General features: G+C 45.4%; 3 protein-coding genes and 1 pseudogene across 12 annotated transcripts; 1 reads left to right on the forward strand and 3 right to left on the reverse strand.

The window, feature by feature from the left end:
- Positions 1-3426: 3426 nt before the first annotated feature.
- WNT5B (Wnt family member 5B) lies at positions 3427-92929 on the reverse strand. The gene is made up of 5 exons (XM_058655827.1): positions 92656-92929; positions 18446-18582; positions 15857-16104; positions 10684-10976; positions 3427-4115 (listed from the first exon to the last, which is right to left on the reverse strand). Exons 2-5 carry the CDS (start codon positions 18523-18525, stop codon positions 3657-3659), a joined length of 1080 nt encoding a protein of 359 aa, XP_058511810.1. The 5' UTR covers positions 18526-18582; positions 92656-92929; the 3' UTR covers positions 3427-3656.
- Positions 38508-41219, forward strand: FBXL14 (F-box and leucine rich repeat protein 14). The gene is made up of 2 exons (XM_004599044.2): positions 38508-39732; positions 41038-41219. The coding sequence occupies exons 1-2, from the start codon at positions 38581-38583 to the stop codon at positions 41128-41130; spliced, it is 1245 nt and encodes a 414-aa protein (XP_004599101.2). The 5' UTR covers positions 38508-38580; the 3' UTR covers positions 41131-41219.
- Positions 92930-117341: 24412 nt separating the features above from the next.
- Positions 117342-434464, reverse strand: ERC1 (ELKS/RAB6-interacting/CAST family member 1). Of its 10 annotated transcripts, none has more exons than XM_058656085.1 (19): positions 434271-434459; positions 409095-409932; positions 374960-375376; positions 354567-354641; positions 345313-345468; positions 343361-343444; positions 339652-339819; positions 324891-325058; positions 309950-310087; positions 307807-307947; positions 306820-306960; positions 303142-303335; positions 281977-282112; positions 266148-266279; positions 241538-241698; positions 176310-176454; positions 167335-167433; positions 151294-151482; positions 117343-117994 (listed from the first exon to the last, which is right to left on the reverse strand). In XM_058656085.1, the coding sequence occupies exons 2-19, from the start codon at positions 409761-409763 to the stop codon at positions 117857-117859; spliced, it is 3351 nt and encodes a 1116-aa protein (XP_058512068.1). In that variant the 5' UTR covers positions 409764-409932; positions 434271-434459; the 3' UTR covers positions 117343-117856. The 10 variants fall into 10 exon arrangements, with proteins under 10 accessions (XP_058512072.1, XP_058512073.1, XP_058512068.1 ...); XM_058656086.1 differs by lacking the exon at positions 434271-434459 and adding an exon at positions 434099-434250; XM_058656091.1 differs by lacking the exon at positions 117343-117994 and adding an exon at positions 165830-165896 and having other exon boundaries at positions 151345-151482; positions 434271-434460.
- Positions 392574-393071, reverse strand: LOC101533614 (large ribosomal subunit protein eL38-like; annotated as a pseudogene).
- Positions 434465-446589: the final 12125 nt, after the last annotated feature.

Below are 446589 nucleotides of genomic sequence, written 5' to 3' on the forward strand. Positions count from 1 at the left end.
GTGGCTCAGGGAATGAGCCAACGGGTGGAAGATCTCTCCATCTCTTCCCCTCTGTAGATTGGTTTTCCAAATATATATTAAAGTGTTCATGGAAAGGCCTGTGGGCGTTGTGGTGCAGTGGGTTAAACAGTTGCTTGGGATACCTGTATCTCATATAAAAGTGCCTGGTTGGAGTCCTGGCGCAGTAGCCTAATGGTTAAAGTCCTCACCTTGAATGCGTCAGGATCCCATATGGGCACTGGTTCATATCCCAGCTGCTCCACTTCCCATCCAGTTCCTTGTTTGTGGCCTGGGAAAGCAGTCGAAAATGGCCCTACGCTCTGGGACCCTGCACCTGCGTGGAAGACCAGGAAAAAGCTCCTGGCTCCTGGCTTCAGATTGGCTCAGCACTGGCCATTGCGGCTGCTTGGGGAGTGAAATAGCAGATGGAAGATCTTTCTATCTGTATCTCCTCTTCTCTGTAGATCTGCCTTTCCAAGAAAAATAAATAAATCTTTAAAAAAATAGAGTGCTTGGTTGGAGTCCCGGATAGTCTTCTGACCCAGCTCCCTGCTAATGCGCCTTGGAAGACAGGAGAAGATGGTCCCAGAGTTCTGCCCTTTTCACAAGTGCTCAGTGTTCTGGAAGCTGCCTGAGGTGTGCAGGCTCATTGGGAAACCCAGGAGCCGAGGCTCCGACAGCCACACTCCCTTCCTGTTCAAACGTTCTGTGGCACGTGCATTCCCTGGCCCAGTCCCAAAGGCACTGCTGGTGACCTCACAGACAGTCCTGGGTTTCCAGGGCTGCAGGAGTGGCAGTGACTACAGCTCCAGCCATCAGGGAAGCAGTGCTCGCTCGGGGGGAGTGGCACATCCAATCTGGGGACGGGCACCTATGGGGATGCGGCTGAGCACCTGGAATCCATTGAGCCATGGGCCAGTCGCTTTGGATCTCCGCCCCTAAACGCTTTGGCCACCTGAAATGGAGCAGCCTCCCGGATCTCTGGAACAGCAAGATGGGCAAGCACAAGATTCCCAAACCCTTGTGACCCTGGCTCCTCCGTGTGGCTGCTTAGCTTTGCTTAAGTTGTCTATATGGCTACTGGTGGCGCCGGAGACGTGACGGTGGTCTTTCGTAGACAGATGACTTCAACGCTTTTCTTTTCACATTCAGCTCGTGCGCGTTGACCTGCTGAGGCTCTCTGTCCTTGACTCAGATGGTTCTTCTTGAGCAACTCATGTTCAAATGCACGGCCATGGAGAACTCTCAGGCAGTCTCCGTGAGCCATTCTGTAATGGTCTAAACCCACGATAGTTCTGTAATTCCACCCTCACGCTACACACACACACACACACTGTTGTCTCTATGCGGTGATGGGCTCGCCGGCAGGCTGGCCTCTCCCTGACCCCTTCCTCACCCTCTGTTCACAGCGACATGGAGAAGGCTGGAGTACACCCAGAACTTGTGCTCTACACCCCGAGTAACATCACAGGCTGGAAAAAAAAAAAAGAGAAGGGAGGACGTGTCTGAACTCTTGGATTCACCTGCTGATATTAACCACCACCACCAATGTCCACCTGCGTGCTTGCCTTAGCGGTAGGACTTACAAGCTCATCGTTTTATTTCATCCGCTTGAAAGCCTCCCCCCCACCCCCAATCACCAGATTAGAGCTTTACACAATTCTGCTTCCTTACTCTCTGGCACACCATATGACAGACCAAATCAGACCAGAAATCAGAGAGGAAGCAGGTGTTCCACCCAGGGCTCAGACTCCCGTTTCCAGGGCCAGCCTTGGGCAGTGCCAGCATCCCATATCTGAGCAGTGGTTTGGGTTCAGGCTGTTCCACTTCCAATCCAGCTTCCTGCCAATGCACCTCGGAAAAGAACAGGGGTGACCCCAATCCTTGGGGCATCCTGCCACCTACAGGAGAGACCTGGATGGAGGTCTGGGTTGCTGTTGGCTTTGACCTGGTGCAGCCTTGGCTGTTGCAGCTATTTGAACATGGAACTGGCAGGTGGAAGGTCTCTTTCTATCTCTCCCTCTTTGTCACTCTGTCTTTTAAAGAAAATCAAAATGAATCTTAAAATAAACACATAAAGGACATGTACACCCCATGTCAGAGTACCAGGATTCATCTCCCGTTTCTGGCTCCCGACTTCCCACCCAAGCAGAGCCTGAGAGGCAGCATTGATGGCTGAACTGAGCTCCTGGCTGCTGGCTCCTGGCTGCTGGCTCCTATCTGCTGGCTGCTGGCTCCTACCTGCTGGTTCCTGGCTCCTGGCTTATAGCTCCTAGCTCTTGGCTGCTAGCTGCTGGATGCTGGCTCCTGGCTCCTGGCTTATAGCTCCTAGCTCTTGGCTGCTAGCTGCTGGATGCTGGCTCCTAGCTCCTGGCTGCTGGCTCATACCTGCTGGCTGCTGGCTCCTGGCTTATAGCTCCAAGCTGCTGGCTGCTGGTGCCTAGCTCCTGGCTCTGATCCCGCCTGGGGAAGGCATTTGGAGAGTGAATCAACAGATGGAAGCTGTGTCTATCTCTCAAATCTGTTGAAAGAAAAAATTTTTTATTATTTATTTTTATTGAAAGACAAATGTACAGAGAGGAGAAGACAGGAAGATCCTCCATCCGCTGCTTCATTCCCCAAGTGGCCACAATGGCCAGTGCTGAGCCAGTTCCAAGCCAGAAGCCAGGAGCTTCCTCTGGGTCTCCCACATGGGTGCAGGGCCCTAAGGCATTGAGTCATCCTCTATTGCTTTCCCAGGCCATAAGAGAGCTGGATGGGAAAAGGAGCAGCCGGGACTCGAACCGTTACCCACATGGGGGCACATGCAAGGTGAGGATTTAGCCACTAGGCTACTGCACTGGGGCCAATAAAATTTACTTTACTGTTACATAAAAGGAGACTCATGAAAGATATTTGGGTGTCCAAATGAGGAAAGGGAGAACAATTTCAGTGAAGGGGATTTAATGTCAGAATCTGTACATTGGGGTCAAAGGTGAAGAGAGCAGGCCAGGCCGCCTGACCTGCCACCACAGCCTGTCGCTGGGGAGGAAGCAACAGTAACCAAGCTTCCAGCTCTATGGCAGGGTCGGCTCCCGCGACGGGGTGTCTGCAGCTGGACACGCTCAGTCCCTGCTCTCCCTGCGTGCCAAGTCAGGGAACCCCCTTTGCTCGTGGCGGGAGGAACTGTTCTCACGGGAAAGACGGGGTGGTCCCTTTGTGGTCACCAGGTCAAAGATGACGTCAGACTATTCCAACCACCATGGTTTCTGTAGGTACGCACACGAATCAAAGCCAGAGGTTAGTCCAGGGGGCCCCTCCTGAAGCCAGGAACCCTCTCACAAGACCCCAGACCACTTGCCGACCCACCCAGATGTTAGATTCCAGACCCACGCATCTCCTGCACTGCCTGTGTCCTCCCCCGCTCAAGGCCACGGGCAACACAGCAGCCCTCCCTCCCACGCCCTGGGAGCAGACAGCAGGCCGAGTCCAACCCCCAACCAGCCCCAACGTCTCTTAAATAAGCTTTTCCTTCCTGTCTTCTCCTTTTAATTCGTTATCATCCATCCCTTTATTTATACAAATATAAAATATATTTATATAGATTTATATAATATAGACTTTTGAGAGGCAGTGTGGAAGGAAGAGGGCCGGAAGGACGGAACCCGCCTCCCTGGCTATTTGCACACGTACTGGTCGACGACCTCCGTGCACTTCTTGCACTTGACAAAGCAGCACCAGTGGAACTTGCAGTGGCAGCGCTCCACCTGCACGCTCTTGAACTGGTCGTAGCCGCGGCCACAGCACATGAGCTCACAGCCGTCCATGCCCTCCGACGTCTTGTTACAGACGCGGCCCTGGGTGCCCAGGGAGCCGGTGGTCTCGTTCCGCAGGCAGTAGTCAGGGCTGGGGTCCACGTAAACCAGGTCCTCGGGCGTGGGCTGGTTGAAGCGGCTGTTGACCAGTTCCAGCTTGCCCTTGCGGTTGATGCGCATGGCGGCCGCGCTGTCATACTTCTCCTTCAGCTGGTCCCCCACCTTGCGGAACTCGGCCAGCTGCAGCCAGCAGGTCTTAAGGCTGCAGGAGCCGGAGACCCCATGGCATTTGCAGGAGACATCTGCCATCTTGTACACAGCCTGGGGGAAGGGGAGGCAGAGAGGAGGCAAGTAAGAGGAGTCCCTGAGGGAAGAAGTGGGGGAGCAGGGAGGGCAGGTGGGGAACTGTGCGTTAACCCGCTGCTGGTGACAGTCACACCCCATGTGTGCCTGGCTCGAATAATCCTGACTACTCACCACTCCCTACCAGCCCTGGGGCGGCAGTACTTGGCTCTAGTACTTAGCTCCCTGCCACCATGAGAGAGCTCTCCTCCTCTCAAATCACTCTGCCTTCCGAACAAGTAAATAAAGAAAATAAAAAGAGGATGGTGAGGGTAGCCTCAGCCCACAGCACTGAAGTGAGGAGGGGGAAGCTGCTGCTCATATGTATGCAAAAGATCCACTGGGACAGGGCCCAGCCCCATGGCCTAGTGTCTAGATCCTCGTCTTGAACGCTCCTATGGTCGCCAGTTCTAATCCCGGCAGCCCCGCTTCTCTTCCAGATCCCTGCCTGTGGCCTGGGAAAGCAGTTGAGGACGGCCCAAAGCCTTGGGATCCTGCACCTGCGTGGGAGACCCGGAAGAAGTTCCTGGCTCCTGGCTTCAGATCATTGCAGTCACTGGGGGAGTGAATCATCGGACAGAATGTCTTCCTCTCTGTCTCTCCTTCTCTCTGTACACTGACTGTATACTGCTGAGGGATCCATGGGAAGTAGACGGCGGAGTACCCACAGGAGAACTAAGCGGCAGGCAGGGTGGGGAGGCAACGTATTTCTGTCGGCCATGGGGACGGCACTTGGCACATGTCTGCTCTCTCCTTCACCTGCTGGAGTCCCTCGAATTTGGCACAGTGAATGCATCAGTTTACAAGGAGGAAGGAAAACTAACTTACTCCAAGTCTCAAATTGACCCCAAATCCCCAAAGTGTGTCCAGTTTTGAAACAAAACAGCACAACTTGTGGGGTAGTGGGAGAAGGAAGGAAGAATCCAGGGCTTGGCATTCAGTATAGTGATGAAGATCCACTCGGAACACCCAAAGTCCCATTGTGGAGTGTTGGGTCCCCGCCTCTGCTCCTGGTCCCAGTCCCGGCTTCCCATTGGTGTGCAACAGGGAACGGCTCAAGTGGTTGGGTTGCTGCCCACCCATGTTGGAGCTGCAGTCTCAGCTGCTGACAGAATATGGGGAGTGAACCAGCAGATAGGGGAGCTTTGTCACTCTGCTTTTCAAATAAATTGCTTTTTAAAAAAGATTTATTTGTATTGAAAAGGCAGATTTATAGAGAGGAGTGGTTGAAAGTTCACTGGTTCACTCCCCAAGTGGCAGCAACAGCCAGAGCTGAACCAATCCAAAGGCAGGATCCAAGAGCTTCCTCCTGGTCACCCGTGGGCATGCAGGGTCCCAAAGCTTTGGGCTGTCCTCTACTGCTTTCCCAGACCACAAACAGGGAGCTGGATGGGAAGTGGAGCAGCCGGGATACGAACTGGCACCCATATGGGATCCCTGCGCCTACAAGGCGAGGACCTTGGCCACTAGGCTACCACGCCAAGCCCAAATAAATTAATTTTTTAAACAATCAAGTTGTATCACAAGCCCATGATGGAGACTATTTAGCCTAAGGCTCTCTCTCACCTGTCAGATCCCTCAAAATTCAATGTTGCATTCCCCACACTGCCATGTGGCCGCTAGCTCCAAAGACTCATCCTAAGCCATACCACGGATCATAGTACTGGCCATCGAAGCCACTTGTCCCACCCCCAGACCCTCCCTGGAAGAGGCCGTGCACAGGCAGGAAGGCACGGGGAGTACCGTGGGAGTGGAGAAGCAGGCTGGGGTCTGCCCAGGAGCCTCATTCATCTCTAAGCAAATCCACCCCGGAAGGCACTCTGGACTGCACTTGAACTTGGGTGACCCCAAATCAAAAATGCAAAAACCAGGAGCCGAGCAGAAAGCTGTTTACAAAGTGATCCTGGAGGAAAGCCTATGATTTCATTGTATCCAACAGCCCTGACAGCTGGTCCAGGAGGGCAGACGGCAGGACAAAACGTAAGTCTGCTGCAGAGCAACTTCTGCCACAGTCCTCGTATGACAGCATCAGGGCTCATCTGTCTCTGATTTCTTTTTTAAGAGCCCCCCCCATCCCGATTGAGTCTTTTATTCAGCGTGAAGTAGCGAGTGCTGCAGGTGCACCAAACAGCGCAACTTCCATCAGCTCATGGGACGACTGTCAAAACTCCGGCTGACTTCCGTCTGGCGTGGAGTCAGCCGCCGTCATCGACGGCGCAGTCACAAAGGTCTTAGAGAAGTGACCTCTCCAGAACCACCCAGAATGGAGTTGATAAGACAGCCCAGTCAGTCAGTCACCGGGCTTCTTCGGACAGACGGAAGGCTCCTTCCCTGAGTTAAAGGGACCAGTCCTCAGCCTGCGTGCTCCACTTCCAAGGCACAAAGGAACTGCTCTTCTGGCCCAAGAGGTGTTTCAAAGACAAGGCCTGCCATGACCCTGAGCCCAGGCCCCCCGCTGTGAACCTGGCTGGACACGCCTCTGCTAGTGGTCCCTGACTGAGAGAGGGAAGCTGGGTGTCAGCCCCCCGCTGGAGCATGGAGACACTAAAGCCATGTACCCTGCCTCAAAGCCACAAGGGGAGCACGAGGGAACATTCAGGAGGGATTTGGAGGGCAGGAGGGTCAGAGCCAGCCAGACTCCACGGGGGGTGGGGGAGTAGAAGGGTGGGATGAAAACAAGAATTTCATTAAAGCAAATCCCAGGGTGACAATGTCATGTCCCTCGGCATTCAGACCTGTCAAAGACATGGAGCAGAGAGTAACATCTGGACTTTTCTTCCAGTTTACTGTGGATTTGCACATGCCCTCTGGGTAGAAGAGTAAGGAGGGAAGCTCAGCCTTTGATGGTTCCTAACCCTTCCAGCTAAATAAAATATTAAAAAAAAAAAAAGCTTTTAGTTCCGTATCTTGGTCCCGACAGGGTCTTCTCTACGTAACGCTGTGATGAGCTTGCTGGGAGCAGCCAGGATGTGTCAGATTAGGCACCAGGCTTCTATCTGGAAAATGCCAAGAAATCCTCTGGTAGAGCCCGGCACAATAACCTAGAAGCTAAATCTTCACCTTGCATCTGTCAGCGTCCCATTTGGGCGCCGGTTCTAATCCCAGCAGCTCCACTTCCCATCCAGCTCCCTGCTTGTGGCCTGGGAAAGCAGTTGAGGACGGCCCAAACAAAGCCTTGGGATCCTGCACCCGTATGGGAGACCCAGAAGAAGCTCCTAGCTCCTGGCTCCTGCCTTTGGATTGGCTCAACTTCAGCTGTTACAGCCACTTGGGGAGTGAACCAACAGATGGAAGATCTTTCTCTCTGCAAATCTTCCTTTGCAATACAAATAAATAAATCTTAAAAAGAAAAGAAACCCTTGGATGACAAAATTGTACCCAGCCCACTGATGTTGGCATCTATGTCCAAAGTAGGGCAATGGAACACTCAGAAAAGCCAGAACAAATTTCTAGGCAAGCAGGTGCAAGATTCTACAGTGTGATCAAGAGGTTGTATCCCAGACAACCTGTTCAAAAATACATATATGGCCACAAAACCCTTCTGAGGTCCCTGCGCCCTGGCCAAGCCAACGCCTGTTCCTTGGAGAAGGGATTAGCAGAACAAGAATTCCCAACCTGCAGCAGACTGAGGGGAAGGGAGACAAAGGCCCTTCGCAAGAGAGGCATGTGTGTGTGCGCCCGTGGGAAGACGCAGGTGGGGAATGGGGGTGGGGCGGAGGTCAGAGCCAGACAGAGGAAGCCAGGGGAAGGTGTGTGCAAGGACCAGGGGAGCTGGGAAGATGGCAAAGAAGGCGCTGCCCAGATAAGAGCCCAGTACAAACAAGGGAGCAATTAAGGGCAATAAAGTGAGGAGCCAGGAGGAGTGGGGTCAAGACTGGGACGAGAAGGGCAAGAGCTGCGGTCTCCTCTACCAGCTTACGGCAGGGTGCCTGTCTGGTGGCCCCTTCAGCATCTGGCCCATCCCACAGGGCAGCTCAGAGCACAGCCGGCCAACGGCTTCCATGAATTTGACCTCCATGGATCCCACCTGGAGGCGAGACAGTAACCTCTGCCTGCTCACAGGTGCCCAGCCACACAACAGCACAGTGGGGGCTGTGTAGAGGCAGCAACAAGGCTGGGGTGGTCCCTGATCCATCAGTCAGAGCCAGGCAGAACCAGGCAGCGTGGGAAAGTCCTGGAGACATGGGGAAGCAGGGGAGGCTGGAGAAGTTTAAGTGAGAGTCTCTACCCTCCTCACCCATCTCACTCTTTCCTCCCCAAAGCAAGACACCCTAGAGGACCCCAAACACAAAGAGGCCTCCCGAGAGTAGCAGCTTGACATGCCCTAGAGCGGAAGTGACCCACCAAGGCTGACTCTGCTATAACAACTGCAGACCAGAGCTAGACCAGGCCTCCTGGCCTCACCTTGGGTTAACAACCCCTGTGCCCTGCAACACACACACACACACACACACACACACACACACACATTTCTGAATACGCAGAAGCAGCCTCTGGACATGGGGTGTGTAAGAGAGGCATGGGGCACACGGCCTCCTAGATGTCACACTACTGATGGGACCTGCCACTCAGGTGTGCCGTGACCCATCACGCCAGTAACACAAGATCCCAACTGGAGCCAGTGCTGTGGCACAGCGGGTAAAGCTACCAAGTGTGACACAGACATCCCATATGGGCACCAGTTTGGGTCCCAGCTGCTTCGTTTCCAATCCAGCTCCCTGCTAATGTGCCTGGGAAAAGCAGCAGAGAACCACCCAAGCGCTCAGATCCCTGCACCCACATGGGAGACCTGGAAGAAGTTCTTGGTCCCTGCCTTCAGCTTGGCCACTATGGCTATCTGAGGAGTGAAACAGCAGATGGAAGATCTCTCTCTGTAACTTTTTTTTTATGTTTATTTTATTTTTATTGTAAAATCAGATATACAGAGAGGAGGAGAGACAGAGAGAGAGATCTTCCGTCCAATGATTCACTCCCCAAGTGACCGCAACGGCCAGTGCTATGCCGATCTAAAGCCAGGAGCCAGTAACTTCTTCCAGGTCTCCCACGCGGGTGCAGGGTCCCAATGCATTGGGCCGTCCTCGACTGCTTTCCCAGGCCACAAGCAGGGAGCTGGATGGGAAGTGGAGCTGCCGGGATTAGAACCAGCACCCATATGGGATCCCGGCGCGTTCAAGGCAAGGACTTTAGCCGCTAGGCCACCGCGCAGGACCCTGTAACTCTTTGAAAGTAAGTAAATAAATCCTTAAAAAAAAAAAAATCCCAAGTCACACTAAAGACATTTCTAATTTCATTTACTTGCTATGTACTTTTAGGAAACATGAATTTTTACATTTTTGGAATATAAAGACATTTTTGAACTATTTCCCTGTCCTGTTACGGACTCACCAATGAACCAACGGGAAATACCTGACTTTTGAAGCATTCGCAGCACTCCTGTTTTTATTCAGTTCACCTTCAGCCTCAAGGCAGTGCCTTGCTTGGGGCCAGAGCCAGCCAGCGTGACCCAGACCTGAGCCGCAACCAGAATCCCAGGCAACAAGGCAGAGGCAGGGCCTTGGCAGGGGCCTGCCCAGTCAGGTTCTCAGGGCAGGCAGAAGGGTCAGGGGATGAGGATGGGAGGGGGGGCTTCAGGGACAAGCTGCAGGTGGAGAAAAAACACGGCCCCTAGACGCAAGCTAAGATGGATGCCTGGGTCCCACACTGGAATGCCAGGTTCGGGTCCGGTTCTGATGTGGACTCTGTGATGCTGCCATTGAGAGCCCCAGGGGCGGGTTCCCTGCCACCCACGTGGGGGGGGGGGGACCCAGGGCTCAGCTCAGCTCACCCCTGCAGGCATTCGGGTTATAAACAAAACAGGAGCTGTCTCCCCTGCATGGGGAGGGAGATGGTTACATTCTATCTGAAATACATGGAAGTTTGCCTGAGCCTGAAAAAAGAGCTGTCTTTTCACATTAGGGTTTAAAGATTTATTTATTTTTATTGGAAAGGCAGATATACAGAGAGGAGGCGAGACAGGGAGGAAGCTCTTCCATCCGATGAGTCACTCCCCAAGTGACCGCAATGGTCGTCAGGATCCGAAGCACACTAGGGTTTAAGCCCTGCTAACACAGCAATGTGCCTGCCCGTAGGACTTGAACATACTTCCTTTGGCCTAGACTTTGGGATACAGGTGACAACTACTCTACTGGCCCTACTTAAGCCCCGGGCCCATAAGAAAAAAGGCCAGGTGTAATGGCTCCAACTTCCAGTCCTCTGAACTTCTGGGTTTACAAAGCCCTGGTAGGCAAGACCACAACCTGGCTCCATGAGTCTAGAATTCTCACTCAAACTTCAGTGAGAGTGAGGTGGCTGAACACAGCGGAAGACCAAGGCCCGTGCCTCCTGGGAAACAGGGTATTTGGATCATGTGGGAACCTCGGGCAAGAGGGGACCCAGCCCCGGCCCGAGCAGTGGGCAGGGGAGAAGGCGACAGGCCCTAGCAGCGGGCAGGGGAGAAAGCGACAGGCCCGAGCAGTGGGCAGCGGAGACGGCGACAGGTCTGGCTTACCCTCCGGCCCGCCTCGTTGTTCTGCAGGTTCATGAGCACTCGGCCCTGCTCCTCCGATCCCTTGGCGAAGTTCTTCTCCCGCTCGCGGGCGTCCACAAACTCCTTGGCAAAGCGGTAGCCGTACTCCACATTGTCCCCGCAGCCACCCCACAGCCAGTCCCGGGGCAGGTCCTTGGGCCGCGCGGTCCTGCTGCAGCCGCAGGTGGACAGCTCTCCTTCGCGGCAGGCCCTGCTGATGGCATGGACCACTCCGGCGGCGCTCACGGCGTGGGTGAAGGCAGTCTCGCGGCTGCCTGCAGGAGGAAGCCGGGCAGGCAGTCGGTGAGGGGCCGCTTGGCCTTGGCCCTCCATCCTCTCGGCGGCCCCACCCTGCCTCTGCGGGGACACACGGCCAGGGGACATTCCCTGGGGCAGCATATTGTTCAGCCTCCGCATGCAACACCGGCATCCTATATGGGAGCTGGTTCGAGCCCCGGCTGCTTCACTTCCCATCCAGCTCTCTGCTGATGGCCTGAGACAGCAGCAGAAAATGGCTCAAGTGCTTGGGCCCCCGGCACCCATGTGGGAGATCCAGAAGAAGCCCCTGGCTCAATCCTGGCTGTCTGCGGCCATCTGGGGAATGACCCTACAAATGCAAAGTTTTCTCTCTGTATTTCTTCCTCTCTCTGTAACGTTACCTTTGAAAAATAGGTCGTTGAAAAACCGAAACAAAACTCCTTCACAAGGGGCTGAATTTTTCCCTCGTGACTCTGGCTCTGTGCTATGAAACCACTCCAATTAGAACGCTTCCTGCGGTAGCTGGTCTAGCCCCTTATCCATTGCAGCCAAGTTCCCAAGACCCAGAGGTTCGCAGGACTAGAGGAGTTGGTGGAGAGCCGGCCTTCAGGTGTTGTGGGCTAAGGAGTTGGTTAGCACTCGCTAAACTGAGCACTACAGGTAATGGGCTTGGGGCTGAAAGCACCTGGTCTAATGGAACTCAGCTGTATCCAATATTGAGCGTGTGGGCTAAAGCGTAAACAAGAACTAGGTGAGAGGTCAACAGTGGAGGCAATAAAAGCAGGCCTCGAGAGAGGCCAGAGAGAGACATTTTCCACCATCTCTGGTCTCCGTGTCCGTGTCTCATCCCCAGATCCTCGTTTGTGCCCACGTTACTGGCTCTGCAGGCCGCAACATTCAGGCATTGATGGACCAGTGTGGGCTGGCCACCACGTCTGGGTCCCACCTTCCTGGATTGCCTGGGCTCAAGTTCTGGCTCCAGCACCCCCTGGGAGGCCAGGACAGGTGGAAAAAGTGCCCTAGACTTTGAACTCCAAACCAACCCAAACCTCCCAGCCTTCCAGCTCACTAGGGCACCACATCCCACAGCAGGGACCCTCTTCATATGCAGATCATTGCCCAGAAGAAAAATACCAACTTTGTTCTTTCTTATCTCTCTCTTTTTTCTTTCTTTTTTCTTTTCTTTTTTTTTTTTTTTTTTTGATTGTTGCAGGGAGCCACTTAAGAACTCAAATGGTGTGGCATCCTCCACTTCCATAAAAATGTTGATAAGAAAAAACTACTCAGCTCCCAGAGAAATGCAAATGCATGCCACAAGAAGAGACCACTTCATGCCCACTATAATCAAGAGAGCTAATAGCAAGTGTGCCAGGTGATGGAAAAATTGCGTGCCTTGAGCCTTCTGTTCGGCTCAAGGGTACAGCTGCCATGTGACTCAGCGATTCCGCACCCAAGAGAAATGAGAACATACGTCCACTGAAACCTCACACATGAATGCTTCCGGCAGCCAAAAAGCAGAAGCAGCCATATGCCTATCAACAGAAGCATGGGACAGCAGACTGTCCTGTTCTCTGTGCAGTGGAATACTGCTCAGCCATAAAAAGAATACAACACTAATATACATGAAGCAGACGTGGGACTGGGCTTGTGGTGCAGCACATTAAGCTGCCGATTGCCAAGCCAGCGTCCCACATCTGAGGGCCGTTCCAGTGTTGGCTTCTCCGCTTCTGATCCACTACCTGTGCCTGGGAAAGGAGCGGAATGCTTGGCCCGGCTACACACGGGGAAGACCCAGAGAGAGAATTACAGGCCGCTGGCTTCAGGAGTAAACCAACGGCTTAAAGGCATCTCCCTCTCTCTCTCTCTCCCTTTAAGACAAATAAATAAATCAAGAATGAACAACTACAACAAAAAATGTATGAATGACTGGTCACCAAAGATTACCATCACATTTATGTGCCATGTCCAGGGGACAGCACCGTGACTCAACAAGCTAATCTTTTCACCTTCAAGTGCCACCATCCTGTTACCAGAAATGCCCGGTGGGTTCTTTCCTCAGCTTAGTATAGAAATAAAAAGCCGGGAATCTGTCGCAAACAGATAAGTTTATTTGTGAAGGGACCAGGTGAGCAGGGAAGAGAGGAAAGGAAAAAGCACCCCCCAAAAAGCCTGGGAGGTGGGGTGCCTCTCGAAAGAGGAGGGAGAGAGAGACACCAAAGGTCTGAGGAAGGGTCTTGGGATTTTAAGCCTTCCTTGACCCCCTCCTTGTTGGGCGGGGAACCTACAGGTAAGATGTTCCCCATTGGTGGTCTCTTAATTAATTATAAAATGGGTGGGCAATGCTGGTGCCACCTGAAGGTGTGGCCAAGACCTCAGCAGGCCTGGATGGTCTCACATCCCACAGGTGCACCGGTTTGAGAACCAGGCTGCTCCATTTTCCATCCAGCTCCCTGCTTGTGGCCTGGGGAAGCAGTCGAGAACGGCCCAGAGAATTGGGACCCTGCACCTGCACGGGAGACCTGGAAGAGCTCCTGGCTCCTGGTTTTGGATTGGCTCAGCTTCAGCCGTTGCGGTCACTTGGGGAGTGAATCATTGGACGGAAGATCTTCCTCTCTGTCTCTCCTCCTCTCTGTGTATCTGCTTTTCCAATAAAAATAAATAATAAATCTTTAAAAACAAACAAAAGAAGAAGTAATGCACTTGGGACTGGCGCTGTGACGTAGCATGTTAAGCTACCGCCTGTAGTGCCAACATCGCATATGGAAGCTGGTTTGAGACCACAGTTGCAGGCTGTTCCATTTCCAGCTTTCTGATCATATACAAGTGCTTGGGCTCCTGCACCCCCAAGAGAGAACTGCCAAAAGCTCCTGGCCATCATGTCCTTTTAGGGAGAGAGCTAGTAGATGAAAGATCTCTCTCTTTCTGTAATTCTGCCTTTCAAATGAATAAAATAAAACTTCTGGACAATTCTTAGGGAGGACAGAGAGTTGATCCTGATTTCTGAGACCAGGCCAGGCCTACTCTTCCGCTCAGCAATTCTTGCTCCCCTGAGGAGCTGCCAAGGTAGCTCGTGCCTTCAGGGGGAGCTGGGACAGGCCGTGTGGCACAGTGGGTTAAGAGGCCACTTGGTTCGAGTCCTGACTACTCATTTCCAATCCAGCCTCTTACTCAAGCTTCCTGATGATGGTTCAAGTTTTGGATCTGTGTCACAAACGTGGGAACCCAGATGTGCTCCTGACTCCCGGTTTTGTTGCCAGCATTTGGGGAGTGAGCCAGGAGATGGGTTCTCTCTCTCTTTCTCTCACTATGCCTTTCAAGTAGATGAAAATAATAATAATAATAAAAAAAAAGGAATGGAGAGGGCAGGAGTGTTGTCCAGCAGTTAGGTCATCGCATCCTGGAATGCCTGGGTTTGAGCCTTGTCTCCATTCCAGCTTCCTGTTTGTGGGCACCCCAGGAGGCAGCTTGCTACAGGATCTGGGTCCCTGCCACCCACATCGGGAATCCAGATGAAGTTCTTAATCCCTGGCCTTGGCATCTGGGGGATGGACTAGCAGATGGGAGCGCTTTCTGTCTTTCAAATAAATACATTTTTTGAAAACTTCAAGAATAATAACCAGAGCAATAAAGAACAGGAACAACTAGGCAATCAGCAGGGACGGGCTCTGCTTTCCACCACGTGCATCTGCCAACCCCTTGCCTTCCTAAAGCAAAGCCTCACTTTGGGGCCTTGGCATAGATGAATCAACACACAGAAGAGGGTAGGAACCTCATCAGGTCCGTGTGTGTGTGTGTGTGTGTGTGTGTGTGTGTGTGTGTGTGTGTGAGAGACAGAGAGAGAGAGACAGAGACTGGGAGATGCCCACGAGGGAGCCGGCTTCCCTCACCCACCAGGAGGAAGGCGCAGACCCCAGGCCTGTGAAGAAATCCCACCTGGCCACATGTCCACTCTCAGGAAGCAGTCGGGGGTCAGGGAGAGGGCAGACAGAGGGATGGGGGAATCTCTAATTCCCAATTGCCTGGCCCCATCCCCAGGCCTCTTCCCCCTCCCCCCAGGTAACTCCACAAGGGTCCCTTTCTTGGAGGCACAGCAGCACCAGGCCAGGCAGCCAGGCCAGGCCAAAGGCAGAACTCCACACCTTCTTTTTATGACCCAGTTAGAATAGGGCCGGATTTCTCAATTTTGTGCCAGGGAGGGAGGATTGCATTTCAAAAGGCCCTAAGACAATTAGACCTCAGCTCACACCTCCAATCACCGCAATAGGGTAGCCAAGGAATCCTAGCCCTGTGGTGGGAGAGGGGCAGGGACAGGAATCCAGGAGCCCTGGCCCTGCTCTGTTCTTTCTTCCTGAGTTTGTCCCCATCCCCCACTTACACACACACACACACACACACACACACACACACACACACAGAGCCAATGAAGGCTATTACCAATCTGGCCCTGGGAAGTTTCTCTCAAGGGTCCAACTGGAAGAGACAAAAATCCTAAAGACATTCAGGCCAGCAATTTTTGGTTCTCCACCCAGAATTCTAAAAAAAAAAAAAAACCCTCAAAGCAGGCCCTTGTTGCAAAGCCAACAAAGGCAGCAGTGGTGTGCATGTGGGGGGAAGGCGGGTCTTCGAACCCACCCTAATTCAACTCAGATGTCCTGCCACCCCTCCCGAAGTGAGTCACTGCCAGCCTACCCCGGGACAAAGTTGGCACACAGGCTGCAGGCGCCTGCAGGCACACAGCGGCTGCAGGCTGCTTCCGAGGGAGCCACGCGGGAAGGCTGCAAGGAGCTCTCCCCGGGCTCAGCCCAGGCAGGAGCACAGCTCTGCAGCCCCGCCGTCCGCCCACCCCTCCTCCGTCCATCCATCCATGTGGTCTGCCCCTCCGCGCGGAGCCTCTCACCGATCTGCATGACTCTCCCGAAGACGGAGGAGTTGTCCACCGTGCTGCAGTTCCACCGCCTCTGCCGGAACTGGTACTGGCACTCCTTGATGCCCATCTTGGCTCCCTCCCCAATGTAGGCCATGTGCTCCTGGTAGAGTTGGCACAGCTTTCTCTGGCCGGGGGAGAGCCCAGGCAGCTGACTGCACACAGGCTGGGCGCCAATGATGAGCGTCTCAGGTCTGTGCATCGGGCTCCTGGCTAAGGACCTGTATACAACAGCAAGAGGCGAGAAGGCACTGAGTCACTTGCTCCCAACTGTTAGCCCTGGCCTAAGCACCGTTAGTAAAACGAAGGGTCGACCTTAGAAGATAGTGGCAGAGAAACGGGCAGGAGCGCACGTGCCACGTGGGAAGTCACATGGCCACCCCTGCTTCTGGGGCCATCATGAGCCCTCTAGGACTTGAGCTGGGCAGGGGAGGGTAGACAGCGCCACGTGGGCTGAGGGCAGGGGAGACGTGAGGCCATCACTTCCTGACAGCACTCCACTCCTCCCCGCCGGCGCCACCCTGCTCTGCCTGTCTCAGGGGAAGAGTTTTGTATTCAGTTTAGCCCAAGTGCAGGGAACATGAAAGAAAGCAAGCAACTCCTTTTTTTTTTTTAAAAAGATTTATTTTTATTACAAAGTCAGATATACAGAGAGGAGGAGAGACAGAGAGGAAGATCTTCCGTCCGATGATTCACTCCCTAAGTGAGCCGCATCGGGCCCATGCGCGCCGATCCGAAGCCAGGAGCCATTAACCTCTTCCAGGTCTCCCACGCGGGTGCAGTGTCCCAAATCCTTGGGCCGTCCTCGACTGCTTTCCCAGGCCACAAGCAGGGAGCTCGATGGGAAGTGGAGCTGCCGGGATAAGAACCGGTGCCCATATGGGATCCCGGCACGTTCAAGGTGAGGACTTTAGCCACTAGGCCGCGCCGCCGGGCCCAAGCAACTCCTTTTCAAGGAACTCCGCGGGGGGCCGGGGCAGATTTTGTGACATGGTACATTAAGTCATGGCTTGCAACACCGGTACCCCACATCAGAACACTGGTTCAAGACCCAGCTACTGCGTCTTCAATCCAGCCCCCTGCTAATGTGCTTGGGAAGGCAGCAAAAGACAGCCCAAGAGCTTGACACCCACGTGGAAAACCAGGACAGAGTTCCTGCCTCCTGGCATTGGCATGGTCCAGCCCTGCCTGTTCTGACCATTTAGAGCACGAACCAGAAGATGGAAGATTTCTTTCTCACTGTTTCTCTCTTTCACTTTCTCTCTTGCTCTTCCTTGGAAATAAATAAAATACATTAAAAAAAAAAAGTGTGGGGGGGTGGGTGGCACAGTATCCTAGTGGCTAAAGTCCTTGCCTTGCATGTGCTGGGATCCCCTATGGGCACTAGTTGACATCCCAGCTGTTCCACTTCCCTTCCAGCTTCCTGACCTGGGAAAGCAGTTAAGGATGGCTCAAGACCTTGGGACCCTGCACCTGCGTGGGAGACCCTGAAGAAGCTCCTGGCTCCTGTCTTTGGATTGGCTCAGCTCCTGGCTGTTGTGGTCACCTGGGGATTGAACCAGCGGACGGAAGATCTTTCTCTCTGTAAATCTGATTTTCCGATATAAATAAATAAATAAATAAATATTACAAAAAAAAAAAAAAAAGATTCCCTGTATACCTTCAGCGCTCAGGAGCACCTAGACATTGCATGTCACTTCTCAGTGTTACGGCTAAGCTCAAGGGTCATGTCCAGCAGCAGGTGTGCTTCCTAGCTGTTAAGACCCTTGGAGCGTCCACTGGAACGCCTGGGCTCCATTCCTGCCTCCTGTGTCTGTTTCCAGCTTTCTGCCAAGGAGGCAGCAGGGGGATAGCTCGTGTGATTGGGGCTCTGCCACCCACATGGGAGAACCAGATTACGCTCCAGTCTGGGCCAGCCCTGGCAGTGGTAGAGGGCTCTTGTGGGATGAACCAGCAGATGGGAGCATGTGCCCCCATCTCTCTCTCTGCCTCTCAAGTTAACCAACTGGAAAAACAAGGTACGTGTTCTAGATGTGTTGCCCTGTATATGCGTGTCCCCTAACTGGCTTCTCGTGGGTGCATGAAGTGTGGAGTGTAGCTTTCTCTCACATAGGAACAAGTACAAGGTTCAGGAAGGTAGCCGTAGATTTACCTTCTGAGTAAGAATGGAAGTAGGGCCCAGATGACCAAGACACACAGGAGGTGACCACGGCTTGCCTGTCCTGTTCACATGGACTTGGCAATGACTGAGACCTTCAAGCCACAAAAAAGAAATCCTAACGCCCTCCCACCCCGCCTTTCCTCTTCAGAGGTGTCAAGCAGAGATTCTGCTGTCAAAACAAACCAACCAACAGCTAACTGTACTCTTAGGGTCCCCACAGCAAAAGCAGAGCTACACCCCACAATTCACAGACAGAAAGGCCCAAAGGGAAACTGACGAGGTAAACCAATCCTTGGAGGACCCTTGCCTGGGTGTGGGGGCTGGAGGGCTGGAGACAGAGATAAGAGGTGCCCTCCTCTCCCCAGGGCCCTTCCTGAAGGGGGACTTAGCCTGTCACTTACCACCAGGAGTTGGCATCCGCCAGAAGCTGGGCCCAGCTGGAGAGCAGAGCAGCAGTGAACAGCAGCCGCAGGTTGGGCATGGTGGGCCTTAGCCCTCCCAAGGGCCCCGGGACTGACAGCTTCCAAAACACGACGCCCTGGAGCAGGGAGCAATGATGGGAGTCAGCGTGGAGAAGAGTGGGGAGGGATGAGGGAAGCACAAAGGTGGGGCCCGGGAACCTGCAGTCAATCCCGCTCCCCTCCAAGACCGCCTTCCCAACACACCGCTCCATGGTGTCGCTTCCTGGCCTCCCATCCAGGACTGCGGGAACAGGTACTGAGACACCAGGACAGAGGAATGGAAACAAAGCATTTCATGACCAGCATGGAGGGGGATGCCCATTCCTCACATCCAAGGGCCTGGGTTCGAGTCCCCACTCCTCCTGTGGTCCAGCTGCCTGTGAACGCACAACCCACTTGGGTCCCTGCCACCTGCGTCGGAGACCTGGACTGAGTTCCAGGCTCCAGGCTTCAGCTTCGCCCGGTGCCAGTGGGTATGGCCACTGGGGAGAGTATAGTAAAGTAAAAAAAATCTCTCTGTCTTCTGGCCTTTCAAATAAAAAACGAAAATAAAAGACATTTTAAGAAACCGGTGAATTGGATCAACACACATCCAAAGGGGAGTCTTCCCTCTCAGCTCGTACCTTTCTCACAAGAAACAAGTTGTCCAAACCCCGTGTGTTCTCCCCCCACTTCACCCCTGCCAAGAGTGCTGGCGGAAACAGAACTGACACCTGCTTAGGGCAGGGGAGGGTATTGTGGTGCAGGGGGTTAAGCGGCCTCTATCTGAGCCTGGGTTGAGTGGCAGCAAACAAACCCTGTCCTGGGCGGCAGAAAACAATCATAACCCAAGTACTTGGGCCCCTACCAGAGACACTTAAACGGAGTTCCAGGCTGAATTAGTGGACAGAAGGGCTCAGAGTCAGTGACCTGCGCTGAGAAACTTCTGGTGGCTGAGGTGGTGCCAAGGCGAGGTGCCCCCCACCCCCTGCCCCGTCTGCACGCTCTCACCCCGGCTGTGGGGGGACACAGTGGGCGGAGGCCTCACCTGGCCGCATCCACACACTGCCCCTGCTGAGCTCGCCTCAGCCCCAATGGCCTGTGATTCATCTCCATCGCAAAGATTACTGCCCCCATCGCAAGCCCTTCCAATCCTGGCTTCTGGACCCAACAGCCACTGGACCAACCTCACCCTCACTCACATGCCCCCCCCCGTTTCTCTTGGCTTCCCCCCGGGGCGTGACCCCAAGTCTCCAGTGAGTCTTGTGTCCATCATCCCTTAACACCGCCACCGCCTGCCACCCTCCTTGCAGTGCCGCCCGCCCCATCTCACCGCGCCAGTGCCCTGCGTCTGGCAATCCAGGCTCTCCGGGAGGGGGCGGCAGGTGCTGGGGGCCTTCCGTCCAGGAAATATTTTTTGCCCTGGGGCCACCAAGAGAGGAAGGTGGCGGGAGAGGAATCCAAGAGAGCTGGGAGCCGGCCTTTTCCCCACCCCCTTTTGGTTTTTCTTGGTGAGGTCTCAGTCTGGGCGGGGGCACCAACAGGCAGGTGTGTGGGGCCAGCAGGGGGCAGATCAAAGCAGAAACTCACCCCTTCCCCCTTTGTCATGCAGAGCCTGCCCAAGGAAATGATCCAGCCTCCAGAGCCGGGCTCACAGCTCCCCGCAGCCCACTTCCCCAGCAGAGCCCTCCTCCTCCAAAGGATGGCTCCCACCCCCGCCTCCATAAATCCTCCTCCACCCCCTCCCCGGGGCAGGAGGTCTGTGAAGGCACCGACTGGATCCTAGCGAGAGATGGGGCAGAGATAGGGCTGGCACCAGAAGCTAATGGCTTTATGGAGGGGAGGGGACCAGGGGACCAGAGAAAAGCTTCAAAGCCTGTCCCTTGTCTAAACATTCTCCACTCCACCTACCAGTTCTGGGGGCCCCAAGAGCCTATCCTTTCTGCTTCTCCCACCTTTTCCTCGTTCCCCCTGCACCCTCCTGCCCGTGCCCACCGCCAGTTCGACAGCCAGGGAGCCGAGTTCCTCCTCCTCCCAGCTTGGTAACACTTCTCATCTGCCACCATGCGTTTCCTCTGGCACCGACACCTCCTGCCCCGGCCACAACCTTTTATTTTGTAAGATTTATTTGTTTATTTATAGGTCGATTTATTTTTATTGGAAAGACAGATTTACAGTAAGAGAAGAAGAGACAGAAAAATCTTGCAACTGCTGGTTCACTCCCCCAAATGGTCGCAACGGCCGGAGCTGAGCAAATCTGAAGCCAGGAGCCAGGAGCTTTTTCTAATCATACGGGATGCCAGCACTTGCAGGTGCAGGATTAGCCAGTTGAGTCATTGTGCACCCCACCCATCCAGGTCACACCCTTTCGTCAGAACCAGTGTGTCCACCCAAGTTGCGCAGGGGCCCAGGAAAGGAGTCAGTGCCTGTGGCTTTGACTGACACCCCACCTCCACCCCATGACAGACCAGACTTCCCAGAAGTCCTGAGCCCCACCCTTATAAACACAGACACATGGGTCACTCCAGCTAGCAACCCTCACCCCGTGGGCAGCTCCACCTAACTCTAAACCCATTAAAACATGTATATTTGGGGGGGAAGGTCCTAGTATGAGTTTTTTTATGAGTTTTGGCTTCTGTATCTGTTTTCCATATGTATGGCCCATGAACTTGAACACATGCCCGCGTGCTCCATCCTGGCGCACACACACACACACACACGAGCTGTCTCCCTTCCCACTCACCCTCCAAAGGGGTCCCAGAGCAGAGGCTGGCAGCCACCTGCAGCAGACAGTATAGAAACTTGCTACGGTCAGGCTAGTGGGCAGGAAGGGACAAACTGGTGGTTTGGTCTCCACTGTGCCCGACCCACTAAAGGCTGTGTCTATAAAATTGACAGCAAGACTCCCCTCAGGCAGGGCTCTCCCTGGAAGACACATATATGGTCAACAGCCCAAGTTCAGGTGGCAGTCACTCAGACTGTCCCCGGGGGCGAGGTGCAAGGTTGTGGTCATAGTGGGGTTCAGGAGATGAGGGAGAAGACCCTTCCAGAGAATGAGCTGCCCCCCACAACTGCCAGGCTCTACTTCTCTGTTCATTGACTTGCTCTTTTGTTTCCCAACCATGCCTGGGGTGCCTCCTGCGGGTGCCATGGACCGTGGGCGCATCTGAAACAGTGAGCAAAGTCATCCAGTTCTAAGCCCAGTAAATATCAAGAGATAAATCAAATGGAGACAGGAACCAAGACGGACAAGTTGGGAAGGTGGTGGTTCTTGGGCAAGCTTTCTCTGGGAACTCTGCAGCCTTCTGTAGATGGCAGGGGACCCAAGGGTCTGACCCTGCACACCCACATCCAAGATTCCCGCGTGTTGCCAGCACAGCCCAAGGGGTGCCTGTTGGAAAAACGGGAACTCTAGGTTCCCTTCTGTGCTAGAGCCTGCCACCAGCCAGGCTGCTGTCAGAGGCCGCATTCAGCCAATCCAAACATCAGGCTCTGGTGAAGGCTGCAGCAAAGCAGTCTTGTGAAGAGATGGGAGGTTTGGGGAGAAAATGGCAAGACATGCAGATCAAATCTTTAAAAAAAAAAATGGCTGAGAGAGAGAGAGAGACACCACACAGTCCATGACACAGTCTATGACAGGAGTGGCAGAGGCTCAGCCACTTGAGCCATCATCTACTGCCTCCCAGGGTACACAGTGTTCTCAGGAAGCTGGAATTGGAAACAGAACTGGGACTGGCACCCAGGTACTGCAGTAAGGAGACATGGCATCTGGGACATCCCGCCCTGCTTAATAACCCTCTGTCCAGTGCCTGCTCCGTTAGCTGAGTCTTCACAGTGAAACCGACCCAGGGACCACGTCCTTAGAAAGAGACGATCGTGCTGTATTTACTGTAACTTGCTTATTTTTCAGCACTTGTATTTATCCCCTCCGTAAGCTCTGGAAATGGTCTTGCTCAGTGTTTTCTCTCCAGGAGTTCCGTCAGGTATCCCGCAGGTGCTAGAGAAACATTTGTTGACTCAAAGAAGAGAAAATCCCTCTTCCGGGCTCTTAAGGAGCTAGGATACAAGGCGCCAGGGCTGGCTTCTGCAGACAGAGTCCCCTGGGCTTCCACACATCCCAGTCCACTCAGCAGCAAGAAGGCAGCTTCCACCAGCACCCTCCCCCGCGGTGCACCTGCTTACTTCCCAGTCTTCCTGCTAAGTGGGACCCTGAGCCCACTGTCACTGTCTCCATTCTTTTCCTGGGTGCTGAGTCACCGTCTGCTTTTAGGAAACAATGACTTCATTGCTAAGTTAGGACAAAGTGTGATGCTGGCCACGCTGCATCTTGAAGCATTTGGGGACTCCTCTTAACAAAACAAAACCTATTCTGAAAAGACATGGGTGGTCCCAGGGGAGTCCAGGGGGCAACTCTCCTTGGGAGGTGGAGTGGAGCTGAGTTGCTGTCACAGGAGAAGGTGTGGGCTGGGCCAGGAGACACTGCTTCAGGGGCTTCTGGAAGAGTAACGTGACCATCAGAGAAGGGGACCTTCATCCTCCAAAATCAGTGAACACTGATGAGTCCACCTCCGTTAGGAAAACCTCCACACTGCCCAGCTTCAAGTTCCTGGAAGGAACACCACAGGCCTGGGGCCAGACTCGGGGGCTCAGTCACCCCCAGGTGTGGCCTTCTGGACCACCGCAGGGCCACCTTCCCCCTAGACGCAGGTAGGTGGCTTGGTCTTCGTAGTGTCTCCAGAAGATTTTTAAACATTTACTCCCTCTTCCATAGTCCTCCTTCACTCTCTGAGAAGACATCACCCGAGTCTATTCATCGGCTGCTTCGCCTCTCCCCACAGCTCTGTGATAAGTGTTTTCTGTCTCGTGCTTACCTGCTTAGCTGAATCCCTCATACTCACTTTGCCCGTTTTCAAGGTAACCACCAACTACCAGCTTTCTCAAAGTGTTCCCCCTCCGCACCTCCAGACTAACAGTATCACCTAGAAGCTTGGCAAGCTTTTCAAGCCCCCACCCAGACCTATTGAATCTGAAGCTCCAAGGACGGAACCCAGCAACCTGCTTCACCAAGCCCTCTGTAAGACCCTGCCTGGGATGCTGTGTTTCATAATGAGTGCCTGGGTTTGAATCCTAACTCTGCGTCCAATTCCAGCTTCCTGCTGAAGTGCACGCTGGGAGGCCGCAGGGTGATGCATCAAGCACCTGGGTCCCTGACATCCACATGGGAGACTCAGGTGACCTGTCAGGCTTCTGGCTGCAGCCTGGCCTCACCACCATTTAAGGATGTTAGGCCTTTTTTTTTTTTTTTTTTTAAGATTTATTTATTTTTGTTGGAAAGGCAGATATACAGAGAGGAAGAGAGACAGAGAAAAAGAGCTTCCATTCAATGATTCACTCCCCAAGTGACCACAACGGCCGGTGCTGCGCCTATCCGAAGCCAGGAGCCAGGAACCTCTTCCAGGTCTCCCAGGCAGGTGCAGGGTCCCAAGTCTTTGGGCTATTCTTGACTGCTTTCCCAGGCCACAAGCAGGGAGCTGGATGGGAAGTGGAGCTGCCGGGATTAGAACCGGCGCCCATATGGGTTCCTGGCACATTCAAGGTGAGGACTTTAGCTGCTAGGCCATTGCGCGGGGCCCTGATGTATCCAATTTTATTAAGAAGGCAGATTTACAGAGAGAAGGAGAAAGATAAAGACTACCCCTCCACTGGTTCATTCCTGAAATGGTCACAACAACCCAAGCTGAGCAAATCCGAAGCCGGATGCTTCTGGGTTTCCCATGCCGGTGCAAGGTCCTGAGACTTTGGGCTATCCTCCTCTATTTTTCCCAGGTCATAAGCAGGGAGCTGGATGGGAAGTGGACCAGCCTGGACATGAACTGGCGTCTACATGGGATGCCAGCACTTGCAGGCAGAGAAAATCTGTTCCATCCCCAAATCAAAGTTTTTAAAAGGGCACTGAAAAAGAAGGCATACATGTGTAGCCTAAAAGTCAGTATGGTTTAGGAAATCGGTCTTAAGCTTATTTATTTATTTGGAGAGAGAGAGAGAGAAAAAGAGATTCTAGCTACTGAGATAACTCCTCAAATGTCTGCAACAGCCAGGAGCACAGAACGCTGCGAAAGCCAAGTCCTTGAGCCACAGCTGGCACATTAGCAGGAAGCTGGATGGGAAGTGGAGCTGTGAGTCTAGCCCAGGCTATCCAGCACGAGATACAGCTGTTTCAAGCCATGGCGTAGCTGCTGGGCTGTGACTCCCAGCCAACCTTGCTCCACCCCAGAGCCAGCCTCTACCTCTCACCTTGACAGACAACCACAAGGAAGACAGGAAACTCTTCAATGGAGCTCAGAGCTGGAGAAAACCAAAACCCAAAAAGTTTTCTTTTGCCATCCATTGTATCCACGGAACAGGACACTGCTGGTTTTGAAAGCACTGAGAAGCGTAGCTTAAAAAATACATAGAGGACCCAGCACAGTAGCCTAGCGACCAAAGTCCTCACCTTGAACACGCCAGGATTCCATATGGGTGCTGGTTCTAATCCCAGCAGCCCCGCCTCCCATCCAGCTCCCTGCTTGTGGCCTTGGTAAGCAGTGGAGCATGGGCCAAAGCCTTGAAACCCTGCACCAGCGTGGCAGACCTGGAAGAAGCTCCTGGCTCCTGGCTTCAGATCGGCTCCGCTCTGACTGTTGTGGACGCTTGGGGAATGAACCAGTAGATGGAAGATCTGTCTCTCCTCCTCTCTGTATATCTGACTTTCCAATAAAAATAAAATAAATCTTAAAAAAAAAAATACATTCAGGGTCCAGCGCAATGGCTCAATGGCTAAATCCTCATCTTGCAAGTGCCAGGATTCTATACGGGTGTCGTTTTGTGTCCCAACTACTCTACTTCCCATTCAGCTCCATGCTTAGGGCCTGGTAAAGCAGTAGAAGATGGCCCAAAGGCTTGGGACTCCTGCACCTGCTGGTTTCAGCTCAGCTCAGCTCTGGCCATTGTGGCCATTTGGAAGTGAACCAGTGGATGGGGGATCTCTTTATCTTTCCTTCTCTCCTTAAATCTGATCTGCCTTTCCAATAAAAATAAGTAAATCCTTAAACAAAAAACTGGAAACATCAAGAGGAAAATTTTGACAGGAGTCCTTTGCAAATAATGCTCAGGAATTGGGGGTGCAATGCAAGAATCTGGGATACCCAGGTCAGGTACCCCAGACAATTTCAATTCCTGGAGCAGGCGTGTGGGGAGACAGCAGCAACCTTGTGGGTGCTACCGCCTGGGCCAGTGCCATCTGAAGCTTTGATATGCCAGATGCGTACAGCGTGGCACCACGGTTTCCTCTTCTCCCCCACTGCCAGAGAGAAGCCTGTTTTTTTCCTACTCATGGACAGCACATTTGCCATGCATCCATATGGGATCTCTGCGTTCAAGGCTAGGACTTCAGCTGCCAGGCCATAGCACCGGGCCCTGGGCGTCGGTGCTAAACCCAGCGGCCCTGCTACCCATTCAGCTCCTTGCTTGTGGCCTGGAAAAGCAGTCAAGGACAGCCCAAAGCCTTGGGACCCTGCACCTGTGTGGGAGACCCAGGAGAGGCTGTAGGCTCCTGGCTTCAGACTGACTTGACTCGAGCCGTTGCAGCCCCTTGAGGAGTGAATCATCGAATGGAAGATCTTCCTCTCTGTCTCTCTTCCTTCCTGGTCCTTCCTCTCTGATAGAAGGCTTCGAGCTGCTGTCTTCTTTCTTTCTTTCTTTTTTTTTTAAGATTTATTTTATTTTATTTATTTATTTATTTATTTATTTATTATTTTTAATTCATTAATTACATTGTATTATGTGACACAGTTTCATAGGTACTTGGGTTCTCCCCACCCCTCCCCAAACCCTCCCACCATGGTGGATTCCTCCACCTTGTTGCATAAGATTTATTTTATTTTTATTACAAAGTCAGATATACAGAGAGGAGGAGAGACAGAGAGGAAGATCTTCCATCCACTCATTCATTCCCCAAGTGGCCACAACGGCTGGTGATGCGCCAATCCGAAGCCGGAACCAGGAACCTCTTCCAGGTCTCCCACGCAGGTACAGGATCCCAAGGCTTTGGACCATCCTCGACTGCTTTCCCAGGCCACAAGCAGGGAGCTGGATGGGAAGTGGAGCTGCCGGGATTAGAACCGGCGCCCATATGGGATCCCGGGGCACGTTCAAGACAAGTGCTTTAGCCACTAGGCCACACCGCTGCCGGGCCCTGCGAGCTGCTGTCTTCTATTTGTTAATGAGAACTTCTACTAAAATATTGAGGACTGCCACCTCCTCACTATACTACGTGACACCAGAAACTTAAGTCTTCCATCAAACCCTGGTTTGGGACCCACCGTCCAAATTCCCTCCATGCACCCTGTATAAGAGACAGATGGGATAGTAGGCAGTTAAGGGTTTCTGGTCCCTGGTGAAGTTACTGTTTTGAAAGTATAAAATTTGGGCCCAGCACGGTAGCCTAGCAGCTTAAGTACTCAACTTGCGAAGCTGGGATCCCATATGGGGACCGGTCCTAATCCTGGCAGCTTCACTTCCCATCCAGCTCCCTGCTTCTGGCCTGGGAAAGCAGTCGGGGACAGCCCAAAGCCTTGGGACCCTGCACCCGTGTGGGAAACCTGGAAGAAGCTCCTGGCTCCTGGCTTCGGATCTGCTCAGCTCTGGCCTTTGCAGCCACTTGGGGAATGAATCAGTGGACAGAAGCTCTTCCTCTCTGTATATCTGACTTTTCAATAAAGATAGAATACATCTCTTAAAAAATGTATTTCTCCCCAATTCTTAATCTTCCAAGAGCATACTCTTCCCTTGAGAGGAACAAAAGGACAGAATCAACATATTAATTCCCCATCTCAAGGAGACTTGGCCCCGTCTAATCTCATCTCTGGGTTAAAGAGATGCTGCCTGAGTTATCCGCTTCTGCTCAGAATGGGAGGAGCAAATTGCCAGTGCCACCCTACCCAGACCTGCTGATAGACATCGCCGCTCATTGTGAATGAGGTGGTTTTTTGGTTTTGTTTTATTTTTTGTCTTTTAAGTGACTCCCCAGAGCTGGTGCAAAAAAGACATCATTTCCACAAATTACTTCGGGACTTTTCATTCCTCAGAACCCTCTCCCGCCACTTTGGCAAGAGCCCTTTTCCTAAATAAATCCCGCTTTGCAAACTAGAGTTGTCTGCGTGAAAATTCTTTTGTGTGAGACAAGAAACAAGATTGCTGCTGTGTTTTCGCGTCAAATTCCCTGCAACAGCTCGACCCCTCTGGCCAGGGACAGACCAGAAACTAGTCCTGGACGTGCTGAGATCTGGACCGGCCCCGCCCCTCCCACCTGCCAGAATCCTCCCGAGGGGAGATGCTCTCCGGCTCGCTGTCCTGGGGCAGGTCCCCGACAGCAGAGTGGGCTGGTTCCCAGAGAGAAGCAAACCGCTAGAGGGCGACCTCATTACATACAAGCACATTCCCTTCGGTACAAAGCCAGGGCCAGTCTCCTACCCAGTTCTGGGCCTGAGGGCAAAAAAATGCCTGTTAGCAATTCCTGTGTGCAGTCTGCCCGTTCACACAGCCCGCTCTCTCTCACACATACAGACCTATATTGCCTAGCAAACCAACCAGCGCCTTCGTACTGTACCCAAACAGCATCTTCTTTACGCTACCATTTGCATCATGCAGTGATCCATCCTAGCCAAGTGGAATACTGAACTTAGGCCGTTATGCGGAAGGAAAGGATGGCGGCTTAATATATGAGCTTTAGCCACTTCAAGTGCCAACGGCTTCAGTTCTGATCCAGCTCTCTGTCAGTGCCCCTGAAAAGCAGTGGAAGCTGGCTGAGGCGCTTAGGCCCCTGCTCCTCCATGTGGATTAAACTTCCGGCTGCTGGCCTCTGCCTGGCCCAGTTCTGGCTGAGGCAGCCACTGAGGGGAGCGAATCAACACATGGAAGAGATCTCTCTCCTCACTTTCACAAAAAAATAAATAAATGTGGGCGGCAGGGGCAGGTGTTCAGCTGGGTCACTCTACGCCATGTCCTGCAGGCGGCTTCCTGCTATGATGGTCCTGGGAGGCAGCCGTGACGGCTCAAGTGATTCGGTCCCTGTCACCCACTGAGGGACCCAGGCTGCAGTCCCAGCTACCAAATTAGGTTCTGGCCCAGGGGCTGCGCTGTTGTGGGCATTTGGGCATACAGCAAGTAGTAGTTCTAAATGTCTCTCTTTGCCTCTCAAATAAATACTTTTTTTTAAAAGTGAGCTATGGACCAAGTTCAAATTCAGTTCTGTTCATTGGTCCTGACACCTGCACTGTATGAGTATGCTGAGCTGTAAAACAGAGATAACACGGCTCAGCGCGATGACCTAGCAGCTAAAGCCATTCCCTTGAACGCATCAAGATCCTATATGGGCGCCGGTTCTAATCCCTGCGACCCTGCTTCCCATCCAGCTCCCTGCCTGTGGCCTGGGAAAGCAGTCGAGGATGGCCCAAAGCCTTGGGACCCTACACCCGCATGGGAGACCCAGAAGAGCTCCAGGCTCCTGGCTTCGGATTGGTTCAGCTCCGGCCGTTGCGGCCGCTTGGGGAGTGAATGAGTGGATGGAAGATCTTCCTCTCTGTGTATCTGCCTGCCTTTCCAATAAAAATAAACAAATCTTAAGACATTCACAGGGTGCCTACCTCACAATAAATGCTTAATGAACGAGCGACTTTCATTACTGTCTGGGCTAACCTCCCAAGGAACATGCAACATCCCAACCATCCCTCACAAAACTCCCAAGATAGGGAAGTCAGGAATCCAGTCCTACAGATGGGAAAACAGAGATTCCTCGTGTTTATGGAACTCGTTCAAAGCCACAAAGCCAGTGACCGGCAGCTCAAGGCTGCAAAAATGTAAATAAATCTGGGGGGAAAAAAAAGCCTTTCAGTGGGAAGCCTACAACCGCTTTGGAGGGTTCGAGTCCCTCTGCTCCCCATCCTTGCTTGCGGCTCATGGCATCGTGGCAGGCAGCAGGTGGTGGTTCTAGAACTTGTGTCACTGCTACCCAACTGGGGATCTGGCTTGAGCTTCCAATTCCCAGCTTTGTCTGGGCGCAGGCCCAGCTGCTACTGGCATTTGGAGAGTGAATGGGTGGTGGGAGCCCTCTCTCGGTCTCTGCCTCTTGAATAAACGCAAAATACCCATATACATCAATTGCAAGCAAGAGAAAATAAGCTAGGTCCCAGGAGGGAGTCTGCCCGGGCGGCTTCTCCATGCTGTGATTCTCTGGCAATGTGAGCAGCAACAGGGTCCCCCTCCTCGCCCCACTGCCCCCCAGGGAACCGTTGGAAGGGCCGATGCATGGGCCCTTGCCCAGACAGCAGCAATCAGAAACCCTCACGGTGACTCGGAGGCCCAGGCAAGCTTGGAAAAACAGAGGACAAATGGACGGAAACCCCGTTTCTGTGAGGCCGAAAGCACCTGCCACTCGCCTGCCTCCTGGGGGAGTCAGTGGCTTGCCCGAGCCCAAGGCTGACTGTGTCATGTTCCGGTAACCTTGCCTCGCTTCCGCCTCTCTGACCCGTGCGCTTCTTAAAAACAGGAAATCGAGTGGTAGGGGTTTAACTGTCGGCAGTGTAAGTCTGCGTGATTCGGAGGCACATCTACGTGGCCGGGTTTTCTGTTTCGTTTTTTCTTCCTCTCTCTGATTCTCACGGTGCAGACACATACCAACACACACGGGCATTTATCAGGTTTCACCGTGTGCTGGGTTCTACACTCAGCCCTTCATTCCTCTTGTTCTTTTCCATTTTTCTTCCCTCCTCGTTCGCTCTCTTGAAGATTTCCTTCTGTAATTAAAAGGCAGAGTTGAGAGAGAGAGAGAGAGATGTTCCTTCCACTGGCTCACTCCCCACATAGCCAGTGTGAAGCCAGGAGCTACTTCTGAGTCTCCCATGTGGGTGCAGGGACCCAAGTCTTTGAGGCCTCCTAGACCTTCAGCAGGGAGCTGGATCAGCAATGGAGCAGCGGGGATTAGAACCAGTGCCCACATGGCATGCCAGGGTCAGAGGCAGCAACTTTTACTCACCATGCCACAGCATGGGGGCCCTGGGGCCTTTTTTTCTGAATGAAGTCTCACAACAGCTCTGTGAACATGAGGAAACCTAAACTCCAAGGAATGACCAACCGGGGCCAGAGAGCCGGGGTCCAAACACATGGACAGTTTTCAGAGCAAGTGTGGAGTTAAGTTCAGCTCAAGATTCTGTCTCAGGGGCAGACCTGGGTCAAGGACGCCCCAAGTCACAGGGTGGTCACTCTGGGCTTTCCCGGGGCCAGGAAGAGCAGGGCACTCTGACCAGTTTCTCTCCATCCTTGCCTGTAAAGGTATCCCCAAGTTCTTTTGCAAGAGAGGGTTGGGCCCAGCGCAATAGCCTAGTAGCTAAAGTCCTCGCTCTGCATGGGCTGGGATCCCATATGGGCACCAGTTTGTACCTTAGCCACTCTAGTTTCCATCCAGCTCCCAGCTTGTGATCCTGGAAAGGAGTAAAGGATGGCCCAAAGCCTTGGGACCCTGGGGAGGATCTTTCTCTCTGTCTCCCCTTCTCTCTGTAAATTTGCCTTTCCAACGAAAACAAATAAATCTAAAAAAAAAAAAAAAGAGGGCCCAGCACGGTAGCCTAGCAGCTTAAGTCTTCGCCTTGCACGTGTCAGGATACCACATGGGCAACGGTTCATGTCCCAGTGGCCCCGCTTCCCATCCAGCTCCCTGCTTGTGGCCTGGGAAAGCAGTCGAGGACGGCCCAAAGCCTTGACACCCTGCACCCGCCTGTGGGAAGAGGCTCCTGGCTCCTGGGGAGTGAATCAACGGACAGAACATCTTCCTCTCCTCTCTATATATCTGACTTTCCAAAAAAAAACTAATAATAAGACAAATAAATCTTAAAAAGAGAAGGAACAAGACACATGGAAAAGATGCTGCTTCAAACCAGGTGTTTTTAAGGATACTTCGATGGGCAAAAGCATTAGCAAGGTCCTAACCCTGGATGAAAAAGGCTCCGGGGCGGCTGGCAGGCGGAACACTAGCCGTCTGTTCCTGTCTGGGTTCACGCCTGGCTTCGGCTCACTGGCTAGGTTCCCCAGCGAAGGCTTACGGGATGAGATCCTGCACCCCATACAGGAGGCTCAGGTTCCTGCCTCGGGGTCGGGCCAGGTCATCCCATGTGGAACGTTTGGGGGGGTCTTCCAAAATCAGCACCCCGAGTTTCCTCTCTGTGACTTTCTTCTTCACAAACACATTTACAAGAAAAATAGAATGTATGGTTTCAGACACTGAGTATCAAGTCCAGAGAAAGAGTTAAAGATGTGTTATTCTTGGCATCAGGGTAGGGAGGAAAGTTAAGGATTCTTTGGAAACATAATCTTTTTTTTTTTTTTTTTTAAGATTTATTTATTTGAAAGAGATGGCGGTGGTGTGGAGAGACAGAAAGAAAAATCTTCTAGCCGCTGGGTCATTCTTCAGATGGCTGCCACGGTTGGGGCTGGGCCAGGTCAAGGCCAGGAACTTCATCCAGGCTTCCCATGTGGCTGCAGGAGTCCACGCATTTGGGTCATGCTCCACTGCTATCCCAGGCCGTTAGCAGGGAGCAACCACGACATGGACTGGTATTCATATGGGGCACTGACATGAGAGGCAGCAGTTTGACCCACTATGTCACACAACAGTCCCAGAGAAAGTGATCAAAAAATATTTACTGGGCCCGACGGCATGGACTAGCAGCTAAAGTCCTTGTCTTGAATGCCCTGGGATCCCATATGGGCAATGGTTCATGTCCCGGCAGCCCTGCTTCCCATCCAGCTCCCTGCTTGTGGCCTGGGAAAGCAGTCAAGGACAGCCCAAAGCCTTGGGACCCTGCACCTGCATGGGAGACCTGGAAGAGGCTCCTGGTTCCTGGTTTCAGATCAGCTCAGCTCTGGCTATTGTGGCCATTTGGAGAGTAAACCAGTGGATGGAACACTTTTCTCTCTGTCTCTCCTTCTCTGTAAATCTGCCTTTCAGATAAAAACAAACCAATCTTTTTTTTTAATTAATTTATTTTTATTGGGTCCCAAGGCTTTGGGCCGTCCTCCACTGCTTTCCCAGGCCACAAGCAGGGAGCAGGATGGGAACTGGGGCTGCTGGGATTAGAACCGGTGCCCATATAGGATCCTGGTGCGTGCAAGGCGAGGACTTCAGCTACCAGGCTACCGCTCTGGGCCCAAAACCAATCTTTTTTTTTTTTTTTTTCTAATTCCTGAATAGTAAAATAACTTGAAAACCTATCTATGTTTTCATTGGCTAGTTACAACTCTTCTTTCTGTTTTATTTTTTAAAACTATGTATTTGAAAGGCAGAGTTGGGGGGAAGAGAGAGATTGACAGAGAGATCTTCCATCTGTTAGCTCACTCTCAAAATGGCATTAGCACCTGGGGGTGGGACTGGGCCAGGGAAAGTCGAGAGGTCAGTCAGGGCTCTCCTGTGCGTGGCAGGGACCCAATCACTGGGGCTATTTACTCTGCTTTATCAGGAGCATTAGAAGGTAGATGGACAGGAAGTGGAGCAGCTGGGCCTCAAACTGTGTTCATTGGGGGGTGCCGGCATCATACTGACTATGTCATCCCTACGTGTATAATTCAGTTATGTTAAATCACCCACTCCTATTTGTATTAAAAAAAAAAAAAAGATTTTGTTTTGATTTGAAAGGCAGAGAAGATTCGCCAGCCCGGGGCTGAAGCCTGTGGCCTGCGGCTCCATCCTGGCCTGCCACATGGGTGGCCAGCTCCACAACGTAGCATGGAGTAGGATCAGAAGTGGAGCAGCTGGGACTTAAAACCAGCAATCACCTGGCACGCTGGCATAGGCAGCTTAACCCACTGCACCACAGCGCTGGCCCATCTAGTCACTGTTTCTTAAAAAAGAAAGAAAAAAAAATATTTATTTATTTGCCATCCAGAGTTAGAGAAAAGAAGAACAGAGACAGAAATATGCACCATCTATACTCTGGTTCACTCTCCAAATGACCAGGATGGCCAGGGATGAGCCAAGCTGCAGCGAGAAGCCAGAATGGTTGCTCCTCATAAAATCAAAAACAGAATTCCCGTATCATTCAGCAACTGCCCCTCTGGGTATGGAAGTGACAGAACTGAAACCCGAGTCTTAAAGAGATGCTTGCATGTATGTTCACAACAGCAGTACTCACAGCACGAAAGGTGGGCGTAACCAGACTTTTATACCCTTCTCCCAAATCCCAAACGGCGGGTGAAGACAAAATGTGCCCTGTGCTGTGCGAACCGTTACTCGGTATTAACATGGAAGGAGGTTCTGACTCGTGGGACAACAGGAGGAAACTTTAAGAATACTCTGCTAAGAGAAACAGGCACAAAAGAACAATTACAACATGTGTCCACCTGCATAATGTAACCGGAGTAGCTAAACCGCAGGAACAGAAAGCAGAATAGAATGTCTGAGGCTGCAGGTGTGGAGCGTGTGTGTAGGCGGGAGCCCAATGGATTCACAGTTTTAGTTTTACCAGAGGAAATAGCTCTAGAGATTGTTGTTCAAGACTGTGGACGGAGGGGCTGCTGTTGTGGCATGGCGGGTCCAACCACTACCTGTAAAGCCAGCATTCAAAGAAGTGCTCGTTTGAGTCCTGGCTGCTCCATTTCTGATCCAGCTCTCTGCAGATGCCCCTGGCAAAAGCAGTGCAGCATGGCCCAAGTCCCTAGGCTCCTGCACCCCTGTGTGAGACCTTGGGTTGACAGCTCCGCCCTGGCTGATGCGGACATCTGGCGAGTGACTCCAATAACAGGAGGGCTCTCCATCTCTGCCTGTCAAACAAATCAATCAGTACATTAAAAATATATATATATATTATTGGATCTGATGTGGAAGCCTAGGGGTTAAACGCCTCGCCTTGCATGCCAGGGATCCCATAGGGGCACAGGTTCTAATCCCAACCGACCCACTTCCCATCCAGCTCCCTGTCTGTGGTCTGGGAAAGCAGTCGAGGACGGCTCAATGCTTTGGGACCCTGCACCCGCATAGGAAATCCAGAAGAGGCTCCAGGCACCTAGCTTTGGTTCAGATCAGTACCAGCCATTGTGGCCACTTGGGAAGCTCTTCCTCTCTGTCTCTCCTCCTCTCTATATAGCTGACTTTCCAATAAAAATATTAGTCTTTTTAAAAAATGGATATTACTGATGTTACTCATCTCTGCAATCCAGTTCAACAATCTCAACCAAGTTGTTGTGGATACTTGGTAGTGAATTTGAAGGGAAAAGACACAAATTATCTTAACTCTTTGGCTCAGTCCATAAACTGGACACTAGGCCACCACTTTTGGAGCTGTGTCCATCTAGGCACGTATTTCGGACAGGGGGATGTGAGTGCTCCGTTGAGAGCTGCAGACCCCTCCCAGGCCTCTCAGCTCGCCAGATCCTCCCCTCTAAGCTCAACCTTCGGGTTGCGCCATCCGATCTTCCCAGGCCCTGCCCAGGCCAAGACATACTCTATCTGAAAATCCAATTTGTTAAAAAATTCTTGGTCAGGGCCCGGCATGATAGGATAGTGGTTAAGGTCCTTGCCTTGAAGGCCCCGGGATCCCATATGGGCACTGGTTCTAATCCCAGCAACTCCACTTCCCATCCAGCTCCCTGCCTGTGGCCTGGAAAAGCAGTTGAGGACGGCCCAATGCTTTGGGACCCTGCACCCGTGTGGGAGACCCGGAGAAAGCTCTTGGCTCCTGGCTTCAGATTGGCACAGCTCTGGCCACTGTGGCCACTTGAGAAATGAAATCAATGGCTGGAAGATCTTTCTCTCTTCCTCTCTTTCTCACTGTAAATCTGACTTTCATGTCTGTTTGCATACATAGGCACATACTGGGTGGGGCAGAGAAAAGAGAGAACATCAATAAAAGATTCTACGTGAATGAAATTATAGACTTCAACTCAAGAAAAACTTCTGCGAGAACTCGAGCTGGTGGGGCCAGTGTTGTGGTAAAGTGTGTTGTTCTGTGCTTGCTACAGCAACATCCCACATCAGAGTGCCAGTTCAAGACCCGGCTCCTCTGCTTCTGGTAAGTTCTCTCCTACTTTGCCTGGAAAAACAGCAGGTGGCCTAAACACTTGGATCCCTGCCACCCACATGGGCCCATTGGATGGAATTCCAGGCTCCTGGTTTTAGCCCGGTCCAGGCCAAGTTGTTGAGGCCATTTGAGGAGTGAAGCAGTGGATACAAGATGCCTCTGTGTGTCCATAAGTGTGTGACTATGCTCTGCTTTGTTTTTAAAGATTCATTAAAAAAAATTTGTGTTATCTGTTTTTAAGATTGATTTGTTTTTATTGCAAAGTCAGATATATAGAGAGGAGGAGAGACAGAGAGGAAGATCTTCCGTCCACTGATTCACTCCCCAAGCGGCTGCAACGGCAGATGCTGCAGCGATCCGATGCCGGGAGCCAGGAGCCTCTTCCGGGTCTCCCACACAGGTGCAGGGTCCCAAGGCATTGGGCCGTCCTCGACTGCTTTCCCAGACCACAAGCAGGGAGCTGGATGGGAAGTGGGGCTGCCAGGATCAGAACCGGCGCCCATATGGGATCCTGGCGCATTCAAGGTGAGGACTTTAGCTACTAGGCCACTGCGCCGGGCCCGTATCTTTATTTTAAAAGTAGAATGATAAAAGTAGAATTATATAAAATTTATTTTAAAGGTAGAATTATGGAGAAAGAAGCAAAGGCAGAGAGATCTTCCATCGACTCATGCACTTCCAAACGGAGCTTCTTTGGGGTTTCCCACACTTGTGCAGGTGCCCAAAGACTTGTTCCATTGCTTTCCCAAGAGCACAGAGCTGGATCAGAGGTGGAGCAGCCAAGACTTGAACCAGCACTCAGCGGGATGCTGGCACTTCAGGCTGAGGCTTAACCTACTATGACATGGCACCCACCCCTACGATTTATTTATTATTTACTTATTTATTTGAACAGGGGCAATCTCCTGCTGCCTCCCCAGGAGCATTAGCAGGGTGCTGGAGCGGAAGCAGAGCAGCCAGGATTAGAATCACCTCACAGATGGCAGCTTAACTTGCTATGTGACAACACTGGCCAACTCTGCCTTTAAAGATAGAAAAATAAATCCTTAAAACAAAACAAAAAACTCAAAGAGCTAGGGAGCAGGTGGCCAACTCTTGGAGAAGCAAGGCAGGGTATCTTTAGCTTTGAGGTCCATGGCTTTCCCAATAAGTCAGCGCTTTCCCAATAGGTCAGCCCCCTGACCACTCACTTTGTGCTGAGTGGAGGAAGGTGCACTGGGGTGGTCGGGATTTGGGCGCCGACATCACGACAATCACAGGGGACTTCCAGGAAGAGCTGGGACTAAGAACAGCACCCCAGGCCTGGGCGGTGGCCGAGTAGCTAAAGTCCTCACCTTGCACACACCAGGATCCCAAATGGGCGCCAGTTTGTATCCTGGCTGCCTTGGGACCCTGCACTTGCATGGGAGACCTGGAGGAAGTTCCTGGCTCCTGGCTTTCGATCGGCGCAGCTCTGGTCATTGCAACCATTTGGGGAGTGAACCAGCAGATGGAAGATCTTTCTGTCTCTCCTCTCTGTAAATCTGCCTTTCCAATAAAATCTAAAATGAATCTTCCGAGAAGCACGGAAGTGGAGCAAGTTCCAAGGCCGGAAGGAAATAGGGTCAGCCGGAAGATGGCAGACAGGGAAGTTGTCGGGAATCATTCTAGAGAGTCCTAGAAATGGGGGCTGGAGCGGGCAAGGCCAACCATTTTCATGGTGGAGCCTGGGGAAGAGATCAAACTTGGTAGAGCTGGTGGGACTGGGTGAGGAGGGGTAGCCAGCGAAAGGAGGAAGGAGTTGGGTGAGGACTTGGGAGCGAGTCTCACAGGAATAACACAGGGAGAAGCGCTGAAGTCAAGTCAGAAATCATGAGCGTAAATAAAGTGAAGGAAAAAAAAAAGAGAAGGAAAGGTCCGGGCGTGGCCGGCGGCGGCGGCGGCGGCGGAGGAGGAGGAAGAGGAAGGCGGGACGCGCTCGGCTGACAGCGGCTCTCCGGCGGCACCTACAGGGTTAAACGTCAGGGGCGGCGGGGCCGGGAGCTCTCGGTTTCCCGGGCAACGGCGCCGACAGTTCCGGCAGCGCAGGCTCGTACCACTGCGCGGCGCGGCGCGGGGGGGAGCCGCCGGGAGGAGGCCCGAGCGCCGCGGCGCCGCCTTCTCGAACGGGGCCTGCTCCGGACGCCACCACGCGCGCCGGCCGCCGGCTCGGCCCCGGGTGTGAGCCCAGCCGCGCTCGGGCCGCGCTCGGGCCGCGCCATCGTCGCGCCCGAGGCCGGCGGCTCCCGAGCGGCTGCGTGCCCGCAGACGGCGGCGGACGGCGGAGGGCGGACGGCGGCGGGGGCGTGGGAGGCGCGGGGCGGGCAGGGCGAGCGGGGCCGGAGCGCCGGGGACAAGCGGGGACGTGCGGCCGGTGGTGGCCCGGATTGGCCTCCTCGGTCCCCCCGCCCGGGCGGCCGAGTGCGGGCGGCCCGGGGGCTGGGAGGTTTGAAAAGCGGAGCCGAGAGACAAAGGGCGGCGGCGGCAGGAAGCGTCCTGGGAGCCCGGCCATCCGGGGGCTCCTGGCCGGCCCGAGGCGGAGGACGATGCGGATGGGGGCCCGGGCGGCGCGCGGCCGGCGCGCGGCGTGGCCGAGAGCGGCGACGGAGGCGCACCGGGGCGCTCGGGGACGGCGCGTGTGAGGCGCTCTCCCCGGCCGGGATGTGAACGCCGAGCCGAGCCCGGGGCGGGAGGGCAGGGCAGGGCGCGGAGGCGAAGCCCGGCAGGAAGGAAGGAAGGACGGACGGAGCAGCAGTAGCAGCAGCAGCAGCAGCAGCAGGAGGAGGAGCGGCGGCGGCCGGAGCCGGAAGGCGGGGAGGGGCCGTCCGTGTGGGCCCGAGGCTGCGGCGGCGGCCGGAGTGAGAAGCTGCGCTCTCCTCTCCTCTCTCTCCGGAGCGGCGGCGGCAGCAGCAGCGTTCGGGGACCCGCGCCTCCTCCTCCCCCGAGCGAGGCCCGGGGTGGGGGAGGAGGAGGAAGATGGAGACCCACATCTCGTGCTTGTTTCCCGAGCTGTTGGCCATGATCTTCGGCTACCTGGACGTCCGGGACAAGGGGCGCGCGGCGCAGGTGTGCACGGCCTGGCGGGACGCCGCCTACCACAAGTCGGTGTGGCGGGGGGTGGAGGCCAAGCTGCACCTGCGCCGGGCCAACCCGTCGCTGTTCCCCAGCCTGCAGGCCCGGGGCATCCGGCGCGTGCAGATCCTGAGCCTCCGCCGCAGCCTCAGCTACGTGATCCAGGGCATGGCCAACATCGAAAGCCTCAACCTGAGCGGCTGCTACAACCTCACCGACAACGGGCTGGGGCACGCGTTCGTGCAGGAGATCGGCTCCCTGCGCGCCCTCAACCTGAGCCTCTGCAAGCAGATCACAGACAGCAGCCTGGGCCGCATCGCCCAGTACCTCAAGGGCCTGGAGGTGCTGGAGCTGGGGGGCTGCAGCAACATCACCAACACGGGCCTGCTGCTCATCGCGTGGGGGCTGCAGCGCCTCAAGAGCCTTAACCTCCGCAGCTGCCGCCACCTCTCGGACGTGGGCATCGGGCACCTGGCCGGCATGACGCGCAGCGCGGCCGAGGGCTGCCTGGGCCTGGAGCAGCTCACGCTGCAGGACTGCCAGAAGCTCACCGATCTCTCTCTCAAGCACATCTCCCGCGGCCTCACGGGCCTGAGGCTGCTGAACCTCAGCTTCTGCGGCGGCATCTCTGACGCGGGCCTCTTGCACCTGTCGCACATGGGCAGCCTGCGTAGCCTGAACCTGCGCTCCTGCGACAACATCAGTGACACGGGCATCATGCACCTGGCCATGGGCAGCCTGCGCCTCTCAGGGCTGGACGTGTCCTTCTGCGACAAGGTGGGGGACCAGAGTCTGGCTTACATAGCCCAGGGGCTGGACGGCCTCAAGTCGCTCTCCCTCTGCTCCTGCCACATCAGTGATGATGGCATCAACCGCATGGTGCGCCAGATGCACGGGCTGCGCACGCTCAACATTGGACAGTGTGTGCGCATCACGGACAAGGGCCTGGAGCTGATCGCGGAGCACCTGAGCCAGCTCACGGGCATTGACCTGTACGGCTGCACGCGAATCACCAAGCGGGGGCTGGAGCGCATCACGCAGCTGCCCTGCCTCAAGGTACTCAACCTGGGACTCTGGCAGATGACGGACAGTGAGAAGGTCAGGTGAGGGCGGCCGCCCCGGCGCCCCTCTGCACCCACGGGCACCGGCACACGACGCATGTTGGCAGTGGATGAGATGGGGCCGGGTGGGCAGCCTCAGGCCCCAGGTTCTCTTCCCTCCTCCCCTCCCCCTGGCATCGAGGGTCTCCCCCCCCCATCGCTCCTCTGCCCCGCGGAAGGGGGGGTGGACTCGCTCTTTGCCCACCCACTCCTCCCCAGGGGGGCTGGAGGACTGATGGAACTACTGTATCCAAGCTGCTTTGGGCTTGGGAGTTGGGGGGCAGGGCTGAGTCCTGGCCGCCCCAGGAGTTGGGGGGGAAGACGTTGACCTTCACTGACGCTGTTTTCATTTGAATACTGTGACTTTTTTTTTTTTTTTTTTTTTTTGCAATGTATAAAAGCAAACCCAACCGCAGCAGCCTTTTCTAGTTCCTTCCACTTGGTCTCATGGCTTCTTTTACAGTCCTCCGCTCTTCAGACCCATCGCATTTTTACGTTTTCTTTTTTAAAAATTGTTCTCAAGAAATTTGAAATCATGGTCCCTTTTTTTTTTCTGCTGAATATATTCTATATATATTCCATATATGTTATATATATACACATATATATATACGTCTGGCTACCTCGTTTTCGTTTGCTTTTTCCTCTGAAGCCCTGGAATTCTACAGGAGAGAAATTTTGGAGACTCAGAGACAGTTGTGTGCCTAGACTGGAAAGATGCCCGTTGGGTTTGTGCGTCCTGTTTCGTTTCGGCTCCTTCCCAACATCCATCCATCGGGGGTCCCCGCATCCGCTTGCCTGGCTAACATTTCCCTTTGCTTCTTATCCCCCTGGGCTATGAGGACCCAACTGTGTGTTTCAGCCTTGACTTTTTAATTTATAGCACAAAAATGTGTGGGAGAAATGAGTCTCACCGCCTTTCTGTTTGTTTGCTGGCGATGCAGATTGTGGCTTGAAGATGGTGACTATATATGCAAATTGTACCCTGCCCTCACCCTCTGCCACGTTTCCCACAAAGGGCACGGGAGCCCAGCAGCGAGCTCCACTGGGAAGGGCAAGCAGACCAACTCACGTCTTATCTGGGCTCTGTTCAGAAAATTGGAGTTCGTGGGTTTTAAAAAAAATTGTTTCTAAATGGAGGTTTAGATGACTTTATTTTGGCGGGGGGTGGGGTGGCGGGGGTTGGGACTTGTGGCTTTAAAAAATACCGCTTTTAAGTAGGATGTATATTTTTGTTGGTTTTGTCTGTCTATTTTTTTAGAACCCTCCAACAGCAACACGCGAGACCATGGAGTTAAAGAAACCCAGAGACCTTTATCAAGGAATTGTACTGTTTGTGAATTTGTATAAATAATAACAAAGATCCTCTTAAAAACGTTTATATTCTTACAGTTAAAAAAAGGTTAAACTGATATTTATATAATAAAGAGGAAATATGAAGTATGTTTTTGAAAAAAAAAAACCACACACACAAAAAAAAAACCCACAAAAAAAAAAACCCACCCTTGTATCTGTGAATTCTTTTGAAAGCCTTGTGCGGGGGTCACAGCGAAGTGGGCGGTGCTGATGGGAAAAGCGAGGGGGGTGTTGGGTTTGGTGCACCCTCTGGGGTGGGCAAGCTCACAGTTCAACTTCAATTCTGTGGATGCTTACGACTGACACCAAAATGTTTTGTTTCTAGAAGTGTGATTAGAGATTTACAACTTTTTTTTTTTGTTTTAAACTGTCAACAACATGGACATTTAAAGAGTCTAATCAAAATGAAACTTTTGAGAGAAAAAGATTTTTTTTTAAGAGTCGCAATTTGCACCAGTGGCTATTTTTCCCCCCCTTGGGTACAAATAAGGTCTCGCTTGGGGCGAGGTGTGAAAGTGGGCTCACCAGGTGGGTCTGTCCGCATTCAGAATGGGTGTGCAGAGGAGGGCACGAGGTTACAAGGGGCTGCAGCCATTGTTTGGGACAGTTGCATGCAAGAGCTGTCCGGGCCAGGCGGGCCCGCGCAGTCAAGCGTGCGCGATCTCACTGCGGGAGCGAGGGTCCCGGCGGGCAGGAGGAGGGCTGCTCCAGCCCCCTTTTTAACATTCCCCTCCAGGCCTGGCCACCGAGGAGCGAGGAGCGCTCTCCTGGGAAGGCTGGCCAGGAGTTTGGCACATTTACATTTTAAGCACTTTTCCTGGGCCTCAAAGGCCTCCGTCCAGGGTTCGCGGTTGGAATCTGGGGCAGATAAAAGAATACCAAACAGATCTAGCCAGGAGTGCTCACTGGTCTGACACCCCAGAGGTTGGGCCCTGGACCCTGGGAGGGTGAACCGCCTGGTTGGCATGATGACTTTTTAAGCAAAAACCACATCTGCTGTGAACACAAGGTGGGGAGAATGGGTCTGGAATGTTCTGGGGTTGACCCTCTTTGCAGGAAGAGAGCTGGGACCTAGGTTTGTCTGTAGATTAAAGTTTCCAAGCTTTCTGGCCGGAGCAAATGACAGAAGCAGCATTGTTCCTTTTTGGAGAGCCATCACAATGGGATCTAATTGAGCCTGACACTAGATCCATCTTCCTTGGGGGAAGGTGTGGATCTTTTCTTTCGGCTGCTTGAGTTACAGGACTTACTGCCTGAAAGGGAGAAAAAAATGTGTGAGCCCTGTTAGGAAGGAGGGACAACTCCCCCTTTGCAAAGCAATAGCTTCCAAGCCTGTCCCTCTTGCAGAATCCGGGGCTGGACACTGGACACGTTTGTTGGGTAAACATTCTAGCACTACCTAGGTCTCTGCTCTGGCTCTTTTTCACTGGTACAGCAATCCTTCCCTTTCAAAGTATCTCCTACTTTTCAAAGACTGATTTATTCCCCCCAAATGCCACAACCACCAGGGTGGGCCAGAACTCCTTCTGAGTCTCACATGGGCAGCAGGAACCTAAGTGCGTGGACCGTCTCTGCTTGCTCTCCAGGCACAGAAGCAAAATGGCTGGGATCCCAACCTGTCCTAGCAGGTGCAGAACTCCCAAGCAGGCACCTTAACTGATGATGAGCCCTTGGCGGCGGGCTGCCCCAGCTGGCCAACGTTACTTTTCACGCTGAAGCTTGGTCAGTGAATGCTTGAAAGTGGAAACCGTGGGTCTGGTGTCCGTTTCCTGCACCAGGCACGCTGTGTATTGTCTGTCAGTTCCTCATCTCCTCTTGGGATGGAAGGGTGAATGTGTGTGCTGTGCAGTCCTCAAGGTCAGAACACCGGCTTTTAAAGTCCCAGCAGAAGCAGGTCCATTTGACTGTCCAGTCAGGAGTGGTTACCGCCAGGATCACCACCAGCACAGCGGGTGAGCCTCAGGCAGTGGATTCTGGGTTAGCCTGAAGCCTCCATCCCCCAGACTTCCAGGAAGGGAGCTTGGGAAGACCAGACTGATGAAGAAAGCATCAATGACTTTTTTTTTTTTTTTTTTTGTGGCTGGTTGGAAAAGCTAAAATGTATTTCAGGGGAATGTTTTAGAATTACAAGAAAAACCAACCAACCCATCCAACCAATCTGGTTCAGGGAAAAAAAAAAAGTGCGGAACTTCCTGTCAACCTGACAATGAGGAGTCCTACAGCTCAGAGGAACCTGTCTGCCTGGGCAGAGAGAGTGCTCCGGGGACCTGGGTGTTTTCAAAGGGGTGTTTAGCCAGGAGCCCTGTGATGTCTACACTGGGCAGATGATAAACGCGGCTGGTGCCTGGAGAGGCTCCAGCTCCCAAAGCAGGTAGTGTAGCCCAATTTTCCTTCCTCCTTTCCTCTGCCCCAACTGGCAGGAGTGGTGTGGGCGGGGGAGGGTACCTCTCAGACGCTGCTGCCTTGCTTACAGTTCTATAGGATGATCTGGGCTGAAGCACCGCCCGCCCACACGCGCCTCTCCAACCCCTCTTTGGTATTGCATGTCCAACCTTTTTCACTTTGGACTTCGGCAATCTGAACCCACACCTGTACTCCGGAAAGGGGAGTGTTCCCGGACTCCCTGATGACAGGACCACTGTGTTTCCAAAGAAAGGGACTCTCTTGATTAAAACATCAGATTTGTGCAACGAAACCAAGACCTCAGGCAACTGCCTCTCCCTCCCCGTGCTGTGGAAGGGAACCCCCCGGCTCCGATCTTGGCTCTGTTCCGCTGTGGAAGAAGAGAGGGACGGCAGCGGTCATTCAGGGGGTCCCCTCTCCGTTCTCTTTCTCTTCTATCCCTTTAGTAGAGGGCAAGGCCTAAATGTTGTGCCACTGAGAAGCCCTGGGGAACCAGGCTTTTTCCTAGAGGCGAGTGTTTGAGAGCACGGTGAACACAGCACAGGATTAGAAGTGAGAAAGCTGCTCCAAGCCCACGCTTCCGCTCCAACTGCTACATCTTCGCCTCACGGCCAGCGGGCTCGTCCAAGTATTAGGTAGTGCTTTAGATCTTCTTCCAAAGTGAATGTTCCTTCTGAACGTTCCTGTTCAGACTGGTATCAGCTGTTCATCATTTGCACTGCCTGAGAGGTGAGCCTGCAGCTGGGAGAAGAACTTCTGGGCAGAAATGGTGTATCTGGGCAGATGGCAAATTTCAGTGACCCATGAGGCTGGCACGGTGGTGGTCCAGGCATCCCAGCTGAGCACCAGTTTCTGTCCATCCAGCTCCCTGCTTGTGGCCTGGGAAAGCAACAGAGTATGGCCCAAGGCCTTGGGACCCTGCATCTGTGTGGGAGGCCTGGCTCCTGGCTTCAGATCAGCTCAGTTTAGCTCTGCTCATTGTGGCCATTTGGGGAATGAAGCAACGGATGGAAGACCTTTCTCTAGCTCTCCTCTCTCTGTAAAAAATCTGCCTTTTGAATAAAGATAAATAAATCTCAACATGCAAAGGTGTCAGGGACCCCACGTGACCAGTGTCAGTCGTTGTCCTCTTCCGTGGGGCTGGCTCAGGGCTTGCCCATGGACCTGGCCTACTCTCCCGTGGGGCTGGCTCAGGGCTTGCCCATGGACCTGGCCTGTAGCAGCCCAGAACAGCCCCTGCTCTGTAAAGCCAAGAAGTGCCTCAGAAGCAAACTAGAGGTCTTAGCAGTGATGGGAGGGTACCCAGACACGCCCAGTGAAATGACAGGTGGAATGCTTCCGCCTGCAGTTCATGCATTTCCATTGTAAGTCTTTAACTCTTACGATCCATTACTTTTCAACCGTTTCAGGGACAAATACTGCCCAATCTGCACCATCTCTCCCCGCTCCAAAAAAACACCCCAACTTTGCAGGGACACTCATGTTTGTACCAGTGGGAAAGAGTGTGTCTCCACAGCCAAGAGAGAGTTCTGTGTGTGCTGGGAGCAGCCGGGAAGCCCAGGGGAGACCACCCGAAGGATGCGAATGGTGTGGGCCATCTTGGGCTCGCAAGTGGTGCGTCCTCAAATCTGGTAGACATAAGGTGTAGCTGTACCGACCTAAGATTTATCTATGAAAGGCAGACATTCCATCTGCAACAAGCAATAGCCAGGGTCAGGCGAGGCTAAAGCCTGGAGCTCCGTGGAGGTCTCCCACACGGGTGGCAGGGGTCTAAGCACTTGGGCCATCTGCCACTGGTTTCCCAGGTGCAAGAGCAGGGAGCTGGAATGAAAGTGAAGCAGCTGGGCCCAGCGGCGTGGCCTAGCAGCTAAAGTCCTTACCTTGCACACACCGGGATCCCATATGGGCACCAATTCTAATCCCAGCTGCCCTGCTTCCCATCCAGCTCCCTGCTTGTGGCCTGGGAAAGCAGTCAGGGATGGTCCAAAGCCTTGGGACCCTGCACCCGCATCGGAGACCTGGAGGAAGTTCCTGGCTCCTGGCTTTGGATCAGCTCAGCACCTGCTGTTGGCAGTCACTTGGGGAGTGAATCATCAGACGGAAGATCTTCCTCTCTGTCTCTCCTCCTCTCTGTATATCTGGCTTTCCAATAAAAATAAAATAAATCTTAAAAAGAAAAAAAAGAAAGTGAAGCAGCTGGTTCTCCAAACAGTGCTCCTATGGGATGCTGATATCGCAAGGTGGCAGCGGAGTAACCCGCTGTGTCACAATGTTATCCCTGTCCAGACCAGGGGTAGGAAAAGAGGCTTGGCAAGGTTGACAAGATTCTGCCTTGGTGACATGTGGAGTCAGCCTCAGAACCCAGGCCACCCCACACTTCAGTGGTGACCCCGAGACACTGCGGGGTACTGCGACACACACACACACACACACACACACACACACACACACTCAGCTTCTCAGGAGGGCACTCCCTAAGTGCGTACTATTTTGATGGGGCTTAAACAAAGATGGAAAGGTACTGCTGAATATGCATTACTATATGTAAATGTAGCTCTGTACTGGGCAGAGCTTCACGCATAATCACTCCAGAAGGTGCCAAACCAATGCTGGTTGGTAAGGGCTCTAGAGGGTACTGAGGAGCCCCGTGTGCCTGTTACCCACACAGAACCCAAACCAGTTTCCCAAACACTGCTCTGTCACGAGTAAGAATGCCCTACTAGACATGCTAGGATTTGGCTCCTCCAAGCTAAGAACTCGGGCACGTTTTCCACGCTACAGACACCTGACACACAGGGGGTTACCGTTGCCTGCATCCCATAGGGAGCTGCGTGGGCTCAGTGTGTGGCTCCAGCCTGCTGTCAGTGCAGGGACAGATCAAGGTGGGGTGGGGGGAGCCGAGTCTTCAACCACTGTGGGGATGTGGAAAGCCAACCAGCACATGGGTGGGCCCTGTCTCTGCGTCTGCCATCCGATCCTCTGATAAAAGACTGGAGACCAGAACGACAGCGCCGACTGTGTTTAACACAAAGCGCCCCCGTGCGGTCACTGCCCCTCACTCCAGGAGGCACAAAGCTCGCCCGCAAGCTGCCGGTCATCCTTAAGAGATTGTAACTGCATGGTAGGAAAACGGCTCTCTGACAACAAGTTCTCACAAAGTGTGGAACGGCTCAGCATGGCTTAGAAGGCATTTCTGAGTGTTCCTTTAAAAAGGATAAAATCTTTACTACCAATGTCCACAGCATTTCTCCTTAGGTGATCTTTACCCCATTTTTATTTAATTAATTTATTTTTTGAACTTGAGAGGCAGAGCTGCGGACAGGATTCACTCCCCGAATGATCCCAGATGCTGGGGCTGGGGCAGGCCAAAGCCAGGAGGACCATCCGGGTCTCCCACGCGAGTGCAGGGACCCAAGCATGTGGGACATCCTCTGTTGCTTTCTCCGGCACAATAGCAAGGGAGTGGAACAGAAATGGAGCAGCCACAGGCCTGGCACGATGGCTCGATTGGCTAGCCTTTCCATGGCAAGCACCAGGATCCCATATGGGTGCCGGTTCTAGCCTTGGCAACCCCACTTCCCATCCAGCACCCTGCTTGTGGCCTGGGAAGCAGTGGGGGGCAGCCTAAAACCTTGGGACCCTGCACCCACGTGGGAGACCCAGAAGAAGTTCCTGGCCCCTGGCTTCTGGTTCTCGATGGGCTCAGCTCCGGCCATTGCAGCGATTTGGGGAGTGAATCAGACAATGGAAGATCTTTTTTCTCCGTCTCTCCTTCTCTCTGTGATACTGCCTTTCGAGAGAAAGAAAGAAAGAAAGAAAGAAAGAAAGAAAGAAAGGAAGGAAGGAAGGAAGGAAGGAAGGAAGGAAGGAAGAAAGAAAGAAAGAAAGAAAGAAAGAAAGAAAGAAAGAAAGAAAGAAAGAAAGAAAGAAAGAAAGAAAAACCGGAGCAGCCGGGACTCCAACCAGGGCCCATATGGGACGCTGGCGAAGCAGACAGTGGTTTAGCTCACTTTACCACAACAGTGGCCCTCCAGTGGCATTATTTATGTATTTCTATACACATCGCTGTCCCTTTTCTAGCCCTGAGCAAGACCTCCTGAGAACTGGTCTTTACACAGAGAGAAGTCAAAAGACACTGGTCCTGCTGTTATAATCTTTAGAAAAAGCACCAAGGTTATCCTTGAACAGACGCATAAATGCCCTAATGTTCTCAGCCGGAAGACAACAGTGCCTCCCCCTTATTTTAAGCTTTAACTTTACTGCACAAAATCCGCTGCTGTGAATGATCAAAAACAAAACAAAACTGTGGGGCTGGCGGCATGGTGTGGTAGGCTGAGTTTCTGCCTACAGCGCTGGGATCCCACACGCACGCCGGCTCTAGTCCTGGCTGCTCCGTTTCTGACCCGGCTCCCTGCCAATGCTCCTGGGAAGGCGGCAGATGATGGCTCAAAGCCTCGATCCTACACGTGTTTGGGAGACCGGAAAGACGCTCCCAGCTTCACAGGCAATGTGACCATCTGGGAAGTGAACCAGCAGATGGAAGACCTTGGTCTCCCCTCTCTGTAACTCTGCCTTTCCAATACAAATAAATAAATGTCAGGGGAAAAAAAAGTAGCCAGTAGCTGTGTGTCTTAAGCAAGCAACAAGGAAACAAGAAGAACGTCACCACTGTTAGCTCTGTTAGTTCATTTCAAACATGGAAAACGTAGCCTCTTTTTTCGGGAACATGACAAAAACAAACAAAACAGGGGCCAGGGCGCTCAGCAGCTCAGCTCGGGAAAGCGGCCTGGCCCAGCCCCAGAAAGCTGTGCTCATTCTGGGGTGTGAACCTGGACCCTAGAAGCTGGCCCTCCGCCTCTTTGCCTTTCAAATAAAAACATTTTTAAAACAAACAAACAAACAAACAAACAAACAAAAAACCCCAAAACCCAAGATGGCTGTGTTCTATGGGCCTACAAGGTGGGAGGCGTCCCTCCGCACGTCCACAGCCTCCACACGCAGCCCTGTTTGTCCACAACATTCACAAGGGGGAACTGGCACCAAAGTGGCCCCGGCAAAAGGGGACGAGGCTTACAGGAAAGGCCGGAGGCAGGTGTGGCGGAGAGGCAGGGTGAGGCGTGGCCGGGGGTCCTCATGCTCGCCGCCTTCCCCTGCGTCCTGGTCACCCACCCCACCGCGCTGCACTCCTGAGCCCTGTGCACCCACCCCCACCGCGCTGCACCCCTGAGCCCTGTGCACCCACCCCCACCGCGCTGCACCCCTGAGCCCTGTGCACCCCGGGCTCTGGCGGGGAGTAGGGGCCCACGCGGACAGGGTGCAGACGCAGCTGCTGCGCTTGGGCAGCAGGCGGCAGCATTGCCTGCCTCTTGGCCGCATCGCCTCCTCGCATCTCAGGAAGGGACCCACTGAGAGCCAGGAGGGCCGGCTCAACGGAGGAATCTGGGCCTTAAATCCATTTCTAATTCGCCTTTTAACTTCTGATTGTGTCTTCATAAGGTCCTTGTGGGGCTGCCCTCCTGGGGGAGGTGAGCAGGTGGGGCGGCCTGCTGGGAGCCTGCACAGGTCTGGGGCTAGCTGTTCCGTTAGCTGGCCAGAGCCACAGGGCGCTGGCCAGGCGCAGAAGTCCAGAGCTCTCACAGGGGAGATCAGCCCTACCTCAAGGTTTTCAGCAAAGCCTGCTTTTATGTTTTTTATTCTTTAAGAGGAGGTTCGTCCGTGCCAGGTGACAGAAGGCATCTTTAGGACACCAGAAGGAGCCCATGAGACCAGAAACACAGGTCTTTGGAAAGCGGACCTCAGGGGAGGATCGGGGGAAGGATGACCCTCGGAGCCAGCTTGGCCAGATCCCATCACGTGTCACAATAAGGGCCAGGCGGGAGCTGTGTGTGGTGGTGTAGTACGCTGTTCTTCAGCCTGTGGTGTTGGCATCCCACATGGGTGCCAGTTCGTGTCCCTGCTGCTCCATTTTCCAACCAGTTCCCTGCTTGTGTCCTGGGAAAGCAGCGGAGGGTGACTCAAGGTCTTGGGACCCTGCACCCACATGAGAGACATAGAAGAAGTTCCTGGCTCCTGGCTTTCAATCAGCTCCACTCTGGCTACAGCTATTTTGGACATGAACCTCTCTCTCTCTCTCTCTCTGGGCAATTCTGATTTTCAAGTAAAAAAATAAATATATCAGAGAGACAAAGAAAAGGGAGACAGGGCAGGCTCCTGACGTCTTGGCGCCTAACAGTTTGGGCCATTCTCCACCGCTCTCCCAGACCATTAGCAGGGAGCTAGATCGGAAGTGGAGCAGGTGAGACTTGAACCTGCGCTCATTATGGGACGCTGGTGCCACAGGCACAAGCTTGGCCTATACCACCACGGCCACAGGAGACCCTTATGGTTAGAGAATAGACAAGATAAGGGAAGGACCCGGGGCCTAGGCAGGAAGCGAATATCCCTGGCCCCACCCATCCAAGTCCTGTCAAAGCAGATGCCACTGTCAGCTGTCGCCCCTCGCTGCCGAGTTTTCAGGTTGGCCTGAGCTGGCCAAGGAGAGAGGGCGGATGGGGACACTGCCCATGTGGACAGTCTGTAAACCATCAGGGCAGGGACTGACATGCATTGCTTGGGGGCGCCTGCGTCCCACACTCCAGTCCCTGCCCTGGTTCCCAAGACCAGCTTCCTGCCAGTGCCGACCCCGTGAGTCAGCAGCCACCTGGGAGACCTGGGTTGAGTTGCCAGTCCTGCTATTTTAGGCAGTCTTGGATTTTGCTCTTGCTCTGTCTTTCAAGCAAGTGTCGATCAATCCACAATAAAGCGAGAGCACGTGTATATACTTCATTAGAGCTCTTCAACAAGTTCATTACCAAAAAACCTTTGCTTTTCACTCCATTTTCCATGGGATTTCCCAGGTCCCCTGACTTCCCCACACAGCTCCAGAAGGTGGTCTTGGAGTTGCTGGAGAAGGCAGGTCCTGCTTCTGCAGCTGTTCCCTTCGGACTCGAGAGGAAACATTTCTACGCACGACCCCAGGTTTGGCCCATGACCAACGTGGTGGAGACCCGGGCCCTGCAGCCTCAGAGCGCCCTGCAGCTTGCTTGCCAGCCCTTCTCCTGGAAAGATAGCTTAGAGCTGCATCCTAGACCAGGACAGAGAGAGATGATGGTGTCCCCAGGACAGGCTGGCTGGCAGCACTCACAGGGTCCCCCCAGGCAGCAGCTGCTGGCTCTGTGTGTGTGTGTGTGTGTGTGTGCTATACAGTCTCTGTGAGACCCTTCCTACGCCCCTGCCCCTGGGACTGTGGTGTCTACACTGTTGTGTCCAAGGCGAGACCTGGCCGAGGGCTCCAGCAATGCCATGATGACAGAAGTTCCTAAGATAAGCTAACTTGCTTCAATCCACTCCCACGGCCAGTCTGCAAACATGCATATGCCCAGTTCCCACCAGCAGACTGGCTGGCTCACCACTGGCTCCTCTCTTCTTCCGGCCCCTAACTGCCATCCCCACAGAGGTGTCTGAACCCAGCATGGCTGCTCTCCCTGGGACCGTGGATGGAGGCCACAGAGAGGCATGGGGTGTCACGATGAGGAACCCGAGGTAAGAGTGGAATCCTAGCAATAGACAAGTCTCACAGTCCTGCTCCACACACCCTGCAGACACTGAGCCATGTCCTGCTGTCTGCCGGGACCTCAGTGCCTTCTGTGGGATGCCATTCCTGGCCACTGGCTCCCGCGCCTATATTCAGTTCTACTTGTGCACCTGCAGAGAGCTTGCAAAGGAAGGTGTGTAAGTGGCAGCGAGCACCTCCCCACCCCTTTGCCAGCCCCCAAAAAACCAGTCCGCAATGCTAATCTACCCTCCTTCGCAGCTCAACAGCTTTTCTCCTTTAAGCCCCTGATAATGGTTTTACTAAAATCCCCTTTTGATGGAAAAAAATCCCAGCTGGACATTTCAGGCTCAGCACAATATACAAGTCCGCGGGTCCCTTTCCCTCCCTCACAAAGGCCTCTAATCAAGTGGAAAATGTGCTGCAGGCCAGAGGTTTGGGTCTGCAATTATTTTTAAGGGATTACTAGAGAAGAATAGGGAACAACAAGGACCTCTCCCCCCCCCCCCCCCCCCCCCGCCCAACTTGGTTTCCATTTGGTCCTGCTTTCAGAGTCAGGGAGCGGAAGGGTTATGTCTAGTTCTCCCAGCAAAACAGCCCTGCTCGGGTACAAGGGTTTCCTCTTGGAGACACACATGGAGAATTGGGGAGCAGGCTGCAGCGTCCCAAGATGACCCCAGCTTCTGTAGGGAGTCAGGGTGGACAGGGCCCCAGGTGCGGGGAGAGGTCAGGCTGGGTGCTGCGTCCGCTCCCTGCTGAGGCCAGCAGCCTTCATCAGGGCCTCCCGGGCTTGGGGGCACCAGGACATGTTCCCAACCTCACGGACACCCACTTGCTTATGCACATCGGTCACACCTCTGATACAAAGACCAGGGGTCTTCCCCCTGACATCCATGTCAGGTGAGCAGGCATTCGGGCTCAGTGCATTGGGGCGACCCGAGTGCTCTGTTTCTCTTGGCATGAAGGGAGACCTCACCCAGGGGGAGTCCCAGAGGCAAACACCCAGTCAAAAAAAGCCACGGTGACAGAGCGCTCAGCTCTGCAAGGCACACCTCAGCATGTTTTCTAACTAAACCCAAGCCTACGGGAGCCCCGGCAGGTCCTTTCCCAGCATCCTTGCGATCAAATATAAAACAGGACCATCAACAACACTGTGACTACAGGTGAACTCTCCACCCTCCCCTCCCACCCACCACCCCTGGATGTTGTTTTTTGTAGCAATGTCTTGCTGATATTATCATTTGTTTCCTGACTGCTGGCTTTCCCTCAGAAAGTCAGAAGCACAGATGCTACAGTTCATGCAGTACATGAAGTGTCGAATCCAAACATCCCTCCTTCACGTCCACGTCCATCTTCCTGTGGGAGGGTGTTAGCAGAGGAGCTGGAGTTCCTATGAAGAAGAGAACTAAGGGGCTGGCACTGTGGTGGAGTAGGCCAAGCCTCTGCCTGTGGAGTCAGCATCCCACACGGGCACTGGTTCCAATTCATGTTTCAATCTACCGCCCTGCTTGTGGCCTGGGAAAGCATTAGCGGACGGCCCAAGGCCTTGGGACCCCTGCACCTGTGTGGGAGACCCAGAAGATGCTCCTGGCTCCTGATGGGCTTAGCTTTGGCTACTGCCAAGAGTGGACCATCCCCAAGATGTCTAAACAAGTGAAGAAGTTCTACCCCACTTTAAAGGCAGGTGAATTTCTTGAGAAAGGTGACAACGTACATTCACGGGGCACCAGGAGAGGTGGCAGTGTCCATCTCAGGAAAGGTCGCGTGGCCTGGCAACTTGACTAAGGGACTCAGTCCAGGCCTGCCTCTCGCAGCTACTTTTCCTGAGCCTGGTCTCGAATGCCCGTGTGCCTCACTTCCTATCATTGCCTTGGCATTCCCCAGTAGTTCTCCACTTCTCTGCCCCTTCCCAAGAACACCAGGTGTTGGAAAAGTCACACTGCTTTTTGTGAGGCCAGCATCCCATAGGGGAACCAGTTCAGTTTCCAGCTGCTCCACTTCTGATCCAGCTCCCTGCTGATGGGCCTGGGAGAACAACAAAAGAAGGTTCTAGGGCCTCTCTGCATCCCAACGTGGGACGGCAGAATGGAGTTCCCCCAGGCTTAGATCTGTTGCCTTCTTCCTAGTCCTTGTGGCAGGCTGGGGAGTGAATAAGCAAATGGAAGCTGTCTCTTGGTCTCCTGCAATTCTGCCTTTCAAATAAATGTCTTTTTTTTTTTAAATATTTTTCTTACCCAAACCAGTTTTGGGAAGAGTAAAACAGTAATTTGATGAAATCATGTCAAGAATCAGACCTGGCACAGTAGTCTAGTGGCTAAAGTCTTTGCCTTGAACACGCTGGGATCTTATATGGGATCCAGTTCATATCTAGGCAGCTCCACTTCCCAGCCAGCTCCCTGCTTGTGGCCTGGTAAAGCAGTCAAGGACGGCCCAAAGCCTTGGGACCCTGCACCTGCAGGGGAGACCTGGAAGAGGCTCCTGGCTCAGATGGGCTCAGCTCCAGCTGTTGTGGCCACTTGAAGAATGAACCAGCAGATGGAAGATCTTTCTCTGTCTCTCCTTCTCTGTAAATCTAACTTTCCAAGCAAAATAAATGAATCTAAAAAAAAGTGCCATCTCACATTTTTATCTTTTTTATCATTATATCCCAACAGTCAAATCATTCAGAAAATAGGATAAACATAATTAGAATTAAGAAATACAAAGCATGGCTTTCAAATGAAAATTCTGTTTGAGGTGAAAAAAAAAAAAAAGAGTGAATATCTTGCATTGGCATTCTGGCCCTCTGAAAGTCACTGAATCAGAGTGGCACACGTGAATTAGGTGAAAATTGCCTAGGATCCAGCAGGCAGACGAGAAGGGTGAGCCTCTTGGATGCACCATGCTCGCTGGCACCCATGGGTGACACACACACACACACTCCACTCGCCCCGTGTGTCTTCTCTGGTTCCTCTGGCTCCTCCAGGCTTGACCCCAGCCCTGGTCTACACAGCTCATCTTGGTGATGCTTGCTCACCCTACTCCGTCACCTATGGTACTCGCACCCTGCTTCTACCAATTCTCCCCCCGCACGGCTCACCCGCCTGAGCCCCAGGCACCAATCAACAGGCCCGGAACACCCCAGAATCATGCCAAATCTGCATCCTGATGGTGGTTCAGCTGCTCAATAAGGATCCAGTATGCCAAGGGGTCACTGGCAATCTCCACACCTCACTTGTCTAAAAAACGGTTTCACTAAAACATGCTATTCTGTTTAAGGTTGTTATTCATCAGGATGCATACATCCCTATTTAAAAAAAATATTTAGTTAATTTGATTTGAAAGGCAGTTACAGAGACTAGGAGAAACAGAGAGGTAGATCTTCCATCCGTTGGCTCACTCCCCAAACGGTCACAATAGCCGGTACCGAGCCGATCTGAAGCCAGGAGCCAGGAGCTTTTTTCTTCCAGGTCTCCAACGTGAGTGCAGGGACCCAAGGTCTTGGGCCATCCTCAACTGCTTTCCCCGGCACATTAGCAGGGAACTGATCAGATATGGAGCAGTCGAGACTTGAACCAACACCCATATGGGATGCTGGCACCACAGACCGAAGTTTAGCCCTCTACAGCACAGTGATCTAGTCCTTTTTTCTCATCATTGGGAATGGGAAAATTAGAAGGCAAAGCAAAGACGCACTCAGTCCTCATGGCATCCCCACCCCCACCCTGGAAACGCTGGGTCTCTGGGGATCCAACTCCAGCTTTTCAGGATCCCAACGGTAGTGATAACACACTTCAATAACACAGCTGCAATAGCAAACTCTTCGAAATCAGGTAAAGGCTTGGGATTAGCCATGTGTCCACGCAGGGCAAGCTCCCAAAGGATGGACAGTATTAGGTTACTGTGGCACTCCCTTGGCCCTGGTCTGGTCCATCTCCCTAAGCCCCTGTGTGGACCCCCATGATGCTGACAGTCTGGTGGTAGGGCCAGTAAACAAATAGCTGGCTCCATCAGTTCTACCATGCAGGCCACTTTAAGAGCCTATAAAACTGCTAGCAGATATCCCTTGCCATCATCCCGTGACAACAACCGCTCACAATCCCAAAATTCCACGGGCACTGGCTCATTGGGCTTATCACTAACAGTGGAAATGTTAAGGCTTACAAAGGACTTTGGAGACACACAAACTGTGTGGAATCGAGGGTCTGTCTTCACTAGCTGACTAGTGGGCAGCTGGCACAGGCCGAGGACTAGGAGGGCAGACGGAGGACAGTTTCCTGGGAGGCCCAGAAAGCCATGGGGTTTTTCTTTTTCTTTTTTTTTTGTTTGTTTAAGATTTATTTATTTTATTGGAAAAGCAGATGTATAGAGGAGGAGAGACAGAGAGGAAGATCTTCTGTCTTACGATTCACTCCCCAAGTGGCTGCAACGACTGGTGCTGCGCCGATCCGAAGCCAGGAGCCAGGAACTTCTTTCCGGGTCTCCCACGCAGGTGCAGTGGAGCTGCTGGGATTAGAACTGGCACCCATATGGGATCCCGGTGCATTCAAGGCGAGGACTTTAACATTATGCTATTGTGCCGGGCCCAAGCCGTGGGGTTTCGATGGGAACTACTCCCAACCCACAGCCTGGCTTATCGGGGCCCCACTGGCAACCTGGACACATCCGTGGCTGTGCCTCACGGGAGGGTGTCAGCCCCAGCTGAGGGGAAGCAGCAGCCCTGGACACAGCAGTCTGAGCCACTCTCCTTTGGATCCCTCCCAGAGTCGCCCAGGACATCAGAGAGTGAGGGGCTCCGCTGCCCTCCACCCCTTCTGCAGCCACCACTGGAACTGCCACCTGCCTGTTGGCAGAGGTGAAGGCGGGGAGGGGCAGCTAGCCTGCTCTGATGCCACCCACAGGAGCAGTCCCCAAGCCTGGTCTTAGGTTTACGCGTCGATGCAAACTACTTCCCACTCAACCTCCATCTAGTGAGTCTTGCATTATTAGATGAAGGGCTTGCAAAGAAGAACTAGTCATGATGTTCTCCACTGTTGGGTACCTGCATCTCCCTGCTGGCAGGAACACATACGAGCCACCAGGCAAGGCTGGCAGAGAGGGGTACTCCTCTTTCTCCAGAAGACCCAGCCAAGGAGGAGGTGTCCGAGTTGGCACCTGCAGAGCATCCGAGGATAATTCTTGGGAGCATGCCCAGACCACCAGCTGCCTCTGTGGGCTCCCATGGCTGCCAGCGGGAGACACGGGCACACAGACGGGTCAGAAGCCAAACAGCAGGCTCCAGACCAAGGATGCATGTACAGGTGGGAGCAGGGAGCTGGGAGAGAAGACAGCCAGTTGCCCCGGGCAGAGCCACTTTCTGCTTGTTCAGCTCTCCCTCAGCCTCTGCAGAGAAGCCGGGCTATTTTCATCTCCCGGGTGGAAGGGTGAAATAAGCCAATGCGAGCAGGCCAAGGAGGACGGAGCTGCAGGACAACTTGATTTTTCTCTTAACTGAAGCTGCTTCTCCCCTGGGGGCTTGATTTTAATCTGTCCCTGTACCACTGCGGACCCACACTATTCTTAGGGTCCAGCGTCTCTTCTCAAATCTTGGTCCAGACCTTAAGGGGCAAGCAGGGACTCGGAGACTGATCCTATGCTGAAAGTGTTTAGATCTCTCCCATCTAGCTCAAGAACAATCCATCGCTTCACTGCTGGCCCGAAGCACCTCTGAAATGCCCTGTTTCATTCAGCAGAGAGAACCAGTCAAAGATACTAGTCTCTATACCTACAGGGTCAGGATACATGTAATAGCACAACAATGGACTTGTGACTGTTCCTGAGGGACTATTGTTACAAAAAAGCGGAAAACAGTAAGGGGGGATGAGAGAGGGTATAAGGGCAAATTCCTGAGCCTAAGCAGTTCTATCATGAAAAATAAAGAGTAAATAAATAAATAATGGCCCAGTGCAGTAGCTAATGGCTAAAGTCCTCACCTTACATGTGCCGGGATTCCATACGGGCGCCGGTTTGTATCCCGGCTGCTTCACTTCCCATCCAGCTTGAGGATGGCCCAAGGTCTTGGGACCTTGCACCCGCATGGGAGACCCAGAAGAGGCTCTGGGCTCCTGGCTCCTAGCTCCTGGCTTTGGATCGGCTTAGCTCTAGCCGTTGTGGCCACTTGGGAAATGAACCAGCAGATGGAAGATCTTTCTGTCTCTCCTTCTCTCTGTAAATCTGACTTTTCAATAAAAATAAGTAAATCTTAAACAAACAAATAAAGTACCAGTAGGGCTGAAAAGTTTAAAAAAACAAAAGAAAGAAAGAGAAAGAGAGAGAGTCAGAAAGAGACTGAGAAAAAGTCAGGAAGAGAAAAGGCCCAGACTCTCCAATCACTCCCTCCAAAGTCTTTGGCCCTCAGGACTGATGCCCAGGCTGAGTCCAGGAGCCCAATCATGACCTACCTCTGACCCTCAGGACCCGTGGCCGATGCCCAGTCTGAGTTCAGGAGCTCACTGGAAACTATTCAGCACTTTTTGAACCCAAAACAGAATGCCTTAACCTGGTCTGGGGCCACCCTCTACTGCTTTCCAGGCTACAAGCAGGGAGCGGGAGGGAGGCAGAGCAGCCAAGACACGAACCAGTATCCATATGGGATCCTGGTGCATGCAAAGTGATGATTTAGTTGTTGAGCCATCACGCCAGGCCTAATAAAAATGTTTTAGATAGAACGTTGTTCTAGAACTTTCCAGTGCACTAGGAATACAAAGGTTTGTCTCAGCACTGTCTGGGAGGTGTTCTGTGACCCCAAACTGGGCTGCCAGCATCCCACAGCAGAGTGCCTGCTCCCAGTCCTGCCTGGAAAAGCCACCTTCTCCTTCACTGCCTCCCCTGGTTCCTCCTGACTACCCCTGACTGCTCTTCCCCAGGCCAACTTAAATAAATCCTCTCTCTCATCACTCACAGATTCAGCCATCCCTGGAGGAGAGGTCTTTGAAATCTGAAATCACTCTTCAGGAACTTAAGATACTGCAGGTAAAATAGCTTTGGTAAAGTGAGGTCTAAAGTAACAGAAGCATAGGAAGGTTTTTCTTTTTTTTAAGGATTTATTTATTTTATTTGAAAGAGTTACAGAGAGATAGAGTAGGAAGAGAGAGGGAGAGAGAGAAATTTCATCTGATTCATACCCCAAATGGCTGCAATGGCTAGAGCTGGGTTGGTCCAAGCTGGGATCCAGGACCCTCCTCCAGGTCTTCCACGCGAGAGCAGCTGCCCAAGGCTTCGAGCCATGCTTTGCTGCTTTCCCAGGCTATACACAGGGAGTTGGATCACAAGAGGAACAGCTGGGACTGGAGCCAGTGCCCGGATGGGATGCTGGGACTACAAGTGGAGTCTGATACGCCACTGTGCTGGCCCCTGGAGCTATCTTTTCGTTCTGGTTCCTCCTGCACCACTGAAAGTACTGGGCGTATAGCAGGTGCTAAGTAAACAGTTGAGGATAAACATCCCATTGGTTGGCCAGCTCTGGGGTTGTTTCATGTCCTAACACATGGGATTCAACTGGTTCTTTTTTTTTTTTTTTAAAGATTTTTTTATTTTTATAGCAAAGTCGGTTATACAGAGAGGAGAAGAGACAGAGAGGAAGATCTTCTGTCTGATGATTCACTCCCCAAGTGACTGCAGGCCACAAGCAGGAAGATGGATGGGAAGTGGAACCGCAGGGATTAGAACTGGCATGCATATGGGATCCCGGTGCATTCAAGGCGAGGACTTCAGCTGCCAGACCACTGCGCCGGCCCCCCAAGTGTCTTTTTTATTTTTTCAAGATTTATTTATTGTTTTTGTTGGAAAGTCAGATTTACAGAGAAAAGGAGAGATACAGAAAAAGATCTTCCATCTGCTGGTTTATTCCCCAAGTGGCCACAACGGCTAGAGTTAAACTGATCCGAAGCCAGGAGCCAGGAGCCAGGAGCTTCTTCCCGGTCTCCCATGCCGGTGTGGGGTCCCAAGGCTTTGGGCCGTCCTTGACAGCTTTCTCAAGTCAGAAGCAGGAAGCTGGATGGGAAGTGGAGCTGCCGGGATATGAATCAATGCCTGTATGGGATCCTGGCGTGTGCAAGGTGAGGACTTTAGCCACTAGGCTATCATGCCAGGTCCTGTACTGTCTTTTAAAAATTATTCATTTACTTGGGGGCGGGGGAGAGAGACAGATAGACTGAAAGAGAATTCCCAGGGTGATTCAACTCCCTAAGAGCTTACAGGGGCTGTGACTGGCTGGTGCCAGAACCAGCAGCAAGGAACTTCATCCTGGTCTCTCGTGTGTGTGACAGGGACATAGCAATTGAAGCTGTCCCCTGCCGCGTCCAAGTGTGTGCTTTAGTAGGAAGTGGAATCCCTGAACACTCGGCTTCTGATATGGAACCTGGTCATCTTCACAGGCCTGGTGGTACAAATGCCCATTCCTCCAGTATCTTTTTGGCATTCACACACAAGAATCAGGTCTGGGATCACCTCAGACGAAGTTTCTTTGGGGATCCCTCCAACTGAACTGCTGATCACAGAACCCCAACCATGAAGAGACTATGTCAGCCAGTGGATTCTGAAGAGATTTCATCGCGCTTGGAGTGGCGAGATTGGCAGCAATTCAGAACTGCTGAATTATCAAAACTGCTTGAGCAGGACCCTCGGAGCATGCCCCACGTCAGGGGCCTGGGATGGGTGGGAGGCTGGGTGGGGCTTTTTTCCTTTATCTTTCCCCTTACCCCCAGATACAGGAAAAAAAATAATATTAATGTGGAAACAATGGTCTTACCCACTTTCCTGTAGCCCTTGACTCTTTGTGCCCTAATCAACTACGTAAAGATTATAAAAATAAAGGAATTTTTAAAAAGTTACTCTAGTTATCTGAAAGGCAGCGGGATATAGACAGGCAGGCAGGCAGAAGCGAGACCTTCCACGTGCTGCTTAACCACCAAAATATCTATACAGTGACTCTGGGTCAGTCAAAACCTGGAGCTCCCATGGAGTAGCAAAGGCCCATCACCTGCTGCCTCGCAGCCTGCACATGAGCAGGAAGCCGGAATTTGAAGCAGAGCTCAGTCTTGCACCCAAGCAGCCTGATACAGGAGGTGGGAGCCCCAAGGGTAACCCTAACTGCTGTGCCAAATGCCCATCCCCTCACATGTCCCGCCTCAAAGCCCCATCTGGGCTTGTGCACCTGAGACGCTGTGCTACTTAAGCTCAGCGGATGCTACAGGCATCTTAGAACTAGGGCCGTGCCGAACAAAGAGAAAGTGCCTGTAGAGTTACAGCTAAGATACGAGGTTCTAACACAGTCATCGAAAGCCCACCTAGTCAAACAGCCATCGCAACGACTAATCATCAGTGACAAACACCACACAGGGAGAGGTCTGTTGGCAAGGGTACACTGATGTGCTGATGCAACGCAGTATTCCCTCTTGTGGCAGACAGGGCTGGAGGAGGAATCCATGGCAACTCGGGGCCAACTGCCCTCCCTCTGCCCTCATCACTCCTCCTGTCGCTATCACAGCCAACTGGGATCCCACTAACATGATGCAAACCAACAGAAGACAGGGAACATTAATATCATTTGGTCTCCATGACCACGGCCTCCAAGGTTTATTGAACAGTGTATACTCGGCTAAAAGACACCACAGCAGCCAAGAACCTGGGTTCCATTCTGCTTTGCTCACTTGGTCCTAACTGGACTGAGCTCCCCTCGCCTCCCTTTTTCACTCATTAGCAACACAAAACTCCAGGCTTCTTGTTTATCATGAAGTCCAGGAGAGCTGGTCGGGAAGCCAAGCAACAAAGCAAGCTGGAACCTGCTTCCCCTCCCAGGGTACAGCAGCTCTCCTTCCCAGCACCTGGCTGTCTCCACAGAGGGCTCACTGCCCTCCTCCAAGCACCCGCATGACCACTGCCTGGAATCACGGCAACTGAGAGGAGATTGTGTGGGAGGTATCCTGTCCCAGCCACTCTTGAGCTCTGTCCAGCAGGGTCCGCTGGTAGGTTTCTTCTGTACTTTTATTTATTTGAAAGACAGGGAGAGAGAGAACAAACATCTTCCGAATGCCCATACCAGTAGGAACTGAATCAGACGGAATCAGGAAAACAGCAATTGAATTGAGATCTCCTGCAAGAGAGGCAGGAACTCAATCGCATGAGCAGTCTGCAGGAAGGTAAACTCGGCAACAGAGCCAGCATTCAAACAGGCACTCTCCAATGCGGGATGCAAGTGTCCCAGCAACTCCTAACCACTATGCCAGGCACCGCCCCACTGCGTGGGTGTGGCCCCAACAGCCCCCAGCGGTCGCTGGCTTGTCCATCCCCTTTTACAGGCGGCCTGTCCTTCCCTGACTCGCCACCCCATTCCTCCATCACAAGTCATCCACTCGCCTCTGTCGCTGTCACAGAAGAAACCCAAACTAAGATGAGAGGTCTCCTCTGGGCAGGGCACGCCCCCGCCCCCGCCACCAGACCCAACAGGAGAGGCAAGGACCGTCAGCCTCAAGAGAACATGGCACAATGGCAGAGCAGGTGTCTTAAAAGAGTCTCCCACCCCTCCCATAAAACCATCTGTCCATGCCTGAGAAACCCTTCCTGGCACAGGCAGCCCAGTGCGACTGTGGCAAAGGGTGTAGCCCTGGAGAGCAGACATTGTGGGCAGACACTGCGCCCACAGCGGACACCTCCCCTTCCCATGCCTAAGGGCCTGCAGCCTCCAGCAAGAGTGGACTGGTCCTGGTCTTTAAAACTGCTAGGAAGAGCAGCTGACTCCTCAGCTATAAACAATCAAGGGGTAGGTTTTCAGTTCTTATTTATTAGGGAACCAGAGACTAGAGGAAATAAGAGGATAAGCTTCAGCAGTGGTTTTGGGCTTGTCCTAGCAGTGAAGATTCCATGACCTGAAGCAGAGTGCCCGGGGCTCTGGTCCCTGTTCTGTTGACTCCAGCTTCCTGCTAATGTACACCTTGGGAGGCAGCAAGCTCCAGTCACTGTATCCCTGCTATGCACGCGGGAGACATGACCTGGTCTCCCAGCTTCTAGCTTCCGCCCAGCCCAGTTCCAGTTATCATGGGCATTTGGGGAGTGAACCAGCAGATAGGATGCCTTCATTCATATTCTCTCTCTGTGTCTCTTTCCATCTCTCCTTCTCTTATTCCTCTTATTCCATTTGCTTCTTTGCTTCTGTCCAATGATTCACTCCCCCAAGTGGCTGCAACAGCTGGAGCTGAGCTGATCTGAAGCCAGGAGCTCTTCTGGGTCTCCCAAGCGGGTGCAGGGTCTCAAGGCTTTGGGCCGTCCTCGATTGCTTTCCCAGGCCACAAGCAGGGAGCTGGATGGGAAGCGGGGCCACTGGGATACGAATCAGCGCCTATATAGGATTCTGGCACTTTCAAGACAAGGACTTTAGCTGCTAGACGACCATGCCGGGCCCTAAAATTTTATTTTAAAAATTTATTCCAGAAGCAATGGGACTGAGAGAAAGACAAATAGCGACTAAAAGAGCACTCCTGTCTGCTAGCTTACCCTCCAATGCTCACAATGACCAGAGCTCGACCAGAAGCCAAGACCTCAACCCAGGTTTCCACATGGGCGGTAGGGACCCAATGGATTGGACCATCACTGCTGCCCCCAGGGTCTGAATTAGCTGGAATCAGGGAGAAGCCAGGGGCAGAAATCCAACCCAAGTACCCTGACAGGAAATGGGCGCATCTTCATGGTTAGGCTAAACACCCAATCCCCAGTAATATATTCTTTACATGTTAGCCTTATGAAAATGCTACAGTTATTATTATTATTAGTAGTATTCTATTAAAAATAATTATTCTGGGTCATTCTTGATTATCTTAGGACTATACCTTTTGCTACCGCTTTAACTGCATACATGTTAATACATTTAAAGTAGTTTTCTTATAGACAACATCTTATTGGGTCTTTTTATTCTCTCTCTCGCTCACTCTCTTTCATATACATACACACAGAGAGAGACAGAAAGAGAATAACCTTCCTCTAGTCTGCTTCTCAAATTCCAGGGCTGGACCAGGTCAATTCCAGGAGCTGGGAAGCCAATCCAAGTTTCCCAAGTGAGTGATGGAACTCAATGACTTGATTCATCCTGCTGGGGTCAGCAATCCCACTCGGGAGTCTTGACTGCTAGATGAAACACCTGCCCACAGCCGGCCTTCTAATTGGGTCGTTGAGGAATCACTAACAAAGGAGTACCACACCTGCCGGGGCAGTGGCCATTTCCTCTTTGGTCCCCTGGCTGTTGTTCCTGTGTTGGTGTGTCACTGTTTTTTCTGGCCACCTGTGGCTTTTGACTCTTTTCTGAGAGTCAGTTGTCTTTGTTTTCAACTATTGGTAAGCAAAAAAGATGTTTGCTTTTGTGCAAAAACTTTTGAAATCCATGTATGTGACAGTTCTTCAAAAGTCTGTGGAAAATTCGTATTACCTTATAATCATATTATCTGAAGAAAAAAGCCTGCATGGATTAAAAAAAAACACACCAAAGTAAACTTATTTTTTTTTTCATTCTACTTTTCCATGAATTTCTTGAAGTACTCTCACATACTTTAGAGTTTATATACGGATACACAGGACTGAGTAAGCACAATAATTGGACAGGCACAGGATTGTAAAGTAACCAATAAGTGGACAAGCAAAGAATTCACAACTCCGCAAAGAAGACGCCTGGATGAGCTGCCGAAGTGTCCCCACGGGGCAGAGAAATGCCTCCGTATTTCAATCCCAGTTCCTTCCCTGCAACCATTTCAATCACCTGACAAATCATTACCCCTCATTAATACCGTTTACTGAGTGGCCAGATGTGAAAGAACTCCAGCTCACATTCCACAGATGCAAGCCCCCTCCCCAGGGTTCCCCGCTGTCAGAGAAGCAACCTAGAATAGATCCGCATGGCGGGGAGAGGGGGAAGGGGGAGAAAGACACAGAGAGAGAGAGAGAGAAAGAGAGGTCCTGAGGACTAGTTTATAAAGTTCAGTTGGATAGTTTCTCTTGCCCAAGTCAGAGAAAGGACCAGGCTGGAAGGGGACTGTGGATGGAAGAGAGAAGGAACTAGAATAGAAGACAAATCAGACTGGCTGACCAGTAAGGATAAGTCAGGCTCTCCTGGCAGGTGGGTGAGACAAACCCAGCTGATGACCAGAAGAGGGGGCACTGAAAAGCAGCTAGTACTGTCCCGCCAGAACAGTAGCACCTCATCTCCAAGTGACCTTGCTGACATGCAATTCTCTCAAGCCCCTTTCATGGCCACAGGGACTGGAATTCCTGATTCCACAACACTCCAACTGGGACAGTAAAGGTGTTGGAGAACCTGTATCTCTTTTAAAATTTGTTATTGATTTATTTGAGAGAGAGAGAGAGAGAGAGAGAGAGAGAGAGAGAGAGAGAGAGAGAGAGAGGAGTTCCATGGGCTGGCATACTCCACAAATGCACACGACAGCCAAGGCCAGGCCAGGTGGAAGCCAAGAACTGGGAACTCCTTCCAGGTTTCCCATGTGGGTGGGAGGGAGTCAACCTCACTAACTGTTCCTGGCAGCCTCCCAGGCTGTGCATTAGCAGGATGCTGAAACTGGTGGTGCAAAGGCGACTGGAACCCAGGCACTGGGAGATGGGACACAGACATCGCAAGTAGCATTTTAGTCGCTGGGCCAAATGCTTGCTCATATCTCATGTGATTATTCTAGAAATGGCTAGATATATCAGGTTAAGGATTCACTGAGAAGAACCTCTCCCTACAGCCCAAAGGGAGCTTCTGGATTGTTCTCTGGTATCAGGATGCTGAGCTATGAGCTGGCCTGGCTGCCAAACCTGGCTGAGCTGGGCTTTCCGACTAGGGAGCCTCCTCATCCCTGAGGGTGCCAAGTTAGCTTCTGACAATTTGATGAGTGGGCCTTATGTTGAATCATAGAGGCCCAGGGGCGGGGATTACCCAGACCAGTGGTTTTCAACTCTTTATTTTCTAAGTTAGCGGAACTTATTTTTTTTTCCACTAAAGTAGTATGTTGAAGCATTTTTTTCCTCTAAAATCGTAGGTTGAGGCAAAAGAAGAAAATATTTATGTGGTTGCAAATCTGGGAGGGGAAGGATTGTACTGGTCCCTACAAGCCATCTGAAAAAACTGCTTGTCTAACCTAATCTCTCTGTGTTACAGGCGAGGAACTGAGTTCTCAACCAAGTCAGGTAAACTTCCCTGGGTTTCAGGGCTGGGGACCAACCCCATTTCCTCATGCTTAATCCTTGGTTCTTTTCTATTACAACACCCATCTCTGACAAACTATTCTGAACCCAGCCAACCACACGTGGCAAGATTAAGCCACAAAAATTACTGACTCAAGGCCTTCATCAAAGCCCCCTGCCATCCATCTCCCAAGGATGAGAGGGTCTTAGTTCTTTGTACCACAGTAACTCCAATTACTAATTTTGAATTCCTCTTGGTAGAAGTAATACAGGTCAGATTCCATTAGACACATGTCACTACAATGAAAATCTGTTAAAAACAAGACAAATCCTAACCCTATATTGTGTTCTACAAGCTCCAGTGAGATCTGATTTCAAGAGTTTAGGATTACGTCACGAAAGAACAAGGCTGTATTTGGGATTTTACTGTGCAAGTATTGTTTCCATATTGTAGATACTGGCCTCAAATTGGCATGTGTAAGAATTTTTTAAAAAGATTTTTTTTAGTGTTTTTAAAAAAGATTTATTTATTTTATTGGAAAGTCAGATATACAGAGAGAAGCAGAGACAGAGAAGAAAGATCTTCCATCCACTGACTCGCTACCCCCAGTGGTTGCAATGGCCAGGATTGAGCCAATCCGAAATCAGGAACCAGGAACCTCCTCTACGTCTCCCAAACAGGTGCAGAGTCCCAAGGCTTTGGGCTGTCCTCCACTGCTTTCCCAGGCCACAGGCAGGGAGCTGAATGGGAGGTGGAGCAGCCAGGACATGAACCGGCAATCATTTGGGATCCCATTGCATGTAAGGCAAGGACTTTAGGCACTATAGAGTCCACTGGGCCCATGTGTAAGAATTCAGGTAGCAGCTGGGTTTCAGAACCCTGTAGCACAGAAGAGGCTGCAAGGACATCACTCTGCCAGGACCCCAGGGGTCCACCTCCCCGGCTTGCTTAATCACCTTCCAGATAGTCCAATGCGCCCCATGATCCGCTACAATGGGGCTCAATTGTCCCTACCTTCTAGGCCTGGGAATTGCTTGGAGGGTTTCTGGGAAGGCCAGACTGCCATCCCAGCTTATCAGTCATAACTCTGGGGCTAGTTACAAGACCAGGATTGTTTCTAAAGTAACTGCGTCCAAGACTGTTGAAAACAGGGAGTGACGAGGACACTTTCCCTGCGGTTAAGCTGCAGCTTCAGATAAACACGTGCTAAAGCAGAGTGCTGGGACTGGATGCCTGCTCTGGCTCCGACTCCTTCCTACTAACGTGGACCTTGGGAGGTAACAGGCGAGGGCATGCATAGTTGGGGCACTGCCACTTACACAGAAGATCTGGACTCAGTTTCCATATCCAGGCTTTGGTCTCAATCAAGGCCCGTATGTTAGCAAGCAACTGGGAACTGAACCAGCAAGTGAGAAATCTTTGTCTTTCTGCCTCTCAAATTGAAAAAGCAAAAGAAAAAAAAATTTAAAAAGCGGAAGGTAAGTGAAGATTTAGAAAACACTAGCACGGCATGAGAGGAGGAGGAAGAGGAGGAGGATCTACCAGGTGCCGGCATCTCTGTGAAGTTGCCTGTGAGTGGGGGCTGCCTCCTGCTCAGCTCCTCACCCCCCAAACTGCTGCAGTTTGAACTGGGGTCCTAGGAGGAAGCAACAGCCGTGAGAGGGAGGTCACACGGAACAAGGAAACTGTGGACACAGAGTACAAATTCAAGGCCAAGATCCAAGGAAAACACCAGGTTGGAAAGAAAGAAGCAACAGAAACATTTCAGGTGATAAAGCTGAAACGCCGTCTGGCCCCGCTAGCTGACAGCTGTGACCACAGCCCTGTCACCTGCCAGGGGATTGGGACTTGGCAGGTGACAACGCTGCTGCTGCAGATGGAAGCCACTGCCTGTGTGAGGGCTCTGGGCGGGGGCGAGTGGGGCCGCTTGATCCCAGAGCAGGCTGCTCTCTGCCCTCAGCCTGGATCTGAGACGTGGTATCGGAACAGTTCAGGGCAGGACCCTCTGGAATGCTACCAGCACCGAAAAAACAAGGGAGAGGAGATGAAAAATCTGTGCAGAGCTGCTGCTGAACTAAGTCACTCACGTGGAAGCCTGCGAGTGGGAACAGAGTGGAAGGTTCTGTAACATGCACCTTAACCAATATTTTTATATTCTCTTAAAGACAGAGCACCAAGAGCTTAGAACCGATCTGAGGCCTTTAAACATTAGGGATTTCTGAATGCCTTGGTTCAAAACAACTACATATGTTTTGGAGTGATCTACAGCTGTTGGAAAAAACGAACACTAAGACTGTATGTTTTCTAGCACGGTGGAAGGAACTGGGGTTAAAAATCCAATTATTCTCTGTGACATTGAGTCAATTCTCCCCTCCTCCAGACTTTGACTGCCTCATCTTTTATTTATTTATTTTCATTTATTTATTTATTTATTTATTATTCATTTCTTTATATTGGAAAGACAGATTTATAAAGAGGAGAAACAGAAAGATCTTCCACCTGCTGGTTCACTCCCCAAGAGGTTACAATGGCCAGAACTGAGTTGCTCCAAAGCCAGGAGCTTCTTCTGGGTCTCCCAGGCAGGTGCAGGGTCCCAAGGGCTTGAGGCCACCCTTCACTGCTTTCCCAGGCCACAGGCAGGGAGCTGGATGGGAAGTGGAGCAGCCAGGACAAATGAAATGGCATCCATATAGGATGGGGTGCTTGCAAAGTGAGGATTTAGTCATTAGGCCATCGTGCTGGGCCTGACTTCTTCATCTTTAAATGGGAACACGGGGCAGGAGTTTGGCACAGGTACCCACACAGTGTTTTGCATGACTGCATCCCATGTTGGAGTACCTGGCCTTGAGTTCCGGCTCTGCTCTCAAGTCCAGCTTCCTGCTGGTGTGCAGTGTGCATGGCAGTAGCTGATGGCTTAAGTAGTTGGGTCCCTGCCACTCAGGGAGGGAGGGACACCTGAGTGAGCACTCAGCTCCTGGCTTCAGTCTGGGCCAGCCCTTGCTGAGAGCTAATTCAATCAAGGAAACACTGCATGTTGGTGAAGGGCAGGAAGCTGGACGGTGTGTTCAGTTTTGCACCAAAACACAGGTGTAGGTGGAGGCTGGGTTCTCATTCTAGGAAAATGTCATCAGACCAGAACAAGAGCACCGATCGGTTCACTCAACATGTTCACACTGACCTCCTGGCCTTGAGCCAGTCGGGTGGAGGAGCGTCCATGGGCTGGACGAGGCATTCAAAACCATTTGGTCTGGCCTTGCCAAGGCAATCGCCAGTGAGACTTGAAATTCAACGTATCTCTAGCAGGGCTGGTTGGTTGGTTGCTTGGTTTTGGTTAATCGTTTTGTCTGGCCCACAAATGATGTTATAAATATGCAAATGGATCTTGGCAGAAAAAAGGTTTCTCACCCCTGAAGCACACAGATGGAGGTGTTAACAGTCTGCTGTGGAACATGGCCTCCTGATCAGGTAGTTACAGAAAGCGCTAGAGGAGGTGTGGCTGGGTCCTGGGCCAGGTGCACTGCTCCAAGGGCACAGGCGACCTTGGGGCAGCACCTGATGCCTGGTGTCCTGGGAGGATTCAAAGGGCTCAGTCTGAACAGCTGTGTGACCACCCCCATCAAGCAAGTACGCTGTTCCCCCGCCTCCCCTCCCCTCCAGCAAGCAGATAAGCTAACCTCTGACCCCACCGGCACTCCCGTGGAGTGCCTAGGATTAGATGATGGAGACAGGAGGCCTCCCAGGGGCTGTACACAAAGGGCCCTCTTTCTGTTTCCTATCGGTTTTCCAGCAGCTGTCAGAGGGACTTAATCCCACCGATGTTAATTTTTACACGTTTGTTACGGGTTGGGTGTTGGGTCAAGAAGGTTACAGCTCACAGGGATGTCCACAGAGCAGACGGAAGTGCCTGGGTTTCGTGTCTGGCTCCTGATTCTGGCTTTCTGTTGATGAAGCTCCTGGGAGGCAGTTCTGATGGCTCATGTCACTGAGTCCCTGGCACTCACGGGCTTGGGCCTGACCCAGCCCCAGCTGTTGGGAGCCTTAGGGGAGTGGACCAATGGAGTCTAACCAGAGGCTCCACCTGCCTTTTCTATTTAGAGTTAGCTGCTGTGGAACTTTCTATGGAAGGACTTATCCTATTAACCCTACTAATAAGAAGGGGTCACACTTCCAGGGTAGCATTACAGAAAAAAGGAGAGACAGAAAGAGAAAGGTCTGCCAACCACTGCTTCACTTCCTAAATGGTCACAACATCCTAGAACTAGGTCTGTCTGAGCCAGGAGCCAGGATCTTCCTCCAGGTCGCCCCCATGGGTGCCGGAGCCCATACACTTGGGCTGACCTCTGCTGCTTTCCCAGGTATATTAAGAGGGAGCTGGATTGGAAGTGGAGCAGCTGGGATTCTAATGGGCACCCATAGTGCTGTATGCAAAGCCTTAGCCTGCTGTGCCGTGGCACTGGCCTCAACAAATACATACTTTTTAAAGCACATATATGAAACAAAACAAAAAACCCCAACTTCCTTTTTCAAACCCTTTTGTCCAGAAGGTTTGGCATGAAGCCAAAGGTTACCCACAAGACTCAAGACTTCACACTGTTTGTACCACTGAATTCTGAAGGGGGCAGCTCTTCCTCTTCCTCCCTTCTTCCTCCTCTCATTGGGAACGGTAAGACCTAGCTCATGCCTGTCTTGCCACACGTGGAGCACAGAACCTGCTTGGTCCACAGGCACACAGCTGACAAACAGTTCGCCTCAGCAGAGAATGCTTTTAGAGTTCCATTCACATCTGGTTCCAATGATGCTTAGGTAGGATTTGGGACTTTAGACTTCTGAGTTGGTTCTGGAGTGAGTTAAGACTTTGGGGGCTGGTGGGATGACAGGAATGCATTTAGCAAGGAAGATGGACATGAAATTGGAAAGGCCAGGGGTGAATGCTATGACCTAAACACATGTGTGAGGTGTGTGTGTGTGTGTGTGTGTGTGTGTGTCCCTCCAACACCCATATATACGAACTTAACCATAAGATGACACCATTAAGGAAGGGCCTTTTTGGAAGTGAAAATCAAATAGCTACCATAGGAAGGAGGTGAGGGTGTGGCTCCAGCCCTCTCTACTCTTCCATTCCTTCTGTGAAGTGATGACCCAGCAGAAGCCTCGACTGTGGAAGCAGAGAACCAGGTTTTCAACGTCCCAGTCTCTAAAATTGGGAGAACCTTTCTGTCATTGGTCCATGAAAAAGTAACAAAGTAAAAGTAGAACCATCATATAACCCAGGACTTCCCCTTCTGAGCCTATGTCCAAAAGAATTTAATTCAGCATGTGGAAGGGATACTCACAGCCACATGCTTCTGATAACCAAGGTGTGGAACCGGCCCAAGCGTCTGTCTGTAGGTGAAGGGTGAGGACTATGCACACACACATGCACGATGGGAGGATACTTGGCTTTGTAAAAGAAGAAAGTCCGACACTGTGTGATGAGCTCCTGTCGAGTCTCCCAGCCTGGAAGACAGACATCCGCCGATCTCACTAACAGTGGCAGCTGCAAGATGTGGAGAGGAGGACAGGAGGGTACCAGGGTCTGGGGAGAGAAGGATAGGGAGTCACTCTCTACTGTGGATTTAACAGTGGGAAAAGATGATTCCAGAGACAGATGATGATTGCACAATAATGTGAATGTGGCCTATGCTACTGAATTGTCCACCTAGAAATGGTTAAAATGGTAGATATTCTGTTACAAACATTTCGTCACAACTAAAAACAAAACAAAAAACAGTACAGTCATGCCCATGAACCTATCCAATAGCTTCAGAAACTTGAAGCCTTGTTCCACGAGGGGTTGACCGAACCTTGGAGGCTCCATTTCAATACCACTGGTGCCCAAGTTTGCATCTGCCCCACCCACACATCCAAGGACACACTGAATCCTTTTTTGATTTTGGCTGCAAGCTTGCAACCCGTGTTGGGGATGGAGGGGCCTGCTGCAGAGTTCCAGGAGTTTAGTAACTAACACCACCGTCTCTCTCCCTGCCTCTGAGGGGAATGTCTGCCTCTCTGGGAGACCAAACCATGATGGCCAGTCGGGGGCACTGTAACGGAAGTTAGATGGTGCTTTCCAGAGGGCACTGCCTACTGGGAGCTGGCATTCTAAATCTCCTTTCAATACACTGAAAAGGTATGGACAAGTTAATGGGTGACCGTTTGTCAATAAGTCAAATTCCAGTAAGTTGACCAGTTCTAAGTGCTATACATATTATGTTATGTATTATGTAATTGCGTATTATGTCGTTACATATAGTATATATATAATATTTATTTATTTTGATTGGAAAGTCAGATTTACAGAGAAAAGGAGAGACAGAGAAAAATCTTCCATTCGCTGGTTCACTTGCCAAATGGCTGTGGGTGCCAAGGCCTTGAGCCATCAATGCTGCCCCCTGCACCTGCAGTGCCAGGGAGCAGGAGTCAGAAGCTTGGGCTGGGAAAACAGAAACTGGGCACTCAGACCAGAATCACGGGCACCTGAGCCAGCTGGCCAATTTTCCACCCTCGGATTACATGTCTAAAAGAAACTTGCAGGCTTCACTTCATCCCATGCTGTCTTGCAGAGATTTTGGCAAAGACTGAGAAGCAACGAGGTGAAACAGCATTTCAAATCCGATGATCTAAGGAGTGTCACCACTAACCTGTGGCTTGGCTGCTTCCTCCCCACACGGACCTAGAATGCATTTTCCAAAGTCTAATGCCTTGCATGGGGAAGTCACCGTTCTCCCTAGCTTACAGACGGCAAAGTGTGACCCACAAGAGTCAGGTGGCTGTCCTGGCATGGTACACTATGTCCAGAGGGAAGTCAGAATTAGAATTCAATTCCATCCAGCCACGGGGACCCTCCCTGTCACTCCAGTAAACCATGGAATACTTCAAGTCATGGCCTACCACAGCCAGGGCCCTTGGCTAAAAATATCACCTCCTCTGAGGTGGTCAGAGTTCTTTGAAATGTTTGTGAGCCAATCAGCCAGTGCCCGGTCTGAGCTATCTGGGCGAAGGCTTGACCGGAGTATACCTCAACTCCCAACACACCCCCTCTCCCACCCCGGGGGGTGCAGCTGGAGGCCACATGAGGATGGTGCCACCCAGCCCACAGGCCCTCCCTTTACCCACCACCCCCTCACTTCTAGCATGTTTCTGCTTTCAAAGCCTTCCCCCAAGGGGCTTTTGGCCAAAGCTCAGTTTTACTTTGCCCCCTGCCCTGCCTCACCTCCTGGCTGGCTGGGATAACAAAGTCTCCATTTCCTTGGTCCCCTGGCTGCGGCCTCCCTTCCTCTCTCTCCCCTTCTCAACCCTGCACCTGGGGGAGCTCTCCTGAGGTCTGCCCTTGGGTATGCTGGTGGCCTCCAAGTCCTTCCTGGGCACAGGGCATCCCCAGTTCTCCTGCAGTTGCTTCTGGCCAGTTGGCCTCACCCGTGAGGAGCTTCTATATGTTACCAAGTTCACCCAGATCTACCCTGGGCTATGGGTAACAGTTAAGAAGTGAAAGGTTTCTGCTTTTGAGGGCTCCAGGTTGGTGAGGGGGCACAACTGAAAGGCTGGGATTTACAGGAGAATTGGGGGACTCAAATGTCTCTGGAAGCCTTGAGAAGCCAGCAAAGCTGCTTAGAGAGGTTGGAGGGGCTGTGGAAGTGCTGCTGGCTGGCAGGTACAAAAGGCATCTGACAGTAGGGAGGGCCCGTGCAAGGGCCCACAGGCACGGCGACGAGGAGGGTACCATGTTTAGGCAGAAAGGACAGGGCTCCTCAAAGCCGTGACACTAGGTTCATCTGGGAGGGATGCCGGCACATCTGGGAGGGATGCTGGCACATCTGGGAGGGATGCCGGGAAAAGAACAGATGGGAAGCTTGGAAGTCCCAGCTTGGGAGCGAGAACCAAGCTTCCTGTGAGGCCTGTGGTTCCTGGCAAAAGGAGCTTAAACTGGTTATGATGTCACCAGATGTGGCAACTCGCTTTTATCTTTCAGTTGGGAAAACTCAGAAAGCTTTATAGTAGGGTGTCAATTCACACACAGGATGAAGACCGTTGCTGCGGGCTGGTTGACGCTTCACACACTTCAGGCACGTGGCACCGCCACAACGGCGAAGTCTACTGATGATTTATTTTTACAAGGTAGAGAGAGACACAGAGGGAGAGAGAACTCCCATCTGCAAGCTCATTCCCTAAACTCCCAAGACCGATGAGGCTGAGCAAGGCTGCAGCAGGAGCCCGGAACTTACTCCAGGACTCCCACGAGGGTGACAGGAATCCAGGTGTTAGCACCATCCCCTGCTGCTTCCTGGCTTCTGCATTAGCAGGAAGCAGAACCAGGGCCCCTGGGGCCCTCTGAGATGAGCTGCAGGTGACGCAGGTGGTAGCTTAACCCCTGACCAAATGCCCACCCCTGGGTCTACCAGACATGTTAGCACCTCACCTTAGCAAGTGCATTCATTTTTTCAAGGTGGATGAGGCCAGGGCCTTCTGATAAAAGATCATTCCTTAGTCAAACACATCTGGGAAACGCTCCCGGTTTCTGGGGAATACATTAACGTTCTGTTGTTCTCTTTCATTTATTTGTTTCAAGAGGAAACAAGTTAGCCAAGTTCAATGACAGGCTGGGGAGTGAGGGAACAAGTAGCAAAGAACTGAGGGCCCAGTCTGCATTGGGACTGGAGTTGTTGGTTTTAATTGGAAAGTCAGATATAGAGAGAGGAGGAGAGACAGAGAGGAAGATCTTCCATCCATTAATTCACTCCCCAAGTGGCCATAATGGCCAGAGCTGAGTCAATCTGAAGCCAAAGTCAGGAGCCAGGAACTTCTTCCAGGTCTCCCACGTGGTGGCAGGGTCCCAAGGCCTTGGGCCATCCTTGACTGCTTTCCAGGCCACAAGCAGGGAATTGGATGAGAAGCGGGGCTGCTGGGATTAGAACTGGTACCCATATGGGATCCCAGCATGTGCAAGGTAAGGACTTTAGCCACTAGGCCACTGTGCTGGGCCCCAATTTCTTATTTTTTGAAAACAGATTTTATTTCTTTGTTTGAAACTCGGAACTACACAGAAAAGGAAAGACAGAGAGATCTTTGATCCATTGGTTCATTCCCAAGATGGCTACAATGGCAAGGGCTGAGCCAGGCTCAACTCAGAAGGGAACAGAAGAACAGAATATAAATTTCTTCTTTTCTTACAAAGTGACAATCAAATGCCTCCCAAAGCCTAGAAAAGGAAGACAACACGGGCAGATCAGGCTGTGTTGTCTCTCCCGACGAGAAACCTGCTAATTCCAGGTCAAACACAAATCCCTGAGAACAGATCAAAGAATCTAAGGGGAAGCAATTGGGACAGTGGTTAAACCGTTGCTTGGGACGCTCATAGGTGAGCCCAGGTTCAAGTGCCACCTCCTCCACTTCCCATCCAGCTTCTTGCTGCTCTGCAGCTTTGGAAGAGGCAGATGGTCCAAGTGCTTGAGTTAGTCCTTGCCACCTTGTGGGAGACCCACATTGAGTTCTAGGCTCTTGGTTTTGGCCCAAGAAACCCTTCCTGGTACAGCAACCACAGGAAGGAAATGCCACTCTGTCTTTCAAATAAGATGAAAATAATACATGTATATATATATATTTAATTGCAAAGCAAAAGGGCCTGATGTGATTAATTCTAACATTTCAAAGTACTTTTGTAAAGCATTGTCCTCTCCGGGTAACTGTCAGGATTTTTCTTTGTGAAACAGAATATGTAAGAATACTACCAAAAAAAGTTCATGGAAGTGGAATTGAAAGCATTTCAGTGCAAAATGTCTGAAATACAAGCATAGTTTTTCCCTAATATGTGTTTTCCATGAACTTTGAAGCCTCGCCCCATATGCACTGGGTGTAGAATATACCTGCACCAGAATAAGTATATCTTCTGATTCAATGTTCATGAACCTTTGGGAGTAGCCTCCTAAGACATAAAACCAAAGGTAACTTGACTCCACTGCTTTGGGTTCATCCTGCATTTAGCACCCCAGTAACTTTTATATGAAGTCCAGAGTACCTCATACAGAGTAAAGACCAACCAACCAAGTAAGTGGGTATGTCTCAATAACTTAGAAAACATTTGGAAAGTGGTGCAGGTACCTTGAAAGAAACTAGTTTTGCTGTTCTCAAAAATTCCACAATAACCCTTTAAGGCAAATTCTCACAGTTCCCTTCTGAGATGAGAAAGGCAAAGAACAGAGAAGTTCAGAGGGTTTTGGCAAGGTCTTGGAGCAGGTGAGTCGTCTGCCCATAAAGCAAGACTTGGTATGATTTTTACAAGACCAGTGCTGTAACCCCTGAGTTATGGAGCCAACCATTCGGTATAATTTTTAAATGTCTGCTGTAGAATGCAAATTCCTTAGAGGTACCAACCCCCTTATGTTTTTTTTTTTTTTTTTTTTAAGATTTATTTTTATTACAAAGTCAGATATACAGAGAGGAGGAGAGACAGAGAGGAAGATCTTCCATCCGATGATTCACTCCCCAAGTGAGCCGCAACGGGCCGGTGCTGCGCCAATCCGAAGCCGGGAACCAGGAACCTCTTCCAGGTCTCCCACATGGGTGCAGGGTCCCAATGCATTGGGCCGTCCTCGACTGCTTTCCCAGGCCACAAGCAGGGAGCTGGATGGAAAGTGGAGCTGCTGGGATAAGAACCGGCGCCCATATGGGATCTTGGTGCTTTCAAGGCGAGGACTTTAGCCGCTAGGCCACGCCGCCAGGCCCAAACCCCCTTATGTTTTAATATCATGTTGCAAAAAGGAGCGTGAATAAACGGTTCTTGGATTACATACTGTCTACCCAGAGAAGCGTTTTTTTTAGTAGCTAACTCTGTGCTTACGGAACTGAGAAGGCTGGTGACAAAAAGACATTAAAGGTGACACCAAGAAGACAGGATAGTGGATCAGAATAGACTGGACAGAAGTGGTCACAGGCCACTCCCAGCAGGATCCATCTTTGTCAACAGCAAACTGTCCTGGGGAAGTCTCAAACTGGGGAGCTCCTTGGGGTGCTAGACTTGTCCTAGAAATCTGACTTGCAAAGTCAGCTCAGAAGCACCAGTGTGGGTTCCAACGAGGACTGCCATCCGCAGCCAACCAAGCGCAAGCACCCTCATCCTCACCAGGTAAGCCAAGTCCTGGTAGGTGGCACAGGGTGAACCCTCCACGTGCATGGGGGCCAGCTATCCCCAAGGGTGGGGAGCCCAAGGCTCCGAGTCGCCTCTTTATGAAGGTGGTTGGTAGGAGGCTCGTAGGTACAGGCATTGGCACTGGCTCTGGGCTGCACTTCTGGATAGCATGGGCCAACCAAACACAGAAGAAGTCCAATCTCACACACTTGGCTTAAGGCATGGGTGTGAGCCATACGGCCCGGTTATCTGTCCTAAAAAGGGCTTTCATTTCTCCCCTGAAGAAAGATCACCTCTAAAAAAAAAAAAAAAAAAAAAAAAAAGTGCATAGTTTGTTGGAGGGAAAACAGCTCTCCACAGGAATTCACTTAATTCACTTCACCTCATGTAGCCTTCTAAATCCTGCGGCCGAGGCCCTGTCTGTCTGTTTAATATGGGGTGGCTGACAGAAAATGTGTCCCGGGGGGAAGCCAGCCAGCGGCTGCTCCACCAGGAGTTCGTGGGTCTGCTGGGCTGCAGTGCGGACAGCAGTGCGGGAACACAGGACTCATAGATCTCCCGAGACCACAGAAGCCGTCATGGGGGGTGTCACATGTGAGACAGTGTGCTCAATAAACAAGGCGACCCTGCAACCATCTGTCCGCACAGAGCCCTGATCTGTGGGGTCACGGCAGAAGCCCTGAGCTGGCAAGCAGGGCAAGTGGCTCATCCCTAGTTTCTTCCTCACTGGCCATGTCCACCAGGGGCAACCCGAAGTGAGAAGTGAGAGCTTAGCCCCTGTGGTGCGTGAAAGTGTGCCCAGGCTGCCCAGTTACCTCAGGGACCCGACAGTGCACATGAGTCCCTGGGAGCCAAGGCTACTACAAGGGACAAGTCGCAGCCCGGGGTCAGCCAGGGAGCTCTCACACCCTAATTCCTGATCCTTGATTGGCTCCCAGGGTCATAAGCGGGGCCTAGAAGTGCAAAGCTGGGGTCTATGCTACAGTGTGGCCTGGCATCCCATATCAGAGCTGCAATGGAGATTCAGCTTCCTGCTAATGTACTCGGAAAAGCATCAGAATATAGTCCAAGTGCGTGGACCCCTGACACCCAATGGAGTTTAGGCTCCTGGCTTCTGCATGGCCTAGGCCTGGCCAAGTGGATTATGTGGGGAGTGGACCAGGGCATGAAAGATACTCTCTTTTTTTTTTTTTCTCTCTCTCTCTCTCTGCCTATTTTTTCTCTCATCACTACCTGTCTTTAAAATTCTCCCTTCCAAATAAATGAATCTTTTTTTTTTTAAATTGCAAGACTCAGTTAACTTTCACTCACGCTCATTTTAAAAAACTTATCCCAAGGAGTATTTTGAGAGAAGGGCTACAGAAGTTGTCGCAATGCATGGCACAATCAATGTTTCATTTGCCAAAGTTGGCCTTTTATTTCTGCAGGCTTTTTATTTTCTCCTCAATGTCTAAAACTGTAAAAACAACAACAACACACACACACACAAAAACACAAACGCTCCTGGTGCCAGCTCAAGTTGTGCCCTTTGGGGTCGTGCGCTCAGGCAATGCTCCCATTCAAGCACCCAGCTGTCAGGCAACGCACAGAGCACGCATCTGACTCAAAGGAAAGTCCCTTGGCTCGAAGCTCCTGCAACTCCAATGATGTTAGTGCTGACCTCGGATGGTCTCTTCTTGGAGGAGAAAACAGCAGTAAGTAATTCAGATACACGAAGCTTCACTTTTTGCCAATTTCTCACAGCTCGTTGGGATTTTTCTGAAGAGGCTCCAGTTGCTTCCTCCATCGGTTACACAGGACGCCACAATTTCCCTACTTTCTTCTTCAGTGGCACAGACCACGCACTCCCACACAGCCAGGGAAAGTCTTTGTGAATCACACGTCTACAACATATTAACAACTCTTACAACTCAATAACAGAAAGACAAATAGCCCAACCGGGAGTTCAAAGAAGATACACACATGGCCAACACACACTTGTAAAGATGCCCGAAATCACTAGCCATGAGGGAGATGCGAGTCAAAACCACAGAGTGAGATACCACTTTGCACCTGCTCGGGTTACCACGACAAAAATGCTATTTTCTCATAGTTTTAGAGACTGGCCTTTTGAGACTGGGGACCAGCACAGCCAGCCAGATTCAAGCGAGGGCTCTCTTCCTGGCTTGCCAACAGCTACCTTTCCATGGTGTCCTCACACAAGAGAGAGAGAAGGGAGGAGGGAGGAAGAAAGAGTGAGTAAACCCTTCTATGTCTCTTCTGTATGGGCATCTTGAAGGGTTGTATTAACCCATCGCCATAGTGAAATATCTGGGACCAGGTCATATATAAAGAAAAAGGTTGATTTTGCTCACACTTCCAGGGGCTAAGCATCCACACTCAGGTAACCCCATGGTTCTAGGCTCTGAGGAACCACTTGATTACATCACAACATGGCTGATGGCATCATGGCAACAGCACATGGAAAGGAGAGACCTCATAGCGAACGGAAGCCAGGGGGAGCAGAGGGGAGCCAGTTTTGTCCTTTTCTAACAGCTCATTCTCACAGGAATTAAACTTGGATCTCGTGAGAACTAAATCAGTTCCTTCTGAGCGTAGCACTTCTAATCTTCGGCTGGGTGCCATCTCTTAAAGGGTTCAATATCTCCCAATATCACCACACTGAGGACCAAGCTTCCAACACATAAAACCTAGCAGCACACATTCAAACCATTGGCATTCCACAGCAGGGTCCAAGCCTCATGACCTCCTCTAACCCCAGCTACTTCCCAAAGGCTCCCTCTTCTAACGCTATCACATGGGGGCTGAGGGCTTCACCATAGAAATTTGAGAACCATAATTTGGTTTGTAGTAGCACCCATTATTAGAATGACTATAACACAAAAAGATAGACAATAACAAATATTCACAAGGACATAGCAAAATTGGAATGCTGATACACTCCTGGTGGGACTGTGAAATGGTGCAGCCATTTTGAAAAATGACCATTTCCTCAAAGGATTAAAAATGCTCTTATTATATGACCCAACAATTTCACACCTATCGTACTAGGAGAAATGAAGATGTTCCCACGTGAAAGACTTGTAACACAAATGTGGATAGCGACATTATTCACAATAGTCAAGGAGTAGAAATAAAAATGTCCATCAATTGATGAAAGCATAATGGTAAGTTATGTCTGTGCCCAAAAAGAAATGAAAGATGCAAGGCACAAAGACCATATACTATGGAATTCCATTTTTATGAAACAGCCAGGAGAGGCCAATGTAGAGGCAGGACGTAGATTAGAGCTGGAGGAGAAGCTGGAAACAAATGGGGAATGATTCATGGGTGTGGAGTTGCTTCTAAGAGGGACGAACATGTTCTACAATTGGTTAGGTAGGGTCAAGCTCAGGGAATATTCTTCACACGCCAAAAACTTACAAAATCATCTGCTCTGGCCCTCCCCTGGCTATCACAGGCAGAATTCGAAATTCAATCCATCTATAGCAGGTTAATTTTTAACTTGTCTTGCCCACGGATGATGTTATAAATATCCAAATGATCCTTGGCAGAAAAAAAAAAGTTTCCTCACCTCAAGAACTGCTGAATGTGTACTTTAAATGGGAAAAGTGCATAGTATGTCAAATACACACACACACACACACACACACACACACACATGAAATAGTAGCCAATATCCCTGGAATCCAGACAAGTCCTGTGTTAGCAATAAGGACCATTTCCTAAAGCAAGAGTTTTTCTGTTCCCAATCCATTTAAGCCTAAAGCCAAGACCCCATGGAAGTGCAGAAAAGACAGATTTGGAAATTGAATCCTAGGGTTGGCACTGTGGCAGCGGCCCTAGGAATCCTGTGGCAGTGGGCATTAAGCTGCAGCTTGAGATATCTATATTCCTGATCAGAGTGCCAAGTCCTGGCTGCTCCACTTCCAATTCAGCTCCCTGCTAATGCACCTGAGTAAACAGCGGGCGCTGGCCCCAGCACCTAGGCCCCTGCCACCCAGTGAAGGAGATCCAGATAGAATTCAGGTTCCTGTCATCAGCCCGGCCCAGATCTGACCTTTGCGACCATGAGGGGAGTGAACCAGTAGACACAAGATTTCTCTGTATGTGTGTTGTCTCTCTGTCTCTCAGCCTTTTAAGTAAATCAATAAATCCTTAAAGAAAAAAAATTGAGTATTTCAAGTTAATGCTTATGCTTTCTTCAAATCCACGCTAGCAAAGAGTAAAATTAAACCCACCCCAGCACAGAGTGATCAGCCAGTAGCTGAATCGTGGAAAAACAAAAATCAACACAGGACATGATTACAAAACCCAGGGTTTTAAAAACAGTATCTCAGGCCTGGTGCAGTAGCTAAAGTTCTCACCTTGCACATGCCGGGATCCCATATGGGTGCCAGTTCTAATCCCGAAGCTTCACTTCCCATTCAGCTCCCTGTTTGTAGCCTGGGAAAGCAGTCGAGGATGGCCCAAAGCCTTAGGACCCTGCACCCATGTGGGAGACCCGGAGGAAGCTCCTGGCTCCTGGCTTCAAATTGGCTCAGCTCCAGCCATTGAGACCACTTAGGGAGTGAGCCAGTGGACAGAAGATCTTTCTGTCTGTTCTCTCTGAAAATCTGATTTTCCAATAGAAGTAAAATTTTAAATTTAAAAAAGTATTTTAAAAAATATTTTAATATATATTTATATTTAAAAGTACTTATTTGAAAAGCAGACGGATAGAGAAAGAGATAGACGTTTCAGTTGGAGACAGTTGGATATGGGCAAAACCAAAGCCTGGAACTCCACGCTCATTTCCCGCATGGGCACAGGGCCCCAAGCACTTGAGCCATTTTCTACTCCTCTTCCAGGAGCATTGGCAGGGAGCTGGATGGGAAGTGGAGCAGCTGGGACTCAAACTAGCATCGTATGGGATGCTCGCCACCTTGGGCAGAGGAATCTTGGTTCAGTTACAGTAAAACTGAATGTATCATAATGCAGAGTTTACTGAGGCCAGGCTCCTGTGAAACTGACATGTTTTGTGTAGCTTATTAATGACCTGCTTAAGTATGAAACTAACACGGCTCTATCCTTCTCCCCAGACAAAAGCCAAACATTTGATTAGGTCAGCAGAACTGCACAGGGGCGATTGCACAACTTGCCTGTCTGTGGTTGCTGAAGGGCGTAATTACAGCAAATGCCTCCTGCGTGCTTTTTGCTTTCCTTAGTTCCATTCCATCCCCACATCAGCCCCTGAAGGATTCTAGATGAGGAAGCCACGGTCCCGAGGGCCTGGCCAACCTGCTCACGGCCACCTCTGTGCGCTCACCACGCTGCCAGGGATCCTCTGGAGCTGGGGTTATGGCAGTACCAATGAAACTTTATTTTGAAGCATTGCACTTCAGAGATCAGACTCACTCTTTCGTGAACAAGGTTCTTATGTTAATGTTAATGATATATATATATATATATTTTTTTTTTCCCAGCATGTATTTCAAAGCCACGCCAGAAAAACAGGAAGGCAGAAATTAGAAGGGGGGAAAAAACGAAAAAGCTTGCACTATAGCTGCAGAAGGTCCCTTCTTTTTCTGGTCCTTTGGGATATTATTTTACCTCACCAGACAAGCTTCTACAGAGTTCTCAAAGACTCTTTCCTCGAATAGACAAATGTGAAGACAAGTGCCAGGTGTGAAGTAGCACCGAGTCACCGGGGGCTGTGTTTTGTCCGTGGACTGAAGGAATTGTCCAAGGAGCGGGCACGCAGCCTGTGTCCCACACTGCAGTGTCCGGGTTTGGTGTCCAGCTCCAGCTTCCTAACGTTGGTAGCAGTGTGGAAGACCTCCATGGAATTCCTGGTTCCGGGATCCGGCAGTTTCTTGGGAGTGTGTGTGTGCGCGCGTATGCACGCACATGGTCCTGTAAGTGCAGGGACAGAAATCCTGGTCTGCCCCTCCCGGTGGCTTTGGTAAAGCCAGCATCAGTCCAAGGTCTGAAGGATATCTGATCTATTGCAATGTTTCAGTATTGTGTATTGCAAAGGCAGAGTAAGAGAGAGACAGAGGAAGACACACAGAAAGAGATGCCCATTAGAGTCAGGGCTGGGTCAGGTCGATGTTAGGAGCCAGGAGCCCCCTCCAGGTCTCGCACATGGACGCAGGCACCCAAGCCCTTAGGGCCATCTCTGCTGTATCCCAGGCGCACTAACAGGGAGTTGGATCAGAAGCAGAGGCGCGTGGATACAATCGAGCACTCTGATGTAGAATGTAACATAAGTGGCATCTTACCCTATCCTGCCGCCACCCTGCCTCCAGGGCACCACCCCTGCCATCTGGGAATGTGGGTCCTAGCCTCAGAGGGCTGCGAGGCAGGGCCAAGGCTGGAGCTGCCAAGCCCTCCGTGGCTCTATGGGCAAAGTGGCTGCTGTGGCAGGGGTTCCCAGATCTCCTCTATCTCCTCTGTCAAATCAAATAACACACCGTCCCCTGCTTCCTCACTTTGCTGTGAGTGGGTATCAGAGCTGCCCATTCCTGCCACCTTCATTTTGCATCTAGGGGGAGTTAGAGACCAAGCCAGTACAGGGCAAGGAGAAAAGGAAGCCAGGGGAGGGGGTGAGGCCTCATGGAGGTCGGGTCTTCACCTGTGGTGATGCTGCGGCGTCAGAGGCATTTTCTGCCGGCATCCGTGGGACAGCACCTACACCTGCCATGCACAGGGCGGCTTCATTAGCAGAGAATGACTGAGCCCACCCTCCCCGGTGGCTGCACTGTGGGATGTGGCTGTCTCAGCATGTCAGTGAAAAACAAACTGGTGAAGATGCTGCATTTCTGAGCAAGGCGTTTCATCTCACGGGCAAGGGACCCATGCCTCGCCCAGGAGTGTGCGGGTGCCTTTCTCTGCTCTAATTCCTCGCTCCGGCTTCCCGCTGAGGTAGACACTAGGAGGCAGAGGTGAAGGCCCAAGTAGCTAGGTCCCTGCCACCCACATGGCACACCTAGAGTGAGCTGCCCACTGCTGGCTGTGGTCCCTCCCCAGATCTGGCTGTGGTTGGCATTTGGGGGGAGTGCCTCAGCAGAGGAAAGTTCTGTCTTTCGAATGAAGATGGATACAGAGAGAAAAAGAGAAAGTGAGAAAGAGAAAGGAAGGGAGGAAGGCAGAGGGAGAAAGAAAAGAAAGAGAAAAGCAAAGAAAGGGAGCGGGGGAGGGAGGAGGGAGGAGGGAAGAGGGAAGAGTAAGCTAACCTGCCTGTGGTGCCAGCATCCCGTATTCGAGCAGTTTGGACTAGGAGAGGCAGGTGCTCCACTTCTGATCCAGCACCCAGGTTCCAAGCCTGGAAAAGTAGCAGAGGACGACTCAAGGAGGACTCAAAGAGACTGGGAAGAAGTTCTCGGCTCCCAGCTTTGGATCAGCTGAGCCACTGCAGCTGTCCGGGGAGTGAACCAGAGCACAGATTATCTCTCTGTCCTCTCTCTATCAAAACTCCACCTCTCAAATAAAAAGAACTAAATCTTAAGAAAGAAAGTGAGAAAAGATAAAAGAAAGGGAGGAAAAAGAATTTGTGGCACATGGAATTTTGAAAGTTTATTTGAATACAAAATTTTGTTGCAAAATTCATGTGCATATGAGGTTTTGAAAAGCTCTGGGAAATTCATGCTATGAAAAAAATATACATGGATTCCAAATTTTTATACCAATATAAACTGGCCTTTTAATTTTCCACAGACTTTTGGAAGAAAGTTATCTATGCAGGGATTCTCAAAACCACAGAGAACACACAGGCAGGAAAGGAGGCCAGAACGGGTGAGGGCCACGGCAGCTCCAAGAGCAGCAGGAAGACCCTGTGGGCCAGCCGACCAAGAAGCAGGGCTTCTGCGGGAGGTGAAGGGAGGTCCAGGCAGGCCTGGGCCGGGGATGGATGAGGCAAGCTCCTGGGAAAATGAATGACCACCTGGGATGGACTCAGGAAGCCATGGATGGAGACAGGGAGGCAGGGGTCATGTCTCCAGGGCAGGCCAGCCAAGGCCACTACAAGGCTGGGAACGAACATGCTGTGCGAGCTCACAAGTTTCAACAGATCTGCACGCTGACTAAAGCAGGGAGATGGGCCAGGAGGCTGGCCCTGTAATCCCAGGGCGGGCTGTGTGGGGGTGCTAGAGGAGTGAGCCAGGACGGGGAAGGCAGAAGCAAGCTGTGGGCACAACACAGCCAGAACCTTGTCATCCTGGGGCAGGCACTGCTCATGCACCAGCCCAGGCAGCGCCTCCTTGAGAAGTGCAGACCTGCAGGTCATCCCAGGCAGAGGCGCACAGCTGCAGAGGCCCCGAGAGAACACCGCATGCCCACAGACGCAGTTCGTGGCAAGGGACAAAGACTGCACTGTGTAGGTGTTCAGGAAGTCCTCCGGGGACAACCAGGGAGGTTGCAGCCAGGAAGGCAGAAGCGGACTAGGAGAGGCAGGTGCCCTCGAAGCCACGTGTCGCACAAAGGAAAGAGGGCACAGCTGGCTACGTCACGGTTTACGATGCCAGCGTGCCCCACCGGAGCACTGGTTCAGGACTTGGTGGTTCCATATCTGACCCAGGTCCCATGAAGCTCTTAGTGCCTGGCTTCAGCCTGGCCAGACCTGGCTGTTGTGGTCATTTGATAAGGAAGCCAGTGGATGTCCCTTCTCTATTTGATACTCTTTCTTAAAAATTTTTTGTTGAAAGATGTATCTATTTATTTGAAAGGCAGAGTTACAGAGAGAAAGAAGGAGAAATCTTTCATCTGCTGTTTACTGTCTAGACAGCCACAATGGCAAAAGCCAGGGACTGTGGGCTTTCTTCCAGGTCTGCCATATGGGAACGGAGCCTCAAAGCCTTGAGCCATATTCTGCTACTTTGGCCAGGCCATTAGTAGGGGGAGCTGGATCGGAAGTGGAACAGCTGGGACTCGAACCAGTGCCCATATGGGACATCAGCTTCACAGGCTGCAGTGTTATCCACTACGCCACAATGCTAGTCCTAGACTCTGCCTTATAAATAAAGGGATGGATCTTAGGAGAGAAGGAGACAGTTGGAAATCTCTTTCATATCAGTTCTTTCCTAATTAGATTCATGAAGCTTCCCTGGCCAGAGAAAGAAACAAGAGATGGTGTCACTTATCTGGAAGCACCACCTAGCAAAGGTGGGTGACCCGTGTGCCTGTGAGGCAGGGCACTGGGCCATGCTGTCCTTTCTCACCACTCCTCTGTCTGCTGGCAGCCACACCTGGAAACCATCCTACTGCCAAGGGCAGAACCGGAGGCTCCAGCTCGCTGGACCTGCTGCGCCTGCGTGGCTGCACCTGTCTGCGGTTTCTCTCTACACTGCATCCCCACACCATCTTCTCCCTACAGGACTACAAGTCTTAGGCACGGGGGATGGGAGAACACAGGTCCTGGTGATTTTCAAACACGGCACCATTGCTGTGTTCAGCATGCTGTTGCACAGACTGAACGCCCCTAACCTACCGATGCAAAAAAAATGCCCCTGAATTTCGGACGGGGGATTGTCCGATTAGAGATATTTACACTGATCAAATCTACACCAGTGTTTCTCAGCATGTACAAATATTCCAACACCTCCCCCCTAATAAAAAAAAAATCTGAAATCAGAAATACTTCTGGTCCCAGGGACACTCGGATTTGTAACAGAAGTTGTGAGGACAAAGACTCCCAAAGTTGAGGAGCTGTGTCTTTAATCCCAGCACCTGGGCCGGCCTGGACCATCACCCACCGAGAACCAGAAAGGATAGCATACCGATGAGGCGAGACACACCTGTTGCTAGCCACGGGTGCATTCTACAGTGACGGCGGTCATGGCCCCCAGGTTGATAACTGCAGTTACTTATTGGGTACCCTTGGAGCCCAGACGCTGCGCAGGCACTGTTTTAGCTCTCAGGCAGGAATGCACAACGAGATAGATATGGTAGGGGCAGTAGGCTGTTAGTGAGCATACTAAGGAAGCCACAGCCAGTGACCAGAGCCCCGGAGGGCTCTAACACAAACAGGAGGTTGTCTGTATGGGAGCTACTCTGGGCAGCGTCTCTTGGGAAGCTGGGATCTGAAGGAGGCAGGTAGCACCTATGGGGGAACCAGCCAGCTGGACAGAAAGAGCATACGTGTTCAAGCCCCAGAAGTGTGGAGTGAGCCAATATCCCAGGGGAGAGGCTAACGTTAGGAGTGAGTGAGTTGGGCAGGATGGTAAAAGAGTCAGGTGGCCAGCTGGAGGAGGCCTGGGGGCCCACAGCTCAGGTGTGTGGAGGTAGATAAGGGGTTCTCAGGGAAAACTCTCAGTTACTCTGAAAATAATGGACAGAAACTGTGGGAAAGAGGTGAATCTCTAAAGGCCCCATCGCATACCTGAGGAGCACAGGTGGGAAGCAGAGCTGGGAACTACACTACCCAGGCCCTGGCAAGTTCAAGGTCCTGGCAAGTTCAAGAACACAGTTTCCTGGATGTGGCATCTACCTGCATGCTGGAAAGGCCCCGGGAGTGGGAGCAGGGGTCCTGCTTGTCAGCACACCATCCAACCCCCGCCCAGCATGGGGTCAGCAGAAGAAAGCTCCTGGCTTGGCACCCAGGGCTCGGCAGGGCTAGCTCAGGGGGTGCCAATATCTGAAGTTGGTCACGGGATGGGAACAGGGTCTTCCAACAAGCCCTGCTCCCACCCTATGCCATGCTTTAAAGCCCCCGCTCCTCTTACCCACCTGCTTGGCTCCCTGTGCACCTGTGCCTCTTAGGTCTTCACAGCACACAGCCCTGTCCCACAGTGGTAGACAGACTAGCCTGGGGGAGACACTATGAAATTTCTTCTGCCCTTCCACATACCCCGGGTGTGTGTGTGTTTGTGTGTGCTTAATTTATTTTTATTAGAAAGTCAGATATATAGAAGAAGAGAGAGAGAGGATGATCTTCCGTTCATTGATCCACTCCCCAAGTGGCCACAATGACCAGAGCTTCGCCAATCTGAAGCCAAGAGCCAGGAGCCAGGAGTTTCTTCCAGGTCTCCTACACAGGTGCAGGGTCCCAAGATCTTGGGCCAGCCTCAACTGCTTCTCCAGGCCACAGGCAGGGAGTTGGATGGGAAATGGAGCTGCTGGGATTAAAACTACCCATATGGGATCCCGGCCCATGCAAGGCGAGAACTTGAGCCACTAGACTTACCATGCTGGGCTCCACCCCAGGTGTTCAAAGCTGAGTTTACAGGTGGTTTCTTGGGGCTACCATTTTAAGAAGAAAAAAAGAAAATCCAACACACTCCAATTCCGAGCAATTTCCAAGCCCAGAGGGTGACAGTACCCGCTTTGTCAGAATAGCAACCATGTCTGATGGCGTCAGCAGGACACCCCTCCCCTGCCGACAGCCAGGCCTTAGTATCTACTCTCTCCCTGACACTGCACAGTCCACTCTCCCTGCTCAAGGCAATGACCCAAACAACATCTGTGCCCAACTGGACACTGGCGATGGCTGCAAGAGTTACTTCCTCCAAGAACCAGGGACACAGCAGCGTGCAGCTGGGAACAGGCACTAAGGACTCTCAACAGTCCCATCTCATGACCCCGGCCATGCCCGCCTCCCAGCCTCCTGCACAGCCTCCCGGCACGTGGTGTGTGTCTGTCCTGCACAGACCCTCCACTCCACATTCCAAGGCACAATAACCACAGCCAATGGCCTGGAATCACCACCATTCCCAGTTTTCTTCAGAAAACCTGCCCTGCCCGACAGTCCAAAAGGTGGCAAGGGCAGAGATGCATACCCCACACCCCGGCTGCCAAGCCCTGGGCCTGGCCTCTACACCCCAGCTTGCTCTAACCACTCATCCCACAGTACATGCTGACAGCACCATGGAGAACAAGGCCTCTCCTTCAGCGGCCTCTGCTCCTATCCACCCTGTTCTTTTCCCTCTCTTCTTTGTTATTTACTGGAGACTCTGTGTGTGTGTGTGTGCGCGCGCACACGCGTGCTCCCATCAGCTGGTTCACTCCCTAAATGCCTACAGTAGCCAGAGCTGGGCTGGGGCCAGAGCCAGAAACTCCATCCTGGTCTCTCACATGAGTGACAGGGACCCGAGGTCTCGAGCCATCACCTGTTGCTTCCCGGGGTCTGCATTAGCAGGAAGCTGGAAGCAGAAGTGAAGCCAGAACTCAAGGCCAAATGTGCTGATAGGAGATGGCCTTTCCCATCTTAACCTCTGTGTGCGATCCGTCCAGCCCTAAATTTACATACAGAATCTCTAAAAACGTTTCATTATCTTGATTGCAGTTCTCACACCCAAAACAACATTTCTATGGAGTGTTTAGTACTTTATTACTCACATTTTCAAAGGAAAAACTGGGAGACACGGTGACCTTGGCCACGAGTTAAAAAAAAAGGCACTTCGCTGTGCCCCAACCTCCTACTTTCTGGGAGCCTTTCCTGCCTCTTTCTAACCGTGTCTATCACAGGTGAGCTCTGGGGACCAGCAATTGTGGGTGAGACCCTAGAGTGCCACAAATGCAGGTCAGGCGCTGGCCCAGGGGCCAGGAGCCCAGCACTGCTCTGTGGCTCACTCCTTCAGAGCCAGGGACTAGCCTTTGCAAGCAGCAGTGAGGCAGCACAGCTGCGGGCGGCGCGACCACACAGCAGCAACACTGGAATGCTCTGTAGGCCTTCCACTCTCCAAGGCCAACTCTGATCACAGAACACCCGCCCAGAATGATGCGAGGGCTTGGGGAGCCTCAGCTTGTATACCAAGAACTCTCTGAGCCACCGCTTTATGCTAACTAACCTAAGCACAGCTGAGTGCTGCACCAGGCTTGGTAAACCAGTTGCACCAAGAGCCTAGGACCCTGGGAAACTACCAAGGGGACAAAATTAAGAATAGACAAGGGCATCAGCCCCAAAGGGACACCAGTCACAATCTCCGGGTAAAGGCACAGAGGCCTCTGCCAGGCCACAGCCCAAGGCTGGGAGCATAACCCAAGCCCCCAAGCACAAAGCCTACCTATGAGCCCCCAGAATGGTGACTCAGACACTGTGAAGGCGCCCTCCATGCCCTAGCAGCACCAAACCTGAGCAGGGGAGAGGACAGGAAGGGGAGTACAAGGCTACAGACTCCATAAGAGAGGAGGCCACGGCCCCCACACCCCCCACTGGCAAGGGATGGCGGTTATGTGCTTCTCCCCCAGGGCCTCCCTCAGCCAAGGAGAGACAGCAAGGACCAGGCCGCTGGGAGCAGGGTGCAAGGGGAACCTTTGGGTTTCTGGAGGCTTCGGGTACAAGAAAGAAATGTCATCCTGAGCATACACCCCCTGTCCCTTTCATGGCTGCGCAGGTGCCCAAGCCTGGCCAGGCCCCATCGGTTGGGGTTGGTCGGTAACAATTACAGTCAGCACAACCCCCATGTGGCTGCTGAGCTAGCCGCCCTAGGATTCCTGGGTGTGGTGTCTGGAAAGCTTAGAGGAGTCCCCACCCCCCAATCCGTACCAACCCCAGGAGGAAGCCACATGGGGCGGAGAAGCGGGGAGGAGAGAGACCAACTTTAGAAAGCCTTGAGGAGGCACCAAAAAAAAAAAAAAAAAAAAAAAAAAAAAAAAAAAAATCAACTGTAACCACAGGGCTAAGACAAGTCAGGAAATGCTGCCACAGCTACCGGTCCAGTGGCCAGACGGCCAGCCAGCGGGCCAAGCTGGAATGGAGGGGGTGGAGGGTTAAATTTAGCTAGGTAAACAGAGCCATCACCTGCATGTCGGAGCCAGGGCTGCTTCTCCATCCAGAAGGGAACCGACCAGAAAGCACGAGGCAAGGGGGTGGGAGTGAGGGGTGTCAGCAGAGGTTGAGGACAAAGTCCCTGGGGACAAATTCCTCATCTTTATCGTGGCAACACACCCATGGCCAACCCCTCTGCTGGATGGTTCTGGATTCCCAGGTACATTTGAAGATGCTGGGCAGAATCCATCCAAGCAGGGGCTGAAGCAAGCTCCTGTGTGCTTTCCCCACTTGGGACTTGACTGTGTCGCTGGTGGCACCCTTGGGAGACCCAGGGGAATTTGAGAAACTGCCGCTGGCTGCCACAGGGACAGAGTGGCATGCCCAGGTGTGGGGCGGGAGTCCTGGGGGACTGCAAAGGCCCTTTAGGAAGGGCCTTTAGGAAGGAGACAGATGACAGGCAATTTGAAAAGGAGAACCCAACTGCCACTCGATGCTGACAGCCTCCAGGTCTGCCGGAGCGACGAGGAGCCGGACCAAGTGTAAACTTGTTCCCTCTGCCCACAGTTGCCAGGCTTGCAGGACAACTCCAGGTGTTTTCCTTGCCACCACACGGGGTTCTGGGCAAGTGGGCCACCAAGATACATTTTTGGATAAAAGTTCCTCCGGCAGGTGAGTTCCCCTTCTAGGGCATATTGCCATCATGGGCACTCCGGAGGGCCTGGCTGCAGACACCTTGGGGCAGTCGATGCACAGCATGGGCACAGCGTGGGCACAACAGCGGCACGGCTGGGGGAGGGCACTGCACACGGGAAATGGGGTCTGCGGCTGCCTCCGGCTGGAGGGCAGTGGGAGGAAGCCCACAGTGTGCACGTGCCAGCACGCACAGAAAGGAATGGAACCGAAGCACGTCTCCTGTTCTCGACCTTAGTTCTTGATGCACAGGACCCTTCAACTCCCTTCACCCAGCCGAGAGCCCTGGCCTCAGCGCCACCTGCACCTGTCAGCAATGGGCCTCCCCTTGGGCTCTTGCACTTGACATTCTCTGCAAGATTCCTGGGGCAAGGTCTCCCTCAGCACCTCCTCTCCTGGCCAGGAGACTCTGGGGCCTCCTCCTGGCTATTTATAACCACACAGCTGGGTGTCAGAGAACAGGCGCTAAACGGAGGAAAACCACCACTCAACCTTCGCACCTTAATAGGTCGTTGTGTTTGCCAGGACTTGTGGAAGAGAGCCTGGACGGGCATGCGGGTACAAGCTTGGGGCCTGGCATCCCTTGGGCTGTCTTGCCTTCCAGAAGGGAATTCTCCACATAAATCAGATGCCCCGTGGGGGGGGGGGGGTACCTGCTGTTTCTGGAGCCCTTTGCCACCCTGGGAGCCAGCCACGGACCCAGGGGCCCTAATCTTCCACCCGTGCCCCTGGCAGAGTGTCCACCTACTCTGCTACTACGCTGATGGCGTGGGCCACAGGCATGTCCTATCACACGTCTGGAAAGTGGGCACACCGTGGCCACCCGGAGCAGTTCCTCTCCCAAGTACCCGGCTGCACTCTGCCCCAGGAGGGCTGGGACTCCAACGTCCTGCTGCCAAGGGAACCAGGTAAGGAGCAGACAAGAAGTAGGGGGCAAACCGCTCACCCGCAGTCTGCGTAGTCGCTCCCCCAGGGGGTCCTGGCACCTCAGCTCCCCTTCCCACAGAACAGAATCTATCACCTCCCAAGCACACTGGATCGTTCTCTGGTGATGACGCAGTGCAGGATGCAAATATTCAGGAGATGTGGCCCTGACTAACTGGCTTGGCCCAACATCTCTGGAGGTGCCACGAGCCAGGGATCAGGGGTCCCCTGCCCGGCTCCCACGCGGAATGCACGACGCGGCGGACCACGGGGCCGTGAGCCAACTGAGACCTCGGCCCCTTTGGGCTCTACTTGCTCAGCCTCGGCACTGAACGCGCCCCTCCTGTAGGAGAGACCGCCTGCACACGATGCTCCCCTCCAGGATCCGACTGAGTCCGCGAGACCAGCGAGGAGCCAATGAAGTCGCACCCCAGCCGCGGGGGGAGGAGGAACAGCGGGAGCTCGGGGAGCAGCCCCGGCCCAAGCCTCCGAGACAGGAAAGCGGCGGGGCCAGCGCCGCCAGGCAGCGCGGAGCCCCGCGCCCTACCTGCCCACGCCGCGAGCGAGCCTTCGGCGCTGCGCGCTGCTCGCTGAGGGAGGCCACGGCGCGACCCGGCGCCAGGCGACCCAGCTTTGTTCGCTGCCGGGCCGGGGTAGCCCCTTTCACCTTCTCGCTCCCTTCCCGCCACCTGACCCGGTCGCCGCTGCGGCCCTGGCCTCCTGCAAGAGGGCAGAGCCGGCGCCCGGCCCCCGACCCCGGGTCCCCGATGTCCGCGCTCCGGCGGACGCCAGGGCAGCACGAAGCTAAAGGGAGCGCGAGCAGCGGCGGTGGCCGAGGCCCCGTGGCAACGCGCGGCTCCCGCCCGCCGCTGCAGGGACGCTTACCTGAGGGTCCCGCCGCAGCTCCGCTCGGCCGGCCGGGTTCTCGCAGCGCCCGGCTCCTCAGGGTCCGCCGGGCGCCGCGGCGCGGGGAGGCACGGCCCGCAGGGGCCCTGGCCCGCAGCTGGAGCCCCGGGGCAGCTCCTGTCCGCTCCTCAGCGCGCGGGCCGCTCGGGCCGCCTCAGCCGTCTCGTCATCCGCGGCCGGAGCGCGGGGCTGGCGGCACGGGCGGGCGCGCCCCTCTCAGGGGGTCCCGCCGAGGCGTCTGCCAGGGCCCCCTCTCCGCCCCGGACGCCCAGCTCCAACAGCCTCGGTTCTCGGAGTCCGCGCTCCCCCTGCGGCTCGGAGGGCTCCCTGCTCCGCGCCGGAGACCCCCTCCACCCCCGAGTCGGTCAGGCAGGGAGATAGGGGTGTGCGGCCGGAGGCCCGGGCGCGGTGGTCCAGCCGCCGTCGCCGCCGCCAGCCGTCGCCGGGCTGCACTCTCCGTTCCCGGGCGCGGGACCCGAGGAAGTTACGCCCCGAGTTGGCTGCGGGGCGGGAAGCGGCCGAGGCGCGGAGTGCAGGGGCCGGCGCTGGGCGAGCGGCTCCTGGGGGCTCCGCCGCCTCCGCCCCGCCTCCCGCGCCTGCTCCCCGCCCCCCGGCGGCCGCGCCAGCCCCCAGCGCGCTCCTTCCCACCGACCGAGCCCGCGACGCTCTCCCGACGGCCCTGCCCCGACGCCGGGACGCTGGCCCCCCGCACCTGCCTCCCGCCGCGCGCTTGCCCGCCTCGGCCGCCGGCTCCCGCTGCCTGGTGCGGGGACCGGCTCCCAGCCCCGCACCGCGCGCCCAAGCCGTTTCCAGCCCGAGCTCGACCCTCGGCCTGTGCCAGGACCCGCGGGGCCTCACCCGCGCTCGGTGCCCACCCGCCCAGGGGAGCCGGGTCGTGGGGCGCTCCGGGAGGGAGGAAAGGTACCAGCAGTCCTTCCTGGGATACGTTGGGGCGGATTGTTCTGTTCTGATTCCCCGGAGAAGCGGAATGACCCTGGGACTGCTCTGCTCACCTGCTGCAGCCTGCTCACGCCCCACTTTGTGTTGAGCCTTGTGCGTGGGCCTCCAACACGGCCCCTCTCGGGGGCTGGAACATCTGCTGCGGGAAGGGTGCGAGTGTCCGTGCCCGCACACTGTCAGAGGCTGAATTCTTCTCTCAACCTTTGTAGGGGAACCGAGGCACAGCCAGGCCCGGCTCGTGGTTGCCCAGTGTGCAGTGGCAGTTCCAAGCAAGGTGCAGACACAGTTACTTCAAGGGAGCCGCAGGGAATTAGCCAACCCCCGAGGGGCAGCCCAAACCTTCCACATCCCAGCAGCAAGGCACCAACCAAGAGCTGCCAGCACCCATACCCGCCCCCCCAAAGGCCGCCTCCAATTGCCCAGCCCTTCTTTGGTTGAGTAGGCTGTCCTGCTGTCCTGCTGCGGCAGTGAGAGAGGGGCCAGAAAACATTCATCAAAAGCTTTTCCTTTTCTTCATTAGCCACCAGGCAAGGGGACAGGCTCCCCATTTCAGTGGGGAGGGACCGAGGCAGTAAGAGGCTTGTTGTCCTCGGGTTTCACAATAAGCCCTAGTGAGAGGTATTTTAGGGAGCACCCCAATAATTAGAGGTGGTGCCTTGGAGTTGGTGGATCCTGGGTCAGAGGTGAGAAGCAACTCCAGTGATCTGGGCAGGCACGGTGGGGGCCTGGGGGGAGGGAGAGCAGGTGCGGCAGCCCGAAGAGCATGGGGCCGAAGGGGGAGCTGATTTTCCCAAGGAATCTAGTTCAAAACTTGACCCTTGGGGACAGATGGCACAGGTGGCAACGCTTTGGTCAGACTACCAAATGGGCTCATTTGTTAGGTCTTAGGGGAGGTAAGGAGAAGCAACCAGATCGTTCCAGAATGCACCCTGGGAGATTCTAGGGATAACTTAAGACACACACACACACTGGCAGCATCCTTGGTACAACATGATGACCCCAAAGCAGCTCCCACCTTCAGGAAGCTTCAAGTCTAAAGCCAAGAGGTGTGAGGAGAGAGCTCTTGGCACATGAAGTCCAGATCAAGCAGGGAAGACTTGCGGGCGGGAGAGCGGGTGACCCATGACAACAGGCCCAGTGGAATGTCCCCACCTTCCACTCTCTGCGTCTAAGATAAATCAAAACGGTGCCCGGTGGGGGCACAGGGGCACTGCTGCTTGCCATTTAGCAGCTGGCAAAGATTCTGAACCTGGCAACACAGAACAAAGGACCAGGATGCCTGAGGGCAGTTCCTGAGTCCCTGGGGTGGCCCTGGGATGTTCCCTGCAGCTCTGGAGGGGAGCTGGTGCCGCTGCAACTGGTGTTCTGGAGTTCTGGGCTGCTCCCCCAGATCAGTGTAAGCCAATCTGGTGTTAGTAATTAGACAGGAGGAGGAGGAAGGAGCAGAGGGAGAGGGAGGTAAGGGGAAGGGGAAGAAGAAGAAAAATGAGAGAAGGAAACATAGATGATTCAGCCTCATGGGCACATTTGAGGGTTCTTGCTTCGTTCTTCGCACACATTGTTACCCTGTCCTGGTCCCCACAGGTCACCGGCCTCAGCTAGAGGCCTCTCTCCAGCTACAAAGTAAGCAGTGACGTGCTTGGAGGGTGGGATGCGGCAAACCTGCAGGGCTGACCTCTGGCCTTTGGCGGTGCGGTGAGAGGTGGGGAGGTCAGTGCCGCCTTTCATGGTAACAGAGCTTCAGGGGGCGCTGGTGTCCAGGCCCTCCCAGGCTCTCCCTCATCCCGCAGGTCTACGGAGGGCTTTTCTGGGATGCAAGGAGAGCTTTTTCAGGGCCGCCAGGAGTGGGGAGAGGGTGGATCTGCCCTGATGAGCATTGCAAGGCCAGAAGGAGGCTGAGAGGCAGAACAAGCCCTCTGTGAACCCAGCTGCAGGTGGCTCACATGCCCTGGGGCTCACAAGTGTGCACACTCGCATGGGTGCACGCACCACACACGCCCCTCATGTAGCTGCCGCCATGCAGGGCATCAGGATCGGGTGTTCCCTCTGCTACCATCACCACCCTTCCCGTGTGCTCCCCTCTGGCTCTGCAGTGAGCCATGCTAAGAGCAGGGAGAAGCCGTCACTAACGTAGAAGCAAGACAAAGTCCACGACCGTCTGGGACCCCCGAGTGCGCATGCCCAAAGCTTCCCAGTCCATGAGCGGCTTTTGCAGTTGTCTCGTTTTGTTTTCATCCTAATTGGGATCCATCCACATGATGACAGCGTCGCTCCGTAGCTGGGGCTGGGGCTCTGCGCCAACCACGTGAGCGCCTACTCCAGGGAGGAGAGGACGTGACTGCCCACCTGGGACTCATTGCATCCTGGGATTGCGTGCGTTCAGTTGGATAAGGCAGTGACCTACCCTACGTGTAACGGAAGCTCAGCACATGTGGATTTTTGCCTTGGCTGGCTGGGGCCTTCACCTGCACCGGGACACCTGAAGTCGAGCGCCTACTTTTGAGAGAAGCCAAAGCCCTAAATTGCTGACAGTTGACAAAATCTCGAGACATGGGCAGACCAGAACATGGTAGTTCCTATTATGTCATCAATATCATGGGCAGAGCCCTGAAAACAGAATAGAGGAGGGGCTGGTGTGGTGATATAGCATGCCAATCCTCCACCTGCAGTGCCAGCAGTCCATATGGTTGCTGGTTTACATACGGCTGTTCTACTTCTCATCCAGCTCCCTATTTGTGGCCTAGGAAAGCAACAGAGGCTGGCCCCAAGCCTTGGGACCATGTACCAGTACCAGGTACATGAGACCAGGAAAAGCCTCCTGGCTTCAGATCAGCTCAGTGCCAACTAGTGTCACTGTTTGGGGAGTTGAACTAGCAAATGTCTGTAAATCTGCCTTTCAACTTAAAATAAATAATTCTAAAAGAGAGAGAGAGAGAAGAGAACATAGAAGATGCCAATGAATGGAGTACCATGTGTAGTTGCCTGGCTGGGAAACCAGGTGCAACTTGAAATTGCATTTAACAAGAAATGCCATTTTCCTTAGAGACTCTGACTCTGCCAGCCTTGGCGGCCCTGGCTTCTGTCCCGAGGGCCGAGGGACCCTGTGGACCACACAGTGGACCCCTGTTCTCCAGAGCCTCCTTCTCACAGAAGGGTCAGGCATGAGCCAACAGAAGCAGAGACCCCTAGCTCAACCCCCTGGTGCCAGAGCCCTGCCCTTGGCTCTCCCCCTGTCTTCCTGGGAGCTGCTTTACCCTTGCCAGGTCACTGTCCTCTTTGAGCACCCGTGTCCTGACCTGTAAAGAATAGGAGATGGGAGCGGGCCTTGGGCTAGAGGCAGGTAAGAGCTCGCACTTGCATTGGAGTGTGTACGGTCAAGTTCCCACGGTGCTCCCAATCCAGCTTCCAGCTCATGCGCACTGGGAGGCAGCAGCTGATGACTCAAGTTCTCAAGTCCCTGCTGCTCACATGGGAGACCCAGATGGGAGTCTTGGTTCCTGGCTTTGTCTTGCCCCTAACCTGCCGTGTAAGTGTCCATTGGTTGCTGACTTGCTTGGCTTCTGATCCAGCTTCCTGATAATAGGCCTGGGAAGGCAGCAGGAGATGGCCTGGCTTTCTGGCACCACATGGGAGACCAGGTGATGAAGTTCTAGATCCTGGCTTCAGTTTGGCCCAGTCCCAGCAGTGGCAGACATTGGGGGAGTGAACCAGCAGATGGAAATACGTCTCTTGGGGACAAGGCAGTGGGTCAAACTAACATCTGTGACACTGGCATCTGAGATGGGCAACAGTTCATGTCTTGGCTGCTCCACTTCTCACCCTGCTCCCTGCTGGTACACCTGAGGAAGCAGGGAGGATGCTCCTGTACTCACGTGGGAGATTTGCATGCTGGCCTCGAATGGGACCAGTTCTGCGTGGTGTGGCCTTCTGGGGAGTAAGCCAGCGGATGGAAGATCTCCCTCTCTCTCTCTCGATTCCTCTCTTTCCCTGTAATCTGGCCTTTCAAATAAATAAATCTGAAAAGGAAAAAAAAAATTGAATCTTCTCTCTCTCGCTGCCTTAGAAATGAACAAATACATGAATTGGAGAAAGATCGAAGTTTGTTGGGAGGCCATGAATGTGATTTCATGTTAATTTTTTTTTTTTAAGATTGATTTATTTTTAATGGAAAGTCAGATACACAGAGAGGAGGAGAGACAAAGAGAAAGATCTTCCGTCCACTGATTTACTCCCCAAGTGACTGCAACGGCCAGAGCTGAGCCGATCTAAAGCCCATAGTCTCTTCCTGGTCTCCCTTGGGACACCGGTGCAGAGTCCCAAGGCTTTGGGCCATCCTTGACTGCTTTCCTAGGTCACAAAGCAGAGAGCTGGATGGGAAGCGGGCCACCAGGACACAAACCAGCATTCCATATGGGATCCCGGCACGTGTAAGGCAAGGACTTTAGTCACTAGGCTATAGCTCCCTTCATATGAGTTTTCAGTGTCAGTGAGGGCATTCAAGTGCCACCAGCCAGAGATGGGGAATTGGAGGCAGGGTCAGAGGTCAGGGGGCTGGCACTAAAGTTTTAGGGAGCTGAGCTGATTAATAAGAAAGCCAGCGCCTGCCTGCCCAGCAGGAAGATAATCCCAGGGCAGAAAGCAGGCGGGGCTGTAGGGCACTGGGGGGTATGGGGTCAAGAGATGTTTTCTGCACCACTGGGGTGCTGGGACCCCATCTGCCATTAGGGGCTAGGAGAGTCAGGTGGGTCTGAAGAGGCTCAGGGCAGAACCTGTGGCCCTGTAGGGCAGGGCTGGCACCCCAGAGCCCCAGGAGCCCTGGTTCCTGGCTCTGGGCTGAGTGTGAGGGCAGCAGCCATGCAGGGAGATGCCAGGCAGAGTGGAGTGGCCCGCTCCAGGAGTCCATGTGGGTGTGGGGAGTGTCTGCTTGGGTGAGGCCTGGCCACCCAAGGGTACCTCTTGGCCAGTCATTCCAAAATACGAGGGTGTGTCCAAAAGCCCATGGAGAATGGAATTTAAGTTCAATTTATTTTTATTTGTTTATTTGAAAGGCAGAGAGAGGAGGAGATAAGAAAGATCTTCCATCCTTGGGTTCACTCCCCAAATGGCAGCCATGGCTGGGCTGGGCTGGGCGGGTTTGAAGCCAGGAGCCTAGAGCTTCTTCCAGGTCTCCCAGGTTGGGGGAGGGCCCAAGACCTTGGTTTATCCTCTGCTGTTTCCCCAGGCCATAAGCAGGAGATGCATTGGAAGTGGAGCATCTGGGACAGACGTGGGATGCTGACACTACAGGCGGAGGCTTAACCCACTGGCTCACAGTGCCAGGAGCTGACTTTTTGAAATCCATGCGCCATTGAGCTCTTCAGAAAAATGCAGACTGTGAAAAATAAAATGCATGGATCTCAGAAAAAAAATATTTTTTTGCACCTCACTAAACATCTCTTTTTCTCTTTATAAAAAATTTGTTTATTGTTGATTTATTTGAGTGGCAGAAAGAGAGTTCTTGTCCACTGGTTCACTCTCCAAATGCCTGTTATGATAAGACTGGGGCCGGGTGGAAGCGGGCAGTCAGAAACTGGCCGGATCTCCCCTGGGGATGGCACGCACCCGTCCCTCTGGGTGTGGGGCCAGGACTCACCAGCTCAGGCACTGTGAGAGAAGATGCAGGTATCTGCCAGGGCCTAGGCCAAGCACCCACCCAAGTTTTCTTCCAACTTATCTCCTAGCAATATTTAGGGAGGCGTACATATTTATTTGAAGAGCACTGTGAGAGACAGCCAGAGCCAGACACAAAGGCCAGGTGGAAGCTGAAATCCCAGCACTCAGTCCGACTCTCCCACAGGAATGCCTGGGGCCTCTGCCTCCCGGGATGTGCGTTGGAAGGCGGCTGGCTTCCAGAGCTGGACCACTGATGGGACATGGGGACATTTACCACTCGGCAGGTGCTCCCTGCGGTCTACAGCTTCTAAGGATGCTCATGGATTTCTGACCCCCAGGCCAGTTTGAGACTCATCTTCAGGCCCTTGCAGGTGCAGCACCTGGTGAGGTTATTATGATGTCGAGGTGCGAAGGTAGAGAGGAAGGGGAGGCCCTCCTTTGGTCCCAGGAATCTGCTAGTTTCGATCGCACCTCTCCTTGGGCTATGTCGCTGGGGAGGCAGGAGGTAAGGGTTTATGGAGCCTGGATCTGCAAGGGTTTGCACCTGCTGGGTTCTTCCCGCCCGCCCGCCTGTGGCAAGGAGCAGACAAGGGCGTGCTGAGCCTGAACTGAGGATGGGTTCGAGCTCTGATATTGTATTTGAGAGTTACCTGTTGCTAAATGGTACTAATAAGGATGATAAAGGAAATCCAAGCTAATCCTGACTTCTCCAGGTAAGTAATAGTTTGTATCCTGACCTATAATTATCATCAAAAGCATTTATAAACGACCGAATTCCACGCGATGGGCTGTGGGTGTCTTGCTACACAGTTTCTTCCCTGAAGCTCCCATGCAGGAAAAAGTCACCGTGCCCTTTCAGAGACGGCCAGTTGGGATGCAATAAATGCCACCATCACCGATGATTCTGAGCTGTGACGTTTCAAGGCCAGTGTTCTGCTCTGTTCTGCAGCGTTGCCCACCCTGGACCAGGCCCTGACACCCAAGGTGAGCGTCCCGCCTTAATCCTGGTGCTGCTTAGGTGCTGATCAATACAAATGGCTTTGTGGAAAATAGCAATTAGACTCCCCTGCCGGAGACTCCACGCATTGGCCGTAGTAAAGCGAGAGAAAGACAATGATTAGCAAAGAGACGGAAATTACATCCAGTAATTTTCCTTTCCTTTCAAGTCTCAAATAGGGGCCTGAGGCAGCTTTGATTCTAAGAGAAGAATGAGCAAATGAATGCCATCGGGGCTTTCTGTGTTGGAGGTGCTGACGCACTGCCCCACTCCCTGAGGATGGAAAGCAGCAGAAGCAGGATGGGGCCTGGGAGGGGAAGGCTCAGTGGTCAGCGTTCCCTCCTGTCATGTGGGACAAGGCTGTCTCATCTTATCTTCCTGTTTGTTTCTCACCTAGGCCATGCACATACCTGTGCATTTTTTAAAAAGCTTTATTTATTTATTGGAAGGGCAGATTTACAGAGAGAAGGAGAGACAAAGATCTTCTGTTCTCTGATTCACTCACTCTCCAAGTGGCTGCAACAACTAGAGCTGAGCCGATCCAAGGCCAGGAGCCAGGAGCCTCTTCGGGTCTCCCACACAGGAGCAGGGTCCCACAGCTTTGGGCCTTCCTCTACTGCTTTCCCAGCTACATACAGGGAACTGGATGGGAAGTGGGGCAGCTGGGACATGTATGGCATTCATATGGGATCCTGGCGCATGCAAAGCAAGGATTAAACCACTAAGCCATTGAACCAGGCCTTGCATTTCATTCTTGAGCTGCCATTTGGGCTGCATAGTAAGTAGAAGGCTATGAGAACCACAGCAAAAATCTTCAAGACCCTGGGGTTGGATTCCAGCCACCAGGCACCTGCGTGCTAGAAGGGAAATTTCCAGGACTGCGGGATGAGAAGCTCTCGGCACCTTCAGCTCCTGCCACCCAGGCAGCCGCCCCCGTTCCCATCCCCTGAGGCTCCCGTGACCTCCCAGCCATGGCAGGTGGCCAGGAGTTCCTTGGTGGCAGCCTTCTTCCATGGAAATGTCCATCTGGGTTTGCCATGACAGGGACAAGGGTCTCTGGAACTGATCGTGAAGGGTCCCTGGCCGGGCCACTGCAGCCACTCCCAGCAGTTCTCTGTCCTGGGGAGCTTTCCTTGCTGGGTGAGGCGCTGATGGCTTCAGCAGACGCCTTTACTGGGACAAGCACGGGCTTGGAGTGCATGGGGCCACCAGGCTCTTGGTGTTGACCTTGGCGAGCCCTCGGCACAGCTCTGCCTGCAAGGGAGACCCAAGAGGCGGCCCAGACAGACTGAGGAGGCACACTCGCTGCAAACGGCGAGTGCAGGCAAACCAGTATTTACTTGGGTACCGGCAAGGGCTCCGGTACCTTTCATGTGGCAAGGAGAGAGGCGTGAGTCATGCGGGGCGGACGTTGGGCGAAGCCAGGGACTCTCCGGGAGCAGCTGTCACAGCTGCCAAAAATAGGAGAGGTCGGTCTAGAGCTGGGGCAACTCGAATTTGGTGTGGTGAGCAGCCCCCTCAAGGGAGGACCCAGCCATGGCTGCGAGGAGCTGGGGCCTGGCTACCCACGTAGGGCTAGGGGAGAGGGCCCCTTTGCTGGGGCTGGTTGGAGGGTGAAGGGCTTTTGTGGGGGAGCAGCCACAGGCCTGGCAATGCCACCCTGCAGACAGGGACTCCAGGAGCTGTGCTACCACCCAGGGTGACCCGTGCAGAATGAGGTATGTTTCCTATCCCCACACAACCTGCCCCCCACCCCAGCTCTCATGCCCAGATGGTCCCTAGTGGGACTTTATTTGGGGTCAAGACATAGCTAGCAGCCCTGAGTAGCGATTCCTATTTAAAATAACAATTGAAAGGCAGAGTGACAGTGACAGGGAAGGTGGTAGAGGGATATAAAAACGCGATGGTGGCAGGTGCTGGGAGCAGTGTGCAGCCAAGGCTGCACCAGCATCTAAACCAAACAGTATCAGGGCGATTGGGTAATCACACACTTACAAGAGGGTAGCTGGTGGCAATCGCCCATGTCTGTTACCTGGTGGGCACAACTGAGAGCTTACCTGCCTGTGCCCCGAGGCACAGCTTCCAGGCTTACCCGTGGTACGTGACCTCCGGCATGCGTAGAAGGTCAAGGGGAATACACGTGGAACATGACCTCTGACATGACTGGAAGGTCAAGAGAAATAGATGCGTCATATAGCCACTTGCAGTGTCTTTGGTGGGTGGGGGGCTGCCGGAAGATGTCCTCCTGCCCTCCCCTTTAGCTGTAACTTTCTGGAAGCTGTAACTGGTGCACATTACCCCACAACTTATCTCTGTCTCTGGTGGCTCTTACGACCAAAGAACCCAAGAGTCAGCTGTGCGCTGTGGAATATACTCCTTACTCCCCACCCCTCACCCGGGTGCCAGGGCTGTGCCCTGCTCCCGCTGGCCTGGGAGGCTCTTCACTCTTCCTTTGTAGAGTTTTCTAGGGCAGATGGTGGTGGTGAACAGGAACCCTACTGGGATCCTAATTCTAGAAACAATGGGAGAGGAAGCGTTGCAAACCTCAGGAGAAGCGTGTGCCATTTCAAGCTTTTTTTAAGTGACCTCTAGTTCCCAGCCTAATAGTGGAGGGTGGGGGGCAGGACCCTGGTCCTTTGATGCACCCCTCTATTTCTGATTCTTGGACCCAGGAAGGGTGAGCAAGCCAGGCATTGCTGAACACGACAGGGGACGAAAGCCCCGGGGGGCTGTGAAAGGGCCACACCTGCGTGGGCATGAGGGCTGCGAACCAGGTGGGGTGGTGGTGGTGGGGCCACAGCCTTCGTGTCCGTCTCTCTGAGGCAGCAGTGAGCAGCTAAAGACCCCGCCAGAGCCCGGGGGGAGCGCCCCCTGGTGGCCCAGAGGACCTGCCTGTCGCTGTTCCCCCAGGGGACCTGCAAAGCGGCAGAGCCTTGAGCCCCACCGAGCCAAAGCCTCAGTGGATGTTCAGAAGATGGGGCATTCGCAGCAGCCACAAGGTGGGAACATCCCATACACATGGCTAAAGACAAGTAAAGTGCAGCATGAGGGGGTCAACCCTGGGGCACAAGGGGTTAAGCTGCAGCCTGCCATCATCCCAGCTGCTTCACTTCCCATCCAGTTCCCTAAGAGTGCGCCTGGGAGAGCGGCAGTGGCGAGCCCAAGCACTTAGGTCCCCCCACCACACCCACCGCGGAGACCTGGATGGAGTTTCAGGCTCCCGGCTTCAGTCTGGCCCAGTTTTGGCTGGGGTGGTCATTTGAGGAGCAACCCAGTGGGTGGAAAACCTGTTTCTCTCTCTCTCTAGCTGGTGTGGAAATGTTAAAATAAATAAATGGTAAAAATCCAAATCGCAGGAATGAACTTGTGACAGGGGCGGTAACACACGATCCTGGGAGACAGCGTGGCAAGTCAAAGAGGCCGCAGGGGGTCAGGGCTAGAGGGGTCTCGTTGGCGGGGGAGTGAGTACCAAGGACAGCCTTATTCAACCAGGGCCAGGAAAGGAGCAACAGGCCGGGGCGGGGGAGAAGTCTGGTGGTTAACTGACGGCCATAGCAGGCTCACAGAATCATTTGGGGTGGCCCAACACACCGTTAGCAGACTAATGTTTAAGTCGATCCTTCTGCGCAGCTGTGAATGCTGCCAGCAATAACCAACGGTCCAGGTCTGCTGCTCTCCATGTCCCCCGTCCCCCCGGCAGGCTTCAGACTTCCGCTGAGGATGAATATGAGGTTCTGAGAACAGAACACATACAAACAGGAGTGACCACACGTCAGGACATTGAACTCTACCTTTAAAATGCTTAAAATAGTGCACTATGTAGCATATATTTTACCAGACAATAAAGTGGTGGGAGAAAACAGGTATGTCCATTTTTCTGAGAAAAACTCCACTTTTCCTAGTTTCATTAAGAACTTGCCCAAATTACTCAGTGTAGACTGAAATTCTTTGTGTTTGGTCTCAGCTGAGATAACATCTAGGGTGACCACTGTATTAAAACCCGTTCCACTTGGGGGCCAGTGTTGTAGCACGTAGGTTAGGCTGGTGACGCTGGCACCTTACATCAGAGCTGTTATTGTTCCAGCTGCTCCACCTCTGATCCAGCTCCCTGCTTGTCCCAGCAGAGAATGGCTCAGGCCTTTGGGACCCTGCACCCACATGGGAGAACTGGTAGAAGCTCCTGGCTCTTGGCTTCAAATCAGCTCAGCTTTGGCTTTTGCGGCCAGTGGGGAGTGAGCCAGCAGATGGAAGCTCTCACTTTCGCTTTTTCTCTCTCATTCTCTCTCTCTCTCTCTCTCTCTCTCTTTCTCTCTCCCTTTCTCCCTCTCCCTCTCCCTCTCTCATTCTCTCTCACACCCTGTCTCTGTGTTGTTCTGCCTTTCAAATAAGTAAATCTTAAAAAAAAAAGTTTTCAAGAGGATAGACATGTTGCAAACTTGGAAGCGTATTTGCAAACTATGAAAATGATTACTGTCTTTAAAATATATGTACATCTCAAGGAGAGGGGCCAGCGTTCAGCATAAATGCTGAGTCAGCGCTGCGGATGCCAGCATCTCAGCCCTGTTCCGGTTCCCGTTTCCTGCTAACGCGGGAGGCAGCAGGGCTGGGGCGGAAAGTGGGGTGACCTGTGAGACCTGGGTTGAATTCTTCTCTTTTTGTGGCCTTCAGCCTGGCCCAGCCCTGCCTGGCCGTGGCGGCCACTTGGGGAACAAAGCAACAGATAGAAGTTCTCCCTCTGCCTGTCAAAGAAAGCAAAAATTAATACCAATGAAAAGCATTAATAGTAAAAAATACATCTCAAGGAGAACCACTATAAAGGAACCCGTTTAAGGCTGTTCTGTATGAGATAAAAAGCGGCCTGGGAGGCAGGCTGCTCAGTGGGGGAGGAACCAGTGCTCCAGCACAGTGAGAGGCTGGGGGGGTCCGCGTGTGTGTGTGTGTGTGTGTGTGTGTGTGTGTGCGCATGCGTGTCCTGTCCACATGATCTGCACTGACTGGGAGGCAGGCTGCTCAGTGGGGGAGGAGCCAGTGCTCCAGCACAGTGAGAGGCTGGGGGGGTCCGCGTGTGTGTGTGTGTGTGTGTGTGTGCGCATGCATGTCCTGTCCACATGATCTGCACTGACTGGGAGACAGGGCTGCGCATGGCAGCTGGCGAGCTGACCAGGCTGGCTGGGTTGGCTTGGTTTGATTAGAGAAGTGCCTTGCCATTGATGCGAGCCTGGACACACACACACACACACACACACACACACACACACACAGATTTGAGCAAACCTCAGAGAAAACTGGTGTGAGCCACACAGCGTAAGTAACAGGGCTCGGGTCAGGAAGCTCCTCCCAGCAATGCAGCCCAGCTGTGAACAGCTGGGAGACTGTGTCCTGGAGACCCAGGGAAAAATTCCTTCGCAGCCCGTGCTGGGAACTGATCTGACCTTGAAATCCTCCTGGACTGCAGCCGGCTACCCTGTGGGGTGGCGGGCCAGGCCTGTGGTTTCCTGACCCCAGTCACCACGAAGGGAGGAAAAATATTTTTGTGGTGGGATCTTTTAAGAAAGGGAGGGGGAAAAAAAAGAAAATAAGAGGCAATTGCTGGGTGTGGGATGCAGTTGCTGTTGCTATGGAGATGGCTTCCCTGGCAGGTGCAGGGCAGGTGGCTGTTGAAGCCTGGAACCAGTGACCTCTCGGTTCCCTCGTGGTGGAAACGTTGTGTCTGGTTCCTTATGCTTTGGCAGCTTTCCCTCCTGGGCAAATGCAAGCAGCCCCTCACCCCACGTGTCTCAGGAGGAGGAAGGACCAGGATGTTACACTGGTTTGCAGATGTGCTGTGGGGCGGCTGTTGGCAGTGGAAGGTGCTTGGTGCCCCCGAGGCTGCAGTGACCCTGCCCCCCAGGAAAGCAGTGAGCTGCGGGGACGTGGAAGCATTCTGTGGCCAGCCCCCAAGCTGCACTGCTGACTTGTGACAAGTGCTTGGCAGCATGTCCCCTCGGAAGGACAAGAGGGGACAGCTGGTATCCCAGATCCTCTAGCCTCACATGGTACTCTGTCCACTGCCAGTTGCCCTCCTCCTGACGCCTGGACGCTGTGTGGTCTTGTGAAATAATGTGTAGCAATTTCGCAGGAGAGAGAAAGAGAATAGAGAAAGAAAATCTTTTATACATTTGTCTCACTCCCTAAATATCTACAAGAGTGGGTGTCAGGCCAGGCTGAAGCCAGGAGCCCGGAAGAGCAGGGACCCAAGGACTTGAGCCATCACCTGTTGTCCCCCAGTTTGCACAGTACTAGAACGCTGGAATTGGGAGGGGAGCCAACACAGGAACTCTGACATGGAAGGAGGACATGCCTGGCAGCTTTAGAAACAATGACAGAGAGTCCAGTGTGGTGGCCTAGCAGCTAAAGTCCTCGCCTCAAACACCCCGGGATCCCATATGGGTGCTGGTTCTAATCCCGGCAGCCCAACTTCCCATCCAGCTCCCTGCTTGTGGCCTGGGAAAGCAGTCAAGGATGGCCGAAAGCCTTGGGACCCTGCATCCACGTGGGAGACCTGGAACTTCCTGTTCTTCAGGATGGTTCTATCTATCCGTGGTTTTTTGTGTTTCCAGATGAACCTTTGGATCATTGTTTCCAGTTCCATGAAGAATGTTTTGGGCAATTTGATTGGGATTGCGTTGAATGTATATATTGCTTTTGGCAGTATAGACATTTTAATGATATTGATTTTACCTATCCAGGAGCATGGGATGTTACTCCATCTTTTGAGGTCTTGTTCAATTTCTTTTTTAAGTAGTTTGTAGTTTTCTTCAAATAAGTCTCCTACATTTTTGGTTAGATTTATTCCCAGATATTTCATACTTTTCTCTGTTATTTTGAATGGTATCTTGCTGGTTAAGTCTTTTTCCATCTTGGGGCTGTTCGCATACACTATGGTTGTTGATTTTTGTTCATTAATTTTGTACCCTGCCACTCTACCAAACTCTCGTACAAGTTCTAGCAGTCTCTGTATTGAGTCTCTTGGCTCTTCTACATAAAGAATCATATCATCTGCATATAGTGAGAGTTTGACTTCTTCGTTTCCCATTTGGATTCCTCTGATTTCTTTTTCTTGTCTTATGGCCTCAGCGAGTACCTCTAGGACTATGTTGAATAGTAGTGGAGAAAGTGGACATCCCTGTCTTGTTCCAGATCTCAGTGGGAAGGGTTCCAGTTTTTCTCCATTCAGTATGATGCTGGCGTTGGGTTTTTCATATATTGCTTTAATTACGTTGTGGATTTTTCCATCTATGCCTACCTTGGTTAGGGTTTTTAGTAGGAAGTGGTGTTGGATTTTGTCGAAAGCTTTTTCTGCATCTATTGATACTATCATGTGATTCTTGTTTTTCAGTTTTTGGATGTGGTGTATCACATTTATGGATTTCCAAATGTTGAATCATCCCTGCATTCCAGGGATGAATCCTATTTGATCTGGATGAATGATCTGTCTGATGTGTTTTTGAATTCTGTTGGCTAGGATTTTGTTGAGAATCTTAGCATCAATGTTCATCAAAGAGGTCTGTAGTTTTCCTTCTCTATTAGTTCTCTGTCTGGTTTTGGGATTAAGGTAATGTTGGCTTCATAGAATGAGTTTGGAAGGGTTGCCTCTTTTTCTATTGTTTTGAAGAGTTTGTAGAGGATTGGGGTCAGTTCTGTTCGGAATGTTTTGTAGAATTCTGTAGTGAAGCCGTCTGGGCCTGGGCTTTTCTTTGTTGGGAGGTCTTTAATCACTGATTCAATCTCTACTTCAGTTATGGGTTTGTTCAGGTCGTTTGTTGCCTCTGGGCTAAGTTTTGGCAGGTGGTAGAAGTCTAAGAACTTTTCCATTTCTTGGTGATCTTCTGATTTGTTGGAGTACAGTGCTTTGTAGTAATTTCTAATTATGGCCTTAATGGATGCGGTGTCTGTTGTTATGTTGCCTTTTTCATCTTTGATGCTGTTTATTCTTGCCTTCTCTTGTTTTTTCTTTGTCAGTCGGGCCAGTGGGGTGTCTATCTTGTTTATCTTCTCAAAAAACCAGCTTTTTGATTCATTGATTTTGTGTATGGTTTTTTTTTATTTCTATCTGGTTGATTTCCTCCCTTGTTTTGATGATTTCTTGTTTCCTATTGTGTGTGGGGCTCTTCTGCTGTTGTTTTTCCAATTCCTGGAGGTGTGTGTTTAGTTCCTGTGTTTGGCGCCTCTCTTGGGCCTTGACATGAGCTCCAATTGCAATGAGTTTACCCCGTGGCACTGCTTTGGCAGTGTCCCACAAATTTTGGAATGTTGTGTCAGAGTTTTCATTGGTTTCCATAAATTTTTTGATCTCATCTTTACTTTCTTCTCTGATCCATTGTTCGTTTAATAGCATATTGTTCAGCCTCCAAGAGTTTCTGTATTTCCTGGGGCATTTTGAATTGCTGATTTCCAGTTTCATTCCATGGTGGTCTGAGAGGGTACATGGTATGATTCCTATCTTTTTGAAGTTATTTAGGTTTGCTTTGTGACCTATCATGTGGTCGATCCTGGAGAAGGTGCCATGCACTGCTGAAAAAAATGTATAATCTGTGGCCTTAGGGTAAAAAATTCTATAAATGTCAACCAAGTCCAGTTGTTCTATTGTTTGTATGAGCTCTGTTGTTTCTTTGTTGAGTTTTTGTTTTGTTGATCTGTCTATTGTTGTTAGAGGGGTGTTAAGATCACCCACTATTATTGTGTGTATATCTATGTCTCCCCTTAAGTCCGTGAGTAATTGCTTCACGTAGCTAGGTGCGTTTGAATTTGGTGCATATATGTTCACAATGGTAATTACTTCCTGATGGATCAGTCCCTTCACCAATATATAATGTCCTTCCCTGTCCTTTTTGATGTGTGTCAGATTGAAGTCCACATCATCTGAAATTAAGACAGCTACCCCAGCCTTTTTTTCTCGTCCATTGGCATGAAATATCTGTTTCCAACCTTTCACTTTCAGCTTCTTCGAATCTCTTCTGGTTAGATGTGTCTCTTGTAGGCAACAGATAGTTGGGTGCTGTTTGATAATCCATTCTGTTAATCTATGCCTTTTGATTGGTGAGTTCAGGCCATTTGTGTTAAGAGTTAAAATTGAGAGGTTGTGATTTTGCCCTGCCATACTTGTTTTTGTGGGTGTTGATATCTGTGTAATTGCCCTTCCTTGTGTGGACTTTAGTGGGGAGACCTTCCTGTTTGCCATCTTTGCTTATGATTCACCTCCTTTTTTTCTGGATTTAGTGCATTTCTAAGGAGATTTTGTAGAGCTGGTTTTGTGCTGGCATATTCTTCTAATTTCTCTTTGCTGTGAAAGTATTTGATTTCGTTCTCAAATACGAATGAGATCTTTGCTGGGTACAATATTCTTGGTTGACAGTTGTTCTGATTCAGGATTTGGAAGATCTTTGTCCATTCTCTTCTTGCTTGTAAAGTCTCTTCAGAGAAGTCAGCAGGGATCCTGATTGGTTTTCCCCGGTATGTGATTTTTTCTCTGCTTCGTACTTGTCTTAGGATTCTTTGTCTTCGTTGGAGTGGAACTTGAGCACCATATGTCTGGGTGAAGATCGCTTTGGGTCATATCTGCTGGGAGTCCTCTGACCGTCCTGGATTTGGGCTGGGTTCATGTTCCAAGTGTTTTGAAAGTTTTCCTGTATAATTTCGTTGAGCACCATTTGCATTCCTGACTCTTTTTCCGCTCCTTCAGGAAGGCCAATAATCCTAATATTTGATTTTCTGAGGTTGTCTTTCATTTCTTGTATGGTCTTATTGGCTTTGTTCAGACTTGTCTCCAGCTGTTTAATGAACTGGGTATGTTCGTTTTGTGTGTCTTCCGTTTCAGAGATCCTCTCTTCTGCTGTATTTGTTCTGTTGGTTAGGCTCTCAATTTTGTGCTCTAAGTCAAGGATTTTACTTTTCATTTGTTGTATTTCTGAGGCTATGTGGTTCTTGAATTCCTTGAAGTCCTCCCAATTCTTCTCATTGTCTCTGACATATTTTAACATTATTTTTTTGAATTCCTTGTCTGGTAGATCTTCTATGTCTTCATCTCGCGTCTCCGAAATAGACATTGGCTTTCGATCCTTTATTGGTAGGGTGTTGGCACTCTCATCTGGATCATTACCTTTTCTGGTATTTCTTCCCATTGTGTTAGTGTTTCTTTTTTGAGAGACCTAGGCAACAGTGTGCTGAGGGGTCTCCAAGCACTATCCTGTAGAGATCGGAGTCTGCAGGCGTGGAGTAGCAGGGTGTGGGAATTTTCAAGGCACTTTTGGTGCATCTCCAGAACACTGGACCTCAGGGCGCCACTTCCAGGGCCCAGCGGATTCAAAGCGCACTCTCAGCTTGTCCCCTACAGGTATGCTACCACAGGGCGTGGGGGAGTGAAGGCATTCTCTATGCGCGCCCCCTGTGCGTGGGATCACAGGGCTCGGAGGATTCTAGGTGCTTTCTCGGTGTATCCCCAGTGCCAGGGACTGCAGGGCGTGGAGGTTCCAGGTGCTCTCTGGGAACGCCTCCTGCACGCGGGTCCGCAGTGCTCTCCTGGTGCGTCTCCCAAGCACGGGACTATAGGGCGTGAGGTGTTCCAGGTGCTCTCTGGAAGCGCCTCCTGCACAGGCCCGCCCACCCCAGCGGTTGCAGGGAACCGACCGCCCCAGCGCTAGCACGGGACTGCCCAGCCCAGAGGCGTGCTTGGGTTCCTGTGGGATAGCACCGCCCAGCTGAGTGCCAGACCGCAAAGGCACAGGGGAGTATTCAGTGTGCCTTTTGCCTTTCTCCCAGACACAGTTTTGGCAGTTTCAAGGCACTCGCCCGGTGTCCCTAGACGCTGGAGTCTCGGGGGGGAGGGGCGGGGAGACGAGCACCAACTGTGTTCAGGCTCTGTGCATGCCCCTGGGGGGCCAACTCCCGAAGCCTCCAACCCACCACTGTCCCCACCCAACTCACTCAAACCTCAGGTTCTTGCAGTCTGCCTCTTCCTCTGGTGGGAACCCTCGCCGCCGGTGCGTCTCCCGGCTACTGCGTCCGTTGCTGGTCCTGGCGGGTGCAGGTGGATGGAACCTGGAGGCTGCGGCTGGTGCAAGTCCAGGCGGGGCTTGGCGACCAGGGTGGGCGGCTGCCGGCGCTTCCCGATGACTCAGGGTCCTGGTGTCCGCAGCGGGCGCAGGTCCTGGCGGGTCCTGGTGACCAGGGTGAGCAGATGCCAGCGGGTCCCAATCACTGCAGGTCCTCACGGCCACAGCGTCTGCAGGTCGGTCTGCGGGTCGGTCTGCGGCTTTCAGCGTCTGCACTCAAAGGTGACTCAGCAGGTCAGGAGCGGAAAGTCATCTTCCCTGCCCTTTGTTTTGTTTTTCCCTGGTTGCTCTTCCGAGTTGTGTGGATTTTTTTTGGCTCCACACTGTCCAGAGAACTTCACGTTCTTCTCCCTGTAGTTCTATGCTGCTCCACTTACGCTTTTGTCGCGTTCTAGCCCTCTCTGTCTGTGAGCTCCCTCACAGTCTTCCTCCTATGTCGGCCATCTTGCGAGTCTCTAATAAAAACAAATCTTAAAAAAAAAATTAATTCCATTTTCCTATGACCCCAAGCTGTGCAGAAGCGCATCAAGAGCCCAGCTTGAACGATTACCGACTCATCATGGACGATCTTTTTCTATCTGAGCTCGTTTGTTTCTCCCTCCCTAACAGAACACTGGATTCTTCTAAAGCGAACTGTGGACCAGAGGAAGCAATTTCAAGCTTTCTGCTCACGAGAGCTTTCCAGAAGCATGGTGGTGGTTTGTGTGGTGCACAGGCCTGCCCGGCCCTCACCACAGGCTGGCTCTGTGTAATCGCCTTCCAGCTAACACAGCCTCAGGGGTCGGATAACAGCGGGCCTGGGCAGGGAACTCCCCCCAGTTCCCTCCAACCTGTGGTCTGCAGTGCTGCCCTCCTCCCCTGGAGATCAGAGTGAAGAGAAAAACTGTAACCAAAGAGGCATGGAAAACTGGGGCCACAGCTGGGCAGTGTGTTGCTGCCATCTGCCTGGGGCTCTTTCTCTCACGTGGTGAGGGTGACGGGGCAACTGGGCCTGCCCCAGGTGGTGACATGCCAACCTAAGCTCCCAGGTGCTCTGCCCCAGGCAGAACCTGGGCATGGCACAGCAGTAGCCTGCCAGATGGGACAGTGTCTGTCACCTAATACGGCCCACGGCCCTGGAGTGCACCCCTTCTCCACTCCCCCCTCCCCATGACACATCTACCTTGAAACTGTGGCAGTCCCAGTTTCTCTAAGCTATGGACACAACTGCAGGTGCAGGGCTGGGAGTGGAGGACGAGAAGAGAAGCTGGAACGAGGCTCCACATGGCCACCGAGGTGCTGGGAGCCCGGTGCGGCCAGCACCTACTGTCCATCTTGCTGCTGCTGGGCCATGGGCTGTCAGGGACCATGTGGCCCACCCCACTGCCACAATCGCCCCTGGGGGAGGCTGAGCTGTTGGGGTCCCCACTGCCCACCCCGTCACTACCGCTGTCTGCCGGGTGAGGCTGCAGGCTGTCAGGGCCCACACTGGGCGTGCCTCCACTCACACCCACCCACACTTTGCTCTGGGCTCTGGCTGCTCTCTGACTTTTCTGGCAGGGGAGGACATGTCTTGCCTGGATGACAATCAGACTGGGAAAGACTCAAGAGACAGACACAATTGCACGGTCTTTAAATAACTTTATAATTTCCTCAGGGATTTAGTTTGTGAATAAAAAAGGAAAAAAAAAACGAACAAAGTGTTTACAATAATTATCAAGGCAGAGTTGAATATAACAATTCCTTTGTAATGTTGTTAACTCCATCAGTAAGGCGACACTCCAGCAGGGACATGCACCTACACATGCGGACACGCGCACAGCACAGTGGAAGGCGGTCGGTGCCTGGGGCAGCACGATGCCCCCACTGAGGCCGCTACTGTCCTGGAGAGGAACTCAAGCTACGAGGAGGCAGCACCTGCTGCCCCTCGGCGCCCCCACTAAAGTGCAACGCTTCCCTTTAGAAGCGGAGGAGGCGGACCATCTCCCCATCCCGATTCCCATCCTGGGATGTCCTGGCGCGCAGGGTGGGTACCTGGGCGAGGCCCGCAGAAGGGCAGGCAGGCCTGAGTATGGGGTGCTGCCTTCTGGCAGGTTGAGCTGCATCCAGGCCAAATGCAATACTGGCATGGCATGGCATAGCATGGCATGGGGGGGAGACCGGGGGCTGACGTGAGCACTCCTGCCCCGGCCCCCAGGTGGGTCCTCTGGCTCCAGTCCATTTCCCTTCCTGACCATGGCCTCTCTGGGGCCAACACAGAGAGACGAGCGATGTGTGTGTACGTGTGGGTGGGTGGGTGTCTAAAAAAAGCTTCCAGACAAGGGACACGGAGTCCAAAGCCAGAGGATGTGGGATCCGTGTACAATTCATTGTACCTGGATTACAGGCTGGCGGCACTTGGCCCTGTTGGATGGGTCGCTGGATGATCTAGCACCAAGTGGGCAGGAAAGAGGTCCTGTGGCCTGCAGGGGTAGGAGTGGGGCTTCAGGGTCAAGCCCAGGTGATGGCAAAGTCTTAGGCACGCTGGGCTGGGACCAAGGTGGGGTGAGAATGGTTCTGGGTCACAAACCTGGAAACCTTTGTCAAGAGGTCCTGAGGAGGCGCAGGAAAACGTTGGCACACCTGCGCATCACTGAGCCCCAGGCCCTGCTGACCCTGCGGCTCAGGGTGGCCCCTCTGTGGCCTACGTGCCCAGCCCACCCGGGATGGGTGGAGGAGCCCAGCCGCCTCGTAGCTTGAATTCCATGATCAATGTGATATCACTTTGCATTTTCTTTTTTAAGACACGGCTCTTGAATTTTTTCAGTTCTACAGCTACATTTTAATATTTTTATAATCTCAACAATGGACACAAGGTAACTTGTCCCGATTCTCTGGATCACACAGACAATATTGACAAGCAGAGAGACAAAGAGGAGGTGGGTGGGACAAACTCCACCTCCCCTACCCAAATCAATCCCTAAAATCATTTCTCCCCGCAGAGTCGGGGGGGAAATTCCTACAATGGGGTCACAGCACTCACCAAACACATCGGGAAAAAATAAAAGTCAGGAGACACTTGGCTACAGTTGTGACACTAAAAAGTTTGGAAACAGTTTTTGCTTAAAAAGAGTAAACACAGCCATTTTGTTCAGAAGGATTTCCCTACAGGATTATTATTTTTTTTTTTTTGTCCAAATATTCTCTTAGTTCCCGGTCACTTCCTGACAAAGCCCGGGGGGGTTGGCAGTGATGGGCGCTGGCCTGGCAGGCTCTGTGAAGGCTGCCCACGGCTTTGCTGCTGCTCTCCTCATCTCTCCGCTGGCCCAGCCTGCACCTGTCCAGGTGCGGGGATCAGGCGGGGCAGGCAGCCGTGAGCTTCTAACATGTCTAATACAGGTCCTCCAGGGGTTTATGAGAGGCTGTGTGTCACCTTCTGAGTGGTGACGCAATCCTTGTCGCTTTGGTCTTCCCTCAAAGGCACACGGGGGAGCCGGTAGGCCTGTGTCGAAGCAATGCTGGCAGGTGCATGGTCCTGGCTGGCAAACAAGTCCCAAAGCCGTTGCTGCCCTCAGACGGGGCAGGGCCGGCCGGGTCTGGCAGCCGACCAGGGCTCTCTGGGACGACCTCTCCATCTTCCCGTACTATAGGGGAGGGGTGAGCCACGGAGATCCTCTCAGAAAACCGAGGTGGCTAGTCACAGAGCCACCAGTGGTCTCACTGCCACCTGCTTGCCCAGTACTTCTAAAGCCCAAGTGGCAGGAGGAAGAGCCATGATCTTTTTTTTTTTTTTTTGGATTGTAAGGTGCAACCACCGAGGTGAGAGCTGGGCTGGATCCGGGCAGGCCCATTCATCCTGCTAAATGCACAAAGCCCATTTTCAAGTCTTTTTCCATTTGAAATGGTATCCAAGTTTTTGTGGATATCAATTCAGACACTTCATCCTTGACTCAACGAGCAAGTGCCTGGGAAAGAGGTATATGAGAAGATGAGCAACCTGCATCGCCGTCTTCAGTCAGGAGGTCCAGGCTGCGTCCCACCTGTTCTTCCTTCGTGCCTCTCTGAGGGCCTTGAGTCGGGGTACAGATCTTCAGGTGCCGACAGGCAACTGGATTTGCTGATGGAATGGGGGCTGTTTGGGGAAGATGACAGGCAACCTGCAGTGAGCTTCCAAAGCCATAAGCCTTCAGTGGCCATTGGGTGACCGTGTGAAACCATGAATGCCAGGGCAACAGTTATGGACAGAGTCCTTGCCGGGTGGGGGCTTCTCACATGGTCTGAACTCAGTGAGACCCTCTGGGTGCTGGGAATGCCATTCACTTTGCCCTGACCACGCAGGGAGATCATTTTTACCATCCAACTCCTGCCACACAGTTCCCGGATTCATCTGAGAAGCCAGATTGCCTACCAAGGGGCACCAAGAAGATTCCCTGTCCTGATTCACAGACACCAAACAGGTGTCCGACCCATAAGTTCTTCTCGGAAGCGCTTCTTGCTTCTGTCAGTTTTCTGGAAGGGATGTGATGACGAAGGTCGGACGGGTAAGAAGGCAGGTGTGACGCGGCGGGTCGCACACCATGTGGGCCAGAGCAGCACGTGTTGCCCTAGAAGACAAGGGCCCAGGGTCACCTGCTCAGAGCCTTCCCCTCCTGGGTCTCCTCTGTTCTACCAGAGGCCTGGGAAGCCTGGCACATTGCAGTGGATAAAGTGAGATTCCAATACTTTAGCTCTGGAGCACCAGGGGCCTTCTAGACGCCTTCCGGTAAAAGCAGGTAACTGACCAGAAGCAACCAGCACTTACTTCCTAAACGCCCCGCCCCGCCCCCAGGAAACATTTCAGTAAGAGGTTTATGAACAGAAACCATTTAAACCTGTGATAAGGTGCTCTCCACAGCATCTTTCTGCCAGAGGGTGGGTTTTACAGCAGGCCAGGAGGGAGACCCGGGGTCTGAACATCGAGAAGTTACTGAGCCAGTCAAGGGCGGCTGGCGCATAGAGCTGGGCTGATACCTGTGACAGGCGGAATTCAGCTCTTGGGAAGTGGGGAAGGAGCGAGCGGAAAAGGCAATACGGAAGCTCTGCTTACGAGCTGTGGGTCTGGTGGGCTTGCGGTGACCAAGGCAGTGGAGGGGGTGTTTGTGTGAGGCGGCCTCTCTCCAGGTGCCTGACCGCTGATGACTGCCTAGCCTATGCCCGGGAAAAATGTCCTTCGAAATGCCAACTCTTGTCAACCAGATTTCCAATGGGGCCGACTTTCTGATTTACGGCGTGGTGAGGCGTCACGAATGGATGCCCAGGACCCCCTGAGTGGGGCACGCTTGAAGGGTGACAACCACAAACCACCAATGTGGGATCCTGCAGGCCGCCAGTGGACTCTGCTGCCAGGGCACCTGCCATGTTTGTGACACTGAGGAAACGAAAATGTTCGGTAGCCCAAGACTTCTCTAGAAGGAAACCTCTGTTAGGATGGGCAGGGGAAGGCACACCTGTTTTTGTGCGTGGACTCAGAGCTGCGTCCCCCAGGATGTGCCACACTATTCCCTGCCAGAGAGACCCCACGCCAGGGCGAGCACTTGTCCGAGTGCGCATCCTTGAAGTGTTTTTCCAAATTAAAGCATGGGGAAATGAACCTGTGTGTAAGAAAGATTCTTTTGTCTTGCAAGAAGGTTCCAGGCAATGCTCAGGGTTGGCGTCCCAAGGGTGCCAGCCGGGAGCAGAGTTGGCAGGGACAGGAGGGCAGGCAGAACTCCAGGGGAGCAGGCCAGGGGAAGGCAGCCTGGCATGTCCCCTTTGGGAGGGACAGGGCCTGGTCTGGGAACCCTCATGTTTCTTTCAGTTACAGACCACCATTTCACAACGAAGTAGGCCAAGGGTGAAGGTCTTACATGAGACAGACCAAGTGAACCACGCTAACCCTGTTGTTCGCCAGCTGAGGAACAGGGCGAGCAGGGCTGAGAGGGACACCTGGGCCTGGGGTGAGGATGCCAGGGCTGCAGGTGACGCCGTTGCACAGGACAAGGAGGTGACAAAGGCATGACACAGAGCTGGTGCCCTCGCTCTACCCTGCCTCTTCCTTTCCACTCTTTCTGAGGGTTCAAAACAAAACAGAAACAAAACAAGATAAAACTTTTGGGAGAAAGCACCTATCTGTGTTGGTGGGACACGCTCAGCTTTCCAGACAACTGGGAGGCATTCTCTTGGCACACGGAATCCCACGTGGAGTCCAGAGTTAGTTCTCACGCCAAAGGAAGGAAGGGCAGAGGGCCTTCGACCCAGCATCTCTGGCGAGGGGCAGAGCCACCAGCTTCCAGTTCTCTGCTCCAGATGCGTGGGGAGGATGGAGCAGTTCTTCATGGAGACCCGGAACGGCAGTGCAAGGTGACAGATGTAGACACGGGGCTGGAATCACACTTCTGCAGGACAGGTCGTGGCTTGTAGTGTTGGGGGCCAGCAGGTGTCCGGTTGCCTGTGGGTCTGCAGTTCTTTCTCTCGGGGCCCTGGCGCTCCACGGCCTGGGGCGGGGTCAGGAGGACTCCTCCAGCGCGTTCACCACCTGCTCCAGGATGTCGGGGCAGTGGTCTGCGATCTGTTGAAGGATGGCGTTGGCAAACTCCTGCAGCTCTGCGTTGTCCTGCTCACCTTTCCGTAGCTCGTCCTGGAGCTGAAGGGGAAGAGAGAGGCGCATGTCAGATCAGAGTGGTCCTGGTGGCAAGGAGTTAAGAATCACTGCTTCGGGCCAGTGTCATGGTGTCCTAAGCCAAGCCTTCTAACTGCGGCGTTGGCGTCCCACGTGGTTAAAGGTTTGTGTTTTTGCTGCTCCACTTTTTTAAAAATGTCTTTATGTGGAAGAACGTACCTAATCACCACTACTTGTGAATTGCTTCATTATTATCTTTTTTTTTTAAAGGTTTATTTATTTTTATTGGAAAGGCAGATTTAGAGAGGAGAAGAGACAGAGAGGAAGATCTTTTTTGTCCACTGATTCACTCCCCAGGTGGCCATAACGGCTGGAGCTATGCTGATCCAAAGCCAGCAGCCAGGAGCCTCTTCCGGGTCTCCCATGCGGGGGCTGGGTCCCAATGCTTTGGGCCGTCCTGCACTGCTTTCCCAGGCCACAAGCAGGGAGCTGGATGGGAAGCAGGGCAGCTGGGACACAAACCAGTGCCAATACGGAATCCTAGCACATGCAAGGCGAGGACTTTAGCCACTAGGCTATCACAACAGGCCTGGCTGCTCCACTTCTAATTCAGCTTTCTGCTAACAGCCTTGGAATGAAGCTGGCTTAAGTCCTGGCGTCCCCTGCACCCACTTGGGAGATGCGGAAGGAGCTCCTAGCTCCAGATCATCTCAGTTCTGGTTGTTGTGGCCAACTGGGGAGTGAGCCAGCAGATGTAAGTTATCTTCTCCCCTCTCTATAATTCTGCCTTTCAAAACACAGATAAGTAAATAAGTAAGAAAAAGAAAAGAACCCTGCTGTTAGTCAAGATCTGACAGAAGGAGGCTGGCTCTAGGTGAGGCCTCCTGGCAGCCACGTTAGTGATGACAAAAGTATCAAGGGGGGTGGGTGGGTGGGTGTTGAGTTCAGCGGCTGGAACACCTGCCTCATTGGAGGGTCTGGTCTCCACGCTAGGCTTCCAATCCTGACTTCAGCTTCATGCCAATGCTGACCCTGGCAGGCAGCGCTGATGACTCCAGGGCCTGGCTTCCTGCCCCCTCCTCACGTGGCAGACTTGCTGGGCTGAGCTGCCAGTCTCGGCCTCGGGGGTGAGGCAGCTCTTCCTGTTTCTCTCCCTCTCTGTCCTTCACATGGACAGACATTTCTGAAGCACGGAAGTACAGATCCAATGTCTTCGTGCAAACGAGGCCCAAAGAGGGCAGTGGAGGGTCCCAGGCCCCAAGCTGCTGAGCTGCAGGTTTCCACCGACCGTCCTACCCTTCGGTTCTCCAGGGAACACTCACCCCTGGCTGGGAGAGGGCCCCGGTGCCCCATGTCCCAAGAGAACTCAGAGCAGAGAGGGCGGCTTTCTTTGTCATGAACCACCTCCAGTTTAATAGTAGCCTTTCAGTTTTTTTTTTCTTATTTAGAAAACACTACACATATATTAGCCAAAATTTGGAAAAGAAAGAAAAGCACCAAGAAAAAAGAAATCCACAGTATTACCATCATCTAGATGTAATCAGTATTATTTTGTTATATATTTAAGATTTTGTGTTTATATACATGTACCTTTTAGAAACAAAATAACAATGATATAGATTATTTGTATAAACTGATTTTCAATCAGTAAGTATATTCGAGAGGCAAGCTCTGACATATGGCAGGGTAACCCACCGTTCAGGATACCTGATTTCCATACTGAAGTAATGAGGACTGAATCCACCCCCTGGTTTTGAACTAGCTTCTTGCTAATGTGCCTGAGAGGCCACACAAGTAACTGTTTCTGCCACCCAGATGACATGCCTGGCTCCTGGCATCAGTCTGGCCCAGCCCAGGCTGTTGTGGCCATATGGGGAGTGAATCTCACGATGGAAGAGGTCTCTCTCTTTCACTTCTTCTGTGACTGCCTTTCAATAAACTAAATATATCTTTAAAAAAAGTAGAAATAAAAATGAAAGATTTTTGGGCACAGAGTGGTAGTGTAGTGGCTAAAGTCCCTGCCTTGAACATGCCAGGATCCCATATGGGTGCCAGTTCTAATCCTAGCCACCCCGTTTCCCATCCAGTTCCCTGCTTGTGGCCTGGGAAGGCAGTCGAGGACGGTCCAAAACTTGGGACCCTGCATCCACGTGGGAGACCTGGAGGAGGCTCCTGGCTTTGGATGGGCTCAGCTCTGGCTGTTGCGGCTGCTTGGGGAGTGAATCATTTCATGCAAGATCTTCTTCTCTGTCTGTCTTCCTCTCTATCTATCTGAATTTGCTATAAAAAAAAATAAATCTTTAAAAAAAAGTGAAAGATTTTAGTGGATATCTATTTTTCTAAGTACTAGAAATACTTTTCTGAATCAAATACCAAAGGCTTTCTAGAATTTGATAATTGATTCTAAAATTTATCCTGAGGTATAAATATTTGAGAAAAGTCAAGAAAAGTTACTTTAAAAATCTTAATAGATTTTAAAGGCACGCACACACACACACACACACATCACCAATTGGCTGGTTCACTCCCTAAATTCTCACAACAGCTGGAGTTCTTGAGGTCAAAGCTGACACTCAATCCTGGTAACCCATTGAGTCAAGGGGATCCTAGTATGTGAATTAGCACCTGCTGTACTGCAAGTAGCATATGAATGGCTGTGTGAAATCCTCACCTAGAAAATACTTTAAAAAATTATTTGAGAGAGAGAGAGAGAGAGAGAGAGAGAGAGAGAGCGCTCCTACTCATGAACTCTCATGTGTGCCCGCAGCAGCTGTGGCTGAAGCCAAGAGGTGTTAACTCCAGCCAGGTCTCCCAGGTGGGCGGCAGGAGGCCAGCCACCTGAGCTATCGCTGCTGCCTCCCGGGGTCTGCACTGCTCAGAGGGCAGAGCCAGAACCACAGCCAGGAGTGAAATCCAGCCACTGCGACTTGAGACGCAGGCACGGCTAGGCTAAACACTGGCGTCCCGGAAACTATTTTAAAGCAAGAATGATGTGAGTCTTGCTCAACCAGATGATCAAACATATGATAAAGATGCACTAATTCGAAGAATGTTGTATTATAACATAAATTCACTGGGATGTGCAACTTGTTAAAGAAGTACTTCAAATTAAGGTATTGGGGCTGGCACTGTGGTGTAGTTGGTCAAGCTGTGGAGCTGCTGCCTGTGTCACGCTCTTACCTGGGCCCTGGTTTGTGTCCCAACAGCTCCCTTTTCAATCCAGCTCCCTGCAAATGCATCTGGGAAAACAGTGGAGGATGACCCTAGTGTTTGGGTTCCTGCCACCCATGGGGGAGACCTGGTCGAAGCTCCTGGCTTTAGCCTGTCTCAGCCCTTGCTGTTGCAAACTCTTGGGAAGTGGATCAGCCGATGGAAAATCTCCAACTCTGATTTTCAAATCAATCATCAATCAATCAATCAATCAAACTTGGGATGGAGAGGAAGAAGAAGTATCTTAAGAGGCATGTCAAAGACCTGCCCCCACTGACTTTCTGAAGAATGTGTCAGGTGACCGAAGAGATGGAAAACATGGAGAAGGAAGCTTACTTGGTTTTTACTCATTGGAGGGAGTTACAGGTTCTTCATGGCAGGGCTGGCTCTTCAAGAGTGACAAAACCCCCCTGGGGCAGGTCAGGCCTGTGCACTCACAGTCAAACGACCCCCCTCTACTACACAGCTTTAGGGGAGCCACACCTAGGGTACTGTGTTCCATTCCAGACACCTCATTACCAGAAAAAAAAAAAATGGACACAAACTGGAATCAATTCAAAGAAAGATGGAAGAAGCTCATTTTATGAGACAAGATTCTAAGAACTAACCATGACAGCTGGCTGCTAAGGAAGTGCTCCTTAAGGAGGAGGGAGCCCGATTAGTGCCTGCAAAAGTCAGGGGGAGGGGCCCGGCGGCGTGGCCTAGTGGCTAAAGTCCTCGCCTTGAATGCCCCGGGATCCCATATGGGCGCCGGTTCTAATCCCGGCAGCTCCACTTCCCATCCAGCTCCCTGCTTGTGGCCTGGGAAAGCAGTCAAGGACGGCCCAAGGCTTTGGGACTCTGCACCCAGGTGGGAGACCTGTCAGTTCCCTCCTGGGGCCTCCTGCGGTGGAAGAAACTCTGTATTCCTTTCCTCATATCCTTGCCTGGATAATCCTGCCTTTAGCTTTGGGAAGGGTAATGACAGTAGTAACTAACTCCCTGGACATGACTGCAGGCCAAGCATTGTTCTAAGTATGTCACTGCATCCACACACCTCGTAGCCTTCCGTTTCAATTTGCTTACTTTTGAGGTATACCTCTCCATCCTTTCAATATACTGGAGAAATAGGGCAACAGAGAAGTCCTGACCTTCCGTACCAGGGCTTTTTTTTTTTTTTTTTTTTTTTTTAAGCAAAAGCTCTCAGTGCATTTTCTTTTCTTCCTTCCTATCCATCCTTCTAAGACTTTTATTTTGATGAAAGTCAATAGGAGGTACAAGAGAAAAAGAGACAAGAGAGATCTTCCACTTGGTGGTTCACTCCCTAGACGGCCACAACAGCTGGGGCTGGGCTGATCCAAAACCAGGGCCTTCTTCCGGGGCACTCAGGTGGGTACGGGGGGCCCAAAGTTCTTGGGCCCTCTTTTGCTGCCTTCCCAGGCCACTGGCAAGGAGCTGGATGGGAAGTGGACTCACTGGGACTAGAACTTGTATACATATGGGTTGCTGGTGCCTCAGGTAGAGGCTTAGCTTATAATTGCCATGGCACCAACTCCACCAGGAATGTTTGACTTTTAGTTCTTACTGGTTGCTTTTCTTTATAGGTCCTTATAGATGTTTTCATTTTGTAGTCAAGCCAAAAACTGAGGCAAAAACTTAAAAATATACTGATTGGTTACTTCTTTTTTCTGTGCATTTCTTGCTAATGCCATTTCCAGATCACGTTCCTTTTGAATTAGTTTCTTCCTTTTGCTCTCCTGGCCACAACAGCATTAAGGGCTTTCACATCTTAGTATCTCTTGGCTTACTGCAATGATCTCATAACTACCTCAACCCTGGTGTCCCTGTCCTCAAACAGGCTGCAATGGGTCCCTCCTACCCTTCCAATATCTCATGATTTCCTATCTACAAAATAAAACTCAAACTTTTGGGAACGGTGGCCAATGCTTCAATTTCATTTCCTGAAATGCACTTGACATTGTCTGAATGATCTTTTCGTTTGATGTGGTCCTGCCTCCCAGAATGTGGACAAGGCTTCCTCCTACACACCTTTCTTCTCCATCATTCTCAGCCTTCATGGTTGAGCTCAGTTGGCCCTTTGCTCTGTTAGGCCTTCCTTGGTCAGAGGTGAACACTGCTACTTTATTCATTTTATTTCCTGCTTTGAGAGTTGGTTAGGTTTCATTCCACTGCCTCCCCCCACCCATCTGCTGTTACGAAAACCCTTGGATGAATTCTGTCTTGTATACCAATGACACCTAGCAAAATATTTGTACTTGTAGATAATCTAAAACTGATTGGTGAACACAATGAAGCAATAGATACTAATACTGGAGGAAAGTCCTGGCACCTTTCTGACGAACTTTGGAAGATCAAATCTGGAGGCTAATGCCATGGAGTAGCCTGCAGTCCTGGCATTCCATGTGGGTGCCAAACCGCATCTCAGCAGCTTTACTTCCAATCCAGCTCCCTGCTAATGTACCTGGGAAGGTAGTGGAGGATGACTCAAGTTCTTGGGCCCCTGCACTCACGTGGAAAACCCAAAAGATGCTCTCTGTTCCTGGCTTCAGACTGGCTTAGCTCTGGCTTTTGCAATGTTTAGGGAGTAAACCAGTGGATGGAAGATCTCTCTCTCTCTCTCTCCCTTCTAATTGCCTTTCAAACAAAAAATAAAAATTAAAATAAAATAAAAAATATCAAATTCAAAGCCTCAGCATATTAAAAACTGTCTTCAGCTGCAAGTCTTTAGTAGATGATATGACACACAAACTCTCCATGGTGTCATCCTACCTTTGTTTAAAATTCTTGAAAAAGATGGAATTTGGGACAAGCATAGAATATGAAGGTGGCCCCAGGCAGGAATTTTCTGGTGTTTGTCTGCTCAATGTTACTCTAATGTATTCTGTTCTTAGTAGCTGGTTCAGCCCTCCTTGAACTCCAAGTAGTAATGTAATTTTTAGAGGAACCTGAGCCAAGAATCACAAAGGCAACAGCAATTCAATCTGAACGCCTGAAGCAACCCACACGGGATCTGCGTGGAGCAGACAGAGGTGGCCCCCAAAGGACACGGAGGCCGCTCAGAGGAGAGGTCCTACACGTCACGGCCGCTGAAAGCCCAGCTAGGGAGGGCAGGCTGGAGGAGAAAGCACCTGCTGCCCTCCTGCTTTCCTTGTGGGGACAACCACAGAGAACTGGGCGGATGCAGTGAAGATACACCGTTTGGCTCCATGGAGGAGTGTAAGAACTGCTGGTGGGGACACCTAGTGCTTGGCACCAGTCGTGGCTTTAGCGAAGGGACCACATCTCTCCATGATCAAGCTGAGAGCATGAGGGAGAGCTCCTAGACAGATACGCGATGGGAACTTCTCAAAACAGAGGAACGGCTCAGAATTCTGCAGACTTGGCCCAGTTTCAAGGTAAACAATTCTCTCTTCATAGTCACAAAGGATGAGGTGAAAAAGACAGGATGTATTGATGGGTATAAAGAAGGGATGGTAACAAGACAGGTCACTGGGTAAGTTCAGTTATGGTTGGCAGTGACTCAGATGGATTCCTTTCAGCAGATGGGTTTCGTGGTGGCCAGGAAACTATGCAGAAATGCCTAGTTTGGTTGGTTTAGACAGGAAAGAGTCTTAACATGAGGTTTTCACAGCCAGGTTCCAGGAGGCACAGGCCATGAGGCCTGAACAATAACAGCTGAAAAATGAATGGAGCCTCTTGGAGGGGGTGCGTCAGGTGGAAGTGGGCTGGTCCTGGCCAGGGCTGGTGGATGACCCCCTCACCCAATTTAACAGGCTACTCAGCAGCCAGGAAGGTATAAAATACCTCTCCAGTTTGGATTTCCAAACACCTGGGAAAAAGGGCAATGCACTTTGCCATCCTGTTTTTCGAACAGAACCTAACATTTGTCTGGTCTGATTGACCCGAAAGCCAGGCGGATGTTCCCTGTAGGCATTCAGTCTATTTCCACTTTGCAGAACCTAGCACTTAGTATGAGGGAAATTAGTCAAGTTTGTCTTGAAAAATGCTTCCTGGTCTGGTCCGGCTATGGTTACTGCAGCCATCTGGGGAATGGGAATCAGTGTTTTCTCTCTTGTTCTGCCTTCTAAACAAACAAATCAAATTTCCCACAGATCAAGCCTTCCTCAGAGTCCTTTCCTTGAGACTTTTAACTCCTGCAGCTTTCCATCTAAGGTTTCTACCCACCCCAGCAGCCTGCAGTGCCACGCCCGAAGTGACTGCACCCAAGTCCCACAGCTCTGTCCAAGGTCTGCTGGCTGCCCAATGGTCCCGAGTGGCCTCTGGGCCTTCCTTCTTTCCTCTCCCTCCTGGGTGATGAGCTTCTTGCCAGACAGTGTCTAAGTTTGTTTTTATAGAGAGGCAAGGTTGCTGGTGTTCAGGCCAAAAGGAAGGAAGTGTTACTGCTCCCCCATGACTAACCTTGAAAACAAAGGCATAATAAAAACAAGATTTTGACTCCAATTGGACTTGTGTATCCACAGTAAAAGTTCCACTGCCATCCTCTAGGTTTCCCATGGTGATGGCAAGGCCTTCCCCTCACCTTCCTTTGGGATGGCTTTGAGCTCTGAAGCAGGCAACGCACACAGCTGCCTTTCAGCACGAGCAACATCAGTGGAAGGGGCCCACTGAGTATTCATGACATATACCTGAAGGGAGTTTGCTTTTTCAGTATTTTAAAATCAGATCCCCTGTTAGTCGTTCTCAAAGCTTAGAGGCAGGGCTGGCATAGGGGTGTGGCAGGTCCTCTTGTGACTCTGAATGGCTCAGGTACTTGAGCCCCTGACACTCATCTGGGAACCCTGATGGAGTTCCAGGCTGCTGGCCTCGCCCTGGCCATTGTGGTAATATGGGCAGTGAACCACTATGTGGAAGACCTCTCTCTTGCTCTCTTAAACACAAATAAACAGTTTCCAAAAAGGATAGAAACTAGTAGAGCAGTTACATAACCAGGGGCCAGCACTGTGGTATAGCAGGCTAAACTGTTACCTGTGGCACCTGCATTCTAAAAGGCACTGATCAGTTCAAGTCCCAACTGCTCCATTTCCAATCCAGCTCCCTGATAACGTGCCTGAGAAAGTAGTGGAAGATGTTTCAAGCACTTGGGCCCCTGAATCTATATGGGAGACCTGGAGGAGGCTCTTAGCTGTTGGTTTCAGATTGTCTCAGCTCTGGCTGTTGCAGCCATTTGGAGAGTGAATCAGTGGATGGAAGGTCTTTCTGCCTTTCCTTCTCTCTAACTCTGCCTTTCAAATAAAAATAAAACAGATCTTAAAAAAAGTTACATAATGCTGTAATCAGGGGAAGATGGCCCAAGAACTTGAGTTTCTGTAACCCATGTGGGAGATCAGGATGGAATTCCTGGCTTCTGGCTTTGGCCTGGTCCAGCTCTGGCTATTTCAGCCATTTGGGGAATGGGAAACAGTAGATGAAAGACCTTGTTTTCTCTGTTGTTCTGCCTTCTAAACAAACAAATCAAATCAAATCAAATTAGAAAACAAAACAAAACCAAAAAACAAACAAACACGAAAATCAAAAACAAATCAATAGCTATTGTTTCCCAGCCACTGCCGAACCTTAAAAGAAACAAAAATAACTGCTTTCGGTTTCTAACTGTATAGGTCAGATCACCAAGGCCTAAAGAGGTTCTGCAGCTTGCTTGTTAGGTTGGACTGGCAGCAGCACAGGCTTCAGAGAAAATGAGTATGCATTATGCAGCAAGCGTGGCGGTTAGAGGAGCAGACCACATCTCCAGACACCCACATCTCCGTGGGGAAGAGGAATTCTTATAGGAAAAAGTTATACAAGGACCGTGAGGTCCCAGGTCTGAGTGGCACAAACTGGCCGGCTGATGGACGACAGGGCACTTGGAGACCCCTCAGCGCTGTCACATCACCCACTGCTGTTTACTGCTCTCCTGAGGGTTAGAATCAAAGGTTCTATTTGGAAGGTTATTTTGTGAAAGGCAATCACCAAGAGGCTGAGGAACCTAGGTCTAAGTGAACAGTGGCTAAGTCCCTGGCTTGAGAACAGTGCCCAGTTAGAATCCAAACTTGGCTTCTGCATCCTGCTTCTTGCTCATGTTCAGCCTGGGAGGCAGCAGGTGACAGTTCAAGCACTAATATCCTAATGTCTTCATTTCTATTGTGGCCAGGCAGTTCTTCAGGGGCTGGCTGCTTTCCTGCCTCCAGTATACTTCTCTGAGCTTGAGTTTGCTCTGCACATGAGATCCTGTGCCCACCCGCTCCCAGTCCTGCCCTCTTTCCTGAAAGGCTGTATTTTGCTGTAGATGCCCTACCTTCTTGGAACACATGAGGAAGAGGAGTGAACAGAGTGGCAAGAAACAGGAAACAGGACCACAGGAAATCCAAGTGGGGGAGGGAGTTACGAGTTTGGCCTAAGCGATTCCAATTCTGAAGCAACTAGATTTGAGTACCAGCTCCCCTGTTAATGGGCACCCTGGCAGGTAACAGATGGCAGCTCAAGTGACTGGGTCCCTGCTGCCCATGTGGGAGATCTGGATTGAGCTCCTGGCTCCTGGGTTCAGTCTGGCCCATCACTGGGTTGTTATGTGCATTTTGGAGAGTGAACCAGCAGACAGCAGACATAAATAATGATTTTCAAAAAGATAAAAATTGGAATAAGACTCTCCTCTCCTGTGGAAACAATCACCTAAAAAGGAGATTTACACTAGTGTGGTCCCTCTTGTAAATTTCAGGAGCTAAGAGACTGGGGTGTCACTTCTGTTACAATGTCCTTGGAATAGTGAGAGAACCTCAATGTGCAACATCCCACTCCAAGAACAAGCCAGCTACAGCCTCCTGGCAGAATCTTATGCTGAAGTATGGTTCTCAGACAACAGAAGGGTGGTCTCTAAGGGGCTTTGCCAGGCCAGAATTGATGATGTTGGCCTCACTGGGAAAAAAAAAAATGGAACTTTCTAAACATAACACCCAGACTTCTCAGCTAGGCAGAACTGTAAAATAGCTGTCTAGTTGATTTGATGATATCTCATATAATCTCTTAGCAATCTGTTAGCTGCAGCGTGTACAGACACTCTAAGCAAGGGCCCGGCATTATCTTTTGGAGAAGAATTCCCCTCCTTGCCAGGGGCTCCATCAGAGCAGCCTGCATTCTGGGAACCGCAGCCACAGTCAGGTTAGCCAGCCAGCCCAGTGTGTTTGCTTTGGCTCTCAGAAATGAAAAGTGTCAAAGGGAGAGGATGAAAAAACACCAAACAAAACAAACCCAAACAACTAATAAGAAATCCAATGCTGAGACTGCCAGGGAGGTAAGAAATCAGGCTTTGTTGTAGCTGAGATGGAAACGCTCAACCAGCACGAAGGCCAGTCTATGCCTGGTCTGGTTCTCTGGCTGAGCGGGAAAGCAGAGGATGCTTCCCACGGCTGCAGCGCCATGAGCTCAACGCGCCCAGAGCCAGAGGTGTGGCCTTGCTCTGCAGCTGTTTCCAGCATGCGGCCTCTTGCTCTGAGGCAGGAAGAGATTAGTCCAGTCACAGGCCAGGGAAGAGGACCCTGTGGGATGCTCTGAGTGAGCCCAAGCACCACACGGCTCCATCAGAGGGGGAACATGTGTCATACGCCACCCAGGGACATGGCAAGTTGTGTCTGTTTCTGTCTCACTGATATGGAGGAGGGTGGGGCTGAGAGAGGCACGTTATTAATTTTGAGTCACTGAAAGGAAGAAAGTGATGTGATTTGAAAGCTCCTGGGGAAAGATGGGGTTGAAAAAAATATTCCCACAGCCCCCTAAAACCTGGAAGCTTAGCAGTCACTGTGATTGACTTGGGTGAGACTGAGACTCCAGGGACACTTCCAGCCCCATGTGGCAGGGCGAGCACTTCAAACTCATCACCCTTGTGAGCACAGCTCCCCCCAGCAAGTGTGGGCAAAGCCATAGCATTGCAGGGCTCCCATGGCTTCGCACAGCTTTGTTCCCACGTGCAAGAACAGCCAAGCATGGCAAGGCTAAGCCCGTGCGGAGACAGGCGCTGTGAGAAGGAGAGGAGTCACCACCAGATGTTCTGTTTCTGCAGAGGGAAGCGGGCTCAAGCCTCGGAAGGGGCAGAGCGAGAAAGGAAGTGCTGCAAGAGAGGGTGGGCCAGGGAATCATGCCACAGGTGGCCAATCCAGACAACAGCCACTGCCCTGCCTGTCTGCGCCCTTCCTGCAGGACTGCTGCCCGTGGGTGCAGAAGCCAGCCAGGGCCTCCAGTCTAAAGGAGGGAGCATGGGAGGTGCTGGCAGAGCGACCTGCAGGAGGTGAAATAAACTTCAAAAAAATTTTTTTTTAAAAACTATTGTTTTCATAATTGAGAGGGATGCATGTGGCCATGCAGGCCCTCTGATTAGAGTGGTCAGTATGGAGGAAGGTGGGTGGGACACGTGTTCAGTCTTTTTCTTTTTTCTTTCTCCTGTGTCTGCAGGGGAGGAGGGAGAGAAGGCTGCTCCTTGCTATCAAACCACACCAGCAGCTGGGGCTGGGGAAAGTTCCTTTGGGGAAGCCCTAGAGACCCTGATGTGGGAAGAGCATTCTGAGGGTACAGACACTTCTTAGTGGAGACTTTGCTACCTCGGGACTTGGTTAGCAGACAGAAGCAGATCCCACAAGAGATTTCACAGCAGAGGAGGAGTAGGCTGCTACTACCATGGTGTCCCCTGGGCTGAGAGGCCACCTTCCTTCTCCAGGTGACCAGGCAAAGGGAGGGGGAGGGGACAGGCTTGAAATGGAAGGAAAATGTCAGGCCTGATTTCGGCCACTCAGCTTTGTTATCCCGGGTGAGCACTCCACTGGCCTCAGCTTCCTTTAGGGTAAAAAGAAAACAGATAAGAGGATTTCTGAATTCTTTGTAGGTTTAATTAAGCATGAGGAAACTCAGTTCAGGCTTCACGAAAAAAACACAAGAACGATGCCCCGCTGAGGGCTTGCGGTGGAGGGTTTGGCCCTCTGGGAGGCTCCGTGGAGCTTCTCAGCTCATGGTGTGGGGAAAACTTACCCAGCGTCTTTTGCAGGATTCCCTGCCTTCCTGCGTAGCAGCTGCCTCTTGGTATTCTGTGATGCACTCACTTGTAGGGTTAAGCATCTACGAAGGCAACTGATTTAGCCTGATACCTTGAAAAGGGTTAGCCTGATTTCCCAGGCACTCCACATACGCTGTCAAGCAGCCTGAAGTCAGAGCATCCTGCGCCATACTTTACCACGAGGCCTGGGCCACAGGCAAGAGATGAATCTGGAAACGTTCTCCTGGTAGGAACTCCTCTTTCCCCAGGCCCTCTCTGTTCTTCCCAGCCCAGATGTCAAGGGCAAACTAAGAGGATGCTGACGATGTGCTACTCTTCTTAGAGACAGCAGCTTTCAAACAAGGCAGTACCTGTAAGAAATGCTTAATCCAAATGGATAACCTGAACCAGTGAAGTTTCAGGCAATGCAAGTTGGAAAAGGTCACTCCAGGCAAGCGCCTTATCAAATACCCCATCATATTAGTTCTATGATTCAATCCTATCAGCTTTTCAAGTCTTATGATATTGTTTGTGTCTGAAGTTTGGCTTGGGGTTTACATTAGGAGAGAGTTAAGATTCCCTCAGTCTGATAACATTAAAACTACTATTTATCTTGAACAAGAACCCCATGCCAATAAGCATCGCTGTATAATTTACAGCAAGATGTTATCTTCAGTGTTCACATAAAAGGCTCCCTTGTGCCCAAGCAGGAGCATTTTCTTTCAAACTTAGGTGGTCTTTTATATAGAAAGAGCTAAACAAAGCGATGAGATAGGGGCATAGCAGGATCTTATCTCCAGAACACTCCCCACTTCATGCATTGGTGAAACTGCAGGTCTGCTCCACAGCTCATCTGGAAAGGTTCCGTCACCAAGCACAATGTGCAGAGCGCTCCGCACCGAAGCGGGCAGCAGGCTCTGCACTCCTCCAGGAGTGCTGTGGGATGAGTTCTTCACAACACACTCCTACCTTTTCACAGGCAGGCCCTGTGGTTATCTGGAATACAGTTTCCAGAGTTTGGAAGGCAGCTATCTGAAACCCTGAAGCAATTGCCTAAGCACTGGTTAGGTTCCAAAACAGGCTCCTAGAAGTCTGCTTTTTTTTTTTTTTTTTAAGTTTTGTTTATTTATTTATTTGAAAGGCAGAGTGAATGGGTGTGGGGAGAGAGCAAGAGATATTGATCGATTAATTGATCTTAAACTGCTGGTCACTGCCCCCACAACAGTTGGGACTGGGCCAGGTTGCAGCTAGAGTCAGGAAACTCATGTGGGTCTCCCAGTGGGTGGCAGGAACCCAAGACCATTGGCCATTACCTGTTGCCTCCCAGGCACAGCAGCAGGAAGCTAGGTAAGAAGCTGAGGCAGCACGGTCCATTTGAGGGACTGGGAACTGGGTTAAGCCAAGAGGTGTCTTAATTCACACCACAATACCTGCCCCATCACAAGCTTATTTTACACATAGAGTTTTAGCTCATTTTCAGCTGCACTGTGTCACTCCTCTTTCAAGCCCCATCCTAATGAACAGATCAAAGCCTTGATCCCTAGCATTCCAAGGGTTTCTGTATCCAGAGACAGGGACTTTGAGGAGGTGAGTAGGTTAAGATAAGGCGTGTGGGTGGTCCTAGTCCAACATGACCCAGGTGCTTGTGAGAGGAAATTTGCGCGCGCACACACACACACACACACACATTCAACACCAGAAATGCACAGGAATACAGGCTAGACCATGTGTAGACCACAAAAATGGAACTGAAATTCTAACTCCCTGCTGTTTCAGCCACCCTGTCTGGTATTTTGCTGTGCCAGTCAGTGCAAATTAACACAACACAGAAGCAAAACAACATCCCTAATGGTTCCTCTGTGGGAAGGGGCCTTCTGAGCTCTGGCTCCAGATACGGGGATCCCGTTGCCCCAGAGGACAGCTAGCATGGCTGAGCGCTGCACGAGGGGCTGGCGAGGACACTTTACTTGTATGGCAGTGGCCCCAGCAGCAACAGCTGGGATGGCGTGCTGACGGCTGCAGGGGAGGGTCAGGATGCTGGGCCCTGGGGGAGCTGCAGGAAGTGAGGTTGTGGAGGCAGCTCCACAGCTCTCTGACGTGACACAACAGGCACAGGGGTGTCAAGCGGGGAAGGCCAGCGATGTCCACATGGACAGAGCTCACACTGGACTGTAAGCTTGGGAGTCGATCTGTGTACAACCTCCCCCTGCCCTAGGCCCAAACCTCTTCCTTTCTTCAGATTTAAACAGGTTTCTTGAGAGAATGACCATTCGTCACTGCTGATGCAGGAGTGTGCCACCTGTGCTGCTTTGTGGCTGAGTGGCTGGCATGCACCATGGTAGACACTGCCTGTAAGAACTTTACATTGTTTCTGCTAGGTACTGCTAAACCTCTTGTAAGAAATCCAAAGCTTGGCAAGCTCCAGTTGGATTGCCATTTCCAAACCTCCTCACCCTCCTGGCTGCAGGTTTCAGGTATCCATGCTGGTTACGTCCAAGCTTCTGGATTCACCATTCAAAAGGATTCATTTTCTTTTTTGTTTATTCGGGGGAGTATTGCCTCTGAAAGATGGTGAAGATACCAGGCCCATGCTCAATGTATTGGGTTGGATTAACCATTAAGACTCATGAAAATCCCAAGATAGGAGACAGGGGCTCCTACAGGAGCTCCAGGGACTCAGGAGTGCTAACTTCTCATGGGATACTTGAAGTAGAAAAAGAAAACTAGCAATTAGGGCGTAAGATATCTCCACAAGCTATGCCATAATCATATTAGAACTCGGAGAAGTCCGTTGGAACACCAAGCTAACACACCATTGCTTTTACAAAGCGCTTGAATTCTTGGCTACAGAACTGAAGGCCCAGGGCACCTGAATGCAGGAGAGGGGCTTTTGGGTCCCACCACACTTGGTCTCTGTGGGTGTGGAACCAGGTGCCCATCGTGAAGATCAAGAGCCATCCCTTGTCAAGGCGTGGAAAGACCTGTAAGCACGGGGACAGCCCGGTTTCCAGGTCTCCAAGCTGAGTTGGGTAAGGCAATCATGGGAAGATCTTTGGTATTGAAAACAAGTTTCCATTCTCTCTCTTCTTCCCTTTCCCCTCCTTATCTACCACTGTCCCCAGCAGCCTACGTCTGTCCCAAAGCATACAGTCTAGCTCCTAAGACCCTCCTCCCATACAAACACACATCCAAACACTGTAAGATTGTTCTCACTTTGGGACTGAATTGCGAATAACTTAATCTCTATGAAATTTCAGCTATGTAAAAGAGTTTCTTATCTCCTCTATACTCAAATCCCCACTCCCTCTTCCTTTCTCTAACTTAGTTTTAGGGGATTTTTATCGGAAGTTACGCAGGAGATTCGAGTCCTAGGGTCCAATTTAACGCCCTGTTAGACCCCTCTACCTGTCCTGGGTTATATCTGTCCAACTCTTCCTCCTAGTATCCTCTTTCCTTTTTCTCTTAGATAAGCTTTCCCTCGCTGGAGATTTCAATATCCAATTGGCAAGATACCCCCATCTTCACATAAAAGGCTGTGGCAGCTATCAGAGGAGGAATACGGTGACAGATTGTATGAACAGAAGAGAGAGAAAGTGAGTCCTGTCCAGTTGATTTCTGGTAAATTTGTCAAGACACACACACACACACACACACACACACAGAGCCCTTCTCAAGTCCAGTCCCGACAGGGAGACACATTCGTCTTCCTGGGCCTGCAGTCTGTTTCGCTGGACTGCTGGGCTCACCCTCTGCTGCTCTCAATGTTCTGCACAAAAATTTAGCCTCTGAGCTGAGGAAACAAGTTCAAACATCACAAAAAGAAGAAAACCAGATCAGAAACCTCCAGGCTGGGAAGCAGAACAAAGTTGGTTACCCCACAAAGAGCCATTCTTCCTTCTTTTTCCCTCCCTCTCTCCTCTCTCTCTCTCTCTTCCAGTCTTCCCCCCGCCACCCCTAATGTTCTGCCCCTCAACAGCTCCCACGTCCACATGGTTCGCTTGTGCGGCACAACGGTCTGCGAACGCATTCTGTGGGTAAGAATGAAATGCCCTGTCCGGGCCTGGTGACGGATGTGTCCTGAGCGAGGCAGATGACCTGGAGGGTCTGTGCCCAGTGCTGTGCAGTTCTACAATCCTCTCGTCGGCCGCTTTGAAAAGAGAGGGGTGTGAGCCAAAAAGCAATTGATCAAAACTAAGAAAACAAGTGGAAAAAAGGAATCCAGGGAGAGGGCAAGTTCTGAGCCAAGTTTTGGAACAATAGTTCCTGAAAATTAAAAATGGGGCTGAGTGCTGGGAAAGGGACCTGGAATCCAAAGCTCCATGACCCACAGAGTGCCCTGGCCAAGGCAGGCTCATTCCAGTGTGGCTCAGCCCCAATGGCAGGCTGGCATTTATGGTGGAAAAAGAGAACACAAAATGATTTTTACTCTAGGGAAAAAATTCCATTTTTAGTTTCTTAGTGGAACCTGCCTATCACTTTCACTGCTGAAAGTACTTCAAAAGAGATGTTATTAAAAAAAAAAAAAACTAAAGTTAACACTGATATTGAACCAAATTATTAAATATACAATTTGATGAAAGCTGATAAACGCATCTATCCATATGATCACCCATCTCCTCAGTCAACATACAGACTGTTTTCAATATTCTAGAAGATTCCCTTACACCTTTGTTCAAGTTGGACAAGTAGTCATCATTCTAATTTTTGATATTGTAGGTTTATTCCAAAACAGCTTCTCTTTCAGTAGAAAAGAACATACTCTGATGTGGCCACCTTTTCCTGTTCATTTTGTTTTTTAAATGTTACTATTTGATAGAAGGGGAGAGATTTCCACCTGCTGGTGCACTGTCTCACCCCTTCACCCCCCCAAAATAGCTGCAACAGCCAAATCTGGGCAGGTGGCAGTGGCCCAGACACCTGGGTCATCATTCGCTGCTTCCCGGGTGCGTCAGTAGGACTGGAAGTGGAGATGCTTGGACTTGGACTGGTGCTTCATCAGGACACCCTGGCGATGCAGATGGCAGTTCAATGGGCTAAGCTACAACACTGGCCCCTGGCCATTCTTTTTGTAGACATACGGACAAGTTTTTCTTTCTATTAGTTTAAAACTTGCCATCTTATGTGTCTACCTACTAAAGCTGAGGCAGGATCGAGGGAAACAATGTGCACAGGCTCCTGTCTGCCTGCAGCTGTATCACTTTGCTCACCGCTGCGGGCCGTCTCAGGGTCTTGGATTTGATCTAATACACTCCTCTGTATTCTCAATACTCTTAGGCATTTTTATTTTCACAAGAGGATGGAAATCCAGCCCTGGCTTACTGATGATTTAGACTTTAAAACCTTTTTATGTTGAATTAATTTTACAGTTAATTGAATATGTAAAAACAGCTCTCTTACCTTTCACCCACATTCCTTAATTGCCAAAGTTTTACTCTATCCACCCTATCATTCATTTGTTCATTTCTCTGGATGGGTGGATGGATGGGCATGGGTGGGTGCGCAAACCCACCTGCATCTGGTTTTACATCACTCTATACATGCTTCCAGATCACGAACTTCAGGTTTCATATTGCTTGGCAGGAAAACTCACTGTGACAGCCTCAGAGTACACGATCAAGCAGTATGCAATGTTGATCTGAAGTAGTCATGCTAATTTTAAACCATTTGTTTAGATGGTTTCTGCTACAATTCCTCAAAGTAAATTAACGGGAATTAAACGATGTGTGTGTGTGTGTGTGTGTGTGTGTGTGTGTGTGATAGAGTATACACACTTTCAGATGATGCAGTAATATCCTGCTCCTTAACACGTTTTGATTCAGTAGTTTTCACATTAATGGATGATACCTCCCTAAATCAGCATTACTGTGATGGGTGTCAAATGGCGATCCTTTAATCTCATCATTCTGCGTACACGTACTTGCTGATGCTCTACTACATTATCGAGGTTTTTCCCTCCTTTTAAAAAATTCATTCATTTCTTGGAATCAGTATAAACTCACAGATTCCTATTTAATTTAATGATTAATTACATTCCTATCTAATTTAATGATACAGTTAAGTATCATTACTTTCATGCTCAAATTCTCCTACATTTTATCACTAGAAGCTCATATCTGTTTGATAAATCATCAGTATTGTGGGTTTTTTTTTCTTGCTGGTAGAAGGGGATGTTTATCTCATACTTTCCCACGTACAGCCCTAAACCCAGCCAATGCAGCAGAAAAAGACATCAAGACACCAACATCTGGGTGCTAAGCCAGCTCCTTGTTGCTGAGACTTACTGCTGCTAACTCTTCTCAGCAGGCAAAAGCTGGACATCTTCACAGGTGTGCGTGCCCACAGAGGACACACAGGCGCACAGCAGAGCCTGCATCTATTTACATATCTGTTAAAAACTGTGAGCTCATTCCGACAACAAGCCAACCCTCCAGGGCAGATCTTTCTGTATTTGCTACTCCCTTCTTCTGTCATGACAAGCTTGGCTTGTACTACCTGCAATATATTCACTCATCTGCTCAGAGTCCTGGTAGGTAACCAGTCTCCCAACCATGAGGGACACCTTCTTGGCCCTGGCCTACTATCATCACTTTAGCCAACTGAAACCTTAGTCCTGGCCCTATCTAAAATGCTGGCCATGTGCGTTGAATCTGTGTCTCAGCTTGTCAAATATACCAGCTGGGCTGGCAGAATCCTCGGTCCTGCCAAACACACAAATCCCAATCTTTGGATGCAGCTCTGCTGCTAATGTGCCAGCTGTGCTGATCAAATCCTTGGCCTACAGCCTGCTGGCTACATCTGTCATTTTGGCTGTTATCAGCCGAAACCTTGGCCTCAGCCCCACTGACCATGCCAGCTGATTCCCTGGCCATGATAAACGGAAAAGGACAGGCGGCATTTCAAACAAACACAGAGGGGCAGGTGTTTGGCCTAGAGACTGACACTGGCTGGGCTGCTTACATCTTATTCGGGAGCACCTCAGTTCATATCCTTCCCCCACTCTCAATTCCAGCTAAGTGCTAATACGGACCCCCAAGAGGCAGCAGGTAATGGCCCCAGTAGTTGGGTCTTTGCCACTCAGAAAGGAAACCTGGATTGAACTCCTGGTTCCCAGATGTGGCCTGGCCAACCTCCAACTGCTACAGGTATCTGGGGAGGGTACCACAGGATGGAAGACCCCTGTGTCTGGCTCTCAAAAAACAAAACAACAAAACAAAACAAAACAAGCCTGGTGCAATAGCCTAGTGGCTAAATCTTTGCTTTTCAACCACCATGGATCCCATAAGGGTGCCAATTCATGTACTGGTGCAGTCGAGGACAGCCCAAAGCCTTGGGATCTTGCATCTGCATGGGAGACCTGGGAAGAAGCTCCTGGCTCCTGGATTTGGATCAGTTCAGCTCCGGCCATTGCGGCTACTTGGGAAATGAACCAGTGAATGGGAGATCTTTCTTTCTGTATCTCCTCTCTGCAAATCTGCCTTTCCAATAAAAATAATAAATAAATCTTTAAACAAAGCCCAAAAAACTTACAAGAAGAAACACAGACTAGCAGTACTCTGTTGTCATGCACTCTATCCTTAAGCTTTCTGCTGCTTAACCTGTAAAAATTTTTGGCTGGGAATACTGGCTAAATCTTTCCAAGACTTGAAAACTTATTCCTCATATTAGATAATATATTAGGTGTATGAGTACTTGGACAGCAATATTTAGGGTCTCCTAGAGAACAGTTTTAATGAATTTTGTATTATGATATTGACAGACTTGAAAAAAAATGCTAGCTAGATTTACGGAAGTTATGGTGCACCAGACGACACGGAGGAGGCAGCCTGCAGTTAGCTTCTTTAGGAGGACCTTTGCAAGGGGGGTGGATTTCCTCTGGGGCTAGAAATGATTGTATTTTTGCTGAATGTTTATCCTATGGGATGTCATAAACTGCACAGCTAATGTAATTTCTCTCTTGATAGCACCTGAGGGCTCATTCACAGTTTCACTTTTCTTTTAAACCCTCTTTTTTTTATTTGTTTCTTTAAAAAGAGTTATTTATTTATTTGAAAGGCAGAGTTACAGAGACAAGGAGGGGAAAGGGAAAAGAGGAGAGAGAGAGGGAGAGGGAGACGGAGAGAGAGGGTGAAGGGGAGAGAGGTTCCATGTGTTGGCTCACTCCCAGTGGTCTGGGCTGGAGGCTGCAACCACAAGGAGCCTCACCAGGGAATGAAGTTCTTCGGGTGCTTCCAAGCACCCCACTCTCCCTACTCTAGAACTGCTTACCCAGGGGATCGGAATCACGCTCCTCCTGACCCTGGAAGATAGACTAACACCATGCTGTGGATGTGCTTTCAAACTGGATACGATCTGAAAGAAACAGAACGTGAACCAGACCAAAACAATCTCACAGAGATGAATGTCTCTTCTTCCATATACATAAAATATCACACAAACAATGGTTTCTCAGCTGTGAAGTATCCGAAACCTGATCTGGTTCAACTTTATTGTTCTGTTGGAACTTAATTCTATAGCTGGAAGTGATGTGGCTCTGGGTTCATTATTTGAAAAGCATAAGCTTGTCACAATCTAGATTAAAAAAAAAAAGCAACAGGACCAAAATACTTCAGTTTCAAAATAACAACTTGTATGTACTCATTCACCTGCATATCAAAATATTGCTACTTTTTTTTTTTTTTTTTTTGGAAAAGCAGATTTACACAGAGGAGAGACAGAGTAAGATCTTCCCTCTGCTGATTCACTCCCCAAACGGCCACAATGGCTGGAACTAGGACGATCCAAAGTCAGCAGTTCTTAGTCTCCTCTGAGTCTCCCACGTGGGTGCAGGGGCAGGTGTTTGGCTTAGAGACAGAGACACTGGCTAGGCTACCTACGTTGGACTTGGGCAATCCTCTACTGCTTTCTCAGGCTACAAGCAGGGTGCTGGAATGGAAGTGGGACAGCCAGGACATGAACTGGCACCCATTTGGGATGCTGGCCCTTGCAGGAGGAGGATTACTCAGTTGAGCCATTGCGCTGGCCTCACATACCAAAATATTTAAAACGCATACAATTAACTACAGGTAGTATAGCCAAGCCCATTTAGTTCCAAAGACTGTCCAGTGAGTGCAAAATCACAGTGCACAGGGCCGCGTGGCTGCCGTGAGGGAGAGGTATTAGCAGAGGGCCTTCAAGGACCCCCTGCTTGGCGGCTTTTCTAACCTCCTCAGGCATGCACAGCTGAGCATACTGGCTCCCAGGGGGAAGGGGCGCTCAGTGGGCTTCTAGGACCACCCCATCCTGGAAGTATTTTTTTTCTTTTTTTGACCTGCATGGGTGCCCGTAGCTGGTCTGCATGGCTCCCCCAGGAAGGGCCAGTGCGGCCTAGACACCAAAGGTGCAGGCGGAGCCCCTTGGGCCACCTGGTGGTGGGCCCTCACGATTTGCGGGGTCTTGATTTACAGGGGGATTATGGGATCGCACAGTTGATAGTGAGCAATGATCTATGGTTTTCATGCTGAGGGTAAGGAATTGCAGCTGAGGGAATTCCATAGATAAATCCATGACATGTGTTTGTAAGTAGGGGACCGACACCAAATTGGTTTGGAGGGGAGAACACGAGGGAAGTGGGTCTGATAGCAGAATCTGTGGGGGCAATGTGGGCTCACCCCTGTGGAACTGCAGTCTCTCTTTGCTGGCTCACCCAAGAACTGCAGGGGTTGAGGGGGACAGGCCTTGCTGATCTAAGAGGAAGCCCAGGCTGGGTTGGCGTTCACACTGCTGAGGGCAAAAGTAGGACTGGGAACAGCAAGCTGGGCTGGACATGGCTATAGCCTCCACTGGCTCGGGTGTGCACTGGGTCTGGGAAGCAACAGATTGGGCTAGACTCCAGCCCCCACTGGTCCTCGTGAGAGCCACACCGGGTGCAGAACAGGCTGGGCTAGGTTTGGAATCACGCTGAATCATGTGAAAGCTGTGTCTGGGTGCGGACCAGGTATCACTGGGCTGCAACATCCAACAATAAGAGCCAGAATGGGTGTGGCTGATTGAGCAAAGCCACTGTTTTTGCCAGGACAGGAGGTGGACAAAGTTAACCTGGGCCAAGGACCCAGGTGTATGTGAGAACTGCCACTAGGAGAAGACTCGAGGGAGGAGCTTGGGAAACTCCTTTCATCAGGACGCATTCCCTGCAGGTGAGCACAAGAAGCAAGGCCAAGGAGCAGCCGAGACAATGCCAGGTTCAGTACCTGTTGGCATACATGTGGGTCAGGTCTGGGGACAGGCCAGTCTGGGTCAGCTCATAACACCCACTGGCTGATCTGAGAACCAGGACAGGGGGCAGGAGGAGCCAAATCAGGCCTTAAAACCAGCTAGTTTATGTTAGGGCCGGGATGGGATAGGCTGCAGCACCCACCAGCAGGAGCTAAAACAGGACAGGCTAGATCAGGTCAGGCTGCATTATAAGATTGTGGATGCTGAGGTGAGGTGAGTCATGCCAGCTTGGTCCAGCAGGGGCAGGGTTTGTGAGTCCCAGGGATGGGGGTCTGACAGGGCTTAGGTAGCTTGGCTCAGGCCATGGGGCCCGCCTTCTAGGTGGGTGTCAGGTTCATGTGTCCCAGGGACACATGATCTGGTGGGGCTCAGGTTGCCTGTCCCGGGTCCTAGGACCTGCTTGCAAGATGGGTGCTGGGTTTATGAGCCCCAGGGGTGACGGATCCAGAGAGACTTGGGTCACCTAGCCCAAGTCTTGGGGCCTGCCTGTGAGGTAGGTGTTGGGTTTGTGAGCCCCAGGGTTGGATCTGGTGAGGCTTGGGTCTCCTAACCCAGGATCTTGAGCTTGCTTAGTGAAAAAGGAGAAGCAGTGGACACAGGCCCTGTTGTAAAAGGAGAATATGGCAGCTCATCTGATGCTGGAAGTAGAAGGAGGAGAATAGAAGAAACTGAAACAATGACAGCCAAAAATCTCGGTGAATGGAGACTTGAAGCTTACTGTATCAGCCAGTGGCATTGGGAGGGTGACATCATCCTTGGGTTGGTGAAATCGACAGCATTTCAGAACTATCTAAACCACTTGGTAAAAACCCTCGGAATATGTACACATTGAGACTCTGGGTTGCTATGAGGCGGCAGTTCCTCATCCCTGGGTACTGGGATGTGTGGAAAGTCATGAGTGGTTTCCCCCTATGTCTCTCCCCTTCCCCTAGAAACAACAAGAAGAAATAGCAAATTTGGAAACAATGAGTTCACCCAATTTTTCCTAAACCTCGATTCTTCCCACCCTGATCAACCATGTAATCATAAAAAAATTAAATTAAAAAAATCACAATGCACAGAACTTCCTCAAACTAGGATACTTCAACCCAAGAACAATCTTACACCCCAAGCTGGTTATCACATTCACATTATAACTATGAGCAGCTGTACTAGCCACAACCTGAAAAGTTAAAAAGTTTATTGTTGTGGGGAAATCATGTCATACAGAACAGCACTGCATGATCCAAAGAGCCATGGGGGGCTTCTAAATGTTTCTTCCCCTCACTGTGTGGTGAAAACAATCACCTCGTGCATGAGAAAGATGACATATATGAAGGTGGTTCTTCCGATCTCTGCACTTGTGCATGTCTGTGGCTTTCTACCCTACTGTATCTTTCCGAAATGAGGAAACTGATGTGTGGTACATGCTCAGTTTGGTCTCTTAAAAATATACGCAACCTTTACGTTAGATCCACAGGTACCACTCCTAAATCCTTGGGCTTGATGGAAATAACTAATTTTGAAAATTTGAAACCCCAACTTTTTTGCAGGTACATGTAAGGGAAAATCATTTGTCAACACTTCAGCTGGAATTTTCCCAAACTTTTTTCTGCAATACTTAAGAACCGCTCACTCCTCAAGACCTTGGCTGTACGCTGGCTAGCTCACGTCAGTGCTAACAAGGGTTCCTGCCTAAGAGATGCCAAAGGGTTCAGCGAAGACATGAGGGCATGGTGTGTCTGAGCAGGAGCTAGAAGCACAGCGTGGAAAAGCTGAACCTGGGATTTTACTCAAGCCTTGTGAGTCTGAAAGGTAACAAACACGTCACAGTAGGGAGATGTTCTAAACTACATAAAGACACCGGATTCTAATATGGAACTTAAGAAAATCTCAGTCAAGTCATTTTGAATCCAAAGAGCATGCCCGAACACTACCTCACTGTGTTTCTCCGAAGAAAGTTGCTTTGTGCTCCCAGACAGCACATAAAACAGTGTAAGATTCACCCCCTTGAAAAAGTGCAGCGCAGCCCTGCTTCTAGAGCCAGGTGACCACTGGGCCTGCGTTCAGTCAGTAACAATGAGCAGGAACACAGCCTGGGTGGTGTGATGCTGTTATGGAACCTTAAATGTGTGTTTGAAAGGCAAAAGGCAGACTGTGGAAGCACATACCAATTCAGGACAGTGTTGCCTTTGCCAATGGAAAAGAAAAATGCAACAGTTTACATGCTGGAGATAGGAAAAACCCAAAGTTGGTTTTTTTCCCCCATTCTCTTACTCAACTTCTGATCCAGATTCATCGGCAGATACCAACTCAGCGTCCTAACTTCAGTTCAACTCTGACATCTCTCTGGAGGTAGTGTCAGATCCCACAGGTTGAGGGCTCAGTCCCATTAGATGATCCCGACCCTCAGATGCCAATCACATGCCCAGGCTGATTCTGCTTCTGATTGACCAGCTATACCTCAGGGTTTCCAGATTGTCCCCTCGGGTTCCTTGAATTGAGTAAGACAGCTGGCGGAACTTATGTTCACCTGCTTCTTAGGATAGTTGGAAAGATGCAAATGGACAGTCTTGGGGAAACACGGAGGACACTGGAAAGCCTGCAGGGCTTCCTCGCCCTCTCGGGTAGCACCGCCCTCTAGGCCCCTTATGTGTTCACCTGTGGGTTTGCAGTAGACATCATAACACAGGGCAGACAGATTACGACAGTGGCTCCTGATGATGTACTCAACCCTCAGCCCCATCACCTCCTCCAAAGCTGGGCAAGTTGGCTTAAGATCTCTGCTCATCATTCAGTTGGTTCCCCTGACAACCAGTCACCATCCTGTGGCTGTCCCGCAGGACCAAGCTATGAGTCATGTTTAGCATTCAAAAGGCACTGAACACTCCAGAGATTCTAAAAGGTTTTAGGAGCTGTGTGTAAGCAGCCAGAGGCAGAGGTCAAATGTGCATTTCTCATACCACAGTATCACTTTATATTTGGCATTTTTAAAAAAGATCTGAAGCAGATATGGCACAGTAGTATCTGCCAAGTTTAGGTAGAAAGGGTTATATTATACTTCTTGAATGACTCAAAATATTTCACTGAAAATACCATAACAACCACACATAAAATACAAAAGAGCTAGGGGGAGGGCACACACAGGCAGACATCTGGCCCACAAGTTAAGATATCAGAGAGGACATGGTTCAAGTCCCAGCTCCACTTGTTGGTCTAGCTTCTTGCTAACACATACCCTCAGAGGCAGCTCAGGCAGCTGCCCCACCCTCACCCAGGCAGAAGACCCTGCTTCTGGCTTTGGCCTGGTGCCAGGGCTACTGTGGGCATCTGAGCAGTGAACAATTGGATCGAAAGTCTCCTTCTCTTAAATAACATTGAAAAACAGATGGAAACCAGAATTCTGGATGTGACAAAATTATTCTTATTAAAGAAAAACAAAGAGCTAAAAATTGGAATTCAAGCTTATCTCACAGCAAACACTGCATATTGCTTATGAAGAATGTGTGTGGGTCCTCGAAAGGTGCACAGTAAATGTATACTATGAGAAGATTATGAGTAGATTTCATTTTTTCCACCAAAATAATTGTTCAATCCCATTTTCCAAGAACTTTCTGAAGTTGTGTGTGTGTGCATGTAAAATGTCAAAAATGGCAAGTGAAGGCTTTCACAGAGGAAATTGCCTGTAGAATTCTCTGCAAATAATTTTTGTGATTCCTAAAATATATTGCTCTTTTGGACCACAACACAAACAGCGACAGGAAACTTAAAACAAAAAAGTCCCAGCTATGACTATAGAGATCTAGGGTCAGAATTTCCCTGTTCAAGAACAAGGGAACATACCAATGTTGAGAGTGAGTGCGTTATCTTTCATCTGCTGCTTCACTCCCAAAGGGTTGCAACAGTCAGGGCTGCGCTGGGGAGCAGCCAGAATTTAGGAGCTTCATCTGTCTCTCAAATGGGTGCAGGACGCCAAGTACTTGAGCCATCTTCTGCTGCTTTCCCAGGTGCATTAACAGGGAGCTAGACTGAAAGTGGAGCAGAGCAGCCAGAAGGGACACTAACTGGATACTGGAAATGCAGGCGGTGGCTTTAGCATCTCACCACAACTCTGGTCCCTGGGGCTCACGGCTTTCTAATCATCACAACAACACTGTATTCATTGAAAAGACGAAGGAAAAGATCTAAAGATGTTAAGAAAACCAAAAGCTGACAGAAGAGGCAGAAAAACAATGAGAATCCAAGTCTGTCTGGCCTCAGACCGCGCCCTTAACTTGTACAACACGCTTAACTTGACATCAGGGGCTCACAGCACTAATACATATGCCCACCTGATATCCAAGAGTGTCAACCCAAACTAACGGATCACACCCAAAGAAACCTCCAAAGGGTCTACGATGTGGGAGCAGACTTAGAACATTCATAACCAAAGAGTCACTGTTGATGACTAGATTGGATTTCAGGCAGGGCCCAGAAAGGAAGTCACAGGTTGCCATCTAGCAATCCTATAATTATCAGTAAGGCAGCACAGGCAGACTGACGGGCAGAGAAACACAAGCCTTAATAGATCCATGAGTCATAATAATCTTCCAACTTTGAAAAATGGGACATTTTCCTTGGAGTAAATCAATACCTATTCAGTTTTATAGCACCAGGAATACAATATTACTCACTGTACTTCCTAAATGGATCATTATGGAATTTAACACCATAAATAGTATATTATTTCCTAATTCTTTCCCAGGTTCTATTTTACATCTTTACAAATCAGTGATTAAACACACACACACACACACACACACACATTTTACTTGTGAGATACAAAGAGAATTTCCTCCTAGAAAAAAGTTTACTAAGAGCTCAGAGAGAAGGCGGCAACAGAAACAAAGAGAGAGTGTTCTTTCCTCCTGTTTTACTTCCACTGCTTTCTTCTCTAATCGGCTGCAGTGGCCGGGGCTGGGCCGGGCCAGGCCAATGAACCCAATCCAGCCCTCCCACGTGGTAGCAGGAACTCCACTACCTAAGCCTCACTGTTGTCTCCCAGTGTGCACTGAGAGGAAACCAGAGTTAGGAGCCAAGTAACAAACACAGCTACTCTAATATAGGATACATATGTCTTAACTGCTTGCCCCACAGCAATGATTTTTTAATTTTTTTTTAATGTGCAAATCTGACCAAAATTTTATATTTTAATTTCTGGTATTTTTTTAAAAGTAAGATGAATACCCAGAGGGAGAGGCAGATATATATTACAGGAAGATTTTCCATTCACTTTGTTCACTTCCCAAATGGCCCCCATAGCCAGGCTGGGCCAGGCCAAAGCTCCTGGATGCAGGGGACCAACAACCAGAGCCATCTTGTATTGCTTTCCTAGGTGCATTAGCAAGAAGCTAAATAAGAAGTGGAGCATTCAAGGCTCAAACCAATACCCGTATGAGTTGCTAGCATGGAAGAGCAAAGGAGATACAGAAATACATTCCATCACTGGTTTCACTCCTAAGTGACCACAACGGCTGGAGCTGAGCTAATCTGAAACCGGGAGCCAGGAGCTTCTTCCAGGTCTCCCACATTAATGTAGGAGATGGTCTTGGGCCATCCTCTACTGCCTTTCTAGGCTACAAGCAGGAAGCTGGAAGGGAAGTGGAGTGGCTAGAACATGAACCTGCACCCATATGGGATCCTAGCAGATGCAAGGAGAGGACTTTGGCCACTAGGCTACTGCATCAAGCCTGCTGTTTTGTTATTCTCATCATCTCTCTTGTGGAGTCTATGTATTCTGTATAGAAACGTGTGGGAAAAGTCCTGGTGCATAAGAATAACACACTGCAGCTGTCCAAGTCAGCAGAGTTTGAGTGTATAAGGACAGTTTGGGGTAAGGGTGCCTGAACTTTGTGTAGATAAGGACCAGGGGTCTTCAAACGACGTGTTTTCTTTTACTTTGCAAACTGATAACCCAAGCTCAGAAGGAGTTGTATCTTCTTAGCAAGTATGAAGTCCTAAGGGCTGTTAACACTAAACAAAAAAAGACTGAAATAATCACAAAACCTTAGTTTTGTGGATCCCATCAGATACAAATGAATCTTGAAGACATTCTATTTCCTCATGGTAGAGGTCCTAAGCTAACCTAGTGAGCTGAATTCACTGAATTCAAGGGTTACAGACTTTAAGAAAATTAGAACTATTAACAGAGTACAGTTCAACGGCAACTTACAGAATGGGTGAAAATGTTTGCAGATCGCATATTTGAACAGGGATTACTATCAAGATATACAAGGTACTCCTAAAACTCAAACAGCAGCAACCAAAACATCCACTTAAAGAAAACTGCAGGATTCAAGCAGGTGTTCCTCCGGAGAAGATCGACGCTTACTGGCCAATAAGGGAAATACAAATCAAACTATGAGATGCCATCTCTCACCCATCAGGAGGACTATCTGCAAAAATGCCAATAAGCAAACAAAACTGCCAGAAATAAGTGCTACTTAGAACTGGCTCTCTTGTGCACTGCTAGCAGAAAGGCAAATCATGCAGCCATTATGAAAAACAGAATGGCGATTCTAAATAATAATAATAATAATAATAGACAGACAGCCTAGCAAGTCACCATGTTTGAATATACATCCAAAAGGAAGGAAAGCAAGGTCTTGAAGAGAGGTGTATACATCAAGGTTCACAGCAGCACTGTACTCAACGGCTGAATGTGGGAGCAATCCCAGTGTCCACCAGAGAACGATGGGTAAGCAAAATGCAATATGTACTTACAAAGGAGTATTGTTCAGGCAAAAAGGAAATCCTGACAGCCTGACACATGTTCCAACATGAATGAAACTTGAGGACATATGCTAAATTAAATAAGCTACTTGTAAAATGGCAAATACTTGTATGAGTTGCTGAGAGCAGTTGAAATCAGACAGATAGAAAAGTCGAATTGTGGTTTTTCGGGGGCTTTGGGGAACAGAGAATGGAGAATTACTGCTTCATGGGCATAGGGCTTCAGTTTTCTGAAATGAAAAGAGTTACTGATGACAGATGGTTGTGATGGCTACACATTATGAATGTACTTAAAATAACACTAAAGTATATTTTTAAAAATAGTTAAGATGGCAACATTTTGTGTTATGTGTATTTTGTCACAGTAAAAACAAATTAATAGACCTGGGTTTAGTCCAGCAGGTGAGAGAGCATGTCCCAGACCGGAGTCCTGGGGCTGGATTCCTGGTGCCAGCCGCTGTCACTGGATTGTTCTGGCAGATCTGGACTGTGGTTCTGGCTCCTAGCTTTGGTCTTGGTCCAGCCCTGATCTAGACCTGGGGCACTTGGGTAAATCAGTAGGTGGGAGCTCTTTTTCTCTTTTGTTTTCTTTCTCTCTCTGCCCCTCAACTATTTTAAGATGGAATTAAAAATCATTGAAGCAAAAACAGTGACAATGATAATGTCCTGTGGGGCAGATGACGTTTGGGAGAATAAAATGGTATGTCAACAGCAACATGAAGCTAGTGACCTAGGAAACAGAAGTTTGCTGTTGAAAGATTTTTGTTCTAAAACTGAGATGCAATGGTACTACTTCAAGCAGGGCTAGGACAAGTTCAATTATACGCTGGAAACCACAGAACAATTACCTGAGAAAGGGGACGAGGGGTGCAGAGAGAAAAGCTCAGAAGTCACTGTGGAAATGAAACAGAATCATAAAACATACTTGGTTAATTCAAAATAAACCTGGAAAAGAGGGGGAAAAGGACAAAGAAGATGATAGAAGATTAACTGAACTATAACAGTAATTGTAACAAGTGCCAATGGTCTAACACTTCAACTAAGAGAGACTGAGCGACTGGATGTATAGTCAAAAGAAACCCCAGCTTAAAACACAGCTTAAAAGTAAATATATGGGAGAAGATTTACTATGAATGCACTAACCTAAGGAAAACTGGAGTGACTGTATTAATCATCAGACAAAACAGGCTGCAGAAACTTATTTTTTAAAAAGATTTACTTATTTTTTATTGGAAAGTCAGATTTACAGAGAGAAAGAGAGAAAGAGAGAGAGAGAGAGAGAGAGAGAGGACGATCTTCCATTTGTTGGTTCACTCCCCAAGTAGCCGCAATGGCTGGAACTGAGCCAACCCAAAGCCAGGAGCCAGGAACCAAGGTCAGGGTCAGGGTCCCAAGGCTTTGGGCCATCTTTTGCTGCTTTCCCAGGCTATAAGCAGGGGGCAGAAAGGGAAGTTGAGCAGCCAGGACATGAACTGGAACCCATATGGGATGCTGGCGCATGCAAGGTGAGGACTTTAGCCATTAGGCTACTGTACTGGGCCTATGCAGGAATTTTTGATTACAAATGTTACATGATGATGAAAGAATCAATTCATGAAAAAGACATATAACAATTGCTAATGTGTACTCATTAACACAGCTTCCATACACATAAAGCAAAAACTGTTTTGTTAAGAAAAGTAAACAGACCCCAAGTTAGTTGGTATCTGCAAGAGCAGAGGAGACAATGATTCTGGGAAATCTTCAGGTTACATTTCTAGGTGCTCAGCTAGAGGCCTGGCCGGGCAGATGGTGCAGCCAATCCTAGGTGGAGTGGGATTCTGCCATCCAGGGCTACCAAGTACCTGAGAAGCACGCTTTTCAGGCCTTTCTTTTCCCCTTTCTCTTTCCATTCCACAAATAACTTCCCAAGCAGCTACTATGTACTAAGCATTGCTTCTGGGAGAGAGCACTTAGCACTCAAGAGACAGGCAAGGCTCCTGTCCTGTTCCCAAGCGGAGAGCAGGCAGGGAACACACAGGGAGACACCAGGGCAGCAGCCGCTACATCACAAACACAACACCACAGACACTGCGTGCACACACACACACACACCCCAACAGGCATATCCACCTTCAGTTTCTCGGCCTTTGAAATTAAAGGTGAACCTACTTTATGATATTCTCAAAGGCAAATAATTTTGTATTGTGAGCAGGTGCTGGTCCTGTAAATTCTCAGTTGGGGTATAGGGGCAGAAAGGCAGTTGGCTTCTCCAGAGGGTGGTGCCAACTGCTGCGCTCCTTTCCAGAGGACCTGCACACCTTCAACAATAACTTCGGTAATCAGAGGTATCCTCAGTCGAGGGCAAATGTGCCACTACTCACACAACTCACGTGTGGGAGCAAAGCTGTAGTGATAACTGCAGTCGTGTGACTGGATCAAAAATGTGCAATGGCAAGTCTGTGACTTCCTGGCTTCCTTTATTTGAAACTTTCTAAAAAACCCTCTTTTTTGGGGGAAAGATTTATGTATTTGAAAGAATGAGAGAGAGAGAGCGAGAGAGAATCTTCTGTCTGCAGGTTCGTTGCCCAGGTCTCTCACATGGGTAGCAAGAGCTGGGGCTCTGCTGTTCCAGCTGCCTGCCTGGTGCCCCGCACTCCCTTCTTGCTGTGCAGTTGCTGAGTAACGGACCAGTTCTCTGCCATGCCTCTGCGAAGTTGTACAATGTACTTCTCAAATGTCGTCTGGGGCCATGCTCTCTCTTTCTTCCGAGAGGAAGACCGCTAAAGGGCATGAGCAGTTTAATCAATGTATTCCTAATCATTCTGTCAGATATTAGTAATCACATAGTAAAAGAGGGAACTGGAACCCCACATGATCATGTGACGAGTCCAGTTTTGAGATTTTCTGCTTCAACGTCTTGCAAGAAAACCAGACCTTTTAAAAATTGCCAGCAGTAATACATCTAAGTTTATTTGGCATTAAATTATTTCTTTGCAGAAAATCTTATTTTCAGATGGAAAAAGTATTTTCTGTTAGTCCAGTATTTCAAATATGCCTTTTTCAAGAAGGGAAAAACATATCTTATGGGTGAGATCAAGACAAAAAAAATCAGGATAGAAAATTTCAAACTACTTTTTCAGGAGCCGGCATTGTGGCATACAGAGTAAAGCCGCTGCCTGTAATGCCAGCATCCCATGTGGGCACTGGTTCATGTCCCAGCTGCTCCACTTCTAATCCAGCTCCCTGATAATAGCCTGGAAGTAGCAGCAGCAGATGCTCCAAGATGCTCTTTCTACATCTCTGTTGCTAATCTAAGAAGGTTTGGTTTTCTAATGTCCTTTAGCGTCTTCCTCTTTGAAGGAAGAGAGAACATCACTGCAGCAGATTGTTTTCAATACATTTTTACCTAAATTTCCTCTACCTATTCTGAGTAGATGCTTACCTCATAAAATGTACTGAGCTAACAAAGTGTCATACTTCAAACAGAAAATCACTGGGTATTTCTAGGCGACAGGTAATGTAGCAGAGGGGGTTGCTAGCAGCTCAGTACTTGTACTGTCCGCATTCACATTCCAGAAATTTAATGCCCTCAGTGACAGTTCTTGGAGGCTGGCGTGGGGAGTGATGAGGCCGTGACGCCAGCAGCCTGCCATGCCAAGGAAGGCCCTTACCAGGGACCAATCACACTGACCCCGTGATATGGAAATCCCAGCTTCCAAAACTGTAAGAAATGAATTTCTGCTCTTTAGAAGCTACTCAGTCTATGGTTCTTTGCACTATATTCTTGGAAACTGCTGAAAGAGTAGATTTGAACTGTCTTTAACACCAATGAAAAGCACATGAGGAAATGCATACATGTTCATTAGCTTGATTTAGCCATTGTACAAATGTGCACGTACTTCAACACAACATGTACAGGACAAAAACAGATGTTTCCGAAATTTATCAATTAAGGAAAAAAACCTGAGAAAGCAATTAAAAAAAAATATGTGTGTCTTCCTCCCCCTCCGCCAACATCACCACCGGAGTCTTGAATCGAAACACTGAACTCCGGTGGTGGCTACAGCAAGCTGAGTGTTAACAGGCTCTTGTCAAAAGCTCAAGGGACACTGACCTGTTCCTGGGTCATCTTCTGCAGCTCCTTCTCCCAAGCTGCCTGGTCATCGTCCATGTTATAGGAAGCTGGTGGAGTGAGTCCACGAAGAATTAGTGGGTCTCGGTCATGGCAGAGGGCTGTCAGGTGTCCAATATACAACTTTAATTTGCTTCTATTTTGGTCAAGTTCTAAGAGGGGCTGAATAATCTGAGGTGAAAAAAAAATGAGGAAAGTCAGTCAAGGCTGGTCTGAAATGAGAAGTCAGAGAACACTGGCCAAATGCTAAACATTCAGGATTATGAAATGAACCAGTCCACCTCCTGCGGTACATTCATTCTTACACCCACCGGCCATCCTGGGAGACGGTGAGATGCTGCCTGGCGCCACAGCCCACACCCACAGCTCCAGACTCAGGCAGGGGATTCCACACAGGGCTAACCCTTCTAGAGACGATGTACCTGGCAGAGAGATGGTAATTATCCCCCAGTTTCTCTCTCTCTCTTTTTCTTAAGATTTATTCTTATTGGACAGGTAGATTTACAGAGAGAAGGAGAAAGAGAGAAGGATCTTCCATCTACTGGAAGGGCCAACTACAAATGGTTGCAACTGTGGAACCAGGAGCTTCTTCCAGATCTCCCATGTGGGTGCAGGGTCCCAAGGCTTTGGGCCGTCCTCTGCTGCTTTCCCAGGTCATAAGCAGGGAGCTGGATGGGAAGTGGAACAGTCAGGACATGAACTGGCACCTGTACAGAGTGCCAGCACGTGAAGGGGGAGGACTAGTCAGTTGAAGCATGACGCCAGTCCCCGGGCTGCTCTTCTCAGGTATTTATGACTAGGTTACCAAAAACTGCCCATGGAGACTGCTCATCTGAAAGCCTGGATTCTGTACTACTCGTGTGTTCTTTCATCTCCCAGAATGGAAGAAAAATTCTGTCTCTGGATAAGGTGTACGTTTTTCTTGGCCAAGAGGTGTGATGAGAGAACTCATGACTAAATCTGCCTCCTCCTGGCGTCGGCTCCCCTCATTCATTACAGAAGGGCGATCTGATATTCCTTTCAAACAGTGACTGATAAATCCTTATGTAACACTAAGCACCTGACTTACAGCCAGGAGCTCTCTGCAATTCTCTTGTTCCTAACAGTGGTTCACGTTTTGCTTTAAATAACAGAACTGCTCTCAATTTTGTCTTTTTGATTTTCTGTACCCTGGGCAACTAAGCCGCCCCTTGGCTGCATTTGGAAGTGCACTAAGTGACAGGGGAATCCTGCCCCAGAATTTCACCTGCTGGGTCTTTTGTCTTGCAGTGGGTCACGCTGGGATGTTCAGGAAGCGAGCTGGGCTGGATTTCCCATCACAGCACACTGAAGCCCCAGAGCAGCATGTGGTTATCCCCTGGTAGCTGGGCGGGTGGGGGGCTCAAACACGGTGGAATGTTGGTGGCTCAGGCTCGCTTAAGCTCGGCTTAGGAGGTGGAGTCCTGGGCATGCCACCAGGCTGGGATTTTTCACCAAGGGCACTCCTCTGATGCACTTGGTAAATGAGCTCAACAGCATTCAAGTTAACAGAAAAAAGGCCTGCTGATACTCTTGACACTGACACTGATTTCGCCATGGAATCCAACAGAAAGTAATCTCTAGCTTACTAGAGAGATCAGAGTTCAGACTACAGGCCTAAGTAGATCATTCAAAGTTGGTTCCTGGCTAGACAAAGCGGAGGAAAGTGAGATGATTTAGCATGTTTTTCTTTTTCTAAAAAGAGAGAAAGAGAGAGAGAAAGGCTTATTTATCTATCTGAAAGGCAGTTACAGTGTGTGTGTGTGTGTGTGTGTGTGTGTATGGGTGTATGGGGGAGGGTGTGTAGCACAGATAGATAGGGAGAGATCTTCCATGTGCTGGTTCAGGCCCCTAATGCCTGCGGTGGCTAGGGCTGGGGCAATCCGAAGCCAAGGGCCAGGAACTCCATCTGGGTCTCCTGTATGGGTGCATGGACCCAAGTACCTGGCCACCCTCTGCTGTTTTTCCAGCAAGGAGCTGGGTCAGAAGTGGAACAATCAGACTCAAGCTGGTGCCCATATGGGATGCTGGCACCACCGTCAGCGGCCATGCCACAGTGCCAGCGCCTGTTTTTCATTTTTAGAGAACTCTCTCTTCTATAAGGATAATGGTTAAACACTGACACGCTGTTGTTGGAAGACTTTGGGATTCTCTCAGAAACCCCTCATCAGTGAGCTGATGGCAGGGCTCTGTGCTGAATTCTTTCCTTATGACAGGCTATCAACACAGCCAGTCACAGAGGAAAAGAGCGTCTCACCAAGCAGAAGATTTGCAGAACTGGGAATCTGGAGTTGCTCACAAACAACACCATCTCTCAAAAAAGAAGTGTGCTTCATTTCTGAGCACCAAAGCATAGTCACTGTGGAAAATTTCCTAAGAATCCCTGAGTGCAATCCTTAAAGGCACCATTCCTTTACATGCACGGGCACCACGTCCGTCAGTGAGGCAAGTGCCCAGTCCCAGGTCGGCCATCAATGTCCCCCACGTCTCACAGCAAAGCAAGCCCTCTGTCATCCTCCAGACACAGTGAGACAAAAATAATCCCCTTGATTTGTGTTATTTTCATTCTGTTAGAGAGAGAGAGAGAGAGAGCTGCCATCACAGAAATGTCACATGAGGAATGGAAGGCAGGAAGAACTGCTATCTTAGGTTATTGCCATTTTGGATTGGAAAATTGGCACACAAAAGTGTGCCCCTGACTGTAAAGGAGAGGTCAGACTGCTTACAGGAAACGGAATCTAAAAAACTGCTAGTCCATGATTACTGTGACTGGAGATCTGGACGTATTAGGTCCTTGTTCTTTTTAATTTGTAAAAAGTCCCCATTCTTTATGGATTTCAAACCAGTTTAAACATACTTAAGGCTGGAGTGCTGAGTGACTGAAAAACACCCTAGCTTTGTACACTTGAAAAAATCTCAGGACCAATGAAAGACTTAATGTCATAGAATCTGAACGTTTTTCAAGGGCTAAAATCTCATTGTCTGCAATTGCTAGACTGTCCTTTCTTCTGTCACAGAGAACTTTTTTTTTTTTAGAACTGTCTTTAAAAAACAAACAAAACCCACCTCACCCCTGTACTATGTGAAAGCACGCGCAACCCCGCAAGCAGCCCAAGTGCCCAGGCCCATCCATAACCCAGTTACCTAGGTCTTTCTGGAACATATTAACCACGTCAGTCCAGTGGGAACTGCCCTTATCGCTTCCTTTTCCTGCTATCTAAATTGAGCAGCCCACTTAGAAAAGAAACCGTGATTGCCACAAGGCAGGAATGCCATCGCCTGATCTCCAGAGAGGGACAGGGCACTTGCAAGCATGGACAGGACGCCTTCCAGGAGTCCCAGGTTCTGGCTTTTGTCCACACACAGACCTCAGGACATTGGCAAGAAAGTTCTACCAGACACCCCCACCAATGTGGTCAGCCCAAATTGCTTCTATACAGAACTGTTCTTGGCTATCGTTTTGTTGCACGGTACAAAAGTTAAAAATGAACTTGTCAAGATAGCCTTTTGTTTGAACCAAGCATAATGCCCAAATGTCAATAGTACTCCAACCCTATTCTTACCAGGTCGTTAAGACAAATAATTGATAATTTAAAAAAAAATCACCCACCCTAAGGAAAAGAATTTATGAGATAGGGTAGGAAAATCTTGATTAAGCACTAACAGCTGTGCTTCTTCTTACAAAGATAAATGCAATTTGTATGTTAGACGTTCAAACAGGTTCCAGAGGGCAGCGCTGAGTGGCACAGGCTGACAGAGCACAGGCGATCTTCGGAAGGTGCTAAGTAAGAAAGGTTAGATGATTACAGGTTTTTTGGAAGACAGGTGAGTTGTTAATGCATTGTTTGACAGAGAGCAACAGAAAGTTCTAGAGGATTCCATTTCTGTAATCCATTTACTCATGAAGCTCTGAACACTTTCTTAGCCCATACAACTTTGCAAAACCAGGAAGAATGTGCAGAACAATGTATATTTGCTTGCTCATTCAGCCAGTGAGGCTGGCCTGCTGGTTTCTCTGGTTCCACTCTATTTTCTTGTCAGGTTAGTTGACCATAAGACATTTTAGGAACTCGTTTTAGGAGGTGTGGCATATCCTTGCCGTAACAATTGGATGAAGAGGGAATTTTTGTTGGCTGGAACACATTATTTTCCAAAGCTAACATTTACCACTTTCTTTGTTTGTTTTGTTTTGTTTTTGTATCATGATTCTTCTGTGGCTAATAGCCTTGAATTTGCTACAAACATGTTCTTAGTCTTTTTATCTGAGATCACTAGAGTCAGGTACAAGGGCTCATTCATCAAGTGCATGGGTGTCAACAACAGTTTTTATTTTTTCTTTTTTGGCATACCATTTCTCTGCTTGCAGAGAAAGTTCCAGAATAACCAAGAGATTAACTCCAGAGGTCTAGTTGACATCTAAACACTGAAAAGTAAAAATGAAGGCAAGGGAATAAAATGCATTAATTCTGCCTCAAAGTTTCTTTCTCTTTTCTTTTCTTTTTCCTCAACAGGTCTGTCTTCTTGGTCAGTGATGTACTGAAGGACTGGGAAGATGAAAGTGTGTCAAACCTCCTGGCAAGTAGTTTTTGTTATGTTCTCACTTAAGCATAGCTATTTTGTGAAACAAAGGTATTTGTTAAAAATATAATAAACCTGTTAACATTTTTCTATTCATCAGACATACTGTATGTCAAATTGTGATTAATCAAACTAAAAAAAAAATTCAGGGGCCTGGCGCTGCAGCCTAGTGGCTAAAGTCCTTGCCTTGCATGTGCCAGGATCCCATATGGGCACCAGTTCTAAACCCAGCTGCACCACTTCCCATCCAGCTCCCTGCTTGTGGCTTGGGAAGGCAGTAGAGGATGGTCCAAAGCCTTGGGACCCTGCACCCGCGTGGGAGACCGGGAAGAAGCTCCAGACTCCTGGCTTTGGATCAGCTCAGCTCTGGCCACTGTGGCCACTTGGGGAGTGAATCATCAGATGGATGATTTTCCTCTCTTTCTCCTTCTATCTTTATATCTGCCTTTCCAATAATATTAAAAAAATCTTAACAAGAAATTCAGTCAGGAAGCACTGACTAAGTGAGTGCCTTTGTGTCACACCACGTCCAGTTTTTGCTGATGGGAATATTAAGGATAGATGGAAGGGTGGGGGCATGGTTGAGCAGTGAAGATGCTGCGACATCCCACATTGGAGGGCCTGGATTCCTGCCCAGCTTCACTCTGGGTTCCAGCTTCCAGGTAATGGACACTATCACAGGCAGGAGGTGATGGGTCAAGGACCTGGAGTTCTGCCCTCCATGTGGGAGACCAGGATGAGTTCTTGGTCCTGGCTTCAGCCTAGCCCAACTTGACTGTAGTGGCCATTTGGGAGGTGATGGATGGACAGAGACTCCTCTGCCTCTCCGTCTCTGTTACTCTACCTTTCAATCAAATATATTGATAGGAAATAATGTGACTGATGTGCTGATTGTATATGATTAAGATGTACATGTTCAGGATTTATCTTTGTTTTACATCTAAGCTTGAAATTTACTTAGGAAAACAAATTGCTACACAAATCCTTTTGGTTTTAATTCAGGCTTAGTCTTACTTAGGACATGGCTATGATACTCAGATTTTCCTCTCTTAATGGCCACCGATGTTGAACTGATATGGGGTACCTAGTCTGGTTCCAAGAGTCTGGAGGCGCCACAAGCCCCTGGCCCAGGTATAGTATGACCTACTTACTTGTCACTCAAGCTGTCTCCTTCCAGGGCTGTATTTTCTCTCCCCTGAGACCTAGGAAGGAGTTGGGGTGTAGCATCTTAACAGCCACGCCTCTTCCAATCTCATAGAATAGGAGGCCACTGGCAGGGGCCCATTCTTTCTCTATCCCTAGAGACCAGGAGTGGAGAAAGTGCTGAGCTGGCACCTCTAATTAGTTCCCTTCCTGACCTCTTCTCTCGTTCTGGCCCACTATACTCACACTGTGTGTGTGTGTGTGTATACCTGCGAGTGCAAACAACCTCATCTTTTAAATATATTTCACCCCTTTGTATCCACATATGTGCCTGTACTTAGAATGCTTCTGTAAGTAGAAGCAAAAGATCTGGAATAAAAATTAGATTCCAGCTCTCTGACTTCATAGCCTCTTAAGCTACCAGTTTTACCTACTGAAGCTCAAATAACAGTCTACCTAATTGGGGTCCTTAAATGCTTTTGGCATTATGGTCTTCTCATTTTTAATTCTAACAAATGTGAGTTCTTGGGAAAATGGAATTTAAAGATGAATTTAATGGACTGGTGCAGTGGTACAGTAAATTAAGCCTCCGTCCAAGGTGCTGGCATCACATATGGGTGCTAATTTGAGTCCTAGCTGTTTCACTTCCGATCCAGCATCCTGTAATGTACTTGGGAAAGCTGTGGATGAAGACCAAAGTGCTTGGGACCCTGCACCCATGTGAGAGATGTGGAAGAAGCTCCAGGCTCCTGGCTTGGGACTGGATCAGCTCTGGCTGTTACAGTCATTTGGGGAGTGAACCTGTGGATGGCAGATCTTTCCCTGTCTCTCCTCTCTCTGTAACTCTGCCTTTTAAATATAGTTCAATATACCCTAAAAAAGTTTTAAAACAATAAAGATCAATTTGTTTCAGTATCAATATTTTTGGAAATCAATGCATAGTTTTTGCATAATACATATTTACCATGAATTAAAATAAAATCTTGTAGAAAAAAGCATATTCTAGAATGTACTTTGCCTGTAGGAAATACAATGGACTAAAAAGAGAAGCCCAATAATTAAAAGCATGCAACTGTATAATCACCACCATAAGCTTTACTGTTAGCAGTGAGAAGCAAAGTTTCTTTACTCAGAGTTTGTATTTAGTAGAAGGGATAACAATAGCTGCTTTTCCTTGGCAGCAAATTCACTTCAAAGTTTCAGGAAAAAGTAAGACAAAAAAAATCAGAGACAAGAAACTCTACAGCTTCCAATCCTAATCTCTGCTTGTTTTTTAAGATAAATATTTACTTATTTTTACTGGAAAGGCAGATTTACAGAGAGGAGAGACCGAGAAAGACCTTCTGTCTGCTGGTTCATTCCTCAAAGCCAGAGCTTAGCTGATCTGAATCCAGGAGCCTGGAGCTTCTTCCAGGTCTCCCACATGAGGGCAGGGGCCCATGGACTTGAGCCAGCCTCCACTGCCTTCCCAGGCAGGGAGGTGGATCAGAAGTGGAGCACCCAGGACTCCAACCAGCTCCCATATGTGATGCCGTTGTCACACAATAGTGGCCTCTAATCTCTGCTTCTTATTCTTGATTCCCTCAGGCAGATTTTATGGCAATAACAAAACAAAAATTCATGATAAAATAAGCAAAAACCCCGGGAAGAATGTTGCTCATACCAGGAATATTTACTAAGCTCTAGATAGTTTTACATTAAGCAGCACTTTACACAGCACAGCATCTCTTCGAGATAATCTGCTATGGCCATCGGTTTAATGAATGAAGTCTTTGGATCATATTGGACTAGTCTGCTCTATAAGTTTGTAAGCATGGGAACCAGGGAAGGGTGGGCCTGGTGTGGGTTTATTGTGGGTCACTCCAACTAGGCTACAGCTCCCACTGGTTTACGTGGCCCAGTGTGTGGTAGGCAGGATTGGGCTGGGCTCCAACACTCATTGGTTTGTGTAGAAGACAGGGCTGGAGACGCAACTGACCCAGCACTGTAACTACCAGCATATGCATAAACTGATAGGGGTGATGGGCTGTGCCTGACCCTGTATTGGCAAGCACACAAAAGAATCAGGTCTGGAATCACCTCAGATGAGTTTTCTTTGGGGATTCCCCAACTGAACCGCTGGACTCAGAACTCCAACCATGAAGAGAACTGCAGGTTCCATGGTCTGACCGTGGAATGCATGTGTCACCTGGGCCTCCTCAGTGGCTCAGATGGAGCAGTGGACAGCAAATCCAGATGCACATAGAGGATATGGCAGTACACTGGAGTCTGCAGAGGACACCTGGTACCATAACAAAGGATGGAGGACAGAACAAATTGATCAACTACTCCAGCCAAGTGTTGGCAGTGAAAATCTGGCCAAACGAAGACTCTAAGGTGGACTATGTTAGCCGGTGGTTTCTAGGGAGATTTCATTGTGCGTGGAGTGGTGAGATTGGCAACAATTCAGAACAGCTGAACTATCAAAACCACTTGAGCAGGACCCTCGGAGCATGCCCCATGTCGGGGACCCTGGGATGGTTGGGAGGCTGGGTGGGGCTTCTCCTTTTATTTCCCCTCTTTCCCCAGATATAGGAAGGAAAAAATAAAATGTGGAAACAATGGTCTTACCCACTTTCTTCTATCCCTTGACCCTTCGTACCCTAATCAACTATGTAAAAAATCACCAAAAAAAAAAAAAAGTGTCTGTGAAGCCTGCAGAAAGGCTACAGGTTTTGAACTATGAAGAACTATGGGATTCATTTCAGGACACAAGTGATCATTTCCTTGTAGTTTTACAGCCAGAAATCTGTTGCCAATTTTTCTTTTAAGGATGCATTAGTACCCCAGCAAAACAAAACAGAACATTCCCCGTTTCTTGCCTCAGATATGGAGGAAAAACATTGTGTCCTCAAAGCTGTGGGGAATGAGGAAGCAGGATTAGAACAAAATGAGTCTTGAGGTCTCCACCACAGAGCTGCTACGTGCACTGTGTCATCCAATCTTCATTCAGTCAAAGTTGACCCTACGTTATATACTGGATGCAAAGGCCATATATAGACAGCAGAATGTTAGGACCCCGCCAGCTGGTCAGGGAAAGACACCTTGTATCTCTTGGCGTGTTATGGATGTTGTTAGGGCTAGGCGTATCATGAACACTGGTTTTCACACTTAGAAACTGATAACATGAGTAAAAATTAGGCCATTTGCGAAGCTGGGCTAGCATGTATGCTCACACGGAGTCAGTGCCGACAAATGATTAAGCAGAGAAAACGTTACTGCTACAAGATAAAGAAAAGCTCTTACATGCCAAGTAATCAAGAGAATGCTTAAACATCATCCTGAAGGGATGATCGGATAACAGAAAATAAGATAACAAGCATCAAGAAATTAAGAAAGCTGGGCTTGGCACAGTGACCTAGTGGCTAAAGTCCTTGCCTTGCACGTGCTGGGATCCGACATGGGTGTTAGTTTCCCATCCAGCTCCCTGCTTGCGGCCTGAGAAAGCAGTCAAGGATGGGCCAAGGTCTTGGGACCCTACACCCACGTGGGAGACCTGGAAAAAGCGCCTGGCTCCTGGCTCCTGGCTACAGACTGGCTGAGCTCCAGCCGCTGCGGCCGCTTGAGGACTGAACCATCAGTTGGAAGATCTGCCTCTCTGTCTCTCTCTTCTCTTGCATCTGACTTTCCAATAAAAAAAAAAAAATCTTAAAAAAAGAATTAAGAAAGCTACCCAATCTGCTGGAGACAGATACCAGGAGCAGAGATGTGTTCCAAAAGTCTTTCTTTGTGTTAGGAGCTAATAAGGATGGTACAACATCAATTCCATTTTCTTGGCTTGAGGCCTGCCTCTCCACAATAAACTATTTATTGTGTTTTAGTGGAAAATGGAATGGGGGGAACAAAAGGCCAAAGAGAAGGGGGATTCACATGCTCTGAGCAGGCAGGTCAAAACAAGGATGTTGATGGACTGAAAGGGAAAACCCAGCAAGACAGTTTACCACGGGCCAAAGCGGTGTCCTTGAGCTCCTTGCATGCCTGTGCACACATTCAAGTGCTGAAGTTAGTAACTCATACTTCATTCTGACCCTTTGAGGTCTGATGCCTAGTGTACCCTGTTGCATAAGCATTTGTTGGCACTGTTGCATGTCTGTTAAACAGAGAGACCTAGAAAAGCAGACACATTCTTGTTGCCTGCTAGGTACGACCTAGTGACAACCTTATCAGAACACTTAATTTTCTTCTTTCCCAACGTACTAACGACTCTGCTAAGAGAAGGGGGAAGTGGAGCAGGCCAGGGTAGACAAAAGGACTCTCCTGACCTTGACACTATCTTAAGAAATAAGGGGTACTTTGGTAAAGGATGTGAATCTAGATTATAATGAACACAGGATCACAAGGAAGAAACCAGCATGGTTATCTGGTAACTCTGAGGTTTATGGCTCGTGTATGCAAAGGCACTCACACATGGGCTGGTCTCTGGAGACTTTTCTGTGAGCAGCAGTTATTTCACGGTCAGGTTCGGGCTGTGCATGTCTACATGGGTACACAGAGGAGGCCGAGGAGCAGAACGAGACAATTAGCCCCAGTGTCCAATTAAACACAACAGACTGCGCAGATACTTAAGAGTCCACTGTTGGTTGCTCAGTTGGGCTGGGGTCACGGAGGGACTCATTCCATATGCAAAGCCTCTGATAGATGGGGCTGCTCATTACATACCACGTTCAACAAGAGCTTGGCCTGACAGGGTACAGAGTAGAGGTATTGATCACCTGGTATCCTGGGAAAAACACAGAAATACACCTGGGCCTGAGTATAAACACCCGAAGAGTCTCTGCATTTCACAGCAAGACAAGTTACATAGGGGAATTTTCCCTCTTAACACCAACGTTTTTGGAAAGGGCCAGGAAATGACACATTAGGATTTGGTGTCTAAGGACATTTAAGTGAATGCCTGTATTGGCAAGAGGCATGGAGAGCTCTGAGCAGAAGGGCCTCTAGCCAGTGTTTCCAGCTTGCATGCAGCTGAAGTGTTCGCTGAAAATGGTGCCACAAGAACTCAATCTGGGAAAATGAGTAAAAGTTTCTGAATCCTGTAGAAGACCTGAAAACAGTACTGGGACAAGGGCCACAAAGGCTGTCTCCCTCACGCCCTTCTCTCCACTTGCGTAGTTTTTGCTTTGTTTCCGTATACAGTTTTGCTTGTCCCCCTTCTGCCTCCCCCCCTCCTATTCATGTGAAAAAAAAACTCTTTATTTCTACTCTACATATACATGCCAAAAACTTCTGTACACTTGAGAAGCTAGGAGGGATCTTGGCTGCCCTGACAGAATCGTACTTTCTGGATTTATGTCCGCTATAGTCAATCAGGAAATCATATTTAAAAAGCAAATTCTTTCTGAAAATGTTATATGCCATGAACAAATCCCATCGATTAATACTTTCCAGACATCACCCTTTCACCTTGGGAGTAATCCAGGCTTTGGGTGGAAAGAAAGATGTGGGGAAAGAAAGGAATAAAAAGACTGTTTTCTTTACCAACCTCCTTTACTTAAGAACAAAATATCCCAACCACGCAATTAACTTAAAAAAAAAAGTATATATTTGCTGTTTAGATAATTGAGTTTTGAAAAATTTATGTATTTAAAAGGCAGAGCTAGAGGGAGTGAGGAAGGGACTATGAATCTCCTATGTGCTGATTCACTCCTCAAATGGCCACACTGGCTGGGGCTATCCTGGGCCCAAGGGCTGGTAGTCAGGAGCTTCTCCTAGGTCTCTCCTGTGAGTAGTCCTCCTCCACTCCTTTCTCAGGGAGTTGGATTGAAAGTGGAACAGCCAGGACATGAACTGCAGCTCCTAAGAGATGCCATCGTCAGTGACGGTGGCTTGACCTGCTGTGTCACAATGCCAGCTCTAGTTAATTTGAAATGCAGAGAGACAGACAGATTTCTTCTATTTGCTAGTCTGCTCCCCTAATGTCCGCAACAACCAAAGTCGGCCAGGCCGAAGCAAGCAGCCAGGAGCTCCATTCGGGTCTCCCACTTAGGTTATGGAGACCCAACGACTTGAGCCATCATTTGATGACTCTCAGGGTATGCATCTGTAGGAAGCTGGAATGGACAGCGGAACTGGGACCCACACCCAGGCATTTGGGTATGGGATGCAAATTTAAAAAAGCACCACGGTCCCTTTGTTCATCCCTTTCAATTTATTAATTGCTTAGTATAACATAAACTCAGATGGATACTATTATTTCAGCATTACTAGTTATTGATGACCAAGCAAAGCTGTATTCTTTGAGGATAAAAACAAAACAAAACAAAACAAACAAAAAATCAAACCAAGACAGAGGCAGATCAGCACAACAAGTATCAGAAGTCCTCTAAGAGTGTGGCTGTTGTTATATGCTTATAAGCGAATAGCCAGGCAAATTCAAGATTACATAAGCTGGAGCATGGCAAGCCTAGGGTGTTCACTCAGAGTGTCTTTTCCATAAACATACAACCCCATCCTTGGCAGAAGGGCCCCTGTGCTCATTCAGTGATGCCTGGAGGTTGGTTCTGAGGTGCAACGGCGAACTGGAGGTGTCCCACCTGACTGTGAGAAACAGAATGGGCAAACCCTGTCACTGGAGAGGCTCTCAGAAAAATGACAGAGCACCAACAAGCAGGGCAGCCACGGGCAGGTGTTCTAACAGAGGAGGGGGTATGGTCGGAAGCATGTCAGGCTACATAACCTAAGAGAGTAAGCAGGTTCCCACTTGAGCTGTAAGGTGGCTTTACAGTGAAAACATCACCTCTCTTAAACTTCCTAACCCCCAAACCAACTCAGATCTAAACCATGATTCTCTTCTCTTGATGTCCGTTGTCTGGTACTTTTGGCAGTACCCAGTGCTGTCTTATAAGATACTTCAGATGTGCAACATGTTCTAAAGCAAACGTGCAGCTCCACAAACTTTGAATTTTGTTAACAAAATCCATTCTCTACAGAGTCAGCAAGGGAACAAGTAAAGGAATCTGGATAACAAGTCAACACTCCTGCAGAGAAGCAGGGATCACTCAAACATTTTTCCAGGTAAAAATCCTTATGTCACAATGGTGCTTCAGCACATTTTAGAAGCCTGACACGTTGCATAATAAAAGTACCAGCAATAGGCAGCTAAGTGCAGTTGCACTGTGTTAAACCAATGGCAGTTAATACTGAAGTATAAGCTCAATAACAGGACAACTGGAAAAATGAAGAGTCAATAGCGTATGAGTTTCTGCTGGGAGTTACTCCATTATGACAGGAAGGAAAGGAAACTAGAACACCAGGACGAGTATAGGGGACCTTTGTTCATTTTTTCAGTGAGCTGGTGAAGTTTCCTACAGGACTTGTTTGCTAGACTAACATGTTTCTTCTGATTGGCTAGAGAATTACAAGTAAATTACAATCTTATCCATGATTATGGGGCAGTACTTTCTGCAAGTTCTGCTAAAATGGACAAGGCAAAACCACGTGCGTTTCTGATAGATTAGTAGATTACATTCAACTACTGTACGGCTCCCACAGGTCTCATGATGGCAAGGATCTCCCTCCAGATACGAGGAACTGGCATACTAAGAGCTTGTCCCACCACAGCTTTCTCTGGCATCTGGTATTCTAACCCAACGAGCGTTCTGGTTGACACTGCCCATTTCACCCCCACAATCAGGGTAAGGACATGTGGAAAGCTTCCCCTCTCACAGCGCCGCCCCTTCCCACAACTTTACCTGTTCATCCTTCTCGGCTATGTTCGACACAAACGAGGCTACTTCGTGACCTCACCATTTTAAGCAGTTTGACACCAAGACACAAACATTTCAGGGGGAACTGACTCCACGTGTGTGAGATCATCGGAGGCACGGGCAGTGAATCCAGGGAGTGCAATGCCACCAGGATGTGTGAACTTATGAAGGGGGACTGTTACTTTTCCTAAGAAAAGCGTTTCCTCAGTCAAACCTCTAGGGCATCAGATCAAAGCGAGACGCTGCCACAGCTGGATTGCATTTTCCAGCCCGCTGGCCTCGGGAGGAGCCTCTGCACAGTGTCCTGGCAAATGCTTCACACGGCAGCCGTCCATGGAAGAGGCGGAGAACAACTCTGGGGACTGAATTCTCAAAGAGTCTTCCTTTACTTCTTTGCCTCTTTTTATTTTTAGGGCTGGTTTGGGAGACATGTCAAATCCCTAGAGGATGTCCTTGGTTGCCGTTTAGGGGAGGACACTGGGAAAGCAGAGCAGACTGTTTTTTTTTTTTTTTTTTTTTTTTTCACAGAGAAACACAGGGAGAGGTTTGCTCACAGCCCAGGCTTTTTTTTTTAAATAGGTTATGCGTTTATAATTGATTAGCATACAAAGTACACCTTAACGCTGGGCTGATGTCTGAGTGTGAGACCTGCTTTCTGCTGCCAGCTGGATGTAAGGTATACTGACTTTGCCAGGACACTGTAAGGTCACTCCAGATAGGGCAACTTATTATCAGAATCAAAATAGGAGGAATGCAGGTACATGCCCTGGAAGTTCTCCCCAAAATGTACAAAAATGAACTATAAAAGTGACTATTAACACACAAGAAGAAGGGGGAAAAAAGTGCCACAAAATCCAAACCCCACTATGTCAGAAGCACACCAATGCACACAGGGATTTTGGAAATAAGAAAAGAGAAGGCACAGCAAGGGAATTCATGAATTAACAGAGAAGCAAGGCACAAGCGTGATTGTGTAACAAGACACAGGAAAACAAATGACAATCATTTCTGAGTGAAAGAGAACTGTTTCTCACCGTTCTGAACAAAATGGCTGAACTAAGAGCATCTGAGTGGCTATGCCCAAATACCCTCCTCCTCATCCTACGGCAGACGACAGGGGAGCAGCGCCCCAGAGCAGCATGGGAATGAAAAAAGAGCTGGTTAGTAGAAGACAAGGCCATTAGCATAATACAGCAGAAAAGACTTCACTCCTGTGTTAGCCCTACATTACCAACCTGAAGAACTCACTTCTCAATAGGCTTCGACTCTTCCCAAGATGCCAACTCTGCCACAGGTTGGAACTGGGCCAGATGATCAAACTGGGGCAGCTCTTCAATTCCCTATCTTCTTTGTCTCCCCTGCTCCAGGCATTCAATTCCCTCTATCTATGATCAGAGCCTTTCTCAAGGAGAGGATCTAACATGTACCTCACATACACTGGTACACATTGAATTCCAAGTACCAGAGAAAGCAATGAGGTTTCTGGCAAGGAAGCATCACTGGCTCCTGGCAGCTGGCTCTCCATTTTGCCTGTATTTAAGACTGGTACTGCCTTTCCTCTGAAAACAGAAAGCTTGCCTCAACTGCCTTGGTAAATGTCATCATCCTAGAACTGCATCCTTTGAGCCTTAGAAAAACAACAGCAGTTGGATTTCATCGCTCCTTTCATCTCGCTGTAGCTGTGCTGCTTCTAAGACAGTGCTGTAGCTGACAGTGGACATGTTTAGGAGGGGAGCTTTCCTGGACTCTGCAGTCATATGGATGTAATAATCACTTGACTATTGTTTTTCTCCTGTAGCGATATATTTCAAGACTGGGTGTGATGGAGATGTTGAAATCTGACTTTGGCAATGGGGTATGAGGTAATCTGTCCACCGCTCTCCTCCATCTATCACTTTCAAGATCTTGGGAGACATTCCTTTATCCAAAAACTGGAGTTGAATATGGTTCCCTTCAAACTTATCAATGTCTCTTTTGCACTGTTGAGAAGTTACAGGCAATCATTTTCCTGGACACTGACATGCTGAAGGGATCCACAGGAAACGGAGCGAGGAAACCAAGTTTCAGTCTTCACTTAAGTAAGCGATCTGGAGAGACTTCATAATTTGCAGCCAACCAGAAGGAACCTCTGCTGCAGTGGCTTGTGCCTCACGGAGCTCTCAAGAAAAGGGCCTTGTTTTCCTAATAAGGCACTATTTATTGAACTAGAAAAGCCAGACAGTTACAAATTAATATGTATCAGTGAGGTTATTTTTCCCCTTTAATCCACTTCAAGTATTCTTTATTGTTTTCAAACCTTTCTAGGATATTCAGCATCTCCAACATCCTATTCAGAAACTGACCTTTTTTAACCATACACACACACACACACACACACACACACACACACACAATGAAAGAGTTTTCAGGAACAGAGTTAACTAGTTAGTTTTTTCTTCCCTTTCTAATTTGTAAACCCAGAAGCTGTAATATGTTAGTTCAAAACACATCAAACCATAGAAGTTTATTATTTTTAGATGTAACTCAAGAGCAGTCTTACCTGGTCTGGGGAGGGTCTGTGGTTCGTCTGATTGGAATGGGAGGATCTGAAGTGGTCATCCTCGTAGTTGTCGGCCATGAGCTTCATTCGATTCTGTGTCTACGAGAAAACAACATAGAAGGTTAAACCTATGCAAAATTTATTTGAGACACTGTGACATAAAAAGTTATGTGGGAATTCATAAGGAAGGATAGAACTAATGTTGTCTGGAGTAAATAAATTCAATCCAAAAATTTCTAAGCACACCAGGAAGAATTCAGGTACCTTTATGGATTGAACTGTGCCAGGAGCAGCTGCCCCCCATACAATCTTTACCAACCCCCTATCCCACCCTATCCCACACAGCAATTCACACCTGCAAGCCCTAACCGCACTGGCGCTGCATCTGCAGACAGAATTTTTAAGAAATAAGTAGGCTTGGGGTCCCCAGCATGGTAGCCTAGTGGCTGAAGTCCTCGCCTTGCACGCGCCAAGATCCCGTATGGACACCAGTTCATGTTCTGGCTGCTCCACTTCCCATCCAGCTCCCTGTTTGTGGCCTGGGAAAGCAGTCGAGGACGGCCCAAAGCTTTGGGACCCTGCACCCACATGGGTGACCAAGAAGCTCGGAACTCCTAGTTCCTGGTTTAGGATAGGCTCAGCTTTGGCTGTTGTGGCCACTTGGGAAGTAAACCAGCAGAAGGAAGAGCTTTCTGTCTTTCCTTCTCTCTGAATAGCTCTTTCCAAGAAAAATATATAAATCTTAAAAAAAAAAATAAGCAGGCTTACATGGAATTATAGGAGTGTGTCGCTTGTCAGAAGAAAGTGAGATCTCTTTATTTCTCTGCCACTTGCTGGCACAGCGAGAAGCAGCCTCTGTAGTCAAGGAGACGGCATTCCCAGGACCTGAACTGGCCTGCCCCTGGATCCTGGAGTTCCCAGCCACAGAACATGAGAAAACAAATCTGTGGGTCCCTCAGCCCTTGGCATTTTGCCATGGCAGCCTGAACTGACTAAGACAGGCACTCTGAAGAGGCAGTATTCTCTAAGCAAGCACTTCCCAGGGCTTATTTTTATATTGTAAAATAAAAATGGGCTCAATCCTCTGCAGGGAGCTCTGTGACACTTCTTCATGGTATGTTGTTTAAAACCTTCCTATGTTACTTTTTTAAGAACTGACTCATCACTTGAAACGATTATTTTGACTTTTTGGGTTGGGGTTATATAAGGTACAGACCATAAATGTTGGAAGGTGGGAAAATCAAGATGACGGAATAGGGTAAGGACACGTTTAAACGGACGGAAAAACACTTAATCAGGATGAAGCAGAGAGGACATATTTTAGGAAATAGGAAAGGACAGAACAACAGCAGAGGGGTACCTGGAGACTGACAGACACAGGAAAGCAGCGAAAACAATGGTGTGGTGTTGCAGTGACTGATACTCCAGCAGCATTCAGCTAACGGCGATCTGAACTCCACCAGCAGCTGGAACTCCACCAGCAACCAGGTGGGAAGGGACTTTCACTGGGAGCTTGGGAGGTAAACCCAGACAAAGTACTGTCTGTCCTGCTGATCAATTTGATCTGACCAGGAGCAGAGATAGAACAGCAGATCCCAGATGGGCAGTGGGAGAACAGGGTGGATTTCACAGCCCAGTCAGCCCCCTAGAGCTGAATTGGGCTCCATTTTGTGTAAGGAGGCAAAGGAAGGTGACAGTTCTTATTTATAGGTGATGTGATGATACGTCTAGAAAAATCCAAGAAATCCACTGAAAAACTGTTACCAACTTAAAAGAGAGTTCATGAAGGTGACCAGATAGAGGCTGCACAAACACAATTCACGTCTTCTTTATACCATCAAAAAATATGTCAGGTGTAGGAAGGCAGTCACCGGAAATCCTCAACCCCAAGTCAGATGGTGACGATTTTTTCTCAGTGTCATTTCTCTACTTTTACAAAAAAACGAGAATGTCAATGGGGATTCTGTGTGATGGGTCAGTTGAAGTTCTGAATGAACAATCTGCTGAACGTTTTAGGGAGTAACTCTGCAGCAAGATGAATAATTCAGCAACTGCATGAATGCAGTTGCAACTGCCACAATGATAGCATGCTGCTAAAACGCCTAAGTTTTAAACCATTTAAAAATGTATCAATATTGTATGACTTTAGGACTCACTGAAGATGGTTTGAATCACCTGCGATCCCTCTAACCAGCGATCACCACTGCTGATATTGAGTCGGCACACCCAGTCCTCCGAGGCATGCTATTCTGATTCATTCTGTTATTCTCCTATTCCTACCATCTTTCAAACGACTGCATCTTATAGTATATTTTGATATCTGGGAGGATATGCTCTTTTCTCCCCACACTTACTTGCTTCTTTTCCAGATGAATTCAAAGCATTTTGTAGTGTGTTCTACAAGCAACTTTTCAGAGACATCTGATGAAGCTTTGCAGGGGCCTCATAGCCAGACTGCCTAGGCGCTGATGGCAGATTTGCCTCTGAGGAGCATCATCTTCTCCAAGTTGTAGTTTCCTCACCTATAAAGGGTCACAACAGCCTCTCCCTTAGAAGGCTGCTTTCAGGATTAATGAATGGAATGAATATGTGAGAAGTACTGAGAAAGCTATCTAGCATAAGACTAGCATGTACTACATTTTAGCTTTCATCCTGGCCTGCTAATGTGTTTGGGAACGCAGAGGAGGATGGCCCAAATCCTTGTGCCCCTGCATCCACATGAAAGACCTGGAAGAAGCTCCAGGCTTCTGACTTTGGCCTGGCCCAGCTCTGGCCATTGCAGCCTTTTGGGAAGTGAACCAGCCATGGCTGATCTCTATCTCTCCCTCACTCTCTTTCTGTAACTCCACCTTTCAAACAAGGGGGGAAACTTTCACACCATCTTTATAAGGTATGTGAGAGTGAGGTATATTCAGCTGGTTATTTTCTTAGTCTTTGAGACACTTTTTAAAAAAGAATTATTTTTTTTATTGCCAAGTCAGGTATACAGAGAGGGGGAAGAGAGAGAGAGGAGGATCTTTTGTTTGATGATCCTCTTCACAAGTGACCACAATGGCCAGAGCTGAGCCGATCTGAAGCCAGGAGTCCAGAGCCCCATCCAGGTCTCCAAAGTGGGTGCAGGATCCCAAGGCCTTGGGCCGTCCTCGACTGCTCCCTCAGGCCACAAACAGGGAGCTGGATGGGATGCAGGGTTGCTGGGTGGAATCTGAACCCCTTTGTCTACAAATTTGTGTCATGGGAAATAATAAAAATGATTAAACAGTCAAAATAAAAAAGAACCCTGGAATCCAGGAATGTCAGTTTACAAGTATTTAAGACATTGTTCCTTGATTTCTTTACATGTGAATAGTTTTGTTTAAAAGGAGAGCTTCTGATTATAGATGTCAATTTATTTATTTTAGGGCTTCTGGAATTTTTCTTTTAAAAATATTTCATGTAATTTCCCCCTCTTTTCTCAATTTCATTTTATTTCAGAATCTTCTTGGATATACTACCATTTATGGCATTAAGATCATACAGTAACTGTTCTTTCAACATATTTGAGCTTTCCAACATAACCCTGTTTTTTTTTTTTTTCTTAATAGAAAGCAGTGAAAAAAACTGAATATATAATGTTCACCAAACTGCCTCTGGTCACTTCTAAGAGCTTAGCCCCTCCATCATTGCGACCATCCTTGAGCCTTAGAAGGGCTGCTCCCTCGCTTGAATACACAGACTCAGCACCAACAGCAAGGATATACACACTGAGTGGCTAGTGTGGCCAGAGGACTTCACACACACACACACACACACACACACACACACACACCCCACAAACACCCATGGTGAACAGAGCTCACTGAGTGGCTGCTGTGGCCAGAGGACTTTACACACACACACACACACACACACACACCCCACAAACACCCATGGTGAACAGAGCTCACTGAGTGGCTGCTGTTCTTTCCAGCTCAGAACATGTTCACTAGAATGGTCAATCAATCTTCATTTAGTCTGCTTATTACCACTTTCCTACATGCCACTCAGACTTGAACGATCTCTGTCTTCAAACATATTGATACTAGGATAAGGACATAAGCAGGAATTTTAAATAGAAAAAAAGCAAACTTTTGTAAGAATTTCTGTTTTACTCTTCTTCTTCTTTTTTTTTTTTAAGCAGTATCTATTTTTTGGCAAGGCCAAAGTGTGCAACTACCATATACTCTAGTGGATAAGAGAGAACAATGTGTACAAATTATTCATTATGCCATTAGAGTTGACTTTTAAAACAGAAGAAAATTCCAATTGCTGTGCATAGGGCACATAGGGCCGAAGGTCAACTTTACACTAACAGCAAAGACAATATGAAGGTTGTGAAATTCTGCAGGTGGAGAAAATAATGCTGAGAAAAAGGCCATCTTGTGACAGCTGTTGCAGCTACAACAGTCTATAGTGATGCCTGCTAGGGGTTTGAGTTTACACGAAGTCTAACGTGGGTGCCTGACAATCAGGCTGGGGGCTTCTTCGTGACTAACAAGTCTGCACACATGGTTGGCACTCACCGCAGAACATCTGGAGTTAGTTAGACAACCTTTTTTCCTCAGTCCTGTTCTCCTAGGATGCAGCCCTCCAAGTGCTGCTTTAGACCAAGAATGAGTTAAGGAAACAAGCTCCCCTGTGGGAAGGGCAGTAAGTAAATTGGGACCATATTAGAGGGTGAACCCTAAATCCTAATAGTCCTCCTTGCTCCACTTTGTCCTGACAACAGGATTGCATGTGGATGCCAAGAGCCTATCCGGCAGTGGCAGCTCCTTTTACTGGCAAGCCTGGTCAATGCTGTTTCCCTGGTTAGGAAATGGCCTTTCATAAGAGGCATATCCCAGCAACCCAAGGACTAGCAGGCTTTCAATTAAAACAGTACCAATACCATATCCTCATTCCAAAAAGCATCTTTCTTGTTCAGAAGTTAACACGGACACAGAGTAATTAAAGAACCAAACTTCCGTCCTTCCTCTTTGCAGATCAGAGATACATTTGAAGAAGGCAGGAATGTGATATTTCACATGGCTGGAGGCAGGAAAGAATGGCGGGAAGGACTCCAGAGAATTGTTTTATATTTCTCTTTATGTAGATCACATCACTTGAGGAGATTCAGGCCATATACTTAGATATAAACAACTGAGAATTGGAAAATCAAGATGGCAGAATAGGGTGAGAACACATTTAAACTGATGGAGAAACATTAGCCAGGGTGAAGCAAAGAGGGCACATTCTAGGAAATAGGAGAGGACAGAACAACAGCAGAGGGGCATCTGGAGATGGATGGACACAGGAAAGCAGCGGAAACAATGGTGTGGAGCTGCAGTGACAAGATGTCCCAGCCCTTCAGCAAGTGGCGATCTGAACTACACCAGCAGCTGGAACTTCACCAGCAACCAAGTGGGAACAGGATTTCACCAGGAACTCAGGAGGTGAACCCAGACAAAGAACTGCCCATCATACTGGTTTGTTTAATTTAATCAGGAGCAGAGACAGAGCAGCAGATCCCAAAGAGGTGGTGCTCAAACAGGGTGGATTTCATAGCTCAAACCCCAATAGAGCTGAATCAGACGCCATCTTGTGTAGGGAGGTAATGGCAATGGGACAGGATTGTGCATGCACTAAGCTGGGAGCAAAATCAGTGAATTGCAACAACGTAGCATCTTTCAGGTTCTGGGTTACTCTCAGACCTAACAGCCATAAGATTAAGAACTCCATGAGTGGCACATCAGGTGCCATTTTGTATAGTGTGGCAAAGGCTTTGAGACTGCAGGGACAGCAGTGAGCTGCACGTGTGCTATCATCCTGGGACCTGCGCAAACTGGAACTGGGAGAAAGGCTGTACATACAACAGTACAACAACAGTGTGGGATCACAGGAGGCGAAGTGCTGAGCCAGGAGCTGGGCTACAGAGAACATGGTGGAAGTTTAACATAAGAGCCCAGATCTGAAACTCACTGGAGGGAGTGGCACAAGTCACTGCAAATGAAGAACCATGTACTAACCACAATAGTTACATGGAATCGAAGACCTGTGTGTGACACAGCTTGGAGACCTCCCCTAAGAAGAAGAATCTCTTAACCAAAAGCATAATGACCAAGAGCAAAAGAAGAGACAAAGGCACAATGAATATTACTGAAGATTCCCCTGCAAAGCAGCAAAGGCCTGTGCCAATCTCAGAATACAACCTCGGAGTTAACTCAGGAACACATTGAGAAAATGGGGGATATAGAATTCAAAACACTTGTTATAAAGCTTCTTATCAACAGTGAGAAGCACATGCAAGAATTTAAGCAATATACCACACAGCAAATAGCAACACTGCAACAAAATCAAGCCAAATTACTGGAAATGAAGGATGCAATAGAGCAAATTTAAAACTTAGTGCAAAGTCTCAATAACCGAATGAAGGAGGCCAAAGAAAGAATGCCAGAATTGGAAGATATTTCCTGTCACAATGAGGAAACAAAACAATCAAAAAACTGGAAGCAGATCTGTGTCAAGCTAAAAAAAAGTATTCAAGAATTAAGAGACACTACTAAAAGGCCAAGTATAAGAGTTACGGGAGTTCCAGAAGGTGCAGAATGAGAAGCGGGGCTTAACAATGTATTCAATGAAATAATAAAGGAAAATTTCTCTAACTGGGAGAAAGAATTGGGAAACAACATCCAAGAGGGGCATAGAACTCCCAACAGGCTTGACTAAAACCTATCTTTACCACAACGCATGATAATCAAGCTCTTGTCAATCGAATATAAGGAAAAGATCCTTACATGTACTCGTAAAAAAAAACATCAATTGACACATAGAGAAATGGCAATTAAATACACAGCTGATCTCTCACAGGAAATTCCAGAGGCCAGAAGAGAATGGAGTGACATATTTCAGATTTTAAGAGCAAAAAATTGTTGGCCCAGGATAATGTATCCAGCAAAGCTTTCCTTTGTCTTTGAAAATGAAATAAAAATCTTCCACAGTAAACAAAAGTTGGAAGAATATGTCTCTTCTATACCTGCTCTACGAATGATGCTTAAAGATGTTCTCTTGACAGAGAAGAGGAATAGCACCCACCAAAACCAAAGGCAAATGAGCAAAACATCTCAGTACAATAACAGAAGACTAAATCAATGAACAACCCATTGCTAAATGACAGGAACAAATTACCCTCAAATTACCACCTATTTATATTAACCCTGAATGTAAATGGCTTAAACTCATCAATCAAATGTCAGAGATTAGTAGACTGGATTAAAAACACCCACCTATTTGGTCCCTGCAGGAGATATATCTCACCAAGAAAAAATAGCAGAAATTATAGCTCATGAATTTTGATGTTTCTAGCTTCACTACTTCAAAACATGCTTTTTTCTCATTAAATCTTTCAATGACTCAGATCATACAGTAGCATCAATGTTTTCTAGAAGGTTCTTGGACCCACCGTGGGAGGCTAGTGGTTAAAGTTCTTCCCTTGCACACGCTGGGATCCCATATGGCTGCTGGTTTTAATCCTGGCTGCCCTGCTTCCCATCCAGCTCCCTGCTTGTGGCCTGGGAAAGCAGTTGAGGACAGCCCAAAGCCTTGGGACCCTGCACCCACATGGAAAAGCCAGCAGAGGCTCTAAACTCCAGGGTTCTCATCGGTGAGGTTCTGGCCATTGTGGCTGTCTGCGGAGTGAATCAATGGATGTAAGATCTATCTGTCTCTTCTCCTCTCTGTATATCTGACTTTCCAATAAAAAATAAAATAAATCTTTAAAAGAAAAAAAAAGTTTTTGGTTTCCTTTTTCATTTTTTCAGTGACACATTAGTTATTCAGCAGCTTCATGGCATTGTACGTTTCTATTTTTTCTTCTGGTTGTTGATTCTGTTTTGTGGTTTTTCATTTAAGAAGATGTATAGTAACCGTGTAATGCAGACCATCATATCCACTGGCATGTTATTTAACTTCACAGCATTGTAAATGTCTGTTCTTCTTCCTGTTGTTGTTTTTTTTTTTATATTTTGTTTTGTTTGTGTGTGTGGCTTTTCACTTGGGGGGAGGGATTTATAGTGACTGTGCAGTAGAGACTGACACATCCAGATGTGAGGATACAGTGCAATCTTTACTTCTGGATCGAGGACAGACCTCCAATGAAACTGCTAGATGTGTCCTGACAATGGGAGGTTGGACCCTCTGCCATTGTCCATGCCCACAATGATGGACTTATAACTGTCTATAAGGAACTACACAGTTGTAATGATATGGTGGAACTCAGTGGGGGGAAGGGATTTAGGAAGGGAGTAGGGGAAATTCCAGCATCTACGGAATTGTATCATAAAATGATATTAATAATACAAAAATAATAGAAAAGAAAAATAAGAACTGAGAATTGTTTTAGCTGCTATTTGTAAGTTCATAAACTCATACATTAGTATTCTTAATTTTCACTCAATGAAAACACAGTCTTGAGAGTTAGGTAACCAAAAGCCATGCTCAATGATACACAGTGCTGTGCTCCGCTAGACACTCTATTCTATTTGGTGTCTTAAGATGATCAAGAGCTCCCAAACTGATTAAATCATGTGTCTATATAGTCAGGCACGATGACTTACAAGAATGGATATGGCTAAAAACAAGCTCACAAATCAGTGAAACCATGTGCTCAGCTTTAGAACTTACAAACCTTGGAATAAGAACATACTGCCTGTATTACAAAAATTTAATAATTTTGTTCCATTTCTTTGCTTTCTACCAGTCACTGCATAAAGTTCAGAACATTTTCACAGTTTCTTGAACAGCCCTGTTGGCACAAATACCGCTGTGCATTCTAGAAAGACAGCAAGCTACTGAGATACAATGTCTCTATTTTGAGAATTAACTCGATCTGATCAACAGACACCTGATATGAAACACAAGACCTTGCTGTCGGATCCGGAAGACATGTGCAGAGGACAGCGCTGCCCCAGCACTCACAGTACCTGCTGTTTGAGCTGTTGCACCAGTCGGTCCTTCTCTCGCTTGAGTGCAGCCACTTCCTCTTGAGTCTTTTTCTTGGAGGATGAAAGCTCTAGCAAAGCAATGTTGGCATCTTTTTCACTAATCGCAGCCAGAAGAGCTTCTTGCCTGTGGAAGAAAGTGTCAGGACTTTAACCTTCACATTGGTTCTATACTACCAATAGTATAGGAAGTTATACTAGTCCTAGTTTATGGACGATGGAACTGAGGCTTAGAGAGGGTATACGGCTTGCCCAAGTTCAACATGGAAGAAGCAGGAAAGCTTGGAATCTCATTTAGATTTTTCTCCCTCTAAATCTTTTATCATGTTGTTATACTGCTATTTGAATAAAGGGTTCCCATATTACACTAAGTGAGAGAAGGCAGCTGTGGAGGGACAAACATGGCATGATTACATGTATATGATGGTATTAAGTGACCAAATTCAGAATTCGGAGTACAACAGTGGGGGTAATGCGCAAGCTGACAACCGGGCGACAAGAAGCTCCAGTTATACATGATGAGTATGTCCTAGACGTCGGCTCTACAACACTGTCTCCGTAGTTAAGACCACCGGAGAGTAAAACAAAAACATGTATCAAAAGGGCTGATCTTATGCTAAGTTTCTCAAACAAAGCCTAAATAACACACTGAATGTATAAAAGTTATATTGGTAACAACTTAAGTTTTTCAGTTTACAGGTTTTTCCTATATATAACTGAGTTGAATTTGAAAAAGCAACAAGCTGGACCCGTCACGGTAGCCTAGTGCCTAAAGTCCTCACCTTGCATGCCTGGGATCCCAGTCTGTATCCTGGCTGCTTCACTATCCATCCAGCTCCCTGCTTATGGCCTGAGAAAGCAGTCGAGGATGGTCCAAAGCCTTGGGACCCTGCATCCACGTGGGAAATCGGGAAGAAGCTCCTAGCTCCTGGCTTCAGATCAGCTCAGCTCTGGCCACTGCAGCCACTTAGGGAGTGACCCAGCAGATATAAGATCTTTCTCTCTCTCTCTCTTCTTCACTTTGTAAATTGACTTTCCAATTAAAAAAAAAAAAGCCCAAAGCAAAAAACAACACCTCCCCAAAGGCAACAACCAAGCTTTGTGATTTTAAGTAAGAATAATTCTGCTACCTACACATTTAATCCATCCTTCCACTAAGTATTCCATCACTTCCAAGCAGACCAAAGCATTGGCTGCACTGAGAACATTTTCATGTACAGACTGGACTCAGATAACACACTGCAAATGGAGTACACTAGATTTGGAAACAAAGGTTTCTGACAATTCTCTTTATCTTATCAATGGAAGTTAGGTCTGCAGTTGTTGGCAATAACCTAAACATTTGGAAACGATAAACTTTTCATACTTCTTGCAATCAACGACTTGAAGGTATTTCCTAGAGAGGAAGGCAGAGATCTATAAATTAATGAGAATAGAGCTGGTGAACAATTAGCCTCACGGTCTAAGTGCATTCTTCAGTAGCTCATCCTTTATGTAAGAAGACAGATCTGATTTACAGGAACTGTATAAGTGACTTGAGCTTTGACCTAAGGAAATGTTGAATTGCAGAAAGCACTGCCTACGTTGAACCTCACTTCTGTCTTCTGTTAAGATAACTGCGTCTCAACAGTAGCCATATGGAAGAGTTTTAGTGTAGCCACAAACTGGAAAACTATCTTATCTTTTCAATATTCCGGACAGGCAGTTTGTACTGAACTCTGAACAGGCAAGACAAATGAGTGAAGGGTGTGTATCAGCTTACAGCATGGAAATGAGGATTTGTTTTAACTAGTCCTCAAGAAGGAGGCAAGATTCTCATCGACCCCAGTGTCAGCTTTCACTGCCTCCTCCCCGCTCCGCGACTCTGAAATGGCAGATGGCTTACACCATGAGGCTCCAGTCAACACCGAGGGGATAACAACAATCTAAATATACCCTCTGACCACTTGAAAAAAATATGTTAAGTGGTAAAATGAGCTTAAAGGTGAAGGAGTTCAAGATGGTCTAACTCTGCAGTTTCCTGTTGATTGCTGTCATCTGTTCTCTTTTGGGTAGCTCCGCATCTGACAAAGCTGCAATGAGAAGTGTGCTTTCTCAAGCAGGGTGCCACACTGCTGTGGGCAAGGGGCAGAAGATGAATGGGAGATAAACTCCAGTTACAACATATGAAGGTGATGGGATTTGAGTTCCATTCTGTGTTTAAGCTTGGAACATAAAACAATAAACTACTGAGGTACCTTTAGGGAATTCCAAACTCTTTTATAAACGGTATGCTTGGCCAACTAATGTAGTACAGTTAATCTCCAGGGTAAAATGTCAGATTCTCTAACAGTAATGTAACATAACAGGTGACAATTTAGATTGCTAATTTCAAATTTTAAGGGATGTGGCGTCTTAGTCACTGGAATAATGCCTTTTTAGTGAGATGAATAATCTGAATCCTTTAAAATTTTTAATGTAGATTTAATGTAGATTTTATGCCACTGATGCTGCTCATGTGGAGGAACGAGATGCTTTTGACTGCACAGGATCCGACGCTCCTTCCCGCAGGTGTTAGGGGTTCTCACCCTCTAAGCAGCTCCCTGTCACTGCATCGGAACTTTGTCCTTTCCATACGCAAAGGACAGTCTCCATGCGGATTATTATATGACTAAGTACCTACACGAAGGGCGAATCACAGCCAAGAGAATGAGAAATTTTGATTATACTACACTCAGTTCATTATAGGAATTCTGGGTAGTATCATTATCACTCATGAGCTTTCGGGTTTTCCTTTTCTTTGTGCGCAGGGACAGAAATGATCCTGTCCTCTTGGTTACTATTTTAGTAAGTGGGAAATACTATGGTGGAGACTGTTGGGGAAAAAGAAAAAGCAGAAGATGAACAAGGATGCGGATGGCGTCTGTAAAATAAGAAGAGTCATGACTTTTTTGGGACTAAGGAACATTGCGGTTCTTCTAATACATCTGATAAGAAATATCTTATAGTATAGTTTTGAATTTACATAATTTAATTTTATATAGTACATTTGAAAAGATAAAGTTAAAAACTGCTAAGAATACTCAGCTTTTCAGAGGGAATGGAATACAAAATAGAAAAAAAAAAGTAAATTGCAAAAGGACTTTATTTCAGTTGTCACCTATTCGAGAATTACTTCTCTGTAAAAAAAAAGTATCTTCTGATAGGAGCAATACATATTCACTAAAAAACCATTACAATTATTTTTAAAAATAAAAACGAGAAATAATGCCTTTTAAATCAGACAATAGCTTGAGATATTAAAGTCATCTTTTCTAATAAGCAATACGGATATTTTACAGAAATATATCCTGGGTGGGAGTCAATCACTGACTTTAAGAGCTCTACTAGAAGACGCCCCACAGACATGGGAGATTCACCAGTGAACACACTGAGTGCTTCTCACCAGCCCCTTGTGAGCAAGACAAGCACATAACATGTAAAACATACTGGACCAGGCCTGGCACGGTAGCCTAGTGGCTAAAATACTTGCATTGCATGTGCCAGGATCCCATATGGATGCTGGGTCATATCCTGGCTGCTCCACTTCCCTTGCAACTCCCTACTTGTGGCCTGGGAAAGCAGTCGAGGACGGCCCAAAGCCATCCTCAAAAAATGCTCCTGACTTAGCTCTGTTGTGACCACTTGGGGAATGAAATATCAGATGGAAGAACTTACTCTCTATCTCTCCTTCACTCTGTAAATCTGCTTTTCCCATAAAAATAAACAAATAATTTTTTTAAAGGTAGCATGAATATCCTGCAGGCATGGGCAAAGCAAAAACTTCAGTGCTCTGTCTGTCAAATTACTCTTCCTTGTTCTGTTCATGTCTTTACCCCAGGAAAAGAGAAAAAAGGACAAAGTGGTCATAAAAACTTTCACAATGATTAGGATCCTCCCGCTGTATCACTAACATGCCATATTACCACAGTGAGTGGGTGACAGCAGAAATCCAACTCTGTCACTAAAGTGGTGAATTCCTTCTATTCCTGGGGTTGGAAGACCAGTTGCACATGCCCTCTGACCTGCAAATTCTAATAGAATCAAGATGTCTTTAAAAGTACTCTGCTATGGCATCTGAGTTTCAGGAAACAATAAGACCACCTCTCTGTCTCCTTTCCCCTTTTGGGCAAATTTCAGAAACTGGAGGCCATATGAAAGGCAAATGGAGTTCAAAAGCTGTTGGATACTTTCTGATTCTTGAAAACAACACAGTATTTGCTTTCCATCGTTAGTCAAGAAGAGATTATACTCAAGTGTTGGAATGGTGACGATTAACAATGCAAGAACAAGACCTGAATAGGTGTGTGTGTCTATTAGAAAGGCAAGACAGAGAGAGTATAAAAGAAGGCATGTGATTAATGTTCATTACTCCCTCTCCCTCCAACTCCATAGTTCGAATTGGATGATGACATAACTACGGTCCATAACCCTGAAAATATTAGGAAAGAGACCGGATGAAAACAAGAAAAAGATCAGTAGCTTTAGTTATCTAAATGTCATGGACATGTAGGCACAAAATATACTCAAATCTTCAGCTAAATCTAAGTGGCTGGTGTGGTGGCGTTGTGAGTAAAGCTGCTGCTCATTCCAGCATGGGCATCCTGTATGGGGCACGGGTTTGAGTTCCTTCTTCCGACCCAGCTCCCTCCTAACATGCCTGGGAAAGCAGTGGGAGATGGCCCATGAGTTTGAGCCCTTGCACCAACAGGGGGGACAAAGAGGCTCCTAACTCCTGGCTACGGCCTGGTTGATCTCATGGGAGTGAACCAATGGATGGAAACTTTCTGTCTCTCCCTCTCTCTGTAACTGCTGTTTCTCCAGCTTCTCCTGCAGAGGTTTGGAGAGTAAGGCAACAAGCTCTTGAAAACTACAGTCCCTGGGGAAGCCTCTGATGGCAAAGGACGCATAGGCCTGACTGCTTAAACTTTCACTCCTGTACTTCTTTCTCTGTCCTCTCAAGGTTGCCTTTTTTAAGAAATCGCTCACGTAAAATGGAAAAACACTAAATCAACCTTCCCTCGCTCCATAACAAAGTTTCCCATCCAGCAGTTAAGAGTCATCAACTCCTGTGTCCACAGACTGACAACATTCAAATGATGTTGCTTCTTTGTTCTCCCTGTTCAATAGTCAAGTTTTGCTGGCTTTTTGCTAGCAATTGTTCATGAATCCAATGTTTTGAGTCTTCATGGTTACCCTCAGTGACTACGATCCTTTTATCCTGGGCTCTAGTATTTTTAGAGCCTCTTCTCTGTTAGGTTTCTGGAGCACTTAAAGTTCCCAAAGTTCTTATGTTACTACGCGCAGCTAATTCCCGCAGCCAAACCTTCTTTTCACGTTTAGTTTACCGCGAGCCAAAATCCCAGACGCAGCAAGGTGCTTAGTAGGTCCTTTATTCCAGCAGGGTAGGAACGGGAGCAGGGGTGGAGGGGGAGAGAACTGGAAGGGACACGTCTCCTGCCATGGTGGAGGATGGGGGATGCCAGGGCAGGGGAAGGGACAAGATGGAAGATGGGAGAGAGCCAGGAAAGAAGAGAAGCAAAGAGAAAAGGGGAAGGAGAAGGGAAGGGCTGTGTGGACTGTATGCTTTCGCCCCAGGGACTTGTGGCTGAGATTATCTGGAGACTAGGTGGAGGGGCCAGCGATTGGGGTTGTGGGGGTTCTCGGGTAAGATGCCAGGAGGTTACATCTGGTTGGTAGATAATTGGAATTGTGTGAATTTCGCGAATGTGGGGAAGCGGAAGCAGGAGATGGTGCAGGGTCCAAGACGGGATGTTCAAATCACTCCTTGCATTCCTCCTTTTTGTTACATATAAAGGAAAAGGGGGCCCTGTTCTCCTCCATGGCTTCTTCAAGCTGAGTGTGGGCACAGAGTTCTCTGGGTGGTTGCAACCTGGTGTGAGGAATGGGAGACAGACATTCCTAGCTTTGCAAAAGAAGCTGCTTAACAGTTTGATTAGAAAAAGATTTACATTTGAGTGAATGATACAGGAATGGAGGGAGGGGTTAGTTATCAAAAGAGCTTCTGAAAAGATGGCTTGAGTTCCTCCTGAAGCTCGCTGGAATATGTAGTAGTGTGGGGAGGCTTAGGCTAGAACTGAGCTTCCTATGATGTAGGGAGCTAAAACTTTTAGTGATATTATACAAGTGACTTTGAGTAGCAAATCTGTCCCTTTTTATAAAGCTACAATTGTCAGAAGTTTTTGTTTTACCTATTTGTAACACAGTGTGACAGAAAAAGAGCAAAAGATTGGGGCTGATCTTCCATGCACTGATTCACTCCTCGAATGTCTGAAAAAGCCGGGGTTGGGCAAAGTTCAAGCCAGGAACATCATCCAAGTCTCCCACCTGGGACACAGAAACCCAAGCACTTGAACTATTAACTGCTGCCTTCTGGGGTGTACTTTAGCAAGAAGCTGGAGTGTAAGCAAAGGCAGGACTTGATCCCAGCTTGACCTATTGTACCCCAAATGCTGGCCCCAGTCTGTCCTTCATAACTCTAAGATTTTAATATATGTAAAAACAAAAATGTCAAGTGCCAATAAACTGTTTGGGCAATGAATGCTTATGTAACACACCATCACAGAAATTATCTTTGGCTACGGATGGGGGAATTGAGAAGGGCCGTATCTGGGCAGAGAAGACAGACAGACATAAATGACAAGTACAAAAAGCACAAGTTATGTGCAGGGATACTCTGCATACCCAGGATGGGGAGTTTCTATAGGAAACGGGAACCGTACAGAGAAATGGAGGAGGGATACTTCAGTGAGAACAGGGATGGTCTGCACTGGTAGCCTAAGGAATGAGCATAGATCACGAACTTTTTGAGGGCGCTGTCCAGAATCCAGAATCCAGATGGGAACCAACAAGGCTGAATAGAAATGCTTTGGTTCTGAACACAATATGGAAGCATCAGACGTTACAGAAAAGTAGAGCGTGGTTTTAGAAAGAGCTGGAGGCAAAAAGGAATGATGGGAAGCTTCAAGGAGCAGAAAGGCCAGGCTGCCAAGCATGCAGAACGTTCTGAGTACAGCATGATTTGTGTTTTAAAGAATGAAGCAGGGCAGGGGATGCAATGATGCTTGAAGGGGTCCTGCCTGCCACAGGCTTCTGACAGCACAGAGGCAAGTTCTGTGCAGAGCCCCATTCTGGGATCCTCCTGGTGACTACGTACCTCCTATCTCCATATACCCTGAAACACGGAAAAAGAACCTACCTACACTAAGAAATACATTTGCAAGAAATGAGCAGAGAAACGATTCTAATATGGACTCAAGAATGCTCAAAAAGGATCAAAATAGCATCATGGAAGCAGAAATTGCTGCAAAACAGAACACCCTAGGTGAGACTGACTGTACAAAATCTGGTATGGAAAACTTGCGCTCGGCTTAACTTCCCTCTTTTTTTTTTTTTTTTTTGAAAAATGAGCACAGTAATACATCAAATGCACTATGGATAAAATGAAGTTCGGAAAATCTAGTTTACCATGGCACTGACACTTTTCTTGTATCTCTTGCTTCTTAGACTGGTGGAAACTAGACACTTTTCTCTCCCTTTGTCACAAAATCAATAGTTTATAAGGAGATACTTCTTCCGCTCATGTTGGGGGGCGAGGGGCTGGTATTATGGCACAGTGTGTTAAACTGCCGCCTGAGTCATCGGAATGCCATATGGAAGTGCAAGTTTGAAACCCAGTTGTTCTGCTTCCAATTCACTCTCTGTAATAAAGCATCTGGGAAAGCCCGAGTGCCCGGGGCCCTGTCATCCACCATGGAGACCTGGATGGAGTTGTAGCATCTTGTCTTCCCAGAACATTGTACATTATGGAAGCAGACATTAAACAACATTATGCACACAACAAAATCATTATAAGGAATTTCTCTTTGTCTCCTGCTGCTAAATAGCACAAAACAAACTTCAATAGCCTCTTTTCATCCCTACTGATCCATGTGTCAAAGTGTTCAAAAATTCCTTCCGTATCGGAATCTAGCCAACTGAACCAATGATCGTTTTGATCAAGGTTTCTTTCAACAAAGCCTGGAACATTCCACTTAAAATGTTTTCTATGTACAACAAAAAGACTGACTTTGTTAGTATTTCAGGAAATGCTGATGCACTTGCAAAATACAGCCAACCACATGGGAATAGTAAGCATGGTCTAGTTTATATTCCATCATTACACTGGCAGGCCCCAAAGCACATGAGTTCAATTCTACAGAGTCCTGGGGACTACTGCAAGTTTTGTAGTATGAACTATATGATGATGTGTTTATATTTGCTATGCTATATTTCCTTAAAAAATTTTTTTACAAGTTATCTAGTTGCTTCTATTATGAAATGTACTTCAAATAGATAAGGTATTTAGAAAATTTACTTTGGGAAGTTAATACAAAAAAACATTTATTCTAATGATGCTGCCAAATTTCTATTTGATACTGGTTTAGAAGTTTATTTAATTTACTACTTGGAGCTATTACAAATACCCGTTTTATAAAACTGAATTTTAGTTTGGTAACAAGTCTGGCACAGACAACATGTCAGGGTGACTGACTGTTTTGGGACACAAAGGTTTAAGTATGTATTTAATTTCATCTGCAAAGTAGTTCTGAAAGTAATTCCCCAAGAAAAAGGATTAAAAAGTCTTTTATATTTCAGCAATGGCAGCACTAACACAATAGTGCAAACTTGTTTAGGTGAATATTTTTAAATGTAACTGTATCCTAAGTCCCAGCATTTTTGTTAAATTTGAAAACATTGTTATTATAAAAGTAGTGCAAATAAAGAAAAATGGAAATAATGAGGAAGGACAGTTTTGTCCATTTGCTTCTCTGTCATCCTACTGAGCCATAATTAGGAATCTGACTCCCTCTTTTATTTCCTATTTGCAGTCGTTTTCACACTCATTCATATGCTTTTGAATCCTGCATTTTAATAAGCCATCTTTATATTTTGTGTAATATTCATTATTTTCATGAACACATAACATGCCGCTCATCTATATCTGTTTATGAAGCCGCGGGTGGCACACCATGGCCCCACAGTTGCAAAGCTTTACTGGCACACAGTCATGCACTTGTTTCTAGTCAATCTGTGCTGATTTTCACGCCACGTAAAGCAGTGTTGAGCACTCAAGACAGAGATGGGATGGCTTGCAAAACAGAAACAGTTTGCTGATTGCCCTGTACTGTTAAGTGGTTAAAGTAATCCCCTTGGAACATTCCTGTGCCTATAGTTTTTCATACTTTGCACAGCTTAACTGCGCAATAGTAACGAAAGTGGAGTAACTGGGCCTGGCGACAAAGGCTGACACCGTCGCACACGCTCTCTTGCCATGACACAATGAAGAGGGTGGTGACAGGAATGGCAGGGAAGGTCCTGTGGCCTGCTAATCCAGTCTGCAAGTTGATCTGCTGCAGGCGCACAGTTTCAGATTTGATTCACAGCAACCAAAATGGGAAATTGTAACAGGAAAAGCAATAGGGGGAAAAAAAAACCCAGCTGTCCTGACCTGCAGAGATGAAAATGCAGACAGAAGCAAAGTCTCCATGTATCAAAGTACTCAGCAGTGCCGTGCAAGCCTGGGAGTTGAGTGAGAAAGAGGTGGCTTTTCTGAAAACCACGCCGGCAGCTGCAGAGGGTGAAGGCACCGCACATGGGCTCCTCACCCTGAATCTGTCCACTACTGAGATTAGCAAGGCTCCTTTTCAGAGGGTCAGCCTCCACTGACCCCCACTGACCCTACATTCCCCTACAGCTTCTGCACCATTTCTTCTTCAGTGTTGCCCAAAATTTTAGGGACTCCAGGATGGTAGTAATGGCAATCTTTGCCTTCGAGATGGCAGAATGAAGGCTGATCATTTTCCCTCTCTGAAAGATCACCCCTAGACACACTGACAGCAACAAACGGAGACAAGCTCTGTCTCGGTCAATATCGACTTGTGATGTTGAACTGTAATATACAAAGAGAAAATGAATAAGGAAATTCTAAATGATTTCACGCAGGAAAATCGAACCAGAATGAATGTTGAGAGAAATACCTGTGGAAGTGAAGCAGATGCCCTCTGCAGAGACCAAGAAGGGCTCAGGAGTGATTTGATTAATAGTTACGGAAAGTGGCAGAGTCCGTTGTCTTCTATCAAATGTGCTTTACCATGGTGCTTCTTATACATGAAAGAAATGATTTGAAATCACCTTGTTCCACCTTGCTTTTTTTTTTTTTTTTAAGATTTATGTATTTTGGGTCTGACGTGGTAGCCTAGCAGTGAAAGTTCTTGCCTTGCTTGGACCAGGATCCCATATGAGCACCGACTGATGTCCCGGAAGTCCACTTCCCATCTAGCTCCCTGCCTGTGGCCTGGGAAAGCAATTGAGGATGGCCCAAAGCCTTGGGACCCTGCACCTACATGAGTGGCTTAGGCTTGGCTCAGTTCTGGCCATTGCAGCCACTTGGGGAATGAATCAGTGGACAGAAGATCTTCCCGTCCGTCTCTCCTTCCCTCTGTATATCTGACCTTCCAATTAAAAAAATTAAATACAAGTTATAAAAATATTTATGTGTTTTTATTAGAAAGGCAGGTTTACAGAGAGGAGAGATAGAGAGGAAGATCTTTGATCCACAGGTTCACTCCCCAAGTGGCTACAATGGCAATGGCTGGAGCTGAGCTGACCTGAAGCCAGAAGCCAGGAGCTTCTTCTGGGTCTCCCACATGGGTGCAGGGTCCCAAGGCTTTGGGCCATCCTCTGTGGCTTTCTCAGGCCACAGGCAGGGCAGAGAGCTGGATGGCAAGCAGAGCTGGTGTGTGCAAGGCAAGGATTTAGCCACTGAGCCATTGCGCCAGGTCTCATGTTCTACTTCTGACCTACTAACTTTGAATCTAGAATGGATACCTACAACTTATTATTATTTTTATTCATTGAAAGAAATCATTTATTTGAGAGGCAGAGACAGAGTATGACAAACAGGCAGAAGGAGTTCCCACCTACTGATTCTTTCCCCAAATGCCTGCAATGGTCACAAGTAGGCTGGGAGGTGGCAAATTAATAGTAGTCTCCCATGTGACTGGCTGCAACCTAATTACTGAAGCCAGCATTGCTGCTGCCAAGAGGCTGAGCCAGGAATTAAACCCGGCAGCACCAAGGTGAGATGCAGTGTGTTAGCCAGCAGGACAAATGCCTAGCCCTCCACCAACAAGTGAGTTAAACTACCACTTGGGACATTTGTACCTCTATACTGGAGTGCCTGTTTTAACTTCTCCTTCACTTTCGGTCCAGCTTCCTCCTTGTGTATCAGGGACGTAGAAGATGAAGGTACAGTAGCTTGGATCTCTGCCCCCGACACAGAAGATTTAGATCAACCCATGGCTCCTGGTGTCTGCCTGGTGCAGTCCCAGATGTGAATGGGTATTTGGGAGTGAATGGAAGATCTGTGTGTTCTGTTTTTTCAAAGACTACCAATTTATTATTTGCATTTATTTGAAAGAGAGATTTAAAACAAATATACCTCGGCTACGTGCATCAGCAGAAAAGTTAGATCAGAGCTGGAGACAGGACACAACTCTGGGCACGCTGCCTCGGGACGCAAGTGTACTGAAGTGGTAGCTGAACCCACTGAGCAACGATACTCACCTCCAACTACAACTTTGAAGAAATTCTCTGGATAACTTCGCGATTCTCTACTTTACAGAAACATAAACTGATTTAAAAGGCCAACGATAAGGTATTAGGTTTCTTTGATTTCCTAAATCCCCATCATGGTACGACTTTTAGTGTTTGCATTTACTTCTCCTAATCCGCTTAAGCTTACCAAAAAAAAAAAAAAATTCTTTACATTCACAGTGAAAATGATCGAAGTTATCTGGACTAAAATCCCCGTGTTGCAGACAGCCATAGCATTGGCCACTGCTGGACTGCTAGATGTGATTCACAGATGATTTCCACAGTGTGGCTCTAATCTGACAGATTAGTTAAAGAAAGCTTACGAGAACAACTTATGACGCACTCAGAGGCAAATTTCCTAGCGTCACGCAGGGCTATCACAAGCCATGAGGTGATCTCAGTATCTTTTGCTTCTACATATCTGCCTTTAAGAACAGCTAACAAACCAAGGGAGTTCTGTTTAGGATTTACTCAAAGTCGATCAAAATCCCTAGTAGACCACTCCTTAAATCCACTGATCTGTGATGGAGATCTGGGGCAAGGAACGGAGAGGGCAAAGCTTGTCACGAGCTTCACCAGATGAAGTTGACAGTAACATCTGGGGATGGTCCCGAAGGAAAAACATTCATGCTAGCCTTTGCTTTCATTCTCTCTTTACAAGGTTACAATAGTGTGTCGTTTCTGTTTCATGCATGCTAACAGAATGTTAGCAAAATTAATGACTGTAATTTCAGAATTACAGTAGTCCCACGTGAAGAAAAAGTCCTTGCAAAGTAGATCTGTTATTCAATATTCACATGTTTGGGCTACCCCATTTATCTTGTCTGTTTTCCTCAGGAAAATAAAGGAAAATAAAGTCATTTTGCATTGTTTTACAGCCCCTCTAACTCCAGAATGCTTCCATTTACTTAGATGTCTGTTTTAAGAATTACCGAATGCTTTCAGCAATTAATCCCTGCACTCTGTCACTGTCCCGCTGTTTATTTAACCTTTTCCAGTTTTAGATGGATAACATGTCCGCGCCAGCTGTCCACACTGAGCTACTGAGGTGGGTGCTTGCCTTTTCCTCAGCCTGAACTGCATTCCAAGTCTGTTTGCCATGAGTTTTGCTAGAAGAATGCCAGGGGTGTCCCGGCAGTGAGTTCTCTGCTTCCTAGCATAAAGAGCTAATGATCCTAATGTCACAAAACAGTCAACCTTATGTAGGGACACCACATCTTTGAACTTGTGTTAACACTGATGCAAAGAGCGGAGACTGTTCCGATGCATACACATCTAAGATCTTCAAGCTGCAGATGAAGCAGATGAAAACTGTGCGAGCAGTAGATGGGTGGCAGTGGGGAGCCGCTGAGAGGACGGAAGCCACCACAGCTGCTGGGATCCCACAGGTCACCAAAAATATGCACTGGTCAAACGGATAAAAACAGTTCCTGTCACGTATCACCCTCCTGTAACGATGACTCAATTATTCCACCAATCAGCTGCTATCAATCTGCTGGCAAAAATTCTAACAACAATTCCTCTCCTATGCTGGCCTGGAATGAGACACTTGGTGGGGAAATTCCACGGGGATGGGCAAGTGACTGCACGCGCTAGTTCCTGCTATCAGCTGGGATGGCCACTCTTCTCCGTGTCCCCGCATAAGCTCTGGCTGCCTGTCGAATACCACACATAATTTACAAAGAACACTGCACTTATTTTTCCTTTTCCTAGTAGATATAAGGAACAAATAGTTAAAAAGCCATAAAGAATAGGAAATAGAGAACCCTTTAATGTTTTTTAAAAGATTTATGTATTTTTATTACAAAGTCAGATATATACAGAGAGGAGGAGAGACAGAGAGAAATACTTTCTGTCTGATAATTCACTCCCCAAGTGAGCGCAACGGCTGGTGCTGTGCCAATCCGAAGCCAGGAGCCAGGTACCTCTTCTGTGTTTCCCACACGGGTACAGGGTCCCAAGACTTTGGGCTGTCCTCGACTGCTTTCCCAGGCCACAGGCAGGGAGCTGGATGGGAAGTGGTGCTGCCGGGATTAGAACTGGTGCCCCTATGGGATCCCAGTGCGTTCAAGGTGAGGACTTCAGCCGCTAGGCCATGGCACCGGGCCCGAATGTGCTTTTTGAATTAGGGGAAATAATATAAACAATAAAGCGATAAGTTCCATTGCCTATTGAGTCACACATTTACTTCTCAAAGATAGAGGGAAAACAACATAATTGAAAACATTATTTCAAAATAAGGTTTATCACATTTAAATTTTTTTATCTTTCAAACTTTTGTGCCTTTTTTTTTCTAAGGCAAGCCGTTTTTAAAACTGCAGAAATTGGCATCTATTACTGTGGTATTGTGTATACTGCCTCTGGATCTCTTCCCTTTTTACTGACTAAATAGTTCATGTCCTTTAGGGTACCTCCATTCTATTTATTTAAAAGCCACGTACACTGTTCCCTGTTTCTGGAAGCTGGCTGATAACACAAATGTCTTCCTATCCACCTTCAGTTCCTCTATCCTTAAGCTAGCTGTCACTGGTCCCTCACTGGTACCTTCCTCATGCCGCTGATTCAGTTTTTCTATATCAAGCTGTCTGTGACCAGTCAGCTTTGCCGATTAGAGCACATATAAGAAGACAAGACGCCGGAGGAGCTGGTGGCATAGTGAATGAAGTTGCTGGCAGTGATGCCAGGATCCTGTTCAAGTCCCAGACGCTTCACTTCAATCCAACTTCCTGCTAATGGACCTGGGAAAGCAGCGAAGGATGGCTCAAGTGCTTGGGCTCTTGCACTTGGGAGACCTGGAAGAAGGTCCTTGCTCCTGGTTTGGGAGCAGCCCAGCTCCAGCCACTGTGGCCATTTGGGGAGTGAATCAATGAATGGAAGATCTCTCCCTCTCACTCTTTCTTTCTCTCTGTAACTCTGCCAGGTCAAATAAATAAATTTCTTAAAAAAAAAAAAAAAGAAGATGCATTTTTCTTATTTCCAATATTCCCTTCAGCCCAACCTTCATCTTCAACACACACACAGCTATCTTCTAAGTGAACACTCCTGACAGGAGGACTCACAGAAGCACTCCGAGCAGTAAGAGCTGCTCCCATGAAGCCAGATTTCCACGGTCAAGTATGTTGGAGAATCATCAGTCCTAAAAGCACTGATAAGGAACCTCGAGGAGCTTTTCTGTACATTTTTCAAAGGAGACTATATTATAAACTTCTTTTAAAAAAACTGTAAGGCAGAGAAACAGGGAAACAGAAACACACACACACACACACACCAGAGACAGGGAGAGGGAGGGGAGGAGAGAGTGTACAGAGGGGAGGGAGTAAGAGAGAGAGGAAAGAGAGACAGACAGACAGACAGACAGAGAGTGAGTGAGTTTGGTTTCTGTTTGCTGGTTTGCTCACCAAACTACTTGCAATGGCCTGGGCTGGGCCAGGTTGAAGCTGGGAGCAGGAAACTCAATCCTGGAGTCCCACATAGGTGGCAGAGGCTCCCTGTTCATGTGCCTGGAAGAGGCAGGAGACGGCCCACGTGCTCCCCTGCACCTGTGTGGGAGACCTGGCTGGAACTCCTGGCTTTGGCCTGGCCTCCCCCTGGCCATTGCGGCTACTTGGGGAGTAAAGTGACAGAAGATCCATCTCCGTCTCTCTGTGAATGCTATCTTTCAAATAAACTAAGTATATCTGAAAAGCAAAAACAAAATAATTCTGAAAGGAATTTTCAGAAACTCTTGGGATTTCCTTGCTCTGTTTCTTTAGGTCACATAAAGGAATGTAACCACTTTTCTAATTAATTGTTCCTAAAATATTCATAAATACTTTTCTGTCTCCTTCGTGTTAAACAATTATTTGAAAAAACTTTGACCAAGATGCTGCGGCCTAATTTAGTTTTTCACTAAGTCCAAGTTCACGGAACAGCAGCCTTACAAAGCCAGGTAAGCCATAAGCCTACCTGAACAGGTATTTGCTGGGCTAATCTGTTAATGAATGTCTAGGAATAAGCAATTATGTTTAGACACTTTATTTAAAGCAGCTATAAGCTGCATAAGTCAAGCACACTGTTGAAATCTTGATTAAAAAGATGATGCAGGGCCCGGCGGCGTGGCCTAGCGGCTAAAGTCCTCGCCTTGAACCCCCGGGATCCCATATGGGCGCCGGTTCTAATCCCGGCAGCTCCACTTCCCATCCAGCTCCCTGCTTGAGGCCTGGGAAAGCAGTTGAGGACGGCCCAATGCATTGGGACACTGCACCCGCGTGGGAGACCCGGAAGAGGTTCCAGGTTCCCGGCTTCGGATCGGCGCGCATCGGCCCGTTGCGGCTCACTTGGGGAGTGAATCATCGGACGGAAGCTCCTCCTCTCTATCTCTCCTCTGTATATATCTGGCTGTAATAAAATGAATAAATCTTAAAAAAAAAAAAAAGATGATGCATTTGGGGAAGAAAAATAAGCCTTAATAATTAGTGCTAAGAGTGTAAACCACAAACAAGAATCTTTCTTATCTGATTTTACGAATTTTCTTTTTTTACAGAGATCAAAACACATAACCTGTTAATTTACAAACTGCATTATTTTTCTTGCTCAAACAAATTGCTTTTCATGCCATAAGGGTTTATCACAACAGAACTAGAATGGACTGAATGTACACATTCAAATCATACTTAAAACCACATTATGAGAAAGAATAAAGCAAAAACAACAGCCACCAAAAAATGAGAATCTCTGACATTCTCAAACTGCCGTGATCACTGTGTGTGTACTTGTGTACACCTGACAACATCCGTTTTAGTAGCAAAGACCAAAGAGGCAGGACACCAAGAAACTACTCGAAGATTTGCTGAACAATCTTAATGCTTTCTAGATTAGGAAGCGGAATTCTGGGGACAATCTAGCTATGAAAATTCACCATTCTAATAAAAAAAACAGACAAGTGTATTAATAGACAAATGACAAACATTAACACTCAAAATATGTACAGCTTGGGTCAAACCTAAACCAAATAGCTGCTTCCGTCACTTAGAAATTGACATTCTGGGCCAGTGCTCTGGTGTAGGGTAGTTGGGCCTCTCAAACTAAATTAGGCCATATAGGCACTGATTCATGTCTTGGATGCTCTACTTTTGATTCAGCTCTCTGCTTGTGGCCTGGGAAAGCAGCAGAGGATGGCCCACGGCCTTGGGACCCTGCACCCACGTGGGAGCCCTGCAGGAAGCTCCTGGATCCTGGCCTTGGATCAGCTCAGCTCTGGCCATTGTGGCTACTTGGGGAGTGAACCAGAGGACAGAAGATCTTTTTTCATTTCTCCTGCTCTCTGTATATTTGCCTTTCTTATAAAAAAATAAACAAAATGAAATAAACCTTTAAAAAAATAGTGACAATTTTAAAAAAGCTGGTGAACATACAGAAAAACAGATTCTCTCTCTTTTTTTTTTTTTTTTTTTTTTTTTGCTGGCTCAGCCCTAGGCTAGCAATGTAATGTAAAGAAGGCATTCTGGAAGAGTTTGGCAATTCGTTGAAAAAATTAAGCATCCACTTCCACAGGGATACAGTAACTACATTCCTGAGCACGTAATCTGGAAAAATGAAAAATTAAGTTTATATAAAAAAATCTCCTTAGTACCTTATGGCACTTTTTATCCTTAATAACCCAAAATTATAAACCCAGATGTCATTCAACAGGTGAATAGTTAAACGATATTTACATATTGTAGAATCACTCAATAATGAAATGAACTACTGATAATTGTAACAACTTGGAAGAATCTTTAAAAGGAATTATGTAGGGTGGAAAGCAACAATCCCAAAAGATGACAATCTGTGTGATTTTGCTTATATTATTATTATTTTTAAATTATAAAACAAGCAAGCTATGATCCAGATTAGTGGTTGCCCAGAGATACGGAAGAGCAGGAGAGCAAGAGGGAAGCAGGTGTGGCTAACACAGCAGATCTCGTGGTGCCTGACACGTTTGATCCCCTGATTCTATCACAAACTGGCTGACGAGTATACAGAGCAAAACGACCTCAAAGGCTAACTTAGAAACATGTCATATTTCATTCTGGTTAAAATGAAAAAAAAAGAATCAATTTATTCTGTTGTCCATTTTGGCTCAAAATGTGGCTATCCCATATAAATCCTAAGTGGAATCTGAACAGAATCTGTTTTATTAGCACCAGGGAATAACTTGGAGTTTAAAAATCTGGGTAGAATTCTTTCTTTATTGCTAAACTGACAATCATAATCTTAGAAAAGAAGATGACTGAGCTCTAACATAGCAGACTAGCACGGTATTTTCCAAAGCATAAGAACTGCTTGGAAACATATGGACAATAATCCCCCCAATTCAAGTCAACCTCACTTTAATAGAAACAGATCCATGAGAAACTATTAGTGATAACAATTCAGAGGTATTCATTTATCTATTTATTTATTTTACAGTTGGAAGTAGCAAATCAAAGATTGGAATGGACTAAAACACAGCGCACTGAAAATCCATGGATATATTCCAAGGACGATGCCGAACCTAAGCAGCTCGCAAACTCTCTTGGTCCCTATGAGACAGGAAGTTTCTAGGACGTGACACAAGCTGCCGGCTCTGTCCTGTTTCACTTCACCAGTTTATGGCAGTCTGATGGTTAAAGGCCCATCCCGGAGACCATGTGTGGCTTACATATTTGTCATTCCTACAGTGGTATGGCATAAATAAATCATGAGGCTTGGGTCAGTAGAGCCAGGCTAAAAGTGATTCATGAAGCCAGCAGACCATCCCTTAGGACTGTGTACTTTATTACAGTAAACATCAGAACAAGATACAATTTCCGGACTTCTGAAGCGGTCTTTAAATCAGGACACCTGGACAGCCCTGAAACCACTTAAAAAACACAATAGGTCTTGACCCACGGCTGCTGCTCTGTGCTGGCCTGGACTTGCGCCCCAGGCCTGTTGCTTGAAACATGAAATACTAAATTCACAATCAGTTCCTTCTGACTCAGTCACAGTGGTGATAGAACTACACAAGAGAGTTGATTTTAAATCTCTATCATCAACTGGTTTTCTCCCACTTCACATAGTTCCTCAAGAAAAGAACATCAAATTCCCCGCTCAATCCTTTTCCTATCCTTTGAAACTTGTAAATCAACCAGAGCCCTTGCTTAGGCACCAAAATGAAAAGAGTGAGCCTTTGACTGCGAGCTGGGTTTCCCTGGGGTAACAGACAACCTGGCAGTCCCTCCAGCCAGACACCTCCACTGCTGTCCGAGTTATCTATGCAGCCTATAATGTCCTTTAAAGCAGCAGCCCTAGGCTGTTGCTTAGCAAAAGGATAACCCGTTGTGACGGGTACATGCTTGCTGAACTCCAATGGCCTCACTTTCAGCTCTGAGAGTTAAGTACCAAGGTAACTTGCATGTTCCCAAATCTTTGAACAAAACACTTCAAGTAGTAAAATTAAAACCACATTCTCAGGTATCAAAATGGACTCTTTGTAAGCTAAGATCTGAAACAGACTTTAACTAGATAATAAAAGCAGTTAGTCACTGTCACTTTTTGGGTTTGCTGCAGCCTAGGAGCCTAAGGCACGTCACACAGCAACACGGTATTGTGCCATGGAGAAAGGATATGTGAGGGCTCTATCGTAACCTTGGCACTGACCCGCGAGTTTACTTTCACTCAAGCTTACTTGACGCACATGTCTTGGGGACAGGTACCCAATGATAACACCGCTCCCCACACTAGGAAAAAGAAGAGGACAGGAAAGAGAAAGGTTTAGTTTATGAACCTAGTCACACCTTTTCAACTGCAGGACTATATGCAAACATGAAGCCCAGGAAAATAAAAAATCAAGTTTTATACATGACAAGCAAGGCCAAAGCTTTCCAGTGAATCATAAGGGAATAGAGCGATGCAGGAATTTTATCAAAAACAAAACCAAACTACATTTTAATGACAAGGCCTACCTCCTACACCCCCCGCCCCCATGGATGAGGGCACTTCAAAAATTATGTGGAAAACAGAATTCAAAGATTAGTTTATTTTAGTGCACAATTTTGAGTTCCAGGCATGTGACTAGACTTCAAAAAGGATATGAAAAAGGTGTATTGTGCAAAAAATATGCAAGAACTTAAAAAAATTTGCAGGGGGGACCAAAATAACTTGCTTGATTTTCAACAAATCCCTGCGATTAAAAGAATGTTAAGGTTTTGTTGTCAGTCATGAGTGAGAAATGCTATGTGGGGTTATGAGACAGTGTAGCTTTCTTTTCCTTAAGCTGATTCTTCATCATTGAGCACACAGCCAGATACCCTTCCTAGGAAGAATGGAACTCAGCCCCGGAAGCTATTTGATACATGAACATTAACATTTCTGGAAACATAAGCAGCAGATGTGTTCTTCTCACTGTCCTCTGGCTCTCTTCCTGTACGCATATCTTGACAGAAAATATACCCAGACTTGGAGGGGGTGGTGGCAGCTCATTTACTCTGGTCACCAAGTTGTGCCTCACCAACCTCCTGGTCCTGCCAGATAACATCAGTAAACACTACGATGGCACAGTGTAAAATGAATTATGCTGCAGAGAATCTATTAAGCATAGACAAGTAATCAGAAGTCTACACACACACACACACACACACACACACACACACACACACACACTCTCTTCATTTCCAAATGATCTTTGATTCCTTAACCTGGCAGCCAAAAGGATACCTGATGTGGTTAAAGGATAAACTGACATAAACCTCAAAACTGATTAAATATTTTGTAAGAAACACATCTTGAGAGCTATTAAAATAGACATACCTGAGTCCTATAGCATTTTTCCATTTAGAAATTATTATATCTTGAAAAGCTCTGAGAGTATATTTTAACTGTTCTCACCATGAAAAAAATGGTATATGAGATAATGTATCTTTAGTTTGATTTGACTATGCTGCAATACACACGCATTTGAAAACACTGTGGTGTTCACTGTGCATACATGAAAAACAAACTAAGTCTTATTTGTAAATTGAAACTTTTAAAAAAAGAAAATAAGTTATTACCTCAATTTCCCATTTCAAAGTAGTGAGTTTTGATTCAGGTGTATTTTAAAGTCAATAAATAAGCACTTTTTAAAAAAGTAAAAATGTGCTTCGCACTGATGTACTAGTATTTCAATGATATCGTTCAAGGTTTACTTGGGAATTGCCAAGGTGAATCTTGACAATGAAATAATCACAATCTGTCTCAACTAGATTACTTTGTAAATAGCCTCTCTGAACTAAAAAATATTCTTTTTTTTGAAAGATTTATTTATTTTTATTACAAAGTCAGATATACAGAGAGGAGGAGAGATAGGAAGATCTTCCGTCCGATGATTCACTCCCCAAGTGGCTGCAATAGCTGGTGTTGTGCCGATCCAAAGCCAAAGTCAGGACCCAGGAACCTCCTCCAGGTCTCCCATATGGGTGCAGGGTCCCAAGAGTTTGGGCCATCCTCGGCTGCTTTCCCAGGCCACAAGCAGGGAGCTGGATGGGAAGTGGAGCTGCCGGGATTAGAACCAGCGCCCATAGGGGATCCCGGTGCGTTCAAGGTGAGGACTTTAGCCACTAGACCACTGTGCCGGGCCCAAAAATATCATTCTTGAGCAATCCTGTTTCTCACCAACCCCCCAGATTCCAAAAAATACAAGTAAAAATAAACCCACAAACAGTAACAACAAAACAATCCAGCATAAAACCATCCATTTTGGGGGCCAGCACAACAGAGTAGCTGCAGCACCTGCATCCCACCTGGAGTAAGCTCAAGTTTTGGTTGCTGCCCTTTTGATCCAGCTCCCCGTTAATGAGCCTGGGAAAGCAGCAAATGATGGTCCAAGTTCTTCCACTTCTGCATTCATGTGGAAGACTTGGAAGAAGGTCCCGTTTCCCAGCTTCAACCTGGCTCAGCCCTAACTGTTCGGAACATTTGTGGACTGAACCAGTAGGTAGAAGATACAGCTATCTATCTCTCTCCGTTTCTCTGTAATTCTGCCATTCAAATAAATAAATACAAATCTTTCAAAAAACCTGTTAAATAAACCCATGTGATGACATACTGTATCTCCTAGGTACTTTACTGATAATACCTACTGTTGTTTTAAGCTCAGTCAGTGGTTCCTCTAGAAATCAAAGGAAAAACTGTCACTTTCTCAGTCTCATTCAACTATGTTTGTAAACTGAAACATGAAGATGCTTTATTGTTAATAACTGGTCTCTCTGAAGTTTACCAGAACTTCATATGTACATATTTACAAACAGCCCTGAAGAAACGTAAGGTGATAGGATTGGAATGAAAATAAAGAGCAGGTTTCCAAGCCCAACTCTCTGGATAGTCTCTACATTACTGGTGCTCTCCATGGGTCAGTTATCTGCTACAGAGAAATCCAAACTTGCATGGCTAACGAGGTCCACGTCTCACCCAGGCCACTTACTGTTAGGGGCTTTGCCACTCAGGTAAGTCAGCACTGTAAAAATGTAAGGCTGTTAAACACACAAGGATATCTCAAAAAACTCCAGGAACAAATGGAATTAAGAGAGAATGGTGAAGAAATTGGTTAAGCAGTCCACACTGCACATCAGAGTGGTACTCTGGCTCTTAGGCACAGTTTCCTGCCAATGCAGATTCTTGGGGGGCAGTGCTAATGGCTCCAGAAATTGTGTTCCTGTGGTGCACAGGGGAGACAGGGTTCTTCCTCATTCTCAGCTTTGGCCTTGTCCAACTTGAGCCACTGTAGGCATTTGAGGAATGAAGCAACAGCATCCATGGAGGTCTCCCTTTCTTGCTCACATAAACTGCATTTCTCATGAACATTTTTAACACTTTGCAAATGTTTACAAAGAACATAAAAATTTTATTCACTAACATAAACACTGATGTTAGAAACCACCTTTTCGGGCCCAGCGGCATGGCCTAGCGGCTAAAGTCCCCGCCTTGAATGCTCCGGGATCCCATATGGGCGCCGGTTCTAATCCCAGCAGCTCCACTTCCCATCCAGCTCCCTGCTTGTGGCCTGGGAAAGCAGTCAAGGACGGCCCAACGCTTTGGGACCCTGCACCCGCGTGGGAGACCCGGAGGAGGTTCCTGGTTCCCGGCTTCAGATCAGCACAGCACTGGCCATTGCACTTACTTGGGGAGTCAATCCCGGACGGAAGATCTTTTTATCTCTCCTCCTCTCTGTATATCTGACTTTGTAATAATAATAATAATAAAAAGAAACCACCTTTTCAGGCCACTGCATAAATGCTGGCATCCAATATGGTGGCAGACTGTATTCAGGCTGCTCAATTTTGGATCCAGCTCCCTGTTAATGTGCTTGGGAAAACAATGGAAGACGGCTTCAGTGTCTGGCAGCTGAAGATGGCCTCTGTCACCACATGGGAAACCTGGAGGAAGCCTCCGATCCTTGCTTAAGCCACTGGGGAGTGAACCAGTAAAACAGCCTGCTCTCTCCCAATTCTGTATTTCCTGCTCCTCCCACCCCCAAAATGGGTCTTCTCTGTATTATTTTTCTTTTTCTCATACTCTGACTTCTAAATAAATATATCTCAAAAAATTACTCTTTTCAAAATTATATGAAAATAAAAGTCACATAAGCTTTAGTGGTGAAATATTTTTTGTTAATTTAGATTCTGTAAAATCAATGTTTAACACTGTGGTTTTTAGACATCATAAAGTAATTGTTTCTCCTGATTTGCAGTGGAACAGCTGGGGTACAATGTGGCCCCCATATGGGATCCCAGCGCATGCAAGGTAAGGATTTAGCCACTGAACCACTGTGCCAGATCTGAGGCTAGTTTTTGCTTATTCTTCTTCCTATTATTTGCGATTGGTAAAATAACAAATAATTTAAACCCTGACCAGAGCAGCACCGTCAGACAGAAGAAAAAAAAAATCACTTGCTTTGGATCAATAGTGTTTCTTGGTAGTCATGTGACTCCAGCCAAATATCTTTCTGAACATTATTGTTCTTGTTCATACAAGTGGTAATACACACGCTTAAACCTCCCTGAGCTGTTATTAAGATTGAGAAAACTTAAAACAATACCTCCTGGGGCTGCCAGGTGAAGATACTGCCTGCAGAACCAACATCCTGTACAAGTGTTTATTACAGTCTTGGCTGCTCCAATTCCTTTTTTTTTTTTAAAGATTTATTTATTTGTATTGGAAAGCCAGATGTACAGAGAGGAGGAGAGACAGAGAGGAAGATCTTCTGACCAATGGTTCACTCCCCAAGCGGATGCAATGGCTGGAGCTGAACCAATCTGAAGCCAGGAGCCAGGAGCTTCTTCTGGGTCTCCCATGCGGGTGCAGGGTCCCAAAGCTTTGGGCCATCTTTGAATGCTTTCCCAACCCAGGGGCATTCATATGGGATCCTGGCACATTCAAGGCAAGGACTTTACCTGCTACGCTATCACGCTGGGCCCGGCTGCTCCATGTCCAATCTAGCTTCACAGCAGTGGAGCCCCTGTACCCATGTGGAAAACCAAAATGAAGCTCCTGGATTTTGGCTCTGGCTTGGCTCACTCCTGACTGCTGCAGCCACCTGAGGAATGAACCGGCAAAGGAAAGACCTCTCCCTCTGATTCATAGGTCATAAAACAGCATCATTTTCTCCAAAAAGCTTTTAAATTTCTTTTTCATCTCTTCAGTGGCACACTGGTCATTCACTAGTGTGTTACTTAACTTTATGTTACTGTACATTTTTAAACTTTACTCCTGTTGATTGTTTTATGATTTTTCATTTAAGGGAATGCATACTAACTATGTAATAGAGACTATCATATCCAGATGTGAAGATACAATGTAATAAGCATCTCTACTTCCAAATGAAAAATAGACTCCGAATCAAACCCATTCGATCATGTTCCCAAGCTGTAACATTTGGATATACTAATCTGTTTGTTGTTTCTAAATTATTTTTTAGTAGAATCTGTGATTTTTTAATGCAATAATCAACATTGCTTGATTTAATACAAAAAATATACAATATTCAAAGTGTATTAACTCTCCTTCTAACAATATGTTGACTGAATCTGCTGCATACTTGGTGCCCCATAAAACTACTTAATCTAATTCTATGTTTCATTTAGAAGCAACCACGAAAATGTTTTTGCATATGAAATTTATCATGTGTACATTGAGCCTCAGAATATCTTAGCAGGTAGCTTAGCAACACTGCAGGAATGCCCTGTAGTAACAGAAATTACATGTGTCAACCTTTCTGAGAAAAGCACCTGAGATTTGGGTGAGAACGAAATGCGTAACGAAAGTGATGAACCAATAATGACATGTACAAGACTCCCAAAGAATGACTCAGCATCAAAACGAAGCTAACGAAACTCTCGAGTTACAAGAGAACGTGTTTCAAGAATCCAGCACATGCGTATTTTGTGTTAGCCCCAGCATTCCTAAGGTAGATCACAGGAGCCTTCTAAATTAAAGGCAGCATGATGACTGAATGGGCTGCTTTCATGCCAGGGTAACTGTTAGGATTCTAAAATTGTGAAATATAAAGATTAATACCAAAGCAGCTTTGCTTTGAATGTTTTGTTAAATATTTTAGCATTACCGATACAAGCAAAGAAGGGGGTACTGGTTACGGTGTGGAGCCCATAATGGAAGCAAGGCGGTTACTTGCTTACGAATCTTGTTTGCATTGGGCATGGTTCACCTCCCGTAGCCTACATGAGATCCCCAGAAGAGCTGTAAAGTCTGCTTTCAGCCCAGGTGCTCTAGCTTCTGTCTATCAAAACAGCACTATTTTCTTACTAAACATTTCCAAGCTGTCAATGCCAGGACTGATGAGTTTATTATGCAGGCACAGGGAGCAGGGATGTGATGTGACCCTAGTTTGTATTTCAGAAAGATAATGCTAACTCTCCATTCTAATTCATTGTTAACAAAGTCAGCACTATCTTTCTGAAATACAGATTGACTCACATCACTTTCCTACTCCCTATGCCTACATAATACAGTTCTACCTAAGTGACAAGATACATCAAGGTCGTGCAAGATCAGCTCTCAGAATCTCCTGCCAATGTTCATTGTTTCAACAACAATAAAATTCTTACAGTTCTACAATATATGTTAATAGTTACACCCCTGTGGATTTGCCATATATTATTCCCCCTATTAGGCACAATTTCCCACAGAAATGAATCCCAAGCATCAGTCTGTCTTTGACAAAGGAGTTAAAACATACCCTGAAGAAGAGACAGTCTTTGCAACAAACAGTACTGAGATTACTGGATATCCATAACCGCAGGCTTAAAACAAGACTTCACACCACCTAGACCGGTCCTCTATACAAAAATCAACTAGAAGTGGACCAAAGATACAAATATAAGAGCCGAGACTGTGAAACTATGTGAAGAAAACATGGGAGAAATACATGAGGACTTTGGCTTTAGGCAATGACTTTTTTCATTGGTTCTCTGACTAAATCACTGTGACAGGCTCAATACCGACCTGGGTTTAGAACCTACTATTACATCAGAAATGTAAGAACATCCAATGAAATAATCCATGTCTCTATTAACAGATCAGTAATTACTGAATAAATATTATATATGCATATGTTATAGAACACAGACTGAGACTGAAGGAAATATTTGCTATATGTTATTAAGATGAATAAAATTCATAAGGTGGCTGGCACAGTAGACTAGCAGCTAAACTCCCCGCCTTGCACACGCCAGGATCCCATATGGGTGCCAATCCTAACCCTGGCAGCCCTGCTTCCTGTCTAGTTCCCTGCTTGTGGCCTGGGAAAACAGTCAGGTTGGCCCAATGCCTTCAGATCTCGAGCCTGTGCAGGTGAAATGGAAGAAGCTCCTGGATCCTGGCTTCGGATTGGCTCAGTTCTGGCTGTCACGGCCACTTGGGGAGTCAATCAATGGACGAAAGAGCTTCCTCTATGTCTCTCCTCCTCTCTATATATGGCTTTCCAATAAAAAAATAAATCTTTAAAAAAACCTCATAAGGTGGAGTGATAATACCTTAACACGAAATAGTACTTATTTAAAAAATTTAATTTATATATAATATAAAACCAGGTAAAATTAAAGCATTTTCTCTCCTGATCTGGGTAATAGGTTACATAAGCTTTTCAGTCTGTAAAAATGTAGTGAATAGAACTAACAGCATATACATTCTTCCACAGGAATAGCATACTTCAATAAAAGCTTAACAGATACATTAATTGCAGGGCCTGGTCTCCCAAGGGTTAACTCCACAGCTTAGCTTGTTCCTCAAAGGGTAACAGGATGGGCAATCTTGGCCTGATACATCTAGCCCCTGGCTTAACCGCAAGTTCCTGCTTCCTATTTGTCAAGTTATCTCCCAAGGGATTGGATAAACACTGGAAGGAGCTCGAGGGATTTAGGGTGGCCACTTGAGGATTGGATAAACACTGGGAAGAGCTAGGCAGAGTATAAAAGGCAGCCTGGAGTTTCAATAAAGATCATTTGCATTCGGCATTCTCCTGACAAGAATGGTCCACTGTGTGTTGTCTTTTTTGTAACCTAGTCGCTCCGCTTGACTCGGGGCACGCGGCGACGTGGGCGTTGCCAACATATAAATAAAGATTAAAAACAAAAGTCAGAAAAACTATAAATGGATATAGCTGAAGATGGCATCAGTGAATTGGAAGATAGTAGAAATTTACTCAAATAGAAAATAAGAGACATGTAGGAAAGACTACATATATTTAATATATTGAAGTCTGTTAATATTAGTCTTTAATATATTAAAGTCTATCAGTTCTTATAGAACAAAGAACTGCTGAGAAAAAGAGAAAAATAATTTGAAGGGCTAATTATGGCCAATGTTTCAAAATAGAAGAGCAAAATGAATAGTCAACTTTAAAGTAGTGCTGTGTGTCCTATGTAATAAAAACAGAAGGTCCACTGCCAGACATTAAGAGCTTTAAGAGGAAGATGAAGAAGAAAGGGTGGGAAGAGGCAATCTTATATAGAGACCAGTTATACAGAGCCTGAGAAGTTGATACAACAGAATTTAACAGTTTTAAGTATATGATGCGAAGTAGTAAATGTACAAATAGGACCAGTAAAATAAAAATAATAATGTGAAAATTGGGAGAGTGATGAAAGGCAGGTAGCAATTTGAGCAAGCTATGCCTTAACCTTCTGTAGTAAGGAATCAGGGAAAACCAACATTCTGATTCTAAGATTGGGAGTAAATAAGAAATCTCAAAAAGAATACTTCTCTCCTGAAAGTGGAGCTGGGCAAAAAGGTAAAGGTATTGTTGCCTTTTGCTAACAGTATGTCAAAGAACTCCCATCCACAAGGGTTCATTCCACAAATGCTTGTCATGGCTCAGACTGGGTGGCCAAAGCCAGGAGAAAGGAAGTCTATCTAGGACTTGCACCTTGGTATATGAGGAATCCAATCACTTGACTCACCATTACTTCCTTCAGTGTCTGCACTAGCAGGAAGCTGGAGTCAGGAAGTACAGTGGGTATCCAGCCCAGGTATTCTGATACAGGATAGGGAGTATTATCATTTTTTTTCTTTAAGATTTATTTGTTTTTATTGGAAAGGCACATTTGCAGAGAGGAGAAACAGAAAGAACCATCAGATGGTTCACTCCCTAAATGGCCGCATCAGAGTTGAACTGATCTGAAGCCAGGGATCAGGAATTTGTTCCAAGTCTGTGGAGCAGTCAGGACACAACTCGGCGCTTACATAGGATGCTGTCGCTTGCAGGTGAAGGATTAGGTAATTGAGCCATGGCGCTGGTCCTGGATAGGGACATTTTTTTTTTAAAGAAGATTTATTCATTTTATTACAGCCAGATATACACAGAGGAGGAGAGACAGAGAGGAAGACCTTCCGTCCGATGTTTCACTCCCCAAGTGAGCCGCAACGGGCCGATGTGCCAATCCGAAGCCGGGAACCTGGAACCTCTTCCAGGTCTCCCACGCGGGTGCAGTGTCCCAATGCATTGGGCCATCCTCGACTGCTTTCCCAGGCCACAAGCAGGGAGCTGGATGGGAAGTGGAGCTGCTGGGATTAGAACCGGCACCCATATGGGATCCCGGAGCGTTCAAGGCGAGGACTTTAGCTGCTAGGCCACGCCGCCGGGCCCCTGGATAGGGACATCTTAACTGCTAGGCCCAAATGTCTGGCCACAGACTAACTTTGAAATAGACATTTATTATTGTATCAAATGAGCTCTAAAGAATCCCAAGAATGAAACTGGCCAGATTTCTTCCTCTCCTTGACAACAGGTTACATTCAGTTATACTCCAGCACACAGAACAATGTCTAACACTGACCAAAGGCTCACAGCTCTACTGAAAAGAAGCCAAAAATACAGTTTTGATTTGTGGTAACAATGAAAAGCAAAAAGGGATGCTCAGAGGGAAGTCAAAGGAAGGAGTGCCTGCCTGTCAGGAAGAGATAAGGCAAGGAGAGAGAGACAGGGAGTGGGTGTGAAAGGATGAAGGAGACAAAGGGATGTAGAGATGGGGAAAAAAGAGAGAAGGAGAAAGGGGAAGGGATGGAGACAAGAGCAGCTGATGTCACAGAAGAACTTTCTACACAAGAATTTATTCAGAGTCCAGATAGCACTGAAAGTAAAAGGGCGCTAAGTGTTATGTAACTAAAGTCCTTGTGCAAATCTTTAAGAAATTCATCGTTAGAACTTGAGGGCACCAGAAACGACACTAATGTCAATGACTGGTTAGGACATGTGAAAATCATTCTTCTTTCTGGGACAGAAATGTCTTAGGTTTTCTTTTCTCCATAGTATCTGTGCCTCCAATCGTAAAGAAATGATAAATTCAAATGAATGCAGTGACTGAGAAATCTAGGAACCACGATTTAGAAATAAAAACACGAAGAGAGGATAGCAGACAATTTTAAATTGCACTCAGTCCGTATCTGAGACATAAAAAGTTTTGTTTTTTTTTTAAAAATCCAAATTAGAATTTATGGATCACTAACTATCATGAAACAATTCCTCATCCACAGAAATGTCTCGGTCCCGGGGAGACAAAAGTCATTATATTGTCCACAGACACTAGATGCTATTATTTTTTTTTTTAAATAGCAGCAATGGTTTGTCTAAAATGAAGTATGGAGTCACATAACTTGCTACACCATTTTGTAGAAAGACATCTAAGTTCTACTTTATTTTGGCATCCCATAATCTTTCCATGAAGAAGAAATAATGAGTCTAAATGATTGGAAGAAATTATACACTACACATAAACAAGGAAACTAAAAATACACTGAATTTTCAACCTAAAAGATCTAATTAAAACATTAATTATAGACAGTCTATCAAAACTTGAGAGACTTTCTACTTAATATCTAAAACATCACCTTTCGAATACCAGTAATTACGGCTCACAGTGTGTTCCAATTCTATCTAGCCTATAATCGTTTTGGCTTTCATAAAGAATGTTTAAACATAATTTGGAAACGGTACTATCAGGCAGGATCAAAACTTAGTTTGCTTCCTATTCTGATCGAGATGAATTACTTTTCTACTTCAAAGGATAAACTTCTGTTATGAATGTTTTCACTGTTCTAGATTCAGAAAGTTCCCAAGAATGAAAAGTAATCACTTGATAAGCAAATTAATTAAGTAAAATGATAAGATTTTCTACAGCTTGGTTATTTAATTAAAAGGTCAAAAACTATTCACTGTTAGTTTGGACCCAGACTTACCCTCCTCAATTAGTGGGCTATGAGTAAAATGTCTTGCTTTTAATCTTGTTACTCTTTGCTTCATAGTATAGAAAGGATCTTTGTACTTTAGTTTTAGAAATTAAGGATCCAGAAAAACTTTTGAAGATTTACTTATTTTTTTATTGTAAAGGCAGATTTGCACGGACAATGAGAGAAAAATCTTCCATTCACTGGTTTATTCTCCAAATGGCCACGATGACCAAAGCTAAGCTGATCCAAAGCTGGTCATCTAAGTGTGTGCAGGATCCCAAGCATTTGGGTCATCCTGCACTGTTATCCCAAGCCATAATCAGGGAACTGGATGGGAAGTAGAACAGCCAGGACACAACCCGGGCCCCATTTGGGAACCTGGTCTATGCAAAGGAGGATGAGCAAACTGATCAACTGCACAGGGCCCAAAAATAGACCAGAAAGAAGCTCCGGATTGGATTGGCTCTGCTACGGCCGCTGTGGCTGTCTGGGGAGTGAAACAATGGACAGAATATCTTCCTCTCTGTCTCTGATTCTCTCTACAAATACGGCTTTCCAATAAAAAAATAAATTAATTTTTAAAACAAAAACAAGAATAGTAAAATGTATTTCTAGGACTACTACTTAAAATTACTTCGTTTATTTTCTCCAAAATAAGATCTTGAATCATGTATATTAAAGTAGAAGATTGGTAGTTTCATAATGTAAGAAGGCCCCTGAAATCAGCAGGATTTACTTAACATTAGAATGAATTTATATATGGTTGCATAGTATTAAATACAAAGCAAACATCAAATTGAAGCAACAGCATGTAGTGGTAACCGTTACGACAAAATAAAGAAATGGGACATTCAGATGTCCTCTGCAGATCCCAATAGTCTGCCATATCCTCCATATGCATCTGGGCCTTTCATAACTTATCAAAACCACTTGAGTGGAACCCTTGGAGCAGGCCTCACACTGGGGACCCTGGGATGGTATCAGGGGGCATTTCCTATCCCCGGGATAGGGAAAGGTTTGGGCAAGTGAAACAAATAAACAGAAAAAAATGGCACATCTTGTATTATGACAAACATAAAAGGTAAACCATATTGATAAAGACAAATGTAAGTAAAATGATAATCCTTTCCCTTGTTTCTCCCCTGACCCCAGATACATGGAAAAACAATAATATTAGTGTGGAAACAATGGTATTACCCACTTTCACCCTGTAGCTCTTGACCCTTTGTACCCTAATCAACTAAGTAAGATTAAAAAATAATTAAAAAAATAAAAAATTATTTATATTTGAAAAGCAGGTTTGTTTGCAGAGAGACAGAGAAAGATCTCCCATCCACTGGTTCATTCCCCAAATGGCCACAATCACCAGAATGAACCCATCTGAATCCAGGAGCCAAGAGCTTCTGGGTCTCCCACATGGATCCAGGGCTCCCAAGGCTTTGGGCCATCCTGTACTGCTTTTCCAGTCCATAGAAGGGAGCTGGATGGGAAGTGGAGCAGCCAGGACACAAACCAGCGCCCATACTGGATGCCAGAACTTGAAGTTGGAGGATTAGCCTACTGAGCCAAGTAAAACTGTAATGCTTAAATCATTCTTCTTTTTTCTTTTTTTTTTAAAAAGAGAAGTTTTATTTGCAAAGTGACCAGGTGAGGAAAAAAGGAAGAGAAAGCACCTCCTGGGAGAGGGCTGGGATGTGGTGTGCCTCTTGTTTACTTAGGTTTCTTATTTATTATTATTATTTTTTACAAGACAAAGCAATGACTGGCAGAGTCAATTACAAGAATGAAAATGCCCAGATTGGTGGGAGGGTAGCCTAGTGGCTAACATCCTTGTCTTTTATGCGCCCGGATCCCATATGGGCACCAGTTCGTGTCCTGGCCGTTCAGCTTCCCATCCAGTTCCCTGCTTGTGACCTGGGAAAGCAGTCGAGGATGGCCCAAAGCCTTGGGATTATGCACCTACATGACAGACCCAAAACTCCTGGCTCCTGGCATCAGATTAGCTCATTTCTGGCTGTTGTGGCCACTTGGGGAGTGAATAAGTGAACAGAGGATTTTTCTGTCTTTCCTTCTCTCTGTAAATCTGACTTTCCAATAAAAAATAAATAAGTCTTAAAAAAAAAAAAACCCTGCAATCCTTAAACGATCTAATTTGAAAACTAAATGGGGCGGGCGGGGGTTGGTGGCGGTAACTGAGAAATAGATCAGAGACTGGTTAGGGTACTTGTGTTCCATGTCCGAGTGCCTCTGTCTGATCCTCAAATCTAGTTCCTGACTCCAAACTTCTACTACTGTGGTCCCTAGAAGGCCGGGCTGTTGACTCAAGTAACTGGGTTCCTGTTCTCACATGGAAGATCTCTTCTAACCTCCTGCTCTGAGCTTTGGCCTGCCAAATACCTGACTGCTATAGATATCGAGTGAATGAGCCAGCTGATGGGATGGCCGTGTTTTCTTTCTCCTTGAAACGCCAGACTTCTTAAATTCACACACACTATATATATTTTTAAAGACATAATATGAATGGGACTGGAATGGAATGTGTATGTATAAATGTATTCTATGTATAGATCATCTGCTTTACTAAACTATCTTTTCCAGCTTACTTATTTTTATTGTAAAATCAGATATACACAGAAGGGGAAGATCCTCTGTCCGCGGATTCACTCCCGAAGTGATTGCAACGGCCACAGCTGAGCTGAACTGTAGCCAGGAGCCAGGAGCTTCTTCCAGGTCTTCCACACAGGTGCAGAGTCCCAAGGCTTTGGGCCATCCTCGACTACTTTTCCCAGGCCACAGGCAGGGAGCTGGATGGGAAGTGGGTCTTTGGGATTATAACCACTGCTCATATGGGATCCTAGCGCATGTGAGTCTAGGACTTGAGTTGCTAGGCTACCATGCGAGGCCCAGCTTCTACACTGTTAATGTGTAATTTAGAATCTTACAACATGTGTTCATTCATCTGTTTCTAATCAAATTGGCTGTTCAGGATTCTACCTACTGTTTCCCTATGGCAGAGAAAAATCTAGATGAACAGAATAAAGACCAATTCTAACTCAACTTTGGTCAAATTAGCAAGACTTTGACCAAAACTCCAGACACGCACACTCTCAGCATTTTCTTAATCTCTACTCTTGCTAATAAGGGTGTACCAAGGTGTGATGCTCTGAATATGGTTTGTACCCCAGAATTCATGCAGAAGGTTAACTCTCAAAGTAATATGTTAATGATAACTAGGAATGGTAATTAGGAAGAATCTTAACACCATTACTTGGACTATGGTGTTTACAGAGGTGAAACATTTGGAAATAATGAATGAAGTCACCAAGGCAGAGTCTCCGTGGTGCAGTCCTGATCACTGTAAGGAGAGGGCACATCACAGACCCGTGCATTCCCTGCGTGATGCCGTGTGACACCCCGGATAGCCTCCCCCGGCCAGCAAGGCCAGCACCAAAGGAGATCCCCCCTCAACCTTGCAGCACCTGTAGGGCTGCAAACCAAAACACCCTTTTTCTTTTTGCCAAATTTTGTGACAGAAACAAAAAAAAATGGACTTGTACAATGAGTTCCTTGCAATTTATCAAGAGAGGCTAAATAAGCAAAGACCTGGCAATCCGGCAGAACTCACTGATATAGACTTGCAGAATGCTAGACTGACAGGCGTTATTTTTATTCTTAATGTTTTATGATGAGGGATCTGGCTTCCCCATTACTGCATTTTTAAACCTCCTGGACTGTTAGGCTGCCACTGTTTTTAAAAAGGGAAACCTGGATAGGGATAATAGTAGTTTCAAAAATTTTCTCTGAAGGCCATGGTCTGCTTAAAATTGAAAAGGAAAGCTGAAAGGTTTAAGAATACCAAGAAGACAAGGATCCTTATAAAGTGGAATTTGGGCAATATACAGGGAACAATCTATTGCAACAATATTTAAAATTTTCCACATATAAATTTTTAAAGTTTGGTAAGTTTCAAAGTCTACCAGTATTTACTTATCTTCCTAATTGGAAAAAATAATTTTCACACACTCACCTCCTCTGTGGTATATTAAACATGGCTGGCTCTCCTGATGCACAGGGTCAACCAATGATAGGCTACAAATATAAGGAGTGGGGCCAGTGTAGTGGCACAGCGGGCTAATCCTTTATTTGTGGTGCTAGCATCCCTTTATGGGGATATAAGGGGATATAGTCCCAGCTGCTCCACTTCTGATCCAGCTCCCTGCTAATAGCCTAGGAAAGCAGTGAATGATGGCTTAAGTTCTTGGGCTCTGGCATCCATGTGGGAGACCTGGAAGAAGGCTCTGGCTTCAGACCAGCTAAGCTTTGGTCATGACAGCTGTGTGGGGAGTAAACCAGTGGATGCAAACTCTCTCTCTCTCTCTCTAATTTTAACTTTTGGTAAAGTAAGTGACTCTTTAAACCAAAGAAGAAACTATGAGGGCAAATTACATCTGTACTGAACAGGTGTACTGACTCTTCCTCATCAGCAAACAGTGTAACCATTATTTCCATAGCATTTCCATTGTGATAGTGTTACAGGTATTCTAGAGATGCGAGAGTAGACAGCAGGATGGAAATAAGTTATAGGCCACCATCACAACCATTTATCTGAGGTCCTTGAGGATCCACAGACTCGGGACTCTGAGGTCATGGACCAATCTCCCTGGAGGTGCACAGGAAGCTGCTACCAATGAAGTATATGTAGTAGGATGGACTGACCTGTAAGTACGTCACTGCTAAGATGTCTAAGAAAAATGGACGCAGGAAATTCTTCAACACTCATAATTGAAAGCAAAACCCGGAGATCTACTTTAAGTGTTAATATGGTTTCCAATTAAGCTTGTGTTTGCTAGAGAACTTTTTGAAAAATAAGTGTAGCTAATAATTTGGATGCATAATCTGGCATGCTGCAGTATAATTATCTAAATGAAAAGGCTGAAAAACTTTAAAAAACATAAACTGGGGAGGGGGGCAGGTGTCATGGTGCAGTGAGCTCACCAGCAACTTCGGGTGTCTACATCCCCCATATCTGAGTGTCTGCTCGGAGCTGTGGTTAACGTGCACTTCTGACCCAGTTTATTCCGCTGCATTTGGAATGCAGCCCCAGCACTTGGGCTCCTGCTACCCATATGGGAGACCTGGATCGAGCTCTTGGCTTCTGCCTTTGGCCTAGCCCAACCCAGGCATTTGGAGAGTAGACCAGCACTTGGAAGATCCTTTTCTCTCTCTTGCTTCAACGCAAATAAATAAATGGATTAAAAAAAGACTGTGGCCTTCAAGCCCCACTTCCACTGCTTCTCCTGTAACAGGACTATTTGAGTGAACGTCTGAGATGAAGACATCTGACTTATGTTTACTTGGCATCCAAACGGTAAGTCACACCCTGCTGACATGTATCCAGGAAAGTCCACCTGCTAGCCTCCTTGAAGTGAATCTATTAAGAAGCAAACACCCTGGCTGGCTCCAGCGAGGCACACTTAACTCGCTCCTTCTTGCCCAGTTGGTAGGGCAGGCTTTTTACATTTATTATCACCTCATCAGTTCGTCTGTCAGCTGCCAATGGTTACAGAAGGTTCAGCCAGGCATTAATTCCTGGACTTTTTTTTTTTTTTGCCTTCTCCAAAACAAATGGAAATTCAGAACAGATGTGTACTATTAAAACTATTACATCTACTTGCCCATTTTAATTTGTCCTATCAATGAACTCCGAATAGGTGATGACTGCCACTGGCTGCACCAATGCAGAAAAGTGTTCAAACAGAAGTAGAGGTCACCACTCACACAGCCTTACGGACCTGCCATTGAGGACTCTTAGCAAGTCTGGCAGCTCTGGTGTCTTGTCTGGGTTGCATGGGCTGGGGTGGGGGAAGGGTTGAAGAAGAGGGTTCAGATTCGATTACTGCTAAAAACCAGGGTTCCTATCTGAAGGATGTTCAGAGCCCAGAAGGTAACGTATCAGAAATGAGGTGAAGGATGCCGGCAGGTAGGAAAAACTACTTTACAAACTTCAAGGTAAGTAAAGGAGTAAGCTTCATGTTGCACATTTTAAAATAAGAAATAGGGCCAGGCCAGTTGGGATGTGGGCATACCATATTCAAGTATCAGGGTTCAAACATTAGTTCTACTCTCAATGCCAGCTTCCTGCTAACGCACATCCTGGAGGGCAGTAGGCTCAAGCAGTTGGGCCCTTGACACCCACACGTGCTTCTGGGAAGTGAATCAGAAGACACAAGGTCTTCGGTTGCTCTGTGTCTCTAAGCTAAATAAATAAGCAAGGAGTAGCCAAGTTACCAAATGAAAACTAGTAACTCATTCTAAGCAAAAGGTTTTCCTCATGCCTTTTTGATTTTGGAATTTGAGTTCAATACTTTAATTTTTCCTTGGGTAGAAGGTGATAAGAGTTAATTCTTGGCCACTGTTTTGACACACTTTCTATCTGCCCACATTCAGAGATAAAATGTAAATACTGAGAAAATGGACTCTATCTAACATGTAGGAAACTATATTCTAAGTAGGACTGCAATATTCTTATACAAATACAGCATCTGCTGTTCAATATTCATAACATTCAGGCAATAATATAATCTTTGAGGTTGTGGTCAAATGGTGTGGCAGTGCATGAATTATACACAATGGCCTTTTTGTACTTTAAAAATAATTTCATTCAATTATTAGCATGCATTTGAATGTACTTTAAAATTATAATGGTTATTGTAAAGAATTGTTATTTTCAGGTAGCTAATAAACCTACTGCAGGGAAAGCTAACAGTAAAACTGAAGGCAATTTGCAAGGAGCTCTGATGTGGTGCCTCTGGCTGCCAGCTTTCTTTTTTCTATCACTAGCGCCACATCATTCAATAATTGAAGTGGAAACTATCCAATCGTAGATTCTGCACTTGATCTTAGCCAAAAGGCTGAGAGGCGATCAATTGTAGATTCTGTATATTTACATCCAACACTATTCATCGAAGTTAAACATACCCCAAATTATCCCAAAAAACACATGCTACACATGATTTCAGTCAACAGTGGACCATGACATATACAACAGTGTAACATGACACTGTTTCACCAAGTAATGGTATGGCTGCCTTAGTTTGCACAAATATACCCTGTGACATTTGCACAACAGCAGAATCACCTAATGTACAATTATACAAGGAGTCTTCAGAAGTTTATGAAAAATGCTAGTCAAAAATAACTACAAATGAATTTCAAAACTGTTTTAATAAACTCATCCATGAACTTCTTTCTTTGGATATATACCCATAAATATTTCATACCAACTTGGGTTTTGTTTCTGATGACCTAAGATTATTTTACAAAGTAACTTTCCTACTGTGAAGTAACTTGTTAACAAAGACATGGATGGAAGAGAAAAGTAGAAGTGTCATTTGCTATATAAGTTTTTTTGTTGTTGTATAAAACTCTTGTAATTTTTAATCACCAAGGTAACAAAAGTATCAAAGTATCAAGTATCAAAAAAGGAGGCAGAGTCAGTTTAATTAGTACAGCAAAATCAAGGATATTTCAGCTACTCTAAAATGGACCAAATAAGATAGGTAAGCTGGAGTGCGGTTGCATAATGGAAGGCATCTAGTTGCAATCAAAGACACAGATCTAGTCTCAGTTCCACTGTTACAAGTGCCTTTGGAGTGTGAATTAGTTACTCAGCCATTCTGCATACCAGTTCCCTTCTATTCACTCAGAAGAAAAAGCAAGGACTGCAACCAGCACGCACTGAGAGCCTACCACACATTACACAGTCCCACGATGGACTATATCAGCTGGTGGAGTCTGGAGAGATTTCATCACAATCGGAGTGGCAAGATTGGCAGCAATACAGAACTGTTGGACTATCAAAACCACTTGAGCAGGACCCTCAGAACAAGCCCCACATCGAGGCCCCTGGGGGTGTCCTCTCCCCTTATCTTTCCCTCCCCCCAGATACAGGAAGAAAAAAGAGAAATGTCGAAACAAGGGTCACACCCACTTTCCTCTAGTCCCTGACCATTCACACCTTAATTAAATATGTAAAAATTACCAAAAATAAAATGTATACAATTAAAAAACAAAAAATAAATGCTAATAATACTCACTTTAGGCTTACGCTATCCTTATGAATTAGTTATTATGCCCATTTTCATTAAGTGATGAATTTGTTCAAGATTACACAATAGGTAGCTGAGCCAAGCTTTGTGTCCAGCTCTATTTGTCTGTGACGTCCTTAATTTTAATCAAGTACTCACTGCCTCCCAATAACCTCAAAAGGTGCTGATATGGTTTTGCTGAAAGTGATTTGCCTGCCAGCCCTACTGTCATTATCTCCCTCAGAATCTTTCTTCCCTCACACTGAACCAGCTCTATGGGAGGGCCTCCAGCACTACTTATTGCAGCCAGTGAAAATACTCCTCAATACAAACTTGTTATTTTTATATTCTTGTACAAAGGCCCCAAACACACAAAAGATGCCAAAACTTTCAGAAAGTCAAATGGATGTGTTTACAGTCTACTTCCAACTTTCCCACCTAACCTCATCACTCCCATCCCAAAGAACTACTAGCTATCACCCAAAAATGTCCGTGCCTTTGGGGAAAGTGGAAGACTGGCCTAAAATGCCCCTTTTCTTTTACCCATATGGAAAAATTTTCTTCAATCTTCAAATGTAGTCTATTTTTGCTAAGGTATTGCCTCCTCTACTTATAAAGTCTTAACCTTTCAAATGCAACTCAGGTAGTCACTTCCACCATGACTAGCTGCCTCTCCAAGTTGCCAATGAGCAGGTTTTTTTTCTCGTACGCTTCCATATAGTGTTCCCATGTTGACCTTTATAAGATGTTGCCATATATTAGTGTTTCTGTCATCCCTACTGTGGGCTATTAGGGTTTTATTTCTACTTACATTATTATCCCTTTTTGTGTCACTCATCTGTGTCTGGCAAATAGCAATTACTTACATCTGTTAAATGAATTAAAAAGATCTGTAAAGGGTAATGGAACCATCTCTAATAAATATCATTATTTCCTCATTGATATTCTAGGGGTCCCATTTCCACACAGAAATATCTGAGTACAACGGGTGAGAAATCACCTCATTTCAGATGTATAGTGTTCAAGAGCAAGTGACAGAGGAGAATGGAAAAGCTGACGGAAGGAGCTAGAAGGGCAGGCCAGGACCCAACTGGGCAGGGTCTTGGGAGAAGTTGCAACTTCCTCGTGTAGAAGGATGCAGTACTCCTGAGAAACGACAAACACGCTGTGTGGAAAGATCTTCAGCAGCAGAAGCATAAATGAACAGTTGAGAAGGCAGCATGAGGACAGAAGGATCAGCAAGCAATTGAAACAGGCGAGGTGAGAGACCAAGGGCTGCCTGCCTGAACTAAGGGATGAACTGCAGGTGCAGGCTGAGGTGGGGGCAGAGGGGAAACCCAGGTTTTAAAGTTGAGACAGGTGCCTAGTGAAAATATCACACTCACTCATCAACAGCAGTCTCTGAGGGATCCACTATGCTCCGATGGCAAATGCTTACATAAGAAGAGGCAGAAAATTTTGATGAATAAATATGAATTCATAAACAAATTTGAGTAGGAAAATTAGAATTCACAAGTCTCTTCTCCCTCAGTTTGTACCTAAGACCGATTTCATACCCAGGGCATTCCTGACACGCAAGGGTCTGATGGACAGGCTCCCATTGTCATCAATACTCTTCCCACAAATTTAACAGAACTCAAGTCTCTTGGGAAATCATCAACCACTGGCCTCCTGCAGTCAACACTATTTCTAAATTGAAAATAAAAAATGCGGTTCATAGTCATGGGAGGAGTGCACAAAATTAGTAAGGTGGAGACAGAGCAACACTGCTGCTGTGAGATCCCTGCTGTTTACTGGAGAGGCAGTGGGAGTTCACTTTTGCTCCAGTAAGGTCTATGGGTGAACAGAGCTGCAGTAAAAAGCCTGAGCAGAGCAGAATTGGAAGACTTCAGTGAACCTGCAAAAGCAGTAATTGTGGTGTGTTTGTAATATATCTAAATAGAAAACAACTCAAATTTCTATTTATAAATGAACAGGTAAATTGTGCAACAGTCATTGCATGGAAAACATCACAGTAATGAGAATAAACGAACAAAATATTACGCGAAGGGGTAGAAGAAAGCAGGGGGCATATCATGATGAGCTACACATACTACAGCGAGAAGAGATGAAACAGTTCAACAGAACCAATCTGTTCTGAACAGAGACAGAAACCAGACAGGTCCCAGACTAATTTTGTAAGGAGTAGGAGGTATTTTCTTACTTTTGGTATTTTTTTGTAACATTGAAAGACTCCTTAAGGGTTACCCATAGGTTTGCATTCACATAAGAAAGTCTAGTAAAATAGGTAATAGTCATAAAACTTTTTTTTAATAAACTGGATAAATCTCAATGGAATTCAAAGTGGACAGTGCAGGGCTGTCACAAAATCACGTATGCTGTAGTCTACTGCACACGGATCTCATGAAGAACGTGGCATCACTCATTATGTCAGCATTATTCTGTCTATGTTAAAATTAGTGAAGCAATTAAAAACATCTAAAACACTCCATACGTACAAAGCAAGAGTATATTGTGCAATGTTTTTCAGTTTTATAAGCAATTATTGAAAAGGTAAAAAAAAATCTACTATGGAAAAACTTTGTAAGAATTAAACAAATTGTAACAAAATAAACTTATCTTCCAATTCCACTTTTCTAGAAAAATTTTGAAATACCCTCATGCAGAATATGCACTATTTGTGTGTAGTACATGTTTAGACAATTTTATTGAATTTAAACAAAGGTTATCCAAAATTAATAGGGAGAAATATGCCATATTAGCTATATTAATTTGAGAGTAAGTTTATGCATGTTTCTGAATATAAATTCTTAACATCCTAGAGAAAGTTTCACAGAATCATCAGATTAATACTGCAAGTCAATTTAATCATGGCACCATAAAGTCTCCTGTTTGCTTAAGCAGGAAATAGAAAGACAGCAACTTTTCCAGCCAAGCATTTATCTCTTAAGAAGCTGACTGTCTCAAGTGGCAGAGGGACCCAGATAATCTTAACTGGACAGTGAACTAGATAATCTGAGGCAACACGCCAGTAAACTGCGGAGAGGAGAGGTGGAAATTTGTGCAAAAAAGGCAAAACTTCGGCAAAACCATAATGGGAAAAAGAAGAGAACAGAACTTATTAATTCTTTGGAGCAGATGACTATATTTGAGGCCTGCTGGGATGTCAAGAGGAAGAAGCAGCGGGAAACTGTCCAGCAATCTCTTCCAATTCAACATCCTGCAAGAAAAGGTCTATGAAATCTTTGGAGATTCAAATAATTTGGAAGGAACACAAGATATTTTTAAACACTATGGTGAAAAGATTTATTATTTTAAAGTTGTGTTCTTACACTGCACAAGTGTAAGACAGAAACTAATCCAAAATTTATTTCTATAGGAATTATCCAGAATCTATCCTTGGCTAAACTGTGCTAGCTTACAAGTAGGTTCAGTTATCCCCATTTCCCAGGCTCCCCCAAGTCCCCCACATGCAGCACCAATGCCAAGACAGCACAAGCATGCCTGGATAATGTATGAACCTGGCTTAAGGACTGCTCCCATCAGCCATGGCTGATAGGTGCTTTACTCTCTGAAGCACTACACCAGCTCTATTTTATAATCAGCATCCCACTCAAGTTCATTTTTCCATTGTCTAATAACAGCTTTATGGCTTCTTTTGACGTCACTGTCACAAAATCAAGCCAGAGTAATGATCTCCCTCCTAGTAAAACAAATGGTTCAGTTCTTTCTCTATATTTACACAGAGAAAGAACAGATAACACATATTCCGTGACTGAGTTTATTCCTCTGAATATAATCTGCCAGGCATTTCAGATTAAAGAAATGATTCTGGCAGAGAGAATCAGAGACATCTAAAAGAAATCACCATTTATCACATGCTTCCTGTGCTGGCCACTGTGTTAAGGTAATTCCACATACAATTTCTCATTTCATTCTCACAATAGATAAGCATTTACTAGTTTCTTTTACATACTTGAAGAAACTGGGGTTCCAAGTAAACTATATATTCTATTGTGACTTAGGTCACTCAGCGCACACTTAAATAGTTTTAATATGAAGATACAATCTTTTGCTACTATATCAAAGAAAAAATGTAAAATATTATATAGGTAGGGCTGGGGTTTGGAGGCAGTACTAAAGTTGTTCCTTTGGATGCCAGCATCCTACAATGGTATGCCTGGCATGAGTCCTGCCTACTTTGCTTTTGATTTAGCTACCTGTGAATGTAAACCCTGGGAGGTAGCAGATGACGGCTCAAGAACTTGGATCCCTGCCACCCACATGGGAGACCTAGACTGAGTTCTGGGTTTCCGATGTTGGCATGCCTCACTCCTGCTGTTGCCAGCATTTGGGAAGTGATCCAGTCAATGGGATCTCTGTCTTTCAAAAGTGAAGAAAATAAGTAATACATTCACACGATTAAGAGACACATACAAAGTCAAAACTTTGCCCTCAAACGCTGGTCATAACAACGTGTGCGTGCGTGCAAGCATTTGTAATCTGATTCTCCTACCTTTAAACAGCCATACACACTCTTCTACCTTACTCCTGACAGTAGCAACTAGAGCTATAAATGTACACACCCTTTGACCCTACAACTTCACTTCTTGAACTCTGTCCTAGATAAGGATGTGGCTGGTCTGTGGTCCCTCAAAGATTTTTAGGCTGGATGTTTGGTCCTGAGTGTGGCAGTGTTACAATGTGGCATCAACTGAAGGCCTCATCCTCAGAGGGAGGTGATGTTGGTTCTGTGGCCTGAGTTCTCAAGAGCAAATCTGGCCCTGCCTCTCCAGCCTCCTGACTCCCCACATGACTGTTCATACTGTCTGTCTCTCTCTCTCACACACACTCTGCTTCCACTCTGAGGTGAGATGCCCTGAGAGCCACACCAGGGGCTGAAGAGATGCAGCTACCCCAATTTAGGCTTTCAGTTTTCAAAACTATCACCTCAACAACCCTCTTTATAAATGACCCAGACTCAAGTAACCATTTTGCTACAGCAAAACAGAAATGGACTAAGACATAAAAGAAATGACTTCTTCTTAAGGTTACTTTTATATTTATGAAATTTTATATTGTACAAGTATTATTTTGTAGCACTGTATGTAATCGAGAAGTGTCAGAAGTAAACACGCATTGGAGCACAAATTAAGTACAGTACAGAAGAATGGTGTCCTCTTACAGAGGAGAGCAATAATAAGGTGTCCCAAATATGGAAACGGAGCAGCAAAAATTTATATCCAGTCTACCCAGAAGTGTGAAGACACGTACACTCTCATACACAGCTGGTGAAACCAAATGTGGATAGAGCCTCCTGAGAGCCAGTCAGCAACAGGTTATCCAAATAAAGTATGTATTATGTTTGGACTTAGCAAGTCTATGAAGGACTCTTCTAGGCAAAGAAGCTGTCACACAGTAGAAGATTCTAGAATAATGATATTTTTTACAGCACTGTCTATACTAGTTATAAAACTGGAAATAACTTCAACTGATCTTCAGCAGAGAAATGATTAAATAATCCAATACACTAGAACACAAAGCACCTGCTAAAAAGATTACAAATCTTTACGTTAACATTTTTAAATGATCACAAATTTTTCAGTTAAAATACAGATTGCAAAACAACATATCTATCAATTGGCTTGTTTGAAAATCAAGAAACACAAAAACAATGTAAAATAAAACCTCCCTTCATTCTCTACAAACACATACACACATACACAGAGGTTTTCTGCGTTTCCCCACTTCTACCATAGCTGCATTTACTTTAAGATGAAATTTACCACAGGTAAGCAAAGAGATAAAAGATTTAAATATCCCAAGCACATCTTAGTGGCAGTCCAAACTATGGAAACAATTTTAAAACTCTGAGGCCTTTACTTTCTAGTGATGAAATTAACTTACACATGTACTGCAATAACAATATCAACTGTAATGTAATGTAATGTAATGTAAGAACTTGAATGAAAAGACAAATAACACAGCACTGAAACAAAGTTTAGCAAGAATATCCAAGTACAGGTTTAATAATGCAAACTTATGGACACTAGTCACTAACTTACCTGGAAGAAAAGATCACATGAGGGTATTTCAAAGAGTGTGTAAAAATGAGACTAAAACATAATGCCAATTTTTAATGACCTTTTTGAAGATCCCACACGTATCTTTCCACAGAGAATTTAACACGTTAACAGCAAAAGGTCAAACAAGAAACAGAAATTTTGTAATATAAAAACTCAAACTGGGGGACTGCATTGTGGCAAAATGAGTAAGCTCCTGCCTATGACCCCGGCATCCCACATGAGCGCCAATTTAGGTCCTGGCTGCTCCACTTCTAATCCAGCTCCTTACTAATGCACCTGAGAAAACAATGGGAAATGACCAAAGTCCTTGGGCCCCTGTTATTCATGGGAAACCTGGATGAGGTTCCTGGCTTCGGTCTGGCCCAGTCCCAACTGTGGTGGTCACTTAGAGATGAAGAGGAAAAACGATTTGTCCATCACCTCTCTCTGTAGCTGTGCCTTTTACATAAATAAAATAAATCTTTAGAGGAAAAAAAAAACCCAAACTCTTAAACCTAGGAAACAGGGCTGTGGCACAATAAGCAAAGCTGCTGCCTACAATACCAGCATTTCATATGGGTGCTGCCTTGTCTCCCACCTGCTCCACCTTCCATCCAAGTCCATGCTAACGCACTTGGGAAAAGCAACAGAAGATGGCCCAGATATCTGGCCTCCTACACACATGGGAGACCTGAAGAAGCTCCTCCTGGTTCTTGGCTTTGGCCTGGGCCAGCCTGGATCACTACAGTCATCTGAGAAATAAACCAGGGGGTGTAAGATCTCTTGACTTTCCTCTTTTCTCTCACTGTAAGTCTGACTGTGAAATAAAGAAATAAGTAGGTCTTTAAAACTGAATCAGAAGATAACAGGCAACAACCTGTTAGGAGGTATTCAGATGAGCTACCAACTTTGAAATGCAGTGAGTGCTTTAGAATCTTTCTATCTGGTACATGGAACACAACAGAAAGCTCACAAGCAGAGGCAAGTAATACCCTTAAACCACACACAAAAATATGCCCACATGCAACATAAACAAGCTGAGGTAAACTAAGCATCCAAAGTGACTCTTTTAAAAAAAGATTTATTTATTTACTTATTTGTTTTTAATTGGAAAGTCAGATCTACAGAGAGAAGGAGACACAGAGATAAAGAAAGCCTTTCTGTCTGCTGGTTCACTCCCCAAGTGGTTGTAACAGCTAGAGCTGAGCCGAATCATAGCCAGGAGCCAGGAGCTTCTTCTGAGTATTTCACGTGGCTGCACGGTCCCATGACTTTGGGTTGTCCTCGACTGTTTTCCCAGGCCACAAGCAGGGAACTGGAGGGGAAGTGGAGCAGCCAGGACACAGACTGGCACCCATATGGGATCCAGGTGCATGCAAGGTGAGGACTTCAGACACTAGGCTACTGTGCAGGGCCCTCCAAACTGATTCTTTTTTTTTTAAGATTTATTTTTTATTTTATTACAAAGTCAGATATACAGAGAGGAGAGAGCAGGGAGCTGGATGGGAAGTGGAGTTGCCAGGATTAGAACCGGTGCCCATATGGGATCCCGGGGCGTTCAAGGCGAGGACTTTAGCCGCTAGGCCACGCCGCCGGGCCCCAAACTGATTCTTAAAGTTAGAATCTTAGCATAACTGGATAGTTACCACTGTTGACTTTGAAAAATAGACAATAAAACTGACACCGAATTGAGATGAGGATGAAAAAATGAACAAAATGATCACCGTGGAATACAGAATAGCAGTAATAATGATGCCACTATCGTAATGCAAACATTAGTTCAGAAGTCAGTTCAGAATGTGGGAGAGGCGTGGGCTCCAAGTTCTGCTCTTTGCTAACTCTCCCTTCCCCCGCTCCCCATGCATTTTGCTGATGGTAATTTTGGACACTTCATTATTCCCACAGAGGAGATGCTTTCTTATAGCCTCTTTCTCAAAATGACAAAGAGCTGAGAATCCCACAGCACACTTCTGGCATTTAGCTTGCAGGGGCTGTTGCCTGGAGTTGCTACACTCAGACAGTTGCTCAGCAAACAGGGCCTGCTGAGGCCCCTGAACTAATCTCAGCGGAGGGCCCCACCGAGAGGCCCGCATGCTCTGTGACTTGGTGCCAACACTCCTTTCAATACCCCCAAGGTTCACTTGCGACTCTGCATAAATGGCCAGTTTCTTTTGGCTCCAGAGACAGCTTCACCTGCAGGGTTTCATTTTTCTGTTTGACACCTTAATGTTGATTTCCCTGTATCCCACAAAAGAGCCCTCTCCAGCGCTTCTCACACAATTACACAATCACTCCATTGTAACTCAGAAGAGGATTAATGATTGGGTTTTATTTGATTGTAGTTTTGATTAATCCTGACTTTGTTTAATTTGTGACCTCTGCTGGAATCCCAAGGGCTGGGAATTAGAAAATGCACACTGTACCACTGTACTCTGCGCAGTGGGAGCTTGCCAATTTATTTCATGCCTCATTAGCCACAAAAGCTATGAAATTTTAGTCCAAAAACAGCTCCACATTTTTTCAGGGGATGGGTACAAAATTTTGTATGAGCCTTTCATTTTGATTTAAATATGGTAAGCCAATAATTAAGTCTATTCTGGTTATGCCCATAGGGTTCTAATTCCCATTGGCAGGTATCTCAGAAAATACCAACCCAGGCAAGTCATGTCACGATGCGGCTGTCCTGCTTTCTCAAGGTTCAGAATTAAGTCTTTCTGAACAGTTTTTTTTAAAGTTGGACTCTTTAAAAATCTCCCTGAATTACCATATTCTTGGATAGGTTTTTCTTTGAAACCAAAGTTCAGAGCAATAAAATTTACTTTAGCTTGTGTTAAATCTTAAAAGATAACACATCTCACATCATGGGAAAGGTGCTGTAATTTTTGGTTATGTACCATTTTAGAATCAGGTCTCTATATAATTTCACCAATAATTTATCATATATACAGGTTATATAAAGCTCTACCTTTGCAAGTTCCCAGAATCCACTTATTAATTCAAGAAACTATAGGGGACTTTTTATATGACATTCAGGTTTGCAAGGTCATTGACTAAAGAGTTCACTCATCTAAGTGTGAAGAGCCAAGTAATTACAGATGGTAAGTGTATACTGCTTAACTTTTTTTTTATGTAGCTGAGGTCCAAAATCTCACCATATAATCTGATGACGTAGATTCCATCTTTAAGATCCATTTTTAAGTTAAAAATGTTCCATTTTTTTTCTTTCTTTTTTTTCTTAAAAGATTTATTTATTGGCAAAGCAGAAGGCAGTGTCTTTTACATATCCTTTCCAGGTTTGCCTTTGCTAAACTGGAGCTCATACATAAAGACACTGGAAAAGAAACTCTCAATCTAAAATACTTTTGTATATAAAAACTCTCATTCAATAATTTACTTTTACAAAATTCAACAACAGCAACCTTTGAGTGACTTACCCACATTTCGAAAATATTCAGTTTTAGTTTCATAAAAATATTTTATTCTAAGTCACTGCCTCATATAATGGTAAATACATAATCATAATATCAAGAACAACTGGAACAAGTCTGGGTCCAAACGTAACTTTTAGTAACAATGTAACTCATCAGGTTAACTGAGACATACATGGTATATTCAAGAATAACCTAATAGCTTTTCCAGCACTCCGTTAGCATCAATCACTGCTGTTAACAGAGAGAAAATAAGGTCTCAGTGAATTTGGCAAGTAGGTTATGGGTCGAGTGAAGGTTGGTCAAGAATTTCTTATATACTTCATAGTAATCTTATGTACTTCATAGTAACCAATGCTCAGTTAAACCTAAAACTGCCCATCTGCTTCAAAGAACCAGCTATCAGCTGTAAATGTGGCTTTACACTTCTAGAGGTGGCATGATTATTAGTTTTACAAACTGATGAGTGTAAGGAGCACGATTCACTTAACTGTCTTCATATAAATTCAATTACATCACCTGCAGCTTGCCTCTCCTCGCTCTCATTTTAACGAATCAAATCTAGGATGCAAATTACCTGAATGTTTTATAGGTACGACAGTACCAGGAATCAGTCTGGGGACGATCAGTCCGGGAAGCAGGACAGTTCAATGCTTTAAAATACTGCAGAAAAGCTTTGGAGTACAGAGTTCACAATAAATTCCAGTGAAGAAATACAAGAAGCAAAAGTCTGTTACGGAACTAGACCATCAAGCAGCCTTCTTTTGGGAATATTTCACTGAAGTTTCACTGTACAATAACTAGATAAGACCAAATCAGACCAACTAAAGCAAAAGACAAATTCTGTTGTTAACAAACCACATTATCTGTATTTTAAAGTGGTTGTCTCTATCCTAATATGACAATACTTCAAAAAGTACTTGGAAATGGAATAAAAGAGTTTATTTTGACACAAAAAATTCTGAAATCCATACACATGTGGGGTCAGCAACAAGTTCATGGAAAATGTTTATCATGAAAAAACTATGAATGGATTCCAAAACCATTCTGTATGAAAATAAACATATTTTTCCTCATTCCATTTTCCATGAGCTTTCTGAAGCATCATCATATAATGTAGGAAAAAAACCCCACATAAATGTGCATGGTTTAGAATGTCTTTAGAAAAAAAAAGGTTTGACATTAAATTATGTGTTTATTTATTAGGAAGTTGGTTTCACCACTTTAGATCATCTTATGTGCATGTCAACAGTATATGTTTCTTTACATTTAAATATATATATTTATTTACATATTTTAAAAGTCAAAGAGAGACAGACACAAAGATAGAAATATCTTCCACTGGCTGGTTCACTGCCCAATTGGACAAGGCAAACAGAGCTGGGTCAGACCGAAGTCAGGAGCCAGGAGCTTCATCCAGGTCTCCCATATGGTTGCATAAGCCTAAATACCATCTCCCACTGCTCTTCCCAGGCCATTAGCAGGGAAGCTGGATCAGAAGTGGAGCAGCTGGGACATGAACCAGCACCCATAAGGTCTGCTGCTGCCACAGACGGCGGCTTTACCTACGATGTCAGCCCGTTTATATTCTTACTGCTACCAGGTATTGTACCTCTGCTACTATGTTAGATTTTAGAAAGATAGCTTTTACCTAAGTTTCTTCTTCTGTAATAAGACAGGTTTAATATTTTCTCATAGTTTCACTGGCACATTTTTGTGAGCTGCCTATTTATGTTCTTCATCCATTTTTTTAAAAAATTAGAGACAAAAATTTCATAGATGAAGAAACAAATGGTCTACAGAAGTTAAACAACTTCTTCAATCTCTACAGAAAACGTCACCTCCTGGAATTACAATCTGGCTGTCTTTCTCATCTTACAGGCTGTGTAGGAAGTACTGCTGTGGGAGACAGGTGATACAGGTAACAGGCAGGCCAGTGAAGCAGCATCAGCATGCCCTGCAGCCAATCACTACAACCAACGTCAAAACAAAAGGAGAGCAACTACACAAAATTGTAGAAACAGAATTTGGTATTTCTAAAGAAAATTAAAATAGTCATTGGATTTGAAGGGGGGGGGTCTTCATATACATATTGTTCAATTTTTCATAAAGTTTGACTTACGTATGAGAGGCAGTTAGCTTCTTTTCTGTGCCTTAAAAGGTCTGATTCTGGTCTCGTAATTTATGTAGTCTGAACAGGAAAGTTGTGGCAGGTATTGTTAATTATCTGTTCAATACCCATCCCACCCTGTTTACTAATGCTGTCTGGATTTTGTATTGAATACCCTGTTCAACTAGGCTTTTTCTAGGCTCCTTTGCAGCAGGCGGTGATCAGGAGGGAAAGAACATTTTGTACCGTTCTTGCCAATAAAAATTAAGAATAGATCTAGTGGATGGGCTTTTGATATGGTTGGCACACACATTTTTCCCCTGGTTCTTTTTCTTACGCTGGGATATGCATTCAAGGCCTCTGTGCACAGCCATTCTGCAAGCGGGAGAAAGAAAGTCATGTGCTAGGACACTGGAATCCAGCCCTCTTTGGGATCATGAAATCACTGCAGCAGCCCCAAATGCCCAACTATATATACTTCCTATAAGGTAAGAAAAATAACCTCGAATCTATCAGTAATTCATTATGTTCCTCAAACAAGAGATTTCTTTAGTTGAAGGCAGAGTGACAGAGGGGTGTGAAGGGAAGGCACAGGAAGGCTGCCCATCTGCTTGCTCACTTCCAAATGGCTGCTGTGGTAGCAGCACTGCGGAGATGGCCATCAAACACGAACCTGCACAGTCCCGAGCGACACTGAGGCCATCTGCCTCACGGAACACTCATTTGAACATTGCCATGTCAGACAACCTAGACTTGAGAGAAGGGTTAGGAAGACTAGGTACAGTCACCCGGGGGGGCGGGGTGGGGAATGCGACAAATGTGAAAATCAAAGTGGCTGCAACACAAAGACAAAGCAACTTTGAAAGCAAAACCTTTAAGAACAAATTCAACTAATATGGAAGGACCCACAAGCTCACAAATATGATGGATGATCTGAGCCTAAAAAATAAATGCCAAAGAACCAACCAAAGTCAGCATATTAAAACACTTATATATAAACAGAAAGACTGTCTCACTTCTCTGAGACAAGCGTGTTGTCACAGTCCTTGTCCCCATGTGTGGTTTAGGAGGACAGAGTAAGTGTAGCACTTTCTGTTACTGTGGCAGTGGTTGGCGTGGTCTGCTTTGTGGTACTGTTGTTGCTTGAAGCTGGAGGGCAGGTAAAAGCATCAACAGGGCGGTGAGCAATGCTAGTTTGAGAGCAAAAGCATCCTATGGGGTATGGAATCCCAATCACAGGGGGTTTTATTCAGAGTTCCTACTTCCCCCGCTCCACCCCTCAACCGCGGCTCTTGACAGAATTAACACACACAATAAACATGGAAAACAGAGAATGCATCCCTAGAAAAAGAAATTGTGCTACTCAACGTGGGCACTGAGTAATAGGATGCCAAGCAATAAGACACAATCAGGCTGGAGTCGGGGGAGTGGGAATGGTAGTCTCCTAAAAGTGAAACTGCATCTCCAACCACATAGCAACTGGCTTAGTTTTACATAGTGGAAATACCTCATAAATAGTAAACAGAATATGTCTTTATATTCCCCAAACCTGTAAAAGTTCATGCCATTTAGCTGGTAGAAAAACTTATTTTTTATTACTATTTTTTTAAACTATATGACACATCTTCATAGAAAGATGTAACAGCTAGTTCCAGTACAACAGCCAGAAGGATGACTGGTAACACAGTACAGTAATTCATAATTTTCTGAGCTAACTAGGCTTACAAATTTCATACCATGGATAGTTACCTAAAACAAATTGTATTTAATTCAGTCCAGGCTGCCTGTGCCTAACACAAACGGTTCACCTGCACACACACACACACACACACACACACACACAAAAAGCCTGATTTTTTTTCATATGCACACAGGGCAATGAAAGGTTCCCATTAATATGGCAATTACAGATAGTCATAATAAAAGCAGTATTTAAATAATGTTCTAGAAACTGCACACGCCATAGGCATCTCTCTCTACTGCTTCTTGTGGTCTTAAAGCTTTTATATTAATCAACTGAGGCTAGCTGCAGACTGCCAATGTTACTGCAGTTGGATACAAACAGAGAAGTTCATGGTGATGTCATTTTACCTGCTCTAGGACTCTTGGATATTTTAGGTCATCCAATTCAGTGCAGTTAAGAACAGGTAAGATGGTATATCTTCTTGAAAGTTCATACCAGGTACGTGACTTCCTACATCCCCATAACTTGTTCCCTTTGTTAGGGTAAAATTTTCATTCTCGACCCTTTTATGGTTATTTCCAAGTTCAATCCCTTGGGAGGCAGGTTTTAAAGAGACATGAGTACTTAGTTCAGTCCTTTCTAGCTCTCTTTAGGTTTAGCTGCCTATGCTGAAGGCCCATCCTGTTCCCCTTTCTACAGCATGTAGTAAGCAGCACAGTGGGCAAAGCTACCTGCCTGCAATGCCAGCCATCCCTGTGGGCACTGGTTCAAGTCCTGGCTGCTGCACTTCCAATCCATTTCCCTGCTAATGACCTGGGAAAAAGATGTAGAAAATGGTTGCAGAGCTTGGGCTCCTGCCACTTATGCGGGAGATCCAGATGAAGCATGAGGCTTTTGGTATTGGCCTGGCACAGCCCTGACCAGTGTGGCCACTTGGAGAGTGAACTAGTGGATGAAAGGTAAGCCCCTAACAACAGAAATATCCCAAACTTCTGCAGGAACACATGGAAAGTGGAAGGCCAGCCAGATACCAGTGCAGGCAGCATCTGGTTCTAGCCTGCTTTCTGGCAGCTTCTCACTGTCTTCCTTCCATAGCAGGAAGCTGAGCAAGAACTCTGGGGTCTTTTCCATAATGGCACTAATTCTACATGTGAGCACTCCACTCTCAGGACTTAACCACGCCCCAAAAGAAAAAGGAAAAACTTCCACATACCACCATCTTGGGGGTTTGCACTCAACACACAATTTTTTAAGGGCTACTAGATTAATAATAGTACAGTATGCCCAGAATCAACATGGAGGAAGAAATCAAGGTACTGGAGTCCAATCTAACTCCGAGGCTTAAAAGCTGCAATACCCTGGGCTTGGCAGCGTGGCCTAGTGGCTAAGGTCCTCACCTTGATCCCATATGGCCGCTGGTTCTAATCCCGGCAGCTCCACTTGCTCTCTGTCTCTCCTCCTCTCAGTATATCTGACTTTGTAATAAAAATAAAATAAATCTTTGGAAAAAAAAAAAGCTGCAATACCCAATAAGCATATACCCATTTCTAAGTAATTTTATTTACTCAAGAATTATAATAAAATCTTTTAATCTTAATTATTAATATATACATTACTTTGAAGTGACTAAAACTTGTTAGGACAATAAATATTTAACTGTATGAATCTAAGTAATGTTAGGAACTATTAATTATTTATGTTGGCCTAGGGTTGTGTAAAGTATACTAACTGTGCTGGAGTCCAGAACGTTTGGGAATCTCTGCTCTACTATAAAGTCCAACATGTAATTTCAAGACATTTCAAGTCTTTTTTTTTTTTCTTTTCATTTTGTGCATTCAGAAGCAATATAAATGGTTTTGATGTTTCATTAAATTTTCATTTTAATACAACTGAACTTAAGTCCTTTTGTTCTCTTCCTCAGGTCTTTGTTTGCTGTTAATTGACAACACTGGGATCCAAGGGAAACTTGCTTATGAAATACTACTATTCATGCAAAACATTTCTAAAGAAGAATTGGAAATTTAACAGCAAATATATTAGAATTCATCAACCACTGATTCTCACCTTATTCCAGCAGAGGCTAGGATACTGCCCAATAGTAAGAACAACGCTATTTTTGACATAACCAAGTGAGATCTTACATATGCACAATGACCAAACACAAATATAACCCTGGGATTTATCTGCTGGCATGTTGTACCACGTTGCCAGCATTCAGCTGGGATTTACAATGAATCAAAGCTACCACTGTTCACAGTACATTACATGTACAATAGAGTGCAGCGAGAGACCGTAATATTTTCATTTAGTGCTTTTTATTAGCCTGCAGTTCAGTCCAGTTCTAGTCAATGAAATACACAGAAGTTTCCAAGTTGAAGGTCTGCATTTATAACCCTGCTTTAACAAGCTGAGATAGAGGAAAACGATGGGAGACATGAATTTTCTGATTTACAAAAGCAAATAAAAATGGGCCAATTTTAAATTTAAAAATCTGGGGCAGAATAATGAAATCAGCAGCTCACTTAAACGGGAGTGATGAATAAAGGGATGCTCTGGCTTGAAACAAAAACAGGAAAGAGCTGTGGTTTCCTCTTACACTGTAAAAGAGACAACAGAGGGACCTGGCATGGTAGCCTAGTGGCAGGGATCCTCACCTTGCACACGAGATTCCATGTGGGCGCTGGTGCTGGTCCCAGCGGTCCTGCTTCCCATCCAGCTCCCTGCTTGGGGCCTGGAAAAGCAGTAGAGGACTGCTCAAAGTCTTGGGACCCTGCGCCTGTGTGGGAGATCCAGAGGAGGCTCCGGGCTGCTGGCTTTGGATCAGCGCCGCACCGGCCATTGCAGCCGCTTGGGGAGTGAATGGATGGACAGAAGATCTTCCTCTCTGTCCCTCCTCCTCTCTGTGTATCTGACTTTCCAATAGAAATAAATAAAAAATAAAAACAATAATGTATTTTTTTGCCAGGATGCAACATGGATGCTCCCAAAGCTAAAAGATGCAGTACAAAGGGCAGAAGCAGCTACAGCAAAGAATCTCTTCAGTCCAGTGGCACTGTGGAGTCAGCTGCGTAACTCCATTCAGAATGCCATCTATCATCCCAACTTCTAAACAGCACACATTTATAGAGGGCCTGTGGGCTCCAAGCATTCTATAAATCCCACAAAGCCGGAATGAAGGGAGTTATATGCTGACTCATCTTAGGGTAAAATGACAAAGGACTTCTTTGGGGGAACATTTAGTAAATTCAACTCTTCCTTTATGTATTCGAACAAAGTCAAGTGATTTGGGGAGCTATCTTCACGAGAAAAAATGGATTTTCTTTGAAGACAACCAACCCGCGGAATCTGACACCAGGTAAGATTTGCTAAAGCAGCTGCTGTGCAGAGACGCAAAGATGGTGCCTGAGGAGCAACAGTCTGCAGCTGCCATCACCCCAGAGCCCAGATGCACTGCCCAGAACTGCGGCACTGAACCCCCAGACAGAAACCTCAACCCTGTCACATTGCTGCTGATATTTGCACGTCATATGCACATAAAAGTTAATGTATGTTGAGTGTTTACTTGGATTTGATTATACATTTACATGTATGATTACAATAGAAGGAAATGGATAATTAACACACTCAATTAGCAAAGACCCAAATGGAACATGGATATCTGTCTGTATTGGTCGAGGAACTTCCTGATTTGACTCTCTTCTACATGTGAAAGTTGCTGCTAATTTTGCACAACAGTATTCTATGGCAAGAGGGCGTCATTTCCAGCAAGTGGAGCTGCTTACTATATAACTTAACTCACCTCCTGATGTCTTAGCACTGAAAACCTGAAGGGTTTAGCTACATTAAACCTACCAAGAAAATAAAAAAATAAAACACATAAAAAATCAGACTAGAAATAAAAAAATGATCTCCAGTTTAATTTTACATGGAGAGATGGAAATCCACTACTATACTGCGTCTCTCTTATCGCTCCAGGAAATCAGCAGCCGAAAGAGGTTTACTCATCCAGTTTCCACTTCAGTATGGACAGGTTGAGCCACTACCACACAGAATAAGCCCCTTCAATACCAGCTGGTCTACTTCCCAGCAGTGAGTTCCACTCCCTGGTTGTCACGGCTCATTTAAGTAGTACAGTGTGCTCTCTCTCTCTCTGTGTCTGCACCTAGAGTTTATAAAGTCTAAGATATAATGAGATACAAAGGCATTTATCCTGCAGCAGAACAGTGCTCGGAGCCAAGGCAACAGGAGCTCATTACCAGGAGCATGCTGGGAACAGAGGATCCCCTCCAGCCCCGCCCCCTCAGGCATACTGGAAAAATAAACCAGTATTCCATAGATACAGATAAAGGTTGGGGAAGGGCTAGAGTTTTAAGCAGAAGTAACTCTTAGGGACTCAGAGAACAAAGTAACATTTCAGGAGCAGAGATAAGCAGTGAGCACATCTTTCACCATTGTCTTTTGCTCCTTTTTAAAATGAAATTGTGGTTCGAGAGAGTTGTAATTTACCTCAACCCATAAACAAGGAAGACTTTTCCAATAAATGTTATCCAAAAAGTAGCAACCAAAAACCTTGTCATGGGTTTTGAAGACTTTCGGAAGTGTGTGTATCTGTGTGTAAAAAGATATAAATATATATATAAAAATACATATATACACACACATACATATACATATATTGATAATTAGGAGGGGAAAAAAAAGGAGCAAAAAGGCCTAACAGGTTGAGACAAATTTAAATTATACCTTAGACTTCCGATAACTATTCCTACCTTCTATTTATTTATTTATTTAATTTATTTATCTATTTATTTATTTCTCATGTATCTATTACTTCAGCTATGTGACTCAAAGACAGATCCCAAAGACGTGGTGCTCAAACAGGGTGGATTTCATAGCACAAATCCCCAGTAGAGCTGAATCAGACGCCATCTTGTGTAGGGAGGTAATGGCTATGGCACAGGACTGTGCATGCACTAAGCTGGGAGCTAACTCATTTCCAGGCTCAGTGAATTGCAATGACGTGCACCCTACAGGTTCCATCAAAAATAGGTCTGGGAAACCCCAGACCTAATGGCCAGAAGATCCAAAAACTCCATGAGTGGCTCATCAGGTGCCATTTTATATAGTGTGGCAAAGGTTTTGAGACTGCAGGGACAACAGGGAGCTGAGCATGTGTAAAGCTGGGAGTGAAGTCGCTGAGCTCAGTGCATTGCACTGGTCCCACATCGAAAACAGTACTGACTGTGGCATCTTACAACTCAAAATAGGTCAGTTGTGGGGCGGGGGGGAATTATGGGAGAGGGTAGGGGAAATTTCAGGGCCTATGGAACTGTATCATAAGATGATAATAATAATTAAGGAAAGAAAAAATATGAACACTCTTAAAATATATTATCTGATGTGCTGTTGACAATAAACCCTGTTTGCATTGGCTGTTTACAATTACAATAGTCCAAAGAGACCTACACTTTGTCCAATCATATAATCATTTCTCATAAAACATGCTGTAGAAGCCTGTGGTTCTGAGAGGCTAAGAGAAAGACCATCTTCTGTATACACAGTTCCTAGCACATGATCTAAAACATGCAGTAAGTCCACACAGAAACAGGCATCTTTAATTTCTTGAAATCATTGAAAAGAGAGAAAATTATTCTAAATAAGGTTTAATCTATCCTGATCTAGCTAATGGTAAAAAATAAATAAATAAATAAATAAAGGTGTTTTCAAAGCCATTAATGATTTGTCTATCTTCTTAGAACATTCATTGCAGTGCCAGCATCCCACATGGGTGCTGTTTTGAGTCCCGACTACTCCACTTCTGATCCATTTCCCTGCTACTGCGCTGGGGAAAGCAGCGGCAGACGGTCTCAGGACGTGATGGGCCTTTGCCACTCAACCTGGAGACTGAGATGAAGCTCCTGATCAGGGAGCTTCCAAATGGCTGCAATGGCCTGAGCTAGACTGGTCTGGGAATTAGCAGATTCTTCAGGATCTCCCTTGTGGGTGCAGGGGCCCAGGCATAGTGCCAACCCCCACTGCTGTCCCCGGCACATGAGCAGGGATCTGGATTGTAAGTGAAGCAGCCAGGACTTGCATGAACACCCATATGGGATGCTGGCACCATAGGGAGAAGATTAGCCTGCTACACTCTGGTGCCAGCCTTTTTATTTTTTCCTTTTATGGCTAAATTCACATCGCAAACCCCCCAAAATTTCTGTCTACCCCCAAGGTTCCTATTCTCTTCCAAAAGACTAGTTTTATCTTTTGTTAAGGCTTATGATCCATTTTGAATTAATTTTGTATAAAGCATGAGGTAAGATCTTTATTCCATTTCTGACCCTACAACCAGTCACATTTGCATGACTGTGGGAAAGTTAATTGTTTTCTCATTCAATCACATTGATTCATTTAACTAATACACTTTTCTTTACACAGAGAGAAGGAGAGAGGGAGGTCTTCCACCTGCTGGTTCATCCTGCCCAAATGGCCACGACAGCTTAGCTGGGCCGATCCAAAGCTAGGAGCCAGGAGCTTCTTCCAGGTGTCCCTCATAACCAACATACTCATAGGTAGGAGTTCTCTTTATTGCATTTCATTTTTCTACATCTATCTTCATGCTGGTAGCCAAACTGTTTTCATAATTGTGGTTCACACCAAGACTTCATTTAACATTAGTAGTCTAAGAAATTTTCCAATCCTGTTCTTTTCCAAAATTAGACTGGTTGGCTGGATTCACTAGATATCACAGAAATTTAGATGGCAATGATTAGTTTCTACAAAAAGGCTTTCGTGACGCTGACTCAGATCATGTTGCAAATAGAAGTCAATGTGGGGGAAACCAGTTTTATTAATTCTTTGAAGAACTACGATTGATGTCAAAAATTTTCTGCATTTTTTCCTAATTTCCTTATTTCTGCCATCCTTTGTATTTACTGTTCTTCATATTTTAGTTTCCTAGTGTGGAAATACAGACCGCTGACTCTAAACTTTTATCCTTTTTCCAATAAAATGATGTATAGAGTGATCCTCCAAGCACTATTTGAGCCGTGACACACAATTTGACATGTGAATTTTTTCATTTTCTCCAGCTCACAATTTCTTATATTCCTTATGGCTTCATTGGAGTTGATACTTAGAATCGTTATTGAATTTCCAAATGTTTGAGAGATGTCCTAACTATCTTAATTTCACTTTTACCTTAATTCCACAGTGGCTAGAGAACTGACATACTGCCAGCCTTCTAAATTTACTGAGGTTTCTGTTTGTATCCAGCACGTACTGGTGAACGGACCAGTATCTCTGAGATGAGATTCTTTCAGTTGCTGAATGAGATGTTTTTTAAATATTACATCGGTCAAGTTGATAAGACTTGAGATCTTCTGTATTTTTTTTTCCTACCGATTTCTGACAAAGTTAGATTCTTCAGTGATGACCAGTACTACAGACATGTCTGTTTCCTTAATTAGGTCCTCAGTCCTGAATTTGGAAGCTTTGTTACTAGGCACGTACATATGAAGGATCCGCATGCCTTTCTGTTGAACTGCCCCCTTTATCTTTATCTCATGTGCTTTGTTAATCCCTGGGCATACTCTTTGCCTGGAAGTCCTCTTTGCTTGTTGTTAATATGGCTCACATCAATCAGGATTCTTATGACTCCTGTTTCTAAGCACTGCCTTTTCTGCTCATTTTAACCTATCTTTGTTAATAAACACTAATAAGCGTGGTAATGTATACAGAGAGCATACACTCGGACCTTATTTCTTTTTTGAAAACTCATTCTAATAATCTCCATTCTTCAATGGGAGTATTTAGTCTGTTTGATTTGGACGTCAAGTACTCATGCGGCTGACTCAGCTATTCATTCTTGTTCTTGGGTCCTCTGTTACTACTTTACTGCCCTTTTCCTTCTGGACTAGTGAATTAATTTCTAGCATTTAATTTTTATTTCTTCTATTGGGTCTTCAATGTTTTTTATTTGTGTTGCAGTTTCAGTAGCTTCCATTTCAGTAGTTTCTCCAGGGCTGACAACAGGCATCTTGATTTATCAAAATCTTTATGGCTTTCAAATATGTTTGACATTGTCTATTTCATCAATGTAGAGCAATCTTATTATAGTATAGAAAATCCCAGACTTATGATGCTTCAACCTAGAACTTTTTACTTCATAATGGCTCAATGTGAAAGCTCAGCCTTCATTTGGATCTCTTTCCCAGCTCCCAGGATTGACGTGACACCTGGTTGTGATGCAGGCAGCAAGCCCAGCCTCCTGGCAGGCAGAAGACCCAGGCGTGAGGATGGGCAACAAGCACTTCTGTCCAGCCGCGATGCGCAGTGGATGTGCTTACTAAACACATCTGCACCTCATGACATTTCCAACTTAACATCAGCTGATCCTAACGTGACTTGAATCCAGGCAGAGAGGGGCAACCATGTCATTCTGCCCCATTACCTTTTGCCCTATTGCCCCATCTTTCACTTTCACACACGTTACAAAGCCTACCTCAAAATACTTTTAAGAAAACTATGAGGGCCAAAATAAGACAGATTTCCATTCTCATTCTCCTACACATCTTGTGTTCTTCGTTCTTCCCTGCAGATCCGCACCCCCACGGATCTAGTTTCACTCCCCTTAGCTTGAAGAACACCTACTACAATTAGAGTGTGCTTTCCAGTGATTAATTTTTTTCACATTCTTCCTGAAAATTTATATTTCCGTAGTTTCTAATAGATATTGACCTTAGGGTCACAAAATTTTAGGCTGATGATATTTTTTTCAGTACTTTAAAAGAAATTCCATCTCTTCAGGCCTCCTATGTTTTTAATAAGAACTCTATCACAGTTTTCTCTGGATGCTTTTGTTTTTTTTCTGTATATTTTGTTTTTAGTAACTGAATTATGATAATTCTAATTATAGAGTTTTTTTAAAAAAAAGATTTATTTTTTTATTAGAAAGGTTTACAGAGAAAAGGAGAGACAGGAAGATCTTCCATCTGCTGGTTCACTCTTCAAGTGGCCACAATGGCCAGAACTAAGCCAATCCAAAGCCAGGAGCTTCTTCTGGTCTCCTATGCGGGTGCAGGGTCCCAAGACCTTGGCCATCCTCTTCTGTTTTCCCAGGCCACAGGCAGAGAGCTGGATGGGAAGTGGAGCAGCTGGGACAGGAACAGGCACCCATATGGGATCCTGGGCATGCAAGGTGAGGACTTTAGCCATTAGGCTACTGTGCTGGGACCTCTAACTATAGTTTTATTTATATTTATCCTGCTTGGTTTTAATGAGCTTCGAGGACACACCAACTGAGTTACATATGTGTCTAAATCAAATTAGAGAAACACTGTGCTGTAATTTTACCAGATATTTTCTTCTGCTCTATTTTTACTCTTTTGTCCTATTAATGTTCCAGCTATAAACAATGGGCCTTCCAAAATTTCATGAAAAATGTGTATTATGAAAAACTTACACATGAATATCAAAATATTTTTCTACCAAAATAAAATTATCTTTTAATTCTATGATTTATTTTTAAAAAGTATATTTATCTATTTACTTATTTATTTGAAACAGAGAGAGAAGGAAGAAGAGACAGAGAGTAAGATCTGCTACCTGCTGGCCTATTCTCCAAGTGACTCCCATGGTCAGAGCTGAGTCAAGCCAAAGGCAAGAGCTTCCTCTGGGTCTTCCATTTGGACGTCATGGACCCAATGACTTGACCATTTCCTGCTGCCTTTCTCTGGCCATTACCAGGGAACTAAACTGGAAGTGCAGCAGTGGGACATGACTAAGCGCCCAGATGGGATGCCAGCACCAAAGACAGGAGCTTTTACCTACTATGCCACAATGCAAGCCCCCAACTCCACGAAAAGTTTTTAAGTAATCACTGTATATGTTAATACATTTCATATTGCCCTACATGACACCGAGGCCCTGTTTGTTCTGTAGAAATCCTTTCTCTCCCTGTTGTTTAGACTAAATAATTCCTATTGATTTATTTTAAAACTCACTGACTCCTTCATTTGATTAGCTCTAATTTTGTCATTAAGAATATCCAGTGAAGGGTAAGCATTTGAACTAACAATCTGATTCATTTCTATTTGTAAGGCAGATTTTCCAAGGAGAATGAGAAAGAAAGATCTCCACAAACAGCCAAAATGGCCAGAACTGAGCAGATCCAAAGCTGGGAGCCAGGTCTTCCGGGTCTCCCATGTGGGTTTAAGGACCCAAGGCTTTGAGCCATACTCTACTGCTTTCCCATGCCTAAGCAGAGATGGACGGGAAGTGGAGCAGCTGGGACTTGAACTGGCACTCGCACAGATTGCTGGCATCATACATAGTGAGGAGGATTAGCATGCTGAGTCACTGTACCAGCCCGTTAGCTTCCTTCTTTGAACAATTTACATCTAACTACGTACGATTATGAAACTGTCGCACTAAAAACTCTCCTTGGATGGCTATTTGGTTTAGTGGTTAACATTCTTGTTAAAATATTTATATCCCACACTGCAACACCTAGGTTTGATGCCTTGCTTTAGCTCCTGATTATATCATCCAGCTAAGGCTGACTGTGGCAGACCATCAGCCTTAGTAACTAGGCTAGTAAAATGATCAACCTCAAATCTTTATCAACTTCTACTAAAACAGGTAACAGTGAAAAGAATCTCTAAAACCCATTTGTTGAAAATGGTTGAGAAGCAATAAAAGTTCTAGAAGATGACCAGTTACAATTCTTAAAGACAGATGGTTACGCAAGAAAAAAAAAATAATGCCCGCACAGATCCCAGTACGCCCTGCCGCCCTGCTCTGTACTCAGCAAAGCTGCCCATTTATCTCAGGAAAGAGGACAGGTAGGAGAGGATGGAGGTCCCAGGCAGCTTGCACTCAGCACATTCAATCAAGATGGTAAGAGCACTCAGCCTCTGCTGTTTGCCTGGGTGCAGCCCTAGCTGTTGTGGGAATCCGTGGGGAGTGAACCTTTAGAAGGCCACTCTCGGTCTCTCCCTCAAAAATAAATTAATTTAAACTCTTTTTTAAACCATTTCATGATGCCTATTGACTTCCAAGTTAGGGAATGCAAACAACAATGACGCATTCCAACACAGACCCACAGGCAGAGTGTAGCAACGTCCAGTTAACGGTTATGGCTGGCACGACAGCTCAGGATACAGGCAGCTTCTGGCGGACTACAGCGTACTACTCAGCAAACAGCTCTGCCACTCCCTCCCTCAGCAAACCAGTTCCCATGGTGCTTAAATTCACAGTTTGATAAGACATTTTATTTGTTTTAAAAGTCTCTTAGGCTTGCTTTGGAATGGTAACATATGATGGGACTGTGGGAGGAGTTTGAAAGCAGAGCAGGCAGGAGTGAACCAGACCATCCAGAATTCTTAATAGTGAACCTCGGTACCTCAACTGACACTCAACGTTTATTACACTTATTACAGTTGTTATTTTCTTATTTTCAGCCATTCTCTTTCATCATTTCTTTTAAGGGAAAGAGGCTACCCATAAAAGTGGAATGAAAAAATAATGGCTAACAAAACCACAGCATAAGGAAAAGAAATACCGCTGTGGGATCTGCCAGTAAAATTGTTCCTTCTCTCCTGGGCTGGCTAACCAACGCAAACATTTCTAATGAATCGCTGGCAGATTACCAAGAGCCAGTTTCACCTCTCTCCAAACTCATGGCCACCATTTATCAGTTACAGAAACTTAAAAATCTGCAAGCCTGAGTGCTAGGGGAAGGAAAAGAACTGTTAGGTCATTTCTTGGTTTCATGAAGTCAGGAATATTCCAGAAAGCTAGATTATCTTAATGCTTTTCTGGAGAGCCTTTCTATGCGAGTATGCTAACTACTTTTTCTGGATGGAAGATTCTTTCTTATCTTAGATCGAGTAACACACATGCATGGTGCAGTCTCTCTGTCCAATTCCTTTCCCTCATACTCCTAACACTTCAAATTCCCTAGTTACACTGAACATGTTCTTTCACTTGTTTCATTATCCAAACTGAAATAATTCTGACAGTCACTTCCTGACTATAGAGGTTGTCTGCTATGGAAGTCTCTGGTAGGACGCTGCCTTTTTTCTTGTAAATTTTACTTGAGTGATTTTATTCTCCTACGAACCATTACCAGAAAAGCCACAAAACAAGGTAATAATAGTAAACTATTACGTGTTTTCTGCACCAGGCACTGCTCTCAAATTCTCTACATTGAATTTTTTATTTGATTTTTTTTTTGAAATGTCTTATGAAGCAGAAACAATTATACTACCATGGAAGAAGCAGAGAGTCAGCCATGACAGGCTAGGGTCACAGCCTAACTAGTGGAGGCAGAATTCAGCAGCAAGTTCCTTAGATGCAGCAAGCACGCAGTGCAGTAGGCTTCTCTATTTCCAAAGTGAAACAGTTCAACACAGCCGGACAATACCATACTAGAGTTTCTACCCTTGTCTACACACAGAGCCAGGATGCACTTAAATGGGAGAGTGTTAAACTTGTGGCTGTCAGCAAACGACTATACGATGGTAATAATGCAAACCTGTATCATGGAAAATAATTTGTAAAAATGGAGAAGAATGTTCAGTTTAACCAAGGAGAGACCCTGTATTTATGCAGTGTACAAGGATTATGTGAGAGGAAGTTGAGAGGCAGACTGCAGGGGAAGGAAGGGGCGCTAATAACCTGTGATAGAGATGCAAAATTGGCCTTTAAGGAGGAGGACAATGTCTCTCCAGAGGCAGGGATAATAGTTGGTGTAACACTGATGTGAAGGAGGGATCCCAGGATAGATCTGGTTTTGGTAAAATGTGAAAACTGCCTCCATGTTGGTAAGTGGTGAAGTTTTGGGAACAGTAAATGAGACGGCGCCAGTGGATTTTCAAAAGAGATACACATGAGGCTAGACAGAAGAAAACAAGCATCTACTTATGTACTACCAGCTGTTTCACAGGATTACCATCTCAGGAGTCCACACGTGGGTGGGGCAAGGTGGCAAACAGGGAAACAACACACAGCAGAGAGAGTTCAAAGGGACCATTTTTAAAAGATGACTTTCACTATGGCACTCTGTGGAATGGGTATATGAAGGTTTATCATACTTAGCGCTCTGCTTCTGTGCATTTTGGGATTCTTAGTAACAAGCATTTTTAAAATTGGGCATTCATCATATGGTCTCAGAATTAGTCTTCTCCTAGCCTCTCCCAAAACGTCATCAAATGACTTGAACTTTCAGGGGGTTTTATGAAACTCAGAGAGTATTCAGATATATGTATGTACACACGTGCATATGCTACCGTATTTTACAATTCACTGAAGTGGTACAAATAACTCCTTTTGGCCAGGATTAACTACATATCTGACCAAATCTGTTCCAGAGAATCGGAAAGTCAATTTATTAACATCAGGTTCAATAAGAAACACAGTATTACAAAGCACATCTCTGAGGAATAAGATCGTAATACTTACTTCATCTCCAGAACTTCCTCTAAATGTTTCCTTCTCTCTGCTCGAAGATTGGTCAGATGAGTTTCCTTTTCTGCCAGTGACTGCTGGGTGGAGGACAGCTTGGCTTTCATGGATTCCAGTTCCTGCTTTACCTTCTCCATGGCCATCAACAACTCCTCAACCTACAGCAAATAAGCAAAGGAGAAAAACGGGACATTTGCATCAATTAAACTCCCAGGGGAAGCCAGCACGATGGCTCAATGGTCTAATCCTCCACCGTTGAATGCTAACATCTCACGTGAGTGTAGGTTCGCATTCAGCCTGTTCTGCTCCCCATCCGGCTCTCGGTGTGTGGCCTGGGAAAGCAGTAGAGGATGGCCAAAGCCCTGGGATCCTGCACCCATGTGGGAAACTTGGAAGAAGATCTTGGCTTCAGATTGGCTCAGTTCTGGCCGCTGAGGACTTTAGGGGAGTGAATCACCAAATGGAAGCTCTTTCTGTCTCTATTCTCTGTAAACCTGCTGTTCCAATACAAAGAAATAAGTTTTGTTTTGTTTTTTTTTGGTAAAGTCAGAGCCAATGAGCAACTTCTGGAAGAACTGATTCAGGACAAAATACATAAATAGACAGATAGCTATAGATAGATAGATATTATATATAATATATGACTTATTATATAAATATAAATTCTTATATAATATCTCTGTCTCTCTCTCTATATATATATATGGTATAACACTGATGTGAATGAGGGATCCCTGGATAGATCTGGTTTTCCTAAATATGAAAAACACCTCCATGTTGGTAAGCAGTGAAGTTTCAGGAACAGTAAATGAGACTGTTATATATATATACATATATACACACACACACACACACACATATATATATGTCTGTATCCTTCCTGGATCGCACACATGCAGACTGATGATGTGACAGAATGGGCTAAGACATGAACACAAACACTGTGTCTAAAGGGCATGTACCAGTCCCAGTCCCCTTGCTTCCAGCCCAGCTCCCCGCTCATGTACCTAAAAGGGTAGCAGAGGATGGCCCGTGTATTTTGGCTCGTCACCCTTTGTGAAAGACCAGATGGAGCTCTGGTTCCTAGCTTCAGCTGAGCTCAGAACTGGCTATTACAGGCATTTGGGGAGTGAGCCAGAGAACAGAAGATCTAATTCCCTGTCACTCTCCATTTCAAACTAATTAGTTTTCTTTCTTTTTTTTTTTTCTTTACAGAATATAGAGTAAACAATGCCATCCCGATGCTATAATTATTTTTCATTTAGGTAAGAAGGAAATTTTCTTTTTGGCACATACAAGGGCATACAAGTCACCAGTTCCAGGAAGTAACACTCAGCCACAAGCAATCCCTATACAGAAATTACTAAGAGATTCAACATATACATGGATGAGTAATTTCTATTCATCTGAAATTTTACTGTCAATACCATTTGTTGTTTTTAAAGAAATAGCTATAATTCCATCAGGTAATTTCTTTTAATGAAACCAAGTAGGTAGGGTTTTTCACAAAGGATGAAAACAGGAAAACATTTATGATCACATAGAAAGGTAAAGAAAGGGGAGCATATTGACAGAAACAGACCTGAAAACAAACCAAACACACCAAAAAGACAAATATATGCTAAAATATAGAAAAAGAAGCTGGAGAGTAAGGATTGTGTTTGGTCTAGCACTATGAAGTCCTTTGGTTGTTTATAAAATCATAAATATTTAAAGTAACATATTCATTTCAACTTAGAAGAAAAAAGAGGGCCCGGCACAGTAGCCTAGCAGCTTAAGTCCTAGCCTTGCTGGCTCAGGCATCCCTTACAGGTGCCAGTATGCATGCTGGCTGCTCCACTTCCCTTCTAGCTCCCTGTTTGTGGCCTGGGAAATTAGTAGAGGACCGCCCAAAAGCCTTGGGACTTTGCACCTGCATGGGAGACCAAAAAGAATCTCCTGGCTTGTGCTCCTGACTTTGGATTAGCTCAGCTCTGGCCGTTGTGGCCACTTACAGAGTGAATCAACAGATGCAAGATCTTTCTCCCTAACTCTCCTCCTCTCTGTATATCAAACTTACCAATAAAAAATAAATTTATAAAGAGGAGAATCAAGACGGCAGGATAGGATGGACACATTTAAACAGACGGAAAAACATGAGCCCGGGTGAAGCAGAGAGGGCACATTCCAGGAAACAGGAGAGGACAGACAGTACAATGACCAAGAGCAAAAGAAGAGACAAAGGCACAATGACTATTACTAAAGATTCCCCTGCAAAGCAGCAAAGGCCTGTGCCAATCACAGAATACAACCTCGGAGTTAACTCAGGAACACATTGAGAAAGTGGGGGGGATACGGAAGTCAAAACACTTGTTATAAAGCTTCTTATCAACAGTGAGAAGCACATGCAAGAATTTAAGCAATATGCCACACAGCAAATAGCAACACTGCAACAAAATCAAGCCAAATTACTGGAAATGAAGGATGCAATAGAGCAAATTTAAAATTTAGTGCAAAGTCTCAATAACAGAATGAAGGAGGCCGAAGAAAGAATGCCAGAATTGGAAGATATTTCCTGTCACAACGGGGAAACAATCAAAAAGCTGGAAGCAGAGCTATGTCAAGCTAAAACAAGTATTCAAGAATTAAGAGACACTACTAAAAGGCCAAGTATAAGAATTATGGGAGTTTCAGAAGGTGCAGAATGAGAAGCGGGGCTTAACAATGTATTCAATGAAATAATAAAGGAGAATTTCTCTAACTGGGAGAAAGAATTGGGAAACAACATCCAGGAGGGGCACAGAACTCCCAACAGGCTTGACTAAAACCAATCTTCACCACAACACATGATAATCAAGCTCTCGTCAATCAAACATAAGAAGATCCTTCAGTGTGTTTGTGAAAAAAATCAAATAAAAAACATCAATTGACACATAGAGGAATGGCAATTAAATACACAGCTGATCTCTCACAGGAAACTCCAGAGGCCAGAAGAGAATAGAGAAACATATTTCAGATTCTAAAAGGAAAAAATTGTTCGCCCAGGATAATGTATTCAACAATCCTTTCCTTTGTCTTGGGAAATGACCCATCTATCCATTACCTACAGGATATACATCTCACCAACAAAGATCAGCAGAAACTGTATCTCACAGATTTTGATTTTTTTTTGAGTTTCATTTCTTCAAAACATGTTTTTTCTCATAAAATTTTTCAATGACTCATAGATCATACAGTAGCATGATTTTCTTCATGAAGGTTCATGAGTTTGTCTTTCATATCTTCAGCAACACGTGAATCATTCAGTAGCATGTTATTTAACTTTATGGCATTGTAAGTTTCTATTTTTTCTTCCTGTTGTTGATTCTGTTCTGTGGCTTTTCCTTTAAGGGAATGTATAGTAACTGTAATGGAGACCATCATATCCAGTGGCATGTTGTTTCACTTCATGGCATTGTAAATTTCTGTTCTTCTTCCTGTTGTTGCTTTTGTTTTGTGGCTTTTCACTTGGGGGATCTACAGTGACTGTGTAGTGGAGACTGACATGTCCAGATGTGAGGATAGACTGCAGTATGCATCTCTCCTTCTGGATCGAGGATGGACCTCCAGTGAAACTGTTGGATGTGTCTTGACAATGGGATACTGGACTCTCTGCCATTGTCCTGCCTGCAATGATGGACTTACGACTGTATATGAGGAACTATACTGTATTGATGAAATGGGAGATCTCAGTTGATTGGGGAGATTCAGGGGAGGAATTAGGGGAAATTTCAGAGTCTATGAAACTATATCATAAAATGATAAGAAATGCAAATAAACAGAGAAAATAGAAAGAAATTAAAAAGAAAACACAGAGGAAAACACTGGTTTTCATTGAAAAGTTGCCTCAACAAGGTAAGCAAACAGTAAATCATGAGAATTTCTGTCAGGGTGCTGTTGGGAAAGCAATGATGTTGGTGCTAACGCCTTTCATAGCAGTGGAAATGGAGTCAGGAGGGAGGTGCAGTATCTGCCATTCTTCAACACCTTGTAAAACCACAACAGAGTGGAGTGCAGGGGACTCAAGCAAAACAATTCAGCATTACTCGGCCCTGCGGGATCCGTATTGCAGGCCTAACCAGTCTCCACAGTGACTGGAATCAGCGACTGAACACTGATGTTACATACGTAGATTTCATTTTTCTAGTACATGGATTAGTGTTCAGAAGGGATCATGTTTCTGTTCTCCCCATTTCTCCTCCTCACTGTAGAGTTGCCATTAGAAAAAAACATTACTCTGCTCCCCTCTGCTAAGCAGCCACATGTACAAGCTTTCCATGATCACATATGCCTCTGTCCTTTCGGAAACTATGGATAAGAAGGAGTTCTTCTTAACAGAATCATGTAAAATTGTCTAAAATTAGGTACACAAGGTGTTTCAATGTATATTTTTACAACACAAAATCAATGATGTGTAGGTAATACTTCTAGGAGCTCTAAGGTATAAAGGATGCATCCATCTTTTTTGAATGTCTCTTAACCAGAGCTCAAAAAGTCCCCCTCCTTTTGTCTCTACACCCTGGCAACCAAAATGTTATCATTTTCTGACATTTTTTATACAAACACAAGCTAACATGTAGCTGAGTTCCCCCTATCCACACCAAAATAAGGGAATTCTGGAAGACTCTACATACCTAAGCTTTTGGTAAGCTTCAATTGAAAATACAAAATAAACTCAGAAAAATGCACATTTTATAGATATACAGCTCAGGATTTTCCGCAAGTGAACGCTTTCATGTAATTGTGAATAAGAACAATATCGTTACCCCAGAAAACGTCCTCACAGCTCCTCTCTGCAAAAATGTAACCAATTCTCTAGTAGCCATGTTTGCTTGTAGTAGTCAATGTTTGCTTGTTTTAAGAAATAGAATGTATGGTACATAACCTCATATTATTTCCACTTCATTAAATCATCCATGTTGTCACACATCACACTTCTCGTTAACTCTCATAATCCTATTTTACATGACAATATAAAATTTTATTACACACTTGATAACAAGAACTTTTTAAAAACATTTATTTATTTTCATTGGGAAGGCAGGTCAGATTTATGGAGAGAAGGAGAGACAGAGGCAAAGATCTTTTGTCTGCTGGTTCACTCTCCAACACAGTAGCTGCAGTGGCCAGAGCTGAGCTGATTCAAAGCCAGGAGCCAAGAGCTTCCAATGGGTTTTCTCACGGGTTCAGGGTCCCAAAGCTTTGGGCCATCCTTTACTGCTTTCCCAGGCCACAAGCAGAGAGCTGGATGGGAGGCAGAGCACCCAGGACATGAATAGGCACCTAAATGGGATCCTGGCACTTGCAAGGGAAGGATTTACCAGAGTCACGGCGCTGGACACAATAACAAGAACCTTTAACTTTAATAGAGCAGAATGAACCATTTTCCTTTCTGTTTCTTGTATGTTCACATTTTCTGAACATGGGGTAAGATCTTATCTATCTCAAGGTCATGAGGATTTTCCTTTCTGCATTAAAAGACTGACTGATGTGAAAGTCACAGTTATGGCGACGGAATCTTCCATCTGCTAGTTCATTCCCACAGATGTGGCTACAGTGGCTGGAGCTGGGCCCCACGGAAGCCAGGCGCTTCATCTGGGTTTCCTCCAGGAATGGCAGAGGCCCAACTAGTTGAGCATCAGGCTATTATCAAGAAGGCAGATCAGAAGTGATGCAGGCACTGGACATGAATCAGTATCTATCTGGGATGCCAGCATCATAGCTTTATCTACTGCACTAGTTACTATACCACAGTGTTGGCACTGACTTGTCATTTCTTTCTTTGTTTTAAAGATTTATTTATTTTATTCCTATTGGAAAGGCAGGTCAGATTTAGGGAGAAAAGGAGAGGTAAAGAGAAAGATCTTTCATTTCTGGTTCACTCCCCCAAATGGGTGCAGAGCTGATCTAAAGCCTTCTTCCGAGTCTCCCATACAGGTGCAGGGTTCCAAGGCTTTGGACCGTTCTCCACTGCTTTCCCAGGCCACAAGCAGGGAGTTGGACGGGAAGTGGAGCAACTGGGACATGAACTCTTTGCAAGGCCAAGATCTCATTTAGTAATTGTGACAAGCCCTAACTTTCCTTGCTTTTACTTACTTATTTTAATTGAAAGTGAAAGAGGAAGAGAGTGTGTGCATGAAAGAGAAGAGAGAGAGAGAGAGAGAGAGAGAGAAAGAATGATTTTGTACCCACTGATTGTTTCCCCCACCGCTCCCTATCTCCAACTGGCCATAATGGCCGGATCTGGGCAAGGCAGAAGTCAGGAGCCAGAAGTTTCTTCCAGGTCTCCCATGTAGTGGCAGGAACCCAAGAAATTGGGCCACTTCCCACTGCTTTCCCCATGTCATCATCAGGGAGCTAGATTGGAAGGGGAGAAGCTGTGGCTTGAACCAGTATCCATATGGGATACTGGCACATGTTAGTGCCAGCTATACGTGCTAAGCTGCAATATCAGTCTCCTGACTTATTTCTAATAAACCTTCTATTTTCCCAGGTTTCATCTCTAGGTTCATCTCTATACACACACACACACACACACATACATATATGCACATACAATTATATACATATAGATGTAACTGATTTTTTTGTATACCTTAAGATGGTCAAATTCATTTTTAACACTACTATACATATCAAACACTTTCTGTTATATACACCCAACTTCAAATTTCATAAAGGAGCACTGTGAAATACTACATGCATATTACAATAGCTTTGCCTTGGTGTGGTAGCATAAGGTGCTAAACTGCTGACTGTAGCAGTACCCATCCCATATGGGTACTGGTTTGAATCACTGTTCCACTTTTGATCCAGCTCCCTGCTAATGTTCCTAGGAAAACAGCAGACCAAGTGATTGGGCCCCTGCGTCATGTGGGAGACCCGGATGAAGCTCCTAGCTCGTTGCTTCAGCTTGGCCCAGTCCTGGACAACTTAGCCATCTGAGTAGTCACTCAGCAGAGGGAAGATCTTCCTTATGTCTCTCCCTTCCACTCTGTAAATCTGTCTTTCAAATAAGTAAACCTTTACAATTGTTTAAGTCCTACCATGTGTGTATTCCGGAAACTAGAGGAAAAAAGGCATTTCTTTATATACAGTAGCTGCCCCTTATCAATGGGAAATTCCAGAAAACAGCAATTCATAAATTTTCAGGTATGTCATATCCCATCTTACCTTACCCATGACATGAATCACTGCATATCCATACTGTATATACTCACTGCTCTTTATTCACTTAGTGTTTGCTTTGGTCATCAGAGTGACCTTGGTGGTCTTGTAGTGGTTGTGTTCAAGTAAACCCAAGTTGACTTAATAAATTTGGACACGTCAAAGAGAAATCATAAAGTCCCATATTCATATATGAATATATGAATGTAATGTAATCTTTATCAGTTATCTATTTGAGGATATACAGTATGTACATTATAACTGTAAACCTGTTTCAGGAATTCCCTTTGACAAAGCAGGTGATTAGTGTGCCCACCCTCTGAGTGCTTCGGAAGTACAACAACCCAACCCTATCCCCTCAAATCCCCTGAGAAGGCAACTGGCACTCTTAATTTGTTATTTAGTCCCTGATTTTTTTTTATCTTTAACATACATTCTAAACCACTGTTTATTTTCGTCAGTTTATGACATTACAGTGGCAGACTTACAGCGAGAGAGGGGGAGACACAGAGAGATCTTCCACCTGCTGGGTCACTATCCTAGTTTTACAAACTATTTATAATTATAATATGTTTTTTTACATAATCCTTTTTATACATATTTTTTAAAGGAAGGGAGGATATACATGGGATTCTCCAACAAATTGAGATGCAAGAATCCTCAACAAAATACTAGAACACTGAGTGCCAGTGCTCAATAAATTTCTGCCTTGGATTATGCATGTCTTCTACATTTTAAAGCATTTTAGTATGGAAGGCAAGAGCAGTACCATAAACCAGGATTCCTAATTAACTACCTGATTTGATTTCTGGCTCTAAGGCAGGAAGCAGTTTCAAAGTCAAACTGAGTTACTTAGCTTTGCGTTACTGCCCTGCAATACAAGAGAATACATTTGACTATAAGCATGTGGATAGCTATAGTATTATGTCCAACGCACAGCAATTATACAGTATTGGGTATAGTCACTGAGAAATGAAGGTTACACAGCTGAAAAGCAGGAAAAAAACCCACACTAAACAATGAAGAAATTCTCCATAATTTAAAAACGTGCTCCAGGTCACAGTATGATTTTCAAAAGCAAAAGTTTTAAGCCGTTCAAAAAAGCCTAGGCCAGAGCTAAGATTCAAGTATCTGACTTAAGTGCCTCCAGTCACACATTAAGCAGAAAGCATAGTGCTTGACAGTGTATTGCGCCAGCTTGACCAGATGGTTTGCTTAAATCACAAGCTAATAAACTTTTGCTCAGAATAAGGGAACAAATTACGACTTTACCACAGAGCTGTATTCCTTAAGCAAGCAAAACCACATAGCAGTACTCCAGGAGCTGGCACTGCTGGCACCTTCAAGCTGCCCACCTTCTTCTGTTCCACAACAGAGAGCAAATTCTTTTTTGTAGCTCCGAGTTGCTTTATGAAACATCTTAGTACATCTTTTTTGGGAGAGTGACAGACGTTAAACTCCCCAAAGGAAAAAAAAAGTTACAGGGAAAGGGGAGTAATCCAAAAAAGTTTATCTGGAGCATTCTGAGTCCTCAAGTAAGCCTGGGTGACCGTCATTAGCAAAGTTTTTTTGACTTGAATAAAATCCTAGAGTAAGATACACTCTACTTTCCCATTACAACAACAAACAAAAAACTAAGAAACTGAGTTACCAGGCTGATGAGCGGACATTTTTAAGAGTCCACAAGAATATAGCCACCTATATAAATTCCAACATACTCTCCTAACAAGTGCTTTTAGACACCTCATAATTATTGCTAGTGAAAATCTGAATTTGCATTTCCTTACAGGAGTTTATGCTAAAATCCACAAGTTCCTTTTTCCTTTGTTCTTTTTGCCAATTCAAAAATAACAATATTTTCACTAACAGTATGTCAACAGTATTTTAAGGATATGGAATAGCAGTTATTATACTAACTTACATTATTTGACTGCTTTGAAGTGCATTGTTTTAAATGCTTGACAGGTACTGTTCCCTGAAGACCTTGCCATGATCCCAAGACATGAAAATTAAGTATTCTTATTATGGGGCAGTCTCATAGCTATGGAAGAACAAATAGCTTTAGAGGCCACACAGACAGAAGAAACAAGACTGATTTCAACCTAGGCAGTCTGACTCCATTGTTTCCACAGGATTGAGGCATTGTTACAAAATACCAGTATTCACCAAAAACATCCTAACACAGCTTTCCCCAATTAGTTTGTTTCATGAGTCACTTTGGGGAATGTTCCCATGCAGAGCCCTGCATCTTTCCATTCTTCCGTCTCCGCTTTCCCTCCCGCCCACCTAGATAGCTTGACCCTGTGCCAGGTACTGTGAGCACGACAGAAAACAAAGCAGGGCACGAACACACAAGAACAGGACACTCCAGCTCAATCGTCCACTTGCAGAGCAGCAATGGGAAAACACATGTACCTGTGAGTGCTGATGAGAAGGCCCAGTGCCCAAACCCTGGGAATCAGGGGAACACAGTCGAGACAGGTGCCAATGCGGCAGAGAAGGGAATCAGAGGATGAAGAAGGAACTTACAGGCCATGTTAAGGATCTGGGCTATTGTTCCCAAAGCAACAGGAAGATAAGAAGACATCTCATTCAATTAAATGGGCCAGAAGATTGGGGATATGAGAATGAGTAATAGAGTGAGGAATCTAAGCAGAATTGAGAAAGGCAAATGAATCAGGACAAAGCCAAAAAAGGGACAAAGAAAGAGCTAGAAGCTCCATGATGATGAACAGAGTAGTTGGAATACTTCAACAAGAAAGGTAAAATGTCAGGAAATAGTGCTTAGAGAAGATCATGTCTGAAAGAATGTACCTGGAGGTAGACCAGATGTTCACAGTCAGGATGCCTGCAACATGCAAGGTCATCCCCCAAGAAACTAAAGGAAAGAGTAGCAATACTTATTCCATGCAGGTGTTTCGCATGCCAAAAATCAATGAGATAATAAAACAAGAGACAAAATATGCAGTTTCAACACTACAGCAGAATAGCAAGAGCCTTGAAGTAAGGGTTCATAGAAGAATGTGATGCGATAATGGCGCAAAGGAAATCAGAAAACAAAAAGGAGGAGCCCCACATCTAACCCCTAAGGGTAAGAATAAACATGCGCCCTGCAGACAGGTTTGTGCAGTAGGCAGAGAATATATGAGATAACATTACAGGTAAAGAAGGTCAAAGATGGGGTCCAGCACCATAGCCTCATGCCTAAATCTTTGCCTTGATTGGGCCGATATCCCATATGGGTTCCTGTTTGTGTCCCGGCGGCTCCATTTCCCATCCAGCTGCCTGCTTTTGGCCTGGGGGAGCAGTGGAGGATGGCCCAAGGCCTTGGGACCCTTGCACCCATGTGGGAGACCTGGAAGAAGCTCTTGGCTCCTGGCTTCGGATCAGATCGGCTCAGTTCTGGCCACTGCAGCCACTCTATTGTGGAGTGAACCAGCAGACAGATTTTTGTCTCTCCTCTCTGTAGATCTGCCTTATCAATAAAAACAAAGAATAAATCTTTTTAAAAAAGGTGTAATATGGTTCAAGAAGGAGGTTAAGAATATATGAATATTTCTCCTAAAAATCAGAACGGATTTTAAATATTTTCACCATAAAGGATCACACAGGTGGCAATGGGAGATGATCTTTGGTTTTTATGCCCATGTTAGTAATTACAGCTGAGGGACTTCCTTTGATAAGTCCAAGGCATGTGCATGTATGTATGGGACCCACACTAAACTGGTTTGGAGGGGAGAACAAGAGTGAGAGAAGTCAGTCTGTTAGCAGAATGTGTGGGGGCAACATGGGCTCACCCCTGTGGAACTGCAGTCTCTCTTTGCTGGCTCACCCAAGAACTGAAGATGGGGTCAGGCCTTGCTGGGGATCTAAGAGGAAGCCCAGTTGGGTTGGGGTTCCCACTGGTGAGAACAAGAGTAGGATTGAGTGCAGCAGGCTTGGCTGGACATGGCTACAGACTGCACCGGCTTGGGTGTGCACTGGGATGGTGGAGCGGCAGATTGGGCTAGATTCCAGCCCCCACTGGTACTCGTGAGAGGCACACCGGGTACAGAACAGGCTGGGCTAGGTCTGGACTCACGCTGAATCATGTGAAAGCTGTGTCTGGGTGCGGACCAGGTATCGTTGGGCTGCAACATCCAACAATAAGAGCCAGAATGGATGTGGCTGATTGAGCAAAGCCACTGTTTTTGCCAGGACAGGAGGTGGACAAAGTCAACCTTGCCAAGGACCCAGGTGTATTTGAGAACTGCCACTGGGAGGAGACTTGAGGGAGGAGCTTGGGAAACTCCTTTCATCAGGATGCATTCCCTGCAGGTGAGCACAAGAAGCAAGGCAAAGGAGCAGCCGAGACAATGCCAGGTTCAGTACCTGTTGGCATACATGTGGGTCAGGTCTGGGGACAGGCCAGTCTGGGTCAGCTCATAACACCCACTGGCTGATCTGAGAACCAGGACAGGGGGCAGGAGGAGCCAAATCAGGCCTTAACACCAGCCAGTTTATGTTGGGCCAGGATGGGATAGGCTGCAGCACCCTCCAGCAGGAGCTGGAACAGGGGCCATGCTAGACCAGGCCAGGCAACCCAATAAGACTGCGGAAAGCTCAGGTGAGGCAAGTCATGCCAGCTTGGGCCAAGTGGAATCCCAGGGACAGAGTAGGGACAGGGCTTGAGTAGATTTCAGGTCATGGGGCCCACATATGTGGTAGGGGTGGGGTTCCTGAGCTCCGGGGACAGGGGAACATGTGGGGTGTGGGTCACTTGGCCCAGGTCCTGAGCCCACCTTCTAGGTGGGTATTGGTTCCATGAACCCTGGGGTGGGGAATCCGGCAGGGCAACCCCCCCCCCCCGGTCTGGGTCCTAGGGCCCTCATACTAGGTGGGTGCAGGGTTCCTTTGCTTCTCAGGAAGGAGGGACATAATTCAAGAGACAAGATCAAATTTAATTTCTCCAGCAGCAGTCACAAAGTGGCTGTGGCAATTATTACACCATACTGTCTTCTACCTCTGGATCAGACAGGGTCAGGAGGTCAGCAGGGTTTGTGATAAATAAGTAATTCAGGAAAAGTAATACAAATAGAGGTGTAAAGACAACCCTATCTGCTAAGTTTTCTTCTTCTTCAAAAAAGTTTTTCTCTACTTGCCTTGCAAGTTTGAGACAAGGCATTGTGGGCACGAGTCCAGGTCCCTGTTGTCCCACTCCTGAACAAGCTTCCTGCTCAACCACCTGAGAACGAAGAAAGGAAGGCTGAAATGTTTGGTCCCTTGTCACCCAAATGGGAGAGCTGAAGCCCCGAGCTCCTGGCTTTGGCCTGGACAAGCCCTGGCCATTCCAGCAACCTGGGGGTTAAATCAGCAGGTGCAAGATTTCTCCCTGTGTGTCTCTACCTCTCCCGCTTGATTCTGCATTTCAAATAAATGAAAATAAATCTTAAAAAAGAAAAAGAGGGAACAAAACAAGTGTTGAATAGTTAAAAGAGCACCTAGGTCTTGGAAAGAAATTTCCTTCTTAGTTAAAATGATTTGGTTATTTCAAGTGGGGAAAATCTTAAGTGAATTTTATTATGGAAAACACTGATTTCCTTAGTAGTCGAAAGCTAGAGAACAGTGTGGTCAGGGATGAGGCCTCCTCCCAAGGCCCAGTGAAATGATTCTAGGAAATTGTTTCTATTTCCTTAAAATTTCAACAGGAACAATAAATATTTACTGGCACTTTACTGTAAAATTTGGTCTTTCTCATGTGCAATATTGAAAAATCAAACTACCATGATGTAAACAAAAATTAATTAAAGACACATTTTGCTGAGAAAATGCATCATCTCAATACTCTTGGACGGTGCTTTGAAACAAAATGTTGACAGATGAAATGACAGTTATTTGACTCTAGTAGAGATTTACTATTAGGCAAAAGGAAGGAATTTAACGCAGGGAGACCTAGAGCAACATCCTATAGCAGGAGGAAACTCTTAAGCGGCCTGTGAGCCTGGAGACGGTGTGTATACACACAGATGCACACACTCACACACGCCCAGGTCGCACTGGTCATAAGCAGGCTGGTTATCTCTGTGTGAGGTAGTGAGTCAGTGCTTGGAGTCAGGTTCTCCATTTAGATGGCGCTATGGGGGCTTGTACAGATTATGGAATGTACTCTGACAGCTAATAAATCAACAAGGAATAGAATTCACATCACTTCCCCTCCCATCTGATGTGCTCTGCCCCTTTATTTATTTATTAAAGGGCGGGGAGAAGGGAATAAGGACAACCTATTGTGAAACAGAGCTCAAGGATATGCCAAACAACACACACAGTTTCTGGAGTAGGATGAATCCTAGTGTGTATATTTATCTAGGAGAGCATCTCTCATTGAAAACATCCAGGAAGGTGCAGCCAAGAACATAAACTGCACACAGAGAAGTGTGGGATGCCATATGGCTCTCATGGCTTTACTTTACCTCCAGCCATATCTAGGATTACCACCTCCGTCGTCAGTAACTTGGCTTATCAACTTTCCAGCAGGAGATAACAAAATAAGAGCCAAACACCCCAAGGACTAACTACAATTGAACTATAAATCATCTGTTATAGATCTGCCACACAGACACCAAATGTACTTCCTCGTGCTGTAGCTGTTATATAGCTTAGACAGATGTGTAAAAACATGTCTACTTTGAAAACCAGTAGATTTCCGCCACTGATTTGATTTGGGGGCACAACAAAGCTTTATTTTGTTTCCATGGAAGTTAATTTTTCTACTGGGCCATAACTTTGATAACAGTTATAAGATCCTTTGTTGAATAAAAGTGTTAACTAAAGTCTAAATTTATAGATAGAGGTGTTTCCCAAACTTTCAAGACAACCATACTTATGTATTTATCCAAAATTTTTCAAAGGAAAGCAGACACAATTTTCAAAAAAAAAAAAAAAAAAAGATCAATCAAGATACATTATGTTAAGGACTACTTAAGTACAAACTACTCCCGTTTCTAGAAGTGAAAAGAAACTCCTGTTTCTTTTGGTCATATAATCTCAAGTGTTCCCCTCTCTCCCAGGGGCTTAAGTTCAGTTTAAAAATTTGCTTAGTAGTTATCTACTGACCCCATCTGGTAAATCATAGAGGAAGCTACTGTAGTAAGAGTTTTTGCTAATCCAACTTATTAAGTTTAGGTAGTGAGAAATACCTTCAGAAATAAGCAGGAGATAGGGAGCAGAAACATTTATAGGAGGTTAGCTGTAACCTCAGGATGAAGGAGAAAACACATTGTTAAGATAAGGTCAGGCCAGTGACTTGTAAGGATTTTAAACTCCAACTAACACATAATCCTACTTCACATAACACACAAACTCTCCATACCCCCAGTGCCATATTATTCATAATGTTTTCTGTTTTCTCTTTCAAGTATACTAAAGATGATTCCCATCAAAGGGATGGTCTTGTGGGGCTATCAGTATTCTACCTAAGAAAAAATCATGCTTCTGTCTGCTTATTTTTCCAAATGTCTGTTAGTATTTTGATCCCGCATTAAAGAAGTCTTACTAAAACACTGAGTTATTTGCTTACTAGTAAGACAAGATGATTATTTCAAAGCTGTGTGCAGCAAAAATTGGGTGAGTGCAGTTTTAGAGTGCAAGGTAGCTGCACATTGAAGATAAGCAGTTACTAAATGGAGAAATATGACTGAACAATGCAAATTAGTCTTAAAATTTCAGATATGGATATTCAATTATTCTTACTATCAACATTCAGTATGTAATTCTAACCAATGGGATAAAAACTGCGAGGATAAATAAAAAAACACTAAGAATTATCACTTATTCACCATCTTACTTATTGGACATATTTTAATGCTTTTTAGAACAATACTATAGTTTCAACACTTCTCTGACCGATCGTTTTGAGACACTAAGCTCTAGATTTGCTTTATACATATTTTATTTACTTATTTATTTATACATATTTATACATATCTGAGTAATTTCCATTAATAGACAGAAATATACTATAATATTGGCTTGCCAGTACTGCGGACTACAACACATCATTCCTCCATCTTACGACCATTTTACGTATCTCCCTAAGATCAAAAGAAGTTTAAACATGGAAATTTCTGCTACAGCAGGGTACAGCCCTTTAACAACTTCTTTCAACAAGCCAGAGATGGCAGAACCTCTCTTTGAAGTGGCAGCCCTGTTGGCCTTTGAAGTCCCTTGTCAATTGTAGAACGGCTCTGGTGGGGTTTGTTTTGTAGCCAGCTGTCACCATGAGGGCAGACATGACGTATTTCCAGCAGTCTCACTTCAGGGTCTGTCAAGTGACTGATTTCATAACCAGTCACCATAACAAAGGAGATTCAAACTCCTTGACATTAGTGGAAGAGTCTACAATGAAACTTAGTAAGTTCTTCTTGGCAGAACTTGACTTAACTACTGAATGGATCATACAACGGCAGAGAATGACCGCAAGCTTAACTGTCAGATCTTTTCAGATCCCTGGAACATTAAAATTGCATTTTCCAGATACTTATCAATAATGTGCTTCATAATAGCTTACATTTCTGTAATAAATAATCGAACATGATCTATGATCTGTGCATTGACCAAAAATGATGACTTCTGGAAAAATCAGTAAACTGCTTTACAAGCAGGGATTATGTTGCTAACTTGCAAATGCATTTTCCTGTAACATCAAATTACCACACAGTTCTGAGAAATATATTTGTATCTGAAAAACGTACAGGCTACTCTGCTACTCGTTTCAACAATCTCTAAAACCACTGACACAGGTAACGGACTTAAGGAAAATAATTTTATATATGTTTTTAAAAGACACATCACATATATTTTACTATAGTACTACGTAAAAGGAAATCAGTCCTCATAATATCAATATATCTGTTTTCAGAAGAGAAAAGAAGGGGCAATATTTTTAGAAAATAAAATGAATCAGTCAGTGACAAAGAGAAAACTCAGTCTCAGAGAAAAGAAACACGGCAAGACCCAGATGCTCTCTGGAACAACCTGCTCCCAGCTTCTATCTGCTCTACAGAATGTTCTGGATAATTGCGTATTTTTATGATCTCAGCTCCTGGCTATTTCATGGTTGAGGACCTATGTGGCCTAAGACTCTTAGCCCTCTGCCACTACCTAAACAAGCAACACAAGGACAATCAAGGACCTGTCCATCCTTCCTCCGGGACATGTAAGTCATTTTATTTCATTCCCAATGAAGGAAACTTCAGGGATAACAATAATGACTTCTATGCTTCATTTTTCCATTCAGGCTATAACACTTTCAAATCATCACTAAATAAGTGGTTAGATTTTATTTAATAAATAGAATTTCTCTAATTTTTACATCAACAAGTCTGATTTTTTTTTCCTTCAGTTCAAATGACAAGATGCTTTACCAACTGCAGGGGGAAAACAGCTGTTCTAAAGAATAAAAACAACATTTTCCTGACTACTATAAATTCATAAAAACTAAGATTTGTAGCAAATAAGGTAATGCTACTGTTATGGCAGGTATTAACATTTTGGAGGCCAGAATAAAATTTCAGTCACTCACCAATTAATTCATCCATTCAATAAATACTCATTGAATACCATTATGTTCTAGGTATTGATGATAATACTAAAGGTGTAACAATAAACAAAACTGCTACCCTCAAGGAACTTTCTTACAGTGAGAGAAAATTCAGAGACAGATCCTTAAAGTAACACATCACAGATAAGTAACAGTAACACAGAGTAAACAAGGATAAGAACAGGGTGCTGTTGTGGGAGAGACAACCCAGACTTGAGAGTTTAAAGAAAGTTTTATGGATGAAGAAATTTTATCCTGACATAGGGATAGGCAAGGATGAAGACACGGCTTCACCAGAGGGGAGATGATAATTCAAGCTACATGGTTCATTCATTTTTCTTCTGAAAAATAATCACAACAATGAAAAGCAGAAAACTCCAATGAGCTCTGCTCAGAAACATTCAATATGTCTAAAAGCTTGTTCTCTGAATACTACTACCAAGAAAGTATTGATCACTGTGTTTGGTAGACAGTAGATAACCAATGAATGTCAGTATTTCAAGCTTTGTTTAAAAGATGTATTTCTTGTGTGTCATATTTTCTAACAGGTCAGTCTCCTATTTAAGGGGTCACCAAAAGTTCAGTCCATACATGTAGAAAGAAGAGAGAGAGAGAGAGAGAGAGAGAGAGAGAGAATGAATCAACTGGAACAGACCTCTGTGTGAATGACAATATAAAATTAAGAAGTGCTAATCAAATATCTTTTCCTAAGCTTATGTTTAATTCAGAGCACTCTTCTGAACTAAACTCACACATTCAGCTATTTGGCATCTTAACTTGAAACAGGTCACAGGCATTTCAAATTTAACATTTTTTAAAGATTTATTTATTTTTAATGAAAAGGTAAAAAAGGGAAAACCAGATACATATATGTAGAAGAGTGAGATTAGACTGCTACTTCTCATTACATCCAGAAATCAACTCAAGAGGGATCAAAGATTTAATTTAAGGCTTGAAATCATGAAACTGAAAGAAGAAAATGTAGGAGAAACACTTCAAGACATTGGTGTAGGGCATGACTTCTTGGGTAAGATTCCCAAAGTACTAGGCCCTGCGTGGTGGCCTAGTGGCTAAAGTCCTCGCCTTGAATGTGCCAGGATCCCATATGGGCACCATTTCTAATCCTGGCAGTTCTATTTCCCATCCAGCTCCCTGCTTGTGGCCTGGGAAAGCAGTCGAGGATGGCCCAAAGCCTTGGGGCCCTGCACCTGCATGGAAGACCTGGAGGAAGTTCCTGGTTCCTTGCTTTGGATCGGCACAGCACCGGCCACTGCGCTCACTTGGGGAGTGAATTACTGGATAGAAGATCTTCCTCTCTGTCTCTCCTCCTCTCTTTGTATATCTGACTTTCCAATAAAAATAAATAAATCTTAAAAAAAAAAGATTCCCAAAGCACTAACATCAAAAGCAAAATAAATGGCATTTTATCAAACTGAGAAGCTTCTGCACATCACAGAAGCAATCAACGGCATCAAGAGACATCCAACAGGATGGAACAATAAAAGTTGCAAGCTACTTAACTGACAAAGGAATAGTATCCAGAATATGTGAGCAATTCAAAAAAACTCAGCAACAAAAATCAAGCAATTCAGTTAAGAAACGAGCAAAGAATCTCCATAAGCAGTTCTCAAAATAAGAAATACAAAAGGTCAGTGTGTGAAGAAATTCAACAACAGTAGTCATCAGGGTAATGCGAATTAAAACCCCGAGATACCACTTCGCCCCTGCTAGAACAGGTTCTATCAAAGACAGAGACAAATGCTAGATGTGGAGAAAGAGGAACCCTTACCCACTGTTGGTGGGAATACAAATGAGCACAGCCACCACAGACAGCTACATGGAGATTTCTTTAAAAACAAACAAACAAGGGCCCGGCGGCGTGGCCTAGCGGTTAAAAGTCCTTGCCTTGAAAGCCCCGGGATCCCATATGGGCGCCGGTTCTAATCCCGGCAGCTCCACTTCCCATCCAGCTCCCTGCTTGTGGCCTGGGAAAGCAGTCGAGGACGGCCCAATGCATTGGGACACTGCAACCGCGTGGGAGAACCGGAAGAGGTTCCAGGTTCTCGGCTTCGGATCGGCGCGCACCGGCCCTTTGCGGCTCACTTGGGGAGTGAAACATCGGACGGAAGATCTTCCTCTCTGTCTCTCCTCCTCTCTGTATATCTGACTTTGTAATAAAATAAATAAATCTTTAAAACAAACAAACAAACAAACAAAAAACACTAGCCATAGATTTGCCATATGACCCAGTAATCCCACTACTGGGTATAAACCCAAAGATACCAACATATTGAACCACATTTAAATAATTATTCAGCAGTTTGCCTCTCTCACATGTTTAACAGAAATGGACCAAAGACTATCATCTTGGGTGAACAGATATAAACCATGTCCACAGTTGTATCAAGTTTTACTGAACAGTATTGCTGTGAAAGAGTACCGAGGCTTCGGTAACCAGTGAGCACTTACAAAAAAAATGCGCAATACTTTACATGGAGCGGAAAAAGGCAAACTGTTTGAAATTCAAGTCCTCATAACAGGGACCAGAAGTCAGAGAGCACTGGGAAAAGAGCACCAGGAACGTGAACCAATACTGAGAACATCGGCTGATCAACACACAGGCGATGAGCAGGTGCTTCTCCGTCTGCTTAAGACAGAAAGCTCAGAAGCTCAGACAATCCCGTTCCAGCTGTGATTACTGAGACTATAATTTCAAAAATTTTTTCAATCTTGAATACTCTATTTCTTCTTTATGATAACATCTTCAAATCAATATTTTGCTTTAAATAGTGCTAAGAAAACTTCTACCCATTCCTCCCAGCTTTTCTTCAGGAAACTATAGGAGACAAGGCTTAGTGAAACTGAAAGCCCAGGAGCAGACTCCCACGCATAGAATCCTAGCCATTAAATAAACCTATTCAAACTACTCTTACAAGGAAAGCTTAAAAGAAAAATGAGAAATAACAGGCAGGTTAAGAAACCGCCACGGACCTAAAAGAAATTAAATTCCTGGAGACTGTATAATCCAATAACAAGAAAATGGCCAGCTAATCATCCTTACTACTGTGTTATTCCAATTGTTACAATTATTACAAATCCTAGGATTATTATGCTATACAAAAGAGGGAAACAAGAATTTTTGTGAATCACAGGATTGAAACTTAATATGGAATTAAATTTTTAATAACAGGTAAGAAGCCAGAGTCAGGAAATTGAACCCATGCACTCTTATGTGGGATGCTAGGCTAAAGCTTTGCTGTTCCCTCTAATTTGAATTACAATTTCAGAAAGATTAACAATATGGGAGCATTTATTCATGTATTTGTTAGCTGTTTGCATTTTTTCTTTTGAGAAGCCTCCATTCAGAGGATTTTTTCCATTTTTAAGTTGCATGTGTGTGTGTGTGTGTGTGTGTGTGTGTGACTTCCTTTTACGTTTTGGATATCGTCCTTTGTGAGGCGAATAGTTTGCCAAGACTTTCCCATTCTCAGGCCCTGAGTGTAAGACTGAGTTTTATAGTCCCAGAGTGTTTACTCCTACAGAAACACAGGACAGTAATCCAGGAAAGATTGCCTTGTTTATAAAGTGAAGAGTGTATAACTGTAATAAGGAGTGAAAAGGAGAATCTGAACATCTTAGCTGCCTTTGGAATAGATCTACCCATGCGCAAAGCCATGTTGGGAAGCAGAGAAGCTGCGCCTTCTCGCAAACTTCAGGTTGAGTATTTTTGGTGTAGGCTACTCTAAGAACACATCTGACCTTCTTCCTTTCTCTTTCTTTTGCCCCTAACCTTACCTAGCATGCAAATCTTTGAAAAACACTAATTGGATGATATCCTCCTTTAAAACTCTTCAGTGGTTTCCCCACTCACACAGACATTCTGCCACAGGTGAACAGAAGGTTCTTTGCACCTTGCATGGTCCTGGCCTTCACAGCAGTCTTCTTCAAACATGTTCAGTCAGATCTTTTCCACTGCAGTGCAGGCATAATTACAGCTTCTCATCCTTCAGGTTCAGGCGAAATGCTCCTTTCTGATCCCTCATCTAAAATAAGTTCTAACCTTCAACTTCCATCAAATTATTTTCTTATCACAGAAAGCTTGTTCTATTCCTTCAAAGTACTTTGTGATAACTTGATATTCCATATTAGTGGCTGGGTTCATGTCTGTGTTGCACTCCAACCTGCTCTCAGAGGTGAAATTATAGCTGCTGTGTTCATTGCTGTATATGATCATATATAGGATATACATATATGTGTGTATATATGTATATGTAATCAATAGCACCCACTGAATGATCAATAAAGAGCTGAGGAATGAATGAGCAGATTAAGTAATGATGAAGCATTGTTTCCTGCCATTCATACCTACCCTAAACTGTAGCTGGTAACTCCCCATTAACTTACGGATGCTTCCAGCTCTTACCCATACTGTTGCCTCTACATGGAATACATTGAAAAGTCCCCAACTTGTCACTTGAACTTTTCTTATTAAGGCTCAACTCGCATGGGCCATAGCCTGCAAGAGGCCCTCCAGGGATCTCTTCATTCTGGATTATATAATTGTTCTACTTCTCCCATTCTTTTTTTTTTTTTTTAAGATTTTATTTGTTTGTTTTTATTGCCAAGTCAGATAAAAAGGAGGAGGAGAGACAGTGAGGAACATCTTCCGTTCGATGATTCACTCCCCAAGTGACTGCAATGGCCAGTGCGGCGCTGATCCTAAGCTAGGAGCCAGAAACTTCCTCCAGATCTCCCATGTGGGTACAGGATCCCAAAGCTTTGGACTGTCTTAGGCTGCTTTCCCAGGCCACAAGCAGGAAGCTGGATGGGAAGAAGAGCTGCCAGGATTAGAAATGGTGCCCATACGGGATCCTGGTGCATTCAAGGCGAGGACTTCAGCCACTAGGTCACCATGCAGGGCCCTACTTCTTCTATTCTTTAAGCACTCTAAACCTATACCATAACATTTATCAAACTTATCTATGGGTTCATTGCTCATTCTTTCCCATAGATAATTTTGTCCCCAGTGCTTAGTAAAGCAACTGTAAAGTAACAAGATATTATAGGAATGTTTCTTAAAAACACAACATGAAGAAACATGCTTTTAGAGCATTGCTTCATTAATAAAAACTGAGCAAAATGTAACTTACAAATACTCAAACCAGTGCAGGATTTTTTTTTAAACCAAGAGTTACTTATACATTCTGGAAATGTGTAAAAGTGGGGAGGTCTGAGGGATACCATTAGAATTGAACCAGCACACAACATTTTCCAAGGGCAACTTCATATCAATGCTGTTTCAGTAGTGGTAACTAACCTGCCCACAAATGTCCTTGCATACACGTTGGAAACTGCTATGTGAATGACTGGGTTGATTTGCAGCCAACGGGGAATTTAGTAAGTCTTTCAAAGTAATAAAAAGATGCAATCTTAAATAAATTCATTAATCTATAGAGTTTCCCTTTGCTATATGCAGGGGATTAGTCCAGGAACTCCAGGAACACTGAAATTCATGAATTCCCAAGTCCCTGATATCAAAGGGCCTGGCATTTGTATACGCCTATGTGCGTCCGCTCTTACATCTAAAACAGCTCTACACTGCTCCTAACACAATGTAAATGCTACATAAACAGCTGTTGTACTATGTTATTTAGGGATAATGACTTCCAAAATCAAATATTTCCTATTCATTATCAGTTTAATCCTTAGATGTGGAATCCCATGGAAATGGAGGGCGGAACATAACTGGCAAACAAACCAGAAATAGATCTTACTATCTGGAACGTTCAGAAATTCTTGTTAGGTACAGTTAAAATACTATGATCTTGAAGGTCAGGAACTAAAGATCTAAGCCAAATGATGCCAAAATGGAAAATTTGAAGAAAATTAATAGCATCACTATTAAACAATGGGTTTAAGAAAATCAAAGTTTCTATGTGCAAACATTGTAGAATATATATTTTTATTGCTCAAAAGATTAAAAATATTCCCTAGAAACACATGTAGTGCCTGCTTGATAGACTATAAAAAGATCTTTGCAGATATTTAAAAACTTTACTAAGCAGATTGGGTTGCAGATAATATCTTCAATAAATAAATTTATGCTTGAAGAATACTAATAGTCGTTTCTAGTCTTTTTTCAAAGCATCACAAAGTACCAGAATATTTAAAGTAAGGGTACTGCTGATAAGACCCTAGCACTTCTGAGACTTGTTTAAGAGAACTTATTCACTGCTTATTATAAGCAAATATAGAAGGTCTTCATAAAGTCTGTAGAAAATGTGTACTATGAAAAAACCATACAGAAACTTCAATGTTTTGTATTCCAATAGGCTTAGCTTATCCTGATTTCAATTTTCCACAAAGTTTCTAAGTACCTCCCAGACTCTCACATTAAACAAAACACAGCCTTACAAAACTGAGCACAGAATGGTTTCAGGAAAATAATTCCCATGTAAGAAGGGATCATACTAATGCAAGTACTAATAATGAGGGAACTGAGGGAAGGGAGTTGTCATTAATTACAAATAATGAAAAAGCACAATAGAATCAGTTTACTCGTTAGAATAAAAACAAAAGGTAACCCAAGTCTGTACTTCATTATGATATGACTTATTGCTAATAGTCAAAATCTCTGATGTGGAAGGCTTGCCACTAAATCAGACTGCAGCAGAAGGAAGTCTTTCCAGGAAGAGAAAAACAGACATTTAAAAATAAAGGAATGTAAAAAATGGTTAAAACAATTTCAGAAAATCCCTTCCTATCCTAGAACAAAGGTTGTTTCTGCCATTCTTCGAAGCCTTCTCCAAGCTGTATTTGTGTGTGTGAGGAATGTATTCACAGGGGAGACAAGGCATTTATCTAGAAGGACAGGACGTTGGAAGAAATACTCTTTCTGTTAAAAATTCCATTTTCCCTCAGCTTTTCTAATAAATGTAACCTGGCTTTTCTGTGTAAACTTGACAGAAAAGAAGCTGGATCTTTGCATCTCACATGGCTGCAGAGGGGCTTCCTGGGTACGCCTGTCTGCCTTGAACTATTCAATCACCTAAACTCACAATAACACCCGTGGTCTTGACCAAGGGAGACTCCAAAATATTCACATCACTACCTTATTGAAATTTTAAAATCTTTTTAGTATTAACCAAATTCTCCCACAAGGCAATCAAGTCATGAACCTCTTTTTTGTGTAGAGTCAAAACTAAAATTACATTTTTAGAATAGGAGCTGAGTTCTACCCTTTACTTGTTAAAAATATTTCTTCCACTCACACTTTCATTCTTTAGGAAGTCCAAAGCAAAGGTATGGGGATTTTAAATGTTGCAGCAAACACAAAGCCACAGACAGCATTAGCGAACCACTTCAACCGGGTACCACAAGGCTGAGATAGTTAACGTAGGAGGCAAGTGCCCTGACAGCTATGCCCTCCACCGATGCTCTTAACTATTTTGTTACAATCTTTACTGCTCTTTTGAACTAAGCTATGGAAATTGACATCACTGGGTCAGAAATATTTGTGTTTTCTTATTTAGTTTAGAAGCCAAGGTTTTCCCGATGCTCGTGGAAGAAAAGCTCCATTTCATCTCATCAGGCGTAAGCACACTCTATATGAACATATATGAAACCAACTGTTAAACTGTTGCCACACAGACCTCCACATGAACACAAGTCAATTCTTGTACAACTATATTTCAATTCTTCCTTAGTTCTAAATACTTACATGTGATGAACGGCTGTTAAAATCCGATAAGCAAACAGACCATACGTATTACCTAAACTACACTGGTTGGGGTTTACCTTTGGTTTAACCAGCAGCACTGCTAGTAACTGTATAGAATCGCAGACCTGTTTTTCAGCATTGGTCCTGGCTGATTCCTCTTGTGCTAGCACCATCTCACGCTCTGCGGTTATCTGTACACTTTCTCTTAGTGCTTCTTCCAGTTCTTCAATCCTGTCATCCTTCTTACGGAGACTGTCCTGGAAAACGATGGAAGACTAGGTGAAGTAGACTAGTTAGTGAACCCAGCAAGAGCCTAGTCATCACAGAGGGCTATTTGCTTCTTCAAGATGCTTCTGAGAAGCAAATCTAGATCAGTAAGTCATCCTCCCAGAGGAAAGATTCAGACAAAGGAAGAAGGGAGGCTGAAGAAGAGCCAGATTAAGAGTAAAGCAGCAGATTAGTGAAGCAAGACAAAGACATGGAACTGCTGTCCGCAACAGAGTGTAAAGCCATTTTCCATGTCAGGGCAGATAACAAAGCCTTGGCTACTTAAATACACAAAGCTCTTCTGAAGCTTTAAGCCAGCTTAGATGAAGTCTAAAAGAGTGGTTGGAATAACAAATTTCTTTTTTCCCTGTAAAGTTTACCTGGAAGAAAATAATAGCAGTATGTTTTAGATTGTATTCTTCACGTAGACCAATGTTGGCAAACCCGTTCAAATGAAAAAGAGCTAATAAAGAAGGCAATGGTTCCTAACGTTTCAAGACAGTGAAATCTTCCCTTAAAATGAGAAATCCAAACATGACAGCTGGCTGTAAACGGTTGGGCTAAAAATGAGCAATTCCTGTGAGTTAGCCAAGCAATTTCTGTGAGTCTTGATCATCTACATACATTAAAACTGAATTTTAGGGAGGTAGGAATCGAGCCGAAAGACAAGAAAAAAAAATCTACAGGACTTCAATAGTCTCTAAAATGGGAGAGATCTTGAAAACAAGGATAGAAGAAGAGGCTGGAGAGTTGGATCCATCAGATTATATTACACATTATCTTCTCTTTAAATTCTTACAAACCAGAGGATGAAGAATAAAGTGCTAGGGTTTTTTTTAATTGATATGAGACCAATAAATGGAGTTTGTCTGGATATACAAATGCAGAGGAATTTCATATCTCTTACCACATACAAACTCACAACAAAAATGGACTCAAGATTGAACTGAGAGACTAAAAACTGCTACTAGAAGAAAACACAGCGAAAAAGCTTCATGACATTGGTCTAGGGAAAGATTTTTGAATAAAATTTCAAAACACACAGGCAGTAAGAGCAAAATGGGATGACGTCAAGATAAAGAGCTTTTGCAAAAACAACTGACAAAGAAACATCCTATAGAAAATACTGTAAACTGTACACCAGAGAGGGTGTTAACATTCAAAATATACAAGGAATTCAAACAACACAATAAGACAATAAATAATTTGGTTAAAAATGGACATAATATCTGAACAAAATCTCTCAAAAGAAAACATAATAATGGCTAACTAGTATATGAAAAATATTCATCAAGAAATGCAAATCAAAACTACATGAGCTGTCACCTTTCTCTGGTTAGAATAATTATTTTCGGGGGACAGAGCTCCTACAGTGCCGGGGTATTTGTTCAAGACACAAATGCTCCACTTGCAATCCAGCTCCCTGCTAATGTGCTTGGGAAAGCAGTGGAAGACAGCTCAAGGACTTGGGCCCCTGCACCTACATGAGAGACATGGAACAATCTCCTGGCTTCTGGTTTCAGCCATTATGGCCACTGGGAAGTGGGCCAAAAGACAGAAGAACTCTCTTTTTGTCATTCTACCTTTCAAATAAATAGAAAGAAATCTTTTCCAAGAACTACAATTATTTTCAAACAGAAAAGAGATGGCAAGAGGATGCAGAGGAAAGGGAAACCTTGCACACCACTGGCGGGAATGGAAATCAGTACATATCCACTGTGGAAAGCAGCACTGAGATTCCTCACAAATCAGAAGCGGAATCATCACAAAATCCCAGCAGCTCCATCACTGTGCGACGCTCTCACGGGTGTGGCAGCGCTATTCACACTAGCCAAGATGTGGAATCAACTTGAGAGTCTACTAACGAATGAGTAGGCAAATAAAGTGTGGGAGATAGGCACAGTGGCACATTATTCTGCTACAAAAAGAATCAAACTCTATTATTTGCAACTGGAGGACATTATTTTCAGTGAAATAAAATTTGGCAAAGGAAGACACATTCCACATGATCTCCTTCATGTGTGGAGTCTAACAAAGCTCAGCTCATGGAACTAGAGTAGCCTGTGTACTTAAGGGGCAGACAGCTTAAAGAGATGTTAGTAATAGGACACATATTCTACAGTTAGATAAAAGAAGTTGCAAAGCATGAATTACAGGTAATTATAATATTGTAGTTTTGCAAAATGCTAAGTGTTAGATGTTAAGTGTTCTCAAAAACATGGTTATGTGATAATACACATGCTAATTCACTATATTAAACATCTGACAATAGACACCTTAAAATAGCATGTCTCACATAATAAACACAAACTCTTGCCAGATAAAAACATTCTCTAACTTTCAGAAAACACTTATAAGAAAAAGATAGTAAAGAATTTTGTAGTTTACAAGTTCTCATTTAATCATGTTGCAGCTCACTTTTATACACACAAGGCAGAACAAAATCCTTTGTCTTTGTCTTTGGACATATAGAACTTGAACCTTGTCAAAGATGAAATCAGATTTTTACCCCCACTCTAGAAGACCAGCACCTAACAACAATCTTCCTAAGAAAAACTTGGAAATTTTTGCTCGTTTGCACAGGAAAAAACAATTCTCACATTTCAATGGTATATGTTTATTTTGAGAAAATTTTCATTATTTTCAGAAAAAAAATTGCAGTATCCACTTTGATCTAATCCCATAACTAAGATTCTGTTCTCTGAAAGCCAGTTTCACTCTGCCAAAAAAAAAAATGTTGTTTGTTTAAATTTCCATGCTTCTAGCTGGCACGCCACAAGGAGCACATTACTAGGTTTTAAAATGATGCCAGTCAGAGATAAGGAATGATACCAGCAGGAACAAATGGCAAGGTGCTTGTTCAGGATAAAAGGAAACTAAAGGTAAATTAAGACCCAAATACGAGGATCAGGGACGCCTCAAACCCTCTAATGAATTAATCATCATTTCAAATAAAATGCGATGTGAAATACAAACTATTCTAAACAAAACAAAAACACCCAAACACTTGGGTTTCTCATTTGTGGAGATTTATTAATTGTGGCGATCTGGCCCCTGAACCAGAACACCAAATGTCCAAGGGACCCCAAATATCACACATTCTTGGGAGACTGAGAATTTCGCGGAAGGTAGACTTTCTGCTGAGATTTCGGGTCACTTTGTTGACAAAGCATGCCTGGGGAGGTGTGAGATGTCTTCATTATCATCTTCCTCTTCCTTTAGCGATTGTGGCATGAACAGATCTGAGTACAAAGTTCTGTTAGATTCCATTTCTAGTTAGATCTGTTTGTTTATCAGTGTGGATTCCTGTAACTCATGTTTACGTATCCAGGCTGTTACTTATCCAAGTTTACTTATCATGTTTATTTATTCAGCTTGGTGATTGTTCCCCAAATCCCTTGAGATCTATCATTGGAGTAGCTTGTATGCTATTGTTTAGTTAACTTGTAACTTTTACCAGCCCACTTACTTTGCAAAAATTTGGTGTAAGTTCTCCAGGAAAATTCAATAAAGTGTACATTGGTTCATCTCGCTTCTGCATCCCGTGTCCCAAATTGTTCCTGGTATGGACGTCACACCTCGAGTCCCAGCCACCACTATAGGGACCCCCCAAGACCCATTCCCAACTTGTGGAGACCCTGCACAATGGTCTTGTGAAACCATGGTTTTGTGACAGGCTACCCTTTCACTCTGTGGCTTTTGAGATTTCCTTTATCCTAAACTAAATTTAAGCGGAACTAGTTCTTTCAGATGACTTCCCAGGAAACTACTTCCAGCAACTAATGTTACTTGTGTACCCGTGGGGGTATAAAATAGCTCTGAAGCTCTATCAGCCTTACATCCTTTCTTCAAAAGGAAGATGATCAGTGACGTTTCATAATGCAGAGAATTGGCGCCAGTCTTCCTAGTACAAATTTCCTTAAGCTTGGTGGTAATTCAGGATTTCTTAATGTAATGGCAAAACTTGGTTTCAAATCTCTCTTGGTTGGCTGGCAGGCACCATGGTGTTGTGAATAAAGCTGCTGCCTAGTACCATCATCCCGTATGTTTGTTGATTTCAGTCCCAGTTGATCCAATTCTGATTTAGCTCCCTGCTGGTGAGCCTAGGAAGGCAGTGGAGGACTGCCCAGGTGCTTGGGCCCTTATATCCATATTGAGATCCAGAGGAAGCTCCTGGCTTCAGAACTGGCCCAGCACTGGCTGTCGTGACTATCTGGGGAATAAACTAGGGGATGGAAGATCTCTCTTTCTCAGCACTGGCTATTGTGACAATTTGGGAAGTAAATCAGGGAATGAAAGCTCTCTATTTTTCTCTCTAACTCTACTTTTCAAATAAATGAATGAATACAATCTTCAAAGAAAATATCTTTTGGTAATAAGGATGAAGAAGAAAAAAATGAATTTGCAAATCAGACAGGATTGTTAAAATTTAGATGTCATCATAAGACATACATCAATTTAATGTAAAATAAAGTATTTGCGTAAAAGACACTGTATTGAAACACAGTAACCAGTACATGAAGTTAACAACTGTTTCCTCAGCTTCAAGAGCAAATCCTTAGTGATTTAATCTACCTAGTGAAAAGAATTTGGATCCAGTTTTAGCTTCATAATAATACAAGATCCCTGCTATGGTAAACTCAGTAAGTTCTTTGAACAAAAGTATGCATTCAATCCCACTTTAGAAAATATTAAGCAAACACCAGAAATGATTATAAAAACATTCTAGTCCTGCCACAGTGAAAAATAGAAACAAAACACCCTGTTAGGTCATATTTATGATCATTTTTTGTACTAGCTTTCTTCAATATTATGAAACACATTTTTCTGGACTTATAATGGGCGCTTTTCAAGATTAGAATACTAGAGAAAAGAAGAGAATTAGAAACCTTTAACAATGACCCTCTAAAAGCATCAAGAGCTCAGAAGACACTGCGGAGGAACCTGACTAACACCTTCAAAATCGCAAGGGATCCTAGAACCTGGAATGTGTATCTAAACTAATAATCAAATGTAAAACCCTAAAAGAACGTACTTCATTCAGAGCGTGTCAGGAAGCCGCCAGCATGCACTCTATCCACCTGAACTCAGTAACCTTAGACTGACAGGCATTCGACCCAGTGGTTAAGTGCTTAAGATGCTCGGGACATCCACTTTCCATAGTAAGCCCTGGATCTGCTCTGAATTTCAACTTGCAGCTAATACCAACCTTGCCAGCATTCGGTGATGGCTGGCTCAAGAAGCTGAGTCCATGTTGCCATGGGAGATCTGGGTTGAGTTACAGACTCCTGGCTTTAACGTGGCCCAGCCAAAGCACATGTGAAATGTGAAGAGTTAAGCAGCAGCAGCAGCAGCAGCAATTTCCCACCCCCTCTCTCCCTCTGCTTCTCAAAATAATGCTGAAAAAGAAATAAATCTAGAAAAAAAAGAAGCCTTGGGATCAACAAAGAGAGAGGGACTACTGCAGGTAGTGGTGGCAAGAACGGACCTCAAAGGTGACAGGAAGCCTACAGAATGAACTACAGCGGGTGGCAACTCAAGGAAAGATGCTTCTAAGAATAACTGAGGTTAACTAATAAGAATAGAATACTATTGTATTCCACAATGCTAACAATATTGGAGGACTTTTGTAGTTCTAGCAAGGAATCTGGGAATAAACTGATGATGCAACTAATCAGGCAAACAAAATGCCTGACACAGCAAACACTATAATGCAAATTATAATGCACTCTATGACTCAGACACAGTATAACTTTCATATATTCAGAGAACTGAAAAAGAGGAGTGTGTGATGAAGACTTGGTGTTTTTATACGGATAAAGTATATTAAAAATCCTATAATGCTCAAATTAGAAACATAATGAAACAATAATATAAGAGTATCATTTGGAAAGGCAGAAATAAACAGCAGCAGAAGAACCAAAAGAAGTGGTTATCTTGGAGGGACAGGAACCAGTTAAAACAAGCATGAGTTACCTGTTACTATGAGCCATGTAGTGATGTCACTTTAGTTGTATACACACACACACACACAAAGACGTGTATATATATAGACATATATTTTTTTCTGGTAGAAAACTGAAAGATTTTAGCAGTAAGGTACTGTGCTGTAAAAAGTGTGACGCACGGGAAACTGGTAAACGTGAGCTCTCAGGTCCCTGCCCCAGGGAGCAGGGAGACACACCCAAGTCCTGGGAAGCCCTCAAGGTGGCTCAAATGGAGATGGTGAGTACCCCAAGGACTTCCCTAGGCCCTGAATAACGTGTGCTTTACATGCGACAGAGACATCTGAGAGGCCACATTCATCTGCGCGCCAAAGCATGCGGCAGCCCGGGCACTCTGGCGCAGCGGGCCTGGAGCTGTGTGTGTAAGCTCTCATATTTCGAACCCTTCCATCCCTAAAATACTCCCTAAGTTTGAAGGATTTGAAGCACCTGAAAAATGGGAGGAGGAGTTGCTGAGACCAAATGCAGCTAGAAATCAGCTTCCGATATGACACACCATACTTAAGTTTCAGAACACAATTTCTCTTGCTTTTATGCATTGTTAAATTGCCATTACCTTAGATGAGAGACTTAACTACTCTGAGTTAACTATACTACAGACTGAGTTGTCCATATCGAAAAGGCTTAGACGTTCAAATGCTTCAGATTTTGGATTCTCGAATATTTGCACATACATAATGAAATATCTTGAGCACAGGATTCAAGTCTAACCACAAAATTGATTTGTTTCATTTATACCTTATACATGCAGACTGAAGGTAATTTTATCCTGTATTTTTGGAGTACCTGAGGTTTAACTGTGACCCTACAGGAGGTCAGGTTTGGAATTTTTCATTTATGGCATTTTGACAAGATTGGAAAACATTCTGGATTTTGAATAACTTCAGATTTCTTGGTTTGGGATTAGGGATTTGCAATATATATGCGTATCCTCCAAACGAGCAGCCACTTCTTGGGAGCACTTCACAAAGCACTGCAAAGGCTACAAGGCCAAAATGAAATGTACTATGAACACACACTAAGCCTCAAGGACAACTGTCAAAAAAGAGAATGTCAAATGCTGAATTAATAATTTTCATATGGATCATACATTGAAATAATATTACAAATGTAATAAATATTTTATATGTTTCCTTTTAATGTTTTAATGACATGTTAGAAACTCGAAAATTCTACATATAACACAACTTTACATTTCTATTGAAAATGCTGCTTTGGGGCCCGGCGGCGTGGCCTAGCGGCTAAAGTCCTCGCCTTGAAAGCCCCGGGATCCCATATGGGCGCCGGTTCTAATCCCGGCAGCTCCACTTCCCATCCAGCTCCCTGCTTGTGGCCTGGGAAAGCAGTCGAGGACGGCCCAAAGCTTTGGGACCCTGCACCCGCGTGGGAGACCCGGAAGAGGTTCCTGGTCCCGGCATCGGATTGGCACGTACTGGTCCGTTGCGGCTCACTTGGGGAGTGAATCATCGGATGGAAGATCTTCCTCTCTGTCTCTCCTCCTCTCTGTATATCCGGCTTTCCAATAATAATAAAATCTTAAAAAAAAAAAAAAAAAAAAGAAAATGCTGCTTTGTATACAGATTTTTAAAAAAGATTTATTTATTTTTTATTGGAAAGGCAGAAATATAGAGAGGAGGAGAGACAAAGGAAGATCTTCTGTTTGATGGTTCAGTCCCTAAGTGGCTTCAATGGCTGGAGCTGCACCTATCTGAAGCCAGGAGCCAGGAGCTTCTTCTGGGTCTCCCACATGGGTGCAGGCTCCAAAGGCTTTGGGTCGTCCTCAACTGCTTTCTTAGGCCACAAGCAAGGAGCTGGATGGGAAGTGGGGCCTCTGGGATTAGAACCAGCACCCATATGGGATCCCGGCACATTGAAGGTGAGGACTTTGTCTGCTAAGCTACTGCACTGGACCCTACAGCAGATTCTTAAAGAAAAATATCTATAAAAAACATCAGATCTCTTGAACCACATAGGTTCTGTTTTTCTGGCTGTTAGCCTAATAACAAATACGAGTTCACCCAAGTGATATTGTTTCTGATAAACACTGCCCAAATCTCCAATGATACTAGGATGCTGATGATCATCATGGTGATAACCACAAAACAATTTCAAACAGCACTTACTCTTCCACAAACAGAAAAATTTGTTAGTAGGTGGGGGGTTCAGACTAAGGGAAATCGCTTAATGCTGAACATTTTATAAAGCACCTGTATCCTTCATTGTTACGAAGCCAGTTTTCTCAAAATGTGGTAGGTTCATGAACATGTACTCCCGACAGAGCATCTGAGGGTGACAAACCCCAGAGTCTCCAGCAGGATGGCAGGGAGGCTGGCACCCAAGCTTCAGGGCTCTGCAGCCACTTCCACGCCTGGGAGAATGGCAGAGCTCTCCACTGGGTGCTTCAGCGTCCTCCTGACATGAGGCTGGCACCCACCAGAGTAAGTGACTGCCAAGGATGAGGCAGAAGCATCAGTGTCGTTCATGCCTTAGTTCCCACTGTTCACACAGGTCAGTGCCAACACTGGTGCCGGGGAGGGTAAGACCAGGGCACAGACACCGGGGGGCAGGCAGGATGGTCTGGAGTCACATCAGAATATGGCTATCACAGCCTCTGAGCATACCGCTCCACTGAATGACCAAGGATGTCGAGTTTCGTTGGAGAGACAAAACAAGCATGTCAGCTTGGTAGGCTAACAAGTCTTTTATCATGCACTTTTTTCTTTAGAGAGAGACTATATGAAAACAGAACTCAAATACAACTAAATAGTAAGAGGCATACAGTAAGGAGACTACAAAATTGGGAAAGAATCAATGTCATTTGAATGTGAAGTCAGCAAAACGAACAATCTGTCAGAAACTAGAAAAAAAACCTGCAATTGGACTGATGTACTGCAAGAATTTTTCTCGTGACTATAATAAAAATCAATTATTCAATCAAATTCATAAACTAAAAAGTCAATGATCAAAACTTAACTGAAAAAAATGTTACTGGAAAAAAGTTAAAACTTACAGTGGGTAACTTTAGTTGTCACATTTGAATAGGCCTCACATTTGACTGTTTTGGAAATTAACCCACTTTCTTAAGAAAATAAAAAATGAAACATTTAATCTTGTTGGCACTTACTCTTCCCTTCTCAGGACTTCTGTTTTCATAAGAATTTCAATAAATTTGGCAAAAAAATTTGCCAAAATCCCTAATTTAACATTATGTATTGCACCTTTCCAATATTACTAAAAGAGAAGATACTGAGTACGTTTAGCATGAAAAATTATAAATATGCAGATGACAATTAGTTTAGACAATTAGATGGTTGTGCATGTATGAAAAAATCATACTATACCCCTTAAATGTATACAATCATCATATGACAAGAATATAAGATTTTAAAAAGAAAAAAATAAAAATAGTTTACACATACAACTGGAAGTACAGTACTCATAATTTTGAGGGCAAGAATTAAACTTTCAAAAAAAGTGGACAGTTTTACTTCATACACCTACTGCTTAATCAATTTAAGCAAGTGAAAGTTAGACATCTACTATGGGCCACAGATAAGTTCTCTAATTGCTATCTGGAGACAGCAGAGGAACACATTTTACCATTTTAAATAGCTCATACCACTTAAAATGAAAGCAGTAAGTTGATGCTATTGGTTTTTTAATTTTCCTGACATTAATTATATTTCCACTTATCCAAACTGACACAGAGTAGTTAACTTAGGTCTCCGCTTGCCAACCAGTCGTACTAGCTGATGTCAAAGGGCAACACTCTGTCCACAAAGTATAGGGTTTAAGACAGGAAGTTTGTGAGACTATTCTTCAGGGTATGGTGGAGGCAGAGGGAAGCTACTAATGAATTTCATATGCCCTAAAAACAAATTAGACTCCTCTACTCGAACAAGAGGAGGACCAAAGCTGTGACAGCTAAAACTATAATTCCATTCTGTGAAACTAAGCCAATATATCCTTTGAATTTTGCTTCCTGACATCAGCTTCGTGAAGCCAACTCAATACCACAATTGCCATAAGATTTAAGCCTTCACTTCATTTTTTTTCAAATCAAAAGTTCAGTAAGGAAAACAAACACCCCCCAAAAAAAAGACAAGGAAAAAACATCCTTTAAAGATTAATTTGGGATTGGCATTTAGCGTAGCAGTTAAGGCACTAGTTAAGATGCCTTCATTCACGGTTCAACTGCAGCTCCTGGCTCGAGCATGCTGCTAATGCAGACCCCGAGAGGCAGCAGTCCCTGTTGTTGGGTTCCTGTCACCCACGGGGGAGCCTGGATTCAACTCCCGATTCCCAATGTCAGCTACTGGAGCCTCTTAGGAAATGGGTAAGTGTATAGGAGCTCAGTCTCTCAAGTAAAGAAGCATCTTCTTTAAAAAGCAATTTCTTGTTATTATTAAATTCCTCAAAACTCTTCTTTAAAGTGCCATACAAGAACATAAAAAGAAATCTTTATCCACATATGCTGTGTTTCAACAGCAGCAGAAGAGCGAATTAAGATTATCCAAGATAGCATAGACTTCCACATTTTTCCTTTTCCTAACTCTGACATGGTAAAGGAGGTTATTTATTTGAATTAATATTAAGAGCTCTTTCCTTTGAAGTAAATACCACTTATCAGCTGAACTTTAACCTGTTCTGAAGCATATTAATGGCAACAGCCATCCAATACCCCTGATGTAAAGAGACAGTGAATTCTTTTTTCAATCCCACTGCTTATGTGGTCTCACCTGCCCCTATTTTCCATGTATAAATATATATGCAAAAGATTTCAAGAAAATCATCACCATCATCTGCTGGGTGGCTGGGGAACTTTGAGATGGTGGACGCAGAAGGCAGGAAGAGGAATCTTGGAAGGGGGCAGGTTGTCCAGGGTGAAGACAACTTTCTAGTCAAACAATCCACCCGGTACCTAGGGGTGGCATTAGGTAACCACTCACTAATTCAGGCTATAAGAAGACTGGCCTGGGTACCCTGTGGAGGGGTACTCTCTCTTCCCACAGACACAAGACTGAAGGTTTCAACCATCTATGGGGCATGGAATCGAAGCAGAACATGTCAATGTGACAGGTAGGTCCAACCAGTTCTTCTGCAGAAACAGATCTCACCACCATGAACCTGAAACAAAACTTAACCCAATTTCTTGTTTCTTAGTTCTGCAACATTTGCACCAGCTCTCTGCTCATGGCCTGGGGGAAGCAGTGGAGGATGTCTGGGTACATGGACCCCTATAACCATGTGGGAACCCTAGATGCAGTTCCTGGTCTGGCCTATCCCTGACTGTTGCGGCCATCTGCAGGGGTGGTCCAGTGGACTGAAGATCTTTCTCTCTCCCTCTCTCTAAAGTCTGATTTTCAAATAAATATTTTTTAAAAAAAGAAAGTAATTGCAAAAAAAAACAAGTCTTAAAAAAAAAGAAAAAAAAAAGCTTTTGGTTAAATTTTCAAGTCTTTCCTCTTCTCTTTTAAAACCCCACAAATATTTCTCCAGTTAAGAGTTCTGTTATAACCTCAACTGCAAAAAAAACCAAACTTAAAACAGTACCAGATGCATTTCATTAAACAAACAGAAAAACATATGAAATGATGCTATACGTAAATAATGTTTACAGAGCATCTGGTACAAATATCCCATCACTGATTGAACAGATTCTCATCTTGAAAATTCTTTTTTTTTTTTAAGATTTTATTTTTATTACAAAGTCAGATATACAGAGAGGAGGAGAGACAGAGAGGAAGATCTTCCGTCCGATGATTCACTCCCTAAGTGAGCCGCAACGGGCCAGTGCTGTGCCAATCTGATGCCGGGAACCAGGAACCTCTTCCGGGTCTCCCACGCGGGTGCAGGGTCCCAAATCTTTGGGCCATCCTCGACTGCTTTCCCAGGCCACAAGCAGGGAGCTGGATGGGAAGTGGAGCTGCCGGGATTAGAACCGGCGCCCATATGGGATCCCGGGGCGTTCAAGGCAAGGACTTTAGCCGCTAGGCCACGCCGCCGGGCCCTCATCTTGAAAATTCTTGTGGCTGGATATGAGAAATATGGGAAGAGATGTTCTGGTAGCTGGAGTGTAAGTAGGGCATTACTGACCTAAATATAAATATTCAAAATAAGGACTTCGAAAAAAAACAAACAAAATATTTTGCTTAGAATGATAAACAGCTGATATGGTCTGTGAGGATCTTGGGAAACTGACTGTGCACATGCCTCCTTTTGTTCCTGGCTCGCACCGACTTCAGCTAGCACATGCAAACCCAGGGGTGCGCCCATAAAAACACAAAGGAAAGGAGCAAGCCACGCATGCCACAGGACTGAGAACGTAAGTGCCCTTGTAGGATGTTACTGCCAAATGTAACTTTAGCCATCATTTCACTAACAGTATTCTTTTTCAAAAGCTCAAAGGACATGGTCAAATGTTACCACAGGAATGAGCTGAAATTAACTATATGTTACATTAGTACTATCAATCATCTTATTGCGATAAATTTATTGGCTCTCAAACGGAAGTGAATCCTGGCCAGAGGGCAATATATCTAACAGGGGTGAGGAAACTTTACTCAGCCAAGGGCCATCTGGATGTTGGTAACATCACTCACAGGCCACAAATTATCAACTTGAAAATTAGCTTGTTATGGAGCTGGTGACTTCTAAGTCCCGCCTGCGGTTATCTTGGAAGGCCACTCCAAATGAATTCTTGTGCCTTGTACAGCTCGCGAATTGGACAATCCCTACCCCAGAGCATCAATTTCAAACATGATATAGGAGTTTTCAACAGCTGAACAAATACCACCAATTTTAGTAGGTACTTCACCTCAGGGAGAGAATCAGGTTTTATTTCAACAATTATCTGTGGATTTATAAAAATAGATGCTGGTACGTATGGATATGGGTCCAGTGTAACCCCTACCTCTGTTTAATATTTGTGAGCAACACCATAAAAAGCTCAACGATGCCCTTATTCTATATAAAAAAGAGTCTTTTCTTGTCAAAAAAGAAATTTTTTTTTTTTTAAAGTTTTTTTTTTTTTTTTAAGATTTATTTTATTTTCATTACAAAGTCAGATATACTGAGAGGAGGAGAGACAGAGAGGAAGTGGAGCTGCCGGGATTAGAACCAGCAGCCATATGGGATCAAGGTGAGGACCTTAGCCACTAGGCCACGCTGCCGAGCCCCAAAAAAGAAATTTAAGAGGAAGAAATGAGGGCCAGCATTGTGCACTAGCAGGCAAGGCCACTTTCTGTGATGCTAGCATCACACATGGGTGCCAGTTTGAGTAGTAGGTCGACTTTAGTAGATCAACTGCTAATTTAGCCCCAAGTCAAAGGCATGGGAAAGTAGCAAAGGAAGATCCAAATGTTTGGGCCCCTGCTACCCACATGGGAAATCTGAAAGAAGCTCCTGGCACCTTACTTTGGCACGGCCTGACCAGGCCTCCCCTTACCCTGGGGAGTAGAGAAATGAATAGAAGATTTCTTTCTGTCTCTCTTTCCCCGTCTCTCTGTAACACTGCCTTTAAAATAAACAAGTCTTTTAAAAAAAATAAAAGAGAAATGGCATAGGATTAAGCACTCATATAGCTGAAGAAGTCTAAAAAAAGGAAAATAAAAATTTATTGCAATTGGGACATTGATATATTACACATATTTAGCATATCGCATGCAGCATACAATCCTAAAACTGTCAATCTCAATTTTAAAGGGTTTTCTTAAATAACTAACTACATGATCAATCTTAAAATAAAAATACATAGTTTCTCATTTCAGAAAATAAAAATCAAAATGGAAGAAATTTTTCTGAAGATAGAAGAAATACAATTTGAGAGAAAAACAAAATATTTCACTGGCTCCACAGGTAGGACAAAATGCCTACATATGTATAAACCTTATCTTTCCCCATCCTTATTTCTACTATTTTTACTCTTTGACCACTACTCTTAATATTCACTGGTCTCAGGAGAACTGACATAAAAGAGCTACCGGATTCTTTCAGCAGGGTCATTAATCTCTCTGACAGTAATACCTCAAGGTTAAATTGAGATACTTATCATGTTATAGTATAAAAACAAAGCTCCAAAGTCACTTTCTATCAATAGAGTTCTCTTTCAGTGTACTATATTTTGCATTATTAGAATGTGACTAAAATGTACACCTTTGTTAGAACATACACGAGTGTTACTGATCCAAGAATAAAATATACAACGTAAATATTCTCAAGTAAGAAAAGATGGCATTTCAAGGCCCTTGAAGAATAACCTGAGTTTTAGAAAATACAATCATTTATTAGGATGCTGAAAATTTAAAAAAATTCCATCCATGTGGGAGACCCAGAAGAAGCTCCTGGCTCCAGATTGGCTCAACTCCAGCCGTTTTGGGAGTGAATCATCAGATGGAAGATCTTCCTCTCTGTCTCTCCTCCTCTCTGTATATCTGACTTTGCAATAAAAATAAATCTTAAATGAAAAAAAAGAGTATAAGGTAAGTTACAGAAAAGAGGAGTGAATAAAGTAAAAACTACTGTCTTCACGTGTGAAGTGAACTTGTTTTAAGCCTTCCTGAAATCTCTCTATTGAGTATTTTGTAATTAGAAGGTGAAACTAAAAACAACAACCCGTGAATGGCTCAGCCCACCTAGCAGGAGTTTCAGAAGATCCTGGCCAGTTTGCCCAATGATTCTCTACAATCTAAACCTCCAAAGACGGTTGACAAGATTCAGCGGGCAGGTTGCAGGAAGTCTCTGATAAACTTGCCAATGAATCAGTAAGTCATTCAACTGTCTCTAAGTCTTCTTTCCTCGCCTGGTCAATAAACCCAACACTATCTGTCCCTACTGGACTATGATGAATGTTGGTCAGAGGACCAGCTGCTTCACTTCCGATCCAGTCTCCTACTGAGGTGTATGGGAAGGCAGCCACAGATGGCCCAAGTGCCTGGGCACACACCACCCTTCTGGGAGACCAAGATGGAGCGCTGCACACCTAGTTCCATTTGTGCAGTGAGTTAGAGCTCTTTCTCATCATCCCTCTCTCTTTGTCTTTTTGTCTTTCAAATTAGTAGAATAACTTCTTTTTAAAAAGGTATGTAGAGGAATAATCTGGCCCTGGTTTCAAATACTGGCATTTATCACACAGCAGCTGCCGGTACTGTTACTTGGCCCGGTTTAATTAATTTGCAAATGATTAGGTTTACACATCAATCATTACTCCACTGAAATGAAAAAATTTAGTTTTATATCGAGTCTGACTCTAAACCTAGTTTTTGAAAAGAGAGGGGGAAAAAGGTGCAAGAGACAGTAGCAGGAAGTACGGGAAACAAGGAAGAAACACAAACACGACTAGGAATGCAGTGTGATGAACGGAACAGGCAGGCGGTTACACTGACAGTCCTCAAGACTGTTATCCCTCATGAAACTAACATTGAACTTACCAACCAAGTGTGATCAACCTGAAACGGGACGAACTCTCTCCTGTGCTGAGGTATCCTCCAACAAAAGCTGTGGAATAAAACTCGCCTTTTTTCTATTTAAAGCCATTCCTTTCTTGTTACACAGTGGGCCTGAGAGGAAGGCGGCCAGCAGGGTTAGACATAGAAAAGGGAGGAGGAGAAAGAGCAGGAGAAGACAACGTGCAGTTCAGGGTGGACCTTCACCGAGGCCCTGTGGGCGCTCCCTGCGCTCTAACCTGCAGCTGCTGCGAGCTGTCGGTGAGGTCGTCCTCCCTCCGACGGGCCTCCTCCAGCATCTGGGCGCTCTTCTTTTTCTCCACCTGTTCCTTGTGCTTCAGGTTAGCGACCTTCTTATTCTGGTCTTTCACTTGCCTGTGGAGAGGAGGAGAACCGAGTTTCTTATACGTATGTTTTATGCATTATGTTTATTCACAGTCTCACAATAAAAGCACCAAAGGGCACAGGAACCAACAACGAATCCCAGCTGCAAAACTCATTCAACAATTGAAAATTCTGTCCTGTAACAGTAAGATGTATATAATGATGCTTCCCTCAAATTGTCCTCTAAGGAACAAGTATTTCATTATGTAATTTACGGAATATAACTGGATCGTGGAATAAAATAAAAGGCACAAGCAAGTCCCAAATGACAAAAAAAAAAAAAAAAAAAAAAAAAAAACCCTGAGAGAAAAAAATCATCAAATACAAAAGAAGTCCATACACTCATTAGACCTTACCTTTCTTTATTAATCTTACGAACAATCCCACACCACCTTCCCTCTCCTTTTTACTGACTTTTTTTTCTTAAGAGAAATGCAGTCGGTTCTATGCGATTCTGGGCATGTGATGTGTTATGGTGGAATTAAACCTGTTCCTCAATGTTTTGCCCTCGTTTTGTTTTTCATATTAAGAAACACCATTAAATATTTCAATATATTAGGTTTCCTTAAGTAAGAGTAATAAAGGTGCAGTGTATTTGATATTCCCCTCAATGAGATGCCCAATTTTCCCTGTGTTAGTAAAGCTAACATGCATCAGGAAGTGACAGCCTAGGTATTTGGTGCACGGAGTTCACTTGTCATCCATCAATTTTCCATCTAATGGCTCCAATAATCGCTTCCCAAACATGCTATCTTCATATTATTTTTTGTAGCATTCCATTTTCAAATGGCATTTTACTGACATCAGATATGCATGATTGCTATATCAAGTTAAAGTGAGTAAACAGTCCCGTTAACAGTAAGAAATTTTCTATATAGACATTTTCAGATTTTCTTTGTTACATGACACAACACCAAAAGAAACTAATAAACCTCCTCTAGCAAACCACAAAGAAACAGACATTAAACCGAAAAAGAAATCAATCATCTTAAAGAAGCTTAATAAGGTACAAGAGACTACAGGCAGAGCTGGCACACCTAGGGCCCCAGTTTGTGTCCTGGCTGCTCTACTTCCGATCCAGCTCCCTGCTAATAGCCTGGAAAAGCAGAGAAGAATGGTCTAGGGCCTCGAGCCCCTGGACCAACATGGGAGACCTGTAAGAAGTTCCCAGCTACTGGCTTTGGGTGGACTCAGCTCTGGTTGTTGCAGCCATTTGGGGAGTAAACCAGTAGATGGTTAAACATACCTTTCAAGTAAAAATAAATAGATCTTGAAAAAAAAAAAAAAGAAAACTCTGAAATTTCCAGTTACATGAATGGCCCTGGAGACACTATGAAACAAGCCAGACATAAAAAGACAAACTCACTTACGTGTGAAATTTAAAAAAAAAAAAATAGCTCAAAGAAGCAAAGAGTAAAAATACTGGCAGTTGCTAGGAACCAGACGTAGCGTAATGGAGAAAGTTAAAGGGCACAGACTTTCAGTTACCGATGAGTAAGTTCAAGTCTCAGTTATACACTCAATTCTAGCTTCCTGCCAAACACGGGCCCTTGGAGGGAGCAGGGTTATCTCAAGTAACTAGGCTCAGAGCAGCCACATGGGAGACCCAGACGGACACTCAGATTAAGCTCTGGGTTCTTATCTTCAGCCCACACAGATCTAGCTGTTGCAGGTATTTGGGGAGTAAACCACAGGACCATAATCATTACTATTGTATTTCATACTGAATATTATTTTATATATTTAAAACGTGCTGAGAGTGTATCTTAAATGCTATGAACACCCACAAAATCTGGTAACTATGTGAGGCAATGAATATGCTTAACAGCTTCATGGCAGTAAAGTCCTCCCTAACGTGTATGTGCAACAAATCTATCATGTTGTTCATCTTACTACACACAATTTCTATTTCTCAATTATACCTCAGCAAAGCTGGGGGGGGTGCCGAATTCTCCAACGGAAATGCATACTGTGCAAAAGTCACATTTCAGATCTCTACTCTTGCCATTTTTAACATTTATTTTGCCACAGAAACTAGGATAAAATCTGTTGCTGGGGCCAGCCAAGTGGCACTGTTGGTAAAAACTGAGCCTTCAAGGCCAGCATCACATATGGGCACCAGCTGGGAGATCCAGCTGCTCCATCTCCAGTCTAGCTCCCTGTTAGCGTCTAGGAACGGGAAGATGACCTAAGTGCTTGGATCCCTGCACACACGAGCAAGATCCAAAAGAAGTTCTTGTTTCATTCATTTGGTCTGGCCTACATATGGACATTGCGGCCATTTACCAAAGGGTAATCTCTTGGGCCAGTGCAATGACTCAACTGGCTAATCTGCCATATCCAAGTGCTGACATCCAATGTGGTTACTGTCCTGGATGCTCCGCTTCCCATCCTGCGCCCTGCTTGTGGCCTGGGAAAGCAGTCAAGGATGGCCCAAAACCTGCACCCATGTGAGAAACCAAGAAGCAGCTCCTACCTCCTTGGCTTTGGATTGCTTCATTCTGCTGTCTGCCGATGGGCGAAGAGATGATGAAAATATAGCATGTGCCTACAACAGAACACTACTCAGCCTAGTGATGGCAGGGAGTGAACTATCAGACAGAAGAGCTTTCTGTCTTTCCTCTCTCTCTAAAATCTGCCTTTCAAATCAAAATAAGTAAATCTATGGGTATGGCACAATGACTCAATTGTTATTACTCCCTTTGCAAGTGCTGGGATCCCATAAGGGCATTGGATCATGTCCTGGCTTCTCCGCTTTGCTGGGAACTTCCTGCTTTCCTGGGAAAGCAATAGTGGGTTGCTGAAGCCTTGGGACCCTGGACCCATGTGGGAGGCCTGGGAAAAGTTCCTGGCTTCAGATCAGCTCAGCTCCAGCCACTTGGGAAGTGAACCAACATATAATCTTTCTTTCTCTCCTCCTCTATAAATCTGCCTTTCCAATATAAATAAATAAATCTTCAAAAGAGATCTCTGAGTCTCGCCCTCCCTCTCTGTAACCCTTTCAAATAAAAAAAAAATAATAAGAAAAAAAACCTCGCTGCCACTAGAGTATAAATAGATGTTGTGTTTATACTTGTCATTATATAATTTTATGTGGTAATATTCTTAATTTTGGAAAGTGTGATAATTATTTTAAGCAATGGAAAAAGACTGGTGTCTATGATTTGTAAAAAGAAAAAAAATAAGATTCCGTGTATTAACTGTTATCTCAAAATTAAATTGCAGTAGCATTCATTTACTAAATGAAAAGATTTTGCTCTGTGTTAAGAGAAAAAATATTTTAAATGATGCATAAATTCCTTTCACCTTGCATCTGTGAATTATTCCAGATGGTGCTGGCAACCACCACTGCCTGTGGCAGTACCCTGGCCCTATGACACATGGAAGAAGAAACCTAATTAAAACCACTTGACTATTTTTTGGTTAAAAGGCCAATATTATGGGGTAAACTTTTGATCCAATCAAAGCCAATTTTATTCCTCAGCATTTTTTATTATAATTATCTCTGAGAGTACGTGATTTTCCTTATCCCAACTTTACCCCTAAGTAGCAGAACTAGGTCATGATGCTTTTAGCTTTGCTTTAGAACACTAAATTAAAGAAAGTCATTGCTCCCAACTGATCCAAATCCCTTCCCATTATGGTGTTTGTTGAAAAGACTTACTGAACATACTACCAAATGACTGTTCGCCATCACTTCTAAAACTACACAAGAAAATGCTATTACAGACATAATGCCAAGTGTAAGTGTGCAGACACATTTAATAAAGAAAAGATTACAAATTTAAAACTTCAAAAGGGATTCTTTAATTATTCTCACTATGGTTTTTTACAGTTTATAAATGTTCTACACTCAAAAAGCTGTAATTTTTACTTAAAAAATTACATCTTTGTAAGAAGTCACATTTTAACAAACAAGGTGCATTTTTTTAAGTTTATTTATTATTATTAGCTTTAAAGATTTACTAATTGGTTGGTTGATTAATTAGAAAGTCAGATCCACAGAGAGGAGAGACAGAGGAAAAATATCCTCTGTGCACTGGTTCACTCCTAAAGTGGCCATAACGGCCAGAGCTGAACCAATTGCAAAGTCAGGAGCCCAGGGCCTCTTCTGGGTCTCCTACATGGGTACATGGGTCCCAAGGCTTTGGGCCATCCTCGGCTGCTTTTCCAGGCCACAAGCAGGGAGCTGGATGGGAAGTGAAGCAGCTCAGGCCAAAACAGGAACCATATGGGATTATGGCAGATGAAAGGCAAGGATCATGCAACTAAGCCATCATGTTTGGCTCACAAGATATATATGTGTGTGTGTGTATATATATATGTGTGTGTGTGTGTATATATATATATATATAAAGATTTATTTATTTTTATTAGAAAGTCAGATATACAGAGAGGAGGAGAGACAGAGAAGAAGATCTTCCATCCAATGATTCACTCCCCAAGTGACCACAACGGCCAGTGCTGCGCCAATCCGAAGCCAGGAGCCAGGAACTTTCCCCGGGTCTCCCACACGGTTGCAGGGCCCAATGCTTTGGGCCATCCTCGACTGCTTTCCCAGGCCACAAGCAGGGAGCAGGATGGGAAGCGGGGCTGCTGGGATTAGAACTGGCACCCTATGGGATCCCAGCACGTTCGAGGTGAGGACTTTAGCCGCTAGGACACTGTGCTGGGCCTTGATATATCTTAAAACAAAATCTCACCCATACCAAACTTAGTAGAAAGTTATACAGAATGGCACATTCAGGTTCCCTTTTCTAGATTTTTATTTTCCTCACCCACTTTTTATATTTTTAACTTCCTCTTGGTATGTTAGTTCTGTAGCTGCTGGGGCCAGCATTGTGATATAGCAGGTAAAGCCACCAGTGGGGAGGCCAGTATCGTGTGAAGGTACCAGTTTGTGTCTCAGCTCCTCCACTTACATCTAGCTCTATGATAACTGGCCTTAGCAAAGCAGAGGAAAGTGGTCCAAACGTTTGGGCCCCTGCCACCAACATGAGACACTCAGATGAAGCTCCTGACTCCAGCCTGGTCTACTGCTGGCCATTATGGTCATCTGGGGGTAAACAGGCTAGTGGAAGATCTTTCTGTTTCTGTAACTTTGCTTTCAAAATGCATCAATACATCTTAAAAAAAAAGTTTGGCAACTGTCACTTATACATTTTCACCCTGTGGTCAAAAGGATAACCAAATACGAACATAAAAGGGTTTGTGCTGCACTGTGGTGAGGTAGTTTGGGCCATCTGTCATGCCAGCATCTGCCATAGGAGTGCTGGTTCAAACCCGCTGCTTAGCTTCAAAACCATCTCCCTGCTGACCTGTCTGGGAGAGCGGCAAGTACTTCAGCCCCTGTGACACACTCAGGGCTCTGGGATTGGGAGCAGGCCTGGCCTCGTTGTTTGACCTATAGGGAAGTGAACTAGCAAATGGAAGATCTCTCTTTCTCTTCTTATCTCTTGCTCTTTCAATATCACCCTGCCTTGTAAATATAAATCTTAAAAAGGTAAATTGATTTTTGTCTACAGAAAGTTGTGAGAACAGTAAATCAATCTCTCTTATCATTCTCTGTCTACCCTACCTTCTTGTCCTGTACCTACTTGAACATACAACGCCCACACCGCACATCAAGGAACATACAGTTCTGAATTCACAAATTAACTAGAACAGAAGAAAACACACTATTCTGGTATCACTAACATTTTTCAATACTGTTTCTCTAGGAAAGAACATATCATCAAAAACATACTAATTGTAAAACAAGGGAACAGCTCCTAAGTATTTATTTAGGAACAAATAAACTGAGACAGAATAGTATATATAAATTGGGAATTTCTTTCTCTTCCCCAACATATCAACAGATCAAGATATACTGTCAATCTAAATACATAAGACAACAACTATATTATAAATTCATACCACAGTTACCAGAAGAAACAGGAGCTAATGGCTTACTACAGATTTCTTCAAAATTCTCTCAGACTTCTATTATATCTGAAGTAACCTAAATTTAAAGATGTAAGTTCAATCTGAATTTATCAACCTTTAAACAAAGAAAAATTAGAGTAATTCATAAGTGAGTTAACCTTTTAAAATGAAATCGACAACAATTTTATTTCCCAACTATTACAATAAGTAATGAGACAATGCATAGATTAAACTAACTCCACGGTCCCACAGAAGTGAGGAAGTGAGGAAAAACCCAGACGGAAAAGCAGCAGCTGTTGAATCTATGGTTTCAGACATGAGATAAAACATCGTTCACCATTTTGTTATTCAAAGTGTCACCCCTGAACTCACATAATGATCCCCACTTCAGATCTTGGAGGAATTCAGAGACAGGTTCACACCAAGCCAACAAAAATCGGAAACTAAGTGATTAGCATCCACACTGCTCTGCCTTGGCTATGTCAGGTTCCTTCCGTCCTTGTTCCTGCTGCCCTAAGACTTTATATTTTAAAATTGAAGCTCCAGGGGGCCGACACTGTGGCTCAATAGGCTAATCCTCCACCTGCTGATGCTGAAATTCCCTATGAGCACTGATTTGTGTTGGCTGTTCCACTTTCATTCCAGCTCTCTATTTACAATCTGGGAAAGCAGTGCAGGGTGGACCAAGTCCTGGGACCCTGCACCCATGTGGGAAACCCAGAAGAGACTCCTCTTGGCTCCTGGTTTGGAATCAGCTGAGCTCCGGTCACTGCAGCCACTTGGAGAGTGAACCAGCATATGAAAGATCTTTCTGTCCCTCCTTCTCTCTGTAAATCTGCCTTTCCAATAAAAATAATCTTTAAAAGAAAATCAAAATTCAAATTTCAGTAATTCTTTTTCTTTTTAAATTAAATCAGAAAACTGTGAATTCATTCTCCTCTCTCATGTGACATGGAATTTTGACTAACAGTCAATACTAATAGTCTGCTACCAAATTGATTTCATTAATTTAATGGTATTTTAACCAAACGTTTTGGCTAAAATACTGCCAGGAGATACCAGTACCTGCTTAATGGAGCTGGTCTTATTACTGATTTTGCTTGTTAATTTATTTTGAAAGGCAGTTAGAGAGAGGGAGAGGCAAGAGAGAGAGAGACAGAGGAAGAGATCTTCCATCTGTTGCTTCATTCCCCAGATGGCCACAATGGCCAGGAGGGTCAGGTCTGAACTACTATTGATCCTCCAAATCCCAAACCACTGTAACTGATCAATCCGTTTCCATATTATGGTGTTCTACGCACATGTCTTATTACACTTGATGACTAACTCAACTGGAGTAGAAAAATCTTCATTTACACAGTGAAATGTTTTACTGTAAGAAAAAAAAAAACATTGCACTAAGTACTAATCTAGAGAGAAGAGAGGCTTAAAACTGTCACGCTGTGTAAAAGATGATCTATCCTTGGAAAGAAGAAAGAAACTTATTTTTATTTTGTATTTCCTGGAAAATAAGCTTATTTAGAAATAAACATAACTTAACAGCATTTATAGCAGTATGAGTTACAAAATGAACCAACTTACAGTATGATGGTTAACATACTTGTAACTCACAGAATTATCTGTTAACCAATGACTTCCTCTGGGATTTTACACGGGGTATCATTTACAAAGACTGAGAACAAACCACTCATGCAAGAGGCAAAATCTGGTACGAATGATAAAATGTCCCACTAAAAATATGAGTCAGCTGGAAACTTAAATTAGAGATGCAAGTTCTGCAAACACGAGGCAAAAGACTTCATGACATTCTTATTTGAGAACACAACTGTCTTCAAATTTTGCTATAACAGAATTATTTAAGAGGTACCCATAATTTTTACAATAATATGTGGATAAAATCTTTAAAGTAGAAACAGGGAAAATCATTTTAAATGTAGTTTCTATGCTTGCAATTTTTATTGTAACTGTGTAGATCTTTTCTTTAATGAATACAGTTTATTTGAAATGTAATTTTAAAAAAATTTCATAAGAATTTAAATTAAGGGGCCCAGCACAGTAGCCTAGTGGCTAAAGTCCTCGCCTTGCATGCGCCCAGATCCCATATGGGCGCCAGTTCTAATCCCAGCAATCCTGTTTCCCATCCAGCTCCCTGTTTGTGGCCTGGGAAAGCAGTCAAAGATGGCCCAAAACCTTGGGACGCTGCACCCACATGGAGACCCGGAAGAGACTATGGGCTCCTGGCTTTGCTTGGAGAGTGAATCAATGGATGGAAGATCTTCTTATCTGTCTCTCCTCCTGTATATCTGATATTCCAACAAAAATAAAAAATACAAAATAATCTAAGACGCTCTTTGCTCCTAACAAGACATCAAAAACGTTGACAAACAAAAGATACTTTAAAAAGATTTTATTTTATGATTGACTCATTTCACTGAGCATAATGGTCTCTAGTTGGGACCACCTAGTCATAAACAGTATAATTTTATTCTTCTTAATAGCTGAATAATACTTCATGGAGTATATGTACCACAGTTTCTTTAACCACTCTTCCTTGGACGCACATCTGGATTGTTTCCATGTCTTTGCTATTGCAGATGGTGCTCCTGCAAATACAGGATTACTGATCCCTTTCTCATATGCAGATTTCACTTCTATTGGGTATATTCCTAGCAGCGGGATAGCTGGGTCATATGGCAGATTTATTTACAATTCTCCAAGCATTCTCCATACTGATTTCCACAATGGCTGTACCAGCCTACACTCCCACCAGCAGTGAAGGAAGGTGTCTTTCTCCCCACATCCACACCAGCAGGTGTTGTTAGTTGAGTTCTGAATGCATGTTCTCTATTATATACGGAAACCAGCATGGAAAGTGTAACTTCAATAATCCAATCCATACTGGATTTTTTTGGGTTTTTTTGTTTTTTGTTTTTTTATGCATCCCATGTGTTTTAATTTTTTTTTCAGTTTTATTTATTCCAAATACCTTCTTTTCTCTTGTCAAATTCAATGCTGGCTCATGGATTACACAGTGGCATCATTTTCCCAAGAGACTTTGGTGTTTCCTTTTTGTCACACACATGTTGGTTACTCAGTGGCGTGTTTTTTCATGGTGCTATAATTTGCTGTTGTTGTTGTTGTGGCTGTTGTTCTAATTCATACCAGTAGGTGACCTTGTTTCATGGCTTCTCAATTATGGAAATGCATAGTGATGGAGTACTGGTGTCTGCCATATCCAGATGTAGGGATATAAGGCAAATGCGTCCCTGTTTCCAGATGAAAGATGGATTCCCAATGAAGCTGTTGAACATGTATAGACAATGAGATGCTGGACATGTGTAAATAATGGGATGCTGGACTGTCTGACATTGTACCAGCAATGTCAGGATACACTTAAATAACAGACTGATGGAATTATGATTCCTTATGAAGGACTGCACCACTGTAGTAAGATGGGGAAAATCTGTCAAGGGGTGGGGGTTTTGTGGGGGATCATAGTCTATATGAAATTGTACCACATAATTCATACATTCAAAATATATATATATATATATATACACACACACACACACATACATAAAAGGAAAAAAAGATTTTATTTTACTTATTTGAAAGGCAGTTACAAGCGGGGAAGAGAATGACCTACCATCTACTGGTTCACTCCTTAAATGGCCACAACTGCTGGGTAGGACCGGGCCAAAGCTTGGAGTTTCACAAAGTGGGCGAAGGGGCCGAAGCACTTCCACCATCTTCCACTGTTTTCTCAGGTGTGTCAACAGAGAACTAGATTGTAAGTGGAGCAGCTGGGACTCAAACAGGTACCCCTATAGGATGCCAGCACTGCCTATGGCAACTTAATCTGTTCAACCACAGAACTGGCCCCCCAAAAATACTTTCAAAAACAACATGAGACAGGGTTGATGTTAAGACATAGTTGCTTAAGCCAACACCTGAATTGCCTACATCAACATATGTATACCAGTTTATGTCCCAACTGCTCTCAACTTCCTACCCAGCTTCCTACTAATGTGCCTGGGAAAACAGGAAGATGGGCCAAAATCTTGGGGCCCTGCCACCATATGGGAGACTCAGATGAAGCTCCTGACTTTGCGGGGCCCAGTCCTGGTTACTGCAGTCATTATACAAGTGACCCAGTGGATATAAGATTCTCTCTATCTCTCTCTTCCCCTTTCTTTCTGTGTGTGTGTGTGTGTGTGTGTGTGTGTGTGTGTGTGTGTGTTAACTGTTTCAAATAAATAAATCCTGGCAGGAAAAAAAGAAGACAGGAGAAACACTATGAGTTAAGAAATATGTTAAAGAAATATAAAAAAGCAAAAGCAAGTGAAAACCATCAACATGGTTTTAAGACAGCTAGAAGAAAGCAATGCAAACAAACTACAAAAAACAAAACGTTTCTAGAACCTAGAGGAATGGTCAAAGTACTAAACATCCCAGACATGTTAAATAGGCTCAAGACGAAGTCACTAACTTGGCACCCTTAAGTACATCAGTGAACTAAGTTCAGCAGAACTTTAGGAGAACAGCACAGGTTAGCCTGGCTTTGGAAAACCAATGGGAAAACTGAGGCATCAAGAGAATCTTGATTCTTTTAAGAACTGTGCAGGTAAATGAAAAATGAAAGAAACAAATAAACAAATAAAAGTAAAGGTGAGATTATGTAGTGGATTGAGGCCAAAAGAAAAAACAAAAGATACCAGAAAGGGATATTTTGATAAATCTTTTGGGATGGAAAATAGGATATAATTCTATGTTTGGCAGAGTCAAGGGAAAGGAAGAGACTGGAAATAGGGGGAAAATAATATATGAAGCAAGGTTTTAAAAAACTGGTCATGGAAGAGATAAAGAGAAAAGGAATATTTAACCTTGGAAAAGAATTGAAAGTAGTTCTTTGAAACAAAAGGCAGTTAAAGATAAGGAGAACATTCCTATTTGGGGGCAGCTGACACCTCTAAAGGTTGACTGATTTGTAACCTTGCTGAGATTACTGGTTAGAACAGGTGGAGGATGCTATGAATACGTCTGAAGAACTCCCTTTCTGAAATTGATCAGCATAAGTAATTTGTGAAAAGTTTTATTCCTATGTTTAACGTACTTTTATTCCACATAAAATGCTTCTTTATGAGAAAGAGAAAGGTAAAGGGACCTTTTCAAAAATATTTTAGATCCTCAAATACTGAGAAAAATTTCAGGCAGTAGAAACAGGGAAGAAAGACCCTTTTCATCAAATCCTCAACTTCTTACCTGTAATACAAATTTTTGCACCTCCACAGCTAAGTGTAGAGAGGAGGGTTTAGTCCAGCTGCTCACATCCCCATATGGGAATATCTGGATATGAGTCACAGCTCCAGCTTCCTGCTAATAATGGTGCTGGAAGGCAGCAGCTGGCAGGCTCATCCCTGTCACACACATGGGAGATGGGTACTGTGCTGCCAGCTCCAGCCTGGCCCTTCCAGGGCCATCATGGCCATTTGAGGACTGAACCAGCAGGTAGGAGCTGGCTGTCTACCTCTCTCTTCCTTCTCTCCCCGACTGTCGAAGGGAGGGAGGGTGGGAGGGAGAAAGGGGAGAAGGAAGGGAAGAAGGAAAATGGAGTCTTAAAATATGTCTGCACACTAATGAAAATGTTCAATGACACATTCCTCGGAACCTACTCCTGTCATTGACACATGAGTGTACAACTCTGCGCTGGGAATCTAATTCCCACTTATGAATTTTACAGTATTTTAAAGATCTAACAATGAATGACATCATGCTAAACACACAGTGGGTCAGAAAGCACTCCATTACCAAGGAGCAACAATAACCGTTTTATTTCCTGACAGCTGATCATCTGGTATGTACTGCGGTGTGTTTTTTTTGGTGTTCTTTCTTTCACTGTTAACACTTTAAATGATAGTCTCAATTTTACCAACCAGAAAACTCATAAATGAGAAGTTGACCTAGTATCCCAACAGACTGGGGTTTCAGAGCCTTTACTTACCTCCTAAGCTAGAATGCCTATACCACAAAGAACCTGAGGCTGAAATGAGAAGATCTGGCTTCAAGGCCTATTAGCCTCAATTGGTTGGTTGTCCCTGATGAAACCATGTTTCCTAATCTTAGTACTCCATCATAATAATAATCTACCATGTAACCCAAATGTGAGCTATGAGAATCAAAGAAACAGAGGCTTTTATAGACACCATTAGAATGCCATTATAGTAGAAAGTTAGCAGGTAAAACACATGTAGTATCACAGCACATTTCTGAACCCCGTTGGAATTCCCACACTTCAGGGCAGGAACCCGAGTCTGATCCAGCCTCCTGTGAGAAGCAGAAGAAGCTCGTGGGTCCTGGCTTCAGCCTGGCCAGCCCTGGCCAGAGCGGGCAGCTGGGAATAAACAAGCATCTTTGTGTGTCTGTCTGTCTGTCCCTCTCTCTCCCCCTTTAAATAAAAATAAATCTTAAAAAAAGAGGAAATATTTTTCTTCTGTTATATACACTGCCATGACTGACATGCAGAGTAACTTCTAACATGCAGATTTCTGATTACTATAGGTAGCTTCTCTTGCTATATGCTGATTATTGAAGATAAGGTACTTATTGGGCTCTGCACTTGTATTTTTCAGCTATAAAAAGAGAAAACATTAAATCTATACATGTAGTTCCTAGCAAACTACCAAAACATGTAAATATCAACTTACATATTTATTATTTACAGATTAAATTATAGAAAACATATTTACATACAAACAAATTTACATATATTACTTTTTTATATACGCTGTCACATAGAAACAGCAAGAGGTTAGTGGTTGTTGCTTTTAATCATACAATTGTGAAATAAAGTAGAATGCAAATTAGGCATGTGTGGAGGGCTCTCTAAATGAAATAATTCACAGGCTGACGGAAAAAAACTTTCCCTCTTTTATGCTGTTGCGCTTTCCTTGGCTTAACACCCAGAACATTCTTTTCTTCCTCATTTCACTAGTGGCTCTTTTTACCTCCAAGTCTGTGAAAATGTGAAAATATGGGCAATCTAATTCTGGTTCTCAAAAATATCTTTTGAAGCGCAAATTTTGAATCTACTCTTCTGATAAAGCTAACAGCTCCGGCATGCTATGCACATAAAACTAAGTTTCTAGAATTTCTTTCCTGGACTAAGATTTCTCTTCATTTTCCTTTCTGGAATCCCAGAGAATGCTGATAAACAACACCCATGCACAGTATCTTTGTTGCAATACAAGCATACTGACCTTGAGGTGAGACTGAAGAAAACAGCCAATCCAGGAAGAAAACGTGAAAGAGAAAGTTAGAAAGAGTTAATAAGGAACACGTTCAGAAACATATTAATTACAGATATAGACAAAACATAAAGCACAGGATTGCAGAGGGGAAAAGATCACAGATTCTGCACAGATGCTACAAATGAATAGCTTCGAATTTTCAACTCTCAGCAAGTTATTTTCTTATTACACCAGTGCACCTTGAAGAAAGTTTCCAAAGGAAAAAATTGCATCTAAAATTTATTATTTCCCGAGGCAAGAAACCAATTCCTTAAACATTAAGGAAAAATGCAAAGAATTAGCCAACAGCTTCTCATTTATACAGAATGATTTCACAACCTAGCTTACTTTTTAGAAACACCCACACTGACCCCATTCTAATAGAGAGTACAAGTCATTCAGAAGCAAAAGCAGAAAAGTACGAACAGCTTTAGTTTGTCTGTACTATCCTGAACTCTAATTTACTTAGAAGTATTTGAATTAATGGTCTCAAATGTTAAAACATAATTATGTTTTCCCTAGCCACACCAATTAGTTCTTATTTTAAATCTAGCAAAATCTTCAAATGATGGAATCCAAAGGCAATAATGAATACAATTACACAGCTCTGTAGACTCAATTCATTTTCATTATTGCTCAGCAATGGGAGATGGAAGTGGCCACACTTAATATTCTTTCCTAGCAGAAAAGTCCTGATGGTTCATTATTTTCCTTTGTAATAAAAGGCAATGTGCTTGGTCTCTTTTAAAGTTACTCCATTTCACTGAAGTTGTTAGCGTTCTCTGAATAGCTCATAAGTCTAGTGCACAGTGCCTTCAGGATTCTCTTTATGATCTAAATTTTAATTTAAGGATGTTTTATAAAAGGGTATGTTTCTTGAATGCAAGCACCACTACAATTTGCATTTCATTGTTTTCTAACCTTAGTGATTTATTGCAAAAGCTATAAAAAGTCTACAAAAGTGAGGACAAGATTAATTATTCTCAATACGTAAGGTGAAAGGCAATAGAGAAATCAAATGACTTTCTCATGATCATATAGGACATGTGGCAGTACCAGCATTAGAATGTAAGTTTGTTGACATCTCACTGGGACACACATCCTTTGTTCTATTAATTTTTTAGAGATTAAAAGCCCTGGCCCTTCAATATATATAAAACAATGTAAAAAAGATAATTTTCAATGGCAGTAAGAGGTCAATCTTTAACTTCTTCCAATAATCGTTTTTCAATTTTGATTATGATGTAAGAAATTAAAATAATTTTAGGTCAACACTGACACTAGCCAAACTCTTTCAGAGAGAAGGCTTTATATAGGACATGGATAGGGCCCAACATGGTAGTCTTGTGGCTAAAGTCCTTGTCTTGCATGCACCAAGATCCCAGGTTCAGTTCCCTGGATGGGAAATCAGTTGAGTATGGTCCAAAACCTTGGGACCCTGCACCCACGTGAGAGACCCAGAAGACTGTCCTGGCTCCTGGTTTTGAATCAGCTCAGCTCTGGCAATTGTGGCTACTTGAGCGTGAGCCAGTTGATGAAAGATCTTTCTCTCTGTAAATCGTACTTTCCAGTAAAAATAAATCTTTAAAAAAAGGCATGGATAAATCCATGAAGTAAATAGTGAGCTTGTCCCCGCCAACGGAGTAATTTCTTTATCTTCTTACCTAGTCATTGCATATGAATCACATTTTTATTTTCACCTCAAATGACAGCTCTTGGAAATAAATTTGAGAGAAACAAAATTCACATATATAAGTAAGCAACTTTAGTGAAAATTTAAGGTAGCCATTAAACACCAATTTCTCTAAGATGAATGTTATTGAGGGCTATGTTCACAAAGAACTTTGAGAAGATGATCTAATAAAATTGACTCTGTAAGGCTACGTCATTTACTATTCTACCAAATGAAATCAGTGAAATTGATCACGGAGGAAAGAAGAACCAAGTGGCTTCCCCTGAAAGCAGCTGAGACAAGCAGGCTCAGATGAAGAATCAGGCCTCCCCAGATGCAAAGCTTTAGAATCTTTCCCTTCCGTTTCTGTTTCCCATTATGTAAAGCACAGACTGTTCTCCGTCAAGCAAGAACACATATTATAGAGTTCCTTACAACCACATCAACAGCCCCAGGGATTTCTCTTCTACTCCAATGAAACAGTATAATCTCTGATACTGTAAAATTTAGATCAAAGACACATAACCAGGGAACAAGTGTGTGGCACAACGGTACAAGCTGCTACTTGGGACACTGAAATCCTAACTTGAGTATTGTGGTTCAAAAATCCCAGCTCCACTTTCCATTTCAGCTTCCTGCTTAAGCTCATGCTGGAGAGCTACAGGTGATAGTTCAAATGCTTGGGCCCCTGCCGTCCCTGTGAGAGACAGGCACAAGTTTCCAGCTTGGCTTTAGCTTGGTTCAGTCCTGGCTGGTTGGGGTCATCTGGGGAGTGGAATCTACAGAAGGATAATCTAATCTCCTTCTCTTCCTGTTTTTCAAATGAATAAAAAATAAAATATTCAAAATGCACACAGCCATTAACTTAAAAGAAAGGAAAACTAGGGGTGGTGTGACAGCTCAAGTAGCTAATCCTCTGCCTGCACCCCTTCATGGCACCAGCTTGTGTCCTGGCCACTCCACTTCCCATCCTGCTTGTGTCCTAGGAAAGCAATGGAGGATGGTCAGGTACTTGGGACCCTGCATCCACATGCGAGACCAAAAAGAGGTTTCTGGCTCTTGGCTTTAAATCAGCTCAGCTCTGGCCTTTATGGCTATTTGGGGAGTGAACCATCAGATGGGAGACCTCTCTATCTCTCCTCTCTTTAAATTTGCCTTTCAAATAACAACAATAGATACCTTGAACATACATAGAATAACCAGGAAAAAGCATAAGCTACAAACATATTGAAAAAGCACAGACAACAATATATAAGCAACAAATCGAAGACCTAGCAGAAATCAACAGATTTCTAAACACACACAATTTACCAAAATTGAACACAAGGCGATTAAAAATCTATAATCAGGACAGAAATTAAATTAGTAATCAAATCTCCATCCACAAAGGAAAGCCCAGAACAGGATGACTTCACCACCAAATTCTACCGAATGTTTCAAGAAGAATTTACCTCAATCCTCCACAAGCTATTCAAAAACAATGGAAAGGGCAGCAATCCTTCCAAATTCTTTCTATGAAGCCAACATCACCTTAATACCAAAGTCAGACACAGACACAACAGATAAAGAGAATTGCAAATTGATATCTCTGACGAACACAGAGGCAAAAATCTTCAACAAAATACTAGCCAATAGAATCCAACAATACATCAGACAGATCATTCTCCCAGACCAAGTGGGATTTACCCCTGGCAGGTAGAGATGGTTTAACAATCGCAAATCAATAACTGTGATACATCACAGTTACGTCAACAAATTGAAAAATAAAAACCATATGATTATTTCAATAGATGCAGACAAGGCATCTGATAACAACTACTACCACTTCATGTTAAAAACCCTAAACAAGTCAGGCACAGAAGACACATTCTACAGCACAGTCTACGAAAAACAAAACGACACTAGCATTGTACTAAATGCGGGAGACTGGAAGCTTTTCTACTAAGATCTGGAACTATCCAACACAGCATTGGAAGTCCTAGTTAGATATTAGACAAGAAAAAGAAACTAAGGGAATTCAAATCAGAAACACGGAATTAAAATCACCCTCCGTGTTTGCAGATGATATGATTTTATACACAGGAAAACCAAAAGACTCAATCAAGAGATTAGCAGAACTCACACGAGAGTTTGACAGGGTAGTAAGGCACAAAATCAGTCAACATGAAGCTGACAGCCCTAGTATACACAAATAACTCCATGGCCGAGAAAGAATTATTGTATTCCTCAACTACCTCCTTTTCTCTTAGCTATTAATCTTTTTTCTGTTCTTTTCCTTCCCTCCCCATCCCCTACTCCTTCCCTTTCCTCTTCTTCCCTTCCCTTCACACTCCTCCCCTCTCTGCCTCTCCTCTCCTTTTCCCTTTCTTTGGTTTGGAGTTCAGAGTAGACATATGAACCCCACATTTATTTCTCTCTGCTAACAGAACCCTGGATCTGTGTGGCTCCCTACAGGCCCAGTTCTAGGAGTGGACAGATCCAGATTCATTAAGGCAGTCAGGACAATGGCATTCTCTTTTGTGGTAACTGGTTCCACACTGTTCATGTAATACCTCAGTGGCTGAAGGCAAAGTCCACATCCAGACTTACAGGAGTGATTTTCTAACAAGAAAGACTTGCAAAAAGAAAGTCTACCCTGTTCTTTCGGACATCATCATGTCTGGATGTGATGACTAGAACTCTTACCAGCCTGACAGGAAGCCAGAATCCAGGGTGTGACTACTGAGAAAGCCCCTGAGAAGCAAAGGCAGAATCGAGAGCGGCTACTCCTGAAACGCTCTCTAGTCTTCTAATTATATGAGATGATGTTTCCTTACCAAAAAAAAAAAAGGATTTTACATTTTATTTGTTTGAAAGTCAGAGACACAGGAATCGTCTGTCTACTAGTTCACTGAGCTATATGCAGATGTTTGGACCAGGCCATTTGAAAGCCACAAGCCTCAAACTCAGTTCAGGTTTCCACAACTCGAGCCAGTACTTCGTGCTTCCTAGGGTGTATGTTAGCAGGAACTGAAATTGGAAGTGGAGCCAGACTCAAACCCAGGTAATCTGATATGGAATATCGGCATCACATGCCCACTCTGGTGGTAGGTTTTCTTATTGTTCATCAGAGCTATTCCTAAAAAGGGCATTAAGGACATAAGTGAAATTAAAGTTTACCGTAGTTTCTAAGCAAGTCATAATAATAAACATAGCCATTTTTGCTAAAGTCTTAAGCCAAGATGGGGAAAAAAATCTCATGAGAATAAGGAACCTTCAAAACAAGTTTCTGGTAAATCCAAAAGAAACATTCCTAGCCTTGGTGAGACATGATCGGCTTTTTCATCTATTAATAAATAGATGATATAGTTTTGTTTTGCTTTGGGGCAGTAACCAAGAAACTCTGTGTCAAACCATAAACAAAATTATAATACCACCAGCCTACAGGAAAGAACTTACATAGGGCTCTTCCAAATGTGTACATTTTGTGGAAACAGTAGGTCATTTGTATACTCTCTCTCAAAATAAGAGAAATAAGCGTGGCTAGTAAAAACTATTTGGTATGCTTTGGATGGTAACTAAAAACTTAGCCCTGTATCTTATTCCAAATACTATCTATCATTCCAAATAATGTCTATCTTCCAAAATCAGTATTGGGACCAAAAATTGGGTTCAAAATGCTTTTCAAGCAAGTGCTTGAAACAACAAACACTCATTTGAAAGGTAAATTTCTGATACAAGAAATCAAACCAAAATAATAGAACTTTTGCAAATAATTTCTTTTCTAAATTATACCTAGTGGGAGTTCACTGACCAATCAAGAGCATATTTTAGCGTCTATGGAATATTACTGTTGCTTTCAGGAACATACAAAAACAAAGCGAGTATTCATCATATCAGTACGTAAAGGGGTGTGTGTGTGTGTGTGTGTGTGTGTGTGTGTGTGTGTGTGTTTGTGTGTGTGTAGCACATAAAAACAAAGGGAATATTCATCATATCAGTACATAAGGGATATGTGTGCCTGCACAGGTATGTTGGTAAAAGAGTGCATGACAAAGATGAAAACAGTCAAAAACACACAAGGAATCTCCCAAGAGTTTGTGGCAAGCAAAATTAGAAGAGGGGCAAGGGGTGGGCATGTCCTGCAGCAGGAAAGACAATGCTTGGGATAGTCTGATCCCACATTAGCCTTAGTTCCAGCTCCACTCCACTTCCAATCCAGCTTCCTACCACAGCATACTTGACAGCAGCAGATGGTGGCTCGGCTATTTGGTTCATGTGGGAGACGCAATTGAAACCCCTGGCTTCAACCTAACCCAGCCCTAGCTGCCGCAGGCATTTGGCGAAAGAGCCATCAAGTGGAAGATCTTTTTTTTTCATTAATTACATTGTATTATGTGACATAGTTTCATAGGCACTGGGATTCTCCCCACCCCTCCCCAAACCCTCCCCCCATGGTGGACTCCTCCACCTTGTTGCATAACCACAGTTCAAGTTCAGTTGAGATTCCCTCATTGCAAGCATATACCAAACATAGAGTCCAGCATCTTATTGTCCAGTCAAGTTCAACATCTTATTAGGCAGACCCCCTCTGGTTTGAAGACAGAGCCAGGAGAGTTTTATCCCAATCAATTAGAAGCTCCAACATATCATCATCTTTATCTAGTTTATCTTCGTCTCTCCCTGTTGCTCTACATTTCAAATAAATGTAATAATAATAATAAAAAAAAGAGAGAGATGACATGAGTTTTCCATGAACTTTTGGAATTTCTTCATATATAATCTGATTTTGAGACTCTAGTTGTTCCTAAATTCTGATTTAGAAAAATTTTAACTTCTCTTATCCAGAAATGGAGAAATATCAAAATAAAACAAAACAAGCAGGTAGGTAATCAGTCCATGTTATTCACACTTTAGGTGAGGAAGAAGTAATTGTAAGGCATAGACTTTATTGTTTTGTTTTCTGAATGAGCAAAATTCTATGAGGACAGAATAGGAAAAAATAACTTCACAGGAAATAACAAGCTCATATGTAGCCAAAAATTTAAACATTAGGTGCTGCCATGGTGGTACATCAGGCTAGTTTTCCACCAGCAGTCGGACACTGGTTCATGTCCTGGCTGTTCCACTTCTGATTCAGCTCCCTGCTTATGACCTGGGAAGGCAGCAGAGGACAGCTCAAGTCCTTGGCTCTGTGCACCTATGCTGGAAACCCAGAAAGAAGCACCTTGCTCCTGGCTTCAGACTGGCTCAGTTCTGGCCAATGCAGCCATTTCAGGAGTGAACCAGCAGAAAGACCTTTCTCTCTCTGTAAGATCTCTGTTTCAAATCAAAATAAATAACTCTTTAAAAAATACATAAACCAAAATAAAACTCCTATGAAAGCTGTCTAATATTTCTCAGTCTCTGAGACTAAATTATTCACCAGGGTCAATCTCCAAGGAGCTGCATAGATTAGCGATTCCGTTTTGTCACTGACAGTTTGTCTATGTAGAAGAATATAAATGATTAATGAAGTTCTAATAGAGCAGTTACCTCTATCTGCAGGTGAATTTAAGTTAAAATATGGAGTGTATCAAATCCTGTAATTAAACCAAAAAACATACTCCTCAAAATTCTTAGAACTGTCTGGATAGAAGTGTTCAAATCCAGCTTTGAACAATTTTAACTTAGAATTCCATGAAAGTCACCTCTGATTCTCCTAAATGCCCTTCTAAAGGGCAACATTACTTCTCCACAACACAGACTATGAAAAGTCTAAGACCTCACGGCTCAAGAAAAACAGGTCTCAGTTAGGGATAAGGTATTAACTCCTTCTATCTGAGCATGCTTGCTCATTTCACAGGTAAACAAAAAAACAAGCAACCACTTGCACTGTCACGATTAGCCAATAGAATAAAATATTTCTTAATGAGTATATTCCCATTTGCAAATCTATTACATTGAAGCCCAATGTTTTCCATGTTTTCCCCACTCTGTGTCGTCTTAGAGACTGCAATATAGGAGTCAGTGGTGACCTAAAATGACAAGAGTTAATAAAGTAATATCAAACACTCACGAAAATAAATTTAGAGACAGGTATACTGAAAAAAAGGTACATAGTTTCTAGGCCACTCTAACTTTCCAAAACCAATGAGTCTTATATTCAGTTATCTTACCTTTCCAACTCCGCTATCTTCTTATCTTTGTCATTCTTCTCATTTTCCACTTCCTTCAATATTTCCAAGAGACGGTCAACTTCTGTCTGGGCCTTGCTAGACTCATCTTTGTACCTGGAAATGTCTCTCTCCAGTTGTTGGATGCGATCACTCATCTCTGGACTGGCTCTTGCTTCCAAGGTTGCCTCATGTGCCTATAAAGAACAGTGTTAATATTTTTACAGATCCACATACAGTAGCAGGATGCAATTTATATCTCAAAAAATTACTTTATACTCCAATTTAAATAGTGTATTACCAAATACCTAATAACCAGTCTTCAATATTTAAGGTTTTACTTCTAGTTGTCCAAGGGGATTGTTTCCATGACAAGGGGATTGTTACCATTCCAAATTGTGATGAAGCCCAGTTCCTTAATAAAATGACACAGTATTTCAAGATAACTCTCACAATCCACCCTAAATACTTGAAATTATCTCTCATTCCCTTCTAATATCTAATTTAACACCGAGACTATATGCTGCATTGTTCAGGGAAAACAATGCATAAAACAATGTTTTAGGGAAAACAGCACAAAAGCAAAGAAGTATTATACAGACAAAAGGTAATCAGTAAATACAAAATTAACTAACTACCCTAGGTTCCAAGTAAAATTAGATTTCTTCAAAAACTACATTCCTGAATAATCATTATTAGGCCAAAAATGATCACAAGCTGGAGTTTAGTAAGGTGCACCAACAAGCCATTCAACTGCTACTGATCTCTTCAGGACAGTCTCAAAAGGCACCACCAGGCATCCCTCCTGCTCTCAATGCAGCAGGCATCGAAGGCACCACCAGGCATCCCTCCTGCTCTCAATGTAGCAGGCATCGAAGGCACCACCAGGCATCCCTCCTGCTCTCAATGCACCAGGCATCGAAGGCACCACCAGGCATCCCTCCTGGTCTCAATGCAGCAGGCATCGAAGGCACCACCAGGCATCCCTCCTGCTCTCAATGCAGCAGGCATCGAAGGCACCACCAGGCATCCCTCCTGCTCTCAATGCAGCAGGCATCCAGTGCTGAGACCTCAGTCGCTCTTCTGCCACATTTGCATGTCCTTCTCCTGTATACTGTTGCCACGTGTGCAAACTATGTGGTCCTGCATCTCTAGGATCATACGTATATGGCATAAGTGATGCTGTCAAGTTGGAAATAGAGTGATCAAATAGTTACCAACACAAGTCATGACCCTTACGCAAGGATTCACAAGATAATATGGAAAAAAAGTATATCACAAATCAAGAAATAACTTTAGAACCTTCAGAGAAAATTTTTCATCAGAATTAGGTTATACTGTAAAGGCATTTTAAAGTAGTTTATACTTTAAAAATGTCAAGCCCTTAATTTTCTTCCTGAATCTCTCAAGTGGAATGTATTTAGTGAGGACACTAACTGTATACTAACTGTTTTGTTTTTCCTTCTTCCATACACAACAGTATATCTAGTCCCTTTAAACAGTTTGCAAATTAAAGGACAAATAAATAATATCATGAAATACTTGAGGAAAATCTGATAAGTACCTTGGATAAATGAGAAATGCTTGTGTAAATACTAAATGACATTTACCACCTAGTCTGAAAAATGTTCTTTTCCAAGTTCATGTGCTTAAGGGTTAATATGTGTGAAGAAAAAGTATTTTAACTGTCTTAAAATTGACTTTCTTTTTTTTAAGATTTACCTATTTTTATTACAAAGAGGAGGAGAGAGAGGAAGATCTTCCGTGCGAAGATTCACTCCCCAAGTGACCATGAAGTCTAAAGTATGAGGCCATATCAGTGACAAACTATTGAAGGATTGTGTTATAAAGCTTCAAATAAAACATAAATAGAAACAGAAAGGTCATAAATGAGGGTTTAGAAGATAAATGGCAAGCACAGGAACCAGGGTAGGGGCGGGCCTGGTGGGGGTTATTGTGGGTCACTCTGACTAGGCTGCAGCTCCCACTGGTTAATGTGAGGGCCGAGTATGTGCTGGGCAGAACCAGGCTGGACTGAAACACCCACTGGTTCCAGTGGAAGTCGGGGCTGAAAACAGAACCAACACAGCAATTGCAACCACCAGCTGATCGGGGCGATGGACTGTGCCGGGCCCTGTACTTGCTAGTACATACAAGAATCTGGACTGGGAACACCTCAGACAAAGTTTCTGTGGGGATCTCCCCAATCGAACTGCCGGATTCAAAACTCTAACCATGAAAAGACAGAACAAGTCAATCAACCACCTCAGCTATATGTTAGCAGTGAAATATCGGGCAAATGGAGACTCTATGATGGACTACGTAAATCAGTGGATTCTTCAATGACCTCATCGTATTTGGAGTGGCGAAAATGGCAGCAATTCATAACTGGTGAACTATCAAAACTACTTGAGCAAGTATCTCAGAGCATGCCCCACATCCGGGTCTTGGGGTGGGTGGGAAACAGGGTGGGGCTTCTCCCTCAATATCCCCATTTACCTCAGATACATGAAGGAAACAATATGGAAATAATAGTCTTACCCACTTTCCTATAGCCCTTGAACATTTTTACCCAAATTAACTATGTAAAGATTGTCAAAAAATAAGTGCAAAAAAAAAAAAGACAAATGGATACATTAGTCTTGATAATTACCTCAGTAGTATAACCCTAAATATACTAATTAGGTTCATCTTCAAAATACTTAGATATTAAAATGGAAAATAACTCCACAACTCCATGCTTTTCATGAGGAACAAAGATGAATTGGTTATAAATTAAATTCTTAATCTTATAAAACTTTGTTATTCATCCTTGAGTAACTTTAAGACACTAGATATTCTTCCTTTCCTGAGCTTTAACTATGGTTTTATTTTTAATGCTCCCTACATGAAGTTACCATGTTAGATATACCAAACACATGGGAAGAGAATAAATAAAACCAGACTGATACCCTTTGCCCGTTACAAATCACATGACTTGAACCCAGATCTTGAAACTCTCGAAAGTTGAATTTCAATTTTCACAGAGTTGACAGCTCACAGGTTGAATATGAAAAGGCAGAATGGGCGGTTAGCCTTGCGGGTAAGATGCCTGTGTTCCATATTAGGGTATCTGCGCTGGCTTCCCAGGGTTGACCCCTGAATCCAGCTCCCTGCCAGTACAGACTTCGGGAGGCAGCAGGCATGATTCTGGTTACTGAACTGCTGCCATGACATCTGAATCACGTTCAAGTGAACCAGCAGATGGGGTGAACTCTGCCTGCCTGCCTCTCAAACAAAAATGAGTAAATAAATATATATATATATGTGTGTGTGTGTGTGCTCTGAAAACTATAAATTCTACTAAAGCGAAGACTAAACCAAAGAAACAGTTTACATCTGCACTATGCCTAGTATACATCTGCTTTATTAACTCCTTCTATCAATATGAGATTTTAATAGTGTTCTCAAATTTTATCCACAAGGGACTTGTATGTCTTAATTTTCCTCTAAATTGTCCATCTTTAAGAGTTCAGGAATTTTTATGAATAAAACTAGTTTGGGTAAAAGAATGCTAAGAGAATTAATAAAAGGTACAATTTGGAACTTTGGGCTGTCAAGTTAAGTCTTATAAATGGCCTAGCATTTTTACCATGTTCTCAATTATAGCAAAACAAGACAATGGGGTCGATTTCCTGGAACCTTTTTCAGCTGCGACTCCATCTTCAGGCACTCCTCCCTCTTCTGCTCCAAAGCAATCTCGAGCGTCTTCAGGCGCGAGTCCTTCTTGAGGCCTGAGGAAGCCAAGGAAGAAGCATGCTCCTTCAAATCCAAGAGTGACGCCTGAAGAGATGGGACACACACCCTGGGTAAATACCGACACTAAACAAGATGGAAACTAGAATGCTTAATGGATTATCATGGAGCCTTATGGTTTGATTCCATTACCCAAGCATATCATTTTTCTATTTCAAGAACATTCATGAAACAAAACAATACGAGCTTTGGTTTTCAAGTCATAACTAAAATGAGATTTCCCAAGAAATGCCAGTTGAAAAGAGTTCCACTGATAATACCCATTTTCAGTAAATAAAAATAGGTCAAACTTTGCAAATGCAAATAGTTAACTTTAGTGGCTAATTAATAATTAAACAAATATTTTCTTTTCAGGGAAAAAAAGCAATTAGAAACTAATTCCCATAAATTTTTTCTAAAGATACTAGGGGGAAATTTTTCAGAGAAAAGCCCTTTAAGCTCATGCACTTACCTGATCACGTGACTGTGTTAGGTCACATTAATAGAATTCTCCAAACACAAGATCAAAGTATAATAATCCAACAAATAACTGTGATGTACTTTGTTGGAAATAAATTATTTATCTGGCACTTTCCTTATCTTTGGCATAGTATCTCTCCAAATATAACAGAGCTTCAGATTTTTCTGGATGTATAAAAATGCTTAATAAGTAAAAAGCTACTAAATACACACTGTGGAGACCTAAGACTCAAAAAATGAATGAACCAATTTTACCATGCCCCTGAAATATTCCTTAAGAGACTCAAAGAAAGCCTGCTGTTAAGCTTAAGCACACCTTGCATTTTACATTTTACATGCACGCTGTGAACGGCAGCAAATACAGCCAAAGTGACAGCCGTGCAAACCAAACAATTTCATTTTTGTGATCTCCACCTCTTTCTCTGAGAGATCTCCTTGCAACAGGCTGACTTTTTCTTTCAAGTCTTTAAGATCTTTCTTGTAGGTATCAATTTCCTCTTGCTTTTCCCGCTCATCTCGGTCCCGCTGCTCCTTTAGGCGTTCAATTGTCCGCTCCTGATAAGAGAGCACAACACCACCTGAGAAAATTCCTTGTCATGTTTACATCATGGTTCCAATTCTGCTTTTAGCTGGAAAAATGTCATGTTTCCACTTTCTGGTCAAAAGAGATTGGTTAAGTTTTAAAAGAAAACACTTTCGAAGATCCCAACCTTTGCCCATAACAAAACCTGGATATGTTCCTTTGAATTCCAAAGTTTCTTTCCCTATAGTTTCAACTAGTATTAAATCTTTCTATAGTATTCTTTTGGGACAACCTCATACTCATTTCTCAAGCAGCTAAAAACACACACATCCTGAGGACAGTAACTAACAAACATTCTTCCTTATGGACAATGTTACCTACAAAGCAATGCACACACTTAAATATGTGGAGTATTTTGAGCTAATAGTATAAAAGAAGATAGTGAAAAAAAGAAGCCATTATAATGTATTTGTCTGTTGGGAGCACTGCACGAGTGCCCTGCCCTAAGATGGTAGCTGGTTCAAGGCCAGCAGGCAGCAGGAAGACAGGAGGTCACAGGTGAGGCGGATTTGCCTCCTTTCCAGGGCCTGGCCAGTCAGGTAGCACCCAGTGGACCCACGGGAATGCAAGTGATGGGAGTGAGAGCTGAAATTGCTATGGCAATAAATATAGTTATTGTCATCTCATAGGCTAGCCTGTCTTTGCAATTTTTTGAAGCATAGAAAATGTAGCTGTTTTAGCCACTTTTATAATTTTTAGCTAGGGGAATTAAGGATGCTTTTATTAAAGAAAAATGCTTTTGATTATTGTTTTACTGTTTATGGGGTTGTAGAGTCTATAATTATAGAGGGATTTAATATTTGTAATTTTTGTTTTTAGATTTATATTTTTTCCCTTGTAAACTATTTTCCCCATTGAATAATGGACAAATTGTAAAAATAGAAATGTGGTAGAAATGTACTACTGATTAGCAGGTAATCGCATGTGCCTTGGCCTTGGAGTCCTGGCTGCCGCTCCATGGCTACTGTTGAAGAATGAATAATGGCTTGCTTTGAAGAATATGAATACAGTGTTTTAAAGAATTATCTCTGGGGACACCTGCTTAGCCCTGAAGTGCAGACGGAATGACCGAATGTCTGTACATGCCCCCTTAGTCTTGAAGTAAAAAATAGAACAATTAGTTGCTTGTGCAAAAGCTGTGAGGTTTTGTGTAAATAAAAAGGACAGTTTTTTCTTGGGCTGTTGTGAGAACGCACCAAGTGTCTGTGTCTGTGTCTTTCTTTATCGCCAGCTCCACGCACCCTTCCCGAGCTCCGAACTCTTGGCTGGAGCTGGACTCCGGCATTTGTCAATAGATACTTAACTGAAAAGTTGATGTGATGTCAGGGTTTTTTTAAAAGCATTATTTTTAAATACATTCAGGGATCAAGTCCTAATTCTAAAAGGCAGCCTGAAGCATTCCAAGTCTGAAAGATTTAAAGAACAATGACCTCATTCCTTCAAACAATTTTCAATTAGTTGTCCTAAAGGGCGTCTCTAGACTTGCCTCTAGGGTATCAACACTGGTGAGGGTGGGTCATTTTAGTCAACTGGTCCTGAAAAACTAAGCTTGCTCAGAGGATAAAACGAAATAGAAGAGTCAAAACGAGAAAACTAGGAAGTATACTATATTAAAAACAAGAATTGGGAAAAAGTGGGTATTTATAGAGGACTAATTATGCATCGCCTTCTGATGTCATAGGTATTACCACATCCCTGTTTTTTGCTTAAGATGGTAAATGAGGAACATATGGCTTATTCTTTGGAAACTTCAGCCACTGTCCTCAATAGTGGAATCCATCTTGCTTGGCAGTAGATGTTTATATTGGCCAAGGACTAAATAGATTTCCTTTCTCATTTACACTATTTATGTTAGCCATATGACAGAAGAGCTCTTTTCCCTCTGCCCAGGGGAATCTCATTGTATTCTGTACCGAATTTTAGATGAATGAGAAGGCAGAAGTGTGTTTGAGAGTGTCCAGGGCAGTGGCTCACCTTCTCAGCGAGCGCCTCCTCCAGCGTTGTCAAGGCAGTGTCTGTGTTGGTGGTGTCAGCCTGCAAGGACTTCACTCGTTCCTTCAAGCTGCTCATCTGCTTTTCCTTATCTCTAAGCTGCTCTTGAAGGTTTTCAATCTGAGCGTGCGCACATGGGGGCAGACGGGGGAGACATTAGGAATAATACAAAATAAGGTACAACCAAAATCACTTCAAGTTGGAATCAGGGTTAATCCTAAGATGTGGAGATATGGGCACACTCCCATACTGCTGCTGGGAATGTAAATTAGCACAGCCACTGAGGAAAACAGGGTGGAGATTTTTTTAACTAGAAACAGACTTGCCATAGGATCCAACAGTCCCATTACTGGGTATATACCCAAGGACACTGGATCAGAGAAATATCCACACCACTATGTTTATACCAGCACTGTTCATTATACACAAGATATGGAATAAATAGATGTATCCATCAGATAATTGGTAAAGAACATGTTATATATACAATGAAATATCATGAGGGAAACAAGCCAGACACAGAAATACAAATACCCGTTCAAGCTAAAGTTTTAAGTGAAATTAAAACAAAAATAAAAACCTATGCATATCAATTTGGCCAACTTTGTTTTCTACCTTTTCTTTTTTTTTTTTTTAAAGATTTATTCAGTTTATTACAAAGTCAGATATACAGAGAGGAGGAGAGAGAGAGAGGAAGATCTTCCGTCCGATGATTCACTCCCCAAGTGAGCCACAACGGCCGGTGCTGCGCCGATCCGATGCCGGGAACCAGGAACCTCTTCCAGGTCTCCCACATGGGTGCAGGGTCCCAAAGCCTTGGGCCGTCCTCGACTGCTTTCCCAGGCCACAAGCAGGGAGCTGGATGGGAAGTGGAGCTGCCGGGATTAGAACCGGCGCCCATATGGGATCCCGGGGCTTTCAAGGCGAGGACTTTAGCCGCTAGGCCATGCCGCCGGGCCCTGTTTTCTACCTTTTCAAAAAATACTTAATAATAGTTTTCACATTATTTTTAATTACTGTATGAGTGAAATTGAGATGTTTTTGTTTGATTACTGTTTATAATCTTACTGAACTATAGTCTTTTTCCTATTAAACTTTTTTAGTGCAGCATAAAGCCTCTGACTACAATGCAAAATAAACATGTTACCTCAGAGAGAGAGGGACGGAGCGAATGAAAACAAAGAAACATCATTAGAGTTCTACCTATGAACTATGCTGAATCTGTTTTACTCCTATTAATATAACATTAACATGGGAAGAGCGAGAAATTCAAGAAAAAAGGTTTCAGGGTGACAAGTTCAATTTTAAACTTTATAGACAGAAAAAAGAAAAGATGCACATGCAGGAATGAACACACACATGCACACACATACACACATATACACATATACACATACATACACATACACACACCCTAACAAAATAAATAGTGAAGTGAAGAGAAAAGACTCAAAACAGAGCTGAGAGTGGAGACAGAGAGTATACATAGAGAGCTACAGGAGGATTACTTCTGAAATGACAAAAAAGGATGCCTTCACATAAAAAAAGAGGTGAGATGGCAAATTCCACAAGCATTTGGTAAGAAAAATCAGTCAGAAGTATGAAGGAGAAACTGCTTTAAATATTACGGTTAAACTACATTTTCATATCACCCTTTAAGTAAAGCTTTTTTAAAAAAAAAAAAATTTATTTATCTTCATTACAAAGTCAGATATACAGAGAGGAGGAGAGACAGAGAGGAAGATCTTCCATCCGATGATTCACTCCCCAAGTGAGCCGCATCGGCAGGTGCTGCAGCGATCCAAAGCTGGGAACCTGGAACCTCTTCTGGGTCTCCCACGCGGATGCAGGGTCCCAAAGCATTGGGCCATCCTCAACTGCTTTCCCAGGCCATAAGCAGGGAGCTGGATGGGAAGTGGAGCTGCCGGGATTAGAACCGGCGTCCATACGGGATCCCAGCGTGTTCAGGGCGAGGACTTTAGCCACTAGGCCAAGCTGCTGGGCCCGAGTAAAGCATTTTTAATAACATTTCTTACAGCAGCTGTCCCTTCATGTTCACTTACAAGCATTCACCTGCTCAAAACAGTTACTAGTTGTCCTATTGTGTGCCAGAGAGAAGTGATGAAAAGAAAAACAACCTCATTTTTGCAATGCTTTAATCGTTTAGCTGAGGCCAAGCTACATATGCAAACAGACTTGCACATTTCTGGTTTTTTTACGATTTATTTATTTTTATTGGAAAGTCAGATATACACAGAGGAGGAGAGACAGAGAAGAGTCAGGGGCTGCATCCAGGTCTCCCACATGGGTGCAGGATCCCAAGGCTTTGGGCCGTCCTCAACTGCTTTCCCAGGCCACAAGCAGGGAGCTGGATGGGAGCTGTGCCACTGGGCACAACCAGCAGCATATGGGATCCTGGCACGTGCAAAGTGAGGACTTTGGCCACGAGGCTACCCTGCTGGGCCCACACATTACTATTCTTCCACTCACCAACACATTTCTCATCCTCATGTCCATTCTTCTCTCTAATCTCTGACCAGATGCAGCTCTCTGTTTTGTCCTCAGCCACACAAGCAGACACTGGTCCCCTGCCTCTTCACCTCACTCTGGATCTTCATGTTTGGATACTATGAGGTCTGAAGTTAAAAACTGGCTCATTCACCAGCCAGTGAATAAAATCTAAGTATGGATTGAAACTATTTAAAAGGATCCTCCTTGCCCCCTCTATTATTTGAAAGGCACAGAAAGAGACGGCAGGCATGGACAGAGATCTCCTCAAGCATTAGTTCCCTTCTGAAATATCAACCAACATGCCCACAACAACCAGAAATCCCGAATTCATTTTGGGTCTGCCACATGAGTAGTAGGAACCCAAGACCTTGAGTCATCATTTGTATCTCCCAGGCTGAGTACTAGCAAGAAACAGGGACTTGGACTGGGGCCTCCAACAAAGGATCTGGTACCACATGTGCATTTAGGCACAAACTAGGGGGTCTGAAAACATACCTCCCAAGGATAGGAAAGCCATTACACCTAAAAAATATCCCTTCTCTGACTTAAATGAAAGCTAATCATGTAAGAGAATTTACTTTATAACCCAATGAATTTTTCTACTGTATGCATATTCTGAACCTCTGTGACAGAAAAAGTATCTATTACTATCTAGGTTTTACCTGAGTAAAGTTCTGCAGAGTTTAAAGGAACTGGCATTTATTCTACATACATGTCCTTAATGTGCTTCTAACTATGTTTCACATACAGTGCATTCTCATGTAGAAGACTTAACAGTAACAAATTCAAGAAAGAATGACTTATGCATGAACTATTTACAGGAAAACATGATATATTCTTCAAAATAACATCTTTAATCATTTTCTTGTTCTGTTGATTGGACTGGAGAAAAGACCGAAATAAAACAGTTACTTTATTTTACAGAGGCCTTCTCATATACTTTTTGTTTAAGGGAAAATTCAACAGAACAAGGGAAGACTAACATTGAATGCCATGTGACATGGTGAGTTCATTAAGCCTGCATGCCAGCCCCACACTGGCACAGATAGACTGACACGTTTTGTTTGGCTTCTTATCAGCAATGCCCAGAGCTGAGAGGTGTGATGATCCAAGGTGGCCGACTGACCTCTAGTCAAGTGGCAATGACCACTCCGCCTTCCAGGCCTTCGTCACTGAGGAAGGAGACATTTCCTCTCAGGTAGAGTTCTAAGTATGAGAAATTCCCATATGGGCTCCTGTTCCTGTTCCAACCACTCCACTTCCCAGCCAGCTCCATGCTTGTGGCCTGGGAAAGCAGTAGAGTACAGCTCAAAGCTTTGGGACCCTGCGCCCATGTGGGAGACCTGGAAGAAGCTCCTGACTCCGGGCTTCAGATCAGCTCAACTCCAGCCATTGCGGCCACTTGGGCAGTGAACCAATAGATGCAAGATCTTTCTCTCTGTCTCTCCTTCTTTCTGTAAACCTGACTTTACAACCAGAAATAAATAAATAAATCTTTAAAAAAGGAAAATATTTATTATATACTATGCCTTGAAAAAGATACAAAAATGTGTAAAATTATCCCAGTCTGTAGAATTTTTATTCTTTATGCTTTTTATATACTTTCAAAATTCAGAATATACAGAGATAGTTTTAATGAAAATGACAAAAACAAAGACTTTTACAATACAATACAAGAAATCATAGAGAAAGGAGATTCTTTTGTCATACGCAATGATCAACATGAAGAACCTCACATCTATAAAGGCAAGAAAACAACTCTTCACTGAACCCATACATTTCACAGGTTTATAGATGTGATTAATCAAATTCAGTTATTAGAAATATTGGTATTTTTTTTTTACAATGCCAGAGACTGAAAAAGAAGCAAATTCAAAGAAACCAAGACTTTCAAACCCTGCTTGAACATCAGGCCAGAAGGAAATAGTGAGATAGGCTTCACTTGTTTAAAATCTGAACCCAAAGTCATCTCACTAATATTTAATCTTGCGAGGCCTGCTACAGTGGCTTGAAAGATGCTAATTTGTACTAATGTGAGTATTCTCCAGAGGTCTAGCCAAGGTTAATTTCCAAGCAAATTGATCTCTAGGAGATAGATATTACTGTGCAGAAAGTTTATTAGAGGGTTTTCTTAAAATCAAAGCCAGCAGAAAGAGAAGAAATCAAGATTGTGCAGAGAAATCTGGCTGCAATGAAGCCCCACAAAAATCTTCAATATCAGATAATTTTTCTACTCTTTAAAACTAAGATCTCTAGAAATTGCAGAAAGATGAAAGCAGATAAAGAACAAAACATCGTCTGATGCTTGAAGATATTTTGTGGTTGAAGATGTTATATTAAAAAGAAGGAAGAGCACAAAGCACCGTTTCATCAAAGCTTAATTTAATAACTTCTTCAGGTGGTTAAGCACGTCAACTTTCCAGCCCCAGTTGCCAGGTACCTGGCCATCTATCCAAACAGCCATTCCTACAGGTAAGAACGCAATATGAAGAAATTCATGTCAAATTAAATTACTGGCTGTGCTTTAAAACTTTGACCACACAAAGCAGTGGCTTTCAAATTCTTTGTCCCTTTCTAGATATTTATCTCTGTATTTATTCTTCTGACAAATTGTTGCTACAGGGTCTCCTGAGAGACAACTAAGAAAGATCTTTGTCACAAGAGGGATTTGACCCTTCCAGATCAACTTACACATTTTGCAAGGTTAAAATGTATGCTTAGTCAAAACTGAAGTTTCAGCACCCTTAAAGAACTTGCAAGAGTCTGAGAATATTAATACTGTCAACTATCAATAGAGCAGACCACAAATAAACATGAATTTTCAAATTTCTAACAAGGTTATGTAAAACTCCAAAGCAATGACATCTCAAAAGGGCCCAATCAATGACACAGGAAACTCGAGTGGAAGGTATGAACAGACTTCTCCAAACAATATTCAAAAGATGCTTAACGTCATCAGTCATTAAGGACTTTCAAATCAAAATCACCATGAGATTGGGGCTGAGGAACAACAGTATGGAAAGCGTATGAAAACACTGTGTATTATTGATTGCAGGGTAAGGAATGGGGCAACCACTTCGCAAACAGACTGTCAGCAGAGAGGTAAACATGGAATTAACATATGACTCAGCAATTCCACATCTATTCTATGCCCAGAGAAATGAAAACACTGTCATTAAACACTGGCACATGAATATTCACAGAATCACTAATGATAAACCAAAAAATGGAAACTAAATGACTAAATGTTCATCAGTAGATAAATAAAATATGGTATTATCAATTTCGATGGAAAACGTAACAAAATGCTAATTATTAAAATCAGCAAAATGTTAGCATTTTCTACAAAACACACGTTGCAGCAAAACTTTGACCAAGCTTTTGGTCAGAGTTAAATGAAAGAATCCAAACATAAATGGATACCTACTATATTTCTTATGGATTAAACCCATAAGAAATTTCCAGAATAGGTAAAATCCCAGAGACAAGGACTTAGTTGATGGCTGCTAGAGTTTAAGAGGTTGTGAGAATATGGATTCTTTTTGATGTGATAAGGGTACTCTGGAATCAGATAATCATGATTATTGCAAGAATCATGTAAATTGTACAGCTTAAAAAAGGTAAATTTCATAGTACACAAATATGTCAATTGTTACAAAAATTCCATCTAATCAAGGCCTTAGGGCTAGTTTAAGATCTATCCAAAAAGTGTAAAAATACTCTAAGCCTGATATGTACATTGCTTCATCCTTCAAACAGAATAATTTAACCAATTTATCTGACTTATAAAACTTCAAAATTCTTTGGATTTCATACATCCTGTATACACACATTCATTTCAATTATCTTCTTTTTCTAAAAAAAGATTCTTTTTGAAAGACAGATCCACAAAGAGAAGGAGATACAGAGAGGATCCAGTAGCTTATTCTGGGTCTCCCACACGGGTGCAGGGTCCCAAAGCTTTGGGCCATTCTCAACTGCTTTCCTGGGCCACAGGCAGGGAGCTGGATGGGAAGTGGGGGTGCCAGAATTAGAACTGGCACCCATATGGGATCCTGGCTGTTGCAAGGCAAGGATTTAGCCACTAGGTTACTGTGCTGGGCTCGTAAATTATCTTCTACAAAGCAGTTCTGCAGAAAGCAGGCAGGTACTTCCATGTCAGGTCACTAACACATAAAGGAGTTTTCATATTTAGTTGTACTTCTCACCTCAGGACAACCTCCAAAATAAATATATAGCACTGATCCTACCTCTGCTGTTAATTCTCTTCCTTTCCACATACTTTATTCCCCTCTGCTCTTTTCCTATGAACTAATTTTATACCATATGATAATTCCTTCATCAACTGTTAACTCTTACTGGCTTCTGTTAGGGGCAATGCACAATGGTACAACTCCAACAGTGAAACACTGATGAGTGGTGAACATTGCACCTAGCAGTGAAGATGGAGATAAGGATGCCCACAGGGGCATAACAGAACCTTTCAGTTAAGAGTCACCACTCCACACCCAATTCCAGCTTCCTAGGAATGCCCAGCCTTGAACCAGCAGTGATGGCCTGATTACTTGGGTTCCTGACAACCACATGGAAGAGCTGGACTGAATCCCTGACTGTTGCCTGACTCACCCCTGGCCACTCCAAGCATTTGGGGAGTTTCTCTCTCTCTCTCTCTCTCTCTCTCTCTGTATGTCTCTCTCTCTCTCTCTCTCTCTCTCTCTCTCTCTGTATGTCTCTCTCTCTCTCTCTCTCTCTCTCTCTCTCTCTCTACCTATCTATCTTTATCTCCATGTGTATGTGTTTCTCCACCTTTCAAATAAATAAGTAAATTCTAGAAGGCACTGGACAGAACAAAAAGTACCATGCTAATAAGCTTGCAATTTTGCAAAACAGAATGCCATCTTGTTCCATGGCATAAAACAAACCTTGCCTATGGTTGCTTGTTCACCTAATCACTTTCATGTGGCATGTATTATTTCTTGGTTCACAGAATAAAACCCTGAAGGATGCTTTGGTTTCTCACCTGTTGGAGAGGTTTGTTCTGGGAGTGGAAGAAATGGTGCTAGGAACATATCACGCTGAATGTTCCTTTTAATAACAAAGTAAACTAACGCCTTTCTTTTTCTTCCAGAAAAACGTGTTAGGTCACTGAAGATTGTCACTTGCACAAGATTGACATCACTCAGAAACGGCCATCTGCTGACTCACAGACTGATGGGCAAGCCCTCCACTTCCTGCAGGCTAACTTACAGAGAGGGGAGGGCCGAAGAAAACAGATTCATATGCTGTATTTCCTCAGATAGGAGCAAAAACACGGATCACATTGCATCCAGCATGCATTCTTTATAAAAATATTTCAAATATTTGACAATACATATTTCCAATCAATTAAACACAGTTGAAGTGTATGCTATCAAAAATCGCGAGTAAAAGACAAAAAAAGAGGAAATTTTTAATCTTGAAATAAATCTTCTGACAAAAAATTCAAATAGGGTCTGACCCGATCTACTAACAGCCAAGAGGAGACTTACAAATGTTTAGAAAATATCAGAAGTATTCCTTATTAAAAATAAAATGGCACTATTTTAAGAGCAAAATATTTTCTCTGAATAAAGAATTCTTTTTAATGAAAAAACATTCTCCCTTCCATTCTGCCACAGAGAAAAAGTGAAAAAACTAACAACTGTCTTACACAAGACTGCACAGTCTAGTGTAAAACAAAGAACCTATTTGTTCTGATTTCTTACCCGACACAACAGAAGCAACTTAGAGAACCAATCATCACACACACACACACACATACACACACCCCTTCCAGTTGTATATATCAATCAGCTTTCTGCTACTATTCAATTTAAAACTCTAAATATCAAAATGCATGAAAATGGAGAAGCAAACAAAGCAAAATAAACAGAAGTTACAGAAGCATAGCGGGGAATGTTGATAGCATCTGCATAAGCAAATTAAACTCCAAGCTACATTATCATTTATAACCAACCAAGCAAGAAGCTGTGCAGTTTTAACACAGATTTTGAATGCAGCTCAGATTCAAATGCCCAATTACATTTTCCAGGTCAGTGATTTATTATAAAGATAAGAAATGTACTGTAACACAAAACTACTTTAAACCATAGGGGAGAGCCCTGGGAAGGAGGGGTCCAATACTAATCCCATTGTACAGCATGCGTGGCCATCTGCCATTGTCCCATTTCAGTCTCTGAACACAGGCTTTTCCTAGTGCATACAAACATGTACACTATCTAGAAAGTTGAAAGTCTATGGGTGGGCAGTGTTAGCCCAGACGGGGTCACTGTCCAGTGTATGTGACTCACAATTTAGCCACTATTCGTAGCTCCCATTGAGCAAAAATCGTAACTTTTTCTGTAAACCTAATCCTGTTTGAAAACATTAAGAAAAAAAAATTAAGTAAGGTCGATTCCAAAAGCACATGGAAGACAGAGTCTGACACCCAGGTGCAAATTTTGGTTAAGATGAGCTGAAAACAGGTGATAACCAAGGAAAGAGGATGCAGACAGGCAAGCCCCGCCCGGGCACCTGCACAGCCAGGGAGTAACTTCTGGACACGTGCCTCACTGGGTGAAGTCACGGTGTTGTGACATTCGATTTGCGCTGACCAAGCATACATATTCTTTCAGTTTCGCTCAGTAGAGTATTTGTCTCCTCAGCTCAAAAAGCATCAATGGCAAAGGAACAAGATCTAACTACTTCATCCTTTGTTGGGGTGAACTGCATGCGCTGCTGACTATGCTACTTCTCTGAGTTAGCTGGTAATTCCCTTTGTCTCTAATTTTAATGATTACTTTTTATTAATTAGGCAGAGAGAGAACTCTCTCTCTCTTGCAAAAGCCCACAACTCCTAGGACTGATGGCTGTGGGCTAGGCAAAAGCTGTGAGACAGGAACCTAACGCCGAGGCCAAAACAGTGCCACCTCCTAGACTGCCACATCAGCAGGAAGCTGGAACAGGGTGTGAAGTGGGGACTCAAAGACATACGCTCCAATATGGGATATGCGGGACCCAAGCAGTATGTTAACTGCTTAGCCAAATGCCCACTCTCGCTGCCTCAACCTCAAAAGTTCCCAGGAGCTAACCTGAAATTCAGAATCTACTCCCTGGGCATGGGAGATGATCAGAAGCAATCATACAAAACAACTCTGTAACTACATTTGGAATTCACGCTACAATGTTCCTTCCATAATCGAGTCTTAGGGTTTTTTCACTGTGACCTGTTGATCCATTGGATAGTTTCCATTAAGGGAAAATGGCAGGATGATCTTCAATGGAGAAGATAACACAGTGTGCTAGCGGTGTAGGAAAGAGGCACCTAGAATGGCCCTGCCGTGCTCATGACTGAAGAGTGCTTCCCCAAGTAGCCTCAATAGATCCCCTCAACACCATGAGATTCCAGAATCCAAGAGTTTTGTGCTCAAAGACCTCTTACTGAGAACTGAATATACAGTTCTTTCCAACGCCTTTGTCCTCTCTACCCCCGAAAGCTAAATTCTCCAGCCAGCTTTCTCACTGGCTATCTGGCAATGACAAGTCTCTTGGTTTTCATATTGCTCTTATCTATCAGCATAGTAAAAACTACCGCTCACAACTGGAACTTTGCTCCATCCTATTTGGTGTCTGCTGTCTTCTGGCATCACATGCTTTACAGTCTCCAACCTAAATCTCCACATCACTGTTGTGTGCAGGCATGGGCCATCGCCCAAGGCCTACACGGGATAGTAAGCATCATACTCTGCCCAGTAAATAGGCCACCTCTAACTATATCTGGGTCATAGTTGCTCTCTCTCTTCTCCTGGTTATCATGCACAGTTTATAATCTATTCCACATGAGGAGCTTCCTACATCCTGTCAATGTTCTTCATCATGTTCTATGTGGTGTCCTGGAACAACATTCCAAAGCCACTGTCATTTCAACACTGCTCAGTTCATAACCGTTCAGCCTGCTGTCTCAACCACAGTCTCCAAGCAGGGCACTTGTAATTGAATGGCTCCCCTATTTCTCAACCACATGAAAACCGAGCTGGTTGAGGGTATCCTGGAGTAAGAGGACATTCGCTTTTCATGAAAGCAAATACTATTGTCAACTCCCTGTCCTTTTTGCTAAGGCTCCAGGCTATACCTTCTCTGTCTCTAGCTCCAGGCCTTCTTTCCCCCTTCTTGCCAGGACTGCCAACACAACGAGGTATCTTTACCTGGTTAAGCTATTTTCAAACTGCATTGTGTTTAATGAACAGGTTCTGCAAGCATTTCAGGAAGCTATCTAAGTGCAGAAAACATCTAATCTTATCTGGTGGCAGTTGTAGTGTCCTATAATGCAAGCAGGACTGTCATTTTTATTTCTCCTGGGCCTTGAATTTAACTCATGCTATCCGGAGTCTCGGCTGAATGAATAGATTTGTTCCTGGTTCCTTTTCCTGTTGTCTTCTATGTCACCAAAAGCTGGGCAGTTGTGTGCAATGGATAGGACCAAAACTTGCCAACAGAGCTTGGCAGAAAACACGGCCCATGGGAGTACTCGGTGAGGTACCTCAGACGGAAAACTGGCTCCATATAGAAATTTTAAAAGTAAGTTTATTTTAGCACACAAAAAAATTTGAAAGCCACATGGTTGTTTCATAATCTGCAGTTTTCATGAATTTTTTAAAGACCCCCTCATATGAATAGGCTTTCAGCCCACCAAATTTTAAATGAAACAACAGTCCAAATTTTTATTTTTTTACTCTCAAAATCACTATTATTTATTCAACCTTAATACAAGCTAAATTTTTTTATTTTTTTCAATGCAGGTTTTGTTTACAACAGGTTTGAATTTGCAAAGCAGTTCTAAGACTGATACAAAGAGTTTCTGTGGCCAGTTCCAGAGGCCAGGCTTCTCTCATGCTAACATCTTATGCTGGTTTGATAACTAGCTAGCTATAATTAATCAATACAGATGCATTATAGTGCTTGATTTAGAATTCCTTAATTTTTACCTGATGCCATTTTCCTGTAACAAGGTAGCACCCAGAATACATTATTGTTGCATTTGAGTGTCACCCTGGTGGCTCTTGGCTGACAGTTTCTCAACTTCATTTTTGGAGGCATGGGCCAAGTGTTGGAGAATGTTAGTCAGCTGGTCTGTGGAACAGTTCCACAATTAGGACGTAGCTGATGCTTCAATCATCATCGGACAGGGGTTGTGGGATTGGAGGAAGAAACCCACAAGTCATTTTCACTACATCACATGGCGGCAGGGGTGAGGAGGAGGGACGGAGGTGGAGAACACATACTGTCCACATGACTCATCACTATTAGCAATGACCCAAGTAAACTGATCTTATTACATCTCGTTTGCCAAAATGAACCTTCCTTTTCATTAAATGTACTCTGAACCATAGTTCAGTCTTGCTTATAGAAAATTTTAACAAGTGGTTTTAACCTCTTAAATTATTTCAGTGCCCGATAATAAAATATTCTCTTTCCCATGGTATCCCCTCTCACATGCTTCCCCATTCCTCTCCCAAAAGCAAACAGAAAGACGTGTATTTTACAAATATCATGGTCTAAAAAGACAGCCACAAAGTAGGACAGAGTGTTAAAGACACCAAAGTCACTACCAAGCAGTTACAAGAACTAATATAAAAGTGGCTAGAGAAAAAAGTGGCTAGCACCAGTGTTGGCATTCAATTTAATAAATTATGATTATTTGAAGACAAAGAGAATTTAATTTCAAAACTCCAGTTATTAAAAGCTTTTCGAGGAACAGCCGCTTGGCCTGATGGTTGAAGAGACTGGTTAAGACACTTGGATCCCGCCTTGGAGCGCCTGCTTTGACACCTGCCTCTGGCTCCTGACTTCAGCCTCATGACAGTGCAGACACTAAGAGATAGAAGTAACAACTCAAGGGACTGAGCTCCTGCCACCCAAGAAGCTCCTAGCTTCGGACTGGCTCAGCTCTGGCCATTGTGGCCACTTGGGGAGTGAATCAGCGGACGGAAGATCTTCCTTTCTATCTCTAAATCTTTAAAAAGGAACATATATGGGGCTGGAATTGTGGTACTGCGGGTTAAGCAATGTTGACAGCTGGCATGGCAGTATCTGTGCAAGATCTGGCTGCTCCTCTTCCAATCCAGCTCCCTGCTAACATGCCTGGGAGAGCAGCACAAGAGGCTGAGTACCAGGGCTGCACCCACTCATGTGGGGGACCCATTTAGCGCTTACAGGCACCTGGTTTTGGTCTGCCCTAACCCTGGCTATTGTGATTATTTGATGAGTGAATCAGCAATCGAAAAAAACTTTGCCACTCTTTCAAATAAATAAGTAAACCTTTAAAAAAATCATTTACCAGCAGAAAATTTATGAATAACTTAATCAATATCATATAGATTGATCCCTCCTGAGGAACGCAAAACTTGAATTCATGGAAAAACATATACCATATTCTTGACAATTCTCCTTAAGTTGCAATACTTAGCAAGCTGTACACAATTCCAACTAAAAACAATGCAGAGGGAATTGGGGCAGGGGGACATGAAGTAGTTGATTCTAAATAATCTTGGGGGAAAATACACCTAGAACTAGTCAGGACATTTCTGAAAGAAGTACCATGGAAGCAATTCGCTCTATTACAAGACCAAAAAAATTAACAGTGGCACTGAAAACAAAGAACAGCAGAAGAAACATTTTCAGTTAGAACTTTTGAAGTATCAAAAAAAAAAAAAAAACAGAGCCCTCAAAACACGTGCTTTCTGGACAGGTGAGAAAACCTGAGCGTGTGGCCAGGCGCACGCGCACAGCTGGGGCTCAAGGCAGACTACCAACTGATTCTTAAATTAGGTGAAAACCTCAAGAAATCAACAAAGCAGGAAAGAATGCAGAATACAAGTGAGTAAAGAAATACAAATAATTAATTTACAGAAAGCACAAAGGTTCTTCAAAATGTTTAAAATACGCTCAACCTCCTTGGGAATGAAAGAACTGTCAAGTACACTGAAGGCTGACTTTCTGCCCATTAGATTAGCTAAGAGTTGACAGCACGCTCTGGACAAACATGAAAGAAAAATGGCAATTTTATTCACTGATAATTAAAATGAAATTCATATCATGTCTCTAAGGGCTACCTGGCAAAATCTATCAAAATTATTAATGCATATATCCTCTTGCCCAGAAACTCAACCTCAACAGAATTTCTCCTCGCAAGTTCCTTTGCAAGCACATGTACTTGAGCACTTTGACCGCTTCATCATTTTATGTTAAGCAGAAAATTATGAGCAAACTAAGTGTCAGTAAAAATGTTTCTAACTACATCACAGTCTATTCATACAGTGTCATCAATAGAAACAATGAGGAAACCAGAGAGGGGTTCCAAACATATTGCCTAACAGAAAGGCAAAGAGCCAGCAGAATGAAATGCTAAGATTAGTGCTCAAGCAGACACACACATACCCACACACATACCCACACACATATATTTTTTCATGTACAACTTACAGATTATGATTGTGTCAGAACACACAAAAAACAGGTAAACAAAAAAACAAGGTTATATATTTCATTGTATAGATGTAGATTTTTTTCTGGAAAAATATTCAAAAAGCTAGAAAGCAGACATAAATAGTTTGGGAATAGGAATGAGGATATTAACATGTCTGCATGCTTTAACACAGCAAACTGGCATATATTAAGACAACACAATCAGTATTTAGGATGTTCACATATAGAAAGCAAACAACCAAAAACTGCAAAAGTAGGTGTACATAAAAAAAAAAGTCGTATTTGACGTTTAGCAAAGAATTTTACTACGTTGCTATTATTAGGGATTAAAAGTAAACTGAGACAATGTCTAATACTCCTATCATCTCAACAGAGGTGAATGAAAATTCACAGCATCTCTTAACATTGTTATCTCAAGGGCATTCTTATTTAAAATTTAAAAAAGAGAGACATAACCCTTAGTACTTTTCCTATTCCTTCTAGAGATAGCCTCTTTCCAATAATGATAAAGGTCAAAGATGGAAAAAGAGTCTCCCTTTTCTTTATATAGTCCATTGAAATATTAATGCCAGTAGTGTATTTTACATTTCTATTTGAAATTGCCACCTTGCTAACCCACATAGATGGGAGCTGCAAGCGGCAACTCCATGAACCCTACTAACCCTAAACAATTCCAGGAAAATTTGGGAAAAGCAGAAGAATGACAGTCCAAACACAGTGGCGAATTGTAAAGCACTTTTTTAAAGCTGGCATGAAAATAACTACCGAGAGATACTAACAATATTGACTTTCATCCCGGTTTCAGTCACTACCGACAACCTCGAAGCAGAGGGCGGAGGGAACCGCTCTGAGAGCCCTGAGGCAGGTGCCACCAGAAGCGACCCCTCAGTGTGGACCACTTGCCCCTCACCTTCTTCTGCAGAACGTTGACCTTCCGCTCCTTCACGTCAAGCATGTCCTTCAGGTCATGGATCTCCCCGGCCTGGGTCCCCTTCTCCTCGGCCATATCCTGAATTTGTTTGGTCTTTTTATTCAGCATGGTTTCCTTCTCTTCCAAACGCAGCCGGAGAGCATCCACCTAAGAAGGCAAGATTTTCATAACTGATTACACACCAAGAAAGGACCAGGGTTCCTTTCAAACAGATGCGTTACAAAGATGTTGCCTTTCAAAAAGATGTGTTACAAAGATGTTGAGCAGAATCAACAGCTAGGTTTCTCAAACCTAACACTCAACTGAATTATCCAGAGGTTTACACAGACCTTGGAGACCAACCACAGAAGTTGGTTGGTATGCAGTTGTTATGCAGCATACCTCAATTTTGAGCATCGGACTCAAAATTGGTAGCTTTTTAAAGTTTCCAGGTGATGCTACATTGCTTTAAAATTAGAAAGAAGGGCCCAATGTGGAGGGGTCCCCTGCTGGACATCTACTCCCACTGGAGAGTGTGAGCTGGGATGGGGGCAGACCAGACCAGGCAGGGCTACAACACCTGTGGGCCTCATATGAGGATCATGGAAAGCGAGGCTGGGCTGATTGTTCCTACTGGTGCAAGCATAAATTAGAGTGGGTAAGAGTTGGCTGGGCTTTGCCACAGCATCAGCTGGCAGAGGCTGACACTGGGGGCAAATTCTGTCAAGTTAAATCACAGAACCAACTGGAGAGTGCATAATCCGGGAGTGGGAGTGGCATAAAGGGAAATAGTGGGCACCTCCCTCTTGAGTTGCCACTCCCACTGGAGAGCATGAAAACCAGGATTGGGGCAGGGGTAGCTAGACAGAACAGCACCCGCAAGTATGTGTGGGCTGGGTAGTAGGACCAGTTGGATTGAACTAGGCTTCAATGCCCACTGACATGTACGAGAGCCAAATGGGATGTGGGACAGACTGAACATGTCTGAGTACATACTGGCAAGCATGAGAATCAGGGTAGAGGGCAGGCCTGGTGAGGGTTATGGGGAGTCGACCCAACTACGCTGCAGCTCTCACTGGTTTGTATGAGGACCGAGTATGAAGTGGGCAGGATAGGGCTGGACTGCAATACCCATCAGTTCACGTGGAAGACAGGGCTGGAAACAGAACTGACCAAGCAATTGCAAACACCAGCATGTGCATGAGCTGATTGGGACAACGGACTGTGCCGGACCCTGTACTGGCAAGCATACACAAGAATCAGGTCTGGGATCATGCCAGACGAAGTTTCTCTGGGGATCCCTCCAACTGAACTGCTGATCTCAGAACCCCAACCATGAAGAGATTAGGTCAGCCAGAGAATTCTGAAGAGATTTCATCATGCTTGGAGTGGCGAGATTGGCAGCAATTCAGACCTGCTGAACTATCAAAACTGCATGAGCAGGACCCTCGGAGAGTGCCCCACGTCAGGGACCTGGGATGGCTGGGTGGGGCTTTTCCCTTTATCTCTTCCCTTACCCTGGATACAGAAAAATAATCATCATCATCATAATAATCATAATAATAATAATAATAAGGAAACAATGGTCTTACCCACTTTCCTGTAGCCCTTGACCGTTTGTGTAAAGATTACCAAAATAAAAGAATTTTTTAAAAAATTTAGAAAGAAAGAAAGGAAGGAAGGAAGAAAGGAAGCAAGGAAGGGCCGGCCCAGCATGATGGCTCAGTGGCTAATTCCTCGCCTTGTACATACAGGGATCCCATATGGGCACTGGTTAGTGTCCTGGCTGCTCCATTTCCCATCCAGCTCCCTGCTTACGGCCTGGAAAAGCAGTGGAGGACAGCCCAAACCCTTGTGACCCTGCACCCACATGGGAACCCAGAAGAAGCTCCTGGATCCTGGCTTTGCACTGGGTCAGCTCCAGCTGCTACAGCCACTTGGGGGAGTAAACCAGTAGATGGAAGATCATTCTATGGATCCTTCTCTCTGTAAATCTGATCTGCCTCTCCAACAAAAGAAATAAATCTTTTTTTAAAAGAAATTAGAAATAAAACCAAAGCTTACCTAGCATAGTAGTTGCTGCTATATTACATAATATAGTCTAGTCTTAAGTTACACGATGCCTTTAGAAGAAACAAAATTATCATGTACTTAGATATTCATATAAAGAAAAAGCAAAAGTCTTACTTCGGACACTCAGACTAACCAGCTGTCATCCAACTAGCTTTCTACCTTAAGCTTACCATTTTTCGTTACATTTAACTACAAGAATTCTAGTGATGGTAGTATTTATTTCTAAATCCATTCACAGAAAATTTCATTAGCTTTTAGCAACCCATACATAGCCACACACTAGTTTTGTTTTTCACTTTCCCATCAGGAATTAGTTACAAAACAACAGTGTATATATACATATCATATATATAATATAATATAATATAATATAATATAATATAATATAATAATATATAATATATTATAATAATGTTAATTATAATTAATATATAATTAAAATGATGATTAATTATAATTATTATTCTAGTTATTATATTACATATAATATATAAAACATGTTATATATCTATATAAGTGTATTGTACTATAGCTCAGGTAATAGTAACATATTTGATTATAGCAAAACGGAGAAGTAGATTTCTTTCATCTAAGACAATGCTACTGAAAACAAATATAATGTGAGTAGTATCTACAAGGCTATATAAAGTGAACTTGCAATTTCCTACTGGTCACATTAAAAAGATTTTTGAAGCCAGTGTTGTAACAGCGGGCTAAGCTGCCAGCCACAATGCCAGCATCCCATCTGGGTGCTGGTTTGAGTCCCAGCTGCTCTAGTTCCCCGATAATGGCCTGGGAAAACCAGTAAGAGATAGCCCAAGTTGCTAGGGTCCCTGTTACCCACGTGGGAGACCAAAAACAAACAAACAAAAAGCTCTTAGCTCCTGGCTTCAGTGTGACTGAGTTCTGACCACTGCAGCCACCTGGGGCATGAACCAATGGATGGCAGATCTTTCTGTATGAACTCTGACCTCCAAATACATGAATAAATCTTTTTTCAAAAAAGTATTCTAAAACTAGATTTTTCTTTTAAATTTAAAAGCAGAAAGACCGAGCACATTCCCATAGGCTGGTTAACTCTCAAATATTACAACAACCAGGGACTGGATTGGGCCTGATGAAAGCCAGCAGCCAGGACTCAATCCAGGTCTCCCACGGCAATGGCAAAAATCCAATCTCGTGAGCCATCACTACTGCCGCCCAGGTCTGTGTAGCCAGAAGGCAGCGTCAGGAGCTCAGAGTGGGTAGTGAGTTCAAGCTTACAATATGCCAGGTGGCATCTTACTCTGCATTAACTTAACTGCTAACTATGTTAAGTATCTACCTCAACAAAACTAATTTTGGTAACTCAGTGAATGTCTATAATATTGTCCTTTCAAACATGCAGTCCACATAAAGAACCATTAATGTGGAATCTTGCTTTTTCAGGCTACATCTTCAATATCCATTGTCTAGTTCACACTTACTTCACTCCCCAGTTTGAGACAGCGACAAATGGCTGGTGGCTACCAACTCAGGCAGTGAAAACCCAAGAGATCAGGTATATTTATGGAAAAGACGTCCTCAATAAGGTGCTGGACTCTATGGTATACGCTTGCAATGGGGGAATCTCAACTGAAGTTGAACTGTGGTTATGCAACAAGGTGGAGGAAACCACCAGGGTGGGAGGGTTTGGGGAGGGGTGGGGAGAATCCAAGTACCTATGAAACTGTGTCACATGATACAATGTAACTAATGAATTAAAATAATAAAGAAAGAAAGAAAAGAAAAAAAAGAAAAAAAAAAAGACCTCTCATCTTTAACTTGCCCAATACCATTCTCTCTGCCCATGGATTAAGCTACCAAGGAAAGACAGGTATTAATGACTGGTATTTAGAATACATCGAAGTCATCTGGAAACATCCACCGCAGCCAATTTCTAGGGTATCTGACATCCAGTGCTGTGTATATGGTAGTGCTTACTCCTTAACGACCATGGTAGAATGTTTCATAGATTAGTCTTCTTTGAGACCATTGTCATTAAATCATTCAGTCCTTACACATTATGCTAGACTTGCAGAAAAAGTTGAACAGAAACCATATTTCATTCTGCTAAACTAGATTCCTACTAACTACTTTTATGCCACAATCTCACCAAGCCAGTATTTCACATCATATAGAACTTGTCAGGGCCCAGCACCGTAGCCTTACGACTCAAGTCCTCACCTTGCACACACCAGGATCCCATATGGGTGCTGGTTCTAATCCCGGCGGCTCCACTTCCTATCCAACTCCCTACTTGTAGTCTGGGAAAGCAGTCAAGGTGGCCCAAGACCCTGGGACCCTGCACCCGCGTGGGAGGCTACTGGCCCCTAGCAGAGAGAATCAGCGGAAAGAAGATCTCTCTCTTTCTCCTCCTCTTTGTGTATCTGACTTTCCAATAAAAATAAATAAATCTTTAAAAAAATTTGTCATATTCCTGTGCTGAGGTCTATCAATATTTTTTGTATTCAAAAATAGAATAGGGCCCAGCACAATAGCCTAGTGGCTAAAGTTCTCTCCTTGCATGCACCAGGATCCCATATGAGCACTGGTTTGTATCCCAGCAGCTCCACTTCTCTTCTAACTTCCTGTTTGTGAGCTGGGAAAGCAGTTGAGGATGGCTTAAAGCCCTGGGACCCTGCACCCATGTGGGAGACCCAGAAGAGGCTACTGACTCCTGGCTTCGGATCAGCTCAGCTCTGGCCAATGCAGCCACTTGGGAAGTGAATTAGCGGACGGAAGATCTTCCCCTCTGTCTCTCCTTCTCTCTGCATATCTGCCTTTCCAATAAAAATAAAGCTTTAAAAAAAATTAAAACATATGGCTTGGTAGTGAGGCCAAGAGGGTGAAGAGCTTTATGACAGAGGCCTCACACAGGGTCCGGCTCCCTCGCCCTTCCACCTTGCACACAGCATCCTTCCTCTCCACAGGACAGCACAGAACACCACGGCTGAAGCAGAGAGCAGCCCGCCCAGGCACAGAACCTGCCAGTGCCCTCATCTTGGCCTTCCAAGCTGCCAGGACTGCAGGAAAACAAATTCCTATTTATTATATCCAGCCTGTAGCATGTTCTGATAACAACACACAAAGACAGATATAAATATACATACAGGTGGCTGGCGCTTTGGTGAAATGAATTAAGCTGGCCTCCTGTATGGGTACCAGTGTCCCAGCTGATCATTTCCAATCCAAATCAATGTTAATAAACATGGGAAAGAGGAAGATGGCCCAAATGCTTGGGCCCTTGCACCCATGTGGGAGCCTCAGAAAAAGCTCCCTGTGTCAGCATGGCCCAGCCCTGGTCACTGCAGCCTTTTGGGCCATGAACCAGGAAATGGCAGACTGATATCTCCATCACCATTCCCACCCTGTCACCCTGACACCTGACACTCTGTCTTTCAAATATATAAATAAACCTGTAAGATATACATAGACCAAACAGAGGTGACACTGTAACCAATACCTAATGTATTATGTACTGTGCTGTAAATGTACTGTAAATAAGTATACTGTAACCAGTATATAATACAGTATTCAACAGTTTGTAAATAATAGGTTACCTTTATTGGGGAATGGAGGCAAAAATCACTAAATCATACTTAAAAATGAATTATGAGTGACTTAAAGCTAAACATGTGAGAAGCATGTATTTAAAGCTTTTTTAGAAGGAGATATAGGAAAATATTTTTAAGATATTGAGAAAGGGAAGAATTTGTTTATTACAGATAGAGGATACATCATAAAGGAAATTCATTTGCAAATCCAACTATGTTAAAACAAATTTCTACACGTCACAGCATTTTAAAGGCTTTGATTATTTTACGATATTTCATATACATTAGATACTTCTTAATATGGATGATACTATTTTGAGTAGAGTACATATTTTCATTTTCTTTAAAATGTTAAGATTTGGAGACAGGCATTTGGCACGGAGTCTGAGCTGTTCAGCTGGGATGGCAGCATGCCCTCTCGTAGCCTGGCTGTGCGTGCTCCTGCTCTGCTCCTGAGTTAGTCTACACGTTGGGGAGGCAGCAGGTGACAGGTGCAGAATGGGTGCCTGTCCCTCACATGAGACATCTACAGTGAACGCCTTCAGACCTGGACATGGCTGTTATGGGTACCTAGAGAGTAAAGCAGTGAAAGGGAATTCACGAGTTTTCTTGTTTCTGTCTCTCAAATTAATAAATTTTAAAAACTAAAACAAGTATCCTTCCAAAACATGTGAAGGACCGCTGGTGCCACCACTTGTGATGCCCCTTTCAATAATGGAGTCTCAGCTGCTTTGTTTCTAATTTGGCTTCCTGATAATACACCTGGGAAAGCATATGATGTCCTGGGTACATGAGCCCCTGCGACCCGTATGAGGGACTCGGACAGTTCTGGGTTCCCGGCATCAGAATGGCCCATCCTCATTTGGAAAATACTTCCCCACCTCTCTCTATCTGTGTCTCCTGTCCAATATAGGATCCAATATTGAACTTTGATTTTTCAAAATGTATAATCAGGCACAGCGCAGTACTCTAGTGGCTAAAATCCTTGCCTTGAACACACCAGGGTCCCATGTGACCGCCAGTTCATAACCTGGTAGCCCCAGTTCCCAACCAGCTCCCTGCTTGTGTTCTGGGAAAGCAGTAGAGAACAGCCCAAAGCCTTGGGACCCTGCACCCATGTAGGAAACCTGGAAGAAGCTCTTGGCTCCTGGCTTCAGATCAGCTCAGCTCCGGCCGTTGCAGCCACTTGGGGAGTGAATCAAAGGATGGAAGATCTTCCTCTCTCTATCTCTCCTTCTCTGTATATCTAACTTTCCAACAAAAATAAATAAACCTTTCATAAAAGTATGATCATTATAATCACTAAAAATACATTAAAATTTAAGTATAAATCTGTCTAAACATGTCTAAGACATGGTGAAGGCTACAAAACACTAGTGATCAAAATCAAGCAAGATATAAATGAACTCTTCCCTTGGACACTACATACAATGTAAACTAAAGGTCAGAGTGTCCAAGAAACAGTAGAACTACAGTAAGTCAAACCTAGCGAATCCATGAAATTTTTAGCTATACTAAAAATTTTCTTGGGTACCTGGATTCAGCACTGAGGGCAAGGCATAAAATGCAATGCAGTGATGAACTGCTTGGCGACCACTGAATTCTTTCTAGCCCTTTTTAAAGTGTAAGATCACAAAAGCCTTCAGATTTTCATCTGCATATGAAGAACAGGAATATTTCTCCATGTTAAAAAAATTTTTTTAACTGAACACTGACTCAGCTGGGAGAAAAGTACTGTCACCACAGAGCACAGGGCTGCACGGATCACGGTCACCCACAGACGTCGGGAGCACCCGCTGACCCCATCCACTTGGCACAGCTCACGCCAGCCTGTGTCGCCACTAATTCCACTGAATAGCATCAGGTTCGGTTCCTGTTACCTAGTCCCATTACAGACCATCATCACGGTGAGTGAAGAGGCTGCGTGCTCAATCTCCCGACCCTGCACTGCAGTTAAAGAGGTCACAGTCTCAGAAAAGTATTGGAAATCTTGAAAAGAAACAAATCACATAATCACTGGTATCTGATTTTTAACAGTACATTCTAACTATATTCTGTATACTATATATTCTTCCTTTAATGCCTATCCAATATCTGGAAGGAAAAAAAAAAAAGCAACTCACCAAAAACATTTACTCTATATCCCCTATATATAGTACTAAAGTCTTGAGATAAAGGTTAAAAATTCCAGACATTTAAACCTCTCGAGGGAGCCAGCACTGTGGTAGAGTCTGGTAAACTGTAATCTGAAGCATGACCAAGCATTTGGAGGAGCATCATGTCTAGTCCCAGCTGCGCCACTTCTAATCCAGCTCCCTACTACTGCGCCTGAGAAAGCAGCAGCAGATGGCTCCAGTCCCAACCATATGGGAGACCCAGATGGACTTCTAGGTTCCTGATGTTAGCCTGGTCTAGCCCTTGATCGGCAGTCACTTACAAAGTGAACCAGCAGATGCAAGACCTGTCTGTCTCCCTCCCTGTGTGTGTAATTCTCTGCCTTTCAAATAAACAAACAAATCTTCAAAAAAATTAATAAGCGTGTAGAGAATGGGTGGACGCTCAGTCATCTGGCAGTAAAGACATTGGTGGGAGGTGTCTTAACTGCCTAATTTACTTCTCTTCCAGCTCTTCTAGGTATTAATCTTAGAAAAAGAAAAGGCCTATCTTAAACATTTCTCAGATGGCACCGCTCCTGCATAGGGCAAAATTTGCGAGATTTCATTCGCTATGTCTTTACCCAACATGCTTAGACACCCAAGCTGCACTCTCACGTTAGAACCCTGACTCAGTTTAGTTGACCTGGAAATGTGCCAGTGCTAACCGGTCATAAATGCCTGCATGCCATTTTGAGGGAATGTCAAGTATGAGACCCACAGGAATTGGCAACTGGAAAAGGTAAAGAATGAGGACCCTTGTTGTAAACATACAAACCCCTTGGGTGTAAATGCGGCTGGAAACACAGGCTTTGATACTAAAAGACTTACATCTTGAATATTGGGCTCAGCAATTGAACAAACCCCTAGCCTTAGTTACTAAACAATCTTTTCCTTATGAAGTATGCAGTTCAACTCACCTGAGTATCTTTTTGCTGGGCCTGCTTTTTCCATACAGTGAGGCATTTAAATGTACATGTCTGGAGACTTGAGATGAAAACCACCACAAAACCACTTTGCTACTACTAGATTAATTGCTCTGAATTCAACACTGATCTTTTGGTTTAGAATCAACTAAATTTGTAGTATAATTTTGTGTGAGGTCCATACTTTGCAAACCACAAAAAACATATTCAGGAAAACCCCTCAAAGACCAGCAGGACACACAGTCATCACCCTAACACCACTCCTGGCAGGAGGAATAAAAGCTTGTTTATTCACATCAGCAGAGTGAGAGTAACAGCATCCACCCAGCTTGCCAAGCAGCCACAGCTGTGGCAAACACATTATGCCAACTTCAATAAAAACACAAGGTTTTTCTTTACAAGTTTTTTCCACCGACAGAGGTGAAGCAAAAATTGGCTACATTGCTGTTTTAGCCTCTCACTTCCAATCACAAAACCATTAACTATCATGGCCTATCTTAACGTTTGCTTTGTTTTCTATCAGTAAACGTATAACTGAATGCATGTTAAGAGCAGTGACTATTTCACTTAAGAAATGTTCTCTTTCCCATCATTCTTCTCTGGACTCCACCAACACGGTCCTCCCCCTCGCCCTCCCTCAAAACATCCTTCCAGTTTTTTCCATGTCAGTTACCCTTCTTCACAATTCACTGAACACAACTTCCTCAAGTGAACCGAACTCAATCCTAAAGCTTTAACCATCACCCTTATGATCTGAAACTTAAGACTTTCCGTTTTGATTCGCTTAGTGTATTAAAAATCATACTTACACTTATGTTTTCCTGTCCATTTTTATTTGCTAAGGATAATCATTATCCAGAGTTCCTCCCAAACAAGATATGATCCCATCACCATGGGGAGACGTGCCAACTCACCATGCTGGACGAGGTGGCAGGACAAAGTCAGCTGCTCAGGTAAGGGCACCTCTCGTATAACAATCTGTACCTCCGTCTGACACAACACTGCCTCCATAGCTATGGTCTCCCTCAGATAACAGGATGCTGAGAGAGAAAGGAATACTCAGAGGCAGGCTGTCTGCCTCAAACAGGCTTGCATTTCAAGCCACTGTTACCTGCACGAATGTTGCCTCCATTCCTTATCCTGTAACTTGTACTGGGGAGTGCACTGCTCATAATGTCATGATGAGGCAACGATCTGGAACGATTTCAGAGAGAAACAGTGGCCTGAAAAAGATGCACCCCGAATCTCTGCTCATGGTGTCCAGTTGCCTTTTATTCTGAGGCACTGCTTCATACGGACAGAAATGCAGATGCAGATACAAATACAGACAGGACACACTAATCTGTTTTACTACTTCACTAGACACCTAGCATTTTATTCTGAAGAATGTAATTCATTCTACATCCAGTGTTCAGAAATGTTCTAGGCTAGGGCCTGGGATCCCATATGGGGACCTGTTCTAATCCCGGCAGCCCTGCTTCCTAGCCAGCTCCCTGCTTGTGGCCTGGGAAAGCAGTCGAGGATGGCCCAAAGTCTTGGGACCCTGCACCTGTGGGAGAGACCTGGAAGAGGCTCCTGGCTCCTGGCTTCGGATTGGCTCAACTCCGGCTGTTGTGGTCACTTGGAGAGTGAATCATCAGACAGAAGATCTTCTCTGTCTCTCCTTCTCTCTATATCTGACTTTCCAACAATATAAATTAATAAGTATTTTTTAAAGATAAAAAGAATTTATCCAGAAAATAAATCCAACAGGTGGTCTGTGGTATACCATCAACATTCAGGAACAAGAAATTGGACATAAAAATATGAAAAGTCCCAGTGAGGGTAGTGTCACATATAGTACAGTGGGAGTTTACATTTAGCCTAGTGGCTACGTCACCTGGATCACACGTGGGACAGCCTCACTCTGGCTTCCCGCCTCTATAGATCCTAGGTGTCTGGCTCAAGCAGCCAGGTTCCTGACGCCTTCATGGGAGACGTGGACTGTGCCTCTGGCCCCAGCCCTGGCTCAGCCCTGGCCCAGCACTGTGGTTCACTCCCCAGTGGATGGAAGCATAATCGCTTGACACGTTCTCTTTCTCTTTCCACCTCTCCCACTTCCTCTCTTTCTGCTCCTCAATTTTTTTAAAAAAGAAAATGTGTGCCTGTCATTTCCAATGATAAAAACAAGGCAATAGTACTTATATTGCCTTCCCTCACACCATTACTATGAAGATCGGATAAATCAGAGATTAAAAAGTGTCATAAACTATAATGTGTTTTCAACTTTTTAATCCATTCAACTTAAATTTCCCTCCATATCATGAGCACTAAATAATTAAATACCTATTCTTGTCATAATCACCTTAGGAAGTTGGTTTTGTCATTACCACCATTTTACAGATGAGGAAATACAAGCTTAGAGATAAGATTACTCATCTCTGTCCACACCAGCAGTAGGAACAGAGCTAGAGTTGAAGTGTCCATTGGACTCAACATCTATGCCTTTACCCATTTGTGTAACTAAACTCGGTCAACCTCTGTGAAAGTCAGTAGATTAAGAGAGACATAAAATAGCAGCAACAGTATCAATACCTCACACCATACATCACTAGAGGGCCTCACTCCATATACCATGAATCGGGGGCAGTAAAATTCATCCTTTCCTCTGGTCTCTTAAAGGATTTAAAAAAAAAAAAACTTGATGATCCATGTTCTTTCTCATATATACTTTATTTTGTGATATGAGCTACAAAGTCTAGGATAGCTAGCCTGGAGCTGTAGCCTAGTGGCTACGGTCCTAGTCTTGCAATCGTCAGGATCTCATATGGGCAACAGTTCGTGTTCTGGCTGCTCCACTTTCCAGCCAACTCCCAGCTTGTGGCCTGGGAAACCAGTGGGGAATGGCAAAACCTTGGGACTCTGCACCTGCGCGGGAGACCCAGAAGAAGCTCCTGGCTTTGGATTGGCTCAGCTCTGGCTGTTGTGGCCACATGAAGAGTGAACCAGCAGATGGAAGATCTTTGTCTCTGTCTCTCCTTCTCTCTGTAAATCTGACTTTCCAATAAAAGGAAATAAATATACATATATGAAATATATATATATACACACACACACATATACTTTTTTAAAGTCTAGGATAGCATCAGAGAAGAGAATAAAATCAACTAAGAGCCAATCACAGCAGTGCCTGAGTGCACCAACAGCCGGGACAATCCATCTTACTGGGCTTAAACGTGGATCTTGCCAAGTGTCACCAGAGTATTTTTTTAAGTTAGTGCTAATAAATAGACTTATCATATTCTCACAATCACCCCAATTCAAAAGGGGATAGCTTTCTTACTCTTCTACTTTAGGATGAGATGGTTATATTTGAGTAGTTGTCCTAGGAACTTACACTGAGACTCAAGTACTCCCATAATGGCTAAAAACAAAAAAAAATTATAGTTTTTATTCTGTCTGGTACACAAAACTGTGAAGACTTAACTATAAGAACATTCTCTGAGACGGAACCAGTGTAGTAGTACAATTGGCTAATCCTCTACCCTGTGGTGCAGGCATCCTATGAGTACCAATTCATGTTCTGGCTGCTCCACTTCCAATCCAGCTCCCTGCTTTCAGTCTGGGAAAGCAGCTGAGGACGGGTCCCTGTGCGCACATGGGAGATCCAGAAGAAGCTCCTAGTGTCCAGCTTCAAATCAGCTCAGCTCTAGCCATTGCAGCCATTTGGGGATCAGGGAACCAACATATGGAAGACCTTCTCTGTCTCTCCCACTCTGCATCTCGCTGCAAAATATGGTTTCAAATAAAAATAAATCAAAGAAGGAAAGACAGAAGGAGAGAGGGAGGAAGGAGGGGGAAAGAGAGTGAGAAAGGGAGGGAACCAAGGAATATTTTTGAGAGGGCTACAAGAACGAACTGCCAGAGGGGGAACAGTCTTGCTGCACTGTGACAAGCTTTCAATGCTTACATTATTATTAACCAGCTGTCTGACTCTTGTTTGCATGCTTGCTGCCTCTAATCAAAGCTATCACAGTCCTAAAAGTCCAGCAGGGCCCACCTCTGGGACACTGGCACCCTCTTCTGACACTTCAGAGTACTGCACACGTGTAAAGTAACTGGCTGATAACTCTTCCCAGATGGTTTTCTACTCGTAACTCCCTGAATAGATCTAAATCTAAATTGAGAATATTAAAAAGCACTTTTTTAAAATAAAATATACACCAACGAAAGAGAAGAACAGCTATATTCTGGTAACACCCTAGTTCATAGAAGACAGCACCTCAAAAATCTCATGGAAACAGAACTAAAAGATACATTTATTTTGGTGCAAAAATATTTTAAATATGTCCACCTCTCATTATATGTATTTTCCACGAACTTTTTGTAATGCTCATATATATCAGCTGTTTTTTACTGCAAAATTTACAGTGATCCCTACACAAAGACCAGGCACCAGGCATGAATAAATAGTTTAAATAAATAGGGCCCGGCGGCGTGGCCTAGTGGCTAAAGTCCTCGCCTTGAAAGCCCCGGAAACCCATATGGGCGCTGGTTCTAATCCCGGCAGCTCCACTTCCCATCCAGCTCCCTGCTTGTGGCCTGGGAAAGCAGTCGAGGATGGCCCAAAGTTTTGGGACCCTGCACCCGCGTGGGAGACCCGGAAGAGGTTCCTGGTCCCTGGCAGCGGATTGGCGCATACCGGCCCGTTGCGGCTCACTTGGGGAGTGAAACATCGGATGGAAGATCTTCCTCTCTGTCTCTCCTCCTCTCTGTATATCCGGCTTTCCAATAATAATAAAATCTTTAAAATAAATAAATAGTTTAATTCCAACAACAAACTTACGAGTTGAGCAGATACAAAAAATGAGTTTCGACCGAGTTTTACACACAAACACCCACGCACAGGGACATAACACTTCCTAGTAAATAATGTGGCAATAACAATATCCAACACCAGTAAACATAACTGCAGACCCCAAATATCTACGTAATATAATGTATAATGGGGGCTGGTAAAGTAAAATGTAACAAAAATAGAAAAAAGTATAAGTTACCAAAGAAAAAGAAGAAAAATAAGTTATACAAATCTCTCATTTTCCACAAAGCCCTTAAATTGTACAAATAAAAATATTACATCAGATACTTTTGGCCCTTTTCCCCATATCTTTCCCATTTCTGCTTTGTAGAAGAATTTGGTCTCCTAGGACAATAAAGCTGGTATTCTTTTCTTCCCTGCCCATTCCTTTTTGGCATCAAACCGGGTCCTTATGTATCTATTGGCTAGTCTTTTCAAAGGGGGAAGACGACCACCTTAGGCACATCACATGGCTTATTTTTCTTCTATAAAGCAGAGTTACCTGCTTCTGTCCTACAAACAATTACTTATTTCACTGAGATCTTTTGAAATACGCATATTGAATCACTTAATCCCAAGAGCATCACTAACCCTTTCTCTCTGGTCATGAACAAATGAGAATCTATGTGGGATCGGGTCCTGGGATTTTTATTTTTAATGTACACCTACCTGATCATGGCCAACAGACCAAACAGTCTTTTACAATTTTTCAAAACACTCTTTTCAAACAGGAATACGAAGACATCATCTACTTAATCATCTGGGTTTAAAATGAGCTCTGTGCAGAAGATTTATAGATTCCCCAGTCCGACTGTGAACATTCATAACTTCAAAAAATTAAAAACACTTATCAAAACAGAGGACCAAGGCTCATTGCGATTTACGAAAATCCTATGGGTAAGAATTGATGCTTTGAAAAAATCAATTATTTCTTTTTTACAATTATCTTTTCATTTTGATATTGTGAGAGTACACTTCGAAATACTTTGAAGTAAGACTTAGGTGAAAGTCCAATTTCAAGTTATTAAATGAATGAGTGGTTTATAGTTAGTAGAAGAGCTGATCACTTTGCTAAAACATGTTTCATAACATTTCCCAAATCTAAATGTAAAAATAACAACAAAACAAACAGCATAGATAACATTTTTATAAAAGCCCCTGGGATGAACTCCTTCCAAACCCCAACACTCTCCTCACCTCGGTCTGCAGGATGGCCGCCCTCTGCTCCTTGGCGGTCAAGGACTCCTTCAGCACCTCAATGTGCTGCTTGCTGTCCGAGAACTGGTTCGTCAGCGTCTCCAGCTTTGTCTGAAGGGCCAGGAGTTCTGTGTCCTTCCTGGACAGTTCCTGCTTCACCTGGCCAATCTTAAGGGGTTGAAAACAAGAAGAAAAATCTGTAATGAAAAGGAAATGAAACCACCATCTCTCCTCCGTGCATCGCAAGAGGCGAAATGAAACGGAGCATTTAATTTGGTATCATTTATTCTTGGTTCCTTCCCCGTCCCCAACCCCCAAACTAAAAGTATTCAACAAATAAAGAGATTTTTGGTTTTATTCATTATGTCTTGTAAATATTCTTTGAATCCCCTTAGAAAAGAAACAGAGGGAAAAGAAATTTCAGTTTGATTTAGATGACTATATGCGATGGCAGTAAGCAACTGAACAACCCTGTACTGACAGAAGTTTTCCCTTTCTTGACTCAGACCTCTCCAAAAAAATACGGACAAAATACAGTATTAGTGTATATACAACACAGAAGAGAAAGAAGAAATTTGCTCGTGTTATTACTAGATGTAAATTCAAAAGCTATTGCTGCTGTATTTCCTCATTCATTTTAGCATTTTCATTCTCAAACAAAACTTTACAAAAAATCCCCTTTCCCTAAAAAAAAAAAAAAACTGCAAGTGTTACAAAATAACCACCTATCTTTTAAAAATCCCACAGTTGTGGCAAGCTATGTAGACCAAACTAAAAAGAGAGAGGAAGAGAGAGAGAGAGCTATGCCCTGCCAAAAAGTTCAACATCTACAATATGTCCTTCAATCCCAGTGGATCAAAATGTGACCTAAACAAAGCATGCATAAAAATCTGTTTCAAAAAATCTTCTTTCATCTAAAATCAATTACTCTGAAACAGTAATACCTAGGTCGTAAGTGCCATCTATCCTGCAATAAACTTTCCAACACAGATAATGCTTTCCTTCAAACCTCCTTTATGTTCCCATTGTTTCCAAGAATTTTTTTTAATGGTTTTTATTCTAAATGTAAACAAACCAAAAAAACCAGAGAGTAGATCTGCTTCTACCTTGTAATTCCCACCTAGCAAGGCACTAAAGGACAGATTAATTACTATAAGTATAAATTTGACAAGAAGTACTTTGTAGAAATTTAGTACCTCAAAGTTTGTTAATTGTTATCATCTTTAGTAAAATGAGAAAAGCCTTTGAGAACAATTGCTCGTGATGTAATAATTTAACTTTATAAAGAATTCTGGGGCCAGGCGCCATGGCTCAGTGACTAAATCATTGCCTTGCACACACCAGGATCCCATATGGGCACTGGTTTGTGTCCTGGCTGTTCCACTTCCCTTTCAGCTCCCTGCTTGTGACCTGGGAAGGCAGTAGAGGGTGGTTCAGCAACTTGGGACCCTGCATGCACATAGGAAGAAGCTCCTGGCTCCTGGCTTCAGATTAGCTCAGCACCAGCCATTGCAGCCATTTGGGGAGTGAACCTGTGGATGGAAGACCCTTCTCTCTGTATCTCCTTCTCACTGTTCACTCAACAAACACTCCTCTATTCTTAGGACACAAAGTACCTGAAGGTTTTAGGACTCAGTGGAGGATACTTGCAAAAGCACCGTTTCAAAACACGCTAGCAGGCCTGGTGCCAGCACTGGGACACAATGAGTCAGGCTGACACCTGCAAGGCCAGCAATCCATATGGGCACTGGATGGGGTCCTGGCTGCTCCACTTTTGATCAGCTCTGTTAACGTGTCTGAGAAAGCAAAGATGGCCCAAGTGTTTGGGCCCTTGCACTCATGTAGTAGACCAAGATGAAGTTCCTGGCTCCCACCTTCAACCTGGCTCTGTTCTGGCCACTGTGGCCATTTGGGAAGTGAACCAGTGGGTGGAATATCTCTCTGTATCTCCCCAGCTTGCTCACTCTCTCTCTTTCCCTCCACCCCTCTCTCTCTAACCCTCTCATTTAGATAAAAAATATCTTTAAATTAAACACCCATACAACCCTGCCAAACTAACATGTGACCAGGAGTTTATAACAATGTGATGTCTTTCATGCTACTTCTTTCTCACAAAAGATGTACTACTAGTATCCCAAACACAGACTACACTGAAAACCTCATTTGTTGTACAGATGAATATTCAGGAAACATGTTTAAAATGTTACCACTCCTTCAGTTAAAGAATTATAGCTTAGAGACCATTTCAATTTCCAGCTACCTCCAAACACAGGACTGAATATAAACACAAAATCTGCTTCTTCATCATCTGCATTATTAAATAAGCTTCAAGTAATACGACATTGAACTTAAAGAGAAAAGAGAGAATAGTTTGAACGAAGAGTTTGGAAGCACAAATTTTCCTCCACAACTTAATGAGGAGAGACCATGGTAAGTGAGAAGAATATATGAAACAAAAGTCTACACCCAACCAGATGTTGGGCCAAGCTAGGGACATGGTTTTGGGCAATCACGTCTGACATTCTTGGTCTCCTTGGTAATAGAGCAAAATGAGACCGTCACTGTTCTTCTGGGGATTCAACAAAATATGGTTTTGACATAATAGATATAAGAGTAGCTAAGATAAAAGGAAATTTTAAATCAACTTCTCAAGATAATACATGGATAATATAAACCAAATTAGATCCTTTTAGAAAAAAATATTTTACTTTCTCACTTTTACTACGAAGGGATCCATAAAGAGCAAACGCCTGACTAGCACAAGTTTGTTTTTAATGCTGCATCCCAGCCTTGTTAGCCTACAACTATTTTCAGTTTTTCCTGGCACTTTGTTCCATGGCCTAATACAGAGCCATACGGTAAAAGGATTCTAAATGCAGATTCTGGAAGCAGACTATTTATATAAAATTAAGCCCTTCCTCTTACTGGCTGGATTTCCCTAGGCAGCATCCTGACACCTTAGTTTGCTCATCTGTATTGTGGAGTTGTTAGCATGGGCAGCTTATGAAATGCTTACAAATAAGCATGCGAATGTTAGATATTTTTTGTTACTTATTATTTTTACTGTGCTTTGAAACTAAAATTTTAAAAATAGTAGACAGAAAAATGAACTATATTCAGAATTATATTCACTTTAAATGGGTTTCATACTAACTTACTAGGCAATTCTAAATACCTCGGTCCTAAAGAAACTAAAATTTATTATGAAACACTTAATGGGGAGTCAAAACTATTATCTACCTTGGAAGGTAAAGCACCATACTCAAAAATTACAAACTGAAAGAAACTCAAGCTAACAGAACTACAAACAAACAAACAAAGAAGTACAACAGCTTCCTATTCATGTACCTAGGAAGAAAACATTTCAGACCACCATTAAAATAAGTCAGCAAGACTCTATTAATAAGAGAGAGAGAGAGAGAGACAAAAAAAAAAAATGAGCTGTGAAATACCATCCAGAGAGCAGCAAAAGCAACCATAAGGAACCAGGCACAAGGCTTCTAGAACAAATGAGGGCTCACTGCACACAAAGTGACATATGGGCCAAACTGGTGAACAGAGTCAGTGGAAGAGCAGGGCAGGCTGGTTAGTGCTAGTCATGGGCAGAGCTGCCAACCACAGAACGGAAGTGGAAGCACCCAGAAGCCAGAGCTGGCAGGGTCCCCCGTGGGGTCACTGCGCACAGACAGGTAAATCTTACGGCAAAGACCTCAGCCTGAAGACCAGCCGCTCTCTTTTTCAGCTCCTCCCCTTGAGCCACTTTCGAATTTAGCTCCTCCTTCAGTTGCTCTACCTGTCACGACATCATTATTGGTTTTTTTCACTCATGTGTCAACTCAGGGCTTGTTATCTGCTTCTGAGCCAGAGTGGCAACTGGACATAACAATCAAATCAGTTCTCCTTTATTTTCACAGGGTTTTGAAAACGGACTGAAACGTGCACATGAACAAATGGTAAAAAAGAACACAACATTCATCCTGCAACATCGTTATCTTTTCCTCCCAATGAGGGTAAAACGCCGCCACTAAAAAATTTCACTATGCAAACTTTTATGTTCCAAAATTAAAATGAAATTAGCAGAAAATACTGGTAAGGGATTCTTCAAAGAGTAAACGAATATTATTTCTACTTATATGCCAGGTACAAGCTCCACAGCAAAAGTTATGACATTCTTTGCACTATGACAGTCAATTTTCACTTCTGATAAAATGAAAAGGAATACCACTGAGATACAGCAGAAAACACTTATTTTCCAGCTAATATTGTATATTAAAATGATCAGTTTTAATTACAACACAGCAAATGGCTTAATTGGTAACTATAACCAATGGTAACTATAATCAGTTAAACGTAATGATAATCAATTAAATCCTCCAAAAATTTGCCTACATAGAACTAAAGTCAATGATTTTGAACCTAGCAATGGAGTACTGTGACAGATTTCTACACACAGATAGATCTCAGTGGTACCTGTCTTGCTATAACTATGCCTGAGGTTCACATAGGAAGTAATAAACCTGACAGTCACAGGTTTCCCAGAAGAGACTCCCAGAATGGGGTGGCGCAGTGGCAGAGTGCATGGGTCATCGCGTGTTTCTTTCCTATCCCCATGGGTGCCAGTTTAAGACATGGACACTCTGGGCCCGGCGGCGTGGCCTAGCGGCTAAAGTCCTCGCCTTGAACGCACCGGGATCCCATATGGGCGCCGGTTCTAATCCCGGCAGCTCCACTTCCCATCCAGCTCCCTGCTTGTGGCCTGGGAAAGCAGTCAAGGACGGCCCAATGCACTGGGACATGCTCCTGCGTGGGAGACCTGGAAGAGGTTCCTGGTTCCTGGCTTCGGATTGGCGCGCACCGGCCCGTTGCGGCTCACTTGGGGAGTGAAACATCGGATGGAAGATCTTCCTCTCTGTCTCTCCTCCTCTCTGTATATCCGGCTTTCCAATAATAATGAAATCTTTAAAAAAAAAAAAAAAAAGACCTGGACACTCCCCTACCAATCCAGCTCCCTGGTAATGTCCCCTGCAAAAGCAGCAGAAGATGGCCCAAGTGCCCACACCCACACGGGGGACCCAGAAGTTCCTGGCTCTTGACTTCTGATATGCCCAGCTCTGGCCTTTGTGGTCACTGGGGGAGTAATCCAGAGGATACAAGGTCTGTCTTGTCTCTCTCTTTCCGTAACTCTACCTTTCAAATAAGTAAATAAATCTTTTTTTCTTAAAGTCCTTCCTTTATTGCACTGTTTTTAAAGAAGTGTGATTTGATTCAGCCCATTTCTGAAAGGGCAGGACTCTGACCTGTAAAATGCCTCACATGAGGAAGAGAACTTGATGCCTGCTAAAGTGAGAAAGCCTCATGCAAATATAACTCTATTAAGCCATCTCGGAAGTACTAACAACAGACATGAAAAGTTAAACTGTGCTAATACATACTTAGCCTCAATTTTCTTCTGAGTAAAAACACACAATAACTTCATGATGTCAGTAATCCTGACTTTAATTCTGAGAAAGTTTCATTTCAAAGAGTGCGGTTAAATCAGTGTTTTACCTTGAAGTCAATGAAACAGTGTGAAGATGTCAACATCACCCACATCGCCATGCACACAAGAACGCATCAGTTTGAGAGCCCCTTTACCGCGCGAGGGGCTCCACACACCATTACCTTGTTCTTCATAAATTTAGAGTGGCTCCGGTACACCTCCATTTGCTTCATTTCTTCCTCCCGTTCCTCAGTACTCAGAGCCCCATTCGACTTCAACATCTGAATTTCTTCCTCCAGGTCCCGGAGCCCACGCTCCATGGAGGAGATTTTGGAATCCTAAAGACAATGGAAGAAATAGATAATAAGTATTCAACTGAAAAAAAATCAAAGAGGCTCAATAACTAAAGTCTTTTAAAATATTACACTGAATATACATAAATACGTACACTGAAGACTTGCTGCTTGGTACCTTTCCTTTTTCTTTTTTAAGATTTATTTTATTTTAAGTGGAAAGTTAGATTTACAGAGAGAAGGAGATACAAAGTGAAAGATCTTCCATCCATTGGTTCACTCCCTAAGTGGCCACAATGGCCGGAGCTGAGCCGATCCGAAGTCAGGAGCCTCTTCTGGGTCTCCCACATGGGTGCAGGGTCCCAAGGCTTTGGGCCCTCCTCTGCTACTTTCCCAGGCCACAAGCAGGGAGTTGGAAAGGAAGTGGAGCAGCTGGGATATGAACTGGCACCCATATGGGATCCTAGCACATGCAAGGCAAGAATTTAGCCACTGGACTATGGCACCAGGCCTGGTACCTCGCTTCTTCAGTACAACCTTTACAGTTACCTGGGCTGGGGTAGGAGGGCTCTTACATCTACAATATGATTTTTCTCGATCTTCTTCCTCCACTTGTGAACTTTTCAACTATAATTCAAATAATGAACAAGAGAAGCAGAAGCAACAGAAAATGGATTACAGCAAGCACTAAGGTACAGCAGGCTAAGCCGCTACTTTGGACACAGGGATCCCACATCCAGCTGCCGGGCATCAAATCCTGCTTCCACATTTTTTAAAAAAGATTTATTTTATTTGTATTGGAAAGTCAGATATACAGAGACGAGGAGAGATAGAGATGAATCTCTTTCAATTCACTCTCCAAGTTGCCATAACTGAGCTGAGCCAAGAGCCAGGAGCTTTCTCCAGGTCTCCCACGCAGGTGCAGGGTCCCAAGTCTTTCGGCCGTCCTTGACTGCTTTCCCAGGCCACAAGCAGGGAGATGGATGGGAAGCAGGGCCGCCAGGAAACGAACTGGCAAACTTTAGCCGCCAGGCGACCACACCAGGCCCCTGCTTCCACCTTCTGATCCAGCTTTTGCAAATGCACGCAGGTGACAGCAGATGACAGCTCTCGGAGCTGAACCCTGAGAACCTTGCGGCAGATCTGATGGTGTTCCTAGCTCCTGCCTTCAGCCTTTTCCAGTCCTGGAAACCATGGGCATTTGGGGACTGAACTAGCACATGGAAGATCACATTCTCTCTCTCTGTGTTACCTTGCCTTTCAAATAAACAAGGAAGGAAGGGAGGGAGGGAGGGATGGAGGGAGGCAGGTAACAAAGGAGGGATAGAGGAGGAGGGAGGGACTTGAAAATCTGACTCTCTATAAAATATCATCAAGAGCAAGATAGCAACTGAGCAACCTCCTCCATCCAGCACCCCTCCTATGAGCTCACAGACACCAACTTGACAAACTGTTCACACGCTGATTTACAGAAGCTGGAAAAGCCAGGTATGAGATCAAGATACCTATTTTTTGTTTGTTTTATCTTATGTTTTATTGGAAAAGCAGATTTACAGAGAATAGGAGAGAGAGAGAGGGAAAAGACCTCTGTCTTCTGCTCCACTCCCCAAATAGCCGCAATGACTGGAGCTGCGCCAAACAGAAGTCAGGAATCAGGAACCTCTCCAATAGACTGAACATGTCTGCGGTACATACTGGCAAGCATGGGAACCAGGGTAGGGGGCAGGCCTGGTGGGGGTTATGGGGAGTCGACCCAACTACGCTGCAGCTCTCATACTTGTGAGGACCAAGTATGAAGTGGGCAGGATAGGGCTGGACTGCAATACCCATCAGTTCACGTGGAAGACAGGGCTGGAAACAGAACTGACCAAGCAATTGCAAACACCAGCATGTGCATGAGCTGATTGGGACAACGGACTGTGCCGGACCCTGTACTGGCAAGCATACACAAGAATCAGGTCTGGGATCATGCCAGACGAAGTTTCTCTGGGGATCCCTCCAACTGAACTGCTGATCTCAGAACCCCAACCATGAAGAGACTAGGTCAGCCAGAGAATTCTGAAGAGATTTCATCATGCTTGGAGTGGCGAGATTGGCAGCAATTCAGACCTGCTGAACTATCAAAACTGCATGAGCAGGACCCTCGGAGAGTGCCCCACGTCAGGGACCTGGGATGGGTGGGAGGCTGGGTGGGGCTTCTCCCTTTGTTCCTTCCCTTACCCCGGATACAGGGGGAAAAAATGATGATATTAGTGTGGAAACAATGGTATTATCCACTTTCCCGTAGCCCTTGACCCTTTGTATTCTAATCAACTAAGTAAGATTAATAATAATAATAATAATAATAAAGAACTTCTCCAAGTCTTTTATTAGGGTACACAGCCCCAAGGCTCTGGCCATCCTCCACTACCTTCACAGGCCATAAGCAAGGAGCTGGATCAGAAGTGGAGCAGCTAGGACTCAAACCAATGCCCATATGGGATGCCCACTACAGGCAGAGGCTTAGCCTACTACACCATGGCACCAGCCCCAAGTAAATTCTTTGTATTATTATTTTTATTTAAAATTTAAAATTTTATGGTACAAGTTCATACAGTCTGGGATTCCCCCTACCCCACCAATTCCCATCCCTCGACTGATTTTCCTTTTTATCTTATTACTCAGTACTTTTTCTAGCCCAGAGTCCTCCATAATCATTCATTTCCACAATGCCTACTGAAATGCTCTGCTCTGTGTTAAATTCCCCAAATCCTCAACCTTCTTTCAAAGGTCTTTCCCTTGTCCCTGGCTCTTTCAAAGGATCCAATTTTCCTGAACTCTTGCCTTATGCAGAGGAAAGGGGACAGAGTTTGCTAGGTTCCATGTTGCTAATCACCCTTATGTAAAGCTCAAACTCCTTTTCTACCCTCCCTCAGTGCTGCTCTCTGGGGACTGTTCAAATACTCCTGGCTGCTTTATACAGTCTTTGGCACCTGGCCTCCATCCCCACTCTTGTCGTCATCCTAGGATGTCAACATCAGGATGCTCTGATGGTCTTCACTCTGATGACTTCATCCACCTGTTCGTTCCTGCCATACATACAGAGGACTGCACGCCAGATCCCATCATCACCCATGACTTTTCCTAGAGCGGCCACATACTGACTTTATTTCCTACTCTTCGATCCCACAGTCTTTCAGATTTTTGCATTACCTGTCTGGCTAGCTATAGAAACGATGATACAAAAGTTCATCTGGAATCACAAAAGACCACAAACAGCCAAAACTATCCTGAAAAATAAAAATCAAGCTGGAGGAATTAACAATCCCAGATCTGAAGACATACTACAGAACAGTGGTCATCAAAACAGTCTGGTACTGGTACAGAAACAGAGAAGATCAATGGAACAGAACAGAAACACCAGAAGAAAGCCCCCACATGTACAGACAAGAAAACTGAAAACAATTCAGGCAAAAAGCCTGCTCTACTTAACAAATGCTGTTGGGACGACTGGATAGCAGCTTGCAGAATAAAGAAGCAAGACCTGCACCTGTCACAGTATACAAAAATCAGCTCTAAATGGATCAAGGAACTAAATCTACACCAAGAAACCATAAACTACTAAAGGAAAATATAGGAAGCCCTCTCCAAAAAATAGGAATGGAGAAAGACTTCTTAGAAAAGACGCCTAAAGCAAAGGCAGTCAAAGCCAAAATGAACAAATGGGACTACATCAAACCAAAAAGCTTCTGTACCGCAAAGGAAACAATTAACAAAGTGAAAAAGCAACCAACAGAATGGGAGAAAATTTTTGGACACTACACAAGTGATAGGGGACTAATATCCAGGATTTACAAACAGCTTCAGAAACCCAAGGATAGGAAAAAAAAACTAACAAAAATGAACAGACAGTTTTCAAAAGAACAGATCAAAATGGTTAACAGACATATGAAAGGATGTTCAAGTTCCCTAGGTGTCAGGAAGATACAAATGAAAACCATGTTGAGGTACCACTTAACTCCAGTCAGACTGGCCTACATTCAGAACTTAACTAACAATATCTGCTGGCGTGGATGTGGGCAGAAAGGCACCCTCCTTCACTGCTGGTGGGAGTGTAGGCTAGTGCAACCACTGTGGAAATCAGTAATGGAGAGTGCTTAGAGAATAGCAAATAAACCTGCCATATGATCTAGCTATCCTGCTCCTAGGAGTATACTCAAAAGAAACTAAACTGAAAGTGAGAAGGGGATCTATAAACTTATATTTACAGCAGCATAATCTACAACAGCACAGACATGGAAACAACCCAGATGCCCATTCAAAGAGGAGTGGCTAAAGAAACTGTGGTACATCTACTCCGTGGACTATTATTCAGCCATTAAAAAGAATGAAATTATACAATTTGCAACTAGGTGGTCCCAACTAGAAACCATCATGCTCAGTGAAATATGTCAATCACAAAAAGAGAAATACCATATGTTTTCTCCAATATAAGGAATCCATCATGCAAATTGGGATGTATAGTGGTGGAATAATGCAGACCACTTTATCCAGAAGCGAAGACACAATGCAACATGCATCTCTGCTTCCAAACAAAAGATGGACTCCCAAAGGAAGTGTTGGAGATATCCAGACAATGGGATCATGGACTGTCTGACATTGTCTGTACCAGTACTGTCGGGGCACACTGAAACAGCAGACTGATGGAAAGTAACTCCTTAGGAAGAGTGTGACATTATGAGAAAAATCAATCAGGGGGTGAAAAATGGGGGAAGGGAATCCCAGACTACACAGAGTTGTATGATAAATATATATATATACAATTTAAATATAAATTTTACAGAATATATATTTTGTATATATTTAATATATGTATATCTATGAAATAATATAAATATGTAATATGAATTTTATAAGTACACATACATTCTTTATATATATATATATATATAGAGAGAGAGAGAGAGAGAGAGAGAGAGAGAGAGAAAGAGAAAGAGAGAAAAGGATAGCATGCACTTGACCCCACTGTCCCACTGGACTCTTGTTTCTTAGCAGAAGAACGAACAATATAAGTGAAGATGAACAATGTAAAACACAGTCTTAAACTTTTCAGGGGAAATAAAAATGCAGGAAGAAGACAGTCCCTATCTATGAGATTTTTTTTTTAAGATTTACTTTTTCTTTATTGGAAAGGCAGATTTACAGAGAGAAGAGACAGAGAGGAAAATCTTCAGTCCACTGATTAACTTCCCAAGTAGCAGCAACAGCCGGAACTGCATCAATCAAAACCAGAATCCCAGAGCCTCCTCTGAGTCTCCCATGTGGGTGCAGAGTCCCAAGGCTCTGGACTGTCCTCCACTGCTTTCCCAGGATACAAGCAGGACAGGAATTGGTGCCCATATGGGATCCAACACATGGAAGGCGAGAACTTTAGCTGCTAGGCTGCGCCAGGCTCTATGAGATTTTATAAGGAAGAACATTTTGCTAATATATCTAATAATAGCAGCAGCAAACACTGATTGAACATTTATTATGTGTTAGGTCCTAGTTGCAGTGTTTTAAACATGTAACTCATTTATTCCTCAAAACAACTCATTGTATCAATATTCTTATCATCACTTACTGATAAAGAAATTGAGGTACAGAATTATGGTTATGGAAGCCAAAATTTCAATCTATGGAGTTTGACTCCAAAACTGAGCTCTTAACCACCATAGGTAAAGCTACAGGTGCCTTCCTACTCACTAACCTAACGAGATTTTTTTAGGGACCAGCACTGTGGCACAGTAGGCTAAGTCTTTGACCATGGTGCCATCATCCCGTATGGGCACCAGTTCATGACATGGCTGTTCCACCTCTGATTCAGGTTTCTGTATATATAGCCTGAGAAAGCAGTAGGGGACGGTCCACACTCTTGGGACCCTGTACCCATGTGAGAGACCAAGAAGAAACCCCTGGCTTCTGGCTTCGGTTTGGCTCAGCTCTGGCCATTGGGGCCATTTGAAGAGTGAAGCAGAGGATGGAAGATCTCTCTTTCTCTGCCTCTCCTTCTCAGTGTAAAATAGACTTTTCTTGACCCGGCGGTGTGGCCTAGTGGCTAAAGTCCTCGCCTTGAAAGCCCCGGGATCCCATATGGGCACCAGTTCTAATCCCGGCAGCTCCACTTCCCATCCAGCTCCCTGTTTGTGGCTGGGAAAGCAGTCGAGGACGGCCCAAAGCTTTGGGACCCTGCACCCGCGTGGGAGACCCAGAAGAGGTCCCTGGTCCCGGCATCGGATTGGCGCATACCGGCCCGTTGCAGCTCACTTGGGGAATGAAACATCGGATGGAAGATCTTCCTCTCTGTCTCTCCTCCTCTCTGTATATCCGGCTTTCCAATAATAATGAAATCTCTTAAAAAAAATAGACTTTTCTTTTAAAAAAAATATTTTTAATTTAAAAATTTCTTGCTTTCAAACTCTGGTCTATGGAAGTCTACCACTGTAAAGTTGCAATCAAAATGGAGTAAACATGGCTCATCGCTAACCTCAATACTTCCCACTTTTCTAACTTCTGCTTTGCTTGCTTGGCTATGAAACTGTGAGACCGTGTGAGCTCAAAGGCCAAACCACCTACATGACCTTCACACGGATAGTTCTCAGTTCCCAGGAATCAACGTCTGTGCCTGTTGATTTCACAGGTGGCTCCAGGGCTGAGTCTGGTTACCTTACCTACTGAACCAGAGAAGAGGTGGGTGGGCACAGGCCACCCAGTCCCAAGAAGCTAATGTAAACTGCCTCTCCAAAACACCTGCAAATGTGCTGTTCGTGGCCACACTCTGGCCAGAGGTGCCGGAGTTGCCTTTCCTCTTGTAATAAAACTTTGCTGTGACTATCACTGGTGTATGTAACACTCTGTTTCAATGGTTAAGCGGATGCAACATTTGGTGCCTTGGGTTGGCCGGAAAAGTTAAAGGCCTGAAACAGGCCCTTCTCTGGATTGTTCTACTCACCACCTTGGCTGTTTTAGTGGTTGGGTGGAGGCAACACTACACCCTTTTACAAAGTCTGCATGATCAAAATTACTTTCATTTGACTTTTCTACCTTCGACATTTGCACTAAAGGTATACAAGCCATGGTGACAAAACTGAACTACCTTAGCACATATCAAGGCAGTGACACTAAGCCACACAGGCAGTCGTTATATCCCTCACTGTCAAGAACTCACAGAAGAAAAATGAAAAACAAGAAACAAAATTTCTTAAAGACTGCTTTGCTTAATATCCTTCATGGGGCAGGCACTTGGCCTACCAGTTAAGATGCTAATTAGGGGGCTGGCATTGTTATACAGAGGATCAGGCTACCTGTGGTACTGGAATCTCATGTGAACACCAGCTTGAGTCCTGGCTGCTCCACTTCCAATCCTGGTGCCTGCTAAGGTGCCTGTGAAAACAGCAGAAGGCGCCCAAGCGCTCAGCGTGCACACAGAGGAGACTCCAGTGGAGCTCTCCTGGCCTGGCTTAGTCTGGTCATCACAGCCATTCAGGACACGAGCTAGTAAAGATCTCTCTTGCTCGCTCTACCTTTCTGACTCTACCTTTGAAATAAGTAGATAGAGAGATGAGAAATATTTTTAAAGCGAAAAGTAAAAGATATTGGTTAAGATGCCCATTATCTCCTACAGAAGAGTCCAGGTTCAAGTACCAGCTCTGCTCCCATTCCAGCAGCCCGCCAATATACACCCTGCAAGGCAGGAGAAGGCCTCGTGGATCCCTGCCAGCCACATGGGAATCCTGGATGGAGCACCTAACTCCTGCTTCCAGCCTGCTCTAGTCCCAGCCACTGGAGGCGCTGCGGGCAGACAGTGGGTGGGACTTAGCTGTGTGTGTGTGTGTGTGTGTGTGTGTGTGTGTGTCTCAAAAAACAAAAATATTTTTTTTTTAAAGAATGCCCTGGATGAGGCCATAAAACGTGCTGCCTTTAATAAATCTCAAAAATTACCTACCCCCAAAATATATGTTTTTAATACTCGTATGATGAAAAAGGAAAGAAACTAGGTACGGAACATTTGTGTCTGTATATGGAGATCAAAGTATGTCTAGGAAGAGTATTTGCTTGTTGTTATTTGTGTTCAAGCTAAATCAGGTACTTCTTCTCATGGAACACTATTTTTCCTTGAAAGTACAACTGAAAAACTATACTTACTCAGACTTGTATTTGGCAGACACTTTCTTCAAACATTTTAGGAGAGTAAAGGATTCTTGAGTCAAGAAATATGAGAATAGGGACAGTGTTGCGGCATAGCAGGTAAAGCCATCACCCATGTCACTGGCCATATGTTCCAGTTGCTCCACTTCTGATCTGGCTCCCTACTAATGACACAGGAAGAGCAGCAGAACAACCCAAGTGCTTGGGCCTCTGCCACCCATGGGGGACACTGGATGAAGCTACTGGCTTTAGCTTGACTCAGCACTGGCCATTGTGGCCATCTAAGGAGTGAATCAGTGGATAAATGTTTTACTGTCTCTCTAACTTTAGCAAATAAATAAATAAATCTTCAAAAAGAAAGAATGAAAGGGAGGAAAGAAGGAATCTGAGACTCATTTAAAGAAGTTTCGTGCAACTCCTTTTTTTTTGTCTAATTATGATCTACAACTGAAAAGAAATGGAAACTAAAAAGTCTTTCAAAATATTGTTCTCATGATATCTTACCATGATTTCCTCTCAATCTCTAAATGAGTGATAAGGAAGTGGATCTGGGGTCACCTGGGACACTCCCACCCACACTGGAATTCCTAGGTAAGAAATCTGGGCTCCAGCTGCTGAATCCAGCTTTGGGCTCGTGGACACCTGGAGAGGTAACAGGTACTTGGGTGCTTGTTACTAAGTAGCAACCACAGATTGAGTTCCCGGTCCTAGCCTTCAGCATGGCTAAGTCCCTGCTACTGCGACAACTTGGGGGAGAGAATCAACACATGGAAGAGCTCCATCTATTTCCCTCTGCCTCTGTCTCTGTCTCTCTCTACTCTCTGCTTTTCAAATAACATGAAATAATTCACTCACAAATGTAAATATTGGCAACACAATTACATACCATTATGTAACAGTCACATATGAAAATGTATGATCACATGAAAGGACAAAGTGACTCGTAAGAACTTTTGTTACTCAGCTTCCTCACTGACCTTCATCTCAATAACGGTTTGAAGAGCTTTGGTTTTCGCAGAGTCAGGGGCACTGTCAAATCTTCGATGCATCTCCTACAAAGATAAACAAAAACAAAGTGAGTTCCTTCTCAGTCTCATGTTTAGAAGAGGGAGTGAGGGAAAGTAGCTGTCCACAACTGATGGGAGCTCCTCCCTTTTGAGTATCGGCCCCCTTTCCTCTGGCTCAAGGACCGCATTCAGGTTTATTCAACTACGCAGGCAACGTCCCTGAACACCTGGGTATTCAGAATCACTCACATACTCACCATTACAAAGCTGCAAACTAGAGCACACTGCTGGTTGGTTTGTCAGTCTTCCACATGACTCCAAGGCATAGGAGCAATCGGAGCTCCATGCAGTTTAAAAAGGAAATTACAAGTGTTCCCTTTTGAAAAGAGGAAGCAAAAGCCAGCACAATTGGTGTGCATCACACAACGCTGTGGAAGCATCTGTGATGGCAACATTCTTTCCACAACATCCACTCCCAGAACAACTACAACCAGTTATTAATAACAAAGAAACATTTCTCTCCAGTGGGGATACAGGCACAAAGAAAAAGACGTTCAATGAAATTCTCAAGTGGCTCAGATTTAGAAAATACCAGGAAAATATAGCTTGCTCTTTAACTCAAATGTTAGTGGGCTCGAGATGCAGAAGGAGGTGATGACCGAGGCTTCAAGGATCACCAGAAACTACACCACCATGTGGAACACTTCTCTTGTCATTCTGCGCATGTCCCCCACTCAGTACTTCCACAGGCCCTGGACAGCCTCCCAACGCCCTGGGGAGCAGACTTTCCAAGTGCAGCAGTGTTTGAGCATCATAAAAAGGATGGATAACATAACATGTTAGTCAGACCTTTCGTTTAGTTGACCCATTTTTACCTGCCCAGGAAAGGAAGAATGGTTTGAGAGGTAACTGTAACTGCAAACACCGCTGAGTTATCTCTTCTTGGAACAGCAGCCCTAACTGAACAGACAGAACTCCTGATTTTCAAAGTCAACAGTTTGAAACCAGTCATTTCTCAACAGCCACTATCCCTGTTTGACTGCTTAAGATTTTATAGCATAAAGCACTACAAATTGGATATCCTTAATCTTCCATACACCAAGATCAGGGTGAGAGGAATTTTTACTTATTTATTTGGGGTGGGGGTCAGGGGTAAAGAGACAGGGATCTTCCATCTGCTCATTCACTTTCCAAAAGCTTGCAACAGCCAGAGCAGGGCCAGGTAGCAGGAGTTCAAATCTTTGAGCCATCATCCCTTGCCTCTTTTGGGGTACATCAGCAGGAAGCTAAAATCAGTAGCAGTACCCGGACTTGATAGAGAATGCGGGTGCCCCAAGCAATACCTTAACTACTGCACCAAATGTCCACCCCCAAAATAGGAAAATTTTTCTTCAGTATCACATAACCTTTTCAAAAGCCAGCATCTTCACTTCTTTCGTTCACTGTTGGCTCACATGTGGCTAGAATAGTAGCATGGTAGTACTCACTTAGTGGATCGCTAAGGCACAAATGTTGAATGAGTGAATAATGAATGGCTACCAAACTTGCAAAAAATTTTGAACAGGAAATAATGCAATCCTTTCCTCTCCTTGCACTGAACTGTGTCCACCATCTCCTCTTCCTCATGTAGCATGTTACGCACCCTATCTTTAATACTTATCACACTGTATTTATGATAATGTTCTTCTCCAACACACCAGACTATAGCTTTTTTAATGGAAGAAACCATTTCCTGTATTCCTCAGATAGCACCCAGCATGCAAAAATTAAACCTCCCACACATCCACTCTCTTTTGCTAGATGAAGGAAAGAATGAATGAATGATCAGCTGATTTCCATCCATATGTTTATATTGGACCACCCTCTTTAAAACACCGAATAGAAGATCCCATTTCTAAACATGGTCAGTTCACACATTTTCTAAACTCCATCTGGAAGCCAACTATTTTTAAAAGACACACACAGAGTTAAAACAGGAACATCTTTACAATTTGTCACTGGCTTCCATCCTCAACACCTACTCTCTGCCCTGTTCCCTTTCCTACCTACACACAGACATGTTCTGAATCTTCTATGCTTGGAATCATCAAATCTGTGGCCCCAACCCAAGGGGAGGATGGAACTACACCATGAACCTCTATTTGCTCCATCCACAGGAAACTCCAGTCGGCTGCAAACAACCATCCAAGCTGCCCCCTTCCCGTCCCACGGTTTTCAACTATGACCTCTCCAAGCGAAATGTGTAAAATCTATATCCCTAGCCTTGCAGAAGAGACCACTTTTCTTTGTCATGTGACATCTGCTCCTTTTCTGCGTGGGGGAATTCCACGTTTTTAAGGCAGAGGTCTGCCTTCCACAGTAAAAACTGAAGCGTCAAATACTTGTTTCCTCAGACTTTTCTTGGCACGTGGCCCAATCACCTCAATCAAATTCATCCCACACTTTAAAACAGAATTTTGGAACACAGCAAGCAAAGATGGGGACAGCCAGCAGCAGTTGTGGCAGCAGGGAGCAGAGAGAGCAGCTGCTCAGGCCTCCAAACACGACAGCAGCTTCTAAGGGGCTCCAGCTGTGGCAAGCAGTGCCAGGGGTGTCACAGAGACCAGCTGCTGTGCCAGTACCACTCAGTGGCAGCAGCACTGTCTTTGCCAAGCCAAGAGGAGGGCATCGTCATGTGAGGTACTCTTCTCGGCCGTGCAACTTCTAAGCCCAGTTCTCTAGCCAACTTCCCTGCCTGGTGTTCTGGAATCATTTAATTTTTTTCCATTTACTCACTCCAGGAACTAGTCTAAGATTTGGGGATGATGATGCTAAGAAATAACAAACCAGCTCCCTTCTGTCATAGAATTTTTAGTCTCTGCTCAGCTCACTGGCACCGCACGGGAGCTCCACACGGCTAAGCCCAGGCTGTGACACCAGCCTTCCTCCTCTCCCTGGAACTATCAGCAGTGCTCAAGACAAGAGCTCAATCCTTCCTCCTATTCTTCCTACCTCCCTTGGCAACACAGGACATGCCAAGCCTTTCCCGCACCTCACTTTTCATCCCAAATCCTCTTGTGTGCCCCAAACATCAGTGCTTTGTTCTCTTCTCCATCTAAATGCACGGCCTCGATGTTCTCACCCAGGCCTATAACCTTTAGTGCATTACACATACTAACACCTTCCAGATTTTTCCCTCTCAATGAAATGGACAGTTACACACACCACTGCGTTCTATTATTCTTGTTGTATTTCTGCACATAAATATATAGCATACATAACATCTATCATGAGACAGGAGAAAAGATTTGTCTCCAAAAACAATAACTCAGTTACAATACATAAAGTAACTAGTATTTCACACAGCATGAAAGTCAATAAATCAAGGTTTATATGTCCCAGCTGATCAGGTATGAAAAAAGCAAAGCAGGTATTTAAACTAAAATTACTCCCAATATTTGGAACCAGGTTATGGGAACGGCTAAATCTTTCAAGTTAAAAACACAAATGAAGCAAAAGTTTTAAGCGGGTACACACTGTTCACACCTGTATTTCAGGTTTGGAAATGCAAGCAGCAATACAAAAGGATTCATGAAGAATGCATAGTCTCTGAAAATTATGAAAAACATTCCTGCTACCAACACAATTCCAAATACAAAACAAAAACACCACATTTATTATGTCTGTGTAGCAAGAAAAGCTCATTTTCCAGTCTATAGGTATGAGTGATACAAATGACAGTCTCTTTGCTTTTCAGTTTACAGTCATTTTGGGAGCCTGAATCACGCAAAAGCTTTGAACAGGAGGGTTCACAAAGGAACCAGGGTTGTTATGGCATCCGGGCAAGCCAGAACTGGGGATGCCTCTGGACCATCGACATCAGGAGCACAAGCACTTGACCTGTCAGTCCGCTGCCCCAATTCAGACATCCACCTTGTCCTCTCCTGCCACCGTATCCTGGGCAACCTAGGCCTCCAACACTGATGGCCAGCTGAGACGTTACACGGTCTGCTGGCCACAGAGATGATGGTCCAGGACAGAATCTTCAGCACAAGCCACTCCCTCCTCCTTTTTTATGAGGAACAAATCCTTTTCCCCCATTGCCAATCAGCACCTTCATTTGGCTTCTGGTTTTCAGATACTGAATTCTGTTTTTGCCTGGTCTTGATTCTAAATAGCCTTCCACAAAGTCATCTCCTACCTTATCTCTTCCATTTCATTCTTACTATCTTAACAGTGTCTGCCTTCAGGTGTGCCCTCAGTCACATCTGACTGACCCAAGCCAGTTCATCTACCTTGGCCAGTCCCCCTTTTGTGAAATCGCTACCTCCATGATTTTTTTCTACTTCAGCTTCCATTATGCCAATCAAATTCAGGTTTACCATGAGAATCAACTCTGCCTCCTTGACCTCTTCCAAGACCACCACAGCCTCGGAAGGTCAACCAATTATAGATCTACGTATCAACTGAAAACATGCCTCCTTCCCCCTTTTCTTCCAGCAGCTTTTCAAATCTCCGCTCATGAGGTGGTCACCTTCTCGTTAGTCATGCTAGTGTCACAAGGAAGCAGGCTTTTGTGGTCTTCTTACGGCTACTTGGGCAGCTGTTGCCTGCCACATGGCAGTTGGTCTGAGCCCCAGCCTGAGCTGCACTCTTGGTCCTGAGCCCCAAAAGCTGTTCCCATCAGCTTCCTTTTTCTTGTTCTCTGCTGTCTTCAGCATTCAAGGAGTCCAATTCATCATCAAATAACTGGTCTGACTGGTTGATGACCACGTAGCCGAAGCCTCCCTGTAGGTGTTCAGGCAGAATGGTGGCTCAAGCGTGGCATCCTTCCACAGGCTGCAGTGGCTGCACCGAGCCGAGAGCACCTACTTCAACTCTTCCCACAAGCTCTGCCATTGCTTTTTTAATGTCTAGATGTAACAGATGTCACACTGTTGATGTCCAAATCAGAACTCCTGATCTTCCCCCCTGTTGTTGGAGGTGTGTATCTGCTGTGACTTCGATGCAGTCGTCGTCAGAAGCCTGGTTCCCAGTGCGTCAATGTTAACAGGTGGTAGGAGGGCTAGCACCGTGATGTAGTGAGTAATGTGGCTGTCCGCAGTGCTCACATCCCATTTGGTAATGGTTTGAATCCTAGCTGCTTGAATTCTAATCCAGCTCCCTGCAAATGTGCCTAGGAAAGCAGTGGAAGGTGGCCCCAAGCCTTGGTGGGAGACCTGGAAGAAGCCCCAAGCTCCTGGCTTCGGACCAACCCACAATGGCTGATTCCAGCCATTGTGACAATTTGGGGAGCGAACCAATGGATGGAAGGTATCTCTCTCTCCGTGTTTCTCCTTCTTTCTCTACAAATATGCCTCTTAAATAAAAAATAGGTAAGTCTTTAAGGAAAAAAAGAGAGATGGTAAAGCCTTTAAGAGGTGAGCCTAGTGAGAGCTCCTTCCGTCACTAAGTAATACAAAGGGAGTGAAGTGCTTCGTGAGAAATCCTTGCTTCTCTCATGAGGTCTACTATATAAAAACAGCGCCTGGCGCCACCCCCTCCCACCGGCTTCATTCCTTACCACGTGACCTCTTCCTGTCACCTGCTGGCACCACTGAAATGTCACCCACCACAAAGTCTCACCAGCGCTGATGCCCTGTGGTCTGGACTTTCAGCCTCCAGCTTATTCCGAGTATCCAGCATCAATTACTCAGTTATAGCATTATTAACAAAACCTAACACTGTGTGTATCCAAGTGTTCAGGCCAAAAAACATATAGGAGTCTCTTTGTTTCCTTTATGCCTGTATCCAACCCACTGAGAAAGCCTGCTGTCCTGTGCTCAAATTATCTCCAGAAGCTGACCACGTCTTACAAACCTCCGCTGTCACACCGGCTTCAGCACAATTATCTCCCGCCACAACCGTCTCCCTGAGCTGATGTCAAAGAAGCTAGAGTGATCATTTTAAAAGAAAAAAAAAAAGCATGCTTGCATTCCTAAAAACTTCTTGTTTCGCTCAGTACAGAAGTCACAGTCCTTCTGCCGGCATAGATGTCCTCCATTATCTAGCCCCGCTCTCCTCTGGCCTCATCTTCTCCCCTGCCCAGTCGGCCCAAGTCCAATGAGCCTCCTTGCCTTCTCTCAACACTCCAGTCACGCTCCTAAGGAAGGTCTTTCTCTACTCCTCTTCTTCCCATCACTACAGAAGTCTCTTCAAAAATCAAAGGCTCAAATACACACATCCTTACAGTCCTATTTATAACCGAAATGTGCCTCCAATGTACATTTCCCAGTCCCCTTGGCATTTGTCGCTTTTTCACAGCGCATTATGTATTTATGGTTGACGAGTATCTCTGCTATGCCTGGCAGGTTTTTTCTTTCTTTCGTGTAACAAGCGCACAGAGCAGTACACAGAGCACATCAACAGAACTCAAGTATTTGTCAACCGAATAAAGAAAAGGGTAAATACAGCAAAACCTAACTGTATCATTCTTAGGTGAAGTATTACGAAGGAAACATTCACAGTACTCAGAGAACTGCAGGAGGATCCTGACGGGTGAAGACTTTTTAAGGAATACTTGAAAGCTCAAGAATGACTAGGAGTTAGAGTAGACAAAAACATCACTGAAAAACTAAAGGCAAGAACACAAAGAGATGTCCTCAGCCAACTAAAATGCAAAAAAAAAAAAAAATGACAAACGGATGTTGAGAATCTGAAACTACCCTGCTTGTTGCCCACAAACCACTGAACGTCTTCTTGAACTCCAGTGTATATAAATAACCCAGTCTGACGACTTGGTCTCTACCAGCTTACACGCACTCGCTCACTCGCTCTCTCTCTCTACATCTCCCTCATTCACTATTTTCGTCATAGTTCATTATAAAGTATTTCAGACCTACAATGTCCATTTACTGATAAAAGTGGCCTCGCCTGCTTTCTTTCCCCACCCCTTTACTGAAAAAACTCAAGATCAACAGCGAATTCCAGACTGTGAATCCAACAGCCATACTTCTGCCATCTGCTTAGACCTCTCAGAGACACTCAAAGCAAGGGCCCCAGGCACTTGTTTTCTCCTGTTACAACCCCACACTCTCCCACTCTTTTTCTACAAACTCCAACTGTTCCCTTTGCATGTTCTTCCTTCTAAATTAGACCACCACATGCTACGGAGACCAGGTGACCGGTCCTATCCCATTCTCTCTTCCATGAAAATTCTCTGATCTATGACAGTGTTCAAATGAACGGAGGGGCAAAGACTGGCACGGCAAACTAACCTGCTGCTTAAGATACCTACATCCCCTATGTAGGTAAGCCTGGCCTCAGTCTGGGCTACTCTGCTTCTAATCCAGCTTCCAGCTAATGTACCTGGAAAGTTGTTGAATGATGGCCCAAATACTGGGACCCCTACCAACCTACATGGCAAAACTGAAAGAGAATTCCCAGCCTCCTAGCTTACACCTGGACAAGAAAGAGAGAAAGAGAAAGAGAGAAAGAAAGAGAGAAAGAAAAAAGAGAGAGAAAGAAAGAGAGAAAGAGAGGAAGGAAGGGAGGAGGGAAGGTAGGTAGGTAGGTAGGTAGGTAGACAGATACTATGGCAATTGCAGATGAATTTCTAGGCCTGCCTTCTGCTCTAATTAAAGACTTAAATATATGATGCCTATTTGATATCCAACACATAACACAAGCATTTTTTACAAGTCTTAATTTTCTCTTTCTCATCTTAGTTTTTCATATAGTGAGAGATGTAGCCTTCTCCATCTCATAAAATGACACTAATTGTTAAATTAGTTAATTCTTAGTCAATAATTTAACTTCTCTGAAACCATGCATTTCATACTTTTTCCCAACAAGGTTAAGCCTGTAGGGAGGGCATGGAGAGGGGATGGGGGAACATCAGAGCCTGTGAAACGTTGTTATAAAATGAAATGCAATAAAAATATATATATAATTTTTTTAAAAGCCTGCAGTATTGGGACAGCCTTTGGACAATTTATTTCCATTTCCTTGGTCTATTTTCAAGAAAGCATTAATGTGATCTCAATAAAGTAACGAATTCAGGCACTAACCTGTTGTAAATCCTTCAATAAATTTCTCCTCTTCTCACTCTACAAGATAAACATGATTTGATCATAAGGAGTGACAGATATAGGACTAGCCCTCCTCTCATAAATTATTCTAAAATCTGGCAGAATGCAAGAAATATTTTTTTAATCCTCCCAACAAAGAAAATCCCAGGACAGGATGACTTCAGTGCTGAATTCTATCAAACGTTCTAAGAACTTATCCCAGTCCTCTATAAGCTACTCAAAACAACAAAAAGGGAGGCAATCCTTCCAAACTCTTTTTATGAAGACAACATCACCTTAATACCAAAACATTCACAGTACTCAGACCGAGACACAAAAAAGAAAAAAACTATAGACTGACATCCCTGATGAACACAGATGCAAAATCCTCCACAAATACTAGCCAACAGAATCCAACAATACATCAGACCGATCATTCCCCCAGACCAAGTGGGATTTACCCCTGGCAAGCAGGGATGGTTTAACATATTCAAATCAATAACTGTGATACACCACTCCAACAATTTGAAAAATGGAAACCATATGATCATCTCAATAGATGCAGACAAGACATTTGATAATATCCAATACCACTTCATGCTAAAAAGGCTAAAAATCCTGAACGAGATAGCCATCAAAGGAATGTTCTACAACACAATCAAAACAATATACAAATAACAACAACAACAACAACAAAAACAAATGCCTAAGGTCACCTTTAAAAAAGTGCAGAAAAATCTCAGATAACCTGGCATGAACTTAACCAAAGAAATGTGGAAGACCTCTATGATGAAAATTACAAAACAGTTAAAAGGAAGGAAGGAAGGAAGGAAATAAGAAAGGAAAGGAACAGAATTAGAAGACATTAAAAAATGGAGAAATTTATCATGTTCCTGGATCAGCAGTATCAATATCATCATATTAAAAGTAATACAACGGCTGAATGCGATCCCGATCAAAAGCCCAAGAACATTCTTCTCAAGAACAGAGAAAGATGCTGGACTTTCCACCATTGTCTATATCTGCAGTGTCGTGATACGCTTAAAAAGCAGAATGTTGGACTTGTGACTATCGCTGAATTGTAATAATGTAGGGGAAACAGTGTGGGGGGCGGAGGGAACCGGGAGGGTAGAAGCGGAAGTCTCTGTGCCCATAGAACTGCATCATAAAATCAATCTTAAAAAGTAAAATATTTTTAAAAATAAAAGTTCAAAGTGATTGGAAATTAAAACAAACAAACAAGATTGTGGTCCTTGAGAGAAGAGAAAGCAAGAACTCAAATTTACTGTGCACTGATGCAGGTAGGGGGCGCTCAGAGAACACAACTCTTGCAGAACTCGGCAGAATAAACCTGATACAGGCAACTGGCCCAAACAGCTTTAGCCCCGCAACAGAATATTTGGCTCCTGCCCCCACCTCCTGCCAATGCAGATCCTGACAGGCAGGAGAGACTCAAGTACTTGGGTTCCTGCCACCCACTCACGAGACCCGGACTGCACTGCCAGTTCCTAGCTTCAGCCCTCACCCAGCCTGGCCATGTGCAAGCCTGTGAGGAGAAACAGTGACAGAAAGTTGTCTCTATTTCTGTCTCTCTCTCTCTTCGCTTCTCAAAGTCAATAACAATGAGGAGAGACCAATGGATAAAGTTCCTATAAGGGCAGTGGAAATTTGCAGAGCCGAATAACAAGTTCAGGGGCGGATTCATCTTGAACTGACTGCAGCCGTTTGGGGCCAGAACTGTCACTGTGCCCTTTAGAGAACTCCAGAGGCATTTATTAGAGACTGCAAGAAAGTCAAGCCTTAGATTAGAGCCATAATTTAGCAACAGAGGGAAGGCTATTCTAAAACAGCCCTAAAAAAGTAAACTCATGTCTACAAGACACAGCCAACTTCAGACATGCCGAGCAAGACAATATGACCAGGAGACAAGTTTTTGGAACACAAAGATGATGGAATTACCATCCCAGCAGAGAGGCTGAAATAGATGAGGGAAAGAGCGAAGTGAAGGAGAAATGTACAGCCAAGAGATCTGAAGCACCTTCTAGAAAATACACAAAACTAAACCATAATGGTTAGGGATGGTCCTTAGCAATACTGACTTCATATGTTTTATATATATTCAACACACAATGCAATATAATACAACACTAAAGTTATGTCTATAACAAATGTAACAAAACTTACAGCTGATTATCATAAAAGCAATGACAGTGGTTAAATTTTGAGGCAGACAGTGCGCCTGGAAGCTTTAAGAGGCTGCCTAAGTCCCATTTCCAAGTGTGGCTAATTCTTCTTGTGTTGTTATTCCATAATTTCTAAATCCATAAGGTCATTCCTTGGAGGACTGGTGCCAAGAACGCACACTGATACAAACATCAGTGTCAAAGCCTCATATACACAACCATGTACGTTTTGCATACAACCAAAGCACATCTTCCTATATACTTTAAATCATCTCTACATTATATGTATTTACCTAAAAGAACATAAACTGTCTAAGTAGTTGTGATACTGTACTGGTAATGAAATAAAAAATAAGAAAAGACTGACAGTCAGGAAAGAAGAACCTGTCCCAATCCTAACTACACAATAGGTATATCAGCAACTCAGAACATCTTCAAGCCACAGCTGGCTGAACCCCGTGAGCAGGGTCCCAGAGATAAGGGGTACCACTGTACATCTGCTCATACCATTCTCCACATCTGCTCTAATTGTATCAAAAAGAGTTTTTTAAAAGTCTCAAGTTCATTTCTTTTCTTCCATCCCAAGACCTAACATATTAGCTTGGGCTATAAAAGCCTCTCAGCTTCGTCCACATTGCACACAAGGAAGGCAAGCACTAATCAGCTCACAGAGGACATTTAATACTTCCTGCGAAAATGACTGTAAGTGCATAAACAGAAATAAAATCAGCTGTGTTAATTAGGAATATTTTTCATTTACTAATAAAATCATTTAACTTGTACTTTGCAACACTTCATATTTGGTATTTCCATAATCCCTTGACAACATTCAAGCTGAGGGCCTTTGGAGCAGAGGTTAAAGTTGTGCTGGGGACATTCACATCAAAGTGCCTGGTGTGAGCCCATGGCTTGGTTTCCGATTCCAGCTTCTTGCTAATATGCAACCACAAGGGAAAAGCACCTGGGCCCCTGCCATCCACCTGGGAGACCCAGAGTAAGCTCCAAACATCTATTCCATTTTGTTGAGTATGTGGGAACTTGCTGGTGAACATACATGCTTTCTTTATCAATATTTTAATTTTCAATGGTTCCACTACTGAAATTAAAGTACACTGGCAGGGCTGGCCTTGCGGATTAAGTTACTATATGCAACACTGGCATTCCATATGAGTGCCGGTTCCAGGCCCAGCTGATTCACTTCTGATCTGGCCTCCTCTTAATGTGCTTCAGAAGCCAATACAAGATGACCCAAGTACTTAGGCCCCTTGCCACCAATGTGGGAAATCAGCATAAAGTTCCTGGCTCCTGGCTTCCAAAGGTCCAGACCCAGATGTTGCAGGCTTTGGAGAACAAACCTGTGCCTTTCTCTGTCACACACAAATAAATAAAGCTTTTAAAAATATATATTCAGGGCCTGAAGCAGTAGCCTAGCAACTAAAGTCTTTGTCATATGGGCGCCAGTTCTAATCCCAGTAGCCCCGATTCCTGTCCAGTTTTCTGCTTGTGGCCTGGGAAAGCAGTCGAGGATGGCCCAAAGCCTTGGGACCCTGCACCTGTGTGGGAGACCTGGAAGAAGCTCTGTGCTCCTGGCTTCGGATCAGCTAAGCACCGGCTTTGAGGTCACTTGGGGAGTGAATTAATGGATGGAAGATCTTCCTCTCTGTCTCTCCTTCTCTTTGTATATCTGATTTTGCAATAAAAATAAAATATTTTATATATATATATATACACACATACATATATATATATATATTTTCAAATTGATGTTTGGGAAACAATTTAGATCTTTTAATCAACTGTATCTGACGTCTCTTCCCCACTAGCTAAATCCAAACAAGGAATACCAAAATGTTTAATGGTTAAAACTGTTACAATTTTCTCTTTAAGTTTTAGCAAGCATGCAAGCACAGCCTAAAAACAGAAATCCATTTAATATGAAAAAAATCTTTCTCCACATACACTAAGGAACAAGGAAGCATTTATAACATCTACAGGCATGAAGCACTCCTATTATGACACTTTAAGCCCATCGCTCCTAACAGATTTCCATTCAGAAGTCTGCAGACTAGAGCTCGTGAGCAGCTTACAGCCACTGAGTTGATCAACCCTATCCCAGTGAGCCAATCCAGTCTGTGACTCATGCACTGTTAACAAAGAAAGGAGACTTTGCAAACAGAAATGAATGACTATTCAAAAGCACACAGGGAGAAAAATACACTTGTTCCTACTGGCCTGACATCCATCTCTCTCTCTCTCTTACACACACACATACACACACACAATCAGACTTCATTATCCCAATCTTGTCCCAATGACCAATTGTATCTGACAATAGAAAATGTGTTCATCTTCTCTCATTAATAAAGAACAATGATTAGAGTTAAACTCAGCAGGGCCAACTTGAAGGTTGAGGCTGCCTGTGGCACCAGCATCCGTAACACCACCAGTTCAAGTCCCGACTGGTCAATGTCCAATTCCGAGATCCCAGCTAATGCACCTGGGAGATCAGTGACAGACGGTCCGTGTGCTGAGGCCCTGCCACCCCACTTGAGAGACCTGCATGGTGTTTCCAGCTCCTGGTTTTTAATGGCCCAGTCTCAGCTGATACAGGGAGTGAGCCACTCCCCAAGATAAGTCTCTATTTCTGTCACTCCTTCTCTCTGCATTTTTTGTTGCCTTTTTTTAAAATTATTTTTTATTATTTTATGATGCAGTTACAAAGATTCTGGAATTTCCCCTCCCCCTCACCAAAATTCCCTCCCTACCCCCACTGATTTCCCCTATATTATTATAGTAGTATAGTTCTTCATAAACAGTCATAAGTCCATCATTCTGCTATGTAAGTGTGTCCTGGCACTGAAGGTATGAACAGTGACAGCCCAGCATCCTATTGTCAAGATATATTTAACAGTTTCATTGAGAGTCTATCTTTGATTTGGAAGTAGAGATGCATATTGTATTGTATCTTCACATCTGGATATGATAATCTATTACACAGTTGTATACATCTGCTTAAATGAAAAGCTATAAAACAAAATCAAAAATGGGAAGAACAGAAAATGTACACAGCATGAAGTTAAATAAAATGCTACTGAATAAAAAAACTCTTTGAAGAAATGGAAATAAAAACAAAACATCAAAACCCATGAGATTTAGCAAAAACAGCATTAAAAAGGACATTAATAACATCAGGTGCTTACAAAAAAATCTAGACGTCTCAAACAAATGATCTAATAATGCATCTCAAGGACTTAATAAAAAAGAAAAATGAACAGGAAGCAAGAAATGATACAAGTTGCGACGGACCGGCTCGGCTGGGAGCAATCAGTCCGACGGGAACAGGACCCCGGGAACGGTGGGCAAGGATTCGGCGAGTGACAAACAGACACGACAACTCAAGGCAGTTGTATCTGAGTGCATTTTGCAAAAGCAAGGCATCAGTTTATATACAATAGATTATTGCAAAGGGACATTTTCTTGCTTATTCATGTGGTTACATTTCTACAAACAATTATTCCAGGGAGGTAAACGGGTCTGACGAAAAAAGATTGTTCTCTAATAGCCTGGTGACAGACTGCAGTTGCTGTTTCTTGTGGACGCGGTTTGGCACCAGCTGCAGTTTTAATCATTAAGCGGTTAGCTCTCACTGTGTTTTGTGCCTTACATTGGTTTTAATATTAACTTGTCTATTTTTCTTAGCTTTTCTTCCTGTATGGCTTTTTAAGCTATAGATTTCTACTATAATCTTCTTTTTAGGAATTCTCAAAAATAGTCCTAGGTAGGTTTACTAAAGCTAGTGACTTAATGGTTTTTATCCTATACTGCTTGCTATCCTTATCCAGTCTCCTGTCAGAAGGCTTCATAGAATTATAAAGGAACATTGAGCCTTTGCCGCACATAAACAATATTATTCCAGCCATAAAGATAAGAGTAAAGAGAGTACAGCCAGGAATGCCAAGACCACTAGAGATGCAGCCGAATCCAGGAGGCATCCTTCCTTGAAGCTTCCGCCTCGGCCCAGCGATTTCTCACGCAGGCTCCACTGGAGGTGGCGTGACAAGTCACAAGAAAAAGAAATGGAATTGAAACTAAAAAACTACACATTGTGACAAGAAACAGCCATTTTTTTTTAAGATGAGCAAAACAAACTTTTCGCCAGACTAGCAAAGAAATGCAAGAGAGAATAAACAAGTAAAATTAGAGAGGAAAAGAAACGGGTAAGTTTCATAAGAAACTAGTAAGGTGATCTCTTCTTGCTGAATGGGTCCCTTGATCATTATGTGATGTCCTTCCTCATTGCTTCTAATAGTTTTCATGTCAGAGTCTATATCATCTGATGTAAGAATGGCTACACCAGCTCGTTCTTCTTTTCCATTAGCCTGGAATACCTTTTTCCATCCTTTCACTTTCAGGTTCTGTATACCTTTGTCCATGAGATGTGTCTCACGCAGGCAACAAACAGACGGGTTTTGACACATGGCTGATGAGTTTAAACCATTTCTATTCAGGGTTAATAGCGAGAAGAAGTAATTTGGTCCTGTCATTTTAACAATGGGTTGTTCATTAATTTAGTCTTCTTTTGTTGATTTATTGGGACATTCTCCATGTTTGCCTTTCGTTTTGGTATTCCTTTTTTCTATCAAGGGAACATTTTTAAGTATCTTTTGTAGGGCAGGTTTGGAAGAGGCAAATTATTTGAGCTTTCCTTTACTGTGGAAGAATTTTCTTTCATTTTTAAAGACAAAGAAAAGCTTTGCAGGATGTGTTATTCTGGCAAGATACGTTATTCTGGGCTGAAAACTTTTCCCTTTTAGAATCTGCAATATGTCACTCCATTCTCTTCTGGACTGTAGAATTTCCACTGAGAGGTCATCTGTGAGCCTGACTGGGGCTCCTGTATATGTTAACTGATTTTTTTTCACCTGCATATTTAAGGGTCTTTCATTGTGTTTAACTGATTATCACGTATTGTGGTGAAGAGCACTCTTGGTCAATCCTTTTGGGAGTTCCGTTGCCTTTCCTCTATTCTGTTTCCCAATTCTTTTTCCAAATTAGGGAATTTTTCCTTTACTGTTTCACTGAACGTATCTTTAAACCCAACTTCTCTTTCTGTGCCTTCTGGAACTCCCCCAATTCTTATATTCAGCCTTTAAACAGTGTCCCTTAATTCCTGAATACTTTTCTTAGCTTGATTCAGTTCCTCTTTCAGCTTTTTTATTTTTCCCCCATTGTTGAAGGAAATGTTTTCCAATTCTGGGATTCCTTCTTCTGCCTCACTCATTCTACTATTGAGGCTTTCCACTGGATTTTTAATTCACTCCACTGTGTCCTTCATTTCTAATCATTCACCTTGATTTTGTTTCAGTGTTGCTATTTCCTGTGTGACATATTCCTTAAATTCCTTGACCTCCTCTATGTGCTTCTCGTTATTGTTAAGAAGTTTGATAAGTTTTTAAAATGTTTTATCTTCCATTTCCTTGATGTCTTCCTCAGTTCACTCTGAGGTTGACAAAGGCCTTTGCTCCTTTAGTAGGGAGGCAGCAGTAACATTCATCGTACCTCTGTCTCTTCTTTTGCTCTTGGTCATTGCTATTCTGGTTAGCAGATTCCTCTCCTTACAGAAAGTTTCTAAGCTGTGTTGTCCATTCGTCTACAGGTCAATTTACTGACTGCGTTCATTCGGTACCTGGGTCTTTGCAGCCACTTACATCACTCCCTCCAGCAAGTTTCAGTCCCAGGCTCTTGTGCGAGGCTTCCACCATGGTCTCCTTAGCCCCAGCTGCTAGCTCACTATTTTCTACCCCTTGTCATCCTATGCTATGGCTGTACCATTCCCTGCACAGCCTTTCTCCCACTCCTGGTTCAAGCTGTCCTGAATCACGGGACTGTCAGCAGAGCTGGTCTTGCCAGAACCTCCTGGCCATCAGGTCTGGAGGCCACCCAGATCTATTTTGTGTGGAACCTGTAGGATACCAAGCCGGTACTGTTTTCCCTATGGAACCAGTGCAATGTGTTGAGCCTGACTTGAGTTCTCTCTTAGCTCAGCATATGTGGAACTCATTGTTGTTCCCCCAGAACCCCACAACCTTTTCCTCAGCATGCAAAACAGCACTCGATGTGGCACTGGTGGGGATCTGGGCCTGCTGGCCAGTAGGTATCAGGGCCACCTAGACCTATCCTGGGTAGAATCTGCAGAATGCCAAGTCAGTACTGTTTTCCCTGTGGGACCAGTGTAATGTGTCAGGCCAAAAATGAGCTCGCTCCCGGCTTAGCACATGTGCAGCTCACCGCAGTCCATCGAGGCCCAAGGCCTTTTCCTCAGTATACAAAAGGGCACAAGATGTGGTACTGGTGGGGGTCTGAGCTATGAAATCCACTCTTCCTGCAGCCATCGGTTGGGGCTCTCCCACTCTGCTTCTGCTTGTGGTCAAATCAAGTAAATCAGCAGGATGGGCAGTTCTATGTCTGGTTCACCTCCTGAGCACCCGGTGAACTCCCCTTCCCACCTGGTCACTGGTGGAGCTCTGATGGTCACCACAACACTGCCCCGCGGTCTCTGCTGCTTCCCCATGCCCACAGGCATCCCTCTGCCTTTGGCCTGTCCTTTTCCGTTTCCCAGGATCGCAGCCGTTCTACTCCACCCTGGCTAATGATTTTCCATCTGTTTAAATGTGTCCTTACCCTAATACGCCATCTCGTTTTTTCCTCACTCTATTATTTTAAATTAAACATTTTAAAAAGCATGGAAGTAAATAAATCTTAAAAACAAAACAAAACAAAAAACTCCAGAAGCAAACATTCAAGTTTCTGCTTTTCTGTAGTATTTTCTTTTTCAGACTTTGGCACGCCTTTTTTAAAAAGGGCTTATTTATTTGTACTGGAAAGGCAGACTTACAGAGAAAAAAAAATCTTCCATAAACTTGTAAACTCCCCAAGTGGCCGCAACAGCCGAAGCTGAGCTGATCTGAAGCCAGGAGCAAGGAACCAGGAATCTCTTCCGGGTCTCCCATGCAGGTGCAGGCAGGATCCCAAGGCTTTGGGTCATCCTCTACTGCTCTCCGAGAGTATACGCAGAGAGTCGGATGGGAAGTGGAGCAGCTGGGACACAAACTAACTCCCATATGGGATCCTGGCATTAGCAAAATGAGGATTTAGCCACTGAGCCATTGAAACAGTCCCATGGCATACTTGATTCAAGAACAGAAGAACTCAATTATTTGTGAACTCTCTTCACAAAGTCAACACCCTGTCCCACCCCCACACCCAACAAATTCTAGGTTGTCCTGGGCTGCCAGTTCTAATCCCGGCGGCTCCACTTCCCATCCAGCTCCCTGCCTGTGGCCTGGAAAAGCAGTTGAGGATAGCCAAAAGCCTTGGGACCCTGCACCCACATGGGAGACCCAGAAGAAGCTCCTGGCTCCTGGCTTCGGATTGGCTCAGTTCTGGCCATTGCGGCCGCCTGGGCAGTGAATCATTGGACGGAAGATCTTCCTCTCTGTCTCTCCTCCTCTTTGTGTATCTGACTTGCCAATAAAAATAAATAAATCATTTAAAAAAAAAAAAAGAAAGAAAGAAAGAAAGAGTAGCAAAATGGAAAAGACCCCTCATGGCTTTTTCAGTATCCTAACTCCGCCTAGGTCAAAGTGCAGTATGCTTCCACCCTTCACCATCTCCGGGAACGGTACTAAGCAGAAAAAGACACATCTTCTTGTAACAATGCGCACGAAGGACACATGACTCAACAGAACGAGGAGGAGGAGACACCTGCCCACGGAAGTATGCAAATCTTCATTTTCAACAATCACAGCAACACATCCACCTGACTGGGTCCTCTTCCTTTCCTGATTTCTGCTGTTTACTGTGTCTGCTTTTCTCTTTTCACACCTCCCCTCATCTCTCTTTTTCAAACATCCTGAGTTCACTGCTTCCAGATTCTATAATTCCTCAGACGTGCTACTTAATTCAGAATTCTTGGCCTACAATGTATTCAATTTTAGCATGTTCAACTCCTGTACATCCTTACACGATAGCTGCTATAGTAATAACAAGGTTTGGTAACTGAAATATTGAAAAGAGCAAAAAATAGCAACAGAATGAAATGTTTTCAAATTTTTTTTGATTATCATGAAAGCATCTACCTACATTAAAATAGTACATATAGGTTTGAAACGTAGCTGACCTTTAAATAACACTTGATACACATATGCATTGAGGATCAAAACTTGCATGGCCAACTGATCAACTCATTCAACCTTTTGCCAAAAAAGAATGAGAGCAAAATTTAGGTCTCACACTTTGGTGAATTAACAGAATCACCTGTTCACTAAAGTGCACTAAAACTCAAGCACAAGCCCTAAGTGCTACCGAAGTCCTGCTTGCAATTCCTCATTTGTCCAACAGATGTCCTCGAGCCTCCATTAACCAGGGGAAAATCCGCTACAGCAAAGCAACACAAAACCTTACAGGACAGTGTGAGGAGCAGCTCCCATGCAAGGAGCAGCCAGCTCAGGACCCAGCGCCCACATGGCATCGCAACGCATGCAAGGCAAGGATTTAGCCACTGAGCAATTATGCTGGGCCCAGATTTGTTTTTATTAGAAAGGCAGATTTACAGAAAGGAGAGAGGAAAGGATCTTCGCTCCATTGGTTCACTTCCCAGGTGGCTATAAACGCCAATGCTGAGCCCATCTGAAGCCAGGAGCCAGCAGTCTCAAGCCTCTGGTTCATGTCCTGGATGCTCCACTTCCCATCCAAATCCCTGCTTGTGGCCTGGGAAACCAGTGAAAGAAGTCCCAAAGCCTTGGGACCATGTACCCACATGGGAGACCTGGAAGACGTTCCTGGCTCCTGACTCGGGCCGTTGTGGCCATTTGGGGAGTGAACCAGCAGATGGAAGATCTTTCTCTCTGTAAATCTGATCTGCCTTTCCAATAAAAAAAATCAAATCTTGTTAAAGATATTTTTTAAAACTAAAACTCACTATAATTAAGACAAACTGCATAAGGAATACATTCCAGAGTAATTTGCATTAGTTACCATTTTGCTGGTTTAGAAATATGTCTACTGTTTTTATTCTCCTGCCTCACATCTCACTTTAAAAGAAATCATTTGGGACCCAGCGTGGTAGCCTAGTGGCTAAAGTCCTCACCTTGCCGCAGCACCAGGATCCCATATGGCTGCCAGTTCTAATCCCGGTGGCCCTGCTTCCCATCCAGCTCCCTGCCTGTGGCCTGGGAAAGTAGTGGAGGATGGCCAAGAGCCTTGGGACCCTACACCCACGTGGGAGACCCAGAAGAGGCTTCTGGCTCCTGGCTTCAGATTGGCTCAGCTCCAGCTGTTGCGGCCGCCTGGGCAGTGAATCATCGGACGGAAGATCTTCCTCTCTGTCTCTCCTCCTCTCTGTGTATCTGACTTTCCAATAAAAAATAATTAAATCTTAAAAGAAATCATTTGCATGCAGATTAACACAATTTGGAGATTCTAGCTAACCCCTACTCAGATGTGAAAATTGTTGTGAAATCTGATCGTTTTAGAAAAGCTACCAACAGCTACCACTTTTAAAATATCAGATGAATTATCATTTTGTGCTTTATTTAAGTGAGGACGACCTAGGAAAGCAAAAAAAGATCAGTAGCCAGGGAGGTCAGCTCAGGTCTGAGCCTTCCTTCCAGCACAGTAACCGTGTGTGTCTCTATGATCTCTTCTAGCTCTGCCTCCATGACAGCACAGGGTTTGGATCACTTCCAGGAGAGCAACGGTTTCCATGGAAACCACGAGGCAAACATCTATTATTGCTGCCAAGGACTTTATCAGCACACGTAAACTCAAGCGAGGTGGCTGCTGATCCTCTTGCTCACATTTCAAGACTAGAGCAGCATTTAGCATCCCCGGTTCTGTTTGGCCCCGTCTCTGTGAACAAACCTCGAGCTGAGTAACAAGTCGGAACTCGGGCCCTGCTGCGTGGAGGTGGAAACCGGCGGAGGCAGCACACGTGCCAGATGGGGTCAGCCCACACAGAGACAGATCAGAGCGGAGGTCAGCGAGGCTCCTCCCCGCAGCAGGAAGACCCGCGAGGGAAGGAGGCCAAACTGCTGATTGACTAGGGAAACGAGGCAGGCGCTCGGTCAGCACGGCCCGGACGGCGCGCACTCACCTCTCGCAGCAAGCTGTTCTCCTTCTCCTTCTGCTCCAGCAGGCTCTCCAGGTGGTGGACGTGCATCTCCGCCTCCGCCAGCCGCCTCGTTCTCTCGTGGTCCTCCTCCGTGGCCTTGGCAGACAGCCCTTTGCTCTGCAGCATCTCCAGCAGCTTCTTGATGGATTCATCCCGAGCGCTGAGGGTCTGCTTCTGGGTCTCGATGCGCAGCTCCATCTCCTCCAGGGTCTTGCGGAGCAGGAACAGCTCCTTGGCCTGCCTCTCGTGCTCGCCGTGCAGCCTTTGGAAGTTCTCCTCCGTCAGCTCCGCCACGCATGGCTCGCCAGTCCTGCTGCTGCTGTCTTGCTGGAACAGTTGATTGAGATCCCTCTGGATCCGCAGCTCATCCTGGAGAGCCTGGATCGTCATCTGCATGTGCTAGAACCAAGACAAAACAGAATTCCCAATCAGTGTGACACTTCCAGGCGGCTGTAACAGAGCAGACTCGGGTTAGGTGCTTGGAAATAGCCACAAGAGGACTCTGCAATCTGCATTCAGGAAATGATTCTCCTCAATCTGCTTTGTAGCTCCTTTGAAAAAAAAAAAGACTTGAAACAATCTCATAAATGTCATTAAATTTCTTGTGTTTATTGTCAATAGAAAGCAAGATAAGTAAGACAGTTCTCAAAACACCACTCAAAATGATTAGGAAGGTATTCCACAGGCACTTAAGGGACCGAAAAAGATAGGAAACATTAGGAATACGAGCACATTGTCACAGACAACTTCATCCAAAAACACAAGATGTGAAATGACATCTAAATAGTATGATCGCTAAATGCTAAATTGTTAACACGTACTATATGGGGGAATTTTAAAAAGTTCAGGGTACAGGGCTGGGCACACAAACAGGACCCTCAACTCAGACACTCAACCTCACTGGCCGCTTTCGCCTGCTGGGGGAGAGGCGCAGCCTGGACTGGCTGCTTAAAGAGAACCAGAGCCATCTTGGCCCAGGCGGCCAGTGCGCCAACAGCACCGGCTTCACTTGCTGGTCACCTAGCGGTGAGCTCTGGGGACTTGAAGAAGTGGAACTACTGCCTGGGAACATCAACGGTAAAGCCACCATACATGTAGGAGGAGAATGAATCTTGAAGGACACCCAACAGCAGGGCCACTGTACTTACAGGTAAGCGAAAGGACTGAGAACTGGTGGTTTGAAGAAGAGAGACCAGAAGATCTGTATGGGTCAGACTCATGTATCGTCCACATGGGATTCCCACGAGTCCTGAGTTGTGATTGCTAGCATGGAACATTGTTGGCAACCACATGGCAGCCTACACAAAAGCTAGGACTGCGGGCCAGTCTAGCAGGACTAGATCCCAGTACCTGACTGAGGATTGGAAGAAGGGATGGGTCACATTAGGCAGGGCCATGACACTAACCAGCACGCAAGAGAACCAAGTCTGAGTGTAGATTCTTGCGGGGGGGGGGTGGTGGTGTTGGGGAGCAAACCCTGTGGAAATACAAGTCCCACTGGCTAGCTTAAGAGTTGGGGTGGTGATGGGCTGAGTTAGGTAACACGGGTACTGATGCTGGGCAGGTCCAGGCTGTAGCACCCACAGGAGCATTCTAAAACAGGGTATGGGGCAGAAGGGGCTACAACATTCACTAGTTGATAAAAAGGCAAAGATGAAGGTGGGCAAGGTTCTAGCACCCACTGGCATGTGTGAGATCTGGGTCTGGGAGAGCCGAGTGGGGGAATTTGGGAAACAACCCTAGTAAGTCATACAGCTCCTGCTAGTAAGCACATAGTCCAGGTCTGGGAGATGGGCAGGCTGGGCAGAGTAGCTCCATCTATTAGCAAGCATGTATGGGTTGGTTTTGGAAGGGGCGGCAGACTGGGTGGGGCCGAGCAAACCTTAGGTCACCGGCAAGTGTAGAAACCAGGCTGGAGCACAGGTCATGCCGAACTAGGCTGTTACACCTACCGATTTGCATGAGCCAGGGATGGGAGCAGACTGAGCAGGGTCAGGTTCTAGCACCCGTCAGTGAGAGCTGGGACTGGGGGCAACACAGGTCAGCCCAGGCTACAGCATCCAAAGGCAAAGGCCAATACAGATGAGGGGCTATGCCAAGGCAGTTCAGAGCAACCATTGGCACACGCGCAATCTATGGCTGGGAACAGGCCTAGTTGGGGAGCAAAGCGGTTACCGTGGCTGGGTTGTGGTTCCCACTAGTGAGGCTAATTCTGTCAACTTAAACTGCAGAAACACCTGGAGACTGCAAGATCTGGAGTGCAAGGGGGCCCAGTAGGGAAACAGTGGGCACCTCCCTCTTGGGTTGCTACTCCAACTGGTGAGCATGAGATCCAGGACTGGGGCAGGCATGGTTAGACAGAGAATGACACCCACTGGCTCCAAGAAGAGCCGGTGCGCACACTCAGGATGGCAGCTCTAGGGAGAAGCTGGAGAGGCTGTCCTCTGCTGTTTTCCCAGGCGTGTTAGCAGGGAGCTGGGTTGGAAGCAGCAAAGCTGGAACTTGAACTCTCATTCTGATACAGGGTCCTGGTGTCACAGGTGGTGGTTTAACTGACCACAACGTGATGTTTTATTATCACATTTAAATCCTATAAGTAGCATTTTCGATGTAATAGCCTTTAGGAAACTGTGTACAAAGTATTAGAACATCTTCATCCATTCAGATTTGAAGGTTTATATACCTTCATTGCAGATACAAACTAAACATAGAACCTCTCACACATTTTAGCAGTTTATCTGCATTAAAATTTTTGCTTATTAACTAACTCATGCTGTCTTTCTCTAGCTAAAGATCTCACATGTTATTTCTCTTTTGTTAAGCCTCAGTTTTATGAGCATATTATTTCCCGGTGTTATTAAACAAGTGCTGATTTTGGTGAGTTGAGAGAATAGCTTGATTTGGATGGTAGCAATGACATGCTAACTTGGTGATCCTGGATAACTTACTTATCTTCTCTAAGCCAAGTGTTGTCAGCAGTAAAACTGAAATGAGGGTACATGTTGAATATCTGAAGCGATCAAATCCACAGAATTGGAGCTCAGTGGTGGGTTCTGCGGGTAGAGAGGGAGGGGAGAAATCGCTAGTCATTGGGCCCACACAAGGTGAATCAACTCCATGGAGCTCTGCCCTGTGACACGCATAGAGACAACGTGATATATACTTCCAGTTTATTATGAGAATCAATCTTAAGTGCTTTTATCTTAGCGTCATACCAAAAGTACATGTATTACAATGAAGATCAAATGAACTGAATGTAAAAATACTAGACTCAGTGTGGCATATGTGGCAAGATACTTTAGCAAGTTTGTGGAGGTACAGGTGGTATGGTGTAGGTGCTGCATCCCTCATTGGGAGTGCCTGGGATTAAATCCTGACTTGGAGTCCAACCTCTCTTCCTGCTTATTGGCACTGTGGGAGGCAGCAGGTGCTGGCTCAAGAACTCAGACCCCTGCCAGCACACAGGAACTCCAGATGGATTTCCTGGCTACTGAATGTGCCTGGCCCCACCCCAGCTGCTGAGGGCCTTTGAGGAATGAATCCATGGGTGTAGGATGTCTCTCTCTCTCTCTGCCTTACAAATAATTTTTTTAAAAAGTTGATGGAAAATTATATTAATACCTAGGTATGTGATCACAAAAACTTTCACTACCACTTCAACTGGCTGCACACTTTCAAGGGAAAGATAACGGAGTATCCATGTTAGAAAGCACTACTTCCCTTCCTCCAGATACAGGAAGGGAAAGAGAATGTGAAAGCCATGTTCTTACCCACTTTCCTCTAGCTCTTGACCCTTTGAGCCCTAAGCAACTATGTAAATATCATCAACAAAATAAAAATAAAGGGGAAAAGAGAGAAAGAAAGAAAGCAAGCACTACTTGGGACCAATGCTGTGGCACAACAAGCTAAGCTGCTACCTACAACATCAACATTGATATGGGCACCAGGTCATGTCCCAGCTGCTCCTCTTCCAACCCAGTTCCCTGCTATGTGCCTGGGAAAGTGGCAAAAGATGGACCAAGTGCTCCAGTCCCTGGACCCAGACAGGAGACCTAGACAGAGTTCTTGGCTTCCACCTGACACACTTCCATTGTGGCGTTTTGGGGAGTAAACCAGCAGATAAAAGCTCTCTCTCTCATTCTCTCTCTCTTCCTCTGTAACTCTACCTCTCAAATTTTTTAAAGTGTAATTTATAAAGCTTAAAAAGGGAAAAACAAATATTCAAGAGAATTTATCCGTGCCCAACGAGCCTTTAACAAAAATCATAAACCTGTAATGAGTAATTCAATCAAGAACTAGGGGGCAAAAAGTAATGACAACTAGATCAACGAACAGTTTTATAATCACAAACTAATGCCAAAAAATGCCACAAACTAAAAGGAAAGGGACTGACCATGTATTACATAGTGTTCATAAAGCCACCCAATTACTCAGAAAATACCAAAATAACTCTATCACTCACAAAACAGATCTAACGTGAGTTACACACTTGGCTTCTGTCTGACCCAGCCCAAGTTGCTGTAGGCATCCAGAGAATGGTTCAGTGAACAGAAGATACGGCTCGCTCGCTCGCTCTTTCTCTCTTTCTCATTCTTGGCTGTCTCTCTTTTCTCTGTCTTTCAAGTAAAATGGCAGAGGGAGAGTATTTTTAAGATGAATAAATCAAATAAATGAATGTAATGTAAAGTATATGTGTGCTTCTATACATATAGACGTAAGTACAACCAAAATAGGGTACGTGTATGACAAAATGAAATACGGGACTTATTTTTCCTACACAGGTTTATAAATTTTTAAAATGTCTGACCACATACACTTGTACTTGGCAATGAAGACAGAATGCTGCAAAAATCACTGTCACTTATTAGCTGCTTCATAGTCACAAACAAGGTCACTAAAATAGAATTTCTGCTTGCTAAAGATGACACAACTGCACTTATAAAGGAGAATGAACGCAACATTCTTCTTAGATACACAAGTCAGCATTCTTTTTTCAATTCTAGGTCTTTCATGTGGGTGGCAGGGACCTGTGTACTTTACATGTGGTAAACCTTAACGGGAAGCTGGAATTAGAAGTGATCGCAGGACTTGACCCCAAATACCCCGACACGAGATGAGACCATTCCAAGCAGTACCTTAACCAGCACCCCAGATTAGTACTTGTAACAGTGCTGCTGTAACACACCCTCCCACATACTTCAAGGTCAGTTTAGTCTCCCGGCAAAAGGATAATATTACAACTACACATAAACGTATCATAAACTGCTACTACATCTAGTATACTACAACTAAGAAATTTGCTAACTCTTGAAGTATATGCTAATTAGAAACATATTAAAGCTAAGAACCAATACTTCTCCATATACTCAGGCTGTGTATGAAAGCCGCCTGCTTTGGAAATCCCTATGCATTATCAAGGTTCCAATTCAGTCTCAGGTTCATGTAAATGTAAAACGTTGGCAACGAAAAACAAAATAATAATAATAAAAATTTTTTGAGAAGAAAAATGAAAACGAACCTGAAATCAAGAGATAAAAGCCTCATCAGGTCATCTCAGGATCATCTCCAGACTGGGGAGAGACGTGTTGAAGCACGGCACACACACACAACAGCAGAAACCACCAGGCCACCTCACACAGTCACACACAAAGCACCAGGGAGAGCTGACACTCGTCACTCGGAAACTGAAGCCACTGTTTGACATTTGGAACAGATTATGTAATACGATCTTCGAAATCAAAATGTCGAACTAACAACCAGCCACACAGCAATTACTATACAAACAGTGGCTATGACATAATACAGTGACAGTGGCAAACTCCGAAGGATGCACATCCAATCTGAGGTGCTTTAAGATGTATATCTGACTTTGTAATAAAAATAAATAAATCTTTAAAAAAAAAAAAAAGAATGTGCTCGTAACAGGCAAAGGAATTACAAAACAGCAGAGGTATAAGGAAGGGATTTTTAAAGTTAATGGTTCAACAGGAAAGGAAAATGCACTCAGCTAGGCTAATGCATGAGCAAGAATCCATTCAGCTCTTTAAGAAAATTAGAAATAAGCACTTGCATGCTGGGTTCCCTTCCCACAGGGACACAGCGCCACGTGCCTGTAGCTTCCTACTCCACACAGGCAGCACCCAGAGTGCCACCTCCACCGCAGGGTCTAAGCTGCAGCAAGCACCTCTACTCACGGCTCTGCTGCAGCAGCCTCCTCCAGCCACAAGGCCCTGGCTGGCTGGCTTGATCCAAGTGACCTCCTGAGGTGCCACCTCGTATTTCAGCTAGTCTCCTGGCTACAAAGCCACGTATGTTTAGAGCAGTTTTCCCAAACGCTCAACCTTGCAATTGCATATTTTTATACAATCTTATGGTCTTCACAGGACACCAAAACACCTGCATTTTACACTAAGGACTTCTCAAACTAACCTGTTATCAGTCATGAAATCAACTTGGTGATGGACAGTCAAAGTACATCTCCCATAAAGGTAGCAAATGTTAAATCTCTTAAGTTCCAGGAACCGGTACAGTGGCACAGCAAGCTAATCCTCCACCTACGAGCACAGGTATCCCATACACGTGCCAGTTTGTGTCCTGGCTGCCTCACTTCTGATCCAGCAAGGTATGACCTGGAAAGCAGCAGAGGAAGGCCCAAAGCCTTGAGTTCCTGCACCCATGTGGGAGATCTGGAGGAAGCTCCTGGCTTCAGATGGGTCCAGCTCCAGTCATTCCCAGGAAGTAAGCCAGCAGATGGAAGATATCTCTCGCTGTCTCCTCTCTCTGTAAAAATCTTATTAAAAAAAAAATCTAATACTTGGGCCCAGCGGCATGGCCTAGCGGCTTAAGTCCTCGCCTTGAACGCCCCGGGATCCCATATGGGCGCCAGTTCTAATCCCGGCAGCTCCACTTCCCATCCAGCTCCCTGCTTGTGGCCTGGGAAAGCAGTTGAGGACGGCCCAGAGCTTTGGGACCCTGCACCCGCGTGGGAGACCTGGAACAGGTTCCTGGTTCCCGGCTTCAGATCAGCGCGCACCGGCCCGTTGCGGCTTACTTGGGGAGTGAATCATCGGACGGAAGATCTTCCTCTCTGTGTATCTGACTTTGTAATACAATAAATAAATCTTTAAAAAAAAATCTAATACTTTATGGTTTAAAAACTGCTTAGGCTATGCCAAGGTGAAATACATTACTAAGAATTCAAAATATTACTGATTCTGAATGGCACTAAAATATTAACATTAACTAATAGATTCTTATCAAACATTTTAATTTTTAGATGTAGCTTACCTTCTCTATGGGCAACCATGTTCTGAATCCCAGCCACAGTCGCTTGTGAACTTGTCAGTAACACACACCTAGAGCCACATGGAGCTCACTGAGGACGGGAAACGGTCAGGACTGCATTTGGGGAAAGCGGTCTTGAGGTAGACTAGACCTTGAGGGAGGCCTGGAGGGAGATGTGGGAGCAGGTCGGGGACAGAGACTACCCGGAAGAGACAAGATGCAGCAGTGACAGGGCGTCTGGGGGAGGAGTAGCCAGGAAAAACACGTTGGGAGGGGTTTGCCCCTCACTGCACGGCAGCAGCCAGGGAGCTCATTCCATTTGTTCTCATGTGCTATTCTACTTTCCATGAGGGTTTTAATTCACAGATGGCAATGCTGGGTACAGATTCTGCCACCTGCTGCCCAGGGTACTCTAGCAAAGCAGCATTACTCATCAGTAAGATAGCTTCTTGGGGAGTCCCAGCATGGCCTAGAAATCATTCCTAAGGCAGCATCCCAAACAGTTCTGCAAGATGCTGAGGGCTGGCACACACTGGGAAGTTTACTTGCTACTCAAGTCCTTAATGGAAATGACTACCATAGGGAGTGTGTTGTGGCACAGCAAGTTATGCCATCACTTGGGGGCATGAGCATCTCACAGAAGAAGAGGGCCTGCTGCTCTGAGCTTCTGACACAACTTCCTGCTAAAGCTCCTAGGACGTAACCATTGAGCGCTCCGGTCCTTGGGACCTGCCACCCACATTTCATCTGCTGGCCATCGACAGCAGAGGGAAAAGACCTCCCTCTTCCTCTCTTTCTCTCAGCCCTTCAAACAATATTTTAAAACAAGTTTAAAGCCAATATTTTAAACAGGAAATATTCTAAACCCATTAATACACCTCTTTAATACACACACCTCTTCTGTTGTTCCTGTATGTACCCTTAAGCTGTGAAGCCTTCAGTCCAGAGTAAACATTCAAGAAACGTTAACTATAACCATCATCACAACAAACACCTGCTTTACTAACAAATACCCACAAGGTTTTAAGAAACAATTCACTCGGGCCCGGTGCAGTAGCCTGCTGGCTAATTCCTTGCTCTGCAACCACTGGGACCCCATCTGGATGACGGTTCATGTCCTGGCTGCTCCACTTTCCATCTAGCTCCCTGCCGGTGGCCTGGGAAAGCAGCCAAAGACAGCCCAAAGCCTTGGGACACCGCACCTGTGTGGGAGACCAGGAAGAAGCTCCTGGCTCCAGGAAGCTCAGCTCTGGATGTTGTGGCCACTTGGGGAGTGAACCAGAAAATCTTTCTCTTGTTCTTTCTCTTGTAAATCTTACTTTTTATTTTAAAAAAGTCAATCTTTTTTAAAAAATTCATTGAAATATCATTCATAACATAAAATTATCTATTTTAAAGTGAATGATTCTGTACCATCCAATATATTTGCAATGCTGTAAAACAATCACTTGTATCTAGTTCCAAAAATTTCCATGAATTGAAAGTAAAACATCATTGTCCCTTCCCCCAAGTGCCTGGCAACCACCAAGAAGCATTCTTCTCCTAGACTCACTTGCTTTAGACATTCATAAAAATGGAATCATATGTAGCTGGATTCTCAACATCAGCATCAAGTCTTAGGTACACTCATGGTGTTTCATAAGTTAGAATTTCCCTAGCGTGGCTCACGTATTGTTCCACTTTCTCACTTGAGCGTGTTTTGTCCTCACAGACTCATTGAGGGGACACATTTTGGTTATCAAAATTCTAGTGCTATAAGCAGGCATGTGTATGTGCTTGCTTGCATAGCTGTTTTCAATTATTCTGTGCACGTATCTGGGAGTAAAATTGTAAAATCCCACAGCAATTCTAAATGTAACATTTCCCACCCATGGAGTAATCTTTTTTGTATTTATTGATTTATTTGAAAGAGTTGCAGGGGGAGGGGAGAGAGAGAGAGAGAGAGAGAGAGAGAGAGAGAGAGAGACTGATTTCCATACGCTGGTCCTCTCCCCAAATGGCCACGGCAGCCAGGGCTGGGCCAGGCTGAAGCCAAGAGCATGGAACATTTCTGGGTCTACCACACGGATGGCAGGGCCCAAGCACTCACGACTTCCGCTGCTTCCCCAGGCACTTTGTCAGGGAGCTGGCACAAGTGGAGCTCTCACACAGGACTTCAGCTTCTGCATCAGAACCCTGGTACCAACGTGTAACTTTTTGTAGACTTGCCAAAATATTTTCCTTAGAAGCTAAGCCATTTTATATACCCACCAGCATAGCTGCTTCTTCATCTTCGCCACACTTATTTCCCATTCTGGTGAAATGATAACTCACTGTTGTTTTGATTTGCATTTCCCTAATGACTAATACTAGTGAGCATCTATTTCATGTGCTCATGCTCATACTTTTCGTTAACTCTCCCATATCATCATAACCTGTGATATATAAACATGGAATTAAAAGCAAAGTTTAGAGAAGGGTATTGTGGCATAGCCAGTAAAGCCACCACCAGCACCCATATGGGCACCAGTTATTGTCCAATGCAGCTCCCTAATAATGTGCCTGCGAAGCAGTGGAGGCTGGTTCAAGCGCTTGGGCCCCTGCACCCTTTGGGGAAATCCAGAAGAAGCTTCTGGATTTGCACCAGCCCAACCATTGTAACCATTTGAGAAAAGAATCAGTGGATAAAAAATTTTCTGTTCCTTCCTCTCTCAGCCTTTCAAATAAAAAAATACACCCTTTAAATTAAAAAAAAAAAAAAAAACAAACTTGTTCAGGAGCTGGCACTGGGGCATAGCAAGTTAAGCCTCTACCTGCAAAGCCAGCATCTTCTGTGGATGTTACATCGAGAGCTGGCTGACCCACTTCCGATCCAGTTCCCTGTTTGCATGCCTGGAACAGCAGCAGAGGATGGCCCAAGCGCCTGGGCCCCTGCACCCACACAGGAGACCCGGAAGAGGCTCTGGCCTCCAGTTTTGGCCTGTGGTCATTTGGAAATACACAGCAGATGAAAGATCTGTCTGTCTCCTCTCAATGGCTCTGCTTTTCAAATAAATAACAAATAAGTTTGTTTTGGTGTAAAAATGTGAAATCTGTGCGGTTTTCCACACTGCCCATTTTTCATGAATCCTCTGGCTACTGTCGGCACGCAGGAGCAGCAGCCGTTCTTGGCGCGGTGGACAGCCCAGGCGAGGCCTCCACCCGGCCCCGCGGCCCCGGCGGCATTCTCTGAGCCACACAGTATCCACGGGAAACACACTCCTGTCCTGTTTCCTCTCATTATTCCAGGAGAAGCACCAGATTTATTCTGCCTAGTTTTACACTGAAAACCTAGGGTTCATGTCAAACAGTTACACAAAAGCAGACAGATACAAGAAAATTTCCTAGCACACTGACGGCTATGCGCCCAGAAAAACAAAGAGAATAAATTTACTTCAAAATATAGACTATATGATCTGTCAAAGACAATGTGTAGAAAATGTCATAAACTTTTACAAGTTTTTAAGACTTGCTCCTCTGTAGTTTCCAAGTTTCCTATACTAACTGTAAAAAGCTTAAAGACAAAAATCATACCTTCTTTGTAGCTTAACTTCCCAACAACTAGCTCTAGACTCTGTAATGCAATAATTCAAAACATGAACACTGAGACTAAATCTCATTCTTTATTATACTAGAAATGTATATTCATGACAGCAGTAAAGAAAGGAATTACAGAAAAGCAAACAATTCTAAGTATCTTAGAAAACTTACGAAAATATATTTTGGGGATTATCTTTCAAAACATTTTTTATTGTGATATTCACATTTTAAAAGATGTTTGTATTTTACAAAATTTGTTCATATTATGTTATACCATCATATCTATAAATAATGAAATAGCTCACACCCCATCAGTGCTTAGCTCATGTCAGCCCTCATGATAAATGTTTTATAGATTTTAGCTCATTTAATGCTGATGTTCCCCGCTCCCAAGGCACCATGAACATCGTTATTTTACAAAAATGAAAGCAAAGGGGATCCGGTGCTGTAGCTGAGCAGGCTGAGTGTTGCATCTGTTAATGACAAGCCCTGGCTGCTCCAATTCCCACCCAGGTCCCTGCTCTGCGCCCGAGAGCTCTCCCTGCTCGAGCACTGCTTAGTGCAGGCTGGCTTCAGTGTTTGTCGGGCTTCTACCACCCACATCTGAGACCCAGATGAAGCTCCTGGTTCCTGGCTTCAGGGTGGCCCAGCCGGGCCGCTGCATCCATTTCAGGAGGGAGCCAGCAGATGGAAGCTCTCTCTCTCTTCCCTTCTCTCTCTCTCTCCCTTGCCTTTCAAATAAAATAAGCAAGTCTCAAAAAATTCAAAAAAGAGAAGCAAAGCAACTTGTTCAGGGTCGCTTGGATAATAAGTGACAGAACTACCCACCGGACAGACTCCACAGCTTGTGCTTTTCACACCAGGCTTACCATATACAGTCCTGACAGGGATCTGCACTGCTTTCAAAAGTTGTTTACTCTTTCCCCTAATACATTATGAACATATTCCTATCCCAATAATTTTTTAAATGCTTAACCTACAGAAATATACTTCTACATACTTTTAAATATATGTATAAAGCACTAAATTTAAGATGCTCGTTAACATTAAATATTCCACCAAATAAAGTACAACTCAATAAGAAACAGTTTACTCTTACTATAATTTTTTTGATTATCTTGAGATTTGTTTATTTACTTGAGAGGGAGGGGTAGCGGAAGGGGGAGGAAAGAAGAGCGGGAGAGAGGAGGAGAAGGGGCAGGAGGAGAGAGAGGAGGAGAGCGAGGGGAACATCATCCATACACAGGCACACTTCTCAGATGATTCCAGCAGCCAGAACTGGGCCACGCTGATGCCAGGATCCCAAACCCATCCAGGTTTTCCACGTGGTTAGAAGGGGTCTGGGTACCGAAGCCATCATTTGCTGCTTCCCAGGCCCACTGGCAGGAAGCAAAATCGGAAACAGTGGTCAAGAGTTGAAACAGCAATCCAATAGGAAGTGTGGGCACGCCATCTGACAGCTTAACGTGTGGTGCCACAATGCCCACCCCAGCAACCCTGTTCCTGGAGCTTCTCTATGCTGAAAGACTTCAGAATGCATTCCTCCAACAGTCCAGGCTTACAAAGGCAGCACCTACACTCCATGTTCACATGAGTTTATATTTCTCACAGGTGTATCTCTGGTCCACTCTTTCTTTCCCACACCCTTTTCCCCAAAATCTCTCAAAGTAACTAGCACACTTCCTGGGCATTCCTAAGTAGGCACTCAATGAATACCTACCACAAGGAATGATTAGACAATGCTATGTGAAGCACAGAACTATGTAGACACACAGGTCATCTTGTGCAAGTGAATTCATCCAAACCTCTATTCTCAGAAAACCACGCCATCTCAGATAACGCAAAACAACACACCACCTGAACAACAACCAGCACGGCCACTCACTGGGCCTGGGTGATGGACTTCGGACTGCGCGAAGGTCAAGCAAACATTTCTGACAGTCAAACAGGCAGAGTACAAAATAAGCACACTTTCAAACAAAAGTCCAACAATACCAAAGAAATGCAAAAATAAAATAAAATAAAAGCCCTGTAGCAACTGCAGTGGCTCTGTGAGCATACACTACCTAATGTGCCCAGGTCCTGAGAGAGCATCGAGCCTTCGAGAAGCCCTCTACAAAGGAGGTTAACTGCTAGTTGGACTATCAATGAACTGAGGGCTATGAGCACTCAAACTGTGAATACATTTTAACACACCGAAGAATAATTTCATCTTTGGCAAATGTTGCATCAGTGTCCATGAATACAGGAATCTAGTTAGAATAACATTTTTTTGTGAGGACCATGAAGGTAACACAGGATTGTGCCACGGAATGCAGGCTAGTCCCTGCCACTGCAAGCACTGCTAAAATGAGCACCAATGTCCCAGAAGATCGCGGCTGACTTTAAAATCACACTCTTCATCTCCAAGACAGAACAATTAGAGAAAAGAAACCAAACTCCCAGAGCTCATGAAAACTCAAGCAAATGAGGCCAACTTGGTGGCACAGCACTTTAAGCTAGAGCTTGAGACATCAGTATCCCATATGCATACTGGTTTGTGTCCTGGCTGCTCCACTTCCAATCTAGCTCCCCGCTAACACCCTGGGCAAAGTAGCACAAGAGGACCCACATGTCCGGGTCTCAGCCACTCACTTGGGAGACTCACAGCGATGACCACTGCCTCCCACAGCCTGAATGATCAGGAAGCTACAGGCAGGAGCCAAGGCCCAGCAATGAAACTAGGTGCACAAGTGTCTTACCAAACACCTGCCTCAGCCTCTTTAATATTTCTTAATTTTTCACTTGTTTGAAATGAAGAGACACAGAAAGAGATCTTCCATCTTCTGGCTGATTAGCCAAATATCCACAATAGCTCAGACTGTGCCAGGCCGAAACCAGGAACCCAAACTCAACCGAGGTCTCTCCCATGTGCTGTCTCTGAGGGTGCACACTGACAGAGCCAGGACCTGAACACAGGAACTCCAAAAGAGACAGAAGCATTCCATTACACGTCTTTAAGAGAGAGAGACAGAGACACAGAGAGAGGCAGACAGACAGACAGAAAACAAGTAAGCAAGCAAGAAATTACTGTTATTGGAAAGGCAGATGTTCAGAGGAGTGATAGAATGATCTTTGGTCTGCTAGTTCACCCCTCAAGTGGCTGCAACGGCCAGAGCTGAGCTGATCTGAAGCCAGGAGCCAGGAGCTTCTTCTGGGTATCCCATGTGGGTTCAGGGTCCCAAGGTTTTGGGCCATCCTCCAAAGCTTTCCCAGGCCACCAGCAGGGAGCTAGATGGGAAGTGGAATAGCTGAGACACAAACTGGTACCCATATGAGATCCCAGCATTTGGAGGTGGAGAATTAGTCAATTGAGCCACTGTGCCGGGCTTATCCAAGAAGTATCTTAAACCATTGGTTCTGAATACTCATCCCCAGACTGTCAAAAGTAAGTCACTTTATTTTTAAAAGCATAAATAATCACATGAAGGACAATGAAAATACTAATAATGTGGTAAACAGAGTTTGGTTAATCTTGAGAAACACAGGTGTTGTTGTTTTATTTTGTTTCGTTTTTTGACCGTAATGCAGCAGTCCCATACCACAAAGTTCAAGAGCAGCATCCAGACATTTAAATTTTTAACAAGTGCTCCTAAGTAATCCTTATTAAAAGCTGGAGAAACACCAATAAGGATTTTGAGACTTTGACCATTAAGCTAAGAACATATTTGTGTAAAGGAGAACTAGAGTCTAACCATTTTGCTGTTACCACTTTCTGTTCTCCCAGAAGGACAAGCCACAATTACCACCTCCTGTGGTGGGGAGGAAACACAGCTTCCGCTTCCAGACTTAGAGGCCAGACTGGCTTCCAATCCCATTCCCCTATGGCAAGTCCCAAAAGCCAGAGTTTATTCTAATTTTGCTCTCTTCTTACCACCCTCCCCCGCCACATCCTCTTTAACACACCTCTACTCTGCTGGTATTACCAATATGACAACTTGCTGCTCCCTGTATTCATTCACTTCCCCGGCTATACTCTGAAGCTAATTCTTCAAAAATGCCACAAGTTCTGGCATAATCTAATCTCAGCTTACACCCACTCCCTTCAACTCCAGTGATAAACCTCTTCTAACCACTGAATTTTCAACCTGTTCACATATGGCATGGTTAGGAGCCATATGTTTATGGTTATCACCAAACAGAAGACAGGGCAGAGAAAGTACAGATCACTTTCCAATTCGTACCTCATCCGCAATAGCCAGTTAGTCTCCACCCTAACTACACATCAGAATTACCTGGGGAGTCTTCTGGACTTCCACACAGAGGCCGCCCACCCCAGACCCACTAAAACATGATTTCTGGAGTTTGGCGGGTGAGACTCGGGCACTGGTGCTTCTCTGTTTCTCAATGACAGCAGTACGAAGTGAGGATTACAAACCCCAGATGTGGGGTCAACCAGCCTGTGAGTGCCAAAGCAGATGTAGAGTCCGCCATAGGTGGGCCACATCAAACACGCAGGCTGACGGAACAGTGACTTCGCAGACAAGCATTCCAGACTGGAATACCAGAAAGGATAACATGCTATTATTTGTTTATATTTCTCTTAATCAAGCATAGCAGGCCTTTACAACAACAACAAAATGCTTCTGTATTCCATTCGACAAACATTTGTCCGTTTTACCATCAAATGCTACACCTTCAAATACACACAATGGTTTTATAGAATTAAACTGGCAACGATATAGACTCCAAGGTCTAACATGCAATTTCTAACAAAACAGAGAAAGAGGAGATCCTAAGCAAGAAATTTAAAATGGACAGATAAACATGGTGACCAACATGCACCACAAAATATATTCAAATATAAAGTAAGAGGTTAATATCACAAATCATAAACAATTTGAATCATTTCTGAAGTCTGTGAGACAAATCCTTTTCATGATTAAATTCATTATGTTCAATGCGATTAGCTGGACTTTTACAATGCCTTAAACAGACTGTACTCTGATATATCAGAGGTCTTTATAATACAACTCAGATTTAAAATCCTATAATAAATACACCACCAAAAGCATTTACCATATATCAAGTGCAAAGTACATTCTTAAAAAGTAATAGAAACCAGCTTTATTCTTGGTGTGATAAGGAAATAATGCTGAATTTTAGGAAGCTGTAATTTTTCTAACAAATGAATCTCTGGCACGGAGCGTCACAGTTGTATTCACTTCCTGCCATAAATGCCAGCAGCAAGTACATCCAACTGCAAGTTCCTCTGGAGTCACTGAGTGGGCAGGACACAACCAGAGCCAAACTGGGGAACACATGGGATTCATTCTCTGAAAAGTCAGCAGTGGGTTACAACCGGGAGGGAAGGCCATCTGTCACAAGAAGGTGAGGTGGCAGTAGCTGTCAAGGACTACAGCATACCATCTCAACCCAAGTGAAGTTTCAGATTTCAATCCCAGCTAACTCTTTTAATCAATGACAATTTTTCAAAATGATGAGAAGCCAAATCATGAAACAAATGGTCAAAATGCTAACTCTGTAATCCTGCCTCACAAGTGGGAAGACAACAACACAGCAGCCAGTGGAAATACAAAAATCCAAAAAATGTCATAAAATGGGCCCAGCGTGATAGCATAGTGGTTAAGGTCCTCACCTTGAACGCGCTGGGATCCTATATGGGTGCCAGTTCTAAGCCCGGCAGCTCCACTTCCCATCCAGCTCCCTGCTTATGGCCTGGTAGTGTAGTCGAGGACAGCCCAGAGCATTGGAACCCTGCACCCGTGTGGGAGACCCAGAAGAGCTCCTGGCTCCTGGCTTCAGATTGACGCAGCACTGGCCGTTGCGGCCACTTTGGGTGTGAATCAGTGGATGGAAGATCTTCCTCTCTGTCTCTCCTCCTTTCTGTACATCTGCCTTTCCAATAAAAATAAATAAATCTAAAAGAAATGTAATAAACACTCGCCAAATTCAATTCCTACTGGTATCAGAAGCACTGGCAGTTTTATCTACATTATATTTCTACCCGATAAAAGTCTGTCCAAAATGAACAAAAGACAGCAGCTTTCCAAATATGAAGCTAAACATGAACTCAAATCAAACTTCAACTTCACCACCCTTCACTTCCCCACTCTATCCACTAACCAGGGTTCTATCTTTAATAAGATAAAAGCACAAGAAAATAGGTAATTTGGGGAGGAAAAACCGGTGTCATTGAACTGTAACTCCTCTCTACAGTCTCAAACCCGTTAAAATCAGTATGAGGGGCTGGTGACGTAGCAAACTAAGCTTCTAACTATGACACCAGCACCCTATATGAGCTCCAGTTTGAGTCCCGGCTGCTCTACTTCCTATCCAGCTGCCTGCTAAAGGCCTGAGAAATCAGAGGAGAATGACCCAACTCCTTGGGTCTCTACACCCACGTGGGAGACCCAAAAACCTCCAGACTCGCAGGTTTGGACCAGCCCAGGTCCGGCCATTGTAGTCATTTGGAGAGTAAAACAACAGATGGAAGATTTCTCTTTTTCTCTTTCTCTCTTTCAAGTAAAATAAATCAATCAAAAAAAAAAACAATAGAGGAAGTTGTTTCAGACAAGGTAGGTTTCTAACCTTTAGAGACAAGAAAACTGTATGAACATTATCATCTTCGTATCAAAATATACTGAGGTTGAATGCAGAAAAAGAACAGCCACTGGATCTCTGTTACTCAACTTAGTTTTTGTTTTTTGTTTTTGTCATTTAAAAACTTCAATGCAGTTCCAGCGGCTTCTCTTCATTTCAGCTCTTTCACCACCAGGCCCGGGAGCAGCAACCGCTTGAGCTTCTCAGCCTTCTCCTTGTCCATGCTGACCAACACCTACAGGTACCTGCTGCGGTGCACTGTGACCTTCACACTAGCCTTGTTTTCCCTGATCTTGACAGACTCAGCGTCCTTGCGCCGCGCTATCAGCAGCAAGTCCTTGATTTCTTCAATCTGGCGAGGCATGGCGATGGGCGGCGGGCAGCACCGGGCAGCCAGAGCCCAGAGGGTAGGAAAGTCAACTTAGTTTCTTAAAGGGTCCTCAGGCTGTAGGAAAGCTCTGGGCAAAGAGGTGAGGCAGCAGATGAAGCCATCAGCTATGATGCCAGCATCCCGAGTGCCAGTTCAAGACATAATTGCTCCGTTCTCAGCCAGTTTCCTGCTAACACACTGGGGAACACAGCAGAACGCCCAAGCACTTGGGTCCCTGCCACCTGCAAGAGAATTAGGGGTGACGTTCCAAGCTCCTGGATTCTGCACTGTTCAACCCCAGCCCTTCTACTAACTGGGAAGTGAATCAGTAGATGAAAGATCTCTTCCTCTCTGAGATTCTACCTTTCAAATACATTAACGATTGAATCTTCAAAAATTGTGACCACAGAGTACTAATAAAAAGAATGTAAGAACGCTGTTTTTAAACACAATTGTGAAATTAGAACTGATTACTAATTCTAAATATTCACTTATTTCAGCAATTTTCAAGCGCCACCCTCCCCCCAAATACACCCAACAGATTTATTCAAAAAGGAATGTACTGATTTCCTCATGAACAGACTCATCTAAATATCCAACTAATGAAAACACTCCCCAAGTTCCTTTCTTTTTAACTATTGCTTATTTTTAGTTTTGATGCTTTTTACATAGTTGATTAGGGTGGTAAAGGGTCAAGGGCTACAGGAAGGACCACATCTTGTTTTCCTTCTCATATCTGGGGGAAGTGGGAGAGACAAGGAGAGAAGCCACACCCAGCCTCCCAAACGCCTCTGTACCCTGGAATGGAGATCAGCCACCCGACGACACCTCCCCAGGTCCCCGATGTGGGGCATGCTCCAAGGGTTCTGTTCACAAGGTTTCGATAGTTCAACAGTTCCAAATCACTGCCAATCTCGCTACTCCAAGCACGATGAAATTTCTGCCGAATCCACTGGTTGACATAGTGCACCTTAGCGTCTCCGTTTCCCCAGATATTCATTGCCAGCACTTGGCTGGAGTAGTTGATCGATTTGTTCTGTCCTCTGTTCTTATACCAGGTGTCCTCTGCAGGCTCCAGTGTGCTGTCATATCCTCCATGTGCACCTGGACATGCTGTCCAGTACTCCGGCTAAGCCACTGAGGAGGGCCATTTCCGGATGACACAAGATGGAAGTAGAAGGGCCCAGTGCGGTAGCCTAGTGGCTAAGGTCCTCCCCTTGAACACGCCAGGATCCCATATGGGCGATGGTTCTAATCCTGGCGGCTCAGCTTCCCATCCTTTCTGGGATCTTGACAAACTCTTGGGGAATTAATCAGAGGACTGAAGATCTTCCTCTCTGTCTCTCCTCCTCTCTGTGTATCTGACTTTCCAATAAAAATAAATAAATCTTTTTAAAAATCTAAAGTAAAATACGTCAATATGAATATTACTTTCCAGTAAATTTTATTTTAAAAGTAATTCAATGACTTGATAGATTTTATGCTCTTTCAGAACAAAGTAATAGTTATTTATGATGACAGTGACAAATAAGTTACCTTCCACCAAGTTAACAGTGTAATTTAGCACTCTAATTATGCCAAAATGAAGTCAATACATGGTTCAGAAATGATAAACTTAATACATGGTTCAGAAATGACAAACTTTAATTGCTCATAACGTTCTAATAGCATGAAATCAGTAAGTAGGACATCTGAATCAGCAAGCATCTAGGAAAACCACAGAGTCCAATAAAATAAACAAAATTCATGAGGCATGAGACGGGTAATGGTGAATTCTTCTTTCAATTAGTCAATGACAACACAGGTCCGGGTAACTACAGAACCAAGCCAGGAGAGCTGTAACACAGGTGCGGGTAACTACAGAGCAGGAGAGCTGTGACACAGGTCCAGGTAACTACAGAGCAGGAGAGCTGTGACACAGGTCCAGGTAACTACAGAACAGGAGAGCTGGGACACAGGTCCGGGTAACTACAGAGCAGGAGAGCTGTGACACAGGTCCAGGTAACTACAGAACAGGAGAGCTGGGACACAGGTCCGGGTAACTACAGAACAGGAGAGCTGGGACACAGGTCCGGGTAACTACAGAACAGGAGAGCTGTAACACAGGTCCGGGTAACTACAGAACAGGAGAGCTGGGACACAGGTCCGGGCACTACAGAACAGGAGAGCTGTGACACAGGTCCGGGTAACTACAGAACAGGAGAGCTGTGACACAGGTCCGGGTAACTACAGAACAAGAGAGCTGGGACACAGGTCCGGGTAACTACAGAACAGGAGAGCTGTGACACAGGTCCGGGTAACTACAGAACAGGAGAGCTGGGACACAGGTCCGGCGCCTCAGAGCAGAGCCCTGAGTTCTCCCTCAGCTCCCTGTCTCTGACACACGCTCAGGGGGTTGAACCCAGCTGGTGCGGACAGCAGCACGCTAGCTACCACTGCTCTTTCCTTCCACCATGGCCCCCCCTTTGTTTTTAATCCTACTGGAATGTGCAAGTTAAGCCAGGGAATCATTTACCTAACACTTTCCGTCTACGAAAATGGGAAAAGTACTGATGAGCATCATTTTCACCGACTAATACCAGATTATATCTCTCAAGTAATCACATACGATCTCTTTATCTTTCAAAAAAATTTTTTTTAATTCATTTAAGACTCATAGACTGAAAGCTCATCTTACTCCCCAAATGCTTTTAATGCCTTGGGAGACTAGGCCAGGGCAAAACAAGGAGCCAGGAGGTCCACCCGCATCTCCCACACGGGTGGCAGCGTTCAAGCACTTGCTGCTTTCAAGGACTGACATCAGCCACAAGGGCAATAACTATTTCCAACAAGCATCCACATTTCACTCTGCTGTACTAATCTAAAAGAACAATGATGACGGGGCTGGTGTACTGACTCAAATGTCCCTCCAAGCACTGGCATCCCACCAGGTTCCTGGCCCGGCTGCTCCACTTCCCATCCAGCTCCATGCCTGTGACCTGGAAAAGCAGCAAGGACGGCCCAAGGCCTTGGGACCGTGCACCCATATAAGAGACCCTAAAGAAGCCCTGGCTCCTGGCTCCTGGCTTCAGATGGGCTCAGCTCCGGCCGTTGTGGCCACTTGGGGAGTGAACCAGTGGCCAGATGATCTTCCTCTCCATCTCTCCTTTCCGTAAATCTGCCTTTCCAATAAAAACAAATAAACCTTGAAAAACACACACAATGATGTCTTACTTGGTTTTATAACCAATCAGACCCACATCTGTCACTGCCACAAGTCAGACCTGACCAAGTCCCTCTATAACTTTCAGTTTCTTCATCTATAAATGAGGAACGTCACATGCCCATAGACCTTCTCCAAGGATTACAAGCAAGAACAATATAAGTATAGATACTGCCATCCTTATGCTATTATAGATATATGAGTATCCATATCTATAGAAGTTATTCATAGCGGCTTCACTAGTTCTCTGAAATTTGACAAGAGTATCACTGTAAGACATCATTTGCATTAACGAAACAATTACAATATTTTTTAAAATTTATTATTTTTAATTCATTAGTTACATTGTATTATGTGACACAGTTTCATAGGTGCTTGGGTTCTCCCCACCCCTCCCCAAACCCTCCCACCATGGTGGATTCCTCCACCTTGTTGCATAACCACAGCTCAAGTTCAGTTGAGATTCCCCCATTGCAAGCGTATACCAAACATAGAGTCCAGCATCTTATTGTCCAGTCAAGTTCAACGGCTTCTTAGGCATACCCTCTCCGGTCTGAAGACAGAGCCAGCAGAGTATCATCCCGATCAATTAAAAGCTCCAACATACCATCAGCAAAAATTTACGATATTTTTTTCAAACAGTACAACAGCAGATGACATGTGAAAAATGAAGGGACCATCAGAAATACTACAATTTTTACGCCAGCAGAATAAATAATAATGATAATGTGAGCAGTAACTATAATGTGACAAATACTTATGCAAAAATAATACAAATACAAGAAGTTCAAAAATTAATAGTACAAAATAAGTACAATGAATAAATGCAAGCATCCCGTGTTACCCATTCTTAAAAATTTCCACTGTCGGGCCCGGCGGCATGGCCTAGCGGCTAAAGTCCTCACCTTGAACGCACCGGGATCCCATATGGGCGCCGGTTCTAATCCCGGCAGCTCCACTTCCCATCCAGCTCCCTGCTTGTGGCCTGGGAAAGCAGTCGAGGACGGCCCAATGCTTTGGGACCCTGCACCCGCGTGGGAGACCTGGAAGAGGTTCCTGGTTCCCGGCTTCGGATTGGCGCGTACCAGCCCGTTGCGGCTCACTTGGGGAGTAAAACATCGGATGGAAGATCTTCCTCTCTGTCTCTCCTCCTCTCTGTATATCCGGCTTTCCAATAATAATAAAATCTTTAAAAAAAAAAAAATTTCCACTGTCAGGGCCAGTGTGGTCAGACTATAGCACCAGCATCCCATATGGGCACCGGTTCGTGTCCCAGCTGCTCGGCTTCTGATCCAGCTCCCTGCTAACAGCCTGGGAATCCAGTCCGTGATGGCCTAAACCCCGTCAGTCATTGCACCCATGTAGAAGACCTCAAAGAGGCTCCTGGCTCCCTGCTTTGGACAGGCACAGCTCTGGCCATAGCAGCCATTTTGAGGAGTGACCTCGTAGATGAAGATCTCTCTGTCTCTCCCATTTTCCTCAGTAATTCTCACTTCCAAATAAAAAATGAATGAATCTTATTAAAAAAAAAACAAAAAACTTCCATAGTCCTGTGCAGGTTAAATCTTCATATAAAAATCAAAGCACCCAACTGCAACTATTTGCAGTGTTTTGGGTCCAGAAACCCCTTTCCAGAGGAGGAAAAAAAAAACAGAGGGCAGTTAAAAAACAGTAATTCCAGCAATATGACATTCATGTCTTTTGGGAAAGCACTATGTAATTCAGAGATGAGTCATTACAGAAACAAAAAAAATCTTAAACAATGTATATAACAGTAACTGAAAGTGCTGCAAGTTAATTACCCCATGCAGAATTCCTGGCTACTCCTCTAGGAATATGAAGACGGCACACACTGTGATGATCTAAATTAAATTTACCTTGTCATGACCCACTTTCTCAAAGAACTGTGTAGGTCTCAAGCTATCGTTTGCCTTTTAAAACAGAATTATAAAGTTTATTTCATGCTTCAAAAGATGTTACATTTTTATTTAAAAAACATTTAACTTTTCATTCAACTAAGATTTCCTGTACCCCAGTTATTATGTCAGGTAATATGAGCCATAATTTTATACATATTACTTCCTTTAACTTTGTTTAAATTTATTGCAAAACAACAAAAGTATTATTATTCCCATTTGACAACTGAGAACACTCACATGAAACCTCTTCACTCTTTATCGTGAGCCCTGGTTTACGCTCATTACCTTGAAGAGAACTTTAACGGTAAAGTTATTACTCATTATCTAAAATGCCTACCTTGGTTACAAAAATCAGTCCTGAATTTAGATATTATAACAAAGATGCAGGGACTCCTAGCGAACTCTACTTTGATAAAAACAGAATCCCAAGGCTGGCACTAAGGTACAGTATGTCAAGCCACTGCCTACAATATACACTGGCATCCCACTTTGCACCAGTTGAAGTACTAGTGGCTCCACTTCCAATCCAGCTCCCTGTTAATGCACCCAAAAAACTACCTGGGTCCCTGCCACCCACATGGGAGTCCCAGATGAAGTTCCTGACTCGGGCTGTTGTAGCCATAGTGCCACTTTAGGGGGTGAACAGATGAAACATGTCTCTCTCTCTTTTCTCTCTTCTGCGCCTTCTCTCTCTCCCACTTTTTTTCACTTTCCCTCCCTCACTGCCTCCAACTCTGCCTTTCAAACAAATAAATATACCCTTGTGTTTCAAAAAAAATGAACTTCTAGCTTATTCCATTTTTCAGGTTTTAGAGATGTGGAAACTGGGCTTCTTAAAGATCAAACACTCCCATGGTTATACACTTGGTTTCTGACTGGCAGAGATGGGCTCAAAACTACAATGCAGTTTCCTGATTTGAAATTCACTGTTTGGGTCAGCATTGTGGCATAATCGGTTAAGGAATTTTCACAAGATAATTCATTTTTTCAAAAATCCATTGTTGAAGAATTTAAGTACTCATTCATTTAGGGTCATGGACATGGTTAGAAAACAAGAACCCCAGAAAGTCGGTTGACAAAACTACATTAGACACAGTTACAACCACCATCAACCAATATATCATACTCCTGTTTTAACTTCATAGTAAAAACTAGATAATGGATGAGACAAAGGGGTATACTCAGAACAAAACTTCACACACAGGGCCCTGACTAGCCAATTCCAAACAGTGCCTCCTAAGTACAGCCCACCCAAAGAACCAATGCGCTGAGAAATATGTGGTACCAACAACAGACATACAGCCTTTGCCGTTACTATCCTTTGCGGCACTTTCCCACTACTAATTATTACTGTGTGATGTCCTACCCCGTGGCAAAGCTGTAAGATCACTGCCGACATCAGAGGTCATAAAGCTTTATGACAACACTGAACAGACGAGAGAAGACCTCATAGAGTGACCTAGCCAGTCTAGAGACCCCCTTTCAGAAGATGCGTCAACCCAGAGTCACATGCTCACGTATCCCATTCATCAGCTAACAGATCGTCAAAGAAGCAAAAATTATTTCCAATGCACACTAACTAAAATAGATCTCTAAAAGAAAAAGCATTCATAAAATTGATTGTGAGATACTGCTTTTCTCACTGAATGTGACTTTAACTTGGAAGATTGACCTAGCAATCTACGGTAATTTAAAATTTTCCTATGTGGTGAATATTTTCTCAAAAATTAATACGTGCACCTATTACTCCAAACATTAACTACCAACATTTCTTGCCAATGATAAAATCTGAGCTGTCAAGAAGTCAGGATTTGAAAACCTTTCGAGAGCTACTTGGTGAGTTTAACTCACCCTAAACTCTTCTCTGATGAGCCAGGTGGCAATATTAATGAATGTGGCTTTTCTTCTCTTTTCTTCTACCCAATATGACACAGTAGTTACACTGCAGCTTGGGGACACCCACATCCCACAGCGCGGTCTCTGGTTGAGTCCTAGCTATCCTGCTTCCCATTCGGCTTCCTGCTGGGAGGCAGCAGCTGAGGACCCTCCACTGCTTTGATTCCTGCCACCCACCAGGCAGGCTCCACTCGCCTAAGCATGGCCTGACACTTGGGGAAATCAACAAGTGGTTGGAAAATCTGTCTCTCTGCCTTCAAATACAAGTGAAAGTTTAAACATTAATTTATTCAATGGCATGTATCAATATTTACATAGATTTACCTAGCTCTGTGACCAAATACCTTCCAATGTCAGAAATCCAGAAGAAAGCATCTGTAGTATTTATACATCCTCCAAGTGTAACAGGCATTCCAAGTGCAAAACAAACCCACACGTTTTAACCTAACCAGGCATGGAACGCTCATTCAACAGTGTTTTAGATTCCACATTACAATTAACTTTAACAAACTACCATTTACCAATGAAAATGTTCCAAAACTGGATGATTATGGATGTACATCTCAGTAAATTTGCTTAAAAATTGTAAAATTATATACTTAACATTGATGCATTTTACAGTATACAAATTATACCTCACTACAGTTTTTTTTTTTAAAGAGTCTGCTGGGCAAGCTTCATGTGATTTTCAAAAAAAAAAAAATCCACAACTATTTGAAAACTCAACTGTATATTTCTATGAGCCTTGATTTTCTTCATATACTTTCATTAGAACTGTGAGCAGTACAGAAGAAGTATAAGCATCAGTTAACTTCTAAGCAGATATTAAAAAAAACTTGCCAAGTTCTTTCTCATTTTAAAATAGTATTTACACTGATAGTTAATGGATTTGTTGCTATTTTAGGTATACTAGTTACATTTCTAATCTACTATCTAATGAAAATATTGAGTTACAGCTGCACAGCAAAAGTTGCTTGGGCTCCTTAGTAATTTGTGTAAGTAAACAGGGATCTTAAAGCCAAAAAGTTTGAGAAGTGTTGCCACAGGAGACTATGCCAAATGCCTGAAGCTCCAGCAAAACTGCAGCCATCATCCAGGGGTGTCTTCACAGCTGAACAGGTCCCTGTGTCTCACACTGCCAGGAAGTACAGAAGTCGCGGTCACTGTCAAGAGTGAGCACACGTACAGGAGGGCTGCGCTATTTCTCACCTTCTCGGTCTACAGGGCACTCCAGACACAACGAGGCTAAGCAGGTGCCATTTCAACTCCACATCCTCTACAAAGTGCCCAATGCAACAGAAGGCACATGAACCTGTTATGTAGGAAAGACTGGCAGAGTAGGAACAAGGGGAAGGATTTCAATATGCAGTGGTGCTAATAACATAGAAAAATGAACGGAACAGATCTGTTAAGTACTCACTTGCCAACTCCAGGAAGAAAACTGAATGTTTTTAACCCTGCATATGGCAGCATGAAACCAGTTAATAAAAGTATTTCTAATCTCGTCCATAAAAGAACAGAACATTTTCAATACAAAATTAATCATTTCTTTATGAAAGAACATTTGCTGCACTATTTCTCTTTTTACAGATTTATTTCTAATTTATCATGCAGAAGTTCATGCACTATTGTTAACTAACATCTATAAGAAGTTTATCACATGAATACAAATTGTTAACTTTATTGATAAATACTGAATTTATGAGGTGCAGTATTTAAATTAGTTGAGGCTTAAGAAAAATGCGTAATGAAGAAGACCAACACAGAAAGTTGTTGGGGAGAAAATACACATAAAACATGCAGCCTGGCATGGCTTCTCCCCTCCTCTCTAGTCCTCCTACCTGCGAGCAGAAACACGTGGGTTACGACACTAAAGTAAGCAGAACACTAACAAGCAACCATATTAGGACACTCAAGTGCATGTTACCTAAAATTATAATCATCTGTCTCTTATCCACAAATGCTTATGAAAAGTTTCTATTCAAATAGTGAAATCCAAATTCGCCTCTTCTAACTCTAAACCTGGTTCTACTTCCTAATCTTCGTCCATTGTCGATTAATGGCAAAAGTATTCCACCAATCTCAACACAACTCAATGTAGTCTTTTTCTTCGCCATTAGAGTCTGTATCCAAAATTCTCTGAAATTATTTCATGAAAAAAAAATTGAAAAAAAAAAAGCGAAACTGGTGTCAGCATATGGCATAGCCAGTTAAGCTTCCACCTGCGGCACCAGCATCCCAGACAGGTCACTGGTACGAGCCCTGGCTAATCCACTTCTGACCTGGGAATGCAGCAGAGGCTGGCCCAAGTCCCTGCAACCACATGCAGACATAGATGAGGCGCCTGGCTCCTGATTTTGGACTAGCCCAGCTCTGGCCATCGTGGCCATTACAAGGAGAGAACTAGTGGATCTCTATCTCCCCTTCTCTTCAACATTGCCTCCGCAATAAAAATATTTTTTTAAAAAAAGATAATTTTAAAAAGAAGTATCTTAAGGACATGCATCCATTCCTATTAGCAAGCTTTCTACACCAAACTCACCTGCTTTTCTTACTTTCTTCCTTTAATTCATTCTGCCGACCACAATAAAAACCACACCTAAACAGTATTTTTCATTGTCATTCACTCCCTTGTTCAAGAACTTCCTAGGTTAATTTACTATTCTTCGATTTTTTTCCTTGAATAAATCAAATGAAAAAAGCAAGAAACAAAGTACTCTATGAAGCGTGAATTTAATTACATAGCAGGAAAAAAAGGTGTTACAAAGGAAGGAAATGAGGCAGGGAAGGAGGAAAGAGGGACTAAAAAGATGAGAAAACGGGGAAACTGCCTTTAATTTCTTTACGAAGTACCACCTTACCCTTATCAGGCATGCTGATCCTCTGCGCACCCACAACACTGTCCCGCCTCCTGCTGAAGGTCAAGTATTATTTTATGAAACTACGCTTTCCATCAGATGAACACGACATTTTCAGAAAGCACATTCTCAATGAAGCCAAAAATCTAAAATCCTAATCCTTAACAATCATCTTTCTAGTTTTAGCCCTTAGGGGATGAAGGGTGGGACTGCCTAGGATTAAAAGGGGAAGGCTCCCTCCCCCAGGACCACCCATTGAACAACAGAGTAAAAACGAAAATGTCGCAAGTCTTTAAGTTTTCAAGTACGGTTTCTGGACTCCTCCAACACGCTCCAGGCACACGTGGCACAACAGAGGCCCGCGGGAAGGGAAGGAGAGTGACTGCACTCCCCTGAATCATTGCGCCAGATCAAAACTTCTTCATTTTCATTCACTTAAAAGACTGGGAGAGATTTTTCCATCCAATGGTTCACTTGCAAGGGAACAGCCTGGCTAGGCTAGGCTAACCTAGGAACCTATAACTCCATCCGGTCTCCCAAGCTGCTGGTAGGGACCAAGTGCTTCAGCCACCTCCCACTGCCTCCCAGATTGCACACCAGCAAGCAGCTCGACTGGAAGATGAAGAACTAGAAGTCACACCAGAAACTCCAATGTGGGATGCAAGTGTCCCAAGGCAGCATTTAACCATTGCACAAATGCCCACCCCTGATACAGTTATGTTCAAAATAACCTTCCAACTAAATTCAACATATTTATTATGAGACATAAGAAAGAGGTATGTTAATATCTGGCTAGCAATATCTGGCAAGGCATTGGTTAGAATAAAATAAAATATGTAAATTACCCAAAGCCTTATAAGCACTACAATTCCACCAAGTGCACAAGTGGATTTTTAATCTTCATCAAGCAAACACAAACTAAAAGCCTTCCTTATACTCATAAAAAATAAAACAAAAAAAACTTCTCTTAAAATACGTATTATTCTAATACTCCAAGTACTAGACATTCAAAGTTCAGTAATAAAAGGAATGTGAAATGACTGGGAGATTTAGAAAGAACCTCCTAAGTAGACTCTGTAATACTGAACTATACACACCAGGCAATTCTGATAGGATTTTAGACCAAGATCTCTGTGGACCAATCGTTTAGGATGGACCTAACGTCCAATCTCAAAATGAAATGGGGAAATTTGTTTAATTACCGTAAATCCTATTAAGCCAATCTGCTTTATAAAACAGAAGATGTCCAACCTCTAAGGGTTCAGAAGGGTATAATAAATGCAGACTTTAATTAGGGCTCACTGCTGGCTTACTATAATCTATTAATTAGCATTCTCAGTCCCAATATCTCATTGCAGTGATTCACTTTACTTTAAAATTGCACCCTTTGCTTTTTGGACTAAAGTTACCCGATTCTAGGATTGTGTCTAATTATAGTGGATTCGGGAAGAATATACTCCTGCCAGAAATGGTGCTTAATTAGGGCAAGGGGCGGAATCTAGACAAGGCCCTGCGCACCCTCCTTCAGCACATATGGTTGCTTTGGCATAAAAATCTGTGGGCTATGTAACGGACTGAAGTGAAGTGCTACGTACTTACCACTCTCCTTGCACAAGAGTCAAATGTTTTTGCCTTTGAGCGCAGTTTTGGCATTACAAAGAATACCAAATTGGTTTTTCTCTTCCATACAGTTTCTGAGATACTGGCAGGAACAATTACCTCAATTTTTTCACATCAACAAGTACTTCAATAATCTTTTTCTCCCACTGAGTTCTGGGTTCCTGGTTCCTGGTTCCTGGTTCATGGCTTTGGCCTAGACCAGACCTTGCAGTTCGTGGCCATTTGGGGAGCCAACCATTGGATGAAATATCTCTATCTCTCCCACTCACACTGTCACTCTGCCGTTTCAAAAAAAAAAAAATACGCATATATACACACGCACATACATACACACACACTCTACATATAAAGTAGCATCTTCCTTCTTTCCTGCCTTCCTTCCTTCCCTTTCTTCCTGGGACAGCCATGCAGGCAGGGGGTCATCCCAGCCCTGCTTCCATGGGTGTCCTGACTGGGAGATGGTCTGGGCCTGAGTGTCGCCCCCTGTCCCCACCGTGTCCCAGAAGTCGATCACCTGAGCCTTCCAGAAACCCCTACCGTTATCAGAGTAGCTCTTGATCACAATGACAGCCTCTGGCATCGGCCAGCGGCCTGTGCTTTCATGTCTGCCATCCTGGACACCTCAGGACCTCAGACCTCAGGGACCAGAGCCCAAGAATGTGTACACTGACCTCACCGCACAGCTGCTTAGTAGGCCACCTCCTTCACAGACTCGTGTGCAAAGCAAAGGAACACCCCCAGGTGCACATGAAAGAGAACTCTGCTTACTCCAAAGAACTGAAGACCTCAAATACTTCTTCAAAATGCAAAAAAGGTCCAACAACCCTCTCAGCGTAATGAGGATCATGACAGTCACTGCACATTCTCCAGCTCATGAAACAGACAAGGCCTACTCCCTAATAAGCAAGCAGTAGTTACAAAAGATCTGATGACTCTGCAGCCTTCAGCGACCCCTAAAATTAAGAGTTAGAAATCTGAGGAGGGAATGAAATGGGATAGGCAGTAGCAAGCTACTTTAGGTTCATGAGCTAGAAGCCACACCCTCCCCAGTCTATGTAATCTTGTTTGTCTACCTGTCAATCAAATGACCCTTCCCCAGGACACATCTGGGATCTGGAGATAGTACCAGCTAGCCACTCTCCTTTCCAGGCTCAGAAGAGGGGTGTTCTCTCTCTCCCTGCCAATGCAAGACATCAGGTCTCTGCTGTATGTGGAACATGGAATCAAACCAGAATACACTGACCTAAGAGGCCAAACTAGCTCTTCTGGAGCTCCAGAACCTGTCCCACTAATCTGCATCAAGGACCAGCCCAACATGACACAGCAGCTAAGCTCTGCAGACTGGCACAGGCTCCCTGTTCATGGCCTGGGAAATGCAGCAGAGGAGATGGCCCAAGGACATGGGCCCCTGCCACCCACGTGAGATACCTGAGTTCAGCCTGGCCCATCCCTGACTACTGTGCACATTCACAGAGTAAACCAGACCTTTCCTAATCTCTCTCCCTCTAATTCTTTCAAATAAATGTATAAATCTGTAAAAAAAAAAAAAAAAAAAGTATGAGATCTGTATTAGCAATACTTGTTCAACACTATACAACACTGATTTTAAAAGAAAGAAATCTTGGGACTGGCATAGCGTCTCAACAAACAGGTTAATACTCCGCTTGTGGTGCTGGCATCCCACATGGGCACCAGTAAATATCTTGGCTGCTCCATTTCTGATCCAGCTCCCTGCTTGTGGCCTGAGAAAACAGCAGAGAATGGCTCGAGTCCTTGGGACCCCTGCACCCGTGTGGGAGACCAGGAAGAAGTTCCTGGCTTCTGGCTTCAGATCGACCCAGCTCTAGCCATTGTGGCCATTTGGGGAGTGGACCAGTGGTTGAAAGACCTCTCTCTTTGTCTCTCCTCTCTCTGTAAAATCTGCCTTTCAAAAAAAATTAATTTAAAAAAAAAATGTTTGGGAACTAATAACACTACTAATACATAACTCAAACCCACATCACCAAAAACCCCAATACTCATCCTAAGACCAGATACAGTTACTAGCACCTAAGCTTTTCTAAACTTCACCATAAGACTAAGGAAAACAAACCTATTGTTTTTTTCTACTGATATTTACTCAATATCAAACTGCAACAACTGAAGAGGTACTTTAATGTCACATTTGGGAATGATACATTTTGTTCTATTTCATTTTCCAGCAGCTTTAAATGTCAACTGCAAATAAATAAATATTTTTTTTTCATTCTACTCTAACATCGAACATTTATCTTGTACACTAAAATTTCACAATGTAGGGAGGACACCAAAATCACTGAGAACGCTGTTTTTAGCTGGACACATCTAAAAAAGTAGGGGCCTCTTCCCCAGACAAGTCCTGCCTACTGAAGGTCACCATCAGAGCTGAGGAGTAGGTCACACATCTGGAGTGAGACGGAACAGGAACAAAGCAGCAGCACTGGGCACTTCCTCCCTCCTTCCCCAGGTTCCCCCCCCCACAACTAGCTGCAAAGTAGCACTGTCAAACCCTCACAAAGTCTCCACGGCTGAGGGGCAACAGACACGCTTAACATTCCAATGTACGGAATAAATCCTAAAGGTCACAGAAGGGGCTTATCATCAGAAACACAAGAGAGACTTGTCTCAGCCCTAAGGCCTGGAGATTTTTCACTTAGTTGGTATTAAGGGCGGAGGATCGGGTTGTCAAGGACACACATGTGGGTGACAATCCACCAGCGCCGAGTTCAGGAACCTGTCCTTACTCCAAGGTTTCATTTCAGTTCTCATCTTTTTCATATTTGAAAAGTCTTACTGACTCAAATTCAAAATAATTTCATAAGCAACATTTTTGAAGGTTTTTTTTTAAAGTCTGGGTCTCTACCAAAGCTACAGATTAAAATATATTAAAGTTTTAAATTTCAAGTGTTGGCACTCTAAATTTAAGCAGTGATTAAATAGTGAAGAAAACTACCTTGAGGTTATAACACAGCTAAGACAATTACCATAATTTTAAATTACTTTGAAATCTCAGATTCCAATGAATTCAAGATTTAGTTTTTAAATTACCTTGTGCTATTTCAAGTAAATGTGAAGATATTTAATTTCAATTAGATTAACTAGTATAAAGTATACACACAATACAATGTTACACAAGCATTAAAATAATGTTTAAATGTATATTGTACAGCTCTCTACATACAGCTGAAAATGTTGTTGGTTACAAATGTCACAGCGTATCACCTAAAATATATCATTCATGTAAAATATTTTGTGTCTATGCCTAGATTTCATCAAAAAGAAACTTCCACTGTTAAAATACTGAAGTCAGCCATGAATGAAATGATCTGGGATAAATTTTATTTTCTTATCTATGCTTCTCTGTACAATATCTATTACCCAAACAAAATCAGCTATCTTGTTGTTGAAAAAGTAGGTCTGGAGGTTTAACACACAAAAGGTAATACAGCTAGAGATCCTCAGGTATCCAAAAGAGCAGATTTCAATACCTAAGTATTGGTAATAAAGTGACTAGGTAATCAACTGATTTATTTCATCAGAGACAAAAGATCAATTCTAATTCCTTCTTCTCAGCATCACTGAAGACCAATGGAGAAATTGCAAAGCTTGTTACTTTCTTTATGATTCATAATCTAAACAAACCAAAATTTAAAAAAATAAAAGATATATGCCAACAACCAAGGACCTACTAGAAATTCCTCTATAAGGAGTGGGCATGTGGCTTATGGGTTAAGACACCAGTTAGGACACCCATATCCCACACCAAAGTGCGCGGGTCCAATGCCCAGCTCCAAGTCCTGGTTCTAGTTTCCTGCCAATGCAGACTCTGGAAGACAACAATGATAGCACAAGTGATTGGACTCCTGTCACCCGAGAAAGCTACACTGCGGCCCGGCTCCCCATTCTAGGCTTGCCCAGTGCAGCCCTGCTCATTGCCAGTATTCAGGCAATGAGCAGTGAATGGGAGCACAGGGTCACACTCTGTCTTTCCATAAATGTCGGCAGAAAAACCAGTGACTCATTGTCTGTACCTAATCCACACATCCCCAGGGGCAGCTGCTTGGCTGTCGGTTGGACTGGGACATCCCCATCCCACACTGGTGTGCCTGGACTCTCGCTCCAGCTTCCTGCCAGGGCACACTGCAGGGGCAACAGGTGATGAAGTGGCTGGGCCCGTGCCACCCTCACAGAAGACCTGGCTGGAGTTCCTGGATCCCAGCCGTGGCCTGGCCCATCCCTGAGCACTACAGGCAGCAGGAGAGTGAACCAACTGATGCGGGTTCACTCACTCCATCTCTCAAATAAAGGTTTAACGCCCTTAATTAACATAATTGGCTTTTTGAAAGTAACATCTGTTATGCACTGACAACACAATGATTGATCATGTGATACTTTTAAGACTGGCTGTTTTTTTTTTAATATTTATTAAGACAAATCTTAATGATATAACTTATAAAAGTCACATTGATGGATGCATGCGAAATTATATTCTCAAAAGAATTACAAAACAAAAAGAGATAACACATGCTGAAAGAAAAGACAGAAAGAGAACCCAGAAAAAAGAAACAAACAAGAATGAGAAGCATGCCATCCGGCAACCAGAAAACAAAGGGGGAAAAAAATAGGGTACATAGTTGCAAATCTGGAAAAGACTGAGCAATAGAGGGCAAAAATACTAAACTAAACAGAGAAAGGACAGATACATAAACTAGGAAAAGAAAAAGAATGGCTCATCTCCCTTTAAGACACGCATTCAGCCAAGAAAGGGAAACATCTGTGGAACACTCACCTGGTTTTCCTCCTGCACAACTCTGTACTGCTCCTTCCAAATGGTGATCTTGGAAGCCTCGTCTTTTCTCAGGGCTCGCTCTTTCTTCAGCTCGGGGCTCCAGAAGGTCTTGATGCTATTCATCGAAGAACTCAGTTTGCTCTCTTTAACCTCCACATCCTTCCGCAAAAGATCATTCTCCCTTAACACTTCCTTGAGCTGCGTCTGCAGATCCATGATGGTGTTGTCCCTGGCCTGGCGGAGAGAGTGAGGTACAGTGGACGCCATGCTCACGGGAGGAAGGTGGTGATCTCCAAAGGCGATGGTCTCGCTGGCCACCCCACTGCTGGCGATGTTGGGGCTACTGCCCATGGCGGTCATCCTGACACCGTAGGGCAGACGTCCTCCAGAGCGGCCCAGTGTCATGGTGCTCTTAGGCGTTTCTGCACCCACGTTTTCGTGGTCACTTAGGTACATAGGGCCAGATGTGGCATAGGCAGCGTTTAAGGACTGTATATTCTCCATTGAGAGGGTTTTCCCACTGCCGCCTGCAACACTGCTTCCAGAACTGCCCCCTGTGCTATTGGTCCGACGATGACCCAAGCGGGGGGAACGCGGAAGCCTAGGGGAACGCCCAGGGCTCTGGCTGCTCGGTTCCGCCTTCCCAACTGAACGAGCACTTCCATACATGATTGCAAGATGGTTGCAAGATGAATTTGGGTGCAGGGAACCGTGTGAAGCAGGAAGGAAAAACAATGGAACTCTGTGAGGTTTCTCTATGGCTACAAGCTGGCTTAAGGCTCATCAGGATTTACAGGTCCTCAGCTGTCCAGTCTTGAAGAAATATCTTACACCATATCTGAAATGAAAAGATCACATGTTAAATCCTACAATAATGGGGCCCGGCGCGATAGCGCAGTGGTTAAAGTCCTCGCCCTGCATGCCCAGGATCCCATATGGGCACCGGTTCTAGTCCTGGCAGCCCCACTTCCCAACCAGCTCCTGCTTGTGGCCTGGGAAAGCAGTCGAGGATGGCCCAAAGCCTTGGGACCCTGCACCTGCATGGGAGACCTGGAAGAAGCTCCTGGCTCCTGGCTTCAGATTGGCTCAGCTCCAGCCATTGTGGCCACTTGGAGAGTGAATCATCGGATGGAAGATCTTCCTCTCTGTCTCTCCTCCTCTCTGTGTATCTGACTTTGCAATAAAAATAAAATACAACTTAAAAAATATCCTACAATAAATATGGCTCTTCTTGGAAACTTTCCAATATCCCTCCACTATTTCCTCTTTCTTTCACCTATTTTACTCAAGCAGTCAAAATGTACTTCACAGTAAACATTTTTAAAATTTTTGCATGTCAAAAAAAAAACAACAACACTGATCTATCAACTAAAAGCAAAACAAAAAGGAGGAAGGGAGAATAATAAAGATTGACCAGGGTTAGAATTTGCTTAGGGGCTAAGATGCAAGTTAAGATACCCTCCGTATATACTGGATTTCCTGGGTTTGATTTCTGCCATCTGTGACATCTACACCTCATGTGAGTACCAGTTCAAGTCCCAACTGCTCCATTTCCAATCCAGTTCCCTGCTAATGTGCCTGGGAAAGCAGTGGAATACAGCCCTAATACTTAGGCCCCTGCCACCCAACTGGAAGACATGTAGCTTTGGCTTCAACCTGGTCCAGCCCGACTATCATGGCCATTTGGGAAGTGAGCCAGAGGATGGAAGATCTGCCTCCACCTCTCCCTCTTTGTAATTCTGCTTTTCATATAATTTTTAGAATCCTAAATCTTGTTCAACTATGTATTTGACTCCCAAGGATCTCTTAAACTGATCCTTCTCTTTTAAGTTCAGAACCATTATCTCAGTTTCTACATTATGACCTACCTTAATCAGAACAACTTTCTAACTGCCTCTAGAGATACTCACTTTTTTTAATGCACAAGTATATGTTAACAGTGGATTATAAAATCAGTTTGATAGGTGTTATTTCAGTGTTTTGCTTTCTTGAGAGACATACAGTGAGCTCCCACGCATTGGTTCACTCCCCAATTGCCCACCAGCTACCAGGGGGCCAAAGCCACGAGCCAGGAACTGAATGCAGGTCTTCCACGCGGTGGGGCAGGAATCCAATCACCTCCCTCCCCACATCTACATGAGCAGCAAGCGGGATTCAAAAGCCGGAGCTAGGAACTGAACCCAAGCACTCTGAGACGGAACGTGACCATCCGGACTAGCACCTTAACCACTGGGCCAAACATTCACCCGTGCTTGTTTTTAGTAAATAATAATAATAATAATAATATAAATAACTGGCTCTAGGATCACCATGGGTACCAAAATTTGTGAATGATCAAGGCTCATATTACACATCCTTCCAAATTCTTCAAATTATCTCTCAGTTACAATACCTAGCACAATTTATATAAATCTTTCTCATTATTGTTTAAAAAACAAGTCTGTGAAGATGCAGTAAGATACAATTTTTTTTCCAACTCCTCATGATCCACATCTTGGTTGAATCTATAGGTGTGGAGCCCACAGAAATGAAGTGTCAAAGGTAAATGATAATAAAGCAGGAAGCAGAACCCATAACTTATTTTCAGAGTGTATCACACTAAAGCAACAACAAACATTGCAAAGGTCTGCAATTTCACTGTATTCACAAGTCAATAGGCTATTCTGTGACTGGGTTATGGATTCTGACGGAACCTGAGTCTCCTGAGTCAGACACGGACCACCTGATCTGCTCCGTTACCCCCACGTCCCACAGGTTAGATGGAGGGGGTCACAGGGACGCTACACGACAGCTGCACAACACCGAGCTTGGGCAACTCGCCACTTTCACAGTAAGTGGTAAGTAAGTCTCTATCCTTGTCCCCATGAGACACTACCTCATTCCTAAACGCAAACCATTGCAAACCCCAACCTGAGAAGCGGCCTGGGTCAAGAGCAATCAGGACCCTATATTCTTAGCATTGTCAGCAAGGGTTTACAGGAAAGAAGAGCACACGGAAGACTCAGCCTCCGGAAATTTATTTGTGGTAGTCTAGAAAGATGTCCACATACTCTTTGACACTCCTTTCTTCAAGAGGAGGAAACACACTCCTTTCCCCTTGAATGCGAACTGGACTGAGTAACTTGCTTTGCATAATGTGTGATTTTCAAGACTCAGGAAAGACATTGAAGCGGATCACTTCCTCCATGTGAAGTTGGCTATCACACCATGAGGATACTCAAAACTCCTCTGCGAACAGAGGTGTGCAGCCAGAACGGAGGCCTCCGACCAAAATCCCTACATGACAGGTTGGAAGAGAACCCTGCAATCTGTAAAACCTTGAGATGTCTGCAAACTTTACTGGTATCTCAACTCCAACTGCAAGAGATGTATGAGCTAGGACCACCCTCATAGGCTATTCATTAAATCGGATCTTCCTTTTCTCAATCATTCTAGTCAATGTTCAGGTAATTTGCTGCTGCAGTAATACATCACTAATATGCTGCTGCTTCCTGAAACACTGTGTTTCAGCTGTGCATATTCATGCGTGTGTGCAAACTGTATCACAATTTAAAAGATGGTCAACACTTCAACACCAGTGCCAGAATGATCTTCGAAGACAATCCTCAGGACAGGTTGGCCGCCACAGTACTCAAAACCCTTCAGGAGGTCCGTGAAAGCAAAATTACTTTCCATACAATGTGTACAGAGCTGGTTTTCTAAAGGCTCTGTGACACATAATCTTATCTCACTGACAGACAATGTAAAGTCTGCATTTGTACTTCGATATTCGAAAGCTTTCTTGGATTTCCAATGTAGTAACTAATGATAGATATAGCCTTCATTAATAAATAAAGTGGGGTCCTCAACAATTTGCAAAAGTACAAGGGGACGCTGCAACAAAAAGTTTAAAAACCATTGTTCTAGAACTAAAGTACAACATTGTCAAAACATGACACAATATACACCTACAAACTTCCATTAAGAGTTTAAGAGTTTTTCAAACTAAAAATCTAAATTCCTTCCTAGTACAGCTAAGATTTTTCATAACTTGGGCCCTGCCTATCTCTCCAAGGCTATTTTCCTAACCATTCTCCTTCTCCATGTGACAACCATAATCAAGTGAAGGCAATTTCCTGAAATTACACGTTCTCTCTTGCTGTCATGACCTTCGATTCCACATCAACTGCTTGACTAACTCATGGTTACAAGCCAAGTCCAATGGTCACAATCCTACACAAACTCTTAAATCCCTCTAATTTAAGTGTTCCTCATTACTAGGAACTTTTTTATGAATACTGTGCTTTTTATGTTATAATCAATCACATCCTTAAGGACAAAGGAAAATCTTATCTCCACCTCCCAAATCCAGCATAAATCACACAGACAATAATGTTGGCTGACTGCACAACTAGTCCTTGCTTTCCAACTGTAGGACCTTCACAGGCTCCAACTTCCTGCCAATGCAGACCCCGAGAGGGACAATGATGACAGCTCAGATATTTGGGTTCCTGTCACCCACATCTGAGACCTGGATTAGGTTCCCAGCTTCAACCCAGACTCTGCTCTGGCTGTTGTGGGCACATGAAGAAAAGACCAGTACAAGGGAGCTTTCACTTTTTGCCTCTCAAATTTTGTAACAAAGAAAATTAAAGTATCAGAACAGCATTTAAAACTCTACAAGCCTGCCAAGACACACATTCAGAGAAATTTCCTAAAATGGAATTCTAACAAGAATGTTACCAAAAATCTGGATATATATATATACCACAATTCCATCATCAGTTCATATTTCTGTCCATTTAAGTTTTACGATTTTACCCACTGAAAAACTACAACTCTGGAGGCTGACACCATGGTGAAGTAAACTAGGCCTCCACTTGTGGTGCTGGCATCCCATATGTGCACTGATCCGTGCTTGGGCTTCTCCACTTCTAATCCATCTCTCTGCTTACGTCCTGGGAGGGGAGGAGAAGATGGCCCAAGCGCTTACAACCATGCACCCATGTGGCAGACTCCAAAGAAGCTCCTGACCCCTGCTTTAGATCTGCTCAGTTTCCAACCCTGCAGCCACTTTGTGGAGAGAACCAGTGAATGGAAGATCTCTTTGAGTGTTTCTCCCACTCTCTCCCTCTTTAACGTGTGCCTTTAAAATTTAAAATCAAATCTTATTTCTAAAAAAATTACAATTTTGGGGCTCAGCACGGTAGCCTAGCAGCTAAAGACCTCACCTTGCACACACCGGGATCCCATATAGGTGCTGGTTCTACTCCTGGCAGTCCCACTTCCCATACAGCTCCCTGCCTGTGGCCTGGGAAAGCAGCCAAAAACAGCCCAAAACCTTGGGACCCTGCACCCGCATAGGAAATCCAGAAGAAGCTCCAAGCTCCTGGATTCCAACTGGCTCAGTTCCAGCCGTCGTGGCCGCTAACTTGGGGAGTGAATCATCGGATGGAAGATCTTCCTCTCTGTCTCTCCTCCTCTCTGTATATCTGACTTTGTAATAAAAATAAATAAATCTTTAAAAAAAAAAAAAAGAATCAACTCCTAAATTACAACTTTTGAGGCAAACACCGATTATTTAAGATAAAGTACATACACAAATATATTTGTCATATAAAAAAAGCATAGTATCGTAAGACAGGGGCCATTTAGCCCAGTGACTAAGATGGCCACAAGTTCCCTGGGTTCAATAACTGACTACAGCTCCACAGCACCTGCTCTTACAGACCCCAGGAGGCAGCAGTAACGGCTCAGACAACTAAGACAGACAGACAGAGAAATCGTCCATCTGTTGCTCACCCCAACTTCCCTCCACAGTTCGTGGTGGGCCAGGCAGAGCCAGAGCAGGTTCAGTCCACGTCTCCCACAGGTCTCCCACATGCTGAGTGACTACTTCAGGGTGCACAGCAGCAGGAAGCTGGCTGGGAGTAGCTGGCACTCAACCAGGGGACTGAGACGGGATCCAAGTACCCCAAACAGCAACTTCACTGCCGCACCAGATGCCTACCCAACTTATTTCTAATAATCACCAGGAACCCTGACAAAAATCGCTGCTTTATCAAAATAAAAAACTGCCCGGCCAGAAGCATAAGATTAAACCAATTATTCCAGGATAGATTCAGAAACTTGACAATATTATAAAAACTGACATTCAGCAAGGCACCAACAGAACCATTACAAAAAGTCACATGATGGGACACGGCACAGTTGCCTAGCAGCTAAAGTCCTTACCTTGAATGCGCCAGGATCCCATACGGGAGCCAGTTCTAATTCCTGCAGCTCCACTTCCCATCCAGCTCCCTGCTTGTGACCTGGGAAAGCAGTGGAGGACGGCCCAAAGCCTTGGGACCCTGTACCCATGTGGGAGACGCAGAAGAGGCTCCTGGCTTAAGATTGGCTCAGCTCCAGCCATTGTGACCACTTGGGGAGTGAACCATCGAACAGAGGATCTTCCTCGCTGTCCCTCCTCCTCTCTGTATATCTGATTTTCCAATAAAAATAAATAAATCTTTTATTAAAAATACACATGATGGACCGCTGAATACTGAAGTCAAAGTAGACATGAGACAGCTGAATAGTAATCTATAGCCATTTTAAGGTGTATAGCACCCAGTTGTATATAAACTAATAATTGAAATGTCAATGTAGAAATCACAGGATGGGGTTCAGAACTTGCATTCTTTTTTTTTTTTTCCTCTTTTAACATATTGGTTACTCAATACCATGTCAACCAATTCAATAACGTTATAAACTGTTACTGATGTAATGTGGGGGCTTTTAATTGATCGGAATGATACTCTGCCAGCTGTACCTTCAGACCAGAGATGGTCTCCCCAAGAAACTGTTGAACTTATCTGGACAATAAGATGCTGGACTTTATGCTTGGTATATGCTTGCAATGAAAGAATTTCAACTGAATTTGAATTGTGGTAATGCAACTCAGTGGAGGACTCCACCATGGGGGGGTTAGGGAGGGGGATTGGGGGAATCCCAGTGCCTATAAAACTGTGTCACATAATGCAATGTAATCAACAATAAAAAAATAAACATAAAAAAAAAACATGATGGGTCCAGTGCAATGGTTCAATTTGACTAATTTACCACCTTCAAACACTGGGATCCCATATGAGCGCCAGTTTAAGTTCCAGCTGCTCCACTTCCCAGCCAGCACTCTGCTGCTGGCCTGGAAAAGCAGGTTTGTACCCTTGTGGGAAAGCCAGAAGAAGCTCCCGGCTCCTGATGTCACATCAGCTCAGCTCTGGCCATTGTGGCCACTTGGGGAGTGAACCAGTAGATCCAACATCTTTCTCTCTGTCTCTCCGTAAATCTCCCTTTCCAACAAAAATAATTAAGTCTTTTTAAAAAAAATCACAAAAAATAACCAAAACTCTAGGTACTGCCAATAACTTTCTACTGTTTACATAAATGCAGGTAGAAAAATTAGCTGTGTAGCAACTTGCAAGGATGCGGTTTAAAAGATCTAAAAAGATAATTTAGAAGATTTACAATGTAACTGGTTTAAAAGATCTAAAAAGATGATTTAGAAGATTTACAATGTAACTACTGCTTGTTTCAGAAGAAACAATGTAAGTTTCTTAGATCTTTAGTAATAGCTTATTGATAAGTCAGAAGTAAATGTACTCTCTCTTCCTTGGGAAATTCAGCAAAAGCACATTCCACACATTAAACGAGGCCAATTACAGAACAGCAGGGGGTAAAGGTAGTTAGGGACAAAGTCATCTATAAAAAACTTGGCTTTCTTAAATAAGTGAAGCCTTTTAAAGGAAAAAAAAAGTACTATGGAATTACTTAAGAAGCGCAAAACTCCATGAAATTGGGGTGGGCGCTGACATAGCAATGAAGACACCACCTGGAGGTGTACACTCCTCCATGAATGTCTGGGTGCCAGGTTCACTCCCAGTCTCAGCTTCCTGCTAAGGCATACTGTGGAAGCAGCGAGTGACGGCTCAATTGAGTTCTGCCACCACGTGAGACCACGGCTCCCAGCTTCAGCCTGGCCGAGTTCTGCCACCACATGAGACCTAGCTCCCAGCTTCAGCCCAGCCTGACTGTTGCAGGCATTTGAAGGGTGAACCAGCGGACTGGAGGTATCTTTTTTGACTCGCTAATAATTTTTTTTAAAGGTTTAAGCCCAGGGACAGCACTGTGGTACAGCAGCCTAAGCCACCAGATTGGGTGCTGGCATTCTATGTGGGCACCAATTCAAGTCCCAGCTTTTCTACTTTGACTCAGTTTCCTGCTAATGTGCACCCAAGTGGGAGACCTGAAGCTCCTGGCTCCTGGCTCTAGGCTTTGGATAGGCTAAGCTTTGACTGTTGCAGTCATCTGGGGAATGAACCAGTGGATCCAAGACTGACTGACTGACTCTCTCTCTCTGCCTTTCAAGTAAATACATGTTAACCAAAAAAGAAGTTTAAGCCCATGTAATCAGCCAAAATAACTAATTAGAAGAAGAAAATGCAATCCCAAGAGATAAGACAACTATCAGATTTTAATACCTATTAACAATCATAAATCTTGGGATTAGAAGGTATCTTTCTTACATAAAAGATATGTACAAAAGCAACTACTACAAACACTTACAGAGGAATGGCTCTGCCATGGAGCTCTAATGACCTGCAGCTTATCTGAGCCTTGGCAGAAGGCCTAGCAATCCTCCCAGAACAGGAGGTGCCAGCAGGCTACAAAGCCATCTCATGCTTTCCTGTCTCGCTTGGAAGCTGTAACAAGATGGTTTCTCATTGCTTCCTGGCTTCTGGTGAGGCACGGGACTCTCATTCCTGCCTAGCTTAGAACCCAGCTGTGGAACATAAAACTGCTTAGGAGCAATCTAGAACGGCTCTTCATTAATACTGCGTCACACAATTCACATTGTAGGCATCGCCTTTCTATCTCCATGCTACTGTTTCCAGTACACAGGGGACAAAGATCAGAGCATGCTAGCATCTTTGATGTATTCTTCATGGTGTGTTAAGCAACTGCCTGCCTATTCGGTGTTCGCTGTGCACCTGCTAATCTAACCAACCTGGCCAGGTTGCACGTTTGACCTAGAGGTTAAGATCCCGTGCTCCATAGTGTAAGCCTTGGGTCTGAGTCCAGATCCATCTTACTACCAACGCAGATCCTGGAAAGCAGCACATCACGGCTCAAGGAACTGAGTTCCTGCTACCCACATGGGAGAAGCCGTACTGTGCTCCAAGCTCCTGGCTCCCAGCCCAGACCCAGCCGGAGTGGGCACTCTGTCAGTGGACCACAGATGGGAAGATGGGATTCACTTTTACTTGTGTGTGTGTGTGTGTGTGTGTGTGTGTCTGTCTCTATAATAATTAAGGTAAAAGAAAGAACAATAAAACCATCAATCCCAGGCCTTGGTCCTGCCTTGCCAAGTACATGTGTATAGCATGTCAGTCTTATTAGTGAAGTGAAAAATTTACCTTTGAGATGGAAAATGACAAGAATGTCCCCTATCATTACTCTCCTCTACCACAACATGCCAAAAATCTTAGCTAGTAAAGAAAAGAAAGCTGTAAGAATTGCAAAAAAAGACACAAAATGCTAGTAACTCACATGTGCCAAAATCACATAAGCTTAAGCCCAAGAAAATTCATAGATAAAATTATCAGAATTCACAGAACTTAAGCAAATTTAACAAAATTCAGTCACTATTTAAAATTTAACTTATCTACATACACCAAAAAGAAACAGAAATTAAAACTTACTCTAGAAGACGATTTATGGGCCAAATGCATTGGCTCAGTGGTTAAATCCTCGCCTTGTACACACCTTGTCCCATACAGGCACTGGTTCTAATCCCAGCTGTTCCACTTCCCATCCAGCTCCCTGCTTGTGACCTAGGAAAGCAGTGGAGGACGGCCCAAAGCCTCGGGACCCTGCATCAGCATGGAGACCCAGAAGAAGCTCCAGGCTTCTGGCTTTGGATCGGCTCAGCTCTGGCTGTTGCAGCCACTTAGGGAGTGAAGCAGCAGACAGAATATCGTCTCTCCTCTCTGCATTTCCAATAGAAATAATAAGACAAGACAGACTGAGAGAAAAGGAAAAGAAAACAAAAAGAGATGAAAAGAAAACAATTTATAAGGACCAGGGCAGTGGCACTGCATACCAGGCATCTGCTTGCAGCACCAGCATCCCTTTCGGTAGCTCTTTTGTGTCCTGAATGCTCCACTTCTGATCCAGCTCTCTAATCGTAGCCTGAGAGTGCAGCAGAGGCTGGCCTAAGCACTTGGGCCCCTGTTCCCATATGGGTGATCTGGAGGAGGTTCCAGGCTTTCTAGGGCCCACCCCCTGCTGTTCTGGCCACTTGGAGAATGAATCAGCAGATGAAGGGTCACTCTCACTCTGTACTAGTCTCGCTATAATCCAGCCTTTCCAAAAAAAAAAAAAAAAAAAAAAAAAAGCCTTTAAAAGATATTATTTATGCTATCATCTGCTACCTAGGACTAAATTTTTTAAGATACGTAAGATTATTAGAAAACCGTGAAACACTACTCAGAGACAAGAAAGGCAACATAAATAAATGGAAATGCTATATTCATTGATTTAAACATTCCATATATAGAGAGAGAGAGAGAGAAAGAGAGAGAGAGAGAGAGAGAAGTAATTCTACCCCAAATAGATTTAAATTTCCATCAGGATTTTAACAATGCTTTTCTAAGTCTCCACATCTCTCTAAACCTGCCTTTTCATTAAAAAATAAAGGTATAAAAAAAATTAAAAAAAATTTTTAAAAAAGGTATAGAAAAAATAAAGTTTTACATAAATAAAATTATAAACTGGCATGGGTCTTCACTGATGAAAATACAACCAACTATTTTACTCATTTTTTTCTTTGGGTTGTCTTATTCTGTTAAGAATTCTTTCAATATTATGAACACAACTCAGTAATCAAATATATCATTTGCAAATATTTTCTTCCATTTTGTGATTGTTCCTGTTTTCATACTGATCACCTTTGAAGAGCAAGCAACATGTGTAATTCTGAGAAAGATTAAATTATCCTTTTTGTTGTTGTTTGTAAGATTTATTTTTATTTTTATTGCAAAGTCAGATATACAGAGAGGAGGAGAGTCAGAGAGGAAAATATTACGTCCAATAATTCACTCCCCAAGTAATCAGGTGTACCACATGTGGGTGCAGGGTCCCAAGGCTTTGGGCCGTCCTCGACTGCTTTCCCAAGCCACAAGCAGGGAGCTGCATGGGAAGTGGAGTAGCCGGGATTAGAACTGGTGCCCATATGGGATCCCGGCACGTTCAAGGCAAGGATTTCAGCCGCTAGGCCACGCCGCCAGACCCCCTATTTTGTTTGTTTTGTCTTAAATTTTTTGTGGATATTTCATAATAACCCTAAACTAGAAACAACCTAAAAATTTGTCAATTACATCATGGTTGTGGTATATTTACACTACTAAATACTACTCAGCAGTGAAAATTAACAAATGTACATTTCAAAAAAATGTTGAATCAAAGATGACAAGCATAAAAGAACACAGACAATATGATTTCCAGCACGTAACATTGGAAAACAGGCCTGGCGCATTAGCCTAGTGGCTAAAGTCCTCACATTGCATCTGCTGGAATCCCATATGGGCACCAGGTCGTATCTCTGGCTGCTCCACTTCCCATCCAGTTCCCTGCCAGAGTCTGGGAAAGCAGCAGAGGAGAGTCCAAAACCCTGGGTCCCTGCACCCACATGCGAGACCCAGAAGAAGATCCTTGCTCCTGGTTTCAGACTGGCTCAGTTGCAGCCGTGGCAGCCACTTGGGGAGCGAACCAGTAGACGGAAGATCTTTCTCTCTATCTCCTCTCTGTATATCTACCTCCCCAATAAAAATGAATCTTTCAAAAGAAAAAATTGGGAAACAGAGAGCTGGCACTGCAGGGCAGCAGGTAATGCCTCCACCTGTGACACTGGCACCCACATGAGCATTAGTTGGAGTTCTGGCTGCCCTACTGCCCATCCAGCCCCCTGCTAATACACCTGGAAAGCAGTAGAAAATGCCCAACCACTTAGGAGTCTGCCAAGCACGTGAAAGAGCCAGATGAGCTCCCAGCTCCTGGCTTTGGCCTGTGACCCAAGCCCAGCCCCAACAGCTGGGGGACTGAACCAGCGGAGATGGCTCATGCTCTCTCCCACCCACCCTTTCTCCTCTCACCCTCACCCTTCAAATAAAATAAAGTGGAAAATGGCAAAGTAAGCTAAAACAAAAATAACTATAGAGTAGCTCCCCTCTCCCTTATCTGTTCAGTTACCTGCAGTCAACTTCAGTCCAAAAACATTACATGGAAAATTCCAGAGATAAACAAATGTTTTCAACTACACACCATTCTGAACAGCATGAGGAAACTTCACACCTTCCGCTCCATCCAGCTCTGGAGGTTACATGACTTCTCAGCTGTCCAATCAACTGTCACAGAATGGTAGTGCTCAAACAACCCTTACAAAGTACCACGTCACCAGCTCACTTTGTCTCAACACCTGTATCATGTCCCATCATTATAGAAACACGTAAGATAGTGTGAGAGAGACAGCAGCCACACAACTTTCATTATGCTACAATTTTATGATCTCTCAATTCTGCCTAATTTATAAATGAAACTTTATCACAGGTATGTGAGTACAGGACAGAGTGTATATATAATCCAGTACCACATGCAGCCTCAGGCATCCACTCAGAGTCCTGGAACATATCCCCCAGAACCCCCAGGCATACAAAGGACCTCTCAATAAAGAGAATAAGATGAGTTCCCTACAAGTCGGGACAGAGGTTACCTTTATGGAGTATGGGTGAACTCTGACTGAAAAGAAGTCAACAGGACCCATGTTTGGACTGACAACGGACTGACATATCCACACCCCACCCAGCAGAGGGGTCAAGTTCACCTCCTGACTCTTGCTGCTGATGCCAGCTTCCTGCCAACAAGGACAAAAAGCTGAGTCGGTCCCACCGCCGGGTGACACTCCTGGCTTCAGCCCTTCGGCCAAGGCAGGCAATCAGCGAGTGAACCAGAGAATGAAGCCAGCTCTCTTTCTCCCTTTTATTTTTTCTTTTTCTCGATTTCACACAGTCTCTCTGCATGTGTCTGTCTTTCAATTAAAAAAAAAATCAAGGAAAGCTTCTGGAATGCTAACAATGTCAATTATACTGTTAGCTTGATAGTAACTTATATTTTTACTTCATATATTTTCCTGTATGTTACAGTCACAAAGAATTAATTTATATTCCCATAACAAAATTAAGTTCTGACCTTTTACTTACTTTTCTTAGAGTTATTTATTTATATGAAAGGTAGAGCAACAGAGAGAAAGGGGGAGAGAGAGACCTCCCATCCAATGGCTCACTATATAAATGCCAACCAACAGCCAAGCTACACCAGGTCGAAGCCAAGGGCCCGACTCTGTCAGGATCCACCCAATGAGCAGCCAGAGCCCAAGCATTCGGACCAGCACCCATTGCCTTTCCAGGTGCATCGGGAGGGAGCTGTGAAGGAAGCAGGGTACCCAGGATTTGAACTAGCAATACAATATGGGATGGCAGCACCATAAGCAACAGATCAACCCACTGCAACACAGTGTTGACCTTTATATTTCTTGAAAACTTTTTATAATTTCATAGACATTTAACTGAGTTTCAGGTAAATTCCATCCCCTACCCTAACTGTATTATTTTTACACAAATGAGCTTCCAATGGGAGAAAAAAAAAGAGTTAAAATAAGGGAACACTGAAAATTATATGTATATGTACATACGTACACACACACACAAGAACCAGGGTATGTTGTGACCCAACTATTTAAGGCGCAACTTGGGACTCCTACAGCCCATATTGCAGTACCCAGGGTACAGTCTCACCTCCTCTTGCAAGCCAACTTCCTAATACTGCATAACCTGAGAGGTGGCAGATGATGGGTGAGTATTTAGGTCCCTGCCACCCACATGGAGGACACAGAGTTTCTGGTTCCACCTGGATGAGCTGTTACGGACATTGGAGAACACAACCAATGGACACAAAATCAATCACTCTCTTGCTCGCTCTACTTTTCAAGCACAATTTTTTTTTAATTTTCTCTTTTTAAAGATTTATTTATTTATTTACTTGTTTATATTGGGAAGGCAGGTTTACAGAGAAGGAGAGACAAAGAGAAAGATCTTCCATCCACTGGTTCACTCCCCAAGTGCCACAACAGCCAGAACTGAGCCGATCCGGAGCCAGGAGCTTCTCTTTGTAAATCTGCCTTTCCAATAAAAATAAATAAATCTTAAAAAAAAAAAAAAACTAACAGAACACAGCAAAATGATGCCACATGCTTAGCTAACCAGACCTCCTAACACCCAGACCTCCTTCTCCCCCAGAACAGAAGTGGAAGAAGGTCTAGAAACAGACTCCCCTGGTAGGGATTTGATGACTAAAGCCTTAGTCAACACCCTGACTGTAGAGCATTGTCAAAGACCCTAAATCAGAGGCACAGGCCACACCCAGATTCCTAACCCACAGGAACTGAGAAACAATGAATGTTTTCAACTTGGGGTAAGTTCGTTCAATAGCAAAAGACAACTAGTACAGCTGCTAACAAGTTAATTAAGAGGGCAGAGGAATGGGCATTATGGTGTAGCAGGTAAAGTCACCTCCTGTTATGCCAGCAAACCACATGGGCACCAGCTTGTATCCCAGCTGCTCCACTTCAATCCAGCTGCCTGCTAAAGACCTGAGCGTATCAGCGCAAGATCACTGAATGCCACTCCCACCCATGTGGAAGAACCAGACAAAGCTCCTGGCTTCAACAAGGCCCAAAATTGGTCACTGCAGCCACCTGGGAGGTGCACCAGACCAGCAGATGGATAATCTGTCTCTTTTTCTCTCCATTACTCTTACAAATAAAAGAATTTACCTTAAAAAAAAGGTGGGGGAAGAGAAGGGCCAACTATAAAAGTCCAAACTTTCTAAAAGAATGTGAACACTACCCCTCTGTCTCAACCAAAAACTTGATTTCTAATCAAGACACCTCTTTCCATAAAGTCCTTTCACATGTTCAAAATCCAAAACTAAGACTGGGACCCTTTGGGGCCGGCATTGTGGCACAGTGTGAAGCCATCAGCAGCAGCACCAGTATCCCATATGGATGCAGGCTGAAATTCCAGATGTTCCACTTCCCATTCAGTTTCCTTGGGCCCCTGCACCCAAGTGGGAGACCAGGAAGAGGCTCCTGGCCTCCGTCTGGTCCAACGATGGTCATCATGCCCATTTGGTGAATGGAAGACCTATCTCTCTCTGTCTTTCTCTCTCCCTCCCTCCCTCCTTCCCTCCCTCCCTTTCAAATAAATAAATAAATCTTATTTTTTTTACTGGTACCCTCCTTTCTCCCAATGTCACTTCCAGACCATATTCTTGAACCCTCAAGTAAAATCCTTATTCCGATTCTCAGTCTAATCAGCAACACATCTTCAACCTTCATCTTTTCGATATCAGCTAAAGCCTAACTGGACATCACTCACTAACTCACTAAGCTGCTGCCTCCCTGCACTACCACCACCACTACTCTGGGTCATTCTATCATACACACGGACTGGCCAGCGAAGGCCAGTTCTTCATGCCCATCATTCCCCACTGGCAACTGTTTTCCGAGGAAACCAATTCAACCAGCTGCGGATTAACTTAATGGTACTAGTATCCGCTCATTCAGTAAATATTTAGTAAGTACCTATTCTTTACTCAGAAGAGAGCACACGACAGCTCAAGTGGTCACAAAATCTAGGACACAGCTTTTCACATCTTCCACAAAAACAGCACAGAAAGATCTGGATAAGACCCAGACACATTACAACTATTGCAATCTCTATCAAACAACCAAGTCATTTTTGGAAACCAGCATGACCGTCTGGCCTGACACAGTGAGTCCATTTTAAGTCCTAGTGACTGCTAGCTCCCTTGAAGAGGTTTATGAAGCTATAGATAATAGTTAGTAGTTAATATAGTAACAATAGTTAAATTAGACAAACTTCCTCTAAAATATCATCATAACTCACTATTAGAAGATAAGGTACTTGTCACGTTTATGCAGTTTTAGAAGCATTACATGCTGGATTATTGCACAGAATCTCACTGCCTGGAAAAAGAAGAAATTTGTATTCCACACGACCTAGATGGGATAGGTGGTAACAGTCCTACCCTTCCCTATATATTCATTTTCCTCAAATTCAGTACATATATTACCTATTGTTTTAAATGTTTTAAAAAGCCTAAAGCCTGACATTGTAGCAGAGCACATGAAGTTACCGTGTGCAACCAACATTGCATCCTGGACTGCCAGTTCAAGTCCTGACTGCTAGGCTTCCGTCTAGCTTCCCACTAACTCCTGGAAAAGAAAGCAAACCTGACCCAAGGGTCTGGGCCCCTGAAACCCACATGGGAAATCAGGATGGAGTTCCAGGCTCCTGCATTCAGTGTGCTGCAGCCCTAGCCATCATTGCAGCTATCTGGGCAATAAACCAGCAAATAGAAGCTCTCATTCATTCATTCATTCATTCTCTTCTCTCTACATCACTCTGCCTTCCAAGTTAATAAGACCCAGCCTTAACAAAAACAACACTTAAAAAAACAAGCATACATGAAATGAATAACTGTAAAAAGTCAAACATCTCTCCTTGGTAAAAGTTCAGAATTCCCAAGCTGTTTATTTTGTTCTGAAAATTGATTTAAAGATCAATTGGGAGAAGTAAAAATTAAAAAAAAAAAAATCTTTCACTGTGTCATGAGGCCAACACTAAAAGAAACTGAGCCAATTCTCTGTCATTAGAACTCACTCAACACTTGACACATCTTAGCAATGGCAGAGGATCATTCCCTCCTCAGTAAAAACTTCCTTTCCTTCACTTCTAACACACTGCACATTTTATTCCCAACATCTTAAAAAGCACCTACAGCCTGCCCATTCACTGTTCAGGGGAGAGTCCTGTGCCGCAGTGGCTTCCACTGCTACTGGGGATGCGCATGTGCTAGGGCAGAATGTTTGCTTCACGTCCAATTCTGGAAACACACAAGTCTTTCAAATAAATTAATCTTTAGAAATAACTGCTGCAAGAATGAATGAATCAGCATCGCAAAGACTCTCTTCTTCAGTGCCCTAATGATCTCACCTGCCTCAGAATCCTGATTACCACCGTAAGCTGAAAAAAGCCAACTTCCTCCATCTTCCCAGAATACCCCCTGGGACCTGTCAATTCTCAATCATCCACCCCCACAAGCACGCCCTTTACAGCCAATGGCAACCTCACCTGCATCTAGCACCTGCTCCCACTCCTTTTCCAGTCACCAGGGAACACCACAGCTCTACCCACAGAATCTATCCACACTCAAGATGAACTTCCCACTTGTTGCAAGCCCCTGCTCAGCACCATGTGCATCTGGGACATTACATTACAACCTCTTGGCTAGTCACTTTGTTTCTGTCCTGCACACCTGCTCTAACATGGGCGGAGTGATCTGTCCTGCACACCTACTCTAACGTGGGCAGAGTGATTCTTCCAAAGCAGTGAGTCAGGGGAGCAGCAGTTGAATCACCACGTGGGACACCTGCACCCGGTTCCAGGTTGCCTGGGAAGGCTCCAAGCGCCACCACTTCCCATCCCACATCAATCCATCCTGGCAGGCAGCAGGTACACAGGTCCCATGTGGGAGACCTGAATGGAGGTCCTGGTTCCTGGCTTGGGCCTCACTCACCTCCTGATGTTGCAGGTATTTGGGTAGTGAACTAGCAAACGGATCTCTCTCTCTCTGTATTGCATATTTGTCTACCTTTCAAACAAAATGAAAATTACAAAAATTTTAAATTTTAAATAAGTCATAGTGACTTCTTGGCTTACTCAAAATAACACTCAGATGGGTCTAGCATGGTAGCCTAAAGTCTTTGTCTTACACGTGCCAGGATCCCTAGTGAGCACCAGTTCACGTCCAGCGTTCCACTTCCCATCCAGCTCCCTGCTTGTGGCCTGGGAAAGCAGTCGAGGACGGCCCAAGGCCTTGGGACCCTGCACCCACATGGGAGCCCTGGAAGAGGCTCCTGGCTTCAGACCAGCTCGGCTCTGGCCACTGCAACCACTTGGAGAGTGAAGCAATGGACAGAAGATCTTTCTCTCAGTCTCTCCTTCTCCCGGTATATTTGCCTTTCCAATTAAAAAAAAAAAAAAAAAAGAAATCTTAAAAAAAAAGTAACACTCAGAGGTTGGAGGCCAGTGCTGTGATACAGAAGGTAAAGCTACTGCCTACAATGCCAGCATCCCATATGAGTACCAGTTCGGGGCCCATCTGCTCCCCTCCTGACAAACTCCAGCTGTAAGCCTGAAAAAAAGCAGCAGAAGATGGTCCAAGTGTTTGGATCCCTGCCAACCACATAGGAGACCTGCATGAAGCTCCTGCAGGATGAAAGATCTCTCTTTCTCTCCCTCTCCTTCTCTCCCCCTCCCTCTCTCTCTCTCTCCCCTCAACTCTTTCAAACAAATAAGTAAACAGTATTACCAAAAAAAAAAAAAAAAAACTTCAGAGGCTGTGTGCAGTGGCCTACCAGTCCCCAACACTCCCATCGCCTCATTCCCTAACTTCTCCTTTCTTGTTTATCTTTACGCACTTTTTTATATCCAATAGAACTTGTATACTGGAAGAAAGGAAGGGAGGGAGGGAGGGAGTAGAAAAAAGGGAAGGAGGGAGAAAGGCAGGCAGGCAGGCAGGCCCACCCTGGCAAGTGCCCGGGTTGTCCTCCACCTAAGCAAGTATTAGCAGTACTGGGAGAAATGCAGCCAATAGCTGGCAGACATTCTGGGCCTGGCTAATGCCAACTTAGTGTTAACCATACGAGTATGCCAGCATAGTTGCTTATTCTTTTTGTTTTTTTTTTTTTTAAGATAAGTGGGGAAGGTCGGGAACTCCCAGCCAGACAAGCCACCCTGGCCCCTAGGCTGAGGGGCTGAAAACTGCCCAGGAAAGGGGATATGGGAACATGTTAGAATGGGAACAGCTAAAGGTATGTTTGAAGGGAAAGAACGATTTCTGGGATCTTCCACCGACTGGTCCACTGCACTCACAGGTAGCTGAGGAAGCTAAGACAGAATGGTTTAGAGGGGGAAAAACCAGAGGGCATGTCTGGGTCAGGCCAAAGCACCAACTTACATGGAAGACCTGGGCTGAACTAAATAGCATCAACCATCACCCAGTGCCAGCTGATGCACGCAAAAGCTGGGGTTGCATCATTCATGCCTGCCTGGACTTGGCTGCAGCACCCACCTGTGAGTGTCAGAGTAGAGGGTGGGCCACATGACTATCGGTCACAACACCCACCAGAATGTGAGAGAACTGCATGTGGGGACATTTTCTGCAGTGGAAGTGTGAACTTGCTTCTGTGGGACTGCAGCACCTGCCAGTTTGCATGACAGCTACAGGTAGTAACAGGCCAAACCAAGCAGGACTGCAGGAGTCATCCAACACTCATGGGAACCAGGGATGAGCCAGGCTGCAGCACCCACCTGCACGTGCAAAGGCCAGATCTGAGGGCAGATCATGCCAAGGAAGGCCATGGCACCAGCCTGCACACATGAGATCTGGGACTGGGAGCAGCTCCTACTGAGAAACACAATAACTGGGGTTGCAGGCAAAGCAAGGCTGCAACACTCATCAGCATATGTGTGGGCTGGGTCTGGGGACAGGCAGGGCTGGGCCAGGCTATAACACCCACCAGCAGGAGCTGAAACTGTGGGTAGACCATTAGGCCATGCAAGGTTGGGATGAAGCACCCACCAACACACATAAGATCCATGCTTGGAACAGGCCTGGTAGGGGAACATTGGAGACTCCCCTGTTAGGCTGTAGCTCCCACTGGTGAGCTTGAGAGCTGGACTGGGAATGGGCCAGGCTGAGCCAGGCTGTAGCATCCAATATTGAGAGCTGGAAGGGGTGCAGGCCAGTGAGGCCACACCACCCATCAGTGAGGGGCCAAGACGAGAGGGCCAGCCATGTCCATCAGGATAGCAGCACCCTCTGGCATGTGCAAGATCAGTTGCTGGGAACGAGCTAGTAGGGGAACTTGGGGAACTCGCCTGGTAGGCTGTTGCTCCTGCTGATACGCCCAAGATCCAGGACTGGAGGTAGGCCAGGCTGTGCTAAGTTATTAAACCCACTGGCACACACAAGACCCAGAATAGGACAGCCAGGCTACACCACAGGACCCACCGAAAAGTGCCAGGAATGGAAGCAAGTCATGTCATGCTGAACTGCAGTACACCCGGGCAGGCCCAAAATCTAGGGCTGGGAGCGGGCCCAAGGGGAGCAATAGGTATTCCACTGCTGAGCTGCAAATCTAGTTCCTGAGCATGAGAGTCAGGGCTAGGCACAGACCAGGCTGGCCAAGGTAGCATCACCCATCAGCATATATGTGGGCCAGGTCTGCAGGTGGATCAAGCTGAGCTAAGCCACAGCAACCACTGAGTGAGTGCAAGAGAGCCAACGGGATGCAGAACAGACCAGGATAAGCCACAGCACATGCTACAATGCAAAAACCAGGACTGGAGGTGGACCTGGTAGGAGTTATTGAGAGTCACTCAGGCTAAGCCACAACACCTACTTGTGGGCATGAATACCAGGCTTGTGGTGGGCTAGGTGGCCCCAACTAGGCTGCAGCATCCATTGGTTCATGTGGGAAATGGGACAAGGGTAAAACTGACTAAGCAGCTACATCCAGCGGTATGTGATTAGCTGGTGCAGGTAACAGACCAAACCTGATCCTGTACTAGCTGGCACACACAAGAGTCAAGGCTGAGGTCACACAGGTAAGGTTTCTTGAGGCTCTCCCCAACTACATGGCTGGTCTCAAACCCTGGACACAGAGAAAGCCACAAGATAAGTGGTCTGACCTTAGAGTCTATGTATCAGGATGGCACCTCCTCAGCTGCTGATGCCTGTGCAATGGACACCAAGCCCAGATGCACACAGCAGACATGACAACCAGCTCATCTAGGCCAACAGAGAAAGCTGAGTGGCTCATCAGAGGATGGAAAGCAGAACAAGCTAGACCGCTCTCCTGCCCGAGCTTTGGCAGCATGTCCTTCCTGGGTCGTGCATGCACTATGGTGGAGTTGGTCAGCCAACAGACCTTGGGAAGATGTTCTCAACCCTGGTGCAATGAAACTGACTTCATGTCAGAACTATCAAAATGATTCCAGTGACACCCTTGGAATACTCTTCCCCACATCCGGGTCTCCAAGGCATCATCAAATAACTATTCCTCACCCACAGGTGCTGATATGGTTTGACAGCAAGGAGCTATCCCTTTTTCCCTCCCTGCAGACCCAGAAGCAAAAAATTAAACTGGAACATATGTCCCACCTCCTTCCTCTGTGCCTGACCCTCCCCAGTCTAATCAGAGACCCACATACTGTATGGGCATCCCTCTCAACCACACAAACAATATTAAATTTTTTTTCATTAATAAAAAAGAAAGAAGGAAGGAAGCAATGGCCAGCACAGTGACCTAGCAAGCTAATCCTCTGCCTGAGGCGCCAGCATCCCATATAGGTGCTGGCTCATGTCCTAGCTGTTCCACTTCTGATTCAGCTTTCTGCTCACAAGCTGGGTAGTTGTGGAGGATAATCTAAGTCCCTAGGCCCCTGAACCCACATGGGAGACCAAGAGGAAGCTTCTGGCTCCTGGCTTTACATTGGCACATCTCTCCATTGCAGCCATTTGGGGAATGAACCAGTGGATAGACCATCTCTGTTTCCTTCTGTCTGTAACTCTGTCTTTAAAATAAACATGAACCAATCTTTAGAAAGAGAGAAAGGAAAGAAGGAAGCAAGGGAAGGAGACAGGAAAGGACAGAGAGGCAGGGAAAAAGAAAGAAACAAGGAAAAAAAGCTTAGGCAGTCAGACAACGGCAAACCCAGCATTAGAACTGAGGTACCGACTCCATAACACAAAGACCTAAGGGCCACAGAATTATATTCCTAATATATTCAATTCTCTCTACTGATTGTTTAATTAATGAAAATATTTTTATTCCTGATCTTTTCCATCAGTGTCTCCAATATAACACACGTAAAACACTTCCTTGAAATTTTTCTGAGGAACAGGGAGGCCTTCCCACCTGTTGCTCACTCCCCCCAGTAGCTGGGAACTCAACCTACGCCCCCATATAAGTGACAGGGGGACTACTATGAGTCACCACACACTGCCTCCCAGGATTTCCTTGAGCAGAAAAATAGAAATCTGAGCGGATAAGAATGAAATGGGAAACTCTGACTCAGGTTTTCCAATATGGGATTCAGGCATTTGAACCCCACGTCCCAGCCCAGGGTCCACACCAGCAAACATACTTTTAAAAGTTCTCACAGTACATGCTCAAGCATAAAGCACAGTAGCTGTTGGAATGAAAACCTTCACTTTTAAGTTCCCAATATTAATGCTTAATTAACAGACTGATACACTTATCTATGACTTTAGGTATATAAAAAAAAAAAAAACACTTTATCAGTCTCAACAAGAATTTCACCAAGTAATGAATAACAACAAACATCCTCAAAAATATAAAATACATAATTTTTTTTTCCTCCCAGTAAAATAAACTCTAAACAGGCTGGGTTACTGCTACTTTGAACTTTCTGAGGTTATATAGCATCATTACTTAGGAATCCCATCTTCGTCAGCAATGCAGGTTACTTTAGGAATACACTCACAGAGCTTCACCTGATGGGGTCAGTGTGCTGGCACAGCACGTTAAGCCACTGCTTGCAATGCTGACATTTCATGCCTTAGCATTTCTAGTCAACCTGAAAGTGAATCAGTGAGTGAAAGCTCCCCTCAGCCCTGTCCTCACTCTCTCTTTCTTTCTGCCTTTTAAGTAAATACACCTTAGCTAGGAGCCAAAAATCCCCTCCAGGTCTCCTACCTGGGTCCCAAGGCCTTGGGCCATTCCCCACTGCTTTCCCAGGCCACAAGCAGGGAGCTGGATGGGAAGTAGAGCAACTGGGAAACAAACTGGCTCCCATACAGGATGCCAGCTCCTAGATATGACGTTTAACCCACATCAAAACTATACTTCTTGCACTAACCTAAAATTAAATGTCTAATATAGTTAATTAAATATTTTTTGTAATTATATCTTGGGCCACGCAATGTCTCACCTAATAGCTATTACACCCTTTTGTCTGTAGGTCTGCCTTCACTGGCAGACAACCGCCTGCTCATCAGGCATGTCCACAGGCAATGATCTGCAGCTCCTGCAACTTAAAGCTGTGTGTTTCTCTCTGGGCTTACAGCAAAGTACGTCTCTGGCTACACTCCCAAACAGGCTGGCTCAGCCTCAGGAAAGTCACGACTTCAGTTCTATTTCATGACTTACTTTCTCTCTTTCATGAATCAATTATTTTTTTCATAAATCAATTATTAAGAGGTCTACCTACTTCCACCCATTACATAATACACGTCCATCAACAGGACCTGTTTCCGAAACAAGCATTAACCTATATGACACCAGCTGATACACAAGATTAGTGAAAGCTGTCATCTAACAGGGAACAGGAATCCAGAAGAGTCTGACTTATGCACCAGAAAGTGAAGAACACTGCTGACTCTTGGTAACATCTTCCTACAAAGCAAGCCACATGAATCCAAAGCATTATTACACTATTTTAAAAGTACTTCACTTCCAAGAACATTCATAAGAAACGATAATAGCTCCCATTCCTTTCTAAGTTTTATTCATCTATCTGAAAGGCAGAGTAACAAAGAAAAGGGACGTCCATCCACCTGTTAGCTGCCCCCACACACCAGCAACAGCCAGGACTGGGTTCCCCCCAAGCCTCCCATACCTCTCCCAGGCGCAGCAGCAAGCGACTGCATGGAAAGCGTGGAGCAGGCCACTGCAGCATGGGATGGCAGGTCCCAGAGGCCTCAACACCCCCAGCAACCATGCCTGGCCCTACTCCATTCCATTTGTACTATTTCATCAAGGCTGCAATAAATACGCCTGCAATTGAGAAATAAAAATAACGCAAACCATTTAAAATGTCAAGGTCTAGCGGAAAAACAAGCTGTCCGAGACGTGCTTTAAAACATCTCAGCATTTCTCATGTAATTAGCTCCCACAGAACCGTTCCAATGGTTCACTTTATCCACCCAAAGCAGTCAATCCTGGCCACCTGCAGCGAGCCTCAGGCCTACACTTAGGGAGCCACGACAAAGTCTGCATTTAAAAAAAAAAAAAAGTGATATAAAGAGAGGCCCAGGGAAAAGCTGGAAGCCAGCCCTTCCAGGGGCTAAGTGTGACAGACCTGTCCCCTAATGGTTGCTGCCTGGATGAAGTTGTCTAAAGCCAAGATCTTCTTCCTCTTGGAGGTAAAACTTCGCTTCCGTCCACGCTCCCCATTTACTCACACGGAGCTAAAAGCAAGGGATTCTGTTCCCTCCCTAGCCCCCCCACCCCACCCCAGCCCCGTTAACCAAAACCAGCAGAAGATGAAGGGGAGAGACTCAAGTAGATCTAAGGCAACAGCTTCTCCCATAGCCTCCAAAAACATCATCTCCAGCTCACCTAACCCTTCCCGTACCTCAACCATGTCACCGAAATAAAGGCGGGGGGGAGGGGGAGGTTCTTCAGCATTTCTGCATCAGTTACCTAAATGCACTCTGCCGGCACCCCAACCTGATGCCTCCCCAGTGTCCCCAACTCCCCAGCAGCGGCCGGCAACACCACGCCTCAACCACCTCCCACACTCCGCCCTGCAAATCGCCCCGATCCCCTACCTCCCACCTCCCGCCCCGAGCTCCCCGTTGCTCCAGCCTCAGCTCCCGCCCTATCCCGGAGTACGCGGGGTGGAGCCCGCCGTTGGGCTGGGGTGCTCCGGGGTGCTCCGGGGTGCTCCGGGGTGCGCCGGGTGGGGTCCGCCCCTCCCCAGGCTCCCCCATTCCCCACCACCCCGGGTCAGGAGGGGGGGCAGAATCCTCACCTACAGCTCCGCCCCTCCCCGGGGGCGCTCTGCCCTGCCCAGTCAGGGCCGGGAGCAAGAAGCCAGGTCGGAAAAGGCAAAAAAAAAAAAAAAAATGCCTCAGCGCCAGCGGCAGACTGGAAGCTCCCGGTCCCGCCCGACTTCCGAGCCGCCGCCGCCGCGGCCGTCTCACCCTCCTCCAGGCTGCCGCTGCTGCGACTGCTGCCGCCGAGGCGCCTCCACCGCCGCCGCCGCCGCCGCCACAGCCACAGCTCGGCCCGGGCGCCCGGACGTCAGCGCGGCCCGCCCCCTGCGCGGACACCTAGGCCCGCCCTCGGCCGCCGCCAGCTCCGCCTCGGCCTGGGCACCTCGGCCGCCTCGCTCGCGGCCGCCCGGGAGCCCGCCGCGGCCCGCGAGCCCCCCGCCACGCCTCCCGGGGCGGGACGAGCAGGCGGTCGGGGGCAGGCCGCGGCAGAGCTGAGGGGCGCCGGGGGAAGCGGAGACTCCACGTACATACACACACACACACACGCGCGCGCGCACACACGCACTCGCGGCCCCTGCGGCCTCAGCAGAGGAGAGCCCGGGCCGACTCCCGCGAACGGCTCGGTAGGTGCGCGCGAGGAGCGGCGGGGATTGTCTCCTCGTGCTTGCCGTAGGAAGTGGGCCGCCGAGGCTGAGAGAACGGAATCGAATCTTTCCGAACCTGCGCGTCGCTCCACCCCCTCGTTCGCGGGGGGCCGCGGCCTCGCTGCCGCTGCTGCAAACAAGCCCTGGGGACGACCCCGGATTTGGGGCTGCCGTGGGCGCCCTTCGTCCCGGGGCGAGGCTCGCAGGAGCTCCCTCGCCTGTTCGCGAACACGTCCTGTGGTAACTGCGGGCGCTGGAGCGCGTGGGCGAGGGTCCTGTCCACCCTCGGTCGCTGCCGGTGCGCGGCTGCGAGGCCAGCCTACTGGGCAACTAACTGGTCGTTCAGGCAACCCAGTTTTCTCGTCCTGAATCGCAGTCTGGAAGCCGCAGCCATTAATTTAAAGATGTAGATCCGCTATCTCTAAGCCCAGAAAAGAAAGAGGGGTGTGAATTCTACTGAACTCCCAGGCCTGCAGTGTCTATTAAAATCGTTTTGGAGATGCCCTTGAGATGAAAGACGTGGGGAATCATCGTTTGACACATACCCACCTCCCACCGCCGTCGTTATCCAGTTCCTCATCATCCCGCTAGTATTTTCCCATCTCTTCCCAATGTTCACATCCATTCACCACATTCTGCCCCAGCTCCCGCCAGTTGTTCCCTACGGGACCACCATGCACTTGGGACATGGTAGTCCCCAGGCCTGAGGTGAACTCCCCCTATGGTAGATTCCCAACGTGGCGGTGCTGGGCAGAGAGGGTTTGCCACCAGGCAGGCGCAGACGGGCAGCCTGGGCGGGCAGCCTGGGCCTCCAGCCATGTACCTAGGAAAAGCCACCCTGTTGTGACTGTTTTTCAAGAGCCTGCTCATCTGACTCCTGATGTGCCCAGCCTGCTACCAGTCACCCACCCTCCAGCAGTGTCATCAGGCACAAGGTAAACCTATTCGAAGTTCTAGCAAATGCTTTCTGCCTTCTTCACTTGTGTGTTCTTGGGGGGTGGGGGAGAACTTTATGCTTCTGGGAGCTACTAACGGATAAAAATTGGGTTTGAGGGGTGCCTAAGATCTACCATCTATAAAATGTAGGGGTCGGGACCCGGTGGGGTAGCCTAGCAGCTGAAGTCCTTTCCTTGCACACGCCAGGATTCCATATGGGTGCCAGTTTGTGTCCTGGCCACACTGCTTCCCATCCAGCTCCCTGCTTGTGACCTGGGAAAGCAGTCGAGGACAGCCCAAGACCTTGGGACCCTGCACCTGTGTGGGAGACCCGGAAGAGGCTCTGGGCTCCTGGCTTCGAATTGGCTCAACTCTGGCCATTGTGGCCACTTGAGGAGTAAATCAGTGGACAGAAGATCTTCCTCTCTGTCTCTCCTCCCCTCTGTATATCTGAGGGAGGAGAGACAGAGAGGAAGATCTTAGGCACCCCTCAAACCCAATTTTTATCCGTTAGTAGCTCCCAGCACCATGATGTAACAGGCTAAGCCTCCCCCTGTGGCACCAGCATCCCATACGGGAGCTGGTTTCAGTCCCAGTTGCTTCACTTCCCATTCAGCTCCTTGCTTATGGCCTGGGAAAGCCACGGAAGATGGTCCAAGTCCTTGGGCCCCTAAACCCACAAAGGTGGCCCAGGGAGAGCTCCTGGCTCCTGGCTTCAGATGGGCCCTGTTCTGGCCACTGTAGTCATTCAGGGAATGAACGAGCAGATGGAAGATCTTCTCTCTCTCCCTCTCTGTAACTCTGAATTCAAATAAAACAAAATAAATCTTTTGAGAATGTGTATTTTCAAAAAAAAAAAACGCTATATATGGCTGAATTAATAAGTAAAAGAGAACAATGAAAGTATTTTTAGTTTTTTTTTTCCCAATTTTTTACGTAATTTGTTTGAGGGAAATGGATTGGGGAGAAGGTCACATCAACCACTCACAACAACCCAGGGCTGGACTGAGGCCAGGGCCTGGAGCCGGGACACTATTCAGGCCTCCCACGCAGACGGCAGGAATCCAGTTATCTGAGCCATCACTGACTCAGGCACTAGGGCCTTCAGACTCACACACTCCACTACAAGGCAGAGTGACAAAGGGAGAGGTCATACAACAGATTTTGAAAACACTGGTTCACTTCCCAAATGCCTGTAGCAGATAGGGCTGGGCCAGGAGCCAGCCATCCAAGCCTGGGTCCCAGCACGTCATCACTCATCTGCTTCCTTGCCCCGACACATTTAGCAGGAAGAGGAGTAGCCAAGACTCGAACTAGTGCTCTAGATTGGGATGCCTTTGTTACAAGTGGCAACTTAACTAGCTATACCATGACACAAACGCTTCAGATGCCCCCCCATTTTTTATTTATTTTTATTGGAGAGTCAGATATACAGAGAGGAGGAGAGAGAGAAAGGAAGATCTTCCATCCGCTGATTCACTCTCCTCAGCAGCTGGAGCTGAGCCAATCCGAAGCCAGTTGCCAGAGCCTTCTCCGGGTCTCCCACACGGGTGCAGGGTGCCAAGGTTTTGGGCCATGCTCCACTGCTTTCCCAGGCCACAAGCAGGGAGCTGGATGGGAAGTGGAGCTGCTGGGATTAGAACCGGCACTGATATAGGATCCTAGCACATGCAAGATGAGGACTGATGAGGACTTTAGCCACTAGGCCATCATGCCAGACCCCAGACGCCCTCTTTTTAAGAAGAGTTATTTAAAGTGGTGTGCTGAATTAAAAAGTCGGGGAGAGCCAAGTGTCTGACAATAATTTAGGAGTTATTTAGGAATCATTAGATGCCACTCAGGAAAATAATAAGCAGAATAAGAGTTAAGTAAGATTAGGATGGAAACAGAAATTCTGGCAAAGAACTCTCGGGGAAAAAAAGAAAAAATAATTCAACTGAAAATGACAGTGATAGAAAGTTCAAAATGTGCTGATTTTTGAGGCTTCAACTTTTATATTTAATCTCTTAGTAAATAATAAACTTACAATAATTAGGACATCTTTTATATGGTGTGTGCTCAGCCTAGAATTTAATACACCTGGATCTGTTGTCAGAGCTGTCTCCTGTCTCCAGCTTCCTGCCAGTAGAGACACTCAGAGCAAGCATTGATGGTTCAAGTATTTGGCATCTTGCTCCCCATTGTGGAAACTGAGGTAGTGAATGAACAGATCACTGATATTTCTTTCTCTCTCTCTCTCTTTAAAGATTTACTTGTTTTTATTGGCAAGTTAGACATACAGAGAGGAGGAGAGACAGAAAGGAAGATCTTATGTCCAATGATTCATTCCCCAAGTGACCACAATGACCAGTGTTGAGCCAATCTGAAGCCAAGAGCCAAGAGCTTCCTCCAGGTCTCCCATGCAGGTGCCTGGTCCCAAGGCTTTGGGCCGTCCTCAACTGCTTTCCCAGGCCACAAGCAGGGAGCTGGATAGAAAGCTGGATGGGAAGCACCGTGATTAGAATTGGTGCCATATGAAATCCCGGGCATATGCAAGATGAGGATTTTGGGTGCTAGGTTATCGCACTGGGCGCTAGATATCTCTCTTTATCTCTCTCTCTCTCTTTCTCTGTATCTGCCTTAAAATACAGAAATAAATCTTTCTATAAATAAGACATATAAGCGTAACAAAATATTTTAGTGAAGTATCTAGATACAACATAAATATACAAAAAGCAAAATCAAGCAGATAGTACCTCCTTGCTAAAAAATGTAGTTTTGGGCCCGGCGCAGTGGCCTAACAGCTAAGGTCCTCGCCTTGGGCTCTCTGGGATCCCATATGGACACCGGTTCTGATCCCGGCTACTCCACTTCCCATGCAGCTCCCTGCTTGTGGCCTGGGAAAGCAGTTGAGGATGGCCCAAGGCCTTGGAATCCTATACCTGTCTGGGAGACCTGGAAGAAGTTCCTGGCTCCTGGCTTTGGATCTGCACAGCATCGGCCATTGTGGCCACTTGGGGAGTGAATTATTGGACGGAAGATCTTCCTCTCTATCTCTCCTCTCTGTATATCTGACTTTGCAATAAAAATAAATAATAAATCTTTTTTAAAATGCAGTTTTAAGGAAGATTATGGGGTGGATATTTTAAAGCATTTCCTCTTTTTTTAAAAAAATATTTTTTTCTCCTTTAGTTGAAGGTAGGGTAACAAATATGAGCAGACATAGATTTTCCATCCCCTGGTTCAAGTACCAGTGTGAAGTTAGGAGTTTAGAACACCATCCAAGTCTCAAAAGTGGCATTTTAATGCACTGTGCCACAGCACTGGCTCAGTGGGGTGGATGTTCTAGCTAGCTGTTAAGACACCTGGTGAGGCATGTGTAATCTGTCAGAGTACCTGGATTTCAGGTCTTGCTCCAGTTCCCTATAGTAGCTTCCTATTAACGTGAACCCCGGGAAGCAGCCGGTGATGGCTCAAGTAATTGGTTCTCACACTGCAGTGAGGCCAGACCTAGAACTCAAGCACCCCCATTCACAACCCAGGACCACAGAGGCTTCAAGTAAGTTAGGTGACGTGTTTCTTGTTCATTTTTATTGGCAAGGCAGATTTACAAAGAGAAGGAGAGACAGAAAGAAACGTCTTCCACTGGTTCAATCCCCCAAGTGACCCCAGTGGCCGCAGCAGAGTGTAACCAAAACCAGGAGCATGGGTTTCCCATGCAGGTACAGGGTCCCAAGGCTTTGGGCCATCCTCTACTGCCTCCTCAGGTCATAAACAGGGAGCTGACTGGGAAGTGGAACAGCAGGGACACAAAGGGGTGCCCATATGGGATCCCAGCACTTCAAGGGGGAATATTAGCCAATTGAGCTATTGCACCGGGACCCAGTACATACTTTTACAATTTGGCCCCAGCTGTAGGCAACTGCCTGGGTTACCTTGTACCCAGGCAAATGCTACACTGCTGGGGGAAAAAAGCAGCCAGTAGCTGATGGGCATTTGGGGCCTGGTTAATGCCAAATTTGCGCTAACAATACCAGTATGCCAGTATATTTGCTAATTTTTTTAAATAAACATAAGTGAGGAAGGGGCAGAACTGGCAAAAACATGCCACCACAGCTCCCAGGTGGGAGTGTGCTGCAGGCTGCCAGGGATGTGGGTATGGGGACATATTGAAGTGGGAACAGTTGAGGGTGTGTTTGGTAGGAAAGGAATGATTTCTGGGATCTTCTATGGACCGAGCCACAATTTTCACAGATGCTGAAGGGAGTTGAGACAGAGTGGTTTAGAGGAGGGAAACTGGAGGGCATGTCTGGCTCAGGTCAAGGCACTTGCTCAGGTGGGAGACCTGGACTGGCCTGAATGCCAAGGCTCACTGCCTGCTGGTGCTTGCAAACTTGGGACTGGGGGCACAGTTGTCTGGCCTAGGCTGCAGTGGCCACCAGTGAATGTCAGAGCAAGGTGTGGGCCGTGTCACATCGGGCTGCAGCACCACCAGAATGCGAAAGAACTGAATCTGGGGCAGATGCTCTAGGGGACTTGTACGCTCCTCTGTATGGGACTGCAGCACCCACTGGTTTGTGCCAAGAGTTGGGATGATGACAGGCTGATCCAGACTGAACCCCAGGACTCACCTAACAAGAACCCCCTGATACTGAGGGGGCTGGCACTGAGAAGAGCTCAATTGGGACCAGGCTGCAGCACCTGCTGGCACATGGAAGTATGAGACTGAGAGCAAACCATGCCAACAGGGCTGCTGCCCCCACTGGCACATGTGAGATGCAGGGCTGGGAGCAGGCCTGGTAGGGGAACTTGGGGAACTCCCCTATTAGGCCACAGCTACCACTGGGAAGTACAAGAGCCAGGGCTTGTAGGGGGTGGGGGTGTGCTAGGCCAGGCAAGTCTCAGCATTTGTGTGGGCTGGGTGTGGGGACAGGCTGAGCCAGGCCAGGCCTCAGCACTCGCTAGCATGCGCAAGAGCCAGGAAAGGGTGTGAGCTGTGCAAGGCTGGCTAGACTGCAACACCCACCAGTGAGAGCTGAGACTGCAGGTGGGCCATGTCAGGCTAGGTCAAAGCACTAACTAGCAATGAAAGACCTGAGGCTGAGAATGGGCTGGGAAGGGAAATGCTGGTGACTCCCCTACTTGGCTATAGTACCCATTAACATGGATGTGGGCTTGATCTGGGGTGGCCAGACTGGACTAGGCTCCAGCATCCACTGGCAGTCATGAGAACCAGGGAGGGTGTAGGACAGGACAGGTTAGACCATGGCACCCACTGGGTCACATGAAAGAAGGAAGTGGATCAGACTGGGCTAGGTTGTAGCACACATTGGTGAGAACTGGAATGCGTGCAAGTCAGTTGGGTTAGGTCACAGGACCCACCGGTGAGTGCCAGGATTGGGAACTGGCCAAGTCAGTCTGGGCAGCAGCATTTGAAGACACATGCAGAATATGGCTAGCCCGGTCATAATGAGATTTGAAGAACTCCCCTGTTAGGCAACAATTCCCACTGATGAGTTTGAGGGCCCGGGCTGGCTGCAGGCCTGACCAGGTCAGGCTGTAACATCTGTTGGCATACAGGTGAGCCAGGTCTGGGAGCAGGCCAAGCAGGATAAACCTAGAACATGCACTGGCACTAGGTGCAGGCCAGGCTGGGTTGGACCACAACACCTACCAGTTCACATGAGGGATAGGGCTGGGCCCAACTGGGCTAAGCTGCTGCATCTGCTGGCTAGAGCAAGGACTGGGGCCAGGCTGGGCAAAACCAAGCTATAGAATCTGCTCACAATGCAGAGACTAGGGGCAGGCCATATTAAACTGGATTGCAGCATTTGCTGGGACACACAAGACCTGGGCTGGAGGAGGGCATGTTAGAGGAACTTCAGGGGCTCCCTTACTGGGCTGCTGCTTCCACTGGTGAGCATCAGAGCCTGGACTGGAGGTGGGCCAGACTGGGTAGGCTGCCATACCCTGTGGCATGTATGAGAGCCAGAATGGGTGTGGGTCAGGTGGGACTAGAGGCAAGTCAAGGCAGGTTAGAGCACAATAACAATACCCCCTGGCAGGCACAAGATTCAGATCTGGGAACATGCCTAGCAGGGAAACTGTGGGCACTCCCATCCTAGTCTGTACCTACCATTGGTAAGTACAAGAATCAGGGCTGGAGGTAGGCCAGGCTGGACAACACTGTAGCATCTGCCAGCATATATGAGGGCCAGGTCTGACGGCAGGTTGAGTAGAACTAAACTGTACATCCACAGGGGTGTACAAGAGCTGCTTACGGTGTGGACTGACCTGGGTTAGGTCATAGCAGAGGCTAGCACACATAAAAATCTGGGCTAGGGGAGGGCGGGGAGGGCCAGGTGGGGGTTATTGGGGATTGCCCCAACTAGGCTGCAGTACCCACTGGCATACACCAAGATCACACTTGAGATGGGCAGGCTGGAAAGGGACACAGCATCTGTCAGTTTCCTGGGATATGGAATGAAGGTGGAACTCACAAGGCAGCTACATCCAGCGGTATGTGATTGGCTGGTGCAGGTGACAGACCAAACCTGATCCTGTACTAGCTGGCACACACAAGAGTCAAGGCTGAGGTCACCCAGGTGAGGTTTTTTGAGGCTCTCCCCAACTACATGGCTGGTCTCAAACCCTGGACACAGAGAAAGCCACAAGATAAGTGGTCTGACCTTAGAGTCCATGTATCAGGATGGCACCTCCTCAGCTGCTGATGCCTATGCAGTAGACACCAAGCCCAGATGCACACAGCAGACATGACAACCAGCTCATCTAGGTCAACAGAGAAAGCTGAGTGGCTCATCAGAGGATGGAAAGCAGAACAAGTTAGACCGCTCTCCTGCCCGAGCTTTGGCAGCATGTCCTTCCTGGGTCGTGCATGCACTATGGTGGAGTTGGTCAGCCAACAGACCTTGGGAAGATGTTCTCAACCCTGGTGCAATGAAACTGACTTCATGTCAGAACTATCAAAATGATTCCAGTGACACCCTTGGAATACTCTACCCCACATCTGGGTGTCTAAGGCATCATCAAATAACTATTCCTCATCCGCAGGTGCTGATATAGTTTGACAGCAAGGAGTAGCCTCCTTCTCTTCCTGTCCTGTGAACGCAGAGAAAAAATAAATTAAAACATTTGTCCTACACTCTTTCCTCCATACCTGACCCGCCCCACTCCAATTGGAGACCCTTATAGGCATGCATCCCTTCAATTATGAAACATCACAATTAAAATTTAAAAACCCCAAAGATTTCTCTCTCTCTGTCTCATTTTCCTTCCCTTTCATACAAAATAAAAATACATAAATAAACAATTTTTAGAGGAAACACACTTTGTAACACAAACAGGTATAGGTTTCTTTTAAAATTGTTTTTCTGGAGCCCAGCTGTAGGCAGTGGCCTTGGTTGCATTGTACCTAGACAAGTTTTACACTGCTGGGAGAAAATCAGCTAAGAGCTGACAGGCATTCTAGGCCTGGTTAATGCCAAATTTGTGTTAACTATACCAATGTGCCAGCATAGTCGCCTATTCTATTTTTTTTTTTTTTAAGATATGGGGTAGAGAGCAGACACCAGCATGCCAATGGCGTCTTGGGACTTGTGTGTGAGTGTGCATGGGCCCTGGGTAGGCAGCCAGGGCCCGAGGCTACATGGCACATGCTACATGACCAAGCTTGGGGATCTGCAGTAATGGGGCACTGGGAGGGCAGACTGCCAGATAAAGGCCCAGCACCCACTGGCATGTTGACATCTGGGTCTGGGAATGGGCTTGCTTTTTTTTTTCTCCTTCAAACTATGGATGAGTTTCTGCCTATGTAAGAGTTCCGTGACTCTCTTAATCAGCAAAATGAGGGAACAGTTTCAGAAGGACTGTGACTCTGGGAACAAAGACTGGCTTGTGATTATCTCGCTGGGAGCGGAGGTGGTCCACGCCGAGCAGACCTTTCTCAGACGACAGGAGGAAAACAGGAGTTTCTGAATTCAGTGTTTGCCAATAGATATATTTGTACATATAGTGTTCAAAAGGCCTCTTTTTATGTCTTAAAAATGTACTTATTTATTTACTTGAAAGGCAGAGTGAGAATGGTAGCAGGGAGATAGGTCTTCCATCCACTGGTTTACTTCTCCCATCCAAGTACTAACCAGGCCCGACCCTGCTTAGCTTCCGAGATCAGACGAGATCGGGCGCATTCAGGGTGGTATGACCGTAGACCACTGGTTTACTTCTTAAATGGTTGTAATAACCTGGGTGGGTCCAGATGGAAGCTGCGAGAAGGGAGCTCCATCGAGAGCTCCCACTTGGGTGCAGGGACTCAAGAACTCTGGGTATTTGTCACTGCTTTGCCAGGTGCGTTAGAGAGAGCTGGACTGGAAGTGGAGCAGCTGGCACTCCATATGGGATCCCAGCATCTGGGTGACAGCTTAAGCTATCACACCACAGTTTCGGTCCCTCAGAGAGCCTCTTAAACTGTTTCTTCATTTTAAGTTTCTCACTTAATATTGCAAACACAACCTAAAATTCTTGGAATAAGAACAACAAAGGGCAAAAGTAATTCATTGCAGATGTATATATAATATAAGCACAATGTTTCCATTATTTAGTCATTTATTTGAGCAGCAGAGAGAGATTGAACACCCATCCCTGGTTTACACCCCAAATCCTGCAATGCCCAGGGCTGGGCTGACCCAGCAGCTAGGAGTTGAGGGGTAATCCAGGTCCTCCATGTGGCTGGCAAGCACCCAATCACTTGGGCCGTCACTGCTGCCTTCTAGGGTCAGGGTTGGGAGCTGGAGCCACGGGCTTGAACTCAGGCACTCCAATAACAGGATGCAGCCCCTCTTACTCATGAGGTCAAATGCCTGTCTCTCGAACATTCAATATAACATGCGTCACCTGTACCCTAATTCACACAATCCCATTGAATGCTCCTCTAAATAGGATTGTTGACCATTATACTTTCACTCTGAACCAATTCTCATTGTGAGGATTTTAAATGCTTGGTGTCCCTGAGAGAATACGGAGATACATGCATTCTACAGGGCTCACTGCTGCCTCATTTATTTCATGAATGTTTATTGAATGTCTTCAGTGCACATGATGCCAGTAGTCATGATGCCAAGGCTGTAGTGGACAGGGCACCTGTAAATGTCTTTCTGGACTGGGCTCTTACCGTCTCAGCTCTTCCCCAAGCAGCCACACAGTTCTGTTCATATGCTGCTTTCCAAATTCCCAGAACATAGTGGAGTTTTTTCCCCCCCAACTTCTCTGTGCGTATCATGCTCTTCCCTGACCTTTTTAGCTTTGAGTTAGTCAATTGTTTGCTCTAATATTATCTGTTGTTCGAACAGCAATGAAATTCAATAGGGGTCTCTAAATAGTTCCAAAGTCTTCCCCTGAAGAGAATTCCTTTTTTTTTTTTTAATTGGAAACACAGATATATAGAAAAAAAGCAGAGACAGAGAGAAAGATCTTCCATCTGCTGGTTCACTCCCCGAGTGGCCGCAATGACCGGAGCCAATCCAACCTGAATCCAGGAGCCAAGAGCTTCTCCCAGGTCTCCCACACAGGTGCAGGGTCATAAGGCTTTGGGCCATCCTTGACTGCTTTCCCAGGCCACAAGCAGCGAGCTGGATGGGCCCTTCTTTTCTTTTTAAAAAAAGATTTATAGTTAGATATACACATTGAGGAAGATCTTCCATCTGATGATTCACTCCCCAAATGGCCACAATGGCTGGAGCTGTGCCGATCTGAAGCCAGGAGCCTCTTCCTGGTCTCCCACGCTGGTGCAGGATCCCAAGGCTTTGAGCCATCCTCGACTGCTTTCCCAGGCCACAGGCAGAGAGCTGGATGGGAAGTGGGGCTGCCATGATTAGAACCGGTGTCCATATAGGGTCCCGGCATGTGCGAGGCAAGGATTTTAGCCACAAGACTATCATACCTGGCCCTCTGGTTACTTTCCTATGTGCATTAGCAGGATGCTGGATCGAAAGTGGAACATGTGGAGCTTGGACTGTTACCCGGATATGGGGTAGATACTGCCATCACAGGCAGTGGCTTGACCCAACTGCACACAATATGGGCCTGCATCAATGTATTGTTTTTATAAAAGATTTATTTGAAATGCAGAGTGACAAAGAATGTTAGAAAGAGACCTGTCCATTTAGTTTATTCCTTCAATAGCTGGGACAGTCCGGGTTGGATGAGGAGCTCCGTCTAAGTCTTCTATGTGGGCACTGGGACTAAGGCACTTGAGGCAGCTTCCCAGGCTTTGCCAGGCACATTAACAGAGAGCAGGACCAGAAGTGGAGCAGCCTGGACTAAAGCTTTCACTTTGATATAGGATCAGGCATCTCAGGTAGTCGCTTAGCCAGCCCCTACAGATATATATATATATTTTTAAAGATTTATTTATTTTTTATTACAAAGTCAGATATATGGAGAGGAGGAGAGACAGAGAGGATGATGTTCCATCCGATGGTTCACTCCCAAGTGGCCGCAATGGTCGGTGCTGCGCTGATCCGAAGCCAGGAGCACGGAGCTCTTCCGGGTCTCCCACGCAGGTGCAGGGTCCCAAGGCTTTGCGCCGTCCTCGACTGCTTTCCCAGGCCACAAGCAGGGAACTGGATGGGAAGTGGAGCTGCCAGGATCTGAACTGGTGCCCATCTGAGATCATGGCACTCAAGCGCCTTTACAGGCGAAGACTTTAGCCACTAGGCTAGCACACTGAGCCCCAAAAAGAGAGGAAAGCATGTGGCTTAAGTGGAGACGGTGCCTGTTAAGTTGTTCTTATGTAACCACAGAGAGACGGGGCTCCCGTATCCGCCCCTAGTTCCCCATCAACCTTCTGCTAGGGCAGACCATGGCGTCCAGTGCTGGAGGTCCACATGGGAGGCCTGCACTGGGGTTCCCGTTCCTGGTATTGCCTATCAAATGGTGAGATTCCAGCATTG

This window comes from Ochotona princeps, chromosome 27 (genome assembly GCF_030435755.1).
Source record: "Ochotona princeps isolate mOchPri1 chromosome 27, mOchPri1.hap1, whole genome shotgun sequence".
Taxonomy (NCBI): domain Eukaryota; kingdom Metazoa; phylum Chordata; class Mammalia; order Lagomorpha; family Ochotonidae; genus Ochotona; species Ochotona princeps.

Excerpts from the sequence above, each read along its gene's own strand:
- WNT5B (XM_058655827.1), bottom strand. The coding sequence starts at position 18,525 with ATGCCCAACCTGCGGCTGCTGTTCACTGCTGCTCTGCTCTCCAGCTGG. Across the intron at positions 16,105-18,445 it reads GCGGATGCCAACTCCTGGTG|GTCCTTAGCCAGGAGCCCGA; the intron begins GTAAGTGACAGG and ends TGTTGTATACAG. Across the intron at positions 4,116-10,683 it reads ACAACGAGGCGGGCCGGAGG|GCTGTGTACAAGATGGCAGA; the intron begins GTAAGCCAGACC and ends CCCTTCCCCCAG.
- FBXL14 (XM_004599044.2), top strand. The coding sequence starts at position 38,581 with ATGGAGACCCACATCTCGTGCTTGTTTCCCGAGCTGTTGGCCATGATC. Across the intron at positions 39,733-41,037 it reads CGCAGCTGCCCTGCCTCAAG|AACCCTCCAACAGCAACACG; the intron begins GTACTCAACCTG and ends CTATTTTTTTAG.
- ERC1 (XM_058656085.1), bottom strand. The coding sequence starts at position 409,763 with ATGTATGGAAGTGCTCGTTCAGTTGGGAAGGCGGAACCGAGCAGCCAG. Across the intron at positions 343,445-345,312 it reads CTAAATTTATGAAGAACAAG|GTAGAGCAACTGAAGGAGGA; the intron begins GTAATGGTGTGT and ends ATGTCGTGACAG. Across the intron at positions 339,820-343,360 it reads CGGCTGGTCTTCAGGCTGAG|ATTGGCCAGGTGAAGCAGGA; the intron begins GTCTTTGCCGTA and ends CAACCCCTTAAG.